This window comes from Alligator mississippiensis, chromosome 4 (genome assembly GCF_030867095.1).
Source record: "Alligator mississippiensis isolate rAllMis1 chromosome 4, rAllMis1, whole genome shotgun sequence".
Taxonomy (NCBI): domain Eukaryota; kingdom Metazoa; phylum Chordata; order Crocodylia; family Alligatoridae; genus Alligator; species Alligator mississippiensis.
Genome location: NC_081827.1, coordinates 71989448 through 72566163, shown reverse-complemented (window position 1 = coordinate 72566163; position 576716 = coordinate 71989448). Strand labels below are relative to the sequence as shown.

Sequence of the window (576716 nt, the reverse complement as noted above, 5' to 3'; positions counted from 1 at the left end):
ACTAAACTCTTTGAGAATGTAACATCCGGGTGGCAATTATTAATCGTGAACATCAAAGGACACCGATTCCCTTCCTTTTCTTCTTTATCTAAGTCATGGCAGGCAAGTACAGAGGGGGAGACGTACCTAAGATTGCCCAATCCACTCACATGCTGATTCTCCGAATCAGCATTGAATCTTCAGGTTCAGATTTGGCCAAATCAAATCAGGGACAGTGATCTGAATCAACAAATCAAATCACTGTCTCTGATTCGGGCTGAATCTGAATCCTAATCAAATAGGGCCCGCTTCACACACCCCTACTACTTGTATGCCATCATGCCTTCATGCCATCAAGGAATGGGCCCATCAAGAACAACAGTTGTTCAGTACAAATTCCCCACAATAGTTGATTTTTTCCTCAAGACAGAAAGCAAGTCTGGACTGCTTCAGTCCCACTTATTTCCCCACCTGCTCAGAACAGGATTTAGTTAAAGGCATAGAAATTTTATGCTATACAAATTTCATGCAGGCATGAATTTCACACACCAGGACAGGTATCTTGTTACATCACTTCCATGCAGTACTTTGCTTTCTTGTAATATGCATAACTTAAGATGGGAAAATTTTGGGTGTCAAATGTATACAACAACACATCCCATATATGTAACATGACCAAGTTTTATCTGAATGTTAACTCTTGTATTTCCTAACTTCCTATTTTAGCCTTGCATCCTTAGTGACATGTCTGTCAATACATTAGGTTGAGAACTCGAAGGGATCGCTTGACAAGCATTACAAGCAGGACATCAGCTGGCAACTGAAGGAGTCAATGGCCAATTGCCCAGAATCCTCCAAACTCTCAGACAGTTTCTGTACCAAGAAACGTAGGGCTGTGGTCTGACTGCAACAAAAAGAGGAAAGGCTACAGGGAAAAATGGAATCCCTCCAGAATTCTTCCACCATCTTGGACCAATAGCTCAAACGTGCTTCTGTGCCTATATTTAAATGTAATGGAAAGAGGCCATTTCCCTTGAGTCTGGTGTAAAATAGTGGTTATTGCTCTGCTGAAACCAAGGAAACCAGCCAGCAATCCCAGAAGCTCCAGACTGATATAATTTCTTTGAACAACTTACAAACTACTGGAGTGGCTCGTCCTCCAAAGGATTAGCCCAGTTGCCAAGGCATCCACCCCCTGAGAACAAGCTAGTTTCATGCCACACCAAAGCTCCTACATTTCTGGGTAACCGACAGATGCCTGTCTACCTCCAAAACAAAGTGAGCAGACCAAGGACTTTAAATAATAGCCTCCTGCAGGGAAGTATTCTTGCCCTGGCTCTCTTCAACATTTATATAAGTGATATACCTGCTAACTCTTTGAGGAAATTTGCATATGCCAAATTTGCAAGCCAATGCCAAACCTGGCACTAACCACAGAGGTGAGGACCTTCAAAGAAACTGAAAACATGCTGGTGTTAGGCCTGTCAATAATGGCAGAATATTTCTGCAAGTGGATCCAACTAAGTCCGTCATCTCAACAACCACAAAGTACCTGTTCATCTCAACATGTCAACACAACTCCACCACTCCCACAATTACCACATCCCACAGCAGAACCATCAATATTCCTGGCTCTTATACCTGCACCTCCAGAAATGTAATATATCTCATCTAGTGTACCAAATGCCCTGATGGAAAATATGTAGAAGAAAATAAATAACAACTGCATACCAGAATAAATGCACACCAAAAATCTATCAAAGACAGTAATACCCAATTATCTGTGGGGGCACACTTGTCACAGGAAAACCACTCTCGGTTCTAATCCTGAAAGGGAATTTACAAAACACCTTTCACAGACAAGCCTATGGACTTCACTTCATCAATCTCCTCAATACAAAAAATCATAGACTAAATATAGACACTAGATTTAGGACACATTGTAACCTGGCTAACATCCGACTCCCCAGGTAAAACCTCCACTTTTTGCCAGCTATATTCATTCCCTTCCTGCCCCCACCTCCTTTGACTAGAGCTACATTCATTCCCTTTCCAACCCCTCACCACCTGTCTCTCACCTATTGACCTACCCAATTTACATTTCAACTGATTGGCTTTCTTGCATATGTGCTGGCCTCTGGTTGCTTTACTACTCCATCCAGGAAGAGCACAGACCATCTGCAGATGCTTCCTCTGCCTGATGAAGGGTAATTGTACCCAAAAGCTTGCAAAGAAGAATTTTTTCAATTATTTGGGTTGGTCTAATAAAAGATATTGGATTTACGCAAAGAACTTTGTCTGCCTATGTTCATCTCTACTTCACTTTTTGTGGAAAAGAATTACAACATGATTCAACTGTGTCTTACCTAGGTGAGACACTCAATCATACCTTCACCTTTGGAATCATCCTCAAAAAATAGCTGCAAAGATTAAGAGTCGAGTGAACATAGTGCAAAAAACTCACCAGAATGAGCTGGGGTGCCACTCCGCACCTCTTCTTGGCCCTGGCCTTTTCAACAGCCAAGTACTGTGCACCCATCTGGGCTGCTAGCACTCGTACCAAGTGTGGAGGTTCAGTTAAATTCTGCAGTGTGTGCTGTCACTGTAACCCTGAAATCTACTTGTTTATACAAGTACTAAATGACTGTGCAGGAATGACTGCAGAGTCAGCATCTCATGTAAATGCGGCCACCGAATAGTATGTTAGTCTTATGCTATTCAGTGGGAGAAGTCTTAACTTTAATGAGATTAATCTCTAAGTATACTACCACCCAGCAGGAATAAGGGGGTGTTTTTACATTTGCTCAGGGGGTGGAAGGGCACTTTAATTAGAGTGGCTTTGAGAACCACTCTAATTCAAGTGCCTGGAGTGTCTCATGCATCAACATTCCCATGCTTCAAAATGATGGTGGGGGCGCTTTATCTAAAGCTCATCGAATGAGATTTAGTTAAGCATGGGGACACTAATACACAAGACAGGAAGGCTGGTTGGAGCATGCTAATTAACATGCTCCAGCAGATTCAATTCATCTGTAATAAATCTGTAATTATGGCACATTGGAGCACCCTCCTGGCGCATGTACAGGCACTGTGACCACATCTTACCATAGAATAATGCCATAGGTTGTTCTGATATGCTGCTCAACATCAAAGTCTCTACATGATATGACTGGTTAATTTCTACTGTTTGAAACATTCATATATATCAGTTAGAGGGAATGGTTTAGATCCATTTTGACCAATGCGATTTTCAAACCAGAGGGATGCCACCATCCTTCTCAGTATTTAATGGGACAGATATGATATGTTCATTCACCAATGACTAACAATCCACTGGATGTGTCTACGCATTCATTAATGCACAGTGCCTACTACTAAGTAAACGTAGTTTGTGAAAGGAATAATAAGTGCACAATAGGCTACCCTACTGCACATTAGTGTGATTGCATGCTTTTCTCATGAGGATTAATTCACAGTAGACTAATACTACTGCACATTAGCCTAATAGCAATTTTTTTGCAGTGACACTGTATTGCACAGTCAATCAGTCTACAGTGTATTAAGAATCTTGTGTAGATAAGCCCACTGAGAAACAAATTTAGGGACTTACTATGTCATGAGATTTCCTCATCTTCACTGGCAAAATACAATATACTGAATAATGTCCATGCTGGTGATAAATATAAAACCCATTAAGTGTTTTGTATTCAGTACTTTAGACCTTCCCTTCTTCCCACTCAACTTAAAGGAATTTTGTTATTAATTTCAATGGCAGCAGGATTGTCATGAGGAGAAAGAGCTGGCGACAGCATAAACTGAAAACAGGCAGGAGCCAGCAAAAGAAAAGAAGGAGCTGCATTTCCAGAGCATCTCTTGATGAGGATAAAGTGGCCCCAGAGGGAGAGTGAGGAGGGGAGAGACTCGGATGAAAAAAAAAAAAAGAGGAGGTATGGTGTGGCATGTCAGAGTGGGAGGAGAGCAGAGTGGGACAGCAGGGGTGAAGAGGAGTCAGATGTCAGCTGGCTGGGGAAGGCTGAGAACAGTGTCAAGCCAGAAGATACTGGCTGAAGAATCATTGCTAGGAGCGTGATCTGGGAGCCAGTGCAACTTCGGGAAAACAGAGGGCTTGCCAGGAAGAGGCGTCTGAGCCCTACAGCGACAAGTAAAATTTTTCTTATTTCTTTTATTATTATTACAATGTCAGGCTGGGCTGGAGCACCATTAGAAATATTAAACATTAAGACAGTAAACCCAATGCAGTGTAGTGTGCTTAAAGGGGAAGACACACTTTTTGTTGGACTTCCACCCTTTGGGGAGAAAGGGGGAATCAGGCTTATAGAGTCCAAAGGACTCAAACTTATCTTTGTTTATTTTACCTTAGTTTATGTTTGGGATGTTTCGAGAGAGGTATTGGACATAATACTTACCTCCACTGGAGAAATCATCAATCAGTAGCATGGGGAACAGAATTCTGTCATTTCCTTCATCCCAGGATGCAGTGATACCTAAGAAAAAAGAGAAAACAATGTAAAAAAGGGAGATAGATACCTAATAAAATAACCTTATTATAAAGAACACACACTGTGAGTTTTCATCTTTTATGGTCAACCGGATCGTTTTATGAGAAAGTTTGAAACCTCAAAGGAATTAATCAGTACCCCATTGTCCAGTGGTGTTTAAGTTGCACCCTCCTGGTATAAACCCTTTAACATCAAGACATGGCATGCAAGATTTGGGGTCACCACTGAGAAAAAAACCCTGGAAAATACCCTTGTTATCTGAGATCTAATCTGGTAGACTATGATTTACATACACCAATAGACTAGACAGAATACATCACAAGGATCACCTTACATTTCAGAGCAGACTCCACAGAATGACTTTTTTAAATCATCCCTTAAAACACCTGGAAAGTTTATATATGTATTTCATCATATATTTTATATATATTTCTATTTTCCTCATTGAAACAAAATATTAATTTTCAAATGTGTTTTGAAATATTTCTACAGATATTTCTTATGGGTCCTTATTTCTAAGGGTAAAATACTTACCTAGGGAAATAACTTGAAATTGCAACACAATGTCAAGCCTGATGACTGGAGCTTAATTTTTCTCTTCAGCCACAGCTATCAAAAGTGAAGCCATCTGACTAATAGTATAACAGCAAGCATATTATATATGATACTGTGGCAAAGTTTATTACAGTAGTTTAATCCAAGTAGCTTGATCTAAACTGCAACCTGTGTAAGTATAAGAAAATACCAAGAACTGATACAAACTTAAATGTAAGAAGAAAAAATGGTGGGTAAGAGTCCTTGATTTAAATACTGTAGTTTTGTTTTTCTTTGAACATGATGAGTTCTGCTGAAGACTTCCAATGATAGGGACTCGGCTAACTGAAATTACTATAATCGTGAAACTTGAAATCAATAACTGCAATGGATATAAAAGGCCACTGAAAGTATATAGCTACATTTTATCACCTTCCGTTCCCTTGCTAGCTCTGTCCTTACCTTGTCTACCATCTTGCCTGCTCTGCTCCCTGAAATCCAGATTTACTTCATCCAATAGCTTTCCATCATTGACCTCCAAAGCTGCCTTCATTCTTAACTCTGCCTACAAGTGTTAAAATAATACATTTTATACAAAAATAAAAGAAGCTAAAAGGTATCATTAATCATAGCAATATTTCATGACATGTCACTGCTAAAATCATCTTCCTCCTAAACTATATTTTTCCATCTCATATGCATCTATAGCTCTGAATAAATTGGCGGTGGCCACAGTCCCTCAAAGTTGAGAATGACATCCATCATGTGAGGAGACTGATTCTGGACACACACATTCTTCAGCAATGGGGGCATGTTGTTGCTCAGGAGAGTGGGATTTGCAGCTCTGGATTGGTCTCCTTCCTCTGCCATCGCCATTCTGCCTCAGTATTGAGTTGTTAGGCCTCAAAGTGGTACATGCCTTGGTGGACCAGGTGGCACCACACTGAACAGTCAGCAGCTTGCTCCTCCCAGCTGTTGATGTTGATGCCTCTGTGCTTGAGGGCAACTTTGAGTGTGTCTTTGTACTATTTCCTTTGGCTGCCCTTTGAGTGTTGGCCAAAGGAGAACTGGGAAAGTAGAATCTGGCAAGGGAGGCAGTTCTCAGACATCCAGACACAGTGGCCCATCCATCGGAGTTGCTTTTTCAAGAGCAAGGCTTCAATGCTGGTGGACGCAGCTTCAGGGAGGACGCTTGCGCTGGTCCAGTGTTCCTCCTATTTGATCCCCAGGATGTGATGTAAGCACCACTGGTGAAAGCTTTCAAGGGTCTTAATGTGGAATCGGTAGATGGTCCAGGTTGCACTGCAGTAGAGGAGGGTGGTCAGCATGACAGCCTTGTAAACCAGGACCTTCGTCAACTTCCAAAGGTCTCTATTTTCAAAGACATGTCACAGCTTGAAGAAAGTGGCACTGGTGCAGTTGACCAGGTGCTGGACTTCTTCATTTATAGTAGCCCATTGAGGGAGGTGGCTGCTGAGCTATGGAAAGTGCTTTACATACTCCAGAGCCTCCCTTTCTATGTAGATAGTGCAAGGGATGTTCACCTGACCTAGGGAGGGTTGGTGGAGAACCTTTGTCTTGATGTTCAAGGACAGGCCAAGTCTTTTATACGAAGCATTGAAGAGGTCTAAGGTTGCTTGCACATCCTGCTCTCCATCCCATATGCATCTATATCTCTGAATAAATAATCACTGTACAATGTGCAGAAGTAAAAAGTTCTTGGAAATATAGTAGACTTTACTAGCATAGCAGTGAAAAAGTATAGCAAACTTTTAGTCAGTACATAATGGAGAGTCAGCTTGCACTGCCACAGAAATGGGTAAATGTAAGGCTTCTTACAGTCCTATTGCTTTTTTGACTAACTACAGCTAATGTGATACCTTGCCAAACAGACCTGCCAGCCAAAAATTACAATAATCCAATCTGAGGAGGTCATGAGAACATGAATCTAATGAATCTAGGCTAATAATTACAGATCATTTAATAACCTCTGAGATAATAGCAGGAGCTGTAATTTTTTTTGTAATTGATGTTGCTGACATCTTGATACCTTTTAAGTTGTACTGGTTGTAAAACTGCCATGGTAATGTTGCAGTTGATAAAAATCTCACAAAGTAAAGCAAAGATAATGGAACAGGAGAGTCTCTAAATGTCAAACAAGTATAATGATATTGATAGAGGGGTACTTTGCTGTCTTTATGCAGCACATGAACTCTGCAATAAATGTACAAAATGTCTGATCAAGGCAAACGGGGGCTACTGGCTGAAATACTTCCAAGGTTGGGGTTGCTTTCTATTGGTTTTCTAAATGCAATTTTAAATTCTTATACTTACTTTTGGCCCTAAATCCTGGAAACTGGGCAATCAATATCCCTACATAGGACTCCACATGGATGCAGGGCTCGGGGATGCTGACAAAGGAATCCAAGCTATCAATTTGCTTTTGATCTTGAAACTGCAAATTTGTAATGACATGAGTAACTTTACTTGTGTGCATAGGCCTACTACAGAGTCATATTTGCCAAACTGGTGACTTTGTAGGACTCCCCTACAACTGAAATAAATAAGCCACTGGTCCAAAAATTTTCTTTTATATAATATAAAACATTGATTATTTTCTCTCTGTGGGACTGATTCTGCTCCACTGCAGCCAATAAGAATTTCACCATTAGCTTCAACAGGAGTAGGAGCAGGTCCCACGTGTCTAATGGGCCTTGAAATTAACACCACTTCTTTATATTTTTGCTTTTGCGCTAGCTTCCTCAATTGTCAGCACAGATTTAGAAGGCATGTTTGCTAGCTATCGCATTTCTCTCTGCTAGCTCATGAATAACAGGGGAGAAAAATAGGTCTAGCACAGGTCCTACATAAACAGCAGTGAGCGGTTTTGTGCATTTGGTTTGCTTGTTTGTTGTTTTGCAAACATGGATGTGAATGCAGAGTTCGGCTCTTAGTATCCAGAAAATATCATTTCATCATCACTCAGTAGCTGTGGCAAAAACAAAACAAAAACAAGACAGGGAAATCACAAAGAATGTTGTTAATTTGTTTCTGGGTGTTTTATTAATGTTAAAATGAGACATTCCAGTGACTGACATTAAAAAATACTGTGCAGCCTGAGAATTGAGAGAAGTTTGGCTTTTTTTGGTTCAAAAATTGGAGTGAGATTTCAGCAATTCAAGTTCAATTCCTGGTTCTACCACTCATTCCCCAATTTAATGGCTCTGTTTCCTCTCTGTCAGCTGCAATTAATAATACAATAAACCCAGAATATTGTGTATGCAGGTGGTTCACAATCCGCTTAATTTGCAGCAGGTGGTCAAATAAAAGATGAGTTCCTCAGCTGGTTGCTATGGCTTATACTTCAAAGGGCACCACTTCTCCACTCGGCTAGAGCTCATCAATGGCCCACGCAACTGTTTGGAGAAACAGCACCCTTTGAAATAAAAGCCACATCAAGCAGCGGGAACACCTCAGCAGTCCTAATCAGCTGTTTTCTGTGGCAGAAAAGGACTTGAACAACTCTGACTTTTTCACAGACCCTCATATTGGGGAGAGAGGTAGGGCGATGGCAGTATAGTAAGGAACTTAATTCAGCAAAGAATCTGGCTTGTACTCTGCACACTTCTTTTTTTGTTTTGTTTTGTCTATTTAGATTGTAAATTCTTTTAAATGAACTTTTACTATTCATACAAAATGATAGAAAAATAGGTCTGGAATGGACCTCAGGACATAATCTAGTCCAATCCCCTATTCAAGGCAGGAACATCCCTGTCTCAACCATCACAGACAAATATTCATCTAACCAGCACTTAAAACTCCCAAGGATACAGATTCTACCATGTCTTAAGGTAATCTGTTCCAGTGTTTAACCACTCCCACAGTTAGAAAGTTCTGTCTCACATGCAACATAAATCTCCCTTGTTCCCAGCCAGTTATTTTTTGTGCTGTACCTTGTGGACCCAGAGAACAATACTGCTTCTAACTATGCTTTTTGTATAAGAAGACTGCTTTCAAATATTCTAAAATCTTCTCTTCTCCTGATTTAATTACCCCAGTTCTTCCCACTTTTTTGTGTATGTCTAGTTTTTCAGACTTCGAGTCATGTTTTCAGTTCTCTTCTGAACTCTTTCAATTTGGCCACATGTTCCTTGAAAGATACTGTCCAAAACTGGGCACAGTACTCCATGTAAGGCTTCACCATTTATGAACATTGATTTCAAAGCAACATTTCTTCAGCAACTGGGTATGCTCTTGGCATTTTTTTGGAATAAGAGCACGCTGTTGACTCATAATCAGCTTGTAGCCCACCTCCGTTTTTTGCAGTAGTGAAGACCAGCCAGTCATTCTCCAATTTATATTTGTGAATTTGATTGTTCTGTCCTCAATGCTTTCCTCCTCTGTCCTTGTCTATTTACTTTCATCTAATTTCTCTGAGACCATCTCTCCAATTTATCAGATTATTTTGAATCCTAATCCTGTCCTCCTTCATTACCTAACTCAGGTGTGTCAAACTTACCCATTCCCTTGGGCCAGGTCTGGACTATGCTTGTGGACCAGATCTGAAGCAGCCCCACAGGACAGATCTGAACCTGGTGGTGGTGGTGGTGGAGTGAGCAGTGATTGCAGTAGGGTAAGCAGCAGTGTAAGAGTTAACACAACTGTCACTCACTGCTTACCACCAAAACACATCCTCAGCAGGGCTCCAAAGATGGGCATTCAGCAGCAGGACCCACAGACAAATCCTTAGCTTCTCTAGGAACCCCACAGATACTGTGGGCCATATCTCTGACACCCCTATTATTTTTTGTATCATCATATGATGTTATGGCAATCTTAAAGCAAATAATCAGATGACATGATTAGCATAATTTTTTCTCAAATATTCCAAGAAAAAACAACAACTCAAAACCAATGCATTGCCATAATTTTTATCAGTAGTGCCTAAAAATCATTTTTAGATAGTTTTGTTAAATAGGTTTGTTATGACTTAATTACATTGGACTATTTTTGCTGTAATTTCTTTGATTTTTAGGCAAAATTTGATCACTTAATTATAAATCAAGTGAAAAATGAATTTTGATTGTTGTTATGTTCTGGCAGGCAAATGACACTAGTTTATACTAGTTCAAATTCACCTAAGATTAAGCAAAGATGCTCCTCTTGTCTGAAAAACAATAAAGGTGAGGACCATGGAAATTCAACATGAAGAGCTAACTGAATGTTTGGGAAACAGAACTGTCCTGGCATTACAGGAAGCCAGTTCTTTTTGAAAACCAGTTCACTCCAAAAGGAAAAAAGAAATTACCCATTTACTCAGCCTAGCTTCTTGGTTTCATATTATACAGAAGATAACAACACACTAGCCATCTGTCCCTTTAAGGGAGACGGGCAACTCTGGGGCAGGAGCCAAGCTATGGGTGATTAGCTGGCGGTTAAATGCCCAAGGAAAAAGAGCTAGGAACTTGAGCTGGTGGAAGAAGCAGCTTGTGGGCCCAAGCCTGCTTATGGGCTATTGTTTGGGCAGTCTGAAGGACTTCTAAAGGGGCTAGGCCCATCTGCATGACAGCAGGTACACCTCCCTGCTTCAGCACCATAGAAAAAGATACATGCAGTCAGGTCTAAGGGACAAAGCATAAGTGGTGCAAGGATGGCTTGCCTCTGCACTTCTTGGGAGACTTAGATGACACAGTACTTTTGAAAACTCGCTGACAACAATATTGGAAAGGAATAAACCATCTAGACTCTTCATCCTACTTTAATAAACCCAAACAATTGATCTAACAACTGACATTTTAAGTGTTATTTAGATGCTGCCAGCTACCAGGTTCCAATCTCACATTTTAAAAAATCTTTCATTTTATGGTACTGATGAACCAGAGTTACTGTGAGTTCAATTCAAGTGGCATGACTTAGAAAATGTGGAGAACTCATAGGCCCCATAAGGCCTTGCATCAACGCACCAACAAAGTTTTGCATCTGTTACATGCAACTACTGACTACCGCTATTTATTTCAGTGTATGAATCTGCTACCTTTAAACTCAGGGAGCAGAACTTTAGCTGATATAACTTATTACGCATCCATTGACATCAGTGAGCTATGGAAATGTCCTCCAACTGACGATCTGTTCCCCCAAGATTTAATAGATACAGGGCATGTCTACATGTTCATTAATGTGCAGTAGTTACTCAGCATTTAGTTTTGTACTTGCTTAATGAAGTACTAATTAAATGTGCTGTAACTACAGTTACTGTGCAGTAGCACCAGCATATTTTTTTTAAGTAATGCTTACTGTGCAGTAGCCTAATACTACTGCACTGTAGCTTATTAGCACAGTTTTTGCCTGGCACACTACTGTGCGGTGTTATTAGGCTACTGAGCATTAAGCATCTTATGTAAACACGCCCACAATCAAAGAATTTGAGAGTATCCATACTTAAGACATACTTTTAGGAAAAGAGGAATAGATAAGTCAGAGCTGGCTCAGAAAAGCTGTGAAATGGGAGTGGAGATAAAGTAAAGAAGGGGAGAATAGGCACACTGGACATTGAATCATAGACTAGTAAAGACCTCAGGGGGTCAGCTAGCCCAGCTCAAGGCAAAATCATCCCTGATTAAACCATACCAGTCAAGTGTTTGTCTGCTTTCCTTTTAGAAATACCCAGGGATGGAGAATCCATGACTTTTCTGAGTATTCTGTTCCAAAGTTTAACCACACTCATAGGGAGAAAGTTCTTCCTAATGCCCAACCTAAATTTTGTTTGCTATAACTTAAGACCATTGCTTATTGGCCAGTCCCTTATAGTCACAGAGAATAGCTTATCTCCACCCTACATATAACCACCTTTCAGGTATTTGAAGACTGTTATCAACTCCACTCCCCCCATGCCCCAACCCATCAGTCATCTCTTCTCCAAACTAAGTCAGCCTAGTGTTTTTAGCCTGTCCTCCTGAATCATATTTCTCAGGCCTCTAATCATTTTTGTAGCTCTGAACTCTTTTTAACTTGCTCACATCTTTCTTGAAATGAGAAGCCTAAAACTGGACAAAATACTCCAGGTGAGACTTTACCAGTGCCAAATGGAGTGAGAATGATTCTTTCCCCTTGATCTGTAAGTGATGCTCCTATTAATACAGTCCAGTATGCTGTTGGTCTTTTGGCAACAAGCACATACTGTTGACTCATTCAATTTATGATCAACAGTAACTCCCAGGTCCTTTCCTTTAGTACTGTAGCCCAACCAGTCCTTTCCCAGGTTTTTCTGTTCCAAGTGAAGGACCTTGCACTTATCTTTGCCTAATATCAACCAAATGATTTCAAAATATTTGTGTAGTTTGTCAAGGTCATTCTGAATCCTAAACTATAGTGACTGCTATGTTTCTAGTGAGAAATGCCACAAAAAGCAACACCAACTCTCAGAGGAAGTGGTGGCAGGAAGCGCTGACAAGAGTATGGTACACACTGGACCTGAAACACCAAACAAAAAAAATTCCAGTTCTTCTCTGCATTCATTTTTCTTAACTATTCTTTCTAAATGACTTCACTGATTAGTTTCTTTAGTTTATCATTTTTTTCCTTTGGAAATAATAATAAAATCTTAATTATAGACCTACTTTATTTATTCCTATATTTATTTAAAACTGAATGGTGTCCTTTCACAACCAAAGGTGCAGACAAAAGTGCAGCTCCCCACTGTGACTAAGAATGCTTTGCAGGAAGTGTCCTTAGTTACAGTGATCCTTCAGACCAAACAGAAGGTCACTCTTGGTTCCCCCTGGGAGAGAATCTAGCTGCTGCTAGCAAGCTTGCAGCTGGTTTCCCCTAGCAACAGCACCTCCTCCCTGCCAGCCCCAGCTGTTTTCTGAATGGGAGGGGAAAAAGGAAGCAGTGGGCAGTGGGAGCTCATTCTAGAGATCCCCAGCTGCAGCTGGAGTGTGGGGTGGGTGAATTGGAGTCCCTTCCATGTCAAAGGGGCCCCAATACACCCGCCCCACCCTACTGGGGGCAGGGGGGACGGCTGAAAAAAGCAACAGGCAGTGACAGGCAGGCAGACGCAAGTTAAAGAAGATGGTCTGCTTTGAAATGTCTTCATCTGAACCTTCATGCAATGAGGGTTCAGATTTTCACTTGTTCAGCCATTTTTTGAAGGGGTCTACGGCTATGCACTTGTGTTTGGTCACAACTATAGACCTCTTTCTGTGGTCAGATCAGGCAAAACTTGTCACTTCTGTCTGCGCCTCAAGTGTACAGTAGAATCATCAGGATTAGGAAACATAGGGCATGTGGACATCAGAGATCCATTGCAGACTGGAAGTGAAATGACAAGTCTTTTTAGCAGTGGAAACTGAATATGTACACCGTGGCTCTGCACTCCTAGCATTGGAGAGGGAAGGGGAGTCCTCAGTGGGTGTGGTTCTTGAGGTGGCCACCCAATTAGTGTTTTCTTCTGGAACTTCCAGAAATGAGGGAGAAGAGAGCCTGCAAAGTACACTAGGATGTCTGCATGTGGGTCCCCTACCTGAAGAGTGCTAGCAGTACAGGCTCTTGCCATGCTCTGCAGAGCTACAGACAAGTGGCCCCTTGATCATGTCGCATTTCTCACCACATTTTTGTCATGCTGCAAGTGTCCTGGTGATTTTTAGTGCTGCAAATGAATGCCACTCTATACCCTATATACACGACAGTACAGGGGAGAACATGACTAGCAAGCAGCAGCTGCGCATCACTAGCAGTTAATTATCCCATGGGACAATTAAACACAACATTTAATTATGATATTAAACAATTGTGCAGGGAATGAGTACTACAATTAAACAGTTATGATATGGAGAAAAAATGTCCCTCCCCCGGAATTCCAGAAAGGTCACAGGTCATTGCTTTGCCTGAGCAGAACAGCTGCATCACTCTAGGACCTTAGGCTAACTGCAAAACTGAGTCTGGGTGGGCTCCTGCAGCACCTGAGAAGGCAAAACAGGAAAAGGGTTCCAGTGCTATTTTTCAAAATATCTTCCTTCCCTCGGTTTCAAATTTGTAGCCCTCCGATGTCATTACATGTCCCTTTTGTTTTGCATTGAAAGAAATGGTAAGTATCAACACACATTTGCCTCCTCTGTACCATTGATTGTTTTAGATGCCTATGCTATGCTTTCTTCTGGCAAAGTCAATGGGATTGCTCTCGCGATTAGCTGTATATGTGCGAAGTATTTTCCAGGACTGGGGCTTTATGCTCTGCTAACATTTATATTCTTTTCAGTTGCTCAAGTTCTGGAAGTCTTTTTCAGGACAGCCAGCTCTTAGACAGGGGTGGAACCAGTAGGGGGCTGTGGTGGTGCACTTACACCCTACTTCAACTGTGTAGCATGTGTGCAGTGAGCTATCTATCACTGAGAGCTCTGGTCTTGGATACCAGTGTCCACTGTCAGTTACACCCTCCATGCCAGGGAGCTCTCTACCACACCCCATATTTTTAAAACCTACATCTGATCCTACTCCCAAAGATGAGAGTAGGTAAAAATCTCAAGCTCAATTTGTATGTTTCTAGCTCTCATGCTTGTATAGAAAAAGTGGCATGAGAAGATCCTAAAGGCCCCCAAAAAAAATGTAAAGAAAAAGAATCTCAATTTTACTATATTTACTATTCAGTTATTTCTAATCCAGTCACAAGAAGTTCTCTCTTCGTGTTATGCTTTTTTAAAGTTGCAGTTTGCAATGTTGTTTTCTATTCCCATAGACTCCAAGTCTCTATTGTGATTTATATGCTTGCTTAAAGTTAAGCATTTGCTTAAACACTTTCCTAAATAGGAGTGATATCCTGTATCCTAATTACAAAATTATCAGCCCCTAGGGTGAGGATGATTTCATAGCTCATTGAACTGGAGCTATGGAATCTGTGATGGAGCATAGACACGTGTGTGTGTGTGTGTACGCACACGTGTGTTTAAGGAATGAGGTAGGCACAGTATAATTATCCAAACTAGAATTTACAGCTGGTTTACATTTCATTTTGTCTCCCCACGCCAAAAAAAAAAAAAAAAAAAATCAATGCAACTTGATGTCAAAGAATTGCATTTTTTTCTTGACATTATGCATATATTCTAATATATATCTTCTTTCTTTCCAGAGTTTTGTTGTTCTTAGCCTCACAATCACAGCATTTCCACAGCTGCATCCGCCTTTGATAATTCTATCAAAATAAAACCCCTCTGGAAAAATAATATACTCATTTTCATGTCTAATTTAAAAGAAAAATAAGAAAATGAACAGCTGGACTACAGCACATGATTTGCACTAGTTTTAGGACATTTCAGATACGATTTCTCTAGTGTTTCCTCCACACCTGCATCAGCCCTTGGTTTCCATTCTCTCTCTATCATAAATATGAGTAGGGATAATGTGGGGTACTGACTCATCCAAGTAATCCAGAAAAAAGCATGTTGCAACAAGCATGATATATTCTACTCCTTGACTTTTAGCTGCTCTCCCCTTCCTTTTTCTGTGACGTTGAAAGCAAGACTTCAATGAATCATTGCCATACTGTAATGAAGATTTTTGGCACAAGGAAATAGTTGTTTTTTTTTAAAAGGACCTTTAAGGAATAGGCATTAGTTCATTTTAACTTGGGGAGCTCCACTGAGTTCAATAGAACTCATATAGACAAGTCATACTAGATAGAGATCTGGTCACTATATAAAATAATTATAGTCCCAATAAAAAAATATTTCCCAGACATTTATAAAAGTCAGACATTGCTTCAGTATCTCCCCAAGTATGCATGATTTTTTATTCTACAAAACTTCTGCTGATTCACTGGCATTTTGCATCATGAATCCAACATGATGTAGCAAGTGAAACAGGAAATGCACCTCACCAGTCATGGCCCCTACATAGCATAGCACTTAAGCACAACTTTAATATTAATAGACAAGCTTAAGCCCCATTGACCTCAGCAGCATTAAAGTTAAATGTTTCCTTAAGTGTTCTGCGAAATATATTCAGGAAAAAGGTAGGAGACTGTGACAGGGGGCCTCCTCGGGGCCGCGCTCTGTGGCCCGCCCACCTGTCCTTGGGCAACCGCCCGCTATCTCGTCTGCCACACCTTGGTGTTAATTGATTCAATTACAGATGTCAATTAAGCGGGAGGCTGCCCATTTTAGTGCCCCGATGCCAGGGGGCACTCTGTGGCTCCTATCCTCCCCAATACCACAGCCCGAGCCTCGCAGATGACATCTTGCTGTTCATCTAATCACTGGCCCCACACTGGGCCCCAGAATCATCCATATAGGACCCCTCTCTGCTCCCTCTAATCAGGAGGCCTGTCTGCCTTCATCCGGGCTACCTATCCCCCCGAAGCTATTTTCCCCTCTCAGGCATGGTCCCCCCGGGACCTTCGGCCGCTAGCCCTAGCCCACCTCCAGGCCAGTCGGGACCCCAGGCCCCCGGCTCTTGGGCGTCCCTCATGGTGGGCCCCGGCCCTTTTGACCCTCCTGGTCCTGGACCCAGCTTGGGCCAGTCGAGGGTACTCTCTCCTTCAGGCTGGGTCTCTAGCCCCTCACTCTCTCCCCTCAGGCTCACCACGCCACTACCCCCTTTCTCCCGGGGTTCACTGTGGCACCACGCCCTCATCACTCTCTCTCTCTCGGGGTCCACCCTCTGGGCCCCTCCAAACATAGGGTTACCCACCCGGTGGTGGGAGCTAGGGGTTAAGGCACCCCGACCCGCCTTTCACCGGGGTGATAACTGGCCTGGCATTTCCTGGGGGCTCCCACACCACTGAGAGCCCCACCAGGCCACCCACTCCCGGCAGGGTGAAGTTTTAGGTCGTACCCAGGACCAGGAGCCTCCTTACCAACCCCTTGCAGCTCCCCCTTACCTCTGGGTTGTTCTCAGCAGCCCTCCAGCCAAGCAATGTTGCTGCCTGGCCTCCAGCAGCTAAACTGCACTGTTTATATAGGCAGCCCTTGCCTCTAAAATGGCTGCCCACGTCAAGCACCTGGCGGCTGCTAGGTCCAGGCCCTTAAAGTGGCAGGCACACACTGTGTTCTGCCACAGAGACCATTAAAATAGAAGTTGTTGTAAAGTCTATTATTATGTTAACCAGTTATTAAAGAAACCAGGTATTAAAGTAAGTATCCCACTTTACTGACCCAAAAAATCTGGACAGAAATTACTATAGCAAAATTGCAATCAATATATACTTTAGAGGCAATAAATCTTGATATTCACTAAAAAGAATCCAATATAATCAATCTTACTATTTTCTATATGAATGATCATAATATTGTGTGAGAAGTACTACATACTTTTATTGTTAAATTTGCAAACAGTTAAACCTGTATACCTGCTATTATAACTAAATAAATGATCAGCGGGGGGGGTTCCCTTTTAAAATAATATTCTGAAGGGCTGAAGAAGTTACAAGCAAAAAACTATTTACCTCCAGAGAGGTAAAACGAAAATAGCTTTTATGGAACTGAGCACAAACAGTCAAGATGACCTTGTTTGCAAATACATTCTGATTGACTGACATTTCTCCAGGCTTCATTATTTCCCTCTCAGGAAGTAAATAAAAGAATCTTATACACATTACATTAATGTATTCAGTCAATCATGAGCTAGAATTGTCTTTCAGAATACTACAATGGAACCTGCCTTAACATAAGAGTGAAAATCTCTTCCTATTCAGGCTCTTCCGCATCTACCAGGCATTCAAGTGCTGAGCTGTATTTCCTGTGCTTTGAACTGTATCTTCAGAAAATGGAAGAATCTCTGTGGGATCATAACATTATCCTTTTTACTGTATTTAACAAACTTAAGATTTATTCTTCAGCATTTGATGCCATAATTAAAGCATCTGATGTAGCTTCCCCTATGCAGAAAATGGAGCCAGGACTCAGTAGTATGAAAGGTAATGGACACAAACCAGGCTCTGAGACTTGTTTTAGCTGTATAGTTTTGAAATGATGGGCCAGTCTAAGTAGCATGCTGCTTATGGAAGGTCTCCCATATATTTCACTGGACTTCATATTAGGGCCTAGCTGCATAGAACCCAAGCTGCTTTAATACAACTATAAAAGAACTGATTGAATTTTATTAGTAGATGTTTAGGATTGTGAATCCAAAAAGATGACAAAGCCAGTAGGGAAATACAAATCGCCCGAGCGAGGGACTAACATTAGAGGGATGTGGTGAGGTGGGGAATGCAACTAGGTTACAGAAAATACAATGTTAGCCAACTAAGCCTGGGGGTGGGAGGAGAGAGTCTAAACATAGACTTAGACCAACCAGTCATGGAGGCTAACTACAGTCAAAAAGCCCGAGGATGCATCAATTCAATCTTTGCAGGTTAGCCTAAGCTGCATAGATTGAACCAATAAGCAAGTGAACAGACATTCACTTATTCACTAGGAATAACAGGTGTAAACTAGTTGAGAGTGGATTTAGGTTAGATATTAGGAAGAAATTTTTCACAGTAAGGGTGGCCAGGATCTGGAATGGGCTTCCAAGAGAGGTGGTGCTATCACCTAGCTTGGAAGTCTTCAGGAGGAGGCTAGATAGTCACCTGGCTGGGGTCATCTGACCTCAGTGCTCTTTCCTGCCAGGGGCAGGGGGTCGGACACAATGATCCATTGTGGTCCCTTCTGACTCTACAATCTATGAATCTATGAATTATGGTTCTAGAAATGCAGCCCCATGCCTGCAGTGGCCCAGGCCAGAGGCCACGGAGTAATAGAACATGCCTTCCTGCTCAGCTGATGCAGACAGCTTAGGCCAAGGCTAGCCCGCCCACCCACCCTGTTGGAGGGGGAAAGAGTTGTGGGGGAGGTGTAAGGCATCCTGGGAAGCTGGGGGACCGGGAGTTAACTTGAATCTGGAGGGGATCTGCAACACAAGTTCAATAAACTGATTTATCCTAAATCAGTTTAGTCTGATACTATATCCATCCAGGTTTATCTTAAACTGGTTTCGGCCATTTTGAAAGCAGTTTATGTGCACTTAAATTCTGTTGTATAACAGATTTGAATTGGTTTCTGATCACTTATACTGGTTTATGTGTAATTTCTGTCCCCAGCTGAAGGACCTCCTGGCACACGGGAGGACCACATATACCTAACCTAAGGGGAACCTAAGAGGAACACAGTTGATTTGTGTTTTTTCTCTGTTTGTGGTTTGGATGGGATAGGGTTTTTAGCCTTATAGTGCTCATCCAGATGAGCGTGCACGTGCCTCTTGCCCCCTCTCAAATCCCTTTAAGATGGGGCAGGAGGGACATGCAGGAATGAAAAAATGTTCCCTGTGCTTGGAGAAAATGAGACCCCTGAATATTCAGGGGTCAAACAAAAACCTGGGGGAAAAAACTGGGTCAGGGCATGGTCCCAGACTGTGCCATAAGACAACCTAAGGATCAGTCCTCCAGAGACTCTATGGCAGAGTGCCAGAGCATCTCTATGATTGGCCCTTTCCCTGGTCCTGAAGCATGCTGCCTGCCTGTGCTGGGCAGGCAGCGGTGCAAGCTGCAGGGACCCAGACCTGGCTTTTGCCAGGTAAGCAGGGGGCTGGGGGGCTGGAGGAGGGAAGAGGGGACCTCGGGAGGCTGGAGACAGTAGGGGAATGAGCAGGGGGCTGGAGAGAGCCCTGAAGGCATTCCCCTACTAGCCCCTACTCTCCCAAGGCTGGAGACAAGCAGGGGAAGGAGAAGTGGGCTAGAGATGAGCAGGAGGCTGGAAACAAGCCCCTGGAAATAAGCTGGAGACTTCTCCTGTTCTCTCCAACCTCCTGCTTATTCTCTGCTACTGCTGGTGAGTGTGCGGGGAGGCTGTGAGAGCAAGCAGGGAGCTGAGGGAATGAACAGAGGGTGGGGGGAATGAACAGGGGGCAGGAGGAATGAGTTGGGAGCAGGGGATTAATAGGGGCAGGGGGAATGAACAGAGGGGAGGGGGAATGAACGGTGGATGGAGAAATGAATGGGGAGCAGGGGAATGAATGGAGAGCTGGGGGAACCAGCAGGGTGGGGGGAATGAGCCTCATGTTCATTCTCCTATTCTCTCCAGCCTCCTGCTTGTTCTCCTGCTCATCTCCAGCCTCCAGAGGCTGAAGAAGAGAAGGGGAATGAGCAGGGAGCTGGAGACAAGCAGGGGGTGGGGGTGAGCTGTTGTCCCTGGGGGGACCTGGGACCCTGCAGGCAGGGTAGACCATGTGCTGTGGGGGAGGGGTGGCTCTGCCCTGTGGGGGGCAGGAGACCACTGGCGATGCATAGGGGGTGCACATGGCGGTGCACCCCCTCAAAAAAGGTGCCGCTGACACTGTCGGTGGTACCTGTAGGCAGTTGCCACTTGCCACCCCTCCCCACCACCAGTGGTGTCTGTGAGCAGTCAGCGATTGCTGCTGGCCACCGCTGTCACTGCAAGTGGTGTCTGTGGGTGCTTGCCACTCACCACCCCTCCCCCTGCTGCCAACAGTGCTGGTGGCATCTGCGGGAGCTCCTTGCTTATCACTGCCACCACACTCCCACTGCACCACCATGCCCTGCCAGCCACCAGGGGCATGCAGCGTTCATGCAGGGGACCCACCCTTCCTAAGCAGCCCCCACACCCAGTCCCCCCACACCTACCCACACAGTAACTCACACCCCCCCCACAACCCCCCAACCCCCTTCCTGTCCCCTCCTGCAAACCCTATATCCCCCCATCACACACCCACCATGTGATAAAGGAAACCCAAAGCAAACATTAAAACATAGATATTTAGGATGTATTTTATTATGATGCTAGAGACGCTGATAGGCTTCCAAATTTCTTTAACATTGTAAATATAACAATAAAACATTGCCCATCTGATCAATCCCCTTTTCTCTCTCTCTCTTGCTCTAATTGTGGAAGAATGTGGATTTTGGGGTATTTTAAAAAGTTAATTTGGGATGCTGCTTCAGCAGTCTAGCTGACACAAGGGGCTAGTGTCCCCAAATACCAATTGCCTGGGCCCCAGAAGCTCCTGAGGTCAAGTAACCCTGAGCTGCTGGCCAGGGCAGGTTTTTGTACTGCTGAGGCCAGGACAGGGCAGCTTTTTATACTGCTGGAGACAGCACAGATGCTGGCCCCGGGCTCTAGTTCCCCCTGGCTGCAGAGCTGGGAGGAGCCAGGCAGAGTTATTTTGCCCCAAGTGGCACAATTTGCTCCACAACAAAGTGCATGTCTGAGCATGTGCGCTGAGGCAAAAAGCCCCAGCTCACATTTGCACTGCTTCTATTTGAGCTGCTGCAAGTGCATGTGCTTGCATATGTGGACACACCCATAAAAGAAAGGAGTCTTATTGTAAAAGGTAAAATTCTTTTTCTTTAGCTTCACACAAAAGATTTCTCACATTTTTCAATGTGAGCAAACCCATTATGTAGCAAAGAATTTCCTTACAGCCTACTTCTACAACATTGGGCTGAGTTGCAAATTAGCTCGAAGGAAAAGAGCTGTTTTTGTGTGCATTTTAAAGAATACCCTTGGATTTTATCAACTTGCAAAGATATTGGATATGACCAAACATATGAAAATATCAATCTCATCATCTAGCAATCAAAATGAAAACAAGGCAGCTTTTCTGAATGTGCAGAATCATAAAAGATAAGTTCATCTCACTTTGACTTAAAGTACTTTATTGGAATTATGCTTGTATTGTACTCAGGTTCCAGCCTTATCCCAGTACCTGCTGAATCAATTACCTTTCCTGCTAAAACAATTTTCTTGTTTCATGTTTTAAAATATGTGATTTCACCAAGGTAACAGTGCCTGACACTCTGGTAAGACCTTTCTTTGCTTTTATTTTTAAATTACTATATGCACAGTTCTCCTCTGCTGTAAAGAAATGCAACTTAGTAAGAATAGGTTTGATAAATTAAAGTAATATGTGCATCAGGTACTGGCAAGCTTCCTTAAATATGGTGTTATGAACCCATGTAAATTCCTACACACTGGAGAATTTTCTTTAAATCAGAAGTAATATAAATATTCAACATTGTGGTGCAGGCTATATAAGTAGGGTTATTAGCTATCTCCCTTCTAAAACTGCTCTTCCTACTAATGCCTTATGGAACATAAATATTCTCTGGTATTTAATAATATTATCCTACTAAAAACAACTAGATAACTCTGGCATGTTTTTAAGAGTACTCTTTGCACACTTAGCATGCCTACCTTCCATACTCTTTCATTCAAACTGGAGTGTTGGTGGACTGATAAGGATCAGGAGTATAATTAGACAATAAAATATTTCTAACCAAGGGGGAGATAGATAGATAGATAGATAGATAGATAGATAGATAGATAGATAGATAGATAGATAGATAGATAGATAGATAGATATAAATTTGGCATGGGCCTCTCCAACTCTTATCTTGCTTCATTGTCAGTGCTATAGATCACCCTGTGCACTACTACTTCTCTCCTGGCTGAGCATGGTTCCCTGTACAGCTGCTCCCTGCAGCCCATGGCTGGAGCAGCTCTGGGGTCCCCCCTGCCTGTATGAAATCGTAAGAGTAGTAATAGTGGCAGATGAGTTCCTTCTTCCAGTGTCTTCTCCTGGCCAGAAGGTATCAAAGTAGTGGGGGAGAACAGGAAGCAGGTACAGGAAGAAGAAACCCATCCTCTGCCATCTCTGTGCCATCCCAAGCCTGGCACCCCAAACAGCTGTAGTCCATGTTTGGAGTGGGGCAGGAGCAGCTCTGGAACTACCAGTGCACCTGGGTCAGCTGGGGACAGCAGCTGTAGTAGCAGAAGGATTGCATCACAACCCCTTCTACCCCCCTGCCCCCTCAAACACACCTGATCTGTCTCCGTCAGTGCTGAAATATGATGGAACCAAAATATATTGGAAAATAACAACCATTACAGATGTGACCATGCAACCAACCAGCCATAATAGCTGTAGATAAGTAGTCCAGGACAGCCCTACTCTTTGATGTAGACATCAGTCTAAATCAGGGGCATCAAAGTCATTTGGCCCCATGAGCCAGATTAGGGCCATAGGCCAGGTCCGTGTATTACAGCCAGCGTGCAGGGCTGGTCCAGCGTAGGCACCACATGTTCCAGACTGGCCCCAAATTCTGCCTCTTGGACAATGTGTGTGTGTCACAAGTAGTACTGTCTGTGAATGAAAATGTATTGAAGTCTTCTGTGAAGGTTTGAAGAATGTTGGAAATGCAGCAAATTGTCTCACCTATTCAGCAAAAAAATGTGCTCCTAGTGGCGACAAGGAGTATTTAAAAGGTTTTGTCTCTGTGAACAAGCAGGCATGGCTTAACCATTTATCTTCCACCATATTCCATAGAGGCACCAGCATGAACCAAGAGCATAACAACAACAACAACAAACAACTACCATGAATCTAACAACATTGTGTAAAAGAGTGAGGTAGAGTTTTAAAGCTTAATGTCTCTCAGTTCAGGAAACCACTATTGCCTTAGTGACGTGAACCTTGATTCCTAATAAGCAAAACCAATGTTCTCCCAAAGAAGCCTTTTTAGTGCATGGAGAAATCCATTTTTGCAAGAACTCAGCTAGTCCCTTCTTGCTACCTTAAATAAGATTGGCAATAATTCAGAGGATCTAAATTCCTGTGCTTTGTATAAGAGACTTAAGAGCTCTCACTAAACATTGTCATTAAAAGAAATGAGATTTGGAAGGATGGGGAGGATAAATAGTCTGATATCTATGCAAACAGAAGTTGACCTTAGGCACAAGTATCAGAGGCACCTTGTTACTGCAGATTAAAAAGGGGAATTAACAAGAAATTATATTCAGCTTTTTGACCCAACTAGCAGAGGTAATGGCTAACAGGAAAAGGAGCTTAAACAACAAAAAGAAGAAGGAAATAGACTTAAGAGGACAAAAAAGACGACCAGGATGAAGATTACCAATATGGAACAAGTTCCGTCTCAGTGGAGTGACAGAGGCATGCATTTTATCATTAGACTTTTTGACATGTGGAAAAGATCTCACAAGTAAGCATTGAGTATTGATTTAGAATATGTCTAAATGATCCCTTCTGGCCTTGAAGGTGAAAGTCCATCTCTTTTATTAGGGTATGTGCATTAAATTGATTTTTCTCCAGCCCACCCTGGAAAACAAGGATGATTCATAGATTCATAGATTGCAAGGCCAGAAGGGACCTTGGAAGATCATCAGGTCCAGCCCACTGCACCAAGCAAGAAAGATAACTGGGGGTCAGGTGACCAGCAAGGTGACTGTCAGCAAGATGACCTAAGAGTTAGAAACACAGAAGGAACTAAACATGATGATGTTCAGCATTGCCATAGCTAATTTTTAGATGCATGGCCCCAGGCACAGAATTTGCATGCCTTGTGTTAGATGCTTAAATTTCTTATATAGTGCAGGAGCAGAATTTGCTACCTCAGAACAGGATTACCAACAGCCAGAACAATAAGTGGAGGCTGCCTAAGCCAGCCAATGGAAGCAAAGAAGGAAGAGTGGCATGTCTGAAAACCCATCCCTCTCAAGATTTTAGGTACCTTCATGCAGCCCTAAGTTAGATACTTTTATAAGATTGGGATTCACAATTCAAAATCCCCTTATGGATTTAGACACCTAGAATTGAATCTACAAACCTTATTGCCCTAAATGTCCCTATACTTTAAATAGGTAGACATAGGTGCATATAGAAGTCAGATTTACAAAAGCCAACTGGTTGACTAAATTTATAGGAATAGGTTCTTATTTCCAGCCAATAGGAAACCTTGAAGAGAAGCGTGCATAAGAACTCTCTTCTCTCCTCCTTCCTGAACCTGCTCCCAAGCCAGTAGAGGACACCTGAGAAGATGTAAAGGGAACAGGTGCTAGAAGGAGAAACCCAGGCACCACAGCTACTGTCCGCACCCCGTGCAACCAGTCTCACAACCCCAGCAGTGGTGGATGGAGGCAAATTCCACCTCACTCCTCCCTGCTTGGCTCTCCAGTGTCCCTGCTAGGCTGGGGATTCCACCCATGCCTTGCCCTCATGGTCTGAGTCCTGATCCTGGATCTGCCCGTGAACACAGGTTTTTATTTTTATTAAAAGGTTATGGTATAATGTATTATGTGCTAGTTGCTATGATGCACCATCGTGGCAATGGTGTTGTGCCCTTTGGACCAAGGGCTAGTCCCTAATATCCTAGATCATTTCTCTGGTGAGGTTCTATAGTCTGCACATCAGGCATGTCTTCTTCCAGGATTTCTTGCAACTATTTATCACAATAGTCTGGTTCTTAATAACACACACAGCCCCACTCCCATTTCACCAAAGAACTCTCCTTGTCTCCAAGTGCTTGAATGCTAGTGATCAAATTGGTCCCTAGTGTACAAGGAAGAAAACCTTTCACTGCCATTCCTCCATCTGTTCCTGAGCTGATGTGTTCTCTTCCGGTTCTTACATTTCTCCTCCCACTGTAAAGACATGAAATCCTGATCTGCCCTAACAAGTATGTTGAAATATTAAATCTTGAATATTTACTTTAAAAGTATTTCCTTAAGCCTTCCATCTGAATGTTGCAGAGCTGCTCAAGTCTCAGCAAGTCTCATTTGTCCACAGGGTGCCTTCCAACCCTGTCATTCTTTCATCTTCTGAGGTACATATCTTCTAGGCTTGCTGCACATTCATTCAGCTTCTCCTTTCTTCTTTCTGGCCTAGTGCCTCTATGGAGACATTGTACAATATTGTAAGTATTGTATAGTACTGACTAGGGAAGGAGTGCAAATATTATTCTGCTGGCTCTGGCTGCTTCTCTCAGGCATACGAAGTCAGCCAAAGATTAATCACACAATTAGATTCCAGCACTTATCTAAAGCAGGGGTCTGGAAGCCACCTAAAGAGATTTTTTTTTTTTTTGATTTTGCATGCAGTTTGGGAGTTAATTATCAATGTAGTTATGTCTGATGATGTTCTTGAGTTGGCAATGGAATGACACCAATTTACATCAGCTGAGGATCTGGTCTAGAGCATGTTATATCAGCCACTTCATCTCTTAATTTAAATCTTGGCATCAGAAGAAGCAGCAAAGGGGATATGGCTGACACATTCAATCCTGTTTGCCAGTAAGGGAACTCAGTGGTAAATGACATGCCTGCTTAACTTCAGGCTTTGGATGATTTCTTAGGTCCGTAGGACATCCTTCAAAATTTCAGACCTTCCTATATAACCACTGTTCTGACTTCTACTTGCACCATAGATAGAACCCTAATGTTGACCTGGAAGATACAGGTAAAAGAGAAATATGGGTACTGTGAATTAAAAAAAAAGATAGGTTTTGAATTCTCCTGATGTCTATATTCACATAAAGTTGAAGATATCTTCCTAATTAAAAAAAGAATTGGATATCAGCTTTTCTTAAATAGTTATAGGAACTTCAACAAATAGACTTCCATAGGACCTAGGTACATAATACTTTATATGCCTAAACTCAGGGACAGCCCAACCTATACTGTGAAACCTGCAGCCACAGGGGACCCCACAGCTAAGAGCCCCCCTGTGTCTGGCCACTAGCCATCCCCACCCCCGACCAGCTTCACGTCCAGCCACTTGTCACCCCCTCCCCACCACCGCCAACTTCACAACCAGCCACTCGCCTGCCCACCCCCCCACACAGACACTACCATGCCTGTCCCCCTCCCCCCCCCAGCTCTTCACAGCTGGGGGCCCCAAAACTATTTCTTGCAGAGGACCCCAAAAAATTGTGGGCCGGCCCTGCCTAAATCCAGAATGATGAGCCTCACAACCCCTGCTTAGCTGCCAACTAACCCTGGTTGTATCCATGGTATGGAAACCTATATTTCAATATTAAATTTTTCCAGGCACCAAAAATGTTTAGACATGCCCAGAAGCATCTCAGTCTTGTTACTGCTGAGCAGCTGGGTTATTAAGTCTCATGAAACTGAAAAAAATATAAAATTCCATGAACCTGCTGCAGGATCCAGAGAGCTTTGACTATTTCATTTGGGAAAGGCATCGCTTGTGTGTTTCCAAAATAAAATTCTCTTAGATTTTCCACTGTGCAAGAAGCTTCACAATTGTTTTTTTTAATTCAAACAGGTACAATCTGAAATTATAAAAAAAACCATGAAATTTCCCAGAAACTAGAAAGCCTAATTTTCAGCTAACTCCAGCCTGAAGAGCTTCATTCCTGGCAGGCATATTGACATACTGGAAAGGAAAATGTTGCAGGTGTGGTCACTACTGAGCTCACAACAGTACCATTTAAGGAGATAGGCAGATGCCACCCTACGCTGAAAGATAGCCAGATGTCTGAGGGATTTACTGAGTCTGGGATAAAATCCCTGATTCAGTAAAACTGGCTGGGACACCTGGATGGTCCCTTCCTAACGGACAATCCAAGTAAACTAAGCCATCTGGGCACTCTGGCTGCCCAGTTACCTTGTCTTCACCCCACTCCTAATCTATGATTGCCCATGATCATATGGTCATTGCTGTCCCTAGGAGAGATGCTCAAGTCTTACACTCAGGTTCAGCCATGTTAAAGAAAAAACAGAATTCCACAAGAATATCACCCATATATTCAAAAGGCCATATCAGGTATTCATGCTTTTCTGTAATTCCTATTTATACCTACATCATGTGTACACTTCTTCCTGCTATAAATTGCAAACTGTCAGCAAACAGAAAAGAAAAGAAAATGTTAATGGTGGTTCTCAAAGGAAAGTAATTCAATATTAACTTTTTCAATTTTGATATTAACAAAAGTATTTTGACTTGCATTATTTTAAAAAGCCCAGTTCATCCAGTTTTATCAGTGTCCAGCTACAGCAAAGTCTTTCTAAATGCCATGTATATACTAAAATGTTGTTTGGATTGAAAAGTATGATTTTCATGTGTAACTTTTGATATGCAACATTTGAAATGCAGTCATTTTTATCTCTCTGAGCATAGAGGACATGCCGATCACTTAGTTCTAATTTTGGAAATATGATAACTAGTAACATGAGGGGGAAAAACTAGCAAAACCAGCAAGTATTGAAACATATATTAACAAATGTCTTGTTCATGGAACAGTTACCACTAAGTATATTTTTAAATCTATAACTGGATTGTTTGCAATAAATTATTTTTAATTTTATGATGAACAATGACAATATTTTTTTCAGTCATTTAGTTTTGTTAGTATTGTGGAAACATCATCATCATCAGTTTGTATCACAGTCTGTCAAACTTCAATCTCTACAAGTTGATCTTATTTTGAGTTTGTGATTAGCCAGATCCTCAAAGATCAAGATTGGTCGCAACATGGAAGAAATCTTCAAGAACATCTTTTCGGAGACTCTGATGGAAATGTTCAGATCTTTGAGAAGGTCTGTCATAAGCCACAGCACAATGACAGCTAGCACCTCTTGTAGTCCTTCCTCTCTCTCCATGTTCTTTGTAACTCCATTTCTAGGGGTAATATGTGGAGGTCTTTTCTTCCTTCTCTGCTATTCATCCATCCCAGGAACAAGGAATGCCTTTGATTGTGATTTTTGCAGATACAATTCTGAAGCCTTTCAAATCGGTAGTAACTCTGGTTTTCTGGCTTAAAACCACATATCCAGTCCCAAATTAAAATCCCAAAGGATCTTTGCTTTATCACTTTCTGTGATTAAATTTATGCTTCTACAAATGCTGAAATAGGGAGATGGTCAATCAGATCCCAATGAAGGAACTCTGGCTATTTTGTTATGCTCTTCCTCTTCCCTGTGCTACTATCAAAATACAGTTGACAATATGCATTATAGTCTTAACACATATTTTATATCTTCTGTATTGGTATCCAATTTCACCAGTTTTCCAAGTTTGATAAGTTAACCAGTCTGTGAGAAGAACCTGCTCTTTTGCTTCAGTTGAGTACATTAAGTGGGGGGTTTCTTAGCCAATTGGAGAAACCTTTATCAGCATTCCAAAATGTTTTGCCTATATTCCATGCTGGTGCTTTGCCTCCAACCTCTTTAGATAGTCATCATCAGGTTCTTCTTAGGTTTCCTTCCTACTTTCCTTTCCCAACCCCTCAAATTATTTCTTTATTCATTAATTTTCAAACCATTGTAATAACTTCCTGACATATTTAGAATTGGCACAATGCTCTCTAAACATTTCAATATTCCCTCTTCCTCCTTGCCATCTCAGATAACAGTCTATCAGTATTAGCGTTAGAGTGTACAGATCTAAGTACAATAAGTTCTTTTGAGGTTATTGTTTCTAATTGTCTCAGTCCTTCCAGACTCTAATCTAACATATAAGCATATAAAATATAACTAGGATGGCATGTATATGAATTTCCCCAAAGAGGTTATTTCATTTGAACCTAGATTTCACAAGTTCATAGAATGACATTGTTTTCTTTTAAAGACCAGCATTGCTGATGGAACTATGGTCTAAAATACCAGGTTATTTGTAACTTTGTTCAAGAGAGAATGCTGTATTTACCTGAATCCACAATGATTTCCAATTTAAGACAACCCAGCAATAATTAGATTCTATACATGGAAAATGATAAATGTCTTGTCATTTTCTAAGTGTATAATCTAATTAGTTGAAGGTCATCTTAAATTTGTCCCCCACACAACTGCTGTGGCAGGCAAAGCAGTGGCAGTGGGTGAGGGACCAGATCCCTGCCCCTATCCCGCCTCTCCTTGTGCCCTCGGTGCCTGCCACCCTGCCACATGCCCCCCTGCTACATGTCCCTCCATGACTGTGCCTATTTCCGCACCCGTGCCTTTGCTTCCCTTCCCACCCCCGCCCCAGGGGCTGGGCTCAGCTGGGAACAGTGACAGTGGAAACAATCATAGATGGTGGAGGTGAATTACCACCCCCCATGCATCACTGCTGCTTCTGTCACTAAGCCCATCCCCCACACAGCCTGGATGGAGTGGGCAGGAGCTATGAAGCTTGTTCTGCCCCCTGGACAGCAGAAAAAGCAGCAGCTGCAGACAAAGGAGTTGGGGAAGGGGAAGGGAGGGACCTGCCTTTGAGCACAAAAGAGAAGGGATTTGGGGGGAGGCTTACTTGCTTTGTAGACTTTTTAAAAGTTCCCAGATGTTCCCATGGACAGATATGACATTTTCAGAGATAATATTGTGGTTTTATTTTTAATAAAATATTTGTGCAGGTTGGTCACACTGAGAACAAACCAAACTTCCATTTGTGGCATGTGGTCCATGCAAACCAGATTTATGAGTATAAGAACAAGGCTTAGAATAGGCTATCACCCATTGCCTTATTTTGAAATTCCAGGTTTTGCACAATTTTTGCTTCTCTGCTAGGCAATTCAGACCTTCTCAAAAAGAGTGATTCAGCAAGACGCTGTAGCAATGATCAATCTGAACTTCAGTCACTGATTGGGACAAAACATCAGGGAAGAGAGTCAGCTGCAGCTGACTCAGTCACAGCTAAAAGAGCTGCTGCAATGATTCAGGCAATGTTGCTGTGTCTAAACCTATTGATGATAGTGAAGGTGACTGAGGAGGGGCTAAAAATATAATAATGCCTAGGAGGAACAAGCTGAACACTTTAGCCTCCATGGAGTGATTAATACAGGCAAACTCATTCAGCACCAATGTGTTTGAAAGCTTGCAATGAAACTTATTCAGAGCAAGAGAGAGTAAGGTAAGAGTCTATCCAAAAACTGACAGAAAAGATTTGGACTTCATTACAGCTACATTTGTAGGTAAAACGATGGATCCAGTCATGGGAGGGAGAAAGGGATTATCACACATAATGGTGTGGCGAGCTTGCTGCTTTTGCCTGGCAAGGCCGGCTTGGAGAAGGACGCTTCAGATTGATAGAACATTTCCACCAATCAGGTAACAGCTGGGAGGCTTGCCCCACCCCTGCTCAGAGTGGCGGGGATGTGAGAAGGCCCTGGACCTGGTTGAAGACTGCGCTTTGCAGGTCCGGCAGACTTCAGGAGCAGGGCCTCCGATGTAAATAAAAGCTCAGCGTGCCCAGCACACTGGGCAGATGCAGCAAGAGATGGTGAGGAGAGGGGAGCTCCAGAGAAGACCATCATCTGGACCCCGCCTGAGCCTCGATGGTGCATGGATCAGTGCACAGAGAGCTGGCCCTGGGAGCAGCTTGAGGCTGCTCAGGCCACACACGGTGCACAGGTAGGCGCATGGAGAGTCGACTCTGGGAGCAGTTCAAGGCTGCTCAAGTTAGCCCCAGCTGTAGGCCGGATAACCAGAGCCCTGCAGTGTAGCTCAGCATTAAACTAAAAGAGCCCTGGTACCCAGAGCAGGGCCCAGGAAGAGAAAAGACCCCTGGCATGAGGCTGGGGAGCCGGAGCCAGTGAGGGTTCAACTCCCATAGTAGCTCCCTGGGTGCCCAACGCGGGGCACAGGGCCCAGAGGGAAGAACCCTTAACTTGAGGCCAACAGTGCCAGGAGGCCTGAGATGATGTGGGGACCCAGAGGCCAGATTGACAGCCCCCAGAGGAAGGACCATGAGATACTGGGAACCCGGGTCCCATAGGGAAGGCACCCCCGGTCAAAGGACCCTGGGGGGAGTAGACCTAGGGGGAGAAGACCCTATCCCATTTGAGGGACCAAGTGGTTGGAACCCAAATAGGGTGCTTCTAATATCTGGTATAGTTATGTTTCCTATTGTTGGTATCTATTGTTATTGTTGGCATTATAAATAGTTGGGTGTATTAATTCTGTATAATGGGCTCTCTAAGGATGTCTTTATTAGCTATCCCATTTGTGGTATAAACTTGCTGGATTGACTGTCCTGGGATCCACCCCTCTTCTGGGCCTGAGGCACGGGTACTTACCCGAATGCCTCCCTAGGGCCGACTTCCTCCAGCTAACAGATATACTTTATATGTATACAGCTATACTTTATATGTATATTTGATACAGCTATACTTTATATGTATATTTGTATCTATATCTGTAATTATATCTATCTTAAAGAGTTTTATATATATATGTTGGTAACTCAATAAATTGTATATAGTTAAAAACTTTAAGCTTGGGCTAACTCTATAGAGGAAAGAGAGATCTGCTCAAAATTCTGGCCTCCCTCTCACAGCACCCCTGCTGCCTACCCATCCCATCTGATTGAAAATAGGGCATACCCTTGGGTGTACCTGGGTTACAATGGTAATGGGAAAATGTGTTACAGAAACAGAAAAGGAGAGTGGTAGTGCATTTGCAGGTGCAATTACCTTCAAGAGGAATAGCCATTTCCCCACAATAAACTTAAGATGTCCCTTCAATATGCACTCATAGGATTTGCAACATATTCATCTGTCTCAGTCCAGCAGGAAACAAAACGTCTGCTGCCTCCATGACAACGATCTCTCCAGAATTCAAAAAGCCTGGGGATCCACACCAGTGGAGAGAGTGAGAAGTCGTCAGGCCTCGTAAGTAATATTTGTATAAGAAACTGCCAGAATCCTAGCAGAGTAAGCATTGCATTACATTTCTAGCATCCTTTGTGGTGTAAAGCGCTCTTTAATGTGGGAGTTGCAGGTTGCTGGTGACTTGAAAAAGAGTGTGAAGAACAGAAGGAGAACACATGTGACTTACAGGAAGGAAGATGTTTCAGGCTTACTGCTCATCTCTGGATCTGTGGTGGGCCAAAACTTTGGCCTTTTTGAGAAACTCTGCAAACGGATGTTTGCTTTTGATGAGACCAAAATGCCATAAATCTCCCAAACCAGCATGCAAATGATATTGGTGAACTGCTGTTTTTTCTATGAAATAGAAACAACCCTTCAGTGAATACAGATTACCAAAACAGTTTGATGATGATCGTTACATTTACCATAACAATAACATCATGCTGTATGTCAAGTAAATCCTTCCCTCTAGCAAGGATATCAGAATCTTTTCTTTCGTAACCTGTTAGAAAAAGGGGGAAAATCCAAATTTGTTATGTACTAAACAAACCGAGGCTAGATTCACCCAAACAGCAAGCTGGCTCTCCCACACCCTAGGAAAGTGTTTATCACTGATTCGTTTCACGTGGCTTCGATGGCACAGATGTCTGAAAGTCAAATCAAACTTGCTGTAAAAATATGTAGCCATCTTATGTTACCATCACAGAAAGCCATTTCAGCAAAGTAAGAGAAGAACAAAGGAATAACACTCCAAAAACCTATATATGAAAGTGAGGAGCAGGTGTCTAACTAATGCATAGAAGAAAATTAGCATCTAATAAATTCCATTGATAAATTCATCAGGCATATCATTAAAGATAAGACGCATTCTTTGCATGTCATTAATGGTGGTCAAAATTTTAAATCAGTGGCTTATTTCATCAAAGGCATAACAGGTAGATGCATTTCCATATAATAATGCATTTCTGTTCATTAAAATTTGCAAGTAGAGAAATAATGAGTATCTGTAGAGCTCATTATCAGATTCTGATATTTATAGAAAACCACCACATCATGAGGAAATAATGTGGCACAAATCAATATTTATGAAGTCCTGTTTTCCTATAAATAGGGGGGAAACATTTTTTACTGTGATCTCTTTGTTTAATTAACTAGTTTTGCACTTTAATAAACAAGAATGTACTGGTTTGTTAACATCTAAGAAGCAAAAGAGGTCTACCCATCACCCCTTTGAGGAATCTAGTCCCACATGGAATACCTGTACTCTCTATTTTGGCACTGGTGTATTCAGTTCTGTATTTACTCTTTGCTTAATCAATCATATTACAGTGCCATTTAACACCCATCAAAAGGAAAGCACTCATAAATGGAGCCTCAAGAGAAATATCTGGGGGGGAGAGGCAAGAATTACTTTGACCAATGTAAAAATCTGTTGGGATATTTCTAGTTTCTCTCTCTTTAAAAATAAATATTGAATGTGACCTTTCTATAAATGTCATCATCCAAAGTGAAAACAAGATCATTCAATTAATACTTTACATAGTACAAAAATGTTGGGCCATGTCATGGGATTTAAAGGCTTATATTCAATACACACAGATTTAATATTCATGCAAGTAAATCCTGAGGGTGCCAAGTAAAACACAAAACATACTATTTAATGAGCTTCCCTATCTGAAAAATGTGGTTGTAGCTAACCCCCACCCCTCTCTTTTACGAGAAATCTAATATTTGATTTAGGTTAATGATGCCTCTTCTGAAATTAATCTTGTGTCTTTAATTATTCAAATCTTCAGCATTACTGAAACCATTCTAATTATTCCCATTGCTCAGTGGTATTAGCAAAAATTATGCTTAAATTTCAAATCACTTTAATGGGGGCTATTTTACTCTCACACTCATTTGACTATTTATGATTTCACCTCTGAGACAAAAAGAGGTTGACGAGAGCCAACGTCTCCTTTATTAAAATTATCTTCTTTGAATTTTTACCAATAACTTAATAAAGGCAAAGTTGACCACTGTTATTAGATTCCACCCCCCTGCCCCTTTTTTGTTGGGTAAATCCTGCCTCTCATTTACTCTTTTAAAAATTTTATGATGCTAATATGCTTTTTAATGTTTCCTAAGTTTATCAACCTATAAGGTTTTATGTACCATTTCCAGAAAAATGCCATTGAGGAATGAAGATTATCATTTATTTCAAGTAAATAAAACACAATATTAAGCTGAAATTTTGGGTGGAATCTAAACATTAGCTCCCAGCATTAATCAAAGATATCAGAATACATGGGATAAGTGAAGGTTCCAAATGCAGCATATGGAGTTTGGAAAAAAGAAGGCATATCTGAAAGCTAAACTTTTCTGAAAAGTGAATGGTCTCTTCTTTCAGTATTATTTTGTACTTCATGTACTCATTCATTACCTCAGACTTTCTACAGAGCACACTTGTGACAGCCTTTTCTATGTTTCATTTTAGTTGGTGCTGTTGTGAAAATTTGGGATCTGCAACCATCTTCAGAAGTCAGAAAGATTGTCCTAACATCTCAATGGTTTCCCTCGGCATCATGGAAGTTACTGAGAGGTCTTCAACAGTGAGTCATAACAACTCAAGAATTACCATCTTGTCATCTTAAGACCAAGGCAGTAGTGGATCCAGGAACTGTGCAAGGGACCATGACCCCCTTCTGCTGTGCCACACATCAGCTTGGGCTCCTGCCAGAACGCCACATGAGCTCTGAGATCATTGACTAACCAGGGCAGGGTCTGGCTGGGTCTACTTTTGCTCCAGAGACCAGGAGATGAGCATGGCTGCTGTTTTCCCTTCCCCTCCCTGCTAAATTCAGCAGTAATGTGGGGATGGAGGTGGGGAAGCGGGAGGGATGAGCAGCCAAAGTGGGTACAAAAGTAGGGGCTTCGGGCAGACCCTGAACTGAAAGTTCACATGTGACACAACCAAAGGGGTGTGACATCTCCACACTGTATCCCCTCTGTACCAAAGGTCACTCTAGCCCAGTGCCTTGTCTTTGACCATGGTAAGTAGAAGAGGATAAATATAGGACCAGTAGACAGTGACCCATCCCCTGGCATTTCCTTCCAGTCACATGCAATAGATTATACCTCTATTTTATTTAATAGCCTCTAATGAACCTACCCTCCATAATTTGTCTAATCCCTTTTAAAAATCCAAGGCCTGATCACAGCAACAATCATATTGCTGAGATAAACAGGCCCGGATGATCAGATAGCCCTGTGGCCCAATCCTTCCTTCTTCTTGAGGTCCCAGGATGGATATATGCAGTGACTGGGATTTGCCTGCAGGTAAGAGGAGGAGTCAGGGGGACTATTTAGAAAAGTGAATAGTGTAGAAGTATAGAAGTATAGAAGACTATACTTCTTTTAGTATAGTGCAGAGAAAATCCTGCCAGTGAAACTCTAATTGAGGCATCTTGCTTGGGAATAAGGGAAAGATTTAAGTATCCCTTTGTCCAGTGCAGAAACAGCATGTTTTTCATATAAATTCATATACCCTAGGACAAGAGGGATCACTATGGTTATTATGAGCTTGTCTATACAGAGTGGTGTAATTAATGCTAAGTGTAGTTTATGCTTGTTAAAATGACCACTGGCCACACAACACAGTGCTTAAGTGGTATTGACTGGTGAGCTAATGCATGTTCTATACTTCTGTTCAAAAGTGTATTGCACATTGAATTAATGCTGATTAATGCTTATACAATGCATCTCCACTGTGCTTTATCTCTGTGATCTGCCAGCTGCCATTCCTGCACAGCTTTTCTTCACTCTAGCTTTGACAACTTCGCTTAACTTTGTACCCTCTACTGCTCCAGGGTTGTATTAATTAGGTGTCTCTTCCCTCTTCAAATGCTGGCATGTAGAAGGCCATTTGTAGAGCCAGGATACCAAATACAAAATCATCAAAATAGCTAGCACTACTGCACTTCGGCACTGTCTGTGCCCAGGTATCTGCTTAGAGCTGCAGAGTATTCTTGGATCTCCTTGTCCTCTGGGGACAGGCAAGGTTTCAGGAAACCCTGGAGAAGAAGTATCACTAGAATAAGGATGTATACTGGGCCAGTGCTAAAGTGATGTTTGACAATCACTCCAGGAACAGCCAGGAAAACCAGATCAAGAGCAATGTTCTGAAAGTAGAGGAGGGGACATCAACCGACAAGTGTTTTTACTGCAAAATATTAAATTGTTTGGGCTGTTAGATACTATGATAAACACTTGGGTCCAAATCCTGCTTCTGGCTTGCTAGCTTTCTGGCAGAGGGGTAGCAGAGCAGCTCTGTACCCGGGGCAGGCACAATACATGAGGCAGCACTTGCTGCCATGGTGCCTATCATGGTGGCATTTTCAGTCTCTACAGAGAAGGCAACTTTTGAATCCACCCACAAAGGCAGTGTCCATGGCTGCTGCCCCAGTTGCCCCTCTCCCACACAGCCCCTTCCCTCAATTATGCTATGGCCTTCTAGCCTCTTGACACCTTCTGCTTGATTGCCAAGAGGACCAGCTTCAAGAAGAAGACTGAAGAATGCTCCTGGTAAGTAAACCAGAGGGCCCACTGAGGTGGGCACTCTCTTAGAAGAAAAAGATCCTTGGTTCTGGCCCTTTTCACGCTCCAGTCTACAATAAGGCAGAAGTTAGCTCACTGCTGCCTATCTGTTTTATCTAATGACCATTAAAGTCAAACACAACACTAGAGCTAGGGACCCTGATGCACTGCTCCAGCTCTTCCACACAATACCCATCTCATAGAGTCACGTTCCCTCTAGTTTGCTTTCCTTCTGTCCCTGCACATGTGCCCTCTTGGCTGCCCAGTAAATAAAGTTCAGTGGGAAGCTAAAAGGTGATCTCTTAGAAATGCCTAGACAACCGCCTGGTAGCTAGGGCACTGCTGAGGTGAATAAGGGGAAAGTACGACTAGAACTGAAGTAAGTGTCCTAACAAGTAGACTATCGGACTAAAATTTTGGAAGACAATGGCCTATCCCCTGGCCATTAGTCATGTTTTCTTTCTGCAACTAACTTTTAGAGGAAATACATAGAGTTGATGTGCCTTCCCAGGGAAGTGTTAAAGTAGATACTGTCATATGGGGCAGATGTAAGCTTATTGACTTCCTAGGTCAGGGGTGGGCAAAACGCGGCCCACGGGCCGGATGTGGCCTGCCAGGATGTTCTATCTGGCCCACGGGACCCCTAAAAATTTTAGAAAATTAATTTTAATCTGCCCCTGACTGCTTGTCATGTGGCCCTCAATGGCTTGCCAAAACTCAGTAAGCAGCCCTCCGCCCGAAATAATTGCCCTCCCCTGTTCTAGGTTCTAACCCTTGCACGCATGTTCAAAATGGCAACTTCCCCTCCAGGGGGGAAATCATTTCTAAAGAAAACACAATTCCAGCCTTCAACAGTTTGCGCCACCTGTCCCTATTTTAAGGACCTTGACAGATTTTTGTCTTGCAACATCACCACTGAGCCGTCTTTCATTGTGGACAATATTGATACAGTTGAGGCTGGTGAAGGTTTTGAGATTGACTGGGATTCTCATACGGAAATGCTCCTTCTTCTAAGGCAAAAATCTTTTTGCAAGTACCTGAGGCAGGACCCTGGAAAGTCATTTTGGATAACCAACTTGACAACATTGGAAAGGGGACATCAGCTGATGAATGTCTTCATTAGGAAACCTTAAATTTTAGCATAAGCGATGTTAAATACTATGTTATAAATGAAGGATGTGTACATGTGTACTTAGGCTTCCTGCTTGATGCTGTCATGTTGGTCAGATCTGAACTAGTAGTCTCTTAGAATTATACCTCCCCACCTACTTGCTCAATATGGCAATTGTGCCTTGAGGCAGCAAATCAGTTCTCTAAGTCTGTTACTCTGAAAATTTTTAAATTATGTCTCTGACTAGGTCATCACATACCCATAGAACCATCTCTCTTTCCAGTCTTCCTTCTTACTCCCCAGTGCAGCAACACTACTACTTTCTTGCATGCTCAAAATGGTAAGCACACCAAGAAGAGGACAGCTGATACCATAAAAATTTAAATACTCTCCATTCACCACCCCTAAACTCCCCTTTTCCTTTACACTACCCAGTCCAGCACCCTCTCAACCACGGTATATGGCAACCCCCCTCCAGACCTCAAAATAGCAATTAGTACAGCTCATCTTTCACTGTATAAGATTTAAACAATAACTCTATAATGGAAATAATCGTATTGAATACCCTAACAACTGGGCACCCTTTAAATGAGTTTATCTTGTAAGTTGGATCAATGAGCTGCTTGAGGCCTCAGATTTCATGGCATCATATCATAACACTGATAACAGCATTTCCTAACTCTGCTGAGATGCATTTGTAACTGAAGATGCCATATTCCACAGCATTTTATCCTAGAATGTTAAGAGATTCTATAGGATTCAAACTAGGTATTTTTTTTTCTGATACAAAGCATAGCATTTAAGCAGTAAATAAACTCCAGTTAGGATACACATGAAAATTCTTAGAGATAGTGAGCCAACAATGAGGCAAGAAGTAGAGGTCAGTGTCAACTCTTAAGGTTCTTAACACATATTGCAGAATTCCATTTAGTTCATAGTAGATTTTGTGCATTTCTTCAGGGGATATAAAATGGAATTTAAGGTATAGAAAGTCCTCTATTACAGTTCTAAGATCACAAAACAGAGCTGCACATTTCAGTATAGGTAGCTGTAACAGTCCAGTCTAACTATTCTCAAGAATAACATCAATTTGTCTTGCTGGGCTCTCTTTGGATACCCTAAACAAATACTTTTTCTGCTTCCTTATCGCCCAAATGCATTACACATCTTCCCACATAAGGGCAGCCTACAGATTTACATAGAATCATAAAATCATAGAAATTAAGGGCTGGAAGGGACCTCAAAAGATCGAGTGCAGTCCCCTTGCTCTGGGCAGGAATACTGCTGAGATCAAATGATCCCAGTGAGGTGTCTGTCCAGTCTCCTCTTGAAGACTTCCAAGGTTGGGGACTGTACCACCTCCTTGTAAAGTCTATTCCAGATTTTGGTCATCCTTACAATAAAGAAGTTCTTCCTTGCATCCAACCTGAAACCATCCTCTACCAGTTTAAGGCCATTGTTCCTTGTCCTCCTCTGGGGTGCCCTAGTGAACAGTTTTTCTCCCAGCTTCCAATATTCACCCCTTGCATACTTATAGACAGTCACCAAATCCCCCCTCAGTCTTCTCTTCCCCTGGCTGAACAGTCCCAGAACCCTTAATCTTTCCTCATAAAGCTTGTTCTCCAGGCCCTTAATCATTCTTGTGACCCTTCTCTGGACCCTTTCAAGATTCTCCACATCTTTTCTGAAGTGTGGTATCCAATCTCCTCTTGAAGACCTGCAAGGTAGGAGAGAGCACCACCTCCCTTGGGAGTCCATTCCAGAGCCTGGCAGCCCTAACTGTAAAATAATGCCTCCTGATGTCCAGCCTGAACCTTCTCTCTAACAATTTGTGGCCATTATGCCTAGTAACCCCCAGTGGTGCCTGAGGGAACAGAGCCTCACCCAATTTCCGCTGGTCCCCCCTGGTGAGTTTGTAAATGGCTACCAGATCCCCTCTCAGCCTTCTCTTGTGGAGGCTGAATAGATTCAGGCCCTTTAGCTTCTCCTCGTAGGGCCTGACCTGCTGCCCCTTGACCAGGCAAGTGGCCCTCATCTGGACCCTCTCAATGCTAGTCACATCCCTCTTGAAGTGCAGTGTCCAGAACTGAATCCAGCACTCCAACTGCAGCCTGACCAATGCTGCATAGAGGGGAAGGATCACCTCCCTGGACCTGCTTGTGATGCATCTGTAGATGCACAGCAAGGTGCAGTTAACCTTACTGACTGCTTCCTCACATTGGCAGTTCATGTTCATCCTGGAGTCAACAATGACTCCCTTTCTGCCACCATGTTGACAAGAAGAGTGTTCCCCAGCCTACAGGTGTGCTGCTGGTTCCTTCTCCCTAGATGCAGTACCCTGCACTTGTCTGCTTTGGATTCCATCCTATTCTCATCTGCCCACCTCTGCAACCTGTCTAGATCTAGCTGGATTCAGTCCCTCCCCTCCAGCGTGCCCACCTTGCCTCACATCTTCGTGTCATCAGCGAATTTGGACAGCATTCTTTCCACACCTACATCCAGATCTCTGATAAAGATGCCAATCTCTCACAAATGGATTTCTTGATAATTTTTTCCAAAATTTTACCCAGTATTGAGGTCAAACTAACCAGTCTATAATTTCCCAGATCCTCCCTTGTCCCTTTCTTAAAGATTGGCACCACATTAACCCTTTTCCAGTGTTCCAGGGCCTCTCCCAAGCATCATGAGTCTTCAAATGCCTTTGCCAATGGTCCCACAATGACTCCAGCCAATTCCCTCTGCATTCTCAGATATAGTCCATCCAGTCCTGCAGACTTGAACACACTCAGCTGCTATAAGTGTTCCCTCACCGGTTCAACACTAACCATTGGTTGGCAGCCACCTCCACCCCCACATCTGTCCAGTATCCAACCACTGACTCTCAAACCCTTATGACCAGCAATCCTTACACAATACCAGCAGAAAAAAACACCCCTCCCCCAGCTATCACTGGGTGGTACACCAAAGGGCTCACTGCAACAGGACACCATAACACAAGGGGACAAGCTGGAAACCATCTCTGTGTAAATCATATGGTAGGCTATTGAGGGTGAGGGGGGCTGTCTCTTTAATGTCATGGAAAGTCAACAAGAACAAAAACATTCTTGATACTCTTTTTACCTTCTATAAAATTATGCCTGAGCCAACAGTCCTCAAGGACAAGATCCTAATCAACTTCCTAACACCTAGCAAAATAAAGGGAAGGGAGGAAGGGGGGAGGGGGAAGGGAAGAAGATGTATTTAACGTATCTCAGCAGTACCTCTCTCTGTACTTTAGCAGTGTTAAAGAAGTGAGGGGACACAGTTCAGGGAACACAGATATTGTTCAAATCATAGTAGGCAGTTATACAATGAGGCATGCACTACTCAGCAACCTCTAGCCATACCATAAGGCAACACCATCTGCCCTTCACTCTCCCAAAGGCACCCTGTACTATCACCTTGCAGCTGCTTAGGCGATAGTTAAACAGTTGGGGCAACATTCTCTTTCATTGCTAAGATAGGTAAGTGACACTTTTAGATGTCTAATATGATGCAATGGCCTTTTGCTTTACTTTGTGTAACAGCCTGAATCATAAGTAGATACTTTACACAGCTAAAAATTCACCCTCTCTGATTTTGTTCTTACAGCACATACTCAGAAGAAATTCAGTTCTCCCCCCAAGGTATCTAAGTCCACCGCTATTGTGTTTCCCCTCCAGGAGCACACAGAAGCTCTATTTAAACCCCCCAAATTGTAGTCAGTCAAAAACTAAAACTGTGTATTTCACCTTTTGTCCAACAACCCAGTGCTTGGAGCATTTTCCCAGGAGAGTAGAAACCTTAAGAACTCAGTTTGTAGGCTCACCTCCCCCTGAGAGGGTTTGAACCTTCACCTTCTACATTATGATCACAAGGCCACAAGCTAGACAGAATTTAAATTGGCTTCCTGTTGAGTCTTGCCTGTTGGGCATCCAAGAGGAAAACAATCCAGGGGAGAGAAGAACAAGTGAAAAAGAGCTTGACTTCATGACTCAGAGAAGTGCGTGCTACCCTAGGAGGGAGAAGCAAGCTCTTGCTTCCAGTGTTGTAGCTATATTTTGCATTACAGTGTCACTAGGAATAGTGCATAAATAGCATTGCAGAAGGAGAACCTGGTCTCCTCCTATCAGAAACTCCATCCTGGGGTTGGAGTAGATGCCCAGAAGGCACTATTTGAAAAGCAATTGAGCAGCAGTCATGCAGGAGGACTCATGAAACATGACACCAAATCTCTAAAAGACAGGTCTGACTGTTTTTGGAAAGAAGAAAAGTCAGTGAATTGGTTGGAGCAAACCTCAAGGTCTTGGACTTTCCCTTTAGAAGGAAGCCCCCATGTGCATGATACTCAACCTTCTCCAGCCCTCTGACATTAGCCTACTCTATAATGTGGGGCACAGGCTGACTACACCTCCACTCTCCAATATGTCCTGAAATTATAGTTCTCTTGTGACATCTCTCACTGCATATCCAACTTACACAGGAGGGTAGAGTAGGAATGATAAAGATCAGTGACCCACATGTTTTCAAATCACCTTGTGTACTCCAGGTCATAATTTCCTTCCGCTTGCATTAATGCAACCATTGAACCAGATCCTGCCTGGTTACTAAAATGCAATTTAGAACAGTACAATGACTTATAATGGCATTTCTCTATCTGTACATTAGCATGTGATGCATGTGGCTTTAAAAAGAAAAAAAAAAGAAAAAAAACAGCTTTGGAAGCATAGGCCAGAACCCAGGTTTCCCTTCCTGCCTGAGTAGTGTCTTTCCTCCTAGGCTTGTTCTGCTTCTAGACCCATGACTTTCCTCTAAGCTGATCACTGGGTCAGTTTCAAAAAGTAGGTATGGGGAAGTTGCTCAGAGTCTGTCCCATAGCTTGAATTCAGGGCACGCTGCTGGAACAGAGAAAGTAGGTTCAAAACCACTGAGGCTGCTGGTGCCCAGAACCCAGGTGTCCTATGTCTAGGCAAGTGCTCAAATCACTAAACTATTTATCAAGCAAAAAAATGGCTCTACATAGGTGGCTGGTTATCTAGGTCAGAAGTCCCACTAATACACATGATATGCAGTCAGGAAGAGTAAGATTCTGAGCACAGGCATCATAACACAAGTTAAAATTCCCCATTTGATTTAATACAGAGCCACGCGCCTTCTGTATAACTGGAGTTTCTTCTCTGGAGGCACCAAAATGCTTCCCTTTGTAGTGAATAGGAGAGCTATGTACACCTCCAAAATGAAGAAGAATTCTCTTCCAGGGGCACATGTGCTGCATAGTTGCTCCCTATTAAAAGTATTGGACAGCTGCACATGTACAGAAAAAAGTAGAATGCCTCCCTGATTCTGTTCTAGTCATGTACATTAGGATTTCATCATTAGCAACACTGTTGGTGAAACAGAAAATAGAAAGAAGTGTCAAATCCTAAAAGGCAAGTAAAATGTTTCTTTATTTAAAGAAGTAAAGGAAAAGTTGGATCTTGCAGGTCTATTGTCAATAACATTAATATTCATAGTGGTGGCCACAGGGACAACTCTGTCTGTCTTTATAAAATGAAAAAGCATGAGTTCCTAAAGACCTTAGCATCATCAATCTTTCTTTGAGATGACCCCAAAATAGTGTTAGAATACCTGTCTTGGTGATTAACCAGGCCTCAGAGAAAAGGACTGTTTATGAAGTCAGAGGCCTGGCACAGAGGGCACAGAATAGAACTATGAATTCCAGCAAATGTCCCACTGAAATTTAAGGAACCCATGTGTACAAAATATCAATAACCTTGTGAACATTCATATGGCCTATAATTCAGGCCTTTAGGACACTCTTAATAGCAACACTAAGCTCATAACCATGGAAGTGGCCACAATAAATTGATTAGCTGCTTACTGACTAATCAGGGTTGGTAAACTTCCAGAAGACAACCACAACACACTTCTCAACAATTTGGGGTGCTCTTAAAGAGCTCCAGGGAACTCTGCCACTGCAACTATAGGTTAAGCTCCATACAGACCTCAAGAAAAGTGCCTTTGGTTCTCCTCAAATTCTGCAACCACTACTGTTCTTCTGAGGACTGCAGCACAAACCTTTTCCACAAGTCAGCATGTTTCATGAGCCTAGAAACAGTGCAGCACTTGATGTTGGTCCAAGAAAAGTTCCTCCAAAAACAGCTGGTCAATATTCTCCCCTTCCTCCTTGTCCTTCTACTATCACTGCAGCACAACTACCAAAGCTACAGCAAAGCTAATCAGCAGCCCAGTATCTGATGTGCAAAGCTGAAGGTGTCCAATGATAAGATATCATATATTAATCTGCAAGCTCCTGCATATTTGTGATGACCAGTGTCATGACCTGGAGCACTGTGTCATTCACGCTGGGCACTAACAGTTTGCAAGTGGCAACTCTAGCCAAAGAGATGTATCATGGGATGCTATTAGAGAAATAATTGTAATAGATTAATTTGACCTAGAATTCCTCAAGTCCTACTGATTCCAGGTGCCTTCTTCTATGCATCACACAATGCAGTGCAAGAATAATTTCAGAATTCATGGGTTCTAAAAGTAAGATGAGTTCCCTGGGAATTCTAAGCCATCCCAAAAGCTTGCAGTAGAAGTACTCACAAAGTGGAAACAATGATTCAGATTGCAATAGAAACAGCTAGCTGTAGGACACAGCTGGCACAGACCATCTAGTATGCTACAGTGTTCCACATCTCAGTGAAAACTAAACTATTCATAAAGACAAGCCCCTTATCTGATCTCCTGAATACATAGGCCATAGAATTGTTTCCCAGAGGCTCATTTAAAGTGTGACCTTTCAAAAATATCTACTGTCATCTTAAACATTCCAAGCGATAGTTAGTCCATCAACTCCCCTGGTAAGCTGTTTTTAATTATTCTGACAGGTAGAACATTTCTTCTCATTTCAAGGTTAAACCTGGCTAACATCCATTTCTAGATATTGGAACTTGTTATGTCTTTGTCTGCAAGATTTAAAAGCCTTTTAGTATTAGATATCTTTTCATCTGCAAGTACACATACAATAAGATCAAGTCATCTCTTAACCTTCTCTTTGATAAGCTGAATAGACTGAGCTCTGTAAGCTTCACATCATACAGCTTGTTTTTCTAGCCTTTAGATCATGTTGAGGTCCTCTTTTGAACTATTTCCAGAATTATACTTTCTTCTTGAAATCAGGATACCAAAATTGTAAATAGTATTCTAATAGCAGCCTTACCAATCCTGTATACAAAGACAAGATTACTTCGCTACTTCTATTTGATAGTCCCCTTTTAATACACCCAAGGATCATATTGTCTGTTAGGCCATAGCCCTCTTATTGAGCCTGTTAGCTATGACAGGCACCAATATCCCTTTCTTACTGCTTTTCAGAATAAACTCCAATTTTTAGCTATAGCCTACCTTCTTTGCTCCAAGATGTATGACTTGCATTAATTTGTATTAAACTACATGTTATTGGTTTTTGACCATTTAACCAGGTGATTCAGGCTGGTATGGAATAGTAAATCAACCTTCTCATGTATTTCTCAGCCAATCTCTGTGTTATCTGCAAAATCTAGTAGCAAAACTTTTATATAACCATATATATTATAGGCAAAAACACTGAATCTCTGAGGAACCCAGTCTATAAACAGTCTTGGTCTTTGATATTTACTCACCAACAGCTACATTTGAGATCTGTTAATGGGCATGTCTCCACTAGACATTTAGTGTGGAGTTGACTGATTATCTCCACAGTAAACATTATGTGTCTTCACGTGCATCCCTATTAGGCTGGAGTAAACTAAATTAACTCCACAGCAGGGTAGTATTTGTCAATACAAGTACTACCCTGCTGCAGAGTTTTTCACTCTGCAACAGTGCACCTGTAGATGTTGCCCCAGCTGGCTGAGTCACAAGGGTGTTGCAGCACAGGGCCTGCTGGTAGCCCCACACTGAAGTACCCTTGTGCCCCAGCCAACCCCTCCACAGCAAGTTTAACTGGAGAGAGCAGCCATGGGCTGGCAGGCTGACCCTGGGGTTCCCTGCCAACTGGGGCTGCTCTGACCTGGTTCAATGTGCTGTGGTTCTGTGGTAGGTTCAAACAATGCTCCCAGAAGCAATAAGCTCTGGCGTTTATTGCTCCACTTTAATTGCATGTGTAGACACACCCATGGAGTCTATTTTCAGTCCATTTCATGTGTGCCCTGTAAATTCACTATAATGCTGGTTCTTTAATCAATATATTATGTGATACAGAGGATAAATTCCAGTGGGAGTGTAAGTTAGTGAAATATGATTTGATTTTAATTCTAATTAATTGTATTATTACAAGAATTCCCATAGTTCTTACAATAGCTGGTGCCCTCTCTATCTCTCTAAAGCAAAAACACATCAGGGTTCAAGAAACAGACCACTGCTTTTCTCTTCTCTGTCTGTCATGGACACCTTTTTAAATAGATCAGATCCAGAAAATAGGTTTCCTGGGGAGAATTGCCTGGAGTTATTACATCTATCAAGGTAAGTGTGCTAATCACGCATAATCAACTAAACATCTCAAAACTAGGACTCTGCCTGATCTCTATGGGCATCATTCCTGTAGCTGAATACTGTAGGAAGCTGGATTCTTTAGATGCCTTTCCTATTACATCAATTTTTTATGGTTTTATTTGGATGAGGTTTTCTGTAGAGCTGAGTTTTTTAAAACCAGTTAAGTTGGACCTCAACAATGTGTAAGACCTGAAAAGACTGGAGTTCTACTTATTGATAAGATTATACACACACACACACACACACACACACACACACACACACATATATATATATATATATATATATATATATATATATATATATACACATAGGCTTCTATTTACACAGGTTAGAAATTATTTAGTATTGATAGGAATAAGGCTGGGGAGATTTGAAAGTAGTTGTCTACAATGCAATCACATTGTGTCTCAACCTGGATGGATCCAAGTATGCCCAGCCAACAAAGCACTCACCCATACCCATTTCCTTGTTCAAGCATTGGGAGTGCTCTGGTGAGATTTCTCGGCTTGTCCCCAGCTTCCATTTGTAAGCATGCTGGAGCCGCAGGTCTCAAGAGCAGCTTCAGATATACACCCCCAAACAGCCTAATGAAAAACTTCAGGGTTTGCAGCACATCATGTGTAAGAAGATGGGTCATCAGCTGGATATATAGATCCATCCAGGTTGGGACACGGTGATAATTCAGGGTAGAGATATCCTGAGGGTCTAAACCCTCCTATCAAAATGTATTATTGGACTTTAAAGCAGAGGAACAAATTCCCAGTGATTATAAAATGGTATAGCCTTACACCAATTTATACCTGGTAAGAATTGAGCTGTAACAGGTCTTGTAGGTCTGCCACCCCCAGCACCTGGTTCCCCCTGGGATCCAACCCACCTCTCAGGTCTCCCCAGCCCCTCCTCACCTCCAGCGTCTCACCTGCCATACCTTTAATATTATTGTTTGTTTACTAAGGAAGTGGTCCCTAGGGCCAGGAGTAGCTCCTCTAGTTCCAGCTTTGTCCTTGCTACACTTACACCTGAGGGTCTGTGCTTTAAGGGATCACCCCATCAGGCCTCCAAGCACCTGTTAGGGCTTCAAACATCCCAACTTTCTGCCTCTCTCTCCTCCCCCCCCCCCCAACGCATACTTTTCTTTCCTGGCCAAGCCCTCAGCCTTGGTCCACTGAGACATCAGATCCCAGGTCTTAGGCTTGACTAGGCTAAAGTCCCTCCTGGAGCTCCAGATTCACTACACCAGCCACAGCCTTCTCAGCTAGGGTTCATCTCCAGTCCCTGATAATGGGGTTTATCTCCCAGGTACCCCAGCCATGGCCTTCTCCTCCCCTGTGTTAGCACTGCATTTATGACACAGAAACCTTGTCCTGGGCAGACCCAAGCCCTCAGACCAACCGGGACCTCTTCATTTGATAATAGGTGAACTTTATTGATACACAGTGATAGCAGATAAGAATAATGCAAACAATTCTATATCTACCAGTCCTCAAGCTGTCACAGAAGGAAGGTACATCTGGCCAATACACAAGCTTCACCCTGAGGTTCTCTCTTGAATATCAGATGTCATCAACCTGTAGGTCAAAGGCCAAGGCCCACCCCCGCAGTGGGGTGGGTGAGATGGGCTATTGGTGTGCCCTCTGTCCATGGTGGCCTTGGGTTCCCCTCTCAGGGACCCTTTGCTGCTCTGAAATCCTTCCTTTTGTATGCCTTCCTTCCTCTGATGACTCTTCATCTCCGGGCATCATTGATTGGTTGTCAGATTGTCCACATTCCTTCCTCTCACCATATTTCTTTGTTTAACAAACCCATCGCATGCACACATCCTAATTATTTCTGGTTTACCAAAACCAGAGATCCCAAGGGCTCTACCATTAGGCACTGTGACTTAATGCCACCTTATTCATGTTATGGAACAGTGTGGTATATGTCTTCAGTTTCCTGCCTGTGTGTCTGCTGGGTTCAGACAGAGTGCACTTTGAAGGAAGCAGGCTTTTAGAAATCAATTAACTCTTGCCATTCCCATGAACCATTGTTCACCCTTTAGATACAACCTGGTCTGCCAAGGGAAAAACAAATCTAACCAGTTCTGGCTCAGAGAAACCCCTGTGGGGACTCTATTGCTCAAGCCCTGCTTCTCAGGCTGTCTTGCTTATGTCCCTCCAACCAACTAGGTACTACTCCGGGGTCAGCCCAGGAGCTCCATGTCCAACAGCACCTATGACCAGACTGCCCCTTCTCTGGCCAGAGACTGGCCAGCCCCCTTCTGGTCAAGTGACCCTATCTCCTGCTTTCAGGATCCAGGTGCTATTAATTCTGTCATTAGTAATCTGTCCTTTTCCAGCCCCTGGCTCCATTTACCTCGGCAGTGCACACCTGCTGCTGCTTTGCCCTCAGGCTCCCTGCAGCCTGCCTCCAGTTACACTCTGCTCCTTCCTAGTAACAGAGGCAGGGGTTCCCTCTTACACAATTTCAAGCTGTTTATTAAAATGCAATCCCCCCACACCTGAAAAAGAGTCTATAGTTTTCATCCCTATTCCAAAGGGTTTGCTATGATCCTGTTTGTTGACATGAACTTCTGTAAAAGCTATTCATGCTCACTCCAATTTGCTGGGTAAATCTACCTGTTAGAAACTATGTAAAATGTGGATTATTGACTTGAGACTGTATAACAGCTCCTGTCATGTCAGTGCATATGTATGGGCTCTTTAGTGTGTGTGTATTATTGATCCTATAAACCCTAATGGATCTTGTATACTTATGGGCTCTTTAAAGTGTGTACTATTGACCTATGAGAGTACCTTTTGTATACGTGTTCTTCTTAGAGAACCTTAAAAACATAGGTTATTGACAGCTAGATACATCATTATAGAACCTCTGGAGATGTTACAGACTCTTGTGTCAAAGCAGCTAACTTGAATAAAAATTAAGAAGCTCATATTTCAGTCTCATATTTCAATTTTTAGCAGAAATCTTGAGTTCAGGTCTCATAAAAGGTTGAAGATCTGCATGCTAAAAATAAAGCCAAAATGATCATTAGGAATCATGGACGATGAGGTTGCCCTTTGTATGCTAGTTACCCAATTCAAAGTACATATTTTGTATAGGAAAAAACGATATACAAGGTGTATTTTACTATTATAAGATGATTATATGTGACCCACACATGTAATACAACACCTGGGAAGTTATTCACTAAACATGCAGATTTCAGTAAGGGAAGTAAAAGAGAATTTTGAAGAAAAAAAATAGCTCAGTATCCTAAAAAAACCCAACAATTTATAAATCAGAAAGATTAATCCTTACTGCTTAATTGGGGGGGGGGGGGGGGAGGGAGTTTCTATATATATTTAGCCCATTTCAGCAGAAGCCTGCAAAACTGTTCTTTTCTCTTTATTCATGATCTCTTATACAGCCAGATTCTCAAAATGGTTCAGTACTAGACTTAATCATTTTTTCTTAATTTTAGTTTTTCCCCCCCTTTTTCTGAAATGTATAACATTTCTATCCCAATGAAAGTTCTATTATTTAAGTTTGAGAGCTGTTCTTACACTTGCTCCCTTTCTCTGGTCAAATGATCTTCAAGTCTTCCATGCAAAGTGAAGGAGCTTCAACAGGCAGGAATGAAAATGAGAGTGTCCCAGAACAGCTTAGTGGTGCTCTCCTAGGAAGTATGGGTTTGAATGTTCTCAGGCACAGTGGGGAACTGAACACAGCTCTCCCATGCCCTGAATGCATGTGGTAACCCCCGAGTTTTCTGTAAAAGAAGGCACACCCTCCTCCTACCACTGAATGTTATGTGCTTTCCTATTTTGTAGGTGTACTCTGAGAATGCTTCCCGAATCAAAGTATTTGGGCAAAATAGGCAGAGAAATGCCTGCTCTGTGAATCCCAGTGGTATGAGACAGACACTGCACTACTCAGCATTGCCCAGACTGAAGTCTTCCTGGACATGCCTAGATTCAAGACCTTAGGTGGCTGGGGAACATTAATGTAAAAAAAAATTACTTACCCTCTAAGATGCTGAGTGGGGATTTTAAGGGACATAAATTTGGATTAAACTGGATTACATAGTATCTAAACCCACTCTAGGTCCTCATACTGTTTTATGTATTTGCAAATTTAGAGACCATGTCAGTGATGAATAGCATAAGTAGATGTGTCAATATTTACTGATGTTATTCTGACTTTAAGTCATAACACAATAATATTTCTTTTTAGAGCCTAGCAAACCCTGATGTATATAGAGATAATGTATCCACTATTTCATTTCTTTACAAAAGACTTTTAAATATATATTAGTGAACAAACTCTTATTCTTTTATGTCTTACTATATAACGAGGAGCTGAAATGTTTTAGATCATAGAATCATAGAAAATTAGGGTTGGAAGGGACCTCAGGAGGAGAAAAGACCTCAAAGCAGGACCATCCCCAACTGTATCATCCCAAACAAGGCTTTGTCTACCTGGGTATTAAAAACTTCTAAGGGTGGAGATTCCACAAACTCTGTGGGTAACTTGATCCAGTGCTTTACTCCCCTCCTAAAGAGAAAGCTTTTCCTAATATCTAACTTAAACTTCCCTTGCTGCAACTTGAGACCACTGCTTCTTATTCTGTTATCTGCCACCACTAAGAGCAGTCTAGTTCCAACCTTTTTGGAATCACCCTTCAGGTAGTTAAAGGCTGTTATTAAATCCCGCTTCAGTCTTCTCTTCTAAATAAGCCTAGTTCCTTCAGCCTCTCCTCATAAGTCATGTTCCCCAGCCCTCTATTTTCATGGCCCTCCACTGGACTCTCTTCAATTTATTCACATCCTTTCTGTAGTAGGGGGCCCAAAACTGGACACAGTACTCCAGATGTGGCTTCACCAGTCCCGATTAGAGGCAAATAATTACTTCCCTCAATCTGCCGTCAGTACTCTTACTAAGGCAGCCCAGTATGCTGTTAGCCTTCTTCACAACAAGGGTACACTGCTGACTCATATCCATCTTATTGCCCACTGTAACCCCCAGGTCCTTTTCTGCAGAACTGCTCCTTAGCCAATCAGTCCCCAGACTGTACCAGTGCATGGGATTGTTCTGTCCTAAGTGCAGAACTTTGCACTTGTCCTTACTGAACTTCATGAGATTTATTTTGGGCCAATCCACCAATTTGTTGAGGTTTCTCTGAATCCTAGCCCTACTCTCCAGTGTATCTACTACTCCTCCCAATTTGGTGTCATCTGTAAACTCACTGAGGGTGTACTCTATGCCATCTTCCAGATTGTTGATGAAGATATTGAACAAAACTGGCCCCAGAACTGACTAGTGAGGCACTCCATTTGTTACCAGCTGCCAGCTAGACATCAAGCCATTGATTACTACCCTTTGAGCCTGACAATCCAGCTAGTTTTCTGTCCACCTTACAATCCATTCATCCAATCCATACTTTCTTAACTTGCTTGTGAGAATGTTGTGGGAGACTATATCAAAAGCCTTGCTAAAGTCAAGGTATATCATGTCCACTGTTCTCCCTGCATCCAGAAAGCCAGTCATCTCATCACAGAAGGCAATCAGGTTGGTCAGACATGACTTGCCCTTGGTGAATCCATGTGGACTGTTCCTGATCACTTTTGTCTCCTCCAAGGGTTTAGAAATGAAAAATTCCTGGAGGATTTTTCCAGGGACTGAGGTGAGGCTGACCAGTCTGTAATTCCCCAGATCCTCCTTTCCTTTCTTAAAGATGGGCACTATATTTGCCCTTTTTGAGTCATCCGGGACTTGATAGCCATGAGTTTTCAAGAACAGTGGCCAGCAGTCCTTCAATCACATTGTCTCACTCCCTCAGCATCCTCAGGTGCATTGCAGCTGGCTCCCTGGAGTTGTACACATCCAAGTTTTCTAAATATTCCCTAACATTTTCTTTTGCCACTGTTGACTAATCACCTCCTCCCCAAACTGTTGCTAGTTCCTTCCAGCCAATACAGAGTCCCTGGATAAATGACCAAACAATATGATTATTTAATTGTTGTATATAACACCATAGGCGCATTGCCACTTTCAGCTGAGAACAAAGGCCTGGCACTTCCTCTAAGCACGTTGCAGTCTAAGGATATTTTTGAAACACATTTATCAGTGTAGCAAAACTCCCAGTTTTTCTTTTTTTTTTTAATTTAAAAATACGTTCCCTCCCCTTCCCCAACCATTTCTGACTCTTTCTCTATCCTTTCTATTCCTTACAAGTAGTTATAAGTAGTCATATATAGCTAAGTTTTTGTAGTCCATTGTTGTGACAAGCCCCTTTTTATGTTGTAAATAGTGTTATGTTATTTTTATATTGATTTTTAATGTTTTATATTGTATTCCAATTATGTTTGTATTGATTGTTATTTTTTTACATTGATATTGTATGATTTAGGCCTGTTCCTGTAAGTTAACCTAAGTAATGTCAAGTTTCCATCTTGTAATGTCAAGTTTCTATCTTGTAATGTCAAGTCTCCATTTTGTGTCCCTTGCCCAGGCATACCCCATTATAATTGTGTTGCAACTATGATTCATACCTACCCCTCCTATGTAAATTGGTTCCTGAATGAATGAGAGTGAATGAGAGTGCTTAAGACATAATGGTAGCAGGCCTAAAAATAGCTCCTACTGAATGACTGGACCATCAGCTTAATGATTGGATCTTCAACCTAACGACCCTACCACTGCCTTGCATTGACTCTCCCTGAAACCACAGACCTACTCCCAGGACCAAAGACAAACCCCAGTATTTGAAAGATAAAGACCCTCCAAGAAACCAGCAACACAAACGAAAAACAGAATAGAAACCAACAACTCCACCATTGTATCCCACCTGACAATGAAGACACCTGGAACTGCATGGCCTCATCTGAGCAAGACTGGCCCTTGCCTGGGCATGTCCTTCCCACTGGGGTCACAGGTAGCCCACCCCTATAAAAGGGGTGGTAAAGTGTGACCTCCTTGGGACACCCTCTCCATCTGGACCAGCACTATGCCACACCGCCCAGACGCCCTGGCAGCAACCCCCTCTGGACAACACCTCACTGAAGAAGACCCCTCCTGGTCATCGAGGATCAACTCTCACCCTGGGACAGGTAGCTATTACCTACATCTTCCCTCCAAGCAAGAAACCTGAATTCTGTTTCTTCATACCTTGACTTCAATCCCCCTACCAAGCCTTTTCCTTCCTGCTACCATTTGCGTGTGTGTGTGTGTGTGTGTGTGTGCGCGTATGCAAGAGTGTGTGTGTGAACTAATAACTTTGTGGGCTGTATAGTGTGTTGACTGTCTAATAAAACTGATATTTTTGGATCCCCGAGTTGGGTTTTGTCTTACTGACCTCCTGGCTTCTCTGCAAGCTTTCTGCTCCCCCCGGCTCACCGCTGTTGCAATACCTTCACCTCTATTTACAACCTGGCTTCTCTGCTGGCTTCCTGCTCCCTCAGCTCACTGCTGTTCCATCACCTCCATCTCTCCTGACCTCCTGGCTCTGCTCCATCACCTCCATCTCTCCTGACTTCCTGGCTCTGCTCCATCATCTCCACCTCTCCTAACCTCCCAGCTTCTCTGCTGGCTTCCTGCTCCCTCAGCTCACCGCTGTTCCATCACCTCCACCTCTCCTGCTCCCCCGGCTCACCGCTACTCCATCACCTCCACCTCCCAGCTTTCAACTTTCTTTCCCCACCTCTTATCTGCCTCTACCTCCCGGCTCTCTACCCCAGCTTTTCCCATCACCTCTCTGGCTTCCCTGCCAGCTCTTCCCCCCCAGCTTCCTACCTCTACCTCTACTGCCTCCACTCTCTCAGCTCCGTGGCTGGCTCTCCCAGTCCCATCTCCACCACCTCCTCCACCCAGAGCCCCAAGTGCTCCCTAGTCACCAAGCACTCCAGTTACCCCAAGAAACCCCAAGTGTTAACACACACACAGCCACAGAAGTGTGTGTTTGTATGTTTGTGTATGTGTTTGTGTGTGTGAACCCATAGTGTTGTATGTGGAGTTTGTGTGTGTGTATACTTTTGTGTTATGCCCTCCTGCCTAACAGCGCGATATCAAGATCCCAAGCGTTAATTTGGCATGTGTCAAGTTAACATCAGATGTACTGCATAGCATCATGTGTAATTCCACATTCAACTGTGTTTATGCCTGGGAATCAACATTTGCTGGTCTCAGCCCTAAGCTAGATACAGCTGTGACATGAACAGGTGGAGGAAAGGTGAAATTTACCTTTTGTTAAAAAGGCCAACACCACCTGTGTGCATTATTTAGATGCCAGCTATACTGTAGGGAATTTCTCCTTGACAGATATTTCAGCCAATGGGGAGAAAGAAACAGAAGCTGCACCATATGACGTTATTTCTTTTGGAAGATAAGCAGCATGTTAGTTCCTTTTTCCCTGGTTTGGTATGAGTGTCTGATTCCCTGTTAGGGAGAACAAAGGAGAAAAGAACCATTGAGATGCTGATGATAACTCCCTGAATCTATTCCTGACCACAAGCCCAAACCCTAACTCCAAATTGAGGGGCTTGCTGTAAGTAACCTTTGTCAGCTGAGAATAACCAGAGCTTAGTGCTAGTTCCTGCTAATGACCTTTTCAGACTGCAAAGGGAATAATACAAGATAAAACATCTATCTAGAACACTGGTCATTGCTGGAAACTCATTGCTACAAAAAGATCTGAAGGATTTGCACTAAATACAAAATTAGAGAGGGCACCTAGCATGTGGAAGAAAGCACAGATATGTTCATGGGGAAAAATTTGAAGGGAAAGTGAAATGAGCAGAATTGAAAGGACAAGGTCTTTGTGGAGATTTTCAGCTTTACTAAAGAACTTGAATATGTATCCCTGCCTTTGTGCATGAAATTACAAATCTCTAATGTATTTAATGTATTCATTCAAATGCCTCCATACTCTTGCATACCTCTCTATTGCTTTTAACAGACAGTGGTGTAAATCCTTAATTGTACATTTAAGTAGTAATGATCAATCTGCAGGGCATTTCCTGGGAATTAATAACCAGCTCAGCAGAGTCTGATGGTTTGGGGTACAGCCAAAGGTTATTAAATATAGATAGTTATTTAACTACCTCAATCCTGCTGAACTGACAGAGTACAGGGGGCAAGACACATTATCAAATGTTACCCTTTACACCAGATATATCATATTCAAGAAACAGTCCCAACATTGGTAATCTAAAGAAATGCTGCTGCATTTCCCATGGCAGTATTGAAGCTGCATCAGTGTACAAGACTACTTTGCAGCAAATGCCCTGTACCACAGTCATTACTGCTGTTATAAATTAAAATAAGGGGTAAGGGAATAAATAAAGTAGGCTTCTCATGTTGAAATAAATCAGGAGTAGCACCATTAAAGCTAACACAGGCCACTGCATGGTTTACCTGGTAAACTAATTAGGGTGAAGTTACACATTATGTTTACATTAAGGGCACTTAAAACAGAAGCATCCACACTTCAAAGCTCATTAATTCATGCTAAGTGCCCTCTGAATATCTCAAAGTTATGCCACTTTAGGTGAAGGTTAGCTCTGGGTTATACTGCCTAGCTTATATTAGGATAATTTCAGTGGGCTTCACAGAGATAAAAAAAAGCAATTTTCGGTCCTCCAGCATCCCAAGATGCACTACTCCCAGCCTTCCCCCTCCACCCCTGAGAGCAAAGATAGAGCCCAGGGCTGTATCCCCATGGCAAAAACAATTGGTGATGGACAGGGGGGACAAGGCTGAACTCCTCAACGAGTTCTTTGCCTCCGTGTTCCTAAGCGAGGGGTGCGACAAGTCTCTCACTGGGGTTGTAGAGAGGCAGCAGCAAGGCGCCAGACTACCATGTGTAGACCCTGAGATGGTGCAGAGTCACTTGGAAGAACTGGATGCCTTTAAGTCGGCAGGCCCGGATGAGCTCCATCCGAGGGTGCTGAAGGCACTGGCCAACATCACTGCAGAGCCACTGGCAGGAATATTTGAATGCTCGTGGCGCACAGGCCAAGTCCCAGAGGACTGGAAAAGGGCCAATGTGGTCCCCATTTCCAAGAAGGGGAGGAAGGAGGACCCGGGCAACTATAGGCCAGTCAGTCTCACCTCCATCCTTGGCAAAGTCTTTGAAAAAATTATCAAGGCTCACATATGCGAGAGCCCAGCAGGACAAATTATGCTGAGGGGAAACAAGCTCGGGTTCGTGGCAGGCAGATCATGCCTGACCAATCTAGTCTCTTTTTATGACCAGGTTACGAAATGCCTGGACACAGGAGGAGGGGTGGATGTCGTATACTTAGACTTCAGGAAGGCCTTCGATACGGTATCCCACCCCATACTGGTGAACAAGTTAAGAGGCTGTGACTTGGATGACTACACAGTCCGGTGGGTGGTGAATTGGCTAGAGGGTCGCACCCAGAGAGTCGTGGTGGATGGATCGGCTACGACCTGGAAGGGTGTGGGCAGTGGGGTCCCGCAGGGCTCGGTCCTTGGACCAATACTCTTTAATGTCTTCATCAACAACTTGGATGAGGGAGTGAAATGTACTCTGTCCAAGTTTGCAGATGACACAAAGCTATGGGGAAAAGTGGACACGCTGGAGGGCAGGGAACAGCTGCAAGCAGACCTGGACAGGTTAGACAAGTGGGCAGAAAACAACAGAATGAAGTTCAACAAGGAGAAATGTAAAGTGCTGCACCTAGGGAGGAAAAATGTCCAGCACAACTACAGCCTAGGAAATGACCTGCTGGGTGGCACGGAAGTGGAAAGGGATCTTGGAGTCCTAGTGGACTCCAAGATGAACATGAGTAGGCAGTGTGACGAAGCCATCAGAAAAGCCAATGGCACTTTATCGTGCATCAGCAGATGCATGACGAATAGGTCCAAGGAGGTGATACTTCCCCTCTATCGGGCGCTGGTCAGACCGCAGTTGGAGTACTGCGTGCAATTCTGGGCGCCGCAATTCAAGAGGGATGCGGATAACCTGGAGAGGGTCCAGAGAAGGGCCACTCATATGGTGAAGGGCCTGCAGACCAAGCCCTACGAGGAGAGACTAGAGAAACTGGACCTTTTCAGCCTCCTCAAGAGAAGGTTGAGAGGCGACCTTGTGACTGCCTATAAGTTCATCACGGGGGCACAGAAGGGAATTGGTGAGTATTTATTCACCAAGGCACCCCCGGGGGTTACAAGAAATAATGGCCACAAGCTAGCAGAGAGCAGATTTAGAATGGACATTAGGAAGAACTTCTTCACAGTTCGAGTGGCCAAGGTCTGGAATGGGCTCCCAAGGGAGGTGGTACTCTCCCCTACCCTGGGGGTCTTCAAGAGGAGGTTAGATAACCATCTAGCTGGGGTCATGTAGACCCAGCACTCTTTCCTGCCTATGCAGGGGGTTGGACTCGATGATCTCCAAGGAGGATTATTCTGCACTGGTCCGGTCCTGTAGGGAGCAGACCAGAAAAGCCAAGGCTGCAACTGAACTCCAGCTAGCTTTGAGCATCAAGGACAATAAAAAGTCCTTTTTCAGATATGTGGGGAGCCGGAGGAAAAGCAGGGGCAACGTTGGACCCCTGCTGAACCAGATGGGGCAACTGACAACTGACGCCCAGGAAAAAGCCAACCTATTAAATAGGTACTTTGCGTCGGTCTTTCATCAGCCCCATGGGACGCCCATGCCCGCTACTGGGCCGGGAAGTCTGGGTGAGGGTGATCCCCTGCCCTCCATTAATGCTGACTTCGTGAAGGAACATCTTGAGAAGCTGGATACCTTCAAGTCAGCCGGCCCTGACAATCTTCACCCCAGGGTACTCAAGGAGCTGGCGAGCATCATAGCCCAGCCTCTAGCGCGGATCTTTGAAAACTCTTGGCGCTCTGGTGTAGTGCCCGAAGACTGGAAGAAGGCCAATGTGGTGCCTATCTTCAAGAAAGGGAGGAAAGTGGATCCGGCTAACTATAGGCCCATCAGCCTGACTTCTATCCCGGGGAAGATCTTAGAAAAGTTTACTAAGGAGGCCATCCTTAATGGACTGGCCGACGCCAACATCTTAAGGGATAGCCAGCACGGGTTTGTTGCGGGTAGGTCTTGCTTGACCAATCTCATTTCCTTCTACGACCAGGTGACCTATCACCTGGACAAGGGAGATGAGATTGATGTCATATATCTTGACTTCAAAAAAGCCTTCGATCTGGTGTCCCATGATCGTCTCTTGGAGAAACTGGCCAATTGTCGCCTTGGGTCCCCCACGATCCACTGGCTGGAAAATTGGCTCCGGGGTCGGACCCAGAGGGTAGTAATTGATGGAAGTCACTCATCGTGGTGTCCTGTGACCAGTGGGGTCCCCCAGGGCTCTGTCCTTGGACCCATACTATTCAACATCTTCATTAATGTTGTGGACACTGGAGTCAGAAGCGGACTGGCCAAGTTCGCCGATGACACCAAACTTTGGGGCAAAGCATCCACACCAGAAGACAGGCGGATGATCCAGGCTGACCTGGACAGGCTCAGCAAGTGGGCGGACGAGAATCTGATGGTGTTCAATGCCGATAAATGCAAGGTTCTCCACCTTGGGAAAAAAAACCCGCAGCATCCTTATAGGCTCGGCAGTGCTATGTTGGCTAGTACTATGCAAGAAAGAGACTTGGGGGTCATCATTGACCACAAGATGAACATGAGCCTGCAGTGCGATGCTGCGGCTAGTAAAGTGACCAAAACGCTGGCTTGCATCCATAGATGCTTCTCAAGCAAATCCCGGGACGTCACTCTCCCCTTGTACTCGGCCTTAGTGAGGCCGCAGCTGGAGTACTGCATCCAGTTTTGGGCTCCACAATTCAAAAAGGATGTGGAGAAGCTTGAGAGATTCCAGAGAAGAGCCACGCACATGATCAGAGGTCAGGGAAGCAGACCCTACGATGACAGGCTGAGAGCCCTGGGGCTCTTTAGCCTGGAAAAGCGCAGGCTCAGGGGTGATCTGATGGCCACCTACAAGTTTATCAGGGGTGACCACCAGTATCTGGGGGAACGTTTGTTCACCAAAGCGCCCCAAGGGATGACGAGGTCGAATGGTCCCAAACTACTACAAGATCGTTTCAGGCTGGACACAAGGAAGAATTTCTTTACTGTCCGAGCCCCCAAGGTCTGGAACAGCCTGCCACCGGAGGTTGTTCAAGCACCTTCATTGAACACCTTCAAGATGAAACTGGATGCTTATCTTGCTGGGATCCTATGACCCCAGCTGACTTCCTGCCCTTTGGGCGGGGGGCTGGACTCGATGATCTTCCGAGGTCCCTTCCAGCCCTAATGTCTATGAAATCTATGAAATCTATTGAGGTCCCTTCCGGCCCTAACATCCATGAATCTATGACTGTGACTCTCCGGTTTATGGTGCCTCAAAGCATTTTTAGGAGCCGCAAAAGGCATGTGGTTCATGTGAATCCATTAGCTGCACTGCATATTTGCAACACAGTGGCAAAATTACATACTGGGAAATCCCAGTATTTAAAAAAACCTCAGCAAAAAAAAAAGTGTTGCAGTACATATGGCTGCAGCGTGCACTGCCAGAAATGGGAGCCTGGCCAGGAAGCGCCACACTCCAGCTGCTGGCCAGGCTCTGAGCAACCAGATCGCTGCTGCTGCTGCTGCCACAGGATGCCCCCAGGATCCCTGGTCAGGCTGCTGAGGCCAGCCCAGATGCAGGCCACAGCCTCCCCTACCCCAGCCAAGGCAATTGACCACGCACCACAGAGCAATGCCTGGGGACAACTAGCAGCAGCACAAATCTCTGTTGCTGCTAGTTGTCTCCAGGGAAAATGCACGTTACTGGTCATGGGGACTCTCCCTAGGGGTCCTGGTTCCCAGCTATATTGCTATATACCAGCTCCTGCTCCCCAGCCCTCTAGTGATAAGCCAGACCTATACAAGCAAGTCCCTTAACATGTGACTGCTCGCAGCATATTCTAAGCATATTCTAACTAGGGATGCACCAATAAAGATTTTCTTGGCTGATACTGATAGCCAAGTTGTTAGCCAGTCATATCAGCCAATACCTATCCTATAGCCAATTTACAGGAATGCAGCCCAGCAGTTTGGTGACCAGCACCCTGCAGGTAAGCCCTGTGGAGAGGAAGAGGCATGAGAGGGCAGATCAAGGTCTCCATGGTGAGGGCAGGACTGGGGCAGGGCCAGGGGCAGGAACGGGAACAGACATTGCCCAGCCAAGGCAATGAATGGGACCCTAGGTCTGGGAGTGGGACAGAGCCATGGGGGGCTCATCCACGGGATGTAGGGAAGGTGGGAAGGGGGAGTGGGTCCCCACCACTGCGCACTCTCATGGGGGAGGCATAGGGAACCCCCAGATTTGTGCAGAAGCAGGCTGCCCACCATGGGCTTGCATCCAGGAGTGGTGCCAGCCTCTTCCCAGAGTGGGGGCTGGCCCAGGGCTGGGTTTGGAGTGGGTGGGAGAGGGGCAGGCTCAGCTGTGTGGGGCAGACAGCAGCGGCAGTGGAAGGGGTCACTACAGGGAGGCTGAGGCAAATTTTGGGGAAGCTATACCCGCTCCCCAAGCTCCCCCCAGTGCTGCCTCTGCTTGAGGCACTCTGCTTTGCTGCCTTTCCCTCAGGAGCTCTGTGTTGTGGCAAGAGAAGCATGGCCGGTGCAGGGCTCCCGAGGGAAAGACAGCAGAGTGGAGTGCCATGAGCAGGGGTGGCACTGAGGGAGAGCTTGGGGGGGGGCTATAACCACCCCAAAATTTGCCTTAGTCCCCCGTAACCACCCCTCCCAGCATGGCTGCTTCCACCCACCCCTCACAGCTGAGCCCACCCTGGTCCCACCCCCTCTGAGCCCAGAAGAGGCTGGTGCCATCCCTGGCTCTGAGCCAACAGTGGGCAACCTGCCTCCACCCCACACAAAAATACAGGGAGCACATACCCCCCATGCTTCCCCCAGGGGGTGCATGCAGCAGCGAGGAGCTGCTCTCCCTCCCCACCTTCACCTCCTCTGCACCCCCTGGATAAGCCATCCATGGCTCCATCCTGCTCCCAGCCCAGGGGTCCCATTCACTGCCCTGGATGTGTAGCAACTGCCCCTGCCCCTGCCCCATTCCCTCCCTCACTGGGGGGGCCTCGATCTGCCCTCACACCCATTCCCTTCCTCATGCCCCATCCCCCTCACACACTTACCAGCAGGATGCTACTCTCCAAGCCACTGGGCTGCATTCCTGGCCTTGTGTATGCATGCAGCTGTGCACAAGCAAGTGGCATTTATCAGTGACATAAATGCAATCCAAAGCAGGATGATCCTGCTTTGAGCAGGGGGTTGGACTAGATAACCTCCTCGGGTCCCTTTCAACCCTAATTTTCTATGAGTCTATGACATTATTGGTTACACTAGCCAGAAAAAGCCAATAGCCAATATTGTTAATTTTCCTTTTATCGGCACAATCCGATATATGACCAATATATTGGTGTATCTCTAATTCTAACTTTAATTCCGCTTAAAATTCCACAGATTTTGTGCTGTATAAGTGTAAGGTATAACTTCACCCTTACTTTTCTCCAGGATAGTACCATCAAGCATGCTACACTTCCCCTAGCAGGCTGCTTCCAAAACTGGAAACTGTGGGTACATCTACATGAGACACTTGTGCAGTAGCCTAATAACACTGCATAGTAGCATCCCAGGCAAAACCAGTGCTAATACGCTTCTGCTTAGTAGTATTAAACTACTGTGCAATTAGTGTCTGTAAAAATCTGTTCACTGGCGCTACTGCACAGTAGTTCCAGTTTCTGCACATTGATGTAATACTTACTTATCCAAGTACTAAACTTAATGTGCAGTAACTACAGTGCATTAATGAACATGTAGACATACCCCCTGTATCTGAATAGCACCATAGCTGTCTAATAAGTATTAGCCTGGGAGCAGGTTAATTAGCCTTGTTTCTCATCAGTACTAATTAGTAGGGCTGTGTGAAACAGCAGTTTCATTTTGACTTCTGTTCCACCGTTTTGACGGGACAGTGTTTCATTTTGAGTTTTGCTTCATTTTGAAGCACTGTTCGGTTTCATTTCGTCTAAACTGTTTTGCTGTTTCGACATTTTGCCCATAGGCTATAATGGGGAATCACAAAACTGCCTATAACTTTGTCATTTCTTGCCTGATTCAAATGAAAACAGCAGGGAGGCCTTGCTGAGGCTACAGAGTCTGCCAAGCTTCAAGGAGATAGGTGCAGGGGTTCTAGGCAACTGCACCTCAAAGTCTTGAAAGCAAAACTCATGTCACTTGTAAGTGTGAAGGTACAGGGGGGTGAAAACAGCAGGCATGGTAGTCCCTGCTGAGGCCATGAAGCCTGCCGGGTTTCAAGGAGATAAGTGCTGGGGTTTCTAGGAAACTTCACCTCAAGCTGCTGACAAGCAAAACTTGCGACATGTGTGACTGTGTGTGTGTGTTAAGGCGCGGCTGTTTTTCCATCCCTCCCCCAGAGCACTGGGATTGATTGGAAGGGACCTCAGAGAAGGATCAGAGCCACTGGCCAGCTACACATGTCAATATCAGAACAGTCCTTCCCCTCCCTCTCCTTACGTTCTGTTTCCCTGCAAGCAAGCTCAGCTTCGAAACTCGAAACGTTTTGAAAGTTTCAAACCATTTCGAGTGCCCTTGTTTCATTTTGAGGCTGTTTTGAAGCCTTTTGTTTCATTTTGATTTCGGTGTTTCAAGCTTGAAATGAGTCAAAACAGCATCAAAAGAAAACACCCGGCGAAATTTCACACAGCCCGACTAATTAGCTTGCCCATAGCACAGCCATGCTACTTCAGGTTTTGGAAAAAGCCCTCCTGGAGCACTGCAGTGTGCTTGTATTCACCACTCTGGAATGATGTAAGTTTACCGTGTATATATAGACACAGATACATTACTAAGATTAAAAGCAATACTATGCACAAAACAAGAAAATGGTCCTAGCTCCAAAGAGTTTACAACACAGTTCCAACAGTTCCTTCCTAAACATTTTCAGATTCTTAATTCCATATAACATATATTAGCCATTCAATTTGCCTGAATTATCTTACAGCATTCTACCTCACTGATTCTTGGCATTACCTTTTAGAGCAAAAAGCAAAAACAATAACTTTGCATCATAGAACTTTGAATAGTTGGGTTGTTAAATGGCTTATTAAAGAACAAATTGCCAACAGGAAATTGTATTCCTCGGTATTGCTTATCTTAAGAAAAAACTGATGAAATAGCAAATGTATAAGAAAAGGAAGATTTAACTTCCTGATTTCTATGCTTACAAAGGCCATATGATTAAACTTTTAATGTTACTATTAGAACATTTATCTCTGAAGTTAGCAAAGAGATAACAGGCTAAATTCTGATCTCAAGTGAGAACAATTCAAAACCTCACCATCTCCACTGAAGTCAGTGTAATGCTCTGAGTTCAGACTGGTGTAATGAAGATCAGAATTTGGCCCAACATTCATGGCTATCCAATATGGCATTTTAGAAAACTTATGGAAGCTTTTTCATGGTTAGGTTATAGAACCCAGGGGCACTTATGATTCCACAAACCAAAGCCCAAATTGTTTCTGTACTGAGAACTTTTTTTACATAAATTCAGCCTCAACGCTAATATCTGTGGCCATATTATGAAATGCTGTAGAGAGGGATGTAATGACAGCAATTCTGATGGAGAAGGGCATAGCCTTCTTGACAAGCCAGGAAAAGAAATAATACAGCCTGTGGTATTAAATGCTATAAATCATCTTTCAAAAGGGCATGATCTTGAATTTGTTACTTTTAAAAGTCTATCGAATTTTAACATTTTTGTGTTCTAGATGCTAATGGCATTCTTGCAAATGGAAAGATTGATTCCCATATGTACATTGCTGCCCCTGATTATTTAGATTTAGGTAGGCTTATTTTAAATGATAGAGCTAGATCTGCAGAAAGAGAACTGCGCTAACTGAAGTTAATGGCAAAGCTCCCATTGATTTTAGTGGTACTGGATCAGGGCCGAAACTGAAATAGCTCCATTGATTTCAGATGAGGATTTGGCCTTGGGGCACTAGTAACAGGACAGAAACCTCTCAGGACAGATTGTAGCTGAATATGGAAATGTGAAGGATACTGAAAGACCCTTGCTGTGCAAGGAGATTTCTTTCTCTTTGCCTAGTGCAAAAGCCCACCTCTTTCTTAATGAACATGCAGAGTCCTTCACTGTCAGTAGTATTGAATGTAGGCCCGTAGCTCAACACCTTTCTGTTCTGTCTGCCCGAGCTGCACGCCCTACATGAAGGTGTCAGGGCTCCCACTTTATGAAACACATTTCACAGGCATTCTGCCTGAGTCACAGCTTCTACAGCTCTGTGGCTGCTTTTGGTACCTTAGTGCAATGCAAGCTGTGACTTGAAAGACATGATATATCCACCTTTTTTTCTGCAGATTCTTGGTTCCGTCAGGCCCAGATTGATAGTAGCAATGGGTCATTGTTACTATGGACTACTTAAACAATGGACTGTTTAAAATATGCTTGTCATCTCATTCTAGTTCACCCTAGGCAGATGCCTGCACAAATCACAAAACCATAATTATGCTTCATTCTGTGTGCCTAACTCAACCCCCCTTTCCCCCACCCAACCCCCCCAAAAAAACAAACCATAGTCACTATCTGTACCCTGGCTATCTGTCTCCAAATCCATACTAATCTAGAAAGGTGTTGTGGTTGTACAAGTATGTCTGCACTAGTTTTAATCTTACTGAGTGCGTCTACATGTGTTGCTATGGCAATGTTGTTACTGCACTATCATTTAGTACTTCCTTTTGGAAGTACTAAAAGACAGTGCAGTAACAGCCCGTACTGCACCATGCATGCTTCAGATGGTTATTTTTAGGCACTATGTCACTGTAGCGACATGCTATAATGAGGTAGCCCATCATTATGTCAACGTAGCTGCAACATCATGGTTCTTGCCCATGGATGCTACATCACTGTAAGGCATTGCTATGGCAATATAGCGTCATGTGTAGACACTCCTATTAAGTCCTTAATGTGAATTTGGGTTGCTAACTAAAACCAACGCCTGTGCCACCTTGGCTTCACTGCTTCTATTACCTCTACTAGCTAGATTCCAACTAGCATAGGTATATCTACCCACTTTAAAATTACACCTCTGTTTGCTGTGCACATATACCCAGGGAGGGTACATGAATATGTAGATTGAATGATTGTCTTGCTCCTTGCAACTCAGGCACATTGACAAGATGACAAAGAGAGATCTTGCATCGTGGTTCTGCATAAACATTTTATAGATAAACAGAGGTCAGCACGGTCCAATTCTGGGTTGGTACAACTGGTGAAAACCCTAATTAAGCTCTCTCCGTAATATTAACAGAAAATTTGTCCTTCAGCCTTCACATCTGTGGAACAGGCACCTCTCCTGTGGATATTACATTAATGTTATAAGATGCAAATACCTTCAATACTTTTTAATAAGGTAAAGGACACAATTGTAAACCACAGGCTGGTGGTCGGTCTGATATATATCTTTAATACATTGTTCTTTCTTCTGAATTTTTTTTTTCCCTTAAGAAGTATTTTAATCAGTATTTTAAATAGTATTATTTACTGTAATTGAAGAAGAATGTTTTTGTCTCTGTGGTATTTGTCATGAAGGCTTAGATGAGCATACGTGTGCCAGTGTCACAGACTGTTATCCTTTGCCTCACTGATTGTGTGTTTATTAGACATAATGGTGAGATCTTTCACATTTTTTCAGACAAAGCCCCTCTACTGAATGTACAGGGGCTTTGGTTGGAAAATGCCACATGATTCAGAAGGATGCTGTTGTAACCTACAAAACCGCAGTTACAGGCAAAGTGAAGTTCTTGAAGAATGGCCTGCAGCTATTCTCCAGAAGGAAAGAGCATCTGTTTTTGGTTTGTCTGCTTTTTTGAATGCCCATCTTTCTGCCCTCTCCCATTCCCCCATCAGTTTTCCTACTGAATCTATATTGACTGTCTGAGTACAGAGACTCTACGAAAATTCAATTTTATTCCACTGTATACTAACCTGATAATGTGTTTTAAATATAGTCAATTCAAGGAATGGTAATGGAAGCAATCTTGTTTTGTCTTCAAGAAGTGCAAAGAAAAATTAGTATTGGGTATATTAGAGCATGGAGTGATGCATGATAAAGGTGTGGCTTGCATTTATTGAATGTCTTGTCTCTCTTTTGTCAAGGAAATTGTTCATTAGCCAAGAAACATTTCCACGCATGCTCAGAATTACATTGTTTTTCAATACCTACCTGAAATGCAGACCCAACAAATACTGATACCAATGCTTAAACTCACTCGAGTGCTCCATTGACTTCAGTGAAATTACCAATATGAATAATTCATAATTATGAATAAAATTAATTTGCTTGTGCTTGCAGGAAATCTACAAGGCCTCTTCAGAAGATGGATCTGGACACAAAAATGCATAATATTACTGGACACTGAAAAACATGGCATAAGGAGCTCATGACAACGGTTCCATGACTCAATACAATCTTCCTACCTCTTCTAATCTCTCTGTACTCTCCACATAACAGTGACTCCTTCCCTTTGAATGGTCTGATTCTTTTACATAATTAGGTTATGTAGTTCAATTGTCCTTCCCCTTGCAGTCTCTTTTTACAACAACTTTCAACTTCTTTAAATGATTATTTTCATTTACTGAATGGAATTACACAAAAGTCATTATTTTATCTAGTATTTACTTTAAACTGTCTCTGCTTCTTTCTCAGACCTGAGTAAGTGGTCCTGAAAGCTTGTCTAACATTTCTCCAAACAATTCAGTTGGCTCAATAAAAAGATACTACTCCCCAAACCTTGCTTCTAACAAAGTATGTGCATAAGCAACTGTCAAAGTGTGGCCACAACAACTAACAAGTCATGGCTTAACAACTGCCTTAGTTCACAAAGCCCTCATCACCAAAGCATAATCACAACAACAAAAAATCAGGTTGTGGGTATGCATAGATATGCATCTCTTATTGTGGGAACTTCTGGGAAATTTCCAACATTAGAAATCTTTCCAAGACAGGAAGCAGTACAGGCATTCCAGGCTGCACCCACCCCTCTCCCCTACTCCCTGGTGATCCCAATCAGGCATGGGTGACTGGTGCCACCTTAGGGGGGGCATGTACCCCCCAGCAACTGGGTGGGGGTCCCTCCATAGCCAATCTCACTTACCGAGCAGGGGTCCCTCTGCAGCCAACCGCACTGACCAGGAAGTGGCCGCAGTGCTCCTCCTGCAGCACTTCATCCAGTGCTCCCACTCCCCGGCCAGTGCTTGCAGGAGGGGCACCAGTGCTCCCGCCTAGCCCCCTGCACATCATCTAACTGGGGAGTGCAGCCTGCCAGGGGTATGCACCAGCGCTCTCAGGGGGTGCATGTGCACTTCCATGCACCCCCTACGCGTTGCCACCACAGTCAGGAGATGTGGGAAACAAGGGCGGCTCCTCCCCTCTCAGTCTCTGGGAGGAGAGGGAGCACAGATGCTCCTCCCCACCCTTCCCGTCTCCAGTCTAGAGGACATGCAAGGAGCATTCTCCAGCTTTCTGACCCCTCCTGTGCTTGAGAAAAGTCCAACTGCCACTGCTTTCCCACTCTTTCCCAGACTCTAGTCTTGGGTAGGTTCTGAGAGGGGGTGGGGAGATGGGCTCAACTCCTCCATGATGTAGCTCAATTCTTCCATGATCTCCAGAGGTCAAGCTGCAGGGAAGTTCCCTGGCATGTGCCCTAGACTAGAGTCTCTTTGGTATAGGGAAGGGACAGGGGAAGCTTCTGCCAAACTATTTCTGATCATGGAAGTGTCGCATGTTTAGAGAAACTCTTTCACAGGGCAGATCTTCCAGGTGTCAATCTGGAAGATTTTTCTTCTGGATGCGGCATGTTTCCTCCAGGAAAAACTGAATGAACACCTGTACAATGGCAAGTTCTACCAAGGGAATAGCATTTATCTCAGTAGAAACATAATGCTTGTACATAGCCGGTCTCTCTTTAAGCAGCTTTCATTTCTAATTCTCTTGAGAAACTAAAAGACAGATTTAAATTCTGCTGAGGGATCTTCTGATGGGAGCTGCTTAAAGAGAGAATTTAATAACCCTTGTCTTCAGATGTCTCTGCTACTCTCCTTTTAGTGATCACTTCATGGTGCACTCTGGAAGCCTGTACCCCCTTGTACTAAACTGAAAGGGAGGGCATGGTTGTTTCACATTTCCACAACTTTCTGTCTTGCCAACTTTTTGCCCATGGGCATCTACATCAGGATCTGTACTAATAGACATCAATATAAAACCAGGCCATAAAATTCAGCCACAGAAGAAAAGTAGATGTATAAATGGACTTAATTCATTGTAAGAAGGCTGACAAAGAACTGTAGAACTAAGGCCTGATCAAACTACCAATTAAAGATTTGTTCTAAGTGAAAATGCACTTATTAAGGTATTATGTAAAACACCCACATTTTAATGATTAGCATGACAGATTATATTACAAATGTTTAGGCTAAAATACCCACCACAGACACAAAGACTGGATTAGTTATTCATATTGCTGGACTGCACAGATTAATCTTCTACTATGGTTTTATTTGGAAGTGTAAGGCTAAATTTCCATATCAAAACTTTAATTTCCTAGGCACAACAATTAGCCATGACATTTTGACTACAGTCATATCTCTTACTTTTCCTTTACCCTGTCTTTTCTCTCACACATATCTGTGTACAAAAGAAATTAAAGTCTTTGTCCTTTCAGGGATAAATCTGTATATTTTCAAGAGAAGTAAAAACTAGGTTAAATTGAAAGTTTCAAATGGATCAGATTTGAAATAGGAGTTTCTGAGTCAAACAGAGATTGTGGGTTACAGTGACTGAATAAATTTAAATAATAGGGAGTTTTTTGAGGTAGGAGAGAGGAAACAGGGAAGCAAATGATGAAAGACCTGATTATAACCCCAAATTAGCATAATGGAGGCTACTCCCTGTAACTAAGGAAGCTTGCCTTCATGGCATTGTCCCTCCTTTCCCAATATTACACACTCAAACATCTCAGGGACTGGACACCCAGAGCTGGGGACAAAGTGCAAGGTGGGGGAAGATATTGCTCCCTATCCCCCTAAGGGGACAGCAAAAAGTTAGTTGTCTGTCAGTGTGACATGAAGATGTATTAACTTTTCTGCCTCAGGTATCAAAAGATGTGTCTGTTGAATGCTATTTCTCTGGCATTCTCACCAAACTGTGGAATATGCTCAAGGTGGTCGCAGAGGAAGTAGCCCTATAATTATAGCTCTGCTGGGGAGCAAGGGCCCAAGAGGAGCTGCTGCAAAGCCACATAGCCTTGATGCACATTTCCAAGGGAGACAAGGATCAGAACTCAAGGCACAAAAAGAATGGGGAAACAATCATCTCAAGCATCAATCAATCCTCATACAGGAGTAAGGACCCAACCTCAGTAGGACATGCAAATACAGGAGAAACAGTAAACTAAAAGGTACAAGTAAAGCCAAATGACAGGCTCATAATTTGAAGTCTTTTCTTATTCTGCTGGGGAACATTCCCAGGTCTCTTTGATCTGTATAATACTGTTTCTTCATGAAGGTTTATTGTACGTACTGCAGAACCTGTGGAGTTTGTTCTAAAATCCTATGAAAAAACAAAGTAAGGAATATCGAGGATTTTAATATTGTTACTTCTCTGCCTCCATGAACGAACTGTAATTCTAGAAAAAAAAATAGTATAATCACCTAAAGAGAACTCTGTGCTGCCTGTAGCTTTATTTAGTACGTTGCTCATTTATCAGGATTTCATGCTATCACCAATAGCAGGATGCATTTTGTTAGGACAGTAATTGTCATACCACAGTTTGCATGCACTCCTTCCAAGAACCTGGGTTCTGAAAGCAATACACTGCATACAAATAAAGCACTGGAAACTTTTCATTTTTATAATCTTCTAAAGTAGACTATTTCCCATTTAATAGATATCCCTTTCCTCTCAACATTCATTTTAAAACTCACACTGTACAATTTTATTCCTTATAGCTATTTTGTTCTGGTTTTCTTGTCCCATTTCTAATGCCTCATCATTTTTTCCCTGAACAAAATAAAAGGCTAAGAGGCCTGATTCTGCAGTGCACTATCTGGTCTAAATCAGATATAACTCTATTACAGTCTAGGAAAATAGACCAGTTTTAAGTCAGTGGAAAATGCCATTTGGTTTTCAGCGGAATTCAGCTCTTAGGCAACACAATAAGGGGCTGGAGTTCAGGAAAACTCAGTATTTTTGGTGCTAAGTATTTTTAAAAACTGTAGTGGACAGAGGCACAACTGGCCAGTTCTGCATCCTGAGTGGTAGTGGTGCATGCAGCAGGGGCAGTGGCCAAAGGAGAAATGATGTGTGTTTCAAGCAGCCATTTAAATATAGATTTTTGGAGGTAAAAAAGGCATCAAGAAATGTAACCTTCTCTGCCCCACTCATAGCACCTTGTTTATGTCAGCCACTGACCCTACCACCCATACCCGACAACCTCCTCAATGCTGCTCTGCCCACCCCACTGCCGCTGCTGCAGCAGGAGCCATCACTGCCAGACAGAAGGTGCAGGGTGCAGGGGAAGAAGGGAAATGGGGTAGGGGAGTGCCTCACAACTCTGTCCTGACACACACCCCCTATAGGCTTAAGACCGCTTGACTCTGCTGTGGCTTAACACATATATGTGACATGAGTTTTGCTTTCAGGATTTGGGGGTACAGTTTCCCCGAACTCCCTGCACCTATCTCCTTGAAATGTAGCAGGCTTTGTGGCCTCCACAGGGGCTAGTATGCCTGCAGTTTTGACCCTGCTGTGGCTTAACACATCTACATGATACAAGTTTCACTCTCAAGACTTTGGGGTGCAGTTTCTCCGAACCCCCTGCACCTATCTTCTAGAAACCTGGCACACCTTATGCCCTCAGAAGGGGCTACCATTTCTGCAAGTTTTATCCAAATCTGGCCAGAAATGACAAAGTTATAGGCAGTTTCAACCTTTCCCATTATAGCCTATGGGGGAACATCGAAACAGCATCAAAACAGCGAAACGCTTCAACTTGTCTCATTTTGTTTCAAGGCTGTTTCGACCATATCTGTTTCATTTCGATTTTGCTGTTTCAACCTCAAAACAGGTTGAAACAGCATCGAAACAAAACTGGTGGTGAAATTTCACACAGCCCTAGTGCACAGGGCTTATGCTCTACTTGCTAACCCATTATTAAGGTACTGGAAGCCTGTATTCACTGTAGAGCAGCATTTGGGAATTGTGTGTGTGTCCTGCCATCATAAAACCATTAGATTGCAACCCCAGTTCCATAAGTCCACTTACTGCCAATTAGAGATTATAGCCTAAATTACATTTTTAGCAGAGCATTCATTTTAAATCAAAGAAAAAATTGACAATATTGACAAAGTTTGCATTTTCATCCTGGCCTGTTTCACAGCATATAAAATATCCATATCCATACCTAGATTTGCAAAAATGGTCAGTTTTGCATTAAACTAGGAAGCAACCACAGTTGCCTCACACTGGGGTGCAATACTTTTCATCTTCTGAATTATATTTTTACACTTCACCTTTTGAAAATTTGTGCTGAGAGGTTTGCAGTAAAGAACATATCTGGGGTGAAAGGAAAGCTAGACTGACTCACTACAAAACTGGGCCACAACCCTAGAAAGTGGTGGAACCCCTATCTCACATAAAAAATCAGTAGGCTTCAGCATCTTCCAGCTTCCTATTTGCTCTCTTCTGACCAGCTTCAACATGAGGACTCCCTCACAGAGACATAATGGGATAGTTTTATGCCTTGGGTGGATGTGCACAGGGTAGTATCCACAGCCAGGCTGCCAGCAACAGCAGTGGTGTCCAGGACAGCAGCAGTGAGGACTGCTGTTTCTGCATACTCCCTAAGCTAGTGCCCAGGGTTGGTGCCCAAGATACCTCCTCCCCCAACCAGAGTTATGCTACTACTGTCTTAACTCTCCCTAGCCCAGAGGCTTTCCTGAGAAGAAGGGTTCAACCTGAGTGGGGATCTATAGCCTGGATCTCCTAGTTCCTGGAAAAGTGCTGCTGTAACCATTTGGACTTACCTCCCTGCCCCCATGTTTTGCTTTCCGCTGAAGTCAAATCTGCTGTCCGTTGCAGGTACTGGTTCAGATATACATCTGACTGGGCTACATCCTAGCAAGAGAGAAGCATATAAGAGAGAATGGGAGAGTTATATACCTCTCTGGGCACCTTCCTGAGGCAAGATACACATTTCCTTTTCGGTGAAGACCTGCTTAGACATCCAGTAAACCGAACTGGATCTGGGATTTTATAGACTGCCTTACAAGCACAGCAGAGCCTTGTGGACTTGCCTCAGTTTTGCAAGAAACACCCTCCCCACTTTCCTCCTTCCAAACCTGTACCCCACTGTATCACCAGTACAGTTCAATCAGAATTAAAGTTGGTAAAAGTTATAGTTTAGAAAAACATTCCAGCAGCTTCATCAATTTTCAGGACCATACTAGCAAACTTACTTATTGATAACAGAAGTGGATATTATGAAGATACTACAGTGAGGGGAGGATGCTGGCATTTGAAAAATGCTGGAGACTTTAGGAAGTCTATTAGGGGTTATAGGTTTTATGTGGAAGACAATCAGAGAGTACAGTAATAATAAAAGAGAGAGAATGCATAAAAGAGAGAGAATTTGCTGTACTTTCATCACTTCCTTTTGGGTTTTTTTGTTTTGTTTTGTTTTGTTTTTTTAACTCTGCCAATCTATTTAATATTGGTTTCTGGACACCAAATCAGCCATGCAACATGAAAGATTGTCTTGCCACCTAGTTTTCAATCTGTTTTGATTCTGCAGTAGCTAATGTTAGCTTCTCACAGTGGCAACAGCTTTTTATGGGCCATGTTCAAGGCTGTAGCTAGACTCTGATTTTTACTCTGTCATCATTTACAGCATCAAAGGGACAGTTAGCTCACTTTCTCTGTTAAAAAAAAAATCAAAGCAGATTCACAAAATTATATATACTTGAACATGACAAGGGTTGTTTTAGATGTCTCATTTTAATACCCAGTGGAAAGTAGCCCACTCTGGTTTAATTAGAGCTCAGCACGTTCAAAAAGGCTAAAATTATGTTTTGATAAAGATCTCAAGGCTGGATATATTCAGGAGCAAAATGTCTCATCCCCAGGAAAAAAAGGGTGATCCCTGTCTTCTTTGCAAAACAAACAAAAGCTGTTTCTCACCTACTTAATCCTTATATATATTACACGGCTTTCAATCAATAGCTCCCCAAAGTTCATGAGTAATCACTTTATTCATCCGAGTCTTTGTAGGCAGTCGAAATACCTGAAGGCACTCCAACATTAAAAGAAAAAAAATGGATGTGCATTTTTAAAATGTGCATCTGCAGCAATGTAAACCCATATATGTCTTTCAAAGACAAGGCAATGATAGCAGCTGTGTGTGAAACTGGAACATAAGCAACCTAAAATTGCCTAAGTAAAATAATCAGAGATGGGCCCAAGCTAAAACTTTTGACAGCCATAGTCCTGTTATGGGGGTTTTGCAAGCCCAGTTGTAGAGCAAAATGCCATAGCTAAGTCCTATTAGTAAAATGGATTGTACTGAAACCACAGTCCAGAATATCTTTTTTATCCTCGAGAGACAAGCCCAGAAAATATAATAAAAAAGACCAGTCTACTGAAATCAACAGCAGTGATATAGTACCTTCTATTATCTTACACAGATTAGTTTAAACTTCCTAGGGAAAGGCTGTGATTCAATATTAGATTCAGAAGAGCACTACATAGCACCCAATGATGATAGTTTCACCCCTTACTAAATTCTATAGGACTGGTCCTTGGCTCATTTTTTTATTTTTTTTTTGGTTTCCATTTTATTCCATTTTAAAATAAAGCTTCAAACTGATTTCTGCCACAGGCAAACCTAGGTTACATCTACATTGGTTCTGTGCCTCTCTTGGGACTGCTGTTAAAAAATAAGCCCTGCCCACCTGCTCCTACTCTACGCACTCCACACCCAGAACTCAGGTACTGGGGACACTCCAGCAGTATCCCACCCTACCGCTTTCAAGCATAAGAGGAAGAGGTCTTGAGAACAACACAGCAGAGGGTATCCCTGGATTGTCCTCAGGGCCTCACAGAGTTGCTGGTTGCAGTCAGTCTGGTGGATGGGGCCTGTTTTTTGGCCACAGTATTGAGAGCTGCATAAAGCTTGTGCAGACAAAATTGCCCTTCATGGGAACAGAACTCTGCCAATGTCCATAACATAATCCATACATGTCTAAAATCGGAAGTATGAGGGATAAGATAGAGTGTCATACCACCTATACCTGCCTTTCTGTGTATTGTTGTTTTCTTGGCAGTGATCCTCTCCTTCCCTCCTTCCCCATTTAACACAAAGTGATTTGACCTTTTTAAAGGTTTGGGGTTCAGCCTCACCTGTGCTGAGCCCCAAACCCATAAAACCTTCCCTAAATTCCTAAAAGATTTAGCTGCATCCCCAAGTGAAGAAATGTGACTACAAGTTTCATGGGGCATGGGACTCAGAACCAGGTCCACTGGGTAAGAAACAGAAGTACACTGGGCATGTGTATTTGCATATATACACACACTATTAAAGAGGAGGAGGACAGTACGGAAGAGGCAATTAGGGAGGGGATGCAATACCTTTGCATTTGAAAAAGTTCTGGGAAAGAAAGACAATGCAGTTTTATGGTGTGGAGTCAGATTATAATGGGTACAAGTATTAGTTTGGCTACTGCTAACGCTGGCTATCTGTAACAGCTGACTGAACAAAGTGCTTTAAAATCTATGTGCTGACTTTGTACCATTTTGGAAACTGCTATGCCTCATGAATTAGTAGTTCAGATTTGAAGCCTTAAGCTGGAGGTTCCCAAGACACAGCCTTTTAAAAGCATCATGCACCAACAAAACTTTGTGGTTTTCAATTTCTTTTGTATACATGCATTTGGGACTTAAGCTATGGCTCTGATCCTTCCCAGACTGATATTTTATGGACAGAATGACCTATAGTTCATGCCTGGTACCCACTTACCTTTGGGGGATGTTCCTAAAGATAATAATTAGAGCTACAACACAGCTGGGGCCAATCTGACAGGGAACAGTCATTTGCCCATCTGTAACTGGACAGGGCTGCACAGCAATCTTGCATACATGTAGGTACCCCAACATTAAGTAGACAGCTAAAGGTGACATGCTGCAATCATTGAATTTGAACAGCACACATGTGCTATTAGTGTAAGTACTATCTTCAGCAACTTTATGAGAACCAGAGGCTATGGAAAGACACAAAAATATATTGTTTTAAAAGCTGTGGGGAACTTACTACTTTCGAGTTTGTATCAGCTAAACTAATTTAAGTGTTTTGTGTATCTGCTTCTACTATACTGGTATAAGTGGAGCTGAACCACTGGAACTTTAAACCTGAATAAAACAGATTTAAAATTACAACACTTCAGTACTACCTACACTAAAATAGGAATGAACACGAAAAATTGTTATATTCATCCAACATAACTCATGGGTAACCAGTATAATTTTTAAATGATACAACTGTTTCATTTCATAGATTTCATAAATATTACGCCTAGAAAGGACCTTATAAGATCATCAGGTCCAGCCCCCTGCCCAAGGGGCAGGAAGTCAGCTAGGGTCAAAGGATCCCAGCAAGATAAGCATCCAAATGTTTCTTGAAAGTGTCCAGAGCAGGTGCTTGTGCCACCTCTGGGGGGGTCTGTTCCAGGCCTTGTGGGCTCAGACAGTAAAGAAGTTTTTCCTTATGTTCAGCCTAAAACAGTCTTGCAGAAGTTTGTGACTGTTGGACCTTGTCATCCCCTGGGGTGCTCTGGTGAACAGGCATTCCCCCAGATCCTGATGCACACCCCTTATGTACTTACAAGCTGCCACCATGTCACCCCTGAGTCTGTGCTTCTCCAAGCTGAACAGTCCCATAGCTCACAGCATCTCTTCATAAGGCCTATTCTCTTGCCCTCTGATCATGCGTGTGGCTCTCCTCTGGACTCTTTCAAACTTCTCCACGTCCTTCCTAAACTAAACTGTGGAGCCCAGAACTGGATGCAGTACTCCAGCTGTGGCCTCACCATAGGCAGAGTACACCAGGAGGATGACATTTTGGTTCTTGCTTGAGAAGCATCTATGGATGCAAGCCAGATTTTTATTCACTTTGCTAGCTGCAGTATTACATTGGTGGCTCATATTCATCTTGTGGTCAGTCATGACTCCCATGTCTCTTTCGGTCATGATGCTAGCGAGCGTAGCATTGCCGATCCTATAAGCATGATATGGGGTATTTCCCCCACCCTGAGGTGGAACACCTTGCATTTCTCCATATTGAATGCCATCAGGTTTTCATCCACCCACCTTGCAAGCCTACTGAGGTAAGCCTGAATTGCCAGCCTATCCTCGAGTGTGGATACTCTTCCCCAAAGCTTGGTGTTGTCAGTGAACTTAGCCAGTCCACTTATGACACCAGTGTCCAGATTGTTTATGAAGACATTAAAGAGTACAGGTCTGAGAATGGAGCCTTGGGGGACACCACTAGTCATGTTGGTGCCATGTTGATTCGGTTCCGTCAACTACCTCTCTCTGGGTCCGACCTCGGAGCCAGTTCCCCAGCCATCGGACTGTAGAGTAGTTGAGGCCGCAATTGCCCAATTTTTCCATGAGGACATCATGGGACACCAGGTCAAAGGCTTTTTTAAAGTCCAAATATATGATATCATATCATTTAGCACAGCCTGAGTTGTATATGGTAAATGTTTTCATCTGAATTCTACAATGACTCCTGCTAGTAGTTTGTCTTTTAAAGCAAACTCCTCTTTTAAACCATGATAGTTCACATAAACACTCAGATTTTACTTTAGAAGTATTGTTAAAGAATATAAATAGCATTGACTAAACAGAATATGGAAAGCTGTAGTAAGCAGTAGTATTTTTTCGTGTTACTCACTTGTTTCCTGAAAAATGGGACTGAGTGTGATTGAAGAAAACTGAGTAGCTGCATCTCTCAATGTTAGCATGAACAAAGAGGTTACTGAGCATTAAGGAAAAGCACCTATAGCATCTCTTCCTCTAAGGGCAGAAACAAACACCACCTAACATTGCATCTGTGCTGCTATAACAATGTCTATGGCAGCATGAACCATTGAATCATAGAATCATAGATAAGTAAGGTTGGAAGGCACCTCCAGAGGTCATCTAATCCAACCTCCTGCCTGAGGCAGGATCATCTGTATCCAAACCATCCTATACAAACCCATAATCTAAACTTTATGTTAAACTACTATCAATCAAACTGCCACAACACATATCCTAACCTGCCACAGGTAAAGCATGGGAACCCAGACTGCTTCTATAAAAGGTTGTTAATATATGCTCTAGAGATCCCAGGTAGAGGACCACATCCTCCACTACAGAGGAAGGTCAACCCCTCCCCCCCCCCCCAGTTCATACCAATCTGATCAGGGGGTAAAATTCCTTCCTGACCCAAAATATGGCAATTGGTCTGACCCTGGGTGCATGGGCAAGACACCTAAATCATCCCCAACTAGTGGCTGTCCAGCCTCTTTTTGAACACCTCCAGGGATAGAGGCTAGGTGCACACATTCAAAAAGCCTGAGGCAGAATCAATCTAAATTATGCAGTTTTCCACAAAAGCATAGTTTAGATCAGTAGTGAACAGAACACACATTAGCCCTTTGGTGACAGAGGAAAATCATAGAACAGGTTCTGCCATTTTTAAACCAGTCTGTATGTGCTGAATTCATGTTTTGTTACAAGTATAGGTCAGTTTCCAATCACTTATACTAGTAAAAGCTTAATGTCTGTACCTGGTCAGAAAACCCACAACTTCCCTAGACAGTCTACTGCCTCACTGTTCGAAAAAACGAAAGGTTTTCCTGATGCTGTTCAGACAGATGTTCCTATCCTTTGTTACACCACATCAGTGGTGTGACAAGGGATCCTAATAAATGATGCCACTTTATTGCAGCTGACATCTGTTTGGTGGTGGTAGAACGCTGGGAGCCAGGAGTTGCCTGCATTTTCCTGCCCCCCAGGCAGGTGCTCCAGCAGCTTAATGGGTCCAATCCTGGGCACTCTGGATAGGATCGGGCAACTCAAATGCCCAGAGTACTTGCCTAGCTTTTCCTGCTTACAGAGATGCCCAGAGTGCATTTCTGTAAGTGTGGCTAACCAGGGTTCCCTGCTTATAGAGACCCACCCCACAATCTCCAGGGGCCTTTCTTCACAAGCAGGGAAAGGCCGCATGGGTCCCAGTGTGGAGTCATAGGATCCAGGAAATTCCAGGTGCCTCATGCCTCCATGGCAGGACCAGAATGATGCCAAGCCTGTTGACCCATGCTTCCAGGTCAGTGCAGGACTCAATGCAAATTACAGCAAGAAGACACTGGGTCCCGGGAATTCCCTGGTTCCTGGGCCTCCTTGCCAGGACCCATACTGTTCTGTGCCTTCACAGGAGGCATGAATCAGCGCAGAACCTGATGCAGGGTAACAAAGGACCCACGGAATCTCCTGGCAAGAGGAACATATCACCCCTTTTCCCACGTTGGCCTGATGTGGGACAAGGGGCAACTTGTGTGTTGCCCAGTAAAGCAGATTACCTATGGTAGGACATGTTCCACCACAGCTTCCCTGCTTTATTTTGGCAACCTCTGTTTCTACCCTGTGGGATGGTTTAAGGACTGGCAAACAGACACAGGAGTGGGTATCTGTAGTAAAGTCCTGCATCCTTTCTTTTTGTGAGATGGTCAACAAGAGAAAGAAGGGGACTGAAGGCTGGGAGGTCTAGAAGTTGGAGCCACATATATGCTAAAGTCTTTTAGTTAACAGGGTGGACCTTTGGCCAATAAGTTAAGAAACAGGGGCAGAGGACTGATTGTGGTGTTCTCCTGTGGATTTTGATGTAGCTTTGGAAAGACTCTGAGTGACCTAATTATGCTAGAACCCAGGAAATGACTGTCGAGTTGTGACACTGAGGAGAACAATATCAGGAAATACTTCTTCATGGTAAGGGTGGCCAAAATTTGGAATGGGCTGCCAAGGGAGGTGGTGCTCTCCGCTACCTTGGGGAGTCTTTAAAAGAAGGCATCTTGCCGGTCTCATCTGACCCCAGCACTCTTTCCTGCCTAGGCAGGGGGTTGGACTCAATGAGCTATTGAGGTCTCTTCTGAGCCCTAGCATCGATGAATCTATGAATAAATGAAAATAAAGCACCAAACAGAAGAAAGGCCACACTGGCTTATTTCCTCCTATACTTCCCTTCTCTCTGTGTCTCTCTCACACACATAAAGGTTTGGTACCAGCAAATTAAAATGCCCAATTAAAATACCAACTGTTTTATGATGGAGAGAGAGGCCTCCTATGAAACTGAAATCTCCGTAAATCAGCTTTTTGTATGGTTTTGGCCCACATATTATTGTGATATCATAAAAAATAAGAGATCATAATCATTCAAGTAGGATGATATTTTCATCTGACTTCAGACTGGAACTGAAACTATATCTCACCAATGCTTTGGTTCTCAATTGAAACCAAATCCACTAGTTTTGGCTCTGAGATTTCATGCCTAACTAAAATGTGAAGAGATTTAAAAAGTCAGTTTCAATTTGATCCCATTTCAAATGTACACTTTGCTCAGTAATGAAAACCCAAATGTTAAAGTTGGACATTAAATCCAAGACAATAAACAGCATGAGCAGAGAAAAGTTGGACAGGTTCTGCATTTTGGTAACCAAAGTATCTAAAATGCATGGAGTTTATTCATAAAATATGTTACTACTAAGGAATCTTCATTTCATTTGACAGCAACACTTTTTAGCAATAGTGAAAGCATTTAGGTTTTTTAATGATAATGCTGTTATTCTATTGTCTGTACCTGCATAGTTATTTCAGATAATCAATATTGAACATTTAAGTTAAAGATGCCTTATACGGTAAATTAATATTCTTAGCAGAGTAATAATATGATGTCTAGCTGTGAAATGCCTGAATTAATTCACATCCTTTGGGAAGTAATATTTTATAAAGGTACTGTACCCTTTTGGCTTACAGATCAATAAACATTCCACTAAAATATCTGTAGCTGGTTGTGACTGATGATATAATTTTACTCACTATGGTATATACGATACAGCCTCAATAAGAATTGAAAAAATGTAATGAGGGGCAGACAGGCTTGTTTTAAAGGCAGTATGGTAGATGCAGAAAGCATGTTTCTAGTATGTCAAAACAGCTTCATACAAACAAGAGAAAGCTAAATGCTTTACTATTGCTGTGACTTCAGTCTGGAAAATAAGACAAGCTGGGGAACTACTGCAAGCAACTACTGCTGTAGGGAAGAATACTGGTAGTTAATAAGAGGTAACAATGATCTGAAAAGCTCATCTGGGGCCCAAACTTGTTCCCATTCAAGCCATGAGAGCAAGATCAAGCCTTTGATGAGATGTTTGATATCAGCGCGGGGGTTGTTCAGAGTTATATTCCAAGAATTACAGCTGTCAAATCTACGGGCTGTTTCAGCTGTCTCCAAAGCCTTTGTTTTTACCAGTTGCAAGTCTGAGCTAATGGCAATTTTTCACTTTGCTTCATTATTGATTATGATGTTTGGTTGAAAAGTTTCAATAAAAACTTTTTCAGTGGAAAACTGGGATTGACTGATTTAGTTATTTATTTATTTATTATTATTTTTTGTTTTGTTTTGCAATTAGTCCAGTTTCCATGAAAATGTTGTCTTTCATCTAAAAAGCTGAGCTGTAAGGGTTAGACTGCGAAAGGAAAAACAGAGCCTGTGACTGGGTCAAAGGGCAGGACCCATATACCAAAGCCAGAGGGAAATCCAAAAGCAGAGTCCTAGACACTGTCCATGGTCAGGACCCGGGAGTCAGATGCCAAGTACAAAACGGGGATCAAGCCACATGATGAAGTTCAGAAACAGTTAAACCAGGGTCAGGAACCAGTAAACAGAACCACTGGAAAATCCAAAGCCAAGACCAGAAATAAGCCAAAAACCAGGTCAGGGACCAGGAGAACTGAAGCACAGGAACCAGGAAGTGCGTTCAGAAGCCAATCTAAGTGATCGCTGCTCCTGAATTAGAGCAGAGTTCATTAGCTGGGGCTTACTGCAGGTGTGGCTGCTGCGGTACTTGGTTCGGCCTGACCTACCTGTTCAGAGTCTCTGACAGCGCTAGGCCCAGGCTGGTCTGCACAGTCAGTGTCCCTGACATGAATATTCAAAAACTGAAAGATTTCTTTTTTCTGATTGCAACTCAAAAACAAAGGATTTTGATTTGGAAAAGCCAGTGTGAGGCTTCATGTTCCCATTCTCCACTGAAGATCATGATTTCCAACCAGATTTCATCTCCCTTGATGCAGATAACAGTCTGCAGTTTCATGATGCACTACCCTACTCACCAAAAAGGGAACCCGTGATGCATCATGGGAAATGTGGTCTTTGTCATAGAACATTACCTACAGAGAATGATGTGAGCATAAAGCACTCCATTAGTATATCCCAGCAAGCACTGCAATAGCTTTTCCAAATAACATTTTCAGTTTTAGGATAATATATTGGTTTCCATTTTTTTAATACAAGTATGAAAGATATCACAAATGTGAATACAAATAATCTGGCTGGGGTTACTTAACCTCAGAGCTATTTGCTGCCTGGAGCAGGGGGTCAGACCCGATGATCTGCCAGGTCCCTTCCAACCCTAGAAATCTATGAAATCTATGAAATGATTAATGCACTTTTTATCTAAATTTCTGTAGGAATAAAATGATCATCCTTATCTACATTTTACTTAGGAGCATAGAACTGGGCCATTAGGGCCAGTGCCCTATTACTATAGGTAACTGTATCATATAATCCCTATCTTTCCACATTAAATTAAGTTAGTTTTCACCCCTACCACTTCAATCAAAAGGCTGTACAAGAACTTCATTGCTCTGATTATTAACATCTTTTTCTTTTGCAATTTCCTACTTTAATCTATTTACTGCTATTGTTCTTCAGCTAATATTGTCCTTATATAGCTCTTCTACCTCCCTCAGGCATTACCCTTTATGATTTATGATACACAATAGTTTTTTGCCTTTTAGTCTTTGTTTTGCTAAACTAAACAAAGCAATCTCTTTTGTTCTCTTCTTGTATGATAAGCTCCCCATTCATTTGGTCACCCTAACCATTTTCTATATCACTTCTAGTTTGAGTTCATTCATCTTAACTGTAGGGGATGAGAGATATATACAGTGTTCCTGATGAGGCTATACTAGTTGTGCCTTGTATAACAGCATTAATACATCCCTCTCTCTATTGGAAATGCCTTAATTGATATGGCTAGCATTTAATTTAGCTTATTCACAGCCACATCACATTCTTGGACCATACTCATTCTGTGATCCACAAATACACCCGGTTTCTTCCCCTCCTCATTTGTTTCCAACTACAAATATCAGAAAGTTTATTTTCATTAGTCTACAAGTATATAGACTTGCAACTTACTATAATTGCATATAACTATTGGAGTCAGTCTAGGCCTGTAGTTGTTTTAGGCTCTTTTCCCCGTGGTCCTTCTGAAATAGAGGTACCACATTTGCTATTCTTCAACCATCCTGTACCACTGTTGCCTTGATTGATTTCTTAAAAATACATGCCTCCAGACCTGCAACTATGATCTTACTATCAGTACCTTACCCTTCCTTTTGTTCTCCTTTGCTGCTTGACCTTTTTTGACTCTCACTTGTGACATGTTGAATTTGCAGTAGAAGATCATAGGAGTAGGTTCTTCTTCTGTGAAGCTATTGATCACTGCTGGAATACTCCAGAAGAAAAATAAGTATCTGTATAAGGTCTGGATTATCTTCCCCTGTCCCCCCTTCCCAACAACTCAAAATTTAATTCTGAGTATGGGGTGGAAGAGGATGTATTGGCTCATGCCTGCACTCCAGAGCTTTGGTTGAACTTACTAAAGAAAGATAGGGGCCATTGGCAAATTTTGTATCCAGATCTGGGCCTAGGTCCTAGATTTTGGTTTCATCTTATCATTGCTTGAAGCAAGTGACTTGTAGAAAACAGGACAAAGGTCAATGTAAATATTCAACAGGATTTCTGCTTTATAGATTGCTGTTCCTAACAAAATTCCTTTTTAGTGACAACTCCTTGCCTCTTGAGACAGCTTTTATTCAACTTATTTCTGAGACTTTCAGCTGTTTTGACTGCAAACTTGATGATGGTGTTTTGTGATCTCTGTTTCATAAAAGCATTGTGAATCCTGCCAGATTCTAAAGGTCTCAGGAGCCACTAGCAGCTTTCATCTGCTTTGTTCTCTCAAAGAGCCACTCTTATTTAGCACCGCCACTGGCACTGAGCACCTGAACTTCAGGAGTCTGTCCTCTCTGCTTGTTGGGGCAGGACTAACAAAAGTAAAGCTATTTTATAGATTTTGACAATTTTAGCTAGCTAGCTGAGAGTACTTCAGATGTGAAAATACAGATTCAGTCTGTTCACTTTGTGAAAGGCAGAACTGAAATCGGCTATACCCAGCTTTGCAATTGCAAAGCTGGAGGGCTTTTTTACTGAATGTAATTTTCCCTGAAATGTGTGTGGCTTTTCTTGTTTCAAAGATTCTCTTTTTGTAGGTCAGTCTACACTCCTAAAAACCTGATGGTTTCTTTCCTTGCAATAACTTGCACATGTTATCATCTGCTTGGAAGTTTATCATTCTGGATAGCTGTAGTGGATCAAAGATATTCTTTGAAGGAAACCTCTCTTTAGGTTTGTTTTTTTTAAACCAGCCTGGAGATATTTCTAAAAGTCCTCTATCCTGAAGCACTAGGGAAACCTATTTTGGCAAATTCTAGCTTGGATTGATACTACTGATTCTTTTGTGAGTCATTTGTACCTGGGTATGACAAACCTTTTTGTACTTTGTATTGATACAGTATTTCATCTGGGTTTTTAAGTGTTATATATCCCAAGCAGTTTTTTACCCCATCATACAAGATATTTTCTCACCAAATTCCTAGCCTTTCCTTGATTTTTTTTTTCTTGGAACAAGATTTCTTTATATATATTTTTCAGACCAGTTTAGCAGGGATACTTATTTTTGGCTGAGATCAGCTAGAAAGTTAAATACAGAACAATTTCAACTTGTTCTAAGTTCTACTGCCCTGCACATTTCCATCTTACTTGTGTCACCAAGTTTAAAGTCTTTGATATGTTTATTTCAAGTTTGAATTAAAGGTGATGTGGAATGAACACAATTTCCTTTAATAAATATTCAATTAAATATTTTTTATAATATATTTAAGAAAGGACAAAAGGAGATAGGAATTCATTTTTTTTACTAAATGGTTCCCATTTAAACCATGATTTTAGTTCAGAAATAGCAGATAGGCACACAACTCCACGTGTGTGTCTCCCACTGAAAATAATAAAAGCTCCTTACACAGATATGTGGCCATAATTTGGAGATGGAAATTACCTATATATAATCAACTAGTTCATCTTCCCAAGTGCATAATCAAGCAAGTTCACATATTTAAGATCTTATCTAAACTAAAAAGTTGCACCAAGTGTGCTGGTGTGCTGATTCACCACTGAGGTGGGAGTGATGACTCAGTAATTGAGTTGTCCATTGAGAATTCATAACGAAGGACCCACTATAAAGCATCTAAAGAGGAAAGTTCAGCAAAATGTAAAGCCTTTAAGTTCAGCTGACAGTGTCTCCTCAAACTGTAAGAGTATCACTCATCTTCCATGTCAGTGGTGAATAATGGCAGATGGTGCAACCCCATAAGCTAGACATAGTTATTGGTATAATAGTGCTTTATTCTGATATATTTTAGCCTGGTATAAGGTACTTTTCCATTATTATAATTGTTTTCATACCGGGTATTTGCACAGTATAATTATATCAGTAAAAAATATCATATCACTAACCAGAATAGTTATATTAATGAAAAAAAAAACAAACTGTATTTAGACCAGGCAATAGTTATGATCAAGCAATTTAGGCCAGCTTCATAAGTAACTTCCTCTAAACCCAATGGGAGAAATGATAAAATCTTTATTCAATTTTTACACAATAAGGATTGGCTCTATGGAATTGTTGACATGTGTAAGAGCCAGTTTTTTTGAGGAGTGGTTTTGGATTTCAGGTCAATGATCTATTCAATTACATAAGAATATTTTCCAATACATAACCTATTTATTTTTAATTAACATTTTTTAAATCAAAATCTGAAAGATTGGATGATTGGTAATTGGATACCAAGGGACTCATTCTCTACTACCTTGTGTTTCGATCATGCAGAGTAAGTGTGAAATTTGATGGAACAGGAATTCTCCACTCTTGTATACAAATTATAATGCTTTCAAATAAGCAGTTTCTGAAGATGTCTATGACACCACAAGACCATGGAAAATCAAACCAAAGGCCTTTTTATCTCTCAGTCACTGGGTCAAATCCAGCTCATGTTTACAGGTGCCATCTGTAGAAAAAAATAAATCACCTGGAGTTCCTAAATGCATTCCTAGGACAGGGATACTTACTTGATCAAAATTGCTAGAGTTCATTAATAAACCTCTTTAATGAGAGTCTCAGCAGAGAAACTAACGGCTGGTGTGTATGAAGTGGGTGCACTCCAATCTAGTAGTATTTTATACCCATTTTGCACTAAATATAAATATAGCTATAAATGGCTACATGACCTATGAGACACATTGGTGAGCCTGAGGACTCTTAGCATTATGGCTCTTTATGCTTCATCTGTTTTGAGGAGAGAGTACTTCACACATGTCAACATATAATTTCATTTACTCTGAAATTTGAGTTTAGAATCTAAAATTAATAGAGGGTGCAAAACCATCCCCACCCCCCGAAAAAAAATTAATATGGTTTTAGCTTATCTTAGCTTCATCAACATATGCAGATGCCACAGGGTGGGTCTGCTCTAGAGCAAATTACTCTAGAGTAAAACCACCCCAGGCTGGTACCTACACATGCGGGGATTCTGCAGCAGATTTGCTGTTCCTGGCAGCAGTCTGCTCCCACCCACTCCAGCCCCGCACCAGCCCCCTGCAGCAGACAAAGGGAACTCTAGGCTCCCCTGGGTGCTAGACTAGGGACTGGCAGGGAGCACAGGGACAGGAGACAGCTGCCTCCTGGTCGGGGCTGAAAGATTGGGGACAATGTCCTCCATGCCCTGGCAACAAGGAGCTCCCAGCCCTGCTTCCTGATCGGGGAACAATCTAGCTGCCCAACAAGTGGATCAGGGCAGGGGGCTGGACCCTGCCCCTCTCCTGCAGCTCTTTCCAAGCCCTGTGCCTTGATCACCCGATTGGGAAACAGGGCTGGGAAAAAGCTGTGGGGCAGGGACCTGCCCCTGACTGGGACAGTTCCTAGACAGTTCCCAGACAGTTCTCTGTGCCCAAAACAGGACAGTCCCCAGCCACTTCCAGGCTGCACATGCAGCCTTGACCTGGCCGGAAACTGTCCTGGTCACGGGCAGGTCCAGTAAGCTCCAAACTGGGCAGGGAACTCTCCCCATGTAGGAAGCTCCTAGCCCTAGCTCTGCAACTGTGAAGCAGGGTCTTGAAACAAACTCGTAGCCCCCACTCCACAATCTCCAAGAAAGGGCTGGGAGCTCCCTGCTGCAGGGCAGGGGGACATTGTCCCTGCCCAGGATCCAGTGGTGAAGCCTGCCCCAGCAGCAGGGAGCAATCACCCTGCTGTCTGACTGACCAGAAGCAAATTTGCTCCCAGTCCACCGTCTACATGTACAGGGCTGCACCGTAATTACTCAGCAGTTAATTTGCTACTTGCATTTGCAGGTAGCAAATTAACTGCCGAGTAGAGGAAATTACTGCACAGTATGGTCAGCACATGTAGACAGTGACAATTACTACACAGTAATTAGCTCTACTGCACAGTAAAGCACCCTTAATGCTTTAAAATCTAGCCGATTAAGAAAGTCTAATTTGAAAAACTACATCAATGGAAAGTACGTCACTGTTACTTTGAAATCCCAAAGGAATCCCAAGGGTATGTGGACTTTTATGTCTCTGCTTTGGTAATACTTGAAAAGGGAAATATAACTATGTAAGTACAAATATTTTACATCCACCTTAGCTACATCAACATCCATCACTGAATCAGCAGCAGCAGCAGTAGCTGCTGCTGCCACCTAAGGTTGACACTCAGTAAGGAAACCCTCAGTGTAAATTACTAGCTTGGGAAAGATATAAATCAGGCTCATGTAATGGGAAGTGACAGACCTGCCTACATTGTTTCACAGACAACCTCTCCAAATGCCTGTCTACCCTTCTCTGAAAAGTTTGGAAAGATAGAAGAGCCTTGGTCAAAGTGACAGTTATATCCTAGGATAAGGAATCTTATTAGAGAATCCCAGGCTTCATCTCCATCCAAGTCAGGAGTCAGTAGCTTGAGTACTTCCATTGATTACAATATAAGTATCTAAGGTACATGCTACTGGGCACATCTACTTAAGATGTTTACTGCACAGTTGACTAATTAGTCATGCAGTAAACATCTCAGCATCTACAAGCTCACCCCAATTAGGCTGGAGTAGATTAATTTAACTGGGTAGATTACAGCATAGATGTGTACAGTGTGTACAGTATAGATGTGTACTGCAGTGCACATGTAAATGCTGAAGGGGCTGACTGGGGCATGAGGTTACCTGCTGGCTAGCCTTACACTGAAGCTCCCTCATGCCCCAACCAGGCTCTCCACAGCATGTTGAGCCTGAGGGAGCATACCCAGGTTGGCAAGCTGATCCCAACTTTTACATGAATGCATAATGAACCAGAATTGGAAAAGAATCTACATGGTATAAAAATGCACTGTAGACATCCTATTCAATAAAACAGTGCTGATGACACTGATTTTGCAATTCCTGCATGAAATCCCTCAAGATTTACCATGACATTTTGGAACCTTGCAATATGATCTTTATGTCCTATTGAGCAGAAAGGAATTATTGTGAGATCTCACAATAAATCCTGTAGGATACATAGATAATAACCATGAGAAGTACAATGTGACCGTGTCATTGTAGTCAAAGATACCTCCTCCCTTCAGGCGGCAGAAGATACATTTTGAAGTATTCTAATGCAGAATATTTAAGGAAACTGGCACACTTTGAATAGAGCTGCTGACTAGGAGCAACTGTTAGGCAGAATTAAGCATATGCCAGACACTTAGCACAAAAAATGCTTATGTCTAATTTCATGACTTCACTGTCTATCCTGTAACTGCATCATGTCCCAAGGGATGGCAGCCGGACATCCTGGCAGCCATAAATAACAAATGAAGCTTACCAAGGGAAAAAAAATAGATTGTAAGCGTATGGACTGACAAATGGCAGTAGCAGAACATGAAGCACATGTTGCTCTGTTGCATTTGCCAGTGCCCAGCACGTATGCTCCACGAGTGCTGATTGTACACGCACACAAAAGAACAATAGGAGTTGCATGAGGTTAATTTACAAAACCCACAAGTAAGAGCTGATTTACAAACCCAGCAAGAACTTCATATTCTGGCAAGTTTTTCTATACAAGTGAACATTTTGAAGTAGGAACTTCACTGTGAAACTTTGAAGTTGTTCTCACCCACAAGAATAACTGAGTTTCAACCTTCTGAGCCAAGCTAGAGATATTTTATAAAAAATACCACCCTTGTAATCTCCCAGGTCTGGCTCTAAGCACAGTGACAGTGAGCACAGAGGGAAGAGAGATGGATGGATGCTTCACAGCTGGATCCTGTATTTGCTGGTTTATGCCAGTGGCTGGTCTCATAAAGCTTCACTACAACTAGATATGGGCAGGAAACATTTTTTCTTGTCCAAAAACCTTGACAAACATGATTTTAGCTTTTCAGTGCTTAGTGAAATTGTCTGTGGACCCTTGCTAATATTTTTGGTAAAATATTGAAAAATAGAATAGTTTGATTCAAAGTGGTACTGCTGTACCTCATGAAAGTTATAGCTTGCTCCCCTTCTCTCCTACAGGCTAGACTATCTGTCCAGGTTATACCTCCCCTGATTCACCCTTTGCTCCCTCTTGGTGAGGAAGGAGGTGCATCCTGTATGTGCTTGGCTCTGGAAGCATTTGTTTGTTTGATGAACTAGCAAAGTCTCTGTGGAATGCAAACATCTTTCACCCCCTTTCTCCTTCCACCCCTCCCCCCCGAAAAAACCCTTTAGTTTTCTTGAAAGGCTTATTTTTCTGTCCAAATCATTTTGAAGAAAAACATTCAATCAGCTTTAACTTCAACCCTATTCAGCAAGTGAAGAACTTGACTTGATTGCAATTACGCCTACATTTTCCTCAGTCAAACATTCTCACAAGGTCATGAAATGAAGTAGGTGCTACTCTTCCCATTTATAAGGACAAAGAGATGTGGCTTCCTAGTCACATGATCACTGGAACCATATAGCTGTATCTTTTTCTTCTGGCTTCCAATGCCTCCAAATCATTATATATACTTTTCTTTTGGCAGCAAAAGTTGCAATAAGACATTTCAAAACACTATTATAGTGTATGTTGGATTCATTGAGAAAATACTGTTTTTTCTTGTTGAGGCTGATGATCAATAGATTCCCTCACTATAAACAAAAATTCAAACAGATTATGAAACTGGACAGAGCTAGCCCTAGCTGAGGACATTTTTGACACTCTTTCTTATATATTTGTTATACTGACCAATTAGAAGCCACAGATCAGGACTCAGTTCTTCCTCCAATTCTGCTGTGCTGGGTAACTACACAGTTTGACCATAGGACAGGCAAGCCCTGCAGCTAGACAAGATATCCTAAAATGAGAAGACAGGGAGACCCATCATGGTAAGAGACTGATGATCATTAGGGCTTTGCAAAGCTTTGGTCCCTGATTTGATTCAGCGGAGATTCGGCGCGATTTGGTGGCCAAATCTCCAAATCTAAATTGAATGAAAGAACCCTTTAATCTCTCTAAATCGAATTGAAACCCTCCGAATCAATTCAGAGAGATTTGGAAAGATTTGGAGATTTGGACATACAGACAGCTTTAAATGTTTTTTCTACATACCTCTAGGTAGCAGGTGACTCGGAGTGCTGTGATGCCAGGGTGCATGTCTCACAGAAGTGCAAGGGGCTTCCCACTGTGCTTGGCAGCAGACCCAGAAGTAGACCAGAAGCACTTCTGGTCCACATCCAGGCCTGCTGGAGAGTGTGCTGGGGGGCCCCACCATGCCCCTCCAGCTCAGTGACTGGTGCCTCCTGGGTTGGGGGGGGCACCTGCTGTCCCCCCGTGGCCAATCACTGAGCCAGGGAGGTGCAGGGGCCCCCTGGTGCGCTCCCTGGTGGACCCAGAAGTGGACCAGCCCAATTCCGGGTTTACCACTGAGCCCACGGAGGACCCTCCCGCACTTCTGTGGGACACTCCATCCGTACCAGTATCACAGCATTCACAAGCTGTGCTGGTACCTCAAGGTATATAGAAAAAACTTTTAAAGCTGTGTCTATGTCTGAATCGCTGATCCTCCGAATCAGCATCGAATCTTCAGATTCAGCTAAATCGAATCAGGAACAGTGATTGGAATCAACTAATGGAATCACTGTCCCTGATTCAGGCCGAATCTGAATCAAATAGGGCCTGCTTCACACAACCCTAATGATCACGGCTATAGGCCATTGAGGGTGAATAAAAGTAAAGTGGGGAAATATGAAGGGTGAAATTCTGAGGCAAATGAGTGAACTGCAAGAAAATAGATGGAAGAAAGTGTGGCTCTGAGATTTACGTTTGAGTGGCATGTGTCTGGGACAGAGATCTAACCTCACAGTATTCTTAATATGATGCATCAACTACGGTTGGTTTACTAGCAATATTAATTGTGTATTGCACAGTACTTAGCCATATATATATATTAGAGTATTTTCCATATATGTGTGTGTGTGTGTGTATGAGTATTTTCCATTCCATAGTTCTTTGTTCTAGAATTTATATGTGAAATAGTCTATTGGTCCTGAATCAAATAAAAAAAAAAATCAATGTCTTCTCAATGCATTCATTCTGCCTTGTAATTGGTATTTACCAGCTACTGATTATTTTCTTACAGTCTAAAACAATAACATGGCAAACATTACATTTTTCATAATTTGTATGCACTACTCACCCCCGCATTTATAGAATTTACCAGTCTGTGATGGATGGTTGACAGTTCTTACATTATTTTCTATTACATATTTTTCATGGCCTTATGTTCTTCAATCACAAAAACTTTTTGTGTTCTTTTGTTTAAATAAATATTTTCTTGTCAGCTTATTCCTTAATTTCACTAACTTTTTGCTGTTACACCTTGATTTAAACAAAAGCTTTTATGAGTAAAATGTGCAAAGATCTTCTGTGAAAAGACTGTTGCAAATGTAATGTTATGCATGAATAATGAATATCTGATAAAAGATATTAAATGATGAGGTTGTCAAAAATATGTTTTGGCTATCATTAGCAGTTCACACCATCTTCCCCTCATGTGTTACAGTCAGTCTCCTGTAGCCACTGTAAACCAAATAGTAAATTCTCTTGACATAAGGCAATTCTATTTAATCTCTTTAAAAACAGAATGAAATCCTAATGGGTTCTAAAAGTTTATTTGAGTGGTACAGTTAAAATCTAATATATTTATGATTGAAAATAATTTACTCCATGTTTTCACAAAGATTTAGGAGAGAAGAATTGGACTACTCATGGCATATACCAGGCTTGTCCAACATACAGCCCATGGGCCAGCATGCGGCCCACCAAGCCTTTTTCTGAGGCCCGCAGTGCTGCAACGGGAAATGAAAGTAAACACTGTTTACTTTTATTCCCACCCCTCGTCCCTCCCCCAGCCCCTCAGCAGCTTCCTAATGGCTGCTGAAGGGCTGGGGAAGGGACAAGGTTCCCACACGCACCGTGTCAGCTTGACGTTGCCAACATGATGTGGCTCCTCCCCTCCCCCCTCATTGCACAGTGCTCCTTCCTAGCCCCGCCCCTCCCTTCCTCATTTGCATGCCGGCCCCGCCCTGTGCCAGTCCCCACCGGCTGCGCAGGCTGGAGCAGGTTGCGGTGCAGCAGGAAGATGGGCATGGGGGGCACAGATGCCGGCTTGGAGGGATGCTGAGGCCAGGCCTGTGGGAGATGCTGCTGTCGCTGCTGCTGTGACTGTCAGGACGGTAATCCAGTGCCACTCCTGCCTCCCGGCATCCCCCTGCACCCGCAGACATCATGCTGGGAGTGGTGAGTCATGAGCCCCAGGGAGAGAGGGAGCCCTGCCGGTCGGGCTTAGGCTCAGGCTGCCCCAGGGGAAAGGGAGCACATCCCACACCCCTCTGTAGAGTCCCCACGTGTTCCCCTGGCTGCTAAACCCAAGAACGCAGGTGTGGGAGCATCCTCAAGGCTGCCCAGGTGGCAGGGAGGACACGGTGGGGTCAGGCAGTGCCCCTTGACCCCTTTGCCCCCAGACCATGGCCGGACTGGACAGGCTGCACGAGCGCCCACTCCCGCCGGCCCATTGGGGATAAAAAGTTCATGATCTGCCCTACATTCAAAAAGGTTGGACACCCCTGGCATATACATTCCAGACAAAAGGCTGCTAAAACCTATTCTAGGTTGCCATCTAGAATATTAAAACTATAAGCAGTAGTGAATACACTATTCACTACTTATTGCACTTATGTGACAGACACTGTTACTCCAGCAGGTTCCAGTTGAAGCTTTGGATGCCTGCCTTTGGGATTCTGTTTCCTTTCCCTACATCATACTGACCTTTAGCACATGAAGTATTCCTGGGTTCAGTGCACAGCAAAGAACGCCCCTAGGGTTCATCTTGAAATGGAAAGAGACTGTTCTTACACAAGATCATACATATAATGTCATCTTGTTTTTATTGACTTGGAAAATAACCATGCCATACAAAGTGCTTCTATTTTGCCTGACATCATAGATGGAGCCAATTCATTTAATGCACTCATCTCAAGATGCTTGGCTTTAGCATTGCACTTTATTAATATTAGTTAATTAGGAGCTGTAAAATTATTAGCACTCTAACTGGCTTTATCAAGCAGACCATAATTAAAGGACAAGTTAAGGATGGCCTCTGGGATGGCAGCTGCAATTTCACAGAGCAAAAATGCTTGCTTTTTATGAGGTGTTACTATTATTTCAAAAGATCCCATTTTTACTCTTTGTGACAAAAGAGTATGCCACATGCCACATTGTTTGTATGTGTGCTGTTATATATGTCATCAGATATGGGCAATTTTAAAGTAGCGAGGGTTTAAATTGCTTTTTCCTCCTATATTCTCACTCCCAGATCAAGAGTCATCTATAAAATACAAATAAATCTCTACATTTGCATGACTTGATGCCAACTGGACAAGTACTAGTGCTGTTTGACATTTGCTGAGTCCTATCACTGCTTGACTGAGCAAATAAAGGCACAGATCTAGATCCATAAAATGAATTAGTCATCCAAAGTGATGATTTGACTTGGGAACAAATTGAAAAATGATAATCCTGAAAACCTCTGCTTAGGTGCTTTCAAAACCAGGAGGGACTTAACATCCTGAAGTGTCGAAGGGGGCAGACAGAAGTACAGCTCCCCACTGTAACTGAGAATGCTTTGCAGGAAGCGTTCTGAGTCACAACAACCCCCTGGAACAAACCAAATTTGCAAGCAGGAGGGGAATCAAACTACCAGCTAGGAGCCTGCAGCTGGTTTGCCTTAGCAACAGTCCCTCCTCCCTCCCAGCTTGTCCCTGTTTTCAGAATGGGAGGGGGGAAATGGAGCAGAGAGAGCTCATTCTAGGGGTTACCCCACTAGCACTGAAGGGTGGGCTGGGTGAATTGAAGCCCCCCACCTCAGGGGGACTCCAATTCACCCACCCCACCCTCCAGCAGGGGCTGAAGAAACCCAGACCAAATTCCCTCCACTCCCTTTCCCCTTTCCCATTCTGAATAAAGCTCTGAGGTTTGCAGGCAGTGCAGACACAAGTTACAGAAGATGATCTATTTCAAAACATCTTCATCTGAACCCTCATGCAATACTTACACTTTCTTTCACAATAGAGGTGTAGATGGTGCTACCCCCTTCCTCTTTACAGTAGCTCAGTAATAGAGGACTCACCCAGCACATAGAAAAGCTGGGTTAAATGTGTCTTCTTGAGAGATTCAACACTACATACTCTACAGGATTGCGCTAACTAAGGCTATTGGCTGCCTCGGGGTGTGAACATCCTGTTGATGCTGTTTCACTTTGCATGGATACTTAAAGATTGTTTGAGTTAGAGAGAAGAGAGAGAGGCAAAACAAGACTTACCATGATTCTTAAACCTGGTGACTAGAGCAAAACACCTGAGAGAAAGAAGTTCTGGGTTCCAAGTTCCTGATCCAAATAACTGTAGAATATAAATATATAAACAGTCTTTGGAGCAGCACATGTGTTTCCTAACCACCAGGCTACGGAGTCATTCTAATTCTCCAGACTGATGAAGTTTCAAAATTTCACTCCTTTATATCTAGGGATCATAGCTTCCCAGAGGTGTGGAAGGGCAGCTTCAATGATAGGGGGTGTGCCACTGCTATGGAGGCAGCTATTTTTGTGACCTTTCCACAAAGCCAACACCCATGGCCCTGGTTACCCCCCCCCCCCCCCAGTTATGTTACTGATCAAACTTTCCAACTAGGCTTTCACCCAGTAAAACATTCAGTACTCAGGTCTTTTATAGCCTGCTTCTAAACTGCTTTCATAATTCCTCTTAAGCATCTTTCCAACCCTCTCTAGAACACTTTGCCTGGAGAGATTCAGCAGCCGCTGCTGGTCCTTAGTCTCTGTCTTGATAGAAAACATTTCCTTGTATCCTTAGCTCAGTACCTCTTTGCAGTTTGCTGCAGTAGAGATTTTTCTATATATATAATAGTGTTGAATGAATACCAATCTCTCTACTTATTTACCATGTTAATAGTCATATTAATAAGAAACAGTAAAGAAAGCACTGAAAAAGAAAGAAAAAGCTTAATACTACTTAACTGGTATATTTCTTTGTAACACATCAGATTCCCTTATTATAATTGAATGTTAGAACTGGTATCGAATTCTTCAAAATAGCAATACAGTGTAAAGAATGCAATCCAGTGTAGGGATTATAATACAGTCCTTTATATCCATATAGCACTTTTCATGTCAAAGAAAATCAAGGCACTTTATTACTATCAAGACTCACTTGTCATTGCCGAAGTGTACTTTTAAGGTTGAGCGTAACAGTTTTATAACTGTGCACAGCAATATAAACCAGCAGTCTAGAGCAGCAAATACATATATACATCTGTCCCATCATAGCAATATTCCACATCAAAAATGGCTGGTGTACTTAGGGCCCTAAGAAAGAGCTTCTCCTCTTGAGTCAGTCTCTCCTGTACCACCTGAACGGTCCCCAGAGCTTTCTCACAAACAAATTCACTGAGTCTAAGGAGGAAAATAAAGATACCTTCTGAAGTTTACCAATAATTTTCATTTTATATTATCATGATGCTAATTAGTTCTAACAAACAATCACTGTTCTGGGAGGATCTGACCAAGCATCAAAACCCTGATGTTTAAAACTTGAAACTTTTTATACATCTGTCTCTCAAAGAATTCAAATCTGATATGTATGATTTAAGTTAGCACTTCAAAGGATGCATATATGGTGAAATCACATGAGAACAGGAGATCTTGTGGGGTTTCTGAATTATTCTTACAGAAAGAATGGAAACATGGGAAGAAGCTGAATCAGAGGCTTGCAGGTAGAAGGGAACAGGATGAGACTAGGGCATGTGGAAGAGTAAATTTCTGATTGATATCTTATGGTTAGGGACAGATTAGCTGTATAGTTGCTGTAACACAGTGGCGGTGGCTACATCAAGCACTGAGACTTATGCAAAATGCCCATCTTTACTGTACTTGCATTCCCAACCTGCCCCCATCCTGTTTGTCTGTTTATCCATCTTTTGTGGCTTCGCAATCCTAGACTCTAAACAATCTGAAGCAGGAACTGTCTTTGTTCTGCTCATGTGGAGGGTGCTTAAGTAGACTGACCTGCTGAATAGAGGTTCTAAAAATGACATAAGTGCAAATAACATAATAGTAAGGTGGGTTTAAAAAGAAGTTGAACAGAACAAATTTGCAAGCAACCTATGTTTGAAGTGGGTTTCCATTCTCTCTCACAGGTGGCTGAGAGTAAAAGAAAAATCAGAAGTTACCAGCTACTCAAATTATTACTAATGAAAAGGTCAAAATAGGAGAGTCTTCTGCTCCTTGCCTAGGAATGCATCAAAGAATAAAAATGAGGGCTGAACAAACAGTGCAGAAAATAGAACCCTCTGTATTTGAACTAAGTTCAGGTTAGGTCACAGCAAACCTTCCACACAAAACAATTAAAATCTCATTCTTGTCAAAAAGATCATGAAACGAACAAAAATAGGACTCTCTGGAAGTCACGTAACAATGGGAAATGGTGTAAAGGAGACCCATGCTCACTTTTATGATCACTGGAACCTACATGTCTGCTACCCAGTAATTACCTGAAAATGACTGATGGATTGAATACGTGTTCTGAATAAGCAATGGATAAGCCAAGTAAAGAGTACTAATTATTCCTAAACCCAAGCAGTCTGTATGGTCCACATGAACTAAAAAGCCTTTTTTTGTATTGTACTTACATATATTTTCTTCCTGGAGAGCTAATTTAGTTAGTTATGACACTGTCCAATAATACATTTCCATATAACTAATCACACGTGGAGGTGGTCTTTGATTTTTTGTTTCTTTTCTAGGCATCTGTTCACAACATTCTGCAGTGCTACGGGCTCATCAGCTATATTCAGTGGGAGAAGGTGTAAAGGACCCTCTCCATTCCTGGCTGCATCTTTTCATTGAGACTGTTCACAATCCCAATTCCTCATGGAAAAGAGAAGTCTCCACCTCTAATTACACTACAAATTTCAAAGGAAGCTGGAAAGAATGGAGATAGCATTATGTCCCTGCCCTCCTACCTCACTCCCAACTTGAAGAAGAGAATAGTAGATGGCAGGGTGGATTTGCACCTTATAGACTAACCAAATATCTATATCTATATATATATCCACTTCAGACCAACATGGCTAACTGCATCTCTCTGCTTATAGACTGCACCACACTTGGCCATATTAAATGCACTGCAATCTATCTATCTATCTATCTATCTATCTATCTATCTATCTATCTATCTATCTATCTATCTATCTATCTAGTGTCACTTAATGTCTTATGAGCTACAACACTGCTTGGTAAGTTTGATATATCTTGATCAATAGATAGCACAGTACATTGATATCTATATTTATACCTATAGTTATATCATCTATATCTAGATCTATTGGCTGAGCATGGTGCCATTCATGAGGAGAGAGACATAGTTAGCCATGTTGGTCTGAAGTCAAGCAGAAGGTAGGGTAGATTTGCATGCTCTAGACTAACCAAAGTAGATATGTATATGAAAATAGTGACCACTATTAGAAGGGGAGCATTTTGTGATAAGAGATGAATGGAAAACAGTTTCCATAGTCTGCAAAATTTCTACAGATTTCAAAAATTAATGTGCTCTACATCAAGATCAAACCAAAACCTTTTGAGGTGAGGCCATTTACCCATAATTGTCTGTGATCAGGGTAGAACATAGAATACCAAATTCAGGTTGCTGCTCTGAATCACACAAAGCAGAGATTTAAGCCTGGTGCTGCCCCACATTCTACGTGAGTGCTCTAACCACTCTGCCATTTTGGGATGAGACTTCTGGTCTCTGATTTTGTCCAGAAATACCACCTTGTACCCAAGATAGTTTTCAAAAGTTGGTAAAGACAAGTACCCCAGAGTAAAAAGTTTCAATTTCAATACCATTACATTTCATGAAAAAAACCTCTCAAACACTTTTAGTGGACACTAGTTCCATCACTGCTGTATAAGAGCCTAGCCTATTCAAGAAAGTTTGGCTGCTGACAGATGTGGGGGGCGCTTTACCAAAAGAAGCAGCGCATTAGTTTGACCCAGTTCTGTACCATCTGTGTAGACTGGGTGCTTCAGCAGGGCTTTTCGGTGCTTTTATCTAATAGCTGATTCAATCAGCTATTAGATAAAAACACCAAAAAAGCCCCACTAAAGTACCCAATTTATACAGATGTTGAGTGAACCAGGTCCAACTAATGCAATGCCTCTTCTCTTCTGGCCTTGGTACAGGAGCACATGGAGTTTAAAATAAAAGGTTGTTTTGTTTTGTTTTTTACATCTGTAAGCAGCCTTATTAATGTTGCCTTTGGGTGTAATTTTCTATGAATAATCTATGGCAGTAGAAGCTTCAATATAGACACAGTTATAAAAATAAAAATAAATTTAAAAAAATACCTTTCTCCAACATACCCTTATTTTTAAAGAAAGGAATGGGTATAAATTCTTTCAGGCTCGCATAGGCTATGTCTACACAAAGGTTTGCCAGTACAGCTATATCAACAAGCTCCTTTCAAGGCAGAGAAGTCACAGCATAAAGATGGCACAGTCATTCTAAGACTTGCCTTTTGTGCAGAACTGCTCTTCACACATGATATATATTCCTAACTTAATTACTAGTCATTATTTATAAAGGACTGTAAACTGTGGCAGTATTACAATGGGCAAAATATGCTAAAAGGAAAGAAAAATCACTGCCACAAAGAGCTGAGACTATAAAGTCAGGAAGAGGTTAAATAAATCTTGACTGCTTCATTTTTATTAACAGTTTTGTTACCATTAATAATGTTCTGCCTGTTATTGTTTCTGCTGACTCCTTTGTGTATACTTTAGCCTTTGGCCTCATGTCTTCTGGCAGACTGGATAGAAGAAAGTAAAAAAATATATATCAGAAAAGAGAATTAAGAATATGGGTTTGAGGATTATTTGGTATTGACATCTGATGACATAAGAAGTTTTCCCCATCCCTACCCCCCCAAGTTTCACTATACAATATCCCAGGTATATTCAAAAAAATATGGAGTTACTTGACTCCACTGGAGAATGAGATTTGAGGCTCACACATATTATATATTATCTACTTGTCTTCTGCCAGAAATACTACAGCAGTAGCTCTGCTTTCAAATTCAGTTCAGTTTTATTTAAATAACATATGCAATATTGCCTACTTATATGATGTTTTCAGATCAGGAGAGAACGTTAATGAAAGGGCAAATCCTAAATTCCTAAATCCAGAGCTCAGCTCCAGTGACTAGGGTGGGGAGTATTGTAGGGGAAGAGAGAAAGAGATGGCTGCTCCTTGGAGACTACTTCAGTTCAGTGCATGGAGATTTTCATGGCATTAATGCACCTTGAGGACAGATAAGAGCAGTAATTTAGCCTGTTGCAACTGCTTTAGAGGCACATAAGATTTTCTTATATGATCCATTTCTAAGTGGTAGGTGGGGCATTTAATCTATTGAATTCTCCTAAGCTTTTGTGTTTGTCAGGTGGTAGACATCTGTTCCTAATACTTACTTTAAATTTTAAAAAAAGAAAACCCCTAAGAACCAGTCAGGAAAATTAGATATGAAAGACCTACTATAAATTAAAACTACTAAAGTCAAGGGGGTTGTTCTAATGGCTGAGACTGGTTCTAGCTGTTCCAAAGCCATTACATTTTAGGATTACTTAATTACTGAATCTGAAATGTCATGATTAATATTTACATAAATAATTTTTGGGACAAAATCAAGGGGCTACGTGTAACAACTCTTAGCTATCTATGGGTGCATCTACATGAGATGCTTAATGCACAGTAGGCTAATTCTATTGCACATTAGCGTGTCACAGCAAAAGCTGTGCTAATGCGCTAATGCGCAGTAGAATTAGTCCACTGTGCATTAAGACCATGCACCAGTGCTACTGTGCAGTAGCACCAGTTAGTGTGCATTCAGTTAGTACCTCATATTAGATGTACTAAACTTAATGTGCAGTAACGACAGCACATTAGTACACATGTAGACGTGCCCTATGAGGTATAGATCAAGGCAGCTCAGATTAAACCAATGGATCTATAATGATTTACTTCAGCTGAGAATGAGGCCTTAGATGTTGATTTGTTTTACAAAGCAAGCAAATGCTAAAAAAAAGCAAAAAAAAAAAAAAAGCTAAAAAAAACCTAAAAAAAAGCAGTAAGAAAAAGCAATAATACCTTTTAAAATAAGTGCTGAGACTTTCAAGGCCTTAACTGAAATCAGCCAGCAGCTTTAGTATAAGAGAGTGACAAAACATTTTTAATAAATCCCTTTTTCTTCTCAGAAGGGAGTTAGAAAGGAACTGGGCTCTGAGTCGACTGTAAATGATTCTTTCTGCAGTTCATAGGATCTTCACCTTGAGCCGGACTACTTCAAAGGCTTTACATAGTAGATGCCCAGTGGCTTACACTTAGACTCCTGCTCACAGCAAAGATACTGCATGTCTTATGGTAGTGAGAATCCAAGGACCTCCACTAAATAAAAACTGAAACAAAAAAGCCAGAAAAAATCCTTACATTTTTAGATGTATTGATCTGATGTGCACAGTGTTTCCTTTAATTTGAAATTTATTCCAAATTCTGCAATGGATAAGTGTAAATGTGATAATGCTGTCAAATAGCCAGTCTACCTGTTGGCCTGGCAAGAACAAGGTGTTCACAGGTTTCATACAAGTATAATATTTGGGCAAAAGAAACTCATTTGTTTTTGTTGATATTTATGCAATACCAGCCTCTGGTTTATAAAAGTATCTGAAATAATTATTATATACCAATAGAAGCTTCTTATAGATACACAGAGCCACATCCTGGCATGAATTAAGAGGATATACTAAGCAGAGAAGGTTCATAACAGCCTTTTGTCCTAGCTTGTCAGAGTCTCTAAATTGTGGAAAGATTTTCAAGCCATAAAACTGATCCCACCTACTTAAATCCTCTTGACTTTGTAAATTTTCCCCCAAATGGCCATCTAGCAAGTTAGAAGGCAGGATAGATATGAACCTTTATGGACTAACTAAATAAGACACATATAGAAAGCATCTGTTGAAGTGAAATTAAGTACATGAAAGCTTGTGCTCTATATATGTATATTATTTAGTTATTTCATAAAGGTTCATATCTACCCTGCCTTCTGACTGACTTCAGACTAGCACAGCTAACTGTTTCTCTCTGCTCATCTAGCAAGTTGCCAGGTCCCAAGAGTCTACAGACCAGGCAATTTTGTAGTCAGACCCCAGTCTGTTCATCCTGCTGTCATCAGCAGTATGGTACTGTCTACAGAGTAGCATAGGTGAGCCAATGATGTTGTCCATCTTTCCAGCCCAAGCTGTACCATCCTGCCTTGCAGTAGTAGACTCTTGAACCCAGCACTGTCAGATTACCTTTTATTCTGCGACTACACCTAGATTTCATCTAGGGAATGCAAAACAACTTCTAGACAAAATGATTACTTATAGACCTAGATAAATATGCTGCATCCTTTCTCTGTCTCCTGTTTTTACATCGTAAACTGTTCAATTCACACACAAATCTTGAAATACATTTTTAATAAATGCTTTTCAGAAATTCTTCCTAAAGCAGTCACTCATCAACAGTAAGAAAAAGCTCTCTCATAAGGATGTGCAGCGCTCCATACACATGCAAAAAGAGCTGATGAGGAAAGCGACACAGTTAAACTCCAAACTTAAATAAACATGGTATAAACAGCTATAAAGCACGCACTCTAACAAGCTGCACATGATATCGTAATAAGAACTCTCTTGTAATTTATTATGAGGCATACAACCAAAGATTTAGTACAGTATTTCCAGCCCCCTGAAGTGTCATTGTAAAGAATAATATACAACAGGGTCACACAGCTATTGTGAAGCATTACACATCACACAGTCACATAACGAGCATGCGGATGTACTGTTCCACCTATAAAAAGCAGATTTGTCATATTTCATTTAATATAATAAGAGGGTTGGGCTACTATATTTTAAATTGGGGTGCAGAGCATTTTTTCCATTTTTCTAAGTGCCTTTTATCCAACTGTATGTTAAATTATTACATTTTGTCTATTTTAAACAATTTACAATGAGCACAATGCTCTGTGAAGCATGAGGCACTTGAAACCTCCAGTGTCTGCTGAAACCAGCAATTGTACCGTATTCATCAGGGTTACAGCTGTGTTTGAAGCCTGAGAAATTCCTGTCATTTGAGCAGAACAACTCAATATCTGGATTTTATTAAAAATATACCATTATTTCCATTTAAAGCTGAGAATGATAAACACAAGTGATTGTCCTTGTGTAGGTGCACAAAGCAGAAGAAAGGATACAGAAAACCTTCCCACAATGCCAGACATAATTAATAGACACTAATTAGCTGCTAGTATTAGCAACCCCAGGGAGGGACCTACCAGCCTACCTCCAAGATTCAGGAACTAGTGAGATACTTAAAGTTCATGCTCAACTGCCACTTAACCTAGTGGCTAATTAAAGTTCCTGAGGCACCTACGTTTTAACAGTGATAATTGCACACCACCTCCTTAGACCTGATGTTGTGGAACTGCTCAAAGCCCCAAAGCCTAAGCAGAAGTCTGAACCTAGAGATTTCCTCATCTGTTTCACCTACCAGGTTTGATGTGCTAGGCAGTCTCAGCATGCCTCTGCCAGAACAGGTTGCACAAGAAACTGGTGTTGGCTCTTGTGTGTGCACATGCACTATTTTACCCAATAGCTAGAAGTCCAAAAGTTGGAGACCTATTTTTAAATGCTTACATTGCTTTACTTGGAGCATGGACTTGAATCAGGCTCTCTCATATTCCAAAAGAGTGTCCTGATAGATTATCACATATAATTTGATAAGTCTTTCTCAGTATACTCTAGTGAAGTAATTCCACATTGATTGAATATTAACTTCTTATTGGTCCAGTGAAAAGAAACGTGTGAAACTTTCAAACTCCAGTATTAGACAACTCACATGGGACGCAGGAGGTTCACACTCAAGTGAACCTGATATTTAGCTGTATAGAGTACAACAGCCTGAACACTGGATAGGCTCTCACCCCAGTAGCCTAATGGGTGGGACTCACTTGAGGAGTGCGGGAGATCCATTTTCAAATCCTTTTTCCAAATCAGGCAGGATAGGAATTAGAAAACAGATCTCCCATCTCCCATTGGATTATTGGTAAAATATTGTAATGCTCTCTGAAAAGGCCTGACATGGCATACGCAGCTCAAAATAGGGTTCTTGCTCTAACCTGAAGTTAGGTGCCACACTAATTTCAAGGGGAAGGAACTAACTCTTAGCTATCCTTTGGGATTTTCTATTGGCTGTCTTGTGTGGCCCCCTTGTCAGAATCCTATTCTTAGGTACCTTGTATCAGCTTGGATATCCAAGGCAGGCAATATGACACCTAAAAGTTAGGTGTGCTGTGCTTAAGTCCTTTAGTGATCTTGCCCTAAAATCTGTATGATTTTCATTGCTTAGATCTGAGCAATTTTACACACAAATGAATCTATCCTTAGAATACTCCTGTAGCATAGGAAAGCATTGTAATCACTTTTAAGAGACAGGAAATTAAAGGCTAGATTGTGGGGAGCGGGGATTAAAAAAAGAACTTAAGATACTAAGATAAATGTAGGCAGAATTTAGGCACTAAATCCAGTAAGCATTTCACACACACCCCAACTGCTTAAGCACATAAGTTTTTGCCAAACTGGTCTGGATGCCTAAAATTGAGCTATGACCCCTGGTCAGAACAAAATGCATTTTGCTTGAATGGGTGAAGTTGACTAAGCAATTTAGATTGCTCTGTGTAATTGCCTTGTCCTAATCATTATTTACAACTCTGTCTACCTGTGTTATCTACAAATGTTATCAGCAGTCATTTCATATTAACTTCCAGAAGACGGATGAAATTGTTGAATAGCATGGAGCCTAATGCTGATCCCTGCAGCCTGCCTCTGGAAACACTCCCACTCAGGGATAATTCCCGCATTAACAGCTCCTCTTTCAGAGTTGTTAGCTAGCTAGTTTTTAATCCATTGGCCATGTGATTTATTGATATTGCAGAGTGATAATGTTTAATCAGAACATTATGCAGCACTAAGTTAAAGGCCTTACAAAAGAATATGTCTAGTGCATCTACACAGTTACTTTTGTTAAACATGCCAATGATCTTAGAGAATGAAATCAGAATCTTCAAAGATTCTTAAAACTTCTAGTAAGTAATTTATTCACTATAGGCTAAGATACAATGTTAAAGTTTATTATTTGTTTATCTTAGGTGAATTGATCTGGAAAGTAGATGTCCCAGTGGTTAATAATATTCAGTCTATTCATCCTTTGTTAAACACATCAGGGGATGTTTGTATATCTGTCTCACATCAAGATTCTTCTTTGCTTTGCCTTCTGTTTAGATGTACATGTAAGTTATTCTGTATCAATCAGTATGGTTCACTTACAGTTTAATAAGTGTCTGTTTTGTACCTTGGGAATTGTTCCATTGGAAGTATGCCCATTATTGGATAGATCTATGCTACTTTGGAGATTGCACCCTAGTTTTAAAGTGCTGGGAAGTATTTTCATTGTCTTTTAGAGTTTATTTAGGAATAAGAATTTGTTGTTTTCATTTTGTTTCTATTCTTTTCAAAAAGCTTAACATACAGGCTAATTCTTAATGATCCATCTGCAGAGTTTGAAAAGGAGCAACATACAACGAACAAAGGAAATACTAAAAGGTTACAACCGTTGAATTGCTTTGCTGTGCTCACCCAGGGACTGATAGTGCCCTCCAGCAAAAACTCTTATTCCAACCAATAGGAGAATTGCCTACATACAAGATACAGCCTGGATGCACGGTTAACCAATTAACCACTACAGACATCATTATAACTATGCACTAGTGACTGCAGTTCAAATTAAAGACATACTATAAAAATGATAAGCAGAAGAAACAACAAATCAGGGGGAATATGCATTTTAATAATTCTGTTTCTTCCAGAAGATTCCCAGAATTAGTTTTTGTGACTAATTCTAATTAACATTTCATAGGCAGCAGCAAATATAAAGTTTCTGTTTCCTAAAACTGTTACAAAAAATGGTAACAATTGGTTGCACTGGAATTGCCACTTTAGGGAAGATATTGCAGGAAGCTTCTTAGTGAAGTTGCTAAGTAACAACCAGAGGGCATATTGCAAAGTGCATATCACCAAAGGCCTCATCCAAAGCAACCAGACGCTGATAGAGGATCCAATCCATGTCAGTAGACTTTGGATCAGGTCTCAAGTTTGTCCAAACAGTGCTACCAGAGGTTTGCCATAAAATCTTATCCTGACCCTCATATGAATGATATCAACAGCTTCATTCTGTCCCAAATTTTCAGAAAGATTGAAGCCAAGATGACAGTGGGTGTTTTTTTTCCCCTCTGACTGGGAGGCAGCTGTTTGCTTTTGTGGACTATTGATTTCTCTGGAACAGTAGTTCCATTAATAGCTGCCTCTTGTTCAAAGGCTGCACATCCCCAAAATGAGAACAAAATCAACCACAAAAGGAATAATGACTTGGTGGCTGTCTATGTGAATATTCTTTTACCCTATTTTATAGTAACAGTGAAGGAGAACTGCAGGAACAACTGTTTCATGCTATCAATCTGACATAATATAAGCCAAGTGGTTGTGAAAGAAATACAGTATTATCTATCCAAGCATATATTCAGGCTAGCATATGCACTCATGTGCACTGGAAAATGGCAGTGCATAAATGCAAATCCAAGTACATGATTTACTGGGGTGGGTAGGGTAAAGTAGCTCTCATATTCAGAGAAGGGCAAATACTACACAAAAGTATTTGCCAGCCTTTGTCCAAACCTCCCCATCCCTACCTCTAGATTCACTTCACTGATAGTGTAATACACTCGTATCAGTGAAGTGAATCTAGAGGCAAGGATGGGGAGGTTTGGACAAAGGCTTGCAAATACTTCTCTGCAATATTTGCCCTTCTCTGAACATAAGAGCTACTTTACCCTTTTAAGCACTACACATCATGTTTACAGAACTCTTTTTGGAGGAACTTTCATTGAAATTGGAGATGCTAAGTGCAGTGTAAATACTTCTCTGCTTGCTAGAACATAACGTTGGAGTGTAATGACAAATATCCAGAATGTGAGACCCAAAAAGTACTCATGCAGGGACACTGAAGTGATGTGGGATTTGTTCATCTAATATGGATTATTTCCATAACTTCACTTTCATAATTCTTTATCACTTATGTAAATCATTTTCAATGACAGAAGCAAAGGGATGTCAAATTTATATGGAACAGAGATAGCTTTGGCACAAAAAGCAAGGGCAACAGAGATGCATGTATGTTTTCTGCAGAAGGCAGAAGGCAGTTACGACATGTTAATAGCTATTTGGAGATTTAGGAGTCATTTAGTCAGGAAGCAGATCCAGTCCTTTGTGGTTTGCAGTTCTTCATTTAAGGAAATATTGCAATGGCTCAAAGGGTCTGGCCCAAGTCTTCTGCTTCCATGCAGAAGGGGTCAGCTATTTCTGTGGCACCCTACCAAGCTAGGCAGATACCTTGATAATGCCATGATCCAGCTAGTCAGCCAGGAAAGAGAATGAGTAAACTGGGAGAACGTGGGCTTGTGGTCACATGACATTGCCCCCACTCTCTTTTCTCTTCAAGGAGATGCTATAAATGAGTGCTGTCTTATTTTTCATAAAGCCTTTCCATCTGCCCAAGAATGCTGCGAAAGACTAACTTAAAGTTTACGTTCAACAGAATTATGTTGAAAGTGCCCAGGAGGTTGTTAGGGGCTAGATGAGGTAAAGATGCACAATGCTTCTGTGCAGGTAACCTTGCCCTCTCCCAACCCTCAGAACCTGGAAATTTCCCAGGTTTGGTGGTAGGTCCCATGTCTTATCTGTAAGAGGATACTACAAATGCTACTTAAACCAATACTGCTCACCAAACACAGACATAGGGAAGAAGCTGTCCAAAGGAGACTTCTTCTTCTGTAGTTTTGTTTCACAGGAGAATTTGATCTGAGTTCATGTGGGGTTCCTCTTGATAACCTCTTAATATTTTATTACGGGTAATATTAATAATAGTAATATCAATCATGCAGTAAACCAGACTGGGGAAATGCCTTCAGATCCCTTTTTACACTCACCTTGCCTTCACTTTGAAAAGGTGTCAATAGTGACACAAAGGTCAGGGCCTGTCCCATTTACTTTTGTGGGGCTCTGCCTAAAAATCTGTCTACATGGAGCTTGTTGCAGGATCTGATCCAATTTTAATGCACAGTCACAAATTATTATTGCCTTAGAATTGACCTGCTGCCTTTATTTGGAAATTTTTACTTTGATTTTGTTGTCAGGCCAACTCCCAGGATCTCAAAATTGCACTGCTAGACAGCGCAGTGTAAAATTGCACATACACAAACACAGAAATCAATTAGGTGCACACACACACACACACACACACACACACACACACACACACACAGAGTCAATTACCAGCCTAGGCATATGCACACCTGTCACCAGTTCGAACACCTACACACACTATACAGACCAAAAATTAGACCAGAATCAATTATCAATACCTGCACACCCAATACACACACACGGATCACTAATTCGTATATCATGCACACAGTGACATATGTATATCAGTTCACATACATACCACTCATCTACACGTACACACAGGTGAGTTCTTAACTTGGGTGTTGTGATGTGTATGTATGTATGTGCTTGGTGTACTTGGGATACCTGGGGAAAGGTTAAGGTAAGAAAGTGAAAGTGTAGGGAGTGAAAGTTACCAGGACTGAGATTAGAACCAGCAGACTAGGGAGAGCTGGGCTGAAGAACTGAGGCTTGGGGATTACTCTAGGTTAATTGACGTTAATTGATTAACAGACAATGCCCAAAGCCTGCAGCACACACGAGTGATGCTGGAGAGAAGCCAGCACAGAGGCTGGGACCCAAGCTGGAGCTACAGGGGAGCCAAAAGGTAAGCGGGGAAAGGGAAACTAGGACAGAGGGTGCAGGGGAGCTAGAGAGGGTGTGGAGGAAACTGGGAGCTGGCTCTGGGAACCAGGGGTGCTGGAGAGGGACTGCTGGGGAGCTCAGGAAGCTACAGGGGGAGGGGCTGCCAGTGCTGGGATTTGGAGAAGGGCTCTGGCTGCCGGGAAACCTGTGGGGCAGCCCAAAGGAGCTGCAGGGAAGTCAGTGACAGGCCAGAGGACTGTGGGGGGAGAAGGGGTGGCTAGAGAAGGTGTGGGGGAAAGCTGGAGAACACAGAGGAAAGGGGCAGGAAAGGTTGGGAACAGAAGGTGGAGAGAGAGATGGGGAGAGGCAGCAGGAGGCAGAAATGAGCAAGGCTGAGAGGCTAAAAGTGGCAGGAAGAGCTGCAGAAAGACATGGGAAGGAGGCAGTGGACAGCAGAAACGGGGCCAGGAGGCTAGAAGCAGCAGAAATGGCAGGAAGGGCTGCAGGAAGAAGGTGGTGGATGGCAGGAATGGGACTGAGAGACAGCAGAAAGCAACAGGGCCAAGAGGCTTCAGCAAGGGAACAGAGAAGGGACAGAGAGGAGGCAAAAAGTGGTGGGAATGGGGCTGAGAGATGGCAGAAAGCAATGGGGCCAAGAGCCTGCAGCAGGGGAATAGAGAAGGGACAGAGAGGAGCTGAGAGGTGGCAGGAAAAGGGGTGGGGGGGAAGCTGAGAGAGAAAGACAGAGACCAGAATTTAAAATGGGGAAGGAACCAGGGCTGAGTAAAATACAACCCAACTTGGGGTTACAAATGACAGTGGCTTTATTGAACACTGGAGATGGTGAAACAATATCTTACTGGTTCCTTTGCACGCAGAGTTAAAGAGGCTTGGTGCAGGGGCTGAAGTCCAGGAGAAGAGAGAGAGTCCAAATTGGAGGAGGTAATGTGCAGGTGATATTTACCTATCCCAGGCTGAAAGTTGGTCCTCAATGGCCAGTCAGGGTCTCCTTCAGCTTGGTGTTGTCCAGAGTGGGTCGCCGGCAGAGCCTCTGGGGTGGATAGGCAGCATGATGTGGAGCTGGTCTGTTTCAGATAGAAATGGCGTTCCCATTGGGTCTGTCTTCACTGCCCCTTTTTATAGGGGCAGACCTTGTGTGACCTTAGTGACATAGTGACAGGAGGCATGCCCAGGCAAGGGTCAGCCCCTGGTGTACTGAGCATGTGTGCTCCATGCAGGGATGTGCAGTTTCAGGTGTCTGTAATGGTGGGGTACAATGGTAGAGTTGCTGGTTCTGCAGGGTCTTTTGTCCTTCAAATGCTGGGTTCTTGTCTCTGTTCCTGGGTGAAGTCCGTGGTTCCTGGATAAATCAATGCGAGGTTCAGTAGAGGCCTGCTACCATTGTATTTCAATCATTCCCAATCACTTCCATTCATCCAGGAACGAATTTACATGGGAGGGGCAGATGAGTCACATAGTTACATCACAGGGGATGCCCGAGCAGAGGACACAAGATGGAGGCTTGACATACAAAATGGAAACTTGATGTTACTTTGGTTTACTTACAAACACAGACCTAAACCATACAATATCCATATGAAACAATAAACATCAATACAAAAATGATAATAATACAATATACAACAGTAAAAATCAATTCAAACCTAACAAAACATTATTTACAATATAAAAAAGGGGGGGGGCTCGTCATAAGGGAATATAAGAACTTAGCTTATCTAATACTACTAATAACTACTTGTAAGAGATAGAGAGGTCAGAAAGAAAGTTAGAAATGGTTAGGGAAGGGGAGGGAATGCAGTTAAAAAAAAGAAAAACTGGGGGGTTTTGCTACAATTTCACTACCTTTTCATCAGTAGCTGCCACAGATAATAAGAAACTGAAAAGGGAAAGACTTCTTACCAGTTCTTGAGATTCCATTCGACTAGTGCAGCTATTGCTAAAGAAAACATTTTCCTCCTCCCTTTCTACCTGTATGCAAAAATATTTGCTCAGATTTTCCTTTTCCAAAATTTCACATTAACCTTTGAAGACATATTAGAATGCTTTATAGAAGAGTCTTGCTTGGTTAGTTATATAGCAGATAACTGTCTTTACTAAGTGATTAAAAAATAAATATTCAAGCACCTTATTCCCAAGATGTGCAACTATATTATTAATAGTTGCTGTTTGGTACCTGACCTTATAAAATGACGGTTGGTTTTGTTGTTCCAAATATGTATAAATAATTAAAGAAAGTGTTTTTCTAAGCAAGTTATTACCTATAAAGATGTTGCTTTTAAAACAGCCTTTAGTATAAAATATGTATAACTGCCCCATATATTATTAACAGGCACCCAAAATTGTTAGTGCAATAGCTTATTACCAGAGAAAAATTAGAATTCTGCTGCAAAATTCTGTATCAAAAAAGATGCTTGAAAGTATACTGCTATTTCTTAAGTGTGTCTACCTTCTCTTTACGGGAATTTAAGCAAAACTCAGTGTACTGTATTGATTTTTTTCCTCATTATTGTAGCTTCAGAACAAGTTGGGGGGAAAGCAGGGCTCGTCTCACTGCAAGAAAAACTAAAAGCTTGTCTCATTGAGAGGAAAAATAAACATATTTGCTGTCAAGAGGACAATCTGCTATTCATTTCTTTGATACAGTTCATATTATGATGGTCACAATGTCAGGAGTAATTAGACCAGAGGGTGGAATAAATGCCAAAAGAAAAAGTTACTGTACATCTGTTCTAATTTATCTAGTGGATGTTCCTTCAGTGAGTAAGAGAAGAATATGGCTTGGGCCATCTGTGACCCAGATAAAGAGAACAGGATGTTATGTTGCCTTGCGGGTGCCAGGACAAGAGTTGTGACAAGAAGGTTCAAAGGATACTCTGAAGAGTATTGGGGAATTTCCATTCATTGCATCCAAATTTGTGACTGAAGAAAGAGTGAGAAATTCCAGGATGATTTTAGCAACCTTGAAAGAAAAACTAGGGCTGGCTTTGTGCAGGTGATCCTCTTACAAATAATCTGAATGTAAGTGAAAAGAAAGACAGCTATTAAATGTCAGTTTATTGATGTTCTGCTAGTGTAAGAAAGACAGTTGGTGATTTAGAGTAAATTAGAATGTTATTGGGAAAGGAAAACTTTTTAGATTAAATGGTTTTAAAACTGGCCAATTAGAAGCATTAAAAATAGCATGGGGCTCAATGAGAGCTTTCTCTTAAAGTTATGGTATTTACTTTTACTCTAATGTAAAAGGAAATGGAGGTAAAGAAGAGCAAAAATGAACATTTATTCATATATTAATTTATATATTTATGTGAGAAGCAAGGATGTCTTAGAATGATATCTTTTATTGGACCAATTGAAGAGTTGGGATTGAATTTGGACAAGCCTTTGAAGTCAAGACAGTCTTCATCAGGTCACTGATCTATTTACAAATTCAAGGAGTATACAGACAAGGTGAGGGGGAGAAATTAATTGTGTTCCATTTTCAAACTTGGGAACTACAGCATTTGCTGAGATTTGGATAACAAAGCATAAAAATGAAAGTCTACTTGGAAAATGAAGAAAACACACACACACACACACACAACACAGCCAATTTTCATGAAGTTGATTTCAATTAGGTTTTACCAGCAGAGTTTAGACCTGTTATGTGGTGAAGAGCAATCCAAATCACAGATGATCAATGGGATGGAGAGTTGGAGAAGAATTTGACTCACTCAGGGAACTGATGGGCAAGATCCCCTGGGAGGCCAGTCTAAGGGAGAAGGGAGACCAAGAGAGCTGGTATTTTAAAAAAAACCTTACTGAGGGCACAGGAACTAACTATCCTGATGCACAGGAAGACTAACAGGTATGGGAGAAGACCAGCTTGGCTTGACAGGAAACTCTTTCATACAGGTCATAGACATTAGGGCTGGAAAGGACCTCAGAAGATCATCAAGTCCAGCCCCCTGCCCCAGGGGCAGGAAGTCAGCAGGGATCACAGGATCCCAGCAAGATAAACATCCAGTTGTCTCTTGAAGGAGTTCAAAGTAGATACTTGAACCACCTCCGGTGGCAGTCTATTCCAAACCTTGGGGGCTCAGACAGTAAAGAAGTTCTTCCTTATATCCAGCCTGAAACAGTCATGGAGGAGTTTGTGACCGTTCAACCTTGTCATCCCTTGAGGCACTCTGGTGAAAAATTGTTCCCCCAGATCCTGGTGGTCACCCTTGATAAACTTATAGGTGGCCACCAGATCACCCCTGAGCCTGCGCTATTCCAGGCTGAAGAGTCCCATGGCTCTCAGCCTCTCATCATAAGGTCTGTTTTCCTGACCCTTGATCATGCATGTGGCTCTCCTCTGCACTCTTTCAAACTTCTCCACATCCTTTTTGAATTGTGGAGCCCAAAACTGGACGCAGTACTCCAGCTGTGGCCTCACCAAGGCCGAGTACAATGGGAGAATGATGTCCTGGGATTTGCTTGAGAAGCATCTATGGAGGCAAGCCAGCGTTTTGCTCACTTTACTAGCTGCAGCATCACATTGAAGACTCACGTTCATCTTGTGGTCAATCATGACCTTCAAGTCCCTTTCACCCATAGTGTTAGCCATCGTAGAACTGTCAAGCCAATAAGGATGCTGCAGGTTATTCTTCCCAAGGTGGAGAACCTTGCATTTTTTGGTGTTAAACACCATCAGGTTCTCATCAGCCCATTTGCTGAGCCTGCCACGGTCAGCCTGGAGCACCCTCCTGTCCTCAGGTGTGGATGCTTCACCCCAGAGTTTGTTGTCATCAGTGAACTTGGCCAGTCCACTTCTGTTACCAGTGTCCACTTCATTAATGAAGATGTTGAATAGTGTAGGCCCAAGGACAGAGCCTTAAGGGACTCCACTGGTCACAACGCACCATGACTATTGACTTCCATCAACTACCACCCTCTGTGTCCTACCACAGAGCCAATTTCGCAGCCAGCAGATGGTGGTGAGACCAAGACCACAATTAGCCAGTTTTGCTAAGAGGTGCTCATAGGATACCAGATAGAAGGCTTTTTTGAAGTCAACATATATGACATCAATCTCTTCTCCCTTGTCCAGGTGGTAGGTCACCTGGTCATAAAAGGAAATAAGATTGGTCGAGCAGGACCTACCCACAACAAACCCGTGCTGGCTATCCCTCAGGATGTTCCCATCGACCAGTCTGTTAAGAATGGCCTCTTTGGTAATCTTAGCTGAGTTCTTCCCCGGGATAGAGGTCAGGCTGATGGGCCTATAGTTTGCCAGATCCACTTTCCTCCCTTTCTTGAAGATAGGCACCACATTGGCCTTCTTCCAATCTTTGGGCACTTTACCTGAGCACCAGGAGTTCTCAAAGATCTGTGCCAGGGGCTGAGCTATGATCCTAGCCAGCTTCTTGAGTACCCTGGGGTATAAACTGTCAGGGCCTGCTGACTTGAAGGTATCCAGCCTCTCAAGGTGTTCTTTCACGAGTTCAGCATTGATGGAGGGTAAGGAATCTCCCTCACCTGGGCCTCCCTGTCCTATAATGGGCAGGGGCATCCCATGGGACAGGAGAAAGACCAACGCAAAGTATCCATTTAGCAAATTGGCTCTTTCCTGGATGTCAGTTGTCAGTTGTCCCATCTGGTTTAGCAGGGGTCCAATGTTGCCCTTGCTTTTCCTCCAGCTTCCCACATATCTAAAAATGGACTTTTTATTGTCCTTGATACTTGTAGTTAGTTGGAGTTCCATCAGAGCCTTGGCTTTCCTGGTTCACTCCCTGAAGGTCCAGACCAGAGCAGAATATTCTTCCTTGGAGGTGGATCTAGTCCTCCATCCTTTGTAGGTCTGTCTTTTTAGACATAGGAGACCTGCTAGTTCCCTGGAGAGTCAAGGGAGCTGCTGTGCCCTTTTGCTGCCTTTCCTCCAAGATGGAATAGACTTTGCTTGTGCATCCAGGAGCACTCCTTTAAGGAGCAACTACTCGTCCTGAACTCCCCTCCCCTCTGGCCTGAGGCCCTTTAGGGCATCACTGATAAGCCTCCTGAGCTTGTCAAAGTCAGCTTTCCTGAAGTCGAGGACTTCTGTATTGCTGACTAACTTGCCAGCTTTACAGTGGATGGTGAAGGTGATCAGCTCATGGTCACTGCCACCCAGCTTCCCTTCAATCATTAGGTCGCTGATTAGGTTGTCCTGCATTGCCAGGACCAGGTTGAGCAGCGCTTTACCTCTCGTCAGCCCATAGACTTCTTGCATCAGATAGAGCTCATCCAAGCATGAGAGAAAGCTTTGCGACCACTTGGATTTGGCCGAGCACTCTTCCCATGAGATGTCTGGGTAGTTAAAGTCTCCCATGACAACCATGCGCTGGGAGCGTGCAGCCTCAGCCGATTCCCTGGCGAACTCCTGGTCAAGCTCTTGATCCTGGGTAGGAAGTCTGTAGTAGAGTCCCACCACTGTGTCCCCTGTGCCGTGTTCCCCATGGATTTTAACCTAGAGAGTCTCCAGACATAGAGAGCTACACCCCTGCCCCTTTTGTCCACTTGATCCCTCCTGTACAGGGTATAGCCATCTATACCTTTGGCCCAGTCACAGGTGGAGTCCCACCAGGTCTCCGTTATCCATATGACATGGTAATTATTTGTGTTAAGCAGGAGGACAAGTTCCTCTTGTTTATTCCCCAAGCTCCTGGCATTTGCGTACAGGCACGCAAGTGTCCCCTTGGGGGCCTTTGCCTTGCCTACAGCTCACTCCAGGGCTGGAGCAGGGGTGGGCTTCCTTAAGTGCCTTGGCCTGCTGGCTTTGCAAGGGTTGCTCACTGGGCCAGCAGTGATCTAAAACAAAAAGGAAGCTTATAAGAAATGGTAACTTGGGCAAAAAACTAGGGATGAGTATAAAAGTATTGCTTGGACATGCAGGGATGAAATCAGGAAGGCCAAAACACAATTGAAATTGCAGGTAGCAAAGGATGGAAGGGGTAACAAGAAGTGTTTCTACAAGTATGTCAGCAAGAAGAAGAAGATCAGGGAAAGTCTGGATCCCTTACTGAATTGGGGAGGCAACCAAGTGACAGATGATGTGGAAAAGGCTGAAGTACTCAATGCCTTTTTTGTCTCAGTCTTCACAGGCAATGTCAACTCCCAAACTAGTACACCTGGAAGCACAGTCTGGAGAAAACATGAGCAGCTGACAGTGGCAAAGGAACACGTTAGGGACTATTTAGAAAAGCTGGATATGTACAAGTCCATGGGGCTGGATGTGATGTACCTGAGGGTGCTAAGGGGCTCGGTCAATGTGATTGCAGAGCCGTTGGCCATTATCTTTGAAAATTTGTGGTGATCAAGTCCCGGATGATTGAAAAAGAGCAAATATAGTGCCCAAGACGTTTCAAAGGGGACGGAGCTAGACCAGGGGTTTTCAACCTTTTTTAATAAGTGTACTCCCAGCAGCCAGATGCGAAATAGGGGGTGGGGGAGAGGGTTGGCACACAGACAGATGTGGAGCGGTGGCAGCACAGGGTGGTGGGTGGTGGCAGTGGCTGCCACATGCGAGCTTTCCCATGTTGCATCAAGCCAGCCAGGTGGTGCCTGTGTGGCCTGCAGAGGGGCACTGTGGTCCTCACCCCAACCCCGCCCAGCCCTGCTCCTGGGAGGCAGCGGCACAGGATGGTGGATGGCAGTGCTCCATCTCCATCTGCCCGCACATGCCCCCCTAGGGCATTCCCAAGTACCCCTAGGGGTTTGTGTACCCCCAGTTTCACAACCCCTGAGCTAAATTGTTCTTAGTGGTGGCACATATAAAGAAGCAATGGTTTCAAGTTGTAGGAAGGGAAGTTTAGGTTAGATATTAAGAAAAACTTTTTCACTAGCAGGGTAGTGAAGCACCGGGACAGGTTACACAGAAAGTCTGTGGAATCTCCATTCTTGGAGGTTTTTAAGACCTGGGTAGACAAAGCCTTGGCTGGGATGTTCTAGTTAGGGCTGGTCCTGCTTTGAGCAAGGGGTTGGACTAGATGACCTCCTGAGGTCCCTTCCAACCCTAATTTTCTATGATTCTATGTAAAAAAAAATCCTACTGGTGGACATGGTGCTACATGGACAACATTTGGATATGAGTTTGCAATCAGATATCATAGCAAATAGAAATCCAATGCAATTTGGGGTTAGATGGGGAGAAAAGTCACATTTTTTTTGGTGTGGACAGTCATAACACTTAAACCATTCCAAATACACTTTAACCCCCAACAGCCTAGATGTACAGCCACTTTAAACAGGTTTAAACTTCCTGAAATGCTTCAAAGACAGAATGGGAAAATCAGTCACAATTTTGAGTCACTCCTCCTTGAACTGTTTCAATATTATGTGTGAACACAAGGCATTAAGTGCGCAGTGTCTGCCCAGTCCTCCAAGCATCCCAAACTGCACTGCTCCTCACACCCATTTAGGGCAATACAGCTGTTCTATGATGTAACCAGGTTTCTACTGCTCAAAGATTTATGGCCTGCAGAGACCACAAGTCAGGGTAGTGGGGAAGCAGAAAGCCTCCATTTCAGTGTTGTTTTCATTTCCGTTATGAAGCCTGGGCAGGCATTCCAGATTTATTTGGGGTGAGGAAGTGTGGCCAGGTTCTGGGTTTAGTGTGTGTGTGAGGGGGGAGGGGGCGGTAGCCCCTTTCTTGTGGTGAGATGTGCCTGTAACACAGAGGTGGGCAAAATACAGCCCATGGGCTGGATCCAGCCCACCAGGCCATTCTGTCCAGCCCATGCAGCACCTCCAAAAAACTTATTATCAACCCATGGCTGCCCCTCTGAAAGCTGGCAGGAGGCATGGGCTTTCAGAGGCCATGCACCATTGGACTGGGTGGGTTCTGTGGTTCTACCTCCATTGGGCTCCCAGCAGTCTAGCTGGGATGCCCATGTGGAGGCACCAAATGTGGTGCTGCACAACTGGACAGCTGGTGAGTGGGGAGGGGATCTCCAGTCTGCAGGAGAGGGGAGTGGGGCTTGTGGGTAGGCATGGGGGTGTGTGTGGGTTTCTGGGGGGGTTATGGGTGGGCATGGTCTCCCCCTGCCACAGGCCCCCTCCCCCACCATGGTGCACAGCCCCCATTGCTAACAACAGCAGCAGCAACAGACAGTGAGCCTTTGGGTCTCTCCTGACCTGTGGCAGAAAGAACCTCCCCAGCAGCTCATAGCTCTGGCTGAGTCCTGGGGGCTGCATGTGGTGGCACAGAGACAGCCCAGACCACTGGCATGAGCATTCAGGCTGGACTGGGCTGGTCCAAAAGCATGCACCAGTGGGCTGGGCTGGCTCTATGCCACCATGTGCAGCCCCTGGGACTCATGCACCACCAAGGGGCTCTGCTTGCTGAGGCCATGAAAACCCTGAGGGCCCACTCCTGCTGTTACCACTGGTGGTAGGGACTGTGTGGGCAGGGGAATGTATGGAGCAGGGCCCACACTCACCCATAAACCCCACACCCACCTAAACAATCCCCACAAACCCCACCAACTCCCACACCCAACCCACCACAAAGCCCACCCCCCACCTGCCCACAACCCCCACACACATCCATACCCCTTCATAAGCCTCCACAAACCCCCCACACTCCTCACCTCCCACACCTTCACAAACCCTCCCACACACACATCAGCCCCCCACACACACACCTAGCCCCCCAACCACAGCCCACAGCCCTCCAGTATACAATAGTACAAAATACAAGAGTAAGACTTTATCTGAAGCTGTTATGCAATCACCTCTATATACACTCTGCAAATACATACATAAGGACAAAAATATTTTTTGAAATAAAATTAAAATAGGTATAGTAGATATTTCTTTTTATACTATATGATTTGTTTTTTTTCTGGTTCTAAGATGGCAGCCTCCCCATCCCCCTCTCTCAAAAGAAGTTCTTCCAGGAGCAGGGGGAGGGGCTTCCAGTGGCAAAGGTCAGGGGTCAGGAGATGGAACTTCCAGGGAGCGGGCCATCTGTCAAGGGCCAGAACTACCCTCGCAGTCCTTGACAGCTCACTAAAAGTCAGTAAGCAGCCCTCCAGCCAAAATAATTTCCCACCCCTTCTGTAACAGGAAATCTCTGTCAAATGGGGAGTGGGGGTGGCAACAGTACCATTGCACAACTGGGCACTTGGTAGAACTGAATGGCTGTCAATTCCATGCTCAATGTGAAGTGAATTAGACCGTTAACTGTTAATTATTCCTCATCCTCTGTGATGCATTCCTGCAGCCAGCCTGCCCAGAAGGTTCCACCCTACGCACACATCTCTATGCAATTGCTGATAAATAATGTAAGGTTCTTAAGTGTTTGGAAAACCTGGGAGTTCTTGAAGGAGAGCCCAGAGCACCCACCCCTCTGAGGGACCATAAACAGAGTCCACACAGCCCCCCAGCACCTGGCCACCCCTCTACTCCAACCCACTGTCCCAGTTGGGGTCCTCTGCCCCATCTAGACAAATTCTGGGAAAACTTTGGGCACTGAGCCCTGGACGACATGGTGGTCTACTCTACCACTCACTGGTAGTGTTTTGGAAGCAATGCAATCCCTGAAAGATGTGGATTCTATTTATAACCTTTAGCAGTGCACATGAGGATACATCTATCCAGAAGCAATTGTGAAATGGTTCCCAATCAGCAACATTCTTGTCGTGGCTCAAGTGTTATGTCTGTCTGCATCCCTAGAGCAGGGGTTTTGAACCTTTTTTAACAAGTGTACCCCTTTTGTCTCAGTTTCAACTCATGTACCCCTTTATATTCAAATTATTTGTGGGGCTGAGCATGTGTGTGCATGTGCATGCATGTCCACCCACTGTCTCCCCAGCATGTAAGTTTGTGGAGGAGGGGAAAGGGCTGTGGGGGGATTGAGGCCCCCGCACTAATGGACGCAGAGGCAGGGGCAGGGGTTGGGGTGAATGGGGCCCTGGCCTGGCTGGGTAATGGGACAATTGTATCTGAGACAGCTCATCCAGGGGTGTGGGGGAGCTCCCACTGCTGCACACACCCTGGTGGAGGCCTGGGGGGGGGGCATGTGCACCCCCAATCTGTGCACGGGGTGGAGGTGGCTGCTGCTACATCCTGGGCTTTGTGTGCCACTGCAACTGCCCCAAGACCGGTACAACGCCACATGCGTCCTGCTGCTGGGTGGGCAGGGGGTGCAGCATAGCCTGGTGAGGGCAGACACGTGGCATTGCAGTGCTCCCAGGGCAGCTGCAGTGGTGCACAGAGCCCAGCACACCGTGGCAGTTGCCTCTGCCCCCTGCACAGATTGGGGGGGGGCACATGCCCCCTGGGCCTTTGCAAGGGTGTGCGCAGTGGTGGGAGCCCCATCATATACTCTATGACCTTTTAAAGTGCCCCTAGTGGTACCCATACCCCTGGTTGACAACCACTGCATTAGAGTATAGTTTTATTTTGACATCGTTGATAAGAGATCTTAGCTAAAAGCATGTTCTGAGAATCTCAGCATCAGGAAGATAAAGTGGGAAGGAACACAGAAAGGAGAAATTAACAACTGGGCATCTGGTTAGAAGGTTAGGAGGAAAACTATAGAAGGAAACTAGGCTAAATTCATTACTGGTGCAAAATTTGTAAGGTATATCTCGAGTACACATTCAGCTTATTTAAACAAATTTGGAGAGAAGAAATTATAACAAAATAAAATGATGAAAGGGCATAAATAAAAATGGAGTTGATAAAATGTGTCTGGTAATCAAAGGGGTATAAATAAAAATATGTCATTATTTGTAGAAGCAAAGAATTTAAGCTAAGAGAAAATGTCTTAGCAGTGAAGTTTTAACAACAGTAAAGTTCATCTCCCCGAGGATTTTGAAACCACCACCACAAACATGTATTTAAGGTACCAGACACAACATACAAAAGGCTGTCCATGGGAAGGAACAACCTTTTACCTTGATGTGGCTGAGCTAGATAACCTAAACCCACAAGTTATTTCTATCTCTATTTTTTATGATGATTTGAGTTAACTGACCTAATATAATAGTCAAAACCATAATGTAAGAGCATTTTGAAACTGATAAAAATTAAGATTCAAGCAAGGCTTCGCTCTGCTATTGCTTCTTTAACAATGATTCCGGGGGAAAAGATTAAAGTGAGCTCTGCAAACAGAGAAGATTAGGAATAACTTCTCAACTCGTTTTCATAGGCTCTGAGGCACAAAATAGTCATGGCCACATTTCTCACAATTCTACTCATTCATTTGCACCCCAGCAGTTATGAATCATTATGTTATTGTTTTCTTCTTAATGTCTGCTATGCATCAATAGTCATAATGGATGGAGATTGATAGAAAACTGAGATTTAGCAGTAACTCAGCAATTAAATTGCTCAACTAGTCTTTGTTCTACTGTTCCCTGGTGGATACGGTCCTGTTCATTAATCTGCATGTTGATTACAACCCCTGTGTGATATTGATCTGTGTTTCACAGTCCTGTGATTGCAAGAGCATGTAGTTGCCACAGGCAGCTAAAGAACTTCATACACCCTGAATTAATGCTGAAATATTTACAGCAAGAAAAAATATCTTGTTATTTTTAAACTGATCTGAACTTATGTACTTTTTGAACAGCAACATTTTATTTTCCCCTCCAGTCAATAGTAATATGAAGAAAAATTAAACAACTTTAGACAAGAGGAAATAAATCAGAGAGTAACAAGTTTTTAAATGATGTTTAATTACAAATGTCCCAGGCATAGTAATCTAAGCACATTACACTCAAAACTTCGAAACATTTTTAAAGTCTTTAACACAGACATTTCCTGACTTCCTCTAAGTCTGAGTCAGTTACATATTGTGTAGGCAGTTACTATGACACCTTTTATTTGTCATTACTCTTAAAACAGACAAATTCGGTTCTCTAAATATCTAATCTGGGTTGAATTTTTTTAATCCTTCTATACAAGTAACCCGCGCTTAACACTGTTTTGCTTAGCACTATTTCGCTATAACGCTCATTTTAAATTGATACCTGATTTTGCTTAGTGCTCAGCAAGTTTTGTTATAATGCTTGCAGTCACCATCTTGGGTCATTAAAAATAATTGTGGTCACCATCTTGGGTTGTCAAATACTTTTGGTTTCACTTAATGCGCGTTTCGCTTAATGCTTGGTATTTCAGGAACCAATTAAGAGAGCTAAGCAGAGGTTGCCTGTAGTTTTGTTTGGATTTTCTTTAAATGTTTTGATTTAGGTTTGTTTGTTTGTTTTTATATGCTCAAAAGTGAATGGAGTGCTCTAGCTGTATCTCATCCAAGTTTGAACTGGTGGTTTTTGGGTCATGCTGAGGCCTGGACATCTGCCATATCATCACATAGCTGCACTCCAACACAGCACCAAAGAATGCAACCCCCACCTTCTCTGTTCAGTAACTAGCACACAAAAACAGAAGCAGAACCACAGGGACAATTCAAAGTAGAAGTCATTGGTTTCACAGATCACTTCACAAGGGGCAGCATGGGTATGCATCCTAAGGCAATAATAGAGAAACAGGCAGGGCAGAGTGGAAGGAGTTTAAGGGAATGCTAATACATAGGAAGAGGCAAAGCTAGTAATATTGGGACGTTCATGGGCCTGTCGGTGCAGCAAAGCACAGGGCATGTGACTTCATTCTCCCATGGGGACACCGGAGCTTCTCAGTGGGATGCTCTACCGTCTACCCTATCCTCTGGACTGTAAGAGCTCAATTTATTCCTTAAAAAGGCAGCTTGCTGAATGCCCAAACTCCCCAGACTGAGGAAAGGGAAGGCCTGCTAAGTAAATATCTTTCAACCATTCCTCTTTTCTCTTGTGATGGAAGATGTGTAGTAGAATGGAAGATAGTGGTAGAGATGGGGAAAAAAGAAGAGGAAATGGGAAAGAAAGAGGATAGATGGGAAGAGAGGAAGAAAGACAGAAGGGTGAAATGTATAGAGGAGCTATCTACAAAAAAGCAAAGGAAGGAGAACACCACAAAGCAGATAGCAAAATGGTACATGTAGTACCAGTCTTTAAAAAAGAGGAAGGGAAAGATCCAGGAAATTACAAGCCTAAAATGATTATCTAGAAAAATACTAGTTCTTTTATAAGGCAGAGTATAGAGCTGGATAGGCAATAGTATTCTGCACCTGAGAAAAAAAAAATTAAGCCTTCCTGTTCCTCATGAAGAAGAACTTGAGGTATTTTGAGGTTAGTTTGTTTTTGGTTTTGGGTTGGGGTTTTTTGGGTTTTCTGCAGAGGAAAAGCTGTTACAATAACCAGTAGCTCAGTCATTGGGGCATTCTCTGGGAACTCAGGAGATCTAAATTCAAATTTTCACTGTACCTGATTTGGAGGAAACACTTGATCTGAGTTTCCCATATGAGTATCCTAACAACTCAACCTAATGGCTATCCCTGGGTAAGTTGCTTTCAGTCTCTCCTTTTGTGACTATTCCACTTTGCATAAATGATTCAAAATATTTTGGGGCAAAAGAGGGACTAATTGTGTGTTTAAATAATAAAGGCATTACCCTTAGGTGCAGGAGACTCCAATTCAAGTCCATGGTCAGACTCAGGCAGAGGAGGGATCTACCCATCCTAAGAAAGCACCACAACCACCAAGACATCTCCCTGTGCTTTCGACCAGATGTTCATTCTTGGGCCTCCAAGTTCAGTACAACCACTGTTTTGTCAAAATTGCTAACTTTCCAATATGAGTTTCAGTTCTGGTAGATAGTATTTTGCAACCAAATCTTGCTGCATAAAAACACCTCATGTAAAATAATTTACAGGGCTCTAATATTAAGTAAACAATGGTTCTGATATTTCCTTTGCCAATATTTTTGTAATCAAATATCTGGCCTTACTGATTTTCAGACACTTAGGTCTTGATTCACTGCCACTGAACTTCTGCCAATGGGAACATTCACCCCAGTGAATGGCGAACAACAGTACGATTTTAAACTCCAGCCAGGACTTTACAGAAGCTCAGCTGGCATAAGCTGCCTAAAAAAAAAATCTGCTCAGTCGTCACCTCTCTTGGCAAGACCCATTATTTGCAGGCAGCTTGTGCCACTGTGGCCTCACTCTGGGTGGGTTTTCTATGACCAGGTGTATGGGTATGTCCTTTCACCCTTAATCAGACACTTAAACACGATGACACTTTTAATTCTTTTAAAAGTCCTGGTAATTTCTTTCTCTCGATTCCTAGGTATATGTCTGAGTTTCCTGCTTCTGTTTTGCTCTAGTTTTAGCCATTGCTATGACTTATATTAATTTAACTCCCTGCTAATTCTACATCTCTCCTACAACTTCCTTGGAGTTTTTCTGCCTGTTGCTTTGCTTTTAGGCTTTTCCAATGTGTTGGTCTAAAGCATATACAGTACATGACTTTCCTTTTGCTCTTTGACTTTGTCATCCTGCCCTAGAGTTGTTTGCTGTTATTACCTTTGTCTTCTATTTGAACCCCACTTTCTGTGTGATTGTTCTAGAGCAATACTCTCTTCTATCTTTGAATGTAACTTTTCTCTTTCATAAAATACTAATAGAAATGGCATTTAGAACAAGGGCTTCTTGGGCCTCTTTTGTAAGGTGTTGAGTCATTCTTTAAACAAAAGAAGTGATTTCCATTCCCATGATGACAATTCTCTATACCTAGCTGAATTAGATGCCTTGGAAATTATTCACATTGCCCACAGCTTCTGCTACCTTTACTCATTCTGAATCACGTCTTCAAATGAATTTAAGGTACTATCAGGGTGAGTAAGGTTGACAGAATCTGGCCCTGCATAAACAAGGGTATCTGATTATTTTACTTGACCTTTTCTTTGCTTATAACACATGCAGCATCTACAGCTTTATGCTTAATTTAACCTTATTCTGTGCTTTATACTTACTTATTCCCTCCTATTTCTTTCCAACAACCCAGCCAGATTTATACCCAGAAGGCTGATTCTCCACTGGTTTACTTGGAAAACACCAGGGTAAATAAAAATGTATTAAGGAGTCTTAGAGGAAACAGAGAGGTCAACTGTTGCTAAAAATGGTAGTGGCAGTGGTGTATCTTAATCATCTGACTCACAGAACTTTGAATCCCTTGGTTTATTTTGAAACACTTGTCAGTCCCCCACTTTGAACTTTCTTTTTCATTCCTGTTTGGCACTAAACCTTCACTGGGGGCTAATTGAGCAGGTCAAGGAGGGAGAAAACTGAACTAATATGTTGAAAGCAGGATCTTTATGTAAAAAGGAGTATTATGTATATTTCCACATCAAAATATATACAATAAGCACTAAAATGACCTAAATATCTTTTTACAAATAGGAAGCTTATGGCTAGTGGATTTTAATCTCAGATGCGCAGCACACCGAGTTGTTGCTCTATGAAAATCTGCTGCTCTTACTGCCTGTGTGTGCACACTGCAGGATTTTATGTAGCTTTGCAGAGAACTGCGTTGAGTTTAGCATCAAGACTTCAATCTGAAGAGGCAAGACATTATATTTTGTTTTATCCAAAACTATCTTTCACTTTGGGGCTTTTTAATAGCTTATCAGCCTCAGAATTTAGAGCATTACATTCATTCTTTAATTATTACAGGTGACCAAGAATTTATCTTCCAGTCTGTAGCATATTGAAAATTATGCACTTTATTTTAGAATTTTTAAAAGAGATCAATATGTTCCCATGATAAACATACTGTCTTCCTCACACCAGGGAAGCCAGTCATTGTAAGTTAATTGCCTAGACCTGGCAGTGCAAAGAACAGCATTAATAAATGGGGTGTATAAAGGACAGATGTGAGCTTTCTGCTCCACTGTACGATGAATTAATTCTCTCTCTTTTCCTCTCTTTCTTCATTTATAAATTGTGGTGACCACAAGACCTGTGTTTACACTCTGTTTTGCAAGGTGTCATTGGGGCCAAATCCTGGCTCTTGTGCTGTGTGACAATAAGGGAGGCATTAGCTCCTTGTCATTATGCAAACTGGTTTTTAACTGCGCCAGGTGGCCCTAAAGAGTGGTTAGGTGTGAGACACAGGGGAACCAAGCCCACTCTAAAGCAGATCTGCTAGGATGAGTGAGTTTCTTTCCTCTGTTCTGCACATATTTTCTCTCTCTCTATGTCACATACAACTGGATTCAGGAGGAATACTGAATGCCCTGAGCTGTCAAAACCTCTATAATCCTGAAAGGTAAGAAAAAGAAACAGTCCCAATTGGCATCTTTGCTAAATTGGGGCCTCTTCCAGGAAAGGGTGATCTTTGACTGGATTTCAGAGCTGTGCAGTGGCAGCCTTGCCTGTTAGCTGTGGTGACCCATTCAGCCTTCCTTGTTTTTGCCCAGCTGTGGGAGGATGGACTATCCTATCAGCTATAGAGAAGCCATCCCTCTGGTGCTGTGACTGCCATTTATGCCACTGGGAGATTGAAGTAATCTACTAATCCTTGAGGAGAAGTGGCACTGGGTATCCATCAGCTACTTTAAAACTAAGGAACCAAAGCCCCCCTTAAATTCAGGGGAAGCAGTCATGCTTGGGCTGAAGAGGAGACTGGCAGAGCTTCAAAGGGCACACAGCTTAGGCCATAAAGTCACAACAATTTCCAGTGCCTCTCATAACATTTTAACTCTTTCTTTCACAAGCTTGTTATTACTTTAAAAAGGCTTGACTGTGAAATATGACTCTTTCCTGCTGGTGTTGCTAAGCTGTGCTTCTCAGTTTCCAGGGGAAAGTGGAGTGGTACTGTCTGTGGAAAATGTAGTTTAAAAAGATGTTGTTTCAGTAAAATCTATTTTGGGGGTTTTTTTGGTCAAAACAAGAATTTCTGTAAAGGTATAGAAGCCTTATCTTGTCCTAAGTTTGCAGGGATTTATTCAGGCTTCAGAGTTACTAAGTGAAAATCATAGATCATGAAAGTAATACACACACACACACATATGCATGCATGTGCACGCGCGCGCACACACACACACACACACACTCCCTCGAACTTCTTTAAGTCACCTTTTAAAATATTTATTTTCAAGGTTTTCACTCAGTCAGGACGAGGAGCGCTAGTCCGCTGGTAGACTTTACATTGATTTATTCCTAATACCACGCTACGTCTGCAGTGCCCTTTGCCCTTCTCTTGCTGTAATCCCATGGGGCTATTTGTAGGCAAGATATTTTATACAGAATATAGACTTAACTAGTGACATTAGAGCACTTTACTGATTTAATTTAGGGTCTGAACCAAAGTACATTTAGATCAGTGGGAGCCTTTCCTTTGACCTCAATAGGCCATGTATGAGGGGTTTAATACAGAATTTCTTCGGAAGCGAGGCAGCTGCCAAAGGCTTACTGCCAGAGACTCACTTAAAGCACTGTGAATATTGCTATAAAAAAGACTCTGCTCAATGAAGTTATTCTTTTTTTAAAAGGAGCATAGACTTGGGCCACTGAACACAACTAAATACACACTTATAGGTAAATATTTGAAAATCCAATAGGCAAAAAATGTATAAAGTACATAGAAATGATTTTAAAAGCCTATAGAATTTCACATAGAATAATAACCTTTCTAGCAAAGGCATCCTATCAAATTTGATCACAGGCATAATACTACCTATTAAATCTAACAGATAGTTCATAAATCTATGGAAAAGTTTCTATAGGAAATTCTAAGGGACTTTCCCATAAGAGCTGTCCCACATACAGCAAGTTGTATTTTGTCACTTAAATGAATGCCATATATAACCTCCTTCACCTCTACACCTCCTTCAATCCTATATCCTTTATTTCTCATCTTACTTGGGCAGTTTGTTACCCAAGGATCAGGATGGCAACCATCAAAACCACTTATTTATGTGATAAAAAAGACATAGACTCACATCTCCTGAGTGTAGCAGATTAACCCACAAAGGCCATAATTTCTTGTGACAGCTAGGACAACACAATAGTATTTTCAAGAACATTCATTTTAACAGACTATAAAAATAAATGTCTTAACATAGAATAACTTTTTTTTAATATATTCAAATTACATTTTCAGCAGTATCATAAAATTAAGGCACTGGCTAAACTATATTCTTGCCTTTACTTTTACATGTCCCTTGCGAGAGCTGTTGTCTTATTCCATATCTTTTTATAGTCAGTGCTATTTTTCCATTTAAAATGAGATTGATTTCATCTTTTGCATAAACATTTACAGGAGTTTATTTATTTGCAGCATTTGTTCTCTTTAATGTTAAATTATTGTGAACTCTATAGCTGATTAGCCATGTGTACTCATCAGTTCTGTCTCAGCACAAAACATACACAAAAAAAGTAAAATAATTTTTAGATGCCTTACTAGTGGCATCAGCAGTACATATTTATATTACAATAGTGTCCAAATGTTTCAGTCAGGACTTGGGACCTCTTATGATGGGAACTGTTCAAACATAGAGAAGAAATTGTGCTATTTTCATTTGTCCCTGGACAATGTATGTACTGTACTAGCCCAAACTCATCCCTTTATCAGAAAAGGAACCATGCTCTGTAGCATAATTTTGACATACGAGTTTGTGTCTCTGCAGTGATAGAATACTGGCAGAGTACTTGTCCCCCTGTTTTACCTGGGGTAAGTTAAAAGTTTTTTAAGTTGTTTCTGGCATTTAGCCTGGTAGTAATGTGCGAAGTTGGTTGCAAAGCTTTTTAAGACTAGGTAGATACATTTGTCTTCGGTGGTTTAGCTGAGGATGATCCTGCTTTAAGCAGGGGATTGGACCAGATGACCTCCTGCACTTGCAGCTGCTCAAATAGCAGTGGCACAAATTTATGCTGGAGATTTGTGCCTTAGCACACATGCCTAAACATGCACTTTTCTGAGGGGAAAATTGTGTCACTTGGGGCAAACTGACCCTGCCCAGCTCCTTTTGGATCTGCAGCCAGGGAGGGAGAGCTGGAGACTAAGGCCTGTGCTGGCCCCATCAGTATAAAATGCTGCCCTGGTGAGCAGCTCACAGTACTTGCCCTCAAGAGCTTCTGAGGCCCAGCCACTTGGTATATGAGAACACTAGCTCCCTGTGCCAGCTGGACTGCTGCAGCAGCCCTGACCTAGAGTGGCCCCTGCACCCTCTACCCACTGCAGAAGTTTGGCAGCAGGAACTGTTTCCTGGCTGTGACCTGCTGCCACCTGCAACAGCATCCTCCCCTTGGATCTGCAGCCCCATGTCTGCATGCTTGCCAGACCTGGACAGGGACTGCATGGCCAGTACAGGCACTGCAGCAGAGCTGCTTGCACCTCTGGGCCAGCTGCCAGTGGGCCCTGGCTGTACAGTTGGCCTTGGTGCAGCACTGCTGCCATGTGTGCCTCTACCCTGCCATCCGGGCAGCTATCGCCTGGAAGATGTGCTCATTGTGATGGCCTGCTTTGAACTGTTGAAAGTGTGTCCTCCTGGCCTCAGATGGCTAGGAGTTTAGCCACCTCCTCTACCCTCCAGCTGGGTCCCCAGTGCCAGCCCTGGGCAGGCTTCTCTGCCTAGGTCCCACCACTTGCCTCATGAGCAGGAATCCTGGTGTTCTCTTTAAAAATTGCAAATTCTGACAAAAATCCCAAATTTACTCATTAAAATACCCTAAAATCTGTGTTTTTCCATGATTTAAATGAAATGCCAATATCTATCTATCTACAGATATCTGTCTATCTATATCTATCTATCTACTTATCTACCTATCTATCTACATAAAATATAGAGAGATGGATGGAGGCAGGATGTAGGTCCTGAACTATACTTATCTGTCCCCAGTAGGCAGGGGAATAGGGGTGGGAGGACTGTGGGTGGGGGAAGGACTGCCAGGTTTGTGGGTGTGGGGTTTGAGGGGGGCTGCCACATATCCAACCCCCACCCCCATGTGGTGCAAAGCCCCTGGCACTAGCAACCAGTTGGCCAGGCCATTGGGGCACTCATGGCCCACTGCAGGCACAGCCCCATGGTAGTGCAGCACTGCCTGAGACCTGGGAGCTGCACATGGTGAATGGAGCCAGGTTGGCCTGCTGCTGCATGCCTTCAGACAGTACGGCGATGGCTCCTGCCATCACCTGGGGCTCCTGGCATCTATGTATCTACATAGATAGATAGATCAGTTGGGCAATGTTTTATTGCTATATTTATGATATTAAAGCCATTTGGAAGCCTACCAGTGTCTCTATCATCATAATAAAATAAATTCTAAAGATCTATATGCCTTGCTGTTTGCTTTTGCTTTTATTGAATTTATCATAGAAAAATCAGAGCTGCCCATGCCCCCTTCACTAACCAGGATATGGGGACAGCTGCCCCTGCAGCCACAGCTCCCACCACCTGTCTGGTGGCTGGGCACACAGGGTGCGAGATGTGGAGGGGATATAGGGTTTGCCCACGCATTCCCCCCCAACAGGCTTCCACGTTCCCAGCCCAGTGGCGCACCTCCTGCATGAAGTGCTGGGTGCTCCAGGTGATGGCAGGAGCCATCCCTGTCCTGTCTGAAGGCATGCCAGCAGGCCAACCTGGCTACATTCACTGTGTGCAGCTCCAGGGTCTCAGGCAGTGCTGCACCACTGTGGGGCTGTGCCTGCAGTGGGCCATGAGTGGGCCATGAGTTCCAAAGTGCAGATATGAATACCAAAATGAGGTGCAAACAGTGAGTTTGTCTAATTTATCCTGTTTTTTAGCTGGATACATTAGATCATGCAGATGGATGCGCTACTGTGACTAAACTGTTTTCACCGCTAGAGCCAGCTCATTTATCTCTACCATGGCTATCTCCATATAGCACTTCTATCTGCAGTATAGACAGTATAGTGCATAAGTAAAAAATACAATTCTAATCATAAACTGAAGGAGAATCCCTAGCTCTTTGGCAAAATGATTTATTTCCTATTGGCAAAAAGATTCTCTACTTGCATCTCCACAGCTGAAGTGAATGAGAGTTTGGAGAGGGGGAGAGAGAAAAATCACAGGATGCCATTTTCATCAAGTTAGACTAGTAAATCTATTCCCTTAAGGTGTGCTGAGTCTCAGAGGTACCAAATGTAGTCAAGAAAGCAAGGTTGCCATGGTAAGTACACATGCTTTTATTGGAAAGTAGAGTAAACAAACAACAAAATCTAGGTAATTTGGTGCTGAATACATTACTATTCCTTAGAGATACAGTATCAGAAACACACTTATTTCCAGCTGATGTTAACAGTAAAGATTAATATAAACTACAGTAATATTTGAAATGCTCAATGGTTAATGTAACTGATATTTTGGAAGTCACATTCCACTTCAAGTGGAATTACACAGGGGAGAATGAGTTTACAGTTGTACCTGAAATCTGTTAGGAATTAAGAGCTTTGAGTAGTTAGAAAATCAAGCCTATATTTAACTATCTTGTACATTATTTTTGTTGGTGTAACTTATTGACTTAAGCTAATGTTGCATTGCCCAGCGTAGGTGGGAGAAGAAATAGGCCCAGCTTCTGTGTACCAAAAAATAGTCTTATGAATGATGTCTACACTTGTGTTTCAACAATATTTGTACATGTATTGCTTGGATATTTTGTGTCTACATGCTGCTGAACACTAGATGTGCCTAACTACTCAGCTGTTTACTTTTGTCCTAATAATGGACATGTGTGTTAGGCATTTCAAAGTTAAGTGACTTAAGCTGGGCCCCTAAATTCATCTTAAGTCATTTCTTTTCAGCTTGGACAAGAGTGGCAACCTGGCAGCAGCAGCAGTGGAGCTTGAGTGGGTGGGTACCCCTTCCCTGCTTACTCCCCCAGAACATACTAGCAGCCAAAATAAGCACTGGGGGTGGGGGGAATGAAAGAGTCCCTTGGGTAGGGGCAGGGGCAAGGGGAAGCCTGGCAGAAGCAGGGAGGAACCCCAGGGGACAGGGGTGACCCCAGAGGTCATAGGGAGGGAAGAGGGAGAGCCTCAGGGAGCAGAGGGAAAGCCTACTAGGAGGCAGGGGGGAGCCCCCAGCCTAGACTGGCTCACTGCCCCCTGGATTGGGCCCACCATCCCCTGCCCTCCCACATTGCTGTGTCCCAGGTCCTTTCTCATTCCCTTCCCTGCCCCCCGGCTTACTTTTGGCTTCCAGTGCTGTCCTGGGGGAGCAGGCAGGGAAGGGGAACTTGTCGACCCAGGCCCCACTGCCACCACTGTCTGGGCTGGGTGAGCAGCCACAAGTTAGCCAGGGGGTGGGGGAGGGGGGGGTATGATTTATAGGTAAAATTTAGTTCTTTCATGCTAGGACTCATTAAACAACATGTTAACCTCACTAATTCCTCATTAATTGCACCACTACATAAAGTTCCCAATTCTTAACCACTTTTGCCAATTCACATCCTTGTATTATTCATGATGCATATTCTTGATGCAGTTGCTAGATGTCAGGGTTGCCAATCCAAGAACTTGTTTTTTACTGATAATCTGCAAACTTTTCATGGATACTTTTACTGACATATGTTTTTACTGATGTATGTTTTACATAATGTAAATATAACTTCTACCAGGCCCTGCCCTGCTGCCAGGCCCCAGTTATAAGGGGTGGATTCAAATGTTGGGAATTTAACACCAACCACACTAAAAAATAAATAAAGAAGAAGTTTGGTTGTTGATAAATACTTTTCAAGAAAAAATAGCTTTCGTGGGTTGGCAACCGTGAAGCAATGGTTTTATACTATGCTGCCTACGCATTAGGGGTGCCCTATTCATTCCCATATCCTGATGTCCCTAATTGTACCTTGCACCCTGCTGTCTTCCCTGTAGTCCCGATTCCCCCATCCCAGCATGAACCCCAAAGAAGCCTACTTGTAACCCAGCAGTATTATAGAAGTATTATAATGGTATAAGTATTATTATGGCAATACTATAACAAAACTCAGCAGCAACAGCATATGGCAGTGTTGGGTAGGTGGCAAAGGTCTAGAAAGCCCTGAGGGAAGGCTCCCTGCAGGGTCCAGCAATTCTGTTCAGATCCCAGGTCACAGATGTTTTGTTTGTTCACCCGCCAGCTTTCAGCTTCTTTCTGACCATGGAGCTTTTATCAGTTTCCAGTAGCTTAGTGCTTTTATGAATGGCTCAATTCTTTTTACAAATTTTATGGATAGGTGTTTTTAGCTTTATTTTTTACTGAGTGTCCATAAATTTATGGACAGCTGGCAAATTTGGAAAATGCATAGGACTGTGTTTTGAGAACAGGTAACTGTATTTGTCCTGTAAGTTACTTCCATATAATTTCATTCATCTGCTTTTCTCTGCACCAGGTAATGAAGAATATGAAATTAGATGATTACCGAGTTTCAGAACTATAGCAGTTAGTGTTTCAGGGAAAGACGGTGAAGGACACATTATTGTTTTTATCATCATTAGACAATTCTCATGATTCTACTTCATTCAATTTTTTATTAATTTCTTCTGTTTTCAATTGATCCAATCTACCATAATCAAATCTTTAATATCATGATTTCACAGCTTATTTTGATTACTTTTGGTTAAGTATTGATCAATGCAATAGACATTTATTGCACTAGCCAATAAAATTTCACCACATAATACATAACAATAAACATCATAGCATTTTCAAAAGCACTTACCATTGCCCTAATTTTCCTCCCATGAAAGTTAATGGGAAGTTTACCTTTGTTTTAATGGGATCAGAATTCATCCAACATTCACAGGCCACTTTTGAAAGCTAATGCAACTTTCTTTGAAAACTTACCTTTAACGTCTCTTGGACAACAGGTATATGTAGTCAGAATAAGAAATAATACATGGAAAGCACTATATTGGATATATATTTGGAAAAATGATAGATACAATAAAAACATATCTATAGGCTCTACAAAATAAAAATGTTTAATAATATTAATACTAGGAAGTAAAATTATAATGTTGAACTGCTCTAAGCTTTAAGATTTGTTTTCATAAAGTAGTTCTCTGGGGAAGAAGTTTCTAACAGAATATAATTAAATTCCTAGTTTCTGCAAAAAATATGAAGATTTAAAGAAAAAAAGGGCTTTTGGGAAAAGTGAGTAGATGATCTAAGTCATTTGACAGAAGATGGCAGACACTTCCTTTACTAAATATATTTGTCTGCTGAATATGAAAAATTAGTAAATTAACCTTTTCTTTGTCAAGTATACTTAAAAGACATAATTGTATACAATGGCCATAATTAAGTCTTGTGTTGGATGTTACATTTTCAGGCAGATAATATTATTCTGCATATGCAGCACTAGGAAATATGTGGCAATGTTAATTACCAGTGATATTTTAATGACTACAGTATTTATTATATATTATCACCAGTGTAACAAGTAGCAGTAAGGCACACACTGCACAGAGTGGTTCTTGACAAAGATTAGAACTGTTATGAAATAACAACCCTCCAAACTATATGGAGCACATGTTTCACTAACCCTACATAACAGCCAAGCCAGCCTTCTTGTAGAGATCCTCAGTGGAAGACAGCACTAGAAGATTAAGGAGTTGAGGAAGGGAAGGACCCTACTGGGTCCCAGCAACTCAGGGGCCTCTAGGCCTGCCACCTTCTTTGGTCGCCAGCACACCCAGGCACTGTCCTGCTAGTTCCCTGCACTGGCCCAGGGGCAAGACAGCCCATTCCTGGGTGGTCCCAGACAGCAGGAAGGTGGCAGAAACAGTGCATGTGGTGTTGGAAGCCCCAGAAGGCTCGGGGAAGAGTTGGATCGTGCAGGTGTTGCCTCTGAGCTGGGGCAGCACCCATGAAGCTAGGAACCCACCCAGGGGGTGCCGGCACTGTGGAGGGAAGGACCACCTTCTCCTTCCTCCCCTGCCCCGCAGCTCAGGGGCTGCTTAGCCCACTGGCAGCTCACTCCCTGGCTGTGGGAGACACGGGCAGGCTCCACGAAAAAAATTGAAACAGTGAATTTTTAATTGTCGCAATTACAAACCCACCATTTCAACGTAGGGAACTAAACTCCCATCATGTGTACAAGTGCCCATAAACTTTATTGGACATCAAGCCCAAACCATCAGGAGAGTTAATGTCTGGAGTAAGAGGAAAGCCTGAGCAAAGACTGTCTCTCACCTCTTTATCTAATGGTGGCCAGGTAACTGTATATGTGCCACGGTTATTTGCCAGGAGGAGGAGGAACAGACTCCTTCAAGCTTTGCCTAAAACCTTGGTTTCCAATGTTTGAAGTGAGTGGTCTGACCACTAGGATCTGATGTAAAAGGCAGCCAGCCTCACCTCTAGCTGTGTCTTGGAAGAAAAGAGTATACCATCTGTGTCTAAGGAGTGCTTTCAGGAAGTGAATCCCATTGCACATATATATCTTACTATGACCCACGGTTAGATGCTTAAGTCTGAGAAAGAGACAGCATCTTGATATACCCCTCTCTGCTGCATTACTTTGCCTGGTATAGGCATCCTCCTACTCAGCATGTCGGCTTCTACAAATCTGTCCTAACTCTCTCCTTTCACAGTACTAGGAAGTCGGGTGTCTAACTCAGGTTACAGGTTTAGGTTGTAGCCGTGTTGGTCTAAGGACATAGGCAGACAAGGTTCTTTGGGTGAATTTGATGTCTTTTATTAGACCAACCCAAACGGTTGGAGAATAGTTATTAAGCAAGCTTTCGGGTTCAAAAACCCTTCGTCAGGCTAAGGAAGTTTCAGCAGTTGGTGTGTGCTCTTCCTGGATGGAATGAAAAGTAAACAAGCCAGGGGCTGGGCTGGGCTGGGGAGTCAGTTGCCAGGCAGATGGTAATGTATCAAAAATCCAATGTCTGTGTTTAGTCCCTGATCTCTAGTATCCAGCAGGTTGATGAAATGGAGCTCGTAGGCTCGTCTCTGGGAAGTGTTGTGTAAGTTTCCCTTGAGAATCAGGACTGAGAGATTGGAGAGAGAGTGGCCCTCCTGTGAGAAATGTGCCCCCACCGGTAATTGAGTGTTTCTGTCTTTGATGGATTTCCGGTGTGCGTTCATTCTGGTGCGCAGTTGTTGTCTGGTCTCTCCTACATATCTTCTATCAGGGCATTTGGTGCATTGGATGAGGTATATCATATTTCTAGAGGTGCAGCTGTAAGATCCTGGGATGCTGATGGCTCTGTTGTGGGGTGTAGCAATAGTGGGGGTGGTGGAGATGTGTTGGCAGGTTTTGCATTTCTTGTCCTGGCACGGTCTGGATCCTTTTGGTGTGTTCTGGGCTTGAGGAAGTTTGCTTCTGGTGATGAGGTTGGCGAGGTTCGGTGCTTGTCTGAAGGCTAGGATGGGTGGCTCTGGGAAGATCTTTTTAAGAATAGGGTCTCTTTCTAATATAGGTTGTAGTTTTTTGAGGATTTTCCGTACAGGTTCAAGGGATGGGTGATATGTCATAACCAGCGGGTGTGCGATTTGTGGGGGGGGGTTTCTGTACTGCAGCAGTTCTTCACGTGGTATCCAGGTGGCTCTTTCAAACGTGCGATCTACCTCTCTGGAGGAGTGTCCTTGCTGGGTGAAAGCCTTTTTAAGATTGGTGAGGTGGCAATCCCGGGTGTTCTCTTCAGTACAGATACGGTGGTATCTGAGGGCTTGGCTGTAAATCACAGCTTTTTTGGAGTGTTTCGGGTGATTGCTGGTTCTGTGCAGATATGTATGTTGGTCTGTGGGTTTCTTGTATACTGTGGTCTGTATTTTACCCTTCTGGATACTGATCATTGTGTCTAAAAAGGGGATGTTGGTGCTGGAGTATTCTAAAGAAAGTCAGATGGAGGGATGCTGACTGTTGAATTTCTGGTGGAACTCAATCAGAGATTGCAGGTTCTCACTCCAAATGATGAAGATGTCATCGATGTATCTTAGGTATAGTAAGGGTTTGATGGTGCAGTTCTTGAGGAAGTCTTCTTCCAGGTGGCTCGTAAAAAGGTTGGTATACTGTGGGGCCATTTTAGTGCCCATAGCTGTTCCCATTGTCTGGAGGATGTGTTGATTATTAAAAGTGAAATTGTTGTGTGTGAGGATGAAGTGTATAAGCTCAGTAATATCTTTGGGTCTGTATTCTGGGTTGTAATCTTGTACCTGTAGATATGTAAGGCAGGCTTGGATGCCATCCTGGTGTGGGATGTTGGTATATAGGCTGGTAACGTCCATGGTGGCTAGGAGTGTGTTGCTGGGAAGGTGGTCTATGTTTTTAAGTTTCCATAGCAAGTCTGTAGTGTCTTGGACAAAACTTGCTCTGTGGGTGACAAGCGGTTTTAGGATGGATTCAACAAAACCTGATATTTCCTCAGTTAGGGTCCCATGGTTGGATATGATAGGTCTGCCAGGGTTCCCTTGTTTGTGGATTTTAGGGAGCATGTAAAAAGTCCCCGGGTTAGGTAGCGGGGGGATCAAGGTCTGTAGTTTTTCTTGTAATCTTGATGGAAATGATTTGATGGTATTGTTGAGTTTTTTGGTGAAAAGGGGAGTAGTGAGAACTACAAGAAGATCCTACTCCTACTCCCCAGCAAGGACACTCCTCCAGAGAGGTAGATCACACGTTTGAAAGGGGAATAAGCAGGAGGAACTCATCCTTCTGCTCAATGCAAATAATTATGATGTCATAGGGGTAACGGAGACCTGGTGGGACTCCACCCATGACTGGACCATGGGTATAGATGGCTATACCCTGTACAGGAGGGATCATGTAGAGAAAAGGGGCGGGGGTGTAGCTTTCTATGTTAAGGAAAGCTACAAGTCCCTGCAAGCTGATGTTGGTGACCAGGGTGGACAGCTGGAGACCCTCTGGGTTAAAATCCGTGGGGAACATGGCACAGGGGACACAATGGTGGGAGTCTACTACAGACCTCCCACCCAAAGTCCTGAGCTTGACCAGGAGTTTGCCCGGGAACTGGCTGAGGCCGCATGCTCCAGGACCATGGTTGTCATGGGTGACTTCAATTACCCAGACATCTCATGGGAGGATCACTCAGCAAAATCTGAGCGGTCGCAAAGCTTCCTCTTGTGCGTGGATGACCTCTACCTGACTCAAGAAGTCTATGGGTCAATGAGAGGCAAAGCGCTGCTCGACCTGGTACTGGCTACTGGGGATGACCTAGTCGGTGACCTAGTGATCGATGGGAAGCTGGGTGACAGCGACCATGAGCTGATCACCTTCACCATCCGCCAAAAAGCTGGCAAGTCAGTCAGCAACACGGAAGTCCTTGACTTCAGGAAAGCCAACTTTGACAAGCTCAGGAGGCTTGTCAGTGAGGCCCTAAGGGACCATGACCACGGGGAGAGGGGATTTCAAGAACAGTGGTTGCTCCTCAAGGGAGCGATCCTCAAAGCACAAACTAAGTCTATTCCATCTTGGAGGAAAGGCAGCAAGAGGGGACAGCAGCCCCCCTGGCTCTCCAGGGACCTAGCAGACCTCCTGAGGCTAAAAAGAAAGACCTACAAAGGATGGAGGATGGGAGTCACCTCCAAGGAGGATTATTCTGCACTGGTCCGGTCCTGTAGGGAGCAGACCAGGAAAGCCAAGGCTGCAACTGAACTCCAACTAGCTTTGAGCATCAAGGACAATAAAAAGTCCTTTTTCAGATATGTGGGGAGCCGGAGGAAAAGCAGTTCCACCCCTGCTGAACCAGATGGGGCAACCAACAACTGACACCCAGGAGAAAGCCACCCTATTAAATAGGTACTTTGCGTCGGTCTTTCATCAATCCCATGGGACACCCATGCCTGCTACGGGACAGGGAAGTCCGGGTGAGGGTGATCCCCTGCCCTCCATTGATGCTGACTTCGTGAAGGAACATCTTGAGAAGCTGGATACCTTCAAGTCAGCCGGCCCTGACAATCTTCACCCCAGGGTACTCAAGGAGCTGGCGAGCATCATAGCCCAGGCTGTAGCACGGATCTTTGAAAACTCTTGGTGCTCTGGTGTAGTGCCCGAAGACTGGAAGAAAGCCAATGTGGTGCCTATCTTCAAGAAAGGGAGGAAAGTGGATCCGGCTAACTATAGGTCCATTAGCCTGACTTCTATCCTGGGGAAGATCTTAGAAAAGTTTATTAAGGAAGCCATCCTTAATGGACTGGCCGACGCCAACATCTTAAGGGATAGCCAGCACGCGTTTGTTGCAGGTAGGTCTTGCTTGACCAATCTCATTTCCTTCTACGACCAGGTGACCTATCACCTGGACAAGGGAGAAGAGATTGATGTCATATATCTTGACTTCAAAAAAGCCTTTGATCTGGTTTCCCATGATTGCCTCTTGGAGAAACTGGCCAATTGTTGCCTTGGGTCCTCCACGATCCACTGGCTGGAAAATTGGCTCCGGGGTCGGACCCAGAGGGTAGTAATTGATGGAAGTCACTCATCGTGGTGTCCTGTGACCAGTGGGGTCCCCCAGGGCTCTGTCCTTGGACCCATACTGTTCAACATCTTCATTAATGATGTGGACACTGGAGTCAGAAGCAGACTGGCCAAGTTCACTGATGACACCAAACTTTGTGGCAAAGCATCCACACCAGAAGACAGGCAGGTGATCCAGGCTGACCTGGACAGGCTCAGCAAGCGGGCAGACGAGAATCTGATGGTGTTCAACGCCGATAAATGCAAGGTTCTCCACCTTGGGAAGAAAAACCTGCAGCATCCTTATAGGCTCGGCAGTGCTATGTTGGCCAGCACTATGGAAGAAAGAGACTTGGGGGTCATCATTGACCACAAGATGAACATGAGCCTGCAGTGCGATGCTGCAGCTAGTAAAGCGACCAAAACGCTGGCTTGCATCCATAGATGCTTCTCAAGCAAATCCCGGGACGTCATTCTCCCCCTGTACTCGGCCTTAGTGAGGCCGCAGCTGGAGTACTGCGTCCAGTTTTGGGCTCCACAATTCAAAAAGGATGTGGAGAAGCTTGAGAGAGTCCAGAGAAGAGCCACGCGCATGATCAGAGATCAGGGAAACAGACCCTACATTGACAGGCTGAGAGCCCTGGGGCTCTTTAGCCTGGAAAAGCACAGGCTCAGGGGTGATCTGATGGCCACCTATAAGTTTATCAGGGGTGACCACCAGTATCTGGGGGAACGTTTGTTCACCATAGCGCCCCAAGGGATGACAACTAGGTTGAACGGTCATAAACTACTACAAGACCATTTCAGGCTGGACATAAGGAAGAATTTCTTTACTGTCCGAGCCCCCAAGGTCTGGAACAGCCTGCCACTGGAGGTGGTTCAAGCGCCTTCATTGAACACCTTCAAGAGCAAACTGGATGCTCATCTTGCTGGGATCCTATGAACCCGGCTGACTTCCTGCCCTTTGGGCAGGGGGCTGGACTCGGTGATCTTTCGAGGTCCCTTCCAGCCCTAATGTCTATGAAATCTATGAAATCTATGAAAGAGCCACCTGGATACCACGTGAAGAACTGCTGCAGTACAGAAGAAAAATACCCACAAATCGCACACCGCTGGTTATGACATATCACCCATCCCTTGAACCTGTACGGAAAATCCTCAAGAAATTACAACCTATATAGAAAGAGACCCTATTCTTAAAAAGTTCTTCCCAGAGCCACCCATCCTAGCCTTCAGACAAGCACCGAACCTCGCCAACCTCATCACCAGAAGCAAACTTCCTCAAGCCCAGAACACACCAAAAGGATCCAGACCGTGCCAGGACAAGAAATGCAAAACCTGCCAACACATCTCCACCACCTCCACTATTACTACACCCCACAACAGAGCCATCAGCATCCCAGGATCTTACAGCTGCACCTCCAGAAATGTGATATACCTCATCCAATGCACCAAATGCCCTGATAGAAGATATGTAGGAGAGACCAAACAACAACTGCGCACCAGAATGAACGCACACCGGAAATCCATCAAAGACAGAAACACTCAATTACCGGTGGGGGCACATTTCTCACAGGAGGGCCACTCTCTCTCCAATCTCTCAGTCCTGATCCTCAAGGGAAACTTACACAACACATCCCAGAGACGAGCCTACGAGCTCCATTTCATCAACCTGCTGGATACTAAAGATCAGGGACTAAACATAGACATTGGATTTTTGATACATTACAATCTGCCTGGCAACTGACTCCCCAGCCCAGCCCAGCCCCTGGCTTGTTTACTTTTCATTCCATCCAGGAAGAGCACGCAGCAACTGCTGAAGCTTCCTTAGCCTGTTGAAGGGTTTTTGAACCTGAAAGCTTGCTTAATAACTATTCTCCAACCATTTGGGTTGGTCTAATAAAAGACATCAAATTCACCCAAAGAACCTTGTCTGCCTAACTCAGCTTATGAATTCCACCCTCAGACCTGGGCATTTAAAGTTACACATGATGACACTGAGCACCACCATAACCAAGTTCCTTCATGGATTTGAGTTTAAGACACCATGATAGTGAACATAAGAGTAAATTAGACAGGACTAGACTGAAAATCACTTGGGTATCTCTATACAAAACTTACAGAAACCACAGAAACGACTGCATTGTAGCATAGAGATACCCAAGTTAGCTTTAAACTAGCTGCCTGAGCTATTGACAGCAATCTAGCCAGAGCAGCACAGAGCTCAGCACAAACTAATTAACCATGCTGGGAGTGGTATCTAGCCCTCTGATTATAAGCAGGAAATAAAGAAATAACTATAGGCAAGGTGTGCTTACAAGTGTTTTTCCTGTCTATCAGTAACTATCATTTTCCATGACATCGCAGATCCCTGACATTATTATGGTTGGCACGAGGCAAAAATGTGGAAGATGTTCCAGGCTGTTGGATTTTGTTAGCCCCTGCTTTCTTAAGGAAAAAATATGAAAGGGTTCTCTCTCAGTTTGTATTGAGGAGCCAATAGCTGAGATAATAGCAACTCCATGAACCGGTTGAGTAATAGCTAAATTGTATGTGTCCAAAACCATTTTGGTAACTAGAGCTAGCTGAACATTTTAACTAGGGCTTCCACAAGGGAAATTGACCTCAGTCACCTTTCACAGAACGATAATTGGCAAGTACATTAATAGCACATCCTGGGGTTTTAAAGCTAGGGCATGAACACAGCAAGCCTGACAGCTGACACCAACCTGACCTCCCTTCAGAATCCTGTCAATTAAAGGCATTTTTCACTGGTTGCAATCAGGAGTAAGTACACCGCTCCATCTTACAGCTGAGTGCTGATCTCCCAGTGTAAATTTAGCACCTCTGATTTTGAAAATCTATAAAATGCTGTTAAAGAAAGCAAAGGGCTAGATTTAATCCTCAGTTTTATTATTCCAGTTTTCTGTGAGGATAGTGTGGAGCACAGGGCCTTTGGACAGAAGGTGCTATCTGTCCCTAACTTCACCTTCCTCTTCTCTCCTTTGAGCCTGCGCTGGCCAGGATAGTCTGTCTCTATATCTGCCCCTACAACATTTTTCAGTGGGGCTCCTATGGAACCCTCATCCCCATCTGAAACTACTTCCCCTTGGCACTCACTCTGTGCCAGCAGAAGTGAATCAAAGCCAGAGTTTTTATTCTGTCTGGCACTGATGACCTTACTGCTACTGCTCCAGAGGGCTGTCTTAGGACCTACTCCATCTTCTCAGTAAAGCATCATGAAAGCTGCTTGCAGCAAAAGACATCCCTGAAGATTGGACATCCAGATGAATCAAGAAGCTCTACACACAGAGATGTTACACAGATCTTGTATATCCTTTTTTCCTATAGTTTCTTCCTTCAAGGCCAGCATGTCTACTAGTGATCAACCATCTAAACTATTCTTATTTTCTCCAGTGATTTTTAAGTTTGCTCTAAGAAAATACGTTACTCTTAGTTCCAGCATCAAATAGAGTACTGTACATCACAACTCTTTTGCTACAATATTTTGGAACTGTGATGCTATATATAGCATTATTTTAAAAATACGGTTTGAAATGTACTTACAAACAGTTAGTATCATGCTGAATTCACTTACCACATCCCAGGTAGACTGACCTCCATCAAGAATAAGAAATCTCCAAGGTAGCAGCTATTCATCTATCCATAAATTTAGCTTTCAGTTCAGAAGCAGCAGTATTAGCATCAGCTGATAAAGACATCATGATTGTGATGGATGGAGCTCAGGAAATCCATATTGTTGCTTTCACTGAAGTCAGACATTTACATAATTTAAGTAAGAAGACTGCATTAGCTCTGGTTGAGCCAATCCCTCTCTCACCCCCTCTCTATCACGAAAAAAATCTCACAAAGCAATATGTTAATTTATCAAATGATACAATGATTTTAAAAATGTCTAACATCCCTGCCTGTGGCCAGTGTAGCTGAGACCTCTCTGTAGGCTCCTGAGATTATAAGTTTTGTAAATGGATGGCATTTAAAAAGTATGTTTAAAAAGTCTTTAGATTCCTTTAACTGTTTCAGCAGACACTGGCATTGAATTTAAATTCAATTTTTCACCTGTCTTGCAAAAATTCTAAATGATAAGGTTCAATACATCAGTTTTTCTTTATAAAACTACCCTATGGCGCACAGCTATACTATTACCCAGTGTGTCCACAGGTAGTGGACAGTGGAAGACCCTCAGGGAAAATTAGCTGTGAAATAAGCAGGGATAACTCTGACAAATAAGCAGTCATGGACCAAGCAGTGGCAGCACCACCAGGATGTGGTGAGGACAGCAGATGGCCATGGTTTCCCTCCTGAAAAGCCACATATATTTTTCGAAGATGCTGTGACATGGTAAATACAGGTTGCCACTGCAATAAGCCTACCGAGCCCCAAGCTATGGGTTTACAAGTCTTCAACAGCAGAGCAGGAAAAGATGTCAGAATCTCAGTGGCTGCAAAGGCAGATGAAGGCTGTAGCAGAATGAGGTCCCCAGTCATCTTGATCTCCTTGCCATTGAATCAAAGTCCCATTATGTCTAGAGCCATATGGAAGCTGATGTGCAGCAGCTTCTACACAATAAAAGAAGCCACACATAGGCATCTTCCATGAAAACACTTTCTCAGCACATTCTTCAAGTCCTTTGGTGACCAGATAATGGCAATAGAAGCAAGGATATGAGGTATGGAAGCTCCCAGTCATGAACTGGCATGATGGCTGCAGTTACAAGAAGGTTGTCAGGCACTTGGATGAGTGCGAGTCAGCAGTTGTAACTGTGACTGAGCAGACCTCTTCAGGATCCACTCTGCTAACCCCACATAGGGAGGGAGCTACAAAAGATGCCCTAAACATAGCCTGTCAAATACAGTATTATGTATTTTCTCCTCACTAGATAACCACATCCAATGGTATCACCTTTACTCTGGCCAAAAATGCCAATGAAGACACACCAATATTTTCAGGACCTGGAACATCAGGCCCTCATGGGCAACCCTAATAGTGAATGCCCAGAGTGCCACACTGCAATTGTGGCCTGAAAACTCAGGTGACACAACATCTAAGAAGCTGCACTGAGTGAAACCTGGTGAAGGGAGATGGCCGACTCAAAGAACATGGAGGCAGTTATACCTTCTTCTGGAAGGGTAAACAGGAAGGAGAATGCCAAATTCATGGAGTTGACTTTCCCATTAAAAATGAATTCATAAACCAACTCAATGAGTTGCCTATCAAAATTAATGAGCACATCATGACTATCCATCTTAAACTAGTGGGGAGCCAATATGCCACTGTCATCAGTATGTATGCCTCAACACTTGATGCTGCAGATGAAACCAAGGAGGAATTCTATGCCAATCTTGACCGAGTCCTTTCTGACATTCTGGAGGGAGACAGACTTATTCTTCTCAGTGATTTCAATGCCAGAGTCAGAAGGGACTCTAATCTCTGGAATGAAACCATCAGCAAAGAAGGAGTAGAAAAAGTCAACTCCAATGGCATCCTCCTCTTGACCAAATATGTGGAACTAGGACTCACCATCACCTTGTTCCACCAGAAAAACAGGCATAAACCAGAATAGCAACACCCACAATCTAAGTACTGGTACCTGATAAATTATGTTGTCCATGCCAGGGATCGCAAAGATGTCCACATCACCCAAGCTGATGATTGCTGGATTGATCACTGACTCATCTGCTCAGTTATGTCACTCAAACTGATTCCCAAATGATGGCTGCAGCAGAAGCAATGCCAATGGAAAATCAACATTGAAGAGTTAAGGACCCAAGTAAGCGAGACCTTTTCCACCAGTGCCTCAAGGAAAAACCAGTGAATTCCAATCAACAATAGGAGAATTTGAGCAGTGTTTGGGGTGCCCTCAAGGTCACCATCATCAGAGTCTGTGAAGAGGCACTTAGATTCTCTACCAGGAAACATCAAAACTGAGAACAACCAGGAGATACAAGAGTGGATCGATCAAAAGCACCAGGCCTTTTGAGCTTGGCAAAATGACATCAACTACAAGCAAAATAAATTAATCTCTAACTAGCTAAGGAAGAGGTCCAAAGGAGGACCCATGATATGAAGAACAAATGGTGGGAAGACAGGCTAAGGAGATTCAACATCTCATTGAATTTCCTTGATATGTGTGGTTTCTTCAGTGCTATCAAATCCATCTACAGTCCAAGCACTCAGGGACCAACCCCCTTGAGATCTAGGGATGGAGGAGACCTGATTAAAGAAAGGGGAGCCATCAATACCTGTTGGAAGGAGCATTTTGAAGACCTTCTCAGTTGAGCCTCTGCTCTTAATGAGCATGTTCTCAACTCCATCCTGCAGCACCCAGTCAGAGATGATCTCAGAATCCCTCCAACCCTTGAATTGGTGAGGAAAGCCATCAAGTAGATGAAAACCAAAAGGCATCTGGAGCAGATGGAATCCCGGCTGAAATCTTCAAACATGGAGGAGAGAAGCTTACATCACAACTTCATGCCTTCATCTTAAGGATCTAGAATGATAAGGAACCCAGATGGCCTCAGGGACTTGAAAAAATGCAACATCAATGTCAACTCATGGGAGCCTATTGCCAGGACCACCCCAACAGAAGGAAGTCTGCTACAGGGATCTCAGTACTGTGAAATCTCATAACAACAGGAGATGGAAAAGCAGGAGTGGCAGACACAGCATGTTGTGGACTAAATCAAGAGTGGACTAAAATCCATTGCCATCCATCTCACATGGAAACACATGTCTGGAGTGCAGTAAAGTCTGTCAATCCCAGATAGGCCTCATCAACCATCTTTGGACACACAGATAAGACAACCATGGAAGACAATCACCTTCAACTGCAATAGATTGCCAAAGGAGAAGATAAAACTACCATTCTACCTGAAGGAAATTTACAGAGAAGAAATAAAAACGGCCACTCCTTCTGAAGGCTTAGGTGACAGAAATATTCTGTAGTTCACTGCTAGGAAATTCATAGGAAGATAAAGTTACCAAGAAATTCTGGAAGACTATTATATCCTGAGAAGTACCTGGACATATGTCCTGCATGGCAACTTCCTCCTCAAAGGAATAGTCACCCCCCAGAAGGAAGAATCTAGTTGCTATGGTTTGTCCATGCCATGTGCATGCCTAAGACTGGCATGGATTGTCTTAGCCCCCAGGTGTCTCTGTCATATCCAGAAAGCTCTTCCATAGCTGCTTTGTATATGAGCTTATGTAACCTCCCTTTGTGAAAAGGCTTCTGGGTACAGCTTCCTTGCCATTTGTGGCTTTTCTGGCAAGGAATGATGTACAATTATCTGGCAAAATTTATCATTCTAGAAACAGTGACAAGGTGGTGGCATGGATGGATTATTAGAGCTGCATCAAAGACAATTTTTTTTTAAGCATTTAGATGTGTAAAACAATTTTTGTATAGCACTTTATATGTGTAATATAAAAAAATGTAGTCTATTCCAAGTTTGGCCATCTATTTGTTGTATGACCCCCCCCCCCCCCCCACACCAAATTGTAATAAAGAGAGACGTTGGATTGCTCCTGGAACTGAGATATGGGAGATGGAAAATTCCTAGCCCTTTCACTATGAGAATCCTAGCCTTACATAAAAATAAAATTAAATTAAATTAACGAGTAACCAATAAGACCAAACAATTTATTTCAGTACAACCAACTTTATAACATTGACAGGTGCTTCTCCAGGTATTTTGATTTAGGAAAGGAAATGACAACTTGCATTGTAAATCAGTTACTTCTCAGAGATTATTGTACTCTCAGAAAGGAAGAAATAACAATATAGGGTTTACCATTTGTAGAGGTTTTTTGAAACAAAAGAAATATAGCTAAATAATCTTAGGTTGGTCAGAGTCAGTATTAGCAATTGGTGGATAGCAACTCAGTAAAATACTTCTCAATATGCATAGAAATTCTTCTGGAGAAATGAAAAAGAGCACACATAAAAGCCATAACTAGCATAATGTTGTCACTCAATGTAACTTTAAAAACAATAAAATGTTGCTGTTATGTAACAACTTTAACTACAGATTTCAAAGCATTTTACCGTCTTTCACTGGACTCACAATAGCTTTATGAAGTAGCTATTATTAAACAAAGGCTAAATGACTTGTACTTATAAAAAGGATAAATTAGTTGATTCAAGTCTTATGGCAAGTCAGTGACTGAGATTTATGGCTCTGATTCTGCAATGGACCCTGTATAAGCAGGCTTCCTGCACCCACAAAGAGCCTCTGTAAAGGCAACCAAACTTCTTGCAGAAGCACAAATCTGCCTACATGGAATGCATTGCAGCTCAGTCCCAGGTGGCCTGACTCTCAGTTGTGAACTTCATACAACACATTTTCCTCCTCTTCATTATCTAAAGAACTGTTTATTTTCTAAAGAATGTCAGCAGAGGCTGTGTAAGGTGCTTCTGACAAAAAAAAAAAAGAATACTGTTTATTCAAAATCCTTTAAAGTAATAATGTATGTTTATATGCAGTGCCACTCTCCTTAAAATTGTTTTGGGTAATCTGACTCTAATAGTTCTTATTTCTATAGAACTCTTTGCTAGCTAATTTTGTAAGTGTGTCTGATCGGGATCATTTAATTCATCATTTTGGTTTGAGTCATTAATCTCTGCCTCTCCTTTCAAAAATAATCTGCATTTAATGGCTATGTTATGTAATGTGCAGCAAACCAGGAATATCTTGCATGCTTTCAGAGTGCCATATTGTAATATGTCACTAGATTTATCTATGCATCAAAATTTCATTTTTAAGATGCCAAAAGTGGTTTCAGTTATCGATGGGGTGAATTTTGAGCATCATTATAATTTGTTTCTAAGATATTCTAAGGATTAGAAATCAGAAGCCCTTAAGAATGTTTTCATAGTAGAGCCACAATGACATAGAAAAGCTAAGATAACAAATTAAAATAATACACATAATATTTTCTTATCCATAATGGCTTCCTCTATAGCCATCTGTTTTGATAATTACCATCCGCTAACAGTGCTGCAAAAAAAATCTAAAATTTGTCATAACATGATATATGATACCTGAGGTTGAAAAAGGAATATATTCTGCTTTTGTTAAGGATGTAACGCTCATTAACTTAATGTGTGTCCAAACAAAACATACTATAAAACTAGTCTGGCCTTTATGACTATTTTTGGCATAGTCTTACTATCTACAAACTATTATATATCCACATAGTAGAATCTGTTCTGTATCACAGCATGTTATTAAAACAACCCTGTGCATGATATACCTGCTAGCTATTCCAACTAAATGTCCTCCGTATTCCTAAAGCATTCGTTAGCATTAGAAATTCCTAGTAATCAGAGATTAAAGACTTGTTGGGACAATTAATCTCTGTTCCTCTACAGTACATTTTCTAGAAAACTTGGTCTGGAGAACAGTTGCAAGTTCAGTGCAGAGAGCTGGCTAGCCACATGGTGCTGGCTTTCCAGCTGCCAGGCCACTTTCCATGCCATATCATTCAAAGCAGCCAAACAGGCTATGAGCAGATGCATTGGAGTTGTGGCAGAGTTGTTAAGCAATTGCAAAATTAGAGGGAATGTGTTCCAAATGCCTATGAAGTAGGAGAGAAGTAGAAACTGTGAGAAGTCTTTAAATCAAAGTGTACTCCCCTCTGCTGCCTGAAAATGTCTGACATCTCCTTTGTGCTTTAGCTAGTTATCAAAGTCTCAAATAATGCAGCTTCTGCCATTTCTCTGCTTAGACTCGTCCCTGTTCTAGCATATTTCACATGCAGGGGTGAGTTGGCTGATCTTCAGTTAATATTTTTTTAAGTTTGTCTCATTGCTCCTTGTTATAACTTTGCCTGCTGATTCCCCATGTACCATACTAAAAACTTTCTCTCCTTCCCTGATTTTTGTATATTTGCAAATTAGTGTCATGTGCTTCCTTACTTACTGATTTCTCCTCTAGATAAATGATACATGGAAACATATACTTACATCCACTTGTACAAAAAGGGCATTTGCTGGCGCTACTGTGCACTAACTCAGGTTACTGTGCATTTATTTAGTACTTGTTTATACAAGTACTAAATAAATGCACAGTAATGACTGTGCAGTAGTGTTTCACATAGACATGGCCACATTATTAATTTTCCTTTACTATTTATTCAGCTTTTTCACTCTGAGTTCTAATTTTACATGGTCTGTGAACATGGGATTTTTAGTTAAATCAACTGTCAAGGACCGACCAGCTCCCATTACTGATGGTGTTCTTTAAATTCCCTCCACTTTGTTAATATCTTTCTGAGGATGAGAAACACAATAATCCATCCTTCCAGTCCAATCAAGAAGGATTATTACCATTTTGTTCTGTCATGTGGCACCCCAGTTTACAACCCTTTAAATTGTGCAAGTTTATTTTCCTGCCATAACTCACCGTAAACTCATACCAGATTTGCTCTACTAATTCCTCTAGACTTTTCAGTGTTAGTACTGTGCAGGCTTGTCCATTCTACGGAATAACTGAATTTTTGATTGATTGCCCCCTTGGTAAAATTGCTTGCATTTATAAAAGTTTAATCTTATTTTATTTTCTGCCTGTTTCCAATCTTTCTAGGCTTCTTAAAATTTTCCTATTCATATTGTGGTTAACAATTCCTTCTCCCTGTATATTTCATTACTTTTATTCCTTCCTTTACTGGAGAACATTAATGATTACATTTAAATTTCAGCTAACACAAATACCTGATAGATACCTCACAGAAACTTCAGATATTAGCACTTTTCATTATCCTTTGTTAACAGTTTTTTTTAGCCAATTTCAGTCTATATGACCAAGCTTGTACCCAAGCCAATTTGAACTAATTTTGAAAGATGCTGTCAAATGCTTTATTAAAATACAAGCACATTACAGTTCTTGTTTCTGTTCATCCACTAATTTTGTAATTCTATCGAAAAAAGCAATCGAATTTGTCTACCAAGATCTGCACTTTGCAAATTCACAGTTTATTGCTGTTCATTTCATTATCCTCTAGAAGTATAATGATTATTTTTTCTTAACATTTATTCCTCAGTGAGCAATGGTAGAAGTTAGACTTATTGGACAGTAATAGCCAGTCTATATATTCACCATCATTGTATCTGAAGCCTACTGCTTGATAATATTTGTCTTCATCCAGTGTTCTGTTTCTACAAATTCATGTTATGTCTCTAAACATGGTTTGAAGTGTTTGTATTATGAAGCCTAAAGATGCTCATTCATTTTATGGTTATAGGAAATGCATTGCTTTTATATATTATTTCTAGACTATTGACTGTTTATCTCACTGCTCCACCTCTAAACTTCCCCTTTGATATTTCTTTCCCATTTAGCACTGAGCCATTTGCTCTGCTCTTCATTTTTACAGATTAAAATGGTACATTAATATATTTATGTTTCAAGGCCTTCCTTCAAGACCTTCAGGGCCTTTGTTCTTATTTGATACAAGTGCAAATTAATAGCCCTCCTCTGGCTTAATCAACTTCATCATAGCCATTATAGCTTCTGTGAAGAAAATCATTTCCCAATGAGATCTTCTGTCAGACAATAAATTATAGTATGGATCTACCCTACTTATATCCACCAACAAACAGCTCATCACTACTCTCAGAGTTCTCAGCAAGAAGCTCTCTGTACTGAAGGTCTCCCCCAGAGGAGACTCAGTACACACAAGACCTCTGAATATGACTCAAGCTTTTCCTGAGATGAACTGATGCTACACACAAATAAAATTGCTAATACACACAATTATATGGCCAACACTTAAAGAGCCCAACCTTAATACACCATATCAAATCATATATTGTCTAGTGTTGGCAAGCTTATTTAAAAAAGCTATTATCCTACATGCATACTCTGGGTTCAAGCCAAGATGTGAAATGGAAATGGTTTTAAGTAGCACTGATAGAGGATATTTTGGTGTCAATGAGATCAAATTTCCATTCTCATCCTCCTGAAGCTTTCTGCAGTATTTGATCATGTTGACCACAAGACACTGATGAAAGAGTGCCAAAGATCTAGGGTAACACTGAATTGGTTTAAGTCTTTCCTGAAGGGGTGCATCTGAATAGATGGAATTCTGTTCCTCTGCCTGATGTCTTAATTGTTGAGTCCCACAGGATCAGTATTCTGATCCTTTTCAAGATCTACTTGTAGCCACTAGGGGTGTAGTAATATGACCGGACTCAAGTGCTAGCATCCTGCAGATGACACACGGCTCCACTTAAACTTCACTAAACACAACAACAACCATACCATTACCACAAATATTGTTCAGTGCTTGGAAAAGATTATCTCATGGATGGAAAGCAACTGGTTAAAACTGAACCTGAGTAAAACAGAAGTGATTCCAGTGGGCAGAGGAAAGCACTTTGAAGAATTCACAGACATAATCCAGTTTCCTTTGGGTACACATCCACCAATGACCAACCCATCATGTAGTTGGGTCCCGGATTTCTGTCACTGACCTCTTACATAACAGCATCTACAAAACATGTTTGCTACCATCTCTAATCATATAGATGATTTCATCCCATGCTGGTGGACAACCTTGTTTCCGTTATGCACACTTTCCTCATTTTCCATCTGTTCTACTTCAATGGCATTTTTGGGACAATGACTTTACACTTAAAAAACTCCAAGTACTGCAGAATACTGCAGCATATTCCCTATGCACTGCAGACTACAAGGAGCACATGAAATCTGTCCTCTTCCTGCACTGACTTCCTATGAACTCAAGTTCAAGATCTATTAACTCAGGTCAGGACCTAGGCCCTCTTCGTGAAGGGGTGGTGGTCTGAGCCAGGATATCAAAAATACCTAAAGTGCCAGGGAAAAACGGTGTTTCAATTCCATTCCTCAGATGCAATGGATAAGTTTCACTGTAAGAGCAGAGCTTATTTTTGAGGGAATCTTAAATTTCTCAGGAGATGGCATCGGACCATGGAATGCACTTGAAATGGTCTAAATTGTGGAATACACTTCACCAAGAACTCAGGACCATTACAAACCACACCACTTTCCATTCTAGTGACAAACTGTTTTTCAACCTTGTTTTCTTCAATCTAATTTAGTGATGATATATACATTAAAGAAAAAAATGCTTAGAATTGAAATCCTCCTATAACAAAAACACCATGATTTATACTCGACTCTGTCTGTGGGATGAACCAAAAATGATCAAATCTCATGTATTAGCTGATACAGTAATTGTTTAATGCAATACTGGGAGCTGTTTGGATACTATGGCAACAGGGAGATGTGAAAAGAATAGAGGAGAAGAGAAATTATCTCTTTCTTCCCTAGGAGAACTTATAATGGGTATCCTTAACTCCATTAGTATCAGACCTCTTTTGTCGTATTTAAAAATTATGCTACTATCTTCAGCACATGCATGCAGGGACAGCCCAATCACACTAATATTTATAGCAATATCAAGTAAGACACTACCCTGCCCTGCCTCTGCCTAAATTCAGACTAACCTGGCTAACGGCCTCTTTCATTTATATCAATGGCAACATAGCAGCAGGAAAAAAAATCCTAATGGTTCTCCCCTTTGTTTGCTGATTATTACTTCAGGACTATACTCACCTTTCCCAGCTCAGCTTCCTTGGCTGGTTTCATTCATATTAAATTAAAGGTCTTCCCTCCTGAATCATAGCTCTCCTCAGATCATGTTTTAAAACTGCACTTGATTCATGGTATTCACCTTTTTCATCCCATATGACTGCATTTGTCTTCCTAGTTGGTCACGTTGTTTTTCTTTTCTAGTAATGTGTGTCCATTTTAAGTTTTCACCACATATATCATTCTTCATTCACAGATGCAACTCTGTAATTTTTCTCTCCCACTGTTGTTCCTGCTTCAAGATAGTCTTTTATGAATAGGGACCTACTTAATTCATGGTTTCCACAGAAACCACACAACCCAGAGAGCGGTATCTGCGATTGCTGGGAAAAATTCCATCAACCACAATTTCCCACAAAATCAACCCAACCCCGCCAGCATGTTATTCACGTTAATGCTGTTTTAGAATCTCCCAATTCTTACCGTGATACTTAGGCAACATGGCAATCCCCGCAGCCACTCTCGTGTGCTTGAGACTTACTGACTACGGTGATGGCGGGGCCTCTCCACACTCGTGGGGGTGGCAGTGGTCCCCGATCTGCGTGCGGGATGAGAGGAGCCACATGCTGCTGCCTGGGGCCAGCGGCAGCAGTGATCTCTCTGGCGCTGGGTGCAGGCTGCGTCCAGTGCTAGTCTATAATCTGGCTGGCAGACTGGAGGCATGCACACCTGGGAGGACTCTGGCAGAGCCCCTGCAGCCCTCCCAGGAGTGCGGGCGAACCCACGCTCTGCCTGCCTGCCGTGTTTTATGATTCCCCGTTATACCCTATGGGCAAAACAGCAAAACAGTGTTGAAACAGTGAAACAGTTTCGATGAAACGAAATGAAACAGTGATTTTTAAACAAAACAAAACTCAAAATGAAACACTGTTCCATCGAAATGGAAGTTGAAGCAGAATGAAGCTATTTCTCACAGCCCTATTGAGTATGTACCTCTAGCATCCTTCTTTCCCATCAAGGCATAGAAAACAATGGATCTTATTCTCCTCTCACTTACACTGATGTACAATAATAATAATTCTAATGAAGTAAACTAAATTGCATCATACTGGACTATCAGGCACCACTTATGTTATGTCTTATTCCTTTTTCTAAGCAGAGCTGCTTTCTCTTCAGCTTTTTAAAGCAGTAAAAACATTTTTTTTCTCCTTGTCCCTTTCAGATTTGCATGTGGTCAGCAGAAGTTGAAAGTATAACGTGTGCAAGAATTAAGCACTCTTTGTGCTGTCTAAAGAAATCACATAGTTAAAATCCTAGGCATTTTTTTGCATCCTATTGCAGCATTCAGTCATTGAACACATGTTGTTTCAGAAATTCTAGCTGAAATTGCACACCTGATATTAAAATTGTGACCTTCATTTTCTTCCCTTTTTTTCCCCAAGATATGACTTATTTTGAGTGTTTAGGTGATAAAAAAGATCAGTGAGGCTGCATCAATTAATTATGGGCCCATTTTAATATCATATACCAAGCACACAAAAATAGTAAAAGGGCAGACTCCATATGAACCTTTTAAATTCCAGTGCTGGGTAAGCTCATAGCAAAATGAATTATGTACAGACAGATATATAGATAATTTTTTTTATGAATGTGATCCTGAACCTTTTCTTTAGTTCTTGATTTAACTTTTTTTTTTTTGCCAGGCTGAACTATGAGTTACTCAAAAATACTCATCATGATAAGGAGATTTACAGAGAACAAAAAAATTCCTGAGTCAACCATTTATCTGCTACTGAATTCTATGAACTAAGCTTAGTTCAAGCAAGAGCCTTCATAAGCAGCTCATTTATTTTAATATGTTACAAGCAGTCTGGATATATAGTACAGCTTACAGTTCAACCTGTGTTAAAAAGAAAAGAAAAATTCTAGAGGTTGCATATCACACATGATGAAATCCTAACAGAACCGCGGCCTAAAACCCTAGGCCAGTAGAAATAAGGCACATTTTAATAGAATCCCTAATATGCTCTACTCTGCAAACCCACAAAATTTGGTGTTAAGCATCAACCATGAATTTTTGTAATCAATCAGCTATCCATTGTTTCAAAGGTGTTGAACAGCTGGAGGAAGAATATGGTTAAATGTATATGGTTTCTTTGTATCAGGGAAGATTCTTGGAGGCTATTAATTCACTATATCGGCTCCTTACCAGAAACCAATGTTTTTGTGGACGCAATTTAAAATTTTCTGTATTGAGTGGATCTTTTATTGACACACATTTTTAAATTGTATAATGACCAATAAGTTACCTAAAGTTTTTGGTTCTTCCAACATGACATGAACCACATCATCAGCTAGTGCAGGTGTGTTCAACACAGTCTATGGGCCAAATTCAGCCTGTGACACCATGGTATCTAGCCTGCGAGGCTTGCCCTAAGTTGGGAAATATAGAGGCGGGGACGCAGTGGCAATTAACCCTGCTACACTTCCCCTGCTGCCAAATTCCCAAGCCCAACATGGCCACATCAAGGCAGGTCATGCCTCATCCACCCATGGAGCCAGGTTGGGGTCAGGCCCCGCTCCTTTCCCCCTAGTATGATCACATTAGGGTCAGGAGGCCTCTTCCCTCTATGCAGCTGGGTTGGGGCTGGGCCATGCTCCCTCCCCACCTATGCAATCAAATTAGCCCCACTGCACTTGCCCTGCACATGGGATCAGGCCCACTAACCAGATCCAGTCAGTGGATGGATTGGGCATTGCCTGGTTTGAGGTCTGTGGGGCAAAACTCAGCTAGTGTAAATCAGTATCAGTATTACACAGAGGTAGTGTAAATCAGTATCACTTTACTGAGATCAAAATACCCACATGGATATTTACCATCCAATGATTTGCTCCAGTGCACATATATTTAAAATCCACTTTGTCCATGCCAACAACTCACATGCTTACTTCCATTTCCTTAAAAATGATTATGGGATCTGTCTGTTTGTCCAAGCAGCAGAGAAGGATGGAAACAAGTGAACTAGAACAAACATTTTTAAGTTGATGGTATTAATCCCCAATACTTAGTAGTTAAAAATCCCATCTCCAAAATAATACCATTTATTTTACCATTGGATTTGTGAGCTATTTCATTCCTTAGAAGGGATTTTATCCTATTCACACTTGTACTTATATCAACCTTCTGGCAGTTGTATTGTTGAAAAAGTTCAAGGTACAACTTATAATTGCACCAGTAACATACATTTATCACTGGCAAGGGTTCTGTGCCATATGAAATGAATTATTGTAATAGACATGTCATGTAATAGCATCTCATTATCCTCCTCCTCTTCCTTTTTTCTTAACCTTCTGCAATGAGCAGGTCAAAGATGATGACAAGTATAACAGACAAAAATTATTCCAGAGAAAGTTCAAGAAAGAAAAAGATATTTTAAAGGTAAAGCTGTAGTTATGCTGTAAGTAATTAAGATCATGTTCAATACACTGCACAGCAAAAGGGCTGTATTAGGATTGGATCCTGCTAGGTGCTGAAGACTGGCTCCAATCCAGCAAAGCACTTAAATGTGTGCTTGACTCTACCACATGACTGCAAGAGGACTACTTATTTGCTTGAAGTTAAGCACACACTTAAGAGCTTTGCTGGATCAGAATCAAAATGCTTGGCATCTTGCAAGCTGAAAATGCTGCAAATAGCTTAAATTTTGTGTACATTTAAAAAGTAGCAACGGAGGTGTGGGTATCACCATCAGTACTGTATGGATTAGACTTAGTGAATGGGAAGTTCTGTGATTTACCATCAACGCATAGATAGCATTAAACAGTCTCTATAAAAGACCCAGAAGTTTTATCATTATGTCTCCAGATCTCCTTAGTCATTTAGGAGATTCTGGTGCCAGTTAAGAGACAGAGGCTCAAGTATGGCCAATTCAAAAAATAACTACAGTTCTAAATGCTATACAGTATTAGTTGAAGCTTTTATTTTGGCAATTGTATTTAGTCAGTTATTGCCAACCCTGTGTAATTAAAAATTAATTTTATTTGCCTGATGATTGTGTAGATGATCAATGCATATGAAATGTGGGTGTCCCTCATGAAAATACAGTGATATTCTTTTCTCCAAAGCCATGGACTGATTGACCACTTAGGCCTTCTTGCCAATGCTGCTGCTTGGATTCTCAGTGAGGCATGGGGATGTCACCAGCCCATCTACTGGATCACCTATTTTACCAAGGTCCTGTTATTGCAAACTTTTCCAGAGCATCATAGAATTAATGGTGCTCTGCCTGGGTGACTGATAGATAGGCTAATCTATTTCACATAGATAAGTTCTAGCCTATCTATGCAAAACAGTTTAAAGGATCAAGACCTTAATGGCTAAGCATTTTATAAAAAGCAATGGGCCAAGGATAAGAGGGAATCAAAGCTGACAAAAATAGTGCCCACTACTTAAGATGGTTCTTAGTATAGTCCAAAATTAAGTTGCAAATCAAAGGCTGTAGCTTCCTCTACTTCTCACGTTTTCAAGCTAGTGTGATTTCTAAGTGTGTCAGTACCTTTAAAGTTACTTTCTTATTGAAACACTGAACTGAAAGCAAACAAACAGCTTTCCATTCAGAGTCAATGATAAAATGTTCAGCTTTAAAGAAGTCTGACCACCTTTTGAAAATGCTGCCAACTGCAGTTGCCAGACTGGGAAGAAAATGACCATTTCCTTTTTGAAGTTTGACTATAAGATGAACTGTCATCTGAGTTTCAAAAAGAACTAATGCCTTTTTCTCATCCCCACTAAACACTGCTTTTAGTATTACTTCTGGGAAGGTGGTGCTGTGCTACTGTTGCACTTTGCTTTAATGCTATTAGCATACTAATTTAAGACTAAAATTGAAGGGCCAGATACTACCATGTTGTAAAGCTGTTTTCTGCCAATCACTTGGTGCACAGTGCCCCTATGGCTAGCAGATTCTCTGTCTTCAAGGTGTATTCTGTGTACTGGGATCTGCAGTCACATGAGTCTCCATAGCAGCTCCCATGCTATCTACCCTTGACCCCTGGCTGTGAATGTAGAAAGCATAGTCAGGGAAGAGGAGGACAGATTGACTTGTGACTTCTGGTGATGGAGGATACAACGGGATGAATCCTGTGCCCATGGAACCATAGTACATCACTGGGCAGGTCACTACAAAAATATTTGTTTTAGCTCTTAGGTATGTTTGTAACTTGGCCAAAGTGATTAGTCCTATTAATTATAATGTTCACAATGCTCTGCAGGACCAGGAAACCTAACAAGTTTCCTTGCGACCTTCTATGAGATTAATGCTGTACCAAGAGGGAAAACACCTGTTACAAAAGAGAACCTGACCTTGAAACGTGTATTTTGAACAGCAAGGTTCTGGTTCCCACTTCCCGCCAACATCAAAGTCAATGCTTCAATTGACTTTCACCCTCTGACTGTAACCAATGAGTAAATAATTGCATATATTTCAGATCATCTTGTTATTGAAAACTATTATTCAAAAAAAGTCTGGTAAGTTCAAGAACCCTATTAAAAAGTCATTGAGACTGCATTCCAATTGAAATCACTTCCCAGCAAAGGTCTTTTAATTTAGCAAAATTTGCATAATTAAAAAGTACAATGGCCAGATTCCACTCTCAGTTTCATCCTTAGTGATTTATCTGCATGGAAGAGAAGTCAAGAATATTGCACCAAGATTTCTGATTTTCTGATCTTGTTCTCCCATGTGCTGGTCTCACCATCCTGATGCATTTTGAAAAATTCCTCATGTCAAAAATGTTATTTCTTGTGGGGGGGGGGGGGGTTCTGCAGGACTCTACAGGGCAGTCATTCAGCATTATTGAACTGTTATCACAAGTGAAAATAGGAACATAATCAAAGGCTGCGGCTATTATTTATCTTAACCTTGTCTCCACATCAGAAAATTAAGACGGTGATGAATTACACATTACTGTACAAAATTTTATTATCATAGGCAAAATTCAAATTCATTCTGCTTAAAATACAGAAGATAAAGTTTCTCATTTAGAAAAAAAATCCATTTAGTCAGTCCTTAGTTAGAATGGAATAAAAATTTCATGTGGAATACATAGTGGTTCAGTATTTATGGAGAAGATTTTAAAGGCATAGCATAGAAAAAACACTTTTTGTGGTAAGCTAACACAAATGTATACTTATTATTTGGTTAATGCTTTAAATTGCTTAGTGAGATTCCATATTTTCTTCTAGTAAAAATGGATCCATTCCATTTCCCCCATCCTAGGATGTTTAAAAAAAACAAAAAAAAATCTGTTAGATTTGGCAACCTTAAATATAATAAGTTAACCTTCAGAATCAATTGAGATCTTCCCATATGCAAAATATATGCCTTCATGTAAAAGAGAAGAGATAGATGTTTGGACCAGTTTTAAGAACTTATTATTTTAAGCTTAGATTCAGCAGAATATTTAAGTACCTAGTTTACTTTTCGTGTGTGTTTGAATCGGTCTCTTTTCTGGGAAACTACTTTAGCAAGGGGCCTAGGTCAATGTTTAACTTTAAGCATGTCAGCAGTCGCACTGAAGAACCAATGGGATTGCTCACGTCTAAGTATCTTGCTGTATCAAGGTCCCAAAATATGTACATGCTTAACACCGTACATGTGGTTAAATCCTTTGCTGTACCGGGCTCTTAAATTTGTACTTAAAGGGCACGTTTACACATGTGCCCCACTGTGCAGTGATTTAGTACTTGCTTTAGCACTATCATTGAAAGTGCACTGAAAATGCTAAAGCAAGTACTAAATGACTGCATAGTACCCACCAGTACTGTGCAGTCCCAGCAATGCATGGGGTGTTTCCAATCCTACTGCACAGTAACAACAAGCTACTGCGCAGCAGAGGCAGCATCATGGTTAGTGCTCGCTGGCGTTACGTTGCCGTAGCTCATTGTTACGGTGACATAGCCTCTTGTGCAGATGCATCCATAGACACTAACACATGTATTTAAACACTTTTCTTAAGAGGTGGGCACTTAAGTACAGAGTTAACTGCTTTGAATTGGGACTTCTAAGTATGCACTGTAAGTACAAATGCATTTTCAGTGATAGTCACAATGAAACAGACTCTAAACACATTAAAGCTAATGGTAAAAGACCAGGATCAAGAATTGATCATAAGAATTGATCACAGACACACACACACACGCATATATCTATGTCTATATATATATATATATATATATACACAGACACACATACATACACATATGGTATTTACATAGAGAGGAACAAACCTGATACCATGCAATGCTGTTTTTTTCTCTCTCTCAAATTATAAATGGTATTCTAATCTTGCAAAATGCTATTTGATATATGAAACCGCTGGCAAATCATATTCAAATTGAGTGATTGCACATCTTATTTGAATAAGATTTACATTCAAGAAAAGTACATATTTGAGAACTGATTGAAAAATACGCTTTTTTAATTACAATATTTAGAATTAATCTAAAGTTGAGACAGAATTAATAGAATAAGTCCTCAATTATAAGTGGCGTTAGTAGCTGCAGGACTCTTTTGCTCTACTTGCAATGTCAAAGGATGTTACACTGGACAGTCCTTTGGAAAATAATGGGATTTCTTATCAAACCTTTATGTTCAACATTATGATCTCCTTTTCTCATCTGTGTGTATGTTTTGGAACACATCATTAGTTTTCAGGTAACTGTGTTTTATATATATTTTATCTTCTGCAGAAATAGAGCAATCAAACAGCTTCAGCACAACATTTGATGCTGAGCTCTAATTTTTTTTTTTTTAAGGCTACAAATGTTCTTATCCACAACAAAAATCTACTGCCCCATAAACATAAAAACAATGTTGAAGAATTACAATTGTATGTATAAAAAAGCTGCCACTATACAGGGGTGGTTATGCAGTAATTACAATAATGTTTTAGATAGAAATTTAGCATTTTTTTTTCACTGAGCTTGGTTAGGGAACTTGGTGGTTGCTTAAGTCTAGAATTTTGCTGTTAAAAAGGGAGGGTAGCAATTACGCTTTCCACAGAACAATATTTTGTAGTTCTCAGAACACAACATAAAGCTTCATCGTACTGGAATCGGTTACAGCATGTTATTATAAACAAAGAGCAACATAAAAAGCAAAGCCAACTTTTAATCAAATGCACGTTGTTGAAATACATCTGCAAATATGAAAAACATCCTGTACATTATTTTTGAAGTCTTCTCATGTGATTGTTTTGAAAACAATGGGCTACCCCGAGTGATTCTCAACCAGGGTGTTGTGGCACCCTGGAGTGCCCTGAGATCCTTTCAAATATGCTACAGGGTACCATTCAATGTTGCACTGCTGATTTGCAAACATCATTCACAAGGCAGACCCAGAGATTTAACATAGGAATACACAGTATTAAACACATTCTGAACTGTTGTTTGCAACAAAATAATTGCTCTGTTATCTTTCTGTAGTGAAAAATTGAGTTAACACTAAGAGCTGGCATTTTTCAAGGGGTGCCTTGAGTCTATTGAGGGGTGACTTGAATCTAAAAAGGTTGGGAACCACTTGGCTACATCCCTCAACTGATTTATATAGCATTCATATGAGTGGATGTGCCTCAGGGGGACAGCAGCTGAGGATCAGGCTCCATCTTTGTGATTAACGATTGTTTTTCAAATAGCAGAAATTAACAAGGATTTGCTGAAATGTAATGCAGAGAACACTGTGTGGGTGGTTACTCTTGGCCTCTTCCTGAACATACTACAATATAGTCTACTTAGTATTTAAAAAGCATTCATTTATTATAACATGACTGTGAGGCAAACCCTTCCATGCAGTCAAGGAAGTTTTCAAAAAAGGCAGTGATGGGGGAATCTTTTTCTTCCCAGTTGTACTGAAGCACAGACAGCCTGTGCTCAACTCCAGGAATGTTACAGATATGCATATTCTCTACCAATATATCATTATGGTGCACATAAGTAAATAGAAAACTCCCTATACAATAACTTGAGAATACTGAGTCAGTCTCCTTTTAATATCAACTTGATTCCCAAACTCTTCTCAAGCCTGATGCCCCAAAAGGACCAGCCTTATTTCAGTGAGTATTCCTGACCTAGCGTAATCTCCTCCTGATTTGTAATAATGGAAGGACTCGTACATCAGCAAGGATCAGTTGTGCAAATTGGGGTTGCAGTTAACACACTTTAGTGTTTGCCTATTGATAAGCATAAATTTAAATATTTACAGTTGCAGTGACGTATTTAATTTGTTCCAGATTTATGTATGAAACAGGACATTGGCACAATAGACTTGCACCAATGAACTGCAATTTTGTCAGTGCATTAACTGCATCATGTAAACTTTATGAGCTGGCACTGACAAAGCTTCAATGCACTCTAGTTTCCATTCACCTGCAGTGGCTCATTCTAAAATCTTTGAAGTCTTAAGAAAGCAAATGGTACATTTTAATGATTTAAAAATAAACTGAAACAGAATATACAGTCTGTGGCTTTTTCAAGTATTTAAAATATTCAAACTACTCTTACTGCTTCAAATGGATTAGAAGAGCAGACATTAAAGTAATCTTTTAATGATTTTGCTCAATATTTTCCAACTTGGCTGTGTTAAATTAATAGTCCAGATTCTTCCTTGCAGTTCAGGCTCACTTGCAGATACCATATGAAAAGTCATAAGGAGACTTAGGGCCTTGTTATACAGTGCACTTTGAGCTGCTCAAACGCTGATCAGTGTTAGTGCTAGCTTGAGTTTGGAGCAGTCACACCTTAAGGCTAAAAACCTTCTCTAACTGCCTGCCCCTGCACGGCTGTGACTTGCCGCTAGAGGACTGGTGAGCAGGGGCCTGACTAGGAGCTGCATTTGTGAGTTGCCACTACAGGGCTGATGAGCCAGGACAGGCTTTTCTATCCCTGCTCTAGGTTGTGGGGGTGAGAGATTGGTTGTGGGGGTAGAGTGGAAACATGAAGCCAGAAGGCAGAGATTTAATAGGATGGGCGTGGGTTATGAAATGGGAGGCGGAAAGGAAATGGGGTTGAAGGAAGGGCAGTGAAATGAAGGAAGTCAGCCACTGAAGGATGAAATAAAAAGGATAAAATAAAATTGTATTTAAAAAGAAACAAAGAAGACGTAAATTAAAGGTCTCATGTTTTAGTAAGCTGGAATTTAGGATTGGAGTGTGGGGGCTGCTGGTTATACTTCCCAAGGTGGCTGGGAGCAGTGAGGGAAGGCACTTTTGGGGAACCTACTGCCCCTGCCCTAGCAAAGAGCCCCAGCTCATCGGGACCTGTTCTGCCTCTGGACTTGTTCCCCTGCCTCCCCCACTAGGCCTAGTCCTTGACCCATCCATGGCCTGTCACCTGGCTAGTTGGCATGTGCTCTGCAGGTTGCTTATATGGGGTTGCACCTCTGGGCATGGCAAAGTCACCTCCCCTGGGAGTGGGAGTTGGCTTGGTTCCAGAACTGCCCCTTGGGCAGTAGAGCTCAGGGGGTGGAAAGTTCATCCACACAAAATAGGAGGGTGGGGAGGGAACACTGCATCCTGGGATGCTGGAGGACTGCAACTTGGGCAGCTCATTTGTGGAGAGTGGCCACACATTAACACAAGCTGGGTAACATGGATCAAGGATAAACCTGCCCCGGAGAGAGAAAACTTTAAGCCACCTAAAGTGTGCTTAAAACTAATTTCAGGTATTAATGTGTGGACAATACAGAGATTAAGACCTCTGGGAGCGGCCCAAAATTAATGTGTAGCAAGGCCCTTTAGTTTAAAAAAAATCCACCAGAGGAATTCTTATAACTTCCTTTGCCTGGCTCTCAGTCTCAGGCATTTGACTGAGACTCCCCAGCACTTCCGTCATCCTCAGCAACACAACTGATCCTTTGGGGCTGTTAGGAGCAGGTAGAAATTGCAGCAGCCTTCAGGCTGTTCTAACTTAATGCTTGTAGAACTGCCTGCTGCCCAGCCAGCTCAGGGTCAGGATATATGCCCAATATATTCTTCTATTAATTTTGCTATGGTGTTGCTGCAACCAAAGGTCTGTGCCAGAGTTCAGATAAGTTGAATAATCATCACATCATAACATGAGTATCCCTGAAAAGGGATGGGATGGGCAAAATTATCCAGTTATATAGTGATCCAAAGTTTTTTGAGCTGCAGCTGGTTTCATGTGTAGGACCTTTTTACCTTCCGAAAGTGATTTTGAACAATTTTCTCTTTATTTCAAGACAAAATCCTGAAACATGCAATATTTTGACTAGCTCCCCTCACCATTCACCGATTTCAATTAGAGTGGTTAATGATCAGCAGCACTGGAAAAAAACCCAGTTTTATTTATATACCTAAATGTCAGCACCTCCACTGTAGAAAGTGCTTGTTTCGCTACCTGTAATATTCAATTGCCAAGGAGAGTTACTGACAGCTTATGGGAAATCTGTCTGGAAAAAGGATTTCTTCTATATATACAGAATTCATAATGTCTTAATTATGCTTTCATAATTTCTCTTTCATGATTTATTTTCTGTTATTCTTTATTCCTAAAATGTAATTGTATGATTCAGGATCTCTGCTGTGAAAGGGTTTATCTGTGCCAATAAAAGCCATAATTTTCTGTGACATTTGGAATGGTGTACAATATCCATAACTATCCCAAAACCACACAGAATTCATCTTCAACTTCCAATTGGAAATGAAATTCGCACTATTTTCTGACAGGATCATTTAAGTTTATGAACATTTCAAAGGAACTTGAACCCACTTTTCTGGTTTTGCACCAAAACTATGCACAGTTAATCATCATACTAACAAAGGTGAATCTTGATATATTCACTTAGTTTATTCTACTCTCAGTTAAGCACTATGCTCATTGTTATGCTGCTCTCAACTACTTTGTGCCAAATGCATTCCTTGTAGAAACTAAGACAGTTCTCCTGATTTCAAAGGAACAGACTGAGATTTTCTGATGGCAGCTGCCATACAAATGCAATGGATTTTCATATTAGCATGAATTGTAGCTATTTATGTATTTTCCCCACATAACCTAGGAAGGAGTAAGTGTTGACAATAGAGTTATTCTGAGTTCATGCAAATGTTGGAGCTAGAGATAGGTCTACCTAACCTCCTTCATCCAAGCAGCACCTTAAGCTCTGCAGGAAGTTCAGAAGCCAAACTGAAACACAGACATGAATTTTGCAATTAACTCCTCTTAATAGAAACAAAAAAAAAATCCTGGTCATGCTAACACCTTAAGTTTAGGATACTTAACTTTTCAATCACATTCCAAGTTTTGCAGATGAGGCTATATCTAGTTAATGACAGGGGAATAAAAGAGCTGGCAAAGAGACCAATAAGTTATTTTTTCTTACAAGATTTTCCAAGAGGTATCAATTGCTCTTTAGTACATCATTGCCTCAAACATAAACAGAAAAGAATCTAAAGACATGTCTAAATTCAGAGATTTTGAATATTGTAGAAAACAACTATACTTTTATTGAATTTAAGCCATTTAAATTTAAGCCTGATTCAATGTGAAACAGCAAATTACAAAATATCAAAAATAAAGATTAGGGGTTTATAATGAAAGGCCAAGTCAGCCTTAACTATAGCAGTAAAACCAACATCTCTATAATACAATAATTATAAGCAATACAACAATAGGTATGTATAATACATACAACTAGGTTTGATATTTGTGGTAGACCAGTCACTCAAGGCCACTAAAAAATTTATAAAGCAACTAAAATGTTAGACTTAGACTCAACATTAACTAAATTTACAAGAAAAGACTAAAAATCCTCAAAAATCCCATATCTGAAAAAGCAATAGTGAAAACTGTTCTGTACTCTCCGAAATTCACAACCAGAACAAAATCTCTCAATTTGAATGAATCAGCCTGCCCTTTAGATTAGCCCATAATCATTAAAAAGATCAGAAACTTCTACATATGTCCTGAATGTATGGAGTTCTAACTGCAGTGACAAAAAGTTAATGAAGATGATCCACAATGTAGTTTGAAACATACAGACCATTGGGTACATATCTTTTTTTCTAAATTTTTCAAGCCAGTTCATGTTTAAGCATCAAACTTTCTGGAGAGTCTTTGGCTAGTAAAATCTGAAGGGAATTGCCAAGAATTTTTTGGCTTTGTTTTTATTGTAAGAGAGCTGCATGCTATTTTCTCATAAAGGAATCACACAATGTGCAGCTACATATTGGCATTGAGGCAGAGTTTGGTCAACCACGCAAAAAATACTTCACACTTTGTAGTGCCTTTCATCAGAGAGCATTAAAGTGCTTTGCTAACATTAATCAAGCCTCACAACACCCCTGTGAGGTAGGTAAAAGATACATAAGGAGGACTTTACTCATTACAGACATGAAAATGTCTCCGGGAGAAAATCAGCAGCTCGCTAACATTGCAACACAGCACGGATGTTTAGGGCTTACTACACTGCATGTCACATAAGAGCAAAGAACTCCCTCTACTTTTGGTTATACGAGGTCAGCAGTCCTGCACGCTACTAAGCAAAACAAGAGTTTTAAATACTTGGTCCGACACAACCACACCCTTTGCATGGTAAAAGATACACAATGGAAGGATCAAGAACTGCAGCTTTTGGGCTAGTGGTGTTCTGCTGCACTGGCCTGCGTCAGTACAGTTAGCAGTAGGGCAGAATACTCCTGGGACGTGCCTACCAGCTCTTGAGGATCAAAAGTTCCATGGGAACAAGAGGCTATATTAGAAAGTGCTCTCTACACAACGCTGTACTTCAATCTGGCAGTTGACCATGTTGGGGCTCATCGACTAATGGAGCTTACTTATATCCTATCTGTGAAAAAAGTCTATTTAGAATGAGTTAATGCTACTATGATGCATTTTGTGAGCTTCTATGCATTTTGAAGGGAATGGCTCTCCCCCATACTCCTCCAGAGGAGCAGAGCTGATATGCCATACTGTTGTCAAATGGTGGGGCACAGAAATACTACTGTATATCTACCGTCTCCTGTCTGAATAGCCACAGTCCGTTTCCCATGAGTTTTCTGTGACTGCTCTTTTCCCTGTGGTAATGCTCAGGGAGCATATGGCCGTAAGATGAGGAAATCAAGTTTTATCCCCAAGAAAGGGCACCAAGAATGCAGAATACCATTATATACTACAGATTCATTATATTCCTGCTCTCTTGAATATATGATTAGAAATAAATACTGCATGTAGGTTTAGAACACCGACACTCCCCTTAGGTGTAGTAAAAGGAAATGAATATGGAAGGAGAATTTTCTCAATATTATTCACTACAAATATATAACTCCATATTTCACTTTTTCTTTTTTAAAAAGTTGGCAAAAATGGCAGGTCCTGTATTTACGAAAATGTCACTCTGCTGCTGACTCAACTGTAGACAATTTAAGTAATTCGGCTTTTATACCAGATCATTATTGAGGCTGACCTGTCATGTGCAAGGTAGCTTCCTGTTTAATTTTGTGTTCATGGATGCAAGTTATTCTCCCCTTTTGCCTATCTCCATCTGAATTTGATAAGTATTTCTGAAACTTGTGCATTAGCAGCTGCATAACTAACTACTGCACAGGTTGAGGAACCCATCCTGAATACCCTTGCATTGAGATGGTTTATGGATTTGGTCCAAACAGCTATGCAAATTTCTCACCATAAACACTGCATACGTCCACGATTAAAACTCAAAATTTGTTGATTCACTGATCAGCAGTGAACAAGATTGACTTATACAATTACAGTACTATATGAGTGATATCTTTTTCTCTCAATATATATGTACATTTTATTTAAGTATGGGAATATGGAGACTGCATATATAACAATTGGCAACTCAAAAATGAGTTGGCATCCTTATAATCAGTAAGAGACAATCTGAAATAGTGCTGCAATAATTGGCATCTATCATGGATGGGTGACTTGACTTCTCATGCTGCTCCTGTGTTTTGAGCCTTTCACATTTCCCTTTCCTTCCTTTCAATCCTTCTGTTCATAACAACACTGATTGTCATAGTCTTTGTGCTTTTGCATAATGCCCATCTTTGATGTAACAGGAATTTACATACAAAACTTGGCCATTGTAAGTGAGCATGCTAAGAATACAGGCAGGGACCATACAACCATGCACAAAATACTCTGAAGTTTTTTTCAAACTGACGGTAACATTTACATGCACCACTTAATATCATGTTTGGTCATGTACACAGAGGGCCGGATTTCACAAGCATCATGACCTCTTCTTTCACGAGTTTGTTTGCTTTTACAGTTTTAAAAGAGCCCAGTGCAAAAGAAACCTCCCTGTATTTCTGATCTTGTCTTCATTATTTCAATGTCAAATGCATTTAGAATCTCTCAAAATGCACTTCTTGCAAACTTCATGTTAAATGGTTAATTAGAGACATGGATTAGTGTGCCAGGGATTTTCTTAGCCACTGGAAGAGTTCTTCTTTATAAAGCTTTTGCCATCGCACATTGGCTTCCACTGTTTCCACAGCTCGAGAGAAAGAGGCAGCAGCTCCCTCCTCATAGCTCTTTATAAAGTTCTTTAGCTGGAAATACAATTTAACAAGTTAAATTTGCATGAACTGAAGTGAGTAAGTATTACCAATGCATGTAAACAAGTCAGGTATTTAGAAGAAACCCCTACAATCACCACTACAGTAAATGCACTATCATGCAGAGAGATTTATTATGAAATGCAGTAAGACAGCAGACTGTGTCAATTAGGTGTGATTCGATTGCTTCAAATTGTGCTGGAAGATATTGACACGTCAATGCCGGATTGCATTAACATCATTTCTTCCCCCTCTCCTATAGCCCAGCTGCTGTACTTTGCTGACAGCTGGGCTTCTTTGAAGTTTTATTCCTACTTAAGAAATTAAATTGGGAGCACTGGAAAGGCTCCCAGTTCAGCTTCAGGAGTAAAAGTCAAATAACAGAAGCATGGCTTCTTCTGAGAGAATTTAGTATATTCAAACATAATGGATGTGTTTTAGTTGGCCTGGTAAAACTAGTCAGATTACTACAGATGAATGGTCTAGGGAAGGGAGCAAAGTAGCTTCAGTTACTGGCGATGGCCACAATGTGAAGAACCCACCAGCAGTAGTTCATGGATGATTATTTTCTAAGTTTTGGACTAGATGTCTTGCATGATATTTAAATTATGATAATACCAGATGTGACATTATATTTTGGGCTGTTCAGCTAATGGCACTGGTGTTGGATTAATACTAGATTTAAGTGAAGAGAAATGGAAGAGTGATCTGTTTAACATGTTGATAGTAAAAAATAATCTCTCATGTAAGACTGATTGGTTGTAGGTACTATTATTCATGGTTACCAAACATTTGCTCCTTAGTGAAGGTAAATTCTATATATTTATTGAAGCTTGATTTTAGGTTATACCATATTTTGACAATTGTTTAAAGAGAAAGGGTTTGATCCTTAAAGTGAGGTGCTGAACAATCCCATTTTCCACTAAAGTTAATACGACAGGAGGCACTTTGCATCGCTGAAGATCAACTTGTACATCTGTACACCTTCTTACCAAGTGATTCTATGGCCAGGTTCTCTTAGGGGAGGTGGAGACAGGCAGTTATCCATGTTATGGAGGTGGAAACTGAGAATACAGCATGCTCTTGCCTGCTGTCTGAATACTGAAAGCTGGCTGACTCTATCCATCCCAGATGACTGGCCTTGGGGAAGCCAGCTGTGGCTCTTGAATTCTGAGTTTGGCAAAACTATAGTGTAGAGAAAAGTACAGCATGACCACGAAGGCTGTAACCAGCCTTTGGTCATCAGTGATTATATTGTGTAAGATCATTTTATCCATTTGGGATGATATAAAGCAGCTGATAAGCAATACATAAACACTACCATACAACTACCTCAGACAAATAAAGGTAAGCCGGATTATCATAAACAATTGAAAAATATAGATAATTTAGGCAAGAATATAATTTCAAAGGTAGAATCTGCCTAGAATACAAGGGTTAGCAGCTAGACCACATTTAAAGTACTGTAGACAGAGGAACAACACACAGACCACTGGCATTATTCCCCGTTCTTATCACAGACATTAGGGTTTTCATTTTCACTGTAGCACATCCCTGAAATGGATATAACAGGGCAGTATTTAATGTTCTGAGCAAAGGATAGCAAGACACCCAAGTCCAGCTGCAGAATTTGAACCCATATTCTCACTCAGACAAATTAGAAATAAAATTCTAAGCTTATATACAGTTTACTATAATAAACAGTTTACTATAATAAACAGCTCAAAATCTCTATTTAAATTGGTGTGCCTTCTTTCCCTGCTGAGGGTCTGCCATGTACTGTGGAGGGGTGTTAAAAAGAAAAAACTCGCAGTGGCAGGATTTGCAGTTATGACCAAAAGAAGTCCAATATTGTTGTACAGCACAGAAAGAGTTGCCTGAAATAACTTTGTTGGTCCACAGGCCACTAACCAACCAACAGCTCCTTGACAATCATCTTCCCCAGTTGCATGACACTGGCCTCTTGCTGCCCAATTGCAAGATGTGCTTGTATTGTCTCTGCTAAGCAGCTAGCATTTTTTGATGACTGGGTCCTGTTCACTACCTGCCCACACCTTCAGGGTTTGGTCACACTGAATGCAAGAAACCCAAAGTGATTCATCTTCCTCATGGGTCACTGTCTGCTCTCATTCAATAGAAAGATTTTTCAGCCCCTTTGACCTTTGCAGCTGCTGAACTTCAGTGTTTCTACCTATCCCCACCCTCGGACAATGGAGACAAAAACAAGACTTAAGACAGAAACAAGTTCAAGCACTTAGGTTGATTTAATATTTACCTCATTTAGTTCTACCTCGGTATTAAGGAATTCTGTGACGCCACTGATAAGTTTAGAATTCATAAATAATGCTTCTCCGTACCTTCAAGGGCAGAAAAACATTTAGAGTTAGTGCAAATGTTAAATCAGCTGGACATTTAAAGGGTGTAGAAAATATCACTAAAGCAAGGAGATAAAAACGGAGATGAGCCAAAGATGATTCTGAGGATGTGCATTGTTTTTCTTGTTTTAAAAAGAACAGCATCAAAATTGTACCATCAGGCTTGCACTGCCTCAAATTGAAAAATTGGATTGACTAGGGTCTATTTTAGATTGAAGGATTTATGCATCATTTTACTGGTATTCTGTACCGTGTCAGGATGTCCTCAACTGCTGTTATAGATGCTTTTTAGGTCCTGAAGTTCAAAAATAAGGAAGGATGTTTTATTAGGCTCAAATCATAAGAACTTAGGTTTTCATCACATAGATTTTCATTCAAGGACTTTAGCCAGTTGAGACTTAACTTGGGGTGCTTGACCTATGCGGACTCTCAAGACCAAAAAATTAGGACATCCATTTCAAGGAAGGAGTGTGAGGTTCCTTTACAGTGAAAGCCTTACAGCGTACTATTTTGATGATTTGTGTTGCTTTCTTTTCTCTATTTGCCATTTGTCCAACTCATTTACCTAGCAGCCATTTTGTAAACTGAGCTGAATCTGGTTGTCTCTTTCCAGGACTTAACTGAGGATAAAAACACCTCCAAAAGAACTAACAGGTCAATCAATGATAATATAAAATGTTAGGCAATGGGGGTCCAAAGCTGTTGTACTTGAACAGGATGTTGTACTTCAGTGAGCTGTACTATCCTACAGATGCTCACTTTGAAAGCAGTTATTAAAATACCATTCAGGCTACTCACTTGTTCACAGGTTTCCCTGGGTCTAGTAAAGAAACTGCTTTGTATCTACTATCTTAAAAATAAACCAGGAGAAAGGATGGCTCCTGCATGTCTGTATTTCACATGGGAGTCTCTCTATAAAATCGCTACTATACAGAGTTGCCATCGAGTAGCAGCCAGGAAGTATTTTTTCAGGAGTGATGGCATTCAACACAATAATCAGCATTTGATGGACATTAGAGTGAACTAGCCCTTAAAGTATATCTAACTTGCCTATTTCTGGTCATAACTATGTTTAGACTGAGAACCTGAGGGTAGTGTCACACGTTCAACTTAACACTTACTAAATCCAGATAAAACGCAAACAGACACATGTTCAAGCATGTAAGCTCATATTGAGTGCCTTCAGGGCACTGCAAAGTAGTTCTTTTTCAAGGGAGGGTTATCTCCCGACACACGCTAACTTTAATAGGTCACTACAGTCTAATGATTTGCAAATGTGACAACTGAACATGTGACAAGACCCTAACTCTAACCTCATACATGCATACCCAACTTCAATGCCATTGCGTGAGGCCAGACTTAGGCTCACAAACGTTACTCCAAACCAATTTAGAGGGCCAATTCCAATTTTAAGTTGAAATGTACTAGCAGAGCCACAGCCTTCTGTTCTGTTTATAACAACCTTATACTAAAATTAATTACCCTTAAACAGTTCGGTAGTTAAAGCCAGGCAGTCTTTCAAAAAATGAAAGCTCTATTTAATAAAAGCCTCAAAAAACCTCTATCATTTTTTAGGGGAAAAAATATTTCTGAAGGGTGTATTTGTTGCTTATTACCTGGAACTTCTGTGTAGGGAAAAGTGTTGCAAGTAACAAATTTCCTACTCCCTGTCCACTAATAACTGAATTATTCATGGAGATTTCAGTAAGCACATCTCTTTTTCCAAAGCTTCAGTCACTCTGACATATCCAGAGGCAAATGCTTCCTATGGGGAGAAGTATGGATTTCATGGTCCTTTAAGCGTGTTTAGGCTTTCAAACAAAGCCCTTTATTGTTACCTTCTCAGTTCAGTCTCATAATTGACTGTTTGGAAAATTGGAAGCTCCTCTTGATGGGGTCTTTTGACAAGGTTACCAATCTCTTTACAGAAGTGACCTCATAAAAAGGGTTGCAGGGATTTTATTTCACAAGCAGCCTGTGTTGTATCCACAGAATAAACAAGAAATAGTAGACTTATTTTTTTTTTTATTTAGAAACCATGGCCTTATGCACTGGAGGCCTTCCTCTACACGCAGGTGTAAAGAAAAGAGCCATCAGGCAGGCTCACTTCTTCATGCTCTTCACTAGCTAATCCTCAAGTAAAATAACCATAGAAAATATTATTTTCCAAAAACTATGGACAAAAACTGTCTGTAGGGGTTGGGGTGGGAAACGTGCATCTTCAGCTACCTATCTTGCCAGCCTGTCAGAGATATGTGATGGTATTATAGAAACATCACGCTAGTGTTTATGCTTCCCAGAAGTAGCACATCTAGGAATGATGGAGTCTGTTGCTGCTCCTAATCTTTCTTTAGCCTGATATTCCAGTATCTTGTAACTTTTACTGTCTTTTCATGTATGCAAAATGTATAATGATGCTAGGTTTGACTATTACACTTCCACCTCACTTGAGACAGATGTAAATGATTTTGCAAAACGGGAGATCTAAAGAAGGAAACCTTTGTGGCCAAAAGCATATCTAAAAACTCTCTCTATGTGGTTGGTCTGATAAAATATATTACACTATATCCTTGCCTCTTACATATTTCCTGGACCATCATGGCAAGATCATCACTGTAAGGAGCATAGGCATTCTTATGTTGGGTACATTTTTTGAAAGAGCCCAAGTGATTTAGGAGTCTCAGTTCCATTTTCTAATGTGGCATGGAAATCTAAGCATAATATTTTCAAAAATGCAAAGTAATCTGGGTCAAAAATATATTAGGTTTTTAAATGCCTGTATCTTACTGATCTTTATGAGATGTGGTATAGGTTTTTCAAAAGTTTCTGAGTAACTTCTGAAAATAGGACTTAAAATGCTTTTGAAAATTTTAGACATTATCTACATTCTGGTTGAGAAGTGTGAAAAATATACTTCAAGAAATATAATGGAAACATACTATTTTGTTGCTGCTGTTCCACCCTGTGACAGCATTTTGAAATGATAGGATATTTAGTTTTAGCATAATATAAATCACCCACAGCTATTTTGTATTAATGTCTCAAATGTCTAAGTGTTTCATAATAAATTCAGTGGAAAAATACAATGGAGATATCAATTAAATTAACATATATTTCAACATATTAGAATATTTAATAAAATTAAGTATCTATTAATGATGAAATATCATTGTTAAAAAATATTTTGGAATGGCATGTTGCCTTGCTAAAAAACTCAATAAAATCCTTCACATATAGTGTGAAAAAGGAAGAGATCTAGGGCTTAATATGGAATCTCTCTGTTTCATATCTTAAGAGTGTCACTGAATATTTTAGGATGCTTTAAAACAACATTTTCTGGAAGGTTTTAATTATTTGGTATAAAATTAAATAATTTCCAGTATACACCAGTAATATACAACATCTGCCACATCAGTCTATCAGTGGAGATGCTATCATTCCACAGGGAGTTCTGAGAGGCACTGTATTTCCCGAAACGCGCAGTTCAACCAGGGGAGTGGGAGGGTGGAGGGCAGTGATGTTCAATGATTATAGCTCCCTTGGGCTACTTTGACTTGTATTTGGAGCCCAACACAATGTTGACCAGCTCCAGAATGGAGTGTCACAAAGCTGGTCGAGGACTGGACAAACCAAAGGTTTCCCACCACATATGTTGTAAGGGTAAGTCCTTGCTTTTTTAAAAACATTAGGATACCTCACTGGTGGATGTCAGGAGAAATAAAATTAGACAACTTAATGCTTTCAAGAAAATGAAGACATTTAAATAGCATAAAGAGAATCCCTTGGTTTCTTTCTTTTAACTTCAAATTGGCTTGGGTCAGGGCGAGCTTTTGTTGAGAAAACTGCTTTTGAAAAGTTTGGTGCTGCACTGAAAACTTTCAGCTCAATATAATTTTCCCAGCTCATCTGAACTACCTGAAAAGCTACCAACTCCCTAAATCTTAACAGCAGCAGCATTACCAGTCACCAGAGGTCAATAATCTTATACCTTTTGGGACAGCTGCCAAAACTCAGAGTTTCCTAAAAATCCTCTTGGTGTTGGTCATAACAGGTCTGACTCTCTATGGAACAGGAATGAGTTGCTGGCTGACCAAAAACCTGAGCTGTCAGTGATCTGCACTGAATCTTACCAGGCTTAGAAGCATTCAGAAAAAAACCAAAGGTACCTTTAATTTGTTCTCTACCTGCCTCCATGTCAAAATTCACTTCAGATGAGCTTTGAGAGCATGTACTGTGATTCTGAGAAAGGTAATGTTGCTAGCATCCACATTATATTCCACAGTAAATATAAAGAAGGAATAAGGAAAAGCATACCTTACAGGCTAGGCCTTTAGGGGTCATCTTCTCCTTCTTACCCACCTGTACTTTAACTCAAAATATCAATCCCTCAAACATCCAAAATGGTCTGTGAGGTTACTATGGATGTAGACCAAAGGGTAACTCAGGCAAAATTCCCAAAGGGCAAAATTTAACTTAAGAAGGATCAGATTATGGGATTTGGTTTATATACAGCCTAGATAATCACACACAAATTCAATGAGGTCATAGGTATGCAGAGAAATGAATGAGTTGTTTTCCTAAAAACAACTATGAAAAATACATTTATACATACATGTAAATTTTGTATGTAGAGATGCACATATCTATACACGAATAGAACAAAAGTAGATTAGATACAAGGATAGATGGATCAAACACTAACAGAACCACAACAAAATTTGACATCATAGATAAATATTAAACTTTCATCTGTACCTGGTATTTAATATTTTCCATTTCTCTCTGAAAAACTTCCAGGCAAGATCCCTGCCATGTGGATTTCGAGCAACATGGATTATGACATCAATTGCATCCTGATCCAGAACAACTTCTGAATTGAGGGACAGATTCAGAAGCCTTTAAGGGTGAGATTTGATGGCAGAGGGAGGGAGGAACACACCATGCTTAGTTTTCATCAGTAAGAAACAAATCACATCATCTAACAATGACACCTCTTAGGATCATGTTTATGATCAGAAATTACTGAAAAGTGTATTTAAATACCCAGAAGAGTGCTGATTTTATATCCAAGATTCCAAGGTTAGTCATATTTATGAATCAGAAAACCCCCTTGAGTCATGCAACTGCAGATCTTTAGAAGCAGAAAGGATTTAAGCATAACTAGAAGCATGTGGAAAGCTTTCAATAAAAGTTAAGATTCAAAATAATTTTGGTTTCATGTATGTCTTTATCTACTCTACAATAGACCCAATGATCAAAACCTTTGTAGAAGCACTAAGAAAATCAAATCAACAACAACAAATCACACTCTAATTGTGGTTTGGAAATGAAATCATATGCAAAGAATACATTTTCTTGGGCCTCAATACAAAATGATGTCATGCTACAATGAGAAAGTGAGTGTATACCTCAAAAACAATTTATATTTACATATTACTGCTGAGGAAAGCTAGCTATATCATTACTGTAACTATAATTCATGGAAACCCCCAAACATGTAACTATAATATTCTACCTGTTTAATAAGTTTCTGTCATCACTGCAAGTTAAGGCTTCCAACAGTATTTTCTTCTCAGATACTGCTGTGGTAGAGTGGAATTTCATCCAAATGAACTCCCATACATCTTCATCCATCAATGAAACTCCTGTACAGTAGACAATGTCTCTGACGTTAAGTGGGATTCTAAAAAAGCAACCCATAACAACACTGCGTTAATAAGGAATTTAAAAGCAACTAATACAGAAATGGGACATTGCTACATTCATTCTTGTAGGACTGCACGCAGTATAACAGTTATACATTTTAAGTGAATTACATTTATATCAAAATATTTTTCCATTCACTAGTAATTTCCAAAACTGAATTCTAAACTGATAGATTTTTGGTAGGCATAACATACGAATGGAACTGCTTTCCTGACCCTGTCAGTGTCAACTCCAGAGGTATATGCATTTTAGTTCCCTTCCACAAATACACATATACCCCAAAGAATATGTACACGAGCAGTCTAAATAAACAGACATATATCTACCTTGGCTTTTCCATAAATATCTACCTAATGCTCTTGTACTCTGATTTGAGATAGTGAGCTTTTTTCAGGGCAGGAACTCTACCTTTGTTGGTCCTTTATAATTAAGTAGATAATAATGGTGTGAAGTGGTCAGCAGGAATACTGTTTTACTGTATTTATTTCCAGGAAACAAGTAAAAACGTGGAAACCCTCTCAGGTGTTCAGCATGGCAGTGCTTAAATCAATTCTTCTATGAGATTATTATTATTATCTGAAGAACTATTCAACTAGTAGGGTCCAGAGGAGGGCCACTCGCATGGTCAGAAGGCAGCAGTCTAGGCCCTACAAAGATAGACTAGAGGGCCTGAACCTATTCAGCCTCCACAAAAGAAGACTGAGAGGGGATCTGGTGGCCGTCTATAAACTCACCAGCGGAAAATAGGTAAGCCTCTGTTCCCCCAGGCACTACCTGGGATAACAAGGAATAACAGCCACAAACTGATTGAGAGCAGGTTCAGGCATGGTATCTGGAGGCATTACTTTACTGTTAGTGCTGCCAGGCTCTGGAATGGGCTCCCAAGGGAGGTGGTGCTCTCTCCTACCTTGGGGGTCTTCAAGAGGAGGTTGGGTAGATATCTGGCTGGGGTATTATGATCCCAGCACTCGTTCCTGCCCAGGGCAGGGGGTTGGACTTGATGATCTGTTCAGGTCCCTTCCGACCCTAGAAACTATGAAACTAAGTTTAATTTCAGACCATCTCAAGCTGAAGCAGTCTCTCAGAGGCAAATTCAGACTTGACACATCAGTTGGTGAACCAGTACCACTTTCTTATAAAAGGACCCAAGACCTACAATATTTTCTCAAATATAAGACAACCCTGAATATAAGATGGCACCCTCAATAATTAACTTCTATATATGGAAAAATTATAATTTTAAAATAATTTTCCAGGTACAAAATCTAAGTATTGGAGGGTTGTTTTGCACCCCTCCCTCCTTTCCTCTTCCCTACTCACTTTTTCCCCCTGCAGCCTTCCTGCCCCTCTGCCACCTGCTGCCCCCCACCCCCAACTCCCCGCAATCTCTGCCCTACTCCCCCAGTCTCTGCCTCTTCCATTAACCCACTGCCTTACTGTAAGATACTGCTCACGCAGCCCTGTCCTGGAGCACTGCACATGGAAGTTTAGCCCTTGCCAGGCCATGATGCAGTGTTGGCACTGTTAATTGGCCAGGATGGGGAAGGAGTTTCCATGTTCTCTATGCTTGGGAGAGACCCCGGGCATAGCTCAAATATAGCTGCATCTGACAATAAGGGGGCAGGAAGAGAGTGGGTAGGAATGGCAAAAGCTTTAGAGGGGAGGCGGGTAGAGCAGGAGGCTGCTGTGGGTCTGACTCTGGTTCCAACCAAAGTCAGAACCACAGCAGCCACCTGCTCCCTGCTCCACTTCATATGCGAATATAAGACAAAGGCCTTTCCCTTCTGTGCTAATTGGGGGAAAGGCCTCATCTTATATTCAAGTGAACATAGTATTTTCCCATCTGCACACATTTCCTATGCATGTATAGGAGACATAACATTTCCCACAGCAAACTATTTTTATTGATAAAATGAGATGTTTCTCATAGAGAACTTAGCAATATTTCCTTTCTTATTGTTCATACTTCAATCAATATGTATTTTCCACTTACTAATGGCAGGCCTAAAGTGTTTCTGGTAGAGCTGTGCAAGGCTTCAGTAGCTGATTTGATTCAGAGGAGATTCGGCCCAATTCGGGGACCAAAACTCCAAATCCAAATAAAACCGGGAGACCAATTAAAAGCTCCAAATCAATTCAAAGCATCTGAATCAATTTGGAAAAGCTTCAGAAAAGTGTGGCCACTTTGGAGATTCGGCCATAGACTAAACAGGCAGCTGACACAGCTGCCTCCAGCTAGTAAATGTTTTGGGGTTGGGGGAAGGGGGAGGGGAGGGAAGGGGAGTGGGGGAGGGAGGGATTGAGGAGCTGCCCAGCCAGGGTGTGGAGGTGAGTTATTTGGGAAGCGGGGCGGGGGAGTGTGGGATGCGGGCACAGCGGCACTGGGAGTGGGGGCTCTGCCTTGCTGCTGCTTGCCCAGCCAGGGCAGTGGGGGCAGGATGTGGGTGCAGCTCACTCCAGGTGGAAGAGGGCAAGTAGCAGCAAGGCATAGCCCCCGCTCCCAGCATGACTGCACCCACATGTTCTGCGCTGGCTGGCAAGTGGCCACAGGGCAGAGCCCCTGCTCCCAGTGTTGATGTGGGTGCGGCAGCACTGAGAGCAGGGGCTATGTCCTGCTGCCGCCCAAAGCGAGCCATGCCTGCATTGTGCCCCCCCCCTCCCCATGCCAGCTGGGCAAGTGGCAGCAGGGCATAGCCCCCATGGTTCCCCCTGCTGGGGCAGAGGCAGACACAGCCAGAGGAGCTGAGGGAGAAGCCCCCATGCCTGCCCTGCCCGGCCACATCCCCTGCCCTGCCCTGCCCTGCCCAGCCCAGCCCAGCCTAGCCTCCTGGCACTTAAAAAAAAAAAAAAAAAAAAGTCCTAAAAAAGCCCGGCGCTCACCAGCTCTGCCAGCAGCAACTGGGGCCTCTGGAGGCTCATGGCAACCGTGGGTGCAGTGTGGCTCAGGTGGGTGCCACGTGCTGTCTGGAAGCTGGGGCAACTCCATGTGTCAGCTGGAGCCTGGCACCACTCAGCCCCAGCAGCCTCAGCTTCCAGGCAGTGCTCAGCCCCCTGCTGATCTGTGTGGCACCCACACCATGGGGCAGCTGCCGCGTGGGTGCTGCGTGGGAAGACAATCCCTGCTGCCCCCCCCATTGCCCTGAGCTGCATGGGGGGGGGGGGGAGGGTTCTGCCACAAGCACCCAGAGGCCCCAATTGCTGGTGCTGCAGCTGGTGAGTGTGGGGCATTTTTTGTGCTTTTTTTTTTAAGTGCCAAGACTAGGCTGGGGCCAAGTGGAGCATGGGGCTGGGCAGGGCAGCCATGGGGGCTTCCTCCCATGGCTTCTCCTGCCCGGGGAGAGGCAGGCACAGCCAAAGGAGCCGCAGAAACACCTGGGGCCGCCTGGCTGTGCCTGCCTCTCCCCGGCTGATCCGAATCTCCAAATCTCTCTGAATCAGCGCCGAATCTTCTGAAGCTGATTCAGCCAAATCGATTTGGGACAGTGATCCAAATCTCCAAATCGAATCACTGTCCTCTGAATCGGTCTAATCTGAATCCAAATTGAATATTCCCCTATTCACACAGGCCTAGTTTCTGGTGCAATACAAGGCAGTAGCCATTTCGAAACCTGAGAGCAGGCTGCACATAAGCCTATTGTCAAATGAATGTCTGAGATGCAGTACTGTGTGACAAAGATTGTGAATGAAATTGTATTTGTACAGTTTAATATTGTATTTGTACAGTTTAATATCATAGCTTACATTACATAAAAAGTTATAGTTAAAATTCTGTTGAGATTTTTATTATAACAGCATATGTTTTCTTACATACCCATACCCCCAGAATATCTGTGGGCAAAAATTTTCTATTCATGATCTTATTCAGCAGTGAGTGTACATACATGTGTACTCTTCAGCAGAATCTCTTTGGTCTTGTTTAAACCATTAGAGGGAGAAAATGAAAATGTCTTTCCAGCATTTTAAGGCTTCTTTTGTTCATTGGTATCTCAAAAGATGTCAGGGGAAAAGCCTCCAAACCATAAAGTAGCCTCGGTGCAAATGTAAAAGTGCTTCACCCTCCACAAGGTTAACCAGTGTCATCTACTTTCACGCTGTTTAGGGAACAGATTAAAAGGAATAAGACCATGCCAACAGGAAACTAAAGGAAAGAGTTTGCTTTCTCCCTCCCTACCGGCTGAGTTGGTTACAACCTGTGCAGAATTAATGCTCAGTGTTTTTCAGCTGACTGAATTTTGTTTTTGAGTATAATAAAATACCTCTGAGGAGAAGCTTGGAGCTTTGCTTTCATTCCCTGGCTAATGAAACCACTTGTGCAGCTCAGACTCTGAACAAGGGCCAGCCTATGTGAGGCTATCTTTGAGAAAAACAAATCAACTAATTGTTAAAACCAACAAGTACCTGAAACTAACTAATTTGTGCTCACGTGGTATCTGAACATACAACCTGATAAAGCTCTGATTCTTAAAACATCAAGATGCAAACTGTCTCAACTGCTCTATAGGCTGCTGTTTCTATGACAGGCTATAACCTAACCAGGTTACAATTATGATACAGTTCCCCTGTATGATCATGGAACCAGGTTGTCATATCTCCACTACCAATACATTATTGCGTGATAACACATCCATCCTTCGTTATGCCAGGCTAGTACACATTAGTAAGGTTATATCTACAGCCCACTAAATAACCCTAGCTCTTTCAGCCTTTCCTCATTAAGTCATGCTTGGTAGGCCTCTAATCATTTCTGTTGGCCTCTGTTGGTCTCTTTCCAATCTGTCCACATCCTTCCTGAGGTGTGGGGGCCCAAAACTAGACACAGTACTTCAGGTGAGGCCTCACCAGTGCTGAATAGACTGGAAAAATTACTTCTCTTGGTTTGCAAGTGACACTTTGCTTAATACAATCCAGAATACAGTGGACTCTTTGCAAGAAGAACATTCTGTTGGCTCATATTCAGCTTAGGGTCTACTGTAACCCCCAGGTCCTTCTCTGTAATACAGCAGCTTAGGCAGATATTCCCCAGTCTGCATTTGTGAATGCAATTATTCTGTCACAAACGTATGACTTTGCACTTGTCCTTGTTCAATTTCATCTAGTAGACTGTGGACCAATTCCTTCAGTCTATCTAGGTCATTCTGGATTCAAGCCCTACCCTCCGGAGTGTCTGCAACTACACTCAACTTGATGTCATCTGCAAATTCACTATGTGTTCACTCAGTCCCATTGTCTAAATCAGCAGTTCCCAACCTTCTCTTTCCGGAGGACTGGAAAAGGGCCTATGTGGTCCCCATTTTCAAGAAGGGGAGGAAGGAGGACCCAGGCAACTATAGGCCAGTCAGTCTCACCTCCATCCTTGGCAAAGTCTTTGAAAAAATTATCAAGGCTCACATATGCGAGAGCCCGGCAGGACAAATTATGATGAGGGGAAACCAGCACAGCTTCGTGGCAGACAGATCGTGCCTGACCAATCTAGTTTCTTTTTATGACCAGGTTACGAAACACCTGGACACAGGAGGAGGGGTGGATGTTGTATACTTAGACTTCAGGAAGGCCTTCGATACAGTATCCCACCCCATACTGGTGAACAAGTTAAGAGGCTGTGACTTGGATGACTACACAGTCCGGTGGGTGGCAAATTGGCTGGAGGGTCGCAACCAGAGAGTCGTGGTGGATGGGTCGGCTTTGACCTGGAAGGGTGTGGGCAGTGGGGTCCCGCAGGGCTCGGTCCTTGGACCGATACTCTTTAATGTCTTCATCAGCGACTTGGACGAGGGAGTGAAATGTACTCTGTCCAAGTCTGCAGATGACACAAAGCTATGGGGAGAAGTGGACACGACGGAGGGCAAGGAACAGCTGCAAGCAGACCTGGACAAGTTGGACAAGTGGGCAGAAAACAACAGAATGCAGTTCAACAAGGAGAAATGCAAAGTGCTGCACCTAGGGAGGAAAAATGTCCAGCACACCTATAGCCTAGGGAATGACCTGCTGGGTGGCACGGAAGTGGAAAGGGATCTTGGAGTCCTAGTGGACTCCAAGATGAACATGAGTCGGCAATGTGACGACGCCATCAGAAAAGCCAACGGCACTTTATCATGCATCACCAGATGCATGACGAATAGGTCCAAGGAGGTGATACTTCCCCTCTATCAGGTGCTGGTCAGACCGCAGTTGGAGTACTGCGTGCAATTCTGGGCACCGCAATTCAAGAGGGATGCGGATAACCTGGAGAGGGTCCAGAGAAGGGCCACTCATTTGGTGAAGGGCTTGCAGACTAAGCCTTATGAGGAGAGACTAGAGAAACTGGACCTTTTCAGCCTCTGCAAGAGAAGGTTGAGAGGCGACCTTATGGCTGCCTATAAGTTCATCACGGGGGCACAGAAGAGAATTGGTGAGTATTTATTCACCAAGGCGCCCCAGGGGGTTACAAGAAATAATGGCCACAAGCTAGCAGAGAGCAGATTTAGATTGGACATTAGGAAGAACTTCTTCACAGTTAGAGTGGCCAGGGTCTGGAACGGGCTCCCAAGGGAGGTGGTGCTCTCCCCTACCCTGGGGGTCTTCAAGAGGAGGTTAGATAGGCATCTAGCTGGGGTCATCTAGGCCCAGCACTCTTTCCTGCCTATGCAGGGGGTCGGACTCGATGATCTATTGAGGTTCCTTCCGACCCTAACATCTATGAATCTATGAAACCTTGGGGTTGCAACCCCATTCAGGGTTGCAAAGATAAAAAATGGGGTCAAAGACAAACACAGATTTTCTCCAGTAAAGTAGAAAAAAAAAAAAAGGGGAAATGGCAGGTTCCCCTTGCAGGCTTGTACAGTTCCTGCCTACAAGGGGCTGCTTTGGGCTGCGGGGAGTGGGAGGAGGATGATCAGGCAGGGGGTTCCATCTGCATGTGCGCGTGCACACATGCACATGGCAGCCAGGCAGCATGGAGAGCAGCTCCCACAACTCCCTCCATATAAGTCTATGGGGAGAGAAGATTGAGGCCTCCACAGTAAGAGAGGGAGGGAGGGAGTGGGACAGGGCTGGGAGACTTCCCAGCCAGACCGGTACATGGGGCCTGGGACGGGAATGTGGGTCCCAGCTGGGGGAGCAGAATGCAGCCATACATTCAGAGATGACCTGAGCAGGGTTTGGGGCCTGGGGCAAATCAGCCAGTGTGGGGCCCCACCCCTGGACACAAGAAAGCTGGAAGCAGATTCGGCAGCGGGGAGGGGGGTGGTGGGGGGTGGCAAGCAGCTGGGCATGCCAGATTCAGTGGTAGATCTGGCACTGTGTGAATGCTAAGTGGCTGGACGTGAAGCTGGCAGCAGCGCAGAATCACCGCGACACTCTGCCTGGCTCTGCAGGGCCCCCTAAAGTGCGGAGCCTGGGGTGGTTGCCCCAATTCGCACCCCCCTCTCCCACGGACAGCCCTGCATGCACTTGGGGGAGGGAGGCCTGGGGAGACCATGTGCCCCCCCCGCCATATTTGTGTGTGGGGTGGGGATGGATGTGGGCTGCCTACTGTAGGCTCAATGCTCTCTGCCCTGCTGCCCTCCCCCCTGGGGAGGCCATGGCAGTGCACCTCCTGTCTGGCCAGCAGTAGCAGGGGACACAACTCCACTGCTGCTGCTGGGCAGGCAAGAGGTGCCTCACTATGGTGGCATGAGACTCCCAGCAACAGCTCCAAGCTTTCTCACCCTCCTCCACTGGGTCCTGCAACTCTGGCAGCTGAGGACCCCCTGCAGCAGCGCTAGGGTGGCATGGGGCTGTGGGTCATCAGTGAGGGGCACCGGCAGGGCTGAAGGGGTGGGGGGCTACAGGAGAGAGAGGGGCACCTGTGAGGGGTAAGTTGCTACAATCTGGGAGTGAAGGTCCATGCTGAGGAAATGGGGTCATGCTGAGGAAAAGGTTGGGGAGCATTGGTCTAAATAATTAATGGAGGTATTAAACAATACTGGACCCAGGAGAGAACCCATAGGGAGCCTCACATACCTCCCTTTGACTAGACACTGAGCCACTGGTGTCTACTCATTTAACATGATGCTACAACAAATTATGTATCTATGTTACAGGACTTTCCTCTATTGTCTGTTTCCTTAGCTTGTTAATGAGAGTATCAAAATGCTTCCTAACATCAAAGCTAGTTGCATGCACTGTTCTCCCTGCAATCCCTCATATATCACAGAGCCTTGTGAACTGCCCATAGAGTGTATGCAGATCATGTGCAATAGGCTATGCATTAGTCAGTATATACATCCAGAGAAGTTAAATTTGGCCCTAACAGAAGTTAGTTTTGGCCTTGTCTTTTTTTCAGTTGTTGCCTTTTAAAATGCATCCAGTGCATTTTAGATATTCTGTTGCCCTATTAAGCTTTATTTGCACTGAAATTTTTGAGTACGTTCTCTGCTACTCATATAGGCAGAGATCAGCCGGACCCAGTCTGTGCAAGTCCTCCCACAGCTGAAAGTACAGAAGAAGCTGTATTGACACTAGGCCAAGAGTGGGAAATATGGAAAATTCTTACTATAGACAAGGCAGTCAAACTGTGACCTTATCATATTCCCTGGCCCATTCAATTAAAATTTTTCAGTCATCTAAGATGCTGTGAATTTAAGGAGAGGTATTTTGAAAAGGAGCAATATGAATGTGGGCAGTTAAATATTATCATGGGAGCCTTCACTTTCACTATTCCTGATTTGTCTTTATATGCATAACTTTAATGTTGCAGTGATATTTTTTCTCTTATTACAAAGTTAACACATTGATACCAATCATGAAAGTGTATGTTATATGAAAATAAAAGATGGATTTTATTTTATCACAACCTTTGTTCCAGATGACTGATAGTCCCAGCAAGTATAACATAAGACAGTCAGATGTGAGGAAGAACCACTGTAATGGCAGAAGCATTTTATGTCTTGGGTCATAGATACTCCATCATTTTTAAAAAGTGCAAATAGCTCTTGCTGGGCTTTGCCAGCAGAACTATTTTCTTTTGTTTACTACAAGATACACAACTCAGTCAAGAGGCACTCCAAAGTACTAAAAGGTGGCTGGTAAAGAGGTAATTCTTTACTGGTTGATTTATCCCATTACTGCAAGCTCCATAAACTGCACAGTGGAGGAATACTGTGCTGTATTTGGATATTTATTTATTTATACAATTTATATGGCACCCTTCCCAACTAAGGCTCAAGGCAGCTTACAGGAAGAGATTTAAACAGAGACCTAAAAGTAATATCTTAGCCTAGCTTTGCTTGCTAAATGCTGTTCAAATAGGAATGTCCTTGAGTGCTTCTGAGATATGTCCAGGCTCAGGCTCTGGTGAGCCTCCAGAGGGAAATAGCTCTAAAGTTAGGGAGCAACTGCCAAGAACAACCTCCCATACATTCTGGCCAAGCAGACTTGGCAAACTGATGGTCCTTCCAGAACTATGGACTATGACAGGGTGTAAACAGGGACCCATCCAAATAGAGGAGGCGGGCAGCCGATTTCATGTGCAGATTGCAGGGCTGGCCACCATCTTTGTGGGCTTATTGTGGCAGTCCCCCTCCCTCCCACTAATTGGCTGAGGGGCCCCAGTGGCCCCACTCCTCACCACTGAATCGCCAAGAGGGCTGTCTATCATGCAGCCCCACTCCTCACTGCCGATTGGTGGAGAGGGATGGGGCCACATGGCAGACCAATCAGTGGTGTGAGGCAAAATGCTTCCTAAAGTCAAAGCCTATTGCAAGAAGGGGAGTTGCCATCTTGGCAGCTCCCCTTCATGCTAGCAGACCCCCACCCCACTTCCCCGCCCAGTGGGCTGTGCAGCTGGGCCAGAGTGGTCATGAGAACAGTTGGCTCCCTCTGTGGAGCCAGCATTTTATTTTTAGTAAGCTTCCCCCTCCCTCCCAATTTTGCAGGCATTGTCCAAATTCAAGGACAATGCCCAATTTCACAATTTCTGCAAAATCCGTGAAATCACAAATTGAATAAGTCCCTAGGCATAAGGGAGAAGGAGGACAGGATTAGTAGCTTAGCAAAAGTGAACATAGAGGTATGTCTGGCCTCAGCCTGATGGAGCAAACAGTGTTCCTCACTTATGAGGCTTTCACTTTTGAAAAGTTACAGCTTCTCAAACTCAACAGGCCTTCAAAGCTAACCCATTTTTTTTTTTTTTGTTTTAAATGACAACAGTAGTTATTGAGTATCAGCACAGCTGGTAATAGCAGGATTATTTGCAACCTGGATGGAGGAAGGAGAACTTGGCTACTGATGGAGCTGGTCACATTTCAATATTCTGAATGCCACTATGTTTTTTATTGAGGAAGCTTTTTGGGCATGAAATCCAAATAGGCATGTTTACAGCACTGCAGCCTATCTATTCAAAACCATGCAGCCAGTTGCTCTAGGGAAGATTTTAGATCTCGATATATAAACGAAGTCATTAGGACACAATGAAAATAAAATTAAAAACAGAAAAAAGAAAAGAGAAGACAATGAAATACTAAAAAAAACCATTACTTTTAACATTTGAGCTTCAAAACCCTACAAAACTCATTGCTATGAAAAGCTGCAAATTACTCCTTTGAGAGGCCTGTAATCAGGATTATAGACAAGGGGTTCCTTTCTATGGAAATTAAAATTGTTTATGAAAATGTGGATATCCCCAAAGCCAGTTCTCTTTAACTATTGCTTCAACAGTAAGCCTTTTAATTGAATTTCTTCCATTTGTGGGGATTCTTGCTCCCTCTTCCCTCCACTTATTATTGGTCTGTATTTCATAGTTATCTAAACATGTGAAATCTCTTAGGTCTAGAGTTTTTGGTTTTACAGCTCTGTGGAAAATGAAGTTTTAAAATTGCAGTTTCATAGTATCAGTGAAGCAGGCAGAATGTTAACTTACTGTATTATTGAATGAAGTGGATAAAATTAACCATTGTTTCGATGTTATTTGGGTACTAGCACTGCAGAACATATTCCAGTATTATATTAAACATTTTGGGGGCTTTTTAGGTTGCTCTCATCTTTAAAGTGGCAACATGATGCTGATGCATACTCCAAAAGAATAAAAACATTGAAAAGATTATTTTAAATGGCTTTATTTGAATATTGATGTGATTTATTTAACTGTATTTTCTTGCATTTGAGAGATAATGGTAAGGATAAAATACGTGGTTAGGAAAGCTCAGGCTTAAAAAATTAAATATTTCATTAAAAAAAAATTAAGCAGTTGTAGAAAAATTAATTGAAATAGAGATATGCCTTTACATTAAAAATCTTTCCCCCCTTAGACTAGATAAAACTTAACAATGAGTTAAGTATAATCTTCTAAGTTATAATTAATTGGTACATACTTGTTCCTATTTAAACTAAGTTCTAACAATTGGAAATACGTTTATAAAATCAGGCCATAATTATTTATCTTCAAGGCAAACTGTGTTCTAATTTCTTAAAAGTAATTGCACACAATTTAGCTCCTTAGATTAAGTGACAAATTTCAAAACTATTTATGGTAATATTTGGCAATGGAAATTAATCAGAAGCTACATTCTTTATTTTTGTAACAGCTAAATGTTTAACTGATGTTTGTGTTTCTTGATGACTATATTTATAGCATTATTTAATTGGTTATACAGCTCAGATAAGAAATTATATTAAAACATTGGCGCACAGAAAAAACGTGACTCCTTGTAAACCAATAAATAATAAAGGGGCTGCCACATGGATAACAGTAGACTACCGTGGTTCTTTCCCAAGAAAATAGTCAAAAGCTGTGCCTCTCATAATTACTTATGTGTATTACAATAATTAGCTGAAATCAATAAGTCATTGTATGTGTTATTACATACTATACATACATAGTAGGAGAAAGTCCTTTTGATTGAGCTCACAATTTGAACAGATAAAAAGTGAAATCCTGAATCTACTAAAGTCAATGTGAAACCTTTCATTGCAGTAGAACTAGCATTTTGTGCAAAAGGCAATGGAAGGGAAATATAATTATTTCCATTTAACATACAAGGAACTGAGACACTGTGCCTAAGGAGGATGTTACAGGTTACCTTTAAACCATTCTAAAGGCACTTCAGATGGGAGCATCCACACATTAAAGAGTGTTAAACTGTGCTAAGTGCTCTCTCATACTCTTAAAGTTATGCCAGTGTGGTCAAAGGCCATCTTTGAGCTGTTCTACATAGCTGAAGCTAGGGTATTGCTAGTCTGCTCCAGGGACATAAAGCAAGCAATTTGCAGTCATCCAGCTGGAGCTACACATCCTGGGATACACAGCTTCCAGCCCCTCTACCCCTGAGAAACTTTTAACCCTCTCAAATTCTGCTGTCCAGGGTGTGGTATTGATCCCAAGCCAACACCTCCACGTGCCCACAGTGGGTGTGACCCCAGTTCACATGGCATTGCACTGCCGACCCAAGGACCCCAGTAGACCTGATCCAGGCCCAGGGACTAAGCACATAACCATCACCACAGGGGGATAAGAATTTACCCCACAACCAGGTGGCTCTCCCCTAACCAGGAGAATTTGTAGGGGACACTGACTGTCCACCCCAGCCTCCCACTTTCCTGGGGGAGGAGAGGAAAAAAGGGATGCCTAGCTCCAAGCGTGGTAACAGCATGGAGCTTGGGGAGGCATGCTTTCCTGGGGTCCATGATGTTTCCATAGTTAACACCCAACAGCTCTGCATTGGGAGTGGAGCCCAGGCAGGCATGGTTTCCTGGGCTCCACACTCTTCTCATGCTTAACACCTGGGGCTTTGCTCCCAGATGAGGGACTGTGTCCTGGACCTGACCATGTTCCTGTTTACCAGGATCTCCAGTGGCAAGTTACAGCTATGCAAGTCTGAGATGGCACTAAGCCTTAACCGGAAACTGCTCTGAAACTGTTCTAACTTTAACATCGCCTAACATTCCACAGATTTACAAGAGTGTAAAGGTACCCTGTAACAGCACCATAAGGTTCAAATCCACAAAAGTTATGTAGGTGCCTGACATCCATTGTTTCCAAAGCACTTAAATACCCCTAAGAACATGATCCTAAGATTGCACAAAATAGCAGTCATCCACTGAATCCAGATATCCTAAGTCCCAGTCCAGTGACTTAACCCACCTTTTCTCTAGAAAGGGTTGCAGTTATGCTCATTTCACTTAATGGGTGAATGACAAGCTATATAATCGCTTGTGCAGCTTGTCTTTCCTGTATTGGGGGGGGGAGGGGGTGTTGTTGTACTTTATAAACATGTATGTGCTACCAAAAGCGGGCCCTGCAATCAAATTGTTTTCTAAATTATGACTGGTATTTTGTTTATTCATGAAAAATGTCCCAGGAAAACTGTCCAATTTCTTAAGATTTCAAAATAATTTGGTTTTGGGATGCTGTTTGTCTACAATCACTAGGTGGGGCACAAGATCTTCATCAGCGACTTGGACATCTTCATCAGCGACTTGGACAAGGGGGTAGAAAGCACACTGTCCAAGTTTGCTGATGACACTAAGATGTGGGGCGAGGTGGACACACTTGAAGGGAGAGAGAGGCTGCAACTAGATTTAGACAGACTACAAAAGTTGGCAGACAAGAATAGGATGGGGTTCAACGTAGACAAATGCAGGGTGCTGCACCTTGGGAGAAGGAATCCACAGCATACATACAGGCTGGGGAGTTCCCTGCTTGAAAGCACAGAGGAGGAACGGGATCTTAGAGTCATTATTGACTCCAAGATGAACATGAGCCACCAATGCCAGACCACAGCCAGCAAAGCCAGCCATACCTTGTCATGCATCCAAAGGTGCATCTCAAGCCAGTCCAGAGAGGTGATACCCCCCCACTATGTGACTTTGGTCAGGCCGCAGTTGGAGTACTGCATCCAGTACTGGGCGCCGCACTTCAAAAGGGATGTGGCCAGCCTGGAGTGGGTTCAGAGGAGGGCCACCTGCTTGGTGAGAGGGCAGCAGGACAGGCCCTACCAGGAGAGACTGAGGGACCTAAACCTGTTCAGCCTCAGCAAGAGGAGGCTGAGGGGGGACATGGTGGCTGCCTACAAACTCATCAGGGAAGATCAACAGAAACTAGATAGAGCCCTTTTCTCCCCAGCACCACCTGGGGTGACAAGGAAAAATGGTAATAAGCTGATGGAGAGTAGGTTTAGGTTAGAGATCAGAGGGCAATATTTTACAGTTAGGGTGGCCAAAATCTGGAACTAACTTCCCAGGGAAGTGGTCCTTGCCTCTACCTTGGGCAAATTCAAGAGGAGGTTGGATGATCACCTGTCTGGGGTCTTATGAACCCAGCATTCATTCCTGCCTGTGGCAGGGGGTCAGGCTAGACGATCTGTTCAGGTCCCTCCTGACCCTAGCTACTATGAAACTATAAGATTTTTCTGTGATTGTCTAGAAAATTCAGAAAGCAAAGCTGCCACTTTGATGGAAGTGCCCAATAAACAACAAATCTTCTATTTACTTAGAACAAGATACCATCTCTTCTCCTATTAGACATACTCCCTAGATTCTCTTTCACAATACTAACACAATTAATCCGGGATTAATTTATGCAGTCAGCCATTCTTTCTTCCCCCTTAAGCCCTTTTATTGACTTAACTTTAGGATCCTATGGAAATGCTGTAACAACCAATCAAATCATTTTTTTAACATTGGTTGGTGCCACTTGTTTATATGCTAATTACACTGAAAAATACACATATGAAGATGTCTAGTTCTACATAGATATTAATGCTAAGAATAAATTTTCAAAGTCATTAACATTTATAGAATACAGAATTATGTGAAAAACACAGAAGAAATCACCTAGGTTTCTTAACATTTCATATAAATATGAAAAAAAAATGCTTTCCTGAGTTCACACTACTTCTCTATATATAATGATTTCTAAAAAATAGTTGGTGGACAGAAAAAAACTTCAAACAGCTTTAATGACTTCTAAATGCCTATGGATAAATAATTAACTTGCTGGCCACAGTCCCACAAACACTTATGCATGCGGTCAAATTTTAAGTGTTTGGGGTCTTAGCATATATATATGAAAGGAGGTGACAAAAATGCATTACAAAATATCAGACAGAGAAAGAAGAAGAAAAAAAAACCTGAAAACCTTTTTATTTTTGAACAAGTGTTTTATTTCCTGTCACTGACTAGGCTTTATTGGAATAGGATATCAATTAATGACTAGCAATTTGTGTTATCTACTGCTAACCTAAGTCCTAGAATAACCCCTTTTATGAACATATTGCAACTGTTGTTGCTGTGCAACGTGTCTTTGAGGTAGCATTTCCATCTAGTAGTTAAAGGTCTATCCAGTAAATGGGTGAAGCAAATTAAGCAGCAGGATTAGAGTAGATCAATTGCCCCTTGAAGAGTAAATACAAATTGTTCTTACTGAACATGAGGATTTAGCACTCTCAAATTAGGACTGTTGGTTAGTTTTCTGTGTGTAAATTACCCACCTGATATTTTATTTCATTGCTTGCACCATTCTTATGACTCATATAGTAACAATTAATGTCCCTAATACTGAGCTCAGTTACAAGAATGTTTTCCTATACCTGAAATGACAAACATGGGAAACATTGCAAAAGCCTGTAGCTGAACAGTTACATTTAAAATACTTCTAACAATATAATCATGCTGGAGGATGCCATATTCTCAAGTGCTAGCTTAAGTCTCCAGGTTCCTAACATTTTTCTTTCATTTGTGGAGTAAAGGGGCCCAAAACATATCAGAACAGGTGCCCTATAATTTCAAGCTTCATGGGAGAGAAGGTAATGGAATGGTATACCCTCCTCTCCTCACATCAAGTCAGACCTCCATAGGTAGTTCAGAATTAGAACAAACAGATGTGCACACTGGATCCCCTGGTAGTCCCTGCTTGCTTCACAGTGGAGACTGTGAAGACAAAAGCATCCCGCAAATACCTCCTCAATTTGTTAACATCAAAGATAACAGTAGTCTATTTTGATAGGGTTGCTTGCATAACATTGTAAGTATAATCTACTGTTCCATCCTAAATTATTTCAGTAGAGTAAACAGTGAATCTCATGTCCCCTCCCCCAGGTCACTCTAAATTTGGAGTCCCTCAGAAAGTATACTCAGATTCAAAGAAAGAAAAATAAGCGTTAAAAAAGGCTTACATTATGTATTAGCTCTGCCAATAAAATGCTAAAGCAAGCCAAGCTCAGTTGATTAGAGGTTACGAGATCAAACTTGCCAACTTTAGAGGTAAATCTTATTGCAGAGCAGGTCTGTTTAGCAGATGCAAGGCTGAGCAATACCAGATCTGTAACCATCAGAAGGCAGCCCAAAACTTATCCAAATTTGAGTCCTGAGGAAACTGATGAGGAAAACTATTGGACAACACCAGCTGTCATCATTGGACACAGCTGCAGTCCAATATCCGAAATAGTTGAGAATGATCAGAATATTCAGTGCAGAAGGAAAATAGTATAAATAGTAAAAGATGCATCAATCTACAAAGGTACTTATGCATTAAGCAATAAAGGATGTGAAATAGATTATAATTTATCTAAGATAAAGATATTATGATATATGTGACAGTGATTAATCGACTAGCCATAATATTTCTCAGATTACAAGTACTCCAATATGTCTGATTTCTATTCTGCTTCAGTCTAGCCTGGTGATTGAAAATCCAACGCATGCTACCCCAAGTGATACCAAGAGTCAGATCAATCAAATACATTTACTAGTAGTTTCTATAAAAACATTGGGCGGTTAGACCTAGAATGATATATGTATATTTGAATGATAACAAATGAATAGGAATGGTTATATTTCTAAATGAATGGTTCTTCACAGCTAATGCTCTTCCCAATGGGCTTCACTAAAGCATACTTTGAGGTCTCAGAGCAGATGCTGACAGGTCATCATTTGCTATGACATCATACTTCAGGACTTTACAAACTATTGCTTTCTACATTTCTTCCAGTGCTTCAGAGGTTACAAGCATGCATTTACTGTTTCTATGCAGAGCAGAACTGTAAATGCTAATCTTCTTTAAAATATGGTTTGCCTTCAAATCTGATGCACTGTGAAGGTTAAAGAGGTTAATAAGGCTGATTCTCAAGCTCAGACAGACTTTGTATGGTAATTTTGTTAATTTTTTAGGCTGAACAACAGTGCTGTCATAACTAAGGAGTGTGAGTAATGTATTTCTTCACACATGAAAGAACTTCACAGGGATCATCCCAGTTAAATGAAGGTAGCAGCAAACATCTTAATTTTCAACAAACAGTAGTAGTTCTACTGTGTAACATTTTTCCTGTATCTTGATTTCTAACAACCTCAGATCCTAAATCTGTAAGTCAAATTTCAAAGGCTTTATAAAAAAACTTTCAAATTTTTAAAAGGCTTCACTCTTCACCACTTAGGATGTAGAACTTTCAAAGGTTTCCAAAGCTGTGATACTACCAAGGGAGTTTGTATTCATCTTTGTGAGGCAGGATGAAGTTTTCCATAATTGGGACACATTCAGTCAGCACCTCTTGCAGGACCTGAAATGAACTAAGTTGAAGTTCTATAGCTATATAATTACCATACTTACTTGAATATAAGAAGGTTTTATTCCCCAATCAACCTGAGGAAAAAAGACCCTCGTCTTACACTTACACAAAAGGAAACCTCACTAAATACACTGCCTGTCATTAAACTGCAGCCAAAAGCAGCACATGCACAATAATGGAACCAACGATCTTCTTCCCTCACTTGTCCCATCTAAACGGACTCGCTGTTAAAGACCATGCAACTCCACCAGCTTTGGTCATATGGAAACCAACTACAACACTGATTAAATGCAGCCAACACTGAGGGTGACTATCAAACACATAGCCGGTATGGCACAAGCATACAAATTGGAACTCTTTGTGAACTGGCAAAGGGCCTGGAGGTACTGCAATACCAGGCTGGCACTAAGAAGGCCAGAGCCAGCCCTGACACCCTCCCCTTGGTGCCAAAAATGCTTTATTTTAGCCAAAAGGCTGAAATGCTGATGGGAACCTACCACAAGGATAACCCATCTGAATGAGATTGGTAGTGCCCAGTCTCCCTGAGTGCTAACTTTTTCAAGTCATGGTGAGCTACTACTTGAATACATTTCAATTTTCTCTTCATTCCCACAGCTGAGCACCTTTCTTTCCCTTTACTTTCAGTGAGTCCTGTTTTTTAACCAGCCTTATGTCTAGTAAAGATCACCAAACGGGGCCCCAAACAATTTACCCAGAATCCCTCTATCACCCCCCTTTCTCAGCCTGGCACACATGATTAGTGCAACCTATCTTATGAGATGCTGAACCAGGTTGCCCTGTATTACATCTGCATATACATTTTTAAGGATTCCAAGAGTTGTGACAAGAACACCTGGTTCCAGTTATGAGTGGGGGTGCTAATAAGCACATGGATCCTTTGCAGGGTGGGGGGATGGTAGGTATTTGGACTCAACACACATACTGAGCAGTGCTGAGCTGAGGGGTCACCATGGCTTCAAACACTGTTGTCTCTGCTGGGGTCCATCTCAATGAAATCATGAACCATTTGGCTTTTGACTAATGTCGTGCAGTTTCCATAATCAAGTTTTCCCAGGGTGAGGCCTATCCCTTGCAGTTTGGGCAGGCTGACCCTGTGAGTTCCCCAAACATGAGAAACTTGATTGCCCAATGTTGTAGTAATGGGGGACTGTGTTTGTGCATTCTCCCTGCCATTCTCCTTCGGCCTTTTGGCTAGGAGCTAACATGACTAGGAGACATCCAGCCTCCAACACCTTTGGGCTTGGGGCCTGCACATAGGATGCTTGCCATAGATTTGGAGAGTACCCAAAGTCCCAGACTGATTAGTCTGTGAGGGAGGAGACTTTCCTGATGGTAGAGCCGCACAGACTTGAACAACTGAGCTCAGCTCAATCAATTTAGAATTCAGAACTACTTTGGCCTTAAGCCAAAAAACAAAGAGTTTGTACTGTATAAAAATAGGTACAGAAGTGCTGCTTAAAAGTGTGTGCTAAAACTTGCAGCAGTTTCAAAAGAGCTGAAATGCATCAATTTTGGATATACTAAGTCTATGGGTACCTGAAGTAATTTCCCTATATGCAAGTTACTACAGGTATGTTTATTTCTAGGACAGTAATTTTCAATTTGCTTCTTATTTCTGTGTGTGCAGGGAGTGAAATGTCTGACACTAAGGAAGAGAGGAAGGGGATGCAGAGGAAACAGGCTGGGGGGGGGCAGAGAGCAAGGGGGTTACCTGACCCCTCACATTTATTTTCCCTACTGCATCAGTGGAAAGGGAACAAATTCTAGGCAAATCTTCAATAATTAGATTCTATACCTGTAAAATTACAACAAATTTATATTTTTCCATCTATATACCATAATTAATAGGGGGCTTATTTTATAATCATGATTGTCTTATACCTAAGTAAATATGGTCTAAGGCAAATATGCCTCAAAATAAGTTATCTCAGATTTTCAACATCAACACCAGCTAAAACTGTAAGATTTGTTTTGTTAGATCTTGTTAGGATCTAAGACCTGCAAAGAGTCCTCAAAGAATCAGCAGATGGCTTCAGCAAGTCTTCCTAGCTCAGTTACTTAAATTTGGGTACTATACATTTGACGCTTTTGCGGCCAAAGTTGACCTTATGTCATGTTTTGCAGTGTTTCCTTACAGAGTGGTTGTGAACTATACTGTCATTAAGCAGTTTGTACTGTAACAGAGCACAATATTTCATCCAGACAAGTGGCTGTAATCTCTTTCTTATTGCAGCTAATATATTTTAGATGATGCCACTTTACAAAAAAAAGTTCAAGATTCATTTGACCAGAGGGAGCGTGAGAACACAAAAGCAAGAGGCTACATAACTCTGTAATCTAGTGACAGAGGCACTCCCCTAAAACAGGCAATTGTTTGTTGCATGATAGAAAAGCTTCAAAGAGAGGAATAGTTAGTGGTCCCCACACCTCAGGGCAACCAGTAGTCAGATGGTTAGGGCATGCTTCTTTGAGAGAGGATATGGAGGTTTGAATTCCCAGAGGCAAAGAAGGATATTAAAACAAGGTTTCCAATTGTCTAAGTAAATTCTCTAAATATTAAGTTGGTGTTTAAAGGGACAGGAGGGGCACTGGTGATACTTCCAAAGTCACCAAGAGCAGCAGGATTTAAAACATATTTCTTTTGAATAGGTTAAGGCGTCTCCTTTCTTAGCATGCTGGTTGCCTCAATCTCATTTTGAGACACCCAGCTTTCCCCATGGACCACTGGTGACTATCTCAGGACCGTGGGTTCTAGCAGACAAATACCTAAAAGTTAAGCACCAATACCCCAAGTCCCTTTTTGGGTATAGCCCCCAGTCTTCTAGACACACAGAATTTGCATTCTAATGACAGCGATGATGTGATAGGTTAGTGTCTGTTTCTTGTAAGTATAGAAGTCTAATGGCAGTATTTAAATACTGAAGCTGTCAGAAAGAGATGTTCAAAACATTGGACTGTATTGTAATTTTATGTAAAGCTGTATTTAATCTTAAGAAAAAAGGTATTTTATTTAGATCCTCGAGTTCTATCCTAAAAATATTAGTATTACTGACCAATTGAGTATTTTGCCTCTTAAGTACTATAAATTATTTACATGGTAAAGAACATATCATTACAAAGTACAGAAAATAACCAATCATTATAATTATTTTAATCGCTTAAAGTGGTGAGTGTATGGTAATTAATTTTGGACCCACCACACTAAACATAATTACTAGGATACCTGAAGGAGTTTGCAGTTAATATGAGGTTGGAAGTTACTGTACTTGCCTATTATTCCCCACTCTCCACCTCAATTAACTTACCCCAGTAAAACACAAACTTTTGGTAAGAACCTCTAAGGAGCCATCTATTTTAGTAAATAAGTGGCAAAAGAGCCATTTATTTCATTAATTCTAAACTATCTAATGAGGGAAATTTAACAATCTCCGTAGCAGATTGTTTCACTGCCTACATTTTTACACAGGTATAAAGCTTTAACCTAATAATAGCCTAAATCTGTACTGATTTTCATATAACTGACATCAGCATAGGGTCTTAATATTATTCTATGGTCTGATATTTCAAGGATTTCAGTCCTTCCCAAGAAGCACTGCTGGTGTTGTTCATTACTTTAGCCACCACATTCTTCAGAACAGAGTTTTGAGAACAACAACAGGCCATGCACTTATTTTTTACTATAGCATTCAGTCAATTATGGCCCAATTCTGCTCATATGCAGTAGGAGTCTATAAATGCAACAAACCTCCTTCCCCAACCCCAAGAGTTCCCTCTGAATAGTCATGTTGGATGAAGTCTTCCTCAGCTTTCATGGGACAAATGAGAATCCAGCCCACAAACACTGACAATATTAAAAAACTGCTGGCAGAATGGGGCCATCTATGCAAAGATTGTCTGCCTCCTTAGGGAAGTGCAGAGCCACCAGTAAACTCTCTCATGCTTTCCACACTCTATCGCAAATATGCTGTCTGGAATTTCCCATTTGGTGCCTGACCAAATAGGGAATCTGCTTCCACTGTAAAGGGTTTCTGTAGGAACATTTCATATCGCCTCTAATTGTATTTCCTTTATTAACTGTTTATAAGGAGAGGTAGAGGAGACGTTATTCATTTCTACCATCCTCATCCCCACCCCAAGCCATTCCTTACCACTATGGAGAGTTGTCATGATTATGGACACAGGATAGGAATACAGCCAGAGACAGCAGTCTCCTTTTTTTTAATAGGGACATATATGAAGAGGAAAATGTACTGAGATAGCATGGCAGTCCAGTGGAACAAACCTCAAAAATAGATATAGATAGTTCAAAGGCATGGCATTATAAGAATGCTACATCATATAAAGCAAGTATCTGATAAAAAGATAATGATTTAAAAAGTCGATGTATTTACTTAATACATCTGCACTTTATTGCTAGGGACAGAAATTATACATAAACCAGTATAAGTGATTGGAAATTAGTTCAAATTTGTAACACAACAGAAGTTCAGTGCACATAAACCACCTTCAAAATGGCTAAAACCAGTTTAAGATAACTCTGGATGAATGTAGTATCAGACTTAATTGATTTATGTTAAATCAGTTTATTGAACTTCTGTCCCAGATCCTTTCCAGTTTCAAGTTAACTTACTACCAGTTAACTTGAAGTTAACCCCAGCCTCCCAGGATACTTTGCACCTCTCCCACATATCCCCCCTCGCTGGGTTGGCAGGCTAGGTTTGGCCTAAGCAGTCTGCTACTCTAGCAACCCCCAGCTTCTGGCCTTGGTCACTGGAAGCATGGGGCTGCATTTCCAGAACCAAAGATTCTGTTCATTTGCTTAGAGGTTCAACCTACCTAATTTAGACTATCCTGCAAAGACTGAATCTATTCAGCTTCAGGCTTTTTAACTGTCTGAACTTAGCCTATATGTATTCTGAGTTGTATCTGCTTGCCCATTTTACTTATATTTGTGCTGCACAACCAACATATCTAAAAAAAGATATGTATTAGATCTATGCATTATGTTAATTAAATATTATTGTAAAATAATCATTATTCTTATGAAAACAAAATCAGGGAGAACACATATTGCCTTTCAGGCATAGTTTAGAAACCCAAAATGTTTGTTCCAAGCAAACTTGACATGGAGGCAAAGCAGCAACAATTACCTTTCAAAGCCATTTTCATAACACAACACAATATACAAAACCACATTTTGTAAATTTCAGTGAGATTAGTTTTAATTGTTTATGATTCAATTCATTTAACACTTTTAGTATTTTATTAGTAGTAGTATTTTATTTTATGCTAACACCTAGTGTCCCACAATATAATGGATTGACTATATATTTACCATAGACATTCTGACTCACAAAACTGAAGTACAGGATATCACATCATGACTGAATCAGTGAGCTAGTATACATATATTATATTTATTGGGGTAACATGTTAGACATGACATCTGGAGTAGCAGAAATTTAAAATCATTATATATGAACAAAAATAAAGGTGATGTGAGCATTGGTACTGTGAAACATAAGCTGATTTTATGACTACTAAGCTGCTAATATGGCTGAAAGCTTCTCTAGTAAAATAAGTGACCTTTGTGATGCTTTTCCCAAATGAATAGATATGGTATCAAACTGTCAATATATTAGTTGTATCCAAAATAAGTGACTGTTCTGAGACTAGCAATTGGCAACTCTGGGTAGAGAAAAGAACTAATCCTATAATCTTTAGAAATAAATAAAAAGGTATCTCTGGCTTCTTTGCAAATTGTACCCTTATTTATCAGCTGACTGTCCATCCCTGTTCTATAATTACATTATTGTGGTAGCTATTTTTTAAAATTGTACCCTTTCTTTAGAGACATTCATTGCTTTAACTGGATAGTTTTTCTCTTCCTCGGTCCTGCTGTGATGCCTTTATCATAATACTCATCATGCTCTGGCAGCCACAATCTTGGGCTCCCAAGAATAGCCTCATAGAAAGGGTAAGATGAATTTGCAGAAGGCTTCTTAAATGTATTTCCCTTCCTTTCTTGCTATTGTCAGTAAAGCAATAATCCCCGCCCCCTCCCCCTCCCAATGCTGCCTTCTCCTTCAGACCTGTTGGGAGTGAGAGTGGAAGATTGGGCATGCGGGATATACAGGTGACAGCTTTTATACCCTGCATTATCTACTGCTGCGCATGTTAATAGTTTATGTTAAATGTGATTAAATAACCTTGCTGTTGCAAATGAGTATCTTAGTAAATTAGTTTGACAGATCCTTTACTATCATTGCTTTCTCCATTTTCCACTCTTTAAGTTAGATATCCAGAACTGTAGATGTTCATTAATATTAATAGTGGTAAGGATTCATTTAAAAAGATGCATTTGGTTTCATCACACTGAATTAATCAGACACATTCTTTAATATTTTCTTTCTGAAGTAGGGGCACGTTTTCCTATTGTCTGGATAAATGACTTAGAAGCTTCATTTTCATGAGTCATTTGGGGTAATATTTTCAAAGGTGTTTAGACACTTAAACTTACAGATAGACACTGAGGAATTTTCAAAACTGGGAAAGCAGTTCACCTTATCCTGATTTCAACAGGAATGAATTGTGTAACCTCCGTGGATGCTTTTGAAAATCCCACTCCACTTCTACTGACCAGTTTCAATGCCTAAAAATCTTTGAGAATCTGACCTTCGTGCATGGAGGTGACACAGGTTCTACTGACTAAGGATCTAGATCTAAGCACTTAAGTCACTTGTGCAAATTTTACTTGAAACACTTTACCTTCAAATGACATATCAGACAGTGAGATACAAGAAAACTAATTTTCTGACTTTCACTAGACTAAAATAAGAAAAAGCTTGTTTTGCAAGAAGGAACTCTTCCAATTATGGTCCACACCTGTACTCTGTACTTGACTTACTGTCTATGGAAAACTACATGCTTTAATAATTATGCTACCATCTTAACTAGTACTTTGCAATTAGTAAACATATCCCATCAGTGTACATGCACTGGCAAGTTTCATCTCAATTATGATAACTAGGGACCTGCCTAATTTGTGGTGAGAGAAAGCAATTTTCACTACTTGGCCACAGCCCGAAGAGCCAATTTCACTGTCATTTTCTGGTGGCCCTGCCCCTTGGAGCTGATTTGCAGAGAGGCCCAGGATGCAGGAGGGAAGATAGGGCAGCTGCCATCTTGATGGTTGGCTACCCTTTGCGTGAAGCCATTCCTTGGCACTGACTGGTGGAAAGGCATGAGGGAGATCATGCTGCCCAGCCAGCCGATGCTTCCCCCTCCAGGGCAGGCTGCAAGGTTGTGCTGCAGTGGCAGCAAGGTCCGTTGGCTCCCATTGGGGAGCCAGCATTTTATTTTTATTAGGTTTTATTAGGGGTTTGTTTGTTTTTTTGTTGATTTCCTGGGAAAATGCAGCCAATGGCATTTTTCACAGAGATTGCTGTTTTTTTGCAGTTTCCACAAAAATTGCAAAGCCACAATTTAAGCAGATACCTAATGATCACAATTTAAGTAGGTCCCTAATGATAACTCTGTCTAGTCTGCTTGCCTCACAAATATCTTGCTAATGTATTATGTTCCCTTTAATGCTCTACTTTGCTTCATCACAGTATCCTCTTCTTGAATTCCTAGATATTAGCTTCCTGTCTGTTCCTGAATCATATATATAGTGTCTTCCCCTACAAAGTGTTATAGGATATTTCCCTCTACTTGAGATCACCCCTTTGGTCCTAAGCCAGAAGTGTCAAACCCACCTTGTGACCCTGGCCAGATCCAAACTGTGGGTCTCTTTGCAAACCAGATCCAGCCCAGTGTACAAGGAAGTGTCAGTGGAGAATATGGTGGGCGGCAGAGGCACCAAAGCATCCAGTGGAAGTGGCAATGGAGTAGGTTACAGTGATAGTGGTGACAGCAGCAGCAGAGCGCACAGTGGTGAGTCCAGCCCCAGCCGCATGCCCCATGCTAGGGGTATTTCTGGCACCACCTACCACCACTGTGCCATAGGGGCAACTCCAGCTCTAGCTCTAGCACAGAAGGTGCAGTGGGGCCTGCCACTGCATGCTCTGTTGCTGTTGCTGCTGTGGCTACTACCAGTGCCACTGCATGCTCTGCTGCCATTGTTATCACCACCACCACCACATGCTCCACTATCATCATTGCATGCTCTGCTGCCTCTGAATGCTCCACTCCCACTGTCATTCATAGATTCATAGATGTTAGGGTCGGAAGGGACCTCAATAGATCATCAAGTCCGACCACCTGCTTAAGCAGGAAAGAGTGCTGGGTCTAGATGACCCCAGCTAGATACTCATCTAACCTCCTCTTGAAGACCCCCAGGGTAGGGGAGAGCACCACCTCCCTTGGGAGCCCGTTCCAGACCTTGGCCACTCGAACTGTGAAGAAGTTCTTCCTTATGTCCAGTCTAAATCTGCTCTCTACTAGCTTGTGGCCATTGTTTCTTGTAACCCCCGGGGGCGCCTTGGTGAATAAATCCTCACCAATTCCCTTCTGTGCCCCCGTGATGAACTTATAGGCAGCCACAAGGTCGCCTCTCAACCTTCTCTTGCGGAGGCTGAAAAGGTCCAGTTTCTCTAGTCTCTCCTCGTAGGACTTGGTCTGCAGGCCCTTGACCATACGAGTTGCCCTTCGCTGTACCCTCTCCAGGTTATCCGCATCCTTCTTGAAGTGTGGCGCCCAGAATTGCACGCAGTACTCCAACTGCGGTCTGACCAACGCCCTATAGAGGAGAAGTATCACCTCCCTGGACCTATTTGTCATGCATTGTGTGCCTCCAACTTCTGATGTCCCACTGGTAGTTCAGTGGACTGGAGAGAGCAGCTCTGCAGGCTGGATCTGGCCTGCCATATGTTTGCTACGCCTGCTCTAAACCTTTCTTCATCTCCATTCCCACTTAAAAGGTGGCACCTTCCGCCACATTGCCCTTTTGTTTGAAATAGTCTGCCTTCATCTATCAAAAATCTTTCCATCTTTCCATCCCTCTGTATGGCCTGTCTTTTTTTTTTTTCTCTTCAGACCTTCTGATTAGCTGATGGGGATTTATTAGGTGAGGAAAGTGTGGTCACATTGTCTCCACTTTTTTCCTTTACAAAAATCCACAGATTTTTGCAACTGCCCCTTTTAGTTCGGCAGCAATTTTTATATGACAGCTGGAGTTTTCAGCTTCTCTTCTCACTGGTGTGCAAAACGTATCTACTGAAGAAAAACACTCAATCTATATGGGGTCTGAGTTGGGGAGAACGGAGATGCGTATTGTTGTTTCACTTACCGGTTTCTGTTGCTGGAAATCCAATCGGAGATTAATGTTGCAGCTTGCTGGTGACAGTGTTTGTTACCAAAGCTGCAGGCCAGCATGATGACTTCTCGACGCAATTCTCTGCCCAGATAACAAACACAGATGCTCATCAGGTCACGTTTATAAATACACATGCTGAAATTATCCAAAAGCAATATTTTAACCCCTCTTCTAAGATAAAAGGAGCAGTTCATAGTTAATTAAACTAAGATATGAAAGAATGCTGTAACTCAGTATTTGTGAATGCCAGCTATGCAGTTGTTACAATTGCTATGTTTAAATAAAAGCCATGCACCAAAATTTGCCCTCATTGACACTCATATATCCCTACTGACTTCACTGGCCCCAGGAGTTCAAATCCCAAAATCTCCAATGGAGTCACAACTTAAATTAAAGCTTAGCAAGAACATTTCTTTGTTGTCTAAACTAAAGGAATAGGAAACTGCTTCGCAGCAGCTACCCCCTCAGGTAGGAAATATAAAAGGAGGAGAACGGTAGGAAGGTATCACATGCTGCTGAAGTTCTCACTAAATACTAAGTGAATGCTTTAGTACAACTGTCTATTGCAGAAACAAAGAAAGAAATATAACAGTACTCATGTTGATAGGGAGCTTGAATAAGGGATCTGTTTAAATTATTTGTTGGCCATCCAAGCTTGAGATACATCGATGCAACTTGTTTTAAAATATATTCCTGGAAATAAAATGAAAAAAAAGATAAATGTATTTTCAGCTTTATATTATGACTCTTCTCACTTGAAATATCACTGACATTTTTTTCTAAATCTTTCACTTCCAAAAGGCTTTGATTTGGGTCTGCCATATTACAATGTGGACTTTTGCAATGCCTTTCTTTACTATAATGGGTGATGAGCCTACAGAAACATGTCCAGGTCCACAGCGTTAACCAATTTAATAGTATAAAATATAGGCGCTTAGATATTGCTTGCTTAGACAGTATTTACAACTCGTATAAAAGAGGGAAAAGTTTCTGAAATTCAGACAGGCTAATGCCTTCTCTAGCTAAGCCAATCTCAACTTCAGAATGCATATTTGAGTAATGCCTATCGTTAACATTTATAAGAGACACACTTAGCACTATGCAGTGAAGTAACTGATAGCTATGACCATCTTTATATTCATAGCTATGGCAAAACCATTACATAAGTGCAGCCAATTTATCTAATAATACTGAGCAATGTGTGTTGCATATCTACACTGGGTTATTTAACAGTACTGTATTTCAATGTCCACTGAATTCTTAATATTTTGAAATACTAATGGCAGCACAAGATACATTTTTTATCTTACTTTCACATCTTAAAAAATAGGTATCTTTACATTCTCAGACAAATCTTATTTTCATTATATTCATACACAGTTTTCTCCCAGTGAAGTGCACAGCTTGAAAAAACAAGAATTGAAATATAAACTAATACTAGAGATCTATTTTATTTTTATAAGGCTGTGTATGTATATGTGTGTGTGTATAATCACATGACAAAAGGAATGCACAATATAGCTTTTTCCAGCAGATAAGTTATTCTGTGACTAAAGTGACTTAAAATTTCTTCAGCTATCAACTCTGCTTTCAGAGGTTTGGGAGGATCAGTGATAAAACACAATCCTGCAATGAATTTTACTATTTTTATTTATTAAAATTGCATTCTACTTACACAAGCATGTTTGGAAGTGAAAAAACAGTGACTGTCTAATAATGCTTTTTTTCAGTGCAGATTTGGTCAATAGACTATAGCTGCAAATGATTCAATATAATTTTACATTACAGCTGTCTGGTTTGGAGCTAGACCCAAAGCACAGATTCATGTAGAAATATTTCAGTGTGCATCCATAATACTCTTTTTTCATACCAGCAGGTATCTAGGTATCTTTTCATAACTCTCATTTACATATACCAGGCATTATGAAATTCCTTCACGTCAATGTTTCAAATGAACGTGCAATGTTGTTGGCCATTTATTTTATCTACAGTATTCAAGATTCACTGCTATTACAAAAGCTCAGCCCAGGTTATAATTGTCAATAGAGGCAATTAAAGCCTGTGTCATCAGCATTCCTTTTATCAAGCTTAAGCTTTGGTAACATTTTTTCAGGTAATGCTAAAGAGTTCATTGTGTCTATTTTGATTATCTACTGTGTGCTGCTACTGCTGTCCCCTCAGACCCAATTATGAATGGGTTTTTGACTCAATAGTGATCTAATCCTTCTTAATTAAGAGAAGTGCATTACATTCACCATGCCTTTTTGGATGGAAATAATGACTGGAAATCTTTATCTCAATTGCATGCATCCTGCTAAATTCTGCTAGCCTTCTCAGTTCATGCTTATCTGAGGCCTCAGTATAAGTACAGCCCAGCTCCAGGAAATACAGAATTTGGGATATGTGATTTTTTAAAAGTTAAATAGAGCTTATTTGTCACAATATTTTATAGCAAGAACAGTTACCTTTGCTTGTACTAATTACGTGTGCCTCAAATAGCAGTTATGTCACCGTTCAAATGCAAATGAACCAAAGCTTGACAATTGCTATGTTTAAATTTAAAATAATTAGAAAGTGAGTTAATATTCCTAGGTCAGTTACAGTATTTATCTGGGGACTAGTTCATCTCATGGAAACAGAAGAAAAGAGAATATGTTTTTTACATTGAAAATGTTGTAGTTTTCTGTGCGGTCCAGTAATTTATCTAGAGGATAAAGAGCTCGGCTGGCAGCATGCCAAGGCAGAAAATCCTTCTCTTCAGAAAGGTATCTGATAATCTCCAGAGGAATACTTTGAGGCAAATAGCCAGCTCTGCACAGTCAAAGAAGTTAATATTATTATTATTTGCAGAGAAGGTACATGATGATGCAAAAAAGAGTTTTTTCATATGCAAATGACAGACAGAAATCATGATAAATCCAGCACATTATAATGAAATCAAAGTCATTGCTCTTTAAAACAAAACAACAAAAAAATACTTGTATATTTTAAGTGTCTGATAGATAGAAGTAGGGCCCATACAGAAAGCAGTCTGAATTAAATCAACAACCCCAGGAATTTTGCTTCACAGAACATTTCTATAGGCCACGGGCAATTGAGAAGAACTGATTGTGAAGAAGCATTATTTAATTTCATACTTATTCTCCCCTTCAAAGTTGCTTTGTGTACTATCTACATCGAGCCATTTTGGAACAAGTTACTTTGGTATAAATGGAAGCACCATCCAATAGCATCACGGGAGTTTAAGAATGTTTTGGCATTTTTCATAAGTGCTATGTATTTCAAAGTTTAAAAATCAGTTAAAAGTCACTCCCTACTTCCATGGCAGAAAGGGATGCTTCTAGCAAATCAAATAGTTTAACAACTTTCCTGAATTTCTGTTAAAGATTTTCATATAAAAAATGTAATCAAAATACAAGCATTTAGAAGTAGCTTTTTAAAAATTCTATACTGGAAACGTCAAGCTTCAGGTTCTTTGCTCATTTTATTTTTCTGAATTGTTTTATATCTTAACTGTCAGAGTGCAGAAACAAAATGTAACCCTCTGGGTGAAAACTTTTTCACAATACATAGACCTGTTCTCTGGATTCAAGCATTTAAATCCCATAGGAGTTCTCTACATATCTGAAAAGGAAATAATTATTCTGTTTTTATTACACACATTCAGAACTGGCACTGAATTTTGCAGATGTTGATTTAGCACAGGTTAGAGCATGATAAACCCTCACAGATTTTTTTTGTCTGGCGGGTTTATAATGCTCCCTTTCATTTCCCTGTTTGGAGAAAGGTACACATACAAATAAGCAAAGAGTAAGTGTTGACTAGACCATGGATATTTGAGTATGCGAGTATTGGAGAATAGGTTCTCATCTTAAATCATGCCAATACCAATCCAGAGTAACTTGACTGATACCTTTGAAATAGATACAACCTAGGATAAGGGGTTGCTTTAAAGGTACGTCCCCACACTAGTAGTTCAGAACACATAGTGCCTCAAACTCCTTTGTGGCAGAATTCTTCCTTGATCTCCTTTTTCTGTTGAAAATAAAGTGTTACTGCAGCCCCTGAAAGGATTTATCCTTTTTCATACCAGCACCTCACCAGCTACTCCCCCATCTTGAGTCACTTCATCTCTTCCTGAAGCTGCATTCTGCCAAGAGATAGCTCTTGCTTAGCCAAAAACAAAAAACCAAAACAAAACCCAACAAGGACGGGACACATTTTAGCTTAGTGAATCACACTGGATTTTTAAGACTGTGAGATTAGAATGTGGTCCGTAGATCAGAGTTGGGGCAGAGGAATAGTGTTATGTTCATGAATGAGGCAAGATTTGCAAGCGTCTAAAGTAGAGAAAGTAACTCACTTTGAAATTGCTTTATTTTTGTCTATTTTTTCCCAATTTCAAGAGCTAGAGAAGATTATGGAATCACATGTTGCTACAGTCCTAATGGTTTGTAAAGATGTGAAACTATAATTAATGGCACCAGGAGGAGACTGGATTGACTGCAAAGTTAAACATCTTGGAGATAATGTTTAGCAAAGAAGTAAACTAGCTTGAAGTTGTGTATTTGTAATTGGTTCCTAATGGGGTTTGTGATTATTGTAACTGATAATTTGGTTGACAAGGAGAAAGCGTGGAGCAAGAAACAAAAGGAAGGCTGCAGGAAAACATGCTGCTTAAGGAACAGATGTATGTAGTATATTGTAGTAGTGTTGTGGATCACACTCCTGAAATTCCATCCTTTGGAGCTAGTAACAAAAATATAATCTCAGCAGCAAAAGAGGAGAATGCGGGTGTGTTTACAAATGCCATTAATGTGCAGCAATAAACTCCAGAGCTTATTGCTCCGGAGTTTATTGCTCCCTGGAAGCTCCCAGGTGTGCTGTTTACAGCTGTGCCCAGACAGTAGCACAATGATCCAAGTCAGAGCAGCCCTGGCTGGCAGGGGGTCTGGTGGGTCAGCCTGGGGCACAAGGGTGCTTCAGTATGGGGCTAGCTGACAGGCAGCCTGTGCACTGAAGCACCATTGTGCCCCAGCCAGCCAGGGCAGTGTTTACATGTGCATTACAGCACATAAAAAAACTCCGCAGCAGGGTAGTACTTGTATTTACTGCCCTGCTGAGTTTATTAGTTTCCTGCACCCTAAAAGGGGTGCACATATAGATGCTGAAATGATTACTGCAGAGTTAATTAGCCGGCTCTGCAGTAGAAGTATCCTGTAAACATGTCCTCTGAGTGATTTATGTTATCATACTTCATGTAGAAAATAAATGTGAAGAGTGAATTCAGAGAGATCCCCCCTTTTTGCCATGTCTTTGCGTGGCAGCACACCTTCAGGTGCTTGCCACTTTAAGTGCTGAGTCAGCCAGCCAGCAGATGCCTGATTGCAGCAGCCATTGTAGAACACAAGCTAGCTATGTAAAGACAGCAGTTTTACTACCGGCTGCAGGCACAGACATTGCCTGGCTGAAATGCTGTATGGAACATCTAGCAGGTAAGTGCAGGAGGCTCTTGGTCCTGGGCATGACCTAAAACTGCACCCTGACAGGGAAGGGTGGCCTGGTGAGGCTCCTAGTGGCGTGGGAGCCCCCAGGAAATGCCAGGCCAGCTACCTCCCCAGTGAAAGGCAGGTAGGGGTGCCTCAACTCTAGCCCCCACCATCTAGTGGGTAATCACAAGAGTATGGGAGTAGTGGGGCCAAGTATGCTCATGTGCACATTCCTGTAGGGATGTGAGATCCTGGAGACCCCCAGAGGGGATAGTGTGGGAAGTCTAGTGTGAGGCCTGGAATGGAATCGGGAGCAGGCGTGAAGGGCTGTGCATGTGAGGGGGCTTAGTAGGGCTGAGTAGGGCTGAACAGAGAGTAAACCTAAAGGAGAGTCCCAGGGGTGCATTGGGTAGGGCCAAACTGAAGTAAGCCTGAAGGCCAGTGTAAGGGCCAGCCCTGTGAGAAGCTAGTTGCAAGTATGAGGAGGAGACCCGAGGGTGGGGTGTGGTGTAGTTGCCTGGTGAGGGGCTTGGGGCATAATCAACCCAGGGTTCAGCACAAGGCTGGGCCATGTAGAGTAGGGGAAGCCATGGGAACCGAAGGACTGCGTGGTGAGGCCAGCATGCAAGTAGCGAAGCCTGATGGCCCAAGAGGGGCCACTCAAGATGAGCAAGTGCAGTGAAGTGTGGCCCAGTAACGGGCAGTATATCAGAGGCCCCTATGACAGGGAGGTGGAGTGTAAGAGGCCTCCTATGAGAGGAGAGGCGGAGTGAAGGTAAGCATGAATAGCGCCTAACTTTGGACTGGGTCTGCTCCGGTCTCAGACAAGGGAGTAATCTTAATCTGGATGCCATCTGCAAGGCATGGGCTGCGATGTCGGGGAGGTTCGGAGCTGCAGATAGTGCCCCCTGGCATCGGGGCTGGGAATGGGCAGCTTCCTGCATTATACCACCAGTTTATGGGAACAGCAAAGTCGTGGCAAACAAGACTGGGCAGACTGCCCCATAGAGACAGGTCAGAGGCCTGGCATGAGACTCCTCCCCAAGTGTGCTCCCTGTCACACTTTGGTTTTCAAACAGGAACTCCTTTGTGGCAATAGTCATCTTGGGAACTGACAGACATGAGGTGGGGGGCGGAATGTGCTTTACCAGAAGCAGTAATGTGTTAGTTAGACCTGACTATGCAGCATCTGTAGAGATCAGGTGCTTCAGCAGGATTTTTTGGTGCTTTTAGCTAAAGCTGACTGAATCAACTATTAGATAAAAGCACCAAAAAAGCCCTGCTAAAGCACCTGATCTCTACAGAGGATGGGAAAGCCAGGTGCAACTAAGGTGCTACCTCTTCTGGGCATGCGCTGGGCATGGCATGCACTGAGTTTAAAGTAAAGCCAAGTTTTTTTTTGGTTCTTTTTCCATATCTGCAATCAGCTCTTTATAATAACTAGAGCAGGGGTAGGCAACGTTTTTTGGCTGGAGTGCCGAAAAAACCACAATGTCTATCTTGGAAGGTGCCAGAGTGCTGACATGTTGATGCCTGGAGCAGCTGTTTGCAGCCTCCTGGCTACAGCCAGCCCATGGAGCCTGGTGTGCTTGCAGCAGGGTTTGCAGCCTCCCAGCTCCCTGCTAGGAGAAGCCTGGGCTTCATGGCTGGCAGCAGCTGCTTAGAGCCTGGGCTGGCAGTGGTGTGCTGAGCAAAATGGCCTTGCGTGCCATGCTTGGCACATGTGCCAGGGGTTGCTGACCCCTGAACTAGAGACTTGTCTCTCATCACCTCTTGGCTGACAACTTCCAAAACTCCTTTTCCCCCTTAATTTCTCCAGTTATGTTCTTATCCTTTCTTCCTCTCCCCCTCAATCTCCTGGAGATCTCCTCTGTAACTTCCCTTCCATGCCTATTGAGTTTCCTTCCCAGATCTCCTGTTTCTCTTATACATCCAGACACACCAAAGCTTGCCATCTCTCTTATCTTAAACAACATTTGAATATATAGCTTCCCTCCCATCCACTCCTACCACTAAAACCCTGGTTCAAATCCATTTAGGCTGCACATTTGTAACTTCTTTGTCTCTAGCTACCTGACTCTCTACTCTTCCATCTATTTCAAAATTCAGAAGCTAAGATAGTCTTCGAGCCCCATGCTACACATTCCCTGAGGCTTTCAATAGGACAACTCTCACTAACAAAACAAAGTCATTACCTAGGTTTTACATATTTCATTGTTGTATACACTTCGTAGATGCCACTACCCCATCTCTCACTTCTCCCCACTTACTCCCTGCGTTCTGATCATTTTCCTGGTTTTGCTGGGGGCAGGGGGAGGGGGGGTGTTCCTTGTATTTAATATTATAATGAGGCTGGATCAAAGTCCTGGGTCCAGCTGGTCCCAACCAAAGGATCAGAGCAATTAATACCCTGAGGCTGCTGGGACACAGGCTCCAACTACAGAGAGCCTGGAGCACTGCCTTAGGCCCAGCTGGACCTAATGGGGCAATCAGGACAACCAGCCCCGAGGCCACAGATAACAGGCCCCACCTACTTTGGCCGCCAGGCCCAACCCATAGTATTCTGTCTGGACAAAGCCTTGGGTTCCTGACATTCCTACACTTGCTTACTTCAGGGCTCTCTAGCCCTGACTCCTGGTTCACCCTTGATTTGGCTCCTGATTCTGGTTCTGACTCCTAGCTCAACCTGACCCAGAACACTAGCTTCTTGCTCACCATCATCTGATGCTTGGCTCCTTGGAAATCTGACCCCTGGAAATTGCCCATGTATCAGGTGATCTTTCGCAATTGTTCATGCCCAGGTTCCTAACAAATATGATCTATTCTTCCAACCTGCTTCACCTTCAATATAATCAAACTGCAGGCTATCTCTGGAGTTCTACATGGAAGCAATGGGTCTCTTTGTAAGAGCCTACCCAAGACAAGCAAAAAAGGTAGAATCAGAAACAAAGAGGTTGAAATCTACAAATCCTCAAAGTCACAGACCTATAGGAGCACTTAACCATAATTAGAATAATCAGAGAAGCAGCAGTAGGCACCTTTCTAGCTAAAGGAAAAATGTCAGCCAAATATGAAAAGAAAACACAATTCACAAAAACTGTAGAGATGACAGAAAGTAATTTGAAGCTCTGTGCATGTCACACTTCTTTTGTATCCCTCTCATCCCTTTTTCAATGCTGATCATCAGAAGCCTGTTTCATCACTGCCCTTTTCTTTATCCACTCTCTTACCTTCATGCTGTCCCATAAGCATCAAACTCATAAGCATCAACTTTCTTCTTTCATCGCTCTTTAAAACAGTGGCTCTTATCTTTTGTAGATTCAGGGCCCTCACCCTTCCATAATATTTATTTATTTATTTAATTTGGTGACACTCCAGCTGTTGTGTCACCTCAGCTCACCTCTGGTTCTCAACCAGGGTGACGCCACAGCTCCCATGACTGAATAGAACTGCCCTGCAAGCTGCATGCAAAGCCAGATCAGGAAGGGCTGGGTTAGAAGCATGTGCTCCCCACTGCATTAGGGTTATCTGATCAACTGAAAGTAGGCAGGAGTGTGCACTCTTGTCACAACCCTTCCTGGTCTGATCTGATCTGCCCCATGTGCCTCTGCTTCTGGATTATCATACAGGGTCAGACCAGGAAGGGCTGCTGCAAGAGCACACATTCCTGCTGCAGTCCTTCCTACACAAAGCACAAGGGGTGGTTTCATATGGTTGCAGTGGGGGCAGTGGTCTGGCCCCAGCACTCCTGAAAGGCTCTTGTGGTAACCCAGGGTACTGAGGCTCCCTGGTTGAGAACCACTGCCTTAAAAGTTAGATAGTTATTTCTCCTCATAAGGCCCCCAAGTACTAATCGTCACCGTGACAGGGACCTAGTTTTTTAAATCTGTATATTCTTCAGTAATCAGCCATGGGGCTGATTAACACACCTAACAAGACCAGCAACAGGTATCAGGCCAGTGTCTGCCAGAATTAAATAAACATGAGCTATGTTGCCATGACAGTGGTCTTTTTTCTGTATTTTTCCAGTGTAACCATTTCAGGGGTTAACTGAAATGCTGTATCTCTCTTGGAAAGCAACTAATATGACTTCTGGTTAATGCAGGTTCTGCATATACAGGTTAATGCACATACATGTAGTGACTGCTATGTAGTGACTGTAGTGAACTGCTATGTTGTCTGAAGTAAGCAGGCCTAAGTACTATACACCAAAAGCAGCCATTTGAAGATATCAGCAAATATCCAATAAAAAACTTCTGCAGAGACCTTTGATATATAGTTTTTATACATGAAAAATAATCTAACCAACCACTGCAGTGAAAGCTAAATATTTCAGAACACTTTATCCAGTTCACTATTATTGCATTTGAAATCACTGGTGCAAGGTCACAGGCAAGTGTTCTAATTTTGGCCATGAACCTGCAGTGTATTTACTAGGGGTGTGCAAAGTGGGCCCTATTCAATTCAGATTCAGCCCAAAACAGGGACAATGATTTGATTCGTTGATTCGGATCACTGTCCCTGATTCGATTCAGTCAAATCCAAATCTGAAGATTCGGTGCTGATTTGGATATAGACACAGCTTTAGAAGTTTTTTCTATATACCTTGAGGTACCAGCATGGCTTGTGAATGTTGCGATGTTGGGATGGATAGAGTGTCCCACGATAGTGTGGGGAGGCCCTCCATGGGCTCAGCTGCAAACCCGGAAATGGGTTGGAAGTACTTCCAGTCCATTTCTGGGTCTGCCAGGAAGCATGCCAGGAGGCCCCCTGTGCCCCCCCAGCTGGGCGATCAGCCATGGGGGGGACCCCAAGTGCCCCCCAAAACCCAGGAGGCACCAGTAACCAAGTTGGGGGGCGGGGCATGGCAGGGCCCCCCAGCATACTCTCCAGCAGAAGAGTGCTTCTGGTCCACTTCTGGGTCTGCTGCCGAACATGCTGGGGGGCCCCACCATGCCCCCCCCCCCGTGCATCTGTGAGACACTCCATGCACCCTGGCATCATAGCACTCACGAGCCCCTGCTACCTAGAGGTATGTAGAAAAAACATTTAAAGCTGTATCTGTGTCTGAATCTCTGAATCTTTCTGAATCGATTTGGAGGGTTCTGATTCAATTCTGAGAGATTAAAGGGTCTCCTGATTTGATTTGGATTCGGAGATTTGGCCACTGAATCGGGCTGAATCTCCACCGAATCGAATCAGGGACCAAAGCTTCGCACAGCCCCAGTATTTACACAAATCTAATACATTAAAAATTTTCAAATACATTAAACTGGTTTTGTATCTCAAATGCATTTTGAGTTATGCACCTTTTCTTTGACATCCTAAATCACACAGAAAGAGCAGAATGCAAGCATGTTGTACAGTCCGTGAGACACAGCAAAGGTACACTTTGCCATTTGATACATTTACTCTAACACTGCCAAACACTACATAATTGTTCTTGTTTATCTGCATATATGAGAGCCATGCTGTCAGGCATTCTTTCATCACTTATTAGGTGAAGTCAAGTGCAAACAAAGAACTTTTCCATTGTGTTTAAACATGGCAAGATTTGGGATCATCTTTATCTCCTCTGTTAGTGAGGTTTCCAGCAGAAATCCTCTGGCAACTAAAGTAAGGACAATGTCAGAGTGGCAGCATGATGTGCCCCTGACAACCTGTTTCACTTATCAGGCAACCTTTCTGCAGAATGGACCAGTGGGGATTGCATGATGAATAAAGCCATAGCAGCCTATAGGCTAGTTCTGAAAATGCAAAATGTACTGGATAAATATTCCTAGCCCTGCATCTGACAGGAAAGAGCAGTACATAGTTTGATGGGAAAATATTTTGGTTTGATTATATTATAAGGCAGTCTTGGATTAGAAATACATTCAGCCAGCGCCTCAGACTAAAATATAAGAATAAGGACATTGACAGGGAGAAAATGCACCCATTTTCCAATGATGACAGAGCAAGGCATGTTGCTTCTAAGGGATCTTTCAGTGGCTTATTGCATAATAGCATCATAAACATCAGCTCTTAAATGAGACACTCTCTTGCCTGTACTGAAGAAAGCACTCTGGTAGGCCTTGATACCAAGGGAAGAAGCAATGAATAAGAAAAGAGAATATTAAAAATGGTAATGAAATATCCTTCACAAAGAATTCCCACTAAAAATCTAATGCATATCAAAATTAATCTTTAAATTACTGAATATGTAATCTTTAAATTACATGAGCTTTTAATGACTCAGATAAAGACAGCAGATCTAGATTATGCTATGAAACATCAGTGTGTTATTCAGCTGTATTCTGACCTTGGTTTGTTCTTTACACTGAGCCACTGAACTCATGGACAGATCCCAACACATTCATTTTCCCCTTAGGGACAAAGTACCAAATGGTAGTGTAATTGCCAAGGGAAAATTATTACACCATTCTGAATTATTTCTATCATAAATCCAAGACCAGTCAAACAGACTCTGTCACAAAAACGACAGGGTTGCAGTACAGTGATGAGAATCCCACATACAAATGTACCATAAATCCCTAAGCCCCACCACCCACCAAAGTCATTTTGAGTCATGTGTTTAAATCAAAATTAGAAAATCCAAGCTGGCAGCAAACTAGTCGACATTGTTGAAACAATGGAAATGAGGTGATTTACTTGCCACTGGTTTAAAACCCATCCTGGGTTGTCTGTTTCATATGAAATGTGCAGAATGTGACTAGCTTTCAGTCAGGAAAAAATCTTGTTGCGAGGAGGAAAAAGGAAAAAAAAAGAAAAGAAAAGTAGCTCTTTTTAATGTAGTTGTGCAACATAGATTGTTTCTGTTTCCAGTTCCCTTTTTGTGCTCTGCCTCACAAGGGAACAGACAATATTCAACGGTTCATTAAAAAAACAAAACACTTAAAAAGGTTTTGTTTCTTATTCATTGACTCATTTAGGACAAAACAGTGAGGATCACAGTAAATTACATATTAACCTTGGTTTATTACGCCCAATTTAAATATAAATATTATTTGACTATCTAATCCTATTTTCTCCTTCTCTGCTTCAAGAAGAACACTTATCCCTGCTGGTAACCTCAGAAGGTATTTGACTGCTGTTTTCTGTCATGAGCCCTTCTGGAAGTAGCGGTGGTGAGGTATCAACAGAAATTTTGAATAATGAAGAAACAAAAAAGATCCTTAAGCAGCAAGGACACACAAGAGGCCCGAAGATCGTCTCCAAGAGCCTACAACAGGTACCCCTGACTTCTGCAAGCCTGAGAAGCTAGAAACAAAAAAGATGAAATACAAGAGATCCAAATTCCAGTAAAAAAAAAAAAGAAAAGACTGGAACAAGCATTGCTAACCTCTCTCAAACATGCACAGAAAGCTTCTTGACAATGATAGAAAATTCATCCCTCGAGGGATCTCCTCATCTGAAGAGTCAAGAACAAATACAAGTTTCCAAAGCTGATCTGCCTAGTCCTCGCTATGTGGGCTGACTTTGGTCCTTTTAGGACATCAGAGTGCTTGTTTGGCTGTATCCAAATGAGTTGATCTATAACAATTTACACCAGCTGTGAATTTTGCTCCTATGTGATTTGAGTCCTGGAATGCAGTACTTCTCTTTAATGAATGCAACACTATCATTTGGCTTGTAAGCCAACTTCAACTGATAAATTTAAATTAACATTGTATATCTGCAGCCTCAAAGAAACGAAACAGGCATGTTCTATGATGGTTATGAATCAGGCTTTCTTAATATTATGTTTTCTTACATGAAAAATAGTTGAGGGCTCTTCAAGTGATGTTCAGTTCTACACAAGGGCATCTGAAGTATCATACATGGAATAGTTTAAATTGAATGCAATTAACAGGGAACATCATGTGCCTTAAATTATCTTGCGCAGCTTTACAGTTACTACCTAAGCAAAAGCTGATGTTAATTTGAATTAATCACTTACCTTTGTTGGAGAAAAAAAAAACCCTTCAAATTAACTAAGCTAGTTTTTCTCCTCCCCTATTACAAAAAGAAAGCGAAAAAGGAATCAGCTTCTGCTTCCTTGCTGAAATTTTGGTATATATAATAATTTATATCATATCAGTGTCCATTATCATGAAGCCCTAATATTTCTTTTAAGTTACTCACTTACTTAAATGAATATTCATGTTTCTTTAATAAATGTATTTCAAGGGATAAAGGTCATTCCAGATGGCTCAATTATTTAAAGTGTACTTCAAAGTGGGGTGTTTTTTTTGGGGGGGGGGAGGTTTGGAGGGGGTTAGAATTTAGGGTCATTCCATTCTTAACTGACTCATATATACCTATGTAACTACTGTTTTAGGTGCTTAGCCACTGTCTGCAATTCAGCATTGCCTGTGACAGTCCATTGATCATGCCCAATAGTGCTGTGCTGTAGCCAAGCAGGTATGCATGCAAGTTTGAGAAAGTCCAGAAATTTTAGTCAAACAAAAACCATGACTAGCAGGTATAAGACACTGGAGGAAAAGGACAATAACCTTTCCATTTTTAACCTAATAAGCTAGTGGCTAGGTGACTTGCCTCTAGAGTGGGGGACCCAGTGTCTATGCCCCTGTTGCCCAAGGGGAATTGAAACAATATATATTGCTTCCCAGCAAAGTGTTTTGACTACCAAGCCACCGGCCAGACACTGCCCAGACCCCTCTCCTCTTGAAACTGGTCCACTGCACCTTACATCTGATATTCACTGGATAAACAGCCTTGGGAAAGTTCTTTTTCCATTGGGACCGAACGTCCCTTTATTCGAGAGCAGCAACCATACAACTGAGCCACACACCCTCTAGCTTGTAAGTTTCCTCCCGATTTTATGCATCTTCCTCCCTTGGCTGCCAAGTCAGCTATTTTCAATGCTGCAGCTGTAGCTTCATGGTCAGATCACTCAAGCAAGTGAAGCAGGTTTAGACAGTCAGACTCTCTGGGTGAGTGCCCTGGTCCCTAGGCTCTTGGTTTGAGGCATGCAGATTGGTTGTTTGGGTGGTATCTGGTAGCTGACACTCTTGATATACACACTCCTGGAGTCTGTATGTTTTGGAAGGCCGTTGCTAGCAAGCTGTTTTTCAGATCCCAAAGGCAACACAGAAAACGCAACTTGGATGTGTGTTCAGTGGTGAAAGCTCAGAAAGGTTTGTTGTTGGACAGCACAGCAGTTGTTCTGATTAACAATAGTCTCACAGTTTCTAGGGTCGAAAGGGACCTGAACAGATCATCAAGTCTGACCCCCTGCCCTGGGCATGAACGAGTGCTGGGATCATAATACCCCAGCCAGATATCTATCCAACCTCCTCTTGAAGACCCCCAAGGTAGGGGAGAGCACCACCTCCCTTGGGAGCCCATTCCAGAGCCTAACCGTAAAGTAATGCCTCCTGGTACCAAGTCTGAACCTGCTCTCAATCACTTTGTGGCCATTATTCCTTGTTATCCCAGGTGCTTCACCTATTTTCTGCTGGTCCCCTTGGTGAATTTATAGACGGCCACCAGATCCCTCAGTCTTCTCTTGTGGAGGCTGAATAGATCCTAGAAACTATGAAACAATCAGTCCAACTTAGTGCAGCTTGCCGTTGAAAGGTAGACATACCATACACTATTCACACTCCCCTAGGTCTTTAAAAGGGACAGGTCTTCAAACACCTGTATTTATACTTCCTTCCCCAATCTCATGCCAACTCTTATGTCTCTCTGTCAATGTTCATCTGTACTTATGTCATTTGCCAAGGTTATGCATCTGTATTTATCTCTGTTTCATTAGTAAGTTTTAACTTTTACATTTGTTCTTGAGCTTTTCTGACTGCTATTTTTGTATTCCCTTCAGTGTCTTCATGCTCATTAGAGTTTTTTTTTCCCTATCTTACTGGGCCACTGTAATATGGAACCCCTACCTCTATTATGTATAAAGATCTCTTTAAGGATGCCAGCCCAGGGTGAAGGTCAGGCCTCCCCCAGGGTGCTTGTATGAGGCCTGACAAGAGAAGCTCTGCCAGTGGAAATACTGGTCAGCTGCATTGCCATGGGCAAGTAATCCCTGAAGGCATGCCAGGCCCAAGAGGCTGCTGTGCAGGTAAGCCAGACCTAAGACAGACAGACTGCTGTGTGGGTGAGCCAGACCTGAAAGACTGCTGTGCAGAAAGCAAATATTAGTCACCCCTCTCTCCAGCTGAGCTGAGGGCCTGTAACCATTGGAAGAACAAGATGTGACAGGTGAGATCACAAGCTTTCAGATGGTTGGGAGACCAAGCCAAGTTCCTCTCTGCTACAGGGCAGTAGTATGCCCAAAGGCTACAGCCCCACGACCATCACAGTCATCTAGCAGTCAGAAGGCTCCATACTGTTTTTTCAGCACTGTAACTTGCTATAACTTAGCGTAACTATGGCCTAGCACAACTGGAGCCAACACAGGCTATTGGGCTAAAAGTTGGGAAAATCATTGTCATCCTCTTCCTCCATTTAACTTTCAGCAGGAATATGTGCAGGGCAATTCCAAACTGTTTATAAATGCTAAAAACTGCAGTTATGCAGCTATGTATATGCACTTAATGATGCAAAGTAAAACAGGATTTAGCCCCTTATCTTTTAGTCTGTTGATGATCTATGTACTTCAGCAGAATGTGTTCAAAAAAAGTTCAAAATTACTTCGAATTATTTTATTTTTGTAGGCATGTCATGCATTATCTCTCTCTCCTGGTGTAATGTATATGGCTTTGGTAAAAGAAAGCCAACATCTGACTGGGCAATAAGATAATCAGAGTTTAAAAATGAGAGACCTTCCTACTGAATGACAGTATATAAAAACGATCCCCAAAAGATGCAAGGAAAATTACTCATGCATAGAAATATCTGCAGCATTGGGCCTCATATCTGTAAATGCATCCTTGTATGTATGCACATATCTGGTCACTAGCATGATGTTATCCTCAAAATACCCCAGGAATCAGGAAGTATTATTTTCTCCAAATTACATATGGAAAATGACGGCACAGATTTTTGTGCTTTTTTTTTCTTTGGTTTTTTTTTTTTAAGTGACTTGACTAAGGAAGAACCAAGAACTGAATCCAGGGTTCCCAAATCTCTCTTCAGCACCCTAAGCATAAGATACTGCTTCCTCTTCCTTCATTTGTGGCAAGTGAAAAGATCTGTTCAAAAAGCCACATAAAAATGAACCAAATGCACGTGACTTTCATTCCAAACTGTTGTCTGTAAATGAAAGCCAGCAAAGTGACGCCCCTCTTCTATTTTACATGAGCCACAGTGAAATCCTAACCTGCAGTTTTAAAAACTGTCATGTAAAATCAAAATTACAAACTCTAAAATCAGAAAACAGAATCCGCACAGGTAGTTTAAAAGTTCACCTCACAGTTCAATAGTTCAGAGTGCATGTTCTGGCAAGTAATCAAACATATTCATGTAAGAATACTACTCAATCCCATTCTAGACAGCAGCAATCATATACAGATATCAGAGGAACAGGAGGAAGGTGGGGGGTCATTTGCAAGGGGCTCTATTATTTTTCCTGCTCTGCCTGCTTCACTTAAAATACCAGATTAATATTCTCTTTTCAGATATAAGCACAATTCTCTTCATCTTTTGTTAATGCTTGTGAGATAATAGCTGAAGATGGCTCATCCTCATATTATCACATGGGAGTTCATGGCTTCTGAACTTTAATGTGGATGCATCTATCCCAAGCCAACTTCAAGGGCTAAACAAAACCATAAGGTGTCAAAACTGTGGCTAATCAAAATTTTCTACTATCTTGAACACATGATGGCATTTTCCTGATCCAGTCTACTTTGGCTTGTTGCTAAGTATATAATTAGTACAGTGTATGGGAAGAAAGTATTCTTGCCAGCATGAATCAGTAGTCTGAAGCACAGGTGAAGAATCACATTTTGTGGCGGTAGTAAATGAAAATCATCATCCACTTCTATGAGAAATATAAATACTCCAGCAAGATTAATCCAATGAACTAAGTATTCTGGAGCAGGCTCGAATAATTTTTTATTAGGGTAAAATTACATGTTACACTTAAACCACACTAAATCTGTGGAGTGTTAAACAGTGTTAAAGTTACAACGCTCTGAGTAGTCACATGTTAAGAGTTAATACTGTTTCTCGCCTCCACCGCTCTAACTTGCCAATGGAGGGCTCATAAGCAGGGGTATGGCTAAGAGTCAGGACACTTAGGCTAAGTACAGAGAGTCAAAAAACCCCAGGCTGAATAGATTCAATCTTTGCAGGTTAGACCAAACTGCAAAGATTGAACTGATAAGCAAGTGAACAGGCATTCTCTTTTCATTCCAGAAATGCAGCCACATGCCTGCAGTGGCCCAGGCCAAAAGCTGGGGGGGCACTAGAACTCCCTGCTCACCTGGAGCAGACAGCTTGGGCCAAGGCTAGCCTGTCCACCTTGTGATAGGGAGTTTACAGGGGAAGGCGCAAAGCATCCTGGGAGACTGAGAGTTAACTTGAATCTCAAGGGGATCTGGGACAGAAGTTCAATAAACCAATTTAACCTAAAGCAGTTAAGTCTAATGCTACATCCATCCAGTTTTATCTTAAGCTGGTTTTGGCCATTTTGAAAGTAGTTTCTGTGCACTGAACTTCTGTTGCATTACAGATTTGAACCAGTTTCCAATCGCACCAGTTTATGTGTAATTTCTGTCCCTAGCCCTAGACTCTATCCCTGCCCTGGATGGGGTCCTGGGAGTTATACACCTGGGATGCTGGAGGCTTCCAAAATGCTTGTTTTATCTCAGTGGAGGAGACTGAAATTACCCTAAAATAAGCCAGGTAGCACAGGCCAGGGTTAACCCTCACCTGAAGTGGCATAATTCTGAGATACTCAGCGTGCACTAAGCACAAGTTAACAAACTGTAACATGCAGACGTTTGTGTTTTAAGTGATGCTAGTAGAGATGATCTATGCATAACATGTAACTTCACCCTTATTCTTTTGAACATTTTCTATTAGTTGAAGGACCTTATCCAAATTCCTTATGTGTTGGGGGGGGGGGAAGGAGGGGTTGTTGAATTCTGGTAGCAGGGCTTCCCTGCAATATATTGTAAATTGTGGGTTACTGCCCACTAACCCATGATAATAACAGATTTAATCCTGACACAGTAACAGAACAGGGCAAAGGTTTTGATTTGCCATTTGTTTCGATTTTTCTTATATGACCATAAAGATTTGTGAACTGAAACAGCTGCCTCCAGGTAGGATGGAGATCAAAGTTTCAGTAAGCGTAAAGAATATTAGGTTGTGGACACATGTACATTTGGAGCCATTTTAAAAGGGAAGTGGAAGCTCTTAGTCCAAATCATGCACCAGCTGCTATAACAGGGACAGGCAAAGTGGCCCACAGGCTGGATCTGGTCAGCAGTGGACTCCATTTCCCAGCTGTCCGTGCCCACATGGCTGGGGCCAGTCTCCATGGAGACCCCAGCCACAGCTGCACTGTGATAGTGCAAAGCTGGGGTTGCCATAGAGACAAGCCTCAGCCATGCTGGCAGGGCATGTGGCAGGGCAGGGGGCTGCTCTGGAGTTGCTGGGATCTTGCAGCAGGGGCAGCTTGGTCCAGGGCCAGGGCAGAGCCACGATCTGCAGCCTGCATGCTCTGAGCAGGGACATACAGGCTGCAGATCATGAATCTGCTCTGGCTCCTTGCAGTGGTGACAGCCTGGTTCAGAAAAGGGGCAGAGCCGTGATCTGCTGCCTGTGCACCCCTGCCCACAGCATGCAGACTGCAGATCACAGCTCTGCCCTGGCCTTGACTAAGCTGCTCCTGGTGCAAGATCCCAGTGGCTCCAGAGCAGCCTCCTGCCTTGCCCTGCCATGCGCCCTGCCAGCACAGCTGGGGCTGGGCTCCATGGCAAGTCCAGCCTTGCGCTATCACAGTGCAGCTATGGCAGGTTTCCATGGAGACCAACCCCAACCATGCAGGCAGGAGCAGCTGGTAGTATAGGTGCCAGCCAGCTCTGCCATTTTGCCCACCCCTGTGCTATAATCTAATAGTTGTGTGTGAATAAACGAGGATAGTTTCACAGTTTCATAGTTGGTAGGGTCAGAAGGGACCTGAGCAGATCATCAAGTCTGACCCCCTGCCATGGGCAGGAAAGGATGCTGGGGTCAAACGACCCCGGCTAGGTGATTATCTAGCCTCTTTTTGAAGACCCCCAGGGTAGGAGTGAGCACCACTTCCCTTGGAAGTTGGTTCCAGATCCTAGCCACCCTGACCATGAAGTAGTGCCTCTTGATATCTAGCCTGAATCTACTCTCAGTCAACTTATGGCCGTTGTTCTTCGTTACTCCCGGTAGTGCTCAGGGGAACAGGGACTCCTCCATAGTCTGCTGGTCTCCCTTGGCCAGTTTGTAGATGGCCACCAGATTCCCTCACAGTCTTCTCCTGTGGAGGCTGAACAGGTTCAGGTCCCATAGCCTCTCCTTGTAGGGCATGTCCTGCTGCCCCCTGAACATGCAAGTGGCCCTCCTCTGGACCCTCTCAATGCTAGCCACATCCCTCCTGAACTGGACACAGTACTCCAACTGCGGCCTGACCAGTGCCGCACAGAGGGGGAGGATCACCTCCTTGGACCTGCTTGTGATGCATCTGTGGATGAATGAAAAGGTGCAGTTAGCCTTCCTGACCACGTCCTCACATTGGTGCTCCATGTTCATTTTGGAATCAATAATGACACCAAGATCCTTTTCTGCCTCTGTGCTGACGAGAAGGGAGTTCCCCAGACTATAGGTATGCTGCTGGTTCTTCCTCCCTAGGTACAGCACCTTGCACTTGTCAGTATTGAATCCTATCCTATTCTCATCTGCCCACCCCTGTAACCTGTCTAGATCTAGTTGCAGCCTGTCCCTCTCCTCCAGCATGCACACTTCTCCCCATATCTTAGTGTCATCCGGGAATTTGAACAAGGTGCTTTTCACCCCCTTATCCAAGTTGCTGACTAAGATGTTGAACAGTGCAGGCCCGAGGACCGAGCCCTGGGGGACCCCACTGCCCACATCCCTCCAGGTCGAAAAAGACCCATCCACCACCACTCTCTGGGTATCATTTATACAATGATACAAATGTAGCAAATCCCCTCAGGCTTTAGCACTGCTTCATCCACAGTTAAAGAGTTTTGCTATATTTGTATCGCACCCCAAGTAATTGTTAAAATGTAACAGCTGACATATGCTCTTGTTCAGCAGATCTCCTTTTGAAATTGCTCCAAACGTAGGTGTGCCCATATCCTTATCTGGCCTGAAGAATGGAAAATGTTTTTTTTTAAACCTCCACTGGTCTATACTATCCCCATCACAACTGGCATAGCCAATTCAGAGGACTTAAGCCACGGATTCTGGTAAGAAGTCATATTACTATCAGTTGCCACTGTGCACAACACAATGAAGTAGAATTGGCATTTATGGGTACATACAAGCATTATATTTAGATCACCCTAAGCAAGGTTAGGGTGATCTAAATGTCTGTATGCAAGAATTCACAGGGCTTGGGTTGCCCTAAAAATGAGACACCTGACTGAAAGTTAAGTCGTGTCAGAGGTGAATTAACATTAGATCAGCAAAGGGTTAACCCTGTACAATTTTTATCCCTGCTGACCCTGGCCAGGCTACTTTTACCCTCCAAGACCAACTACCACCCCCAAACCAGGCAGTCCCCCATGGATCCACCAACCCCCTCCACAGACCCACCAGCCCCTTTGCAGCTGCCAACTCCATCTTGATCCCACCTCAGAGATCCGCCAGCCTCCGCTGATCCCGCCAGCCCCTCCCCTCCACAACCATAATAAACCAGCTAATTTACCACAAGCTGCTTATCTTCACCTCAGCAAGCATCCACATACCTGCATGCATGGATCCTGACTCACGTTTAGGTGTATTAAACTAAGCTGCCTACTAAACTAACCCTGAGCCAAGGCCTGAAAATGCTCACCTGTACCCTATGTTGAAATCATTTTAGCAGTGTTTTCTGTTATTAAAATAGCTATACAGTACCATCTATTAAGTGTGGTCCAAGCTCTCAGTCAGGGATTAGTAGTCTTTGTTGGGACACAGAGGTACTTATTAAGAAATAATTTATCAGCACTATGCTCGTCTTAGTGCTGAATCCATGAACAAATATTATCAAGGATAATAATGAACATTTAAGCCTAAATGCAAGGCATTCATTCACGTAGACACAAAAATATTTTCTGTGAATGATCAAAACAAGACCAGCAACCTTGGATATGGTTGTTGAAATTTAGAGAAGCTTAGAAAAATCCTAACTGGGATGGATGAAAACCTCTGCCCAGTCAAACACTTATTATCCTATTAATTTCTAGCTCTGGAATTTTATTAATGGGTCCTTAAAACCCTGACTTTTCTGGGCATTAGGCTGAACAGGGCTTTAAGTAATATAATCAAGTATAATATGGATCCAATTATCTTGAATATGTTGGGAGACTTCAAACACTGGAATAAATTAAATCTTAATCTCTGGGGAAGGATTAGTGAAATAAAGATGACTGCAACTCCATAGTTTAATTTTGTCATGCTTATGCTTTCACTATATACCTCAGGGAAATAGATTTCCAAAACAAGGAGAACAGCATTGGATTTTAGACGGAGGGTTGTCAGCCAAAATTTAAGGATTAATTATACTAATAGTTGAAGCTCAGAGTTGAGAAGACTATTTCAGTGGGTGCTTCAGCACTTTGGGTCTTGAAGGGAGCACATAGGAGCTGCTCATGTTTGATTACCTCTGTATTTAGATGTGCAACTTCAGGCTCTCACATTTGAAAATGCTCATCTGTGGGTTGTTCCTCTCTTAACTGACTGAATGGAAGAGACTTCCTGAGCTATTAAATCCTCTGTGCTAATTGTTAATCAAAGGAATTATGCAAATTGCCATTTCAATCCCTCACCCACAACTATGATGAACAACACCCAAAACATCAAGAACATCCTATAATATGGTAAAGTAAAAGCAGAAGAGATGAGGGAACTGTCAATGCTTTCCCACTGCCATGATGTGGAAAGTAGTTGGTTAACATATGCTCAGAAGGTCCTACAGAAAAAAGGGACCATTACACTACAGAGCAAGATAAAAATCCCTACAGTCCATGCCAATATGAGTATTTCCTTTCTGACCCCAGATCTGGCAACTGGTGGGTTCCTTAGCAGAATAACAAAATCCTTTGCCAAGAAACTCGGGGTTTTCGGAGCAAAGGTCACAGAAGATTTCGTATCAGAAATGAGATCAGATCTTTGCCTTCTATCACTTGCTTCATCCAGTCTACCTCAGGTTAACTCTATGTCCAGAAGTGAGGTTAACTGCTCAACAGAGGTGGCGGCTCCATGAAAGAGAGCTTCTGGTGGCCTGGACAGCATTGCTCCCAAATTTGTTAAAAAATCTGGGGACAATTGGTATCTTCCCCAATCTAGTCACAAGGTTGTGTTTTGTTTTTTTCCATATTCCATATGCCAGCTCTGGGTGGCTGCAAGGAGAAGGTAATTTTTAGGAAATAAATGACAAGCAACTCACCTTCTTCAGCCATTAGTAGCAATTTACTATTCCAAAGCTGTTGTCACAAAGAAAAGGATTAGATCATTACTTTTCTTAAAAATAAATGAAAGCCAAGTTCTACCTTTGTATTATTTGTTTCCAGTAACAGGACCCTAATTTCACTAAATTAGAAGGGTAAATGCCTCTGTGCCTAACGTTACCCTACTCCAGGATTTTACTTGGGGAAATCTCTTTGAGATAAAGAAAGCAGTAACTGAAAGAGGAAGTGGTGCAAGGATGGCAAGGGAAAGAATCCAGTCTCTGGATGCCTTTAGACCCAAGATCAGAGCTCCATGCCATAGTGTAAGCTAGAACTGACCGCCCCACAAACTGAGGGGCACTGTTTCTTAAGGCCACTGGAATGTGCAGTCTATTAGGGAAGAAAACCAAGGCAGGAAAACAATTTCCATTAACATGAATTTTTATTTGCATAAGGACCCTGGGTCTCTGATTTGGGGAAAACCTTAGGAAAAGGGAGGTCTCTTTTTGACTCGAAAACAGACCATTTGAGGAATGAAAGTTAGAAGGTTTATAGAAGGATTTTGAGGACAATAGCTTTTCTGGGTTATTCCTCTGGCCTGTTACAGACCCCCAATTTGGGAAAGGTTAATGTCCACTGCCTTTGTTAGCCAGTAAGGGCTGACTGAAAGAGGGGGTAGCTCCCACTCCACGTTATAGTTGGGCATTGGGAAAAAAGTGAGTACCTAGACATAGAGGAGACTGTGCACCTAGGTTAGTAGGTTTAATGAGTTCTACAAACATTTCCAATGACACCTTCACTAATATTATCTTACCCTTGACTGGGTTAAATAATAGCCATCTACCCTTCATCCCACCTGCGTTCACCTGGTGAAAGTTCTACCCAAACCTAGTTGGCTCATTTGGCTAGCACCATTAAGGCATACCAGTTTCTGAAACCAGTGGCCTACAGGGGAGCAATTGCTTAGCGTAATGTTTGGCCACCCTTGAGTCCACAGTCTGAATGCCAGGTACCCATCTATACCTGCATTGATTGAGGAGAAATCTTTGGCATGTGTTCAGAGCAAAACTCAAACTCACACATCTGGATCTGCAAACAGACACTTCAAACGTGTTGCTAACAACTCTCTTCCTCTCCCCTTATCCTAAGGTAATTCTAAACACTGCATCCAACTCACTGGTGTCAAAGACATTGGTGTATTCACTTATTTCTAGTACAACCAACTCAATGACATAGTCTCAGAGCACAAGACTGGATACAGGCTGATTCTCAGCATCAAGAATTGGTTTCCTGAACAAATGATGTGTACATGAAGTACCTATCACTTTGACACTATATGTTGGCTAAGGTGAAGATGAGGTCAAAGGAATATTGAAAATATGCTAGGCTTTGGGAGAGGAATTGGTAAAACATCACAGCCTGAAGGAACAATCACAGGTCTTTTGAAGAAAGAACTTATTCTACTTCTGCATAGTCACACCTTTGAAATCTTAATTTCATTATTGAAAATCTAATATAATCTAAACTTGACTACTTGATCTGGCATTGCTTTAAGGTGCATATTCAGCAAAGGTCACAGACTATAAATGACTTGGACCCTGAGGTACAGGGGGAATAGGGATGACATGAGGCTCCATTTGTTAGATGCTTGGTCTCTGATACAGTGCTCTGTAAAGAGTCAGAAAATAACAGGAGAAGCTAAAGACAAGATTGATGCTCAAAAGGGAAGCAGGATGTCTCATGCTATAACACCATTGACAGGAGCTATACGGATTATCCTTTCCTTAATTTAAGCCTAGATACACTATTCATATAAGTCCTTTTACTTTAATTTGATTTTATCTGTGTACTTTTAATAAAACAAATTACATTACAACCCCTATGGTTTCAGAATGTTTGGAAATTTCATCCAGACTATCCCAAACAGGTGAAACAAGCTTCAACTTGTAATAGGCTGTCATGAAGAAAGAGTGCCTAGAGCTTATTCCTGCTCAAGATTCCTGGGCAAGGACTAGAGGAAAATTTCTTATGAAATATGTCACTATCAAGGCTACAATTCTCCAGCTACTTAGGATGTACCTAGGGACTGAACTTGAGAACAAAATTACCCTAAAAAAATCATCAGAATAGATGAGCTTCTGAAAGAGAGAAGCTATACAAAACGCACAAATTCTTAAATAAGAATTCAGTTCAGATCATTTTGATTAATGTTATGGAAGCAAGAAACTAGGAATGAATATATTTTAACATCTTGGACAAAACTTTGGGAAACTACAGCTACAGAATTAAAATATTTCTTGAAAGTATCAATTCATTTATAATGTTTATGTCCAAAAAAAAATTACGCTGGAAGTGCAGGAGTGGACAGTGAGAGAATAATGCCCATTTAGGAGATGCAAAATCACATACAAACTTAAAAGGAAAATATTCAGTTCTCCAAATGCAATTATAGAAGTAATTGTGCTCCAGACCTCTGCATAATAAATTATACAAAAAGAGAGAATCTGGTACTTCCTTGACAAACAAAGTGTGGATTAAATTAGCATTAATAACAGCTAGAAATACTAGCTGCTACTAGGACACTGGAAAAGTGAATCAAATCTCTCACTTGCAGAACGGACACTACCTTTACCAAGTTCAACAACACACTTGGAAGCTGCTGAATAGGATGAGGTATTTTAAAGAAATATACACTCTATCATTTATTGAGGCAGAAATAAAGGAGCTTGTTTACTTTGGAAATGATTTTTAAGAGGACAAGCATAAAATCTGTTCTTTTTCTTTTTCTTATTAAAATTAATAACTTTAGTGAGAAATGAAGCACACATTAAAATTAAATTAAAAATAAATATGCATAAATCACCATTTTCATTTCTCTCAGATATAAGCATGTTTCAGGGTAGGCAAAAATATAAATCTGTGATGTCCGTGTGCCAAGAGCAAGAATTAAGAATTCCCCCAACAAAATACTGAATTAAAACCCTTCAAAGACATTGGACATAAACTACCAGTTATGACCACTATATGCTTGACTAACAAGATAACTCACTCTTCTTATGCTTTAGGTTTCTCTCCTTTTACAAATCATTATATAGACACATCATATAGTGACACAAACATTACACCTAACTTGAAGTGTAAACAGTACAGTTTATCAAGTTCAGGTAACGTGAAAACCATAGCAAAGCTCAGCACAAGAGGTGTCTATGCTGTACCTCACAGCCCTGAGAGAATGGCTAAGCTGGCTTTAAGGTACTTTTGCACTCTTGCAATCCTGGGATGTTTGGGGATTCCTAAGAGACATCTGTGTTATTCTGACAGTCCTACAGGCCTAAGGGTATGTCTTCGTGACACAGTGCAGCAAATCAGACTCTGTTTATGACAATTTGCCCTGCTGAATAACTGCTCTCTAGGGCTTGCTGCATGTAGAGCCCAGAATTTCTACAGTACTGTGCCATACAGTTTCTGTAGCTCCTCTGGCCCATGGCTCAGAAGACAACCTAGCAGATTTCTTTCACAATGCAGAATTCTTCCCCAGATGGAATTGTGGCTTTTATAATCCCTAGATATGCTAGTAGCCCTTTTATTCTGGCCATTGGGTGTGCAGACATAAGGATCTCCTCGATAATTCTTGTCTAGTGGGATAAAGCAGACCAGACAGCAACTAGGACCAAAGAGCCAAAGTCCTGTTAAAAATGAATACCATGTCTAGTGAGTCAGTGGGAATACATTCATCATATATATAATGGTATTTCATACTCTGTCCCATAAAAATTGATACATAAAGTGAAAAAATGCATTTCCATGCTTATCATAAGAAAGACAGCAAGTTTATCTAGCTTCCAACTATGTAGCTTATTACAGTTGGAACAGTGCCTGTAAATCTGTTGCATGGAAATATGCAAGCCTCTCTCAAAACTCAATCTGTCGTAAGTAGATTCTTGTGCAAGGCAATATATTTAAGATAATAATACTGCCATAAATCTTGGTAGAGATTTAGAAGAGAAGAGAAAACAAGAAATAGAAATGTACCTATGGATCTTCTACAGAAGAGCATTTCAATCTTAGTACACCTGTACATACTCTGTACTTTGTTCTGGTGTGCAAAAAATGGCAGCAGCAAAGTTATATAACTCACTAAAGGAAATATTGTAGCACACAATACTACTACTTAACAGCCTGAGAATACAGGTTTCCCTCGCTTTATGAGGGTTCTGTATGTGCGAATTTGCTCTTATGTGACAACCCTTGTTATACCACAGATTTGCTATATGCGAGGTAAAATCACTCTTAGGTGACCAGTGTGGCGGAAGCCCATAGTCGGCTACTTCATGCAGTGCATTGTGGGAGTGATGTTCGCCAAAATATAGTCTCCTTTGTGGATCTGTGCTCCTCATTCGTTGCCTGCGACACGTTTCTGTAGTTGCCATCCCCATTATGGTAATGTTCACCACCACCAAGTGCTTGTGTGTACTGTCTGCTGTTGGTGAGTACCAAAATTGTCTTGTAAAAGTGGTAGAAATGGGTCTGGGGGGTAAGTACAATTGAGGTCTTGGAATGTATCCCTATTTGTTACATTGTAAAGTGGATTCCCTTTACGTGAATTCGAGTTACGCACCTTTTTCCAGGAATGCATGTACAGCATAAACTGAGGGAAACCTGTACTATAAAGGAATACCTTATTTATGTGACATTTCAGCAATTTTTTTAGATAGATAAAATGTAATAATGTCCCAAATTAGAACATAGCCAGGATGTTAGCATTAAAAACCTTATTTTGTGAAAAGTTCTATGGGAGCTTTAATGACAGCAAGCAGCAGAACCTTGTCTTTACGTATCACGAAAAAGATACCTTGGACCATTAGCTTAGTACTGACTCAGGCTGTGTACAAACATTCATTTCTAGTGATGGAAAATTTCCACCACTAGAAATGATTCTGGGAGAGGGAGCAGTACAGGTGTTCAGACTGCAACAAACCCCTGCTCCTTGCACTTTCCCAAAACTAGGGAGATCCCAGGGACTGGAGTAGAGGGGGCAAAGCCCCCAACCTGCTTCTTGCTCTGGGAATTCTATAGTAAAAAGCCGGCAGGTGTTGGCACTACTCCCTCTGTTCAGGTCCTGGGCACTAGGAGCTGAGTAGACTGAACCCCACAGCAAGCTCCCTGCCCACTCCGCACACCTGGGACTCCAGTGTGAGAAGCATGTGGGTGCTTTGCCCCCTATCCTAGGGAGGGCTTCCCCTGCCCCAGTTCCTGGCCCTACAGGCTTTAAAACACTGCGTGCACTGCCAGCTGGGCAAGCTGGAAACTGAGGTGGGGAAAGCCTTCTTGAGCTTGCTGGTATGCAATCCCAGCTTCTTCTTGCCACCCGTGCTGCCCAGCTGGGTAGCAGAGATGGAAATTTAAAAGCTGGGAGGGCCAGGAAGTGGGCTTAGGAAACACCTTCTCAAGCCCACTTCCTAGCTCCGCCAGCCTCCCCTTACTGTCCATGATGCCCAGCTGGGTGGTGGGAATGATGATTTAAAAGCTGGCAAGGCCAGGAAGCATTCTCACTGAGTGGGAAGCAGACAGGGGGTTGCAATGCTCCCTGTACTTGGCTCCACTGCCCTGGAGTCAAGTGGAGAGGGTGGTGGGCAAAGCTCCCTGCCCACTTCTTAGTCCAGGGACTCCAGTGTCCGAAGAGCCAGCTAGAAGCAGCTCATGGTCGCTTGTCCCTCCTCTCCTAATATACAGGAGGTACTGGAGCTGCTGCTTCCTGCACCTTCTACTGACTTGGGTGACTCCAATGTCAGGAAGGCATGGAAGCCTTTTCCCCCACAGCTCCACTCGTCCTAGTCCCTGAGAGAAGTTAAGCCAGGCAAAAGTTTACAATGTTTATTCTCCTGAGAGAAATGGAGTTGATTAGAGTTGGATTAGAATTGGCTTATTTTTCTCTCAGAGCCATCATTTTTGGTCTGGGAGAAAGAGTGTGAATCTTTGGTTACATCTTTGGTTCCTACAGGGAGAACAGTGATTCTCCCAGTAGCAAATGAACATCTGTATGTGGCCTCAGAGAGACATTACCTACCTATTAGATCAACAATATAGCTTCTTACAACGCACAAGATTTTCACTTGTATCCCACCTGGGTTGACGTTGTTTAGATTATGGGAACTGAAGAGAACCAGAGACTCGTACCGAAAGGCAGCAGATCCCCTTATCAGCAAAGTAAAGCAGTGGCCAGACTATAATTTAAGCTGTACAAAATATATATGAAGTTGTACTTTGAAGAAGAGTCAACATATTAGTTCATTATATAGAATTCTGCTGACTATGCAGTATGTTCAGGTGAAATCTTGATCCTACTGGAGTTTTGCCACTAACTTCAATAGGACTAAGATTGCCCCTCAGATGATCAATGTACCTAGTTCTGTACAGTTATGAATGGGAAAAGTCTGCAAACACGGTACTAAAAGCCTCTTCTTGGCTTGGGTAAGCAACATTTCTCATACTTTCTTCTCTTACTTAGCTGGTGAAGTGACAGCTGCCCTTCCCATTTCAGTCTATATAAATTATTGGTTACAGATTTCTTACCCATCCCCCACAGCTATAGCAGGACAGTACTTCAAAAGAACCTTAGAATAACAGAATGACAGAAATGAAGGCCTGGAAAGACTTAAGAAGACCATCTAGTCCACCCCCCCCCCCAACTTAAGGCACATTCACCCCGATTAAAACATCCTAGAGAAGTGTTTGTCTAAATTCCCAAGGATAGAGATTCCACAACTTCTCTAGGTATATGTTTCGATGCTTGACCATCCTCATAGTCAGAAAATTCTTCGTAATATCCAACATTAATTTCCTCTTGTTGCAAATCAAAATGATTACTCCTTACACTGTTCCCTGTGGCTACAAAAAAACATCTATCACCGTTTGCTTTATAACTACTCTTCAGGTATTAGAAGACTGTTATTAAATTTTCCTACCAGTCTTTTCTCCAGACTAAATAATCCCAGCTCTTTAAACTGTCTTCATAAATCATATTTCTTAAACATCCTAAGCGTTTTAGCTGCTCTTCACTGGATTCTTAATTTGTCCACATCTCTTTTGAAGTGTGGTACTCAATACTGGACAGTACACCAGGTCAGACTCATTAGCAGAATCACTAATAGAGTAGAATCACTTCCCTTGACTTGCAAGCACATTCCTATTAATTCCAATATCCTTTTGTCTTTTATTTTGGCAACAAGAGCACACTGTTATGCAAGGAGTAATCACAGTTTCACTCCTTATGACAAAAGAAGGCTGGAGAGGAGTGTGCAAGGGAAAACAGGTTGCCCCCTTCCATTCTTTCAGAAGCCGTAGCTTGGGCAACTCTGACTTGTACTATTTTGGTGACAGTGGATGTGCCTACATATGCACTTAGCTCTGGTGTAGAATAATTAGCTGCCCAGGAAAGCATCACCATCTACGCATACGATGGTATTAAATTGCTGTAAGCTAATTAACACTGCCTTTAGTACTGTTGGGGACAGGACTATCTGACAGTGGAGTAATTAACTGCAATTAAACACACATCTAGATGCTGACTTTCAGCACCCTCATATCCCTGCCAGCCGCAACATCACCTGGGCCTATAGCTGACCCCCACATGCCCCCTGCCAGCCCAGGCCTGCTATAATGAAAAATTATCAAGGCTCGCATTTGTGAGAGCCCGGCAGGACAAATTATGCTGAGGGGAAACAAGCACGGGTTCGTGGCAGGCAGATCGTGCCTGACCAATCTAGTTTCTTTTTATGACCAGGTTACGAAATGCCTGGACACAGGAGGAGGGGTGGATGTCGTATACTTAGACTTCAGGAAGGCCTTCGATACGGTATCCCACCCCATACTGGTGAACAAGTAAAGAGGCTGTGACTTGGATGACTACACAGTCCAGTGGGTGGCGAATTGGCTGGAGGGTCGCACCCGGAGAGTCGTGGTGCATGGGTCGGCTTCGATCTGGAAGGGTGTGGGCAGTGGGGTCCCGCAGGGTTCGGTCCTTGGACCGATACTCTTTAATGTCTTCATCAGTGACTTGGACGAGGGAGTGAAATGTACTCTGTCCAAGTTTGCAGATGACACAAAGCTATGGGGAGATGTGGACACGCCGGAGGGCAGGGAACAGCTGCAAGCAGATCTGGACAGGTTGGACAAGTGGGCCGAAAACAACAGAATGCAGTTCAACAAGGAGAAATGCAAAGTGCTGCACCTAGGGAGGAAAAATGTCCAGCACACCTACAGCCTAGGGAATGACCTGCTAGGTGGCACGGAAGTGGAAAGGGATCTTGGAGTCCTAGTGGACTCCAAGATGAACATGAGTCGGCAGTGTGACAAAGCCATCAAAAAAGCCATTGGCACTTTATCGTGCATCAGCAGATGCATGACGAATAGGTCCAAGGAGGTGATACTTCCCCTCTATCGGGCGCTGGTCAGACCGCAGTTGGAGTACTGCGTGCAATTCTGGGTGCCGCACTTCAAGAAGGATGAGGATAACCTGGAGAGGGTCCAGAGAAGGGCCACTCGTATGGTTAAGGGCCTAGAGACCAAGCCCTACAAGGAGAGACTAGAGAAACTGGACCTTTTCAGCCTCCGCAAGAGAAGGTTGAGAGGCGACCTTGTGGCTGCCTATAAGTTCATCATGGGCGCACAGAAGCGAATTGGTGAGTATTTATTCACCAAGGCGCCCCTGGGGGTTACAAGAAATAATGGCCACAAGCTAGCAGAGAGCAGGTTTAGATTGGACATTAGGAAGAACTTCTTCACAGTTCGAGTGGCCAGGGTCTGGAACGGGCTCCCAAGGGAGGTGGTGCTCTCCCCTACCCTGGGGGTCTTCAAGAGGAGGTTAGATGAGTATCTAGCTGGGGTCATCTAGACCCAGCACTCTTTCCTGCCTATGCAGGGGGTTGGACTCGATGATCTATCGAGGTCCCTTCCGACCCTAACATCTATGAATCTATGCCTTGGCTCAAATTGCTGCCATCCCAGGCACGTGTGTAGATGCTGCACCTGGGAGTAGTTTACTCTGACTCAAACTGCTCCAGAGTTTACTGCTTTGCATTAATTACATGTGTAGATGCACCTACTGTCCCTGCCTGACTGTAGGCCATCTCATCTCTGAGGCAGTGCTCCTCCGCATGGTCACCTAGCACAGTCCGAAGATTAAACCCCAAATCTACCCATAAATATGTTAATTTATAGAGCTATCAATAATCTCAATTACTCTTTTCACATAATCTCCATGAACAATATTTTGAGAGCAGGAATGTTCAAAGACCTTAAGAATCCCAAAGTCTGAGATGTTCCAGTTCTAACACTGCTCTTTACTCTTTGTCTTCAGGTGTCCAGTCTGATCTTAGAATTGGAAAAATTCCATTGCCTGAAGTTGTGAGGAAGTCATTATTTAACCAGGACTGTAATATCTAATTACATGGCTATGAAAACAATAAAAAAGTGGTACAATACTATATACATTCTGATACTGTTCAGTAGGACTGCAGCCTTTCATACAGTCGTAACACTGCCACATAGAACAATTTCTTTATGATGGATGAAAAAAATGTTCCATGACAGATTACCAAATATATATATATATATATATTGGAAAATGATATAACAGTGCATGTCAGAGCAACCTCCTCTTCCTCCCCCCCCCAAAAACAAACAAACAAACAAACCCTGAAGCTTGAAGGTGTTTTCCATCACAAATTAAATACAGCACAAGGGTCATTTTTTAAAAAAGCTACTTCATTAGAGAAATAGGGAAGAGATTATTTATCTCCAAAGTGTTAAATTGAACTTGCTGCAAAATTGATCAAGCTTTTCCACACTCGGAAATACCCTACGGCGATTATTGATCAAGAATGGTCAAAGTGCTGTATGCTCAGTACTGAGAGAGAGAGCAAGAAAGAGTGGGAGGAAAGGAGAAAGGAATTAAAGTCACTCTAAAATATTTAACTTCAAAATACACACATCCATTGCATAAATGAATGCAGGAACTGTTACAGTAATGTATATTAGCTTACATTATCTACAGGAAAACATACCTGGCTAAATTGAATGCATCATCGATCAAACCTGCTCGATTACTGACTGAGATAACCTGTAAGGAGCAATCAGAAAAATGGAACCATTTAGGATGATAAAAGCAGCCTAGGCTCACACATCAAAAGCAGATTTTAAGGGTGAAACCAAGAGCTTACCTCGTGGTTCCTCATCAGTTGGTTAATTAACAGTCTCCAATTCCTAATGTCATAGTTAACCCTGAAGTAGCCAGTTTGATTGATGTTACCCAGCAACCAATTTGCCTCATCTAAGGCAGGAATTCTGTGGTATTCTGGAAACAAAGAAGAGTAAATGGGGGAAAATTAAATATTTAAAAAAATATATTCAAAAGGAACTTAACACTCTAAAAATACATCTTTTCCTCATTTCTTATTTATAAAATACATTATTATAACCTTTAAAAGAATAAACAGAACACTAATAACACAGTTAATCCTTTAAAATCATAATAACTTTCAATATTTGAGTTCTACCTGAAGTAATGTAAAGGGGAAATCAATGCTGGACACTGATTCAGCCAGTTGACCTCACAGATAGATCCCTGCCCGTGAGGATCCTGTTACAGGTTAGGGGCCTAGAAGATGCATTTTCTCAATATATTCTTAACTAGAAGTCAATTACCCTTTGAAGATTTGAGGTCTGATTTTATTCTCACTAGCTCAGTTTTATTAAAGTACAACTCCAACAACTTCAATGGAGTGACTTGTGAGGGAAGAATCAAACTCTTGGTTTATAAATAACCCTTAAATGACTGTGTGCCTAATCAGTGGAAGTAGTATTAGGTCCTTTGTAATCAAGTTTCTAAGTGAGAGTGTTTTCACTAGTATAGTTTGTGGCTGCTTGCTTCTGACAGGCTCTCCTTTTGATTTAAACCAATTAATCTTATACCAATTAACCTGTTTTTTTCCCCTTTCAATAATGATTTAGTACACAATTCTGCAAACATTTCTACATGTGCTTAACACTTGCTTTTTACAGCATTATTCACATGATTAAAGCTAAACATGTATGTAATCATTTGCAGAGACTCAAAAGCCAGAATTAGTTAAATTCTACACTTCAAACTTCTTTGACTGCAAGAAATGCAGGATCAGACTCTAAACATCTCATTAAAATTCCTTTAAATCAGTAATCTTTTCTGATCCAACTAATTATTACCATAAAACTAGGACTTACTATAAAATCAAAGGTGTTTTTTTTCTTGTGTCACATAACAAAGTAGTATAATATAATTTGTTTGCACAGTCCTGATAGAAGCCACAACCTAACATTTGTTTTCCTTGTCATCTGTTTTAAAACTAAATGCTACATTCAAACTTCTTACGGACATAGCTTCAACAGGTAACTAATCAGTATGCCTAAACTGCATGAAACTAAAGAAAATACATAGCAGAAACATTAATGTGGTCTAACACTTCACATATACCACCTAATTCTAGACATTTTGCTATGCCAAGTCGTTAATCTGTTTTTACAAATTTATTGGGTTTTTTTGTAAAGTAATAAATGAGTAAAACTACAAATGAAAGTAACACTTCCATCATAACGCTAGTTTTACTAGCACAGAATACAATACACAAAAATAATCATTATTTTAGGATGTATGTAACAATAGAGAATGCAGCAAGGCCTCTAAAAACATGTAAGCACCTATATAGTTTTATACACGTGTAGTTTCATTATACATAGAAGTTAACTGTATGCAGGAACAACACAACTTTTGCACTACGAAAACTATACTGATGTTAAAATATTTTTAAAAGGGCAAGGCTTCTTTGTGATACATTTTATTGGACCAACTGTATAGTTGGGAAAGCTGCTGGACAAGCTTGTGGGTATGAGTTGCCCTTCCTCCAGTAAGGAAGAAGCCTTGCCTTGAGGACATATCCTGGACTATCACAGCTACAACTCTAACCCTACCACAGCTTTTTCAAAATATTTTTCTGAAGCTGAAAAAAACAGGAGTCACTCAACTGTTGCTTAGAATTATTTGAGTACCTGTATACATCACCTTGTCCCAGTTTTAATTAAGCAGTTTATTGAAATGGGTTCATCTAAACTGGTGAAAATAACTGTGGAAATATATATTTTGGTTTAAAATTAGTTACATTGGTTTGACTTCTTCCTCTGAATTTATCCATCAGATTTAAATTGATTTAAGATTGTCTACACACAAAACTGTGTCAACATAAATTAATCGGTTTAAAAAAACACTTTTAGGTAAACTAATAAAACTGCATTTAAACCAGGTCTTGCAGAAATATAGATTAAAAATTAAATCAAATGCAGACTTCAGCTCAACGTTGTGACTCAACTCTGGGGCAAATTGTCACACTGTGGAAGCCTCAGCCTGACTTAGACACATAGATTCATAGATTCATAGATGTTAGGGTCGGAAGGGACCTCAATAGATCATCAAGTCCGACCCCCTGCATAAGCAGGAAAGAGTGCTGGGTCTAAATGACCCCAGCTAGATACTCGTCTAACCTCCTCTTGAAGATCCCCAGGGTAGGGGAGAGCACCACCTCCCTTGGGAGCCCGTTCCAGACCTTGGCCACTCGAACTGTGAAGAAGTTCTTCCTAAGGTCCAGTCTAAATCTGCTCTCTGCTAGCTTGTGGCCATTGTTTCTTGTAACCCCCGGGGGCGCCTTGGTGAATAAATCCTCACCAATTCCCTTCTGTGCCCCCGTGATGAACTTATAGGCAGCCACAAGGTCGCCTCTCAACCTTCTCTTGCGGAGGCTGAAAAGGTCCAGTTTCTCTAGTCTCTCCTCGTAGGGCTTGGTCTGCAGGCCCTTGACCATACGAGTTGCCCTTCGCTGTACCCTCTCCAGGTTATCCGCATCCTTCTTGAAGTGTGGCGCCCAGAATTGCACGCAGTACTCCAACTGCGGTCTGACCAACGCCCTATAGAGGGGAAGTATCACCTCCCTGGACCTATTTGTCATGCATCTGCTGATGCACGATAAAGTGCCATTGGCTTTTCTGATGGCTTCGTCACACTGCTGGCTCATGTTCAACTTGGAGTCCACTAGGACTCCAAGATCCCTTTCCACCTCCGTGCCACCCAGCAGGTCATTCCCTAGGCTGTAGGTGTGCTGGACATTTTTCCTCCCTAGGTGCAGCACTTTGCATTTCTCCTTGTTGAACTGCATCCTGTTGTTTTCTGCCCACTTGTCCAGCCTATCCAGGTCTGCCTCCAGCTGTTCCCTGCCCTCCGGCGTGTCCACTTCTCCCCATAGCTTTGTGTCATCTGCAAACTTGGACAGAGTACATTTCACTCCCACGTCCAAGTCGCTGATGAAGACATTAAAGAGTATAGGTCCAAGGACCGAACCCTGCGGGACCCCACTGCCCACACCCTTCCAGGTCGAGACCGACCCATGTACCACGACTCTTTGGGTGCGACCCTCTAGCCAATTCGCCACCCACCGGACTGTGCAGTCATCCACATCACAGCCTCTTAATTTGTTCACCAGTATGGGGTGGGATACTGTATCGAAGGCCTTCCTGAAGTCCAGGTATACGACATCCACCCCTCCTCCTGTGTCCAGGCGTTTCGTAACCTGGTCATAGAAGGAGACTAGGTTGGTCAGGCACGATCTGCCCGCCACAAACCCATGCTGGTTTCCCCTCAGCATAATTTGGCCTGCCGGGCTCTCACTAATGTGAGCCTTGATAATTTTTTCAAATACTTTACCAAGGATGGAGGTGAGACTGACCGGCCTATAGTTGCCCGGGTCCTCCTTCCTCCCCTTTTTGAAAATGGGGACCACGTTAACCCTTTTCCAGTCCTCCGGGACTTGGCCTGTGCGCCACGAGCATTCGAATATTCCCGCCAGTGGCTCTGCAATGACGTCGGCCAGTGCCTTCAGCACCCTGGGATGGAGCCCATCCGGGCCTGCCGACTTAAAGGCATCCAGTTCTTCCAAGTGACTCTGCACCACCTCAGGATCTACGCATGGAAGTCTGGCGCCTTGCTGCTGCCTCTCTACAAGCCCAGTGAGAGACTTGTCGTGCCCCTCGCTTAGGAACACTGAGGCAAAGAACTCGTTGAGGAGTTCAGCCTTGTCCCCTCTATCTGTCACCAATTGCTTCTGCCCATTTAGCAGGGGTCCTATTCCTCCCTGGGCCTTCCTTTTACTCCCTGTGTATCTAAAAAACAATTTCTTGTTGTCCTTTACTTGGGTTGCCATCCTCAGGTCCATGGTAGCTTTGGCCCGCCTAACTGCCTCCCTACAAGCACGAGCAGAGGAGGTATATTCATCTTTAGTGATCTCACCCTGTTTCCACTTTTTATGTGCTCCCCTTTTGGCCCTTAGGCTGCCCTGGATTTCTCTGGTCAGCCATGGAAGCCTCCTGGCCCCTTTCCCTCTTTTGCCTCGCTCGGGGATCGTCTTGCTTTGTGCCCAAAGGATCGTTTCCTTTAGGCACAGCCACCCTTCTTGGGCACCCATCCCATCAAAACTCCTACTCTGCAGTGCTTCCTTGACTAATCGCCTGAGTGCAATGAGATCAGCTTTCCTAAAGTCTAGCACTTTCACCCTACTAGTTACCTTTCCCACTCGCCGTCTTATGTTGAATTCTATCATAAGGTGATCACTGTCTCCCAGATAGCTACCGATTTGGAGGTCCCCTATCATGTCATCTCCCGTTGATTAAACTAATCAGGAAGCTGCCTAAGGTAGCTGATAAGAAATGCCAAAGAATGAGGGACGGCATTAATTCTGCCCCTCAAAGGTAATTAGCTGCCAAATCTGGGATGGAGGGACATGCCTCCTTGAATTTAGGATTAATCACCTGAGGTGCTCTCCTTATATCTAGCAGTCTGTTGGGAACACTTACCTGGATTGTGGGAGTTCTTTCTCGGTTCAACATGCCTTCTGCCTACTTTACAAAATGGATCTGAAAGCAGGTTTTATACACTTCTGACATGAGCACTCTAACCATGAGCCTATATGGGATTCTGCGGAATTCTCTTGGTCTTTACTATTGAAACTGTTCCGTTTTGTGTAAATACCTAAATATTCATTGCACCACAATAAGGATGATTCGTTGGTATTTGAATTAGGGCATTTACCTGGGAAATCCAGGTCCTATCTTGTATGTCTTGTAGTCTAGTGTTTAGTGAACTCACTTGGAAGATAGGCGACCTGGTTTCAGATGCCCTCTCTTAATCAGGCAGATGAGCGCTCTAAACATTAAAATACAAAATGGTGTACCAGTTCTGCCACTCAATGTTTTTTGCAAGACCTAATCCTTTAGAGAAGTTCTCACCCTGTCTACCAGGCCAGGGCAAGACAGACAGCAGAACTTAGGCAATAAGCTGTTTGGTACTGTCAAAAAGAGACTGGCTCTCCACGCACATCTATGGAACTCTATGGTAGAACCAGAGGCACCCTGGGAATTTAAACCTTTCCATACATAGTTAAGTGTCTGCTGTGTAGGGCAGCAGCAGGGGAAGGAGGGGTTGGTTGGGATTTAAATTTGGGACTTAACTGTCTGAAGGGCAGTTATTATACATAGAAGTTAGAGCAGAAGTAGCCCTGACTCCTAATACTTGGTAATATAAGGAGGGACAAATCCTGACAGCTGTAGACTGAACGGCCATTTGTACATATGATTGCACCGCAGTGCCGGATGCTTTTAAAAGTGCCTGGCACTGTGGCACTTGCATTTGCATAAATGGTGAAATGTGCGTCAGTACTGAGAAAATGGCAGCAGCGTGCTTTTGAACTAAAACACCTCAAAGCTGTTTTCGTTCAAAAGCGCACCGCCACCATTTTCCCCAGCGCTGATGTGCATTTTGCCATTCATACAAATGTATGTGATGCAGCGCCAAGCGTGTCAGCTTGCATGCAGAGCAGACTCGATCTATGCCGGGTGACATGCCAGATCTCTGGTGCGTTGGAGAAGACAAATGTATGTGTATAAATGCCCAATCAGAGGGCATATTAACCCATTGCTTCTGTATGTTTTAAGTCCTTGTTGTACTAACAAAGGTAGAATGGACCAACCAGGGTTGGCACAAAATGGGATGCAAAGGAACTTTGCAGTCTCTCCAGAGTCAAGATCCAGGAAGAATCTTGTCAGGGCTGTGAACTAATTGAAATTAGCTCTATACTGGCAGCCTGAGATTCAGGACTGTAGGGTGTAGTGCACCTTCTATGGACAGGTGGGGCAGAACAGGGAAAGCAGCAAACTATTCTTTAGCCTACCCTTCTGTGGTTCACAACTCTGGCTTGTACTTCACATGTGAGACAGATTAAGCTGAACAGTTTTGTAGGAAGTGAAAACAAAGTGTGGCTATTTTTACTATGTTAGTTTAGTACTTGTTTCTGTATATGAGGTTTCCATAAAGAACCCCTTTTTAATGCGACAACACTTGAAAATAAGTACTTGTATTCGGTTAATTCATTTGCTTTTACATAACTTAAAATCTTTTGAATTGGCAAATGATAAAAAAGACATCTGATTGCATGCTATCCAATAGCCTTCTAAAGAGATAAACAAAATGCAGACTGTGTAGATGGTATATAATAAAATAAAGGGAACACCATATATATTTCTTTTTGGTTAAAGTATTTTCACATCTAGCTTTTACTCACAAAGTAATGTAAACCACTTATGCTTCATGACATGATGTAGAATGATACTGTCATTTACAGATGACAACTCTGAAATACCTTATTCCATAAATATCAGCTCTAGGACATCTCATACACAAATTGTTCTAATACAGAACAACCATATCTTTTCAAACACTGATGGTGTTATCACTGCTTTCAGTTAGCTCTGTGTACAATCATAACCTCTCGTTATTTCTCAATAAGGACACTGATATTTTGACCTTTTCCTGCAATAGAAGGCAAGAATCTTTCCATGCTGCCCTAGCTCAAACAAGCAGGTGGTTATTTTAAAGGGCTGTCTGATGTATGTACTTCACATAGTTCTATATAATTTACTGGAATTTGATGCACTTGTCGATTCTCATGGTTTCCTATGAAAGAAGGTCATCTTTTCCCTCATGATTTTCTGGTGATTATGTGGAACTGAAGAACACTATACACATGGGCAATTTACCCACTTATCAAAAATGTATTTATTAGAGTATCACAACAGTAACACTACAGTTAAGGAGAAGGTGATCATCCCATTCTGAACCCTGTAGTCAATCACTCATAACATTTTTTTTAAATCTTTCAGAAATTTCACATTACAGGTCTCAGTCAGCCCACAGACTGATTTCTTTTTAAGTTCAGACTAAACTATAGAGGTATATTTGAGTTTTAGGCAAGTCAAAATGTACACTACTTTTCCCCTCCAATAGTATTGCTTAGTAGTTAATTTTTCACTTGGATAGCTCAGAAAATTACGTTGTTTTAGAACTCTACATTTGCCACTTACATAATGGAGATGTTTAGGGTGAATTGGTTAATTTTTATAAAGACATCTGGTTTTGAAGTAATGAAATGAATAAGGTCTGAGTCTCATTTGCTTGGCTCAAGTAGTGTAAAGTGGTCTTACTGTTGGTGTTAATTGCATTTGTACTCAATTAAGGTGCTTCTGCACTGCATGCGCACTGTAAAGTATCCTTCCTGTTAGGATGAGTCTTCACCAGTAAAGAGGTATGCTCATGTGTTAGCTAGGACATAGTAACTAACAAAAGTGAAAAAGACTACTGAACTCAAAGGTGAAGTGAGACCCAAGTTAGAGGTCAAGTTAAAACATGTAGGAAATCGACCTGCCTTCAATAGCCTGTTACCCTGTGTTAATTACCATGATAGCTAAGATGAACTATAAACACACTTTTTTCCTTTTGAAGACAAGATTTAAGTGAAAATCAGGCTCAATAACATGAGCCTCAGAACCTACTTACCAGTTCTGCGTTGCCTTAATTTCTATTAAAAATCAGTAATAGGATATATGTCTGACTCCTTGCAGGAAGCACAGTACCTTAACAGATCAGGTCCAGGCACAATTTAAAAGAAAGTGTTGTGGTGCTGGCGAAATACAGGTTTTGTCTACACCCAGTCCTTGTACCAATTAAAATATTTCAGGTAAGGATATAACTTTTCCACCAAAATAAATAAATTGGTACAATCCCTAACTGGTGTCTTACATATAGGGATGTATTGAAATTGTGATTGTGAGATTTTGGAGGAAACTGCAATTTGGTGGGGTGGGGGGAGGAGAAGGAGAGGGGGGCTGCTGGAACAGCAAGATGGTTGCTACCCCCACTCTTTGCCACTGATTGGCTGTGAGGGCTGCCCATTAAACAGCCCCACCCCCTCCACCAATTGGTGGAGGTGACAGGGCCACATGACACAGCCCTTGCAGCCAATCACCACCAAGGGGAGGGGCCATCAGGATCCCCTCAACCAATCACAGGCATGGGGGGATGCCATGATTGGCCCACAAAAATGGCTGCCAGCCTTAGGATCTGTCCACAAAATCATCCAGCTGCTGCCTTAAGTTTGGTAGACACCTACTTATATCAATGTAACTTCTTCCCCTTCCTTATTGGAATAGCTTCATCAATATAAGGAATTTTTATACATATTAGGACTTGCTAAAATATTTCTGACAAACTTTCATGGAAAAATGGCAAAATGAAACAAGTCAAATCATACTAAAATAGTTATGTTGCTTGGATTGGACTTACCATTATTGTACATGGGAAAAAAAGGTTCAGAGGGTATCTTCTGATATGTCAGTCTCATCACACATTCCCTTTGTATTCTTTTATTGGATGCATGCATTCACTAACTATGTAAGAGGGTGGGATTGGCTTGATTTACACACATGCGATAGCACAAAGAATAAGCAGTAGCTTGAGGCTAGTGGCCATGTTCAAGTGACAGGATCAGTGGTCACTGAACTACTGTGCATCTTCATCTTTGGTGCCAAGTTACTGTATTTCTCCCTGATCCTCACTGCTGCTAGATTATGCTATAAGGCAGGATCTACTGAATGATTTTGGTTCACAGAGCCCCCTTTACTTCTTTCCCTGCTTTGAAAGAGGAAAAGTGGAAATGGAAGCAATCCAGGTCAGATTCGACAGCTGTCAGACTCATAAAGAGAAAAACAAATGCTGTTCCACGACAAGCATTGTGGCTTCAACCCTCACACAGTCCCCATCTGAGAACTGTGTTAGGGAAATGAATGGAATCCAGCATGTGGCTGCTCAGAAAGTGTTGTTCTCAGGAGACGTTTATGGTGGAAAGGAAGAAAGACAATGCCTGATGTCTTGGGCTTTCTCAATGAAAATGTGCTTGTGAAAACTCCAAACCATGTGCTCCAGTAATTCCTTTTAGATTACAAAAAGGAAGAGTCAAGAGAACCCAGCTCCTCAAGGATGAATATTGCCCTGGGGACATAAGCCAAGCAGGTTGCAGGATGTGGTGATAATAATGACGGTGTAGAGGAACTTAGCACAGTGTCAGTCCTTTCAGTGTCTTGTCCTGAACAACACGGGTTGCTTTGAGAGGCTGGTTTTGTAGCAAGAGGCAATGGATTGCATATCAAATCAGTGCAGGATTGTAGCTTCCTGCATATCCATTGCCTTGGTCATTGCTTCAGTCTGGGTCGCTGGGAAATCTTTCTGCAAGGGGGTTCGCAGGTACAGATGTGATCAGTGGCCACTTCAGCCAGTTTTGCTCGGCATACTGGACAATTAAAGAGGTGCTGGCCTCGATCTATGTGCCTTGCAAAATGAAGCAGGATGCGGAGAAAAATGAAACTCTGTGATTGACAGTATGAAAACATCTGAATGAATCGAGAGCAGTCATACATGCATCTTGCACCCATTGCTCTTCACAAACACAAGTGGCCGCCTCCACTTGTCACTTGTTCGCAGATTGCTAACAAAACAGGTATTCAACATTGTGTGGCTCTTGGATGAGGACACAAAGTTGGTCAGAAGGAATAATAAAGGGGTCAGCCAAGTAATTCTGTCACTATACCTGCTGAAGAGAAAACTAACATTCATGAAAAGCCTCTTCCATCAGTATAGTGAACAAATGGTGAACCCTTGGTAAAAATCATGGTGCATTTTCTGCTGTGAAATCATTACCTCACACCACTAAGGAGAAGGAGCATTACGTGGTGGTAATACATTTGGTTACCCATTTTTAAACTGCTATGGCTTCCTACCTCTCAGTTGAATACATGAAGAGGGATATACCATACATGAAGAGGGATAACCCATAGAAAATTAGGGTTGGAAGGAACATCAGGAGGTCATCTAATCCAACTTCTTGCTCAAAGCTGGATCATCCCTTATTATATCATTCCATCCAGGGCGCTGTTGAGCTAGACCTTAAAAACCTCCAAGGATGGAGATTCGACCACCTCTTTAGGTCAGCGTTCCCAACCCACGGGCAATGAATGATTAGCTGCCAGTCCGCAGGAGGGTTAGCTGCCAGAGTGGAAGTGACTGTAGACCAGCAAACCGTGGACTGGCAAACTGCGGACTGGAAGTGAGCAGCATACTGTGGACCAGCAGCCAACCCTTTATACCGAGTATAAGTGCACTGCTGGTCTGTAGTTTGGAGTCCGCGGTGAGTTCCGGTCTGCAGTTTGCCGGTCCTCAGCATAAAAAGGTTGGCAACCCCTGCATTTGGTAACCCATTCCAGTGCTTCACCACCCTCCTAGTGAGAAAGTTTTTTGTGATATCTAACCTAAACTTCCTTTGCTGCAACTTGAGGCCAGAACTTGACTTCTGTCATTAGCTAGAGAACAGTGCAGCTCCATCCTCTTTGGAACAACCCTTCAGGTAGTTGAAGGCTGCTATCAAATCCCCTCTCGGTCTTCTCTTCTACAGACTTCAAAGTGTGCAAAAGTTAGAATACTCACCAGAGGGGCTGCCTGCCAGACTTCCAAAAATGCTTCCAATATCAGCATAAAAGACAGGATGTGGCAAAGATTTGGAATTTTAACATCAGTTAAATATCCCCAAGATGCACGGTGTGTATAATGGCATTAGAAATGACCCACAGTCCCATTTTATGTCTATACTGTCTGTACCAAAATCTGGAAGCTCAAAAAAATCCAACAGAATTGATGTGAATGTGTATATTACATATCCTTACAAAAAGGAAAGTGCAGCTTGACCCACACTTATAGATTCCCTTAGTGATGATCTACCCCCACAACCTCCAGCTGTAAAATTGTTTCCACACTGTAGAAGCTGTTTCAGGACTCTAACAGCCTAACTAAGGAAACACACCTGGATTCCTCCCCTTCCCCCCAGATAAACAGCTTGGAAATTGCCCCTTCTGGTATATACCATCTAGGTTACCCTTCTGCAGTAACAAGCCCACCACCCCTGAACCAACAGCAGGAAACGTCTAAGGATTCCCACAGCAGCATCAAGTCCACCATGGTATATGTACAGTGCATGCAGAGGCGCACACATTACATATATCTAGAGTTCTTCTCATTAATTGTTTTTACTGATTTATCACCCAAGATGTCATTTGTGTCGACGTTGCACACACATGCAAGATGACACCCTCCCTGCCCTGATGAGTTTATAATCTAATTTTAAACAAGGAACAATAAATGAGTGATGGAAAGAGAAATGAAGAAGGACACAGATAATGACAATGGATCATAATTATATTAATTAGATATGCACACACCTTGACAGCACAGAATCATTTGAATTTTGAATCATTTGAATTTTTTTTTAAAGATATACATAACAGCCATCCCAAAATTATTGCTCAGAACAGCCATCATTACTTTGCAGATTGCTTGTATTCATCACAGGAGTAGAATTTAAGAGGAGAATAGTGGCTGTATGGATTATTTCAAGAAGGACAGTCTGTGAGTAAAGGGCAGAGACGAAGAAACTGTGAAGATAACTGTGTGAGAAATTGATAAATGAGCTTTCAAGGCTGGCATCAATGGCAGACTGAGAGAGCTGTGTGTGCATGATGTTATAATGATCTGATCAACTACACTATAGTCAATGGCAGTCTGTCCACCGACTTCAATGGGAGCTGAATCAAACCCTGAATGACAAGAGCAGACAAGAAGGGTGGGACTGAGTGTGAAAGTGTCAAGCGGCTTGAAGTACTACAAAAAAGATATTAATATTGTGACCAACTTTATGCTGCTTGGGGAAACTTGACTTCTGCATTCCTCACCTCTCTGCGCCTAAATTCTAGGAATAAAAATGACATTGGTTCCATGCCCAGCCCTGAGCCAGGACTAAAAAATGTATGTTAGATAATGGGAACAGCAATAACATTTCAAGGCCTGATATATTGTGAGTAATCAGGGCTAGAAACACACATCTTGCATCACTAGAAAGTTGAGATTCTCAGATTTCCACTGCTATCCAAGTGTACAACATTCCTTTCTAGCCCTGCAGGTTGCTAATGGTCTATGTTACCTTTACCCCTTACTGACCTACAAAAGAACAAAAAGGAAAGACAGGCATAGGCAGGCTTAGCTATTTCCTCCTTCTAGTTCAACTTACTCTGAAAGGTTTTCTGTACTACAAACTGGGATCAATTCTTCCTCTGTTGCCCATGCATGTATGGAGGTATGGCTCCCTCTCTTCCCCTTATAATCATGTCGTTCAAATCCCCAACTTTCCTTCCTCATCCACCGCAATTCTGATATACATTTATTAACAGTTCCTTCATGAACTACTATGGAAAGAGAGAAATGCTTTATCCTAGTTGCAAAACAGAATTCCAAGCTGATAAAAAGCACTGGCTCCCAGGTCTAGCCATTCTCAAGATAGTTGCTGCTACGATCATGTCAGAACTGAAGGTGGGAAAGAAGCAAGATGGTAATCAGAATAATGTGATTTCAAAATCCTGTATCTAGTGACCAGGCAGGGAAAGCAATGACTTTAAGGACAGTAAATGTTTCTAAGCACAGGTTTTGGACCATGGATCATATTTAAAAACTTGCCAAAAGTCTCAGCCTTAAAGTTACTCTCCTAACTATTTTGCATTTATTAGTTTACAGATTTTACATTTAGGAGAAGTTTTACTACAAAAGATATTTTATCTGACATTCACACTATAAAGAGAATTACATTCTTTCAATCATCTGAGATATAAAAAGCTGCTTTGAAATATATTTCTGCTTAAAAAGCTTTTCATTACACTACCTAACTTTTGCAAAAATTACTAACCTGCCTGCTTCCTTCCTATCTTTCCCCCCCAACTGTCTCTTTTCCAATTCATTTTTAAGCAGCTGAAATTGGATGCAGAGCAACTAAACAATTACCTAAGATCAATTCTGAAGAAACAGTTCAGGAAAACACAAGTATGCTTTACGAGATTCCACTGGGAGGAAAGTTTATTTTTACCTGATTTGTTAGACACCCATATAATTGCCTCTGATGAGATGTGGCTCGTATTTCCTACTGCAATTGTTAATGGAATCTGCCACAAGTAGCTGCAAGACAAAGGAGGGGGATCTAAGAACAAAAATACTGAACTGATTCTTCTCACTTACAGCAATCAGGGATCATGTCAAAGAAATCAAAACACCAATTCAGTAGCAGTGTAAAGATTTTGATTCTAACAAGTTACTTTGATTTTGAAATGCATTTGCTATTAGTAACAAAACAATGAAAAAGTCATTCATCTTTAAAATAAAAGATACTAAATTATGGTTTTCATTTTTTACAAGCTATCATCACCAGACAACATTTCTGCTATGTTTCTTCTAATTCAACACTCTGCTTTACAAAAGAGGAAAGAATGATCTCCCAATGAAAGACAAGCACTATTTACATTCATTAAGGAAAAAAGAATCTCCCAGGAAAATACAGGCTCCATTCATCAGACTCCAAAGTTTAAAAAAACCTAATCTTTTAATACCTTCTTAAAATGGTGTGATGCACTATCATTAATGAAAAGTGGTGTCATTCAATGAATAGGCCTGATCCTCCCATATGGTGTGGTTATTTACATCTTTGCAAATTAGGTGTAAAATGCTGCCACTCAAATTTGGACCAATGTAATCATAAAACAGGAGGAATCTCTGCATCTTTGTGGTAAGGTATGCTAAGAATCATCTCTCATTAAAGATACATTTTATAATTCAACTAAGATCATTCATTACCTATTGCCTTACCAAACAGAAATTACTGTACCTCTTGTCTCTGTTTTGGAAGACCAAAAGGATCACTTCTTGACTTCACCATTATCTTATCCTTAATCCCCCAAATCAAAAACCACTCTTTCTATAATCCGGTGAGAAGATTCCCTGAAGAGCCTCCTACATTATTTTGTACATTACTGAAAAAGGAAGCACTTGCCAGAAATATTCCTTTTATGTACAAGTTCACTTCCAACTCAGATATTCTGCAATACTGCCTAGGTTTGCTCCACACACAAAGTTGCAATTTTTAATCACTTGAATTAAAATGGTGCAAGCTTGAGTAGGGACAAAGCCCTAAAATCCAAGATCAATTTTACTACTACCAGAATATGCAATTACAAAATTAGTTTGTGGCTAGATATTTTAGGTCACAGCCATCCTTTCCTTCAGTTTTGTTCAGTTTTCCTTATTCAGAAACTTGTTCTATTTAACTATAAACAATACAAAATTTGTCACAGTAACAAAAGCATTTGTTTGTTTGTTTGTTAACAAATAACAAGTAACATATTAGTGCTTGCAAGAGACTATGAATCTGCTAGGAACCTATCTGTAGCACAGTGCTGGAAATTACACCCATTATGCAGTGCAAGGCAGTACCTCTTATGCATCTTCAACTAGAAATTATAAAATATTATTTCTGTTCCCCTCAGACTGCATCAAGGAGACATGGATTATTTGATTCTTTTCCTTATTATTTCAAAGGTTTGATCCAGCAAATATTTACACACGAATAGCTTTACACACTTGACTTCTCATGCACATAAGCATTTCTAGCATCTGAAAAACAAACCAAAATACAGCAGTATGCCTGGGAGAATAATATTCCAAAACAGCTATTTTTCAATGGGATGAAGCCACTTAGAAACCTGTATCACTGAAAATGTTATGAGTGACAATAGAAGGCAAAATATGATTTCAGAGTGGTTTATGGCAGCCAAAAAATGCCACTGTGATTTTGGGCTGCAAGGGTACTGGCATCACATATGTAATACTCTCCAGTTCTCTGCCTTAGTTTATAGGACCAGAGTGAATTCCTTCTTCATCTTCTCTCTATTCCATCCCCTTTTGTTGGAGTCAATTCTTTTCTCCATTTCTTGGATGAAGGGAATGAATTCCTATGTTTTTCTTAGAACAGGAGCAGCACTATCCCTCTCCTTATGTCTCGTGTCTGTGTGGTACAGAGACATATACATCTCTGACTGGCTCTCTGATGCTTGCTCTGACCCATTAATTCTAGCACTTAGCCTTGAAGGCTAGAAAACAAACCAGTTGGTACTTGTACCCTCAACCATATACCTAAAGAAACAGAGCAGCTGAGGTTCTGGGGGAAAGAACATTTAATAGCTTTCAAGTTACATTCCCAACTGGTACATGGTGCTTGAAGAGCTTCAAAAAGCCCTATACATATACCTATGTATATACATATACATATACATGGTGTGTAGTATATATATACACAAGTACATATACGTATACTTTTAGTATAGTGCATAGTATATATATAAGTACATATACATATACTTTTAGACAGAAAGATGATCTCTATACCTGGGGTGTAAGGTTCAAAAGTAAAATGTGAGGTACCACATTTGAGGGAATCTATGAGGAAGAGGAAATGATAAATTTGAAATTTTACTACATGTTGGGATTCTGTGCTGGAACTGCATTGAACATAATTTTGCACATTCATAAGCATCTTGAAGAGATGCATGAAAAATGGGACCACTATTGAAGGTCAATATAAATACACCTGTTATCAATATTAGCACATTATTTTTGGAAAGAGTTAAATTCAAGTTGACAGGATAACATTCACAATTAAGGGAAATGTACTGCAACTCTTTGTTTTGGTGGCACCACACCAATGTATAATACAGAAGTACATTAGTATCTGCATTCAATTTACAAAATAATTTGGAGAGACTTGTTTGATATAGTAATACAATTTAGTAACTGCTGAAGTGCATGTAATACCAGCCACTAGTTAATTATGCTGTGTTTGGATTATATAGATTTTTTTTTGCCTGGAACATTACATTACAACTACATAGCCTGTATTAGCGTACTTTATCTTACTAAAAAAAATATCATATTTGTGATGAGTACTTGCTTATGCCTTAACTTACAACAAATAATAACTGAGAAACCTCAGTGGAAAAATTCAGACTGTAAACTACTATGCAAACATGGTACTTCACCCTCCTATCTATGATGAATAGTAATGTTATAGTAATATTGAACTTCCAATAGAACTATTAGTTGGCTTTTTGTAAAGACCATGCAAAGCAAGAAAATGCACACTAGTATTTCTCCTACTGACATAATAAAGATCTCAGAATTATTATAAAGAATGGGTGAGATTCCTGGAGATACAGATTTTACACACCTCTTAACTAGTTCTGTACATTAATCATTTTTTTCCTGCAATTTAAACCTCTATTTTTGTCATGAATCATTTTCCTGTTAACTACAATGTGGCTGTGATGTCACCCTTGCTATACAGTGAACCCTGCGCTTTTCAGTTCACATTTGCTCCCCTCCCTGTTCCTTTATTCAGTGCCATTTTGGATGTGCTTTTCACTCTGCCTGCTGTTTTATTTTACTGTGTTTTTAATTTGATTTTTTTTCTGCAGTAATTCTGATCTCAATCTAGACCAGGGTAGGCAACTTCCAGCACATGTGACAGAGTAGGGCATGCAAAGGCATTTTGCTTGGTGCACATGCCTCAGGGCAGACGGTGGGGAAGGGGCCAGGGCTACCCTGCCACATCAAGGATCGGGCACCTTGTGGCTCCCCTTTTGTCCACCCCTACTATGCCAACATCTTACAGGTCAAAGGTGCAGGTGTTTTTGACATTCTGCCCAACTATGTTGCCTACCCCTGCCCTACACCTTTTAAATGCATGATGCTTGAACAGATTCATATTAGACAAATTAACTCATTCCTATTATTATAGACAGTTCAATTAATAGGATGGTTTGATACTCAAAGCATCTGATTTTAGGTGCTAAAATCCTTGAAATTAATATGATCACTTTTGGTGAATCCATAACACATCTGCCCCTAAAATATTGTCCCAGACTGTAATCTAAGCAACAATGTTTTGGGGGTGTGAGCATTACAGGAGAGCCCATATTTGTGGCTCACTGATCCTGACATTTAAGACGGAACATAATACATATGCTGGAGGATAAAACTTGGGATGTTTTATACTTACCCAGTATTAGTATAGAGTGGAATGACAACAAGGGAGGAGGCCATTTGGATGTGAAGTATTATGTCATGATCTACTCACATTCTCCCATTAGAGAATGCAGCAAGATCTGACACTGTTATGGAAACCTAGTATTAGGGAGGCCCACAAGAACCCTAGCAACATGTGAAGACTGTTCAGGAAAATTATTGTGAGCTGTTTCAGGGCCAACCTATTTCTCTTTTTCAGCAGTGGCAGGTTTTTTTAATGGCATGTTCAGGGGTTTTTTTGTTTTGGGGGTTTGTTTGTTTTTTAACTTTAGCAGATCAGGAACAGGACTCATTTGTAAAGCCAATAGAGAAGACTTTTGCAGCTATCTTGTCAGTGAAGAAAGAAACTTCCCTTGGGGCTGAGAGGGATTTTATCTAAGGTTCATTGATCCACTTTTTGTCGTGTTTTCAAAGATGCCTAGACTAGAAGTAGTGAGATCCTCCTTATCTTTCCTAGCAAAAAGGGAATTTGAAAGATATTAAGAACTGCAGATCTACTACACCTTTGAATGCAAATTACAAAAGTCTGCCTCCCATTTTACCCAGGAGATTTAGGAAAATAGCAAGGAAATTACTGTATCCTCATTAATCAAATTCAGTTAAAAGTTGCACAATAGCAGATACTTTGTGTGCTTTGGGGAAATTTTCAAACTAGGAGGCTTATGTGTCAGCCTTGGGTCAGGCCAGCTTTTGAAGGAGTGAACATACTTTACTTGCGGTTGGTCTTGTCACAATATCACATTCGCTTGTAGCATGCTCACCTGTTACTCTTACATACTCAAGGACTATGTACCTTCATAGAGAAAACCAGAGAAAGGGACAGATAATACCACATTAGACAACAAGGTACAACTGTTTGTTGAGTTTATTTGTTTTTGTCTGGATCATTTATTGTATCATGAAAGGGCATTTCAGGGTTTAAATGTACAGACTATGGAGAGAGGAATTTCACTTGTCAATGATAATTTTCACACATGCAGAAGATGTCATAGTGCTGGTAGGCAATGTAGAAGACGAGGACATATTTTTTGACACTTTACACAACTTTGCATCTGCGGCAAGAGCAGCGATTAACATGAAGAGCAAGGTTTTGTGGGTAGGGGGCTGAGGTTTTTTCTTTGCACTGCCAGAGGACTTAGAGCCTGTGATTAGCTCTCCTGGGGTTATAGATATTTTAGGATTAACCTTCAGCAGTGATTTAATATCTTGGTTGAACCAAGACAATCAGTTTGCCTCCTGATAGATTAAGGTGATGAGGTGGAAGAGATGGACCCTGACATTGGCAGAAAGGGTGATGTTAATTAAAAAATTTCTTTTACCTCTTTGCATTTATGTGGCATTTGTGTATCCTCCCCCTGGAAAACTGTTGTTTAAGTTGACAGGGTTATTTATTTAGATGCTCTGGGGCAAAAAATGTAACCTTGGAAAAAAGAAGTGCAATTTGCTTGCCAGTTAAAGAAGAGAGGCTAGGAAGAAGATATGCCCAGAAGCTTTCTTGATGGCTTTTATTTTATTTTGCTTTTAATTTTTAAAGGGATTATGTGGGTAAAGGTAGGGAATGACAACATGTTTTCCTTTTACTGGACAAAGTCACAGGAGAGAAAATGAGTAAAAAGAAGATTCAGCTTGTGAAAAGGGTCTTTTCTTTGTGATGTTCCCCCCTGCAAATCCCATCAGGATTCTTGCACACAGCTTGATTACAGATACATTTCCCACTGTGAATCTGGGCAACAGCACTGCAACACAAGGGCTCACCGTTTAATAAAGCACTATATTGAATAAGGTACTTAATAAGGAATATTTCTGAGACCGTCATTTAGAAAGATTTTAGCTGCCTGGAACATTGCTTCATTCAATAAGGATTCAAATACAGGGATATATGGTAGTGGATACCTCCTGACAAATAATGTGAGAGACAACTATGTGGTTAGTGGTGCCATCTCACAGATTTTGAAGGCTCTGTTGATTGGGTGCCTTTATGCACATGAGGATCACTGTGGTGACTGAGCTGGAGCACACATGCAGGAGCAGTCAATGTTTTGCATATTCAAATTCAAGTGTATTTGTTGGTGTTTGTGCTTTGGCTCTCTCTTTATTTTGCAGTCCTGAATGTTTGCACCCTGTGCTGAATGAACCTTTTTTTAGCACTGGCTCATGGATGATGGAGCCTTTTCAAACTGAGAGGCCAAGGCCTGTGGCCTCAGGAAGTAGGATAGAACTGGAGGGATTCCCATAATAGATAAAGCCTGCCTCTGGGGACATTGATCTAGATTCAAATATTTTTACTATTCTGCTCTCCTAACATTTGTGTTTGGAATCTGGTGGCTTCACAACTGACTGGTTCTGATGGTGCATGGCCATACTAATGTTTCTGGCACCTGGACTTTTTTCAGACATCAGGAGATACTGTTCCTTCCTTAGTAAGGAAGGATAGACAAACTTTAATTTAATATTTTCTTTGGGAAAGAGCCACTCTTCAGCCTAAAGCTTTAGTTCAAGCACTTTGCCAACAATGGAAGAGAAAAGCAAATGATGAGTTTGTCAAAATGAGATTTGATACATGGAGCTATGATATCCAAGTGTCTTTTTAATTATTGGGACAACTAGTATATGGGCTGGTGGGTTTGGATGGTTCCTTTTTATATTTTATTGCTACCTCTATTCTAATAACTTTCGGTTACTGCTTTGATATTTACTTTCCACAAATATAAACAGAGGGAACATAAAATACTGTATTTTCACTTTGCCTGTACACTTTCATAAGTGCTTAGAGTCCAATGCCTAACATAATTTCTTTATCATTCCAATTAAGCACTAATCCTGTAGGACCAAGGAAACTTTTCAGTGTCATGTCAGAATCACTCAGATAAAAGAACATGTGTTTTTTTAGGTGGTCTGTTGGTAATAAAAAGCAGCATATCATACAATATAACACCTTATTCTAGTGGCTACCAACCATTCTGGCAAGTATGCCATAAATTAAGCTCCACATCCTCCCTAAGTACCATTCTGATCCCCTTCCTCTGTCTAATCTGCTGCTTTGCTTTCCAGTCCCTGGTCTGTCTGCCATCATGCTGCCTGCCATTTATGGCATGTATGCTGCAGGTTGGCCAACCCTGCCTTATTCAATCCCTCTTAACCTAGCCCCATCTGCTTCTTGAAGGGTGGACTGATTGAAATAGAATAAAACATTAACTGTTTTCATCACAATTTAAACCACCAGAAAAGAACAAAATTATTTAAATTAGTTTCACAAAACTTTGACCTAATTTGGAATTTTGTGCCAAAAATCTTAGATTGTTTTATTTCAATTGTAAATGCTTTGGGGATTCTTTTTTTGTTTAATAAGTGATTCAGTTCTATGATCATATTGGTAGAAGCAAGGCTTTTTTTAGTGATGTCTTTTATTAGACTGCATGGGTACTAGGTGTCCTTCTCCAGGTATTGGTAAAGTATCTTATTAACCTTTACAAAACGTTATAAAAGAATGCATTTACAAGTACTATTCCAGTTGGATCCTTTTTTTAATAACCATCATTACCTTTTACATTTCTACACAAAATCCTTCATTTGTATACCAACAAGAAGGGGCAGGAGGGTGTCAAGGGGAATGGATGCACCCTCCTTTCAGTCAACCACGCCACTGGAGCAGCAGCTGGGGACTTTGTTTTTTTAAGCCTCTTAAGCAAGTAAGTCCCCCCTGCCTTCCTCTCCATGTTCAGCAGCACTTCCCATCTCCTCCTCCCCTCACCACTGCTGCTATCTCCGACTCTGGAGCCCCTGCTCTTCTGCTTCTCCTGGATCAGGACAGCAATAATGACAAGTTGGGGTGGGGGAGAAGGAAGAGGGGATGGGAGGGGAATTAATGGGAGGAAACATGCCACTGATCATGAAAGAAAGGGAGGGGGAGAAAAGATTTTTATCCCTTTGAGGGACTTTAAATCCTTCACTGCTGCTCCTGCAGTGTGGTCTGCCTCGGGCGGGGGGGGACCTGGAGGCTGGGGTACAGTTACTCCTGCAATGCAGCTTGATGCTTCTCCACCCCCTTTTCCAAAATCCTGGATCCACTCATGATGACAAGAAACACTGGATACTCATCCTGCAACATTTTGAAGGAAGCTGATTTTCAGCAGTGCTGAGCAACTACCCACTAGTTGTTCTTATAGCATCCGGAATATGCTTACCCTACAATAAACAGGCTTAATCTCACTCATATTTTATCTTGCACCAAGGCAAAATTCTTTTGTAGGCTGTAGTTTTTCCAGTCCCAATCCCACAAGTACTTTTCTGTATGTTTCACTTTACTCATGAAAGTAATCCCTTGATGTTAGAGTGTGTACCGGAGGAATTTAGGCTTCCTCGAGATTGTACTGAGCTAAGATTAGTCAAGAATGAGGTGGCAAGACAAAGGACAGGAACTCCATAACCAGGCATAAGGAGATCAGTACTTCAGCTTGATCTAATATGCTCCAGACCATGCTCAAACACTTTAATCAATAGATTTATCAACCCACCCAATGTTTCTCTAGAATACTCTGTCTTCAACCTAAACTAAAATATAATTTATACAAAAGTTTATAGTTTCATAGTACAACTTTTTAGTGGAAAAAAAAGTTGAATATGAAAGTCTACTAATAACCAGGAAAGCCTAATTAAAGACTAATTAAAGACATCAATTTGGCAACGTGAGACTGTAAAAACAGAAGGCAGAGAAACAGAAATATAAAAACAATATTTGATTTCATTTTCTGATCTAATTTTTTTATTAAAATTATTTTGTACAACTAAGACTCTCACCTTCAGGCTTCATTCTTTTCCATCTCTTCTGATTCTCTGCCTGAATATATCTTGCTCACTGTTCTTTACCCTTCCACCTTTTGCCAACCACCCCCAGTTCCTCCCATTGGCCAAGGGCTGTCCAACTGCGTCAACCTAAAATTCCCCCCTGTATCACAAGTCCAAAGATATATCCTTCTCTTGCCCAGTCTTACTCCCTTGCTATTCTGCATCATTCTATCAGCATTACCCACCTCAATTCTTCACATAGCTCCTTCAGCTTACCTCTAATTAAATGCATCTTTGGGCACACATGTACATTCATCCTTCATTCATATTTATCTTTTAAGAAAACAGGAGTCTGTTAGTAAAAAAAATTATATTGGTACCAAATAATGCTTGAGAATTAGTATAAGCGAACAAAATGAAGAAAACATCACACTCTGCAGTGATAATAAAATACAGCTGCAACTTTTCACTGCCAGTTCCAAGTCTCTGCATATAGATCACTGTACAGGAAACAACTGTACAATGCACCAATTTTATCTTCTCTAGTATTCTGTGCATTATAACACTGAAAGGTGCATATACACTGCACATCAGATTATGCTGAAAGTCAGTATGGTAAGGAGCATTTCTCACCAAGTATAAACTGTGAAATGGATTTGGAAATAAAGTATTAAATTAAATTCATGTTTCTGAGAGCACTGCTAGTGGTATCATTTACTGAAAAGTGACATCTGTTTAGGAACACACAGTATTGCCAGCCTATTTTCTATTTGGAATTAATAATAATGTAACAATCAGAAGAACTTCTGCAGTGAAACAAAATGCTTAGACTCTCCTGTGGCTTTTATAGCAAGGGCCAATGTATAGTACCACGTGGGACATGCTGAGTAGTTTGGGACTGGCAGTGGTGGCAAAATGCATTCTGCCTGCATAACTCTGAGACAGGCAGAATGCTTCCCAGATGACTACGGGTAACACTCTTTGAAGCTGCTCTCATGTCTAATAACTAGAAGTGAGGTCTGTGCTCCCCACAGTGCTAGCATCTGACAAACTGCTGGGCTAGGAATTGCCTCTGGCCATGCTTGCCTGCTGGAAGGGCTTAACCACTGGCAACAGAGATGTCCTTTACTGAATACAGGTGTACAGACAGAGTAAAAGGGCTTCCTACATTCACCTACCCCCCCCCCCCCAAAAGCCTTTTAGTCTATTTCTGATTTGTATATCCACAAACAATGGGTTGATGTTTTGGGTTTTTTTACAGTGCCTACCAATTATTAGAATCTTAATAGAATTAGCCGCATAGTAGAATCAAACCCCCAAACCAAATGGCAATAGCACTGTAGTACATGCATTTTCAGTTTCTTATTAGTATCTTGCTTTACAGAATCAGCTGCTTATTAGAATGAGAATCTTAAACCATAATCTAGACATGCAAGCTTTTTTCCCCACCACCTATTAGAATTAATGAATAAAGTACAGTGAAGTACCAAAACTGTAAAGAGTTTTCTGATGAGGTGCTGCACAGACATTTTACTTTGCTCACATTATCTAGCTGCCATATAATGTGATTCTAATAACCAGAGAAGGCTATACCAATTTTGTTAATTTACTGTGTTCTGCATTTAGGACATCAGTATCCTGTTCTTTTAAAGTCCAACTCTGGCACCTTTATTCATGCTGCAATCAACTGTGTGTGGTATAATCAGTCTAAGAGTGGCAGAATCAGTTCTAAGACAACATACAATTATTTCTAACAGAAACAATAACTGAAGCTTAATATGACAGATACAGTATAGAAGGAAGCTATAAAGAGAGAATAATCTTTCAAGCTGCTTTCAAAGAGACTGGAGAGTAAAAAGAATAAAACCTTTTTTCCTGGGGTGGGTAGTTGTCCATTACAGTCAAACAATTCAATAGATGTAAATTATTTTTAAGTGCTACTTTGTGCATGTATGCACATACTTTAGTTATTCATTTTACTTAATGCATGAACACTTTAGCCTATCCTTGTACTATTATAATACTAAATATTTAAGAACCTCTTATGGAATGATAATACTATGAGTATTGGGCTAGTTCATAATCTTTGTAACAAGGGCTCATGGATAAGCATTGCCACTTCTGATATAGCTGTACTACTTAATTGTGTGTCCAAAAATTCCCTCTGCTCACTGCTGTCCACTGCACAGTGACTATCACAAAGTGATCCCAACAAATAATAAGTGATTAAAAATGTATTATATATAAACATGGTCATGCTTTCAATATTCACATAATTATTAGTAAAGGGATACATGTAACCAATTTTAGGCAAATAAATGTTGACAAGGAATTCAAAAGTGGTCCCAGGGTTACTTTCTTGATGTATACCTGTCATGCTATCATTCTTCCACCAGGGCTGCCACAGGTGGGTGGAGAAACACTATGGAGCAGAACTCTCCAGCATACCTTCAGTGGAGACTTCCACCCTGGGACCTGAATTTCTTTGCTCTATCCAGTTCCCAACAGAGTCAGCAGAACCATGCTGGTTAGCAATGCTTTCCATATGTTTGTAAGGGGGACTATATCATTCTCTCTTCACAGACAAGCAAATATGAACGATAAAAGCATATCCATGCTCCAGGAAACTGTACAATTTCAGTCTCTCCAGGAACTCTCTCCAAGGCATGAACTGCTACTAAAGTCCATTCCTGCCCATCCACCAAGTTACAGTTTACCGATTAGTGGAAAATATATTTTTTATATTAATGAGAAATGCTAGGGCTTTTGTCTATATTTTTAAGGGAGGATTTCTGTTGTATTTTAAATAGAATAAAACCTCTCAAGATGCATTTGCACCTGCCCTTCAATATAGTACTGAAATAGCTTATGGATTTTATCAGAATTGATTAGTTTATTTTCCAGAACACAGATTATTTTTCATATGATTTTTTGTCATATTCATGGACCATTCCTATAATGATGGATGGTCCTAGTGCCTTAAAATTATGGTTTATCTGTCAGTAGGAAAACCCAATGAACCCTATCGTATGGAATACCTCCTCATATTGTACAGTCTGATAATACCAGGGCATATTCTGCTCTCAGATGTGTATGCATGAATTCAATTCAAGTCATTTGAAGTTGTGCACTTATTCAAGGTCAAACTATGACCTATTAGTATAAGTAAGGCATGAGTTGTGGACTTTCCCTTGGATAACCTAAGGTTACTGTTTGACTACTATACAAATCAAGGTATATATCTGAGACAAAGGCAAATTAAATCATTGTATAGACTCCCACTGACTTCAATAGGCTGGGATAGAGGTGTTGGATACAGGGATACTTCTGGATTAGATGTTTGTAGTTACTTATTTTCTTTCAGTATTTCTCATGCAATATGGCACTCGGGCCTAGGTTACAGAACTGGGTAAGTAACCAATAAATTCTATCCCCATTTTTGCATGGAAATGGGGTTGTGTGAAGGCTAAAAGTTTTAGTGATATAGTGCTTAACATTTCACAAGTCAAATTGCATGAAGAAATCACATTCTGAATATATAGCTCTTTAACACAACTTTCTTTCTGCATAGTATCTCTGTAATTTTCATATTGTACTCATAGAGAAAAAGCTGCATGTACTCCAGTTCTCATCTCCAGCAAAAATGAAAAGAGATGCTTGTGTGCTGGCTTAAGCAATGATGCAAATGAAGCATTTTCAAAATTAGCAAGGGTTACTTTGGCAGTTAACTCATTAGAAAGACCTGCTTGTTGCCTTATATGTTCCTGTGTATGTCTTTTTGAGGGAAGGTAAGGGAAGGAAAAGAAACAAATATGCTTCCATATACTACACTGTAAATAGCTAAAGGCACAGAGAGCAGCATAGCATTTTACATTTTGGTTCTGAAATACTTCATCAGTTGCTATTCTTGCCTTCCTCACAAACACCTGCAAAACCTATTCCTAACCTGTTCTTTCAAACACAAAGAAGAGTTAATGCCCTGGGGATGGACCTGAACCAGAGACCTTAATCTTCCATTACTTCGGGGAAAGACAGCTGGGTCCTTATCTCTGTTCTGTGCTGAACCAGCATCCCAGATCTGGATACCTACAGATTATGTGAAGTTAATGTTCTGAAAAAGAATATTCCCTTGGGCCTCCAGGACATACTAAAAAAAAACCAAACAAACAAAAAAGGAACAGTCTCTAAGAGATGAGCATCAAGTAGAATTGAAAACAAGAGTTCTTCAAGTTTGGGATAAAGAAGACTAAAAGCAGATGCAATGGACTTTGCAAAAATTCCCCTTAGATTGTTTATTATTGTTCCTGCAAATGACACTATCTGTTCCTATAGAGCAGTGGCTATCGACTTTTTTAGACTCAAGGAATACCTAAGAAAAAGCCAGCTTAGTTCTCACCATTTTTTTTACTACAAAAAAGAATAATAGAGCAATTCTTTTGTTGCAAAGAACATAGAAACACTACAACAGGTCAGGTGCACAGTTGCACAATGAGGAAAGAAGGTAAAGGACCTCCAAACTGTACCCTGAGACAAAGTCAGTTATTCTTCAGGGATGTCTCCTGCCTGTAAGTAATCACGGTGATAGCCAGCCATGCCAAAGTGGGTAAGGAAAATAGGGAGCATCTATCACTATATCTAAACTCAGAGACAACCGTTTCACTCTATGAAAGGGCTATAGAACATGCAACTGTAAGGGACTACCTTTAGGCTCAGTTATGCCTGACAACACAGGTTGGCCTTAATGGAGGTGCAGACATTTGTCACGAGGCTACCACCCCAAAAGGAACTGCATGAGTACAAAGGTACTTTAGACCAGTTGAATTAGTCTAAAGTCAGGCAGAAGGTAGGACAGAGTGGTACTTTGGGGACTAACTGCTTCAGAGAGGCATGAGCTTCAGTAGGCAACAGCTTATTTCATCAAATGCTAGACATGGAGTGGCCTTAATATCCTCCTTCTGCCCAGGAGGAAATGTGCACCAAAAAACAGATGCAAAGGCCTCTGAAATTAATACAGACTGCCAGTGACTTCAGTGGACTATGAATCAGTTCTTTAATAGGCAATGCTTCAGGGCCACCTGGAAGCATTCTTTTGTATCTTCCACAATGCCAAACTGTCTAGCACAAATGAGTCTAAAAGGTAAACCCCTGAAGTTTCCTATACTGAGTGCTCTGCCAAAGCAAGGAAAGTAGTACACTTTTCACTAATAGTATTTCAAAGCTCTACCTCAATTTCAGCATCATCTCCTTACACATGTAGAAAATATGAGCACCCTATAGTATATACTCAAGGACAAGTAATATGAAAACCAATATGAAATCATTTCTACCCAGGAGAACTTTTACAGTCTTTTCTCCAATGCCTGATGAAGGGTGTTTGCACCCAAAAGCTTGCAATTAAAGAAATTTTTTTGCAAAAATCTTGTTGGTCTAATAAAGGTATCATCTCCACTACGAATCCTGTTAGCCTTTTCCTCTAGACCAATACGGCTACAACCTGGATATATGACAATATGAAATAACGCATTTATAAAATATCAAAATATATCACATTAGTGCGATATGGTCAGTTGGCTTAGTGAGAAGTCAATTTAAAGATACAAAGAAGGTCCAGATTATACAGGATTTCTAACAGACAGCTGAAGCTATTTTCAGTTTGTCAATTTTATCTTTCTACTGCATTTAATTGCATAGGACATGTAAAAGACATACAATTGTTTCTATCAGGCTATAACCATCAGTATGTAGTGTTACAATGAATTAAATAATCAATGATATTGTACTCTGGGCGCTAATTTATAATCAAACTATATGACTTTAATATAATTTGGGGGAAGATGATTTTTGACAGACTAGTAGAATATGCATGTCTCATTTTTCACTTAATTTTTTATAGCCTCTGTTCCTTTGGAACTTACCCTTCAGGTAATATGATTTTCATATCATTTTCACTGGAAAGTGGCAGATCATAGCTCTGCTATCTAAGTGACTGATGTAGGGATGCAACCAATGAAATGATCCCATTGCAGAGGCATAACTGGCTAATACAGTGCCCCAGCCCTTCCTCCCCCCTGCACCTTCCCTGCAGAAGGCTGCAGCTCCAGCTCTGGCAGGCATCGAGGATGGCAGAGTAGCGGTGGCAGTATACAGTGCTGGAGGAGCAACTGGAAGTTTGCTGCTCCCTAAGGAGACATTACCTCCTTCTTTACTGCCAACATTCATGTTGAGCAGCAGACAAAAAACACCCATTTTTGGCAGCAAAAACAGGGTGACGTCGCTTGGCAGCAGAAACTACGTTTCCCAGAGTGCACCTCATTCACTCAGTCACTCACATGCTTGGGGTTGGCCAGAGCTGCTGCGGAAAGATGCAGGATGCTGGGGAGGGGGGCAGGAATGGAAGCCAGGAGAATAGAGTGCCCCCCATAACTCCATTGTGCCTACCCTGTTTAGGCAATGCCTAGGGCACAGACCACTTGCCCACATATCCTTACATCACTGTTCCATCACATCAGATTTCTTCCTCAGAGAAGAAGAAAAGTACAAATGTAAAGAAAGCAAAGGAAAAAAAGAAGGCTGCTCACAAGAGGATCCAAATACCAGAAATGTATTACCATAAAGCCTATTCTCACTAAGGCAGTGGTATTCAACCTCAGGCCCATAGGCACATTCTGGCCTGTAGAACCATATCATCCAGCACTTGGGTCTCCTCATAGGTCCAGAAATTTGGCAGCAATGCAGCACTGACAGCATTAATTACTGTGGCTTCCAAAGCTGCATCAATTAATGCTGCAAACATTTCCAGGCTCATGGGGTGTCCCACGGGCTGAATGACATGGTCCCACATGCTAGATTGTGCTGATGTACATGGTTGCTCCAGAGCCAGATTCAATGTATGGAGCCAGACTGAAACATGAGTTTGCTCTTGGGCCAGATCCGGTGTATAGAGCTGGGCCAGGACACAGGTTTCCTCCCAGGCCAGATACGACATGCTGGTTCAGCCTAAGGATGAACCCTGCATGCCAACCGCACACTGGATCTGGGCTGCACACTGAGCCAACCCATGATGGAGCTCACTGATGTTGCAAGATGTATGCTACACCCATGATGGGTGACACAATTGTCCATGAGACCTGGCCCATGGACCAGCTCTGCTCCACTCATCCAGCTTGTGGGGCTGGAAATTTGAGCGCCGCTGCTTAGTTGCTCTAGGATTAGTGCAGTACTCCTTCACCCAGAGATATGGGATCAAACTGAAGTAAAAGTTACATGAGAAAACAAATGCAATATATGATCTAGTTCCCAGCTGTCCAGGTTACCAAACCACTGCATGAGTGGTACAGTTGCCACTCATGGACTGAAATAGAAGAGTTGCTACCAATTGGCTGCATATACACGAGACACTGAATGGGCAGTTGTTACTGCACAGCCATTTATTTAGGGCTGTGTGGTAACCAGCATTATTGTGCAGTACCACTTCCGCATGGCTTTGTGGTGATGCTGACTGTGCAGTAGCTCATTACTGACTGACGTTGTATCACAGTTCATGCCCTGTGATGCTACTGAGCAGTAAAAAGAAGCTACTCCACAGTAATAATAAGCTACTGCACAGTAAGCATCTTGTGTAGATGTGGCCATAAAGACTGAAAGCTACTGGTAGGTCTATGCATGGACAATGCCTACCAGTTATAGACCTGTTTTAAGTAACCTGAAAGACATTAGTCATTGCTTTCCTGAGTAAGAAAATGTATTCATATTATTTTTACAAATATATATACATGCACATTCTAGATAGGCAATTTGTACTTAAAAGTAAACTTTTTTCAGACTGTACAAACACTTTCTATCAGTACATGTGATTTTTCTTGTTCTGTCTGTTTTTCTTTAAAAAATACAGGGCTATTTTAATTGTAGTACCGTAAAAATATAATCAGTGAAAATACAATTTACTATATTGCATTTTTTGGGATCTGAGTGCCACAATATTCATGTTACATGAAGCCATGGAGAATAAATGCACATACCCCATTTATCAGTATATAACACTGCGTGTTTTTCTTTACAAGCACATTTCTCTATAAAACCTCACTGTGCCACGTTAACATCTATACCTAGTTCTACCTGTTGGTGATTAACACCGACTATCTCAACTCTCAGAAACCAAGATTCGGAGCTTGCCCTTTGCCCCATTCAGTCACTGGACAAGAAAACATCAGCTTTTAGGACAAAATGATAATGCTCAAGAATCATCCCTAGCAGATGGTTCTGAATTGGCTTTTGGCTCAAGGGACCTGATGCTGGTCCCTAAACAATGATCTTAAAGTTGCCTTAAACAGAAAGCTGAGGACTCCCCCAGATCAAGGAAAGCTAGCATCATTTTAACATCAGTCCTCTTTGGCTCCTTATGGGAGATGGGCCAATGTAGCACCACTATTTAAAAAGGGCAAAAAGGAGGACACAGGGAACTACAGACCAGCTAGCCTCACCTCAATACCTGGGAAATTACTCAAGCATAGTGGCTGGCATGGCATGCATGGGTGCTAAGGCATGTGGTTGACAGCCCAGAGTTTGCAAATTGGAGGGAAAAGCAGAAGTGCTCATGGCACAGCCTGACAGATTCCAAAGAATCTGCTAAATACCCTGTCACAAGGATGTGAAAAAAGAAAGGTATGGAACATATCCTAAGGAAAGGGATTTGCAAGAATCTGGAGGAGGAAGGGCTGGTCACAAGAGCCCCTATGGATTTATGAAAAACAAATTGTGTCAAAAAAACTTGATCTCTTTCTTTAACAAAGTAACTACTTGGGTGGATAAAGGGAATGCTGCAGAATCAGTGGTTCCTCATCTGGGATACAGGTACCACCAGTGGTACACAGACAATCTGTCAGTGGTATGTGTTAACAGATTTATTATAATTACTTTATATGACAAAAATTTGCTGGTGGTACTTAAGGTTGAACTGAAAAATTTGCTGGTGGTACTTATGGTTGTATCGTTTTAAACTGGTGGTGTGCAAACTGTCAGAGTTTGAGAACTGCTGCTGTAGATACAGTGTATCTGGACTTCAGCAAGGCTTTTAACAAGGTCCCACATGACCGTCTCATAAACAAACTGGAGAAATGTGGGCAAGATAAAACCAGGACTGACTGCACATTTTTGACCACTCAAAGATTTTAGCAACTTTACAAAAAAAATTTTTGTAGTTTCTTAACAGAAATATGATTTTTTAATTGTTTTTTGACACATTTAATGGAAAATTTGTGTTTTTTCTGTGTATTATTTGGATCTATTGGCAATGTTTTACAGTTTTTGATTGATATTTGACTGGTCACTTGGCCAGACTTTATTTGACCAGTCAAATCCCCAACCCTAGATAAAACTACTACAAGGTGGATGGTCCATGTCAGAATGGCAATAGGTTTCAAGTGAAGTTACACTAGGGTCTGTTCTGGGCCCAATGCTGTTCATCATGTTTATTATGAATCTGGATGCTGGCATAGAAAGCTTTTTGAATAAGTTTGCAGATAACACAAAACTGGGAAGTATTCTGAACACACTGGAAGATGTAAACTCAATTCAGAAAGATTTTGACAGATTGGAAATAGAGTTAATAGAGTTAACAGGATGAAAGTCAATGTGGATAAATGCAAAGTGCTACACCTTGGGAGGAATAATCAAAAACACAAATATAACATGGGTAATACCTGGCTGGATGGCAGCACTATGGAAAAGGACTTGAGAGCCTTGGTAGATAACAGACTCACAAAAGTCAAATATGGTTTTGGGATGTAATAATAGAAGGAGTAGGTGCAAGGCATGGGAGGTGACAGTGCCTCTCTACTCAGCACTGGTTAGCCCTTATCTGGAATACTGTGTGAAGTTCTGGGTTTGAAGAAGTTAGAGCAGGTCCAAAAAAGATGATAAAGGGCTTGGAAAGCAAGTCCTAGAAGCAGAGGCTGAAGGAGCTAAGCATGATCAGCTTTTGGAAAAGGTGTTTAACAGTGGACATGATAGGAGTCTACAAATACTTGTAGAGCTGCCATAAAGAAGAGGGAAAGCACCTTTTCTCTCTTGCTGAAGAGAGGAGGATGCAAATCAATGCCTAGAAGTTGCAGCAAAGAAAGTTTAGATTGGATATCTGGAAAAACTTCCTCACTGTTAGTATAGCGAGGCAGTGGTATAGACTACCTAGGAAAGTTGTGAACTCTCCATCTCTAGAGGTGTTCAAGAAGAGGGTGGACAATCACTAGTCAGGGACGTTCTGGGCATAGATATCTATCTACTATAAATATCTCCCATGCTTCTATGGGCTTTATTGGATGCCCCCTCTCCCCTTTTCTGCTGCAAATGTCAGGATGTTTTTAAGCCTTCCTCAAGAGGTACTGGGTGTTGGCTACAGCCAAGGCTGGGGATTTTGACTGGGGTATTCCAGTGCTCCTGTTGGGACCAAAGCCAAAGGTTCCTGGCTTGAGGGCCTTGCCTCTCTGCTCAGGGTCAGATCAATTGCCATATTTGGAGTCAGGAAGGAATTTTACCCCATGGTCAGATTGGTACAGACTATGGGTTTTTTTGCCTCCCTCTCTAGAGGGGAGCCTGACCCTCTACCTGGGATCTCTTGAGTATACATTGACAACATTTCATAAAAGAAGGACATTGGCTGCCATGATCTCCCTTCTTTACCTGAGCAGGTTATGGTATTAGGTCTGTGTTGCATCAGGGTTGACAGCAGTCTTATGTAGAGTTTAGTTTATGGATTGTACAGGTTGGTTTGCATAGGGATCATCCTGCCTCAGGCTAGATGACTTCTGGAGGTCCCTTCTAGCCATTCTACTCTATGATTAATAGTTGTTAAATTAGACCAACTACATGGGAGCTGAGTAGTTTGTACAAATCTGCTCTTGACTAGCTTCAAGATCAACGATGGCACAAAGGTCACTCAAAGTCAGCTGTGCCATCCCCTCAACCAGAGTGTGAGCATGAATAGGATACAGGGTTTTTTTCTGTTTTAATAAACCAGTACCTGGGCTTTAAGCCTACCCCGAAGGCTTTTTTTCCAAAGTCTACCATATAAAACATCCACTTCATACTAACTTTTCTTTTTATTCTTTAATGTTGCACATAGCTATCAGGAGCATCAGTATGAGGTAAAAAATGTTGTAAAACTAATGATAAAGATTCTCTGTCAATAAAAGTAAATACGTCCGCTGATGTTTTAAAGCCATTCACTACTGTGCAGCTGCAGACCCTTCCAGCCACATGCTGGCTCACAACATCAAAATAAAATCAAAAGAAGAGGAGAGGGAACAGATGAGTGACAGAGATTGAAAATAGCCAAAGAGAGCTCTAAAGATGCAAATGTGCACATTAAAGACATTATTTCTGTTGTTCTATTTTTCTAATGATTGAGGTCTAACCCTTTTAACTCAAATCATGGTTCATAAAATAAAATGGAAGGGTCATATCATGCCATCGGTATCATGCCATCAATTCTAGACAGAGCTTACTGATTTCTACACAGATTTCTACTTCAAAATGGTATGAAACTTCTAAACAACTACAACTCTTAGTACAAATGTTTATTAATAAATTTAAGTACCTGTTGTTTCCAAGAATGGGATCCTTGGTTTTAGCATTTATGTCATAAATAAAGCGCTCTTGAAAGATTTCTACGGTACTGACTGCAGTTTCATTTCTTATTATGGTGATAACAGGGTAACCCATCTGTAATGTCCATTGATCCATTACTTCTTGAATATTTACTGATTTTCCAACTTTTTTTAGTGCCTTCAAAGAAAATAAATCAAAATTAGTTTTGTTTTAATATGCTGAAAAAATACTGGCATTTACTACAGAAAACCAGAGAGCCATAAATTGTTCTTAGTGTTTTAATAACAATTAAACATATGTATAAACATGCACGTATCCAGATATGGACTCTCTCCAGTAGAAATAATAAAAAGGGGTCTTCCTCCTGCATAAAGTTAGGGCATCTATATAAAAAAGTAACTTCTGAACTAAAAGGAACAAATACTTTTATACTTTCTTGCATACAATGTACCCCAAAATAAGATACGCACCTTGTTTTTTGAAAGAGAATTAAAAAAAAAAAAGATCTATCCTTGAAAATACTGGTAAGTAGCAGTAATTAACTGAGCAGCAGCAGCTAAGGTGCCCAGAGTGTACATTGTGCACCTCTCTGTGGAGCAGGTGCAGTGATACTTCACTTCCCTGCCTGGTAGAGGCTTACAAACAGAAGCTGCTTTTACCATATTTCCTTACTTATAATGCACACCCCTATTTCAAGCAGCTGATGTTTGGGAAAAGCTGCGTATGTATGTATGATTACAGTATGCCTGTGGTAAATTATGAAATCCAAATTAAAATACAGGATAAGATATTGGATGGGACTTAAGCTCCAATCATTTAGGTACTTTTGAAAATCTCACTTGCAGGTCCTGACCTTCCTCATATTTGTGGCATCCATCTAAACAGTGACCAAGGGTGTCACACTCACTCTTCCCCTTGGGACAGATCTTAGCTGAACACATCGGAACTGCAGGGTTCCTTGCAGTTTTGATCCAGATGTGGTGGCAAGGCAAGCAGCAGGGCAAGGAGTAGGGGCAGGGGTTAATGCAGCTGCTGCTCATTCTCCTGCCCCCCCGTAAAGACATACATCGCCAAGCTCTATGACCCAAATTTTGGCAGCAAGATCTTCCTGCTTGCTCTGGCCCTGAACTCCAGCTCCTCTGCCAACCTCATAGGCTGCACAACCTGGCTTTGCAGGCTGGATCCAGTCCCTGGTCCATTAGTTTGACACTCATGCCGTATGTAAAACATTTCCATAATAAGCTAAGGCTAAAAAAGGACTTGGTCTCTTTAAGATACATTGACCAACATTTTTAGTAAGGATTACTAATTTTGGATGCCTAGTTTGAGATGCTTTAAAGTAATTGTTAAAATATGGAAGACCTGGCCTCTGAAAAACAGGCTCTTTCAAGATATGCAAGGGCTGGGGCACATACACAATTACACTAGTGCAATTGTCAATGAGTTGCTCATTGATGGAAGCTCCCCTAGGATCCAAATCAAACAGAAAAGCAACTCGTTCCAATGTAGGAGAGACTGTAGGATGCTACTATAACATAATGTAATATACACTAGTGTACTTTTACCCCTGATTCTTATAGGGGCATGTCTACATCAGCACTGAGGAAGTAACTCTCAGGTAGGAATTGACATCATCTGATTTATCTGTGTTTACATCATTGTAAGCACATTGTACATCCCTCATACTGGAACCAAAATATAATTTGCAATTGAAAATCTTGGTCCTGACATCTAAAGCTAAGCCATACACATGCAGACCTCCGCAACACTCTTAAATACAGAAATAACTTATTTTAGTTTAATACAGCTGGTCTCTGTGCAATTCAACATGAGCATAAATAAAATCAGGTGGAGTCTCAGCTGTAATACAGTAAGCAGACAGAATAGAAGAGTGGCGTCTATTGGGGAAAGAGACTCCATGAGAGTGAGAAACCAGAGACTGCTTGCTCTGCAAACAAGCACACGCAATTGATTTCCTGCTACTGCTGGAATAAGTACAGTTACCTCTGCCGAATCCAAGCAAACTCCAGTAAGAACCTCTCAGAATTAAGTCTTCTTGTAAAACACCCAAGGAGTGTTCAGGATCACAACAAAAAGGCTTATAGGAAGGCAGAACTTTAAGTTCTGTTATCAATAGATTTGACCCTTTCAGTGTGGCATTGTTGCTTACAGCCCAGAATACAGGTGAACTCTTGTGCTTGTATAGTTTTCTGGTTTTTTGCAGGATACATATGCAGTTCTCATAGCATATTGATGAGAATTTGGCCTAAACCTTTTTACATAATAAAAGGAAAGGGCCAAAACAAGAAGCTTTACAGAAGCAGCAAGAGGGTCTGTGGGTGTCATTGTAACTGCAGCATGCCAAATGGGCTATTAAATAATTATAGTTTATTGTATAAAATATGGTTGCCAAACTTTAAAACTTTGGCCCTTCAAATAAATATAACATATCAAAAGACTGTGAAATATAAATGTTAAATTATACCTTTTTTCACTCTTTCCTTCTTACCTTGTTACCACTGAAGTCAATGGGCACAGAATCTATTAATTTATTTTTATTAGAGCTCAGTGATATAACACAGACAAGGAGGTATAATGTGGGCCACGAGTTTAACATTTCAGGAGCAGTGCACCAAAATAACCAAGCTCAGTCTGCACCTGCCAACCCAGGTGCCATTGACACGACTTCTCCCTGCTGCCCAGCTGCCACATAGGCAGAGATCCCAACCTCTAAACTCTGCAGAAGTCCCAGTTTCCTGGGCCAAGTAGAGTTACTCTGCAGGCCAGATTCAGCCAACAGGCTCTAGGTTACTGACCCCTGTTCTAGGTAAAGGCAAAAAGGAAATGCTAAGAAAACACCCTTCTGATGTTGTCACTTTCTATAAGGCGAAAAAACATTTTTTTACACAAATTTTTTAATTTGCTCCAGGGCTTCAGAATTTCAATATGCACAATTCACTCCAAACCTCAGCATGAAAAATACCACTGGCTTCCTGATTTCTTCGCAGGGTTATGTTTTATAGTACTTTACCTTTGACAGTGTATTCCAGAGATCGTTTCTGGCTGCATTACCATACATGTGAATGGTTAAATAGTCCTACAGAAATAAAATAAAATATAAATCAGTTGATACTATATGCAGGCCAAATAATTATAGCTGTGAACCTTGGCTAGAATAAGTTAAACTACATAAATGTTTTCATTTTTTAGAAGTCTAAAAATATATAACATATTCTCCCTAAAGGAGTAAATAAATATTTTTTTTGAGATTTTTAACATATAGTAAATTATGATCACATAAATCTCAGTGCAGAAAATGTTAGGCAGTTTACCTCCAGCATTCAGTGCTTTATCTTTTCAATTCATCAATGAAGATTAACATTTCTAAACTATTTATTAATCTTTGTATAATCGCAGAATCTGTTTTGAGGCAATTCTTGGAAATGAGAGGGAAAACCTTTTATAGCAAGGTGGTAAACATCATTATAGCAGGTCATTGGGTGGTTAGTGTCAAGAACCTGCAGAATAATGACATCAAGATTTGTTGCAAAATATTTAACCAAGAAATAGTCCATCAGAGCCATAGTCTTATTTAGAGAGGTCTGGTAGACAGGTGTTTTCTCTCTTTGATTAAATGTCAAAACAAATAATAGTGTCTATTCAAACTGCAGCATGCTCTCTTAAAGTTGTTCCACCATGGAAACCAACAGAAAAATGTGTATATCAAGTAAACGTGATACCCAAGACAAAAATAATAATTGTTTGCAAGAGATACATTAAAATATCTAACTCAATGTCTGTAAATTTAGGTTTCCTGTCTACTCTGCCACAATTTTGTTGATTGACTGTCATTGCTTTCTCTTCAACAACCAAAAGGCCAAAGGGTTGGAGCAATCATTCTCATAAAGAGAAGTGTCCCTCATGGCTCTTCAAAGGAAAAGCTGCCTACTAAAGACAGGATGAAAGGTGAGGAAAGGTAAAAAAAAGTGGGGTTATTAAGTCTGAAGAAGACTGAGAGGAGGTTGGATCAGTCTTCAACTGCAGAAAGGGTTGTTCTAAATATGACTGTGATCAACTATTCTCTATAGCCAAATGGGACAGGAGAAGAACTGGTTTAAATTTCAAAAAGGGAAATTTAAATTTCATATTAGGAAGAATTTTCTGGCTATGTGGATGGTTAACCACTGGAACAGATTACCTAGAGAGGTTGAGGAATTGCAGTCACTGGAAATTTTTAAAGGCAGGTTAGACAATCACAGACATGTTCTTGCTTTCAGCTGAGACCTGGAGTAGATGATCCCCTGAAATCTTCTCCTATTTTTCTATGATTCTATGTGCTCTTGAGAACAATCAGCTACTCCCAAATCCAGTTAATTCACAATTATTTTGTTTTCTTTCAAACATATCTCAGGGTACTCTTAGATCATCCAGGCACAAGATCTTTCCATTTTCATTCATTATGTTTTCCAACTACGCTATCGCATTCACACATTCCTAAAAAAATATAGTAACAGACTTGAAATTCAGCAATGATTATTGGAATAACATACATTGCCTGCACTTAGCTTGTAAGAATAAACAATGACAGCAACAAACCACAGGAGAAGCTGCAAATCAAAGGGTCCCCCTTCATTTGAATTTCTAGCACCTTTACTTTAAACAATGGTAGAAGACAAACCCTAATTTACAGCCTAATGATAGATTTAGGACAAATTTGCTGACTGTCTTATCTGTGCTTTGTGTGAAGTAGGATACTTTGGGAATAATTAGTGTTTGGAAAGCAAATTTTCTGATGTACAAATTGTAGCACCTGTGACAGATTTAGTTTTTGTCAGCCAACTCCTAGTACAACACGCAGCAACTCCCATTTAATCACAGGCTAGAAAGGCTAAATGAGAACATTGACTGTGTTAACTGCATGCCTAGTCCTAACAATGTCATGAGAATAACTGTTGCAAAAAGACATTATACAGGCTGTACCAATACAGTGTGCTTCCATTTTATCTAAAAATATAGAGTCAGTTGAGATGCAGTTAAAAATTCAACAGCATCCAGCAATAAACAGAGTGAATTGTAAATTAAAAAGTGAAAACAGCAAAAATAGGACAAGGTAAATCAATAGCAACAAACATATGTGTACATTTGAAATGGTGCTAGAAAATACAGTCTGCATCAATTCTTCTGATATTTGCTTATAGGATCTTTATGCAATTCAATAAGGTAATCTGAAACGTATGAGAACCTACTCCATACAGCTAAATAATCTTGTTTACCAATCTACTGTCACACATTACATCTGTCTTTACTTTTGTATTCAAAAACACTTCAAAGAGAGGCAAATACATTTTGTTCGTCTTACAATATACAGGTTAGTTGGTCTGTTTGCAACTCCATGGGGTTTTTTGGGAGGGGTGAGTAAATGGGGGAGGGGGGTAACATTTTTATGGCATGGAGGAAAACAAAAAGAACCGCAGTGTTAACAAGTAAATAAGAAAAGATAATACAAAGATAAATACAACATAAAGCTATAGTCATCATATCATACAATACTATCTTACCTTTGTCCATTGCCTTTGAGCTAGACTGAGACCTTAGGCACATCTCTAAACAAGAGCTGTTATATAAACTGTACCACCCTAGAAACAGCCTTGCTAGTTCTTTTAAAACTACCATGGTACATCTACACCCATAGATAAGTGCAAACCTTTGGACGGCAGTGTAGACATATCCAGAGCCCCAATTCCATCCGTGCTTCTCTCAACTTAAATTAGAGGAAAGAGGAAGACTGCTGAATCGTACCTACAGCAATTACAACACCTCTCTTCCTAGGAATAGGAGCTAAAACTCCATCCCAACGCCATCCACTAGCTCAAGGAGAGAGCAAGCAGAGACATATTACTTGCTTCCCCTTGAGCAAACACACTCTCAGTCTGGGTAGCTCATGTGGGGCTATAAAGTAAGTTGTTATTATTCTCTTGAGTGGATATTTAAGCCACAATTTCACCCATATATTCTAGGAAAAAAGAACCAAAGTAAAAAGAAAGGAAAGGAAAGACGATACTCAAATCACAGCAACCCAGATCTAAAGTGCACTTAGCTCAGCTCAGAATGAGAGTTAAAGTGGCTTTAAGCATCTTATTCATAAATGCGTGGTACTGAAACCATCCTGTCGTCAGCCAGTCTCTGACACAATGCTGTACAAGCTACAAATGCTGCTCTAAAAGCTAGGGCACATTGGAGAGGAAGGGAAGTCTATGACACCCCAAGACTCTCAGCCCTAAGCCAGGTGCCAGGAAGGATGGTGGCATAGAAACCTTTGTAGCAGCCTTACATCCTGGCGGGCTCCTCTACACAGGGAAAAATCGAACACTAACGAGGAGAGCTGGCTTCAGACTTGATTCACAATATGGGGGCAGTACAAAGAATGCTCAGCAAGGTTAGGGATCTGGCTTAGAGTGCCATACAGAAAAAATATTAATCAAAGGTACATCACTGACACTTTTGTGTGTGTATAAATATAGCTCTAGCCAACACTCAACTGAAATTAGCCAATCCTCATCTTATTTTATCATTATAACTTTTTAAAATCTAGCTTCTCTTTGCAGGATTATAATAATGAAATACGGTAGAAACCTTTGTATTAAAAAAACTGAATGCAAGCAGTCATTTCTAATAACATGTAAAAGGGTTTTTTTCTTTTTCCAGAAGCTCCTGTTTGGCAAAATAATATTACAGGAATTACACCAATACCCAAAGGAAACCAGAGATCAACCATACCACAGGTGCCAATTTCAAGAAATTTGCAAAGCAGCAAGTAGGGTCTTGCACAACCCAGAATTAAACTATAATTCTAATGCTTTCTCAAATAACACATTTAATCTCTAAAGAAAATTAAAAGCCTTAACGCTTTGGTAACTAAATTATCACCTGAATATTGAAGCAGATGGCTTAAGTATTAGAAGAAATAGAAAACACAGTCTAAATGCTAAAGAATTTTGACAGATGTTTGTAGTAGTGCCATTACCGATTAAACTTCTGGGCCCTTTATTGCATTAGATAGTTTTATAAGTCAGATGACTCATCTTAAAGAAGTCTTTTTATCTCTTTGCAATCTGAGCTCTCTTCCTACTGCTTGAGCCTTTTGGGCTGGAAAAAATGAGCTAATTCCTCCAACTAGAAATGCTAATACTTATAATTAGTAAAAGGTGGTGGCTGATACACACTTGCAGGTAGAAAAAAATATAAAAAGGGAAAAAAACCCAAATGTGTATTGTACTCCCAGTACAGAATGCAGATCTATCACTGGAAACAGAGAGAGATCTATGGGCTAGGGTAGTAAATTTAATGGTGCCAGCAGCAGCAGCCTCAAGTGTGTTGCGCTGCCTCAGGCAGGCTGTTTCATAAACCAGAAGCAATGTTTAGCTGTATCTGTATGGGAGGGATAATTAACACTGCTGAGCGCCAGCACCAGGTAGCCAGGCCCCAAATTAATTAGCCTGTCTGTGTGGCTGCAACTACACCATTTCTGCATTAAGAATCAGCTGCCTAGAGCAGCACGGTGCTGCCACTGAGGGATGGTAAATTTATTGTATATTCATAGCCATCATGAACCAAATTCTCCTTTGAGCATAATCAGCGTAATGTTGATTGACATTGATGGATATACACAGTGTGCCAGATATACACAAGTGTAACTGAAGTAAGTGAAGTAAGAAAACTAAGAGAAGTTGATTTCAGGATAGAAGTTGATTTCAAGACAAGCTGTATGGTAGCATTCACTTGAATGCAATCTACTTCCCCCCATGAAAATCATGGATTGACACTGCAGCCTACATGTCTAAGATTAGTATCCCTGTCCCCACCCTTGGCCTTCTTTGTGCTTCTGGTAAACAGTTCCCAGGAGAATGACTGCCACATCTGGTTGTACTTAAAGACCCATATGTCTCAAGGGCGCTGGGTACCAAGGAATCCAGGAATGATTGGTAAATGTAACATCTTACCATAAGGCATTCGAATGAAATGCTGACTCTGGTATCCTCCCTTCCTTGAGACTGTTAGCATCAAAGCTGCTGACACTCAAAACACAAAGCCTGGATGCAGGGTTATAGAGAAGCAAGTACTGTACATGTCTTAAATAAAGTGTGACAACTGTAAGTGAATGAGAATCAGTAGTAAAGCATTGACAATGAGGCTGCACAAGTGATGAAGAGTTTTATGAGAGAGGAGGTCAAGAGCTGTAAGTGGAGGAACTACAGCAAACCACTGGGTCAAGAGTATTTTTATATGAAAAATTGTACAAGAAATTAAATGCTGAATGTCAGTGAATAATTCTGTTTGAGGGGAAAGAGGCACTGGCATTAGCAACCTAGTTGGTCCAAACCCAGAGCCACCCCAATACTGAGACCCAAGGATCGTAACAGACAGGAGAACTGTAGAACCACTGGTATCCACCTACTCTAAAATAAATAGATAGCTGCTTCACTTATAGAATCAATTTATTTGAGGATGCCAGAAAACCGTCTTCCAGATACCTTGTTAAAAGTACCAGTGTGGGTAATATTAATCTAAAGATTATATTTAATCCAGAGATTATATTTTAATATTAATAAGAAATTGTTTTCCAGAACAGACAAAACCAGTTCCTAACCTTGCCATATTTTAATCTGCTACTGAATTAAAATATATTTCTCATACAAAAATGTAGGTATTGGCTGTCCATGGCATCAATATTGCAAAACAAACAACAATAAATATCACCACTTCCATAGATAAAAATAATGACATTAAAACTACAATAAAAGATGACAGAGCTAGCCTCATGGGGAAGCTGTGAACATGCGTGAAATAGCCTCGAATCCCAGGATACTACTTAGTAATATTATTGTGCTGTGTACAGGCACATCCTCCTGTGTGCCTCTCATTGATATCAGCATCACAGAAAGGACAGGATTATGAACAGCGTTATGGTTCTGATTTATGATCAGAGTACGGTCTAAGACTGAAAAACCTAGTGCCAAGAGAATGCCATTGTTACTTTTACCAGATTTTGTCCTAGTGGTTTACTGTGAGGGGCATAAAAAGGACAGTCAATTGTCTTCAGCATTTGTATGTGCTTTACATGTTCAAAGAGATGCAAAAATGTTAACTAAAAAAAATGTAGGGCTTGTTTATGCAGACTGCTCCGGAAAATTTACCCCTATTAACTTTTAAAATAAATTTATTAAATTGCATCACACTTCTGTGCACACACTCTCATTCAGAGTTGATATGGCCTTAATTTGATTTAGCTTAATTCACTTCCAAAGTGCTAATGTAAATAAACTAAACCAAATTAAGGTGACTGAAATTTTCCATGAAAGTGTCCACACAGGTTTTTAATTTCATACCTTTAGTTAATTCAGATGTCTGCTTCTCAAGCTTCCTTCCCCGTGTAGAAATGCCATGAGTCCTCTTTACTTAAAGTTATTTAATTTGTTTACATCAGTTTTCATGTGTAATTTAAAAGTACTATAGCAAAGTATTTCTCCTCTGGATATTCTTTAAATATCAGTAAAATCATCTTCACAGACATCTATAGATATGTATGGAAATATCTATAGAGCACTGTTGGACCAAGATTTTCTAAAATAAAAAGTGATTGCCATTGCTTTCCCGGTTTCTGAAAATTAGATCCATTTAAGATGCATCAAATTTGGCACCTAGAATAACCATCCACTTTAAAAGATCCTGGGTTTAATCTTTTATTTTTTTTTTAAATGACTAAGATCAAGTGTGATCTTACCTGTTTTACATAATATTGTACATTTTTAACTGCTGGATCGTTGGCTTCAACTAGGGCTCTTGTTTTATCAACAATGGCAGTAAACTACAAATAATACCTGTCAACTGGAACTTTTAAACAATTTTACTGTGATTACCACAAAAGTCAGCTTTAATCTGACAGTTTTATTTGTTTATCTTTTAAAAGTGCCCATTCATGAATAACTAAGATACTGATTCAGGCAAGACTATAGAGGTGTCAGGCAGAATTTAAACACTATCTAAGCGGCACGCATGTACCTTAGCTGTACCCTTCCAGTGCTCACTTCAGCTGCTGCTTTGTCCTCCCTTCACTGTAGCTCCTCAGCTGGTGTAAACAGTCAGTCAATGGATCTGCTACAACAATATACACCAGCTCAGGATCCAGCCCTTTGTTTTTAAAAGGGATGTTTATATCTTTCACACATACAGCAGTGACATAGTGCTTGCAATAATGAGCAATCAGAAAACATCCACTGTCATCATGTCGTATCTGCAATTAAATCATTATCTTCAAACAACAAGCTATAACTACTAATCAAGAAGAGTGATACTGGAACCTCACATTGAAATAAATCTTAATTCTCTCTAGAGCCAACATTGTTGTATAAACCAAAATAATTACAGTATTTTAACTTTCCCTTTTTTCAGAGTAATTCATAATCCTCCCATAAGTTATGAAAACAACCAGATCTGCAATGTTGACATTTCTGATGTAATGTGGGTCAATAGGAGATTTAACATTGATTTTAGTAGGAACAGGATAAAGCCAATTTCAAGCACTTTTTAATATCCCAGATAGAAGGTTTAAAGTGCAAAATACACTTTACAAGACGTGAACTTTCCACAAAATGGGCCACTGTTGAAGTTTATGTAAAACAGAAGATAACAAGAGATAGAAGGAGGACAGACTGAGAAAGGATTGTAACTAAAATAAGGGGACTATAGTTGGTTCTCTATGCAAGCTCCCTGCTGATAAAGAAAAGGGACAACATTCCAAAAGTTTGCCGCAATATAAATCAGGAGTAACTCAACCGAAGTCACTGCAGCTTTATTATTGTGATTCTAACATGAGAGAACTTCTCACAGTAAGACTTCTATATATTGCAAAATATAGGATTATATAATCTGTGAAGCTTTCTGAACTATGATTCAATTTGATGTAAATGCGGGCAGTTAAACCACAGACCCAAACCTTGTTCTTAAGAAGGTTCCTAGTATCATTTACCATAGTTTTAAACACATCTGTGTGACAAGCAATTCTTACCAGAAGACCAAAATAGCTGCAGTATATAGAGTCCCTTTTCCCCTATTAACCACTAATGTATAAAGGAGGAAGGAATAGGAGCCTTTTTGAAATATGGCAAATGAAATTGCACTGTGGTGGCAAAAAAATGTGCATTAGAAATCTAAAGGGAACTGTTAGCAGAATGGTGGAGTTATTTTGCCATCACAGTCTGATGGTACTGATGTTTAGCACTGCTCTAGAATGAGACACCTGCTAGTACATTAAGCTTTGCTTTAAGAAAAACTGCATTTGATGTATTATTTGGCAGTAATGCTAAACTGCTGAACTAAGAACAAGCTTTAGAGAAATAAAGTATTCCTTAAAATAGAACTGCATATATTTTACTGGATTTGTGCATTAGTTTTAGATCTCATTTGTTTGGTTTTGTTTAGTAAACAGAGACCTTACTCAATGAATATATTTTAAATCTACAAAAAGTGAAGGGCCCCTTTCCAGAGGAATCTATTAATTGTGACAGTACTGACTGATTGCACTTCTGCATTAACCAGTGTTGGGGATTACTAGCAATGTAAACAGTTGCTTACTGTGCCTTTTCTATACTATTTTTTGTGCAGAAACCTAAGTACCTGGAATTGGAAAGAAATGCCACAGCAATGCAGGTTAGAATGAGGATGTCAAGAGAAATTACCAGAAGTAATCCATTAAGAACATGATTTGTGCGTCACCACTGTACCTAGATGATAGCATCTTCTGGATAATATCTACAGAAAAATTAATAGATGGACGGACAGAGCACCAACTGTAAAGCTCCAACCCTGCTTATCAGCTTTTGTAGTGGCTTTCTGACCTGTTAAATATTTCTTCTCAGTGCTGAAGGCTCTCAGGCAAAAAAACAATAAGGTGATTAAAACTGCACACAGTATTGCAAAATACAGCTTAAGTTTTTCAATAATATGGTTTATTTGATATGTCTATCTGTGCATACCTAATTTTGCCTGCTTTTTGTTTCAACTGGGAAGCGCCCTATAACTTTCTACCTGTCAACATTCCCAGATGTTTTAGGACCCATGGTTACATAGCAAATAACCAATATTGATATATTTCCCTCTTCAAGTTTGATATGTAAATTCAAGCAGTGTGACTATGCATCAACAAATTCTGCCTAATTTGTTCAAAATATAACTAGGTGTAGGTTAACAATGGTTATCACTAAAAAGCCAGTACCCAATATAAAGCAGATTAGGATGACCATTTAATTTTTATTCTAGGTATGAAGGGAATGACAGCATCTTAGACAAAATGTTTTGTAACAGGTGGGAAATGAAGGCAGCAACTGAATTTCCAGTTAGTTAAGGAATCTAATGAGGCCTTGTTTTATCGATTTTTTTAAAATTTCTCTGTTAGTCTAAATGAAAGTAGAGTTGTGTATTTTAGTTTTGAATATGTATTCACCAGTAACAAAAAAGGTAATCCTGAGATTTTTGTCCTGGCGACATTCCTACTGACTTCTAAAAAAGCTAAACAAGAGTTTTGTTTGTACCAGGACAGAAGGAATAGACATGAGGGAATGAGGCTGCTACTAAACTCCCATCATGAAAACAATATGATTTTATTTGGAAAGAATACATACAGTCTGAATCATATTTTAAGACAGCCACTGAGCCAATTGATGTTATCTGAGGATTCATACCTATTCTGAATACAACTGTAGGAGAAAATAGTAATGATGAGTTTCACATGCAACAAGAGAATAAAACTTACTGAAAGCATGTCAAAAAGCTATATATGTATTATACAAAAGATCATTGATTCAGAGATAGTCATAAAGAGTAATAATGTCCTGGGGAAACAAATCTAACTCTGTAATCTTATTCTTATTCTTTTTTTCTTTTGAAAATGCACCTTAGCATTGAGCAAATAAAGTAACAGCTTATAGCCGTTGGAAAACTTTCCAGCCAGTATAATCACTTCCAGTTAAGCAGTATGATCCAGATTATAATAACCAAAGGGATTTTGGCTCATATCCATAAAGAAATCAGGACTGTATATGTATTTTGTGTTGCTTTCAGGAAAATGCACAGTGCTGAAAACAGAAACCAGAAAGCAACCCCCACTCCCCTTCCTAAGTACCATTATTGCTAGGCTACAGAATTATATTCCCTCCTGCCTGCTCACTTTTGAACCCATGAATCATGCCTTTCTGGCTGCACAGTGGCCCAACTTTACCAGGAGAGCTGGAGAGCACTCAAATCTCCACCCTAGCCTAGAGTCTGATACTTGGGGCAGCATCCTGGGATGTGCAAAACATGGCTTTGGACACTGTAAAGCTAAGGAGGACATTGAACTTCTACCTCTGGAAGAGTTTTCTAGCCACTAGGCTCTTACATAAAATAAGGACAGAATTACCAGAATGATCTACCGTGGCTATTCTTGAATGAAAGTGGCTGCTGCAGCATAGCTGTCTGAGTTGAACTCAGTGTGGTAGAGCTGATCTAACTATGCTTACCAAGACTTTTGCAGAGGAATGCCTAGTTTGACATGCTCAGCCAAGAATTGAAGATGGCAACTCTGGCTCAGGCAGCAGCAGCCTTTAGATATTTAGGGAACTTCACTGGTGAAAATTTAGGCACCCACCGCCCTTCTGATACCTCTGTAGTCAGAAAGTTTTTTTTGTGGATCATAGTCTTGTTTCTAGGTGCTTAAATATTAAGTGGCACTTTAGACAGTTACATTGCCTTTTGGATCTTACCCCTAGCAACTGGAGGACTCATCCAGGACCAAGACCTGGGTGTAGTTTTCTTCATAGCTTGAGGGGATTGCACTTCCTGTTCTAAGGGCTGCTTATGTATTTTGCATTAAAGGGACATTGAATGAAATGTAAAAAATTTGGGTTGTTGGTCTTTTTGGGGTTTTTTTTTTTTTTTTGCTATTGTAGATGGGACTGTAGTGTTAGTTATTAAGGTTGACTGACATTTCCTATTATTGGTTCTGCTGTCACTGCTTTTAACTTATCCAAAGCATTAACTATTTGGACTGATACTTCACATATCAGGGGTATGATTTTTTTTTCAATTTCTGTAAAAATCTGCCCACTTCCGGCCAAGTTGTGAGCATTTGAAGCATTACAGTTTGCTCAGGCTTGGTACAAACCCACTAGGTTTTACAGGTAAAAGCTTTGAAGAAAACCATCAAAGAGCATTTTTCTTCCTAGAGTTCCAATGCTGACCAAACTGCATGCATACCCTCAACACAGCTACTGAGCAAGCTTCAGCCCAGGGCTATAGCAGTGGACCCAGACTGCTCATCTTTGTTTTTGAGCCAGGGTGGAGCCAGGGACTGAAAGTCAGAAAAAGGAACTTATCTATCCCTTGCTCTTAATGACCCCTTCCTGGCAACAGGCGTTACAGAAGGAAGGTGTCTGTTTTAAATATACAAAAACAAAAATCAATACAGCGGTGAAGGGATGGAATTATTTAAGCCAAGGAGCTTGATGGGATAGGGACTAAAAGAAAGAAATAGGGACAAGAAGACTGGGTCCAGGAATGTGGGTGAGGTGAAGGCATCCTGGGATACCTTGGAAAATTTAGCAGTCCTACCTCTCCAGTTGCAGAAGTTGTGAATGAGGCAAAGGACTGGAAGAAGCAAAGGGTCTGTCTGATGTTAAATGTAGCTGAATACTACCCTAGAAAACTGGATTTCATCCCTGCCCTTGTCACAGACTTCTCATCAGAGATGACCAAAAATGTTCAGACACAGGAGTGTTTAATTAAAAAAGGAGGCTGGTTTGAATGCATAAAAACATTCAGCTAGAACATGCTGGTTCTGAAGAAATTATACACAGGAACTAGGGAACTGACTACTCTCCCTGGTTTTCCTCCAGCAAGCCCACTGGCAGCTGGGCAGGCTCCCTGAGTTGCTTGGCCCTCCAACCACCCAATTAGCAGGCTCCCCAGGCTCCTAGAGTTGCTCCCTGATTTTGCAGTCTGCTAGACAGACTGCCAGATTTCCCACTTGAGGGCCTGCTGGGCTCCCCAGCACCCTTGCAGATTGTCAAGATGCCCAACTTCTGCAGGCTGCTGTTGGGCTTCCTAACTCCTCAGGGAACCAGGCAACCAGTTCTCCTGCCTGCCTAGCTAGTTGGTTCTCTGGTTAGTCAACTTGCTGGGCTGGAATTTTTGGACAAATGTGCATCTTATAGGAAATGTCCCATTTTGGAATTCTATATCAATCTGGGAGAGAAAAGATTTTACATATGTGACATTTCTGCATATTTGCGTAAGACAGTACCTGCCCAGCACTCAATCCTGTGGGCTTCTAGGCAAGAACCTTCAAACAAACTTTACATGGGTGGTCACTAAGTGTACATTTCATATTTTGCAGGTACCTACCTTGAGACCAGGTGTCTAGTTTGCATTCACAACTCCAGGTGAATCAATCAGTCAATCAGAGCTGTACTTCAAATATATGAAGTACACATAACTTTAGGCACTCTAAAAAATTCAAGTCCTAGGCATCTCAAATCATGCACACAAAATTACTAATAGTTTTGACCTTAATCTTTTTGGCCCGCATTCAAAGATATTTAGATGCTCAATTCCCACTGATTTATTTATAGCAATGTTAATAGAATGATCCTTGTTTTTTTTGGCTTTCCAACTTGATACCCCAATTTCCGTAAGGGTTGATCTGAATGAGATCTGCAAATAGAAACTATGATTTGAATATATAAAGTGCTACATAATGCTCACAGAATTAAGTGCTAACTGTCTCTAACTGGGCACTCAAAATCAGTGGAAATCTGAACTTAAAACTGTATAGTGCCTCAGTTCCCCTTCTGTAAAATAGGAATAATACTCACAGGTTGTGCAAATAAATTAATTATTGTGTATACAGCACTCAGACACTTTAGTTATGAGCACTCTGGAGGGGGTCCAGGGAAATAAACAAATTACATTTTCAAAGAACAGTTGGAATAATGTTGAGTAAATAAAACATGGGGATATACTTTGAACAATGCAGATAAAACATATGAATAGCTGCTCATTCAATAGGCATAGCCCATCCTAGGCACTGAATGAGGAAGCGGTCTTTGGAAGAAAATAGCAGGAGACCATGCAATTAAAGAGTGTACTACACAAGGGGGCCAAATTAACCTTGTACTGGCCTACTTTTGGCATTCTCTGACTTTTGAGTGTTTGCCTTTTGAGACATAATATAGCTTAGGGTGGGGGTGTGTGTGTGTGTGTGTGTGTGTGTGTGTAAGACATGCCCCCCCCCCCCCCCCCGAGTCAAAAGGAAAGCTGCTTCACTAGTCTTTGGGTCAGGCACATGGAATGCTGACTAGGACATATTTTACAGGAAAAAAAGTATTAAAACAATCACGTTACCCACGTCATTCAAAGCAAAATACTTTATGTACTAATTTTGAAAGGAAAAAAAAAACATCGCCCTTTTAAGAAAATCTTCAAAGCTGAATTAGTTTACCCACTATCAAGAGGGAGAGGCAGTAGGCAATTAGAAATGACAAAGTACTGGAGACAGTAATAAATGCTTCACTGCTGTTTTTTGCTCTTCCCACATGAGTTATATATGATAGAACAGAACTGGAGAGTTTCAGAAGACTTTCAGAAGACCTGCATTTAATACAAACAGGGTGCTATGGGGACAGGTGTCAGTCAAGAGTGTAAGAGGTTTAAAACACAAAGGAATCAATACTAGCTAGGTTAGAGCAGGTCACAGCTTGCAGGGATGTATATGGATATATGAGAAAGTAGACCCCATCTCTTGCATGCCCCACCCCTCTCTGCTGAAGTTTTGAAGGCTAGGGACAGACGTTACACATAAACTGGTTTAAGTCATCAGAAACCTGTAACAGAAGTTCAGTGCAAATAAACCAGTTTCAAAATGGCTGAAGCTAGTTTAAGATAAACCAGGTTGAATGTATCAGACTTAATTGATTTGGGTCAAACCAGTTTATGGAACTTCTGTCCCAGACCCCTTCCTGGTTCAAGTTAAATCACAGTCCCCCAGCATCCCAGCATACTTTCCAGCCCTGCTCCAGCTGCATGCTCCAGCAGAGAAGGGTTAAGTGTGGGGAGGCAGGAACTATCCCCCCAGACAAACCCTGGCTGAGGTCTGGGGCTAGGGAGGGTGGTTAAACTTTCCTTCCCCTGACTGCAGAGCTGCCCTGCCCTGCCCTGCCCTGCCCTGCTAAAAACTTACTGCTGGCTGTAACTGTGGACTACAAATTCCAGAGGAACGTGGAAGCAGAAAGAAGAAGTGATGGGAAACCCTGCAGAGTCCTGCTGCTGTAATTCTGGATTGCAAATCCCAGAGACCTCAGGGGCATCAGGAAGAGGAAGCAAACACAGTCCATGATGGCTACATTCCAGAGAGCCATGCTCTTGCACCCCGGGCTTCTGGCTTAAGCCACTGCAGGTATGTGGCTGCATTTCCTGAATAAAAGCAAATGTCTGTCCAGTTGCTTCTCAGTTTAATCTCTGCAGTTTAGACTAACCTGCAAAGACTGAACCAATTTAGCCTCGGGCTTTTTGACTGTTTGTACATAGCCAAGAAGGTTGCATCCCTGGTGCTCTGGAGTAAATTGGTAAAGGGACACATGAGATGAATTTCAGTCACGATTATACTCAGTGCACCTGCCAGAAGAGTTCAGACAAAATAGGATGCACATCAACACTGAATAAAAGGTATAGTACATTATATCCTCCTGGGGCAAGAAAGTAGCTGTGTCAAAATTCCTTATCTGTGCTACTGGCAGAGCTACTCATTACCCCATACACAAGACACTGAGAAAAAGCTAAATTCTAGCCCTTAATGTGCCTAATTAATAAAACAGTACAGTAAAATCTACCAAGAAGTGAGTTAGTGGAATGCAGACCTAGCAATGATGGCAGTAGCAGCTGGCTAATTATCATAAATTACAAATAAATAGAAAATAGGTGCATAAGATAAATAGGATGTATTCAGTCTTACATTATGTAGTATGTAATGGATAGTATTTGATCACATGGACAAGGAAAGGTAATATTGATGCTTCTAGAGTCTTAGGCTAAGTACAGACATTCAAAACCCCTGAGGCAGAATAGATCAAATCTACATAGGTTTGTCTAAGCTACACAGGTTGGATTGGGAACAAATATAATGTATGTTCATCCTTCACTGGTGGGAAGCAGAGAGATGCTTGCACTGACCAAGGCCAGAAAGCGAGGGCACTCCCACACACCTCCCAGCATGCCAAAGATTGCCAAGGGCAGCCAAGCACAGCCGAGCAGGGACCATCCCTGATTGGCTGTCAGGCACATGCCCCAAATCCCCTTCTGCACCTGTGGCTTCCAGAAGGTGGTCACATAGTCTTCCAGAGGGTGGTCACCATCGCACAGCTGGCAGTCTAGCAGGTGGCAGCACAATGGGGGGCTCTCCACAATGGGGGACTTCTTTAGATGGAAGGATTGGGCCCCTCAAAGCAACAGAGGGGGGATGGAAACAGAGGCTTTGGCTCTATCAGACAGGGAGGCTGTGTGGCTCAGCTGGCCAGCAGGGTTGAGCTCTGCCCCCCACTCCATAAGCTGCCTTTAAGTGGAGAGGGGGAGGGGAACAGAGACCCCAGCCCTGCCCTCTCCCAAACCAGAGTCTGTACAGTTGAGAGGGGGTGGGGGACCTGTGTGACAAGAGATTCCTCCCACCACTACCCCTACCTGGCTTGGCAGGGCTGGGCAGCAGAGCAGGGGAAGCAGGGGGTAAAGCCCCTGTTGTACAGGCCCCCCCTCCAGCTATGTAGACCCTAGATCTGGGGTGGGCCTTGGAGCTGGGAAAGAGGCTCCGTTCCCCCACCTTACCCCACACTGTCTCATTTGGCATAGAGGTGCAGGCAGAATGCAGGGCTGGGGAGCAGAAGCTTTGCTGCCACAGCTCTTTGACAGCCTGGGGGTGGGGCTGGACCAGGACTCGGCCAGAGCAGATGAGTGCAAGTTAAGGCTAAATCCTCTGCCCTGTGTGGTAGGAGGCCATCTCTGTTTCTCCCCAAAAACTCTGCTCGGTGACAATTTGGTTAGGATGGGCCCAGAGGAAACACGCCTTATCCTATCTCTTTAGGTAACCTGAGCTGGATACATTCCCGAGGGAGTGGGGAAATCTGCTCCCTCTGCTTATGTGACTGGCATCACATATCTGGGTGAGGGGCTTGGGCTCCCTGGGAAGCTAGAGACTGTCAGTCTACCCAGCAACTAGTGAAGCATTTCAAATTGGTTGGCTGACAGCCAACAGGTGCTGGCCTCCATTGGACCACGTAAATGAGGTCATAAGGGCTATATAAGTTAAGGACTGCCCAGGAGGAGGGGCAGCAGCCATGAGGAAGACTTAGAGAGAGAGAAGAGCTGGACCATCTGAAACTTGCTCTCTCTCTCAAAACTCATGATTAAGGAACTGCCTGCCTCCAGAGGGACTCTCCTCCTGCCTCTGGATGGTATCGTGAGTAAGCTACCTGAGATCTAACTAGATATATAGTTTGCAGTAACTCAGATGCATGATCAAAGGCTACCCAGCCATGCCAGTTTGCTTTATGGGATTTTTCTGATATTGCTCTACCCTGTACCCTATTCCAACCCCACCCCTTGTAACCAATAAAGTTCTCCTTTGTACCTAGTGTGGGAGACTTATTGGGAATGGGTCTAGATTATGCCTTGGGGTCCCCTTCGTTTGGCTGACTAATGGAAAACACTACTTGTGCTTCCAACTGAGGGAAACATCCCAAGTTCTTGAAGTGAATCAAGTACCCTTGAGGGCTACTAAGCCTGTTTTTCCCAGGGGGCGCAGAGCCAGAATCAAGCCCATTCCTGGGCGGTGGCAATTTTACCCACAGGCTAGCGGGTGTGCTCCAGGAAGGGGGTTGGCCAGACATGAGGCAACCCCAGGGAAGCACTCGGAGCCTGGAAGGTGATCGGGTGCAGTGAGGTGGGTGGCTCAACTCAGGAGCACCCTCTACTGGCCCACCACACCCTGTGAGGAGGGTTAGTGGGGACCTGGATTCTAGACAGCACATGTGTTTTTCTAAGATGATGATTTTAGGGGCATGTCTCACTAGTAAACTTATCTTCCTTTGTTCTTTTGTTTCCTTAGGCCCGGAGGCATGAGATACCAGAGGAAAGTAACCTAAGTTGAGTCAGGAGGGGATCAGGTGCAGAAGTTCAATAAACTAGTTTCACCTAAACTGATTAAATCTGATACTGCATTGATCTAGGTCTATCTTAGATTGGGATCAGCCATTTTTTAATTGGTCTGTGTGCACGGAACTTCTTTTCTCTTAAAGGTTTAAACCAGTTTCCAATCACTTATAGTGGTTTATGTGTACAGGTTTCCCTCCATTTATGCGATACATGTGTTCCCGGAGCACGGCTTATGAACTGAATTCACATACCCACTTTACAATGTAACACATAGGGATAGGTTTCCATGGTGGTGAGGGAGGGAGTGAGGCTGGGACTAGGGAAGGGGCGGGGAGAAGGGTGCCACTCCCAGGGCTGAACAAAGCAGCAAAGCACAGGGAACAGAGTGGCCCCAGGAGCAGCCGAATCCAGCTGCCTGTAGCAGCTGGGTTGCACTGTGCCCCAGTGCAGGCAGCTGGTGTCAGCTGCTCCCGGGGCCGTTCCAGTATGGGAAGGGGTGAGTTGGGACCGGCAGAGCCCTGGGGGGTTTGAGGCACGGTGCAGCCCAGCTGCTACAGGCAGCTAGTGTTGACTTCTCCTGAAGCCAGGGTGAGTGCCGTGCCCCATGCCACCCAGGGCTCCACTTGTCCACACTCACCCCAGCCCATGCTGGAGCATCTCCAGGAGCAGCTGACACCAGCTGCCTGCACCAGGGCATGCTGCAGCCTAGGAGCAGAGGTGAGTGTGGACAAGCGGAGCCCCAGGCAGCGCAGGGCACGGCCCTCACCCTGGAGCCAGGGCGGAGCAGGGACAGGGGGAGTACGGTGTAGCCCAGCAGCTACAGGGGCGCTGCAGCCAAGGCTTGGTTGAGTGGGGCTATGGCCCTTTGCCCTCCTCTCACAGACTTACCTGCTTGGGCAAGGAGGGGCGTCTATGCTGATCACAAAAGAGTGAATTTACCTCACATATAACGAATAATGTGTCTAAATATGCTCATCGCATAAGAGTGAATTCGCATATAAAGAACCTGCATAAATCGAGGGAAACCTGTAATGTCTGTACCTAGTCTTAGATCAAAAAATTAAACAACTTAGATAATTGCAAGTAGATGAAGTAGGCTGCAACCTATGCAAGCGTATGTCTCTCTGGATGAGTTAATCTTTAAGATGCTACCCTAGCTTGCCTTCTGCCTAACTTCAGACTAACATGGCTAAATACTTCAATAGCAGGTAGAGTATCTGTTTGTTTGATATTTTAAGAAGCCTTTTATAGCATGTCATGTGTCAGACTGCTGCACAATTTAAGAGTTGTAGGAATTCAGAGTGGAATATAGGAATGTATAAAAAGGTAATTATAAAACAGTGAACGCTAAGTAGTACAGATGAAAGGAGCTCATAAAACCTCCTAGTTGGACTGTTAGTGAAAAATGGCTGGAAGCCTAGCACTGCTGTTTCTAAGTTTGCAGTCCCCATTTCCCCAAATCACTCTTGTGAAAGGTTGACCTATCAGTTTCAATACAGTGACCACTCAGCAGCACTGGGACATTAAAGGTATATTGAAAGAACTGTATGAAAGGTCTTCTCCCAGATGTACAGTGCACAGCTTAAAGTACAAAAGTTGTTAATTTATCACAGAGACAGAAGTTCCTACAGTAACTAATTCAAACTGCTGATGATGCACTAAATCAGAGTGAGTGATGAACACAAATACAGCAGCAAGCGAACTTGAAAAAGATACAGATCTATATGATCAATGAGCTGCTATGCAGCAAATGAAATGTAATGTTGACAAACATATAGTAATATACATTGGGCTACAAAATGATCAAACCAAGTATAAGAAAAATGTAAAAAGAAAAAATGAGCCAGAGGGCCTCATGAGAAAGCTGGAGATACCAGTGCATTCCTTTTTTAAACATACCTGAACATTGAAACTCAAAATCATTGTGTGTACTCCATACTTAATATAAAGAGTAACTGATACACCTTGGTATTCTAGCTTATAGCAACAAAACTTTAAGACATGTAATATTACACTGACAGCAAACCATGCAAGATAATCTATTCCAGATGGAACAGATGAAAATCTCCCCCAAATGTAAAATTATATCACATATTAACATCCTGCATAATGACGCCAACTCAAGGTCTCCTACTCTTACTCCTACTCTATACTTCAGAAAGAATCAGAGGAAGTGCTGATGACCAAATCTTTCACATTCTCATATCCGTACAACTGATTAGTGCCTTTTCATGAAAAAGGCATCAACAAAGATATCCACATACTTTAGGGAGGTTGCTACTGGTTAGCATTTAACCTGCACAGCCTATATTGAGACCCATATACCAGAGCAAACTCCTTCATGCATCATGAAAGAACAGTCAATATTAGGGTATCTTTGGAAAAGGAGCTCCTGATAGAACCTCTCTTACTAATTTAAGAATGGCATTTATCTAGCTATGTCCTTTCTAGTGAACACTTAAAAGTGGGGTTCTTTAAGGAGTGTGTAAAAAAGGGGCTCCTAAGAATTTCCGAAGAGACAAAGAACTCTACATTACAAGTAAGAAGGCAGATTAAATGATAAGTAATAGCTGTAGTTTTCTAGCATGACAGAATCTCACAAATGTGGGTATTTATAGATTGTAATCTCAGTTATTCATCACATCCAATATAAATTTGTTCTTTCTTTTCTTTTGTATACAGGGTGCTATAATGTGAAACACTCAGAAAGTTAAGTCTCTATTATTAAACCTTGTGTTGCAAATACCACAAGTTCCAAGACAGCATATATTTTTGAGACTTCACAAAACAATATCTTTCATTTTGCAGATGCCTGATGCACTTCGGTCATGGCGGTCCAATGTTAAAATCCAACAGTCTTTCACAAATATATTTCCAGAAACAGGCAAATTACTCTCGATAAATAGGAACCTATTCAAACACACATATGAGGCAAAACCTTGTGATTCTATTGTAATTCCACCCGCTCCCAATCTTCTCAAAAATGATTTGGTGAATAGCAGTGTTCCTGGGGGCCCTATATTGTCATTTGCTTTCGCTTACATTTATTGTTTACGTACATCTAACAAAGAGCCCCATTCCCCTTTCTTTATAGTCATCTCTTTTCTTATTCATTTTAACAAAACTAATTGTTTTCTTGGATACATAAAGGACTTCTTTGGAAAAAGTCTACTTCAGATATTTTGTGGGAAAAAATACTTATCTGGCAATAATATGGACTTATGATAGACAAAGAAAAATGGTTAAAAGAAGAAGATTTATCCCTTGACTGTATTACCTCCCCCTCTCTTTGCCCTGAGAGCTTGTTGTCATTCTTGTAACATCTTCTCTTAACTAAAGATCTAATTCTGCCATTCTTACTTACATTCTGTAGTATTTTGATTTCATTGCCTCTACCTGCAGAGGAAAGGGATCTACACAACACCCTACTTTATATAATATGATAAGAAATTATGAAAATAATATATTAAATATACTGGATGCAACTGAAAAGTAAACAGGTAACGTAACCCTTGGAACACTTCTATTTAGCAATGTAGTGGAAAAAGCTAAAAGACAAAAGAGGGACTATCAAACAGTATTTTATCAGAGTAATAATTTGTTTAAAGAACCATATAAATAGGAGCCATAACATTTTGATTTCTGCCACTATTTTGAGAAAGGGCATGTGGTTAAAACTTAGAATTCATGTTAAAATTTAATTGAAAAGAACATGGGCCTATATCTCAAGTAGCAGTACTGAGACTACAGAGCCTAAAGTGATGCATATTGTAGGGAATAATTTGAGGGTCATACTTTCCTCCGTGTAGATGGAACTAGAGCCAATCTTTTAATTGTACAACAATAAGGGAATATATCTTGCTGTGTCTGTGAACTACAAAGACACAAATCATTCACTCGCATTCACTCAGAATATGCACATCATCAACATGAACAACAACAGAAAAAATTCAGAGGCCTGCTGCATCCTGGTGCGGAACACCTCCCATTTTAGAAACAGGAAATAGAATAATTCTGTTTGAATTCAAAACTGAATTCATTAGCTCATACTTTGACTTTACTTGTACACCTGCTACTTAAAATTATTTTACTCATTACATTTTAATGTCCATCAAAAAAGAAAATGCTCATAATTTTCAAGGCCTCTCAATTTTGAAGGTTCAAGGCAACTGCACCCCTATATTCCCCTGTTCTCACAAGCCCTGATAAGCAAGCATCTCTTGCACTTCAGCCTACTCGCACACAAACAAAAGGTGTATATTTCCTTCTGGAGTCTAGACAGCACATGTGGTTTTATAAGATGATGAGTTTAGGATTATTTTTCACCAGTAAAATTATGTTTCTTTGTTCTCTTGTTTCTTTAGGCCCAGAGGCTTTCCAGACTATCATTAGCAGACAAAACAGTTTTTATTTACAACAAAATTGGTGAGGAAAAGAAGAATGAGGAAGCTACTTGATGGCTGGTTACAGTTGTAACCAGGGTTTTGTTACAACTTCGTAATAATTATGATATTCTAATCGCCACATAAGCTTTTACAAAACATCAGGCTTTGGCTTGAATTTATTTAACTTAGTAACATACTGAAATAATTCATTACTGCTTTCAAAATATTTTGGGAAAGAATCCAATTATACAATTTTTGAGAGATAATGGTGTCTGTGCAAAAATAAAGTAAACCAAACACCAAAAGATGTACATGAGAATACATTTTTCTGAAAGAAATAAGACATGGAATTTAAAGCTATTTATACTCTTCATCACTACTGCTTTGGTTTTTTTATCACGGATGCTGCAGGTACATTTTTACTATATAATTCTAGTATTTAAAAGGTTTGATGTAAGAAAGTTTGAGAGGAAATCAAATTCATTGTGGGGAAACCTTTAAATGTCAATAGTATAACACTAGATTTTTCTATGAACAGATCTGAATGGAAGAAGGTTTCTAGATAAAATCCTGAGACCACTAAAGTCAGTGGCAAAAGACCCAATGCCTGAAACTGGTTCAGGATTTCATCTTGTATACATGTTGGTTTGTTCAGGGAAATGTTCCAGGTGAAGAACAATTATCTGTGTTAGAAGATAAGCCCAAATGACCTGGTTTGATATTATACCTAAGGAAAGAAGCTTATAGGCTCCAGTGAACCAGTAATCTTCCAACCTTAATTGCACCAAGTCCTACAAACTTTCCAGAAAAGCTACAATTCCTCTAGGGATTCATTTCGCTGCCTATAACACTAAATACACCTTTATATGACATAACCAGAGTATTTATATAATTTTTGTTTTATATTTTATATTTAAATCCATTTTACTTGGAGGTAAAATTACTGTGTTAAAATATGACCTGATCCCAGATGTAGTTTATTTAAATTTCAAAATGAAAAGCTTACTAAGAACAGATAAGATTGATTGCTCTTTCCATCTTAGCATAATTGTATTTCAGGTGAACATCAATTTACTTTAAAGGACACTTCTAAGTAGCAGACTGAATCATACATAATTCATCAATCACAGCTGCCTGTAACATGATTTACTCAAACAGATTTCAATAGAATAAAGGGATTGTATTGTTGGTTTGTTTTTTTTTCTATTTTGGGTTGTTTTAAAGTAGTTGACAAAACATTCATTTGCCCTGCATTATTGTTTCAGAGAGTCCATCCTTGACAGTCAGCACTGTGAATTTCTCTCTTTACACAGAAATATTACTTTTTAAAAATGTCTTTTAAAAAGACAAAATGAGTTTTCAAAACAACATTAAGCAAAGTGCACTCCATGTTCAGCAAAGGTAAAAATAAAGCTCAAGGGTTTTGATATGTTGTGTGGGGTAAGGGAAAAGAAGGGAAAACATATTTATTTGAAAAAAAAATAATTAGCCTCACAGCTGCACATGTTCTAGTGGGATTAATATCATTCATTTTTATTTTTATATCCAAATTTAAATGTAATGGAAGCAAAGTAACTTTTTTCTTGGCAAGCTCTTTCAATGAAGGCCTTGCACAGGTTTTTGAACATCTGAAAATTACTTCTATTTGGTGATGTACAATAAATGGAAGTAAAACTGCATGGCAGTTAAAGTGCAATCATTTGACACACTAAGAATTGTACATGCAGCTTTCATTTACTAGAATGATGGTTTTTGTGTTATACAACTTAGCGTTTTCTATTAAATTCAGCTTCAGGGACATGCTGTTGTCTTAACATTTGAGATCTGCTGCCTCAACATTTGAGATATTTAAAAAGAGTAACACTGGCAGAAATATATGCAAATTAAAAAAAAGAAGAAATAATCTGGAACAGATGCATGTAAAAAAGACAGATATCTTTCTACTTACTTGTAAGCCCATCTGAAACACCGAGTGACCCATAAAATTAGCCAACATTCGAATTAAAGCTGCACCCTATGGGAAACAATGCAGAAAAAGGAGTAATTCTTTTTTCCCTGATCAAAGTTATGCAGAAATAACATTCTGAAATACAACATTTCATCCAATATTATCCAAACATATAAAAATAATAAACTCTTTCTTCAGCTAATTAGCTATTTTGTTAATAACGATAATGATAAAAAGTAAGTGATTAATAATGTATTTAGGTTGGTTTGAAAGAAAAAGGAAAACAAATATCATGTAAGTGCCAAACAGGTGAAAAAGTGCTTTCTAGTGAGACTGACATACAGGGTTACCTCCTATAAAGCACACCATTACCACAGCTGAAGCACAGAAATGTCAATATACATTCTGTGGTCAGTTATATCTATGCAATCCTCTGTAGTCCAGAGTTACCTAGCTTTAAGTGAAGGCAAAATTTGAGTCTATGTGCTTTGTGGGGCCACTAATAACATAATGCTGATTATTAGTATTAGTTTATTAATTATGGTATTAATTGTAATATTGAAAACTAGGGCGATGAAGGTAAGCACCTTTGTAAAGAGTTTTGAAAAATACAGATAAAAAAAGTTCTATGGAAGAGCTAGGAATTATGATTACTACTAAAAGTATTACTAATACCTTTTAATATTTCTCACATCAGCACATAATCACATTATTCCTTCACATACTGAAACGTATTACCTTGTATTGCTTTTTATGCCGCGTGTGCGTGTGTGTGTGAGATCCAGGGGAAATGTTTGTGTATTTTCACTCTCTGCTTTCAAGGTCTAAAATAGGCCACAGTTACTAAATATTTTTCTCCTACACTGGTATTTTATTTTCAGCAGAAATACCTTTCAGATCTTCTTTGACTGATGTAGTTATAATATCTCACTTTGCAGTTCAATTTCAGCAGAACTGAATTTCAAGCCCTCCAATCTCATTACTCAAATACTGTATGTAATCATGATCACTATACCCCAAAAAGGAGCCTGCTGACTTGGAGACAACTCAAATATGATACCACATTTCAGCAATTTCAATTACAAAGGAAGACTCAAGAGACTGGGCTAATTCCCAAACAAAAAGAGAACTAGTTCATGTACCTGAAGTTTTTAAGGCTAGAAGGACTATTAGGATCATCCAATCAGACCTCTGGCACAATTCAGATCACAGAATTAACCATTTCAAATTTGCACCCATCCCATACCTTCAATTTAAACTATATAATATCTTGTAGAAAGTTGCATGTGATAGAGAATCCACCACAAACTATTCCAGTTATATCTTGCCTTTCTTATTGAAAATCTGCGTGTTATTTCCACTGGCTCTTGCTATGCCTTTTTCAGCTAGACCAGCAGTTCCCAATCTGTAGTACGGGTACCACCAGTGGTAGGCAGAGAACCTGTCAGTGGTATCCATTAACAGATTTATTATAATTACTTTATATGACAAAAATGTGTTGGTGGTACTTAACTTGAACTGAAAAAATTGCTGTTGGTACTTAAGGTTGTATCATTTTAAATTCGTGGTGCGCAATCTGTCAGAGTTTGGGAACCGCTTAGCTGCACTATCCATATTCAGCTAGACTATCGAGCTGTCAAGAATCATAAATCCTTCTACCAAGTAGGGACTTGTAGACTGTGATTAAGTCATCTTTAACCTTATCTTGGATAAATGAAATAGAATTTATTAAATATATCACTATAAGATATAAGGCAGGGGAGGGCAGGGTGGCACCTTAAGGCTCATCCACACATGCAGGCATGTGTGCTTGCAGCAGCTCAAATAGGAGCAACACAAATTTGACCCGAGGATTTTTTCCTCAGCACACGTGCCCAGACATGCACCTCAGTGTGGGGCAAGTTGTGTCACTTGAGGCAAAATAACCCTGCCCAGCTCCTCTCCCCAAAGGTAAGCGTGTGTCCCCCAAAGGTAAGCGTGTGTTCTCTTCTAGGTTGGCGGATCTCCTCTGGCGGGCTTTAAACTAGGCTCGTTGGGGGGAGGAGATGATGAGGGCAGGGGAACTGTGGACCACCAAACCATGTGGCACCCACAAGGACAGCCCAGCCTGAAGAAGGAGAACATTTGGAACCTGCAATCCATGGAGCGGGCCAGCAGTACACCACAGGTAAGCAATAAGCAGGTAAGCAATAAGGGGCCCTTTGGGCATCAGAGCCAGGGGGCAATAAAGGCGCCAGTCACAGGGATCAAGTGCCTATACAGTAACGGTAGGAGCATGGGGAGCAAGCAGGATGAACTAGCGCTCCTACTTGCAGAAAACACCTACGACTTAGTAGGGCTAACAGAAACCTGGTGGGATCCTTCCCACGACTGGACGGTACACATTGAGGGTTATAAGCTGTACAGAAAGGACAGACGGGGAAAGAGAGGGGGAGGGCTGGCGCTCTATGTCAATGAGCAATATACATCGACCCTTATCAAAACGGAATCAGAGGAGGAGAAAGTAGAAGGATTGTGGGTTAGGTTACATGGAGGTCAAGGAGAAAGGGATTTGGTGGTACAGGTCTGCTACAGACCCCCACACCAAGGGCAAGAAATAGATTTGGGGCTCCTGAGGCAGCTCTCGGAGACCATAAAAACTAGGGAGGCGGTAGTCATGGGAGACCTAAACTACCCAGACATCTGCTGGGAAACGCAGACAGCAAAGTCCCACCGTTTACGCAGGTTCCTATCCTGTGTACAGGACCTCCATCTGATGCAGGAGGTACATGGTCCCACTAGGGTGAATGCCTTACTGGACCTGGTATTGGCAATGGGGGATGACATGGTAGGAGACATACAGATCGGTGGTCACCTGGGGGACAGTGATCACCAAATAACAGAATTCACCATAAGACGTCGAGTGGGTAAGGTAACTAGTAGGGTGAAAGTGCTGGACTTTAGGAAAGCTGACTTCAATGAACTCTGGCGTTTAGTCAAGGACGCACTGCAGAGTAAGAGTTTTAAAGACTTGGGAGCCCAGGAAGGGTGGCTATGCCTTAAGGAAATGATCCTTCAGGCACAGAGGGAGACGATCCCGATACAGGAAAAAAGGGGGAAAGGGGCCAAGAGGCTTCCTTGGCTGACCAGAGAAATCCAGAGCAGTCCACGGGCTAAAAGGGGGGCATATAAAAAGTGGAAACGGGGAGAGATTACTAGAGAGGAGTATACCTCCTCTGCTCACACTTGTAGGGAGGCAGTTAGGCAGGCCAAAGCTACCATGGAGCTGAGGATGGCATCCCAAGTTAAGGATAACAAAAAATTGTTTTTTATATAGGGAGTAAAAGGAAGGCCCAGGGTGGAATAGAACCTCTACTAAATGGGCATAAGATATTGGTGACGGACAGGGGGGACAAGGCTGAACTCCTCAATGAGTTCTTTGCCTCAGTGTTCCTAAGCGAGGGGCAAGACAAAGCTCTTACTGGGATTGTAGAGAGGCAGCACCAGGATGCCAGACTACCAAGTGTAGACCCTGAGATGGTACAGAGGCACTTGAAGGAACTGGATGCGTTTAAGTCGGCAGGCCCGGATGAGCTCCATCCGAGGGTACTGAAGGCACTGGCTGAAGTCGTTGCGCAGCTACTGGCGGGAGTATTTGAACACTCGTGGCGCACGGGCCAGGTCCCGGAGGACTGGAAAAGGGCCAATGTGGTCCCCATTTTCAAGAAGGGGAGGAAGGAGGACCCAGGCAACTATAGGCCAGTCAGTCTCACCTCCATCCTAGGCAAAGTCTTTGAAAAAATTATCAAGGCTCACATTTGCGAGAGCCCGGCAGGAAAAATTATGCTGAGGGGAAACCAGCATGGGTTCGTAGCAGGTAGATCATGCCTGACTAATCTAGTCTCTTTTTATCACCAGGTTACAAAACACCTGGATGAAGGAGTAGGGGTTGACGTCGTTTACTTAGACTTCAGGAAGGCCTTCGATACGGTATCCCATCCCATACTGGTGAACAAGTTAAGAGGCTGTGACTTGGATGACTACACAGTCCAGTGGGTGGCGAATTGGCTGGAGGGTCGCACCCAGAGAGTCGTAGTGGATGGGTCAGTATCGACCTGGAAGGGTGTGGGCAGTGGGGTCCCGCAGAGCTCGGTCGTTGGACCGATACTCTTCAACGTCTTCATCAGTGACTTGGATGAGGGAGTGAAGTGTACTCTGTCCAAGTCTGCGGATGACACAAAACTGTGGGGAGAAGTGGACACACTGGAGGGCAGGGAACAACTACAAGCAGACCTAGACAGGTTGGACATATGGACGGAAAACAACAGAATGCAATTCAACAAGGAGAAATGCAAAGTGCTGCACCTAGGGAGGAAAAATGTCCAGCATACCTACAGCCTAGGAAATAACCTGCTTGGAGGCACGGAAGCGGAAAGGGATCTTGGAGTCCTAGTGGACTCCAAGATGAACATGAGTCGGCAGTGTGATGAAGTCATCAGAAAAGCTAATGGCACTTTATCGTGCATCACCAGATGCATGACGAACAGAACCAAGGAGGTGATGCTTCCCCTCTATCAGGCACTGGTCAGACCGCAGTTGGAATACTGCGTGCAATTTTGGGCGCCGCACTTCAAGAGGGATGTGGATAACCTGGAGAGGGTCCAGAGAAGGGCCATTCGTATGGTTAAGGGCTTGCAGGCCAAGCCCTATGAGGAGAGACTAGGGTACCTGGACCTCTTCAGCCTCCGCAAGAGAAGGTTGAGGCGACCTTGTGGCTGCCTATAAGTTCATCATGGGCGCACAGAAGCGAATTGGTGAGGCTTTACTCACCACGGCGCCCCTGGGGGTCACAAGAAATAATGGCCATAAGCTAGCAGAGAGCAGATTTAGACTGGACATTAGGAAGAACTTCTTCACAGTTAGAGTAGCCAAGGTCTGGAATGGGCTCCCAAGGGAGGTGGTGCTCTCCCCTACCCTGGGGGTCTTCAAAAGGAGGTTAGATAGGCATCTAGCTGGGGTCATCTAAACACCGCACTCTTTCCTGCCTATGCAGGGGGTTGGACTCGATGATCTATTGAGGTCCCTTCCAACCCTAACATCTATGAATCTATGAATCTCCGATCTACAGCCAGGAGGAGCTACAGCCACAGGTGCTGGTCCCAGCAATATAAAAAGCTGCCCTGGCAAGCAGGTCAGAGCTACTTGCCCTCAGGAGCTTCTGAGACCCAGCCAGTTGGTATCTCTGGTGACACTATCCGTTGTGCCAGCTGGACTGCTGAAGCAGCCCTGGCCTGGAGTGGCCCCTGTGGCAGAATACCTTCCCTGTCTGTCTCCAAAACACTGCTACCTGACAATTTGGTTACCATGGTCACTCCTCTGCCCCATCTCTTCATGTGACCCTGAGCTGTAACCCTAGCTGGATACATTCCTGAGGGAGGGGGGAAATCTGCTCCCTCTGCCTACGTGACTGGCATCACATACCTGGGTGAGGGGCTTGGGCTCCCTACTGTTCTGAGCAATGCCAGTCTACCCAGCAACCAGTGATGCATTTCAAATTGGCTGACAGCCAAGAGGTGTTGGCCTCCATTGGACCTGGTAAATGAGTTCATAAGGGCTATATAAGTTAAGGACTGCCCAGGAGGAGGGGCAGCAGCCATGAGGAAGACTCAGAGAGAGAGAAGAGCTGGACCATCTGAAACTTGCTCTCTCTCTCAAAACTCATGATCAAGGAACTGCCTGCCTCCAGGGGGAATCTCCACCTGCCTCTGGGTGATACTCATGAGTAAGCTACCTGAGATCTAACTAGATATATAGTTTACAGTAACTTAGATACATGATCAAAGGCTACCGAGCCACCCTGTTTGCTCTATGGGATTTTTCTGATATTGCTCTACCCTGTACCCTATTCTAAACCTACTCCTTGTAACTAATAAAGTTCTTCTTTGTACCTAGCATGAGACACTTATTGGGAGAGGGCCTAGATTATGCCTTGGAGTACCCTTCGTTCAGCTGACTAAGGGAGACCACTATTTATGCTGCAGGCTAAGGGAAACAACCCAAGTTCTTGCAGTGAGTCAAGCACTTTCAAGAACTACCAGGCCTGTGTTTCCCAAGGGGTGCAGGACCATGAACAGTCCAGTCCAGACCCTGTGTGGTGGCGGCGTTACTCCCAGGCTAGCAAGTATGCTCCAGGAAGAGGGTTGGCCAGACGTGAGGCGCCCCCAGGGAGGCACTCGGAGCCTGGAAGGTGGTCGGGTGCAGTGAGATGGGTGGTTTGGTGCAGGAGCACCCCATACTGGCTCACCACAGCCCCTGGTCCCTCTACCCACTGCAGGAGTCTGGTAGAGAGGGCTGCTGCCTGGCTGTGACCTGCTGCCACCTACGACAGCATCCGACCCCTTGGACCTCCAGCCCCATGGCTGCACGCCAGCCAGACCTAGATGGGGTGCCCCTGCTCTGCCATCTGGGCAGCTGTTGCCCAGATGATGTGCTCCTTGCAGTGCCCCATTTTGAACTGTCCAAGTGTATTCTCTTGGCCCCAAATGGCCAACAGGTCAGCCACTTCGTCTGCCGTCCAGCTGGGTCCCCAGTAGGGCTGTGCGAAGCTTCGATTGCCAATTCGATTCGGAGGAGATTCAGCCCGATTTGGCGGCCAAATCTCTGAATCTGAATCAAATGGGAGACCCATTAAAAGGTCAGAATAGAATCCGAAGCTTCCAAATCAGTTTGGAAAAGAATCAAAGATTCAGATGGGCTGGGGAGAGGCAGGCACAGCCAGACAGCTGCAGATTCTCCTGTAGCTCCAGCCTCTCCATAGGTTGGGAGAGCCGCAGGAGAAGCTGCCATGGCTGTCCTGCCCAGCCCCAGCCTCCTGGCATTTAAAAACACACACACACACACACACACACACATACATACACACACACACAAAAAGCCCCGCTGGTTCTGGCAGTGAGGATCAGGGCCTCTGAGGGCTCATGGCAGAGTTGCCCCATGCTGCACAGAGCAGTGGGGGGAAGCAGGGATCGCCCACTGCGCCTGGCACCCACACGGCAGCTGCCCCATGGCATAGGTGCAGCGTGGCTCAGCAGGGCACTGCATGCCAGGTGAGGGATGGGGCCAGACAAGGCAGCCATGGGGGCTTCTCCTGCAGCTCCCCCTGCTAGGACAGAGGCAGCAAAGCCAATCTGTATCTCTGAATCAGCACCGAATTTCCGGTTCTGATTCGGCCTAAAATACCCAGAATAGTGTTCTTTTGATATTAATATGAAATGCCACTATATATAGAGAGAGATCAACTGGGCAATGTTTTATTGATATATTTACAAGTTTAAAGCAATTTGGAAGCCTACCAGTGCCTCTATCATCATAATAAAATAAATTCTAAATATCTATACACTTTGGCATTTACTTTTGCCTTTTTTGTCATAGAAAAATCAGAGCTGCCCCTACCCCATTCACTCAAAGATGAACAGGGCTGAGTAGCACTGATATGCCAGTGCCCTGCCCCTGGCCTTGCCCCTCACTCTCAACCCACAGCCTTACCCCAGCCCCAATCCCCTCACTCCCGATCCACAGGACCAGGTATGTCTGTGAGGGGTTTGTGGGGGTGGCTTGGGGGTGTAGGGTTTGTCAGGGGATGGTGGGAGGACTGTTCAGGAGGGCTGGGTTCCCTGTCCCCCACAGGACACAGCCCCCTTGCACAGCTCACTGACTATCCCCCCAACAGGGGCCACAGCTCTCCCCAAAGGGGCCACAGCCTCCCCGCAGGACCCGGACTGCCTGTTGCACCAGGCCAGGTCCTGTGTGCATGGGCCCCACCCAGGCCAGTTCCATAGTTTCATAGTTTCTAGGGTCAGAAGGGACCTAAACAGATCATCAAGTCTGATTCCCTGCCCTGGGCAGGAATGAATGCTGGGATCATAATACCCCAGCCAGATATCTATCCAAACTCCTCTTGAAGGCCCCCAAGGTAGGGGAGAGCACCACGTCCCTTGGGAGCCCATTCCAGAGCCTGGCAGTCCTAGCCATAAAGTAATACCTCCTGATATCAAGCCTGAACCTGCTCTCAATCAATTTGTGTCCATTATTCCTTGTTATCCCAGGTGGCGCCCAGGGGAACAGAGCCTCACCTATTTTCCGCTGGTCCCCCCTGGTGAGCTGATAGACGACCACCAGATCCCCACTCAGTCTTCTCTTGTTGGGGCTGAATAGATTCAGGCCTTTTAGTCTATCTTCATAGGGCCTGGCCTGCTGCCCCCTAACCATGTGAGTGGCCCTCCTCTGAACCCTCTCAAGGTCAGCCACATCCCTCTTGAAGTGTGGCACCCAGAACTGGATGCATTACTCCAACTGCAGCCTGACCAGCACCGCATAGAGGGGAAGGATCACCTCCCTGGACCTGCCTGTGATGCATCTGTAGATGCACTAGAAGGTGCAGTTAGCTTTACTAAACACGTCTTTGCATTGGTGGCTCATGTCCATCCTGGAGTCAGAAATTACTCCAAGATCCCTTTCAGCCACTGTGTTGTTGAGAAGGGTGTTCCCCACCCTCTACGTATGTTGTAGATTCCTTCTCCCTAAGAAGTGCAGCACCTTGCACTTATCTGCATTGAATTCCATTATATTCTCATGTGCCCACCTCTGTAACCTGTCTAGATCTTGTTGGATTCTGTCCCTCCCCTCCAGTGTGCAGACTTCTCCCCACACTTTTGTGTCTTCATGCTTTCCATGCCCACCCATGCATGCAGGACCCAGGCTGGTGTGACACATGGTCCTGAGTGGCATGGGGCCCCGGGTGACAGTTTGAGTGACCTGGGGCTGCCCAAAGGCAAATAGTGCCATGCTGAGCTGGGCGGGGCCCACACAATATGGCACAGGCAGCACTGGGTGCTAGGTGGCCAGGGCCAAGCCATGCTGCCCCATGCCACACTGCAGGGGGCTGTGCCAGGAGGCCTCGAGTACCCCAATGGCTGCTGTTGCTGTGGGTGAGGTGAGCGCCCTGACGGGGGAGGGGCTTTGGCCCCTGCAGAGGGGATGGGGCTCTGAGCCTTGTGAGGAGACAGTAGCCCCTGCATGGGGGATCTGGGCCCTGAAGGGGGGCTTTGGCCCCTGTGGGAGGGCTGTGGCCCCTTTGGTGGGGCTGTGGCCCCAGGAACAGTGTGTGCAGCCATTCACTGCTTTCAGGAGCCACACAGGTGGGGAATATGGAAACAATGGGAGGCAAGGAGGAGAAGGACATAGGAAAATAGGAGAATGGGGTACACACAGAGGTGCTGGCATGGGGGAGTAGATGGGCTTGCAAGGAATCAATACAGAGGGAAGGAAGGGTAGCCCATAGGGAGGATAGTGGAAAAGCATGGAGAAACGCAAGCCCCTTGTGTATGCAATACTTGCAGAGCAAGAAAATGTGTGACCCTGTAGTTATCTGAATGGCATGGTGTCAGTGAGCATATAACTTTCACTGCACATCAGTACAGCAAGCAATGAACTAGACAGAGTACAATGAATCTGCACGGTTTTATACCTTCTGTAAACTCTTGCAACTGAAACCAAAACGTACAAGATCCAAAATCACAGACAAATATGCTTGTGTATAGGTCTCTCTTTGGACCCTGTCATTACTCTCTGAATACTAGGACAGGCTTACAGCCACTTTGCACCCCCACATCACCCGAAGCTAAGTGTGCCAGTCCTGTTGCTCTGCCAACCTTTGCCTTTCTGAGCAATGACATGGAATCTTGAGCCCTGAACTTGACTCTCTTGCAGGGCAGAATGGCCATTTATCATTGATTTAAGTGATCTCCTCCAGGCAGCAGATGACTCGGTCCACTGTCAAGCTGTAAAACCCATCGGATTCACAGGTCAGATGGAACAAACATCCTTTCTATTCATAAAATTGCACCTATTCTCCTGACAGTGTAACACCTGACCTATGTTAAATCCGGTAAGAAAATACTCTGTTTTTACAAAAGTGCCTATGTGTGCAATGTTCTAGGTAATAAATAAATGAAAGATAATACCTAGCATTTTTCATTTCTAAATCTTAAAGTGATTTGCAAAGGAAAGCAGTTGTCACTATGCCATTTTTTTTTATTATTATTTTTTATTTTATTTTTTTTACAGATGGGGAAAAACCAAGAGGTATAGGAAGGTGCAATGATTTACCAAAGGTCTCCCAGTAGCACATTCAGGAGTAAAACCTAAGTTTCCAGAGCCCAGCCCAGTACTCTAGCCAGTAGGAAACACTGCTTATTTAGGTTGCTTCCAAATACCAGAGACAGTGCAGTGCTTTGCTCCATGGAGGTTACACTTCTTTTTCTTTTTGTTTTTTTAAAGGCATACCAAATAGACAGAGAGCTAAAGGATTACAGAAGGAATGGCCATCACATAAGATGGCCTGGTCATAATTTAGAACGTTCTGATAACGGATTTTTATGGCATAGTGATTTTGCACAAAGGAGACAGAGTCCTTGCTAGTGTAAATCAAGTCCACTGAAGTCAAAGGAGCTATGCTGATTTATACTAGCTGAGATGCTGGGCATAGCAGACCAAACAAACAAAATAACTATATGGAGATGGAGTTAAAGTTGAGACTGCATATTTAATTGGCCCTGGGTATTACCGTAAACTGCATCTGACTGGAGTGCTGGTGGCAACATGGTAGGGTAGCTTCTAAAAAATGTTGTAACCTCCAGAGTAAGGAAAGTATGGGGTGCTTTAAAATCCCAGCCCCTACAGTTGGCTCAGTAGAAGATATCACAAAAAATCCTTAACTCTTGTATATTTTCTGGACCACCATGGCTACAACATTCCAGCCTTATTACAAAAATAATTACATAGAGGTTTGATTTTTTTCAAAACCAAGCACTAAAAACAATGCAGAAGATGTGATTTTAAAACAAATCTAAGCATTCCAAAATAAAAATGTAAAGACATTTAATTGACCTGCTAGTCTTATATTAATCAGTCTTGTACTAATATGAAACAACATGATAATTACATTTTATTGTCACTGAAATTAAAATTATGTTTAAAGACCCACTCAATATTTATCTATTTTTTTCCCCTCCCCTCATGGTATCACTTCAGGGCAGAGTTAAGGCCCTTAAAAAGAGAATAATTTTGTAACCAAGATAGATTTCAATTACTATTAAGTCACTAATGAATTAATGGATTTAACTGCAAACTCTTAGAAAAATTACTCAGTAATTATTTTTCATATCAATCCACTGTGATCCTATTCAGCATTCCATACTTATGGACCAAAAATCACATCATTAGTTTAAAAGGTGGCCAGAATAGCAAAATGCAACCCATATAAAAGAGGGACTATCAACTATTTCCAGTCTCCTCTTCCATAGCATGCAATCTCCTAGGACTTCTGAAATGTGGGGGGGGAGGGAGAAAGGTAGGGGCCACAGGTCAACAGATTAGCAAAGAGGACTGTCTTTCCTCCTCCTTACAAGGGGCACCACTGAAAGGCCCTGAAGGTGAAGACAATAAATGAAACAATGTGGTAGGAAAGGGAATGACAAGCAAAGGGCTTCTAAGACACGAGTAATACAACCTGTATCAAGATAGTTCTCTTTGCTACTCTGTTGTGCTGGAAAAGAGGGCTCTCTTTCCAAATCTCATCAACTGGTGTCTCACCATTATGCTCATAGGAAAATCCTGCTCAATGTGAAGCAAGTGTAACTAATGCAAAGAAACCTACCTGATTTTAGCAGGGGTGGGCAGAACCAGCCGGCAGCCAGACTCTATTTCTCAACAGCCCCTGCCCACGTTGCTGCAGTTGATTTCTACAGAGACCCCAATAGTGGTGGCACTGTGACAGCACAGAGCTGGGGTTTCCATGGAGACCAGCCCCAGGAGCACTGGCAGGGCATGCAGCTGGGCGGGGACCTGCTCCAGGGTTGGGGCTGGGATTTTGTGGTGCTGACAGCATGGTCTGGAGCCAGGGTACAGCCATGATCTGCTGCCTGCAATGCCCCTGCCTGAGGCATGTGGGCAGCAGATCGCAGCTCTGCCCCAGCGCCAAACCACAGTATCACCACTGCAAGATCCCAGGGCCAGGGCAGCTCCCCATCCAGCTGTACGACCTGCCAGACCTGCTGGGGCTGGTCTCCATGGAAACCCTGGCCCAGTGTTGTCACAGCACCACTTCTCCTAGGGTCTCCATGGAAACTGGCTGCAGCAACACGGGCAGGGGCTGCTTGGAAATGGAGCCTGCCATAGGCCCGATCCGGCCCACCGGCCAGATTTTGCTCACCCCTAAACAACTGCAAATCATTTAAACTAACTCAGTATGCCATCACAATAACAACATCCATTCAATCTAGTAGTAGTAGTAGCAGCAATAATTTATTTCAGAGTATGTCTGTACAGAATCATAATTTTTTTTAAATCAGTCACATATTTTGACTAGAAATCAAAATCAGATATTAAGTCATTTCCACACAATTTGAAAGAAATCAAAATAAGATACTCAATCTAATACAAGAGAGACCACAAAAGATTGCAGAAAAACAACTAAAGGCATGCACTGAAACTAATTAAGTTATTGTTGTGTCATTTTTGATCCAGACAAGTACTCAAATCCCAATGGAAATACTTTAAATGTCAGCTAAGTTTGCTGTCTCATTACTCTTTGTTACATGCAAGAAAGAAAAGGAATGAAAAGTTACATCACACTTTTCAATGTTTGGGTGTATGTGTGTGGGGTGGGGAGAGGAACTAGGTGGGGCCACTGGAAGATGTAGACATGAATATGTTTTTTGAGAGGAGCAGGGCATGATGTTTCATCTTTCTAGGCAAGAGGAACAGGAACATCCAAGCTGCAAAAGTTTGGGAATCCTTGTAAGGCCTGTTGTCTAGCTTTCAATAAGCTACCTGTATGACTAATAATCAAGAAATAAAGCCCAAAATAAAATATTACACAATTTAGTCTCTAAATAAATCAGTTGTTTGCAAAGTAGTAGCAATCAGCAATAGTAGAGTCCATTACAAATATTTATACTTCACAATGTTGTCCTTAACTGTTCATTTAAGGCTCTTTATATGTATAGTTCAAGGAAGAAAAGAAGCCTGCAAAGTTCATTGAAAAGGAAGAATCCAGAGAAAGAAATGTAGAAAGCATCAATGGTTCTTAAAACAAGAAATAAATTAGATTTATTTAATATTGTGCAATAATCAGTTAAAAAGCAGAGTTAACTTATAATAACTTATAAAAGTACTTGTTCTTCTTTTTCAAGTGCAATGGGAATCTGGCTTGAAGACCTACAGTCATTCCTGCTTAGACTCAAATTTCAAGATTGGAGTCAATCTTCTGACAAACAAGGTCAATTTGTGTTATCCCGGACTGTCATGTAGACACTTCATCATTGTCATCATTTTTCTCATTCTAAACTGATAATGATGATCAAAGACCTCAATCCAAACATGGATGCACACATGGCATCATGCCAAAGGACTCCTAATTTAAAATGAGAATCAACAGAGGAAGGATGAGAAGAGATGGAATCAAAATACCTAATCTACATAAAATAGGCATGTTAATTTCATTTTTAAAATAAATCAATGTATATTAAAAATACAGCCAAGTGCCTCTCCTCTTAAATTATCTTTAGTATATGGTTAATTATTTATGGGTGTCATTGATATAGCAGTCCTTGAACAAGGATTTGGAGGACGAAGAGGCTTTTTATCACTTTGGGGAAAATGTTCCATGTATGAGGAGGCAGCTTGGAAAAAAACAGGTGAAGATGGTTGAGTGTTAAGCATATGAAAGGGTAGAGAAGGCTAGTATCATTCACAGAGCTCCGTGATAAGATACAAGGGGCACCACTGAAAGGCCCTGAAGTTGAATGACAAGCAAAGGGCTTCTAAGACATGAGTAATACAGTCTGTATCAAGGAGTGAAAGCTTTTTAATGACGTGTGGGGGTGGAGAAACATGTGAGAATCAAATAGGTCAGAGAAGAGGAAATAGCAGTAATCTAGACAGGAATTGATAAAAGCTTGGATTAATGTTTTAGCTGGAAAAGGTCAGGTATTAAAAGTCTCATGCAAGGAGAAGCAGCAAGATTAAGATACAAGAAGTGTGGTTTGAAAGCAAGAGGAGTCATACAATCCACAGGATACAGGCTAGACTGACAGCTTAAATGATGCCTCCATGAGCAGTCACACATTCTACTCAACGCCAGTGCAGTTAAAAAATGAGAAGACGTATGTTCAAGCAGTTTAAGATGGGCTAAGTGCCCTCCTGGCATTGCAAATTTGTTCCCTTTCAGACAAGGCTTATCTCCTTACATATACAGGTTTCCCTCGATTTATGCGGGTTCTTTATATGGGAATTCGCTCTTATGCAACGAGTATATTTAGACCCATAATTAATTATATGCAAGGTAAATTCACTCTTACGCGATCAACATAGATACCCCCCACCCAAGCAGCTAAGTCTGTGGGGGGAGGGGAAAGGGCCATGACCCCACTCACCCCAGCCCCAGCTGCAGAGGCCCCGGGGGCAGCTGACACCAGCTGCCTGCATCAGGGCACGGCATAGCCCAGAAGCAGAGGTGAGTGGGGACAGGTGGAGCACAGTGTAGCCCAGAGGCTGCAGGCAGCTGGCGCCAACTGCTCCTGGGGCTGCTGCAGCTGGAGCCAGGGTGAATGCTGTTCTGTTTCCTTTGCTTTGCTGCCTTGTGCAGCCCTGGGAGCAGCACTCCTTGCCCCTGTCCCTTCCCTAGTCCCAGCCTCCCTCCCTCCCTCCCTCCCCACCATGGGAACCTATCCCATTTGTTACATAGTAAAGTGGGTTCACTTTATGCAAATTCGATTTATGCACAGTTCTCTTGGAACACATGTACAACATAAATGGAGGGAATCTTTACTAACTTTAATGGGTCACTACATTTCAATGATTTGCAACTGTTGCAAAAGAACATGCGACACCAACCTAAACAAGTACTAACTTTAATAAGCCACAATGCTCCAATCATTTGCAACCATTGCAAGTAAATGTGAGACAAGGCCCTCAGCGAATGTCAGTGGAATGAGTTGAACCATATAAGTCAGAGTGATTTTTCTCTCTCAAAGGTGCACTGTTTCAGACGCAGATGCACATTGCACCACTAAGTAGAACAGATACTGAAACAACACACACTAAGTATAGCGAAGTTTATACAAAAATTATCACTTAAGGCATCTTTTCACATGATTTGGGGAGTCTACTCTGACGCATTCTAATTAGAATGCATTGGAGCGGGTGTTGGGTATGTATATAGGTGTCCTAAACATTTAAACAAGGAAAACTTTTATTTAAATTAATAGACCTCCATTCTGATGAAGGGGACTTAACTGCCAGCATGACAAGATCAGACTGTCAGAGAAAGGAGAGAGTTAGTTATATTTCATGAGGAAGTTGAAGAAAGACTAAACCTGACACAAATAAGCTGTCTACTCCCCTAACTGTCCCTCTGGAAATCCTGATTTCTCTGTACTTCTTCACCCTACAGGCACTGCATAAGCTTCTGAGTGTCTAGAGTTGCAGTTACTGCTACAGAACAGCTTGCAAGTGAGAGAGATGTTACTGAGGGCAGAGGATAGACCAAGGGTTTTCAACCTTTTTTAACAAGTGTACCCCTTTTGCCTCAAAGTTTCAGCTCACGTACCACCTTATATTTTTTTCTTGGTTTTAAGGACTGGGGTGGGGGTCAGATCAAGGCCCCCATGATGAGGGAGGGAGTGGGGCTCGGGCAGGTGCTGCACAGCCAGGGCAGAGTCGCGAGAGTGGTTTGTCCAGGAGATGCAGGGGGGCAGAGGAGTTTCTGCCGCTGCACATACCCCCAGATCTGTGCACAGGGTGGAGACAGCTGCTGCTGCAGGCTGGACTCTGCACCCTGCTGCCTCAAGAGCCGTGTGACACCACGTGCCAGCTGTGGCCGAGTGGGCAGGGGGCAGACACACTATCTAGTGCTCTGGAGAAGTCATAGGCAAGTGTGCTGAATTCCGCAGCCCCAAATGTCCTGGATGAGGGACGCTATTTTGGTTATATCAGCCTGTACCAAAGACTGGTGCCTCTTGGCTTTCACTGGATCCCTAGAAAAATCCTGCTCTCTCACTGTGAGATATCAGAGAAGCATCAGCAGACCAGTACCACTTCCCACAGATCTGATCACCACAGATCAGTGTCATACACTATAATGGGACTAAAGGAGTCAGCTAGCCATGTTTCAGCCTGGATTATGCAAGAAAACAGCCAGACATTGGTCAAGGATGCTCCTACCAAACCAAATTTTTCAACATCAGAAACAGAGGAGGACCAAATAGAAGCTTTCTCTGGTAAAGGTTAAATAAAAACTGAATGAGGAACTTCATAATTTGGCCCATACCTTTTGAAAATAATTGGAATAACACACTTTTCCATATGAAATGCCCTTCACAAGTATTTATAAAACTGAAAAAGCAGGAATATGTTTTTAGAAAAGTTGATCATAGTGTTAATGGAATTCTGAAGACTTCTTCCAAAGAGAATCTTGAAGTATTCTTTAATATATTAACATATCTTAATTTTATTTTTTAAAGATCGCTTCAGACTAGACAAAAGGAAAAACTTCTTTACAATTTGAATGCCTAAGGTTTGGAACAGGCTCCCCCTGAGGTGGTATAGTCACCCACCCTGGCAATCTTCAAAAAGCATCTTGCTGCCCGTCTTGCTGGGGTCATGTGACCCCAGCAGTCTTTCCTGGCTAAGTGCAGGGGGGCTGGACCCAATGATCTGTAAGGTCCCTTCCAGCCCCCAACATCTATGAAACTATGAAAAGTTCCTTAATTCATAAATCACTGCCTATTTTTCAAAACCATAGATCATTCTCTGATTCAAAATCCAATTAAATTATGAGGCTAATATGCTGCAAAGCACTTACACAAGGACTTATGCATTATTTTGTCACCTGAGTACTACCCAACAAGTAATACCCATCATTTTTGCAGAATAAACATTCCTTGTTGGCATTAGACAACCACAGCTGGATGCCCATATGAAACTTAGCTTATAAGGAAAAACACAGCATGAACTATAGTTAGAGAACAAAGCATGTCAGACATAATATAAATGTGACATTTTTTTAAAACTCTTACATGAAATTAAGAAACTAAATGAAAGTTCAAACAGCTAATGGATTTTGCAGGAAGTTAACACTAAATATTGTGCTTTGACTAAAATGCAGCTCCCAAAGTAATATGCAAAATACATGTAAGAAGAACAATATGTGCATGCAACAGTTTTTATTTTCTAGAGCTAATAAGAATGAATATAAAATTAATTCAGCTAAATTACCATGTTGTCTTACAAGTACTGCATTGAATTAAATGAATCTTGGTGAACATTACCCACGTTGCTTCCAAAGAGAAAGCCAGAAAGTACAGACAATCAAAGCTTGAGGCTCACTTGATTCAATCTTTGCAGGTTAGTCTAAACTACATAGACTGAACCGAGAAGCAAGTGAAAAGACATTCATTTTTGATTCTGGAAATGCAGCCACATGCCTGAGGTGGCTCAGACCAGAAGCTGGGGGGGGGGGGCACTACAGCACGTCTTCCAGCCTTCTGGCCACTGCTGATGGGAAGGGAGGGAAGATGGGAGAGAAAACCCTCCAAGGCTTTTCCCCATTCACTGCTTGAGCTGGGGGAGGGGGGATGTGGCCAGCCCTGGCTGCCCCACTGAGTATGAAGAGGAGAGGGTTTGCCAGGGTACCAGCTGGGGTGTGCCAGGGTGGGAGAAGCCCCTCACAAGCTGTTCCCCTGCTTCCTGCTTGAGTGGAGCAGGGAGGGCATGGCCAGGCTCCACCTGGACCAGTACGCAGAGGTGGGAGGGGGTTTAAACCCCTTCCCTGCCCCACACAGGACCCTAGCTGGGATCTGCCCAGTGAGGGCAGAGCACCCAGGATCCTGTCTGGGTGGGTGAGGGGGTTTCAACTCCCCTCCCCCTCTGCGTGCTGGCCTGGCCTGGAGTCTGGCCATTCCCCCCACTCTCCACTTGAGCAGAGAATGGGAAAAGCCTGTTAGGGGCTGCTCCACCCCCACCAGGCAGACCACGGATGGGAAGAGGTTTCAATCTCCCTTCCATCTCAGCCTGCTGGCTGGGCCGGGAGCCTGGCCACATCCCTCACTCTCTGCTCAAGTAGGGAGTGGAGAAAAGCCTGTGAGGGGCTGCTTCCCTTTGCCCCTGCCAGGCAGATCCCTGCTTGGGTCCAGAACCAGGTTCTCCCTCATGCCCTTCTCAGCCAACCATGCTCTGCTGGAGGGGCCAGCATAGCCTGGAATACTGAGGGGCTGTGATTTAACTTGAACCAGGAAGGGGTCTGGGACAGAAGTTCCGTAAACCAGTTTGATCTAAATCAGTTTAGTCTGATACTACATCCATTCAGGTTTGTCTTAAATCAATTTTAACCATTTTGAAAGTAGTTTTTGCACACCAAACTTCTGTTGTATTACAGGTTTGAACTGGTTTCTGATCACTTAAACTTCTGTCCCTAGCCTTAATCTTTGTTGAGTCCCTAGTATGATGTTAAGAAATCAGCTGAAGTCCTCCCAGTACCCCATCCAGATAACTGATTATTTTTTTCCTCCAAGAAAAAAACTTTACAACAGCAGCCAATACCTGATTCTACAGTAGAAAACTGCAAAAACATTTTATTCTTAAACCTATCTATTCTTGAAAACAGATCCCTTCACCAGTGACAGACTTCCTTCTGTAACTGTACTGTTTCCAAGCAAAGTTATATAGTACTCATATACCACAGAGCACTCCTAAGAGCTCTGTATTAAAATTCTCCACCAAATTGTGAAAAAATTAAGATCATTTCCCTATCTCCTCTAGAAGTGATAAATCATGTCTACCAGAGATGGTTTACCCCCAGGAATCAAAAGAGTACTCCTGGAATTTGGTTTTTTTGGGGGGCAGGTGTGGTTACCCACCTAGATAGACAGCACCTGCTTCTACCTCAGTTTTCACAAGCTGATTTCTATAGAAGTCTATCTATATACTTACTATATATTTTTCAAAGCAAGCTGAAATGTGTCTGAGAAAAACACAATTTAATACACAATTATTAACGGAGTGGGAGCGCTTCAATCATTGATAATACTTGCATTTTTCGTAAAATAAGAAAAACAAACAGATTTCCCAATACCTGTTCTTCCCTCTCAGTGATACAAAAATACAATGTTCAAATGCTACCCTAAGGAGTTTCCCTTTACACATCAATGAGAGCCATGCCAGTATTTGAAAGAAAAACAGAAAGATGACACAAAGTAAAGTATGGATAAGAGGCTGCACTCTGATTTATCTGATGAAATGCAAAGAAATCCATCTGACAGAAAACCAGGAAATACAAGTCTGCCCACTGAAATGTTGTACGCTACTGAACAATTCTTCTCTGGAATGAATCTTGACATGTCAAAGCTAGAATAACTCTTTGAGAAAATGATCAGAAGCTCAAGTTTCATGAATACTTTCTGACAATATATTTGGAAGAAACATTTTTATATTTATCTATCAGGCCTACACCGGACACCTTCTCCAGAAGTTACTCTTCTCCTGTGAACTTCCTGCCAAAAAGACATTTTACCTACCAACTACCACTGCAAATGTTAGTTGTTTGTATATGAGACTAAACATAGCACCAAAATGCACAAAGTACAATATAACAGTACAGCTGATTATATCACGCAAAAGATGGAAATATAGGGCTCACCTTGAAGCCCTTGATCCAATAGTTCATGATCCAATAAAGCACTTAAGCTTTCTGCGTGATGCACTAATGTGCAGTAGAATTAGTCTAATGCGCATTTAGCATCTCATATAGATAAGCCCAGTGTACGATAATGACATATACGAGTACTACTGGACTGAGTCCATAACTTTTAGTAAAAGGAATTACTTCATTTACCCCTTTTTGAGCTTAACAATATAGATTGACAAGCAAATTCTGCCTGAAAGGTCTTAATCTTTTTCTATTAATAACCTCAATTTCCAGTGAATATTAAACATGCAAACTTGCAACTAATTTAACACCAATTGATATAATATGGATATTCAGCAGTAGCTGTGGTTGATACTGCTTATAAAAATAGGGTATCCTTTAAAAAAAGAGGAATTCAAAGAAAACAGGTAATTTTAATGACAAGAAGAATGTATTTAGGTTATCTTTTGAATTTTATCTAAAAACTTAAAACTAGCTATTGTAATTTGTAAACCTTGTAGCATAATTAATTTCTTTATTAGATGTTAAGTAAAATCTCTCACTCTTGAGTTGAAAAACTGCAAGATTTTTGTGATGCCAAAAACTTATATGGGATGTGCTGAAGAAGCATGGGCTAAATACTGTAAGATATGAGTTTTTCACTGGCAAATCATAATCATTACTTTTTCTGAATAACAGAGTCATTCTGGGGAGAGATAAATACTCAGATGGCCAACTGATAACATGAGTTTTGATGAAATGTTAGACTTAGAAATCAATTCTGTTCCAGATTTTTAGGAACAAGCCATAGCAAACAGAATTCAGTGGGAAATAACCATAAATAAACATGTCCTTCAGGTGGACTTTGCAATGTCCTTTTCTTTTGAATATCAAAATGAAGTACAAGCTGTTCAGTCGTCCAGACAAAATGTTGCTAGGACTCCATTTACTACAGCAGTTTTATTTAGCCTCTCCACCAAAACCTCTCTTATATGTTCTGACACCACTGACAAGGACAAAAAGCACAGTATATTTTTTCATTAAGCGCCTATATGAGGAAATCTTCAAGGATGGACAAACACAAGAGGCTGATGAGATTATTTACACAGATGAGCCATCATCAGAGTTCAAGATTAGGATTGAATAAAGCAGCAGTTCTCAAACTCCGCTGCACAGAGTATCCCTTTCAACAATAAAACTAAGTCCATGGCTCCCAATTACTCCAAAAGATAGAAAGACAACAAATCCCTGTATAAGGACATTTCAACAGAACTAAAGAATGCATGGTTATAACTATTTCATTTCCAAGAGGAAACACATCCCTAGTGTTCATCATATTACCAGACAGCAGCAGAGAGAGTTCATGAACAAATAAAATAGCACGAGTACTTGGTGCTACTACAGATACCTTTTGAATTTTTCCTTTTAGTCCCACAGGAAGAGAAACAGGGGATATTAGAATCAGATTTCCTCTTTATTTTTTATTAATCTAAACTGAATGTGTTGTAAGGTTTGAGTTTTCAAATCTCATCATCATAACAGGACTTCATCAAGCCTTCTGTAGCCAAGGATGATAAATTGAATTAACCATTGCAGTAATTCAATCAAGAAACATAATTTCATATTTGTTATTGCTGTCTTTCCTTGGGAAACAAACTGTTTCAAGACTTCAGCTGTAAGCCATTTAGGTAGTTGGGGTGATGGGTTTAAATGTTTCTGAATTCTCATAGCACACGTGAGACAAAAGGGCACCTTCTGGGTCCAGATTTTGATTTTATAATAATAAAGCCAAACAGATGCATTTTAGTGCTGGAAAGACTTCTGGAAGAATTCAAGCTAATAAAATACATTTGCCAGATAGACACTAGGAAAGCATGTCTATTTATGCCCTTCAAACTAGCCTGATATGGTCAAAGAAAAAAGCCCTTACCTTCTGTCTGAGCTAAAGTTGATAACTGCATGACCTATCTGGTATCATCAATACATGACAGTGAAACAGGATCTTTTAATCTTGTGTATGTTTATATGTGTATAAATGGCAGCTTATGTATATGTATGTCTCTCTCCCACAAACATACACCTATCATGTGTATTGCTGAGAAGTTATAAACTATTTTTGGCATGAAACAGCTGTTTCAATACTCATGAGGGACACAGCTCTTCTGTATGCCTTTTCCCAATCAAATTCAGTTTCATGCGCTTCAGAAATTTTCAGTGTCTGTTTAGTTGTAACCTTAAAGACATAAGTTTCTGATACTTTGCAAATACTTTAAGAAACACAATTTAGAAAAAGAATTGCTAGTCGCAGAAAGAAAATGGTCCAAGGAAATGCCAACCCTGGAAACACAAGAACACATGCACTGTTTTATATACAACACTTATCCTTACACATCCAAAGAGTCCTATCTATACGGAAAAAACAACATCTCATTAGTGAGCAAACCAGGGCTGGGCTGCGTGGGGGCCAGGGTGCATGGTTGACAGCCCAGAGGTTGCAGTGCGAGGCCACAGCAAAAGCACTCGCAGCGCAGCCTGTCAGAGTCCAACAAATCTGCAAATTCTGCTAAATGCCTTGTCATAAAAATATGAGAAAGGAAGTGGAAAAAACACTCACCTCAGGAAAAAACACACTGTCTCCCTCAGAATCACAGTCCATACTGCCTGTTAGAAAGTATTTCTCTAAAGCATGTAAGTGCACCATAACAAGAAGATGGATATGCATGCTTACTTTAGGACTGAGCACTAAAAATCCAATCACCTTGCTTGATACAGTAAGTTTTGTTAAGGTCACAACATGGTAAGGCTGGCTAGAGGCAGCCTGAGTATGCTGAGGGAACTGGGATAACTGGGTGCCATATGCATACCCACACATCTTTACTGAAGCCTACCTGCCTTAATACTTCTCTTGTATGTATGTACATATTTCTCAGAAAAAAACAGCTGACATTTCAAGCATACACAAGCTTAGGACTGTTCTCACTTAAGTGTAAAAGGCATAGATGAATACTGAAACGCATAGGTCTTCATGTGTACATAAGTATTTAGGTTGTATTCTGGTGAACTTCAAATAACAAAAAAAGCATATATATCAATTTTATCTAAAACATGACTAGCCAGCATGAATCCATTTTGAATGAAGCTCTTACTGAATCAAGACTTTCAAGTTAAGGATTTTCTTAAGTCTCAATTAAGCAAAGTATTTAGATATGTGCCTATTTTAAGCATATACCCACTGGCTTCAGAGGTATAATTCATATGCTTAAACTGGGATAACTAATACTTTCTGAACCGAATAAGTGCTTTGCTAAATCTGGATCTAACTGAGCATGGCTAGCACACACATTGCAAATAGCTTTTTCTAGGACTTTTCTCTCAACAGAATGGAGTTGTTTTCACTACAAGATATTTTCTCTGTAAAATTCAATATGAACAAATGGCTTTTGAAGCAACCGTCTGTACTCTGGGCACTGACCTGCTGTGCTGTCTAGTCATGTAACAGACACCATCGTACAAATACGTACAAAGAATTTAGTGTCATTCACAGCCGACATCACAGCTAAATTAATCTGGAAAAACAAAAAGCATTTCCCTTAGACAACCATGAGAGAATGGGTTGCAAAACTATCTGACTTGTCTCACAGGTAATTTGACACAGCTTGACGACATACTACACTTACGATTAACCTATCTGAATAATTGAAATATAACCTTCTTTGCTTTACATTGTACATAAGTTTCTTCCACATCTAAGGAACCATCTCATATTATCACCATGTGACCATGCTATTCAGCAAAGATTATTATATACTGACTTACAGTAGTTGATCCTTACATAAAAGTATCCACTTCTTAGGTGGAAGGAATAACTAACTTTTTTCCAGTGTTTGAGAACAGAAATAAAAAAACAGAAAACACATGAAAAAATGGATTATGCAGAGAGCATGGGGCCCAGATTTCAGTGAAAAATGGTATATGGATTTTTTTCAAAAGCATTGTACTTAATTGATCAGAGGCCCACTGTTTTCAGTTGTTTAAAATTTTCTTTTGTTGGAACATGCTGATACCATGCACCATGTAGCTGAGCACTTACTCCCTACAAAGTAAATGGCATTTTGGAGGTTAAACACTTTCACGCTCTCAGTAATATTTCTTTCGCTGATTGAAAAGTTCCTCCTTTTAATAGTTTGCACAAACCTAGAACACATTATGCTTTTTTAAAAACTGGCACAAAAATAAAGTTTTAAGCCATACAATAAGTATTAAAGTTAAGATAAGAATAAGCATTTTGTCAGGATGTGGCAATAAACATTACATTTTTTCCTCTGCCTAAAAAAGATTCAAACCAATATCTCAATTTGATTTATACTGGATTATTATTAACTCCACTGGGTACTCTCCTCTTAGATTTGGCTGACTTCAGGATGCTCATAGGTAAAAAGATTCTATCAGGCGCTCTATATTGTGACACTCACCATCACACCTGCTCTGGCTGCCATCAGGAACCTTTACTGTCTATACCGAAACAAACCTCACTAGCTTTTCTTGCTAAACTACTGGCAACAGGACATTTCTTTATCAAAGTATTGGCCCAGTCAATATGGGCTTTCACTGGCCTTAGAAACCCATCAGTTCTGGCAACCCTGAGAGCACTGTCCTGGTGCTGGCTGGCTTTGTGATATAGCTGTCTTGTCTTACCTGCTTATTATTGGTGGTTGTTCCTGGCTGACTATTGTTACTTAAGTTATTCTTGCTCTGTCTCTTCCTCTGTGTGTGTGTGTGTGCATGTTTCCATGTTTGTGAGAGTGAGAGCAAGCGAGAGCAAGAGAGTGAGAGCATGCGCATGTGTGCGTGCATACAGTGCTGATACAACTCTCTAGGCTACATTTCCTGCTGCCAGTTATTTTTGGTGTGGAAATGCTGTCATGTTTTTCACTTTGATTTAACAATCCCTGAGCTCCACTCTAGTGTTCAACAGGCTACATTTCCTGCTGCACTTGGGATATAACCAAGGTTCCAGCCATTCTGGGGAGGACAGCATCTTACTTCCAGCTGTGCTAGGAAAATCTATCTAATCTCTGATGCAACATGAGAGATGTACAAGAAGGCTGATTGTATCTTTCTGGTAATATTATTTATTAATAAGCCATCCTGGTTTTTTTTTCCTCTGTACATATTTGTGGCCCCTGTGGGAGGAGACACACATTTAAAAAATCACTAATACTATATTTTTAAAACATTCAAACATTATCATCAACAACAGTTCAAGTGGAAAGGTATTTTTTAGTGCTGCAGTATTTATTTCACTCTTCTCATAGGCTTAAGTGAATCCATGTCTTCAGAGCTTTATACCCTAAGATTTCTTAGTATGTGCAGCCATAGAGGACCAAAAAAGGTGGAAACTGAAGATATATTTAGTTCTCAAACACTTAAGTGGCATACTGTAATTTTAATGTTTATCTCTAACATTTATAAAGGAAATTGAGAAGGAAGGGAGCCATTAAAGTGACAGTTAGTTCTTTGTGGCAAGAGTGTTTGGGAGAGATGGACCTTTTAATTGCATCTAACAATGACATGATGTTGATAATAATGAAAACAATGGCATTTATTGATTCTCGTTCTCCTAAGAATAACTATGTGCAAGCACGTTTTATTGTTTTGTTTTTGTCAAAAAGATTATGAAGAGAAAGGACCCATGAGAAACGCACACCAGGAAGGCAAGGTCCAAAAACAATATAAGGCAGAAATTTTAAAACTCCAGAAATTTGCTTTTGAAAACAACCATAATATGGGAAAAAATACTTTAGCATAGTGATTAGACATTATTTGATTAAATGTCAACTAGGTTAGCATTTACTAATCATTGAGGGCCTGATCCAAAGCCTAACGAAGCCTGTGGAAAGAATTCTAATGGACTCTAAATCAAACAAGCCAGGAAATCCAAAAATAACCATCAGAGAAATGTCAATAATAGTATCCATTTTGCAGAAGAACAGGGGGAGCCCAGAAGGGGAACTTCCCACTTGCCCCCTTCCCCTCAGTCCCCAAAATCCAAGCCGCCTTGCCAACGCTGGGATGAGTGGCTGCAACAACACAAATGGGGCAGCAAGTGAGCCAGCCCCAACACCGCATGACAGACACATCCCAGGGTAAGGACTTTCCTCTTACTGGTTGCCCCCAGGTTAGGGGGCAAACAACTGCAGGAGTGCAGGGACGGACAGTGGAGATGCTCCAGGATACACGGCAGCTGGCACAGCCCTGGTTCAGCACCTTAGAGCAGGGGTTTTCAACCTTTTTTAATAAGGTGGTGTCCCCCTTTTTAGTAAGTGTACCCGGGGGTGGGGGGGTGAAGGGAGCACCCAGGTGTGGAGTGGGGGGGCATCATGGGTGGTGGAGTGGCGGCAGCGCAGTGTCTGTGCGGCCCTGCACTCACCCCAGCCTTGCTCCTGTGATGCAGCAGCACAGGGTGGCAGCACTCCATCCCCACCCATCCCCGCATGCCCCTTGGGACCTTTCAAAGTACCCCCAAGGGTACGCATACCCCCGGGTGACAACCCCTGCCTTAGACGATTCCCCAGGGAAACAGGGCCCTCTAGAGAAAGAGGCCCTATCCGGGACCACAGGGGCCAGGGAATGGCAGCTTGTGTGGGGTATGCCTCAGGAAAAGGGAACACCTGACCCCAGTTTACCCCAGGTGGTTCATCTTGATACAACAGGGGCAAGGCACAGCAAAAGAGCAGAAGCCAAAGCTGATAGACAGAGAGCATCCAGCAGAAACCCAGAAGGGACGCCATTAGCAGTAAAGGAGGAGATTTTCTGATAGAGCGGGACGGTCTCAGATGGTGAGGGGAAGTTCATCTGCCCATATTTTTTTATTTTTGTATCAGATGGACTTCTAGGACTTTCTGGTAGTTGCCCAGGAAGCCACTTTGACTAGTTCCCTAGCTGTGAACCCTTAACAGCAGGAGCTGACAACTGTGTCTTAAGGTGCCACTGGCCTGGGAGAGTGTAAGGGCAAAGGAGCCCCCGTTATAGGCCCGGCATCTTGTCAGACACCATAGTGGACTATTTTGCCTGAGAGGGAGTAGCCCTGATGATGATGCCTTCTGCTTCCTACGGGACAGAATTCTACTGAACTTTTCAATCAAGTCATAGCAGGCGAGTGTTCTGCAAGTGTGGAAAGCTCCCTAGTGGGGTACACAGTGCAGGTCAAGCCACGGAGTGGAGCTTGACCACACATTTCCAGCACATAAAATATTTCAATACCCTATTTTGCAAGAGTGGCCATATAGCATATGACAGCATGGGCAAAAAAACCCCCAAAAGATAGCCACAAAAACAGTGCTGAGAAATATAACATCTGATATTTTCTTTCAGTTTTACAATGTGAAAATTATTTTGACAAATATTTGCCAGAATATTCATATTGTTAGAGACCAGAGAGAAGAATAGACTGGATTTTTATTTCCATCTATGACAAATGGTATTCTGTCTCTATTGACCTAGTGACCTGTACATAGGCATAATAAAGGTACATGGGAATGAAGACACAGACACACACAAACTGTAAAATGTAGTCACTGTTTTGTCTCCAACAGTTATTAGTATCAGGTCCTCCAGAGGTAGGAGTAAGGAATCTGGAAGTGGACATTTATGGAAAGTCTTGCTTATATTTAAAGCAAAGAGGCATGTAGACTTTGGGATTTCTTTTTAAACTATCCTCTTAGCTCTTCTCTTAAGGGAAAAAAATCCATGGAATCAATCTAACTGGAATCAATCTAACAAAGCAGCTAAACAAGCACTTCACTTGAAAAATGTAAGGGTGAAGTTAACAAGTTACTCTTAGACCATACAAAATCCATGGGATGTTAAGGGTATTCAAGTTAGAACATGTTGTGGGCAGTCACACATTAAGGTTTAATGCCAGTTCTTGACTGCACAGCTCTGACTTGCCAGTAGAGGACTGGCAAGCAGGGGCATCACTAAAACCCAGAACACCCAGGCTCTATCCCCAAACTGGATGGGGGGCTGGGAGTGGTGCATCCTGGGATGCTGGAGGATGGCAAATTGCTTATTTTATCTGTGGAGCAAGCTGAAGTTACCTTAACATGAGCTGGGTAGGGCATCCCAGAGTTAACCCTCACCTGATGTGGCATAACTTTGAGATGCTCAGAGGGCACTTAGCATGTGTTAAAGAGCTTTAATATCATAGAACCATAGACAGTTAGGGTTGGAAGAGACCTCAGGAGGTCATCTAGTCCAACCCCCTTCTCAAAGTAAGACCATCCCCAACGAGATCAACCCAGCCAAAGCTTTGTCTAGCGAGGTTTTGAAAACCTCCAAGGATGGAGCTTCTACCACCTCTCTGGGTAACCTGCTCCAGTGTTTTACTACCCTCCTAGTGAGAAAATTCTTCCTAACATCTAACCTAAACTTTCCTTGCTGCGCCTTGAGGCAATTGCTTCTTGTTCTGTCATCTGCCACTACTGAGAAGAGTCTAGATCTATCCTCTTTCTAACCCTACTTCAGGTAGTTGAGGGCTGCTATTAAATCCCCTCTTAGTCTTCTCTTCTCTAAATAAACCCAGTTCCCTCAGTCTTACCTCATAAATCATGTCCCCCAGCTCCTTCACCATTTTTACTGCCCTCTGCTGGACTCTATCTAATTTGTCCACATTCTTTCTGTAGTGGGGGCCTAAAATTGAACACAGTACTCTAGATGTGGCCTCACCAGTGCTGAATAGAGAGGAAGAATCACTTCCCTTGAACTACTGGCAACACACCTACCAATGCGGCCCAGTATGCCATTAGCCTTCTTGGCAACAAGGGCACACCGCTGGCTCATATTCAGCTTATTGTCCACTGTAACCCCAACATCTTTTTCTGCAGAGCTGCTGCCCAGCCAGTCAGCCCCCAGCCTGTACTGGTGCATGGAATTGTTCCATCCTAACTGCAGGACTCTGAACTTCTCCTTGTTGATCCTCATGAGATTTCTTTTGGCCCAATCCTCCAATTTGTCTAAGTCACTCTGAATCCTAGCCCTACCCTTCAGCATATCTACCGTAGTAGATACTAGCCTACCTCCCAGCTTGGTGTCATCTGTAAACTTGCTGAGGGTGTGCTTCATCCCATCTTCCAGGTCTTTGATGAAAACATTGAACAAAACTGGCCCCAGGACTGACCTCTGGGGCACTCCACTTGATACCAGCTACCAACTAGACACCGAGCCATTGATTACTACCCTCTGAGCTCGATGCTCCTGCCAGTTTTCTATCCACCTTACAGTCCATTTATTCAGCCCATACTTCCTTAGCTTGCTTGTGAGAATGCTGTGGGAGACAATATCAAAAGCCTTGTTAACATCAAGGTATACCACCAGTCTCCCCACATCCACAGAGCCAGTCACCTTGTCATACAAGGCAATCAGGTTGGTCAGGCGTGACTTGCCCATGGTGAATCTATGTTCACTGTTCCTAATCACCTTTTTCTTCTCCAAGCACTTAGAAATGGATTCCTTGAGGATGTGCTCCATGATTTTTCTAGGGACTGAGTTGAGGCTAACTGCTCTATAGTTCCTTGGATCCTCCTTCTTCCCCTTCTTAAACACGGGCACTATGTTTGCCCTTTTCCAATCATCTCGGACCTCTCCTGATCACCATCAGTTTTCAAAAATAATGACCAAAGGCTCTGCAATCACATCAGCCAAATCCCTCAGCACCCTGGGATGCTTCTCATCCAGCCCCATATGTAGACACATTTTAAATGCCCTCAGCATGGCCTAAGCGTAACATATAATTTCACCTTAAGTCATTTCCCTGGCATTACTGCTCATACACTTCATAGTTTCAGAGTTGATAGGGTTGGAAGGGACCTGAGCAGATCATCAAGTCCAACCCCCTGCCATGGGCAGGAAAGAATGCTGGGGTCAAACGACCCCAGCGAGGTAATTATCTAGCCTCCTTAAAATAGTGCACTAAAAATGATCAGCACCCTGTAAGTTCAATCATTAAATACACTGGTACTAAGATGATGAGAGTGCTGAGCAATCTGAAAGTCTGGCAAAGGACCTGAGATGCAGCAATATCCACTGGGCTGGACCACTATATCCAGTAAAATGGAACCATTACAATGTTACAATGCAATCACATTTATACAATATACAGATTGTATTCTCATCTCCTCAGAAAGCTGAGTTCTGCTTTTATATTATATAAATTGTTAGCTATTTTATGCATGTATCCTACTGCCCTATTTATCATTTCAATGCAAATGAAAATATTTAATGTTTGTAAAGTGCTTTTACAATAAAAAGATAAGGGCTAAGTATGATATTAACATTGCTATTATCATATTAATTAGACAAAAATAAACAGCATGAAATGTTCTAGATACTCATCAAGAATGAACCTCTGAACTTGCTGATTTTCAGACATCACTAGAATGAATATCTATGGTTGGAAGATAATTTAAATAAGAATAAATCAGCATATTGTAAGCTACTGAATATTATAACTTCATTGATCAAGAGTAATAATTTCAAAACCTCCAAGTGACTAAGGTTTTTATATGCTATCTTATACACACACACACACACACACACACACACAGGTGCATGCATGTGCGCGCACACATGCACGCACTTTAAAAATAAAAATCACTAGGTCATGTACAGTCAAGATTCTTCAACCTGCATCTTTCAAACAGAAGGTCAAGTTAAGGCCAGGCATTGCTGCTCAATGAGAAAAGATACTGCCTGAAAGAGAGTGGTTCCTTCTTGCTTTAGCACTGTATAAGCATAATATGATCATAAAAGACCCTGGAATAAAAGGTGTTGTGGTGATTCAGCAGGCAACAAAGAGCCACGTAGCTTCTATGCAATCAGAATCTGATGTCATCTGATTCAGGAGGAAAGAACTGTATATATTAAGAAAATAATAACGAGCTGACTTTTCTGGCTAAACCACCTCTCTTGCTGCCCAAGAGAAAAGCAAGAATTTAAGCAGGATGAACTGTCTACAAAACACATATTCCTTAGTATGTCTGAAATATTTTTTTTAAATGCTCTGTTGCCAAAAACCCATTAAACGATGATACATAAAAGTTTTATAATAGCTATATCTTTATGACTTAGGCTACTTACAGATATTATGCTTCTACCAGGAGAATCGCCACTTGCCACACAAGTATTCACTGAATTTCTACCAGGGGAAATATGTCCCTTCTGGTAGAAAGATCTTTTAGAGGTAGAAATAGATTTTATCTTTGTGTCTCAACAAAAATTCCTCTGGTGGCACAAAGTGAAAGCAAACAGGTCTGTAGCTTCTGTCACACCACAAATGCTCAAATTTGTGGCCATACAGAAGGTGGTATTAAATTGGGCTACTTTACTGAGGGCCACATCTGTTTCTTTATGGTAAAAGAAAACAGCCAGCATGAAGCTAAATGAAGATCTTTAACTGCCGAGGGCTTGCGGGGCCTGGTCCTGCACACCCTGGGAATTCCCTGGCAGGATCATTCCCCCAGGCTTTGGGAGCACCTGCTTTGCTTTCCCCACTTACTTAGACATGTCTTAGGGATCCCTGGGGACACAGCTGTGTAAAGGAGAAAGGTCAGATCTTTATCCCAAAAATGCATGTCTGCAAGTTGGGGTTTCCTACTTATAAACACACACCCCATGTCAGGGCACAGCAGATATGTGCGCCAGAGGAATCCCTCTGCAGGGATTCCTCCCAACTCCCATCTACAAGCACAGAGGAGGACCCACCCTATGGGAGCTTCCCCCAACACACATTTGTGCAGGCATATCTGCAAATGGGGAAAAGGAAAACCTTACAGGAGTTCCCCCCTTTGTGCATACAGACACACAGACTCCCCACTACAACATAGGGGTATATCTGCAAGTAGAAGTTTTCCCCCCACTTGTCTCCCAAGTTAGTGCATGGCGACTGGCAACATCTGTAGAAATCCGCAGAGCACATTCAGCTGTGCCACAACATATCATGGCACAACCGATCTGTTTCCAGCCTACATGTGAAAGTGGAACAACAAAATCCCCTCAGTAACAGAATTATTATATACTGGCGAACTACAAAAACATTTCCTCACTATATATTTAATATAATTAATATGTAAAGAATGGGTGCAAAGATTTTTTATTGTACTTATAAACTTATTGAAGCATTATTTTTCACTTGGTTCTTTATTATTCCATGGTTGTAAGTCCTTTCTTTCACTTGATATGGGATTTAAAATAGAGTGGATTAAGTGAACTGGTATATCTCTTCAGCAAATCGTATCTAGAAAGCTTATCTGATTCTTTTAATTAAGACTTCTGCATTATCTAAGCTTCATAGACCATTTGTGATCCAGACAGAAAAATTGGAGTTAAAAATTACCAAAGCCTTTTAACAAAACTTACAAGAACCAATGGAAGAATAAATTGTTTTACTGCTATATTAAAGGTACTTACAACATAATTCAACCCACAGATACATGGAGGAAATTACCATTTAAGTCAATAGAAACTATCTCTAAGTAAATAAGGGAAAATCCCCCAATTGCTAACTGTGTTGCCGTAAATGATGCATCAAATTTCATTCTCAAAATATAATTAAATCTATGCTATAAAGATACAAGGAGATAGCCCTGACATATTCTCTTACAATAATCAGATAAAAAACAGATCACAGCCTATGTACAACTCAAGAGCAGTGGTTTGATTTTAGAAAAAGATCAGGATACTGATAGCACATGACCCCTTGCATGTCATATAGCTGCATTCCTCAACCTTCTCCATGGCAGCACTTAGCATTGTTTTGCTATTAGTGGAAGGGAAGGGCTAGAGCCCCTGGCAGACATTACACTTAAGACGTGATAAACCAGTTAATCACATCTTCAGTTGTTACCTGGCCGTACATTAATACAATTAATGGCATCACAAAACCAGGAATAAGCCACAAAGTTATTGCACAAAAATGAATTTAAAAAGAACTGAAGAAGAATGCACTACATTTGAAAGCTTTTCTAAGTCTATACCAACCATGCAGTTGGTCCAATAAAAGATATTGCCCACAAAAATGCTTGCCTCTTACATACTTCCTGGATCTTCATGGCTATACACTACTAACTTTTTCTCACAAAAGAAACCACCTTATTTGGTTACAATGGGTACTGAAGATGATGCTTCAAAAATTTTCTCTGGATTCTCATTAGGGTAGGGACTGCACTTCTCTCTTCAGCTTTAAAGCATTTAAAGTCTGTGCACAAAGACAATATAAGTAACAAATAATAATAATTTTCCTTTGCTGAACTCTTAAAACCTTCAGTTTTATTTATATCATTTAATAACTCTGAACGTCTTGAGTACAATGCCTAAGGTTAGTTACTTTAAACCCAAAGAGTCCACGTGCATTTAAGTTTCGTAACTAGTTATTTTTCTTATATGGTTATTTTTTCACATATAACAAGTCTTCCAAATACAATTACTTAAAAATTGAACACAAATGTGTGGTTTATCTATCCCCACCTTTTTGTAGGCGATCCAGTCAAACACCCTGTCAATGTCTGTGGCTTGTTGCACCTCCTGTGATACTGGATGTGAACTGGCCAAACCATCAAGCAGCATCACTTCATGTACGACATCTGTCAGAAATCTCTGCTTTTCCTGAAATAGAGTACATGCAGGAATATCATGGGCAGAGATGCATTTATGACAATATGGACATAATGCACATCAGTCAGAGTCTCAGGGACTCAACAGCCTTCCATATGAGGGCCTGCAAAAATCAAATCCTATGGTCTGGGTGTCATCCACAGTGATCTAGAGCAATTCCTGAATGTTTTAACAGATAGAGAAAACCAACTGACCTCAGTTCTAACTGAGATATGGTGGACCTTCCTGACCTGTGATTTGGGTTGGAATGGAAATAAATTTCACTAAAATTAAATTAATGACTACAAGTAATTTTTTTAAAAGCTGTAAACTGCAACTGATATTATACCAATTCTTCCAATTTCATTTCTGCAGGGAGAGAAAGAAGAAAAATATTTCAATCACAAGAAAACAAATATATTAAAACATAATACATAGAACATTTTTTCATGCATGGATCTGAAATTACATTACACGAGCAACTAAATAGCTTTATATAACAGCTGGGGAGGCACAGAGAAGTTAAGTGATTTGCTCAAGTTTAAGTAGCAAGCCAAGGAAGAACAGAGATGTGGGCAAAACTGACTTTTGGTTCAGTGACCTTACCACTGACTGTGCTAGACTCTTCCCAGCTTACAGAGGCAGCATTTAAACTGCATGTGCCTTTATTCTCAGAAGTGTTATACGGAGTGGGCAACAGGGGCAATAGCCCTGGCCACCCACTTATAATAAGCACAAGAACTGCAGCTGCCATTGCAGTCAGTCTGGTCCCTGTTGCCATCCAGGACATAGAACCTGGTTGTTATGCTTCTGGTTCTTTTGACGATTTCCACTCTATAAACATTACCCATTTAATTCTCCCAACTTCACTATTAAGAAAAGGTTAGCATCCCAGCTTTACAAGTTAAGAAACTGTGGCACACGGGATTTCAGTAATGCTGAAGATCACATACCAAAGTCAGTGGCAGCTGATAACCCACTCTATGAATTTGTTTCTACCTTTTAACAGCAGATTGCAAGTGATGGTCAATACCACTCAAATTTATGTCAGCAGTAAAGTTTTCTTAATGTCCATGTACAAGTAAACTTGGACTATGCATATTCCTTTTCACAGTTCAGCTGGAAGTCATATTCTTCAGTTGAGGACTTTCAGTGCCTTGAAAAAACTATGAAGTTACATTACTGTAGACACCTCTACTCCACAACCTTCTGTTAGCAAGAAAGAAAGAGCTCAATTTGCTCAGGTTTTTAAGTCAAGTATAAATGTTAAAGGTGAATTAAAATATTATGGTTAATTGAAGTTTAAAGAAGTATCTCTGAAATGATATGTTTTAACATTTATCTAAATTACAAGAGTTACTGAGCTGATGTTGATCCAGTGGTATAATATTAGGGAACTCTTGGGAACTTTGCATTTTTAAAAAGTCACTTTGATTTGCCCAGATAAAATAAGTACATGATTAAATAATATATTCTACATTTAATTTCTTATAAAGAAATGTTTTGGCATCAATGTGTTAATTTAAATTACAGTTATAAGATAGCCAAAAAGCTATTCCAATGCTGATCCATCTGGAAATAAACTTTTCTATTAAAATTCATTAGAGTACAAGAAATGTACCTTGAGTTGATTATATATTCAAGCAATTAAAAACATGGGATGCAGGAAAGCCAATTACCCAATACATAGTTAAAGTTCTCAGCTAGTCATATTAGGTAAAGCTTGTGAAGGAAAATAAAATGCCTTGTTCACATATCTTTCATTTTAGAATTTTTTGAGGCATAAACAGCAAAACTCAACATCTCATAAGCGCCATTGGGAGGATATAGTAATAGTCAAAATCATAAAATGGTTAAGGGATCAAAAGCACCTCAGTCACACACAGTTCACACTTTCAAGAAGTATTAGATTTCCTAATTTTTTGGCCACAGGCAAGCACAGCACTGCTAGTTTAGGTAGGTTGGACACATCTTCAAAAGTCAGTTTGGAAAGGCAGTTACCAAAGGTTAACAGAGGTGGATTTTGACTATGTAGAATTCTAAATTACTACACTAAGAACTGATAAAATGGTCTCATTAGCCACATGAGTCACTTGGCCAAACCTCGAGTATAGTAGATAGGCAGATAGCAATTTAAGACATTTAAAAGTTTATAAAAACAAGAGAAACGTAAAACCATGAAGGCAAAGCAATATTTGTAATTGTGTCTTGGGTCATATCTTGATGAAAATGTAGTCTTGAATCATATTAGCTCATTCAGTTAAGCTTAATGCAACTAAAAATACCACCCTAGCTTATTAAGATGTGGGCTACAGCTTCTGAGGCTCCCAAAGAAACACCATATGGCCAGCTAACATGACTTCAAACATATTAGCCAGCAACATTCAAGGTGGGTTATCAATCACATTAAGCTTGCTGCAGTGAGCTAAAAGTTAAACACACACACATACAAAACACATTACTATTGCTCAACAAGATGGGGCCTTGATGAAAGGAGATCCAAATACGTTTAAGACTCATATTTTTGTACTAAGCAAAAAAAATATGGGAACAGCATATTTTAGGGCTGGCACATGGGCCTGGAACCTACAGTAATGGGAAACAAAAAGGAAACCCTGCATAAACCAAAACCAGCTTAATTACTACATAATTTAAATACTACTGTAGCTATTAGATAAAGTTGCATCAGTGTTGTACCTAGGTGTTGTACCAAACAACCTGAAATATACTAAAATTATTAATATACAATTTTAAAGAAAGGAGGGCTTTCTTTTCCCCACCACTGTATTTAGTAAAGCAGAATGGGTCTGTTTCAACACGATGTCTATGGAATCGTAGATTCACTTTCTGTGGAGAAAATCAATGTTAGAATAGGTTGGGCAAGGTCAGTGAGCTGTAAACAGCTCAGGTCAGGGGACTGAGTCTGAACAGGAAACAATCACAAAATTTTGTTCAAGATTACTTTCCTCTGGGGGAGTTCAAGCAGAATAAATAGCAAACACAGGACTGATTTTGATCTGCTACAAACCTGGTGTAGTAAAGTGAGAGTGGAATTCCTGGAATTCAAGAATACAGTTTTCTTCACATTATACCCAGTCCCTGCACACAACATGATTCTGTGTGATGATACTGCTATGACAACTGGAGTTCCCATAAAAGGCAGGACTCCATCTATTAGTGACAGGGGAATAGGGATGACACCATACAGTGTTATCAGGGAAACAAAACTGAGCAAAGGCTGGTATGAGGACAGTGTAAGCTTGCTGACATAAGGTAGTATGACTCTGGGGCATTTGATGCCATTCCTCAAGGGTAGATGAAAACAGTGGTTGAATTTCTGTTTATTATCCCCCTATTACCAATGAACCCACTATCCCCCATCACAAGTCCCCAGTTTTAAAAGAAATGCATTAGTCAGACTATAAACAATAGATGGCAAGATTCTGGAAGACCTAGCACCTCTATTTGTTGAGAAAAAAATGTAATTTTAACAGCATTACTTCAGCTACCTTTCCAGTGGCCTTCCCTTTCATTCGTCATTGGCTCCTGTAACCACATCCAGTCATGCTTTCAGCAGGCAGGAATTCATCTACTGTGTTGAAGATGTGCTAGATTCTATTTTTTTTAGAGTTAAATCAACTCACCCTTTATACAAAGCTGTTGATTCAGAATCTCACATTGGTACCAAACTCTATGATATCTGAGTGCATGCGTGTTCTTGTTCTTTTAGCTTTTAAGATTTTCTAACTTAAACCTGCTGGAATGTATCCTCCAACACCTCCCTCCAAGTTCTGTGCTTTCCTCATTCCAGTTACCATGCCCACTTTTGTAAATCTATATTCTGGAAAAGGTATTTTTGGATTAGAAGCTTGTCGATGGAGGAAATGAATGTTACAGATGATGACACCTGCAAATTAATGGAAAGGGTGCAGTCAGCCCTACCTTTTAACAATATACCTTTTAGATATGAAGCTACCTTTAAACAGAAAGCAAAGGTGAAACAATATTCCTTGTTCACACAGGGTTGTGGCATAAAAATTTATTCTATGTACCATAAAAAAGGCTGTTTAAATGGGCAAAAAGCAGAGTTGCTGGTGGTGATTTTATAATGCATTATTAAGATATCATGTAATGACATTTAAGTTAGGTAGTATGAAAATAATATGATTCTTGAGCTACTCACAAAATAATTTCTAAAACTTGATATGAAATAAGTAGACAAAGAACTGTACACAAAAAATGGGAATATACTCAACAAGGGAACAAAATAAATTACACAATAAGAGCTATGTTTGAAGATTATTATATATAAAAGATCAAAGGGCTCAGTGTTAAAGGCACTGCCTTTGTTCTGGGGTAGGCATTCAAATGGTGCATAGACTAAGAAACCTATTTGAATAATGTTTAAGATGGGTGCCCAAATGTGTAAATTATGATCCCATCAAACTGGTCAGCAATGTCGATCTCAAAATAGGTAACTTTTACTTGCCAACAGACATACAAATGGGATTTGTGCGATCTATTATCTGATAAAATAAGTATTTGCAGAAAGTAGGTCAATAGGTTTATAGGGAGAATAGTAGGTTTATAGGGAGAATATGCCCTTGACAGAAAGAAGCAGAAGCAAATTGTAAGAACAGTCAAATATCTCTATGATATAAAGGGCAAGAACACAATACAAGAGCTTTCCAATGAAGCTGGACTACACAGGGATGTCAACTCAGGGGTATTCCAGGGTTGTATACAATAAGCTAATGGCATAGCAAAGATCCACTGGGCAGATACAAGAGGACAAGTTTCTACTGTGTATCACAGTCTTTCTTTCTCACTTGCTTTCCCTACTTGTATAAGTGAAAAAATTAACGTTTGATAAATAATCTTATTGTTTTCTTTCATTTTAACAGTCTGTGTGCACATATGTAAATCATTGCATGAGAGAGAGAGAGAGCGCGCGTGTGTGTGTGTGTAACTGGAAAGGGAAAGGTGACTGGGAAAGCAGTGACAAAATCACTATTTGTTAGCTGTGAAAAAGGTAAGGGGTCCGTGTCCATTCTTATTTGTTCCATTCTTATTTGTTCCATATTTTTAAGCGGAACTCCAATGAAATTCTATCTTGTTGCTAGCATGGGCTGACAATTTCACTGAAATGTAGCTGCACTAGGAGTTCCCAGCTGAGGAGAAAGACAGGGTCTCAGAGGTAACTGTGGTCAATTCCAAGTATGGATCTAAGTATCAGAAAAGAGCACCTGAAATATACTCCTGTTCAATGGCGAGTCAGACCAGGCATCCATGCCTTTGGGTAATGTATTTAGAATTCCCAGGGTTATGCTGCATTTTGTACTAGTTGGAATTGTTTCAAAGTTTATGATATCATCTACTACTACAATTGCTCTCTCTCTCTCTCTCTCTCTCCATCCTTCTGTATCTCCATTATCAATTTGATCTAATTGTATGTTAAATCTGTTTTGCCCCAATGGATTCCCAATGAGGCAAGGATGCTGAATACAATGAGGAATTTGAAATGAAAACCCACATCACTACTACCTTCACTTCTAGCATGAATTGAAATGAAAGAAGGGAAAAGTTCCACCTCCTTTCCCTACTGGATTGATCCCATTAGCATTGAAAACACTAAGCCTGATTCAGCCTAGTAGTGTAGGGTTTGTCCATAAAAAAAAAAATCCATCCTCCAATGACAGTGCAGGTTACTGCTCCACAGAGTGAATCCATACCTAGTTCTGAGGACCACATGCAATACTTAAATCCAGAGAAGGCATCTTTTAGACACGAATAGTGTTCTAAAAAAGCGTCTGCCAGTAACTGCCAAAAATCACACTAAATCAGCATATTTTCTAAGTGCTGCATGAGCGCTGCATGGACTTTGCACATTTGAAATCTATGCTTTTTTGAAAACGAGGAGGTCCTGAGAGAATCAAGCCAATTTTATGGGTTTGGACTAATCCCTGCCAGATCTTAATTCCTTTAAACATCACTTCACACTTGTGATATGATACTGCTTCCATGCCACATGCAATTTTAAAACAAAGAGAAGCTCTATGACTCAAGAAGACAGGTGAAATTGGAAAAAAAAAAAAAAAAAAAAGCATCTCTCAATATGTATGCAGCCAAATACATGGCTGTTTATTTTGCCACCTAACTTCCCACCTGGAATACTGCTTTAAAAGAAGTGGGTCAGAGAAGAGGGGAGCCAACAAGACAAAAAAGTCTATGTCAAAGTCTCATTTCCTCTGAGGGATGAGACGTGATAGAAACTTCTCTCAACCTCCTTCAAGAGACTGAGAGAAGAGTTACCAAGTCAATGGTATGTGCAATTTAGTAGTTTAAACAGTTTCATTTTGAAACAAAAGGCATGTCCAAATCCCAACCTAAGGAATGTAAACTTTATGACATAAATCTTCTGATGTTAATGGCTATTTAAATCTTTTCCTAAAATAAGCAGACATTGACATGGAGCAGTTAGAGCCCCTGACATTCTCTAAACCTATATTCAATTTTCTGAATGCATTTTTCACCCAAGGTTTGATGCCCATTTACACTTAATCTAAGATGTAAAGATTTTAAATACTAAAAGTTCAAAACTGCTGTCTTGCCAAAGCATGAATGAACTCTGTTAGGAAACATCATTTGTCGATATATATTACTTTTTTAATTTTAAAAAGGAAATATAAGGGTATTTGGATTGCTGTCATTAAAAGGATCTAGTAATTGACAATAAGAAGGTCTTGAAACTTACCTTTACATCTCTTTTTTTCTTGCCAAAGTCAATTATACATGAGTTTCTATTTAATTTTGCATAGAGAGTTTCCCCTGTAGTTGAGTTAAAACAGAAAAATCATACAAGGCTTCACTCTGGCAAGCAGTTACTGGGGGGAAAATACACTCCATGTGGTATTAATTAAAAGCTTGCTTCTTAGAGGCATTGGGAGCCTTTAACCAAAAAAGGAGACATGAAAGGAGTTTGAAAAAGGAGAGGCCAAGTCTCTTTCAACACTGAACCAGCATGATATTTATGTTAGGTTAGAAGGATCAAGCAGGCTACAGCTTAGGTCTGAAATGCCAAAACAATAATGAAATAAATCAAAAAGGTTCATGTCTTAAGTCTACTTCAAAACTTTTAATGATTTTTTTCTGGGCTTTCTGTGAGTCAAACAAAGCCTAAGAACATTTTATTAAGAGAGATAAATGTTTTAGCAGGCAATCTGCTAAAGTACATTAAAGTACATTAAAAATATGCATGGTCTAATGTCAGTATTCATTTTTATTATTTTAATCCTGACAATGAGAAAGATAGGCAATTACAATAATTTATCAAGGACCTGAGCAAAAAGCTTTGAGATGCTCTCAGTATTTAATTTAATGAAGTTTATTTTAATGATTTTCTATTAATATTTATTTTTATGCTTTGGCAAATTCTATCTTCACATGATTTTAAACGAAAAATATTTGTATGCAGATTTTTAACAACATGAATCTATTTTCCATTTTCTATAATAATGACAGAATCATGTTGGGTGCCTATACATGAGTGCCGAGGCTGCTTCAACGTGCTGGAATTCCAGCACATTAGAGCAGAGTCTGCTGCAGCGTGGCAATTGCTGCACTCCAGCAGCCTCCTGTCTCTCATGTATCAGGATCCCTGCGATTAAAAATAGCAGCACAGGCACTTAAACTAAAACTTGTTGAATAAGCTTTAGTTCAAGTTCTTCCACCACCATTTTTAAGTGTGGGGATGCTGATACAGGAGATGCAGAAGCACTTTAATTAGACCAGCTCTCAGAGCTGCTCTAAATAAAGTGTTGCCCCCATCCCACCTCTAGAGCACATATACAAAGTGCCCGTAGAGCAGGCGTGGGCAATAATTTTGGCTGACGGGCTGTTTAACAAGTTTTGGTGAGCTGTTGAGGGCTGCAAGGGTAGTCCCACCCCATGACAGGTACCCCACCCCCTGGTCGCCATCTTGGGACCAGAAGTTCCACCCCCTAACCCCTGGCCTTTGCTACAGGAAGTCCCTCCCCTTGCCTTGGAAGTACTCCTTTGGGGAGGAGGGGTGCTGCCATCTTGAAACCAGAAAAAAAAAGTCAAACGTACTGTAACTTATTTTTATTTTTTAAATATTTTTGTCCTGATTTTTGTGTGTTTGCATAGTGTATCTTGAGGCAATTGCATAAAAACCCAAAATACAGTCTTACTCATGTATATTGTGGGGGGGGGGGAAGGTGTATATAGGGGGGTGGAGGTTTGTGGGAGGATGGTGGGAGTGGGGGCCTGGGAATGTGTGGGGGAGTTATGGTGGTGGAGTTATGGTGGGGGCTGGGAGTTTCTGGGGGATGTGTGAGGGTGTGGGGGCCTGTTGGAGGTATGGTGAGAGATGGGGTGTGTGGCAGGGGGATGGGAATGGGGAGAGTCCCTGGAGTGTGCAAGTCCCTGGATCTGCATGTGGTGGCAGAGAGCAGGGTCAGACCCACCCAGCTCCATAGTATGCAGCTCTTGCACTCCAGTCCCCATCCACAGGTGTTGGCAGAGTGCAGTGCCAGCCCCCCCTGGCCCCACAGTACTCCTACCCGACTCACTGGCCACATGTGGTGGCAGCTTGCGGGGACAGTCCCATAACATGTAGCACCCTGTTCTCCTGCCTGAGTCGCTGGATGCATGTAGGGGCAGGGTGCAGAGAGACCCCTGCCCGGCCCAACAGTGTGCAGCTCCCGCACTGCCATCCAAGTCCCCAGCTGCACACGGTGGCAGCATGCAGGGCCAGTCCTACCCACCCCAAAGAGTGCAGCTGCTGCACTCCTGCCTGAGTCCCCAGCTACACATGGTGGCAGCATGCGGAGCCAGCCCCACCTGGCCCCATAACACACAGCTCCCCACCCTCCTGCAGCATGCAGGGCAGCCCAGCCCAGCCCCAAAGGGCATGGCTCCCCACACTCCCACCCCCAACGGAAGTACCTGGCCTAAGCAACCAGAGCTGCACCTCCTGCATGGACGCACCGGCTTGCATGAGGGCCAAGGCTTACAGGGGGCTCATGGAGAGGCCCCGAAGGCTAGATGGAATTGCCTGGTGGGCCAGATCCAGCTCCTGGACCTTATTTTGCCCATCTCTGCCCTAGAGCCTGGAGTACTATGGTTAGAAGAAAAAGTTAGGTCACGTTTTGAAAGATGAAGGATGCCCTTCCACACTGAAACGGTGGGTCCTAATACTTTGATCAAAGAAGCTTAACAGACTTGACCATGGGTTCCAATAACAGCAAATAAACACAGGAAAAAGAAGGCCTCTTCATTTTCGAGAGAAAAACAGAGGATACAAACCACTGTAAATACACTGTGCATTGATTCATCCAATAAAGCTGTTACAAAAGCTACACTTTTATAAAATAAAGGAGAAGGAAAAGACCACTGGGTTCTGTGGAATGCTTTCTCAGCGTAAGGTGAGGTGGTGACTGCTAAAGCATTTGACACTTGTTTGATGGATGAAAGTGAAAATTACTTGCCAGTAATTCCTTTTGTCATAGCCCTCTACTCCTGCCTTACTAACAGAGACCCTCAAGGACAAACAGCATGATGGCTCCACCTACCACAAAATAAGGAAGCGAAAGATCAATCAATAAATCCAGGCACATAGAGCTCCTAGTCCATCACTTCCCTGCCCCTCCTCCCAAGAGCCAAGTACAGAGGGCTTTAAGTAATCTGAAAAATAAGCAGAAACAAAGATGGAATACATAGTTGCAAACCTGTCTATGAGGGGAGAAGGGAGAGGGTGGAAGAAAGCAGCACTTTGAAAAAAGAAATTACCAGTTAGTGGAAGGAATAAATGGAAGCTTGGTGCCAATGTATGGGAGAGCCAAGCCTCCAAACCTGGCCAAATAATGGAAAAGTTAACCTAAGGAAGAGAGACAAAACTTGAGTCCTACGCTGGGGGAATGGAAAACAGTCATGAGGAACTGAGAGAACAGAACATAAACTTCAAGGACTAGCATAGTTACCCAACCTTTGTTCTAGAAAGAAGGAAACATTTGAAACATATACCAGGATCTACGACAGCTACTGGAGCCAATGAAGAAACAAAGAAAAAGTGCTACAATGGATTCCTCTTATTAGAATCACTTTGGGAAATGGTGATTTAATTCTATTAACAGGCTGATTCCATTAAAAGGAAACCTGTTTTTTCAAGAACACAGATAGTCACTGCTCCCCCACAGCCCCTAGACCTGCTTGTGCCTCTCACTCCCCCCTCACCCCTGCTGGTGACTCTTGCCCCCCACCCACAGCCCCCTGGCCTCCCAGCCCTGTCACAGGGACCCCCAGCTGCCATGCCTATGGGGCCAGGGACCTGGGTCCGCAGCCCCCTTCCCCTGGCAGGTGGCAGCACCTGCTGCAGCGAAGCAGAGCTCAGCTCCTCACCTGCTGCTGCCTGCTATGGACTTGGGTGCAGGAGGTGGGGCCAGCTCCCTGGAGCAGCAGGCACTCCCAGAGGGGCAAGGGGACACCCATGCCTCCCAGATCTGTGTGTGGGGTGGCGGCAAACACAGGCAGTAAGGGCAGTGGCATGGGGTTGCACCCCTCAAAGCTACCATGCACACTCGAGGCGCTTCGCCAGGGATCCCAGCCCCTGACCCCCAGACAAGCCACCCATGGCCCCGTCCCACTGCCACTGGGGTCCCAGTCTTGCCCAATTGTCTCCCTCCTTCCCTACAGAGGCCCCATTCCCCCCACCCCACCACTCACACACACACTTACCTGCAGGAGCTGCTCTCCAGGCTCCCTGGGATCATGTCCAGGCACCCCATGCCTGACCGCCCTGCTCCTGCTCCCTCCCAGCCCCCTGCAGGCTGGAACACAGTAAATGATTCCAAAACCCAAAAACTGTGATTTTAATATGAGCGATTTTTACATGTAATAATATACGGTTTGGGTTTTCCCATAGTGATTCAAATAAGCAGCTGATTCTATTGACCAGCAATTCTATAAAGCAGAAACCATGGTACTTATAAGCAGGCTGGCTGAAGAAAGGAACTAAAAATGTAACAATTAACAGGCACCAGTTCACAGGCAGGGAGAGAAGAAATAGGATAGACTGGTATATGCCTGTATTAAATTGTGAACATTTTGGTTAATACCAAACTCATCTTTTTGTACAAAATAAGTGCCTAGACATGTCAAGGACAATCAAAGGAAACTATTGTAATGCCTGCAAGAATAACACGAGCCATCTGTTACAAATGTCTTCCAATAATAGGGGTTACATCTTAGGGCACTGATTTTGCTGCAGAAAGTGGACGGTTATAAGGAAAATGGCATGCTTAGTTTCGACTCCTGTGTGCTGGGATTGGATGCCAGGGGCCTAGCACCATCCCTTCCCATTCGCCACCACCAGGATTGCATCCTGAGGGCCTGGCATTGCCCCTTCTCTCTCATGACCCCCACCATCCTCAAATGCTGGGATTAGGCTCTGGGGCCTGGCACACTGGGGTTGGACACTGAGTCCAGCATATAAGACCTGGGGCTCCACGCAGGTCCAGAGATTTGGCAGCAACCAAATTCCAGACTAATGGGGAGGCCCCTGGGCCAGATGACACAAGCAGAGTTAAAAACAAAAGGAGGATGGCAAAACTGAAGCTGCATGCGTCCACATACAAGAAAGAGACAGTGAAGGGATGGACTGAGGCTTTACATAAAGAAACTGACTGACACAATTTCTTATCTTCTTGATTTCTTCTAGGAGGATCCGTTATGCTGTTTGTCCATGAATACCCTTGTTAGTCAAAATTGTACAAAAATCATTTTCGTTTCTTTTCGACCATCAAATAGACAGTCTGCCTTAGTAAATATGGACCCAAGTCCATTTGGTCAGTATGTATGATACCTAGAACAATAAGAATCATAGCAATGATTTGGTATTAAAACATGTATAAGATTTAAACCATAACACATACACATCCTTTCTTTAAAATGGATGTTATGATTTAAATTGAAGGCTGATGAAAATAAAATTGTGCTGTATTTCACCCATGTGGGCAGCAGTACAGAAAGGCTTCTACTTGGAAAAGCTTTATAAGACTTGACAGGAAATGTGACAGCATCATAGGGCTTGCTTGGTTCCATGTTCTTGACCACAGCAATGACAAGTTGTATTAGAAAGTGGTTTTCGACTGTAAATACAAAAATGTAGTCATCTTTTTTTTTTTTTTTAAACTTTTCTTCCTGTGTTTTTTGAGGGCTAAGAAGCAGAAAATGTTAAACATGTCACTGCTAAGGCTCCATCAACAAAATTTAGCAGCCACTTATTCTTTTATTCCTGCCACACCTGCCCAGAAGTTATGACAGCATATTCTCTAACAAACTGGAAGGCAGTAATATTCGACATCTCAGTCCCCAAGGTTTGACATCTGTAGAAGATTACAAGGAAAAAAGGTTAATTTCCTAACTTTCCCCGTCCTTGCGAAGAGGTTTTATTAGATTATTTTTGGCTTTCCTGATGCAAAGTCTTCTCAGAACCAGCACAGTCATATTCAAAAGGACCGTTTCTGCATGTATTACAAGTATGAATGACTGCTGGCGCAGGATCTTTTGTTGTTGCTCTGGCTATTAAAATAGCATCATTATTGGAAGTAATGTTTAAAGTTTTCGATGTTTGAACTGATTTGTGCAACTTGAACTGCGTACATCACTTCTGAAAAAGAAGTAAAGCTGTTTTTCTTTTCTCTAGGTATTTCTCATTTGCTTACACTTGTGTCTCAGATTGTTCTTAAGAGTACTTTGCACCACTAACAAAAAATATCCAGAACACTACATTCTGGTACGTGCAGCCAAATTTTACTTGCTGTTCTTACCATTTTAGTAATAAGAATGAAACACCATATTATTAATTTCTACTGTAGACTGTAAAGGATGGTAAAAAACTATATTGTTTAAATTGTCATGTTCAATCTTCCCACCAATTTTCTAACTATTTGGATATGTCAATATGTTTTTTTTGGTCTCTAAGGCCACTGATATCAGAAGCCTCATGAAAAGTTTATGTCAAGCTTCCCTTTTCATTTAAAAGAACTTGACAGATAGATATTTTTCCAGGCACAGCAATTTTTCTGTTGTTAATTCTAATTCATGCACTATATGCTTCTGATTTATAACTTAACTGTCATACCTTGTTCAGCCCACATGCCTTTCGTTTTTCCTGTATTCTGCTATGAGGCCAGGACTTCACATGATGGGCATGTCATTTGCATAACAGTGAATATTATGTTCACAAAAAATATTGTATATTCAAGATGACTTCTAAAGCAAAGGTATTCTGGATTTGTTAAAGTGATTATGTGGAGAACAAATGAATATGATGATTCAAAGATAAAATCCAGTGTAAGAATGTTGTACTCTTTGACATTTCACTATGCTAAAATCATCAAGAGCTGCCAGATTCCATTGCATTTATAATTAGAATGATTACATTGTAATTCAAGATGTGTTTTTCATAAAGATGAAGAGAATGAGATTTATTACAGCCAAAGCTAGGTGAACCCAACTAGCTTACCTACGCAACGCAGCTGTCAGTTCAGATAAAGATTTATTTTCATTTCTTCATAATGCAATTATAAGTCAGAAATGATACACAAAAGAAATATTTAAGCAGTACCCAGAATAAAGAAATCAAACTTCAAATAAAAACATACTTTAACATTCAAATGTACAATTATTTAAGAGTTTCTAATGTATTTAACTAAGTATTGTATCTTTGTTTTACGGCAGCAAACTTTAATAGAATAAGACTATGGAACTAAGTTAAAGAAATGGCAAAAATATCAGAAGTTAATATGTTAATTTAATCAATGTTTCAGGGGTATAGGTTGTAGCCATGTTGGTCTAAGAATATGGGCAGACAAAGTTCTTTGGGTAAATCTGATATTTTTTATTATGCCATCTCAAATAATTAGAGTTGGTCTAATAAAAGATATCAGATTTACCCAAAGAACCTTGTCCTTCTTAATTTAATCAAAACATTTATATACCTACCAAACCATTTGAAAACCTTTATCATAAAACTTGACATATATAAAAATACTTTGGTAGCAAATATTGTAGCTCAAAATAGGGTGAATTTACACATAATAAAATAAGTAATCCTTGGGACACGAAAAAGTATATGGGCGCCTTGGCCAAGCCCACAAGGAAGGTTTCTCTACTTCTTGGGGTATGTATGGGATATGAGACAACTCTCATAAATTTTATTTTTCCTTTTGCTTAAAATGGACAAGAAATTACAACTGATGACCAAAAATCAAATAATATATTATTAGGAATGACCTGCCAAGTAAATTTGCAATACTGAAGGGCTCAGAAAGCATGTCTCCACTTGTATTTTCTTGTTTTTTCTCCCATAGGTGAGTCAACAGTAGCTGCATATATTTTTCAAAAAGCAGTAATTAATCCTGACTCCATTTCTATAACTGTATATGACAAACTGTGTTCCCCTTCCTTAGTGCCTCAGTACATTTATCCCAAACTAAGGCTAAGTGACAAATAACAACAATCATAAAATACAATTATATAGATGCATTTAAAAAGCAGTAGTATATTAAAGTTGTAATACGTTCCATTTCATGGCATAATTTACCTGAATCTTTCTTTTCTAGTCAAATGATTGTTTTGATAAAAAATGCAACATCCTGAGAAACTTAGAAAAATCTTTATGGATTTTTCATTTATATAAAAAGTGAAATTATCAAAAATGATCACCACTTAATCATATCTCCCTTAATAAGAAATGCTTTTGACTAGAGAGGTGGTAATTATTTTAACATTGGATTATGAAAGACATGACTTTATACCTTTTATAATAAATGATACATTATACTTTTTTGGAATGCTGTCAACTGATTTCACACCTACTGATTTTGTTTTATTGGACATCTGATACTTGCATGGACCATTTGGTATTTTTCAGCAGCCTCCAACTATAAACAGTGTAATGGGAAAATAACCTTTCAATGGAGTTGCTAATTAATGAAATAACATACACTTACCATATTCCAGCCTGGGTAGAGGTAGTCTGTCCCAACAAATTCAAAATAGTGAGCAAAACCTTCTTTTAGCCACACGTCCTCCCACCACACTGGAGTCACAAGGTCACCAAACCACTACAAAGGAAGCCCAATCAAATAGTATTTATGAAATCACATTTATAAACATGCCAGTTCCAAGGCTTTTCTGCTAGTTGCATTATTAATGACAATATTTAACCCTTATATCATATCTGCCATTTGTAGATCACAAAAAATGTCTTATAAAATATTAATTAATTATAAGTAACAAAGGAAAAGACAGTAAATCCCAAATTCCAATTTGCAACTCAGGCACCTTCATCTTAGCTCATTGCTTCCTCAGTGAAGCAGGCATCTCCCTTAGGAGAGCTGAACCTCTCCCACCACTAAGACTCCTAGGTTTTCCATTTTCTCAATGGATAGCTTGGTGCGCCCTCAGGGACTGATCTGATTCCATCCTGTCAAGACAGATATTTCTCTCATTTTAGAGATAAGTAGCAGGGAACTTTTACACCTCCAGAGAATAATCGTATTTCACCACAGGGTGATACATGCATGCCTCTCCTATTCTATCAATGAGCAGACAGACAGCCTAATAAATAGGCTTCTATTAGATTGTGATTCAGGTTGCTCACTGGACAGGGCAGGTGCCCTCAAAGAAGACAAAGGTGGCACCTGATACACAAAGAAGGACTCTCACCGATCTTTTGCCAACTGTCTTGCAAAGGATTTGGGTTCTGGATCTACCTTACCCTGAAGGATTCTGAACCTATATACTAAACACAAATCTATGGACTAGGCAGGGCTGAAGGTATCTGCCATTCCTCCTAATGAAGTGAGTCACAGACCAGCCAGAGTGAGAGTCAAGAATTAGAGAGAGAATTAGAATATGCAAGAGAAAGTGTGACCCAATAAGGTGGGCACTACATTTAAAGTGGAGAGGACACTGCACTCTGGGCCTTTATTGCAGTGCTGTTTATCTATTTTATTTAATAATTACATCATATAAAATGTTATCCAGGGAGCCAGCAACATTATTAAATAATGCAGATAAACAGCACAGAGATCATGGGCTAGGATCAGGGGCCAGAACCAAGGGCTGTCTCCCTCTAGCAGGGACCTACCTCACAGGGCCACAAAGCCATATTTCCTCTTTTTTGCCACATTTCAGACTCAACCATCCTTTCCCTATCCTAAGACTGGCCCATCTTCAACAGGATAGATGGAGGAGACCATCAGCCCTGCCAGCCTGTGGTTGGAGCACCATCCTGGAAAGTGGGAGATGAGGGTAAAAGATAGGCTTTATCACCTCCTTCTTCCCCCAGGGTCAGTCAGTCAACATGAATGAGCAAATTCAGCATATGAATTTAAAGACTAATGTGGAATTTATGTACTTCTTCAGGAAGAATAGGATTGGCACAGAGCATATGTACAGTTAGATCTCTAGGTTGCCATAGTATAGGGGTTCTATTCTAGGGATACGTAGTAGGACACATCTAGATGTCTAGGGAAGTTGAGAGGTTTTAAGGCTGAGATAGAGATGCCTAAGAAGCACGTAGGGATCAGGGGCACCTTAATAAAATTTTTGCCAATGTGCACAATGGAGCAGGATTACATTTAATGACTTAGGCTCCTAAAATCTACCTAAGTGGTTTAGGTCCCATAGAGGCAAAACAGGATTTGAACCCAAGCATCTTGTATTAAGTTATCCAAGAGATCTGTGGCAAAAATAGGAACAGAGCCAAGATCTCCAAGGGCTACATTTCAGCCTTCCTTCTTCTGAAGGGACAGCCTATTAAGATCAAGTTTATTAAACTGATAATATTGGGAGTCCATTTTTAAATGGTCCATTTTCACTGCACAATTCTTTGAAACTTACCTTACTGTGTCTATAACATTTGTTTTTGAATAAATAATCAACAGTTATATCACTAAACTTCACTGGTAGTTTTTATATAATTAGAAAAAAAGAGTAAACTATCACCATTAAAGATAATTTTGAGTTTGCATGTGATCATAAACTATGAAAATAATGAGAAAAGGAGCAAAGCAAATGGATATTTCAGAGGGCAAGATTCATGTCAGATTATAGAAGTAGCTACTGATACTCTAATGAGAGTGCTGAATAAATGAAAATGAGAGTTGACCCATGAGCTGTTTGTGTCAATGACTATTTGCTCCAGACCATGGTGTGGGAGCTGAACAGAATGTCTTGCATCATGTACTGTTAGTGCTGAAGGGGGAGGGAATGGTGCTGAAGAATGTGACTGAACAGTCTGAGAACGATGAACAAGGGTGTCCCAAAGAGCATACCTAAGGTGAATTACAGTTATCAGCTTGGAATCATACTAGCAACAGTCAATAGCACCTGAATGATGTAAATTAAGGGAACTCTAATGGAACAAAGATTAATGCAAGGAATGTTACGATATTTTTAATGCCTAGTGAGAGTGAAATTAAGAGACCTGATAAAGGAGACCCAATGATCATTTTTACTTAAGCACCATCAATATGATCAACTGTTTGCAAAACCATTAAGGGCAGTCTCTGCCTCTGTTTCAGTGAGAAAGACAGACAAAAAACACACTAGAAATGCACAAACACAACATTACTTTAGCCATGAATCAAAGTTCGGCTATTCATTTCTAGATCTGGAAATCTGTGATAAATTTCCAATGCTGGAAATCAGCCTGCAGCTTCTCCCCATCTTTCTAAGCCTTCACCAGACTAGGGTGATCCCCTAGTCTGGGGAAGGCTTGGGGAGCAGTGGCTGCTCCATTTTTCCTGGATCCTGGGGGGAGCGGAGCAGTAGGGAAAGACTCCCTGTGCCTTCCCTAGACCAGGGTCTGGGAAATGAGTGGGGGGCAGCCTCCTCCACTCTGTGCCTGGTCTTCAGGCGTGAAGCAGAGGGAGCAGTGGGGCAAAGTCCCAAACCCATTCCCTAATCTGGGCAGTGTCCAGTTTGGAGAAAAGGCAGGGAGGGCAAAGGAGCAATAAGTCAGGGAAGGGAGAGAAGCAGTGGGGCAAAGCCTCCTACCTGCTCCTCAGACCAGGGACCAGGCCTGAGGAGTGGGCAGGGAGCAAAGTGAGGTAGCTCCTCTGTTCAGCTCCCATGGAGCCAAGTGGGGCACTCCCACCTCCTATCCCACCCAGTCCTCAGAGCAGTTAGGGAGCATCGCCCCAGTCCCCTCCTAGACTTGTCTGGGAAGGGACTAGAGCAGTGAAGCAATGCCCACTCCCCCCAGTCCTCTGACTGGGCAGACCCTGGCCTGGGGAAGTGTGGGCAGCATTGCCCCAAAGCTTCACTCCCTTCCTGGACCAGATCAGGATGGATCATACTTTTGTGCCAGCGTGAACATTTGTTTCTCTCACTTAGTGGTCACCTGGAGGATCTTTCACCCAAAACAGTCATGCTTCCAACCCAAGAGAAACTGAATGAATGTTTGTATGCCCATAGCTTCTGCCAGGAGTACAGTGGTTCTCTTCCCAGCAGAAACATATTGCCTGTACATGGCCTTTGAAACGGAGGAGACAGAGGATATTATACATTAGGAAGTGAAAATACATGAAACAGTATATGAGAGGTTTTCATTCATGAGTTATGACAAGACTGTTCAACAAATATGATGGGCAAGATTCTGGTTAGAAGTGTCCAGGAGAGTGCCTGGCGCACCAGAGTCATTGTGTGGGGTGACCCAAGAAGTATTAGAACTAGGAAGGGAGAAATATTAAAAAAAAACAAGTCTTGAAGTGTATAATACCCAAATTCTATCTGTTAATACCATTTTTTATTCAAGAAGGATTATTTAGAAACACTTAAGTGTGTTAAGATGTAAAATATGTTTGATGTGCAAGGAACTGCTTGTGCTTTCTTACTGAACAAACAGAAACATGTTCTAATATATTCAGATCTTAATTTGGCACAACAAGATATTTCTTACCCAATCTTATTTCTGGGTAAGATTCATTTTAATTATCCAATAAAGAGAGAGGAAATATTTTTATCAATAGGAAAATTACATTCTTGCTGGACATCAGATGTCAGACTGCCACACCTTTCAAACACCAATTAATAAATCCAAATCTGTATGTCAGATGGTAATATTACCCTTCCAGTTGCTAGATGCCTGAAAGGAAACATTATCCTATTAGCACCATAGACTTTTTAAAGATTTTTAAATTGAAATAAGACAATAGAAAGATAGAATCGGATATAATTGAGAGAAGCAATTTGATATTTTTATTTGAATACTGGCACTATTTACACTGAATGAAAATTATTATTTCTGCTCTTTTGGAAGGAAAAGACTAGGATGTGCTAATTACATAAAGCAGTAACAAGCCCATGCATGTTATTTTTAATTAGGTATGGGAAGGTGCTGTGTGTTTCTTATATGTATGCTGGAAGGACATTCTTTTGTCACTTTTTCCATTATGAATATTTAATATATGCAGTGGCATTTGAAATTTTTTTTGTTCTCCCTCCTCAAATCCATGCTTCTGTTTAATTGACTCTACTTGGTTTTGAGAATATTTGATAAATTTCCATCAAAATCATGTTTATTAAATTCACCTGGCCTTTTTCACGCAAAGATTGAGGTTTTGATGGATCTGTAAAAATTGATCCCTTCCTTTATTACTTTGTAATAATTATTATATGTGATAAAAGGGTAATCACATAAGGTGGTATCACTGTATGTCCTCTTAACTGGTTTCCTGTTCACACTTTGGGGTTTTTATATCAGTGTTATTCTCTCTTGGATGCTCTCTCTCAAAAAGAAAATATACAATCAAAACTTATTTTTGTACTTATTATTATAAAAATACATTTCAAATATTAAGGTTGAAATGACAAGCACTCAAATGACAGAATTCAAGTTACCCATGTAATTTTATTACACCCTCCCTACATGCATATGTACTATAAGAGTCTTGTCAAGCATCTCAAATACATTTGCAGCAGCCACAAAGAAAGCTGACTCATCTGCATCCTAGCCTTTAACAGCAGAGAATTTTCTCCTTTCTTCAGCCTTCTGCCTCCTCCTGTCTCGACTGAACAATGAATGAGGCAGGAGTACTATGGAACATCATAGTATATGCTCAAATAATTCAGGATAAGCAACAACAAACAAATCCAAATAAAGTTGCCTGGGCAAAGTTAATTCTATTGCCTCTTAATTTTGGAGCTCTTGTTAACATTAAACAAGGTTTCTCATACCCCTTTTCTAATTCACTATTTTTACATCATTTTGTTCAGTTTTTAGAACGCTGGAAGAACTAGAAATAACATTACAGTGCATGCCCTGCCCCACCTCCCCAGCCCTATTTCAGTGTAGATTATCAGCAGGATTTTTACCCCGAACCTGTAGCACTACAATATCAATCTGATAGTAGTAGTAGATTTTTATCTTCTGTTTCATCCAGCCATTTAGGGTATATAGCACACACTTTGCCAGTGGCTTGCCTGACAAGCAGAAAAATACTATGAGTGTTTAGAATCAGGATTTCTACCTTTGAGGGCATGTGCACTCCAATAATTTCAAGCAGCACAGGCAATGCTATAGTCAAAGCCAAATGTCAACACAGTGTGACTAAGTGGATGTGATTTAGATCTGTCACATTAGAGGTACGCTCTTATTCGTAGGTCTTCCAGAGATAGTCCTTTCCAACCTTTCAGTTTTGCCATCTGTAAAATGGAAGAATGTTACTCCTAAATTGGTAATATGAGGCGCTGGGCAATAATAAAGGCTATGAAGTACACTGAATCATTTAAGTATTCAGTTAAGCATCTAAGATTAGAACTCAAGGTTTCCTCTTGATTCTCAGCTTAATGTACCCTCATGTGGGACAAAGGGTATTTTGCTGCTGCATGCTATCAGAGATATATATGAATATGTTATATGGGCATGTGTGTGAGAATGCTAATATAAAAGCATGTATAACTAGTTAAACAGAACTGGTGGAATAACTAAAATAAGAGAAAGGATGCCCTTGCTATTAAGGCATTGGACTGTGGCTTAGGATACCTGGTTTCCTCTCTTACCACAGGCTTCATATTGACCTTGGATGAGGTCTTTCTCATACTTCCTTTCTATTGTCCTTTCTGTGTCATGTCTATTTACACTAATACCTCTTTCCAGGAGGGACTTCTTATTGTTCTCCCGTTCTTTTAGAAGAGTCAATTCTACTCTCTAGTGCAGGCCCTAGTCATCACTGTAACAACCACCGGGTGGAGTCATCCCTTATAAGGAAAATTTAAAAGCGCTAAAGGGAGCTAAATACACAGATAGCCCAATTCCCACATGCAAAAAGTCTTCTTTACCACACTTCAAGGACATACAGGGAAAGGGGTAGGGCTTAGAATAAGCATAAAGTTAGTTTTCCACCTTGAAGACCCATTTACAGAGCTGTGCCATGTGGCCTTTGTGTAAATGTGAACTAGCCAAACTTGATAAATGCCTGATGGGCAACTTTTTACATGCTGCTGAAATATACAGATCACACTATTAAGAGCAAATGATTGATTAAACGTGGTAGAAAGGATAACTAGAAATAACAGAACAAATGTGCAAAAAGGAAAACTTAGGTTGCTTATAAGGGAAAAGCTAACTAATGTTACAGTTTGGTCAACTGTAAAACAGTTTTCAGGGAAGCAATGAAGACCCAGTAGTTTTGAATATTTTTATATTATATAAAGAATCTATATATATAAAGAATCCAACAGTAAAAAAAGAAGTGATCTAAGCAACCTAAAGTGTGTTTTTTACACCTAATTTCTAAGGTTCTGTGATTTTTCCAAGCCTGCTGTGTGTTGCTTTATGGTACTACATAATATAGAATAGATGAAAAAGTAAGGTGATCATACTGAGATTAAACCAGCAATAACTTGCAATAAACATTTCAAATTTTAGTTGATGACTTAATTTTCATCTATTCGTTCAATGAATCATGAGTATGAGCCCACCAGTATAATTTCTAGATTCACTCACCAATATCGCCATTCCAAAGTTATTCTTTACATCTTGTTTTTTATTTTGAAAAAATGTTAAGAATTTACTTGGCTTTTTAAAGGCTCCTGTGTAAAGTCGCAGATGTAAGCCATGCTGATTACACAGTAGGATTTCATTCATTTTAACCTGAAGGCTATGATTATGCCTGTTACCAGTGCAAAAAAGGGTTTCCTGTCCCTGTAGCAGATTTCTTCAATAATATTTGCATTCAACTCAATATTACTAAACTCTTGTAATGTGGTTAGTTCAAGAAGATGGAAGAAAGATGCAATAAATCGCAATGTGGATTTATTACAAATTTATTCTTAAATTGATACAAGATTTTCAATACACAGAGACAAAATATTCATCACTTATGATCAGATAGTTAATGCCAGAATAAAAAAAAGTGCGTTTGCAGAAAGGGACTTCCAAATTTATTTTTGCCACAGAAAATGGTTGTGAACATGAAGTTTAGCCTGCATCTGCTACAGTGCTCTAATACTATAGTTATTCAAATCCAAAACAAGGTTTTTTTCCTGCATTTAAGGGGTGGGTTGGGGAGAGGAGGGGTTGGAAAGCCTTGGATTCAAGCACCAGGGCCACAGCCAGGGCCAGAGCTTCTGCTACTGCCAATGCTGCTGCTGTCTGGTCATGGCCAGGGTCATTCAAGGAAACTCATGTGATGGGTAGGGGAATGCACTGCAGGGAAGTCTCGGTAAGGCAACACTGTACAGTGGAGAGACCACATGGTGTAGGGGGGAGAGTGCAGGAGAGACCATGCAGCACAGATGACTCATGGGAGGGTACGGGGGGAGGGGGGGAACGTGCCAACCCCAAGACTGGCTGCCACCGTTGCTGGCTTCTGCAAGTGGTCGCCACTCACCACCCTCCCGTCACCACCAACACCACCAGCAGCATCTGCGGGCAGTCCCTGCTCGCCACCCCCACCACTGACGCCACCACCAGTGTCTACTGGCAGTCCCCACTTGCCGCCAATGCTGCCACCTACAAATGGTGCCCCCCTCCCCCCCCAGTCTCGGGAGCCACCAGTCATTTATGCCATGCAGTGTGTAGCCTACATGCAGGAGACAGTGCGTGGTGGGGGTTGTATGGAAGAGACTGTGTGGTGCAGGGGAATGCAGGGGAGACTGCACAGCAACAGGGGAGATGCTACAAGTCCACTTCTGGCCCTGGCCCAGCTCTGGCCTGGCCAAGGGCCAGAGCCAGAGCTGCTACCTGACTGGGAGCCAGAGCCAATGCAAGCTAAGCAGCAGTAAGAGGGAGCAAGAGGCTGGGGGGAGAATGGAACAGGCAATGGTGGGGGAGGCAAATGACAGGGGAGACAAGCAGCAGAGGGACAAATGCCAAAGTATCATGTGGTAGGGAGGATAGGCACCAGGGGGACAAGTGGCAGGGGTCACATGCTGCAGGAGGCACAACTGGCAGGAGGGCAGGGAGGGAGAACAAGGGGTGGGGGTCAGGCCACCTGCCCCCCCGCTGTTTCTTATTCTGCCATTTGCCCCCCCTGCTACTGTTTTCCCCACCATAGTTGTGGGATATGTATTTAAGACAATCCTCCAATAATTAGATTCTAAAAATTGAGAATTATAACAAAATTTACAATTTTCTATGTATAGAATCTAATTATTGGGAGGCAGTCTAAAACTTGAAGCTGCCTTGGATTCAGGTAAATACAATAAATTACTTTTAAGGCCATCAATTTGTTAACTATACATGTATGTAGTTATATCTGTACCACATACACACTCATATACTGTTATGGTCAGAGGAAAGGTATATAAATCTGATACAATACTGACTGAGCACAGAATACCTGGAAGCTGTTGGGCAGCAACACCATTGTACCCTAAGCTCAACGTGATGAAGTGTTATTCATCCCTGCATGTTGGCTTTTGTCTCTTATTTGTTTGTTTTGATTCTGTGCACTGTATATGCATCTCATAGCTCATCACGTTATTTTGAATATTGTTAAAAGAAATGTGCAATCAGGTGTGTGAAAATATCAGCTCTAAAAAGAAATATATTTGAATTTTCAGGTCCATCCCAAGTGTTCATAATTAAGTACATGGTCATACCTGATGGCATAACTCATGTACGATGACCATGGTGACATCCAATAAGTAGGGTATAGACGAAATGCTTGGATCAAGCAGTATCCTTTGCTCCACAAAAACACTTAGTCCCCAGTTCTCCATAGCAGCATACGGATGCTTAGGCACAGCTAACAGATCTAGAAACAAAACAAAACATATTTTAATATGCTTGTGGGAGCTATTATGCCTTATAGCTACTGTAAGTAAAGGCCATAAACCATCATTAGGAGTGTTTTTGTTAATAGCATCTGTGTAAAAATTAAAATGTTAATTTCTGTTCTTTTACAGTATTAGCTATAAAATATCATTTTAATAAACTGGGTCTCTCTTGCTCTTACCTCATTGTTCGCGCATTCATGCCTTATGATTCTCTTATTGCAATAACAGTCAGGTTTTTGTACTTTAGTAGAAATAGATTTCCTTAATGTTATTCAGCTTTTCAAAATAACATCTCTATTGCTTATTTATTTGCATTAATTTTTGGATTTCACACATGCTTCTCAAGTTTTGAGCACATCATAGAAAACAATAACCTCTGCACCAAAACAAAAAGAAATTAAAAAAATGATATCTGTAAAAGAAACTGGTGACATCAAAGGAAAACAATATTTCATGATGACGACCCTTAGAATGACAAGTGACTATTCAAATTCTTAAAATAGCAGATGCTGTACACACTGGAGCATCATTCTGTATGCAGGATCACTACTATGCAAGCTCTAGGGAAAGAAGGAATGTTGACAACTATTTCACACAAGTGGCTTTCCCCATTTCTCTTCCTTGGTACCCTGGGACCAATGGAGCTATTTAACAATGACATGAAGGCTGACAAAACATACAGGATGATAACAGGGTCATTCCTTTGCACAGAAGAAAGGGAAGGTGAGGGACTTCTCACAGTAGAAGTTGGGCTCGACAAGACAGCAGAGGAGAGTGCAAGGTCTACTCAAACTTTATACCATTGGAACACAAGGTAGAAGAAAATGCAACTAGGTTTACAGACAGCAAAAAACCTGGGTTACCAGGAGAGTGAGTTACTTGACTTTTTGACTCAGAGGAATATAAACAACAGTTCTACTGGGTCCAGAGATGCATTTCCTAGGGCTGACTCTTTTAAATAAAGACAATAATATATAGTACAGTGGGGAACCAGCTGCCACTAGGAACTTCACATAAAGACGCGGTCATTGAAACTCTGAAATAATTTTGACTTTCAGCACTTATGAGTCCCATGTAGCTCCACTCCCAGGTGATCATCAAGAAGGGCCTCATTCTGCTCCTCCATGAGTGAACAACACCCGCCCATGGTGAGGGAGAGGGCAGGGGCAGGCATGGCCCACATGGAGTGGGAGGGGCAGGGCCGGAGCCACAGCTTGTGGTGGGAGGGAAGCGTCTCCCGCTGCTGCTTGAACCCCGAGAGGGCACGCTGGGGGGGGCGTGTGCCCCCGGATCTGCGCAGGGCATGGTGGGGCAGGCTGCAGCCAGGGCTGCATGGGGCTCTTTTCAGTGGGGGCTGGACATGGGGTGGGAGCAAGCGGTGCTGGGAAGATGCTGCATCCACCCCAAATTTCACTGCCACACTGCTTCCAGCACCACTGCCGCCAGCCACCCGGCACAGCTCCACCTCTTCCGAGCACATGGGTGGATGCAAGGCGTTAAGCTGGGCTGTGTCGAGTGGCTGAGGCACTCGGAGTGAAGTGGCAGCAAAATTTGGGGTGAATGCAGCATCCTCCCAGCACCACCGGTGCACACTCTGAGCCCAGGCCCCACCAAGATGAGCCCCGTGAAGCCCCAGCTGCAGCATACCCTACCCTGCAAAGATCCAGGGGAGCACACATTCACCCTGTGCCTTCCTGGGGTGCAAACAGCAGAGGGAGCCACCTCCCCCCCACACAAGCCGTGGCTCTACCCCTCTGCCCTGCCTGGGCAGCGTCTGCCCCTGCCCCCTCCCCCTCACTGCAGGGGGCATTATTCTGCCCCCCCATGCCCCTTACTTCCCCCCTCCCCTTCCACCACACCAAACATACCAGCTGGAGACAGTTCTCCATGCTGCCAGCTGTGCTCCTCGCTGCCTGAGTACTGTGCTGCAGCTGCGTGCAGCAAAGGCATTTATCGGCCAAATTATTGGTCCCGTTGGGCCAATATCCAATATAGACAGTTTTTGTTATATCAGTACCAATCCGATATCAGACCAATGTATCGGTACACCTCTATACGAAGGCATTTCACAATGAAAGCCAACACAGCTTTGCCAGTGGAATTTTGTGATGTAGACAAAGTTTAACAATCTGTATGGGCTTGTTATGGATTTTCTGTGTGTGTGTTTGTTTCAATGATGTTGGCTTGTTAGTATAGACAGGTACACTGTATCTTGGTATACCAGCAAAACCTCCCAATGATGAGAAAAAGTACTCAACAGGCACGCTATATTGTTGTAGTGATGCGCTATGGCAACGGAATAGCATCTGTGAGTGTCTACACATAACTAGCAGCTACTTTGCCCTAGTGGTGCACTTCACCATTATAGCATGCCGGCTGCTACAGTGGAGTAGCTGCTAAAATAAATGTGTGCCATGCATATGGCCAGTTACTGTGCCATGCTTTAGTAAAGCATGGCACAGTAACAATGTCATCACAGGGCAACATATAGATGCACCCAATATGGCTTTAATCCAGCAATACACAAAGAACCCATTTGCCTCCAACTCCACAGTCCACTACGACACTCAACATTAAACCTGGCTTAAAGTGATACAGGAAACCCCCGCTTAGCGCTCTTAATTTGTTCCTGAAAAACTGAATGTTAAGTGAAATGAGCATTAAGCAAAACCTAAAGTATATGATGACCCAAGATGGCGACCGCAATTGTTTTTTATAATCCAAGATGGCAACCGCAAGCATTGTAATGAAACTCGCTGAGTGTTAAGTAAAATCAGGTATTAATTTATAATGAGCATTATAGCGAAATAGCGCTAAGATAAACAGCGTTGAGCGGGGGGTGCCTGTATTTTGATCAACAAAATTGGTAAGATAATAGATAAGTAAGGCAGGAGGGGTGGAGGAGAGCATAGTTTCCAGAAAGTATTGCAGTATTAATGATTTCAACTCTGGCCTGCTGTCCCACCAATGCTAATGAGAGCAATTGCTAGGGTCCTGAAAAGATTACAGGCAACATAGTAATATATCCAAACTATACATGGGTGTGCCTCAAAATATGGATATATTCAAACCATTTCTAAATGAGGGTCAGATCCAACACACAGTGAAGTCAATGGAAAGATTCTCTGTGTCTCTAAATGAGCTCTGAACCAGACCAAATGCATTCAAGAAAACGGGAGGGCTCTTCTGTTTTCATCATCTAAGCAATTTTCAGTTACTGCTTTATTGGTAAATTATATTACTGAAAATTTGAATCTCTAATCTGAGTGTCAATTTATCACTGACATTTTGCAATGTTAGACTTTGGTCCTGTAGATATTGCTTCTGCTCTCCAAATATCCAATTTCTTTAAACAGAGCTTCAATCATAGCCTGAACCTCATGACACAAGAAAGGAATCTATATCTATAACTGAGGACCCCATAAATTTAACCTTGATTTTGGATTAATGGTATTTCAAGTTCAAGTCTCAACCTGAAGAGTCTAGTTTCCCTTCTTCTTGTAATCCATTAAGGAATTAGGAAAGCTATACTGGGTATGTCTACACATGCACTTTAATTCACAGTAGACTATTTTACTGAGCATTAAAGAATCACATAAAAAATTGTGACATTACACTAATGCCCAGTAAAATAGTCTACTGAGCATTAAGTATCACTAAAAAATTGTTCAAATGTGCTACTGTGCATTAGCACAGTTTAATGCACATTAATTTAGTACCTCACATTAAAGGCACTAAATTTAATGTGCTTTAGAAAAGGCGCATTAATGCACGTGTTAGATGGGCCTACAAAGTTACTGAAGCTCACCACTCTTAAAGTTCCTTCCAAGTTTTCTTTAGGGAGATGAGACACAGTTAAATCTTGACTTAGCACAACAGAAGAGAGGGAATGTTGCACCTGTTTTGACAGAAATAACTTTCATACATGGTACTGTCAGAGAGCATTCTGCACTAACTGCAATATATCAGCTGCTGAATATATAATAGCTGCTGTGTTTTCTGCACCCAGTTATTCCACTCCCCATTTAATTAAATTCTTTGTAAAGCACTTTTGAACATTTGATTATGTGGATATCACTGTAGAAATAGAAGTGCTTGTTACTACTTGCAAAGAATAATATTCTCATACATCATAAAATAGTTACTTGAGATTTCCTGATACAGCAGTGCAGAGAATCCTATATTCTGCTGGAATAATAGAGGCCTTCCACCTCCTGGCCTTCACAAAGACTAAATTCATAACTTAGAAGTAAAAACTATATGGCCCAAATAAAATCACTGCCAGTACTATAAAGGGGGAAAGGTGCCAGATCTTAACACTGTAACATATTACACCAAAAATGGTAAAAGTGAAATTATTCAAATGTAAAAACAGCATTTGGATCCATATGCAATCAATATTCAGATGGAAAGCATTCAGATCTTCAGATGGAAAATGTGTCACGTGGAAAGCATTTTGGCTTACCTATTAAAAATTGTTTATAACTTCACATCATCTTTTATTTCCAAACACTTAATTAAGGCATCATAATTATGTAAACTCATATCAAAACATAATTGTCTCATATTATTAGAAAGTATAATCATGGTCCACAAAAAGCTGTCAATTTAACATCTATTTAAGCTGGTTTTGGACAGCAACCTTAAGACAACCTTATGAAATTTGTTTTCTCTATCATTTGAAGAAATAATGGTGCATTTTTTCCTCCATTTTTGCATTCATATTGCCAAACCCCTTGGCAGTCCCACTCAAGACAGCATATTAGGTCCTTAATCCTGCACATCTGAGATCAATGGGAGTCTACACACCCACTTAAACTGGATCAGGTTTGACTGGAAGGCAAGCTTCTGGCCCCTCAACAGGAATGCTGGGACATTTTTCCTGTTCTTCTATCATATACTACATTCTTCTACCATTAAATCAGTTCTCCCTTTCCCCTATTACCATTCCACTATTCGTCAATTTATTCCGTACCCAAAGTGAAACATACGAGATCTTTCCTTTAATTCTGATACATGTTTACTTAAGTGTTTTCACACACACAGGCTGTTTGTTGACTGTTGTGCTGGCTAAAAGGTAACTGTCTAGTAATCCAATCTGTCAGAGGCAGGAGTTACAACTGGGACGTGGGAGGTCAGGGCTTAACTAATGAGTCACAAGCCAGGGGATCAGGAACAGATGAAGTCAGGAGCCAGAAGTAGGGGTCAAGACTGGACCCCTAGCAAGGGGTCAGAAGCTGGCAGTCAGGACCAGTGGCAGGAACCAGAAAACAAGGAACCAAAAGGCAGGAACAAGGAGCCCTGAGCTAGACAGAGAGGCTTCTGCCCTGTTGAGTAGCTTGCTAGGTACTGAAACAGCTGATGCCTATAAGCAGACAGCCACATCCACTCAGGTAATCATGGCCAGCTGGGAGCTAATTAGCTGGCCTGTTGCCCTGATTCCTGACAGTCAAAGGAGCAAACATTATATAATGGCAAGGGTGAAATTGTAATGAAAGCCCTAAGAACAACCTCAATGTGAATTCTGCATCACTGGCAGGAGAGCCCAAGTGCAAGCCGTGACTGCAGCCACCAGCTCCACAGCAAATCACCTTCCAGACTGGTGATGAGTGGATCAGATGGAAACAAACCAAATTTGAGTGATTTAGGCAAGCCACCAGACTGAAAAACAAGCAAGAGGAGAAACGGATTAACTTTCTCCCATATCTAATGGGGCTCAAGGCTGATGACATTAAGCTGTCCTTTAACCTGATGTTTGAATAACCAGTCATATACTCCCATCAATGTTTAACAATCATTTTACCCCCACCAAAATATTATGTATGAGATACACGGTTCTTCTCAATTTCAAGAAGATGGTAAATCTTTTGAAGATTTTGTCACAGGTTTCATGAAAAGATGCTACATGAACATATTGTTTGTGGCATGAAAGACCATCGTGTGCTGGAGACATTGCAGCTGAATGCATCAAAAAACAACAAAATATACTTGGGGGGGTGGGTCCTGCCAAACCCATAGAGAAGACTGAATGTGTCACTGCCTGACACCATCTGTCAAAGGAGGAGGAACCGTCTACAGCAGACGTTCTGCACATTCTGATAGCAACCACACTGCTAAGGATGAGCCAGCCACAAATAACAAGAATGGGACACCTTCCTGAAATACACTGTAGTTACTGGAGCTAAGTCAAATCATTGGGCTGAAGACATCACACTCTGAGAGACTACCATCTGCTTCAAGATCAACATTGGAGCTGATTCACCAGCACTCCTGAGAAGTTATAGAGTTCTGTCCTGGTTCATCATCTCAAGCTTCATCCTGCTGACAAGAAACTATCTGCACCTGAAAAGAGATCCCTGCAAACCGCTGGGGAGCTGAGTGAGCAGCTGTAGTTTCTATTTGGGAAAACATCTATATAATTATAGATCTTGAAAGACCACTGATGAGCAGTAAGGCAGCCCTATTAGGCCACAGTTAACTAATTAACTCCACCACAGGTTAGTACTTGCAAATACAAGTACTATCCGGTGGCAGCATTCTTTAGTGCACAGCAACACGTGTAGACATTGACGGGGCTGGTTGAGGCTTGACGGTGCTTCAGTGCAGAGGCTGCCTGCTGGCTAGCCCTACACTGGAGCACCCTCGTGCCCCAGCCAGCCCTTCCACAGCATGTTGAACTGGATTGGAGCATTCCAGGGCTGGCAGGCTTACCCCCCCGGGCACTCTGCCAGCTATGGCTGCTTCAACACAGCGCAATGTGCTGCAGTCCTGAGCACACATGAAGATGCAGTGCCCAGAAGCACCAGAGTTTATTGCATCACATTAATTTCACGTGTAGACATGTCCATCATGTCTCATTGGGTTCCACTGCCCTTGAAATCTATCAAGAAACAACCCTTAAGACACAGTCCACAAGGAAATCATTGAACCAGTTGACAAGCTGACTGATGTGCATTTATGGTCACCATGAAAAAGCATTCTGGAGAGGTATATATCAGCACTGATGTCTCGGAGCTCAAACAGAGTGTGAACGTGAATATAGTTGGCCAGTTGCAAAAGACAAACTTCAGCAAACTTGAGGCCACCTCAAAGTTTGGCAAATAATGCTGCATCTACTCTCACTTTATTCATTATTCTATTGGAGAGAGAGACTCAAAAACTTATTGTTTGGAAGGTCCTCAGCATATGAGATCTTTCAGAAAAGGATAAACCAGCTGCTAGAGGTCCTACAAGGGGTAGTCTGACAACCCGATGATGGTCCTGGGGATGTTGGGGTCATGAATGATGCATGCCCCCGTGGCTGGGGGGGGGGGGGGCACAGTGGTGCTGGCAGGAGTGTGGTGGCAGTAAGCAGGGAGCTCCCACAGACGTCGCTGGTGCCGCCGGGGGGGGGGGGGGGCAGGGTGGCAAGCACCAACCAGGGGTCAGCGACCACCCACAGACACTGCTGGCAGTGGCAATCGCTGACTACCCGTAGATGCCGTCAACAGTGTCAGCGGTGAGGGGGGGAGGGTGGTGAACAGCAACCGCCCACAAATGCCACTGGCAGTCAGTGGTGCCTTTTCATAGGCAGTGCACTGCCATGATCAGGGGGTGCACATGTACCCCCTACATGTTGCCAATGGTTGGGGTGGTCCTGCTTTGAGCACAGGTCCCTTCCAACCCTCATTTTCTATGCTTCTATGTTTCTATATTCTGCTCTTCCACCCTACCACTGAAGTCAACTTCATGTGTGAAGCATCGCATACGCTTCAGGAAACTGGACTTGCTCTAAATCTAAGTACATGTGAGTTTGAAAATGTAGTGCCCATTTCATGGGCCAGATAATCAAAAATCAACAGTCAGTCTGGATCACTGATATAATCATACTCATGGGACAGCTGAAAAATAGAAAGATACACTCTATCTTCCTGGGAAGGCCCCAGGAAGAACACATCCACATGTGGAGCTGCAACAGTGGCTGAATACCCAGCTCTCAGCATCCGTCCCCTGCACTTGGGTGGTCAGACCATACCAGAGAGCAGCAGTCAGGGATTTTTAAGTCTCCAAAAAAGGTAAGTCTCCTCCTTTTTAAGTGTCCCCTCCCTGCTCAGAGACATGTGTCCTCCTCTCCACTTTCCCCCTTTCCTGCATAACATTGTCACTGTCCTGGGGCAAAGGGAGCTCCAGAACCACATCAGCCAGGCTTTTCAGGGGCTGGGCTCAACTTATTATAGCAGCAGAGGCAGTGATGGCACGGGTCCCTTCCCTGCCCCTGCTCCTGGGCTGTCCAGGAACACCGAGGGACGACTAGGCAGACCTCCTGTCCTGCTGCTGTTGCTATCCCAGGCTGAGCTCAACCTTCGCACAGCCCAGCTGGAGCAGCCCTGGAGTTCTCCCCACTGCCAGGACAGCGGGGGACAGTGTCAGTGCAGGTGCGGGAAGGGGTAATGAGAAGGGAGGGGACACAGAGGAGAAGGAAAAGGAGGGGACATGACTGAGCACATAAGGGAAGGGAGGGAGATTCTAACCTGATTCAGGGACTTAAAAAATCCTTGACTATTGCTCCTACCCCATAGGAGGTTCAAAGAGGGTGGTGCAGCTATGCCACTCTACCTCCTCTGGATCCACTCCCAGATACATCCCTCTCTGAGAACTTGTGTTACCAAATCAGCACATAGGTTGTAGAAACATATGGTTTCTACAGAGAAACCTTCACCACAGTCACCTGAAGATACAATGCAGAACACTGCACAAGACTCCAGTATGGCATCAACACTGATTCCCTGTTTGACTTCAGAGACTGCTGATTTTGAAGCACTTTCATGGGCAGTGCTGGATCATGTTTCTCCTATCACAAGATGAACAAGAAATATATATCTGGTAAAACCTCTCCAGAGACAAGATTTCTAAAGGCAAATTTATTTTCTTTCAGATATGTACTTTAAAGGCAGAGATGTGTAGTAATCTGATATATGTCTCTATGCTCTAGCCAGAGCATAAAGATGACTAGCGTACAGTCATCCTGGCAATCACTTGCTGAAGTCTGGCAAGCATGATAGCAGGGAAAGAGTCAGGTGCTTGCACTGAGTTGAATTACAATAAAGCTTTACCCTTTTCTTCCCTGCTAGGAATTGCTATTGTACTGCTGTCCTGCAATAAGGCTGTTCCCCAGAAAAGCAAATGTTACAGTAAGGGCCTTGTAACACGTTGCACTTTGAGCTGCTCAAGATTGATAGGTGTTAGAGCTAGCTCAAGTTTGAAATAGTCACATTTTAAGGCTAAAAACCTTTTCTGACTGTCCCTCACCTGCACAGCTGTGACTTGCCACTAGGGCTGTTTGCAGAGGTTGAAAAAAACAACCCTCTTTACCAGAAGCCGCGGTGCATTACTTCAACCCAGCTCAGCAGCATCTGTAAAGATCAGGTGATTCAGAAAGGCTTTTTGGTGCTTTTAGCTAAAGCTGATTCAATCACCGATTAGATAAAAGTGCCAGAAAAGCCCCACTAAGGCACTCAATCTTTAGAGATGTTGGGCGAGCCAGGCTGAAGTAATGCACTGCCTCTTCCAGGCATGTGCAGGGCTCAGTGTGGGAATGCACTGAGTTTAAAGTAAAGCAGTGTTTTCTTTGGGTTTTTTTTTTTTTGGGGGGGGGGGGGGGGGTTTACATCTGAAAGCACCCTAGAGAGCTGGTGAGCAAGGGCCTGACTAGGAGCTGTAGCTGTGAGTTGCCAATACAGGGCTGGTGAGCCAGGACAGACTTCTATCCCTGTTCTGAGGGGGGGAGGGTGACAGATGGGTTAGGGGACCTGGGAAGGGAACATGAAGCTTGGAGGTGTTATGACATGGGGGTTGGTAATGAAATGGGAGGTGGAAAGGAAATAGGGGTGAGGGAAAGGTGATGAAATGAAGGAAGTCAGCCACTGAAGAATAAGATAAAAAGAAGTTTAAAAAAAGAATTTAAAAATAAAACACAAGAAGTAAATGAAAGGTCTCATGTTTTAATAAATTGGGATTTGGGATTGGGACATGGGAGGTACATGTCATGTTTCCCTTCATGGCTGGGAGGAGGGAACAGTGAGGGAAGGCACTTTAGGCCCCAGGAAGGATGCCCCAGCTTATGGGCACCTGATTGACCTCTACCTTTCACTCCCCCACCTCCCGACCTCCTGGAGCCATCCATGCTAGCTGGCATGCCTGGCTAGCTGGCATGTCCTCAGCAGGCTGTTCACACAGGATTGCACCCCTGGGGATGGGGAAGCCACATTCCCAGGGGCAGAAGCGGCGGTTCACCTGGTGCCAAAACCTCCCCCTGGGCAGCAAAGTTTGGGGGTGAAAAGTCTGTCCACAAGAGCAGGAGGGGGGGAGGGGAGGGGACAATGCAGCCTGGGGTGCTGGAGGATTGCGACTTGTGGGGAGTAGCCACACATTCATGGAATGTGAGCTGGGTAACATGGATCAGAAAGAAACCTGACCTGGAGTAGAATAACTTTAAGCCACCTAAAATGTGAATAAAATCAGTTTCAGGTATTAACGTGTGGACAATCCAGGGGTTAATACTTTCAGAAGCCACCTAAAATTAATGTATAACAAGGCCTTGACTGAGAGTTAAGCTCTGCATGGACTAAAACAGTGGTGGTCAATCTTTGTAGCAATTGTGCCAAAAACTAGCCCTACGCTCACCCTGAGTGCCACGCCAATCCCCATCCCCTGGTTAATTTGCTGCTCTACTTTCTGTTCCCTGCCCCATACTCCCTGCCCAATCTGGTGCTCTGCTTTCTACTTCATGCCCTGTACTTCCTAACAGTTCAAGTGTTCTGCTTTCAGCCATATCTGCCACTCTGCTGCGTATCCCCTCCCTGATCTGCTGCATACCACACACAGAGGCTGCCTGTGCTACTTGTGGCATGCATGTTGCAGGCTGGCCACCTGGGACTAAAACAGTGTTTATATATAGAGCAAAACTGATATTCGAATGAACAATACTGACCATCCATTATTGGAAGGTTTTCTGGCTCCACTAGAGAAACATATCATCAGCTGTGTCAGGTGTGTGCTCACAATCCCAGGAAATCTGTGGGTAAGAAGATTCAAACAGACCTCTGAAATGGATACAAGGAGGACAGCATCCTCCCGAGGGAGGTACAGGCTGACTAGAGTCACACTATCAAGGAAGCAGCACCTGCAGGAAACCAGCCTGATTCACTAGCTCCAATTTTTGGGAGGTAATGGAGTCAGGTGGAACATCTCTCTAAAGTAGCAATTAAAGGCTAAGTTTAGGTAAGACAATATGCATTTAGACCTTTATGTTAGCCCTTTTCTTTCTGTCTATGAATAAATCAATCCATCTCTGTTTGCAGCAATCCGCTTTCTGTCTCAGCATTTACCAGATGTCCATGGCTCCCAAAGAGAAATGCAATAGGGACTTTACCCACATGGGCCTGATGAAAGTAACACAGTTGGAACACAGAAAAGCACAGTGACTAGTAGTCTGAGATCCCATTATGAGAAAAGGAGGGGTGGAGATCTATCATTTAAAGGCTTCTCCATGTCCAGGGACAGAAACAGTTCACAGACAGCAGAGCAATCACCTGAACAACAGCACCAGCCCACATTACTAAAGCACACAGCAAAGGAAGTGGTCATTGCTCTGTTTCACATGCAAGAAATCCCAGCTTAATACTTCGGTCCCTACACTGAGTGATGTAAAGCATGAAGGACTCTTATTTGAAAGGAGGGGAAAAGAATGGGAAAGCACTTTGCAGGCATGAAGTAGCCCTAAACTGCCAGCAAGATTAGGAGAGTTTAGGACTAAAGAAATTAGACACAACAGAAAAAACAGATATAAGAAATTAAATCTAAACCTGTAAATAATTCTGTGCAATCTTCTATAGTATCACATAAATCCTAAGCACGTGACTGCTCTGAACCAATACAACCTGTGCAAGTCCAAGAGAAAGTGAGAATTTAACCCCCAGTCTCTTTACACAGACACTCTTGCCACAAATTGTTTTGACATCTTGGAACAGCTAAAAGTTAAAGTTAAAACTCCTCTCACTTAGCTTTAAGTTGTGACCAACATGTATTTGCAAATTATCCTACATCTCACTGACTTTAATAGCAATACAGAGGTCATCTGCTCACAGAGGTGATTTCTTCACTGTAACCCATATCTTATGCAGTCTATTTTCAACATCAGGTTTCTAGTAGCTGTATTTATTCTCCACATTTTTTCTTGTGCTTCATAAAGATTGCCACAAAAATCTTATTCTCCAAAAAATGTTTTGAGTTCATCTACATGAGTCATCCCATCTTTTCTTCCTCTTAATTTTTTTTGGATGGGGATTCTTCGGGACTACAGTTCCACAGAGTTGCTGATAGCTTCTGTAATATAAATGTAATGTGTGTAACAGCAGAAGGAACCAGGGGGCAGCTTACAGGCTGAGCTGCTGTTAATTTGGACTGCACCTCCCAGAAACCCCCAGGGGCCAGGGGGGCAAGGGAAAAAGGAAGAGAAAGCTTGAGGCTGAAGTAAGGGGAAGAGAGAGCATCATGCATGTAGAACCTGGTGAGCCCTACACAGAGGAGTACACAGCGGAGCGGGAGATCTCACTGGCTCAGTCAGCCAGGACTGTGGACAGAGGGAACTGGACTCGGACTTGGAGGCAGCTGCAGGCATAGGAGGATTAAGATGTTTAACTGAAGAATTTAACTTAAAATTGAAGAATTATTATCATTTACTTGGCAGCACTGTCCCCCCAGGAACGTGGGGTGGCCCCTGGGCCCAGGCCCCGCTGGCCTGTGCCTTAATCCACTTATGGGGACTCATAGGAGAGATGATATCTTTTATTAGACCAACAAGATTTTCTTGAGTCCTGATTGCCTTTTCCTCTAGACCAATACGGCTACAACCTGGATACCTTAATCCACCTATGGCTGCAGGCTGCTGTTTGAGCCCTCTAGGAACTAAAGGCTTGTTTGCGGATACCCCCAGAGGCATGGGGATGCTGAGTGTTTGTCACCACAATGTTGATGTTTCATTACCCTTTATCAGTTCCCTACCTTTGGCCCCTTGGCTTGTGACCCTAACACCTCTGATTTTCTATATAAAAAAGTAGGAACCCCACCTTGTTTCTTGTGCCAGTTTCTCGGGCTGCATGGTTGGCACAAATATATTATACTTTTCTGACAGTGGTTATGGCCAATTAAGAGAAATGGTGTCTGAAAATAGTTTGTTCTAATCTTGGCACATGAAAAGCCAAAGTACAGTTTTGTCCCTTCCCAACAGTGCATATTGCAATCAACACCTTTATTAATTCTCTCCTCAGAGCTTTTTACAAAGTACATACGAACATTGCTGTCCAAAAAAAATATGTGTTTACAGTAAGGGTTTACTCTATTGAGACATTTCTGCCATTCAGATCCCATTAATCTGAACAATTCCCTTATAATGATAATTGGTGGAGGATGCTGCTCTGTGGCAGAATAGCATTTAATGAGCCATGCACACTTTAAGGGACACATCAACTACAAAAAGTGACAAGTGGGGCTGAAAATGTTGTGTCCACTACACCTAACTATAAATAACTTATAAGACAGTTACTAGCAAAGAAGTTAGTTAGAATGGTTTTTCCTTATTATTCTGTGTTAACTTCTGCGCATCTGACAGAACTTTATGAGCAGGCAATTCAAATATCCCTTTTGTACACTCAGTCTGTTCTTCCTTTCTCAAAAATCCCTCCTACCCATCTATACCTTAATGAAGTCAGCAGAACTACATCAATGGAACCAAAATGCACTTTTTGTTTTAAATATTTAGCAAGATTAGGACAAACCAGCATACAGGGGGGAAAAAAAATCACCAATAAATCCAGCTGTCAAGCTTCTTAAAGGAGTCTGATTTTCAGAAACTGCTGAGTATGTGCCTTCTGTAGACCAAAACCCTTAAGAGTGTTTCAAATTGGGCACCTGAGGTATCCAAAATATCCGGTCATTTTGAGAAATTTAAGTCACTCTTTGAAACAGTGTAGACATTCAGATAGATCATTTAACTCAGCCTAACGGATAATCACACTATTCAGTGGTTCTTCAATTAACATTTCTGTTTAATTTTCCAGTTTCTTATTCTGGCACCCATCACTGTATTATCTGAATGACTACATGACAAACATCTTTCTATAAATCAGGATATGCTCTAAAGAGATACATGGGCTTAAGTCTGTGAAGCTAATATAAGGGTCTAAGTCTAAAACTGTTTGCCATTATATCAATCAGAATCAAATGGCTTGTTGCAACCCTAAGGAAAAATCACTGACACATAGCAGTTTACTGTTGATTTTTATTGCTTCTTATATTGCAGTACAAAGTATTACCTAACATTAACGAGCATAAACAATGGATAGATTTTCAGAGAGCTTTTCTTATGACCAGCAGATGCTTAATATGATATGAATTTCAAAGGTTCCAAGAGCAAAAAAAAATACTAGGAGAGGAAGTGAGGAAAAAGGACCTATAAGCAGGGAACCGAATGACCACAGTAAGTAGTAACATGGAAAGAAAAAATCCTAATACCATTTCAGACTGCTGAGCCCTGACACCTAGTGAAAGAAAGTTTACAGTTTAAGAAAATAAAATCCCATTGATTTTGTACTTGACATGCATATTATTAAATGACTCCACATTTGTATAACCTCAGTCTACAGATCACAGCTTTACCATTTCAAAGAGCATCAAATCAAGCAATGCCGAATTGAAAAATGAATGCAATGTCCCACTGAAGCTAAATTATGCATCATATTGGTTATATTGATCTGAATGTGAACAATGGCTTTTCTTTTAAACAATACCTGAGCACATCGTTATAAATTGCTGCATAATAACAAGTAAGAACAAGTTCTTTTCACCAAGTTTCTAGTGAGGAAAGATATCATAGCAATTCCCTCCTCCTTCTTCCCCCTTCCCCCCCAGCTCATCAGTTTGTGCTCAGAATACTCTTTGGGGTGCATTAGATCAAAGAATGACACACAGGCAGAATGAACTCTGAGGCAGAGACTGAACTGAACCCAGACTTTTGCAATTCCAAGTTGCAATAGCAGTGCATAATGTGCATCTGCTACAGTACACATGACACGCATCAATATAAAAATATATTCTTATTCCCAGCATGGAAATATGTGAAAAGGAGGATTTTTTGCAGCCTTCATAAATGCTGTTACAACGTAAATACTAAAAGCACTGACATGATGGAAAATTGCCAACAGCCATTTTCCTAACACCATAGTTAATAGAGCATGAGGATTCTATAGCTCAAAACAACATGTAACTGATTACTGAATACTTCTGTATGAATACTGCTGTAAAGAAAATGATCAAGTGCTATTGCCAAATTCCTTTTTTTTACAACAGATCTAAGGAACAAGGCTTGCACAGAAAACTCCAGAAATCCATACTATTTAAGAAATGTAACAATGAGTTAAAATAAATCCATTATTCTGTGATATTAAAACTAATTGTATAACATGAATATTTCATCTGCAAAATACTGTGCATGTCCTGATTTGCCTCTTTTGTGTTTGCTTTAGGATAAAATGTTATACATACTCTATCACTACAACTAAGCAGATATGATAAGGACACCCCCTCAGTAGTGTAACGGAGGGGAGCAGGAGAGACACCAGCCCCAGGCACCAACTTAGTACTAGTGCAGGAATTGAGCCCCACCACCACGGGCCAGGTGCACAGACACTGTGCTGCTCTTGTAGGAGCAACAACTGAGGCGGGCAGACCATGCAGTGGATGCAGGCACAGCAGCTGGGAACAGGCACAAAAAAGTCTCCTGCACCCCTCCACCCTGACCCCCAACCACTCCCCATCCAAACACTCTTGGCATCACTGCCCCTCCAGAATTCAGAGACATTTCCCCATCCCTACACCTGCTCTCCCACAGGATCTGCCCAGGGTACAATCCCTGCTTGTTATACCGCTGGACACCCCGCACGATGCTGAGCACTACTAATGTCTAAAAAATTCCATTTCCGCTGTGTCATAATATCTCAGCTGAAGATAAAGTAACAATATAGCTAGTCATTTACATGGCACTCCTGCAGGCAATGGTTTTGCGTGGGTTGTACATATTCTTTCACTATCATTTCTCTCCTTCTAGCTGAAGACAAAAAGCAGGATTACTAAACTCTCAGGCTCTTCGGGGATTCAGCCCCAAACCAAGTTGCCCTTCAGGGCATACCACATGGCATGCACGGATACTCTTCTAAATTACAATTAATAATCCTGTTTTTAGTCTCTTTCTGTAGCTTTCATAGATTTCATAGACATTAGGGCTGGAAGGGACCTCGGAAGATCATCGAGTCCAGCCCCCCGCCCAAAGGGCAGGACGTCAGCTGGGGTCATAGGATCCCAGCAAGATAAGCATCCAGTTTCATCTTGAAGGTGTTCAATGAAGGCGCTTGAACAACCTCCGGCGGCAGGCTGTTCCAGACCTTGGGGGCTCAGACAGTAAAGAAATTCTTCCTTATGTCCAGCCTGAAACGATCTTGTAGCAGTTTGTGACCATTCGTCCTCGTCATCCCTTGGGGCGCTCTGGTGAACAAACGTTCCCCTAGATACTGGTGGTCACCCCTGATAAACTTGTAGGTGGCCATCAGATCACCCCTGAGCCTGCGCTTTTCCAGGCTAAAGAGCCCCAGGGCTCTCAGCCGGTCATCGTAGGGTCTGCTTCCCTGACCTCTGATCATGCGCGTGGCTCTTCTCTGGAATCTCTCAAGCTTCTCCACATCCTTTTTGAATTGTGGAGCCCAAAACTGGACGCAGTACTCCAGCTGCGGCCTCACTAAGGCCGAGTACAAGGGGAGAGTGACGTCCCGGGATTTGCTTGAGAAGCATCTATGGATGCAAGCCAGCGTTTTGGTCACTTTACTAGCCGCAGCATCGCACTGCAGGCTCATGTTCATCTTGTGGTCAATGATGACCCCCAAGTCTCTTTCTTGCATAGTACTAGCCAACATAGCACTGCCGAGCCTATAAGGATGCTGCGGGTTTTTTTTCCCCAAGGTGGAGAACCTTGCATTTATCGGCGTTGAACACCATCAGATTCTCGTCCGCCCACTTGCTGAGCCTGTCCAGGTCAGCCTGGATCATCCGCCTGTCTTCTGGTGTGGATGCTTTGCCCCAAAGTTTGGTGTCATTGGCGAACTTGGCCAGTCCGCTTCTGACTCCAGTGTCCACATCGTTAATGAAGATGTTGAACAGTATGGGTCCAAGGACAGAGCCCTGGGGGACCCCACTGGTCACAGGACACCACGATGAGTGACTTCCATCAATTACTACCCTCTGGGTCTGACCCCGGAGCCAACTTTCCAGCCAGTGGATTGTGGGGGACCCAAGGCGACAATTGGCCAGTTTCTCCAAGAGACGATCATGGGACACCAGATCGAAGGCTTTTTTGAAGTCAAGATATATGACAACAATCTCATCTCCCTTGTCCAGGTGATAGGTCACCTGGTCGTAGAAGGAAATGAGATTGGTCAAGCAAGACCTACCCGCAACAAACCCGTGCTAGCTATCCCTTAAGATGTTGGCGTCGGCCAGTCCATTAAGATGGCCTCCTTAATAAACTTTTCTAAGACTGCTTGTGGGCAGTCAGGTTCAATTTTATCATTTTCATACGTATATGTATTATAATATTTGATATAAATGTAATATTGATATATCTTTGTGCTCTGGTCAAGGCTGTGAGTAAATGCTGTATTACAGTCAGGGCTCTGTGTACAAGGCCATTTACATCCCACATCACCTATTTACACAATGGCTGAGAATTAGCATTTGACTTGGATCCTTGACTCATCCTCCAAGCAGATGTAATCTGAGGCCTGGGAAGTCAGGATCTGGCCATTCCCTGATAAATTTACAGTTTAAAAGAAGGTCCAAAAGAATGACACCAGGCCACACAGGGGAGAGAGACAGTATACTGGATTGAAAAATCTCCATGTCTGAAAAATATGCAAGTTTGTAGTCTGATAAGTATGTACCTTGGGGGAGGAGGAAGGAGAGGGGCAAGAAGTTACTGGCACAGTGTGAGCCCCCCAGGGATGAAGGGGTGGTGAGATTAATGGTCAAACAGTACTTCAGCCTACCTATAATACATGGCTTTATCTTTAGTCTTCCATGGTATAGGAGAGACTGGAGTCCTTTAACCTAAGAGAAGTAGGTTAAATAAAGAAGTTGATAGGGATATGGAGAAAGCTCTGAAGGATCAGAGGCATGGTTTGCCTTTTAACCTGGTGAAGCTGGCTAAGGACTGCAATATTGGTTTAAGGCACAGGGTGAGAACAGATTATTGTTCTGCTGTTTTCTTTTGTTTATTCTTATAGCTCTGTTTGTATCTCTAACATATGCTGACTGATTTCTTATGCTTGTTCTTAATTTTTTATAATAAATCCTTTTGTTATCTTTTATAACCCACTTGATGTCACTGGTACTTATGATCTAGGATGCAGGCTTGCTTTTTCACAGGAAAAAGCACCCATCTTTTCTGAGCTTATGGCCAGACAAGCTATCCTTCTAGCTATCAAAATTCCCTCTGCTAAGGACTGGAAAACCTGAATGAGACAGACAGAACTGAGGCACCGCAGGCCAAAGAGTTGGCTTCTGGCATACCTCAGCTGGTTCTCAGTGGTCACACAGCAGACAGCAGAGAAGGTTTGGTGCAGAAGGGCACCCCAAGGCTGAAAGCACCCTCAGAGTAGGTCTTGAGGGCTATCTTGAAACAAAAAATCACTTTGTACCAAATGTACCTCTTGATACATTACTGTAGGGTAATCAAAGCAGGATCTAACTCCTAAATTAAACTTTGCTTTACACGTTATGGAGCTTTAAATTGATTGCCTTATTAAAACAGTTTTTTAACAACTCACCACTTTTGTTTTAAAACAAGAATTAATACTTTTCAATGACTTAAAAAATAAGTATGATATTGAATTGCAGATAAATAATAATACAGGATTCCATTATTAAATTCTTATTCATAGGCATATACCTGTAGAAAACTATGTAGGAACCATTTAAATTAAAACACTCTAGTAGAATCCATGAGTACCCCAACAGCTAGTTGACAAAACTGGCTGAGATATGGATTAGTCTGGGAACAGAAACAAGAACTGCAAAAGTCAGAGCCCAGTTCCAGGGATATCTAGATCCCTAAACTATTTATTTATTGTGGAGAGTCACACAGACTGACCCTTCCATTGTGCTCTTTTACAAATCTGCCATGACAGCAGAGTAGGTCCAACATGCTGGCCTTGGCTGCCAGCAAACTTCTGCACGTTGTGACCCAGCTCAAGTGAGAAATCACCTCAAGGTACAATATGAGTTCATATATCCTCTAAGGAGAATCTGAAATTCTGTGATTATTGGTGTGGATCTTCCACAGTTAATGCAGTGTTGGAAATTGTACCTTTAAGTGATTCAGCTTTGCAAACAAAAGGGATCTGAATGAGAGGCACTGCAGAAGCACATCTGCCAAGGCAGCAGAAGTTGGAACTGCATCACTGGCTAAAAAGCATTCTTTTCAAGCATGGTGGACCCAGAGTGATTACTGAACACAATATGGTTTGGGGATTAAAAATAATGAAAATAATGTGAATAGAAGAATGGGTGAAGCTAAAAGCATGAGAGATTAAATTATCTGTATAGAAGTAAAATAAATGGAAGAAATATAGACAGTGCTTCAATCCGCATTTGCAGTCAATAGGTGCTAGTGAAAAGAAAAGCAATAGGTAAGTAACCTTGTGTATGGCAATAGTAAATTCTGATGTACTTGATCTGTTTAATAGTTTTCAGTTAAATCATAGAGAAGAGGCTAGCTCTGAAAAAAGAGCTACTAAAATTTGAGAACTACTGCATGTAAAATGAAATATAAAAGGGAGATATTTTAACCTGAGCTTACAAAAGGAAAGTGAAGCTACAATTTGTGAATAAACTAAGGCTGAACAGGCAATCTTTATCAATTCTACAGAACTAGCAGTGGTAAAAGACCTTATTGCGATAGGAAAAAGACGAAGACGCACAGAATTAAACCTTGACAAGTCCATTAATATTTGTCAAGCAACTGAAGTCACCTAGTTCAAACTGAAACTTATAAAAACAGACAGTATTCTGAAACTAAATATGAATACACCAGAAGAAAAGGAAGAATAGCATATAGGTCACAGAGTAAGGCTAGAACCATGTGAGTCTACATACACTGTGAGAACCAGGACAAGCCAAAACAGGACATAAGAAAAGGTCCAGGAAATACAAATGGATTACATCCTATGAAAGGGAGTTTTTAAAAGTTTCAAGCACCAATATAATATGCAGAATATGGAAAGTAGCTGAGGACAGCAACTTTTGCTAAGATGAATCTCTCAGAAGAGCAATAGATACCTTTTTCTCAGGAGAGGAATGGACTGCCAACTTGAAGGCAAACAGGATGTCTATTACTTTAAGTTGTGTATTGATACACAGTGCCAGAAACAGTGGTATTAGTGTGGGGGGAGGGGCAGTAAAAAAAACAAAATACAAACATAGAAATAATATTACCACCAGTAAGTAAAACTCAAGGCCTGTTATGGGTAAGCAGATCCTCACTACAGGAACATGAGAATAGCTGTATAGGTCAATAACAAATTGGAAAAAGCTAAAATTTGTAATATTACTAGGGAAACAAGGACCGATTTCTGAGTTCCAAAATTCTGAGCCTATAATATCATCAAGAGCATACACTGATTGGCGATACTAGTAAGAAGGTTTATAGATGTCCTTCAGTCCTTCACTAAAGAGACTTTCCCTTTAAAAAAAAATAGCCCTAGGAAAGTCCCTCACCCTGGGAGGACATGAGCCCTTTCAGAGACTTGTAACCTCCATGGCTAAATACAGACATTCAAAAAACCCAAGCCTGAATTGATTCAGTCTCTGCAGGTTAGTCTACCCTACGTAGACTGAACCACTTTGCAAGTGAATAGACATTCACTTTTGATTCCAGAAATGCGGGCACATGCCTGCAGTGACTCAAGCCAGAAACTAGGGGATGCTAGAGCAAGCCCTCCCTTCCTTGCAGCAGTGGTGGAAGGAAGCTGAGTGGAAGGTAGGGGCAGGGACATGGCCAGGCCCTGACAGGCCTGAGTACGATTAGGGAGGGGTTTAAACCCCAACCCTAGCCTGCAGGGACCCCAGCCCAGAGGAGGGGGAAGCAGCCCTTGCCAGGCTTTTCAGAGATGGGAGAAAGAAGCATGCCCAGAACCCAGCCCCCGGCTGGCACCAAAGGTTAAGCAGCAAGAGCTGGGGCATGAACAGACTGCACCCCAACTCTCTGTGGTGGGGGAGGAGGGAGAGGAAGGAAAGAACCCTGGCCACCACAGCGGTTCCCTGGCTTCCCGGCTCAGCCTGGGCATGGAGAGCTGGGAGCACAGTTTTGCCCCCTCCCCCCTGCCCCACAGCGGCCAGTTTTCCCCCGTGCCCCAAAGCAGGGCCCAGTTCTATGCCCCTCCAGCCCAGAGCCCTGAGGCAGCACCGCACAGAGTGCCCCCTCCCAGCCCCACAGCAGGAGAGCAGGAGAACCCTTTGTGACAGCCTGGCCCGGCCTGGGCATGGGGAGCCGGGAGCAATCTGGGCACACAGCTCCCATGGCCCCAGCCTGAAGCCCCACTTCCAGCTGGGAAGGGCCCTACCCCTGCTGGCCCCCATTCTCCCCCATCTGCCCACTTTGCTGGAGCTGAGCTGGGCCAGCCTGTGGGGACTGCTGAGCCCTTCCCAGCTGGCTGCAGCTCAGGCTGCGGCCACAGGAGTTGTGCGCCTGGATTGCTCCCAGCTCCCCATGCCCAAGCGGGGCTGTCACAGAGTCACCAAGGTGGTGCCACATAGAGCACCATGCCCCCCGTCTCCACCCCACCCTGTGGCAGAGGAGGAAGAGGAGGGGAACAGCCCTGCCTGCTGCAGCGGCTCCCAGCAGCTGACAGCCCAGCCCAGACAGGGCACAGGGAGCCAGGAGCAAGCCAGCCACACAGCTCCCGCAGCCCCAACCTGAGCTGCAGTCGGCTGGGAAGGGTCCTGCCCCCATGGCCCCACCATCTGCCTGCCATGCCTAGGGCTGGGTCTGCAGGGCTGAGCAGCGGCAGGGCTTGGAGGCATGGTTATGGGAGCCTAAGCAGTGGCAGCACTGGGGGAGCATGAAGGGCTATGGCCACCCCAAAATTTGCTTTAGTCCCTGTAGCCATCCCTCCCAGCCCCGCTGCCATCACCCTCCCTGTGCAGGCTGTGGCAGCTCTGCCCACCACACTTCCCCCCACATCACAGCCACCTCTCAGCCCCCACACTGGGAAAAGGCCCGCAGTCCCTGGGACAGCATGGGGCTGCTGTCCCTGTCAGGATCTCTGTTAGGTATGGCCAGATACCAACCCCGCATGGCCCCCTGAGGCAAAGGGGGTAGGGAAAGGGTTTATTTCCCTCTCCTTCCCCTCTCCCTCTGGGGAACCCCAGCTGGGGTATGCCCGTCTGGGGCACAGTAGCCCCTGTCAGAGGGCACTCAACCTGCAGAGGTGGCACCCACAGCTGGCAGACCCTGGCTGTGGTCCCCCAGTGGGAGAGGGGAGGGAAAACGCAATAAGCCCCCTCCTTGCCCCCTTCACCTCAGAGGACCATGGCACCTGCCCCAGCTCTGGCTAGAGAACAGAGGGGCAGGACCACCCCTGCTCTGTGGAGCATAGAGCACAAACCAGTCCAGGGTTGCAGTGCATGCTGGGATGCTGAGGGACTCTGATTTAACTTCAACCAAGAAAAGATCTGGGAAAGAAGTTCCATAAGCCAATTTGACCTCAATCAGTTAAGTCTGATACTACCTTCAACCAGGTTTATCTTAAACCAGTTTGGGTTATTTTGAAACTGGTTTATGTGCACTGAACTTCTATTGTTACAGGTTTAAATCAGTTTCTGATCACTTAAACTGGTTTAATTGTAACTTCTGTCCCTAGCCCATGTTGGTTGGAGAGAACTGATCTGAGCAGCTGGTCAGGAGCCAGGGCTCCAAGCAAAAGCATGAGAATCATCTCCTGGTAATCCCTCTCCTTCAGTTGATTTGTAAATAAAGTCTAATGTAGTCCTAAGGGCTGGCTTACAGCTCCTTTGCTAAACCCATGATTCCAGAAGTGGTTTGAGAGGGAGTTTTTTTTTTATTTTTGGAAAAGAAAAAGGGCTCTGCTAAGAAACCCAATATCACTGAACCTCTCCAAAAACACTGTAAGACTGGAATAGATACAGGTAAGAATTTGAATTATTTCTGAAAACTAGTAGAAATATAGAAAAAAAAATTAGGAACAGAAGGTAGCCATTTTTCTGAATTTTGCTGTATATAGTAGCTTTGCTTGACTGCAAAACAGTTATGAGACAGCAAGCGTGTCTACATGTCACCATATGATGACGTTGCTACAGTGCCAAGCTTTACTACTTCCTTTTAAAAGTACTAAAGCACAGTGCAGTAACTACCTACACTGCACCATGCCTGCTGCACAGGTTAAATTTTGCCACTCCGTCACCAGGGGACAGGGGTGCTACAGTGACATAGCTGTCGATCACATGCAGACACATGTGATCACTACATCACTGTAGCGCACTGTATGGTGACATAGCACATCGCTCCACCACCATTAGGTGACATATATACACACACCGAATGATAACTAAATTTGAGGTGTAGGATGGCTAAAACAGATGAAACTTTTGGGAGACATCAATTTCTGCACAGAAATCAAAGAACTAGAGATTTGTTTTTTTTATTCTTTTCCAAAAGACTTAAAAGATATTAATTCAAATATTCAATTAGGAAATCTAGCAGACTCTAGTAAGAGACCAGATAGTATTGAGAACTGAAGAACTGGAATAAGACTTGTGAAGAAACCACACTTGAATTTGACTGAAACAATTAGAACATGCCAGACTGCTGAGCTCAATCAGCATAGGACCCAAGTTTAGAAGGAAAACAAGATCCAGATACTGTTGTCCTAATTAGAAAGCAAGCAAAATTCCGAAGAATGGAAAGTAAGGATGCAGCCTTGGGCAGGCAAAACCATTACTTCAACCAGAGGCTTGTCAACAGCAAGTAAAGTGCACAAGCAGTTTCTAGCAACATGGGAGCATACACTGTGTAGGAAAGCACAGACCCAGACAATGTCCTGCCTATGGACAGGAATGTCATGTATGCCTAAAACTAAATCACAGCTACAGTCTACATGGAATACCAGCATGTGGAAAAAAACAAAGTACGCACACCCTTCATCCTGCAGACTGGAACAGCAGCTCACCATAAAAGGAAAGGATGCAATAACTTTGTCACCAAAAAAGACAATTTTTTCATAATAATTATGCAACAGAATATCTCCATGGACTGGACCATAACACTAAACACAAACAAAACATTTTTTTTTACTTTTATGCTAGATACTGGTACACAGGCCAATATCATTTCTGAGTCTACTACTGGGTAGTAGAAACTTAACCAAATGAATTTGGAGAAAGAGGACTTTAACAAACAGTGAGACATCTATCAAAAAACACATAAAAACTGTCAAATTAAGCAACCTATACTTGTAATACCTGAGACTGTAAGGCAGATATAGATCTGCTTATGCATGCAGGCTGTAGCTATGTCTTGGCTTTAGGCTATTAATTCCACCATCCAGAAACTACAAAATTGGATAATAAAGCTCATAAACAGGTCACTGCACATGTCAAATTCATATTTACCAGATATGGTACATCTGAAGTGGTCATAACTAATAATGAACTACAATTTGATGCGTATGAATTTAGAAGTTTTGCTAATGACTATAATTTCAAATATATTACCTCTAGCCCATTGTACCCATGTTCAAATGATTTAGAGCAGAGGTGGGCAAAATGTGGTCCATGAGCCAGATCCGTCCCACAAGGGGACTTAGTCCAGCCCATGGCAGGTCCCGTGGTCCTGCCTGGCCCAGGCGCCATCTGGCTCATGACTGTCAACAAGTTTTTTTCTGGTATTAAGCCTGAAGCAGCCTTCTAGGAGTTTGTATCCATTGGTCCTGGTCTTCCCCAGGGGTGCCCAGTGAACAGTTGTTCACCAAGCTCCTGATGTACTCCTCTGATATAGCGGTAAGCTGCTATCAAGTCCCCTCTCAACCTTCTCTTCTTTAGGTTAAAGAGGCCCAGGTCCCTCAGCCTTTCCTCGTATGGCTTGTCTTGAAAGTCCTTGATCATATGGGTGGCTCTTTTCTGGGCCCTCTTAAGTTTTTCCATGTCCTTATTGAAGAGCAGCGTCCAAAACTAGACACAGTACTCCAGCTACAGTCTCACCAGTACTGAGTACAGTGGGAATATCACTTCCTTAGTTTTACATGAGATTTGCTACCCATATGGATCTATAATGGCAAGACCTGGATTCAAAAGGGAGTAGCCTCATGAGACATGGCACCTCATTCACATGAGGTCATTGGGAACTATGGGGAAATTTACAGGAGAAAACAGAAGATTCCTATAAGCTTCTTCTACTAAGTAAGGTAGAAAAAAGAAGAGAGCACAGAAGCTCCAGGAACTCGGTCTGTACAAGATAGGGAACAGTAGGAATCAATTCAGTAGCAGAGGCTGAACTTCAGCAAATGTTGAGGACGTCTGCAAGAATGAGAAAGCCTACACAGAGACTAACTGACAGCTGTTGAGGCTAGGACTTCAGGAATGTAAATAGATGTGATGTGTTTATTATTTTTGTGAAAAAAGGGAGATGTAAGAATTTTAGCCCGTCAAGAGGCTTCTAAAACGTAACCATGTTGGTTGGAAAGAGCTGGCTGAAGACAGCTGGTCAAGACCAAGGGATCCAAGCAGCAGCATGATAAAGTTGCCACCCAGTTATCCCTCTCCTTCAATTTATTTATGACTAAGTCTAGCCTGTTCCTGAAAGCTGACTATAGCTCCTTTGCTGAATCCACAAGTAAGGCACATCTTTAGGCAAGAGCTGTAAGAGAAGATCATTGATCTGGGAATCAAATACTACAGAAGGGAACCAGTAAAATAGGCACATTTAGTGGTCACCACAGGAGAAAATAGAAAATGGAACCCTTCATTTATCTATTATGTTTGATCCAAAAGATACCCTGTACCCCTGACACTATCTTGCTAACGCTTTAACAAACCCTTGGCTCAACAACACTTCAACTTAAAGCACACCTCCCTCCCTCGTCACCCTCTTCCCCCTTAGTTTATAGAGCTCAAGCTTCAAACCAAGTTTCCCCTTTTCGTTTCCCTTCCTTGAAGGTACCAGACTTAGTTGGATAGCCAAAAATATAATAAACAGGGAATGTCAAGGCCCCTTGCAGATCACACCTGACAGATGATATGATAGATCTTCAAGGAAGATCAGGGCTTAACAATGAGGAGACAATGAATTGGTATTTACACCAAAATAGTGAAATAGGGTGCAGCTGCATGGGTATCTGGGTGGTAACAGGTAATCGGTTTTCTTATATAACCATTGAAATCTCATTGTGTCACTTCTTGAAGCTTAATAATATAGCATGCGGCAAACCACGTACAAAGCTGAACAGTGCAGGGCTGGTACACAGCGGGACCAGCTACTCACAGTATATAAACCCCAAATAAATAAATGCATAAAAAGAGAACATTGTCTGTTAAAAGTGTATGTGTTGAACTTTAAGGGGAAAAGGCTGGTAAATATTTTTGTCCTGGGTACGTGGGCATTTCTGGCAAGCAGCCTTAGAAAAAGCAGTGTACACCAAGCACTTCAGCACCTCCTTTGAGATGTACTTCCTGCAGGATTCCATTTGGCTTGTGTGTGGCACCAAGGGTTCACTGGAAAATTTAATATTTACGGATAAAGAGGGAACTAAGATTCATGTAGATAACGTTTGATCTGAGGAGGGAAAAAACAACAGAAGAGCACAGCCGGAGGCTCTGGGTATCTCTTGAAAGGGAAGGATCTGGAGAGCTATAGTGAAACAATCAAGAAAATGAATCATCTGCAATGGAAAAATGTACCATAGACGAGGCATGCGGCAGGTAAATCACAGTAAGGTTTAGGCCACCACCTGCATGCCTGGACCAATGCTCAAAGGAAAGGGACAAAGATTCCTGTGAATGGTGAACTATGTAATGGAATTTCTGCCTAATAAACTGCTCAAACCAGCAACCTGAAAATGCTACTGTGCAAAGATAGATGTTCAATTGACATGGGACACCAATCTTAATAAAGAACTCATGAAACTGAAGAAAGTAATTAAAAAGGCACCAGTTATGACAGGAAGTGCAAAATTAAGTTATCTATGGATGCCTACAAGGTGGGTATCGGCATCAACCTATAAAAAATAAACTATGTTTAAAACTGGAGATCAGTATTTTATATATTAAAGGTGTTAACAAAAAACAAGAGTCAAAAATATTTAGATAGAGAAGCAGACCTTAGCTTTAAGCCAGGGATATAAAAGGTTTCATGGAAGACGACAAAGAAGTTTACTTATGAGAGACAAGTGATAGCTGATATGGAACATAACAACTTATCACTACTAAAAAGACCTAGCAAATATCCCTCCCCCTGAAAATACAGAGACATTTATTTCCCCTGTTACAAATATAGGATTTCAAAATCAAATTCAAACCTGGGAGAAATCTAGTGATTCAGACGTATGCTCCACAACAGGGATGAGCACTTTTATTAATGGCCACCCCTTGCAATTCAACTGGCACTATGAGCTCCCAGCCTCCTGCTGCTACCCCAGGCACCCCTGCTCTGGGCAGAGGGCTGCTTTCTCATCCTGCCTCCTTCGCCATTCCCCATGCAGCCTCCACCAAAAACCACCATGAGAACAAATTGAAGAGAGTAATTCAGCAGGAACAATAAGCAGAAGCTGCAAGGGGGTGGAGAGGGGGACCTAGGAGGAAGAAAGCAAATGTCCGCACAGAGCAAGAATGGCTGGGCAGCAGCAAGGGACTGGCTCACCATTAGTAAAACACAGGACAGATCAGACCTTTGAGGGCTGGATCAATCTCTTGGGTTGGTTGCTGACCCATGTTCTACATCTAACAAAAGTGCAGTGGAGCAAAATGCAGAGCTAGATTCTGGACATGTCAATTTTATTAAAAATCCTAACTGTGATTGCCAAAGCTACTCCTAAAGATGAGGATTTACAGAAATTAATTAAGGCAACTGTTGCTAGGATATCATATTCCTAATCACTACTACCTACTGGGAGTGGGAGAATGGGCCCAGGGAAGCATGGAGGCTTTCAGTCCTATGTGAAATCTTGTTTAAAGACATCTGGATGCTAATACATATGGTATTACATACAAATATTCAAAAGAATTCATGAAGGTCATTTAGAGATTCAGAAGTCTAAGAGAAGGGCCAGAGATGTTTTATATTGGCCTCATATGAACATTGACATTTAGGAAGCTCTTAAAGCTTGTGCACATGCCAAAAAATACAGATCAGCTCAAGCAGAAGAAACCATGTTTGTGGCACAGGAAAAAAATATCTCCCTGGAGCAAAGTAGATGCAGATGTGTTAACATTGGCCGGGAAAAAAAAAACCCAAAACCCCTGTTTATACATTCTAGATTATTATTTTCATTTCTTGGAGACAGTTGTACTAGAAAAACACTACAGTTAAACAGGTGATTGCACACATCAAATCTACATACAGCACAAATGATGTAATAATTTATGATAATGGATCATAGTTTAGTGAGCTTGAGCTTAAACCATTTGCAGCAAGGTTTGGGTTTCAACGTGTTATCTATTAGTCTCCTTTATTCTCAGTCTAACAAGTTAGTGGGAAAAGGTATTAAAATAATAAAGCATGTGATGAAAAGGTCTGAGGGGCCAGACTACACCAAAGTAACATAGTTTATCATTTGAGGACAGATTTTTAACAGAAAACTGAGAACTCAGATGGTTGTAATGATAGAACTAGGTACATGTACATGTTCATTAATGTGGCTTTTGCTACTGCACATTAAATTTAGTACCTCTGGGCACTTATGCATGACCGCAGAGGCTGTTTCAATGCGCTAGAATTCCAGCAGCCAGAGCTTTAGTTCATCCACCCCACCACCATTTTTAAACATGGGGATACTGATACATGAGACACAGTGGCGTTTTAATTAGAGTGGCTCTCAAAGCTGCTCTAATTAAAGCTTCCCCCTACCTCCCAGAGCATGTGTAAAAGTGCCCTCTAACTTGAAGTACTAACTAAATGCACATTAGGCTGCCCTAATGCACAGCAGCAAAAGTGCACGCTTTTTAAATGACACTTAATGCACAGTAGCCTAATTTTACTAAGGATTGCAGAGGTGTAGAGACAGGTAAACCCAAAAAGAGAACAAAATTAAGTTTGAGGTCCTTGGTTGAGGTCCTGCTTGCAAGCAAAAACTTCAACCTGGTTGGACTAACTGAAACCTGGTGGGACCCTACGCACAATTGGGCAGTAGGCATTGATGGTTACAGGTTGCACAGATGGGACAGAATGGGGGAAAAGGTGTGGGGGGGGGGTGTTGCTCTCTATGTTCAGGAGCAGTACATATCTTCTATAATCAAGATGGGATCAGAGGAGGGCCAAACCAAGGTACTGTGGGTCAGGATACAAGGGGGTCAAGGGGAAAGGGACTTAGTAGTGTGGGTCTACCATAGACCACCACACCAAGAGGGTGAGCTAGACCTGGAATTTTCTGGCAACAAAAATTAAGGACAACAGAAAGTCCTTCTTCAGGTATACAGGGAGCAAAAAGAAGGTGCAAAGTAGCATAGGACCCCTACAGGACAAACTAGGGCAATTGGTGACAGAGAAGGGGGACAAAGCTGAGCTCTTCAATGAGTTCTTTGCATCTGTATTCCTAGACACAGACCAAGACAAATCTTCCAGCTGCATCATAGACAGACACAGGAGGCCCACCAACTGTTAGTGCAGACTTAGTGAAGGGGCACTTGGAGGGGCTGGATGTGTTCAAATCAGCGGGCCCAGATGAACTTCATCCAAGGGTGCTGAAGAAACTGGCCAATGTCATAGCAGAGCCACTGGCACAGCTGTTCAAGCACTCATGGTGCTCCAGTCAGGTCCCAGAGGACTGGAAAAGGGCCAATGTGGTCCCTATTTTCAAGAAGTGGAAATGAGCTTTAACTAAAGCACCCCCACTGCCATTTTTCAACATGGGGATGCTGATATATGTGACCCTGGAGTCTGCTGGAGCACAATAATTACTATGCTCCAGCAGACTTGATTAACTGAGTCTGCTCCAACGCACAGTAATAACAGCACATTGGAGCAGCCTCTCTGCATGTGTAAAAGCATGACTGTCTGTACCTAGCCCTGTTTTGCCAGAGAAGGCAACAACTGCATCAGATTAAAGCAGTTATGCCTCAAAGTATAACATTAAAAAATGTACTCACCACAGTGTAGGGCACCTTCTGGCAGCAGTAGCATTGATATTACAAAGGAAACCTGTATGTCTAGCTGATATGCAAAGACTCTAGAGATTCATTGATCACCACAGTAAATTAATTAATGGGCTGGTAATAATTATTTTGAACCATTTGGTACATAAATGTTGTTTCTTAAATCTTTAATCTTCAGCTGAGAAAGGAGGATATTGTACTGTACCTCTAAGTGACTTAGTTTCCCAGACAGAGGAAGTCCAGCAGATGTCCCTCCTTGAAGGCCCACATTCTGTTCAGAACAGGCAGTTGGAATTGTATTGTTGAAATAGGATCTTGGCATCTTGAGCCTAGAGTGATTTTTAAACATTCCTGAACAGACTGAACAAGTTACTGAGCAGAGAGGGAAAGTGCAACATGAAGTGTAATCCTGTTTCTCTACAGCTCCTCTCCCTTAGCCTTGCTTACATTGTGAACTCAGTGGATAAACCAGATATTTTACAGAAGGTGAGAAAGCCAATGGAATTCGTTTTAAAGAAAAAGAAGTATCAAGGTGAGTTTTGCATAAGTGAGAACAAGCAAGAAATCTTGACTTCAACATTTCAGAACTGGAACAAGTCTTTAGTCTTGATTTGGATTTATACACTTTTGGGATATTTTTCTAAAGAAAGGTTAATTCTCCTGTACTGATCATTATTAAGAAATGATTTCCAAATAAAAAACAAAAACCTGCTTTCATATTGAGACTACATCTACCTGGTACAATGCAGCGCTGTGTGAAGGTACTTGAACTATATCTAAACCCGTTAGAACAGATACTGAAAGCAACATAGCTGTTTAGCTATACCATGGGCTAAGACGCATTGCAAAATTAGCTAGTGCAGAACACTACAATAATATAGTTATACTGCTTCTTGGATCTCTGTACTGCACTGTACTGTGCCACAGAGACATCCAAAACATGCTGCTACTTTTTCCTACCCCAGAGGATACATGATATACACATTCATGCAACTATGTAATTTACCAAACTTAAGGCCTTGTCACACATTTATTTCTGGCAGTTCCTAGGGCTCCTCACCCCTGGAATGTCCACACATTAACACTTTAAACTAGTTTTAAGCACACTTTAGGCATCTTAAAATTACGCCAATCCAGTTTAGGTTTATCTCTGTTCTGTGTTACCCAGCTCATGTTACATTAAAGTGTGGCACTCTAGGCTACATATTAGTGTGAACACCCCACCCCCACTCCCCTGCTGGCCTGGATTGGATCCACCGCCCCCCTCCTCCGGCTCACAACGTAAGGTTCAACAAGGCCCTTAATCAGATTCTTCATTTTTACATTTGTTGATGCTTAGGAATGTTGAAAGACATTTTTTATTTACTAGCCTATTAATTTGTAACTCATGATTTATTCCAAGCTAGTTTTGGATGGAAACTAGAAGTCAATTAAAAACACAGAAAACCAGAATTTCTAAATTGTTACCTTAATAAAGTAAATAAAGCTATATTAAGGTGGTGGATAGATATGAAAAAACTTACTGAAACATTTATATGTTTGAAGTCATAAGTTTGATTGATTGATTAAGTTTTATCTGTAAGTACTGAATTACCACATTTACTCAAATCTAAGATGATGCCAAATTTAGGATGATCCCCCCGCAATAATTAGATTCTATACATGAAAAAAATGTTAATTTGTTACAATCTATTGAATTTGTTACAATGTATAAAATCTAATGATTGGGGGGGTCATCTTTAATTCATCCTCCCCAATGCTTCAGGGGGGCAAGCTTTGTGGATTCTTTCCACTTTAGTGGTATTTCCTTTAAAGGAGTAGGTTTATGCCTTTATACAGGTGACCACAACTTCAAATTTAATTTTAAGTTTATTTTAAAACAGGAGAAAATATTGGTATTAAAAAAATCAAGTTAAATTAAAATTCAATTAAAAAAAAATAACCATTTGTTTTCAGCCACTTTGCCAGGTAATCATAATTCTTCTGAATAAAACTCTGCTCTCCTGGTATAATGTAAGTATCAGAATGTTACTTCGGACTTTCACACTATATAAATGGAAGTAGTTTGCCATTTGTATATCAGATACATTTTTTTCAACATTTTTTGCTTCACCAAATTCAGTGATAGCAAGGAAGCTGGAAAAGTTGCCTGGAACACCAGAGAAAGGTAAGCAACAGGAGCTACGAAAAACAGGCCAATGAGGAGACTAGATTCACTGCTGATGGAAGTAAAAGGTACTGTCACAAAGTATGGAGAAATGTGGCAGAAGCCAAAAGACACTGCCAGAGGGTTTTACAGGCACAGCCAAGGTGGATGAGAAACACAGCCAGACAATCTGAGAGACAAGATGGGAAAATGAAAAATTTGGCTGAAACAACTGATAAGTGAGGCCTTAAAAGCTATGGAAATGTTGCCAAAGAGATTGAGAAGCAGCACTCTGAAGGGGAAAAAAGGAAGAAGGAAGTGGTGCAGGAAGAGTGTACAGAGTTCATTTTAGATACAGGATTTATTTTCATTTATTTGGAGATATCTGGACACAGCACACTTACAACTCCTAAGCCATACTCCATGGCAGCCATTGTATATCCTCTGTGCAGCAAGGTGAAAGATAAATCCCCTCTGAAAAAAATCCTAGTATCTCTAATGCTTAAGTGCCAAGTGTAGGAATAGCAAGCTGATGGTATACAACATGCTGAAATAACTTATTTCAATAATTTCTTGGTCATTATACTTCAACACTTTCAGTATTCTTGCACTCACCCATCTGAAGAAGCTGACAGAGCCAAGAGGGCAGGCAGCATTGATGACCCTGTACGCATCTACATGTTCATTAATGCACAGTAGTTACTGTGCATTTAGTTTAGTACATACTTAATGAAGTATTAACTAAATGCACAGTAACTATAGTTACTGTGCGGTAATGCTGGCATACAGTTTTTTAGTGATGCTTACTGTGCAGTAGCCTAATACTACGATGCAGTAGCGTATTATCACGGTTTTGCCCAGCACGCTATTAGGCTACCACACATTAAGTGTCTCGTGTAGATGCGCTCAACAGGAAGCACTGGAAACCAGCAGATGGCTTGAGGATTACTGGAGGGAATACTGCACAGGTTATAGGAGCATTAGGAAGCCAATTACATATCAAAAGCATAGAAAAGAGAACTTAAAGATGACATGAGCAACTTAAAACCCTGAAAAATAGCTGTAAGAAATAGGGGAAACAATGGAAGGCAGAGGGGACAGTAGTATACAAAGCTGGAAGAAGGAGAGAGGAACAATGAAAGAACCTAGAATAGGATGTCATGCTAAAAAAAAAAAAATCTAGTATCATCAGGAATGGTACTTACAGTACAGCACAAGCAGAAAACCAGCCAGGCCAGCCCTTTAATGATCAACACATACACACTCTACATTAGATTAAAATCTTTCTTTCCTAGATAGTGTTATTTGTCACAATGAGCTCACAGCTGTGCCCTATCTTGCATGATGGCACACCAGAATCATGAAGATTAATTTCTTATGTACTAGCAGCCCATTATATAAAATCTCTTCTAATTAAACAGATTTCAAAATGGTTTCTTGAATAGAATTTCTTTATATGGCAATTTTAAACATTATTGTTCTATTAAAGTATCATAACAAAGTTAGGCTCATAAGCATTCTCATCTAAGTTTGAAAACATGAATAATTTACTTTAAATAATGTTGGTTTTATTTTAATAGCATTTTCTTTGAAAATTTTTCCTTTAAAATTGCATTTACTGATCTTCCTCATATCCATCTGGTTTCATGATTATTTACAGGAAAATTAAATCCTAACCATTCCTTTAATGACAAAAAAACAGTAAAAGACTTTGCTGCATCAGTAAAGTTTGAAAAGAAAGCATGTCAGGTCCAACTTTTTTTATTCTAGAAAGTTTAAGCAGTAGCTTGCACAAAATAACTATTAACAGAGTAAAAAAGCTGTGTTACATCCTTTATGAAACTGTGTAAGTCAGTTCACAGTTAAGATTGGACTCCCAAACTGAAAAGCACAGGTAAAAGAGGCTGAGTTTGACAGAGGGTTTTTGCAGACATGAGTAACTCATTAGAGCCTTATGCATCAAAGTATAATATCAATAAAACAAAACATAATATCATATGCATCAATAATGATATCCTTCCACAGAAAATGACCATACTATTGAGATTATTGCTAATGTCCTTCTAAAGGGTTTCTCCTTCAATATATTCTTTAGTCCACTCCCTTCTCTAAACTACAATGCTAGACAGAGCAGTTGAGGCACAACAGAGGCTAGTGTATAAATATGTAAGGATGCTATTAACATAAAACACAGGAGACATACATGGGGATGTCCAGAGGTCTCCTCTTCCCATCCTACTGGCAGCAGCTAACATTATGGCCTCTCTCAAGGAACCCGAAATTAAACAGGGAACATCTGAGAGGGGGCAGATTTCACATCTTACCACTTGGAGAAGTTCAAAAACTGACAGCCCCAAGAAATGAGAGAAAAGGATTGAGTAGGAAGAAGGAAACTGGAGGGATACAAAAAGAGGACAGATTCCAATAACTCGTCAGCAAAAGAGTTTTATTTCCATTAGCAAGTATACCCATCTCTCAACTATCCTACTGGAAGTATTATAACAGCTAGTAGCTATGGGAAACAGAGCAAGAAAGTGTTTGGGGTTAGCATTAAAAAGGTAGTTTGGGGCAAGTCTACTCAAGATGATACTGCACAATGGTTACTGCACGTTTATTTAGTACTTGTATAATCGAGTACTAAATAAATGTGCAGTAACCAGTTACTGAGCAGTAGCACTGATGAACACCCTTTTTAAGTGAAGCTAGTGTGCAGTAGCCTAATACTGTGCAGTAACATATTAGCATTGTTAGTGCTGTGACATGCTACTGCACAGTCAGCATCTCATGTAAACGTACCTTACACCTGAAATCCAACGCTGCAGATAAGTCAAGTTTGCTCAATAATTACAATGAAAAGGAGCAAAAGAATGTAAGGTTTCTTGAATCTATTTATTATATTTTATTTTTCCATTGTATAGAACATTTTAAAAATTATTTTGATGAGAGAGGAACAGGACAAGGCAGCAGAGATAAAGATTTACTATGCCTTGGCTTCATCTCCACAAGACACTGACTGTGCAGTCACTGCTTGTTTATACAAGTACTAAATGACCGCGCAGTACTAAATGACTACACAGTAGCGCCAACAAGCATCTTTTTTGTGATGCTCCTGCGCAGTAGCCTAATGCTACTGCGCAGCAGCGTTGCATCACAGTTCTTGCCACGCAACGCTATCAAACAGTAGTATCAGGCTACTGTGCAGTCAGCATCTCATGTAGACACAGCCCTTGAGTCCAGCAATTCTTCCAGCTGTCCTGCTTAATATTCTAAGCTGATCATTTAGGGCATATACTACCTGCGTACCATGCATACTTCCCTACTGCATGCCTGAGTCACCATCCACTGCAAAAGCATCTTGAAAGATATCCACACTACTAGGTAATACACTAATGTGTGATTCAGTTCAACTACACTAAAGGCACTGATCCTGAAAGCACTTACATATCCTTAGCTGTAAGGCAAGCAGTCTCACTGGCTAGTGGTCCAGGTTCTCCTTAATATTGAGGCCAATTTACACCACTCAGGCAATGTAAAAGGGCCTTAAAGGAAGGATAAATGCCATCTGTGTCCATTTTATGGCCTTGTTACACTGTCACAGCAGTAAAAAAATGGCTTTGGTATAAAAATGAACCATACTTAAACTAAGGATATGCATAAGTGCTTATAGGATCACAGCCTAACACAGTACTCTGATCTGAGAACTCAAAATACCTAGACATGAGAGAACCAGTGAAAACAAAATTTTATGGGGCAGATCCTCTATTGGTGTAAACATCATAATTCTCCTGGCTTCAATGGAACAATGGCAAGATTGCACAAGCAGTGGGTCATCCCACATATTTCTTTGCTTTTCTTATTTAAAGGCCACTTTGCAGCATTTTGTTGCATTTGTTTTTGCAAACTATGAGTTTGACATGCTACAAAAAACATTTATTTTTACAATAAATTGTGTTCTTTTTCCATTTGGCAAACATTGATTCCCCCCCTCGTGTTTCAAATGGAGCTAAAACAAGCAGGACTGTTTTTGTTTAAGACCTTCAAAGGTGTTGAACCTCCCCTAGGTACCAAGAATAAAAATCCACACCAGTGACTTCTTCTTTATGAGTATTCCAATACAACTCCTCTTCCCCCTCCCCCATTTTATTCTTATTCACAGCTTTGGTAGCTGCTTGAAAGAATTATAATACATCTTCAAAGAAATTGAATATGGTACTATACTCTTCAATAGCTTCTCTGTACACCTCTCATCTCTTAAGACATCCAGTTTTGAAGTCAGCTGCTGGTGTTACAATGACGACAGACTGCATTTATTCTCAGACACAAATCACTGGGGGCTTTAGCCAACCAGCCAGCCGGCATACAGGAAAGAAACATGGACTGTTGTCAACAGGCAATTTTGTCTTTTGCCATAGCCAGGGGCTATATAATGAATTACCTTTTCATTTACATATGAATGTTCAGTGTAATAATGTTGATGCAGAAATTTAAGTGAAAGGAAGAATGTGCCTGAGAGTATAAAAGAAGAAACCAGGTTACAAGTTTTCCACTTCAGAGTCTCTGGCAACTGAAGTAACCCATGCCCCAAATCTTCAGGGGCACCATACAAAGGACAAACAACTCCCAACATCACCATTTTTCTCTCTGTGTAAGATCCTAATGAACACATTCATCCATTTGGCATTCATGCCAGAACCTGTGTTTTCACAGAACTTCCATGAACAAATTTATGTCAACTAACATGCCTAATAATAGGTGCTTACATTTATTAATTAATTTTACTTTAATATAAATATCCAAATATAATTAATCCATTCTATTTTCTTGTAGGTGCAGGGATCATAAAATACATATTTGATGCTTATTACAGAAGGACCAGGTACTTCTCCAAAAATTCAGGAAAAGTGATCCACAGATCACATCACACCGCTCTACCCTACTTTTCAATTAAAAGACTGATGATGAGGTACATCAGAAATAGAGGGCTAATAATGGTTTTTTGGTCCAAAAGGTTTGGGAACCATTGCACTGACTCAATCTACTGTCTGCTACATGTTGTAGAATTGCTTAATTTGAATTTTTACACTTGTTAGGGAAGAAACCGCATTGTTCATAATCCCCATGAGGTTATGGAGCTTATTTTATGTAAATATTTATTAACACTGACAAAGGCTTATTAATTATTCTGAACAGGTCTCGAAAATGATTTGGCACCAAAATTTCTTTTTTAATTTTCCCAGCAAAATGACTTAGTGGCCAGTCTCTTGTGCAATGAATTTTCAACTGTATATCCATTTATCTTGTACTGTCAACTATTGCTTTAACTTCCACTGATCCATTAGGACACAAACTCTTCATGACAGGGACTTTCTTAACCCACCTTTATATGGTACCGGGCACTGAAAACATTATATAAGGTGGTACAATGGAAGCCAGAAGTCAGGGCCTACAAAAGTGTTCCTATCTTCCTACAAGCACCTTGATTCTGGCAGACTTAGGGCTGGCTGGCATAACCTGGAATTTCTATTCTACCCTGTTCCATATTATATTTGTGTTCTGATGCAGCCCTCATTGCCTAGGGCGTATCCACGATTTCCCAAAGGGGGGTGCAGAAGCAGTAACCTACACTGTATGGGTGGCTGCACTCCCTTCTGCCAGCCTTCTACACTCCCACCAGTGTGGGCAGACCCAGCCATGAGAACCATCTGCAGACTTCTTTAAGTTCCTAAAGCAAATTAAAATCCCTCCTTCCCTTCCCTTCCCTCCCCTTCCTTTCTCTTCCCCCACCCCCGCCCCCTGCTGTGCTCAGAGGCATGCCCCTTCCCTTGCTCCCCCTGCCCACTCCAGAGCCAGTGCTGCTGTCCCTGTCCATTGCTGAGTCCAGCCTTTATGCAGGGGACAGGAATGGCTCTAAGGATTCCCTGACCCTGATACAGTGGAGCAGGGCAGGTGGGGGGAGGGGGTGGGGGAAAGGGCATGTCTTTGAGCAGGAAGGGAAAGGGATGGAGGGTTTCCACCTGCTTTATGAAGTCCCCAGAGGCTCCACTGGTACACCTCAATTCAAAAGGGGGTTGCAGCCATAGCCCTGATCCCCTCTGGTTCTGAACCTGTCATCGCCACACTATCTGGCAGAATTTCAGTAGTATACTAAGCAATGTGACTACATGTTAGTCATGTACTGTTTGTTCTCTCATTCTCTCTCCAAGAAGAGAAGCATATGAAGCAAATATGCCTTTTTTGGAAGGTGATGGGTTGTGTGTGTGTTTGGGGTTTTCACTGTTCTTGTTTAAAAATCTACGTTACTACTTATTCATGCTAGAGAAGGAAAGGTCAAAGAAATGCATGTTGCATCTACACATATCTGTAGATCCTCCCACATTTCTATAGTTCAGCAAAGATGAGGTTTATCTTTATTTTTGGGAGCTCATTATCAAAGGAAGGCAAAGTCCAAAGACCATACATGGTCTCTTCCAGCACTTGTCTCATCTGGCAGCTGGTGGTCATGCCCAAGTGGAGGTGCACCTCATGAACTTGCCCTGGACCTTGATGGCAGTAGCCTGGACATAATTTCTTTTCCTGCAGTTGGTATGCAGGGAGGCGCATCTGGAATCATTGAAGCAAATCCCTGTCTACCCAGCTGCCTTGGAGTTGATGTCCAGCATCCTCTGGAGCTGGCTGGGCTCAATGGCAAGGAGAATATGGTTGTCTGCATAAACTAAGATATTCAGTGCACTAACATGGTGATGGTCCATCTAAGACAGCTTATATCTACAAAACGATCTCATCCAAGTACTGTCATCCACACAAGTGGTGACAGATAGGTAAAGTTCTCTGTTATCTGCATATTGTTAGCAATGGAGTTCAGGTCATTTGACCAGTTCACCTAGTTGTTGCATGTAGATACTTAAGAGGGATGGAAAACAAATTATTCTTTGTTGGACTGTACAAGTGAGGAGTGCAGTGGAGATGGTGCTATATCCCATCACTAGTCATTAGGTATATCCCACTAAAAGAGGGATCCATGCTATATGAGAAGAGTTCCTGAGCATATGAGATCTCTCTCACAGGTTTTGGATTTTGGTTGTGATGCAGGTTGTAGGCATTTATAACTGATGAAGTAGTTTACCTTACCCTGGATTGCTCTTTGGGGTGAGATTTGGCAAGCTTCAGTGGAGGCTCAAAGGAATCCCGTCTTGGCCTGAGCATGTATTTTGAGGAATCCCATCATTGTTTCCACGGTATTAGCACACAGGTTTCTGCTCCTGTCTATTCATCTAGTGAAGGGTATTGGATGAATATTCTTGATTGGAAAAATCAAAAGGGATCTGTGGGCAATGAGAAAGAAAGAGCAATTTGGGGGCCAGCATGATTTATGTAGGTTAGTAAACAGTGAAGATGATTTATCACTTTTTCTTTAGCAGGCTTTTAATTTTTTAGAGTCTATGAATTTGGTTGAATTAGAATTATTGGTTTTCCTTGTTGTTTGGAAGCTGGAAAGTTTCCTACCACTGCACTAACCAGGTGATGGTCCATCTAAGACAGGAAGTGGGTTGTGATATTCTCAGTCTTGACATCTAAATCTAAGTTTTGACTGATTGTGTGGGCTGGAAGAGAAATTACATGTGAAATGTAGGTGGCTCAAAGGTTGTGGAAGAGACCAAGCCATAGTGCACAAGAAGATGACTGATTCAATGCATTTCTGAAGATATATTTGCCAGTACAGCTCCCACAGAGTTCAGACATAAAGCAAAACTATCTTCTCTCGGCGGTATCAGCATCTGTCTTCCCCAAGGTAAAGCCGCCTCCAGCAGAGCTGCACTAAGAAAGAAATACTTCAGATGGTGACTTGCCTATGTAAAACTGATTATCCAGGGTCTGCTCAATAATATTTCATTTTAATTCTGAATTAATAAATCAATAGTTAAAAGGCACATAATACAAAATGACTTGAAGTAATTGTCATTAACAATGTTCTACCTTATGCTTAGTAACCACTGCAAAGCAATCTTCAATAAAAACCTATGCTAATTATGTTTTGACATGATTCTTAAATTACACCTATTATTTATATTAGTGCACGCTTTGGAAGCCACGAGTGCTGCTTATTTCCTTTTTTAAATTTGAAAATGTTTAAAATGGAAGCACAGAAATAAATATTAAAATATGTACAAATAAATGTAAATAAATAAACATAACAAATTCATCTACAGCAATTAGCAAATCTATCATTGATCTATGTGATGCTACCAAGTCACAGAATCACAGGGCAGGAGGGAGGAAAGGATGAAAGGAAGAAGGAATAAACCCAGGAGATTGTCATCCATCCCTCTGCTCAAGGCAGCATCATCCTGTCTAAAACATTCCAGAGAAGTCTACCAAAGATAATGATCCCAAAATCTCTTTAGGTAATCTGTTCCAATCTGTTCCAGCAGCACAGTGAAAAAATTCTTCCTAAATTTCCTTTGTGGCAATTTAAGACCATTTCTCCTTACATTGTACCATGCAACCATAGAGAATAATCTATCATCATCATCCTCCTCTTTATAACTACCCTTCAAGTATTTGAAAACTGCTATTAAATTTGCTTCAGTATCCTCTTCTCCAGATTAAAAAATCCTAGTTCTTCCAACTGCTCATTAAACATGTTTATTAGACTTCTAACATTGTTGTTCCTCTTCTCTAGATACGAATTCATCTACATTTTCCTTGAAGTGTGGTGGCCAGAACTGAACACAGAACTCAGGTGAAGACTGGCCAGTGCTGAATAAGGTAGAAGAACTACTTCCCTTGACCTGCAAGCAACATTCCTGTTAATACAAACCAGTACGTTATCAGCAGGGATCCTGTTTTTCTCTGATAAAAAAAAAATAACTCCAATTTTCGGATTAAAAAAGCAATCCAAAATCCACATTTTTCCATGATTAAAATGAAACACCAGTATCATCCACCTTTCAGTAATTCATCTAGATCAGATTTCCATAGGTCATTAATGAGAAGGTCAAGGAAAATGTGTCAAAAGCTTTGCTAACATAAAGATACATCACATCCACTGCTTTCCCCAACATCCATAAGCTCATCACCTTGTCATAGAAGGAAATCAGGTTGGTCAAACATGACTTGCTAATGGCAAATCTATGCTGGTTGTTCTTGATCCCTGATTCTCCAGGGGCTTTGAAACTGATTCCTTGATAAGATGTTCCCACATCTTTTCAGGTATCAAGGTCAAGTGGACCAATCTGCAATTCCCTAGATCCTCCTCCTTCCCTTCTTAAGGGCAGGCATTATATTTGCCCTTTTCCAGTTATCAAAGACTCACCTGACTTCCATGAGTTCTCAAATAGAACAGCTACTGACTCTGCAATTATCTCGTCCAGATCTTTGAGTACTCTACAGTGAATCTCATCCAGCCCTGCTGATTTTAAAACATTCAGCTTCTTTAAGTAATATTTAACCTGTTCTTTCCCTACTCAATCCTGTTCCTTCCCTACTCTAAGCCAATTATTTCCTCCACTATCCTTGCTCCCAAATGTGCTCATCATCTGGTAGATAACCTTATTTGCAAAGAATGAGATAAAGAAAGCATTAAATACTTCAGCCTTCTCTGCGTCACTCATTTAGGATATCTACACATATTCAGTAAGTAACCTACAAACTATCCCACCAAGTCTCAATTACATGATTGTACTAGGATTTCCAATTTTTTCCTGCTTGTTCCCCAATGGATCTCATATCAATATATAAACATTTTTGATGACTAGATGGCCCTGTCACAAAAATATTAAAACTTAAATGCATATTCATTGCATTATTAATTTCAAACGTTAATAAAATCTAAGGACCAAATCTATGGACCAAACAAGCTGTTACCTTGTATGAGAGCAAAAGGGTTACAAAGATTGCTAAGCTTTTCAGCAGACCTTTGAAATAGGAAATGAGCTTCTCCCTCCCACATATAACAAGCAGAGATAACCCATTGTAGAAAGTACTCACTCAGACTTAAAAGTACATCATATGCATACAGTATTCACTCAGAATCAAAAGTGAATTTTTAAACTTTATGACACTACAGTTTCTTAACACAAATATTCAGGTGTTTCACTAGTGCAAACTCAAATATTCAACAAAAGAATTTCAACTGGATTTTTTCTGTTAATGACATATTCAAGTCACATGAAATGGTTTCTGTTCCCTGACTGGAGTCAACTAACGCAAAGACAATTGCTAACTGAATACTTGCTTAAACCAGAACGTCATAGTTTAGTATTAACTTCATATTTACTTTGCTAAATAAAATGAATACCATGCAACATATTTAACAGCAGACATAGCTTTTGTAGACTCTTCCCTTCTGCAATTGTGGGATGGGTTAACATATTTGTGCAATTGCAGCAATATAATTGATTATAAATATTCTTTGAAGGACAGCAAACATAAGTGTGTCTCTGTGCTGGATTATATTAGCATTGCTATCTGTAACTTAATGGAGTCCCTACAGTATGCTAGGTCAGGGGTCAGTAACCTAAGGACCATGGATCAGATTTGACCCAGGAAGAGGTCCAACCTGGTCTCGGGCAGCAGAGGAGATCAGGCACTTGGCTGTCCCCTCTGCAGTGCCATTCTATGCAGCCCTTCCTGCTGCTCTCTCGTGCCTGCATTTATGCTTGCTGCAAATGGGCCAGGTATCTGTGGTAAGGGTAAACATAGGTGGATTGAGTTCTTCAGAAGGCACACAGTTGTGGCTAGTGGCAGGGGGCCAGACTGCAAGCTCCAGCCTGCAGAGACAAAAGGTTGCTGACCCTGTGCTAGGTAGCTAATACTGCAGATAAGACCTGCTCTTTGTCCTCAAGGAGCTCATAGTTTCACCTGGTTCCAGTTTCCCTTGGTGTTGCTTACCTAGTTACTGAAGCCAGGAGCAGTTGTCTTAAGAGTTGGAAGAGGGCTTGTGGGGCACATTCAGACAAGCAGGAACATGCGGTATGCAGCGCCACAGACGTACCACATATGCCACACATGCAGGTGTTCCCCATGCTGCAAATTCGCAGCACAGAGGGGTGTTTTGACACCAAGAGATCCCAGTGTCAAAAAACCCCCTCACTTAAAAAAAGCAGGGTAGTGCACGTGGTGGCAGCCTGTGCCACCAGAAACGAGTCTGGCCAGCTGGAGCCACACTCCGGCCGCTGGCCAGGCTCCCTGCTGCAGGATCACTGCAACGGTAGCCCCTAGAGGACCCTAGAACTGCAGCTAAGACTGCTGAGACTAGCCCAGGTGCTGGCCCCAGCCTTCCCTACCCCACCCCAGGGCAATGTGCCATGTGCCCATAGTACCTATTCCTTTTCACATGACTTAGGGTTGGCAGGAAAAGATAGAAGATGCCAGGAGTTAGGACCTCTAAATACTAGAGGACATATGAGAGCACAACTAATAAGAATAGCAACAGGGAAAGCAATTTAGGTTTTGTGGTTTTTATTAAACCCCTAAAAATTGATTGCGACTAACCTCCTAAGACAATTTGTCCTTCCGACCTGGGGAAAAACCTGCATTAGGAGCTTTATTTTTTTTCACTGAAGACCTGTATCTCAAAAGTTATCGGAATCATGTTAAAGTTGTACAATAAAATTAACTTTGCTGTTGACCATAGACCCTCGCCCCCTGGAAAGGTAACAATTGGTACTTCTGAAAAGTAACAGCCAAAACTTGTATCTGTTATGATGGGAGGTACTTTTAGAGTACAATACAGTCTGTTTTAACATTACAAAACCTACTCTGCAAGTTCTCTATCCTGAGTTCCCAAGACAGCTCTAAGACAAAGACTGTCTAAAGTGAACTGAACTCTTGGATCTAGACACCAAAAGAGAAAATGCACAACTACACTTTCCACTCTCCCAACACATTCAAACTCCAGCTCACGAAGGACTTATTACACCATTTATGCTCTAGTCATCTACATCCAATGCAACAGGTAAAATCCCCAAATTGGCTGATATTCCCCTTGCCCAACTGATCTCCTTCCAGATTGGGCAGGAAAAGTTGCAGTAAGAAAAAAAATAAAACTCTCTTTTAATTAAATTTTAGAGACACACAAGTGCACATGCTCACATGCACATATACACATGTGCATAGATGCATATAGCCTCGTTTTCTGGGCAACTATTTTCAGAGTTGGCTTTTTTTTCCTTTAATCTGACATAATTTTGTGTGTGTTATATGCTGAAAAGTCAAATATATCTGGGTGTTCCTTAATGTAACTACTGCCACATGTATGTACATTGCCAGGTTCCTACTGAAAAATATATCTTTTTGTTTTTCTTTTCAGGTAATAACCACAAATCTGATCCTGCAGAGGGCTGGCAACAGCCAAAATTAAGAGCTCTCCACACCCTGCAGCCTTACACCTTGCTGGCAGCAATCCTATCAAGATTAAGTTGTTGCAGAGGCTCCATGAATTGATGTTTCCTGCTTTGTTTGCATCGATCACCTGCTACTCTCTGGTTTGGTATATTAGAAACAACACCAATTATTAGAGTTTCAAACTCCTGTAGTATGGAGTCCAGAGCCTTCGCTTGATCTCACTCAATGCATGCACTAAGAGACTGACACACCTCATGATCAGGAGTCAAGCAACAGATGGATAGAGGAGAAAGAAAAACAGAATCAAAGCCATCCCATGCTGTTTGAACCAGGGGATGCCTAGGCAGGCATTGAACGAGAGTAGCCACAGGGAGCTTATGATAACTTAAGTCCTACACTCCCAGTAGGCACCAGGGCAAGAAGATAGTGCTTAAAAAAACCCTTTAGGAAAAATGAAGGTGAATCTTGAAACACTAAGAGAGAGAGAAAGAAAAAAAGTATTTCCCCCTTTTTTCTTCTTTGGACTTGTCTTATCATGAAGAATCTGCCAGTGGCTTTCAACCCACAGCACTAAGCCAGAGGGGACCCAAGGAGCTGCACATTAAACCCCTTATTAACAAAGCTGGTCCTTAGGCCTGTGAAGGAGAATCTCGGCTTTCATTAAAATAGGCGTTCCTAGGTGTTTTCTTTGTTTTCTAGTCTGGCTTTGCAAACTGATACAATCAGGTCTCTAAAGTTGAAAAGAACAAGCAGTGGGGCTCCACTTCTGCTATAGAAGACTGGAAAGGCCCTAAACAGATCTCTTTTTTCCTGTTTCTGCCTCACACAACATACATGCATATATATTGTTAGAAAGTATCAGTTAAATTTAGTGTCTAGCCACAGAATCATCAGAATATACCTCCTAAATGCTTTAGGCCAGCTCAGCACATAGATATAACAATCCTAAATCAGACCTGTGGTTCACCTACGCCAGTATCCTGCTAATCCAAAAGTTTCAGACTGGATTTGAGTCTAATAATAAATTTTACCAAGTATTTGGATTCAATGGACCTCAAGAGGTTTTCCCCTATATACTGTCTCCCCATGTCCCAGGATCTTATCTCTGGCAGTTTTTGTATATACAATATTAGACTTTGTCATCAGTCCAATGGTCACTGCTCTCAGTTTCACAATGAGGGTGGTTGTGCTAGCAGCCCATCTAAGTTTTTTGGGGTTTTTAAAAGCAATTTTCATTTGAACAACAGGCTAGTTTGTGGATTTTTTCTATGGCAGTAGGCTAACCTTTTTGGCCAGCATGCCACAAGTTTAGTCCCACATTCTCCTGGAATACCAGTGATCACCTACCCAATCTGCTGCTCTGTTTTCTGCTTCCTACCCTATCTGTCACTGTGCTGCCTGTCCCTGTCCCTGATCTGTCATATGACAAACACAGAGGCTACTGTTGTCACTTGTGGTACACATGCTTAGGTCAGGATGCCCTATAAGATGCTCAAGTGCCAGATCAACAGACCCTAGAGTTAGTTGCTGTCAAAGTAGCAGCCCCCCCGCCCCCCCCACCCCTTTTGCCCTGGAATAATTTTTGTTATGTACAAGAAGTGATGGTCAATCACATAGTCCAAGACAGAACTTGTCCCTTCTTAACAACCCAGACAGGGTCTGTGTTACACTTCCTGTGACAATAGTTTTCTTCTTTTGGGGAGGAAAAACTTTCTTATCACAGAAGAGAACAGCAGAAAACAGAATGATTACTCCTTGAAAGCAAGCTCCACACTACTGCTCAAGGGAAGGGCTTAATCAGAACTAATAGAAAAATTCTGACTTTCAAAAATGATGGTGAAATAGATCTTGTTTTCACAAAAACTTACATTAAAAACAAGTTCTTTTTTTTCAGTCAGCTCTAGGCCAGATCAGATCACTGTAGCCTTTCCATTTACTTCACCCAGCATAGCAATGCCCCCTAAAAAATGCCTCTGTACCTTCACATTATTTATTTTCTTCATTTATGCCCTTTTTTCCTCCAACTGTATGTTTTTTCCTCCCTCGAGAACACATAAGAGCAAAATTTGACAAATCTCCTTTCACTGCCCCCACCGAAGAAGCCTTCTTGCCTTAGTGGTTAGTGACAAGTTGACTGCAGGTGATCTCTGTCTTTTTATGCAACTCCACTGATGCAAGTGCACTGCAGGGAGAATGGTCCTTCTCACAGAGAACTATCACAGTGACCTTTCCAGGACCCTGTCAGAATGAGATTCACTGCCCATGCTAAGCAACTGGAAGATGTCAAAGGAGGTCAGCATGCATTTCCTCCCAGGGGCACATCAAAGGGCTTTGGAAGCAGATCCAAGAAGGCAGGTCAGTGGGCCTGTGTGACCTTGCAGCAAAACAGGGGCTTGTGAAGTAGAAAAACTTTGGGGCAAGAATATTTTGCTGTTGATGGTTTCCAAGCTACCTAACAATACTAACAACTCCCCTTCTCTCTCCCATGTTCCCCCAAGACTATCCCAAACACAGTGGGACGGGAGAAGCAGAAGAGCTGAAAAGTATCTCACAATTGCATCAAACAATTTTAGGAAACTGCTGATACCAGAAGCAGGACCAATAGCCACAGTCTCAGACCAAGCAGCTTCTGCATACTCCTTCCAAAGGAGGCCTATCTTCTGGCAAAACACTAGGAAGTAAGGCTGGTTAGAAGATTTCCATCCAAACTGTTTTTACAATAAAAACAATTTTCCACTAATTCTTTCCCCTCAAAGTTTGTCTGTTCTCCACAGGAAAAAATAAATAAGATAAAAAAGACCCCTCAAGCACAAATGGAAAACATTCCATTTTTCAGCAAAAAGTCAAAATGTTCCACAGAAAAAAATAATCTGTCCAATTCTTGTAGTAACTAATTTCTGAAACACGTGGCTGCAAAAACAGCTACCTAATTCATTTCTGCTCATTTATTTTCCTTTTAATTTGAGTTAGAAAAGAGCCAACCTTAATCTATTGCCATTACTTCTCAAAAAATTATGGCCACACACCCCTTGAAGCATCTTCCCTGTGTTAATAAAGAATATATTGGGTTTTCTTTTCTTGGTTCCCAGGAGAGTCTTTGCCCTCCTCAATCCCTTTTAGTAGAGGGAGGGGCTACTTTGCAATGTTTTTGCAAAAGCACTCAAATATCTGAGTGCTAAACAGAGCAGACTGGGCTCATGGTAGAGGTGATATCTTTTATTACACCTACAAGATTCTTGCAAAAAAAATGTCTTTCACTGCAAGCTTTAAGGCACAACTTGAATACAGAGCAAAGGAAACATGGACTCAGGAGTTTTGACTACTGGGTGCTAGTCTGGGACTTGGGATACCCAAAACCCATTCCTTGGGTCAGCTGCTTAAGATAAACTTTTCAAAAGGTACCTATGTCCACTAACTTTCAATTAAACTTAGGAAAGGTTTCACCGGTGAACTCCTCTAAATAATTTTCAGATTTATTGTACAAATCAATTTGCTTTTCACACGTCTGTATGTTACCTAGAATACTTTAAAATATTTCCTAGTTGAGTTGTGATGTTGACAACAATACAAAAAAGATTCAGTTGAGAATTTGTGGGAAATATTTCAAGCTCTAGAAAGCTAGATTGTCTTTATCAAAAGCCTCTATTGAGACCTGATGGAAATATATCATGTGTAGCATAACCTCCAATAAAAAATTCACAATTCTCATTTTCAGAACTATTCTGGAAATTTGTAATTCATATTCTTCTGGAAGCAGTGGTATTGTATAATCTCAGCTTGTTCTTTATCATAAAGATGGAACATATTATTAATATGGAAAGTTATTACATCCAACTGGTTTAAATTGTCACTTATAATTGCAGACAATTATTTTTAATCATTACCTTTTTTTTTTCATTCTGATGAACTACACACCTTGAACACAATGAAAGCCAAAAGGTTAAAGCACACAATTTTTCATAAATGAAATCTCTCAACTAAAAGTGTGCGTTTCATACATATGCATTTCAGCTTCTTGTACCTTTACATTTAATATGTATGTATTTTAACTAATGCAATAAGCATCTTGATTTTAATATTTGTTGTAAACCTAAAATGCCTGTACATTTACCACAACTTAGGTCATACGTCACATTATTTGCATGTGGAGGTTGCCAGTTGTGTATCTAACCCCTGGTTTTAAGTATGTGTTATCCTTTTAAAGACAGTGGAACTATTTGGGGGGGGTATAAATTTAATTACATTCTTAAATGATTTGAATTAGAGCTTAAATGGAAACCTATATAAATTACCTACTTAAATGCATACAGAGTTGCATATGCATATTTTTTCTACCAAGTGAGCTCCTGCCAGTCAAAACCAGTTGTTTATTTTGTTCATTAAGGCCATGGTAGTTAATAGGATCTGAATGAACTTGGTTTTAAAATCTGTAAAGCAAAGAGGGAAATAAATTATTATTTAATTATAAAATTCTATAATCTGTTATGGGAATGAATTTTCAATATACTGGAATACTACGCTACGCTTTAACATTATTCTCGCCTGAAAATATACAATATGGTGAATAAAAATAACATTTGCATATATATAAAAACCTACAACTTCATAGTCAACACATTTCACAGCACCAAACACATGAATCCAATGGTTTCTCATCATAAAATAGTCTTTTCTCCAGTGCATCACAATATGAAAGAACTTCTAGGGCACAATTTACTCTGACATTTTTGCATTATCCTGGGACTTTCTTTTCAAATTCTTTCCTACATTCAATATAAAATATATTCTGTGCATACAAAAATATAATTTTATTAAGGAAGAAAACAAGGGTACAAAGTTAATGTTTCTGTATGTGAATTTATGCTTGCATAGTCTAATCCCAATGTATTATAATTCAGATACAGCAACAAGTGATGAAGGTTAATACTGGTGTTTGATAGGGTATGCAGCCCTTCAGAAATTTCTGAAAAAAAATTTTAGCACCACAAAAATATGCCTAGGAATACAAGTGCAGGTATTTAAGTGCCCAGTCTCACAAAGCATCGTAAAGCATGATGAGAGCCTGTACTGCTGATGCTCCAAAGCCAGGTGCCAACATGCAGAGATTCCTGTGCCACACACTCTCTAGTGCTAATGGGGGAAGGGAAGAAGGAGCAAGGAACTCAGTCTCCTGGGATGCCAGAGGGTGACGGTACGCCCTATGGCAGTTCACATAGGTAAATACGTGCCACACATGGCTCTGGGTATCATTGTGCTGCCAAGAACTTGCTTAAAGAGCTAACATTTCTTTGCAAAACTGCCATGCTTTTTCTGCAGAAAAACACTTGAATATTCACTTTTTGCAGCACTAAAAGGGATATTTCTTGCCAGAAGTGTAACATCCGCCCTCGGCCATATTGGTTAGATCCACTGAATGATTATGTTCAGACTACAGGCAGTCCTCAACTTACAACATTTCACACTTAGAACATTTATAAATTGACACACCATTTCAACTTTCTGATGTCATTTTTGACTTTACAATGCTTGATCTGACACAACACCACGCAAGTGAACAAGTTCGCTGGGTCGCCCATCTCCCTGGAGAACAGATGTTCAAACTTCCTTGGACACTTTCTTTAAGAAAGCAAACAAGACTCCAGAAAAGCCTGCAGCCAAGACTCCTGAGAAGACTCCAGCCAAGAACCCTTCAAAAAGTCAACCAAGAGCCCTTCAAAAAGTCCAGCAAAGTCACCTCAAAGAAGTCCTTCCAAATCAATATGATTGCCATTTACAATATAAATGCATTAACATAGCTATATTACTCATCTATAATTGATTAAGTACAAAATTCTGGGTTATTTTTGGTGAAAATAGGGTATCGGGCCTTGGTTCAAGAATCAATCCCCCCTTTATAACATTGTTTCCTATGGAAAAATCAGTTCTGAGTTGCAACATTTTGACTTAAGATGCGGCTTTCAGGATCCAATTGTGTCGTAAGTCCAAGGACTGCCTGTACTTAACTTCTTTAACTTGAAGATTTGTACAGTAAAAGCCAAATTATCCTGCACTTTACAAGCCGGCATGCTCTATTAACTGGCATGCTGACTTGTAAGATAAAAGCGAAACCAGAAGTGCCTACCATGACACTTCCAGTTTCGCCGAGCCCCCACGGCCCGGGGCAAAGCAGCCTGTGCTGCCGAGCCCCCATGTGGCGGCGAAGTGCCCCCACAGGCTAGTGAGGGAGAGAAGGGAGGACCCACAGACCCCAGACCCCGAGAGCAAGCCCCCAGAGTGGCATACGTACCGGCTGAAGAGCAGCGGGAAGAGGAGCCGCATCCGCGGCTGCAGCCGCGCGAACCGCCATTACGCCGGTTCTGGCAACAGCTGTTCCCGGCGCGGCAAACAGCTGAGCCAATCCCAGCGGCCGTAGCGGCCGCGGCGGGAAGGTTCAAAAACGCCGGCAGGACAGGGAGAGCGGGGGAGCCAGGGAGAGAGAGAGTACGGGCGGGCAGCCCATGCTGTGGGCTCTCGCACAGAGCGGAGAGGACCCAGCCCGCGGGTCTCGAGCAGGCAGCTTATCTAAGAGCTGTACGCCTTTCGCGAACAGCAGAGTGAAAGGCGGTCGGAGAGTGCAAGCCGAGGCACTCTCTCAGTATCCTGAAGCGGCTGACGCTCAGGAGGCAAGGGAGCGCTCTGCTGCCGGTAGGAGAGGGGAGACAGCGGAGGCTCCAGGAGGGAGCTGGAACCAGGGGGAGCACCCACCAACTCCTCCTGATTTGGAGGAGTATTTTCTGTAAGAAGGGAGGAAGGAGGAATCACTCCCAGCAGGAGGGAGAACGACCGGGAACCGGGGACCCGGTCTGAGGCCGTCATACAGGGCCTGGAAACATCTGGAACGCATCACCCAGCGGTTGGCGTGTGGACGGGGTGTAGGGGAGGCGGAGCCCCGTGGACCACCGCGTCAGACAACCGTGAGTAACACCGTCTATCGGGAGGCCCCACCCAGGATAAAGATCTCCACTGTAGACCCCTCTAAAGGTAATTGATTACATCCAAGTCATGGCAGGTGAGTTGAGGGGAGGGGCAACACCCCGATAGGCCAGGCGGAGCTAGACACAGGCTCCACACCCCACAATAACAGTTCTTTTCCCCTTTCTCTTTTGCCCCCCTCCCCATCCCTCGCAGTGGAAGGGGCGACAGTGCAGCAGGAGGGGCAGCGGTGCATCGGACATGGCAGAAGAGGCAGCCTCTCAGGTAACTGGAATATTTTGTTATCCAGCACCCCCGATTCCCCATTGGTGTGGGGTAACAAAGCTTTTGCTGTATTATGATAGAATTTGGCCAGGATACCAGGACCTACATTTATCCTTCCAAAACAGGGCTATGAGAATTCCATGGCTGGCTGTTGTCTATGTTTTCTTTGATTTACATGTCATTCAATAGCATCAGCAAGACTGATACAGTAACATAGAGAAAAGTGCCGCCTGCAGAATTAAAATGCCACTTCCTGCAACAGCTGAATATTTCTTGGAAATCTTCCATTCAAGTACTGACCAAATCTAACCATGTTTGATATATGATATCTGATGGGATTATAGCCCAAGGTAATGTGCCTCTAGTTGAGGCAGATTATAATACACAAACGTGCTATTAGTAGATATGGTACATTAATCAATGCTGATGAGTGTAAATAAATCTAAGTATCATACTCTGATCCCAGTATATGTTAGGTTTTTGCCTTGCTTCTATAAACAGTAATGTAAATTTTAAACATAATTCTACATACGTCAATAAGAAAATACACCTCAAAAAGCCAAATACACATTAAATAATATAAATTTTACACTCACTTAAAATGTGTTTTATAAAAGCACGTGTATGCATAAATATACAATGTAGTACAGAAAAAATAAATTCCTGTTATAAAACAGTACATTTTGCTTCCTGACAGCGAATAAAACGGTATAATAAGAAACTAAGTTTTCTTAATTACATCAAGTTTTAAAAGAACCATAAAGGCAGCAAATAAAATCTGATCAAATTGCATAAAAGCTCCATACTGGAAACATTTTAATTCAGAACTGTGATAACTATATGGCTTAAATGGTATGCATTACCTTTGAAGATTCAAACAGCTAGACTATCATCTTCAGATTTAGAAATTATCTGTTTTTAATTCTACATTTCATGTTTTTTCAATAGGAGTACCAATGACAAAGGCCTACTCTGGATCAAGGAAAAGCACCTGACTATTCACAGGAAAATTTGGGTGGCCCGTAAAAACTCTCCAATTGTAGCTTTTCCTAACTCCTGACATCCTTCCAAAAATAACCATTGAAATTCCACTCCAGGAGCATCTGGAATCCTCAGGTGCTGTTTACCACAATTTATATAAATGTATAAGAAACATGAAACATGTGGGTCGCTGAAATGGAATGAAGCACCATGTTAACATCTCTGCTAACATCATTTCTGTACCTGGTGAGGCCTTTCTTTCATTGGAGGGATGCCTAGAAGTCATCTCTGTTCCTTTAACATTTCATAGACATTAGGGGCTAGAAGGGACCTCGTGAGATCAGAGTCCAGCCCCCGTGCCAGAGGCAGGAAGTCTGCAGGGATCAAATGATCCCAGCAAGATAAGCATCCAAATGCCTTTTGAATGAGTCCACAGTAGATGCTTGCACCACCTTTGGAGGGAGTCTGTTCCAGACATTGGACACTCAGACTGTAAAGAAGTTTTTCCTTATATCGAGTCTGAATCAGCCTTCTAGAAGTTTGTGGCCGTTAGACCTAGTTATCCCTTGGGGAGCCCTGGTGAACAACCGTTCTCCCAGATCCTGTTGCATCCCCTTTATATACTTATAGGCAGCCACCAAGTCCCACCTGAGTGTTCTCTTCGCCAGGCTGAAGAGTCCCATGTCCCTCAGCCTCTCTTTGTAAGGCTTGCTCTCTTGGCCTTTGATCATACAGGTAGCTCTCCTCTGGACTCTCTCGAGCTTATCTACATCCCTCCTGAAGTGGGGGGCCCAAAACTGGATTTAGTACTCCAGCTGCAGCCTCACTAAGGCCGAGTAAAGTGGGAGGATGACATCCCTAGTTTTGCTTGAGATGCATGGGGAAGAGAAGGCTCAGGGGGGATCTAGTGGCTGCCTATAGGTATGTAAGACGCGTGCATCAGGATCTGAGACAATAGTTGTTCACCAGGGCTCCCCAAGTGATAACTAGGTCTAGGTATACTGTTTGTGCTGATGGAAATATGCAATTCATCACTGCAAGACACAGAAATATCTGAAACCATTATATTCTTTGGGACTAACTCCTTATACCTCATGCTAACTGACATTCAAAGGTAGGACACAAAAAAAGTCCATGGCCCGACATTAAGTGGTAAATCTTCAGATAAGACAAGAGGATAGGCTGCTTGTTGTTTTAAAATCCTTCTTCTCCCTTTCCTCTCTAGACTCACACACAACACGGTAACACTACTGTAGGATACATTAGTTTATATACCCATTTGAAGCATACTGATGTCCGGAGCACACAAATCAGCTACTCAATTCTAGATTGCACGTCTCTGCAACAAACCAAGCCAGATCCATGCCTGCATGTGGGGCTCCTGGCACTCCAGGCAGGAGGCACACATCATGGGGCTTGGCCGGCTCCATGCCCCCATGCTGGGCTTCCAGCATTCCAGAGGGTAGCCACACATGGAGAGACAGAGCCAGCTAAGCCCAGCCCAGCCCAGCCCAGAGGCACGTGCTCCCGGCTGCAGTGCCAGGAGCCACACTTGGCAGCGTGGTACCCGCCCAGCCAGATGGCGTGCAACTCACAGCGGCTCCTAGTCCATGCATCATCAGGCTGGGTGGGCTCCATGCTGCCCTGTGCAGCTTCCCACTGGAGTGCTAGAAGCCCCATGGGGAAGCATGGAACCAGCTCGGCCCAATGATGCGCAGCTCCTGCCTGTATTGCTGGGAGCCCCACATACTGGCATGGAGTCAGCCAAGTCCAGCTTGAAGGTGTGCACCAGTGGGCTGGGCCAGGCCGGCTCCATGCCAACACATGCAGTTCCCAAGACTAAGCCATAGCCATGCGCTTCTGGGGGGTTCTGCCTGCCATGAGCACCCCAAGGGCCTACTGCCTGTTGGTGCTGCCAGCGGGGATTATGCACCATGGGTGGGGGGGAGAGGTATGTGGCAGGTGGACCCTTATCTACCCACAAAACCCACACCCACCCCCAAACCCACCGACAAACTCAATACCCATCCCCCCCAAAAACCCCACACCTCCCTACAAACCCCCCAAACATACCACACATCCCACAAACACACCCCGCATACAATACACAAGAGTAAGACTTTATTTTGAGCTATTATGCAATCACTTTTATATACGCTATGCAAACACATGTAAATCAGGACAAAAATATTTTTTTGAAATAAAATTAAAACATGTTATAGTAGATGTCTGATCTTTATTGTATGATTTGGTGGGTTTTTTCCAGTTCCAAGATGGCAACCCCACCCTCCCAAAATGAGTACTTCCAGGGGCAAGGGGCAGGACTTCTGATGGCAAAGGTCAGGGGTTAGGGGCAAGACTTCTGGTCCCAAGATGGCAATCAGGGGGAAGAGCACCTGTCAAGGGATGGAGTTACCCTTGCAGCTGTGACAGCTCACCAAAAGCCATTAAGTGGCCCTCCAGCTGAAATAATTGCCCACCCCTGTACTAGACGATAGCTGGTAATATTACAATGTCTCAACTATAGGTGCCAAAGAATCCATTACCATAATAGCCTTTTTTGTTACATAAAGGAATATTACTGGACGAAAATGACTAGAATTGTAGACACACAGTAGCACAAGTTACACTGCCGAACTGTTAATCTTGATTTTCCAAGGGATGACTTTTCCCTGAGTGGAATGACTTGTACTAGGGCAGAGTTGCTTATTGCATCTGTTCTACATTTTCACCAATGTAAAGACATAAATATTAAACCAATATAAATGTGCTATGTGCCTGTAGCAACCATTTGAACTACAAATAACAATGCTTTGTTTTAAGAAGCATGTTTATCACTCATCACAGATACCCAAGAAGAAAAAAATACAGTTGCCTCCAGCCTAGTAGAATCCTGCAGGCAGGTGGTACACAGAATACTGTAGCCAGAAGTCCTGGCCTAGGCATGGAAGAATGACATGACTGTACACTGAAACAGGTAAAGGCAAAAAAGCTATCACCCTTGGTGGGGGACATTATTTGGAGAAACCAGGAAAGAGTGTAATGTAGTTATCTTGGTAACCACGGCTTCCTGTTAACATTTTGGCTATGATTTACATTTTCCCAGTAAGCAATGGTTTTTCAGGGGGCAGAAGAGGAGGAAGGGTGGAAGTAGAAGAGTATTTACAATTTATAATTTTCTACAAATAGAATCTAATCACTGTTGCGGGAAGGGGGTGTCATCTTAAATGTTTCCTCTGACCACTGAGGCAGAGAAAGCAGCAGCAGCAGGGGGACAAGTAGCAGTGGTGGGGGTCGAGTGGTGAGGAAGCAAGTGGCAAGGAGGGCAGACTCCCTGACCCTCACATCTTGATGCCCTTATTATTTGCCTCCCCAGTGCCTGAATCCCTGCCACCCCCACCCCTTGCCACTTGCCCTCTGTCTGTCCCTAACCAATTATCCATCTCCCCCGCCATACCATCCGATCCCCAACCCATGATGCTGCCCATGCCCATGCCATCCCCCACCCTAGATCTGCGCAGCCACCCAATCCTCAGCCCATGCTATCACCTATTCCCGGACCCACACTAATGCCCAATCCCTGGCCCATGTTGTTTCCTGATTCCTGGCCCAGGTAGGAGACTTGGGGTCAAAACTAGAGCCAGAGTTGCAGCAGCCTGCAATTTGCAGCAGGAGGTGGAGAGGCTGCAGGCAGCTTGCAGTGAGGTCCCAGGCTGGCTGTGGCAGGCAGCCAGGAGGCTTCACTGGGGTCAGAGTAGCCCCAACCCGACCCAGCTCATTGTGCACATGTATCTGCAGCTGGCAAGGAGCTGTGCTGGGGCTCTGAGGACCATGGTAAAGCCTCTTGGCTGCCTGCCACAGCCCCCATGGGACTCCAGGACAGCCTCCCTACTTGGGGATGGGCTGAAACCGCAGTTTAATTACCCTGATTAAGCCCAGGGAAGCCATTTATCCACACTTACTAATGCATGGATTAATGGTTTCCCTAAGCCTAATCTGCGTAATTAAACTGTGGTTTCAGGCCATTTGGCAATCTGCGAGGAGGGGCAGGACTGCCAAAGCCCTTCGGCCAATCAGAGGCGTGGGGGACCCTGCCCTGCTTAGCCTGAAAAAATAGCAGCCAACCCCAGGAACTCCATGCAAAATTGGCTGACTGCCTCCTTGAGCTCAGTAGACTCTTACTTATAATCTGACCCTGTTTTTAATTAAAGTTTGGAGTAGATGACCTCCTGAAGTTCCTCCAAGCCATAGTTTTCTATGATTCTATGAATTTCTTTCTCCTAAAAAGAAAAGGTGAATGATTCTGCCCCACTGAACTTGTGCATAGTCCAAGGTTAGAAACAGATTCTCTTGTATATGTGAAGCTGTGACTGTTCAAATAGAGGCCTATAAAACTCACACTCCTACAGATATAGGCATATTATACTGTCAAATGTCTGCTTCTGAACTGGCTTCCCTTCCAAAATGTAATAGTTCTGTTGTCAGGTAAAAGATTTTGACATAGAGGCAGGCATTTACATTATCTCAACTCCAATTATCTTTCTGTAGAAACCTTCCACACACTATAACCAAACAAGTTTTTTGAAGCTAAACAACTTTACAGCATATGTATCTGTAGGCTTGCACTTATGAGTTACTAAAATCACCTGCTGGTGTGTAATAAAGGACTATATATTTTTTTCTTTTGAGACGAATTAATTCTGCACCTTTTATTTTGCTTTAGAAGGGATCAGGAAGTTTCTGACACTGAGAACTCTTGAATCTCATACAATAAATACTTGTCTGGAGATAACCACTAGACTTTTTATAAATGTTTCTCAAGAGTTTCTCTTGATCTGCACTTACCTTTAAAAAGATTCTATGAAAGAGAACTTGGGCACTACCAGCTCTGGCTATAACCTTCCTAAGAGCGAAAGAGTCTGCCTGCATTGCCCTTTATTGAGGCTCGTTGGAAGGAGGATTTGAAGGGCAGGATCTGTTTTGATTAGTAGAGGGGGGACTAGAAATAACTCAGAGGCTTTCATAACAGATCGGTATGTTTTTTGTCCCTCTCATTTTTACCTTCAATTCCTTACTGGGATACACTTACTGGGATGCACAGGGATAGACTGATGCTGAAGGAGTCTGCGTGTAAAAGTTAATGTCCCAAGTCTGGACCAAGTCTAGGACTATGCAAAGGAAGCTGTATGATGTTCACATGCCTTGTTTAACTACTTCACTTTGGTTTGTTTGGAACAGAGAACTTATTCTTTTGCTAAGTAACTGACTTTGGTTATGGACAGATATGATGATTACGGTGCTTTAAAGCTTAAAAGCACTATAGGAAGTGACCAGGCAGGTAATACAGAGCACTGCAGCACTACAAGTCAGTCCAAACAGTATAAAAAATGATGTTGAGTGAAGAAAGAAGTGCTTCACCATAACCAGTACTTGCACAAACCATGTACCTCATTCCCTCCTGCCTCTCCCTGACTCCAGGCAGTACACCCAAGATGGGAAAGGTCCTAGAACAAGGTCACAGTTATTCTTTAAAGGCTTTTAAGTAAGCTAGGATTTGTCTGTCTATCCAGTCATCCATCTCTCGCAGCTACACGCTTAAATCAACAGAGGAAGTTTGCCTGTAGCTCAAACATTACAGCAGATAGATAGGAGGAATAGGACAACTAGAGCTTCACTGATGACAGAGGGCATGCGGCAGTGTCCCAGCTTCCGAAGGGAGACGTTCAGAGAAAGCATGTGGGGATTTCAGGAGGGGATGACCAGCAAGCAGCAGGCCATCCTGAGTTCAACTTACTATGTATATTAATTTAAATGTGATTACTTTTAGCCATTTTTATTTTTATGGGATATTTTAACCTCCACTTTCCTACATTTCCTCTGCTGTGCCTTACCTCCCAGCCTCAGCTAGTACCCTGCTGCAGATCAGCTTAAAACTACAGAATATGTAAAGACTGTTCCAAAAGCAAAGGTGCACATGCTTTGGCGAAAAGTAACTTGATCCCTCTAACCAAGATCAACAACAGAATTTGACAGGGCATTTGTTTGTTAGGTGTGCTGAAAAATATAAGGCCAAATGTCAAATGCTTGCTTTGGTCAAATACACCCACTGAAGTGTGTTATTACTATGACATATCTTTACAAAGTAATGGACAAGTTTGTTTGAAGGCTTTTTTTCCAAAAAGAAGTCATGGAGATCAATATATGTTGGGAAGATGCAGTTTTTCTTCATGTGGAAAGTTTTATTTTAATGTCATAAGCAGATGGTATCTAAACACTTTTCATGCAGTGAAGAGGAAAGCTTTTACCCAGAAAGAGAAGAAAGTTTAGTGATATCTGCTGGGGATCTTTACAATGTTTTTATTTTAAGTATTCTCTTAACATCCAAGTACCATTTCCAAAAGCTTGCCAGTGCACAAAGAAGAAACATCAGAACTGACTTGTTTTAATGAAACCTGCTCAGCCATCTTAATATTTCTAACTTTACATTGGAAATCAGTTTCTTTAATGCAGAAAAAAAGCTGCCCCAGGCAAGAGGCTGCAGACATAGTGTAATTCAATATGTAAAGATATACTTTCAGCTACAATATTTTTAGCAAAAGCAATAAAAAGGTGAACACAGATGTTCTCTTGAATGTCAGTAGCTTATAGAACCTAGCTAGGACAGGTAGAAGTGTTATTAGTAAGCTAACAAAGTCTAGGTAATAGAAATAGGTTTATTCAGTTCTATAGTTATACTTTTCCTCACATCTTTTGTGTGAACAGAAATCAATCCCCTATTTAAATCTCTCTCTAATATTTTTCAAGGTACTGACATAATCTCTAGAAAGGAGCTCCTCAGAAAGTTTGAAGTTATATGTAAATGTATCTGTTGAAGATAATATGAAAGCATATTTTTAAATATACAGATTGTAACTTAAGTACTATCTGCAATATATATAATGGGGGTGGTGCTAGGGACAGGAATTACACATAAACTAGTATAAGTGATCAGAACCCAGTTCAAATCTGTAACACAACAGAAGTTCAGCGTACATAAACCACTTTCAAAATGGCCTAAACTGGTTTAAGATAAGTCTGATACTACATCCATCCATCCAGGTTTAACTAATTTAAATTAAATTGGTTTATTGAACTTCTATCCCAAATCCCCTCCAAATTCAAGCTTTCTGCTCTAGCTGAGCAGGGAGGCATGCTTTGACACCCCCAGCTTCTGGCCTGGGCTACTGCAGGCATGGGGCTGCATCTCTGGAATCAAAACTGAATGTCTGTTCACTTGCTTATCAGTTCAATCTACACAGCTCAGACTAACCTGCAAAGATTAAAATGGTTCAGCCTTAGGCTTTTTTACTGTCTGTACTTAGCCTGTGTGTATAAACACTTTCACATATATTAAAAACCTACTACAGAACAAAATGTATTGGTAAAATATATTATATTAACATATGGATTATTGTTTATTGATATTTAACCAATATGTCTTATCTTCGAAAACAGGATGATGATTTCTTATCTGCCTTCTCTCACACTTACACACTCACACTCTACAAAGAACATGAGAGAAAACACGTAATTTTTAGCATGACAGATCCTGAATTAGCCTGACCTTGAAGTTATACCAGGAATGAATTTGGGCCAACATTTTTAGAGACATATTCTAGTTGCAAGCTAAATATAGGAAGATAAAAGAAAGCAAATGCAGGTCAGCCTCGGGTGACTTGGTGAGTAGAGTACTTTCTTGTCACCTGTGCTGTACCCAAGTAAAACTGATTCTCAGAGAAATGTGTTTTGTTGTTTGAAATTGATGTCTAACAGAAAACAAACCTTGTCACAAACCCATCTGCAGAGCTTGATGAAGTATCCCAAAGAAACAAAGTCTATTTTAATACCGAAATACCAAGCATTACTGGAATGATTTACCAGTGCGGCAGCCACAAAACTAATTTTTATTCTGAATTTTGAAGGTCAACAGCTAACTTGGTAAAAACCAGACTTATACTTACTGATGAGAAAATGAAAGTAATCAGGTCAAAGTTGATGCAATATACCTTCTTAGGGTTTACTCAAAAATGAAAGTCAGAAAAGGAATAATTTAAATTAAATATTTGTATACTTTACACACTAAAGGTAGTATTCTATGATGAAACGTTTGTGAGCATCTCCATTTTTATATCAGTGAATCACTCTAGCTTGGAAATGGTTAGATGAGTCTTATAAACAGCAGAGAAAGATCATTTAATTGAAGGAGGAGAGGTGTTGGAAGCAGAGAAGCTCTGAGGGCCAACCTTAAAGCTGTGGAAACACCCCATCCACTCCTATTTTGACCAATAAGACAGCTTTGTTTGGTGCTGCTCTGCAAATATTATGTCTGCAGAATAAAATTGCATCCAAAGGGGAGATCCTGAACAAACTTTGACTATGTCATTTGTTCTTTCCAGGCAGAAAAACCAGGCCAGCAGTATATGGTGGTAAATGAATGAGCGAATTAAGGAAATCTAAGCCAGAATGGCATGAATGTTTGGACATGTCCAAAAGAAGCTTTCCATTGCGTGACTCCTTTAGGCTTACCTAGACTCTCACTGAATTTGGCCCTGCATCTCTTTCTTGTAATTTTTTTCAAGGTATGAGGCTTTTACCACTCCACTATACTAGAGGAAACAACATTGAAGAGTTTTACTTCTTTCATATAATGGAGGCAGAGCAAATCCACTTACTTACTTCAATCTGTTCACAATCAAAGTTCTCAAAAAATGTATTGGTACTAACAACTAGAGGTGCACAGAATGCCTTTCATATCTGAGATGCATTTAAAACCAACCTTCTTTCAAGCTTGACAGATGTTTGTGAACCAGCAGAAATTCACTCTATTGTGGAGATGCACACAAAAGGTTCATCAGAGTACCTCTTATGTAAAAGTATTACCTTTTACTCTTCTGCCTAAAGCTCCTAGAGGGAACTCCCTGTTTATTCAAATGCCCCACAGCTGGGCTATAACTGTACCTAATTAAATAGAGACCACTCTATTACACATTTCAACAGTGTTCCCCGCAAAAGGTAAGAGGCAAGCATGTACCTGTCCTTCGTGCTCAGCTAGAAAAATAGAAGCCATTTTGCTCTTTCACAAGAACAGCAGTGTCCAATCCTTGACCCCACATGCCCAGATCTAACTGTAGAACAACCACATGCCCCAGGGCAGGGCTGCTTTGTTTGCCCTGGAGGGCGACCCACAGGTCTGGAAATTCAGCAGCTAGGGAGCAGCAATTAATAATCCCACACTGTCACATTTCCAGACCGCGGGGAGCCCCACAGGCTGGATGAAATGGCTTCTTGAACCAGATCTGGCCTGCAGACCAGAGGCTGACCACCACTGTACTAAAATAATGTACATTCAGGGACCACAGTTTATTTGAGGTCTCTGCTGTACTCAGAAAAGCGGAAGATCTCAACCTTCTGTGAATGTCTAATTTCTGAGAAACTGGGACCCATATTAATGTGTTATTCTGAATTCACTGGTTAATTAATATAAAAATCAACTGTGTTACTTAGTTGTACTGTACTTAGATAAAGAGATAAGAGAAAGCTCTCATGGGTATAATTTTATAAAGGAAGGATTCCCTTGTTCAGCTGCATCATCCTGAAGTTCAGTCTTACTCCGGACTCCGCAGCTGTGCATCTACAGCAGCATACATAGGCACACCATTTACTTCTTCATGGGTAATGTGTGGTCCCAAAAGTATAACAGAAAAAGAATTATCCTCTCTGATCTTTCAAGGTTTATAGAGATATTATTCCTTCCAACAGCACATGCTAACTTTGACAAGATTTTTACTTCCATTTAATATTCATATGATGGTACATCATTCTATAGATTAATAGAAAGAGATCCTTCCCACAAACATTATGTGACAGAAGGTTTCAGTTGTTTAATGATTTCAGTAGCAGCAGATCCTCATATGTTTATGCCAGACCACTGCAGAATCAATTCTAAGATCATATTCCTAAATACATTTTCACTACCATTTTTTTTTAAGATGAAGAAAACTATTACAGGTTTAATCTGTTAGTGAAAGCCCCTGCTAAAACCTGTTCAGTCTTATGGGTCATCAATAATCTTGAGTAACTTTAGTAAGGAACTTCATAACTGCATATGGTCAAGAGGGCCTACCACCCCCCAGGATACCACTTTTACCTCTGGAAGACTTGCTAACCTTCAGAATCTGAGGTTCCAAAAAAGCAAAAGCTTTTGGTCAAGCGGGCAATGATTAAACTAACAAAAAGACAATCACTACTAGCCTCGGAAAGAGATAACTCTTCTAATCAGGGATGAGAGCTCTGTTGGTTCAGAGTGAAAGAACTATAATGAAAACTGTTTTTCTGCCAGGACTATCTTTAAAAGTATTTTGGATTAATTTGTGTTCAGACATTTAACCCTCTGTTATCAGGTCAGAGCTCCCACACTGTTCTGAACAGATTATACACATATACATATATGTAAATCTGTCCTTCCTTTGGTCCCTCTTGCTAAAAGTCATAGAATAAACACAGAACACAAATCTCAATTCACATTTTCTAAAATCTCAACCATCATTTGAGTTTCCTTTGAACTTCCCAGTCTCTTCCAGAAGCCCCAGCACTTGACACTCTTAGGCTGATGTTAACCAGATGCTTTTAATGTAACCATAGTGACTTACCTAAAATACCTCAATATTCTTATGGAGGGTCAAGCGCGCAGAATCACAATGACAGAAAAAGAGTGCTGGCTTCCCCATAAAGCATCGTACAATCCGCCACCTTGTTTCAGTCTCATAAGCACACAAGCATTCCCTTTTCTATTGTTTTAATTAAACATTGAAAAAAACAAAAAACAAAGCCCACTGATCCCACAAGCTGATTTAGCTGAGAAGCCAGTGTGAAAGCAACTCAGATTTGTTCACCTTTCTTTTTAATACAGGTTGACTGACTGCACGCTTCTACTGGTGATAATCCTACTATCGGAACTATTGATATAATGCTTTCCTTGAGGGAAGAGGTGGGAGAAGGGAACGAGAAAGAGAGCAAGAGAGTAAGAGCAAGTGAGAGATTGAGAGAAAGAGCGAGAAAGAGCGAGTGAGATTTTTCTAGTCATGAGCTACAGCTGGGTTGTTTTTTTTTCCATGGAGAAGCTATGTTGCAAAATAGCTGCCCCTTCTCTCTAGGACAACAAGCAAGCAGGGGCAGTCCCTTTCACAGCCACTGCAAAATTGGCAGCATTTTTTGCTATTCAGCTGACAATTCAACAGCAAGAAATTAAAAAAAAAATGCATAGAGTAAATATAATTTCTGATTCCTTCTTAGTGTCACACTTTGGACTGAATTTCCATTCTGTCTGTTCAAATTATATAATTTCTTATTTTATTTTTATTTCATGTTTAAAATCATTGTGAATAGACAGACACTATCCCTGTGGCTGGGGGTTGAGAGTTTTTATCCACATTTTTTACAGTGGCTATCTGGAAATACTCAAGAGTTTTTTAAATGTAATAACAAACCCAACAATACAACCTTTAGAAATAAAGATGCAAGTGAAATAGTTAACATTGCTTAATAAATACAGTCTGTCAAACAAGTAGCATTGTCATGTTTGCACTGTGTCTGCATGGTGATAATATGTCATTGGACAGGCCAAACAGGAGCAAGCAGCATAGTATTTACACCAGGGTTCAACCATTAACCCAGAAATGCTAGTTAGCAGTACTTCTGAGCAGTATAAAACCTACACCATTAACGCCTTCTAATATTATGTTTTATAGGGCTGTCTATGCTAAATGTGCTGTCTAGGGGTTAACTCATTCCTACTACAAAATAAGATTTATATTTTTAAACAGGTGTGGGATGGATTCTCCCTCAATTGAAACCTTTAAATAAATATTAGATGTCTTTCAAAATGATAGGCTATCACTGAAACTAATTATGGTTCTGAATCAGGAATCACTTGGTGAAATTCTATGGACTCTGACATACTGGAGATCAGACTAAAACAATGTTTCTCAAACTTTTCAAGTCTAAAATCCATTTATTGAATTAGTTGTTTTGTTCAGACCCCTTATATTTACTACAAGAGCAACAGTAAAATATAACAATGATAAATAAGCCTGCATACTTTGTTGTGTATTTTGAATGGCTAACAGACAATACTAGGCCTTCAAAGGCAAGGGTATGCCAGGAGTTGGAGATAGATTAGTTTGTTGCTTTAGATTTTAATAACATTTTCAGTGGCTAGCAAATCCCCTGATTGCCTTTCATGACCCATCCCTTCAAGGGTTATAATCCACCACTTCAGAAACCCTGGATTAAATTATCGTAACAGTCTCCACGGGCCTTAAAAGCCTATGGATCTATAAGCAAACCTGGGAGGGTGGTAAAAAGTGTTACATTTAAGAGTTTAGTAGTACTACAGTGATATTGTAGCCACAATGCTCCAGGAATTACATGAGAAGGGCTTTTTGGGAAGCGACATTATTTACTGGACCAGCTGTATGGTTGGAATAAAGTTAGACAAGACTTTAAATTTCTTCATCAGGCCTGGAAAGACTTAGAAAAAAGGTAACCTGCCCGGTGTCACACTGCAATTCAGTGCAAGTACCAGGATCAGAATTCAGGCCCTCTCCGCTATCAATTTCAGGCCTGTACCACTATTGTCATCTCTATAAACTCAGTCAGGTACATTTTAAATCAACTATCAGCATACATTGAAAATCACCCAATCACAAATCAAGCTGGATCATGCACCAGTCACAAGTGCTGAACCTCACATGGTATACTGAAGATAGCTTGTACTAGGCACCACGTTAGTTCACCTGTTAGTAGCATACTATAGAGTAAACCACCAAAGGCTCCCCACCAAAACATGCAACATGATGAATGCTAAAGAAATACTGGTTGGATGAATGGACTGTAAGGCGGATAGAAAACTGCCTGGATCATTGGGCGTAAAGGGTAGTAATCAATGGCTCGATGTCTAGTTGGCAACCAATGTCAAGTGGAGTGCCCCAGGGGTTAGTTCTGGGGCCAGTTTTGTTCAATGTCTTCATCAATGACCTGGAAGATGGGACACAGTTCACCCTCAGCAAGCTTGTAGATGACACCAGGCTGGGGAGAATAGTAGATAATGTTGGAGGGTAGGGTTAGAATTCAGAGAGACCTAGACAAATTGGAGGAGTGGACCAAAAGAAATCTCATGTGGTTCAATAAGAGGTGCAAAGTCCTGCACTTATGATGGAACAATCCCATGCACCAGTACAGGCTGGGAAATGACTGGATAAGTGGCAGCTCTGCAGAAAAAGGACCTGGGTGTTACAGTGGACAATAAGCTGAATATGAGCCAGCAGTGTACCCTTGATGTGAAGAAGGCTAACGGCATACTGGGCTGCATTAGTAGGAGTGTTGCCATCAGACTGAGGGAAGTGATTCTTCCTCTCTATTTGGCACTGGTGAGGCCACATCTAGAGTACTGCGTCCAGTTTCGGGGCCCACGCTTCAGGAAGGATGTAGACAAATCGGAGAGAGTCCAGTAGAGGGCAATGAAAATGGTGAGAGGGCTGGGACATATGATTTCTGAGCAGAGGCTGAGGAAACTGAGTTTATTTAGTCTGGAAAAGAGAAAGGGGGATTTAACAGCAGCCTTCAACTACCTGAAGGGTGGTTCCAAAGAGGATGGAGCTAAAATGTTCTCAGTGGTGACAGATGACAGAACAAGGAGCAATGGTCTCAAGTTGCAGCAAGGGAAATTTAGGGGCTGCAGAGGGGCCAGGCCAGGGAAGGGTCTGAGCCTGGACAGCTTATCCAGGCAAGCGGGGGGGCCTCCCGCCACTGCATGCACCCCAGCAGAGGCTCAGGGGGCACGTGCCCTAGGGCTGTGTGAAATGTCTATGTTTCTTTTTGGATTCGGCCATTACAGAGGACAGTGATTCGTTTTAGCATTTCAGATCACTGTTCCATTTCAATTTGGCCGAATCTGTTTTGGAATTTCAACGCTGTTTTGGTGATTTGGCCATAGGCTATAATGGGGAATCACTAAAATGCCTATAACTTTGTCTTTTCTTGCCTGATTTGGATGAAAATTGCAGGGATGGTAGCCTGCCAAGATTCAAGGAGATACGTGCTGGGGTTCCTGTGAAACTGCACCTCAAACTGTTGAAAGCAAAACTCTATCACATGCTAGCAGTAGCAACATGCTGTCTGTCATTCTGCATGAAGATCCAGGGGCCCACATTCCCCCAGTAGGGCTGAGGGGCTGTGCCAGACTCCTCCCATGGGAAGTGGGTCCCCGGATCTGCACATGGGATGACAGCAGGCTGATGTCCCTCCCCCAGAGCACTGGGATTAGAAGGGACCTCAGGGACAGATTACAGATACCGGTCAGCTACAGATGTCAATATCAGAGCAGCCCTTCCCCCCTCCTCCTGAGTTGGTATCCCTGCAAACCCACCTCAGAAACATTTCAGATGGTTTCATTTCGGAGATGTTTTGGAGCCTTCCATTTAGTTTTGGATTTGGTGTTTCGGGCATCGAAATGGGCCAAAACGCCTTCAAAAAAAAACAGCTGCTGAAATTTCACACAGCCCTAATCTGTACGTACGGGGAAGTGGCTGCCACTGTGCACGAGGCTTTGTGCCACAGGTTTTGTGCCCTGTGCCCCAGTTGGTTGAGCAACCAGTTGGCGACCAGTGGTCTAAGCCAAGGAACATGAGTAACAGAAATGCACTTGCTAGAATTGCTCCACCAGATGTCAGGAGAGTGGTTGCAAGCAAAATGGAATGCTCTCAACACGCTAAAGAAACCAGACATCCAGTATATGGCCACAAGACAACCACTCGCCATCTAAAATCATAGAAGAGCTTTTTAATCACAATATAAAAGCTTGAAAGTTTACTGGCAGCTACACAACTGGAAAAGTGGTACAAACACCTCAACATGCTCAACAGAAACACTGAAATGCACATTAATGTTGCTCAACTCCCCGCAGCAGATGCAGAAAAGGACTGATCAACTTGAGATGTTTAAACCACCTTCAAACAAGAGCCATGAGGTCAAAAGACAACACTCAGAAGTTGGTTTACTCCAATAACCTGTAACATGGGCATCTGCTGTTTATCAGCTCCTGGAGTAACCATGCAATACCAGGAAGTCACAGTAGCAAAAAAAGGTAATGAAAGAAAAATTGGTGTGGTATGCCACAGGAGTGTACACTTGCAGACACAGAGGCTCGGTCCTCTTGGGGGAGACTCTGACTGCCAGCAGGAGCATCTCCCCTCCTCTAGTTCCACCCCAGCTCCTTCAGCATGCCAGGAGCTGGAGGGAGTAGAGAAACGGCAGTTTCCCCAAAGCGAGGCATTTTGCCTCGCACCAAAGCACACATGCAGGAAAATCCACAGCAGCAAAAAGTAGCGGCACAAATATGTGCCACTACTTTTTTTGCCACTGTAAGCACATGCTCCTGCATGTAGGGATGTGCCCCAGAAACATAGAAAAGTAGTGCTATTGAAATACAAAGGAACAGGGCAGGTGCTCTGTTGAAAGTACACTTGTGGTATAGATGGAGATATACAGGAAAGTCAGAGTTAAAAAACTTTAGCAGCAGAGGCAGGCTAGAATGTGGATTTAGAATAGAGTATGGATATTGCCAAAAACATAGGAGACTGGAAAAAAGAATGAAAGGAGGGTGAGATAAGGAGGAAAAACAGAGAATGAGGGTGTGAATGGAGATGGTAGAAGATCAAGCAGAGGAGCAGGACAAAAGGTGGGAAGCAAAGGATTTCTGTAATGAACACAATGGCAGGATGTCAGAGAGTCAATGAACAGTAAATCAATTAAGTTTGCAGAGAATCTAATGAACAGTGAATCACTCATGCCTGTAGTGAATTATATGATCAGAGACTTAAACAGCTTTCCCTAAAGGAATACTAATAAAATCTTAATTCTGTATATTCCATAACTATAACCACTACCTTTCCTTTTTTCATGTCCTTGTGACAAGGTATTTAGCAGAAATCATAGATTTCATTGGAATCTGACAGACCAAATCTGTGAGTGGTGCTATGGCCCTAAACTTGCGACCTTGGGGCTATCAACCATGCACCTTAGTGCCCACACCACCTCAGATCCTACCACAGCTGCTGTTTGTATACATACAGGTGAAATATAACAACACCACTATCAGTATGCCTCACAACAAACATTCACTATCAGCAAAATCCAACTATCAACAAAGCTGTTATATATTAGTTCCATTAAATAAACATTTACCCTTACATTTTTATAAGACAAAGAAGTATATATTCAAATTCTCCACTTCTCCACTGATACAGAATAAAACTTGATTCTGCTCTGTGAAAATATTCACACAGTATATACTAAAAAGAACCCCTTCTCGACTTCAAATGTGCAGTGTATATAACCATATGCCTTGATTAAACATTTTCTGCGTTAGCATCCATCATTGTTAAATGTTTTAAATATAGTTTTGTGTAGCATACTGAAGGCAAGACAAAGTCCTTTTTCTTTGTTACTTAGGAATTGAAGTAGCACAGCTACAGTGCAGTGACAGTATCTATACAGAAAAGCATACAATGTGCCAGACTTTAATAACTACCTCAAAATTTTACAATAAGACACTATTAAAAATAGGGGGGGGGGGGGGAAGCTGTCTTAATATTCTGCAGTGGCAACTGTTTGGGTATATTTTAATGTTTTAGTGTTCAAACTTACAACACGATGTACAAGTGAAAGACTGGCTTCCACTCTGACCAAAAGAGGAAAGGGAATTTACATTCCTCCCTTCTTTAGGATATGTGGCTACATACCAAGAAAGGATTAATTTTGTGGCAAGATATTGCATTTTCACACCATCCCTTATAAGGATACTTTCAGGGTATAGCAACTTGGAGGGGCTGGATGTATTTAAGTCAACAGGCCCTGATGATCTCCATCCTAGGGTACTTAGGGAATTAGCTGGAGCATAGTGGAACCATTAGCATGACTGTTTGAGCACTCGTGGTGCTCAGGACAAGTCCCGGAGGACTGGAAAAGGGCTAATGTGGTCCCTATTTTTAAGAAGGGGAGGAAGGAGGAACCAGGTACCTACAGGCCAGTTAGCCTTACCTCTATCCTTGGAAAGACCTTTGAGAAAATTGTTTGTCTCGGACGGACGGAGCCGACTCGAGATGATTCAGAAATCACTCGGTTGTTTCGGCGGGCTGGTGAATGGAGAGGCAGACACAGCTTATTGGTTGCAAAAACTTTACTTACGCCGCTTGTAGCCGCGACGCAGGTGGTCCAGTCGCTTAAACAACTATGTGAGTTGCTCCACCTGGCAAGGCTCAGGCCAGCTAATCCATCCACAAATTAAGCCGGCAGGGAAAGAGTACGTCGAGGATTGCGCTCGGCAACGGGGAGAAGAATCGATAGGAGATCAGTCTATCGATCAGCTCAGCCGCAAGTCAGATCTCTTTAGAGGCACTCTGCAGCATGCTCGAAGTTCTCCGACTTGGGCGGAAGTCGCACGAAATTTTAAATGGCTAGCAAGCCAATTACTAGCCGCCACGTAGGAATAATTTAGAACTGGCCAATAGCGGGACACAAATTTGCATTCAAATGGCAGGAACTCTCTTGCACCGGGGTTTTTCTGTTGCAACAAAACCCTTTGCTGTGCAAGAGGCTCTCATGTGGCGGGAAAATTCCATCGTGCAGAGGCACCAAAATCACTGGGTTGTGACATGCCCCCTTGCCGACGGCACAACTGGAATTTTAGACACATGAGCACATTATAAGACATCTTTGTTTCAGGATTTACTGACCTGGCGAAGCTTAAACAACCAATATATATACATAAACAATTTTATAGACCGGTCTTCTTAACAAACCATAAAATATAATAACTTAAACATATTACAACAACTATTGATCATCGTCTGATTGGAGAACATCAGCTTGGGACTCCCCTCGTTTATTAGTCAGTCCGTCTTCTCCTATAACAGACAATGCCAATTAAAATACTTAATAAGATGAGGAAAAATAGCGTCATAGCAAGTCCTGAGCTGATGGACATTCGCTGCCTCAGTGTCTCCTTTCTAGCCGTCACTCTATGGACTCGAATGAACTGTAGTTTGGTGCTCGACAGATCTCACAATCAAGCGGCTGTAGATAACCGCTTTGCTGAGGTTAGACCTGTAAAGAAAAGAAAACAACAAAACAAAACAAAAGAAATTCACTGTAAGGATACTGGGTGAACGTCGGAACGGCGAGTCATCCAGTTGTGATGAACGATATTAGGAGGACGATCGGGTTTTTCTTCTAAGTGGACAGAATAGGTATTAGGATATTGTCCCGACCATTGAACGGTTCCTTTGTGAACTTGCGGATGAGACTGATGGGGGTGCGGTATTGAGATCCACACTAACTCATCTGGCTGGAACTTGGGTTCCCAAGGTGGGGGTTTCTGGACATTAGCTTCATCCCATAACGGTTTAGCGGTGTCCAGTGAGATGAGAACATCATGATTGAATTTGGTCCAGTTTTTAAACATCCCTCCTCCTCTGAAGTGAAGTTGTTCTTTGTACAGGCCTATGTGTCTTTCTACAACGCCGTTGGACTGCGGGTGGTACAGCAGATGGAGATGCCATGCTACGTTGTAAAGACGAGCAAATTTATCTAGAGCGTTAGAATTAAAAGGGGGTCCCCCATCAGACTGAATCTCATGAGGAGGTTGCCAGGTGGCAAATACAGCAGTTAAGGCAGAAATGACAGCAGTGGCATTGCTTTTTCGTAAGGGAATAATTTGTAACTGTCTTGTTCCCAAGTCAACAACAACTAATCCTTTATTTGGTGGCTTAGACCCTGGGAGGGGTCCTAACAGAACTACCTGACAAACTTTTCCTGCCTGAAACCGTGAAGAATAGAAAGCTCAGAGCTGATGTTTGGTTCTGTGGCACTTCTTTTTAGCACATCTCTCACAGGCCTGAGCTACCTTTTCCCAATTGCGCCAAATTCCGTATGAGGCCGGCTCCGTAATGGTTCGGCACCAAAGTTGATGGCAAGCTCGTGGTCCCGGGTGACCCCAATTTTCGTGAAGCCACGCGAGGAATGGATTTACTTCAGGACCGGAGGTAGATGTGATAGGCAAGACTATGTCGGTCCGGAGTGGGTCTTCTAAGAGCTTATCAATGACCTCATGTACTGGATCAGTATCCGGACGGTGGGACTTAGTGTGCCTAACTAGCGGGAGTCATGTAAATTTAGTTAATGTTTTCCAGATGTCTTGCCAATCATTCAAATTTTCGGTGGGAAAGGCTGTACCAGTAAGAATTTTATAAATGTATTGCGAATCGATTGCGATGATTGGAACGGGGGGGCGAGTCGTTATGATGTGTCACACAATGTTCCGGTACCTTGAGGAATCCTAACAATTCACATTTTTGGGAAGAATTATCATCTGGGTCGGCTTGGAATATTTTCTTGTCATGACAAGCCTTGCAATAGTACCCATAGGCTCCGCCATGTCAGGAGGTTCCATCTGAGGCCATCCACACCAGGGCAGAAGTTCCATACAGTGTAGGGACCTTCTCTTCATCTTCTGGGCTTGGATTAGGTGCCGTGTCTTCTAACCTCCAGCAATGCCAGTTGTAATGATGGATAAGCATTAGCGTATTCCAGGTCTTAGACTCCCCCTGAAAATGTGGGTCGACTTTTTCCGCATCCAGCAAGGGTAACAAAGTGGCACCGGGAGCGCGTAACGTTCCATGCCCCCTTGCTAATGGCTCCACCAGTTGTTCAGTTAGGATGATTTTTCCTACAGCTCCATATCCATGTTGTGCCGCTTGAAGCGTCTTATGGGCCGTGTATACTAGCTCATCGTGACAGTTATGCACGACAGCCCACACGTGGTTTGTGGTGAACCCAAGGGTTACAGTTAGTGACTCACCCAGATCAATGGCGTGGAGCTGTGTATCTTTAACCGTGGCTAGCAGGCGAAGCAGGTTCCGCTGATCTCCTTTCGTCCAGGGCGTAGACTTTCGGGATTTGTTATGGATCTGTCGCTGCAACTTGGTGAGGAGTGCCAAATCACTGGGTCCAACATAATGCCGATACCAGTTCAAGTGACCCAAAAGCTGTTGAAAGTGCCTCTTACTAACAGGGAGGAATGTTTTTAATGGATCAATGTTAGGACCATCATGTGAGATTCCGTGGCGGATGGAACCGATGTATCGAGTGCCAAGGAACGTGATGTCATCTACAGGATGTAGGCATGACTTTTCCTCGTTGATCATCCATCCCTCACTTTGAAGGTGAGCGACTAGTTGGTTGACTATACTAGTAACTACGGAACTATCACGACCCATGATAGCAATGTCATCAACATAACTCCAGATTCTCAATTCCTCCTCTGGGGGAAGAGAGTGTGAGGCTTGAAAATTCTTTAGGGTCTTATTCATGGCACCAGTAGCTAGTGATGGAGCGTTGCGATATCCTTGTGGGCAAACCGTCCACCTGTACATAGTGCCATCAATGCACATATTTAGTATTCCTTCCGGGTCAGTTATAAGGATGGAAAAGAACATGTTTTTTAAATCCAGTGTGACTCCTACCCACTCACTTTGTTGGAATTGTGCCATCTCGAACATACATTTTGGCAGAGTAGAAGGATTAGGTTGTTGAAGTACTTGACATCTTTTGTTAACCTCTCTATAGTCTACGACTAGCCGGGCTTCATTAGGCTTTCCAGGTTTCGCGACTCCCCAACCTGATGACAGGCAGGTGCTGGCAGTTACGGTCTTAATACAGCCTCGTTGCTCGAGTCGCCGCAGGAGGTCAGTAAGGGACTTTTTTAGAGGACACGTGGTTGGGATTGGTCGATAAATCGCCAGGTGGAGGTGTTACGAAGCGTTGGTCGATGCCAATCCTGTTCTGGGATAATAATGGGTAATGCTTGTAGCACTTGTTCTTTAAGGTCAAGTGCTTTTATCCCCGGGATTCCTAAAATATTGATGCCCCCTAGGACAGCCTCTAGGGGGTATCGGTGGCCTTGGACTGAGAATTTGACCTTTGTGGTGACTGCGATAGCATTAAGCCCTTGTACCTTAATCGTTTTGCTGGTCTTTTGGTGAGGTATCGTTGAGGTAATCACATTGACTTGAGCTCCAGTATCGAGAAGGAAGAATACTTGTTGTTGGTCATCTGGATTGGTAGGGTTGTAAACAGTGAGTTCGGCATATGGACAAGAATCAGTGGGGTCAGGTTTAAGTTGGAGAAGGCCACCAGCAGAGCCAACAGCCATTATTCGTTTTTTGGTGGGTCTTCGAATTTGAATCCTAATGCTTCGGCCAGACGACATTGGGCCCTTTCTCCCAAAACTCGCAACTAAGGCTTTGTAAGTCCGGAGCGGGCGAGAAGAAAACCAAACATATTCCTTTCCTTCAGGGTTCTTTCCTTCGGGGTTCTTGGAGGTGACCACCATGGTTCTCGCCGGGGAGTAAACTCTTGACGTCTGGGTCTCACTGTTTCGGCTGGGTATGCTGAAGATCGGTCTCTTATATCATCAGAAGTTTCTTCACCTTGCTTCATGAGCGCCTGCAGTCATGGGAGATGGCATAAGAGATTTCCCACTGGCTGACCCGCCATCGGGTTCAAAAAGAGTCGAAGCATGACAGCATTTACTCCTCCGTATACCTCCACACAGGCGTTTATAGCTTCCAGGGGTGTTGAAATTGCCCTGGGGTCCAATAGGTGGCGATGAGCCCATCTCTCTTTGCGTTGGGCTGCTGTTAGTCCCATTGGATTCACTCTTGGGCTCCATGAAAGATATGATACCCCGATTATGGCTAGGAGGAGTTGCTCTGCAGTGGCCTTCTGCGGGTGACCCTCATGCCAGGTGTGAAATTTGTGGGTTACCTGTCCCACTACAAGCGCTGGGAGCGGGATGGGCCAGTGGGCACTGTCTGTGACCACATTCAAGTCGGTAGCACGCCCTCCGCTCCATGCCGCTTGTCGGGTCAGGGCACTCGCTTCTTCGTTGTCTAAAGTGTCAGATCCAAACTCCACTATTAATCGTCCTAACCACATGGCCAAGGTTTCTTCTGGTTTTATTTTAGATTCTCTACAAAGTACCTGAATTTCTGGTCGGGTGCGTGTGCGAGAGATAACAGTGGTACGTGTAGTACCTTCTTCATCCGCAATATGCTTCATCACAGTTATCGGGTGAGCTGCAGCAGAGAGAGAGTTAAATTCTTCATGCGGGAGTGTTGGATACATCCCTCCTTCCATTGCCCCCTCCCCGTGGCAAGGAGGCAGGGCCGTTGGAAACGACGTCACCTCAGGGGGCGGAGTCGCTAGGCAGATCCCCGCCGGGTCTTCTGAAGCTCCGCCCCTCTTTTCCAGGTTCCCCAGATGGCTCGCGCTTCTTTCGGCGCCATTTTCTGCTAGCGGCATCATGCGGCCGGCGCTATTGATAAGCGTCGCTCCGGAGCCCTTTGCTGTCCGCTCCAGCGACTCCTTACCCGCCATATGCATCTGAGCCTCCAAATTTGCGTACTCCCTTAGTAGACCCGTTACTGTACGGAACAGCACATTCATCATCTTTCCCTTCTTCCATTTAGTTAAACCCCATTTCGGCACATGACGGCCCTTAGTTTCCAGGTCCTCCCGGAGCTGAATGAGGAGCTCATGGCCCCGCAACCCAGGCACCAAATCCGGACAGTTGAATCAGTCCATGGGGGTGGGTTCCCCTCCTTCCCTTAAGTATCGGGTGAAACGAGCGAACTCCTGAGAAGGGGTCAGCTTTTCTGCCTTCCGCGCCTTCACCCCGGCTAGGGATATGGCTAATGTTTCCTCCGGGGGTCGATAATAGACCCGATCGCTCCCCATTATGCATCCGAACTCCCCAAGGGATAGCTTAGTTCTCCATTCTTTTACGACTGCTGCTTCTTTTTTTTGGAGAAGTAGCCATCAATATGTCTTTCATCCCCTTCTACCGCCTGGTGGTAAGCGATATGCGCCCATAGATCGTTTGCATTCTCTACGCGGTGGGTCCCGGTGCGCCAGGGGCAGCACCCAATTAGGTTCATCTCCATCACCGTGCCCTTAAATCCCATCCTTGTCGCCATGTCTCGGACAGCCGGAGGCAACTCGAGATGATTCAGAAATCACTCGGTTGTTTCGGCGGGCTGGTGAATGGAGAGGCAGACACAGCTTATTGGTTGCAAAAACTTTACTTACGCCGCTTGTAGCCGCGACGCAGGTGGTCCAGTCGCTTAAACAACTATGTGAGTTGCTCCACCTGGCAGGGCTCAGGCCAGCACGTCCGTCCACAAATTAAGCCGGCAGGGAAAGGGTACGTTGAGGATTGCGCTCAGCGACGGGGAGAAGAATCGATAGGTGATCAGTCTATCGATCAGCTCAGCCGCAAGTCAGATCTCTTTAGAGGCACTCTGCAGCGTGCTCAAAGTTCTCCGACTTGGGTGGAAGTCGCACGAAATTTTAAACGGCTAGCAAGCCAATTACTAGCCGCCACATAGGAATAATTTAGAACTGGCCAATAGCGGGACACAAATTTGCATTCAGATGGCGGGAACTCTCTTGCACCGGGGTTTATCTGTTGCAACAAAACCCTTTGCAAGTGCAAGAGGCTCTCGTGTGGCGGGAAAATTCCATCGTGCCGAGGCACCAAAATCACTGGGTCGTGACATTGTTAAGTGGGTAAATTTTAACAATTTTACTAGCAGGTAAAATAATGCTAAGGGGCAACCAGCATGGGTTCATAGCAGGCAGATCCTGCCCGACTAACCTCGTTTCTTTTTACGACCAGGTCACAAAATGCTTGGATGAAGGAATAGATGTAGATGTTATTTACTTAGATTTTAAAAAGGCCTTTGACAGTGTTGCACCCAATTCTTATAAATAAACTAAACAGTTGCAATGTACATTACACAGTCCGGTGGGTGGAAAATTGGCTTATGCGACGCACCCAGAGAGTGGTGGTGGGTGAGTCGGTTTCTACCTGGAGAAATGTGGGCAGCGGAGTCTCCCAAAGCGCTGTCCTGGGACTGGTACTGTTCAATATCTTCATTAGTGACTTGGATGAGGGAGTAGAAAGCACTCTGTCCAAATTTGCAGACAACACCAAACTATGGCAGGAGGTACACAAACTAGAGGGCAGGGAGCAAATCCAGGCAGATTTGGACAGGCTGGTGAAGTGGGCAAAACAGAATAGGATCCAGTTTAACAAAGATAAGTGCCATGTGTCACACCTAGGGAGGAAGAATCATTAACACACCAACAGCCTGGGAGGTGCCATTCTAAGGAGCACAACTGAAGAAAGGGATCTCAGAGTCATAGTCAAATCCAAAATGAATATGAGTTACCAATGCGATGAAGTAATAAGTAAAGCTAACCACACTCTTTCTTGCATAAGTAGCTGCAGCACAGAGAGGTCTAGGGAGGTGATATTTCCCCTCTATGCAGCACTGATCAGGCCACAGCTGGAATACAGCGTCCAGTTTTGGGGCTCACTTCAGGAGGAATGTAGATAACCTGCAAAGGGTTCAGAGGTGGGCCACCCATCTGGTTAAAGGCCTACAGGGAAAGGACCAATTGAGGGACCTGAAACTCTTCAGCCTCCGCAAGAGAAGGCTGAGAGGTGATCTTATGGCCATCTACAAACTCATCAGTGAGGGACAGCAGGAAATAGGGGATATGATGTTTACCAGGACGCTCATCAGGGTAACTACAAACAATGGCCACAAACTGAAGGAGAGCAAATTTAGACTGGAGATCAGGAAAAAATTCTTTACTGTGAGGGTTGCCAAAATATGGAATATGCTCCCAAGGGAGGTGGTGCTGTCTGCCTTCCTTGGAGGTATTTAAGTAGAGATTGGACAATCACTTGGCTGGGGTCATCTGACCCAGCACTCTTTCCTGCCCAGGGCAGAGGGTCCCCTCCAACTCTAAAATCTATGAAATTTTAGTTGAAGCCCAGGTTCACAGTGTTGTCCTCAGGATAATACTGCAACAGAAACCAACTGTTCTTATTGTAACAGCAACTGAGGAAGAATTTCCTTAAACATTCTTCCTCCCCATATTACTCAAGTTTGATCTTGTAATTAATGCACTAATGGGCATTGAAGGCTAAGGTAATCAGAGTGCAATTCCAGTTCAGCCATAGACTGTCCATGAAATATTAGATAAGTATTTCTATCTTCATGGGCAACACCTCCTCATCTCCAAAAAAGAAATTTCTCAAGGTAAATAAATTACACGGTGCACTTGGGATTAAATCCCCAAAAGACTTAAGTCTTGCCTAATTCTAAGTTTGAGCACTTGAATCCAAACCAGGGATTCTCAAAATTACATTCAGCTGTGGCCTAGCTTAGGAGGTACCTGAAATTTGTAAGTGCCTATATTTTTTTTTATATTAAAGCACTGTAGGTAGCTAAAGTTTTGCTTTAGAGGAGGTCATCCACTGTCTGTGGGGAGACCTGCTGCCTGCAGCCTTTTTTATATCAGTAACTCTGAGTAAATCACTCTTCCAGAATGTGGAAGACCTAGGTTGAATCATAATGCTCAATAATCATAATCATAGCAATTAAGGGCTGGAAGGGACCTTGAAAGATCATAGAGTCCAACCCCCTGCTCTGGGCAGGAATACTGCTGAGATCAAATTTGGTTGGATCATTATGTTCAACAAGTAGTCCTCAATGTCCAGTTACAATAAGGAACTGAGTGGAACTCTGCAAGGATCGATCCTGGGTCTGGTATTGCTTAATACCACACCCAAGTATCATTTATTATTATACTAATTAATAATTTTGGGGACAGAATAGAGTGCACATTTAGCAAGTATGCAGATGATCCTACGTTGGATAGTGGCAGACACTCTGAAGGACAGGACTAGGATTCAGAATGACCTTGACAAACTGTAGAAATGGTACAAAAATCAATCAAATGAAACACAAAGACAAGTGAAAAGTCCTGCACTTAGGATGGAACAAATTTAATTAACGTGTACAAGCTAATGAACAACTGGGTAGGCTGTAATACTGCAGAAGAGGACCTGGGAACTACAATGGACTATCAGTTGAATATGAGCCAACAGTGTGTTCTTGTTCCAAAAAAGGCAATGGCCTGACAGGTTGTATTAACAGGAGTTTCTCTTGCAAATCAAGAGAAGTGATCTCTCTGCCTTACTCAGCACTAGTGAGACATCACCAGGAGCACTGTGTCCAGTTTTGGGCCTGACACTTCAAGAGAGATGTGTAGAGATTAGAAAGGGACCAGTGGAGAGAAACACAAATTATTATAGGTCTAGGAAATAAGAATTTGGAAGAAAGGCTAAAAACACTGGGATTATTTAGTCTGGAGAAGAGAAAAAAAATCTATGGATAATTTGATAACAGTCTTAAAATACCTAAAGAATGTTTATAAACAGGATGGAGAGACAGCAGTGCTGCTCAACTTATCCATGCAAGACAGATGAGTAATGGAAGGCCAGTCTGTGGGCCAGATCCTGCAGGCCAGATCCAGTATGGTGTCGGCACTTGCAGAGATACTGCAGCTGTAACAATTCATGCTGCCACTAATCCTACACCTTGAAATTTCTAGACCCATGGGCAGCCCCATATGTCAGATGACATGGTGCAGCTGGCAAGAGGTTGAGTACCACTGAAATAAACTATTCCGTGGTTCAGGGGACAGAACTAGTACCAAGGGTCTGAAATTGGAACAAGAGAATTTGTGTAGAAGATTAGGAATAACTTTCTCACTATGAGAGTGGTAACCATTGGAACAAGCTACCCAGATAGGTTGTGGAAGTCCATTCCTGGACGTTTCTAAGAGCAGGCTAGACAAGCACTTGACTGGGATGGTTTAGACAGGAACGGTCCTGGCTTGAGCAGGGACCGACCTAATGAAGATCCTCTACCTTACCTTTCTATCTAATTCTATCCTCCCCTGGTGGAGAAGATTCAAAGCCATGTCTCCATTCTCCCAGAAAAGCACCAAGCCATGGGCATTTATAAAAAAAATAATTTAACAAAATCACCATCTCTTTTGAATTGGCTCTTTCCCCATAGCACTCTGTCACCACTAGCTTGGTAGGAAGTTCTTTTCCGCCACTCCATTATCCTCTTTTGATTTTTTTCTCTGACTATTGATACTTGGCCATTTACCATAGTATCTGAAGATTAGATCCACAGATGTACATGAAATGCAACATTTCACTTTGTGGTGCTCAAGTTATAGGTGCTTAGCTCTGTAGCAGAATCCACAACCCCGAGTTAAATGCTTCAGGTCCGAATACAATACATGCAGGGAATCAGACACCTCAGAAGAGAAGAGGTTCAGAGAAGGTGACATACTGATTGGAGAGCCGTGTATGGCAGCCAATAGGAAACTCTAAGAACAGAGTTGTTTCTAAATCTTGTTGGTAGCAGGTAAACTGGTTCCTCATTTCTGAAAGCACAACTGTTTTTTCTCACAACAATACTTTTTTCTTGATCCACCTATTCAACTGCTTTCAAAAAGGTAGGTAACTACAATCATTTTTCCTGTTCACCCTCTCAGCTGGAACTCTGGAAAATCCTCTGGTTTTCCCTTAAACAGCTACCATATAGTCCAGCAGCTCTACTACTTCAGTCCTTTCTCTCACTGAGCGGTCTCATCAGACCTAATTAACAGTTGTTGTTTTTCCCTGTTCAGGTCTATATTTTCTAAAGAAAATACCTTCTTTCATCTTAAAGTCAGAGGAACAACCAACATGCTTAAATGTAATCATGAATTGTAAACTATATTGGAGCCCAAGAAAGCAACAAGCACAGTAAAATCTTTATAAGTGCCTATGTCACATAGGAACTACAGACATTTTTTCCAGTGTGCACATGCTAAACAAACTGTAAGTTACATGGCTGATATATACAGGACTTTGAAAATTGTTTTGAATACTATAAAATAGTTTTATTCTACTGTCTATACTAGTATTGCTATATCATAAGCAGGGATCCAGATTTTCTGTTCACTATGGAAAAATGGGGTAAAACCCAGATTTTCTCCTTTAAAAAAACCATGGGGAATGGTGGGTTTCCCTTCGCAGGCTAACAGAGTTCTAGCTTGCAAGGGGCTTGGGGGAACAGGAGAAGGGTGACCGGGCAGGGGGTGCCATGTGCATGTGCACATGTACACCAGTCAGCCCGGAGAGCGGCTCCAACAGGTAAGTCTGGTGGTGGGGATGGGGGCTGGGATTGAGACCCCCATAGTGAGAGGAAAAGGGAGGGAGGCAGTTGGGCAGGGCTGAGGCTGGGGTTGCTGCTCAGCCAGCACAGTGTGTGGGGCTTGGGGCCAATGTTCCCTCTAAGGAGCAGCGGTCCATGAGCGCGCCGCCTCAGTCCGACGTGGGACGCTTACTGAAGGGAGCCGAGGGCCGCAGGCTGGAGCTGGGGCCGGATGCTGGGGGCTGGAGGCTCGGTCCAGAAGCCGGAGGCTGGAGCCGGAAGCCAGGAGCCAGGGGCTGGGACCAGGGGCTGGGACCAGGGGCCAAGGGCTGGAGCCAGTTGCCGGTGGCTGGAGCTGGAGCCGGAAGCCAGGGGTCAAGGGCAGGAGCCGGGAGCCAGTGGCTGGAGGCTGGGGCCAGGGGCTGGAGCCGGGGACCAGAGGCTGGAGCCAGAGCCTGGCACAAGCTCCCCAGCTCTGGGGAAGTGCTCTGCTCCCCCACATCAGGGTCGGGGAGTGGAGCACTTCCCCGGAGCTGGCGGAGCCCGCGCCAGCCCCCAGCCCCAGCCTCCTTCCTTGCCTTGCCCCACCTCGGGGAGGAGCTGCTGCTTGCCCCGAGTGAGGCTCCGCCGGCTCCAGGACACTGCTCCGCTCCCCGGCCCTAATTCCACGTGCCTCCTCGCTCCCCAAGGTGATACGGGGGAGCGGAGCAGTGTCCTGGAGCCGGCAGAGCCTCACTGGGGCAGACAGCGGCTCCTCCCCGAGGTGAGGCAAGGCAGGGATGGAGGCTGGGATAGGGGGCTGGCGTGGGCTCCGCTGGCTCCAGGGAAGTGCTCCACTCCCCGGCCCTGATGTGGGGGAGCAGAACACTTCCCCAAGCCGGCGGAGCCCACACCAGGCTTCTGCCACTGCCTCTCCTGGTGCATGGCCTTGAAAAGGCTGTGCGCAGCCACACTTTTAGTTGTGTGAGGCCGTGCGCACCTTAGAGGAAACCTGCTTGGGGCCTAGGGCCAGAATGCATGGCTGCAGTTTCTGGGCAGGGAATGAGAAAAGACAGGAGGCAGCTCATCTGGAGGGGGAGGGGAAGGGGAATTCCGGTGGGGTGTGCATTCCCAGTGGGGACAATAGGGGACACGTGGCCCCCAGATCTGTGCATGGGGCTCGCAGTTCCCACCCTGCTGCCCCTTCCCTGGGGACCTCCGCAGCCCAGTGGGTGAGACCCAGCACAGGAGGGCAGAGAAGGTCGGGGAAACTCAGTGCTGCCGCTTCGAGCCCCGCTCCACCATGTCACGACACCCGCCGCCCACCCGGCAGCAGCAGGGGTGTTACTACAGATTTGTGTCCTTCACTGCTGCTGGGTGGGCAGGGGGTGCCTTGCAATGGCAGCGCAGAGCTCCCAGAAGCAGCAACAAGCTTCCCCACCCAGTCCTGCTCTGTCCTGTCACGCCAGGTCCCAGCCACTGGGTTGCAGAGGCCCCAAAGTAAGGGAAGCAGGGCGGGAAGCCTGAGCCTGCAGCCCACATCTTTCCCCCACTCCCAACAGGCTCTGCTCTGGCCATGCTGCCCATGGGAGGAGGAGGAATCTTGCTCTGAGTTCTGCTCCACCACAGCAGCCATCACCTCCCGTGGGCAGCAGCCAGGGTTCAGGTCCTGCTGCGGGGGCAGGGGGCTACAGACCCAAGTCCCTGACCCTGAAGCCCTTGCAGCTGGGGACTCCCTACAGTAAGGTGGGGGGAGCAGGGGGCTGTGGGTGGGGAGTGAGGGGCAATGGATTGGGCAAGGCAGTGGCATAGCATATCAGGGCCGCTCAATGCCACAGAGCAGTTGGACCTGAATCCTGGTGAGCAAAGGGAACAGGGGAAGTTCTGATTTTCCATGATAAAAAAACCAAAATCAAACGCCCACAGTTATAGGTATTTAAAATGTATTTTATTATACTGATTGAGGCACTGGTAGACTTGCAAACATTGTAAATATATCAAAAAACCATTGTGTTCAACTGATATATATATATATATCTATATAGCTGCAGTGGTGTTTCATTTTTTTAAAAATCACAAAAATATGGATTTGGGGGTTTTTAATGAGATTTTGCCATTTTTATTAAAGAATTTGTGATTTTTAAACAGAGAAAACAGGATCCCTGATCATAAGAAATAGTTTTCACATACTAGAAACTTAATAGTATTAGATTTCAAAATTAAAGTAGCAATTTTACTTATAGTAGGAAAAAAATCAAATTTATTATAGAATTTTTCCCTTGCTTATAATCCCACAAAAAAAGCTAAACTGGAACATATTAAATCCCCTCTGAGGTGGTTTAACAAAATTTGCCAATGTGTAACAACAACAACAAGGAAAACATGTTGAGATGAAAGGCCATATGTTTTAATTGTGAAAGATGTTCTGAAGTAGGCACACTCACTACCTGCTGTTATCTGGCAACAGTATTAAAGCACCTGAAGTAACAATGCAGGTCTCTTTGTTAATTATCAGTTTTCAGAGGAAAGAAAGATCTTGATTTTTTTTTCTTTTAACTTCTTGGCAAGAACAAGTCTAGAACTTCCAGTACAAAGCAATCATGATTTCTTCATTATCATGTCATGTTGAGAAGTTTCTGACTATCTGCTCCTGTGGTTAAGCAATGTCTCATGAAAATGCTTATGTCAGATGTTTGTACCGCAACTCATTATGTGGGCAATTCTAAAGTCAGGTATGAAAGTACACACAAAAAATAACCTGCGGTTTTGATGAGAGCTCCATGTTTATATGCATCAATGCCTCTGCTCTCCTAACTGAACACTGCTTGCAACCCGTCATTTTCAAAGGACAAAAACAAATGCCATATCATTCTTATTAAAAATGAATGCAACACCCTCTTCTAACAATACCTATTACTTTATCTATCTATCTACTATACCATTAGTTGTAAGACTAATAAAGCTAGTCAGCAGGCTAGCGCTTTAATGAAATAGACACTGAGTTCCTGGAAGGAACACCTGTGGTTCAGACTCTAACACCTCAGATCAAATGTGAGCTTTCTTCTTGTTGCTGAGCAGTAAGTTTTTCTGGATCTTGATCAAACAAGCTCCCAAGGAAGGAGTAGGTAATAATATGGTGCAAAATATTGCAGTGTGTGGGAGGGTGGGTGGGGGAGTAGAGCAGAACATGGGGGAAAAAATTAAATTGACAGCTTTTACAATTAGGTCAGTTGAACAGCAAGACAAACAGCAATTCTCCTCAATAAGCAGCAATATAATCAGGCATATATTAATCATCATTAAAAAAACAACACTCATCAACACAACAAATATTTTCATAGAATGTAGCAAATTTCTAGTCTTACACAGATATTTTTAATTCTGTTCCCTTTCTGCAGCTGAGCAATCAAGTTACATATGACTGAATAAATATACCCCAAGGGCTATCGAATGAAAATGAGGCCCAACATGCTGAGCATCAGAAAAGCAGAAACTAATCAGCAAAGCTTCTCTTCTCGTGTCCCACTGCCTAATAGATCTAATTGTTGTTTACTCTCTGTGCCTTAAGGCAAATGGATGAAGAAGTGACAAACTGGCTTCCTCTTTTTAGGACAATTGAAAATGTCCTACTCACTGTCCCTTCTCACTTAACCCCAAAATTTCTCAACTCAAAGTCTACCACTAAAAAAACCTTGTTTCTTAATCCTGGTGAGAGCTCTTTTGGGCAGGTTTTATGATCCAAGGGAACATCTTACCTAATTTGGGCAGGGAATAGGGCACTTTAAAGTAGTCTTCATAAAATTCAATGAGTCTCCTTGTAATATTTAAAGCATAGTCTCCAGATCCTCTTCTGATTGCATCCGGCCTGGCATACAATCTCACCTGACAAAAAACAGAACAAGAGCATGGTCATTTCAGCACCCACATTTTAAAACTATCCTAATCGCAGAGATGATCTATTCTAAGGTTGTGGGGGAAGTGGTAGGTGGAGGTTAGTCTCTACTGCATGTTTCTCAATACTGTGGCTGAGGAACTTGCACAATTAAGGTAACAAAGTTGGGAAAGTCACAGTCCCCTAACTGCTTGTGTTGCCAAAAAAAAGACTTAACATTCCTTGTATCAAAATAAATATTCAAAGCAATCACTTACATGTGTTTGCTAGAGATATGATGGTAGAGTGGATTAGTATAATGGTTCTCTGCCTACTCAGAATACAGGCAGGATGCAATGGCACAGTAGGAGAGAAGTTTATGGTTTGTTAAAGGCACATTATATCAAGCCCTGAAAGTATTATAGGCTGGATAAAAAATATAATTCCTTTTTCCTCCTTTTCTCTGGCACTGACACAGTTACCCTTGATTAACAAACTATGATCACAAAAGCAACCATTTATAAGCTCATTCATGTACAATTAACCATTAACACTCCTAAAGCCACCTACGACAGCTCCAGGCCCCTTTTTCATAATGCAGTAAGAAAAAGCTACTCATATTTACTCAATTCAGTTTTGTATTGAATGCAATTCAGTTTTGCATTCAATACAAAACTTTTCAGTTCTTTAACTGCATACATCAAAGTAGAACAACCATTCCTTCAATAACCACCCTTTCTAATTAAGGACTGAAGTATGGCTAACTCTTGAACATATGAAGGCAGGTACTTCAATATCCCCAGAAGTGCACTGACCACAGCTCCCTGCCTTTCAGTCTCTTCATTGCAAAGACCATGAATCATCCAGCTCCACTAAGCTTTACAAAGAGGATCACAGAGGAGAGTCACAGAGGAGGAGGATCACAGAGGAGGAGCAAGTACCTCTTCACTTACAAATGGATCTGGTCCACAACAGAAAGAAGTGCATTATCGGAACCGGGGCTGGAAATACAATCGCCTGCTGAAGGCAGGATCATCCCTGACTAAACTATACCAGCCAAGTGTCTGTCCATCCTGCCCTTGAAAGTTTCCAGAGATGGAAATTCTACAACTTCTCAAGGTAGCCTGTTCCAATGCTTGACCACCTTCACAGGAAGAAAGTTCTTTCTAATCTCCACACTAAATTTCCTCTGCTGTGGCTTGAGGCCGCTGCTCATAGCCCTACCCCTACGGCCACAGAGAGAAGCCCATCTCTATCCTCTGTATCATTGCCCATCAGGTATTTAAAGACTGTTATCAAATCCCCTCATTCTCCACTTCTCCAGATTAAATAAGCCTGGCTCTCCCAGCCTTTCTTCGTAAATCATGCTTCTCAGGCCTCTACTCATTTTTAGTTTTCTCTGCTGGGCTCTTTTCAGTCTGTTCACATCTTTCTTGAAAAGTGGGGCTCAAAACTAGACACAATACAGTACTCCAGTAAGGCCTCACCAGAGTGGCAGAATCACTTCCCTTTAGGGGTGCACTGATAGAGAATTTTGGGGCCGATACTGACGGACAATTTTTAACAAGCCATATCAGCTGATACTGATCCAATTCCAATATGCAGGCAGGCAGCATGGAGAGCAGTGTTCAGCTGGTAAATCTGTTGTGGGATAAGGGGTGAGGGAGAGAAGGGGTGTGGGAGGAGCAGATTGAGGCCCCCATGGTGAGGGAGGGAGTGGGGCAGGGGCAGATGCTGCGCAGCTGGTATGGAGCAGGAGACAGCCACAAGCAGCTCATCCAGGAGGCGCAGGGAGGGGAGGTGGCTCCTGCTGCTGTATGCACCCCAGGAGGGCATGCAGATCTGCTTGTAAGAAAGGGCGGGCTGCTGCTGCGGGGTGGGGCTGGAGCGATGCCAGCACTGGAAGGGGCTACAGTGAATTTTGGGGTGGCTTCAACCCCCACCCCCATAGTCTACTCCCAGCGCCACCACCTGCCCAAAGCACAGCTCAGCCCAGCCCCATACTGGGAAGAGCCCACCCCCGGATGAGCTGCTCGCAGCTCCATCCCCTGCTCCGCCCTGGCTGTGCAGTGCCTGCCCCTGCCCCAGCCCCTCCCTCACAGCAGGGTCCCAGATCTGCCCCCCCACCCCCACCCCACCATGCCCCTTCCCTCACAACAGACTTACCAGCTGGACCTGGCTGCTCCCCACGCTGCTGTGCTGTGGCTGCACATGCATGGGGCATTTAATCAGTGGCATTATTGGGCACATCAGCCAAAAAAAGCCAATTGCTAATAAAGTAAATTTTCCTTATATTAGTGCTGATCCAATACGGAACCAATGCATTGGTACACCTCTACTTCCCTTGGTTTACAAGTGACTTCCTGTCAATACAATCCAGCATACTATTGGCCTTTTTTGTAACGAGAGCATACCGCTGGCTAATATTCAGCTTTTGGTATACCGTAAGCCAGAGGTTGCCAACTCCTGGGATGCAAATGGTTGGCTATCAGTCTGCTGGAGGGTTGGCTGCCAGACTGGAAGTCCGGAAGTGACCAGCATACTGCAGAGGTGCAGCCAACCCTTTTTTACTGAGTATAAAGTATGTACTTCTGGACTGCAGTATGCCGGTCCTCAGTTTGCTGGTCTGCAGTCACTTCCAGTCTGTGATCTAAAAAGGTTGAGAACCCCTACTGTAACCCCAAAGACCTTCTCTGAAGTACTGCAACCTAGCCAGGCATACCCCAGTCTGTTTGGGCATTTATACACATGCTCCGGGAGTGGGGGAAGGGGAGCGCTTTAATTAAGTAGTTCCAAGAGCCACTCTAATTAAACTGCCTGGAGCATCACATGTCCCACACTGAAAAATGGCAGCAGGGGTACTTTAACTAAAGCTTAAATGAGCTTTAAAGAGCCCCTGCCACCATTTTACAGCGCAGGGATGCCAGCACACATGACGCTGGATTCTGCTGAAGCGCAGTAACTGCCACACCCAAACAGGCTCAATTAATCGAGTCTGCTCCGATGCACTGTAATTACAGTGCATCAGAGCATCCTTGCTATATGTGTATAGGTACCCTTTTTGTCTAGGCAATTATTCTGTCCCAAACGCAGCACTGTGCACTTGTCTTCGTAGAATTTCATTTGTTTGATTGTGGACCATTTTTCCAGTCTGCCCAGGTCATTCTGGATCCTAGTACTGCCCCGCAGAGCATCTGCAATTCCATCCAACTTGGTGTCATTTGTAAGTTTGTTAAGCATATATTCAGTCTCATCATCCTAATCATTAATGAACATGCTGAACATGACCAGACTCGGACAGACCCCTGAGCAACCCCTCCATTATGCCACTGATATTCACTGAGCACAATAATCCAACCAGTTTCTCATCCACTTTAAAGTATTTTTGTCTAGTTTGTATTTCCTTAGCTTGTTAATGAGAATGTTGCAGGACACAGTGTCAGAAGCCTTGCTAAAGTCAAGAAATATCACATACTTTGCTCTCCCCCACTTGCAGAGGCTGTCATCTTACCATAGAAGGAAAACAGGTTGGTCAGGCATGACTTGGCCAGCCTTATTTACGGTGGCTGCAAGTCAGGAGCCAAGGATAGCTCTGGACTTGTAAAGAAGAGGAGCCAGGGTGCTGAGGTATTTTTGTACATTGGCATACTCAGAATATTTAAGGCTGAGTTTTCAAGTCCCAATCATCATGTGTTCAGGAAGTTCAAAAAGGGAGTTCAGGAAGTTGAAAGAGACTAAAACCAAACCCAGAATACATCATCTTTTAGAAGAAGAAACGTGGTCAGGTGACCAGGCCTTTGGGAGACCTACGTTCAGTTTACTACCACAGACCTCTTCTGTGATCCTGGACATGTCACTTTATTTCTGTTCCTCAACTCTCCATTTTGGACCAGAAAAACTGGTCTCCCTCTGAGGCAGAAGAAAACTGGGACATTTCATGGAAAAAGAAGGGAAAAACAATAACCCACCAGACAATAACCTCATAGCTGCTCCATGTCCTTGGAATGTGAGTGACCCAAATTAAAGTCTCTGGTTTGAATCAGTGGACCACATCCCAGTCCCTCTGGGTGCATTTACACGTGCATTTAGTTACAACTAAATTTACTGTACAGTAAGTGAGTTAGGGTAAATGTGTACACATGCAGGGACCTGGCACTAAATTTAGTGCTCATTCCCTACAACCTTGCTATGTGCCCCTGGGGAGCTCCCAGGTCTGGTGCCAGCTGCCAGCACCTGGCAGCCATGTTTGAAGCCAGCCCCTGGAAGCCATGTTTGAAGCCAGCCCCAGCTGCCAGCACTTGGCAGAATATGCAGGAGGAAGAAAAAATTATTTGGGTGGGCTGAGCATGTGCACAACCCTTCCCCCCTCCGAAGCAGGTAAGTCTGTAGGGGAAGGGGCAGGGGGAGAGGGAAGGGTTATGGGGGGCAGATTGAGGCCCCCATGGTGAAGGAGGGAGTGGGGCAGAGGCAGGGGCTGAGGCAAATGGGGATCCAAGGATGAGGCAGGTCGTGGAAGGGTTGAACCCCAGATGGCTTGTCCGGGGGTGGGGACGGGGAGGAAGACTCCCACCACTGTGTGCACCCTGGGGGGGAGGGGGCAAGGTTATGTGCCCCCCTGATCCATGTACAGTACAGAGGCAGACTGCCATTGCGTGCTGGGCTCTGCACTCCACTGCCACTGCCTCTGGAGCCGTGCAACACCATGTGCATCCCACAGCTGGGCAGGCAAGGACACGGTGCAGCCCAATGGCAGCAGGTACGTGGTGCTGCATGGCTCCAGAGGCAACAGCAGCAGGGTGCAGAGCCCAGCCCCCAGAGACAGCTTGCCTCAGACCTGCACACCGATTAGTTAGGGGGGGCAGAGACCACCTGTCTGCCCAATGCATGTTCTCCCAAGGGCCCCTGCCACCTTGTAGATGCTGCCACCAGCAACGCTGATGAGGGGGCCGCTCTCCTGGGCCTCCAGCCCCACCATCTCTGGGTCCATCGCACCAGCCAGAACTGGTGTCAGCACCTAGTGCAGCAGGACTGGGATGAGCAGCAGTGGCTCGATGCCTTTTGGATGACACTGGCATGAGCCAGGCCATCCCCACTGACACCCACCTGGCTATGGCGCTGCTCCAGCTGGCCACGCCTGTCGGCCCGTCGTATGTGGGGCATTTTTTTGGCATAAGCAAGGCCAGCGCTGGGGGGCCATCCTGGAAGTGCATGGCACCCTCCAGACAAGGTTCCTTGGGTGAATTTGATATCTTTTATTAGACCAACCCAAATGGTTGGAGAATAGTTATTAAGCAAGCTTTCGGGTTCAAAAACCCTTCGTCAGGCTACTTAACATTATATAAAGTTAAGTAGTTTCCAATCAGTACTGAATGACACTAAACCTGGGCTGCCCTCAGAGAAATACTGTACCCATGAACTCTACTTTAAACTCATTGTCTCTGTTTTAGATGCTCAGAATTATTGCTTTTCTTTAAATTGATATAGGTGTTTCTTTAATTTTGTATCAGTGTCTGGTTACAAACTCACTGTGTATAATCACTCATATATGGTTGTCATTTTGTAAAGTAATGTAAAACAGATAACCTAATGTAACCTAATGATTCGTGTAATAAAGCAGAGTATTCATAATCACTACCTAAAAAATGTACACAATTATCTGAGTCTATGTAAGTCACTATTTACAAATATAGTTTCTTTCCAGTAAAAGTAAATGGCAGTCATACATATCTCCTGTATCCTATCTGCTGATTTCAAGAAAAAGTTAAGTTGCTAAAAAAACAAATATTAGCCTCAGAGATGCTGATCCTGAAACCCTATAGTTTATGGAATGAATATAAATTTTTTTTTTAAATATTAGCTTGCTGATGAACAGTTTTTTGTGTCATTAAACCGTCATACACAATTTTGCATAATTGCTTTACTGGCACAGTTGACTCTATCAACAAATTATAAAAAAGGTCAGCCAGCCAGGTATATGAAAAAAGCACACAGGTTGACAACTGGCAAACATAGCACACTATATGAGACAAAGAACATTATAAGGGCATTAAAATAACAGTACAAAAATGCACAAAGAGACTGGTACAGTGGATAGATACTTTGGACATCTCTTATCTACTACAGAGTTCTTGCAAGTCCATGGGCAAGTACTATGAAAGACTAATGCAAAATATACACATCTACATCCACAATGGACCTGAAAAGTCCCTACCTGATTGCTACCCAGTGGTGTAACGAGCAGAGCTGCCATTTGGGGCAAACCCTGTGGGGGGCAGGCAGTTCTAAGAACAGGGGTGAAGGGCATGGGTTCTGAGAGTGGGAGACAGGAATGCCATAGATTGAGGTAGGCACAGGTTCCAAGAGGAGGGGGAGGAATGAGATCTAAAACCAGGGGCAGCAAGTACTGGATCCAAGCCAGGGGAAGCACATGAATGGGTTCTAGGGGGACAGAGGGGGCAACACTCTTACCCACACCAGGCAGTCCACAGTCACAGCTGAACTACTGGTGTGCATGCTCAGCCCACCCTGGATGTTGCTTTGAAAGCAGCAGCAGCACCCAGGACTGCTTTGTAGTTCCTGGCATGGCAATGGGGGTAGGTAGCAATTTCAGCACCTCTTCTAATTTGGTGCCAGCACCCCTAGTTATGCTGTTGCTGCTACCTTAAGTAAAGGTACTTAAACTTTATTGACTCCTTGTCTTTTGACTTAAAAGTTGCCCAAGTGCCTACAGTTGCACTGGATGTATGCCTCAGTGTTGACAGGGGTAAGCAGTTCAACATCCAGTTGTTTGAGGAAGCTTAAGGCAGCAGTTTCACAGAACATATAGCTACAGCATTTGCCCAAGATGTCGGAGATTCCCCCTCTACCTGAAGAGACTCAAACCCACATGCCCCAAAAGAATGCCCTAACCTTCAGACTGTAAGCTATTCTGACATGGAGCACACATCCCTCCTTTTGTAGCTACGGCACTGTGCAAAAAGAATTCAAGATCCATTGGACCATAGAGAATATAGGAGAAGGAATATGACTGTAGCTTAATGGCCAACACCACTCGCCTCTCAAGGGGAGAGTCTTGGGTTCCAGTCAATGCTTTCACAATTGTTTCTATGCTTTATCCAATGGACTCTTTAATGTAAGGAGATTAAAGTACAGAAGGGCTGAGAGTTCAGACTCAGTTCTGTCCTCAGCATTTCCTATCAGCTAGCTATAGGAAAGGCAACATGAGCATACAGACTTCAGCCTGTACCGTACTCAGGCTTCTGGCTGTTATGAATCCCATTCTGAAGCATCTGCCTTTCCCCATATGCTATAGAGGAAGGAAATGCACCTAACACACGATCCTGGATTCTACTCCAGGGTCCAGATATCCAAGTGTCAGCCATTAAGAAACCTAAATTTTAGGTGCCTAAAGTTCTTTCTTGGATCTTACCTTCAGGTTCTCTGTGCCTTAGTCCCCTGCCTGTAAAATGGGGTTATACTACTTCCCTACCTCACAGGAGGTATGATGAGGATAAATATATACGTGTGTAATACATTCAAGATGTATGCCCAGATTATCCAGTACAGTAGCAGGGTGAATAAATACATAAGATAGAAGGAAGAAAATTAATAGATGGGATCTGTTTCTTTAGCATAAACAGCACTGTTCACATTTCATTTTGAAATGCAAAAAGCCACGTTTACTTTCATAACTAAATAGGTTAGACTGAACAATAACATGTAATTATTATGCACATTCCTGCAGGCTCTTTGATAATTACACTAAGAGCTTGATTTTCTACATTAATTTAAATAGAACCAAGTACAGAAGAATTTGCAGGGATGGACCCAAGTATAAATAAAAGTAATTTGCATGTAATCTGCTTTCTGCCTTAAAAGATAAATAGTATCGTAGTTAGCAGCATAATTCACCCTTGCCTGCAATGGCACAACCAGTGTATATGAAAGCTGCTCACACGAGTAAAGATTTGCAGAACCTACACCTACTTTATAATTACATTACTTTCACCTTCCTCCATCCATCATGTGTATTTTTGTCTACTTTAGGTCCTTGTCCTACAGTTTCACAAATGACTTTGGACCAGATTCCAATGCGTTAGAAAGCAATGGAAGGTGGGAAGCTAACATCTTTAAAAATTTAAGTCCTATACCCCTATAAGTTTGCCCATTTTGGACTGCAGAATTAGGTCCATGCTTTGGTTTCTTTGGTAGCAGATATGTGTGCGAAGCAGAACTGTTATGCACAATGTTTTTGCATGACTAGCAAGTACATAAAACACACATTAAAATAATGCTATGTAAGCACTCAAAAATAAGGAAAGACCAGAACTAAGTTTGCTTGAGCAACTTTAATTGGCTTCTTGTGTGCACATTATGATATAATCTTTAGTTAGAAGATCACACACTACTGTTTTGCTACAGAATTATCATTTAAATAAACGTTTGGGGTCAGATTTTATTTACCAAACACCATTCAAACTTTGCACTGAATAAAAAAGTGTATTGACTTGCTCCTTGGTAGATAAAGAGTTCTCTCACTACAGTACCCAAGCACTTCACATCTATTAATGAAGTTTCTTACACAAGGAAAACTCTTTTGAAAATCAGGTGGCATTGTGTCCCAGGGGTACACAAGCAGAGGTCCTGGAGCACCCTCCCGCGGCGGGGCGTGAGGTAGGGCTGACCCGCCCAAAGAAAGAAATGAAAAGCCCTGAAAAGAAGGCACACTTACCGTTTCTAGGAGAAGCAGAGCCGTGTTGGCCCGGTGTGGTTCATCAGCTGCTTTTATTGCTGGTTGGGAATGGCGCCAGCAGATGAAGTCATCAAAAACCACCGCCCAGCTGATTTAAAAGCCAGGCGGGGAAATGGAAGTGGGGGCAGCAACAGTGGAGCCAGAAGGTGAAGCTGCTCCCCGGGCTGCACATCAGCCACGTTGGCAGCTCGGCAAGGGGTCAGACAGGGACCCACAGGAGGGGTCCCGGCTCCATTAAAAGAAGTACCCACCCGGCTGGGCAGGGCAGCCAAGGAGGACGGCATCAAGGGATCACGAGAACCAGAGACACCAGCTCCATGAGTGGAGTGGGCTGAGGCCTGTACCCTGAATATTCCTTTCTTCTCTTTTATTTGTTAATTTCGAAGGGCGCACAGAGCCCAGACCAGGGAAGGAATCTTCAAGTGACCCCGGGTCAAGAGGAAGAGTTGAGGCAGCATAGCGAACTGTGATGCCTCCAAGGGAGAGCAGATACAGTGATGAGGATGGTCCCATACCCTGCAGTCATCCAGGGTAACGGGGCGCCAAGGGACAGGCAAGGAGAGAAGAGAGCAGGCGAGAACATCAAAGGGGACAGGCTGGTGACCCATCATTCAGCTGTCCTGAGGGCAGGCATATGGCTGGGGTGTAGGGGATATGAAGCCCCAAGAACGCCCGCAAAGGGCAGCACTCGGTCTGCGAGTCAGTGAGGAGGAGCCCCACCACTGAAGAAAAGAAGATCAAGTCATAGCAGGCAAGTGTCAGGACTTCCCTTGGGGGTGAACGCAACCCAACACACAGGCCCTGGGGACATACCCCGCAGCCGGAACTGGGTGTGCACTTTAAGGTCACTAGAGAGCACATATATGAGACCAGGCTGGTGCACATCATTATCCCTGCTGGGCAACAGAAGAACAGAGATATTAAGGCCAAAATTGTCCAGTAGTTTTGCCTACCATCTTGACTTGCCTAACTTCTGGTTTTCTACAGTACTTAGCAATTTTATAGCACTTCTGTTCAAAAGGTAGGTTTCAATCAATTCTAATTGTAGCCGTGAGTATGCAGCACATCTGTAAGTCTGGCCCAGTGGTCTCATATTAGGCACCTAGAAAATGAAGCACACACAAATCGGGGTCAACTGTGAATGTTTTGGCTTAAGTGACTTGTCCAGCACCACACAGTACCACCATTCCCTAAGGGTGCAGACGCACATAACAGAAGAACCGTTCCAAGAACGTCACTGATTGGCATGAACGCTGCATACCCCCAGAAGCTGGGGGGGGGCACGGTGAGCTCCTGCAGGCGGCGGTGCTGTTGGTGGCAGCAAGCAAGGAGCAACCACAGGTGGCTGTGGCACTTTTAGTGGCGGGGGGGGGTGGCGCTAGCACTTTAGCAAAATCTGGAGGTGCTTGAGTGTGTAAGGGAGTTGCCTGGACACCTGTATCTGGGTTCTCAAGGGCTAGATGCTGCATGGAGCTGCCAAAGAATTTTGTCTTTAAAACGAATTTTCCTACAAAAGTCAATCAATTACTTCCATTGTCTGCAACTGAACCTGATCCCTGGCATCCCAAGCTAAATATGTGGGGGGCGGGCAGCATGCTTAGATGGGTGATGGGGTGCCTGAAAGCTACTCAAATAGTCACCCCTGCTTTGGTGACTATTGACATAGTCAGGGTGGAACAGGGTGTGCAGGGTAGAACATGTGGGGCAGGGCAGGTAGCAGGGGTACAGGGGCACGAAGGCTGATAAACAACTAACTAGTAATGGGCCAATTCACCGAGCTGACAAGCATTGTTTTTCTCACCCATCAACTGACAGGTGTTTACAAGTTAAAAGATACAACCATCCACTTGCCCACCAACATCAAAGCCCCCTATGGAACCCAGAATCAGGGGTCCAGACAGACTCCAACCTAATCACCTCTCCACCCCCGCCTCAAATCAGCCTGCAGTGCTTTGGAGTAGGGCCCACTGCCAGAAATCAAAATGCTTTCAGGGAAAGAGCTCCTTTAGAGCAGGGTGAGGTAGACAGTGTGGAGAGCCCAAGAGTACCCAACCCATAGACATGCAGAAGCAGGAGTCCAGGGAGCTCTCCCCAACTAGCCATCCACATATCAGCCTGTGATGCCATGGACTGTGGTCAAGTGCAGGTAGACCAGCCAGATGCTAGTCACAAAAAGCTTGTCTGCACATAATACCGAAGCTGCTCACAGAAAACTGGTTTCAAATAATACTCGATTTTCTAGTCATACTTTTGAAACACTTCAGGACGTCTTGTACAAGCCAGTTTAAAATGGTTGTCTGGACACTTGAGGTTTAAAGTGTATTTAAAAGTGCTTAAGTGTTGAGTGTGTCTCACCCATTTAAGTATGGTTTTATATTTAGCATTAATACCTGTAGTATCAGTTCTTCTTCAAGAACTGATTTTCAAGTCTTTTTCCCTAGGTATTTTTCTATAAATGACTTCTTTATAGAACAGCTATGGAAGAAGGAGAAATACTATTATATGGAACCATACTGACCCCTCAACTTGGATCAGAGTTTAGACCATTAGATCCAAAGCACAGATCTCTGCCACTTCAGCTCAGGAACTGGTAGTAGCAACAAGCTGCTACCCTGACACAGTAGCCATTAGAAGGGAGATGAGCCCCAGAACGTGCCTGTGCGATTCCAGGTATTTGATAACAGCAGAAGAACATACAACCCCCAGACTACTAGCTCATTTCTAAATTCAAATGGAGGAATGTTTTCTAATTGTTACAAGTTAACTTTGTTCCTCCCCAACCCACCACTATCACTGGGCTGCTGTCTACCCCACTGCAACTCCAGCCTGCTTCCCCTTCCTCCCACCCTCAAGAGTCCCCACACTTCTGTCTCTGTTTTCCTTTACAACTATTCATTCCTCACAACCCAGTATCTGCCCTCTACCTCTCTGCTATTATGCACCTTGTCTCTCAGCCCGGACTCCTGCCACCACTGTTTCCATCCAACATTCTCTAACTCCTCACTCCTGTCCTTTTCCCCTACTCTTGTGCCCACCACTTCAGTCCCCTGGCTCCTTGCCTACCTCCTTTGCTCCCATCCACTCCTCTTCCTGCCTCAAGTCCTGCCTTCCTCCCCACTCCCACGAATCTCCCAAACCTCTGAGTCCTGATCTCTTCCTAGCTTCTTCCCTTCTCCTCTTATCCCTCACCTCCTTCATCTCCTTCTCTTCCCTCCCTCTGTTCCCATGCATCCCCCTCCTTCTAAACACTCACCTCACCAGGTCCTGTGCCACAGTCTGCTTTCTCCCAACCAGTTTTTGTTTCTTTTTGCCCACCCACTCCCTATTCCCCTCCCACACCCTTCATTCAGGTTCTTTTCATCTTTCCACTCGCACATACAAATATTTCTCATCTATCTTCCAGCTCCAGTAAATCCCTCTCCTTTATTTCCCATCCATACTTCCCTCTTCTCTGCATTTTACTTTGGCTGTTTCCACCTTCTTCACCATTCACTCTGCTTCCTTTGCTCTCTGCACCCCAACAGAGGAAGCACAGAGAACACAGGAGAGACAGCTTCCCCTCTTCTCATTTCCTGTGCCTGGCATGTATCATCCCCAGTTGCTGGAAACAGTTATTTACTGAAAAAATCCTGCTCAGTCCTTGCAGTCCTGGGCTGAAGCATGTTCCATCCTCTATGGGGATGGTGCTTGTGCTGTCTATTTTACAGACAGAGGCTGTGCATGCCCAGCAAAGATGAAATCTTTAGAGAATTTAGTAGCCAAACCCTCACACGGCTATTGAGCATGAACTAAAACATCTTTGGAAGTTTACACTTGTCCAAATTTGGATGAATTTTAATGGGGGCAACAAAGGGAATATCATTAATATAAGAGTGATCCAACTATTTTCACAAGGCACAGAAACAATAGCGATTCTCTATTAGAGTCTCTTTTTTTTTTAACATGAACGAAGTAACAGTTTTCCCCTTATTTCATGTTAAAAAATTACTGAAACATTTTAGTTAAAGCCTAAAAAACAAACAGAAACAACAAAACCACAGAAGCCAACATCCTGCAAGGACTGAATAATTCAAATCTAGGAAATTTAAAGCAACTGACAGGTTCTTATAATAGTGTGTGGCAGGTAACCTCAACCATAGGTGTATCTACTAGGTACACCTATATTATTTCCATTTGTATATTACATTACATTATCAATTGGGAAAATTGGTTTAATTACTGTGAATGGTCAATAGTTTTTCCACCATTGTTAGTCAAAAAATTGTGCTATAATAAAAATGTGTTCCTTGTCAAATAAAATTGTACACTAACATTTTCTATAGTCTGTTTTAATATTTCAGAAGTTGTGATATAAAATATCTGTAATACTAGGTCTGTGGAATAGGTAAGTGTGATAGTAATATGGGACCTGTCTCCTATAATGGGGACAGTTGTGATGTATGCTAAGAAATGCATATAAGAGGAAATCACATCTTACTGAAGCCAGGTTATTAACTATTGTATACAAGAGAGTCTTCCTGTCTACGACAGGTAGAAATTATTCATCAAAACAGAAATTAACACAACGTAAAGGCATGTCCTTGTCCGACTACTGCAGACTTTAACAATTGTAAATCATTACATTAAGTTATTTAATTGAGCAAGGAGGGCAAGAAGGGCACCAGTCACAACTGCCAACTTAGCAGAGGTGCCAGGGTGATGCCTCTTTCCTGCATAGCCTTTGCAGCCCCCATCCCCTCCTCCCCCCTCCCGCAAGTCGTAGGAGCTGAGAAGATGCCCTGCATCACCTGGCTATATGAGCTGAGTCTACTGAGTATGTATGAACTAGGAGTGCTGAGTGTCAGAACACAGCAGAAGCAGACCCACACCAATCACAGAAGTCAGGTGCAGGGACAAAGCAGAAGCAGCAGGGGTCTTTCAGGCCTTGGGCCAGGTAAGACCGTCCAATGGCCAAGGCTGCTCCAGCTCAGCTTCTACTGATAGGCAACGCAGAGCTGCTCTCAAAATATACTTCCTATAACCAAGCAACACAGGGCTTCTTTAGTTTGGCTCCTAGAGCCAAAGGGCACAGTGTGAGGGGGATAGAGTGGAGAATGGTAGTTATATTGCCTAATTGAGATTTTATTTTTGGAAGGTGTAGAACTCAAAGGATGCCTACACGTGCAGCGAGGCTTCTACAATGCACCCTAATTACAGTGCATCAAAGCAGACTCAATTAATCAAGCATAGTAATCATCAGACTCCAGCAGACTACAGCATCATGTGCATCAGCATCCCTACACTGAAAAATGGCAGTGGGGGCACTTTAACTAAAGCTTGTACAACGGGGACACTGAGACACATGATGTTCCGGGAGCTTTAATTAGAGCCCCCCATCCCCTCACTCCCAGAGCATGGTTATAAACACCCAAATTCAGAAAGACTTCAGCACATGTTAAACTTTATGCTTAGAATTAAACGTCTTCACAAGTTTTGCTGAATCCGGGTACTAGTCTCATCTGAGTAGTAGACTTTTTCTTTTAAGAGGGATAAATATTCTATTCCTATTTCAAGTCTAGCAGGCTGCCTTGATCCCTCTTATATGATTAATCACATTTTGCATTTTTTTTAAAATATGGTGTAGTGTCACTAATACTTAAAAGCATTGACTTACATGCTAATTTGGAATCTATTTTTACCTTAACTTGCACCATAGACAATGTTTATATTAAGTTTAGGGTGGAATTTTATTAATCTTTTATTGGTTTTATTATGGTTAGAGAGATTAATTTATGTTTATATTTACAGTTTATATATTAAATGAATGTCTGTGTGCAACAGCTCTCTGCTGCCTGCCTCCTGGGTCACTTTTATGAACAAGGCACTGCATTTCAAATGACATTTAAAATTTGATCTATAAATTTTAAAGAAATAACACTTTGAGGTTGTGTTCCATGTTTAAACAGACAACCTATAAAACAACCTCCATAAGAAAAGTTACTAACATCAGTGATTTCACTTGTGTGTAAAATAGTTCCACAAGTATGTGTGGAAGTGTGATACATCCTTCAATTTGATTGTGTATGAGAGACGTGATAAAGGAAAATGAGGGCAAGAGAGCTGTAGTGAAACACCCAATCTACCACAGAGGATACCACCAGATTACTAACAGAAAAAAAAAGCAAAGATTACATCTCAGTTTCATTATTCACACTCAGTTTCATTCATCTGAGTGTGAATAATGCAACTTCATACTCAGATTCATTATTCATCAGGGACATTCCCCAAAACATACTGTATGGATCATGATATTGCTATATGAATAGCAAGGGGACTTCAATAGGGCTGTGAGAAGCTTCGGTCCCCAATTCAATTCGGCAGAGACTCGGCCTGATTTGGTGGCCAAATCTCCAAATCTGAATCCAATCAAAGGACCCGTTAATCTCTCCAAATCAATTCAGAGAGATTCGGTGATTCAGACATAGACACAGCTTTAAATGTTTTTTCTACATACCTCTAGGTAACAGGGGGCTCGTGAATGCTGCGATGGTGGGGCTCATGGAGTGTCCCAGAGGAGCATGGAGGGAGTGAGGGGGGTCTCCAGCACACTCCCCGGCAGACCCGGGAGTGGATTCACCACCAAGCATGTGCGGGGGGGCCCCCCCCACACTCCTGTGTGACGCCTCCATCCGCCGCAGCATCACACCCCACCTCCCCGCGCCTCAGGCCATGCCCCCGCCAGGTCGTGCTGCCCCCCGTGCTACCCCCAGGGCCGGACAGGAGGGTTGGGAGATGGCGACAGCTGGGTGGCACCCTGGGGTCAGTGCCAGCGGGGCCCAGAGCAGGCTGGCAGGAGCTCAGGATGCAGCTCGCTGAACTGGACTCTATGGAGCCGGGCCAAGCTGCCCCAGCAGAGAAAGAGGGGAGCCACCCTGCTCTGGGCCCTGCCAGTGCTGGCTCCCACCTGCCCCCTCGCTCCCAGCCCCCCGCCCCAGCCCCATGGCCAGATGGGGACCAGTGTGTCCCCCGACCGCCACTTACCTGAGCTTCCTGCTCCGGCACAAGCAGGAACAGCCCCATGGTCCCTCCAGCTGTGGGGGCGGGGCGGGCCCTGATCTTCCAGAGGCCTGCTGTGGCTTCCGCTGGGTCCTAATGCCCCTGGCTCCTGTCACTTTTGACTGGAGCCAGAGGCAAATAAATATTAATTTTTAAAAAATTTCTCGGGGCCCCGCAGGCCGGACAGAATGGCCTCATGGGCTGGATCCAGCCTGCAGGCCATTATTTGCCCACTCCTGGCCTAGCTTCATGGAATTTGGTGCCACCAACTAGCACACACACACATATTATTCCTTAAAAAGTAGAATCACAATACTGGTGGCATCATGTCACAACATCTTTTTCCTTCTACTAAGTATCACTTCCAAGTCAGTACTCCCAAACTGGTAGGTCAGATCCTGTTCCCACTTAAGCCAGAGGCAGCTGAAGCATGGGTTTGATTTGGATTAGGATATGTTATTTATTATGTGGAAGCAAACACCATTTCAGTAGCAATTTGAATAGTCAAAATATCCACACTGCATACAGTTACAGAAGTTATATTCCACCCCCCTAGATAAAATATAAAATCAAAATGATTTGGATTGAAAGGAGTGATATAGAATAGTAATCGAGCTAGTTTTACATGGCCAGATTCTGCCCTGTTATACAAACATAAATCTGAAGTAACTATGCTGTAGTTATAACAATGAACATCAGAAGTCACAATTCATCACTATTACTATTGGTTATTTGTACTTGGGGAGTGTTTAGAGGCCCCACATGAGATCAAGGTCCCACTGTGTTAGGCAATATACAAAAATGGAGTAACAGTCCTTGCCTCTAGGATTTTATCTAAACAGAAAAGTCAGGCAAAATGTGAAGAAAAAATACTGACTGATGACGTTTCCTAGCCTAATGTCCTAGAGCTGAGAATTGAAAGCCAATGTCCCATATCCCAAACACAAAACTATCCTTCATTTCCAATCCAGCTAATTATTCTTAAACTATTCATAAGAAAAGTTCTTAAAAAACTTTAAGGCTGATGAACATTGTAATTTCTGCTAAATACAAATTTAAAAAACATCAACCAAAATCATAAGCACACTTTTTTATGAAACAGTTAATAGGCTGTGTGAGCTGCTTGCTCAGAAAACAAGAGAAACTAAGAAGGTGGAACAATTTGTACAGGACAGCAAAAAAGAGGAATATTGCAGGGACATGCTAAAAATTTCCTGCTTCATAAACTCAATGCAATTGCAATACAAAGGCTGGTGAAGATTCACCCTGTACACAGTCATTAAGTGTTTGCTAAACAAAATCTATGGTAAATAAAAAGAATCCCAGTGATATATATAACACTGAAATCATAAACACAAGAAGAGCAAAGGAAAATTGTATTTCCCCAGTGCGTAATTTATCACGGGAAAGATACAGGGAAAAGATCAAAGTATTTGGTAAGCTAAAGGAAAACTTTGTAGAACACTGTTTACAAGTTGTACTTCTGTCAGAGCCTGATGCAGTAAAATGCTCAGTCCCTTTAAAATCCCTTTGGAGTTGTGGGAGCTTAGCAATTTGGAGGCAGTGCTCAGCACTGTACAGGATCAGGCCCACAATACATTTGAAAGCTAGATCCTACCCTTAGGGGACAAAAATCTGTGCATGGGAAATGCACTCCAGCTGTAGTATGAAATCCAGAAACAAAACAGGGTTACATCAATGAGAACAGCAACAATATTAATGGGCCAGAGGGGGCAAATTCCTTTAGGCTAAGAACATGTCAGAGTAAAAAGACACACAATTTGGTCAGTAAAAGTGAAGTCCATAAACCATGAAATAGGAAACAAGAAATCAAACTTTTCAGATAGGCTTCTACAAAAATCCATTTAAAATACAAACAAAACAAGAAAACCCCCCTCTGATAAACCAATAGTGCAGCTCTGTACAAATATTCATTAAAAAAGCAGACAGGGTTCTTTGGGTAGCTGTGATATCTTTTATTAGATCAACTAATATATTTAGTTGATCTAATAAAAGATATCACAGCTACCCAAAGAACCCTGTCCGCTTTTTTAATGAATAAATATATTAGTTGGTCTAATAAAAGATATTGCATCTATCCAAAGAACCTTGTCTACCTATGTCCTTAGACCAACACTGCTACAGCCAACAACCCATTAAAAAGCTACTTTTTAAATGATCAACAAATCTCCAAAAATTACAAAACAGAATGGAAATAATAAAAACTGCATGTGTTTATATTTAAAAGCTCCAGCACATTATACAATCATGGGCCAACCAAGCATTTTGATCAGCGATGAAGAATTAGTAAGGGATTATCTCTCTCCATCCTCACTTCTGAGGAGATTCTTACCACACCTGCCTAAGCATAAAAATATAAAGGGAATTCTTTAAGAGAAAAAAGGGGGGGATAAATTGGGACTGAATATACAACAGAGAACAGAAAGCCTAAATCTATTAGAGTATTATTCTTATCTCAGGGCTCCCTCCATAAAAGATCAAGGCTGCAACCAGGGATCAAAGTGATTAGCTGACTAACCAGCAGCCAACTGAGATGCAGATGAGAGGTGGCAGATTATACAGACACAGGGAATCCAAACTGGAGAACACAGGCTTTCGGTTGCTCAGGAGGGAAGAAGCTGCAACATCCAAGTACCCTCACATATACAAACTTTGACAAAGATGATAAGCAAGCCTCTGAGACATGTTGGTTTTAATCTACAGGCCCCATATTAATGCAGCACAATGTGAATTGTTTAAATTAAAATGAAAACACCATAAAATGTTTAACTGCAGGGTTATTAATCAAATCCCTTCCAATATATGAAATGTTCAGATGTTTATGATTGTGGAAATTACTTCATGCACATTTTATCATTTAAATTACATCCTCCATCTTAACATCTCCCCTACCTAGGATACATTTCCTATTAGAAAAATATTATTCAGTGATATCCTCTGCATACCTAAGGGGAGTACCGAGTTCTGAACTGCTAACAATTTTTGATTAGCTGTACCACAAACACAGCTGAGCAAAAGGTCTTCTGGTTTATATTTGGACAGCTAGCCAGCGAGCAGAGAACAAGTCTGACACAGATCACCAACGAATTTTTCACATGGTAAAGAAAGCAATTCATACGATGAGAGAGTTCATTTGTTTATTCATGCTGATTTTCTAGTCAGCTTTATACTTCCTATAGCTTATTTACGCTACTAGTACAGCAATGTCTGGAGGCAAGAAATGGGATTAGAGCCCTACTGGAGTAAGGACAGTAAAATAACCTCTGCCCCAAGAAGGTAAGGCAACATACAACAAGTAGTCCAATAAAATTGTGCAAAGGTAAAAAATAAGAAAGATTCTTAATTTTAGTATTTCAAACTACTACCTCACTTTATTCCACCAATCAGTATCACCCCGCTCACTGCAATTTCAATGTTGCTGGTGGCACAATGAGATAGATAGCAGCAAGCTTTGCATCATTTTGCCATAGCCATCTCTACAATTCAATACATGGCAGTCTGTAGACTGCAGAGAAATATTCTTTCACTGATACTGAAGTAAACTGTTTGAACAGACCATCCCTTTCCTAGACTGATGAAGAAGACCAAAGCTATTCCCTTAACTTCATGCTTCATTCTGATATTCTTTGCTGTTTCCCATGCCAGTGTAATAAAAAGCCAATGAAGTTATCACTTAGATAACATTCTCTTGCATGACATGTATCCAAATTGCATATTTATGGGGCAACCTTAAAAAAAAATCATGCTTACTTTGCACTAACAGTTTTTGTACCCATAAAATGAATTGTGGGTGCAGTCCAAGGATTACCACATAAAACTTCATCAGCATCTGACAAAGAAGGCTTTGCCTACAAAACTAGATGCCTCACCGCACTAGCTAGCCTCTAAAGTGCCATCATAACCTACCTTCTGCCACACTAACTACCCAACAGTCACCACAAATCCAATTGCTAGAGGGACAAGTATTGACAATTCGTAGACAGAAAATAGAAATACTTGGTTGTATTAGCTGGGGCTAAAAGTAAACAGGAAAAAAACCTGGAAGAGCGGCAAACCCAGGGGAAATAATTAAAACAAAACCCAAAAACAAAAACAAAAAAACCTTTCCCTATGGGCAGTTGTGCGCTACATTTTTTTCCCCTGAAGTACTGGAGACAAGCTACAGGACTAAAATGGAAAGTGATCTGTTCTGGTAGAAAAGTTTCTACGTTCTTACGATGTGCAACCATAGATCAACAGGACACAGGAGGCCTCCTGGTTGAAAATGTAACACTGACAGATGCAATTTGGCCCCAATATCTGTCGAGAAGGTTACGAAAGAGGTGGCAAATGAAGGCAGATAGGTAGGGAAAACCAAAGCTAGCAGCAGTTGAGAACCATTACATCAGGCTGTGAAATGAAGGAAATTGCTAACATAAGTTCAAAATACAAACCTCTGTAACATCCACTGCATTATATTCTGCTGCTGTCACTATCTAGCGCTCTCAGTATCTTGTTCTGTTGGCTCTAGAGCAGTGACTGGCACCCTGGTGTGCCACCAGCTCCTTTGAAAGGTGCCACAAGGTATGAGGAGATACGCAAATATTCTAAGCAGATAAGACAGGCCCAGCCCCTGTGTAAGCACTCTAGAGACCATCACCTGTTTTCCCATTAGAGTCTTTAAACCTACACTCCCCTGGTAGACATGCTAGAGAAAGCAGAACAACCATAAGAGAAATACTGTCACTAGATTTCCCAATCAGAATGGTGACTACTTTTTAAACAAAAAGATAAAAGCTGAAATCTAATAGTATAAGGACCAGTCAACATCTTCATTACACTCTTGAGAATGTGCAAGTGTAGGTGTGGTAATGTCCAGCTGACATGTTTCAGACTCAGAGGGTGCCTATACGTGAGGAGAGAGGCTGCTCTGACTCACTGTAATTACAGCACATCAGAGCAGGCTCGGTTAATGTAGCCTGCTGGAGAATGGTAATTACCATGCTCCCGCAGACTCCAGTGCCTCGTGTATCCGCACTCCTGCACTTAAAATCAGCAGTGGGAGCACTCTAACTAAAGCTGGTCAAACGAGCTTTAGTTAAAGTGACCCTTCTTCCATTTTTAAGAACAGGGATGCTGATAGACAAGACACTCCAGGTGCTTTAATTAGAGCAGCTCTAATTAAAAAGTGCCCCCCTCCGGCTCCCTACTCCCAGAGCATATGTATAAATGCCCAGAGAGAACTACTATAGCAACATGCTAATGGTACTAAGCGACTTCATGCACTGCAGTTTCAAAAATAAACAAACACTTTACTTTTAGAACTGAATTTGATCTTTTCCTAGCTAATCTACTTTTGGAAAAAAGAATGAACTGTACTGATGGCACTAAAGAGTACTGGTTCCATTTCCTGCAGCTCTTAGTTTTACCAGAGTGAATAGCCCCAATGAAGAAAGCCCATCAAGACAAGGGAAGCATGGTCACTGGGGCCTGCAGATAGCTTACATGGCCTCAAAAACTGACAGAACTAGCCAAAGAGGAGGCATGGAAGGGGAGATAGAAAAAAACACCAATTTCCTTCCAGCTGTCTTATTAGTGGTAGAACTTTTGAAAGTGGTTCACCTTCTCCCAGAACCATGGATGTACTTATTATAACACGAGGGTTAAAACTGCACTTATACACTATTGGGATTAATATATATAACTGTATTACAGACTGGCATCCATCACTTACACTATTTTCTTTGAACTACAGAAGAGATCCTTATCAGCAAAGATCACCAGCAAAGATGATCATACTTCCTTCTAACTTCACTTTCACCCAAGGACTCAGCAGAACACACAGGAGTGGAATCCAAAGAAGTGACTTTGAAAAACTTTCGGCATGCTGACCTGTACTTTGTCTGAGTTTTATCAGGCTATAATTTTAAAAAGCAATGTGCTTTCTTAAACCTCCAAGAAGGTATTAAATACAAATTAGGTAACAAGCTTAACAGCAGATAGTCCAGGCCCCAAAAAATTGAAATACTTTCAGAGATTGGTTATAGCAGGTATCTTTAAGGCAAACATAACATCAGAGGTCACAGAGGAATCAATTATTAAACCAGTGGACCAGTGGATCAAATGATTAGATCATTCACTTAAACAAGCTGATGTGCACAGAACGAGTGTCATTCACTCTTGTCCCCAAACAGAACAAAGGGAATAAAAAGAACATTAAGGGCATGTCTACACTGCACAGCATTTTATAATGTGAAGACAACTAAACTAATTCAGGTGTTTGAAACAGTCCAGCCATGCCAGCGAACAGCACCATACAAACTCATTTTCCTAGAAAAGCAAGAGGCAGGCAACAGATTTAAGAGATGCAGAAAGCTGGCTGGAGGATATCACAATGCCAGAGCCACTGTCACTGCCAGCTCTTCCTCTTCTTGCACGTATAAGGTGCCTGTCTAGGCAGGACTGTTCAACACTGAGGCTTACACCCACGTCCTGGTTTGGCACTGTGGCTTTCAGGTTCCTTCCAGTGAGAGCCAGGTGAGGAAGTGCCTGCAATACAAGCAGCACCTCCTGATGGTATCTCTCATGGAGCAAGCAAGAGCTGCAGGAGGAAATGGTGAGGCAACACTGGAAAAAAGGAAAAGGACAAGGACTCCCAGGAAGGTGAAAGATGGAAGCCTGTGACCTCTGGCAGCAAGCAGAAGTCTTCATCCCCACCTGCAGCAACAGAGAAGGAGCACGTTCCATCAGCAGAAGGGGCTGGGCAGGTTGGGAGGATTAAGACCACTGCCACCAAGAGGAAGCGACAGGTGATGGCAGTTGCAGACTCCCTTCTCTGGGGTAGGCATCCATCTGCCAGCCTGACCTGTTGTCTGAGAAGGTCTGCTGCTTGCCTGTAGCCCAGATCCAAGATGTCAAAGAATGATTAACGAGACTCATCCAGCCTTCTGACTACTACCCTATGCTGCTGCTCATCCATGTGGTAACCAATGATACTGCCAAGGGGGACCCTGAGCAAATTAAAAGCAACTACAGGGCTCTAGGTGCAAGAATGAGGTGGACAGGGGCTCAGGTAGTGTTCTCCTCGATCCTTCTGGCCAAGAGGAATGGCCCAGATGTGAGCAGGAGCATCCTGCAGATCAACACATGGCTGTGAAGATGGTGTTACCAGCAGGGCTTTGGCTTCTTTGACGGTGGGATATTGTTCAAAGAAGGATTGCTAAGAAGAGACAGGATCCACTTGAAAAGAGGGAAAAGCATCGTCACAAACAGGCTCGCTAACCTAGTGAGGAGGGTTTTAAACTAGACTCATTGGGGGATGGAGACTAAAGCCCTGAGGTAAGTGGGGAAGCAGGTGAACTGGAGAAAGCACAAGCAGGAGGGAGCAACAGGGGAGGCCTTCTTATTCTTCCTGAGAAAGTAAGGGCAATCAGCCACTTAACCTCAGGTGTCTGTACATGAATGCATCAAACCTAGGAAACAAGCAGGAAGAATTGGAAGTCCTTGCAGTCACAGAACTATGATGCAATTGGAATAACAGATGTAGTGGGATAGATCACATGACTGAAGTACTGCCATGGATGGGTATAAACTGTGCAGAAAAAGGCAGGCAAGGGAGAAGTAGAGGATGAGTTGCTCTTTCTGTAAAAGCTGTAGGATTGCTCAAAGGTACAATATAAAAGTGGAGATAGGCCTGTTGAAAGTCTGACTTAGGGTCAGAGGGGAGAGCAACAAAACATCACAGTAGGGGTCTACTTAGTTGGTGGAGGTAGATGTGGCTTTCTTCAAACAGCTAGCAGAAGTTTCGTGATCACAAGCCCTGGTTTTGATGGGGGACTACAATCACCCCGACATCTGCTGGAAGGGCAATACAGCAGTGCGCAGGCAATCCAGGAAGTTTTTGGAGAGCGTTGCGGACAATGTCCTGGTGCAAGTGTTGGAGAGACCATCTTGAGGCTTTCCTTGACTTGTTGCTCACAAACAGGGAAGAATTGGTGGGGAATGTAGAAATGGGTGGCAACTGGGGAAGCAGAGACCATGAGATGACTAAGTGCAGGATCCTGAGGAAGGGAAGGAAGGAAGGACAGCAACAGGGTACAGACCCTGGACTTCAGAAAAGCAGACTTCGACTCACTCAGGGAACTAGTGGACAGGATCCCCTACGAAGCCAGTCTGAGGGGGAAAGGAGTCCAGAAGAACTGGTTGTCCTGTACAATGTGCAGGAAAACTAACAAATATGGCAGAAGACCAGCTCAGATTAGCAAAGAATTCTTCAATGAGCTAATACAAAAAGGAAGCTTACAAGAAGTGGTGGAAACTTGGGCCCCTACTACAGAAATGATGTGGACAAATTGGAGAGTCTAGTGGAGAGCAATAAAAGGAATACAGGGCTGGGGCACATAACTTCCAAGGGGAGAGGGAGGGAATAGGGCTTATTTAGTCTTGAGAAGAAAAGCCTGAGAAGACAGGGGTGCAGGCACTCAATAACAGCCTTCAACTACCTGAACAGTGGTTGCAAAAAAAGGATGGAGCTAGACTGTTTTCAGTGATGGCAGATGACAGAACAGAGAGCAATGATCTCAGGTTGCAGCAAGGGAAGTTTAGGTTAAATATTAGCAAAAACTTTCACAATAAAGCACTGGAACAGGTAACCCAGAGAGGTTATGGAAGCTCTATCCTTGGAGGTTTTTAAGACCCAGGTAGAGAAAGCCTTGGCTGGGATGACAGCTGGAGATGGTCCTGCTTTGAGCAGGGGGTGAGACTAGATGACCTCCTGAGATCCCTTCCAACTCTAATTTTCTATGATTCTATGATTTACCGGTATCAGATTATACAATTTTTGAACATGCACATTAACCATATACCATTCTGGCCATGATATGCAAATGGTCTTTTCTAGTTCTATCTGAACCACTGTAAATAATTAACATTGTAACAATGCAGTAATTATAAGCAATTTACCACAGGTAGGGCTTTTAACCAGGTCAGGATTTTTCTTAACTGCAAACAGCTGCTATGATAAATCAAGTCCCTACAAACTAATTTTAAGCATTACCAAGGAAGAAAATCTTGGTTTACAAACAGTTGAGCTAGGTTCATTAAAGGGAAGTTGTCAGCAAAATCTACCTCAATGTCTAAGTTCATAAAAAAAAAATCAAGCTTAAACACTTTTAAAAGTTTAAGTGCAAAAAAAGTAAAAGTATACTTCCATCTTGATTTTTTTTCTGTCCAGTATAGAAACATCTCTAAAACAGAAGTACTCTTCCCATGTGCATTGGACTCCAAAACATTGCAGCATTGTGGTAATACATGAAAACCTAAAATTGAAATTAATAAGACCATAACAAAACAAAAAATGAAAGTGTGTATATTATACACACACACACACACACACACACAGAGCATTTGTTGTTACTGATAATAGATATTTTAAGAACCAATTCCTTTACTTATGCTTTTCAAGCATCAGGAATTTTCTGTCAAAAATGTTGCCCCGACCCTGCAAACACTAAGCACATTTATAGTTTATGTGCATAGTCCTGTTACAGTCTTGTCTTCATTTACATGATATTAGAGAACAGCCATGTACAAGCATTATGTTTCTACCAGGAAAATTGCTGCTTTCCCAGTAGAAACTAGGACGAGTACAAGTCTCTTCAATTTCTCCTGGGGGAAAACACACAACCCCCAGGAAAACGATCTTCCAGGTACACATCCAGAAGGTCTCCCCTGTGAGAGACGTTCTCTTCAAGAACAATGTCTGTATTGCCCTACTGCTCCAGTCTCCTCCTGGACCACAACAGGTGGGAAGTAAAACAGCCACCTGCCACTTCCCACCTATTCGCCACACCGAGGATGCCAGTCTGGGGAGCAGACAAAGGGGCTTTGTTTCCTCCACTCCACTCCAAGAGGCCTCACATGTCTGTACACTAATGCACGTAGTATGGGGGGTAAGCAGGAGGAACTTTGCCTTCTGATAGCAGGGAAGAATCCAGACTTATTGTGGCTCTCAGAAACCTGGTAGGATCCTACCCATTGCTGGGTGGTGGGCATTCAGGGATACACACTATATAGAAGGGACAGAACCGGGAGGAAAGGGGGGGGGGCACCCTCTATGTCAAAGAGCAACTCACATAGTCAAGAATTAGCTTTGGGGCAGAGGAAGGTCAGGCAGAGGCACTGTGGGTCAAACTTCAAGGTGGGCAAGGCGAAAGGGATCTTACGGTAGGTGTCTACTACAGACCACCCTACCAAGGGGTTGAGCTGGACCAGGATTTCTCAGTACAACTTATGGAGACCATCAGGTCTAGGGATGTCATTGTCATGGGGGACCTAAACTACCCAGACATCTCCTGGGAGGAACAGTCAGCCAGGTCTGAACGTTCGCATAGGTTCCTAGTTGAAATACAGGACCTCCACCTTACCCAGGAGGTACACAGCCCCACTAGGGGAGATGCCTTGCTGGACCTGGTCCTGGCCACTGGGGACGACCTGGTGAGGGGACTGCAGGTCCTTGACCACCTGGGTGACAGTGATCATCGCCTGCTGGAATTCACCATCCAGCGCAGGGTGTTGAGGGCTTATACCAAAACTAAAGCCCCTGACTTCACAACTTCAACAAACTTAGGAGATTAGTGGGGGAGGCACTGGGGGCCCAAAAGGTAGAGGATATGGGAGTCCATGAAGGATGGTCGTACCTTAAGGGGATGATCCTCCAGGCTCAGAGTGTGACAGTCCCCGAGAGAAAGAAGGGGGGTAGTAGTGCTCTGAAACCACCATGGCTCAGCAAAGGCATTCGAGAATACTCCTCCTTGGCCCGTGAGTGTAGGAGGACTATTAGGAAGGCCAAGGTGGGGGTGGAGCTCAGGCTAGCGACCAGGATTAAGGATAACAAAAAGTCCTTCAAATACATTGGGAGTAAGAAGGAGGCACCGGGTAATGTAGGGCCCCTGCTAGACTCAAATGGTAATTTTGTGGCTATACCAGATGAGAAAGCTGAAATTTTTAACAAGTTCTTTGCCTCTGTCTTCTTGGACAGGGACCAGGTCAGCTCTCCCATCACAGGTAGGGGCAATCTTGGGGATAGCACTGCCATGCCTCAGGTCTGCGCAAATGTAGTTAGGGATCTTCTGGAAGGGCTGGATGTTTTTAAATCTGTGGGCCCTGATGCCCTCCACCCACGGGTGTTGAGAGAGCTGGCGGGGGTCGTTGCTGTGCCCTTGGCCCAGCTGTACGAGTGATCATGGTCCACGGGCCAGGTGTCCGGAGATTAGAAACTAGCTAATGTGGTCCTCATTTATAAGAAAGGAAGAAAGGAGGACCTAGGAAACTATAGGCCCATAAGCCTCACATCCATCTTGGGGAAAATCCTTGAAATAATTATCAAGGATCACACCTGTGAGGGGCCAGCAGGGGAGATCATGCCCAGGGGAAATCAATATGGGTTCGTCAAAGGCAGGTCCTGCCAGACCAACCTGATGGCCTTTTATGACCAGGTAACTAAATCCCTGGATGATGGTGTCACCATGGACGTAGTCTTTCTGGACTTTAAGAAGGTCTTTGACACTCTCTCACCCCATTCTCATTAATAAATTGAGCGACTGTGGCATTGATGCCTACACAGTTGGAGGAGTCAAAAATTGGCTGATGGGGTGCACCCAGAGAGTGGTGGTGGATGGGTCATACTCGACCTGGCGAGATGTGAACAGTGGGGTCCCCCAGGGCTTGGTCCTGGGACCTACACTGTTCAATATCTTCATCAGCGACTTGGACAAGGGAGTGGAAAACACATTGTCCAAGTTTGCCGATGACACCAAGATGTGGGGAGAGGTAGGCATGCTCAAAGGGAGAGAGAGGCTGCAATTAGATTTAGACAGACTACAGAAGTGGGCAGGTGGTAATAGGATAGGGTTCAGTGTAGATAAATGCAGGGTGCTGCACCTGGGGAGAAGGAATCCACAGCATACATACAAGCTGGGGAGCTCCCCCCTTGTGAGCACAGAGGCAGAAAGGGATCTTGGAGTCATTATTGACTCCAAGATGAACATGAGCCACCAACGCCAGACCGCAACCAGCAAAGCCAATCACACCTTGTTGTGCATCCAAAGATGCATCTCAAGCCAGTCCAGAGAGGTGATACTCCCCCTCTACACGACATTCGTCTGGCCTCAATTGGAGTACTGTGTCCAGTTCTGGGCACCACACTTTAAGAAGGATGTAGCCTTCCTTGAGAAGGTTCAGAGGAGGGCCACCTGCTTGGTTGGAGGGCAACAGGGCAGACCTTATGAGGAGAGACTGAGGGACCTGAACCTGTTCAGCCTCAGCAAGTGGAGGCTGAGGGTGGATTTGGTGGCTGCCTAAAAACTCATTAGCGGAGATCAGCAGCAAATAGGAAGGGCCCTATTCCCCACAGCAGCACCTGGGGTGACGAGGAACAATGGTCAGAAGCTGCTGGAGAATAGGTTCGGGTTAGAGATTAGGAGGCACTATTTCACTGTTAGGGTGGCTAGGATCTGGAACCAACTTCCTAGGGAAGTGGTCCTCGCTCCTACCTTGGGGAAATTCAAAAAGAAGTTGAACGAACACCTGTCTGGGGTCGTGTGATCCCAGCGTGTGCTCCGGCCAGTGGTGGGGGGTCAGACTAGATGATCTGTTCAGGTCCCTTCTGACCCCAAACTACTATGAAACTATGAAGACTAGAAGTTAAGTGGAGAAACAGCTGCTTGCCACTCCCCAGTCACTCCCTAGATTTTGGGGAGGTATGCTGTATGTCAGGGGTTTTCAACCGAGGGTACTTGGGATGGCCTTGGGGGTACCTGACAGTGGGCGCCGCTGGCACTTCCACCACCAATCGGCCATGGGGGTTCCCCCCCACTCGCTGACTGGCTACTGTGGGACCCCCCCCCTCCAGTTGCCGATGGGCTACTGCCCCCCCCCCCCACACACACGTCTAGCCACCGGGGGACTCCTGCCTTCTTGATCAGCCGCCAAGGGTACACACTGACCCAACAAGATTGAAAACCCCTGCTGTATGTGATGGCCTTCATATAGTAAAGTGGTGAGGAAAGACTTCCTCGGGAGAAGTGGATCAGCCCCTGCTCCCCATGCCTTCCCCAGACCAGGATCACTCCAATCTGAGGAAGGCATGGAAAGCAGAGAAGGGAGCAGCTGCAAGTTAAACATTTCCTCCTCCGATTTGCTCTTCCTATGGACACATTTAAAATGAACTTCTGGATTTCTAGATCTAGAACCATATCACCTCTAACATTTAATTTTCTGACATGTTTTCTTGATACCTCTAGAAAGGATAGCTTCAACTGTTAACCCCAAGCAGGTGAAATGTTTTTTTAAAAATTATTTCCTTGGTCTGCACTAGGAGCCAAAACCGTATGTCAGTATGCAAGGCAAACCACAGTAGTTAAACATTTTCCAATAAAGTGATTTTTCCCACTCTTGATAAAGCTATCAAAAACCATAAAGCTAGTCATGTAAGTAAAGCTACAAACATGCCCAGCAGTTTGCAGGATAGAGCCTGTATTTTATTGCAAAACACTTATACCAGTCATTTATCTGGACATTAGCAAAAGGAAGAAAATAAGACATACATATTTTTCTTGTTTAAAAAACTGTCTGGGGCTTGCCACACAGGGCAACTGTGCATTGCCTAGTACTGATTTGATTTTCATTATTCTACACTGACAGCAAAGTCATTTATCTTTTTTTCAGCTCCCAGTCTCCTTTTATCTCTTTTCCTTATGTTTCTGTACTTTTCCTCTATCACGCAGTGTTGCTGAATGCTGATGAGCAGAAAATGGTACAAAATCATTCTCAGTCTCTTTCAGGTGAGAATTCAGGTACTGAACATCCAACTTTTTCCATTTTGAGGTCCTCATACAGGCTGGATAATATGCATTTTTCTGGCATTCACTAGATATACAGATTGGTTAAATACTTCAGCAGATGTCCAGTGGTAGCCTAAACGAAACTTTCAAACAACCATCATATGTTTCTTCTTTTGGTTCTTATGTATTTTGTGTTAAGGAGTTAAGCCAGTTTGCTGTCGTTACAGCCTGGAACATGGTAATGAAATGAAATCAGTGTCCAATGAGACTGAAAACAGAATTTTCCACACACAAAAATCAGTTTCTTAAAGTGGGGAGGGAGGTGTTAGAAGTATTTATACAGTAAAGGTTTTCTTGACTTCATTGCCACAGAAAGGAAAGATGTCTGAAAGATGCCTGAAAAAGTCCAACCAGAGCACTATATTTAAGGGCCATGCAACTGATTTTTCAGTTCACCAATCAGACCATTTTTTAATTGAATTTGAATGAAATAAAAGTTGATTTTTTGTTTGGTTCTTGCACCCCGAAAAAAAAAAGATTGTATCAAAAGAAAAGTTATTTTCCAGCCAAAACAAAATGTTTTATTTGTGGACACTTCCAGGAAAAGCAAAGGAAATTAAAGGCTAGAGTCACAGAAATGACACAGAAAGAAGAGGTAGTAGTACCCCTCTTAACCAATGCTTAGCAGTTAGAGGACTCATCAAAAGGGATCCGGGTTTTCCATTTCCCATGGAAAAACAGAGAAAACCATGGATTCCCTGTTTTTCAATTGTAGATAACGCGGATTTCTCTTTTTAGCAGAGAAATCCATGGATTCTCCGCTTTTGCAAAGAGCTCTTGCAGGCTGACACAGCTCCAGCATGCAGAAGCCAATTACAAAAAGGGCAGGAAACCCCCAGCCCTGCCTGAGGGGATGGAGAGGGGGGATGGCAGGGCCTGAGCCTCTGGGGCAGTCAAGGTCAGGCTCAGGCTCACACTCGCTCTTTGCCCCAGAGCATGTAAGTAAGTGGGGCTTGGGGCAGGGCTGGGGAAGATGGTTGGGGGCTGAGGGAGTGGGGGGTGCTGCTGGACCCAGATGGCACACTGCAGCTGGGAGCAGGGCCAGGGGGTGAGGGCAGGGGCCCCTCTACAGGGGGCTTTTTAGGCAAGTGATGCAGGGTGCAGTATGATGATGCCCACCATGTGTGGGCCGCACACATGCCGCCCAGCGGCTGCCCAGGGGAGGGGGAGAGGGAGGCTGGTATGCAGCTAGAGCACAGCTCCATGGCCGGCTCTGCAGTCGTGGTGAGGGATGGGGACGCGGGGGGGGGGGGGCAGGGCTTGGGTTCACACGTGGCGTTGCCGCTTACCTGGAGGCCCATGATAGCAGTGACGGCTGCTGCCTTCAAAACCTCCCGCTGCCACCGTGAAGCTGTGCCCGGAGCTGTGCAGCTGGCTGCCAGGTGCCAGCAGTAGCATGGTGGTAGCTGGGTGGCACCCCAGAATGCTGAGGGAATTAGCAGAGGTCATTGCGGGACCCCTGGCACAGCTTTACGAGCACTCGTGGTGCTCTGGTGTGGTGCCAGAGGACTGGAAAAGGGCCAATGTGGTTCCCATTTTCAAAAAATGGAGGAAGGAGGACCCAGGGAACTATAGGCCAGTTAGTCTTACCTTGATCCTGGGTAAGCTTTTTGAGAGAATTATCCTGGCGCGTGTCCACGAGGGGCCAGCAGGGGAGGTTATGCTTAGGGGCAACCAACCTGGGTTCATTAGAGGCAGGTCCTGTCAGACCAACCTGGTGGCCTTCTATGACCAGATCACAAAATCCTTAGATGCAGAGGTAGCAGTGAACATAGTCTTTCTGGGCTCGGTCCTCGGACCCACTGTTCAACATCTTCATCAGTGACTTGGACAAGAGGGTAAAAAGCACTCTGTTCAAATTTGCAGACGACACTAAGTTGTGGGGGGGATATGGGAATGCTAGAAGGAAGGAATAGAATGCAAATCGGACCTAGACAGGTTACAGGGGTGGGCAGACGAGAACAGGATGGGTTTCAACACTGACAAGTGCAAGGTGCTGCACCTTGGGAGTAAGAACCAGCAGCATACCTACAGGCTGGGGAACTACCTTCTCATCAGTGCGGAGGCAGAAAAGGATCTTGGAATCATTATTGATGCCAAAATGAACATGGGCCGACAGCGTGGGGGACACGGCCAGGAAGGCCAACCACACCTTGTCATGCATCCACAGATGCATCTCAAGCAGGTCCAAGAAGGTGATCCTCCCCCTTTATGTGACATTGGTCAGGTCGCAGTTGGAGTACTGCGTCCAGTTCTGGATGCCACACTTCAGGAGGGATGAGGACAGCATGGAGAGGGTCCAGAGGAGGGCCACCCAAGTGATCAGGGGGCAGCAGGGCAGGCCCTACGAGGAGAGGCTAAGGGACCTGAACCTGTTCAGCCTCCACAAGAGAAGGCTGAGGGGGGATCCAGTGGCCTGTTACAAACTAGTCAGGGGGGACCAGCAAGCATTGGGGGAGTCCCTGTTCCCCCGAGCACTACCAGGAGCGACTAGAAATAATGGTCACAAGCTGGCAGAGGGTAGATTTAAACTAGACATCAGGAGGCGCTACTTCACAGCCAGGGCAGCTAGGATCTGGAACCAACTTCCAAGCGAAGTGGTGCTGGCTCCTACCCTGGGGTCTTTAAGAGGAGGCTAGATGAACACCTTGCTGGGGTCATTTGACCCCAGTGCTCTTTCCTGCCATGGCAGGGGGTCGGACTTGATGATCTGTCAAGGTCCCTTCCGACCCTACTAACTATGAAACCATATTTCATAGATTTCATAGACATTAGGGCTGGAAGGGACCTCGGAAGATCATCGAGTCCAGCCCCCCGCCCAAAGGGCAGGACGTCAGCTGGGGTCATAGGATCCCAGCAAGATAAGCATCCAGTTTCATCTTGAAGGTGTTCAATGAAGGCGCTTGAACGACCTCCGGTGGCAGGCTGTTCCAGACCTTGGGGGCTCGGACAGTAAAGAAATTCTTCCTTATGTCCAGCCTGAAACGATCTTGTAGTAGTTTGTGACCATTCGTCCTCGTCATCCCTTGGGGTGCTCTGGTGAACAAACGTTCCCCTAGATACTGGTGGTCACCCCTGATAAACTTGTAGGTGGCCATCAGATCACCCCTGAGCCTGCGCTTTTCCAGGCTAAAGAGCCCCAGGGCTCTCAGCCTGTCATCGTAGGGTCTGCTTCCCTGACCTCTGATCATGCGCGTGGCTCTTCTCTGGAATCTCTCAAGCTTCTCCACATCCTTTTTGAATTGTGGAACCCAAAACTGGACGCAGTACTCCAGCTGCGGCCTCACTAAGGCCGAGTACAGGGGGAGAATGACGTCCCGGGATTTGCTTGAGAAGCATCTATGGATGCAAGCCAGCGTTTTGGTCGCTTTACTAGCCGCAGCATCGCATTGCAGGCTCATGTTCATCTTGTGGTCAATGATGACCCCCAAGTCTCTTTCTTGCATAGTACTAGCCAACATAGCACTGCCAAGCCTATAAGGATGCTGCGGGTTTTTTTTCCCCAAGGTGGAGAACCTTGCATTTATCGGCGTTGAACACCATCAGATTCTCATCCGCCCACTTGCTGAGCCTGTCCAGGTCAGCCTGGATCATCCGCCTGTCTTCTGGTGTGGATGCTTTGCCCCAAAGTTTGGTGTCATCGGCGAACTTGGCCAGTCCGCTTCTGACTCCAGTGTCCACATCATTAATGAAGATGTTGAACAGTATGGGTCCAAGGACAGAGCCCTGGGGGACCCCACTGGTCACAGGACACCACGATGAGTGACTTCCATCAATTACTACCCTCTGGGTCCGACCCCGGAGCCAATTTTCCAGCCAGTGGATCGTGGGGGACCCAAGGCGACAATTGGCCAGTTTCTCCAAGAGACTATCATGGGACACCAGATCGAAGGCTTTTTTGAAGTCAAGATATATGACATCAATCTCATCTCCCTTGTCCAGGTGATAGGTCACCTGGTCGTAGAAGGAAATGAGATTGGTCAAGCAAGACCTACCCGCAACAAACCCGTGCTGGCTATCCCTTAAGATGTTGGCGTCGGCCAGTCCATTGAGGATGGCCTCCTTAATAAACTTTTCTAAGATCTTCCCCGGGATAGAAGTCAGGCTGATGGGCCTATAGTTAGCCGGATCCACTTTCCTCCCTTTCTTGAAGATAGGCACCACGTTGGCCTTCTTCCAGTCTTTGGGCACTACACCAGAGCGCCAAGAGTTTTCAAAGATCCGCACTAGAGGCTGGGCTATGATGCTCGCCAGCTCCTTGAGTACCCTGGGGTGAAGAATGTCAGGGCCGGCTGACTTGAAGGTATCCAGCTTCTCAAGATGTTCCTTCACAAAGTCAGCATTAATGGAGGGCAGAGGATCACCCTCACCCGGACTTCCCGGCCCTGTAGCGGGCACGGCCGTCCCATGGGGCTGATGAAAGACCGACGCAAAGTACCTATTTAATAGGTTGGCTTTTTCCTGGGCGTCAGTTGTCAGTTGCCCCATCTGGTTCAGCAGGGGTCCAACGTTGCCCTTGCTTTTCCTCCGGCTCCCCACATATCTGAAAAAGGACTTTTTATTGTCCTTGATGCTCAAAGCTAGCTGGAGTTCAGTTGCAGCCTTGGCTTTCCTGGTCCCTACAGGACCGGACCAGTGCAGAACAATCCTCCTTGGAGGTGACTCCCATCCTCCATTCTTTGTAGGCCTTTCTTTTTAGCCTCAGGAGGTCTGCTAGGTCCCTGGAGAGCCAGGGGGGCTGCTGTGCCCTCTTGTTGCCTTTCCTCCGAGATGGAATAGACTTAGTTTGTGCATTGAGAATCGCTCCCTTGAGGAGCAACCACTCTTCTTGAACTCCCCTCTCCCTGTGGTCACAGTCCCTTAGGGCCTCACTGACAAGCCTCCTGAGCTTGTCAAAGTCAAATATTCCCTGCCTGCTCTTCAGATATTACTTTAAATAGCAATCTTATTCCCCCCCTCCCCCCAACTGCTTCGTATTTTTCTACTAATTCTATACTAGCTGGGATTTTTTTTTAAATAAGGACTACATGAATGATCCCTAAATGGCATCTAGGTTACAAAGACTAAAACATGCTAATGTGGGCCATAATCACCACTGTTACAAACTGACTCAAAGTGACTAAAGTCTGCTTAGACACCAGTGACTTGGACCCATAACTAACATTATTTATTATCTTGTATCTTTATATGCATTTCTCACCCTGTCATCCCCACACACCAACACGGTCTGAGAATCATTTTTCATATTGCCTCGGTAACAATGTTAGCCAGATCTTAGCCTCTCCCAAATATTACCTATTAAGTGGCCAGGCCAGATCAAGCAAAGCTGGAGCTACTTATGAAGTTATTTGAAAAGTTCCCTACCACTTTGATTTGCTACCAACTCTTCTGTCATGCCAGTAGTCAGGAGTAACAAACAGACAATAATTAATGCATCTATTTTTGATGTGCATTTTTATGGAGAGATTTAAGGAATAATTGATGATGAATTCTTGTTAAAATAGGAGAACAAGGTATCTGAGAGAAATGATAAGTGGAAAAATGTCACAATACCCCAAGAGAACTGTAATCAACATTTTGCTAACATGAAGCATCACTTATGAACAATAAAGACCAAACTAGTACTTCACCCCGTCCCTAGTAAAACACTGAGTCAAGAGGCAGGTTCAGGTTTAACAACAATATCTAAACTAGTCTTGCTAACCAAATAAAGGATGGAGTATTTGGGCTTCTTCCCAAGACCTTTAAAGTAGGGGAACTAAAGTGACTATATATGCTGGGAGGCAGCCATGAATCAGACCAAGAAAGAGAAAAAGATTGGAGATTGGACAAGCACCTGGCTGGAGTTACTTGACCCCAGAGCTCTTTTCTGCCCAGAGCAGGGGGTCCAACTTGATGATCCAATAGGTCCCTTTCAACCCTAGAAATATATGAAGAGTCAAAGTTGTAGCAGTAGAGCTCAACAAAGCATGGATAAGCACTTCCACTTCTAACTGTTCACCAAAACCAATTATCCAGATTTCATGAAGTTGGTTCATCAACAGTAGATAACTTATTTTTTCAGAAAATAATCATCTCTTACTGCAGGTGGTCCCTGTAGAAAAAGTCAGTTTGGCCACTTCTTGAATTTTAGCATATGTGCGCCTAAAACTAGCATCAGGCATGCAAATTCAACATGGTGGTGGCTTAAATAATTGAGCACTCTAATGTCATTAGACTACATGAGCATGTACAACATAGTACTCACTAACAATCCATAAATAACAAAGCTATGACAACAGGTATCTCTATATTACCAGCTGCACTATGATTCACCGATGCATTTCTTTACAGTACTTTATGGAAGTGTAATCATTCCTCAACCCTGTGTGAATCATCAAAGTATTTGTTGTAAAGACAAATGTTACAATATGCTCTATTGTAGCCATGCAAATTATAAATCTTTATTTCCATACATAAATTATGCTTTCACTGATTTTTTCTGCTGCTCAAGCATCATTCATGCACACACATTAGCAGGAGTTTCAAAGTTGTTTCATAGCAGTGAGGCCCAGAGTCTTCTAAGAGTTAGCCCTCATCACTTCCTTTTAATAACTGGAGAGAAAGATCTCACCTACTACATGTAAGAACTTCAGATTCATGGATTTTTCATATATTCATACAGATTTTTAGCAGCTTCTTAAATGCTATGCTACCACCTTCTATGATGAGATGACTGGCTCTGTAGATGTGGGGAGAGCAGTGGATATGATATACTTTGATTTTAGCAAGGCTTTTAATATGGTCTCTCACAACATTCTCACAAGCAAAGGAAGTATAGATGGGATGCATGGACTTGTAAGGGGGGTAGAAAACTGGCTGGACTGTTGGGCTCAAAAAGGTAGTAAAATCAATGGCTCATTGTCTAGTTGGCATCTGGTATCAAATGGAGTGCCCCAGAGGTCAGTCCTGGGACCAGTTTTGTTCAATATCTTCATCAACAACCTGGAGGATGAGATGGAGTGCACCCTCAGCAAGTTTACAGATGACAAAGGTGGTGGTTAGTAGATACACCGGAAGATAGGGCTAGGATTCAGAGAGACCTAGACTAATTGGAGAAATGGACCAAAAGAAAATTGCATGAGGTTCAGCAAGGACAAGTGCAAAGTCCTGCACTTAGCATGGAACAATCCCACGCATCAGTACAGGCTAAGCAGCAGCAGCAAAGAACCTGGGGGTTACAGTGGACAGTAAGCTGAATGTTGTCCAACCCGAATGCCCTTGTTGCCAAGAAGGCTAAGGGCATACTGGGCTGCATTATTAAAAGTGCTGCCAGCAGACTGGGGGGAAATGATTCTTCCCCTCTAAGTCAGCACCAGTGAGGCCACATCTGGAACCCAAAATTTCCAGTTTTGTGTACCCTGCTACAGAAAAGATGTGGACAAATTGGAGAGAGTGCAGAACGACAACAAAAATGGTTAGAGGGCTGAGGAACATGATTTATAAGCAGAGGCTGAGGGAGCTTGGCTTATTTAATCCGCAAAAGAGAAGATAGAGGGGATTTAATAGCAACTTTCAACTACCTAAAGGGTGGTTATAACAAGGAAGGAGTTAAACTGTTTGCAGTGGTGGCAGATGACAAAACAAAAAGCAATGATGTCAAGTTGCAGGACAGGAAGATTAGGAAATATTCTCTCACTAGGAGAGTAGTTAAGTACTGGCACAGGTTACCCAGAGAGGTTGTGGCATCCCCATCCTTGGAGATTTTTAAGATCTGGATAGACAAGGCCTTGGTTGGGGTGATCTAGTTGGGGATGATCCTGCTTTGAACAGAGGGCTGGACAAGGTGACCTCCTGAGGTCCCTTCCAGCACTAATTTTCTCCGATTCTACCTTTCATGGGAAACTGCTTTTCCTCATGCATTGTGTGTGTGACTAGGTAAAAACACAACCTTACTGATACAGGAGCAAATAATCTCAGAGGTGGGAAAGCTTGCCCACCTCTGAGATTGCCATGCTATGACCAACTGCTCCAGAAAGTATGTGTGGGCCCAATGATATGCAAAGCCTCAAACTGAGTTCTCATACCTTGCTTTCCTACAGCAGCACATGATACATTTCTCAGTAAGCCATTTTTCTGCTGCTCTGTTAGTTTTAAGACATCTTTGCTATCCTCTTCTATAAAATTTGTTCCATTTTACATAAACATGTAAATAGGATTTCCTTCATTCCACAATACTTTTTAAATTAAAACTTAAAAAAGACTTGCAACCAAGTATTCCCAAGATGCAGACTGATAAGTAATTTCAGATCTGCTTCTATTAACTAAATGCAATTGCCAAAAATTCCAACTGATCCCAACTGCCTTTGTCCCACGAAAAAAAAATTAAACCATTCTAAGTATAACATTTGATTGCCTGACTTTCTTCAACAGAAAAATGAAATGCTACTCAACATACCAAGGGTTCATCAACAGATCATAATAAAACACAGTACCATCAGTCAGTTAGAGGACTGTAACCAGATCTCACTATGAGAGAGGAAAATACTTCTCTTCTGAAGTTTCAAAAGAATCCCAATGTTTATTTCTACTACAAAATAAATAGGAAAAGAGAAATTATCAACACCTCATTTCTCAACAGTAATCTGTATAGGTGAAGGATATTAAAGGCCCATGTGCAACAATACATGCACATCTTTGTGAGAACAAGAGTTGCATGCACAAAGTGCACTGCCAGGTCAGGATTTGTATACAGGTACCTTTATAATGCCCTTGCCTCAACACACAGCACTTAAGCATCTGCTCAAAGGAGACCTTTCTAAGGTCAGGGAAAATTGCTACTACTGGATCCAATCATGCTGAAAAGTGATTTAAATAAACTTTATTATGGGCTGAAACACTTCTATGTCTTGCAATTATTCCTTTCTCTCCATTCTAAAACTTCATGTCTACCACATTTCAAATGGGGTACTCAGGGAAAGAAAAAAAAAATAAGTGTAGATTGGTCAAAAAGGTAAACAGAGCTTTCGGCAACATTCACTCAGTTACCTGAAAAATCAGTTAGCACAACTGCATTTCAGGAGGGTTATTTATCTCATACATTTAGTAGAAACTTGTACATCTTTTCAGACAATGCTAGCTGAAAAATAAATACATATTTTAGCATGCATATACACACACTATTGTAAATGAACCAATGCACCTACTGTAAATAACCAATGCATTAATATTGCTGTATATTTAGGATCCAGATCTAGGATAATATCCAAATTACTAGGAATTGACAAAAATGTTGTAATAACTTTGAAAGGCATGAATGCTTCTCATGTTTGTTTCTTGGTATTTATTAAAGGGTATTTATTATCAATTTAGTCCAGAACAACACTATAAAATTTTAAATGTTTAGAAATCACTCCTCAGCAAAACTGTAGGAAGATGTGATCTGCTGCTGCTCAGTATGGGCTGGGGCCTCTAAGTAGCTAAGCAGAGTTGCAAATGTCAATGAATGGGTGGAGGCCTCCAAGGCTCACATGGGCAGGGTGGAAGGGGGGGTGTGGGGGGTCATGTCTCAACAGGTACAACTCTCCTCTAAGCTAACTGCCTCTCAGTAGTGCTGTCTTTTGGTGAGAAATCAAGCTGAGGTTCCAATCTCTTGTGACCCCAGCACTTTTTTCTTTGTAAAGAACAGGAAAAAGTGTGTCTCAGCTGAATAACAATCTTAGTAATGACATTCTGCTTCCTAACCCTTCCCCCTCCCCCAAGACGGTATTAATCTTTACATCCTTTCCCAAATTGCTGTGCAGCATTGCTGTTAAAATAAAACATATCACTAAATATTTTTCTGGGTAAACCACCAGGGAATAACTTTATTGCACTTTGGGTCATTTGTCCTTCAAAGAGAAATGCAATTTGCCTCAGATAATGTTGTTTCAAATAGGCAGATAATGGGCTCAGTTCTCACCTCTGGCTGCTTTTGCACTGTCTCAACAGCACTAAGCAGCCAGAAAGCTGCCAGAAAGGAGCAGCCAGGATTTCCCAGGGGTATCATTGGGTGGCACAAAGCCAGCATAGCAATTCTAGGCCACCTGTCCCCACCCTTAGTGTAAGGGGATTTGCCAGCAAAGGGAGGGGATGGGTAGAGTATATAATGAGCTGCCAGATTGTCAGCTGTTGTAAATACTGCAGTACACCAGGGACAGAAACAGCTCCAGCCAGACCATGGTTAGAGCAGTGGGACAATCACTGAGAGTCAGTTTACCCCTTATTCCCTGGCCACAACGGCGGAGCTTACACTGAGTAACATCCTCCGACACAAGGTTAGGCTACTGAATGAGTACTGGGCAGGAGATTTTACAAGAACTACACCAGCAGCTGTAATCCCAGCTGTGCACTGGGAATGTACATTTGCAACAGGAAAGCTGAAAGGTATGCCATCCCAACATCCCAATGCACATCAGAATGTGCAAACAGGTAAAAGGCACATGAGAATCTTCGTTAACTCTAGAGTTAAAAGTCATATCGTCACATCCATAAAAAAAAAAAAAAAAAAAGAATAAGATACCTAATAAAAATAGAGTAGATCTGCACCTGGTGTAAATAGATTCCATTGATTCTGCATCTTTCCTTGAAGGGAAGGGTATAAACCTTCATCCTTCTTGTATTCAAAAATTTCTAGACAGCTTTATTTCAAGCTTTCAAAAACACACCAAATCATCCCAAGCAGAGATCAAGCCTAGCATTTAGCCTCAAAATTGAACATTTAAGAAATCTGATGGACTGAAAAGGAAAGTTAAAATAGAAACAGTCACACAATCCTAGCTCCAGTGGTCATTGCCACACTTACTATAAAAACTAGGAACAAATACACTCAGTTCCTATATTCTATATGAAAAGCATGATTTAAAACTTACTAACACCTTGGAGGAGAGACTGCTCTATAAATAAATAAAAGCACACATCACTCTTCTGCCTCACAAATACTGTATCTGTCACTCAAATCTATGTCAACTAAGACACCTGCCTAAGCAATTTCATTTTCACTCCGCAGAACGAAGTTGCTATCGTAGGGGTACAGGATAACATTGGTTTGACTGACAGACATTCATGCTGGTGCAATAATGTGCTCACCTTCATGCTGTCCTGAGGTGAGATCCCGCCTAAAGATTACATTGTGCTTCATTTTGCTTTTATACAAAGAGCTTAAGTCCTACAGAAACACTTACTACTAATGCATCCTAGGTAGAAGCCTCATGCTACCTCTACTGATGTCAGTCACAGATCTCATACTGATGTAACGGAAGCAGGATCAAGACCTCAGTGAATAAAGTTGCCAAAGTCAAATAATTTGGTAGTCCAGCGAAATATAAAAAAACTAGGGAAGCATAAAAGGACACAACACAGCAAAGGCATACAAATACAACTATGTTTGTTCTTTAGTAAAGGCTGTGTTTCCAAGCCATTATTCACTTTACACAGAAGCAAGAGAGAAGATTCCTCCCCAGCTTGAACTCCTGCTTATTTAATAAAGGAAGGGTTGGACCTAGGAAATGCTCTGGCTCTGCCCCACAGTACTCACCAGCCACTGTAAATACCAGGTACAGTAACGATCTCCACCCGCTTCAAAACAAGAGGGAAAGAAGTGTAACTGAATAAATCCATTATCTGGTTTGATTCTTGTGGCAGTGCAACCATATGTCCCCTTTGCCAACAACAAATCATAAATGTACAGTCTAGTTATGAAGCAAGGAAACAGGTTTGTGCATTTGCTACAAACTCATATTGTGCCTGCTTACGAAGTTACACAAGGTTTCAATGCAGTATTCCTCACATATTCTACAGAACAGCTCATCTTGCTAGCCAAAAATATAGGAATTTTGTTAGTCTCCTTATCCTAAGTCTTTGAATTCTATGACATTCATTTCAAAGAACAGCAGAGAATTTATGTTAATAAAATAAATTTCACATTTAAATGCTGCATGTACCACAAATGCTGACCCAAGAGATTTTTTAAAAGAGTAAGCACTATACATGTACAGTATTTTCTTAGTGCATTCGACTTGCAAATTCAACCAGAAATCAATAACAATAGATTGCAAGTTTGCAATTTATGTTTTTTTACAGGATGCCCTGGCATATTCAGTTTAGTATGGATGCTAATCACAGAGGTTTTTGTTTGTCTGTTTGTGTCACTTTTCAGCTACACACCCATTCATTAGTTAAAAAATTAATGCACTAAGTCTGTTACAAAATGAGTGCCTGAAACAGAATCGTGAACAAATTTTGATGTGACAAGTCTGAAAAGATTAGAATTTCTTGTATTATTAGCATGGTAGGGATTTCTCTCATTAAAGTCAGTACAACTACTTACGGTACTGAGCACTCCTGAAAGTGTTTACAGCATCAAGCCCTTACTGCTAATGCTTTACAATCAGTATCATATAAGCAGATACAAAAATCTGTGGGCGCATGCACACACACACACACATATATTTGATTTTCTAGTTTAGTATTACCACAGAAGTCCCACACTTAAAGTAAAAGTTTCACCTTGGTATGTTCCTGGTTTTTAGTCTGGAAAGCCCCTGATATGGGAAGAGGGCATCAAGGCCAGTGACTTATCTATTACCATTAAATCACTGATCTACCAGGTGACCCAGGAGATAACAAGATGAGGACTAAAATCCAAAAAATTACCAGCTTTCACAAATCAGTCTGATCTCTCACTGATAGTTTAAAGCCTGTTATGTACATGGCCTTCAAGCAGTAAGTCATGGCCAAATAAAACTTAATTTTTGTTTAAAGAAGAAGCCTAAAAGGTAAAGTTTAAATCTGGAGCAGAACAAATCTCAGGGGATGTTTTGTTTCTGGCCCAGATCTACTTTTGATAGCCTACTATACTGCCCTGCTGTAACAGAATAGCTAGCTCACCCATGAAATGTTATTTGGTGTATTATTGTTTTGATAATGATTCATAAATAATGACTGATGGAGAGGGCATTTGCTGGCAGTTAAAAATCACCAGCTAGAGAAGAGGGCCTGGGGCTTTGCCTCAGGCCTCTTACTCAAGCAGTCATTAACTGACAGGAAATGCCTGATCTTGAGGTCATTATTGGTATTATATACAAGTATGAATAAATATAAAGATTCTACAATTTGAAAAGTTAAAGATTGAATACCATGGCATCACAGATATGGGACTGTTTAATATATTGCTGTTTTCTCAGTATCTAAAAACTAATAATAACCAATGGAAGAGAAGGAGTTATTCTGAATACTTTATTTATTTGACATCAATTGTTGTTTCCTAATAACAAATGACTGCGAAAGCAAGATCCCCAATAGAGAAAAGCTGTGTCAGGTGGAATGCCTTTTCACTGATGCTTTGCGGCTAGCACTTGCAAGAGGACAGCAAAATGCTTTGTTCAACTTAAGATAAAACCTAATGCAGTAAAGTACTGCTCCAAGTGCAGAATTGCGTGCTCAAGCTTGTGCTTATATCCCATTCTGCCCATTCAGCCAAGCTATGGGGCAAATTCAAGCAGAGCTGCCCCAGTTATACATAATCAAAGAATTTCAGAAAGAGGCTGTTCTTCTTTATCCAGTAGTCTCTGCTGACGTCCTACTGCTGTACTGTCTTCCCAAATGCCCCAGTGCTGCCTGCTCCTATTTTTTTTCCCCAATGCCATTTCATTTGACTCAGATGATTCCTCCCCAGACCTCCCCTTCTCTACACCCAATCAACCTGTAAGCAACCATTCACTCAAGTAAAATAGTCTTGCTTAAACCACCAAACAGTACTCCTTCTGCCCACCTACTGCCATCACCATCCCAGGAGCAGCAAGAAGAATATGCCAACAACTTTCTGTCCCTGCTGTATACAGAAAAGAATCCCATCACCAGCTGATATCCCTTGGGCTTATGCATCTACTTATCCATCCCCCTCCATTTAGTACAAGAGGAAAGAAGCTCCCAGAATGAGAAGAAAGAACAAGTATGACTAGTCAAAGGAAGGAAACAAGGAAAAATATGGGCTTGGTGCTGCTGCAACCGGTCAGGCGCTTCTGTGTTCCCCTCATCTCCAACAGCCACTCCTCCCAATCCTGGCCCTGCTACACCATTCCAGGTGGGCAGGCAGGGAAGCTTCAGCCTGGCTGCTCCTACTGGAGGTGAGGGGAGCAGAGAAATATCTGGCTGGCTGCAGCCGCACTGGGAATAACCCTGCCAGAAGCTGCATGCTGGCTAAAGCCAAGGCTGGCAGGAGTGCAGACGCAGGCTGCCCCAGTGGGAGCAGGTGAGACTCAGCCCCATGTGGAATACTGCAGGGGCAGCTGCGGGCTGGATCCAGCCAGTTGGCAAGCCTGATCCAGCCCACAGGCCATATTTTGCCCATCCTTGAATCTGAAAGCAACAAAAGAAAGTGTGAGGAACTGAAGAGGTGGAGAAAACAATAATGAAGGAGGGAGAGCTCAATGGGGATGATGCTATAAATCAGAATTATGCATAATCAGAATTATGAATTCAATAACTACTGACAAGTGACAGACTTATGGCAGTGAGTATGTGTAATTAAGGAACATAACTCAAAGCAAGAGAGACCTATAGAGAAGTGAGAATTTACAAGTTGCTGTAGTGGATTTTTTTACGTTATATACATGCTTAAGTGGAAGAAGAGAAAGGGTGTCCATGTGATTTAAAAGCGGCTCCACAACAGTATTTTCCCCTGCACTTGCACAGAGAATGGAATCAACATATCATACATCCTTAAACCACCCTTAAGAGGTGACTGTTTCTGAAAAATGTACTCGGGTAGGGATTTTTGTCAGGCCCCATAGGGACTGAACTTTTATGCTAACAGCTGACATCCACTGAACTGTGCTCCTGAAAACAATGCTTATCTTGAGTTCTCCTTTTCAAACAAATATTAGTCTGCATAATATACAGCAACTTTGCATGTGTAATATGTGACATTTTACAAGTACTAAGCATCTCTTTTTATTATTTAGGAACTGGCTATTTTGGCAATCCAAAATTAATTTAACCTGAATTTAGAGCATGGATTAGAATTCATTAAAAAACCACAAGGGTTGACCTGGCTTGAGACTCTTAGAATACTGAACGTCATTTTTTTCCAGAGACAAAGAGAACTGCTGATCATTAACCCTCTCCAGTTATCAAGACACTTTGTAATGTTACTATTGCTTTGTTTTCCTAGGGGTTTAATTGTCCTGGGCCCCCATAAAAATACTCAAATCAGGCAAAATTCTGATTAGTAAGAATGGAGGTGAGATTTTTGTTGTCAACATGTCAAAAAACACATTTTTTTTCAATTGCTTTATGAATTGAAATTAAAATGCCAGAGTGACAGTACGAGGCAACTAAAGTCTTTCACTTACTCAGAAAAGAAGTGTGACAAACTGCATTACTTTAAGCAAAATCCCTCAAGTTTAAAATGTGACTAGAGTGCTTTAATATTAGAGACAGGGGAATTTCCCAGCTATTGATTCATATTTGTAAATGAATTTACTTTTCTGTGCCTTTGTTTTCATCTTCCATGGACAACTGGGGCAATTAATTTTACTTGCAAAATTGCTGGGGAGAGACATCTTTCAGAGCTGCATGCACCAGTGCCAAGGTAAAAAAAGGTAATGCATTCTGAAAGTGTGTGCTCACTCTCCAGACTGGGGTACAGCAACGATACCATGCCATTTTTCTGAGCAACCACTAACTATCTCAAACCTAAAATATTTGCAAACAAGCCACACTATAACAATGCAGTGAGATACCTGATCAGAAGGTTTGAGCAACACAAACTGATGGTGACCGGCTCACAGTCAAGCTGAAAAAGAAGCTAAATTCATTTAATGAATTATTTAGTACAAAGTATTCCCTCAGGTCTACTCACTATTCAAGCATTAAGACACCACATTGTTGGGCCCACTGTAAATGATGGGCAAAAGCAAGAGAACACGCACTGAAACCACCTTTAGGACTTAGACAGTATCTCAGTCTCCATGGCTGTTCAACTTTTGGCCCCTCTGTCGAGACTGCCAGCAAGGGTGCCAATTATTGTGGTGTGTTTTTGTAAGGCTGTCAAACTGACTGAAGAGTACACATCATAAGCTCTTACACTACTGAACCAAAAGGACCTATGCTCTATCTCAGTTTATGACTTTGGTGCCTTAGGTAGTCAGATTCATTTTAAGCAGCTGAATGCCAGTTTGTCGTAAACTCCTGTTAACCACAGGCATCCAAGGATTAGCATCACCTAACAGGAGAAAGAGTAAAAAGCAGCCAAGTACTGTCCGCACATGACTGTTCCCCTTCCCTCGGGGTATCAGACCCTACTCAGGTATACATGACTGTCACCTGCAACTGGCTGCTGCCTCCTGAGCATAAGACAGTGCTACAGAAAAAGGGGATTCTTCATATTTAAGTGGAAAAGGTGGTATTTTTCAAACCAAAAGTCTTGAATGTTGTGCCTTTTGTTGCACATGTGCAGTTGTCTTAAAAATTATGACATTTGTATGTCAGAAGCACATGGAGCACTTGCACCTGTCCTTTATCACAATTTTATATGAATTTCTATGAGACCCAGCAGCATTATGGTATAAAGGGGATCATAAAGTCCTTGATGGTTAGAGATCTTTAGCATGTTTATACCCATGTACTAATTGCTCAGCTGAAACCACCAGCTTATTTTGCCTAGACCTATGGATACACCTCATATGATTAGAGTTTTTAGTAATGATGAAGCTGGAGCAAGAGAGTAAAACTGGCAACCAGAGGTGACAGGTTCCATACCTGATAGGCAATCCATTTCAGTCATCGAGTCACTACTCATTAGTGGAGAGGGTACTGGCCTAACAAGGCTGAGACCAGAAGTTTAAGACCAGCCTCTGTGCCCATGGCACTAAAGGACACACATCTAGTAAGTTTCCAAACTGAAAGTATCCTAGGGCTAAAAAAGTGGGGCATTTTTTCCACAGAGAAATCACTTTTAAAATCAGGTTTCCTTCTTGTTCTTGAGTCACAAAAAGAAATGTAGTGCTACATTTGCTAGTTGGCATAATATATACTTGGGGTAGGACAAGGTTCCTACCCCACCATTCCCTCTGTACTCTTCTGCTCCAAGGGGAAGCCCTAAGTCAGCAAGCGGGGGAACACGAAGTCAGGAGAGCCCATGCAGAAAAGTGCAGCAAATTCTTGTCACCCATTACTCTTTGCATAGGCATGTAATCTAGCTTCAATCCGCCCCCCCCCCACCCCGTTTTAACACTGAAACAATATTGTTGTGCAAAGTATCTCAAAGCTTTTCTGTATATTCAACAAAATACAAAACTGACAGTATTTCAAAAACCTATTTAGCTAGCAGAATTTTTCATGTATATTTTGGCTTGTTATACAGTTCTGTACTTGATATTTCTAAACAAAAACAAAGCTGACATGCATTTAAAAAAAAAAAAAATTAGCAGCTTTTGGAACCATGCCACACAGAAATCAGAAATCTGAGAGGTTTCCTCCGATCTGAGACTCCATGCAAGAGGTGAGGGTGTGAAGTAGGGGCGGGCAAAATATGACCAGTGGGCCAAATCCAGGCCACCAGGCAATTTCATCTGGCCCACGGGCAGGCACCTACCAATTAACTTTATCCAGCCTGGCCCATGGCTGCCCCTGCTATGCTCCGCATGGGGCTGAGCTCTGCCCACTCCCACTGGGGCAATGCACTAAGCTCCCACCCTTCCCTGCAGGACAGCAACAGCCCCACCACCAGGCATAGCTTCCAGGCAGGGCTGCTGCAGCTGCCCAGGGAACTGCTGAGATCTCCCAGCCTCCAGAGACTCCTCCTGTCCCTGCTGCAGGGCAGGAGGTAGTGAAGCAGTGGTGAGAAAGCAGGGCCTGCACCATGCCTGCGTCAGTGGGAGTGTGGGACCCAGGACAGGGAGGTTCCCCATGGCTCACATGCAGCTCCCAAAACTCGGCTAGGAGCTGCACGAGATGGGGATGGCAGCCTTGCCCTGATCCCTGCCACCATGTGCAGCTCCCAGGACTCTGCTGGAAGTGGAAGAGTATAGGACTGTGCGAAACAACATCATTCTGCTTCAACTTCTGTTTCAGTGAAACAGTATTTTGTTTCGAGTTTCATTTCGTCAAAACTCTTTTGCCGTTTTGCCCATAGCCAGCACCGGGAAGATTGGTGCTACCACTGGCCCCAGCTGGCAGCACCAGCCTCCTGTCATCCAGCAGACAGATCAGGGGTCTGCAACCCCTGGGGCAGTCTGGCACAGCCCCTGCCGCCCTCCCAGGGGTGCAGGGGAGACCCCAATCTGCCTGCCAGATGACAGGAGGAGGCTGATGCTGCAAGCTGGGGCCAGCGGCAGCACCAATCTTCCCGGCATGGGCTGCATCCAGCCAGCAACACCAGCCTCCTGTCATCTGGCAGGCAAATCAAGGACTTGCCCACACCCCTGGGAGGGCTGCAGGGGCTGTGCTGAACTGCTCCTGAGGGTGCGGGCCCCTATCTGCCTCCCAGATCACAGAAGGCTGGTGCTGCCACCTGGGGCCAGCGGCAGGCAGGCCTGGGGCAAGTCAGCTCATGCAGGGACACGTCCCCACACAAGCTGAATTTTTCCTGGGCAGGAAAAATTTTCCCCACACTAGAGCCAATCCAAGGAGGCAGAGAGAGCCAGGGCTGCGGCTCGGAGCAGAGCCCTGGCTCTCCCCTGCCTCCCACCACCAGGCTGGTTTGAAATTCGAATTGTTTCAACTCGCCTCATTTCATTTCGAGGCTGCTTCAAAGCCCTTCATTTCATTTCAATTTCACTGTTTCAAGCTCGAAATGAGTCAAAACATCGGTGAAACAAAACACCTGGCAAAGTTTCACACAGCCCTAGAAGAGAGCCCTGTGCAATGGAGTCTGGCCCCACTCCCTGCCATTCAAGCCAGGTTCTAGGAGCTGCACATGGCAGCAGGGAACAGGGCCAGGCCGCTGGCTCCACCACGCCGGGGCTCCTCTCAGTGACGTGCTACTCTGATGGAGTCCCAGGATCTGCACATGAGCCATGAGGCACCCCATGTGATGGAGCTGGTGGCCTGGCCCCACTCCCTGCCACCACATGCAACTCTCAGGACTCAGCCAGAGCCACAATACCATGGGGGGCAGGGGGTCCATCTGCCGCAGGCAATGAGCACCCCCGATGGCCTGCTGCCAAAATAATTGCTCACCCCTGGTATAAAGACACACTTCTAAGCAAGAGCCCTAAGGATAAAAGTGAGCTTCACTGCTGTTTTACTATACCCTCTCTGCAAACAGCTCTAGGAACATGGGAAATGAAAAGACCAAAAGAGGGATAAGAAACAGGAATTAAATAATAATAATTAAAGTGGAGTGACATACTTAGATGCTTAAAGTTTTACTTCTAAGTATGTCAAGCTAGGTTGCCCTGGTAAACTAAAACATTATGAAATGCAGGATATACACCAAAACATCACAGAAAAACAAATATAAAAACAGATTTAAGGCCTGAGGTACACAAGCAAACATTATGAATGTTAATCAAAGTCTTGCTTTTTGTAAGAAAACATGATTCCAGAGTAACTACTCTAAGCACCTGGCATCATGTTTCCTTACAAAAAGCAAGATTCTCTAAGACTACAAAGTGCCCATAGACCTAGCATTAGAAATACTTACAACAACTCCACTCTTGGTGATCGTCTCTCGGTAAGTAAAGTTGCAAACAGCCCAAGCTAGATAATATGTGGACATAAGAGGAGTCTGTGAAAAGTGATCCGTAACCCATCCATCTTCTTCAAAAACAGAAGTTTCAACTGGCATATTGGACAAAGACAAATAGGTTGCTTGATGCCGGATGCTGATTTTGAAAGTGGCTTTGTAGATGGGTTCATCAAAGCAAGGAAAAGCTTTTCTGGCATGAGTAGGAGAAAACTGCGTAACGGCAAGAAATCTGCAATTAAAAAAAAAAAAAAGACATTAGTGATTATGCATATTGTTCGAGTCAGGCATGACACATTATTACTAGAATACTGTTGTTTACCAAAATAAACTCAACTATAACAATGATAAAATGCAATTCATATGCTATATACTTGTGTTAATAATTCTGTTTTGGTATAATAATAGTTTTTGGTATAAATCCTGTATATACTGATATTCAATCCATGCAAAGTACGGCACCACAAAATTACTACAAACTTTATAGACACAAAATTAAAATTACAAAAAACATGCTCCCCTGTATCATACTTCATGTCCTGACATAGTTTTCTTCATCAGTATGTAAAAAACAGTCAACTAATAGAGGTCCCACAATGTAACACAAGAAGCACAATCTTCATTTAAATCTAAGATCTAACAAATTTCAGGATGCTCAGTGTGACCTCAAATACTAAATGCGTATATTTCCTTATTCTTTGGACATTATATCTTACGTTTACTTAGCATAAGCCAGAAGATCACTGTTCCCTGTGATAAATTTGTGTACTAATTGCACGTAGATCTGAGTCCCACTAAAACCTAGTAGCATTATAGCTACAAAATACCAGTGGGCACATCTACACATCCATTAATGCACTTTTCCTAATGCACATTAAATTTAGTACCTCCAATGTGAGGTACTAAGTAAATGCACATTAGGCATATTGTAATGCTCAGTAACGAATGCACAATTTTAAAATGATGCTTAATGCACAGTAGCCTATTTTACTGTGCACTAGCTTAATCACATGGTTTTATTACATGTTGCTTTAATGTGCAGTAAAATAGGCTATTGTGCATTAAAATGAATGTGTAGACAAGCCTGATCAGAAGAGTCTAGGGAGGGCCTTTGCAGAATTTCAAACAAGAACACAATTAAGTCTCTATGTAAAAATATGCTTTTCAGTCTTTTTTTCTACAAATTTCATGACACACAAACCTAAAAATTAAAGAGATAACAGGTGATCTTCTGGAAATCTCAAAGAAAAAACAAAATTATTGTATAGGGGGAAAAATTCTATTTTTTTCATAATACCACACTTACAAATATTTTCTTTACAGCTATACAAACTTGGATCCTTGTTCTGCAAAGGAACTCTTATGAACACATGCTTGCACTTAAACCACTGGGAAAATCCACATATGCTGGGAACTTTGCAAGAATTAGTTTACTTTTTCAAAGTGTACTTTACATGTGTGCATTATGAGAGCAATGAATTATGCTCTGGTGGTATTCAAAATGGGATATGAACAGGAATTAGTTGTGTGAAGTTGGGTGTATCTACATGAGATGTTTAACATGCAGTTGCCTAATTAGCTCTGCAGCAAACGTCTCAGCATCTACACATGCAGTGCTATTAGGATGGAGGAAACTAATTAGCTCCGCTGTAGATTCCTTGTAAACACAAGTACTATCCTATGGTGGAGCTCTTTACTCCACAGCAACTTACATGTAGATGCTGACAGAGGTGGCTAGGGCACTAGGGTGCTTCAGTGCAGGGACTGCCTGCCAGCTAGCCCCACACTGTAGCACCCTCATGCCCCAGCCAGCCCCCCCGCAGCACACTGAGCTGGTTCAGGGCAGCCATGAGCTGGCAGGCTGACTCCTTTCCCCACACCCCACCAGCCTCCTACCAGCTAGGGCTGCTCTGACCTGGCCCAATGTGCTGCAGTGCCAGGAGCACGTTCAAATGCATTGTTAAAGAGCGATAAACTCCAGTGCAATATGCACCAGAGTTTATTGCTATGCACTAATAGCACGTGTCGATGGGCCCAAGGAGTTTGAAGGGTAATGGTTCGTAAACTAACAACTTCCTAGATTTTAAATGACTGTGTTGAAGAGAAATGCCTTGTGCAACCTTACTGACCTGTAAGGTAATATTTTAGTGGACTGAGAGAAAGAAGGATCCAGTAACATTGGTGAAAAGGGCTAATTCCACATAAAACAGAGTGCGATATTCTGAAATCCTGATGTTGCAAAAGTAGATATGTAACTTGTTCAAAATTAAAGTGTGTTTATGGTTTTTCATGTTTTTATAAAAGTGATACAAAACTAAATTACTGGCAAGTTACGATACTTTAAGCCTAATATGTTACTTTTTGAGTAAATACATACAGAGTGCTTCAGAATACATTTCACAAGGAGATTACCTGTAGATTTCACATGGACTAATCTTTTAAAAGCCTAGTGCCTTTTACACTCGTTAGACTTTGTTTCAGTTCTTTGTCTGAAATCCAAATCTTAACTGGATGACAATTATTTAATATGTGGGAAAGAGTTCACTATATCATAGCTTTTTTGTCTCATTTTTAACGAGGGATAAGTAAATCCAAATCTGTGTGCAAGCTTGCCAAATACTGCTCAGTTCTAGCTCTACCAATCCAAAAAAACCCTCTTTTCACATCAATAGATTTATGCTACTATAGCAAAGCAGAATTTGTCCAACAAAGCATTTTGCTTTACTTTATTTCATCCAGATCCTTAAAATGGGCTTAATTCTGAATTGCATTCACACCCAAACACAAATGAATTGAAAAAGGAGCATTGAGTGAGTACAGAAAGTAAGACTCAGAACAATATTAGTAAAGCTATGACTGATGAACTTTCTTTTGCAATTAACAATTTTAATGAGCTCAAACACACAGGTATTTTAAATGCCTGTTCAGGGAATTCTGCACACAACACATCCTGACAGTGTGTAAATGAGGAAACACTGTTTTTCAGTCCCTGAAGATCTTATTGATACTGTCTTAATATTCTTTAGATGTTGGGCTAAGAAACAATCTCTTAGGCAGCCTAATAAGAACTACTGATAAATTCTTCATATTTTAAACACAAATTGTACATTACTGGATATTTGATAACATTCAATGCTATACTACAAATAGTAGTATAAACTCCATCAATACCAAGAAACAATGATATTTATCCCTTAGCTGGTAAGTATCACCACCGAGTCTAGTCTTGTGTTACATTTCAGGGAAGGAAAGAAAAAGAAAGTCCTGAAGATTAAGCTATAAGCATGTATAACAGAATTTATACATTTTCTCCTAAGGAACAAAGAAATGGGATAAACACGCAAAACTTCTGTAGCATGCTGAGATTAGAGAGCAGTGAAGGTATGTAGGGAGATAGATGACAAAACTTTTCTTGGACAGTAACATTTTTATCTTATAATTCCTAGAAATATCAGTACCCAAAGCTGTACTTCCTGGAATGAAAGCCTCACAGCTTGCCTACCTACCAAACCTACAACAGTAATTTGCATGCACTTTTAATTCCACCTCATCTATTAAGGAGAGACGTGTTTCCTCAACAACTTGTCTATTTTGACATCTTAGTTGTAATAAAAGAAATCAATCAGTTTGTTTTGTTGGAAAGATTCAAGGAATTTGTTTCTTTTCACTTGTACAAGAGTTAGATCTTTGCCTACATTGTATCCAGCTATTATAAAATTCTTAAATAGTTCATTTTGCTATTAGTTGGCTACTGCCAGTAAATTACAGCGCACAATGCAAAGTAATTTGGCTCTCATTTTCGCTTTTTTTTTTTTATCTTTTTCACTAAAGTTACAATAACTTAAGTGGTAAAACAAAGACTCTCATATCTCTATCAACATTTCAAACTGATTTATGGCTTTCACTAATGGGATCAAATATTAAGTATACAAGAAAAGTGAGTGGAAGCCTTATAGTGCTTCTGAAGCTGCAGAGTTAACCAGAACTATTCGCATCTCAAGCACAAGTGAAAAGTGCCATTTAAAGTCCTTTTACAGGGATTGCTATTCCAACAATGTTGCTATATTTTGATCAACTATAAAGATGTCAAAAAGCTAAAGTTCCACTGGAACAAGGTCCCACAAAACTTGAAAGGAGCCATGCCATCTGTCATAACAGAAAATGGTCTACATTTAAGAGTTATGAAACATTCATATTTATATTTTCTTTAAAAAGCAGGTTATTAATCAAAATGCAAATTACTACTTTGCAGGAACACATTTTGAACAAAGAAGCCTCACTGTTTAGAGTATGTATATTTTTTATATTACAATGACTCATTAAGCTTGTGACACTTCAAAAGGGAAGAACAGAACTTCTATTAAACATCTGAAACTATAACTAATGTTAGATATATACCATAACTTAAGCATAAATCCTAAACTAGCACAAAGGGAGGGGGGGGGGGGGGGAGATCCATAACCTTTGGCTACAAAGGCTACACCAGTATACAAAAGCTGAGGATCCAGCCCAAAACAACAAGGTTAATGAAGTTTATTTACACTAGAATGATCCATACTTGAAGACTGGTGCCATAAGCACTGAATAGCATACATTAGATAATTACCTCCCCCATGCGTCTTAAACTATGTTGGAGCTTTTAACAAATATTAAAACTGTAAATATTCTAGTGAATTTGGTGCAAAAAGTATCAGAAGCATACTACTTTTACTCCTTTGGAATGTCTCCACAGTATGTATTTAACAGTTTGCTTAAATTATTTTAACAAACTAAAAAGCATAAGAGCATGATAATCGTGTGAATATTTTCTCTGCCATGAATTTATATAGGAAGCCAAGTTACTCTAATTGCTATTATCAACATTTAAGTTTGTTACAGAAACTAAATTCCACAGATCAGTCAGGAAAAATGTGGACACATTAGAGCTCTGTTTACACCAGGCACTCGGTCCTTAATCAGATGAAAAGTAAGCTATACAGCTGCATCTTTTCTACAACCGAGTTCCACACAAATTCTGGGTTTTTTTGGCTGTGACGACAAATCGCAAATTTTAATCCTAACCCTGCTTGCGATTCCAGCATCAGTCTGCTTAAATTCTTAGTAACCATAGCAACAAAAATATGTTTTAATATAAGAATTGTTGATATAATTGAGTTGGGGGTGTTCTTTTTTCTGTCTTCCTTACTTTTTTTTCCCTCAATATCCATAGTGCAAACTCTTTGCTCAGCAGGAAATACCAAAAAAAAAAAAAAAAATTAAAAAATAATGAGATTCAGAGAAAAATAATGTGCAACTATATGGATGTTTCAATTCCAGACAGCTTAAATATAAACTCACTCTCAGGGCACTAGCAACAGTCAGCCCCACTTTAACTACTTAGATTGACAGCTACTGGCTTTTTCTGCTCTGTAGCGCTTGCACAACAGGTTCCTAGTCTATGGCTAGGACTCAGTAATACTGAGAGAGAGTCTACTGCAACATAAAAACAGCAGTGATTCTGACTTAAAATAATCATAATTCATTAGGTTTTAAGAGACCTCAAAAAGGTAATTTAATGCAACCCCATTTCTATTAGTATAAATCTGCAATAAGGCAATTGAAGTGAATGTAGGAAAGTGGCAGCAGAATCCTATACTAAAAGTTATTTCAAGCTTTGAACAAAGACATGGTTAGTGTTTTCAGACTGTAAAGGTTTAATCATTTTTAAGAGCTGGAAGGGACCTTACAGATCAAGTTGTCTTAAAATGTCTTTATAATGTACACCAGGGGTGACAAACTTTTGGCTCGGGTGACACAAGTTGCACGGGTAGACTAAAGAGAGGAAAGGCAGCACAGTGGCAGATAGGGCGGAAAGTGTATCAGATCAGGCAGGAAACAGGGCAGGAAGCAGAAAACAGAGCAGCAGCGAGGTCAGGGAGTACATGGCAGGGAGCAGAAGGCTGAGCAGCAGATAAGGTAAGGGAAAGGGATCAGTGGGGCACTCTGGGAGGAAGCACGGCTAATTTGTGGCATACCTGCCAAAAAGGTTGCCCCCCACTGATGTACTCAATGGCATTTTAAATGGAGCCTTTGCTACCTGTTAAAGACAATGTACTCAAGTTTGATACACTAAAGAAATACCTAGGGTATTAAACAGACCTATTTTTCTAGGCACTGCCTTTCTAGCAGAGCTTTTCTCAAAAAGGGGGTAAGTATAACCCTCGGGGATATGTGGAGACCTTCTTGAGAACAGGCAGGTGGAAGGAGTATGAAAGTAAGAGGGAAGAGGAAGTATAAACAGGAAAAGAAAGCTAGAAAGGAGGTGGGGAAGGAAAACTAACTCTACAATCTCTCCTAGGTTGTCAGACACATTAGAGCATAACTGCAATGTTATAAGATTCCTTATCCATAACACCGAGTCACAGGAATACACTGCAGAGTAACAACCTTAAAATAGGGTACATGACCCAGAAAGTTGGAAAACCACTGTTTTTCTGTATGTCACTTTGTGCCAGAACTGAAAGTTTACTCTTTAATTTTGCCTGTTCCCTAGCTGCCTAGTGACTCTTCCTTTTATGCTGAATGCGGTGCATGGTGGGTTTTTCATTATACGGTTAAAATGCATTTCAGTGGTCTGTGTTATATCTTCTAGAGTGTGTGTATATATATATTATATATATAATCTATCAGCAGGCATACTGAACGTTCCATTTACCTTACAACATGGATTAACTAACATGAAAATATACCCAGTAAGTAGTTCGCTCTTGTCAAGCCCTGTTGAGTAAGTTGCCTGCATCTTATTAGGATAAAACTGCTTTGGAGCCCTGTCTGAATGATAAAACATGCAGGCTCTCCTGAAATATACGATGATTCAGCCAGCCTACTCAGAGATAACTTCCCTTGGAAGCCTCCATTTAGAGAAAAAAAAAACCCATAATCTCAGAAATAAGTTTGCCTTATCCTAGCTTTTGTCCTGTCTATTTCTGCCTCTTGCCCACCTATTCCTTTCATAAATGTGAGGATTAGGGCACTGATAATCTTAGAATCATAGAAAATGAGGGTTGGAAGGGACCTCAGGAGGTCTAGTCCAGCATTTTACAACCCCTGGGTTATGACTCAAAAGAAAAATACATGAAAGGGTTGCAAACAAACTTTAAAAGTAGATTCTCTTTTAAAGAAGAAAACCATGGGAAACTATGGGTTTTCCCTTGCAGGCTGGCAGAGTTCCAGCCTGCCAGCATACCCACTCCCTGCCCCATACACTGGGGGGGGGGGGGGGGGGGGGGGGGGGGGCTGGGGAGTGAGGGACACTGGGTTGAGACTGGCCATCAATGGTTACAAATGGGTCCTGGCACCAAAAAGGTTGAGAACCACTGATTCTAGTCCAATCCCCTGCTCAAAAGCAGGGCTGTCCCCAACTACATCATCCCAGCCAAAGCTTTGTCTACCCAGGTCTTAAAAACTGGTAAAGACTGAGGGATTATGAGGGATACTAAAGTATTTGCAGCCCCTGTGCACCTCAGTGGGGGAAGAAAAGGTGCTGTAACCCTGGCTACGTGCAGCTTATCCCTGGGAGTTACCCAACACTTAGAGAGGAGGGACCAGCCCTGAAAGGAAGGGGGACAGTCAACATACGCAAATTGCCCACTCTTAGTGAGTCCCAAAGGACTTCATGGGAATCTCTGTAGTCCAGCGCAGCATTAGCAAACAGCAGCAGCCCCGTTTCCCAGCAGAAGCTCTTAAGTGTTAACTGCTGGCTCTCGCTTCTCAGCCCTGCCCAGCAGCAGCTTAAGGGTGAGGGACCCCAAATAGGATGGGGAGGAAAGGAGGTAGAGGAATGAAAGAAGCCTGGGCTGTATATGCCAGTGAGGCTGGAGAAGACCTTCTCCCCCCTACCCCTCACAATCCAAGCAGGGGAAAGGGAGAAGTGTCAGCAGTAAGATCTACAGCAGGCAAGTCATGGGCTCCATCCAGCAGGTCCTAGTGCCCAGTCCCAGCTTGAGGTGTGGACTGGGGCAGCGCTGCCAGGTCTTAAATATGACATTATCACACTGGAAGCTCAAAATGACCGTATTTGCTCAAAAACTAGCCTACACTGAAAAACAATAAGCAAATAAGTAAGCAAGTCTTATTTATTTTATGTTGCTCACTGTAACTTGCTAGCCAGCGAGTGAGAACTGGACCACTGAAGTGGAAAGCATTTCTTTATTTCAAGGCAAGCAGTTGTAAAAAAGTGCTGACAGCAAACCCAAAAATCACTTAAGACTCCCCGAGAGCAACTTGGGCTTTTTGCACAGGCTGCATCAATGAGCTGCCTCAAAAGTGACCATGCATTTTGAACACTTTTACTATTGTTGATCCTACAAGGGTTGAAATGATTGTACAAATAGGATCATCGTGCACCTGGCAACGCTGGGCTTGGGGAACTGGTCAGAACTGTGCTGGGACTTTTTGATGGGTGGGGAAGGGGGTGCTCCAGGACCTCAGCCTCTTAAATACTCTCAGGAGGGCCGGTCAGTCCTCTGGGGCAGCAGGTCCCAATCTGTCCTAGGCATCCCACCAGCGGTACACATTAACAAACCTATTAATCACTACTGACTTAAAATTGAAGACCTAGTCGGTTACCTACATACATGAAAAATTTACTGGCAGTACTTAAGGTTGTATGGTTTTAAACTGGAGACTGGACAGACACCTGGCTGGGCTCATTTGGTCTCAGCGGTATTCCTGCCCACAGCAAGGGAGGGAGGACGATCTTTCAAGGTCCCATCCAGCTCTGAATGTCTATGCACAATCTGTCAGAGTTTGGGAACCCGCTGCTCTAAGGCTACTTAACTGCGGGGGGAGGGAAGGAGGGGGCTACCCCTGTGCTTTCCTGCGGGGAAACTTGGGCTGAAGTTTGGCGGGACGCGGCACTCGGGCAGGGCAGGGGGCTCCCGGCTGGGCTAAGCGGAGGAGGGGCAGGTACCTCCTCTCGCCGTGCAGCACGTAGGAGCTGCGGAAGAAGCCGAGCAGCTCGTTCTCGATGAGGGCGCTGTAGACGATCTTGAGGTTGTAGGTGCGGCGCGCCTCCAGGCTGCGGTTGAGGACCACCACGAAGACCTGCGTGGGCGGGTGCAGGAAGAAGCCGGCCACGCGCAGGCCGCCCGCCAGCCGGTCCTCGGCCACGCGGACGGCCTGCACGTGCAGGCGCTGGGCGTGCAGCACGATGTAGCGGCTGGCGTTGAGGCACTCCAGGTGCACGTTCACCTCCCCGCAGAAGGTGAAGTTGTCCAGGAAGGCGCTCAGCATGAGGTTGTAGTGCAGCGGCCGCACGTGCCGGGGCAGGCGCGCCTGGGTCCAGGGCGGCTGCAGGCGCCGCCGCTGCCACTCCTCCTCCTCCTCCTCCTCCTGCTCCTCGCCCTGCTCCTGCTGCCGCTGCCGCTCCTCCGGCGCCTCCTGCTCTTGCCGCCGGCCGGGGGGCTCCCCCGCGGCGTGGTGGCGCCGGGCCGGGCCGGGCAGGCTGGCGTTGCCGCGCGCGGGACCGCACTCCTCGAAGCGCACGCCGAGCAGCACGGCGATCACGGTGAGCAGCAGCAGCGCCACGATGGACACGGCGAAGCCCAGCACCAGGCGCTTGTGCACGGCGATGTGCCGCTCCGTGGTGCGCGGCCGGGCGGCGTCCGCCCACTGCCCCCCTGCCGCCGCCGCCGCCCGCCCGGAGCCGGAGCCGGAGCCGGGGCCGGGGCCGGGGCCGTTCCGCAGGGCGGCGCCGTCCTCCTCCTCCATCGTCATGGGCGCGAAGGCGAAGCGCTTCTCCCGCTTCTCGGCCAGGGCCATCACGGCAGCGCCTCCCCCGGCTCCTCCCGCGGGGCCGCCGCCGCCGCCCCCCCGTGGGGCCGGCCCGGCATGGGCGGTCGCGGGACCCGCCGCCCGGCCTCAGCGCGCGCCCGGCCCCATGGCGCTGCCCCGCCGGCGTCCCCGAGCCGCTCGGGCTGGCGGCGGCTACTTCAGCACATGCTGCCGGCTCGCTCCGCAAACTCTCCTCCCACTCAGTGCCCGGAGCCTCCCGCCGCCGCCGTCCTCCTCCTCCGCCGCCGCTGCCGCCGCCTCCCGCTGCTGCCTGGGTCCGTGCCCAGCGCCGCAGCCATGCGGCCCCCGCAGCCCGGCGGGGCAGGCGGCTCTGCCCGCAGCGCTCTCCCGCTTAGGCAGGCGGCTATATATGCAGGTCGGGGCTGGGGGCGGGAGGAGGGGGAGCGTGCAGCAGGTCCCCCCTCCCCGCTGCCCGGGGCTCAGCGCTGCTTGGGCCGGTCCGCGGCTGCGAGGAGCCTCCGGGCGGCCGCTGAGGTGCGGCCCGGATCTCCTCCCATCCCCACCCCCTTCAGCGCACAGCACCCGCTGTTGATCCCCCGGGCAAGGGGGCTGGCTACAGGTTGAAAAGGCCCTGGCAGATCCTGCAAGACGCAGGGGGGTCTTCCTTCCCCCACCCCCAGTTAGGGAGCCTTATAGGACTTGCTTGCCCAGTGGCATTATTAAGGCGTGGGATTCCCCAGGGATCAAAAGATCATGGACCCTGCTGTGGTTCTGAAAGGAGACGTTTTGGGGACCTAAAGCTGGGACCTTACCTGCATGAAAGAGACCCTGCCCCTCCAAAAAAGCCATGCATGTGCCTGTGCGCGCGCACGGGGAGAGAAGCTAAGCAGCTCTAAGCAGTACAGGCACAGAGCCCTGACTTCAAAACTCAGGTCCACACCTGGGTGTTTGTACTACAACATGGCCTTTTGCTTTTTGCTTTTTTTTTTGTCACCCTGCATAGTTCAGGTTTTCAACCACGCACCCATGGGAGTCCACATACTGTCTCAGGGGTCTGCAAAAGATGACTGCAGTCAATCAAAAGTATGCAAATACCCACACTTAACAATTGAAAGGGGTCCACACCTCCATTCAAAATTTCCAAAGGGGTCCGCTCCTCCATTTGAAATTTTTTAGGGGTCCGCAAATGCCAACCGCTGGTTTTGGGCTATTTCCATGTGTTTTATACTGGAGGGCTTTTAGCAAAGAACTACACATCTGCTTAACTTCATACGCTTGTTAATGATACCAGAGTCAGTGAAGTTAAGCACCTGTATCATTCTTTGCAGAAGGGCACTGTTTTTCATAATGAGGGCAATAATTAGTGCTGGAAAGTCCAGAGAGATTCCTTGTGCTTCGAAAAAAATACATAAGCAAAGTGAGTCTTCTCTAAGGGTTGTGTAGGACTGGATGTATGGCTTGCTGAACTGCTCTCAAGCTTGTCCTACTGCGTGCTTACCTCCGTCTGACTTGGCATGCTGCAGCGTGGAATAGGAGCTGTCATTTGCTATCATTCAAACCAAATAGCATTTAGGGGAAAAAAAATACAGGCTCTGCCTAGAATGATTCAAGCCCTTGTTTTATGTTGCAGTACAATGTAAGAGAGTGTTACACACTGCAAAGGTACTAAATTTAATATACAGTGACGTGTGATAATGTCACTTGTGACTTTTGGTCATGTGGGGCAAAACATTACTCCCTAAAAGCGTTCCCCCACATTAACTGTGATGTTATTCAGCCACCTGTTATAAAAGCACAACAATCCTTTCAGTGGCTGTAAATAGGTGTCATTTTACATTGACTGAACTTTGAGGCACATGGTGGAAAACTCTTGCCCTGTAATTTGAAACACTGACATTGGGGAAATAAAACCCAAATCTTTAGGTTTAAAAATGTCAGTTTATATATGTTTCATTAAACTATTTGAATATGGACACAAAAGAAATGTCTGAGTGCTTTTAAGTGTTCTGTATGTGGGCTGTCAATAGCAGCCATCAGAAAGAAATCTGTCTCTCTCTCATGTCTTGTTTTTTAAACGTAGGTTTGTGTCCCTTCAGTAGCTCAGGGACGTAGTCAAGCAAGAAAATGTCTTAAGGGTATGTGGAACTTAATTCTTCTTAATGCTATTTTATAAGTTGTGTGTGTATGCTGAGAAAATATTATGCATGCAGTGGAGAGCAGGAAAGAAGTTACAATTTTACATCTGAATATGTTGTTCTCAGAAAAGTGGCATGTTATGCTATCTCAGACATTTGTGGACCACTTGACAAACAGCTCAACTATGCCAAATTCAGAGGGAAATGTAAGGCAAGCACAAGAGAGTAACATTAACAAATAGTCTAGCCATCTTTGTAAGTTTTATTTCCATGGCTGAGATTTTCAAAGCCCAACTAATAAGGGGTTCAATCACACAACTCAGCTGTCAAATATAAACTCATAAGGAAAAGTAGCCTGATATCAGAAGTGATGTTTATTTAAGCTGCAGGTCAGTGAGCAACCTGGGGCAATATCCTTCTAAGAAAGATTACATTAATGTAAACTAGAACAAGCTATAAATAAAGAGAGTTTAGACCTCTCACTTTGGCAAGATGAGACACTAAGTGGTTTCAGTTTCCTCTCTGATCCACACAGATGTCACATCTAGGAGGACTTATATTTTGCTTTTAACATTCTGCTAGCCAATTCTGTGCAACACAGTTAAGGTGCCTGAGCTCTTCCACCATTCTCAAACCACACGCTGCCATATTATACTATCCTCCAAGCTAGTAATGTTGGATCTTCAAAATGTAGCTTGACCAGGCATGGGTCAGATTTTTAGCCAAATTCATAAGATACTCCTATTTTACCACTTAAAATGGCAAGTGTGCATATTAGAACCATCCTGACAAGGACTGACAAATGTATTTGTGTAGACTTCTAGCTTACAAGGGCCTCTCTATACACATTTTGCAAAGTCCTTGTCTGTTCACTAATCCAGAGTACTAAGCGCGTGAATGGGTTTCATAGGTAATGTCTCTGAAATTTGCAGTCAACTTTTCTGTTCTCTCTGTAATGCTACTGGAAAGACATAAGAGCGTGGATCATGTCTACAGTAAATCCTGATAATGACTCTTGGTTGTTCAAAACTTCCCTTAGGCCATCAACATCTTGTACGCAATCACATTTTATGAGCTATAGGATAAGATTTCAGATTTCAGCCATTTGAGCAAAATAAGAAAACACATCTCAGGCCCTTACTGAATCAACCTAGGGACTGTTCTTCATAGACAAAAGAATATTAAAAGAAACGCTGATAAACTTCAGCCAGCAGTTTTCAATTCAGATACTAGCTTATACTGCAACCAGCAAGGACTTGACAAGGGATCCCAATAAAGCTGTATTCTCACGTCACAGTTCCCCAAACACTATTCAGTTTTCACACTGGTGCTTTATAGTCCTACCAGAAGGATTTTATAAATAAGCAGCTTTAGCGAATATCATGAAGCTGAGTACAATTTATTTTTGAGAATGAATTTATCCAAATAGAGAATAAAGGCATTTACCTTCTCTAGGCTATGCATAACTTTCTACCTTGGGCCTAGTTGATCCATATTTTACTCATCTGGGTATATGAAAGATTTGCCACCAGATGTTATCCTGCTTGATTCAGGTACAGATTGGCAAAGGGGGTAGGGCTCCCCCACTTAAAGCCTAAGCAGTAACAAGTGGCAACAGCGCCCCTTGAGTTCATGAGTAAGGCCTGCAGGGCAAACAGAAAGTGGCCACAAAGAAGAGAGTGATGGTCTGCCACCTCCCTGTGCTGAGCTATGCAGACACGGAGACAAACATAAAGTGCACTTTCTGAAGTCATGGCCATACTCTCCCTACATACCTGAGCATCAGTGCTACTTGTGATCTCCTATGTCTAAATGGTGCAATGTAGTTAGTTCTCAACTGGCAGATAGACTGCTAATATTTCAGACATTTGATTCACCTGAGGCATAATATTATACTGAGAAGGATACTCTGCCCCAGCCCCAGCTTGCTATGGCTTGTGCCAGCTTGACATGGTAATCCTCGGGACTGTACACTAGTTGGGCCTTGTTGTCACTTCATTTCTACACTTCAACACATCCCTGCACTGGAGTTCTGGAGAAAAACATAACAGCCCTTTCTGACAGCTTTGTTCCTACAATTAGGGCCATCTCTGACAGGAAAGTTTATAGTTTTCTTTGAACTGTCAGAGTAGGGGTGGAGATACTTTTTACCCAAAGCATTTATAATTTTTTCAGAAGGCATTTTAGAATGAACAGATGGCACTGATGAATACACCTTTTGGTTATTTTTAGGAGACGTTGGTAAAAAAATATTGGGGGAAGTATTCCCATTAGAAGTCTAAGAAGCCAAAATGCTTTCCACTTTAAATGTGCCAAGTGGCAGGGCACATTTAAGAGGCTTTCTCCCTCATCTCTTGGCTTTTCTCCATTACATCACAGTAATGGCCTAAACTTGCTGATGCTAATTGTAGAAGTAAACCAACTTCCTGACTGAGTTTGGCAAGTAGGATTCGGCCATCAGCAGTATTTGTTTTGTTTCATTTTGAATTAGAGATGACCAGACAATGGTGTACAACTACATCTTGGCTTTGCTTTACTCATTGTTTTATGAAATAACAAACAAGCAAATGTGAAAAGGGCGCTTCATTGGGGTGATTTAGCTAAAGATCGTCATAATCTTACAACAGCTGGTAATGAGAAAGGTAGGAACAGTACTGCTGTGCTTCCCTCCCGTATTGCATTTTCCTTTTGCTTTTATTCTCTTTTCCTCTTCTTTTCTCTTCCCTTCTAGAATGGGAAGGAACTATTTTAAATGTTCTCTCTTGCCATATCTGAAGGCCTTCCTGAGAAGCCATATATGGATGACTGCTTGTGTCATTACACAGTGACACAGATGGTCACTTCCCTCTGCTCTTGTGCTATGAACAGGTAGGGATTGTTTCATCAAAAGTCTCATCATCTTGTACAGTGAACCTTAGTTCCTTTTCTTATTTCAATCCTATTAAATGAAAATGCATTATACTGTGCTCCTGTTAAGAGTCAAATTTCTAGCCTGAAGATTTTGGATGAAACATACTCCCACACTAAAATGTGAATAAAATACTATTTCACTTACCCAAATTGGATTATGAATAAGTTATTGCCCCCAGATGTTGTGTTTTCACATCTATCCATGTTCATTCAGCCTCTCAAAATTGATTTTTCTCTCCTTTCTTCCATTTGTTCATTTTCCCACTTAAGTAGCTAACTACAATGGAAAACAAATGAGTGCTTTATTTAAAGCATATTTGGTTTCCTTACAGTAATGTTTTTTGTATACTCAGAATAAAGATTTTCTTTTTCTAAGGGTTTTTTCACTGCTTTTTATAAAACAAAAGTATTTAAAAAAAAAAACAAGTGCGATTTTATTTTTCAGTTCCATAAGACAATAATGACATGCTATTAGTAGTGATCTGCACAGCAGAAATATAACATCGCTATTTATTTCTTTTAGTAAATAATTATACTTAAAACTAGTTATTTGGAATCAGGTAAGAACATACAAGTTAAGTTTCAGGAAGGGGAGAGAAAATTCCCAGATATTTCACACTATACTAGAAACAGGGGTTTCCATACAAAATTAGATCAGTGGTTCAACTAGTGGTTCGTTTAATCATAGCTAGCGGTCAGTAAAAGATTTGTCTCAGAAAGGTACAAGGAAACAAGCTGTGGACAAAGTTAGGGCCTTATAGCCCTTGTAACATAGTTTATTTTTTGTTTTTAATCTGTGTTTATAACTGCATAAACTTATCATCCACACACATTTCTGATTTTTTTTCAAACTTCTTAAAATCTTAGCCTGAATAACTCAGGGCAATGTGTTCCATAAGTTAATTAAATGTTGTGTAAAGCATTCCTATTATCAGTTTTAAATTTGTTGATTCTCAGTTTCTTTAAATATCCCATTTCTTGTTGTAGGAGACAGCGAGCATGTCTACACATGCATTTAAATTTAATGAATATTATTTTAATGTGCATTAAGTGTGTTTAGGTAGGCACCTACATGTACAGGCATTAAAGCACATTAACACTGTGTGTGGATTGACTTGGAACTAAAGTTAGTCCCAAGTAAGTCAACACACACAGCATTAATGCACTTTAACTATTTGCACTTAAATTTGATACCTGCATTTTCAGGTAGGGGATAATAACCTAAATTCACCATTTTAATGTGCATTAAGGGCTTGCACATGTAGATGTGCACCCGTAATATGCATTAATTTAGGCTAATATGCATTAAAGTGTCATGTATAGATGCACCCAGAACATAGGAACTCCTGACTCACCTTCTCTGCCATTCACCATACTTGCATCATGACTTCTTGTTTGTTTCCCTTAACTGAGTTACCCCAGTCTCTTCACTTTCCCTATATTCAAGTATCTCCAAGTCTTGAATCATTTTTGCTACCTGTCTTCGAATGTTTTCTCTTTCTGTATTATATACAGCTCTTTTGTTTCCACAGATTAATTAAATTAAATGCCTATCTACATTTAATCAGTTCAGCCAGAATTACTAGTAAATGTTTATGGACTCCTACAATTATTGTTAAAACATCTTTATATACAAACTGATCTTTACCTTCCAGTACCTATTAACACTTGTTTTACTATCACGCTACTAATGTACGTGACTTTTGAATACTCGATTTGTCATGTGCTCCATTATATGTAAAATAGCTGTTATTAGAAGATTAGTAACCAGAGTCTGTAATAGAGGACGATGATTTATTTACAGCCTCAGAGGGCAGCTAGAGACAAGTGATCTATATACTAATCATTAAAATAAAAGTTAACAATCCAATTAAATTGCAGACCTTACTCAGGCAAAATTCTCATTGAACTTAAGCTTTCCTTGTGAAAGGCTGTGACTCCAAATGAAAGCATTTTAAAAGGTGTTTACAGTTGAGCTCATGTTTAGGGCTCTGATTGAGGAAAGACTTAAACAAGTATTTAAGTTTGATCTTATTCAGGGTACCTTTGAAGTATATGTTCCAAATTAGGCTCAAGACCTTTTCTGAATGGGGTTGGACCAGGGCATGTACCACGTGCTTTGTATGAATTAGAAATGAGACGTATGGATTCTTATTCAGCATCTTGGAAAGAAGGGATCACTGAAGCATTTTTCTTATCAAGTGAATAATTAAACCAGAAGCGGGAAGTCTTTTTACATAGAATATCCATAATTGGTGAAAAAATTCTTAAATGTTTGTGGCAATGAAAATGTAATTAGGGTATCTTCAACATCAGACAATAATAGTCAGTCTAAATGATTATCACAAGTAGATCAAGGAATCAATTTTTCTAGCTCTACTATCTTCTTGTTAGAACTATGTTCATCTGACCACTTGTTTCTAATGCTGCACTTCATGGGACTGCTATAAGTGAAATCCTGATTCCACTGCAGAAAGTAACAGAACTCTGACTGACTCCCACTGAGCCTAAAACATTATATTAAATAACTGTACAGTTTATAAATGAATTATTTTATTATATGAGAGTAAACTGAGTCAGGTGCTCTTGAACACTGAAAGTGCAAAACTGACCAATCCGGATATTTCAGTTAAAATAGTACTTAAAAGCAGGTAGTAAATAATTCCTGGTATGGTATCTTTTATTAACACAAATTTAATTACTCATAAAAGGATGCAAGCATTTCCAAAGAAAAGAAAAGAAATTAATTAACTACATTTTGATCCTAATCACACTCCTTCAAGATTCTGGGGTTGTGATAAGTAAATGACCTAAGTCTTGATCATTTTCTTTTTCATCAAAAATTAACTTTTGATGGGGATAGGAGGAATGAACCATTTTTGTAATTATTTAACTTTAAGGCTTTTCACAAAATGAAGTATAACTGACAATGAAGGAAGCATGCTTCTAATTAAAAATTGATTCAGCATACAGTATTCTGCCTTTGGTTTTCATTTATATTAGAAAAATTGTCACTTTTCTCTTTAGTGCCACCTTGTGGGTCAACTGGTAAAAAAAAAAAAAAGCATGCAGATCTCTTTGTATATCACCTCTTGTGTCATTTTCATAAAGCCAAGAACACAACTGTCAGATGTTCAGAAATGCCTTTTTTGTTTCTCTTACAGAAAAAAATGAAAATATTTCTTATACATTTATAATAGCTATTCAAGAGGACAGAACAATTTTTCTAGGATTGAGAGTAATGGAATCTCCACAAAAAAATCAATGCTTATTTACAGCATAATCATCAAACTTATCTTGGAAAACGTAAGTGGTAAGCTTTGACTTGTGCGATTTATACTAGGAGAAAAATGGTCCCCTACCTTAGTTCCATCAGTTTAACAACAACTGTCCATGAGAAGTGAAGCTAGGTAAACGCCCAGTAATTCCAATTATGGGAGAGAGAAGCTATATTATCAGATTCAGCGTGGAAAGACACTAACTTGTAAAATTTAAGTTAGCTTTACATAGGCTGTGTTTGAAATCAACTGATGATAATCTTGCAGCCATATTTCTAAAAGCAGAATATTCAGAGAGTCAAAGAACATATATGTATTGAGCATAAACTTCTAATCTAGACTTTAGAGTATTACTGAAATGCTTTACTCTATAATATACCTCTAATATTTCATTTGGCATCAACTGTTAAAGTACTAAATATATCTGTCTGCAATATGTTACAGTGAAAAGCTTAAGACAAGTAAAACTGTTCCATTCTTCATATCTAAAGGAACAAACAGAATGTTTCATACATTTCTTAATTTTGAAATGATCATTTTTGTTACTTTTCTTAAAGTCCAGCAGTTTGGAATTAATTGTTCTGTTGCCAGGAACTTGTCTTTTCTTGTTTTAAACCAGGGGTGTTCAACCCGCAGCCTGCGAGCCAGACACAGCCCATGGCACCATGTTATCCAGCCTGCAAGGCTCCCTAAGTGTCTGGAAATTTGGCAGCAGGGTTGCAATGGCTCCACTCCCCTACAGCAAAATTTCCAGATGCATGGGGAGTCCTGGGTGTTATGCACTGGTTTGGACAGGGGCAGTGCTGGTAGGGTGGCCCTGACCCATCCCCAGAATACAGGCCATCCCCTTGGTGCGTGAGTGGAGTACCACCAGCCCCCTTGGCCAAACAGCAGAGATGGGGTGGGGCTGCCATCTCCTTGGCCAATCAGCAGCAAGGGGCCTTGACCACCACAAAAAAGACACCTTCCTCCTTCCCTGGCTGGCTCAGAACCCTGCTCTTCCTGGCTGTGCACTGCCCTACATCTAGGTACAGCCAACAGAATTGCGAGGGCAAATGATTGACATGTATTTCCACCAATTAAGTGAAAAACAGAATTTTTTGCAGTCCATTCCTCATTTAGAAATAGATAGAGGACAAAGTGATTAAAAACAGGACAGTCTGGTATAAAACAGGACCAATGGCCACCCTAGGTGCTGGGCCCCAGGGTCCAAACCCAACATGGGGGGCTACAGCACCAGGGCCCAATCCTAGTGAGTGGAGGCTGGAAAGAGTGGTGCCCAGATTGTAAACATTTGTAAGCAGTTATGTGGAATGTGCATCAGAACATGTGCAAATGCGTTTTGTGTGTTGCAGTCTCTCTGAAATGTTGGCCCACCATGTGTATTACATTTAAAAAAAACCCTGGGCTTTTTTTGTTTTGTTTTAAACATCCCAGCTGCCTATACACATGCTCAGCAGTGGGAGGGAGGGAGAGAGGCATTTTAGAACGGTTCCCAGATGGCCACTGTAATTAAAATGGCTTACTGTCATGTATATTAAGCCCCTGTGCATTTTTAAATGGCCACGGGACACTTTATCTAAAACTAATTTGAAGATGTTTAGATAAAGTGCCCCCATGGCCATTTTAAAACATGTGGGGACATAATACACATGACGGCGAGGTGATGCTGGAACTGGATTAATTGAGCCTGCTCTGACGCATTCTAATTAGAACAGAAACAAGCATGTGCATAGGCAGACCCTGAGTCCAAGAGTGGTATTTGTGGCTTAGATTGGGGAAACAGAGAACATATATTTTAATTAACAGTTCTCCAGTTTTGTGGTTAAATGTGGATCTTGTATATAAGGCAAACAGGAACAGAGAGAACACAAATTGAAGAAAACACAGTTTCTATGATCTTTACATTTAGTTGGAACTGGGAGAGCACAAGTACATTACACACTACAAGTTAGGAAGGATAAATTAGTGGAGAGGGCACTGGTCTGGGCTACAAGAGACATTTTCGATTCCTGGCTCAGCTACAACCTTCCTGTATGCTCTTGGAAAAATCACTTAATTTACTCTGAACTTTCAGTCTCTGTGGCAAAGTACAGACATTCGGAGGTGTTAGGGGGAGGTAAAAATCAATTCAAAATGGCTGTCCAATATCAGGCAAGTAATGATGGGGCTGGGAGCTAGCCAGGGGTTGGGGAGTCCAGCAGGCTGGAGGGGATTGGGTGTCTGCTGGGGAATGGGGGAGCAGGCATGACCCATGAGGGGTGGGAGGGCAGGCGCAACCCACAGATAGGGTTGAAGTAGCAGGTGTGACCCATGAGGAGTAGGGGGAGCAGGCATGACCTGGGGGTGGGGTGGCAGGCACAACCCACAGGTGGGGTAGGAAGGGCATTCACTCTGCATTAGCAGTAGGGGGGGAGGCACGACCTGTGGGTGGGGTGAGGTCCCCCTAATCACCTAAACCCACATCCCTTTTGCCCCTTCCCTCACTGGGACTTACTTTTTCAGCTCTGGCAGTGGTGAATGCTGATATAAGTGGCTGCACCCAGAGCAGCTTGTGAGATGGGGGTTGAGAGCACTGGCTGGGGGGGTGGGGTGGAAGCAAGGGTCTGGGGGGGGTGCAAAAATAGACTAGTGCGGGGAAAGAGGGTAGTGAAAAAAGCAGCTCTGGGGCTGCAGGCAGTGACTAGGTTTTCCCAACCTCAGGGCCATCCCTGGGGGGGGGGCAGGGGAGGGATCAGGATGACCACCCCAGGCCTCCTGGTTTGGGAAGCCCCGTGGAGCCGGGCGAAGCAGCACGGTGATTCCATGCCACCACCGGCTTCACATCCAGCCACTGACATGGCTCCCCTGCCCACTGAATCTGCCGCCAGCTTCCTTGCGTCTGGGGGCAGGGCCCCGCACCCTGCTTGGCTTGCCTCTGTCAGGGATGTGCAGGGGAAGTGGGCAGAAAGTCCATGCCTCGGTTTGACCTAAATGGAATCAGTCTGATACTACATAAATCCAGGTTCATCTTAAATTGGGTTCTTCATTATTTAGACCAGTTTGTGTACATGGAACTTCTATTCAGTTACAGGTTTAGACTGATTGCCAGTCAGTGAGACCAGCTCTGTAAGTGTAAAATCAGCACCAAGACAAGCTAAGTTTAAATTGGGCAGCCATTTTGAACCCAATTTAACCTCCTGAATGTGTGTACTTAGCCTACGTGTTCAACAGGGATAGTTTCCCTTTCTCACAGGAACACTGGAGGATAAAATCCATTAAGGACTGTGAAATGGTTAGATACAATTGTGTTTAGGTCCACATAAATACAGAGATAGAGCAGAATTAGCTACACCTGCCATTATCAAGAATTGCTCTGAGCTTGTCAAACTAATAACAGCAAAGTGTTAGAAGGTTAAATTTGTTCTGGCTATCTAGACAGAAGAAAAATAATAGGTAAGAAACAAATAGGTAGAATAAGGTGGGGATGAAATGTGGCATACAAGGCAGGTGACAGTAAGCACCATTAATTTCTAAGGGGTTGCTCAATATTCGATAGTGGAGACAATGATGTGTCTTCCTCTCCTTTTCTGGTCAGGGCATTTAGCAGCCTTAGGTTGTAAGTAGTTATCTGCAACGTGCATTTACTACCATCAAAACATGTGCACATGCATTTTGTGTGTTGCAGTGTCTCTCAAAAGTTGGCCTCCCATGTGTATAACATTAAAAAAAAACCCTGAGCTTTTTTTTTTAACGTCCTGATTCCAAGAATGGTAGTTGTAGTTTAGATTGGGAAAATAAATTTAATGGCACAAAACAATCATATAAAAGGAGGTTTTGTTCACTAGGTCATGCAGTTTGTTGCTGGCACCTGTCCCTTGCATTATTTGTTTGAACAATACCCAGTACAGTGGGAGCAAACTTCTCTTTAGTGTCTTTAGTCTCTGCCACAATTGGAATCTCATATTGCATACAAAAATCTATTTTTCTGCTTGGCCTGGATTCCTGCCAGCCTACCCAGCTCCCTAGCTTCCTGGCTGCCTGCCTAACAGGCTCCCCAGGCTGTCCTCCCAGGCAGTTGTAGGGGTGAGCTGGCTAGTTCCCTGTGATCCCTCAACAACCCAGGCAGTCAGCTCCCTGGGCTGGCTTTGTAGGCAGCCAACTGTCCTATAACAGATGGCTCTCCAATGGCCCACCTGATAGTGAAAGGGCTTCTCAGCTCTCCAAGGAGCTGGGCAACAGACCCTAAAAAATTTAAAAATGCCATTCTCTGGGAAATTTTACATTTCTAATTTTTGTTCTGATTTGGAATGAAAACATTTTTTTTTTTAATGTGAAAATGTTGCAGCATGGAAATTCCATTTCTCTCATTGCCCTGGTCATAATACAAAATGCATGCAAGGGACCCAAATTTAGGTTGCACAGACAGCCTTCATTCTGGCATTTCCCCACTGAATATGAATAAGTCTGAAAGCTTTACCTTCTGTTACAATAGATTTTAGCAGGAATTCCAAGGTGCTTCCAAGGTGCTTTAACCCTAGAAGAGGTTAAAGCAAATTGAAAATAAATAAAAATTCTATTACAGGGAATCCTGGTGACCAGGAATCTGGGTTTTCTGTTTCCCGCAGAAAAACAGAAAGAAATGCAGATTTTCCCTTTTAATCAAGAAAAATGCGTATTTTTCACTTTAATGGAGAAACACATGGATTTTCTTTGCATTTTTGCAAAGAACTCTCTGCAGCTTCCAGACTTCCAGCCTGAAAAGGGCTGTAGGGAGCGGGAGAAGGGCAGTCAGGCAGGAGGCACCATGTGCATGTGCATGCTCACACATGCACATGGCCACCAGGTAAATCTGGCAGGGGGAAGGCGGATTGAGGCCCCGTAGGGAAGCAGGGAGTGAAGGAGTGAGTTGGGCAGGGCTGGGACTGGGTCTGGGACTAGGACCCACCTAGGGCAGTGCATGGGGCTTGGGGTCTGGGGCCAGAATGCGCAGCCGCAGGGCCCAGGCAGGAAGCAGGATGGTGCTGCAGGTGGCTCGTCCGGGGGGGCAAGGGAGTAGGGCTGGCTCCCCACCACTGCGCGCATTCCCAGTGGAGGCAGGGTGGGCATTTACCCCCAGATCTGTATGCAGGGTGGGGGTGGGCTCCCTGCTGCTGCAAGCCCCACATCACTGGCTAAGTGCCCCTGCCCGCCCGGCAGTAGCGAGGGTGGTGGCATAGAGTTGTGCCCCTCACTGCTTTTGGATGGCCGGGGGCGCTTCACCAGGGTGGTGTAGAGCTCCCAACAGCGGCAATGAGCTTCCCTGCACTTCCCTAGTCTGCCCTGCTGCTCCAGGTCCCACCCACTGGGCTGCAGAGACCCTGGGGGGGAGTGCAGCAGGGCAGGGAGCCTGAACTTGCAGCACGCAGAGTGCAGCCTGCATCCCCACACCCCCCATGGACTCCACTTTGGCTGTGCCACCCATGGGGGAGGGGGATCTGGGCTCTGCACTCAGCTCTGCACAGCAGCTGCTGCCTCCCCCTGGCCCCATAGCCCCGGCAGCTGGGGGCCCCCTCTGGCAAGGCTGGGGGGTAGCTGTGGGTGGGGAGTGAGGGGCACCAGCAGGGCCAAGGAGGGCTGTGGGTTAGGAGTGAGGGGCACCAGCAGAGCCAGGGGCGGCTGCGGCTGGGGAGTGAGGGGCACCAGCGGTGCTGGGGGAATGTACCTTGGGAGTGAGGGGCTGGACCTGCATCCTGGGGAGCAAAGGGGGCATGGGGAGCTCTTATTTTCCATTATAAGAAACCCAAAATCAAATACGAATATTTATAGGTACTTAGAATTTATTTTATTATAATGATTGAGGCACTAGCAGGCTTCCAAATTGCTTTAAAATTGCAAATATATCAATAAAACATTGTGCTCAATTGATACCTCTCTCTCTCTATGTGTGTGTGTGTGTGTGTGTGTGTGTGTGTATTAGTGGCATTTCATTTTAATCGTGGATTTTTATTTTTTTAATTAGAGAATTTGCAGTTTTTAAACAGAGAAAACCAGGATACTTGCTGGTGACACCCACCCAGGTCATCAGCAGAGTTAGAGTTTTAAGATTGGTACCACAGATCTTCGCCACCTGAAGCAACTAAGTAACATTCCTCAGTGTCCTCCAGTCACCTACAATTCCTTCTGTCTAACCTGGGATCTCATCCCCCTCAGGATAAAAGAAAGTTTAAAGTTAAACCCTAAAGTCCTGAATGTCATATGCCCAAACTTGGGCCTCTTATCAGTCTGGGACTTAAATCTTTGGACTCTGTCTACAAGGCAGTCACTTCTGCAAGGCTGAGGGGGTTAAGGTAACACAGCTCTGCTCTCTCCTCTGGGTTCCAGCCCAGAGCCCTTGTGTTTAACAGTGGATAATATTCCGTTCTATCCCTCACTGCTCCCCTGGGATGTTTCCTGCCCTTCCTATTTGTACCTTCACTGCTTGATTGTCTTCTTTTCTATCTAACTCATTCCAGAGATCCTTTTAATCTGTACTTCTTCTGCCTCTCTACCTGCTATCCTACCTGCTACCTGCTATCCTCCCTCTGGCTGGGCTGCATCTGCTTTATGATTGGCAAATTGGTCACAGCTGGGGGATAATTGGACCCTTCATGAACTCATTCCAGGCTCCTGCTGTGTGAAGTATAAATGAGTAGTAGTAGGTTATTATTTTCTATTTGGCTATTTTGGGCCAGCATCAAACAGATGAGACATATATATTGCCAGCATGTTTAATAGATAAATATTTACAACAGCAGAGGGATAGTTGAATCAATTCCCGGTTCTGGAGAGGAGCATGCTGTTCGTGAAATATCCTTTTACCCCAGCCCCTCCAGCCTGTATGTGTTCCAGTACTCAGCTTCTCATGCCAGTCAGTGTCCCTCTCAGGCTTCCTTATTGAAGTACCACTTTTCCACCTCATTCTCTCTGTTTTACTCTCCATCTCCACTTCCTAGATCCCGATCCATCACCCTTCTGTCGTGACCCAAAGGTCTGATTTTTTTTGTGTGTGCTTCGGCACTAAGAATTATCCCCGTGGGTTTACAGCTTCATTGCACAGAGGAGTTCTGCTGCGCAGAGAACCCGCGTGCAAAGGAGTGTTCCCGCCACTTTGCAGCTATCTTTGCAGGGTGCATTTCCCTTTGCAACACAGAAATGCACGGTGCAAAGAGTTCCCGCTCGTCGTATGCAAATTTGTGCCCCTCAATTGGCTAGTGCTAAATTATTCACACGTGGCGGCTAGCGATTGGCCTGCTAGCCGTATAAGAGGCTTGAGCAGTTTCCGCCCAAGCCGAAGAGGACTCCGCATCCATCTCATGGGGACTCTGGGTGTGCGCGGCGGGGTAGTGGAAACCCTGTGTGTCGCTCGGAGGAGTTTGGCGGCCTGATCCACCGCCCACCTCTTCCCGTCTTCGAACGGAGCCTACTATAAGACATAACGACGAGTTTAATGCGCGCTTGTCCTGGACATCCGGAGTTCTGTCTGCGTGGAGCCTGGCAAATTCCACGTGATTGTTCGTGTTTTGTCTGCGTGGAGCCTAGCAAACTCCACGTGTGTTCGTGTTTTCTGTTGTAACTGCAACTCAAGCAGGTTCTCGGCCTGCACCGCGACCATCTCGGTGTAGGTAAACAATCTTAAAATCAACCGTTACGTGTCTGTGCCTAATTCTAGCTCGGCGACCTCCCTCTCCAACCCGGCCTGCCCGGGCTGCCGGCCACAGCCCGCGTGCAGAGCGACAAAAAGGGCCCGGGGCCTGACCCGGCCCGCACACGGCGACGAGGATGGGATCGGGATCACCGCACCACATGGCGATGGGATCAGGAGAGGGTTCGCTAGAGTTAGAATTAGTTGAGAACTGCCCTTGGAGAAGTGGGAGACGCAGCGTAGCAAGCGTCGCAGAACTGGAGGCGCACCTCGCGTACCACCAGGCGGGCGGAACGGGCAGGAGATGTGTCCGTGGACACCTTTCGTTAAGGGGAGAAGAGGGAACTCCAGAAGTTGGAGCCCTAGAAGAGAAAGAAGTATATCTTCACCCCGCGGCGTTCGGGTGTATCATGGGTGATAAGCGGGTCCTATATAGGCCCCTCGATGCTGTAACCCTTGCCAAAGTCGACCGGGCGAGCGCAGTAAGCCCGACCCCCACCCGGGAGTGTGTCCGTTGCTCACGGTGTGCCCGAGAGATGGGAGAGACGATGCCAATCGGCTGGTTCTCCCCTTGCATGGTGGTGCCTAGACTAAGGAGTCGTGAGCGTCCATCCGAGCTCCGCGAAGACCCAGAGACGGAGGACCGCGCCGTAAATGAGAGAGTGGTCCTACGGTGCGACAAGGGGGGAAAACTAAATGCAACCTTTCAAACTATGACTGATCTGATGAGTGAAACTTTAAGCTTGAAGACCCAGCTGCGTATGGCCGTTCGGGCGGTCGGAGAAGCGGCTGAGAAAGGGGATCTTAAAAAGCCCCAACAAGATGGCGCCGAGCAGAGGAAAGACCACGTGGAGAAGCCGGAAGCAAGGGATGGAGCTTCGAGAGAGCCTGCGAGGGTTCGGCCGGTAACTCCGCCCAGCAACGCCGCATCGATTCTGCCGACCACGCCCCTCTGCCGAAGGGAGGGGGAGTCGAGCAGAGGAGTGCATCCGCCCCTCCCGCCTAAAACAACAAAACCCCCGCTGTAACAATGACTGCAGCTCCGACAGAAACAGCAACAGCAACGATAACTCATGAGAAAATTGATCAGCCTGCAGTATCAAGCAGCCCAGCCATCGGTCCGCAGAGTACAGTTCATGCTACCACCTATTACGCTCGTTCCAGAGCCGAACTGCAGAATTTATGTAGGGAATCCAGGATCCGACGCGAAGAAACTCTGGCTGTGTGGTTGGGACGTCTGGTCGTGGAGCTTGGGTCCGACCTCCTGGACCAGGAAGAAGCAAGCTTCTTGGTGAGACAAGCTTCATGGAGTAAGGGACATGTCACCGACATCGACATGGTGGCGTTTAGCGTCCACTGGCCTATTCCGATTCCGGCGCTTGTGGCAGGAGTGATTGAACAGAAGGCCCACGCATGGCACGACAGACGACCAGAACACACCAGTGCAGAACAGCTTGTACTGGCTATTATCGAAGTTTCGTATTGCGCCTGAAACCCAAGAGAATGCACGTTGGGACTAACACCACTCCAACGAATGCGACCATGGCCTCACCGTCACCTGCGAGACCCTGAAACCGTTCCAGTGACTCTCGACAGCATAGATAGTTGTCTTAAAGTTTACGGGCAAAGAAACATCGTGGTTTTGCGGATTGTGCTGAACCCACTGGTCAATCATCCTGTGAATAGTCTCCTTCATCAGTTGTCAAGACTGCGCGTCCTAATGGAGCCAAGACTATCCAGTGATCGGGAGTGTCAACGCCCGACTGAGGCTCAAAACACGAAACTCCGCGAATCCGAGCATCCACTATTACGCCAGAGAATGCAAGAGGAGTGATACATGTTTGGATTCCTCCTACAGTGCTCTGGACTTAATAAGAGACAGCTTCGGATTTTGGAAGACGCGAGACAATGGCAACTAGCCTACGAGTTAGGTTTTCACTATCTAGAAGAAGGCAATGACGACTCTTCGACGATTTCGTCGAGTTGCTGAGTGTGAAAAGAGAGAGAGAGCTGTCCAGTATAAACTCGTATTTACATATTTATATTTAATAGTAATGATAAGTTTAATCGACTGCATTATTGTGCGGTCCTGTGTGATTTTATAAATAGTAGTAAATAACCATTTTAAGAGAGTTCTTTTACAGATCAGGGATTCGGAGTGCGTGGTGGAGAGAGGCCCCGAGAGGGACAACATCACCGAAAGGAACGAAGGCCTGACGTGCGATTCCACCATGACGCCCACTGAAGTCATGATCATTCAGTTTTTTGTTATGAATGTGATTTTATGTATATGTGTGTGTGTCGGTTATTATTTGATTCGATCCCTTGAGGACAAACTTTTATTATTGACTGATTTTCTTTTTGCTCGTTTAGTTTCGCGAACCATTGACAGAGCTGTTTACAACCCAGACGATAGGTTTAAAATATAATTCTATTGTGCCTTCAACAAGGGGGGATGTCATGACCCAAAGGTCTGATTTTTTTTGTGTGTGCTTCGGCACTAAGAATTATCCCCGTGGGTTTACAGCTTCATTGCACAGAGGAGTTCTGCTGCGCAGAGAACCCGCGTGCAAAGGAGTGTTCCCGCCACTTTGCAGCGATCTTTGCAGGGTGCATTTCCCTTTGCAACACAGAAATGCATGGTGAAAAGAGTTCCCGCTCATTGTATGCAAATTCGTGCCCCGCAATTGGCTAGTGCTAAATTATTCACACGTGGCGGCTAGCGATTGGCCTGCTAGCCGTATAAGAGGTTTGAGCAGTTTCCACCCAAGCCGAAGAGGACTCCGCATCCATCTCGTGGGGACTCTGGGTGTGCGCGGCGGGGTAGTGGAAACCCTGTGTGTTGCTCAGAGGAGTTTGGCGGCCTGATCCACCGCCCACCTCTTCCCGTCTTCGAACGGAGCCTACTATAGGACGTAACGACGAGTTTAATGCGCGCTTGTCCTGGACATCCGGAGTTCTGTCTGCGTGGAGCCTAGCAAACTCCACGTGATTGTTCATGTTTTGTCTGTGTGGAGCCTAACAAACTCCACGTGCGTTCGTGTTTTCTGTTATAACCGCAACTCAAGCAGGTTCTCGGCCTACACCGCGACCATCTCGGTATAGATAAACAATCTTAAAATCAACCATTACGTGTCTGTGCCTAATTCTAGCTCGGCGACCTCCCTCTCCGACCCGGCCTGCCCGGGCTGCCAGCCACAGCCCGTGTACAGAGCGACGAAAAGGACCCAGGGCCTGACCTGGCCCACACACCTTCTTTATGGTTTCCCAGCTCCTAGTCCTAGTTTCATTGCCCACCCAGTCCCTATCACCGAGCTTCTTGTCCCAATCTCAAGAATAGCTCTGGTTCCTTCTACATTTGCATCTCCCTGTTTCATCTTCCATGCAGCTTTGGAACCAGAAGCCAAATTGTGCATTGTGAATTACAGCATTGTGAATATGGAAAAGAAAGCCCTAATGCTCTCTGTTCTTTTGCCCAGCACAACAGCAGCTGGGAGCACCAATTATGGGGAAAATCCTGTTTGACCATTGCAGTGCTGAACAGAGGAACATTCAATACATACAGATTCCTCAGAGAATTTAGCTTCCAAATTCACCGTCTCTACTTAATATGTATAAAGGTTTTTCACATGCATGTCATTTAGTCAAATATGGTCTATTTTTTAAACACAGGAATTGCAAAAACCACCTCCTGGACACTAATATTTAAGGTAGTTCCTCAAGGCATAGAACTAGTACAGCTTCCCAATGAAATCACTGTAAAACTTTTCCTTTTTTTTAACACGGACAAAACAATGCCCATTTCCAAATCTCCTTCTGAGAGCTGGTTGAACAATTTTGTCTATTTTTTTTAATACAGTCTGAGGTAGACACCTATCATGAAAAATTTCAGAGCAAACTATTTAAATTTTGCAAAGTTATAAGCAACTGCCTAATTAAACACATTATAAGGCCACTCTCAATATGTAAACAGTACTGGCGTACTTAAACGGGATGTTGAAGGTCACGGCATGACATTTAAAAGTTAATGTTTTTACAGGGTTTATAATAAGGTCTCAATTTTGAACTTGAACCACCAGAATCTTATGATTTTCATACAGCTATTTTTTTTTATATTTGACACTAGAATGCATTGTTGTTGTGGCCAGCTTAAAAAGGGTAGAAATGCCACACAAAATTGACCTTCTCAAAGATGTTTTTAAGGGTAACAAATTATGTGCAAGGTCCCCTTCTGTAGAATTCCCAAAGAATTTTTTCTAGGATTTATTTAAGAAATAAAGATTGTGTCATATGTCAGTGGAAAATAACTTTTGCTTAGCTTATCAAAAATGTCTTGAATTCCACTCTGCTGTCGCAAGTTAAAAATTATATCTATCCAGGTAATTATAGAAAAAGTAAGGCTGGATGGGACCTCACAAGGCCATCTAGTCTAGCCCCCTCCCTGCTCAAGGCAGGCTTATCCCTGACTAGCCCATTCCAGCTCCAGAACTTCTCTAGGTATCCTATCCCAATGCTTGACCACCCTCACGCTCAGCAAGTTCCTCCTAATCTCCAACCTAAATTTCCTCTACTGCAGCTTGAGGCCACAACTCCTATTCCTGCCTTTTACAGGCACAGAGAAAAGCCCATCTCCATCCTCTCTATAACAGTGAGCAACTGGTGCCTCCCAAGTCTGGGGGGGCATCAGATCACAGCCGATTGCCGACTGGGGGGCGTCTCCCAGTGGCCAGCCGCTGACAGGGCGGGTCTCCCCAGCAGCCGATCACTGAGCCAGCAGCGAAACTGGCAGTGCACTTCCAGCGGCCCTTCCGGTTTCTTGGCTGGCACTTCCAGGGGGTTCATAGCCGATCTCCGCATGCACCCCCTACATGTCTCCAGTGTCTATAATCACACGAGGTGTTTGAAGACTACTATCAAATCCTCCCTCAGTCTTTTCTTCTTCAGACTATAATAACCCTGGTTCTTCCAGTTTTTCCTCATAAGTCTTGTTTCCCAAACTCCTACTCATTTTTTTCACTCTTCACTGAACTCTTTTCAAACTGTCCATATCCTTCTTGAAGTATGGGGCCCAAAACAGAAGACAGTACATCAGGTGAGGCTTCACCAGTGCTGAATAAAGCAAATGAGTCACTTCCCTTGGTTTGCAAATGACGTTCCTGTTAATACAACTGTAAGCAAATGAGTGAGCCTGCTACCTTTTGCAATCTGGCTTTCCCTGGTGGGGCTCTTCAGCTGGCCCTTCCAAGGGCCAAAAATACAGTCTTAACCGGGCTGGTGAGCCTGCTGCCTCTCTTAGGTTGGTTTTGCCGCAAGGGGTACACCTCACTCTGTCCTTTAAATGCAAAGAGTGGTTGCTCACACAAACAAAGCAAACTGATAACCCTTCTCCAGGTAGTAGGAGGAGCCCAAACATGGAACTCATCTAGGCATCTGTCCCACTCCTGCTTGTGGACTGCTCCAGCTCCCCGCTCTCTTTCTAGAGGCGTAGATTGTAAATACTTCCTACAGTATTTAACTGCCCGTGAGTGCTCCTTGAGTGGTGAATCGCCTGCAGTTGGGCCTCTACTACAGGATTTCTGCTACCTCTTAAAGGGCCAAACCAGCCTGTTACAACAACCAGTATGCTTTTTTTTTGCAAAAAGAGCATACCGTTGGCTCATTTTCAGCTTACAATCCTCTGTAACCCTCAGGTCCTTCTCTGCAGTACTGCAGCCTAGCCAGTCATTCCCCAGTCTGTATTTTTATATGCAATTATTCTATCCCACATGCAGGACTTTCCACTTGTCCGTGCTGAATCGCATCTGATTGACTGTAGACGGTTTCTCCAATCTATGCAGGTCATTCTGGATCCTAGCCCTGCACTTAAAGGTCTGCAGTTCCACCCTACTTAGTGTCATCAGCAAATTGGCTAAGTGTGCACTCAATCCCATCATCCAAATCATTAATGATATTGAATAATACTGGACCCAGGACAGACCCCTGGGGAACCCTACTTCACACCTCCTCCCAACTAGATACTGTGCCACTGAGACTACTCACTGAGCACAGTCATCCAACCAGTTACAATACTTTTCTCTAGTCTGTATTTCCTTAGCTTGTTAATGAGAATGTTGTGGAAGATTATATCAAAAGCCTTTGTAAAGTCAAGGTGTATCACATTCACTGATCTCCTGAGCCTCCCCTCCCCTTCACCCAGAAAATAAAAAACTGCTCCCCAGAGACTGTTTGTCTGTTACTTTTGTAAGAAATACACTGTTCTATAAAGGATGACAACAGGTAGTAAAACTAATTAATATCAAACATGTAATTCATTAACATTCAGTCCTCCTGTCCCTGAGATGAGTAGCATCTTTGCCGTCTTTTGACTATCAGAAGCTAAGGCGTACCAAACAAAGGTTCATTTTAAAGGAGCCTAGTGTACAACTTTGTAAACTCAGTAAGCAATGGCTATTAATGTTCTCTTTTGTCTTCCAGACAGAAAATCAAATCTATTTAAACTAAAGGATGTGTTTAAAATCAATGTATGTTGGTAAGGTGCATACATTAACGTTAATGTTTGCAAACACTGTCTGTAACCTGTATACATAATCTTCTTTTAGATATATAGTCACATTAACAGGAGCTATATGAAGAGGTCCTGACATTATTTTTTTTCCTTTGTTTCCTTTTATTTGCTTTTTTTTTTTTTTTTTTTTTTTTTTAAGGCTTAAAAGTAAAAAGTCTAGGGAAGTCTACTGGTGCTCCAATACTATGTTAATAAAGCCATATAAAGACCTAAATAGGTAGTTTAGGAAGTGATTGTCTACATGAAATGTAATGTTTTAGTGTTCATACTAAACTAATACAGGCTGCACTAGAAGCTCCGCAATATGAAAAGTAGGGAATAATTTGTGGACTTTGTACATTTTTTTAATACTATCCAGTACATCCTGTAGTTGAGCTACATTTTTAAGCATTCAAAGCCAGTTGTGGGATTTAGCTGTACAACATTGATTCATTTCAATCAGGATTGTTTGGCTAACTTTCCTAGCTTGCTTTTAAAAAATCAACCTCAATATTCCTCTCATTTATATGTTTGTTTATATCTCATCAAGATGCAAAAATCTCAAAGTCTGACTTGTGGCCAGTTCACTCTGGACTTGTTTCACTCAGAGACTTGTTTCTACAGGAGAGCAATTCTCCTCAGACCATTCTATCAAAGGTAACCTGGAGGACATGAATATAAAGTGAGATGATCTCCTAGACGCTGATCAGAAAGTGGAATCTTAAATATTGTGAGTCTCTGGCCTGAAAAGCCACTTCAACAGCATCAAAACAAAGATGATATGCAAGGTTTCCTAAGTCAAGGTAAGGTATAGAAAGTGCTATTTGCTACTGTGAATGACAATACAGTATGTAAAGGCAGGAGAATAGAAACAAAGAGACAAAAGACTACTGCAAGTCCCATGGCAGAGGAACTCCAGAATTTTGGGAGGGTTCAGTCCAAGAGGCTTAGAAGCTGAATGTGTCAAATGAACCTGTTGACATAAATAGCTTGATTTACAGTTCCAATATGGGCTAAATTTCTGTTGACTTAAATGGAAATTTTGCCTGAAAGGAGCTGTCAGATTGAGTTTGGGGGGGGGGGGAAATTATATTGTGTAACCAGAAAATTTCAGTACTCATTGCTATAACTTCTCAGCTACTGTAAGTATTTTCTGTGTAGGATGTAAAGGAAAGGAGTTAGATTCTGAGATCATCAAGAAAGATAAATGATTTTGCTTCTGAGGTAACCAAGGATGCTGTCTTTTCTTCACTTGAACTCAGGCATATAAGCCAAGCTCTGGACTTCACTGTATAAAATACTGTTTAAAAACTGCAACTTGAATCATAGATTTCATAGATTTCATAGACATTAGGGCTGGAAGGGACCTCAGAAGATCATCGAGTCCAGCCCCCTGCCCAAAGGGCAGGAAGTCAGCTGGGTTCATAGGATCCCAGTAAGATGAGCATCCATTTTGCTTTTGAAGGTGTTCAATGTAGGCGCTTGAACCACCTCCGGTGGCAGGCTGTTCCAGACCTTGGGGGCTCGGACAGTAAAGAAATTCTTCCTTATGTCCAGCCTGAAACGATCTTGTAGTAGTTTATGACCATTCGACCTAGTTGTCATCCCTTGGGGCGCTCTGGTGAACAAACGTTCCCCCAGATACTGGTGGTCACCCCTGATAAACTTATAGGTGGCCATCAGATCACCCCTGAGCCTGCGGTTTTCCAGGCTAAAGAGCCCCAGGGCTCTCAGCCTGTCATCGTAGGGTCTGCTTCCCTGACCTCTGATCATGCGCGTGGCTCTTCTCTGGACTCTCTCAAGCTTCTCCATATCCTTTTTGAATTGTGGAGCCCAAAACTCGACGCAGTACTCCAGCTGCAGCCTCACTAAGGCCGAGTACAAGGGGAGAATGACGTCCCGGGATTTGCTTGAGAAGCATCTATGGATGCAAGCCAGCGTTTTGGTCGCTTTACTAGCCACAGCATCGCACTGCAGGTTCATGTTCATCTTGTGGTCAATGATGACCCCCAAGTCTCTTTCTTGCATAGTGCTAGCCAACATAGCACTGCTGAGCCTATAAGGATGCTGCGGGTTTTTCTTCCCAAGGTGGAGAACCTTGCATTTATCGGCGTTAAACACCATCAGATTCTCATCCGCCCACTTGCTGAGCCTGTCCAGGTCAGCCTGGATCACCTGACTGTCTTCTGGTGTGGATGCTTTTCCCTAAAGTTTGGTATCATCAGCGAACTTGGCCAGTCCGCTTCTGACTCCAGTGTCCACATCATTAATGAAGATGTTGAACAGATGTTGAATCAGCTGTACTCTTGCTGGCTAGGTGCCTAATGAGGGATTAAAAAAGGAGGTACACCTGTTTGGAAACCATCTGAGCCAAAAGGCTCGTTTAGACAGATAGGAGAAGCTCAATAAGAATGGGAACTTGAATCATTATTGTCAGACCCTTGACTGAAGGTCGAAGATATAGGCACAGTGGGAATGTTACAGTCTCATAATCAACACCATATTTAATGCAATCCACAAAGGTTGTGATTTATTTTATTGCTATTATCTTGAACTGCTTTCCAAGACCTCAGATAACCTTAATAGTTATTATCTACCAGACAGTCTTTTATCCCATGTAAATTATGCAAAGTGGTTTCTTGCTCAATAAAAAAACAGTAATGAAATAATATAAAGTCTATCTTTAGAGGCAAAATATAATCAATAAAATAAAAACCAAAGACCTCTTTTGATAATATTTAGGTAATGATAAACCTGTATTCACAGGTTTTAGATAATATGTAATTTGCTGGGGTTTTTTCAAAAATATTTTTCTTGTAGTTGTATAGCTTTGAATTTCTGGAATGTGGTAATGTATATCACTGTGATAGACCAAAAGCCAAATCCTGTTCAAAATCAACTATATTTGTGACTTCAAAATCAGAACATAAAATTCTCTATATGTATTCCTCTGGATAAGTGTTATATATAAGACACATACACTTAAACATTAGCTAAATAGCAACTAACTTGAATTATATAAACTGTTTCAACCATTTTGAGATCATGACAGAAAAGAGTCTTGAAAAGTAACACAGTCTAAAATGAAAACAAAATAGCAACCAGTCTTTCTTCACAAAGTACTAAATGATTGATATTATGTTGTAATAGGAATATGAAAAATACAAATATAAATTTGGAGCATTTTATTGAAATGGGTTTCTTACATTATAATATGGAAGTAAATAAACAAACATACCAATACTGCCAGTCATTCTCCACTACACAAATTTAAGTGCATCTTTTCCCACTCCTTTCCTTTGTTTATGCTCCATTGTAAATTTGTCTATATCTCTGCATGCACTATCCGGTTCCATTAATTTTGTATTTTTATCTGTCCAAGATGCTCTCAGTTTTCCTTAACTTTTTAATAAGACGGTCTGTAAGACAACATACTAGAATGGAAGTTGCTTCTGGGGACTATTGTAATAGATGCTTGTCAGGTATTTTATATGAAGAAAGTTTCATTTCTTTCTCTAAATTGAAACAATTAGGATTTTGCAAAATAGAACATATTTTATATCTTGCCTTTCCAAACTTGGTAGGGAAGAGATCTTCCTGAAGTATATGGGATTGTTTTGCAACCCCAAATAAATTGTCTGTCAGTTTTCTCTGAAGCCAAATGTTGTATTTTTCACCACAGAATGGTATTTAAAAGGAAAGGCATTTACCTCCAACATGTCTAAACCTCTTACTGTTTATAGTAAATTCTAAATAATAATCAATTCACTGTTGGAAGCTGATGCTACCAATACCTGATCCAAACAGAGACTGGACAAGGTAATTTGATATTCAGCCTAATTCCAAAAGATAACATTATCCTAATGTGCAGGCTTCTCATCAATTGAAGTTCAATTAGCTGGTGACACCCTAGAATTTCAGCCAAATATTGATTATTCTTTGGAGAGTGATATTCACAGCTATTAACATGACCAGTTTTATTGAAGGTAATGATTGACTAAATCTTCTCTGCATTTGGAAGCCAGAACAAGGCACACTGAACAATGCAGACAGAATTCAGTAGTAATGAACCATGTAATGCCAAAAGATAGCTTGAGAGAGACTGAATGTCTTAGGGGATTGTTAACATACTATAAGAGACTTTCACCTCTAGATGATTGGTTCAAAACCTGTCCTGATTGGTGAAGACTGACAGCCATTACTACTAGATAGATGTCAGTGCTCCATCTGAAATGAGTTTCATGAGCCTAGTATAATTTCAGGAGAACAGGCATCAGTGGCATAAAACTGACATTACAGTCAGTACTCTAGCTGGAAGCTACACCAGAAGGGCAAATAACATCAAGGCTGAATTCACTATAAACCTATAGAAGTGGTCTTTGTATCTCAAGGTAGGGTAGGTTAGCAGGACAACATAAACTTGATTGCTGGTTTATTACACTGTCCCTGCCTCCAGTGTACCTGTTCTATAAGTAATTCAGTCTCTAGGATTGTTAATCTCTTACCTATCACTGGCACTGAAATTCAAATGGTGGGTTAACAAATTACCAAAATTCATGTTATCATTGGTGTAACTACATTGAATCAAATGAATGACAGCAGGGATTTGGCTGAATGTTTGCCAGAATAGTTAGTGTTGTCAGGATTGCATAATACCACCCATTTCCTCTTGTACTCGCCTGCCACGACTTTGATCTTATGAGAGGAGGAAGGAGATTGGTATAATGTTAGTCAGTATTCGCAGAATAACTTCCCCAGACATGTCAAGTCACTCCATTGATTTTTAATTTCCTTTTCTTTTATAGTGGCCCGAGTTGCAGGCAACAGCACCACTCCCTGCCAGTAATTGATTGGTTTGTGGCTGCGTTCGTCACGCCCTGCTTCCCGCTTCCCTCCTCGGAGCTGGGAACATCCCTGGCCATTGCTTGCAGCCGATACTAGTCTCTCCCAAGCTGGGGCCCTCCTTTGATCACAGGAGTTCCCCCCAGACCGTGTCAAGGAGCCTCAGCACCTCTGGACTCACTGTTGTGGCTACGTCTTTGGGTGAGTGCCTGACCCACTCTGTCCTGCTGTTCTTCTCAGGCTTTCTCCCTGGGTCCTGCCTCTGATTTTATTCTCAGGAGCTAAGTCCCTCAGCCAATCCTGAGTTAGGTAGAGAATTTTCCCCCACCTGACTGGGTGTCATCATTAACGGTGCCCAGGTGTTCGTCCAAGTAACAGGGCTCCCGACAGAGACCCTGTTACAGTCAGTATAGTCAGTAATATGAACGAAGAAAAAAACCATCTACTTCAGAACAGACTGAGTGCAAGTCTACTGAGGAAGGAATAGAAGCATTCAAAGCATAACACCACTGTTGTGCAGACTAGACACCCACAAGAAATTCACACTGGTATGAGTAGACTGACAAAGGAAGCGGACATGTTCATTGTTTTGCTTTCATGATTCAGATTCACCACATTAAAAACAAAGATTGCAGTAAATTTCTCCTATTCCATAGGGGAATTTTCAGAGAAAAAAAAACCTCTCGCATAACTATATTGACACCCTTTAAGAAATATAGTTCAGTGTTATAAATTATTTCAAGAAGCTCAAGGCTCGAGCCAATTCCAATATTATCAAGACTTTTATAACACCCACATACACCTACCCCTTTTTCCACTAGATATAGTGAAAGCAGAGTAGTGTAGGAAGATAGGAACAACTGCCATTTATTTTGTTCATTCTTAATTGAATATTTTCTCTTGGTTTTTTTTTTCTTTCAAATGAGTTTTTTATGTTTCTGGGATATGATAAGCTACACTTGCAACTTCAAGCCATCTAGCTAGCTAGTTTATTTTTCCCCCTTGGTAATATATATTGCACAAGTAATGTGTATCACAGAATAATAGGCATCTCTGTGTTTCTTTACTATGTTAAAGAATGATATACATTTTCAATTTATCTATAGTAAATGTTAGAAAATGACAGTTATATTTGTTTTTTACCATGTAAAGTGAATGATAACGGTTCACCAGCTGATTTATTTCTTTCTGCTCTATTCACACTGATCTTGCTGTGGTATTTTAGTTGAAAAATAATGGTGTGGAGGAACCAGCTGTTTTAGCTCCATAGCACAGTACTTTATGACAAGTAAGTACTTTGGCCTCAAAATTAAAAAAAACCCCAAAGTTACAGTACAAAATCTGAGAAGAAAAAGTATCTGTAAAAGGCTGTATTGTACCTTGGCCCATATCTTACATATCTCTCGGAGCAGGGCTTCACCCTATGACAATGCTCTACTTACGCTACTGGAAGATTAAAACATTGTTCTCCTTGTTAATAACTAGAGGCAGTAAAAGAAACGTCACAAAAATATTTAAAAAGTGACTTGGTGCCCATGCTTTGGGCGTGGGGGAAGGGAGGAAGGGCTATGTTCAGCATTTTCCATTGTTCCTCGTTGTTGTTGTTTCTAACAAAATTTGAAGCCAGAATGGTTGCAAGGGCATTTTCTAGGAAAAAAAAAAGTTTTGATGAAAAATTTCAGCTTGTGACAGAAAAAGGATAGGATGTAGATGAGCAGGGGGGTGGCAGTTACTTCCCAAGACCTGTTCCTGGTTAAAAGTTGTGTTTTATATTTCAAGTTACTTTATCACAAGACCAGAGTCATCTTCCCCTAAGCTGGTATTTCAGAGGAAGATCTGATGTCCAGGGAATGTAAAGTAACTGCATATTTAAGCATAACAGTTACAGATTTGACAATATCTTTCTACTTGTTCTGTGGCAAAAAAAGGGGGCCAAATTCAGAAAAGGACTTTGGCACCTAAACTGGGACTTACGCAGAATTGAAGTGCCAACATTCACAATTATGATACTGAAAATACCAACTCCATTGTTACCCAACTGTGGAGATGCCTATACTCCATAGTTTATTTGGTGTGATGACTGTGCATATTTATTGTCAATATTAAAATTCCCTTGCTACCTAAAGCTCTGCTTTCATTCTTGCCAAGACTGAGCAGTTACTGCCTGTCTCAAGCTTACACTTATTCAAGATCCAAAATCTAGGAATGAAGCCCAGGAGAGAGATTGTCAAGTAAGCATTCTCAGAACATGTCTAGAGATCAGGCTTCTCATAAAATGCAATAGTAGACAGAGGAGGATGAAGGAATGGGTCCCCCTTTTGCACAGTAGTTTAGAGCTGAGAGTGGTCATTCAAGATGAAGGGGATCCAGATTTAGTTCCTCCTCAACCTAATGGGATCCAAACCTGTATCCCTTACCTCCATGAAGAGTACCCTAACCACCAAGCCATTCGAGTCAGAAACCACTCTCCACCCATCATTTTGAAGCTGCCCCACTATAGATAAAAGAATTCAGAGGAAGAGTGGAAGTAAGTAGGACTCTGTAATCATGCTGAATGTTAGGGCACACACCTGCATATGGGTTAGTTGTGAGGATACTCACCAGGATAAAAGAGAAACCTAGATTTGAGTCCTTACTCCAAGGACTATATATGCCTTATATCCAAATAAAATACATAAATAGTTCTGGGAACAGGGACTGAAGCCTAGGTTCACCTCCTCTAGGAGAGTATGGAACCACTACTTTACAGAGTCAAGCATTCATTCACAATCTCTTCTCCTGCCTCAACTATAAATGTTTGATTCTTTTATACACAATGGACCAGATTCTAAAGGAAGACTGGTGACTGCATATGATGCCTGAAGACATACCCGAAAATAGTACATAGCCTGATGATTAGGGCATTTACTAAGGAAGTGAAAAACGTGAGAGACAGGAGAGATGTTCCTTCATGTTTTAAAATAAGAGTATCACAGAGAGGAGTAAGACACACCCCTGCCCATTTCTCTGTTGACTAGCTCTAGGTGACTCCTCATCAAGTTAGTTTTTGTGGATTCTAAACCTCTCTCCCTCTTTACTGTTTAGAGAGACAGGGACTCTGACCCTATTTATCCTTCATTTTACCTAAGTGACAGATACCTGCCTGCCAAACTGCAGCTGTTGACACTAATGCCCAGTTTGGGATTCAGTATAGCCTGCACTTGCTTACTATGCAAAATCAATAGGCTGTGTTGCAGCTGGGTAGCTGCTCAGGGGAATTGCCCAGGCAATTCTAGGCAAAAAGCCAAACAAGGTAGTACCTTAGAGACTAACTGGTTCAGAATGGCATAAACTTTCATACAGAACAGACTACTTTGTCAGATAAAAGTCTATGCCTCTCTAAACCAGTTAGTTTCTAAGGTGCCACCCTGCCCTGCATCTGCCTAACTTCATAAAGCACGACTAACTACCTCTCCACATAACACTAGGTAAGACCCAAAACTAGTCCGAGAAAAAGTCCACAACTTGCAAGCACTGGAGAGAGGAAGAGGCGAGCATCCAAGCTACACCCAGTACCCTAGCCAGGGAATGGGAGCTCCATATTCTAGACCCTTTTTGCCTATCAGGATCTGAAATTCTGATAGGCAACATATGCTAATCATCAAGCCATGGGCTAAGCATTACCCAGAGCACATTCAAAATTGGATACTGTCCTGAAAGGGGTAGCAGAGGCATAGGTCCTGATCTGGGTTCCATCGTTTAACGGGGCAGCAAGTTCTCTTTATCCTATGAATATTAAATGTAAGGTACAGTAAAACAGTTACAAGGAAAGGGCCAGAGAATAGCCTGAGCAATACTTAGTCTGTGGCATGATGGTTAGAGATTTTTGCTGGGAAGTAGAAGATACAGATTCAAACCTCTAGGTGATTTATCTTAGAAGCTAGGTTTCCTATTCCCTAAGCAAGCACCCTAACAACTAGGCTGTTAGATAGGAGGATCCTCTCTTCCATTTTATTCCAGCAAGCATGCCTAGAGAAAAATCCCCCTAATATGCCAGAAACAACAGTTACACAGCCACATGCCTGCCACATGCAGGGTAAAAAGGACAGATTCCAGAGCAGGGGCTAGGCCCCTAACAGTTGCATGTTTCAGTGCTAAGTACTGCAGCATCAAAGTCCCTCTGAATTTAGCCTTTGATGTAAATTTGCATGGGAGAAATCGAAAAGTTAGCTGTTCCATGTTAAAGTTTTGAATTATAGCATTTGTTACAAATGCTAGGCAACATTTACATGTTTACCAGTTATCTTATCACAAAACCTAATAGCAACAATCAAATTGAAAAAAAGCACTGGGTACATGTACAAATGAGAGGCTTATGAATGCTGCAGACTTCTCTATGCCAGTAGAGCTTTCCTTTACCTGACTCATGACTTTCCAACCCCAAGATGCTCTGAGCTTCTTGGTGAGCAAAAGATAATTTCTGCACAAAGAAGTAGGGACTGAAATGCCTAAATGAGAAGCTTCATGCTCAAAGGGGATTTTCAACTACATTCTAATAATAATTTCTAGTCTTGAACAATTAATTTACTGTACTCAAGACTGGAATGAAAGTATGGACAATCTATTTGTTTGGTAATATGTGAGGATTTGTGACAAAATGTGGAAGCTCCTGCACTGTAACTTATGCTATTATAAGTAAAATACCTTCTGTAAAGTATAGCTATCCCCAGATACATTGTTGTTTACTGTTTAAATTATGGTTCCAATCTAAAAAGTAACTTTTTAAAACAGGTATCATTAGGTCCCACGTTCAGCTATCTCTAGTCAAATATGTTCAGTTCATAAAGAAAACCCATTTCTATTACTGGTCAGTCCCACAAACTCAGCTTGGGTCAAGGGTTCATCCTAATTCATCACCAACAATTGGTTCTGTCAATGCACAAATTAGAAGAGTCTGGCTCCTTCTCCTCTAGGGGTGTTAGTTCTGTAGAGCTAAGAGAAGAAAGAGTCAAAAGAGTATATTTTAGTTAGAAGTCATCAGCCATGACTGACTCCACATGGAGAGAGAGCTGTTTAGTTAGATTATGTCATTTGTACATACCTTCAGAGGCAAAAAAAGAGCCAGATCTGAGGCATGGAAGGCAGGCATATAGAGCTGGAAGAAACAGGAAAAGATCAGACAAGGGCAACAGGAAGCATGCTAGCGGATATTGCTGGGCTTCTCCAGATTCACCTCCCTAGCCCTGTCAGGGGGAAATAATGGAGGTTAATACTGAGTCTGTATGAACTTAAGGTGGCTTGTCCCTCTGTGCTGGGGCCTTTTGAAATGCCTCCAGCATGAAAACAGATAAACACAGATTCCAGCCTATGGAACAATTCCACAGCTATCCAATTACATTACCACTTGCTATAACAAATGTTACCATGGTTGTATCAGTAATTAGTAAGTCAAGCCATAAGTAAAATATGTTCAACTGAAGAGTCAGTTAGTACGTGTGTCTGGCAAAAGGCTAGACAGAGTTTGGTGCAGCATAGGAACAGGTTTCATCTTTCATCAATTTATTATGGGATTTTTGCATGCTTTAACTTTTAAATCGAGAAACACCAACCAGTGATGAAAGCCATAAAGTTAACTGATTTTATTTAATAGAAACACTGCCCGTGCCGCAAGCAAAACATTCCTAGCCACAGTTTTATTTCTTATTAGTAGTGTCCTAACACATTTTCACTATTGAGGTTTCTCTATTTCTCTACTGAATTTCTTGTTTTAAGAACCATGCCAGAACCTTTATCAATTATGTTGGCTTCTTTTGGGAGCAAAGTCTGCAGTATGATTTGTCTATCATGATTCTTTACAAAATATCTCTATGCAGACTGGTCAAGGAAAATAGGTTAAAATTCTGTTAGCAACTGTTTGCCTCACAGAATGAGCTTGGTCTACCTTTCCTAACACAAAGTGTGAGTGTACCAGTTGCATCAATGGAGTTTGCCCATCCATTGCTCTAGAATCATTAATTTCACAAGGGCAATCCAAGGACAAATCAGGTATAACATGCTATGATAAACTGTCAAACATTTTGAAAGGTGTAATAAATGTATATTATGTGCACTACTTACTAAGGCTCCAGTCCTTCCATGAGAACTATGTGAGCCATCTCACCTACATGCAAGGAAGCTACTAAATTCAGTAGCAGAACTAGGAATGGGTGAGTGTGCCACCAACCTTGAGCACCGACTTAGAGGGGGGGCAAAATTGATGGCCACCAGCAGCCCAGCTGCTGCTGCCCACAGTACAAAAACTGTCTGTTATGCTGCTGACTAAAGTCAATGCATTTCCCTGAGGTCCCTGTTTCTTACAGGATTGAGCCTTTGGGGCAAGATTTTCCAAAGGAGATGCCTAACCTATATGAGTGGCCTGATTTTTTTTTAAAGGTACTGAGCAAGTCAGTTCACTCTGACTTCAGTGGGAATTGCAGACTCATCCACAGTATAGAAATGCAGAGTCTTAATATGGATTTTAAACCCTACACGGGGGTATTTTGTATAACAGAGCCTTTGGCCTTCACATTGTTTAGGCCTGTGTATTGTTTATCTGCATGAATGTATGCTCTTTCCCTCTCTCTCCTGATATGTATGCCCTTCCTCCCTCCCACATGAAGAGAAATAAAAAACAACTGCTGTAAATCAAAGAAAATTCATAACTTGCTTGAGGTATAGCAGCTGTTGATTTAAAGCTCAACATCTTTGGTAGCACATTGCTTCTGGGAAAATAAAATCTTTTTGACAAAGTTGTGACCATAAAAAATGCAAGGCTTTAGTCAACATTTGAAGACAGCCTTCATCTCACTTATAACAGATAACAACAATAATATTTAGCATCTATATGGTGCTTCACAGATTCAAAATGCTTCCCAAACATTAGCTAATTAATCTTATTGAAAGATATGCATAAGACCTACAGTGAAATATAACAGAAAATGTATCTTATAAAAGGTGCTCACCAATATTAAAATGTGCTATTTTCTTTGGTATGTGACTACAACTAGTTTTTTCCATCATGAATAAAGAAATCCCATCTCTACATTTTGCTGTTTATTCTCCAGTTATTGCATGTGTTAATATAGAAGCATTCTGATTGCACCAGGGACTCAGATGAGCCTGATTCTCTACTTCTTCACACCTGTGGCTTGAGCGCCATTACACAAAGTCAACTCTATTCTGTTCTGGAAATGCAAAAAGGCCCAAAGAGGGCACAAGCTGAATTTACATGCACTTTAAAATTCATTCAGACTGCCAGTCATGTAAAATAACCTTGCTATAATTGAGAATCTGGCCCCTTGCATAACCCATTTCATACAGAGTTTGCACAAGCAGAAAGATGACACAAGGTTATGTGTATCAAATGGCAAATATCCATGCCCTTGACTTGAACAGGAGCAGGATTAGGCCCTATCCCAATGTAATTCTTCTTTGCAATAGCAGTTTTTTAGCTGAAAGTTGAGCATTGGAGAGTCCACTTACATGAAGGGTTTTTCTCCCAAGAGGCATATTGAAATTATAACAGGATGAAATGGAGAGTGCTACCCACAGCTTTCATTCATTTAGGGTCATCAAAAAGTACATGATAAAATACCAAAGTACCAAACATGACTTTGGCAGTTTTGCCACTGATTTAACTTAGGCCAGGATTTCACTGACACTGTCTGTTCACTTTGGATTTGAGCCAGAGCCCACCAAAGTCAATGGGAAATTTTAATTCAGTAAGCTTCAAATCAGGTCCATAATCTAAGAAATAATATTTTATAATGTACTGCAGCACTGATCATATTCTTTAGTGTGGAAGCTTTTGGCAAGACATCCCTGAGGCATCCTACCCCACACACATTATGTAGTCCAGAGCCAGGAGATACTTCTATGAACAATACAGCAAATGAAGGAAGGACATTCTTGCATTGTCTTTCCCATTTTCCCTACCTGCACTACATTCTCTGGGCACTGCACTGTTAAATTAATTATACATTTATCTGCAGAGCAGCTTTCCACAACCATGCACTTTATGAACTAAGTAAGCAAACTCCAAACTTGTATGAAATACAATTTTCAGTAGCTCACAACTCAGTCAAATCAAAATTAGCTTTCATCAAAGCTCCCCAAATAAGCTATTGCCCTACTAGATTTCAGCTTCTTCTCACCAGCTGTTTTACTATTACAGTTACTGAAATCTTTCTGCAAATTTCATTATAATGGGGAAAGTATTCATGCTCAAGGAGAGCTGAAATGTTTTTTATTCAGCCTATTAAGAAAAAGTCACCCTGGGAAGAAATTGACCCTCCAACCTTCAAATTTTCAACCCAACACATGAAGGTTTGGGAAAACTGGAACTGAAAATATGAGTTTCAGGCAATTTTCATCTTAGAAGTTATTACCTGATTCCTCAGTCTACTAATATATATATACATGAATAACCATGTCATGCGTGTGTGTGTGTGTGTGTGTGTGTGTGTGTGTGTGTGTGTACACACACATCATGGTTATTCAGATATATTTTAGTAAGCTTTACACATATAATCAGCTATTTTATAACTGACAAAGATATTAATTGACTTTTATGTTTGGGTTATGTATCATTTAAAAAAAGAAATCAACTTGAATATGTTTTTATGTATTCTTGAAGAAGACAGGAATAAATGCATTAGACCAATTAATTAAAACACAGTGTATTTATAGAAGTTCTAAATAAACTAAGAATTATAACAGGAATTGACTGGGGGAGGGAATTATGCAGTTTCAGTTTTTTCACTGAAAAGAAATTAAAATTGGTTTGATCGGTCTGGGGATTGTGCCTGGGGGACAGGGCAGTGTGCTTGGGGGATATGGGACAGGGACAGGGAACCGAAAGAGAGGCCTTAGCATTCTGGCAGGGGGGGAGCCCAGAAAGAGCGATCTGGCAGGCAGGAAGTTTGGACAATGTACATGTAAGCCTGACTGGGGCAAGACAGCCCTATGACGCATTTAAGGTGGCTCTCTGACTCAACTCAGAGCCTTCTCCTTTATACTTGATAAACATCAAAGGCATGGAGGGCAAGGAAAACTATGTCATTGAGACACCAGGTGTGCAGGTAAGTAAGAATTGACTGCTAGGGGAAGGCAGAGCACCCCAAGTCCTCTGGAAACTGCTACACCAGGGATATGCACAATTAAATTGGGAACAGTTTCAAAACTTTGAAAAGGGCATTTAAGGTGATTCTCTTTTCTGGAGGGAAACATGTGGGAATCACAGGTGTTAGTTGCTATCCCTACTTTAGATGTCTGTTTTTCTATTTAGCAAATGTTGCCTTTAGTGACTCACTTCAGAACATAAGTGAGTAACTCATCCATAGAATTACAGCAAAAGTTTTCTCCCAACTATTTCATCATCTAGATCATTCCAAATCAGGAGTCCTTCTTCCACTAGGCAATCTGGTAATATAGGATTGGGGGAGTAGATATGGTGTAGGGTCCCCCCGCATCCCCACCCCCACCACTAAGTGGCCACAAGGAAAAACCGCAGCTTTCATTGCCTCTCAGCCACTCAGCTCAGCAAGTGGTGAAAAGAACAAGATTAGAGATGCTGTTATGCTGCAGACTTCTGCTATGTTTTAGGTAGGTCCCTCGTATGGGCCAAGTCAAACCCTTTTAGGAAGCTAAGACCCATCAGGCAAGTTAGGAGAACCAAGTCCTTTTTGAATTTTCCCAGGCCCTGTTCAGAGGCTCCTCTGAAACTCTTTATTCACCTGATGCAAAATGCAATGGAGTCAAAGTCCACTGAGGTCATCATCCCACGACTGAACACAACTTATGTATTGGCACAATTTTATAGTAGTAATTTGGGGCCAAAGCCTGCCTGCCCCATGGACATGAAAGTTTTAGATGTAGTAGACAGTGCATTACTAAGTGGAACCAACAGCCATTTTCTCCAGTGGAAAGGGGTATGTTGGGTATAAGGACTACTATATTCCAACTGGAGCAGCATCCAACTGTGACCAAACAGTTTGGCTGCTTTTCTGTGTCCCAAGGAGAGAAGTTCTTATCTTCCATGCCTTACCAACTCACTACCAGAGAGATCCCCAGTACATTGTGGCCTTGCTCCAGGATTTGGTTCATAATTGTATTCTAAAGCATAGACTGAGCATAATAGAGGTGTACTTTAAAGAGGTGTTTCTCCACATATTTTTAACTGTATATTTGCTCACATTTTATCTAATTTTCTTTATCTGTATTTCACAGTAAAAATAAAGATTCTTTCTTTTCTTCTGGAATATAAATCCTACCGAAATTCATCTTAAGCTATCTGTGCTTCAGAAGCATCAAATATTAAAACATATCTTTTCTTTTAAAAACTAAACTAAAAGGCATATCATAGTTCTTCTCTCTGGTTTAAGTTTTATTCTACAGCCAGGCAGAAATAAATGAATATTTCTTTCTGACACATCTGGCTGAGAGGGTAATATTTTGCTCTGAGTGTTTCCCACTAAACATTGTGACAAAGTTATGTTGATTCTGCACTGCATTCTGATTTTTAAACTAAAATTTAAAAAACTGCTTGTATGTGCATATCTGTATGATTCATTAGATCGTGCAATGAGAGCCTCTATATCAGTTAATATTCTGTTGAATCTACAGCTACCTTGCCACCTTAAATTTGTAGGCATTGCTATCCTAGGAGAAGAATTGCCCATTAAATTGTAATGATTGAGGAACTATTTCTGGGTTTTACAGAGATTAACAAGGCTTTACTTCTGCTATTGAAAATGTTTCTGCAACATGCTGTGCATTGACAACTGAATAACAGACTGACAGATGCAAGAAATTGCCATGTCCCATCAAATGTTCATTGGATTTTTACAAGTAAATGATCTCTTTAGATTGCAAGAAGCTCTCGGGGAACGCTGCCTTGGAACAGTTTCTGTGAACACCAATAAGAGTGTTAAGCAAGCAATCTGTATGTATATTGCAATATTGTATAGATATAAAATACCGTTGGCTCTGGGAGCTACCCAAGAGTAAATTACTGTAACCTCCCTTAAGAGTATTGCATGACTGTTCACCATGACAAGCCACTTGTGCTGGATGATAGGAGAGGCACATGGAGCCAAAATGTGCCATGCTTCCTCACTGGTTCTTCTTTGCTCCTATTTACCCAACCCCTTATGCCATTTCCTTAACACCACCACAGCTTCCATGTATATAAACAGTACAGTGTGAAAGAACAAGAACAGAACATATGCTTCATCATTGTCCTGACCTCTTTGCTTAAAGGTTGTATCTCTATTCTCCTCAGTTTGTGTGGTACTTGCTTTTTAGCCTGTAATTTTGGGGGGGAAAAACAGTATGTTCCTATATGTTTGTACTAAACTATAAAATTGTGGCATTATTGTGTATTAGATAATAATAGGGCTGTGCAAAACTTTGGGTGCTGATTTGATTCAGAGGAGATTTGCCCTGATTCAGTGGCTGAATCTCTGAATCCGAATCGAATCAGGAGGCCAATTAAAAGGTCCAAATCAATTCAAAGCTCTCTGAATCAATTTGGAAAAGATGTTGAGAGCTTGAGAGATTTGGGCAGTCCCCACTCGCTGCCGCAGAGAGCTGAACCTGGACTCCATGTTGGTAAGTGGGGCGGGGGTGGGCTGTAGGAGCATACTCAGTTAATCAAGTCTTCTCGAGCATGCTAATTAACACACACCAGCAGCCTTGGTATCTCATGTGTTCAGTGTCCCCATGCTTCAAAATGGGAGCAGGGGTGCTTTAAGTAAAGCTAGTTCAATGAGCTTTAATTAAAGCACCCCCTCCACCATTTTGAATCCCAGGACACTGAATACTAGACTCTGCAGGTGCTTGAATCAGAGAGGCTCCCAAGAGCCACCCCGTCACCCACAGAGCACTTGTAAGGACACCCCATGTGATCTGGGAGACCTTGTGCCTTGTTATTAAGCAGCCATCCCCCACTCATAATGATAAAGTCTGCATGTATATTTATTTCTATATATTTATAAGAAGGGTTGCACAGTAATTTGATGCTGTATGGCAAGTACCTGATACTAAATTACACAGTCAAAAATCATTAAGGACTCTTGTGTGCAAGCACTGGGAAGAGTTCATATGACTTATGTATCATATCTTCAGCAATTCTTTGGGGCTCTTTTTATCATTTCTCAAAACACAGTAAACATTTCATTTTGTCCTGTTCTTCATTTGATCAGAATGTGCTGCCCTGATCTAGCTAAAAAAGATGAAAAGGGCAAAACACTTTAGATGAATAAGCCCTGTGCCTAGTTCCTTCCTTCTTTCTGCTGAGAACACTGACCTCACTTCATATCACTGTGATCTTGAATGTAGCAAAGCGTGCACAGACAAATCACCGTTCCCTTTCAATGCCATGCCACTGGAACAAAAGACCAAGCATCCATTATTCATAATAGGAAATACACATATCTGTGGTGAAATAAATAACAATTTACTCAATGGATTACATACATTAATGAGAAACCTCAAAACAAATGTAAGTGACCCTAGTGGGTAAAATATCTGCAAATCCCATTCCTTTTGGTTACTCAAAATCAATCAGCATCAATTTAACAGCATATGCAAATATCACCTAAGTAGATTCATCTTTCCCCACTAAAAATGCGAGTCACAATAACAATGAATATCTCTGAGAAAATTGTGAATTCCAAATGCATTTTGTACTAATTATAGTATTTTATTATGTCATCAAGTGAGAGAAAATGTCAGTGCTTTTAATAACTGTGTATACAACAAGTGCTTTAGAGATAGTTACCATGAATAATATTTGTCAAGCAAATATCAGTACATCAATTACTGTTTTCTTTTAGCAAATATAGAATCATCCTACGCCGAGTGATAGTGCGGCCACACTAACAGCCTTTTAACACTGGAGCATAGCCAAAGAATTACCTGGCCAAATCCCCACATGGTGTGAACCAGCATATTTACCTGGACTTCAGTTACATTACACCAGTTTACACCATCTGAAGAGCTGGCCACCAGAAATTAGAGAGGGAGGGAAAAGACTTATTAAAACTTCTAAACAAGACACCAAAGCAGTAGTGCTCCCTACAGCTGCAGTGCTGCAGCCGGTCTCACAAATTTATTTACAAATGTCACTCACGTGAAGTTTTCTGTAGAGCACCTTCATTCAGAGTCTTGTGAATAAAGGCAAACTTTCATTTGGAGAGGAAAATACATTTCTAAATCTCCCAATTGCAAAGAAATGCTTAACACATTGTGTGAGTACCCTAACTGTTAAAAAAAAAAGAGGCCAGAAAGTCAAGGGAAGAAACAACTTCTTTAATTTTTAAATATGATTTTTTTGAACCACTTCTCATAGTTTGGGAGCTTGACTCATGCTTTTTGACCATTTAGGGCTGACAATACTGCTGTTGTGTTTTGCCCACCAGTTTTAAAAGATCCAAACATCCCATTCCTCTCTTCTAATGCACAGATCTCCAAATCTCCATTGCAGTATATTTTTCCGCTGTTCAGCTTTATTTTCTCTTTCAATGTTTTATTTCATTAAAGATTTTGAGTTGATCTAATATTTAAGTTCATGGAAAGGAATTTCATAATGTAAGTATTACATAGGTGTAAAGACTATGTTTAGGCATTGCTTGTAGTGATTTCTTGAAAGAAATGAAAGGGTCGAAGTAAACAAAAAAATAAACTAAACTAAGCGTCCTCTGCATTCTGCAGACCAGCAAAATCCCTTCTCCATATCTAAATAACTTAATTCTCAGAAATGCATTTGGCAAGCACAGATGTGGCTTTACATTCAACCCATTTAGGGTCTTTTGCCCATTATATGTAAAATATCTTAATTTTAATATATTAAGTTTAATCAAATTATATTTGTGAAGAGCTATACCTAGTAGCAATACAATCTCCACTTTTTGCAGTGAGTCATTCCAGTTTTAGTGTTTGTAGAATATCATTTGAGTTCAGTAGGGTTACTCTTCCCCATTTCCCTAAAGAAAGTGTTGGTCTGTCTCTCCTGCTAAAAGCACTGATAGGATTTTATAAACTCCCAGTGTATCTGTTGATTATGGAGTGGCCAGATTTGCAAGATGGCTTTGAAATATTCTGTCTGAATAATTATGTATACTGTCTGCGAAGAGAACAGCATGCTAGGGCTTACAAGCTATGATAAGACCCACTGTTGTCTATTTGGTTTCAGTAGTGTTCTATTCTGTTACAATTAATAATTCTTTTGCTGATTAATTTAGTTGTTTTCATTAAACTGATACAATCAAGTCATTTGGGCCAAATACTTAATAAAGCTTTTTGATGGGGAACACAGTCCTTAATCTTCCTGAGTAACTGCAGAAAAAAGTAAATAAAATACCTAGGAGCTTGTTTATGTGAGGAAATTAACTGGAACAGCTATTGCACTTTAAATTCATACCAAAGCTTAATCTCAAATAACTTTCATTTGCAGCCAAACTCTATAAGTTGTTTATACGTAGGACCTAAAGTAACTGTCCCATCTGTTTTGTCTTTGTTTTAATGAATCAATGCAAATATATAATTTTAAAACCTTCACTAAGCATATATTCTCACATTCATGTGCAGGCAATTTCTGTGAATGTTTTCTAACAGTCTTTATTCATTTTTAAACCTTTTTCTGATATACAAATGTTCCCATCAGCTGGCATATGTTTTTGTGTGTACACACACAGACATCTTTGTTATGAGAAGTGTCAAGCATTAACTATCTGTGATTGGTCTCTAGAAATATGCATCTAGATACCATAACGCTAATGTAGATTAAAGTCTAGTGGAGTGCCAACCCTGATGACTATTTTGCAGGAAACTCAGGGATTCCTTAAAGAAGAGGTCAGCAGTCCAGCCTGCCACACGATCATGCCCACGAAGACCAGACATATGTAGTGATTTGGTGGCAGGAGATATCAGCTGCAGTTCTTCAGGAGATGAGCACTATGGTAGGGAGGATCATGGGGGGAGAGGTAAGTAGTGGCAGCTCCACGGCAGCAGGGGAATTTGCAGCAGCAGTTCCAGTTAGGTTAGAAAGCAGTTGCCTACCTTCAGAGCTAGCTCCAAGGAAGTAGCCCGCCATTCCAAAAGGTTGCCAACACTCGCTCTAAAGCAACACAGCTTACTCCCCAACTATACCTTATAAAGCGGTGTTAAATTGCTGGCCTGAATGATTTGAATGCACTTGTACATTTTTCTACCCTGAACCTGTACATTGAATGTTTTGCCTTAGGTTAAATCCATATGTGACATGAATAGGGGAGGACCTTGGTGATGCAGCAGCTCCAATAATATTTTTGTTTTCCTGTGTCTTCTATCTTGATGTTCCTTTATATTATTTCGGGTGTGGTGCAGAGCATGCACAACTAAACAAGCTAAAAAGTTGTTTTTCATTTTGGATTTTGAAAGGGGTGAAGAAGTTCAACCATACTGTCTTCAAGAAAGATGAAATAACACTGCAAGAAAAATGGAGTAATTTACTGTAGAACCTTAACCAGCTAGTACTAGAAGTGGTAAAGCCATATTATAGGCTTTAGTATGCTAAACACAAAGGGCCAAAGCAATTCCTGGTGTAATCCTATAGGCTTTAAAAGATGAATGTGGTAAAAATGCCTTACCATGAGATTTCCTACTGTGGACCTGATACATGGCTGCAGGAGCTAAAGCAGCTTGCGGGTGATGAGGGAAGAATTGTACCAGAGTGGCAGTCAAGAACTTGTAAGGCATTTCCTAGAGGTATAGCCCAGAATTTTATGGTCTCTTTCATTTAGAGTTAAATCTAAGATAAAACATCAAATTTAAATACTCCTGAACCTTGAAGATGTTGAATCCATTAGTCTGTCTATCAACCAGGGAAATATTCACTATCGTATTTAGCAAGTTCTTTGAGGTAGGGACAAAGCAAAGGTCTGTGTATCAGGTCCAGAGTAGGAAATCTCATTATCCTCTTTCAAACCCCTCCTCAAAATTCCTTTGTCACAATAACTACTAAGAACTAGATAGTGAATAGGCCACTGATAGCCTTTTATGCTGGACTAGCTAAAAAAAATTAAACCAAGCCAACCACACCAATCTTGTGCTGTATGGGGATCTGCCATATGTTTGAGGCTCAAGAATGCTGTGCTTGATGCTCCGTGACACTATCAGCGTAGTGTCACAGTTTCATGGTTTCATAGTTGGTAGGGTCGGAAGGGACCTGAGCAGATCATCAAGTCCGACCCCCTGCCTTGGCAGGAAAGAACGCTGGGGTCAAACGACCCCGGCCAGGTGTTCATCCAGCCTCCTTTTGAAGACCCCCAAGGTAAGGGGTCAGTGGCCTGCTGCCGAAGATCAGTTTGGGGACTATGAATCATTCTTTGGAGGAACACTATGTGTGACCACTGTATATGTGTATAGGTTCCAAAAGTGGATTGGCATCAGTGGGAACCTAGATGTTTCTGTTGACTGGCTGGAGACACAAGGTGCTTAACCAGCTCAGTTTAAACCAACCTCCATGCCCAGTCATGCAATTGTTAGTAGGCCCCAGTCAAGGTGCTCATTGTAATTGTGATGTGAATCTAGCCATTTACCATTTTCTGTTTCACCTTAAACAAAGGACAACTGGCTTTGTGCAAATACCACATTTCCAGTTCCATTGTCTACATGTCAGTTTGGGAACAATCTTAAGAGAGCCATGGAGGATTCTCTATGGGCATCAGCAGATCTAGGATTTTGGAAAGGGGAACATGGAGCAGGGCAGAGCAGAACTGGAACAGCACACTGCTATAAGAGGACCTGTCACTGCCAAGACCCAGGTTAGTCCTTCCCTAGCTTTGCAGCTGCTGTAGTTTTATATGGCAAGCAAAAACCAAAAACCTTTAATTCAGCAGTGGCTGCAGAGTGAGAGAAGGGTTACAATTCCTCCTAGCAGTGACATCCTCTCACAGGAATGACCTGCCCCACTCTGCCTTGCTACTGGAAGGAGACATTGAAGGGGGAGGGTGATGGCATCACTGCATCCTCCTGAATCCAAAACTGTCAAAGGGTTGTATAGACCCAGCACACCCAATATTGGAAGGATGCACACAGAGGTGGAACTTTTCTTTTCAGCTAGTGGAATGCTCCCTGTTGGACCTTTATTTTTCATTCCAGTTGGCATCATTTAGTGCAGGCAATGGGTTGTTTTAAATTATGCCTGTGGACACTTTAGCCCACAGTCAATTCCTAGATATAGGGAGTGGAAAGGATGGTCAGACTCCCCTTTGTTTGAGCTCTTTCAAACAGAGCTGGATATAGCAGGGCTTGGCATCTGGAAGCTTCAGAACAGGTGAACTGCTAACTATTCACTCAGGTAGGCCACATTGCACTCTGTCAGTCTAAGATAACTATACCTTATTCACAACATGTCATATTCTATAAGGGAATAACAACACCTTTTCTTTTCATGTGTAACATACAGGGAACACACTGAAGGAAGGACCCTGAAAAACCCCAGTTACTGGAATGAAAAGGTACTAAAACACCCATAGGGTACACATAGCCTTTGTAGGTGAACACTTGCTTGCACAAAGCTACTGAAATCAATAGACTACTCATGTGAGCGAGTTCATTGCATTCCTGGTACTGCTGTCACCTTTTAGCATTACTTACCTGGGAATGAGACAGTGAAGCCACTTCAAAGACACCCTTCTACAGCCACTCCCTAGCTTGATTCAAAGTGGCTGTAGGGATTGCTCCTGAAGTGTTTTCATACAAGTATGAGCAGGTATATATACAGTAGGAGCAGCAGGGGTATATGTAAGAGTGGATGCTCCCAGTAGCACTGGGAACAAAATATGAACATACGTTTGTCACAACCCAAGGGTGTGATTTTGTTTGTGTGTGCTTCGGCACTGCTAAATTATTTCCCACCACTCGGAGCTTTCTTTGCACGGTGCATTTCTCAGTTGCAAAGAGAAATGCACTGTGCAAAGGAGTTCCTGCCACCCGCATGCAAATTTGTGTCCCACTATTGGCCAGTTCTAAATTATTCCCATGTGGCGGCTAGCGATTGGCTTGCTAGCCATATAAGAGGCTTGAGCGGTTTCTGCCCAAGTTGGAGAACTCCGAGGAGAACCCCGCAAGGGAGGACTCCACAACCATCTGGAGGAGGAGGGCTTCACGTCTTGTGAAGAACTCTAAGCGCTGCGGAGCCTATCGAACCCAGCGCGTGCCTTAAGAAGGCTATAGGGGTCTGATCAACCTCTGGCCTCTCCCCGTCGCCGAACGATCCCTCAACGAACCCCTTCCCTGCGCGCAAGTTCCACGGAGCCTAGCAAACTTCGTGTGAGTGTATCCAGAGCTCTTCTCCGAGTTGTTTTCTTTGGTTGACACGATGGGCTCGCGTTTTTAGAGCCTTCAACTGGATTGGGCTAGAGTTCGCGTGGAAGGAACTCTTGTCCGCTTTTCTGCTTTCCTGTCTGTAACTGCAACTCAAGCAAGTTTTCCTGCCTGCACCGCGACCATCTACGGTGTAGGTAAAATAATCTTTAATCAACCGCTAAGTGTCCGTGCCTAATTCTAGTCCGCCGGCCTGCATTCCCCGACCCACGTGCCAGGGCTGCTGGCCACAGCCCGCCGCATGCCCCCGAGGGCCTCGGACCGCTCCCAGCCCACACATGGCGACGAGGATGGGATCAGGGGAAGGCACGCTGGAGCTAGAATTAGTTAAGAACTGCCCTTGGCGCAGTGGAAAACGCCAAGTAGAAAGCTTCATGGAACTGGAGGCGCATATCGCTTACCACCAGGCAGGCGGAACGGGTGAGAGGTTTATCAGCGGACGCCTTTCGCTGAAGGGAGAAGAGGGAGCTTCCAAAGACAGAGCCCAGAGAGAGAGGGAAGTGTATTTTCACTCCGCAGCATTTGGGTGTATAATGAGTGATGAGCGGGTCCTGTTCAGGCCCCTCGACACTGTGTCCCTCGCCAGAGTCAACCCGGCGGGCGCAGTAAACCCGACCCTCACCCAGGAGTGTGTCCGTTGCCTAAGATGTGCTCGGGAGAGTGAAGAACCGGTGCTGATCGACCAGTTCGCCCCCTTTATGCTGGCGTCTAGATTAAGGGGTCACGAGCTTCCATCTGAGCTCCGCGAAGATCTGGAGACGGAGGAACGCGCCACGGATGAGAGGGTGGCCCCACAATACGACAAGGGGGGAGTGTTAACTGCAACTTTTCACACTGTAACCGATCTAATGCAAAAGAATTTAAGTTTAAAAGCCCAGCTGCGCATGGCCATTCAAGTGGTCAAAGAAGCGGCTGCGAAAGAAAATCTTGAGACGCCACGACAAGATGGCGCCGAGCAAGAGGGAGACCGTGTGGAAGAACCGGAAGAGAAGGGTGGAGCTTCGGAGGAACCCGCGAGAGTTCGGTCAGCAACTCCGCCCACCGATGCAGTGTCGCTTCCGGCGACCCCGCCCACCTACACAGCGTCGCTTCCGGCGACCATGCCTTCATGCCGACGGAAGGGAGAATCGAGCGGAGGAGTGCATCCGCCCCTCCTGCCTGAAGCAATAACAACAATGACTCCCACAGCAGTAGTTCAGCCTGTAACAACAACTAACCGAGTTGCTACTGCCTACTATGCTCGTACCAGAACTGAATTACAGGAGTTGTGCAGAGAATCTAGAATCCAACCCGAAGAAACTCTAGCTGTATGGTTGGGACGTTTGGTCATGGAACTTGGATCCGACCTGCTGAACCAGGAAGAAGCAAGCTTCTTGGTCAGACAAGCTTCATGGAGTAGAGGACATGTCACTGACATCGACATGGTGGCGTTCAACGTTCACTGGCCTATTCCACTGCCAGCGCTTATTGCAGGACTGATCGGTCAGAAAGCCCACGCATGGCATGACGGACGGCCAGAACATACCGGCGCAGAGCAACTCATGCTAGCGATCATTGGAGTCTCGTACTGTGCCTGGAACCCCAGAGCATGTGCGCTGGAACTAACATCACTCCAGTGAATAAGACCATGGCCTCACCATCATCTATGAGATCCTGGAACCGTTCCAGTAACCATTCACAGCATAGATAGTTGTCTTGAGGTTTATGGGCGAAAAAACATCGCTGTCCTCCGGATTCTGCTTAACCCAATGGTGAACCAACCCATGAGTAACCTCCTTCGTCAGTTGTCACGACTGCGTATCCTGATGAAGCCAAGATTATCCAGTGATCGGGAACGTCGACACCCGACTGAGGCTCAAGGCGCAAGACACCGTGAATCCGATCTTCCATCATTGCCACAGAGAACACCAGAGGAGCGATACATGTTTGGATTTCTCCTACAGCGTTCTGGACTCAATAAGCGGCAACTTCGAATTTTAGGGGACGCAGGCCAATGGCAACTGGCCTATGAGTTAGGTTTCCATTATCTAGAAGAACTAGACGACGACTCCTCGACAATTTCATCTAGTTGAATGTGCAAGAGAGGGTAGTTCGAAGTAGCAAACACCTGTATTATATGTTTTAGAAATGATAGTGTAGTTCCATGGAAATTTTGTAAATATTTTGATATACGTTAACTTATTTTCTGAGAGTTTTGTTTACAGATCCGGAATTCAGAGTGCGTGGTGAAGAGAAGCCCCAAGAAGGATAATATCATCGGAAGAAGTGAGGGCTTGACGCGCGACTTCACCATGACGCCCACTGAAGCCCTGATCATGCAGTTCTTTGTTATGAATCTGATTATGTGTATATGTATTTGTGCTGGTTATTATTTGATTCGATTCCTAGAGGACGAACTTCTTATGTTAGCAAATTTTGTGTTTACCCGTTTAGTTCAGCGACCCGTGGTAAGAGCTCTCAATCACCCGAGTGACGAGCGTGTGGTATAATTCAGTTGTGCCTTCAGCAAGGGGGGATGTCATAACCCAAGGGTGTGATTTTGTTTGTGTGTGCTTCAGCACTGCTAAATTATTTCCCGCCACTCGGAGCTTTCTTTGCACGGTGCATTTCTCAGTTGCAAAGAGAAATGCACGGTGCAAAGGAGTTCCCGCCACCCGCATGCAAATTTGTGTCCCACTATTGGCCAGTTCTAAATTATTCCCATGTGGCGGCTAGCGATTGGCTTGCTAGCCATATAAGAGGCTTGAGCGGTTTCCGCCCAAGTTGGAGAACTCCGAGGAGAACCCCGCAAGGGAGGACTCCACAACCATCTGGAGGAGGAGGGCTTCACGTCTTGTGAAGAACTCTAAGCGCTGCGGAGCCTATCGAACCCAGCGCGTGCCTTAAGAAGGCTATAGGGGTCTGATCAACCTCTGGCCTCTCCCTGTCGCCAAACGATCCCTCAACGAACCCCTTCCCTGCGAGCAAGTTCCACGGAGCCTAGCAAACTTCGTGTGAGTGTATCCAGAGCTCTTCTCCGAGTTGTTTTCTTTGGTTGACACAACGGGCTCGCGTTTTTAGAGCCTTCAACCGGATTGGGCTAGAGTTCGCGTGGAAGGAACTCTTGTCCGCTTTTCTGCTTTCCTGTCTGTAACTGCAACTCAAGCAAGTTTTCCTGCCTGCACCGCGACCATCTACGGTGTAGGTAAAATAATCTTTAATCAACCGCTAAGTGTCCGTGCCTAATTCTAGTCCGCCGGCCTGCATTCCCCGACCCGTGTGCCAGGGCTGCTGGCCACAGCCCGCCGCGTGCCCCCAAGGGCCTCAGACCGCTCCCGGCCCACACAACGTTAACTAAGAGTTACATAGTAAATATCATTATAAGACCTTGCTTAGCTATAGTGACAAAGATTTTAACAAAATGGAAGACACCTTGTTAGACTACCTGCATGTGTTCCTATTCACAGAGCATCCTAAGAAGCACAGAGCATCTGCAATCTGAAAAGAAAAATCACACAATGGTTTGTCCTCAGTTCCCAAACTAACATTCAGAGTATACGCATATTTACTCATATACCATACACATCTTTTCCCAAAAATCAGGCTTCCAAAATTTGGGTGTATGTTTTAAGCAAAGAAGATGATTTTTCTACACAGAATAGAAGCATGGAGATGCTGTAAAATACCTGCTGCTTCTTTTTTTCTCCTTCCATGGAGGGAGGAACATAGAGAGGGCATGGAGGGAGGAGCAGAGATAGGGCATGGAGGGAGGAGCAGAGTCAGGGTGAAGTGGTACAGTTTCATAGTTTCATAGTTGGTAGGGTCAGAAGGGACCTGAGCCGATCATCAAGTCCGACCCCCTGCTGTGGCAGGAAAGAATACTGGGGTCAAACGACCCCAGCTAGGTGATTATCTAGCCTCTTTTTGAAGACCCCCAGGGTAGGAGCGAGCACCACTTCCCTTGGAAGTTGGTTCCAGATCCTAGCCGCCCTGATTGTCAAGTAGCGCTTCCTGATGTCTAGCCTGAACCTACTCTCACTCAACTTGTGGCCGTTATTCCTAGTTACTCCTGGTGGTGCTTGGAGGAACAGGGGCTCTCCCATTCCCCACTGGTCCCCCCGGTAAATTTATAGACGGCCACCAGATCCTCTCTCAGCCTTCTCTTGTGGAGGCTGAAAAGGTTCAGGTCCCTTAGCCTCTCTTCATAGGGCCTGCCCTGCTGCCCCCTAACCATGTGCGTGGCCCTCCTCTGGCCACATCCCTCCTGAAGTGCAGTGCCCAGAACTGGACACAGTACTCTAACTGCAGCCTGACCAATGTTGCATAGAGGGGGAGGATCACTTCCTTGGACCTGCTCGTGATGCATCTGTGGATGCATGACAAAGTGCGGTTAATCTTACTTACCACGTCCTCACACTGACAGCCCATGTTCATCGTGTATCGATAATGACTCCAAGATCCTTTTCTGCCTCTGTGCTGACGAGAGGGGAGTTCCCCAGCCTGTAGGTATGCTGCTGGTTCTTCCTCCCCAGGTGCAGCACCTTGCACTTGTCAGTACTGAAACCCATCCTGTTCTCATCCGCCCACCTCTGTAACCTGTTCAGATCTAGTTGTAGCCTGTCCCTTTCCTCCAGTGTGCCCACTTCTCCCCACATTTTAGTGTCCTCTGCAAATTTGAACAAGGTGCTTTTCACTCCCTCGTCCAAGTCGCTGATGAAGATGTTAAACAGTGTGGGCCCAAGGACCGAGCCCACTGCCTATATCCCTCCAGGTCAAAAATGACGCATTCACCACCACTCTCTGGGTGCGGCCCTCTGGCAAATTTGCAACCCATCTGACTGAGCAGGCATCAATGCCACAGTCACCTAATTTTTAATGAGAACGGGGTGATAGACAGTGTTGAAGGCCTTCCTAAAGTCCAGAAAGAGTATGTCCACTGTTACACTTGCATCCAAGGATTTTGTGACCTGGTTGTAAAAGGCAACCAGGTTGGTCTGACAGGACCTGCCCCTAATGAACCCAGGTTGGTTGCCCCTAAGCATAATCTCTCCTGCTGGTCCCTCGCAGATGTGCTCCTGGATAATTTTCTCAAAGAGCTTCCCCAGGACCAAGGTAAGACTAACGGACCTATAGTTACCTGGTCAGTTACAGTCCTCTTTAATTCCTGCTCCAATTAAAGTTTAAAACTAGCTACTTGATAGCATTTCTATTTAACCATCAGGGGCTCATTACACTTGATTTTCCTGGTGATCACTTAGCACTCTAGGTGTTAATGACTCTCTCCTTCTTAATGGTCTTGATGTTCCACCACTCAAGCTACCCTTTCTTTGGCAATTTTGCTGTCTGTTAGCTACACATCATCTCCTTTCTCCTAATTCTTGGCCTTGTAGGCTGTTTTCAGCTCTTTCAAAATCCTTGATTTGCCTTTGGAGTCCAGTCTTCAAAAACAGCTAGTGTTTCAGCTTTTGACTGAGCAACCAAGAGCTGCTGACAATTCAGCTGTGAAAGGGTTAATATGGTAGCTCTTGTCAGAGAAGGAAAGAGTGAGTGAGTGAGTGAGTGAGTGAGTGAGTGAGTGAGTGAGTGAGTGAGCTAGCTGAAAATTAGGCTCTGTCACTTCCCAATGCAGCCACAGCTCTGCTAAAATTCTTCAAACTAAATACATTTAAAAAATATATTATCTTATGCTCTTATCTTGCATCATTTTAATAACTTCATTTTTCATTGAGGATATCATGCTATGTTATCCATAGAAAATTAACATTCTAATAATGATTATTAGATCTAAACAAATATAGAGAAAATATTCCATGAAAAGTATAGCTCAAACTCAAAGGTGAATATTGCAGCATTGTTAAATTCCTGGTGTTCAAGAATCATGAGTCAGATCCCAAAATATCATAAAACTGATTGAAAAGACATGAGTTCTAAAATAAATATATTTGAGAGTTTTTTCTGCTTGCCTTTGGCTTATTGCCTTATTAGGTGATTTATAAATAAGAATATAAAGGGGCTTTTTTTCCCTCTGCAACTAAGAAAGCTGAAAAATTACTTTAAAAATAAATAGAAGCTGAAATTTGCTCATAATTATAGGATCCCAAGAAAGGGAGATCCAAGGAAAGCACCAAATATTGGAAACTTGCACTATAATCATGAGACTCATCACAAAATTTGAGAACTAGCATCACCAATTAGTCACAATTTTTCTTTTGAAAAGCAAAATTTAACTCAACAGCTTGACTATTTCCTGACAGTCTATTTCAAAGTACAGTACAAGTCTAATTGTAAAATGTGTCATTTGCAGTTCATGCTGAGCTGATTAACTACGCAAGTCACATGTTGCGATTTTTGTTCTTAGATTGGATGATTTATGTAACTAACCAGCAGGGCACATATTATGAACACTTCCAATGCACTGTTCATGAATCTGCAGAACAAGAGTTAGGTGGTGCCTAAATTCATGACTAATTCTGTATAATGCACACTGTCAACTTCACAATTATTGTATAAACACAAAATAAGGTGAAATTCATCAAGTAAGTTATTCATTGTAAATTATTTTTACCTCTAACAATAACACATCATTGAATTCTAAAGATGAGAGACCAAAATCTCATGTTCATACCGAGCCTCATGGCTAGGGACAGACATTACACATAAAATGGTTTAAGTGATCAGAAACTGGTTTAAACCTGTAACAGAACATAAGTTTAGTGCACATAAACATTTTCAAAATGGCTGAAACTGATTTAAGATAAACCTGGTTGAATGTAGTTTAAGACTTAACTGATTTGGGTCAAACTGGTTTATGCAATGTTTGTCCCAGACCCCTTCCTGGTTTAAGTTAAACCAGAGTCCTCCAGCATCCCAGAGGCATTGCAGCCCTGGGCTGGGCTGGACAGGGCTAGTCCATGCAATCTGCTCCAGAGAATGGGGCTGGCCCCACCCCTCTGCTCCCCAGCCGCTGCCATGCCAGGCCAGGCCCACTGCTCCTCTCCTCCCCACCCCCGCACCACCATGGTGGGCTGGTTTCTCCCCTGGCTTGGGCTCAGGCCTCCTCCCACCCTCAGGCCCAGGCCCAGTCCTCACCCACCCACCTCCTCCTCCCTGTCAGCTTTGAGGCCACTCGTCCCATTCCCCTGCCAGGTTGGCCCGCTGCTCTCCCTGCCACAGCAGGCCAGCTTTTCTCCACCCTCAGGCCCGATACTCCCCTGAATCGGGCCTGGGCCCACTCCTCCCCTCCCCACTGCAACGGGGATGGGGGGGAGTGGGCCCAGACCCCAAGCAGCAGGACGTGAAGGGGGAGCAGACCCAGATGGGGCATGGGGCTCTGTCCCCGCAGCCCCCTCCCCCCCATCATTCCTGACTGGCAATTTGATAGTTCTAAATATCTATACATTGCCATTTACTTTTTGGGGTTTTTGTCATAGAAAAATCAGTGCTGCCTCTACCCACTTTGCTTACAGACTGCCCCCCTGCAGAGCCCGCAGCTCCCCCCCACAGGGGACATTGTTCCCTCCACAGGGGCCACAGGACCCATTCTGGCATGACATGCAGTCCCTGTGAACAGCATCAGGCCCCAGCTGACAGCCCGAGTGGCTCTGGAGCTGCCCAAAGATGCACAGCCCCATGCCAGGCTGGATCAGACCCACGACAAGTGGCACAGGGGACACTAGATCTGAGACAGCAGGGTCTGTGCCATGCCATGGGGGGCTCTAACAGCAACAGGACCTGAGCACCCGATGGCCGCTGCTGCTGCAGGGGAGGGACTGTGGCCCCTGCGGGGGACCCATACCCCCTGACCAGTCCCCCCACACCCACACAACCCCCCCCTGCAGTCCTCTCACTTATACACAGCCCCACCCTCACCCACAATCTCCCCACCCCCAGTCCTTGCTTGCCAGGGACAGCACCCTAGTCACGCCAACTTGCACGCTCCTGCTTGCCCCGCATGTGAACTCAGCATGCTAGGGCAGCAGGGGTCACCATAGACATGCTCTGGCTGGATGCCAGAGTATCTCTGGAGGTCTAAGCCCCAGCTTGCCTCAGGACACAACAGGGAACCAGGCCCTGCACTGCTTTTGTCCGGAGTGTTTTTTGTGGTTTTTTTACCTGGAAATCCAAGTATCAAATTTTGAGCCTGTGCTGCAACTATGCAGCTTAGGGAACATTTTTTCATTCTCAGCATGCCTCTTGCAGCATCTCAGACTGGTTTGAGATGCTGCAAGAGGCACATGCATGCTCATCTGGATGTGCCCTGCGAGGCTAACTTGTGGCATGCCAGCCAAAAGGGTTCGCCTGACTGTATTAAGGGACTGTCCACAGATCATTCCAAAAGATATTTGGCCTGACTTTAGAATCTGACTTCCAGTTCAGTTAACTGTCTAATGATGGTAGTGTACCTAGCTGCGACTACAAATTGGATTTAGACAAAGAAGAGTTTTCATCTGAAGTGGAATGAATTGTAAGCATAAAACTTCATGCACAATTTCAATAAAAATTAGTCATGACTTTTCATTCAAAAGTATTTGAACAAAATGGTTTTACTAAGAAATACTATTTTCCACTTTTTCAACAAAAAATCTCAAACAAAAAATGTGTGGGAAACCAAAATCAATAGTCAGTTTCTCTTTGAAAATAATGTCTTCATATTTTTTTATTGAAAAAAGGCATTAATGTTTCTTTCAAAATGTTCATGTAAAACATCCAGCTGTAATTTTTACCTTGACTGAGACCCTTTTAAAAAGTACGCTCAACACTGGGAAAAATAAAAAACCATTTGCACATAGTTTCTCCTCAACTGCATTTTGTGTGATGATCAGGATTTGCCTCATCTTTCACTTACCAGCAGGCAACTCTGTCTTTGTATGACACTGATCCAAAACTTCAAAACTTAGCATAATTTTGTACTCTGTGGCACTTTTAATCAAAAAAGTGTTTTGATTGACCTTTGAGCATTTTCCATTCACCTTGAGAAATGTGAAATTTAACCTCAAACTTTTATGGGTAGGCACTAAAAATTACTGGCAAACCTGAATGATTTCCATCAGCTTTTTTGTTAAAGACTACTTCTCCTGCACCCCTCTAATAACTGTATGCATGCTACTTAGGTTCATTACTCTTTTCAAACTAACATGAACATTTACATTTAAAAGCCTCTTTGTCACACAGTAAAATTGTGAATTTTGAAGTGCACTAATGTTTAAACTGGCAAGAACAAGAATGACTTCATACAACTACAAGTATTTTTAGAGAGTTATCTAGAACTACAGCATTTCTCCTGTCATTTCTTGCAGAAACTAACAGCACAAAAATGTCCTAGATAACTAACAGTTTCCCTGATGAATTTGAAAAGCTTCTGTCTTTACTGTGTTACATCTAATATAATGAATACTTGTTCAACTCTCTGTTTACAACCAAAGACAAAAAGCCAAGTTAAGAGATAATGTATAAGCTGCTAAATTATACCCACAGAGAACAAATACCCTTTTATTGTGTTGAGTTTTGTTTGTTCACAAATCAAAGTTGATGTAAGTCTGAAGACAAAGAGTTTAGGAACATATAGGGAGTGGGTTGGGTTTTTTTTTTTACTTTATATATAGTTAAACTCCCCTCAGTTTGATGTTCTCTTTTCTACCTTCCTCTTTCCCAATACCTCTGGGTGTGAGCAGAAGTTACACTTTTCACATGATGAGGCTGCCAGAAGTGCTCTGTAGCCATAACATAACAAACATCCAGGGTTGCAGAGCACTTTAAAATGGCAGATCTTGTGAAAAATTAACCCTCCTTTGATGTACTAGCAGATGAAGGCACTCTAGAGCACAGCGTCTTAGCAAACTTTTGTACAGGTTCACATTGAAGGTTAATTTTGGGCAATTCCACCCGCATCCCAGGGGCCTTTGTGGGGCTAGGCTGGTGCTCGCAGTCGATCACTGCCTCAGTCCTGCCCCCAGGCTGTCACAGAGAAGAGACAGAAAAAGCTCTGTCTCCTCCCTGTGTAGTCGGGTGGGGGGGTGGGGAGGAGAGGGAAAGGGAACCCCCATTGGTGCATGGCTCTTCCCAGCTACCCCCACTGGGGTACTGTGCAGAGCTGGGCTGGGCCCACACAGCTGGGGGGGCTCTGTTCCCTCCCCACCCCAACTCTGGCCATAACAAAACTGAGCTGGTAGCTGCATGTTGTCAAAAGGCTTGGGCAGGGGGGTGGGGGAGGGATCCCCCTACCTTGCAGACCCACCTCCAGATACCCTAACTAGGCTGGGGTATTGGGGGGAACCATGCTGGGCCTGTGTGGTGGGGGGGAGGGCTCCATTTCCCTACCCCCCCACCCCAGCCTCTTGAGAGCTGTGGCAAACAACTGCCAGCTCGGTTTTGCCATGGCTGGTGCTGGAGGAGGAGGGGAAATGGAGCCTCCCCCTGCCTTGTGGGCCCAGCCCACCTACCACTGCTGAGATAGTTGGGAAAAGGGAGCTGCATTGCGGGGGGGGGGGAGCTGTCTTCCTCCTTCCTCCCCCATAGCTGCTGCTGACAGTTCCCAGATGGTGGGGGAGAGGGGTGGGGCTGGAGAGAGGGGTGGTCTGGCAGCTTCCTGGGAGGTTGCTGGAGTGCCCCAGCCTACTGTCCAGGGCCATTGCAGGTAGGCTTCAGGGTCCCCACCCAACAGGCAAATGCCTGTTGGCTTCAATGGCGCTCTAACTCATGGCACTTGTATAAAGCACCATAATTAAAGCACTTCCCCAACAGGCTGCTTAAACATCTGTATGCATCTTCAGAAAATAAATCAGATATGCTTAAGCTTTCTCATAGTCAAATAGAGTCATTGGATCAGAATCGGATGCAGTAGGATGTAAATGGCATGTTAGTGAATAAAAGTGGACCTAAGGCCTAGATCGAAAAAGGGACTTAAACACCAAACCATAATTTTTAGACTCCTGTCGATAAAAAACCACAAGTGAGGCTCCTAAGTCTTCCCCATTCACCGCACAGGGAGAAGGAAGTTACCTTTCTCCACCGCTAGGTATTCTCTCCATGTATCTTGGAAGAGAGCAGGTCTCAATCTTCCTTTACAGCGTCATGGTGGTGGCTAACTGTTTAGTGTCAAATATGGAAGTAGCACCGGGACAAGGAACCAAAACCCACAAGTCCTCCCCATCTTCTTCCCAGCTAAGTGTTGTAAGCAGAGGTGCCAAGTACATGAGGGCTTGAGGGCCCTGACCCACCCCACCCCCGTTCCCCCTGGAAGAGGGTTGTCACCTGAAATGTGTAAAACTTTCAACGTGTCCATCATCTTAGTGCCCTGCCCCCCTGACAAAAATAAAAGTCAGCACCTATGATTGTAAGCACTTAGGCTACTGTCCGTTCTTGTGCTCTCCCCTCTCTCAATTAATACTGCATGCTTAGAAGTTTCTAGCAAAGTTTCTAGCAAAGGGGTGAAAATGCTCAGATTCTATCAGACTATGCTATAGTCTTGTGGCTAGTGCACACTCATGAGAGGCAGGAGAAGTGGGTTTAAATTCTCCTCAAGGTTAGACAGATATTTAACACAGGCCTATTTCCTTGACGAGGTGTCTGACTACTACTGTACAAAAGCTCAGTGCCATTGTTTCTGGATCCCATGCAGGGATTGGTACCAAACTTGGGGCAAGTCTGCGTTTGTGCAGAAGCCAAACACCAGAGAATGTAGAAGTCAAGTAGGAGTGTGGCTACTGAGTTTAGAGGGAAGCTGAGCTGAATTTGGGGATCACAGTTTTAAACTTAAACATTTAAATACTTTAATTTTTCATAAGTCTTTTATTAGATCCAGCTCTGTATTGGTGTAACACACTGACTCTTGAACTTAGTATAATTAGGTCTACAGCAAAAATGATGCATGGGTATTACAGTGATGATAAAAAGGTGAAAAAGATCAATATTATTTATTTTTACTTCATGGTCATTATGATATTGTCCAAGAACCTAAGATGTTAAGATAAAATAGACCAGAACTTCAATATTAACATCAATCTGTGCCTGTGCTTATGAAAGCAATATTCTGTGAAACTGTGTCACTGTACATCAAAGGGGAACTCATTGCATTGTCGGGCGGTGTCCTGGCCCCCCTCAAATACTTTCTTTAGGATCATGAGCTCAGTCCTACAAGATGCCCTAAACTCTATTCCTGACCTTGCAAATTTTCATGTGGGAGACACTCAAGTGCTTCAGTCTTTTGCTAAATTGGGGGCAGATAGCTCAGAGCTTTGCAGGATTAAGCTCTCTCTCACTAAAAATGTATATCTAAATCCATCTTGACAGCTTTCCCTCCCTACGTTCATCCCCACACCCCCCAAAAGACAGTGAGACCGCACTTCATCTATGCCATGAAATGAATGGATACTTTTCTTTTCATCACTGAAGATACACTACAGTCAGCATTCCACTTATAGGTCACATACCCTGTGCCACTTCCTTAACAAGTACAGACCATTTAATAAAGAAGTTAAAGGATCAAGTAACTAAAGCAAATTTATCAAAGCAAAGGCACAGAAATTTCAATTAATGGTGCTCGGTATAGTGTGAACTGCTCCTTTTTAGAAATACATGTTAAAAACTATCTTCAAAGGAACTATTCAACAGTTTCATTTATATATTTCTATAATTATGGCCCCCAGAGTTATCTCCCCAAACCTTCTTTACTTTCCATTCACAAATGGAGGTTGTAAAGCTTTTATTTTTCTGCTGTGTGATACAGTTTGTATCTTGAAGCTTATTTTGACAGAATAAGAGCCAGGGGCAGTCCAGTAAACAGCAAAAAGAACCTAGTTTTTGTTTAATTTATTCATCACTTACAAAGCAGTGACAGTTACAGACTGGTAAGAACATGCTGATTCTGAAGACAATATATTATATGACATACAGTAGTCCTGTCAGACATCATAACCCCTGCTTCCTGGTGCAGACAGACCTCATAAAATGTCCACTTTAAAAGAAAAAAAAATCTTCCTTTCAAAGCAAGCAAACCAGTAGCCTAAAGTAGTCCAAGTGCAAAGTATAATGCTTCCATATTCAGTCTCAAGGTATTCCATACATGTGCACAGTTTACAATATGCATTAACATTAAGTGCATAAATATTTATTATAGTTTTATCATTGCTCTTCTACTATGTGGTTCACCAACATGAGGTTTAGAAGATTTTTCATGTTTCTCAATTTTGCATTTAATATGATGCACTCCAAAGCACAGTACCAGGATCAAATAATACTGAATGAACAGAGATATTTTGACACTTGTGTCTGGCTTTCCATACGCTACATAAAATCGCCAAAATGTATTTATAAGGCAGAAAGAGCAAGCTTCTCCTAGGAGCTTCTCAGTCATATATTCTGAACTAACAACATTGCAGCAGATTTGTTACCGGTTGAAACCTTCCATGTTTGATATTTTTTGAAGAACTGTAAATACAAGCAAACTCGTTTAAGCAATGACAGATGTTCCCTTCCAGATTCCAATCATTTCTGTTCATAGTTACGGCAATTTCCACATGAACACACACATGCACACACAAAGAAACACAAAACTATTGGTGATGCATAGATACACATCACTTTTAAGATTTAGAAATAAAGACTTGGAGTAAAGCCAGTCACTTGAATTGTGGAAATGTCCATTTGAAGAGTATATTTTATAGTTCACTAGGCACTTGTCACCAAGATCTATTGGTCGTCTTTCATTTCTTTATCATTGAAAAATATTTTTATTTTTTAGTGTTTATCTTTCTCCTTTTATACACTCTCTGCTTTTGTACAAGGCATCATTTAGCTTGCTCTTCCAAATAAATCTATAGAAGCCACGGCCTCAAAATCACAATGACAATTTTATCTTCTTTATCATTTGCTCAGTTGGAATATTTGTTACTCTTGCCCCAGTGACTCAAGTCCCAATGTTTCTTTCTCAATATTGAATCGTAAGTACTTAATGAATCTCTTTGTTGTTATAAAGGTAAAGGGATTTTAACTTGCCCCACTATAATATATTCATATTATGGTGACTGTGCTCATTCATCTCAAAACTTGTCTGAAGGGAAACTAAAATGCACTAAGCAAATTCTAATCATTAGATACGAGTACAAAGATTAACAATTAATGACTAGTTGTAATGTGCGCATTTTTGCACTTATAAAATGATGCAATTTAGCTAAGTGTCTGTGCTTGCCGTTTGCTAGTACAGGAGAAGAGAGTCTAGCCTTTACAGTCTCTTAAGCATAAAAAAGATTTGGCAATATACAATAAATAAGAATAAGTAAAAGGCAAATAGCAAGCAGACATCTTGATAGTTTGTTATTACACATTAGGACTCCTGGAATGCAGGTTCTATTTATGTAAGTGAAAATGCGAGACTTAACATTTGTTGCAAGGTAAATTTGTACTTAGAAATTGCTTTTCTTGTCAAACACAAAGAGCAGCCACGTACAGAAATCTTTGCAGCAATTTTATTATAAATTATTTATTTTATTATTAATTTGATAAATTATTTATTTTATTTTAAATGCAAGGAAAATAAGAGGAAGAACAAAAAAAGAAAGGAAGAGCAGTTTCCAAGAAGAAACACGGTATGTGTCTCAACACGCTGCCTTTGAACTGAATCCAATTTGGCAGCTTCCTCCAGCAGACTCCTCAAACTTAAAAGATGCAGTTCCCAGTGCTAGTATTCACTTCATGTCAGCCTGTTCTTGGAGGCCACCAAGCCCTGGCAGATCTCTTGGTGCAGCACCTGTATTCTCATCTGGGCCCATCCATGTAGCAGCTTCATCTCCCTCCTGAGGCAAGAAACCACCAACCTCAGGCCCTCTATGTCGCTTTCCTGAGCTGAAAGGCTTATGGAGCCCCTCCCTGCTCTCCACCCTCCAGCTGACCAGATGTTGCACTGAGGGCTTGCATAGAATCTAATATAAGAAAGAGATGGCCCGTTTACACTGTCAAAAACAAGTGCCAGCGAGAATGGCAGTGAAGCACAGCTCACTGGCTCCATGTACCCCGCAATCCAGAAGGATCGTAAAACGGCCACCTTTGGAACCATTCTGGAAAAGCACAGATAAATGTGCTGAAGTCAGAGAGCTGTTCACCCATGTCCAATGCCGCGCTAAAAGCAGCTATATGACAGCCTCCCAGGTTCTGGCGTATGCTGAATGGGTGCACCATGCTTTGCTGCATCACCCCTTGGCACTCCTTTGCATTGCCTTGTCCTTGCTCCTTCTCATTATGCGTATCAGCTATGTGAAATGTATGCTGAAGGGAAAATCCTGCCTTCTTGTGAGGGCAAGGAAACACGTTGCAAAGCAATGCCAGACAGCCTGCAACTGCAAAGTAGAACAGAGCAGTCTGGCACCACATGCTTCCAGGTTCAGTTTACTTCCCTTTCCATCAGAAGCACGGCATGCCTGGCTTATGAATACAAATGGCACTTTCTAACAATCAAGCTAACTGGAGAGCAGGACTCAATCCCTACCTGCGGATCACAGACTCTAGGACTCAGGGGTGCAGATGAACACCGCAATCCAGACACCACCTACTTGAATTGGCTCGAGAACCTGAGAGACAGTTTGCCCTACTGATATCTCTACCCCATCTGCTTCTATGTACCAGTGCACTACAGGGGGGCTCTAGCTCTTATTGAGTTCACACAGATTTAAGTATCTCTGCCTAGCAATAGGGGAACTCTGCAGTGGGAGTACATGTTGAAAGCCTAGGAGACCCAGGTACAAAGCAGTTACAGATCCTTACTCAAGGTACTTTCACTAATTACTCTGTTACTGAAATTTTCCTTCAAGTGTAAGTAAACCAAACACAGCTTTTAATTCCACTCCCCACTCAACTAATTAAGAAATGTGGGTCCCCATGAGTGCTAATGTGCTGTAGGGGGCTTCTTATATGTAACATGGGCTTTCATATACTGATTTCAACTGCTGTCTGGAAGAGAACTTAAATTAATGTTTCCTTATTTGGAAAAGGCTTCTTCTTAGCTGCCTGAACTCTCCCAACCCCAGTTACAGGCCAATATCTGCCAGACTTTAATTTCTGCTCCAAGAATTTCAATCCATGCACAAGGATAATCAAGTCCAGTGAGTGCCAGAATAAGCCAGAAGGAGGATGCACAATGAGATTAAAGAAGCATCTGGAGGTTTGGGGGGTTTGGGGTTTGTTGTTTTTTTTAAATGGGGACTGTAACGTTTGGTACACCCGCCAGTAGACCCAGACTGAGAACTACTCACCTTTTTTAAAAAGTAAAAGTTTAAGCCTGATCAAGTGAAGGTGTGTGATAAAATAAATTTGACCCTGACAGAATATTCTTTAAGCCTTTTATCATTATTTTCTTTGCACTGAATCATCTCAGTGTGCCTCAGGAGAGTCACCATAAATCACCCTGACACACTTCATATGCAATTCAAAGATTAACGCAGCAGTTTTCATGAAGTTCAAAAAACCCCTAATTATGAATACCTGGATGTGAAACAATTATTTTGTTCACAAATCAAAAGCAAACACAAAAATAAAATGAATATCTTTCTGGGATCTTACCAGGTTAAGTCAAAAGAAATCAAAATATGATAAAAGAGTGAATATATACTTTCCCCTGGAGTTTTGTGAAATACCACATATGTTTTATGATACTTGGCCTTAATCATAATTAGCCATACTGTTAGGGCTGCTTGCTTGGTTGTATTTGAGTTTAAATGTATGTGTTTGAAAGAGAGACAGAAAGTGTATAAATTAATTTACTTGTGAAGATCTGATTGCTCCACCTGTTAGAGTCTGTCTACATCTTAAATTCTCATCAAGTGTTGCCAATTAGTTCACAGAATGTAATTGAAGAATGAAAATAGAAAAGCAAAATGTCTGATTTATAGACTGAATTGGTTATGCCCAGTGATTTTTTTGGTGCTGGTTTAAATATTCTGTTATTAAATTGATTAAATAATTAAATGCTGCTATAAACATGTCAGATGGTATTTCACATCAATTTCCCACTGCTGAGTGGACCTTTCACATATTCTCCAGTGTTTTAATTTGAGTTATCCTCCCTTTCACTGCAGTTAAGACAGTGGCTGGGTTACCTTGACTTAAAAACACCAAAATAACAATCAGGTACTAAAAAAAAATTACCTATGTCTAATCAGTGACAGTTAAAACTGTAATTAACACAGTCAAATGTTAATGTTGTTTGTATAGTTTACAAAGTTAAATAAAAACATTTGTTGTCCTGAACCTGATGTTACTATACTGAGCAGGGCTGAATGGATAACGTGTGTCAGAGGGGGAAAAACTGCATTTAAAAGATTCCTTCTTGACTTTAAATACAGTTTTATAATAATCTCATCACTAGAGTGCATGTTTGTAGCAGTACTGTTTTTAGCAGTAGTAGAGCTATATTAGTTGATGAAAGGAACTTAAGATAGGAAATCCCCAAATCAGAATAAAACCAATTGGCTTGAATAGTAACAAGAGCAAAACAGATAAAGAATATATGCTGGGGAGGGGAGGTAGGAGTGGGGGCAACACTGAAATAAAAGCTTTGAGAATCCAGGTGGAGCAACAAGAAGCAAGTGTAGCAATTGTTATAAACATTATCATATATTAGCCTGAGAAAAAAATGTCATCTGCTATATAGGCCTGAGCAAAGTGGCTAGTATTTGCTTCGGATTTGGCCGATTCAGGGGACAGTGATTTGATTCGGTGATTGGAATCTCTGTCCCAAATCAATTCGGCTGAATCTGATTCGGAAATTCAGCCGCCACTGAATTGGCTGAATCTCCAAATCAAACAAGCCCCATCCCCCACCCGCATTCACAGCCCCGTCAATGGCTGCCCCGTCCAGCCCCAGCATCCCCGCACTTAAAAAAAAACAACCTCCCCCCCGCATTCACCAGCTCCTGCCAGACGGAGGGGGTGGGGGAGATCCCTGCTGCCCCCCACTGGCCCGCACTGTGTGGTGGGGTTCTGCCATGAGCCCCCAGAGGCCCCAATGGCCACTGCAGCATCCGGTGAGTGCAGGGGCTTTTTTTTTTTTTTTTTTTTAAGTGCTGGGACACTGGGGCTGGGCAGGCAGATGGGGATCAGGGGCACTCAGGGGGGCTGGGGGAGCAGGCTGGGGATGGGGTCTGGTAGTGTCCTCCTATGGTTTCCTCCCCATTACTCCAGACCACCCCCCTACTTACCAGCACAGAGTCCGAGTCCAGCTCCCTGTGGTGGCAAGTGGGGACTGGCCCAATCTCCGAATCTCCTCTGAAGTTTTTTCAAATTGATTCAGAGGCTTTGAATTGATTCAGACCTTTTTATTGGTTTCCTGATTTGCTTTGGATTCAGAGATTCAGCCACCGAATGGGCCAAATCTCCTCCGAATCCAATCGACGATCGAAGCTTCACATAGCCCTACTGCTTTATAGAACAAAGAAAATTATCTTAGAACTAAGGAAAAACTGGCCATATTACCCTTGGCTCATCATACCTGGTCTTGCTTTCCTCACATTTGTGTGCTCATTTACTCTCAATAGTTCTCTAATTTCTGTGGCCCCATTCCTGCCCATTCTTCACTCATCCCAAACTTGCACTGAATTTTGCCTAATATTTTGTGGCATTAAAATGTACTAACCGTCATTGTCTTGGTCATGGCTTTTCTTTAGTCACAGTCTGGTACCTGCATTTTCCTTGCTCCCCTGCTTTGACAGATTACTTTTCTCTCTGTCCTATCTCTGAAGAATGCCCATCTCACTTGGTTAGAAGGGCTTAGCAAGGACTATTTCCCACCTATTGACACAGAATGGGAAGTAATAACCCACATTTAAACCAATGATTGATAATATAAAGCATATAACCAGTCCTTGGAAAACTGGAGTCCCCTCCCTTAGGCTACATACACACACTCAAATAATTTGGGAGAATTTGCCCAGGCTTGCTCTCCTGGTAGAGAATCTTACCCAAAGCCTTGTGTACAGACATTCAAATGCTGAAGCTCTGAAGAGTGAAGAGCTTGCAGTGCAGACACTGTGCAAATGGGGGGGGAGCAGGGTGGGAGGGTAATACCTGGTCTAACCATGGGCTAGATGGTGGTTACAATCCAGTTCCCAGAGCCAACATGGTGGGCACCATCCAGTCATGTGGAGGGGGGGCAAAGGCAGCCTGGCCCAATCCTGGCCCCACAGGTGGGGAAAAGGGCTTCACCTGGCCCTGTGTGGGAAACATAACCCAGCCAGATGGGTGAAGGGAACATGACTCAGCCCTGCAGGGTTGGAGGGGCATAGTTTGGCCCGACCCCAGTCCGTGGAGTGGAAGGGGGGACAGCCCACTCCCACAGGGGGCAGGGGTTGTGGCCTGGACCTATAGGGGAAGGGGCATGGCCCAGCACCAGCCTGCCCCCATAGGGGACATGGGGCATGGCCCAGCTTCACAGGAGGGAAGGGAGTCTAGCCTGGCTCCAACCAGGTGTGTGGTGCTTGGAGTTTAGGAACTTGGCAGGGGGAGGGTGGCCAAATTAATGGCCACTGCTCTCCTGCTGCCAAATTTTCTGACCCATGTGGAGCCCCGCAGACCATATCCAATGGGTTAGCAGGCCACATTTGGCCCAAGGGCCAGAGGTTGAGCACCCCAGTAAAGGGGATATGTTCTGCTCTCTGCCAGAGCAGCAGAATTCAGTGAGGGGGACACTGTCTCCCTGGGAGGGAGGACAGATACTGGAGGACTATGTTCTCTTCTGAGACAAGCCACAGCATGTACAGACATTTACTCTCCCAGGAGAATTTAACCCTGGTTGTTCCTAGATTATTTTTCTCCTTGAGTGGCCATTTTTACAATGGGAGAAAAAGCCTGAACATCTGTACATTCATGGCTTCTTCTCGGAGAACAGCAAATGTTCTGGGAGAAACTGAACGTCTCTACAATGTCTGTAGGCATTTTCTGTAGGCAAGATAATCACTGTACTACAAAGTCATACTTCTTCCTACTTCCTTCAGGTCCAAGTTCTTTTGCAAGGTTCATGAGAAGAGATAGAAAACACCCTTTCATTTACTCTAACACTCCCTATAGCCTGGTAGAGCAGTTACCTAGAAAGTGAGAGATATTGGTTCAAATTTTCTCTAGACCAGATTCATAAATTCATAGACATTAGGGCTGGAAGGTACCTCAGAAGATCATTGAGTCCATCCCCCTGCCCCAGGGGCAGGAAGTCAGCTGGGGTCAAAGGATCCCAGAAAGATAGGTGTCCAAATATTTCTTAAAATAGTCCAGAGTAGGTGCTTGCAGCACCTTTGGAGGAAGTGTATTTCAGGACTTGGGGGATCAGACAGTGAACAAGTTTTTCCTTCTGTCCAGCCTAAAATGGTCTTGGAGGAGTTTGTGACCATTTTACCTTGTCATCCCTTGGGGTGCTCTCGTGAACAGGTGTTCCCCCAGATCTTGATGTATACCCCTTATATACTTAAAAGCAGCCACTAGGTCACCCCTGAGCCTGTGCTTTTCCAGGCTGAAGAGTCCCATGTCACTCAGCCTCTTGTCATAAAGCCTGTTTTCTTGCCCTCTGATCATGTGCGTGGCTCTCCTCTGGACTCTCTCAAGCTTTTCCACATCCTTTTTAAATTGTGGAGCCCAGAATTGGATGCAGTACTCCAGCTGTGGCCTCACCAAGGCCAAGTACAGCGGGAGGATGACATTCTGAGATTTGTTTGAGAAGTATCTATGGATGCAAGCCAGAGTTTTGTTCACTTTACCAGCTATGACATTGCGTTGGTGGCTTATGTTCATCTTGAGGTCAATTATGACCCCCAAGTCCCTTTCAGCCATGGTGCTAGCAAGTGTAGCATTGCTGAGCCTATAAGTGTGATACAGGTTTTTTGTCCTGAGGCGGAGTACCTTGCATTTTCCTGACTAAAGAGAGCTTTGACTCTCTCCCTTTGGGAAAGCCTAGGGGGTGCATGTGGGCACACATGCACCCCCTGAGATTGGCAGTGCACCTGCTGAGAGAAGCACTACCGATGCTGTCTGTGGTGCATGTAGGAGGTTGCCGCTTGCCACCCCCTCTCCCTCCTGCAGCTGACACTGCTGTGGCCACCTATGGAAGCTCCCCACTCACTGCCACCATGCCCCCACCTCCATTACCATTGCCACCACCTGTGGGCAGTTGCTGTTCCATCTCAGCCTCCGAGGGCATGCGTCATTTATGCTCTCTCCCATAGTCTGAGTGAATGTTCTTACAACGGAGCTGTTATAAAATGATCACAGGTAGTTTGAGAGAGAGAGAGAGAGAGAGATCTGCTTTTGAAAGGATTGACTTAGGTATATAATTCCCAGAGAAGGTTCTGGGATATGTAACTCAGTCTGACATGGGTGTCTCCCTGAAGCCCAAAGGCAAGCATCTAAGCCACAAAAGGTGCAATTTCCCCCATTAATACCTCTAATTTCATTACAACAATTACATAAGCAACTCCTAGTTCTCTTTAATATTAAAAACATCTCTAATTTCATTCATCGTGGCTGTACAGGTACAATAAGGGAATGTCTATCTTCTAATCAGTTGAGTGAAAAAAATAGTTTCTTATTATAAAATTTTGTATTTGGGCATAGCCTGGAAAGATACTTATATACCCTCCCTTACAGTTGATTCTGAATGTTCCCATGCATTAAACATTATGATAATGTTCCTTCTCTCTTCCTAACTTCCATGAAGATGCATATTTAGGAGTGTAACAGGGAACCCTAGCCCTGTTACTAAGAGACAGGGTGATCCCTTTAAATCCAGAACCTCCCAGTCACGGCCAGCCAGTCAAGTAGGGGTTAAGGCTCAAGTCCTGTCAGCCAATCAGGTGACAGGAAAAGGAAGGCCAGGATCCTACAAATGGTGAGTGAAGAAGGCCAGAGGGGCAGCAGAGAGGGGGAATCCCAACGACCATGGTGCCAGGGCTGCAGTCTCTTGCAGAAGAATACAACATGCTGTAAGCCAGAAGCATGACCATCTAAAGTAAGCAGGCATGTTGCCTCTCTTATTTCTTTATTATCATTTTTTCCATTCTGTGTTGGATGTTAATAACTGGAGGATCGGGATGAGGCTATTTGGGGAAGGAGGAGGCCTCATTGGGGGGGCCCACTGCAGTGTGGGGACCCCAGCGCAAGAGAAGGTGCAGTATTCAGGGGCGAGCAGAGCCCAGCACCAGAGAGGGTGCAGTAATTGGGGGTGAGCAGATAGTGCCCCCTGGCATCGGGGCAAGAAATGGGCAGCCTCCTCCCCAATTAAGATCATTAATTAATTAACAAGGCATGGCAGGAAAGAAGGCGGGCGCTTGGCCCAGAAACAGGTGGGCAAGCTGAAGGCAAATCAGTCCCGAGAAGGCCCCCTGTTACAATGAGCCTAGTGAGATGGACATTAGATATACATGAATTAACCTATGAGAGAGAATGAGGATACTGTAAACACAGTGCCCAGGAACAATAAACTCTAGCACAAACTGAACTGGAGTTTCTCTTTCCTTCCCCCTCACTTGTCCCATCTAAACTGGGTTGTTGTTGCAGATCCTGGCTCTCCACCAGCTTTGGTCATACATATCATACATAGGGATAACAAGGTCTAATGGCCATAAACTCCAGGAAGGCCTATCCCAGGGAAAGATGAGCGGAGGCCCTGGAACACCCTCCTGCAGCAGGACCCAAGGCAGGGCTGACCCACACAGAAAAGGAAGAGAAAAGCCTTGAAGGCAGGGCATATGTACCTTTTTTAGGAAAAATGGAGCCAGACGAGCTACAGCTAGATGAACTGCCCGTGAGGGTCATCAGCTGCTTTTATTGCCAGCCAGAAATGATGCTGGTTGATGATGTCAGCAAAAATCACTGCCCGGTTGATTTCAAAGCTGGTAAAGGGGGAAATGAAATGTGCAGCACCACCGGGACCTGGAGTGGAGGTTCCTCCCCGTGCTGCACACAGGCTGTGTTGGCAGCCCAGGTAGGAGACAAGGAGGGACCCGACAGAGGAGACCCAGATCCACTGAAGGAGGCAGCACGCTGGCCCAGCAGGGCAGCTGGGCAAGGAGGACAGTGTCGAGGGACTTTGGGAGCCACAGACACCAGACCTGTGAATGGGGGCAGGCTGCGACCCCGCACCCCTATTGTTCCCTTTTTTTTTCTCTTAAAGTCTTTTAGGTTTTGCAGAGCCCCAGAGCAGGAAGAGGGGTCGAGGGAAGCTTCCTCAGGCCAGGAAGAGCCTGAGCAGCACAACAGGCAGCAGTTTAGGGAAGGAAGACCCGGTGCTTCAACCAGGGTCGGTCCAATGTCCCAGGGGGGCATCTTGCATGGGAGGAGGCCAGGTGACAAGCAAGGAGGAGAAGAGGCAGATGGAGACAGGTGAAGAGTGAGCTGACAATCCAACATCAGGTCATCCTGAGGGTTGGTGCATGGCCAAGGTGTAGGGGAGGTGGAGTCCCATGAACACCCATTGAGGGCAGTGCCCAGCCCACAAGGAGCGATGAGAAGAAACCCCAGCCCCAACCGGGGCTTCCTTCAGGATGAACGGGTCCCAACACCAAGGCCACTGGAACATACCCTGCGGGCAGCACCAGGTGCATGCTCCACAGTGGCAAGAGAGTGCCTCCATGAGGCCAGACAGGTGCAAGACTGATTTAGACTAGACATAAGAAAAAAGTTCTTTATGGTGTGAGTATCCAGGGTCTGGAACAGACTCCCCCCAGAGCTGGTGCAAGCACCTACTCTGGACTCTTTCAAAAAACATGTGGATGTTTTTCTTGCTGGGGTCACTTGATCCCAGCTGACTTCCTGCTTATGGCAGGGGGGCTGGATTCGATGATCTCATGACATCCCTTCCAGCCTTCTATGTCTATAAAATCTATGAAATCTTCTTCCAACTCCATCCCCCTCATGTCCCTCTCCACCTCATCTGCAGTCTTCCTTTTCCTCTTCTCCCTGATACTGCCATTCTGATACATTTTGTCCCACATATTCTTCCAGACTCCTTTGAACATGCCCATACCATGCCACTCTTCTCTCTTGTACTTTCTTAGATGCCTCTACTACCTTCACCAATCCTCTGATGTAAGTATTCCTCACTTTGTCCATCTTCATCACAACACACATCAATCAGAACATTCTCATCTCTGTTGTATTCAGTCTCCTTCCTTGAGTTTTTTTCAGGGGCCATGTCTCCACTCTGTACAATAGTGCTGGACACATGTCTTGTAGACTTTCCTGTTTAGCTTCACTGATACTCTCCTGTCCGATAATATTCCTGTTGCCAATTTCCAGTTCATCCAACCTGCTGTTATTCGATGGTTCCACCCTTCATCTAACTCTGCATTCCACTGAACAGTTGACTCCAGATACTTGAACTTGTCAACTTTTTTTTAACCTATTTCCCATCAATTATCACATTACCAAAATCAGGTAGCTCAGAGAAATCACAGTGCATATATTCAATTTTGGACTGATTAATCTTCATTCCTCTTTCTTCTAGCACTTCTCTCCATTGGTCCAATCCAGCTTGTACTTCTTCTAGACTCTCAGCACAAATGACTACATCATCTGAAAACATCATATTCCAGGACAGTCTTCTTATTTATTCAGTAAACACATTAATCAGGACTGCAAATAGGAACGGGCTCAAAGCTGGCCCTTGGTGTACATCCACCTTCACCTCAAAACTCTTCGTCTCTCCTAAACTGCTCCTCTCTATTATACATTTCCAATACACGTCTTTGATGGTTCTGATATATTTGTCTGGCACCTGCTTAATTCTTAGACACTCTCATATTTCCTCCCTGTGTACATGATTATAGGCTTTCTCCAGGTCAATAAAAACTAAATGGGTATCTTTACAACCCTCCCTGTATTTCTCCATCATCTGTCTTATTGCAAAAAACAGATCCATGGTACTTTTCTCTGGCATAAATCTATACTGGCCTTCTCCAATTATGACCTCAGTCTTGCACCAGAGTTCATTTAGTCAAATTAATTGCATGTGCAGCTATGCCCACTGAGTATGTTCAGTAGCCTATGAACTGGATGGGCAACAACATACCTATGTATACATCTAAGTCCTGAGGATGAAGACATGCCTATGTTTTAGCCCCAGTTGTCAAGTGGATATTGCATTCAGCCAGAAAGTGGGAGGCTTGGATTCTATCCCCCTTCCGTGCCCCAGAGTGTTTGAACCTTGTCTCTCTGACTTGCCAGCACTGTACTCTAATCACCACACCATGAAGGCATTACCCCAGCCCTTTTCCCATGCCCCTTGAGAGCCTGATCCACTGCCCTTTGTATTTAATACTCATTGTATAAAATAGATGGAGAGCAGTAAGGAAGTTTCTTCCATATTGGGAGCAAGGGTCCAGACTAGAACCCAAAGTTTCCTCCTTCTCACTGAGCCTCATGCCCTCTTGCTTGAACTCTTCCTCCTGGCCCCACATACCCCCCCCTCTCTTGGCTGGCCGGCGAGGGGTCCAGCTTCAAAAGATGGTCTGGATACTGCCAAATCTGTGACATGGCGGTTAAAGCACTGTGCCAGGAAGTTGGAGAGTTTCAAACACTCCTGTGAGGGTAAAGTAAGAGTCCATTGTTTGTGAGTGCCCTAACCACTCAGTTATTGGGGTTAAAACTTGGGAGATCCCTTCTCCTCCACATCTAACAACTGCTACTCATGCACTCTTTTTGGCCTGTGTGCAGTGCCATAGTAAAGGGGGTGGGGGGAGTGAGTGAGGCAACTGCCCTGGGTGCCAAAGCCAAGGGGTTCTGCACAGCTGGGGTGGGGCGTGGGATGGAGCCATGAGAGGCTCATTTGGGGGGAGCATGGGGATGGGGGGGAGGGCAGCTCCCACCATTGAGTGCACTCCCAGGCAAGCATGGGGAGGGAGGAACATGACATGTGCCCCCTGGATCTGTGTGCAGGGTGAGGATGGGCTGCCACTGGGCTTTGCCCTGGGCACCAAACTTCCTTGCCAAGGTATTGCTTGTATGCATTCATAACATGATGCCCAGTCAGTGTGCAGTTTATATTTCCACACTGCATGTGTAACAGAATCGCAGCCTGTGTATGTCAAAAGGCCACTTACATGGCTGGAAAACTAGCATTTAGGCCACAAAGATAATTGAACTCTGCCCCATCTTCCATGCTTACAAACCTTGCAGTTTTGGTTGACAGTACTGATGTTCCAGTGGCACATAGTCATAGTTAGAGATAGAGATAGCCTGTCAGGTCCAGTTCTAGAAAATATGTGATCACTGAGCATTTTTTTTTTCATGCAGGTATTCTCCGTGAGGTCCCCTCAGCTTTGGAATTTTCTTTCTTACCTTCATTCTGAAATTGTCCTAATTTTTCTATTTCCAGGGTAGACTGCAAGGCCTCTGACAGTGAGAGACAGGGAGGGCACTTGGAATATCATATAGGTCATATACTTGTTTATAGCTGAGTTAATATAGGTGTTCATTATTTGTTAAGAGGCACCAATAGTCAGCTGGCATAACTGTATATAGAAGAGAAAAGAGGCTGCCTTCTGTTGAGTGAATTTATGAATCAAAAGAATAAATATCAAAGCATAGTTTGCAACTTCTCCAGCAAAGGCCTTTGTTTCTAGTTTTAATTAAGTTCAATGGGGATGCTGCACAACTAACCTGACTTACTAAATAAATAACTAAATAAGCCTCTCTAATTAATTAGCAAGGAAGGATGTGAGTGACAAAGTGCCCTAAGCCTGAAATGCAGAGTGAAGTCTGACATGGTGTCTTTACTTCACACCATTATGCGTCTTGTCGCAGTTGTGGGGTAAAAGACAGAGCATCAGCCTTAACTTTGAATTAGGAAACACGTGCCTCAACTTTAGCATTGTTTCCATTTAGCCTTTCTATTTAATTGTAGATTAACCTTCTAATGAATAGAGCTTTATTATGGTTTTCATTTTCTCTTGTTTACATTTTTATATCAATATTTTCACACCAATCTGCAATTTAGAGGTTGTTCAATGACACTGATGTTAACGGCGTATATTATGCTTCTGTTCCACTACAGTGCATGTTTTTTTAAATACATAAAGTGCCCATTTTGCAGATGCTCTTGCAGTCTCATAGTCTTATTCCTACCACTATCCTACTGTAGTTCTGAACCTTGACTTCTCTTATCCAAAAGGGACTGAGAGAGACTGAAAAATCTAAGTTAATTGAGTCCAGGGTTGTCTGTCATGGTCTCATGGCTCAGATGAGAGATGGGGATCTGTAGTCCTGTCAAAGCAAACTAATAGCATGCTCACAGCTAAACAACACACAATAGCCAAATGCAGAGAAGCAGATGTCTACAAGAGGAATTATTCCCCTGGTTTGTCATTATTGAACTGTCCAGTGTTACAGTGCTATTAGAGATCACAAAAGGATTGTAAAAGGGTTAAATTACAGGCAGCACATCTGTCTTTGCAGCCTAACATCATGATGGGAGTAGGTGGGGAACACTGCAGTTTTTTCAAGAGAAACCCTCCCACAGAGTTGAGTAATTTCCATAAACATGGATATAAAAATATATTTTCAACAATCTCATTCCAGTCTGGACTGCTACTACATTATTATGATAGCTGAATCTTTTAGAAAAGTTCAGAGAAGTCACTCCAAGAAATGTGTATTACAAGGAATTTTCTAAATATCGAGTTCAGGTTCAGGCAAATACAAAGAGCATATAAAAGACTGAAAATTAATCTGTTGTGGTAATGATGCTGGGCCAGATTGCAGTAGCCTTATTTAAACTTGTATGGAAGAGAAGAGAAAAGTGACTGTCCCAATAAAAGTGAATTAATGCATTTTGCTTGCCAATAAAGCATCCCGACTTCTCCATTAGGGCGGCTTGAATCTTCTGTCAAAATGTTTTCTCAACAGAAAATTAGATTTTCAGGTAAATTACATTTTTTGTAAGAAGTGTCTACTTGCCATGGAAAATTTTGATTTTCCATTTAAAAACAAATGCCTAAAAATGGAAGTATTTTGTTTTCTAAAATCGGCTCTATTCCCTGGTGTCTTTTCACTGCACACTATCTGGATTTCCCCCCCTCTCCCCCCCCAAAAATCCATAATCATAATTCTCATTAGATACAAGGGCACACCCAATAAGAGCAGATCTAATTTAATTCTTTTATGACTGAATTTGGGAAGCACAATGTTTTATCTCATGAGTCATGACACTAATGGATGTCACAATCAGCCTAGGAGTGAATTGGCTAATATCTGCTATAGACTCTTAGGAATACACAGATTTATTTATTTATTTTTTTGTCTCTGAGAGGAAAATAAGTGGCATCTGGCAGTAGTTCAGTCTGTGATGTTTGATGATGCAAAGAAAAAGCTGACACAGGGTGCAAGGAGTAGATCTAATATTTTCAAGAGACTTGGTCATCTTATATCTAATATTACACTTCATTACCAGGTTTAAAAATCAGATGGATTATTAAAAATGATAATAAAAGATCCCATGTGTGTCCATATGCAAGCTCTGACCAGGTCAGTGAAGAAAACTACTGTCATAAATAGCTCATTTGCTGTTTAAATTGCGAATCCTCCAAATTGCTGATAAATCAAAATATGTACATCTGCCAACATAGAATCACAATAAGCTTGCTTCTCTTTTTAACGTACCACTAAACTTACCATGTTGTGGCTGAGTGAGGAATACAAAACAGCTGATTTAACAATGCCTTTTCACTACCTTTCCCAAACTTCTTTCCCTGTTTAGTTATTTTTAGATCCATGAGGCAACAATTCATACAGGCACTATTTAAGTCCATCTCAGAAATCTGTGGTAATTTTGTTTAAATACACCTAATTTTGCAACAGAAAAGCTGAAAAAACTGTTTAGTAAGACCTTTTTCCTTTTTCATGTGCTAAATTCACAGAGAAATATGTTTTAATATGGTCCACCCACAGCAACAAGGTATAAACATTTGATTGTGTCCTACAGCCAGGGCTATTTTAGGTTTTAATTATACGAGTTGTCCTTGCCCATTAGCCATATACTATTGAAGTGCAACAAAAGTAAGTGATTCATTGCTGACACATGGCATTTCATGAGCAGTCATTAATTAGCAGGCCAGCACTTGGACATAAATTGGTGAGGAGCATCAACAAACAGAACTTTAATCATGATTTCTCCCCACCCCTCCCTTTCTTCTGAGCCTCCGTGGCTTTCAATATCTAAGCTCCCTTCAAACTCACTCCTCTCCAGAATAAATGAATCTGATAGCCAAAACCCCAAGTGGTGTAAATCAGGAACGCCATTATTTTCACTTGAGTTATGCTGATTTATGCTGAAGATCTGGGCCGATGGGCAGATGTGTCTATGTGACACATGTCAAGATGTCTATGTGAATTAGGCACTTTGAAAGATACTGGAAGTCCCACTGAAAGTTGTGTCTTTCCAGGGACTGTGCTCTTCAAATTCACTAAGGGGCTTTTGAAAATCCCAGCCTAAGTCTATAGAGGTATCCTGAATTATTATTCAGTGAGACTGGTATAAGTACATAATATTCTTTTAACTAGCTACCACAAATGTGTACTAAGTTTACTGAAAAATTATATTGTGTTATTTAAGTGTTCAGGCTGTTGAAGATTACAGTGATGCATGCACACCAAAATACACAACAGAGTTTCCTGCCTTGATTTTTTTCAGTGATTATGTAGTCTTACTGCTGTACTAACATAGCTTTATAATATTAGATATGTAATATATAATGATATCTCGCTGAACTTTGGGTGCTGCATAAAAGTGATGAAACAGAAAGAAAAGTTAATCCAATAAGAACTACCAATGCAGCATAGTGGGCACATCTACATGTGTGCTTTAATGTGCAGTAGCCTATTTTACTGCACATTAAAGTGTCACATCAAGACGGTGCTATTATGCTAATACGCAGTAGAAATAAGCTACTGCACATTAAGCATCACTAAAAAGAAGTGCGCTTTCACTACTGCGCATTAGGGCAAACTAATGTGCATTTATTTAGTACCTTACATTAGAGATACTAAAATTTAATATGCAGTAGCAAAAGCGCATTAATGAATGCATAGACACACCCAGTAAGAGGAAAGGGGGGCTTTAGAGAACCAATTTATACCTGAAACAAAGGTTCATGTTCACTCTGTGAAACAAACAAAATATTGGTAAAAGACTACAGAATACTTCATTTTTAGGTAACTAATTAGAACCTTATCCAAATTACTACCAGATCTTCTTTGAATCTACCTAGCCAAGGGGCTGATCTCACTTCAGCTTTGTGTAGACATTAGACATCAACTAAAAATTTCTTTATAGAGGCTGAAAATTTAACGGACACAAACAAATGACTTCTTCGTCTGACTCTACTGGTAGCTCACGCTAATATGCAACCAGGCAGAGATTCAGACTGACAGGACTTGTTTGCTTCAGTACAATTTTATTGCAATCACCTGTAACATACATTTTTTGCGGTAACACTAAAGATCTGAACTCATCATGCCAATATTCTAGCATCACTCACAAAAACCAAGAAAGCACAGAGGTCATTAGTTAATCTGATATTAGACAGAAAGTAGGGCAAAAACAAAGCAAAAAAAAAAACAAAAAAGGAAGAGAAAACATTGACTGGAGACTATAAAAACTTGCTTTTGAAAACAAATGAATAAGCTAATTACTGAACAGAATATAATGTTTCATCAAACAGTTGTTTTTTACTCCTGGACTATACAACACATTTTCTTCTGAGTATGCTTTACAGATTTGAAAAACGTGGTAACATGTAAGATGCTGACATATTCTTCCCCAACACAATGATCAGTCTATGAAGAGATGAGAAAGACTATCATTTAATTAAATGAAACAAGTATATTCCCATTCGGCACAGTCTGGAAGGCATTTAAGGCATCAATAAGGGGAAAAGATCATTAGTTAAACTGCTAGAATGCATAAGGACTATGAATTGGTCCTTAGACAAAGCAGTAAATAACACTGAATTTTTCATGTACCACAGCAGCTCCATAATTAAGGTTACATTGAAATTTACACTAAAAGATGGGACTAAGCCTCCGTGTTTTTTATTAATAATGCATCCTTCCCTAACATACACAGTACACAGATTGCTTTTTTGAATATTTTTTTTGAATGGCCAACTGTTAAATTAGTTTATATGATGGGGAGGGGAGTGACCCTTAAAAGTGCTCTTGTAGTGTTTAAACCTTAGTTCCAATGCAGACTAGTGAATTGATTCCAGATATTTTAATTTTAAAAATAGAGTCACATCTAATTTGTGTCTAAATCAAATGCATGTGGTAGTTTTTCAATTTTTACTATATTAATGTTTGACTTATTACCATTCCCAGTTATGCCCATTTCTGTATCATAAGAATGAAGGAACATACCATGAAATGCAATATAGCACATTCTAAACTGACTATCATGTCCCCTCCTCTCAGGGTTATTATAGACCAGAAGGAATTCCGCTGGGGACCACCCTCAATTCACTTGCCATGCCTTTGGTCTTACGAAAAAAGGGTGAGGGGTTCAATGGTAATACTGAGGGTCTCACATGTGTACTCATGGAGTGACAAGTGGCTGACTTGGGGCTCTGCCTCCCCTACACCCCATCTGCATGCCAACCATAGACTTTGCCAGTGTGGAATCTGTTACCTAGCTGATGCCAATGAGCTATTCGAAGGTGCTGGACTGGAAATAAGTTGATCACATCCAGCCACCCATACCCTGTCATGTTGTTGAAAGAACTTCAGCTGCCACCAAGACTTCCCCATTTCAAGAAACAACAAAAGAAAAGGAAATCTCCATTTCAGGGGCTAATGAGAAATATACCCTTATGGGTTCGGGTTTTCCTCTTCCTCCTGAATAACACATTTAAGTTATTCTATGGTTCCTCTGGGTCAATATTCTTCCTCTTGATCAGGGTGGCCCCCTTTTTCTATGGCACCTGTCTATGTCTCAGTCAATAAAGGAAAAGAAAGTGGCCCGGTAGGATGGACAATTCAAGGGACAAAAATGAATTACTAGAAAGTGAAACAAAAAAAAGGAAAATGCCTACCATAGTCCTGAAACAGGACCCAGACTCTCTTGGGTTCTCATAATTAGACCTTCAAATACTCTCCCTCCTGGGAAGGCATCTCCCTCTACACAGGTCTCTGCTACCTGTGGAGTCCTGCACTGGGAGGAAGACAGAAGCCCCTCTGGGTCTCCATGCTGCGGAGGTAA

General features: G+C 42.4%; 1 protein-coding gene across 4 annotated transcripts; it reads right to left on the bottom strand.

Annotated features, from left to right (window-relative positions):
• Nucleotides 1-165194: 165194 nt before the first annotated feature.
• On the bottom strand, nucleotides 165195-499293 carry TRHDE (thyrotropin releasing hormone degrading enzyme). Of its 4 annotated transcripts, XM_019493703.2 has the most exons (19): nucleotides 497961-499291; nucleotides 488969-489242; nucleotides 439499-439625; nucleotides 354192-354346; nucleotides 345086-345199; nucleotides 329925-330062; nucleotides 296681-296746; nucleotides 273150-273215; nucleotides 270108-270295; nucleotides 249690-249778; nucleotides 236490-236623; nucleotides 236334-236389; nucleotides 205895-206042; nucleotides 203827-203924; nucleotides 203205-203312; nucleotides 176188-176355; nucleotides 175428-175568; nucleotides 170573-170654; nucleotides 165195-168291 (listed from the first exon to the last, which is right to left on the bottom strand). In XM_019493703.2, the coding sequence occupies exons 1-19, from the start codon at nucleotides 498809-498811 to the stop codon at nucleotides 168148-168150; spliced, it is 3147 nt and encodes a 1048-aa protein (XP_019349248.1). In that variant the 5' UTR covers nucleotides 498812-499291; the 3' UTR covers nucleotides 165195-168147. The 4 variants fall into 4 exon arrangements, with proteins under 4 accessions (XP_019349248.1, XP_059582075.1, XP_059582077.1 ...); XM_059726092.1 differs by lacking the exon at nucleotides 175428-175568 and having other exon boundaries at nucleotides 497961-499292; XM_059726094.1 differs by lacking the exons at nucleotides 165195-168291; nucleotides 170573-170654; nucleotides 175428-175568 and having other exon boundaries at nucleotides 176205-176317; nucleotides 497961-499293.
• Nucleotides 499294-576716: the final 77423 nt, after the last annotated feature.

Coding starts and splice junctions, on each gene's coding strand:
- TRHDE (XM_019493703.2), bottom strand. CDS start 498,811: ATGGCCCTGGCCGAGAAGCGGGAGAAGCGCTTCGCCTTCGCGCCCATG. Junction 236,390..236,489: donor AACTGATGAGGAACCACGAG/GTAAGCTCTTGG, acceptor TGCTCCTTACAG/GTTATCTCAGTCAGTAATCG. Junction 168,292..170,572: donor CCGAGGTAGAACTAAATGAG/GTAAATATTAAA, acceptor TTGTATTTCCAG/CTAAAGAACTTTATAAAGAG.